General features: G+C 42.7%; 3 protein-coding genes and 1 long non-coding RNA gene across 23 annotated transcripts; 2 read left to right on the top strand and 2 right to left on the bottom strand.

The window, feature by feature from the left end:
- Window positions 1–61,253: 61,253 nt before the first annotated feature.
- On the top strand, window positions 61,254–254,651 carry EEPD1 (endonuclease/exonuclease/phosphatase family domain containing 1). Of its 4 annotated transcripts, none has more exons than XM_061414136.1 (8): window positions 61,254–61,530; window positions 133,376–134,422; window positions 212,100–212,151; window positions 239,770–239,880; window positions 242,750–242,884; window positions 245,014–245,152; window positions 250,317–250,511; window positions 253,946–254,651. In XM_061414136.1, exons 2-8 carry the CDS (start codon window positions 133,539–133,541, stop codon window positions 254,143–254,145), a joined length of 1,716 nt encoding a protein of 571 aa, XP_061270120.1. In that variant the 5' UTR covers window positions 61,254–61,530; window positions 133,376–133,538; the 3' UTR covers window positions 254,146–254,651. The 4 variants fall into 4 exon arrangements, with proteins under 4 accessions (XP_061270120.1, XP_061270119.1, XP_061270122.1 ...); XM_061414135.1 differs by lacking the exon at window positions 61,254–61,530 and adding an exon at window positions 132,404–132,902; XM_061414138.1 differs by lacking the exon at window positions 61,254–61,530 and adding an exon at window positions 132,404–132,931.
- Window positions 185,536–190,223, bottom strand: LOC133246136 (uncharacterized). Its single transcript, XR_009735929.1, has 2 exons — window positions 189,781–190,223; window positions 185,536–188,074 (listed from the first exon to the last, which is right to left on the bottom strand). It is a non-coding gene; the product is annotated as an uncharacterized LOC133246136 (long non-coding RNA).
- Window positions 254,652–258,689: 4,038 nt separating the features above from the next.
- Window positions 258,690–434,113, top strand: ANLN (anillin, actin binding protein). 8 transcript variants are annotated; one of them, XM_061414132.1, is made up of 26 exons: window positions 258,690–258,899; window positions 260,401–260,564; window positions 381,706–381,859; window positions 384,389–384,718; window positions 388,461–388,846; window positions 389,984–390,212; window positions 392,250–392,440; window positions 392,727–392,834; window positions 397,771–397,894; window positions 401,537–401,647; window positions 402,653–402,891; window positions 403,570–403,715; window positions 405,036–405,183; window positions 406,074–406,209; window positions 406,819–407,001; window positions 407,969–408,095; window positions 408,733–408,781; window positions 408,874–408,930; window positions 409,739–409,777; window positions 410,188–410,209; window positions 411,133–411,236; window positions 411,979–412,032; window positions 420,638–420,724; window positions 423,999–424,106; window positions 428,727–428,899; window positions 431,784–434,113. In XM_061414132.1, the coding sequence occupies exons 3-26, from the start codon at window positions 381,754–381,756 to the stop codon at window positions 431,905–431,907; spliced, it is 3,381 nt and encodes a 1,126-aa protein (XP_061270116.1). In that variant the 5' UTR covers window positions 258,690–258,899; window positions 260,401–260,564; window positions 381,706–381,753; the 3' UTR covers window positions 431,908–434,113. The 8 variants fall into 8 exon arrangements, with proteins under 8 accessions (XP_061270116.1, XP_061270114.1, XP_061270115.1 ...); XM_061414130.1 differs by lacking the exon at window positions 260,401–260,564 and having other exon boundaries at window positions 258,691–258,899; XM_061414131.1 differs by lacking the exon at window positions 258,690–258,899 and having other exon boundaries at window positions 260,184–260,564.
- On the bottom strand, window positions 286,815–365,354 carry MATCAP2 (microtubule associated tyrosine carboxypeptidase 2). 10 transcript variants are annotated; one of them, XM_061414141.1, is made up of 7 exons: window positions 365,290–365,354; window positions 331,844–332,550; window positions 311,396–311,539; window positions 310,577–310,709; window positions 309,705–310,010; window positions 291,289–291,386; window positions 286,815–289,377 (listed from the first exon to the last, which is right to left on the bottom strand). In XM_061414141.1, the coding sequence occupies exons 2-7, from the start codon at window positions 332,273–332,275 to the stop codon at window positions 289,216–289,218; spliced, it is 1,275 nt and encodes a 424-aa protein (XP_061270125.1). In that variant the 5' UTR covers window positions 332,276–332,550; window positions 365,290–365,354; the 3' UTR covers window positions 286,815–289,215. The 10 variants fall into 10 exon arrangements, 9 of the variants coding, with proteins under 9 accessions (XP_061270125.1, XP_061270123.1, XP_061270124.1 ...); XM_061414139.1 differs by lacking the exon at window positions 365,290–365,354 and adding an exon at window positions 347,807–348,346; XR_009735930.1 differs by lacking the exons at window positions 286,815–289,377; window positions 365,290–365,354 and adding exons at window positions 293,589–293,741; window positions 347,807–348,367 and having other exon boundaries at window positions 291,301–291,386.
- Window positions 434,114–471,420: the final 37,307 nt, after the last annotated feature.

Raw genomic sequence — 471,420 nt, 5'->3', positions numbered from 1 at the left:
GAGAGACATAAATTGGAGTAACTCTTTAAGCACTGCGCTATTTAAGTGAGACCTGCTGCTAAGTCACTTCAGTGGTGTCCGACTCTGTGCGACCCTGTAGACGGCAGCCCGCCAGGCTCCCCCATCCCTGGGATTCTCCAGGCAAGAACACTGGAGTGGGTTGCCATTTCCTTGTCTAATGCATGAAAGTGAAAAGTGAAAGTGAAGTCACTCAGTCGTGTCCGACCCTTGGCGTGGACTGCAGCGCACCGGGCTCCTCCGTCCATGGGATTTTCCAGGCAAAAGTACTGGAGTGGGGTGCCATTTCCTTCTCTGTGAGACCAGAGAAGCACTAATCCAAGTGCACATCTCATGGCAGAGTTGTGCTGCCACCTAGTGGAAGTGAGATCTAATTGTTTTTATCAAGTTCACATTGAAGCTGAGACTTATTTCTGTGGTGCTCAGGTTCTAATTTTGAAAGCTAAGGAGATATAGACGTCTGCTTCTCAGACTCATTAGCTTAGTGTCACACCACCACCCACATATTCTGACATATTCTGCACCTTTCATGCCTTTTATCCTCTTGAAAAAGACCTAGGAATGTGGAGGTCAGGGTATAGTAGGTGAGCAAAAGGGTGGAAAGAATGTAAGATTGCAACAATAGCAAAGTGTTGACTTAGCAAGTCATTTAGATCACTGTCTCCAAACCTGATACTGTTTCTTTGTGAAAATATTTTTGAACATGTATGTGTGATTATACCTATATAGTAAATTATATATAGGTAGCACTCCAGTGTTCTTGCCTGGAGAATCCCAGGGAGGGCGGGGCCCAGTGGGCTGCTGTCTACGGGGTCGCACAGAGTCGGACACGACTGAAGCGACTTAGCAGCAGCAGCAGCAGCACTATGTTAGGGCTTCCCAGGTGGTGCTACTGGTGAAGAACCCACCTGCCAATGCGGGAGACACAAGAGACATGAATTTGATTCCTGGGTAGGGAAGATACCCTGGAGAAGGAAATAGCGACCCACTCTAGTATTCTTGCCTGGGAAATCCCATAGACAGAGGAGCCTGGCAGCCTTTGGTCCATGAGGTTACAAAGGGTTGGACACAACTGAAGCAAAGCAAGCAAGCAGTATGTTAATATGAACATTATGAAACAATCTTTAAAACTCAAAAAAACTTTAGCGCTTCCCAAGCCCCAATAAATTATCTAATATATTCTACTTTGGAAGCCCTTGGTTTAATATGGTAGTATGTAGATCCTTATACTGTTGAATCCCTAAGGAAGTCCTGCCATGGTATCCTACTTGATGTAAAAGGAAAAATTACTGTCTGTCTGGTAAATTGAAATCCTTTCTAATAGTTTGCAAATAAAAAAGCAAAAGTTTGTGTACTTCATTCAGGATATTTACCCTACCCCAGACAGTCAACTAGTTTGTGTACATTATCTTCATTTAATCCTTAATAGATACCAGTGTCATCCTTTTCATAGATGTGGAAACAGCTTTGGAGGTGGTTAGTGACTTATCCATTAGAGAGGTGGTAACTGGTGAAGTTGGAGTGTGAACTGGTCTTGGTAACAGCAGGACCTGTGTGCTTCAATCTTATGCCATATGATTACCTGGTGTGTGCCAGAAAACACTAAACCCACTGACTAATCATCTTGGTTCAAATCCCATCTGTATAAATTAGGCATGTTACTTTTTGTTTCTGAATATTTGTTTCTTCAGCCCTAAAATAAGGCCCATACCTCCCTTGCTAGATCAGAGTGCAGATTACATTGTGACTGCACACGTGAAGTTGCCTAGACCTTGAGAGATTTTTCTTGAATTTTAAGAAATTCAATTTAACTGAAAAACTGTTCAACACCTTCCTCTCCTCCCAGAATTTTGATAGATGTGGTGATGCCAGGGCCATGACAACCAAGAATTTTGTTTTTTCCTGCTTTAGGTAAGTTTGCATGGTGCCATGGTAAGCCTCCAGACATGCTTCTTTGTACACAAAGCCTTTTTGGAATTACTAAATGAAGTATGTTTCAAGAAATAAGCTGATTTTGGTTAAGAGCAGGTTTTCTACAGTGCTAGTAACAAGAGTTAAAAAATACGTCCTCCTTAATAAGTAATGCTGAGCTGGTTTATCAGTTTCTCATCTCTGATGAAAATATTGCTGCTTTTCAAGCAAACTTGGTTCCCATGATTTGGGATTAACCCATAGAATGTTCAGAGTTTAGTGTCAGCCATTTTCAACAAAAAAATAGGGACTGATAATTTCCTGTGTTCTTTAGAAGACTTTCAAAGCTTCACAGGAAGAATGAAGACTATTCTTGGCCTGAACAATTTGCCCCATGGGGTGTTGGGCCCGGCCAAACAGCATTGTATTAGCAAAGGAGGGTCAAGTGAAAGGAGACCTTGTTCTGTGCCAGGCTCTCAAAGGGTAGCCTGAGACCACACTGGCCACCCAGACCCAATTTTAGATGCAGTGTTCGTGGACCTGCTGAAACCTCATGCCATTCAGGCTTTTTGAAATCCTTTGGGATGGAGAGAGGGAGTAGTAGTTGACACCTCTGAGAATAGGGATCCGTGAGAACTTGGCAGAAGGGGAGAGGCTAATTGGGGGAAATGGTAAGACTCTGCCAACAAGTGTCTGTTTTTTGTTCTCTTCCTCTTCAAAGTGAGTCCTTCTTAGCTTACAGGTGTGTTGCAAGGAATAATGTCTCACCCTGTATGTTTACAAGGAAACAGCAGACCACAGAGGCCCCATGAGCTGGCTCTCATCCAAGTGTGGAGTACTGAACTAGGTCTAGCAGGGGCTTACAACTTTTTCCCCCTCATTTAGTTCCATTGTTTTTGCATTTCACTGTGGAGTCTTTCATATTTAAATGTACGCTCCAGGCCCAGAAAAGTTCTGTTTTGTGTAAGCTAGTTATTTAAGCAACTTGGCAAATGGTGACACACACCCTGGAATTAATGTGAGTTTTCTCCTCTTGGTTTTTAGAAGTAAAGAACATATATTTTGTCTGACTGGGAGTAGGGGAGCTATCTTTTTTTTTTTTTTTTTAGCTAGGAATAAATCTCGTGATTATACAAATCTATAGCTTAACGTGGTTTGCTTTTCAGACCAAAAAAATGTTGTAATTAATGGAACACAGTTCTTTCTCTCAGACACCAAAATAAAATTCTCCTTAGACCTTTAGTTTGCCGGGTACAGGTAGAAGAAACTCAAGTTTTCACTTTCTTTCCCAAACCGCTACTTCATTAGTGCTTAATTAGGCCTCATCCTTTGTAGTCATACTTGGAAAAGGAGTAGAGGCTACTGAGGCAAGCTCACTTCTGCGGTGTCTTCATTCAGATGGAATTGGCCCAGGTATAACCCATGTCCAGAAGAGGAGATCGGCTTTCTCTCTAACTTGTGCTATGAGGACTGATGAACTCACCCTACCAAGTGGGAGCATTTCGACATTATTCAAACTGGGAAGAATTCCTACTTACCAAAGGAGAAAAAACTCACTTGGAAATTGAAGCAAGGGAACAAAAATCAGCAGAAGGTAAAGCAACAAATGTTTGTTGAGTACCAACTATGTGCCAGATACAAACTTCACATAACTTTCAAAGATCAGTAGAATTCTATGACATGGCCATTTTAACCCCCCATTAAAAACAAGCATACTAGAATGGATTAAGAAGGGTGGTGTATGTTTATTCAATGGAATATTACTTAGCCATAAAAAATGAAATAATGCCATTTGTAGCAACGTGGATGGACCTGAGGACAATCATACTAAGTGAAGAAAGTCATACAGGGAGAGACAGATATATCAATTCTGTGTGGAATCTAAAAAAATGATACAAATGAACATGTTTACAAAACAGATTCATAGACTATGGTTACCAAGGGAGAAAGAATGGGGAGAAATAGGAGTTTGTGATTAACAGATTCACACTATATATAAAATAAGATAACAAGGGCCTACTATACAGCTATATTGAACTGTATTGAATATCTTGTAATCTATAAGGGAAAAGAGTCTGAGAAATATATATAAAATTGAATCATTTTGCTCTATGCCTGAAACAAGCACAACATTGTGAATCTGTGCTTCAATAAAAGAAGGAAAAGCAAAAGACTAAAATTTCATTGTAAAATTTAATGTTGGTATTAGTTATCCATTGCTGTATACAAAGCAATAACTACCTGCTAACCTTAGTAACGATAACATTTATAGTTTATTGGAGAAGGAAATGGTAGCCCAGTCCAGTATTCTTGCCTGGAAAATTCCATGGACTAAGGAGCCTGGTAGGCTACAGTCCATGGGTTCACAAAGAGTCAGACACGACTGAGCGACTTCACGGTTTAATAATAACATTTCTTAGTTTCTGCAGGTCAGAGATTAGTTGGGTGGTTCTGGCTGGGGACTGTCATTTAGATGTCCGGAGGGCTGGCATTCAAGATGGCTTAGTTGGATCACTGGTAAGTGGATTTTCAGGAGGCCTCAGTCCTTTACCACATGGACTTCTCCATAGGGCTCCTTGAATGTCCTTGTGACATGGTGACTGTTTTTTTTTCCCAGAACAAATGCTCCAAGAGAGAGCAAGGTGTAAGCCATGATGCCTTTTATGATCTAGCTTTGAAGGTCACATAATGGCCTTTCTGCAATATGCCATTTATTGCTGATGCAGCTCAGCCCTGTTCAGTGTGGGAGGCAGCTGTACACAAGCTGAATGCCAGGAGGCCACTGCTTTTTCAAATTTTAGTTTAATAAAATTATTTAAATATTTTAATAAACACTTTTACAAATAATGCTGTGAACATTTCTGTACACATCTTGCCCAAATATGGGAGTTTCTGTAGGCTTACGCATCATGAACAAAAGCAGCAAATCTGTGCCTTTAGGTTCACAAGCCTCTGTCAAATTTTCTGCAAATCGTCATGTAAAATGTTCAAACCACTGCCCCTATCCCCACTCAGATCAGATATCCCCATAGACCCAACCCAGTGCCTTAGTTAACTCCATCTTTACAGTTTGAACCAGAAAAGAGAGCAGGAGTTCTCCCCCTACCTGAAAGTGTGAAAAAGGGAAGATCTACAGCAGACCCAGTAGGCTGGGTGGCAGAGCCGTGGTCACAGAGATAACTGTGAGCCACATAGCACCACTGCTCCCCCACAGACTTCTAGGGATTATGGGTAAGTGAGTACAGATTCTTCAGCCAACCTGGGCATTTGCAGTCAACCATGCATATCCCACACTCCAGTTCTGGGTCTTTGCCTGATTTGGCTGTTGTGGGAGCTCCACCTGGCCTACAATCTTCTGACCCACACCCAAGCAGCCCCTGAACCTCGACCCTCATGAGACTTCAGCTCTCTCCCTCCCTCCTTGCTGCCCACCCTGGGCCAGGGTTTCCAGTGGCCCCTCCTCCCTGGGTCATGGATGCACCCAAAGCCCACATCTCAGCACTGCCCCCCTTACAGGGTTGGCTTCCTATTGGTACCTCCAGCAGAGTCTCAAATAATTCTTTCCCATTTCTAGATTTTCAAGGAATTTTTTCCTGCTGATTTTCAGTTTTGGCAAAAAGTACTTTATTCTGAACCATCTTTGAATCATTTTCAGCCCTGTGCCCTTTGAATTAAGTTGTTAGGTGTGTATTTCCTAGAAACAAATCCTCATAATAATAAAACAATTTAATGAGCTTTTAATAAAACTTAAAAACATAGATCCTCTTTGTCAGATTAATGACAAGTTGATGTCAGGAGGCCCCAGTTCCTTGCTACATGGACCTGCTTGAGTGTCCTTATCTTCAAATATACATATTTTTGTGTTCATATTATGTACACTGCTTGGATGGGATCAAGGGGCCAGGTTGACACCTAAGTCTAGGTGTCACTTCTCTCTGCCACGTGGGATGGACTCATTCATTCATTCTCATTCTCTCCATCCGATCTCTGAGCCCAGGCCAGCCAAGATTTTTCCCGCCCTGCAGCGCAAGACTTCCAACACAGAAATCCTACGCCACCTGGAAGATTAAAGCAGTGGAAGGTGGTAGCCCCTGCCCGGTTCGCCAGTGCTGTGGAAGGCAGGCTCCCTGCTGCCCCCTGGCGGCCGCAGACACCTGCACAGGGCCTGGCTCCTCAAGGCAGCACCGAGTCGATGCAGCCTCTTCCCTCTTGGGGGTTAGGGTCTGTGGGCACAGACCCTGCCTTCTTTCTCCCATTCGAGCATCAGTGGTGGATGGGGGCTGTTGGGACAGAACGTGGCAGTATGCCCACGCACGCTGAGACCCGTGCCAGGAGGTGGCTTTCCAGAGCGCCCGGCGCCCCTGAATTCCACACCACTCGATTGTTGGATTTTATATTGTTTTCAGAAATACTGCAAGACCTTTTATTATTTTTATTTGTTTAATGGGAAGAGTTTTAAGAATGTTACAAAAGTAACTCAGACTCTTGAACAAAACATTACAACCAAACATAAAGCATGAACAGTTTAAAAGGTTCCTTAAAATGTTAAATATAGAATTACCATTTGACCCAGAAATTCCACTTCTGGGTATATACCCAGAAGAGGTAAAAGCAGGGATGAGAGCAGATACTTGCAGATTTGTGTTCACAGCAGCATTATTCACAAATAGCCACAAGGAAGCAACCTGAGTGTCCATGGACAGATGTAAGGATAAACAGAACATGGTGTATATCTACACATACAGTGGACTATATTCATCGACCATAAAAAGGAAATTCTGACACAGGCTACAATATGGATGAACATGCTATATGAAAAAAAAAAAAGACACCAAACACAATAAGACAAATGTAATTCCATTTATATGAAATATCTAGAATAGAATTATAAGGATAGAAAGGCCAGATGTTATTGGGTCCTTGGGGGAGGGGATATGGGACTTACTGTTTAATGGGTGCAGAGTTTTGGTTTGGAGTATGGAAAATTTTTGAAAATGGTAGTGATGGCTGGACATTGTCAGTGTAATTCATGTCACTGAACTGTACACTTAAAAATGGTTTCAATGGAAGTTTTAATTATATATATGTATTTTATAATTTAAAAGATAGTTAAGAGAAAAAAGAAAACATTGGATTTGCCTCTCTACTATTCTACCACCCTGAAGCAGGAGCAGTCAAGTAACTTAACTGGAGTTTGGAGTCATGTAAATGGAAGGGCTAGGATTTGGACTGATTGCAAACCTCGCAAGATTACAATGGACTGCCTGTCTCTAAGCAGCCAGCAGCCATGATCAGGTGCCTTCCACAGCCTTGCATATCATCTCCCTGGGAGCACCAGTTGGTGAGTCATCACCACTTCATTCTTCTCTCTTTGATTTCCAGGGTGACTGACCTTGACCTGGACCTTTAGCATACTGGCTCCAAGTTTCCCAACACACAGAATGACTAAGACTGTTCTTGAATGCAGTGTAGCCCATTCAAAGCCCAGATTAGCACAGTGGGCAGGAGACCTTGGTGGCCTCCCAGAGACCCCTCTGTTCTCCTTAGGCCCCATGACTGGGGCTACCATAGCCGCCTCATCTCTAGAGCCCTTCCCCTCTCCTGCAGCTCTCTCCTCATGCCCTGGCCCTCTGAAATTTCAAGTTCCCTCTCTCCATCCCACCGCTGTCTCCACCCACTCCTGTTCTTACCTCAGAGACTCCACATTCTGCCTCACTTCCCTCCCTCCCCAACCCTGTGTGCACTGCCCAACAGGTATGGCAAACTTCTGCTTATGTCTCTAAAAAGTTGGAGAGGGGAAAATTTTGAAGTGATATTTTTTAAAAAGCCATCAAATTACTTTTCATGGGAAACCAAGGTTTTTTCAGAATCCTAAATTTTGTTGCACTGTTTACAGTTTTAAATTGTTTTTATTTTGAATTGGATAGATGAGTGGGGGGGGGGGCATTAGGCTTTATGGGTTTACAACCTCTACGTATCTTGATTTGGCCCTGCCCAGTCTGCCTGATGGTGGGTCTTCTTTCTCTTGCTTATTCTCATGGGGACCTGAGCATCACAAAGAGGCCAGATCTGAGAAGAGCTGGGAGAGCAGGAGGTGGAAGGAACCTTCAGCCTGTACCAGAGGAGTTTGCTATTTTTGTGATGTGGTGTGGAGCAACTCGAGTACCCAGTGGAAATGCTTAGGAGGAATGGGACTGGGCCAGGGAGAAGCTAGGCTCAGGGTAGGGTGATCACCCTAGGGGTGCCCGTTTTGGGTAGTGGTCCAGGACAGCAGGACATCAGCTTTCTGGTGGCTGGGGAAGGGAAGACACTGACCTCTACTTGGAGTATCAGCTTGGCCAGGTCGGAGTGGACACAGGACTAGGCGTCCCCAGTGGCCTTACCATGTTCTTGGTGGATGTAGGACCTCTCTAGAAAAGGAGTTAGACACACACTCATGTGCTCCTCCTGGGGCTGTGGCAGCACATAGTGGGCCCTCACGGGGTTTTGGCCACTTGAAAAGCCTGCTGACATTGGTTAGCAAGTGGTGAATTTATAGGAATGGATGTGTGGATGGAGGCTGATCTGCCCTCATCCAGTGCCCTGCCCACTTCTCTGGAGAAGATGAAGTGGGGACCAAGTATGCGCCAGGATCCCCACCTAGGGAAATCTGGGAATACTCCCAGTAGGCACCAGGGGGCAGCACTGCTCCAGCATTAGGCTCCTACCGAGTACCGTTCCTGGCCTCAGCAGCTGCAGTGGCACTAAGTTCTTGGGGCTATTAATTATTACTTTTGGATTTTAAGAAATAAAAGACATTTTAAGGGTCATAAACTTGGTGAGGATCCTTACAGTAGCAGGTGGAAAAACGTAGTCTGAGGAAAAAAAATATGAAACATGTCTGCTCTCTAGCTCTGATGAGGAAACAAGCCCTTCGTCCTCTCTGCCTCAGTTTCTCCATCTGTCAGACTGGGACAATCTCTTCTGCACCTACAGCTTAAGAAACTTTTGCGCTAAAAGGTACAATTGATGAGAAACAATTTCCCCATGTTCGAGGTAGCTGGCACACAGTCATGGGTGTTCCTACAGTGAAGAAATGTGTCAGTGTCACACCTTTATAAGTAGATTCATGAGTCTGTCCTTTGGAATTAATTTTCCATAGTTGGAAACATGTGGCAGATGAATGATGCTTCCTGCTTCTGCATGTTGACATAACTAAGGGGCCATGCGTGGGCTGGCAGAGCAACAGACTTGTTTGGCCTCAAAAGAAGGGAGAATCCACAAAGTCAAGGTCATACTTGGCCAGTGGAGACCTCACAGCAAGTGGAAGCCTCTCTTTGGGATGTGTGTTTGAGGGTTTGTGGTACCCACGATTGGACATCCAACTATAAGATCTTCCTTTTGCTGTCTTGTTTTCCCCAGATATAAACAATCCTGCTGAAAGTGAGAAGAGGGAGAATGAGTCGGAGGTCAGTTTCCTTGTGGCTGAACTTCTTATCAGCTTTTTGTGAAAGAGCCTGGCCCAGCTCATCCCAGGAAGGCAGTGAAGCCAGGGCAGCGCAAGACACGACAGGATGAATTTCTGTGGCTGCCAGAGCCCAGGACGGGCAGGCAGAATGCGCAGCAGCCCAGCAAGGCATGCTCACCGTTAGGCGAAGGAAGGCTTAGCAAATGGCATGTAGTTTTCTAAAAGGCACAGAGTTTAAAAGTCCATTCAGCCCAAAGTATTTACACAAATCTGAACTGTGAGCATCAGGTAGGTGCCAGTCCTGACTCTGCTACCTGACCCTGAGCAAGTTCCCTGACATTTTTTTTTAAGTCTCACATTCATCATTTGGAGAACAGAGACTGTTATTTCTTCCTTGCTGCATTGCTGTGCAGATTAAATGAGCTGGCTTCTCTCAGAAGAGTATCCAGAGTGCAGTAAGTGCTCAGTAAATGTCAATGTAGCAGGATTCGGAGTAAGAGGTTGAGAAATTTGGTTGTTTAGTTTCGTGGATATTTTGTTTAAGTATTTCTGTTCATCTTTGTGGGGTGGGTACAGAGTGGGTTTATGACTAATTAGGAAGAAACTAAAGCTATGTTTCTCCTTCCAGGAAGAGAACCAGACTTTGCTGTTCTTAAGATCTTGACCTCTCCTTCCATCCAGAAAACGTTTGTGGTTTTAAGGCTGATGTCCTGTCATAGTGCAAAGGGGTAGAATGCAAGTAATTTGGAGATTTGAAAAGGGGACAGTGGCTTGAGTCTGCCTTCTATCTCTCAGGGTCTGGGAAGAAGCCCCTTGTGCTCACCTGTGAGGAGGAGCTGGGTGCAGGGCATGGTGGGCCCTTGTGGGGAGCCCTGAGCAGGCCCAGCAGAGAGATCATGGGGTTGCCCTGGGGACCCCTTCCTTTCAGGGTCCTGCCAGAGGAAGACAGGAGGCCAGGGGATGTGCTGTGGGGTGAGACAACAGCACTGCCCAGAGGTGGGAGCCACCCTGACCTGGACTCCTAGGGAACCTCTCTGGGGCTATGTAACACCCCCAGCTCCACCCAGAGTCTTTGTGGGACCCAAAGGTGAAACCTGACTTTAAATGTCTTCCAGTCTTAGAGGGTGGTTTACAGTAAATTCGATGAGGGGAAATCTGATATTATTTGCCTCTTGAGATTAATTCCTTGTGAGTGAAGTCCAATGAGTTAATTCCTTGGCCAGGGAAGGAAGCTGGGCCCCCTGCATTACGAGTGTGAAGAATCTTCACCACTGGGGCACCAGGGAAGTCCCAGACATTGTAATATTTTGCTTGGATACAAATGCTACTTTTGAACCATTCTTATTGACATGGGAAAATATTAATGTCACATCCATTCAAATAATAGGTGACTAAAGTACAACAACACCACCTCTGTGGCAAAAGGGCATCTGATTAGAGAGAGGAGCAGAAGCGGGAACAGACCACATAGAAATCTACTGGAAATAACTCTCTTTGGCAGAAAAAAAAAAAAAAGCTGTTTTCCATCGCATAGCTAATTGACTTGCTTTTCAGACCTCTTGAGCCAGAAGAGATCACCCCAGGGTCATAAACTTCACTGTTGCAGATCACAGGCACAGAAGAAGAGCTTCAGCCCTGCAAACCACTGAATGATCTGGGGTCCCAGTGGTGTCCTGCTCTGGGGACCACAGGTGTTTCCCCAGCAGGGTGTGCCTGAGGACTGTACCTTCCTGCCTCCTCTTGCTGTGGCCCTAATGCCCAGGTGCAGTCTCAGGACCCTCGCTTGTGGTAAAGAGAATCAGGAAAACTAGACATTTGGATAGATGAAAAAGCCAAAGAAATCCAAGTGGCCCCTGCAACTCATACACTCTTTCATAAATGCCATCCCCAAGAAAAATGCCACATCCTCTAGAGTAGGTAATGGCAACCCACTCCAGTATTCTTGCCTGGAAAATTCCATGGACAGAGGAGTCTTGTGGGCTATAGTCAATGGAGTTGCAAAGAGTGGGACATGACTAAGCACACATGTGCTGTGCTCAGCTCCTGTCCTGTCCTAAGGAAAGGATTGCAGGAATTAGTATGTATGTAAAGAAACTATTTCTAGTGACCTTTTCAATGCGGCTCCTCAAGTTGGGTCCACACTCTTGAATCAGTCTTCCTCTCTGCCAAGCCTTAAACAGGTCATGGGGGCCTGGCTGAGCCCAGGGCCACTCAGAGTGTACTCTGACTGCAGTCCTGAGGACAAGTGAAATCAGATGAAAGTCATGTGTTGAGGGCTTCCTAAATGTTCATTCCACTCCTGGGCCACCCATTGCATCCTCTGGGACATTGACTATAAGTTGCCCTGATCAAATAAACAACCAAACATGTTTGTACAGAGATGTAGGGAAGAGGTGAACCACTGGGTTCAACCAACAAATTCATGGCCAAGAAGTGTTTTGTAAGGAAGAAATAGGTCAAATATTTTGTATGATGGTCCCGAGTGGCAGGGTAGGGGACAAACTATTGAGATACCAAAGTAATCACAGTCCCCTGGCTTATTAGCATATCTGCTCTAGAATGCAGGATTCCTCACAAGTGTGGTTTTAGTTCCAAATAATAGGGGTCAAAAGGCACACCTTTACTATAGGCAAACTTCTGTTCCCCATTCTTAGGACTTGAGTGTTTATTATTGTTTGTTTATTTTTTAAAGATTTATTTTTAATTGGAGGATAATTGCTTTACAATGTTGTGTTGGTTTCTGCCATACATCAACTGAATCAGCCATAGGTATACATATGTTCCTTCCCTCTTGAACCTCCCTCCAACCTCCCACCCCATCCCACCCCTCTAGGTTGTCACAGAGCACCAGGTTGAGCTCCCCGTGATATACAGTAACTTCTCATTAGCTGTCTATTTTACGTATGGTGGGTTGGGAAGATACCCTGGAGAAGAGAATGGCTATCACTCCAGTATTCTTGCCTGGAGTATTCCATGGACAGAGGTGCCTAGTGGGCTACAGTCCATGGGTTCACAAAGAGTTGGATTCAACTGAGTGACTAACATACATATTTACATATGGCAATGTATATGTTTCAGTGATGCTTTCTCAATTTGTCCCATCCTCTAGCATAATTGTTCATTTCTCCTTAACTTTAACTTCACATCTCTTCCTTAATGCTGGTTTGTTGGCAGTGCTTTTTCACAAGACTGTATGTGTTCACATCAAGCACACATATCTGATACTCCATCCAGGGGTGACTTTTCCATTAGTGCCTCTCCTGAGCATTGATGATTTCAGAATTGCACTTTAGAAAATAAATGAAAGTTAAATCCTAGATTGAACTGAATTCAGAATAAGGCAGCATGACTAGTCCATCAGCATAATCAATGTTTTCTACACCTAAAAGAGTTTCAGTCAGTCAGTCAGTTCAGTTGCTCAGTCATGTCGGACTCTTTGCAACCCCATGAATCGCAACACGCCAGGCCTCCCTGTCCATCACCAACTCCCGGAGTTCACCTAAACTCATGTGCATCGAGTCGGTGATGCCATCCAGCCATCTCATCCTCTGAGGTCCCCTTCTCCTCCTGCCCCCAATCCCTCCCAGCATTAGAGTCTTTTCCAATGAGTCAACTCTTTGCATGAGGTGGCCAAAGCATTGGAGTTTCAGCTTCAGCATCAGTCCTTCCAATGAACACCCCGGACTGATCTCCTTTAGGATGGATTGGTTGGGTCTTCTTGCAGTCCAAGGGACTCTCAAGAGTCTTCTCCAACACCACACTTCAAAAGCATCAATCCTTCAGTGCTCAGTTTTCTTCACAGTCCAACTCTCACATCCATATATGACCACTGGAAAAACCATAGCCTTGACTAAACAGACCTTTGTTGGCAAAAGAATGTCTCTGCTTTTGAATATGCTGTCTATGTTGGTCATAACTTTCCTTCCAAGGAGTAAGCGTCTTTTAATTTTATGGCTGCAATCACCATCTGCAGTGATTTTGGAGCCCAAAAAAATAAAGTTTGACACTGTTTCCCCTGTTTCCCCATCTATTTCCCATGAAGTGATGGGACCAGATGCCATGATCTTAGTTTCCTGAATGTTGACTTTAAGTCAACTTTTTTACCCTCCTCTTTCACTTTCATCAAGAGGCTCTTTAGTTCCTCTTCACTTTCTGCCATAAGGGTGGTGTCATCTGCATATCTGAGGTTATTGGTATTTCTCCCAGCAATCTTGATTCCAGCTTGTGCTTCTTCCAGCCCAGCGTTTCTCATGATGTACTCTGCATAGAAGTTAAATAAGCAGGGTGACAGTATACAGCCTTGACGTATTCCTTTTCCTATTTGGAACCAGTCTGTTGTTCCATGTCCAGTTCTTTTTTTTTTTTTTTTTTACTTTACAATATTGTATTGGTTTTGCCATACATCAACATGTATCCACCACGGGTGTACACGTGTTCCCCATCCTGAACCCCCCTCTCACCTCCCTCCCCATACCATCCCTCTGGGTCATCCCAGTGCACCGCATGTCCAGTTCTAACTGTTGCTTCCTGACCTGCGTATAGGTTTCTCAAGAGGCAGGTCAGGTGATCTGGTATTCCCATCTCTTTCAGAATTTTCCACCGTTTATTTAGGAAACCTGAATTCATAGACCCAAACCCCCATGACCATTTGCTGGCAGTTTCCTCATCTGTAAAATGGGGATGACTGTACCTGCCCAGCCACCCTCACAGATTATGGAAGGTTCAAATAATGTCATGAGTGTGGAAGCACTTTGTGAGTCACACAGACAGACCTGGAATTGAGGTTTATTTCTATCACTTATTGATGATGGGACCTTTGAAAAGTTACTTCATCTTATTGAGTCTTCAGTATCTGTAAGGAAGGACACTGGTACCTGCCCACAGATGAGCTGTAAAGATTAAATGGGATTCTATGTATTTAAAGAATGCATGCTAACTGCTAAATAAATGGTAGCTAGTATTATTGTGATTACACCCAAGTTTAGAGCAGTTGCATCAACATTATCATGTTTCATGAGCATCATCCATAGACATGAAACAAAGAAGGATATTTTTGGAGCTGAGGACAGGAAAGTTTGGAAAATGTGCAGGAGAAGGAAAGTGTGTGATGGGTACAGGGGAAAGTTAGGAGAAAATGGTCTTTCTGGAGTGAAGTTCTGTGACAGAGACCCATGAGAAACCGAGTCCACGAAACCAGCAGAAGTCAGTTAAGTCCTCTCACAGCTAGAATAAGACCTTTGATCTTGGTCATGAGAATGTCAGGCCCTGAACTCTGTATTTAGTGCTGGCCAGAGTGACTGGATTCTTCCCTCCTGACCCAGTGCCAGGACCTCACAGCAGCAGAACTTCTGAGCAAATAGGGCAGTAGGAGGGGCCCACAGCAGAGAGGGGCCCTGGTTGGGTCACTTTGCTGAGGGCCCCTGTGGTCAGCCCCAGGGTCATTGGCTCCCTGGCCATGGTGCCAGCTGGGCTCACTCTCCCATTTGTTTATCAGTGACCTCAGCTGATACTCTGGCCATCAGGTCTTCAGATGTCATCTAATACCTTGACTATGTATTTTTTTAATGTGTTTATTTTAAAACCAGTTTTTAAAAAAGAAATAAATGATTATCATTTTTGAATATTCTCCAAATTACAAAGAAGACAATAAAAAGTCATTCCATTTTTAGAGCTAATTAGTGTCATTTTACTTTCACTATGTAGTTGTTTTTTTTTTTTTTTTAAGACTTTTTAAAAGAACTGTTTAAGGGTCATGGAAAAATTGAGGGGAAGGTGCAGATTACCCAAATATTCCCTGCCCCCAACATATGCATAGCTTCCCATGTTATAAACATGACACACCAGAAAGGAACATTTGTTATAATGGATGAGCTTACTTTGACATACTGTTATTGCCCGAAGTCCATAGTTTGTTTACATTATGGTTCACTCTTGGTGTCTTAATACTTATGAGTTTGGACAAATGTATGGTGACCTGTGTCCATCATTATGGTGTCATTTACAGTATTTTCACTGCCCTAAAAACCTCTGCATTCCAGCTGGCATCCCTTCCCATCAACCCCATATCCTCTGGCAACCAATCACTGATGTTTTTACCATTTTTATAGTTTTGCCTTTTTTTAGAATGTCATATAGTTGGAATGATATAGTATGTAGCCTTTTCAGATGGGCTTCTTTCACTTAGAAGTATTCATTGAAGTTTCATCTATGTCATTTCATGGCTGCATAGCTCATTACTTTTAAGTACTGAGTAATAGCCTCTTGAGAAACCTATATGCAGGTCAGGAAGCAACAGTTAGAACTGGACATGAAACAACAGACTGGTTCCAAATAGGAAAAGGAGTATGTCAAGGCTGTATATTGTCACCCTGCTTATTTAACTTCTATGCAGAGTACATCATGAGAAATGCTGGGCTGGAAGAAGCACAAACTGGAATCAAGATTGCCGAGAGAAATATCAATAACCTCAGATATGCAAATGACACCACCCTTATGGCAGAAGGTGAAGAGGAACTAAAAAGTCTCTGGATGAAAGTGAAAGAGGAGAGTGAAAAAGTTGGCTTAAAGTTCAACATTCAGAAAACTAAGATCATGGCATCCGGTCCCATCACTTCATGGGAGATAGATGGGGAAACAGTGGAAATACTGTCAGACTTTATGCTTTTGGGCTCCAAAATCACTGCAAATGGTGACTACAGCCATGAAATTAAAAGATACTTACTCCTTGGAAGGAAAGTTATGACCAACATAGATAGCATATTCAAAAGCAGAGACATTACTTTGCGAACAAAGGTCCGTCTAGTCAAGGCTATGTTTTTTCCTGTGGTCATGTATGGATGTGAGAGAGTTGGACTGTGAAGAAAGCTGAATGCCGAAGAATTGATGGTTTTGAACTGTGGTGTTGGAGAAGACTGTTGAGAGTCCCTTGGACTGCAAGGAGATCCAACCAGTCCATTCTGAAGGAGATCAGCCTGGGATTTCTTTGGAAGGAATGATGCTAAAGCTGAAACTCCAGTACTTTGGCCACCTCATGCGAAGAGTTGACTCATTGGAAAAGACTCTGATGCTGGGAGGGATTGGGGGCAGGACGAGAAGAGGATGACAGAGGATGAGATGGTTGGATGGCATCACTGACTCGATGGACATGAGTTTGGGTGAACTCCAGGAGTTGGTGATGGACAGGGAGGCCTGGTGTGCTGCGATTCATGGGGTCGCAAAGAATCGGACACAACTTAGCGACAGAACTGAACTGAACTGAACTGAATATTTCATTATTTGATGTACCACACTTTATTTACTCATTCATCTACAGTAGGGCATCTTGGTTATTGCCACATTTTGGCAATTATGAGTCAAACTGCTATAAACTTATAGTTTTTAAATATAATTTTGTAATATGCTTCTTTTGTTCAACAATAGATCATGAATGGGGTTTCCCTGGTGGTCCAGTGGTTAAGACTCTATGCTTCCACTGCAGGGGGCATGTGTTTGATCTCTGGTCAGATCCTGCAGCTGCACAGCCCAAGCAAAAAAAGATAAGTATTCCTTATCCCTAAGTATTCCTGTGCAGTCTTATTTTAAGGATCACTCTGTAATCCATCACATGGATTAAATGAGTTAACACCAGTAAAGCCCTTGAAGCGATGAGTGGCGTTTGGTAAGCATTCAATATATCTTAACAATTATTATAATCTGGATATGTGTACAAACTATATATAACCTAACCATCCCTTTCTTACTGGAGTTGAAGTTTGTTTTCACTGATACAAATAATGCTCCAGTGTGCATTCTTTTGGACAAACGTGCACTCATGGCTCTGATGATTTCCTCAGGATGTATTCTTAGTTGTAGAATGGCTGGGTCACAGAATATGTAACTTCTTTCCATTTATCAACACAGATTCCTTTACCAATTTACATATGCTCCAGCTGCTAAGTTTTTTTTTCTCTCCCAATGAGTCTGGGTTTGGAGCTAGAGCCTCCTCTGAGAGTGAGGGGGTGCTATGGACGATAAAAACACGACCACCCCCATTTTATGACAGGAGCTTGAAGGTATGATCCCAGAGGCTAAACAAGAGTGAATGTAACCAGAAATGAAGTCAGGAATAAAGTGCCTGACTTGGCTGCATCTCAATTTCTTGACCTGTAAAATGGCTTCAGCATCACCTGCAACTCTTAAAATTTATGACAAGATTAAATGAAATGAGCACATACATGAAGGACTCATACATGGCAGCAGTCACTAGCAGATATGGAAGCACTACAATTACTAGTGCCACTGCAGACACTGGAGGCACTGTAAAGATTTATGAATGCTAAACTAATGAGCATAGACGTTATTCCACAGAACATGAGGATCCTGTGAAGTTTTTGGACCAGGGATCAATATGCCCACAACAGGGCTGTGGAGACTGGACCCAGTAGGTTGAGGGGTGGACTGAGGCAGTGGCGCCTGGAGGCAGAGGCCAGTCCAGAGGTCACTGGAACTGTCCAGAAGTGACAGGTCACATCAGAGATTTTTGGCTTATGAATATTAAAAATCATTATTTCCAACATTTGTTCTATGAACAGGAGAGATGACAAGCTCTAAAGCCCAGCATTTCTGTGTTGTTTTTATTTAAAATCCATTGGTCACTTAAGAATAGTGTATGCTCTTGCCTAACATGGGAATGTACTTAATACTCCTGAGTGAGTGTGAAAATCGCTCAGTGCTATCTGACTCTTTGCAAACGCATGGACTATACAGCCCATGGATTCTCCAGGCCAGAATACTGGAGTGGGTAGCCTTTCCCTTCTCCAAGGGATCTTCCCAACCCAGAGATTGAACCCAGGTCTCCAGCATTGCAAATTCTTTACCAGCTGAGCCACAAGGGAAGTCCTAAGACCACTGAATGTACACTTAAAATGGTTAAAATGTTAAACTTTATGTTATGTTCATTTTAATACAATTTTAAATAATTTAAAAAATAAGTTTAAAAAACTCAGAGGGATTCATAGTTAGAAAAAGGGTCAGGGCAGCAGGAAGAAAAAATATGGACACTATCTGATGGTGGGGAGGGCACATTTAACCGTCTTTCAACGGTTCTGCCTGCAGTGCAGGAGCCCTGGGTTTGATCCCAGCTCAAGAAGATCCCCTGAAGAAGGGAATGGCTACCCACTCCAGTATTCTTGCCTGGAGAATTCCATGGACAAGAGAAGCCTGGCAGGCTACAGTCCATGGAGTCACAAAGAATCAGGCAAGACTGAGCGACTAACACTTTCACTTTCCCTTGGGACAATAGCAAATGATGAGGAAGAAGGGCCATGGACGTTAACAGTAGCCTTATAATCACAAGTCTTGGATTTAAATCATGATTCTGAATTTAGCCTGTGAACTTGAACTAATCACTGTAACCATTATAAGCTTCAGTAACTTTCTCTGTAGAAGGGAGATAACAGTACCAGATCTCCTTGTTTACAGAATGAAGCAAAGATCAAACCAGACAGTGAAATCAAATAAGTGATAAGCTCTGAGTTTTCTCCATTTTGTAAAATTTCAGTTCTACACCCCAAGCAGATTCAAGATGCTGCTAAATTAAGCTCCTACCATGAACTTGAAAACAAGTCCCAGCTTGGATCCTACCATGGGATCCTATCATGGGATTTCATCTCAGGGCTTGGGACATTTTATATCAAATTGTGGTGGGAGGAGATGCAGGCATAAAAGGAAACAGCATCTGTCTGCACATTCCCTTTTCCCCTCCGACTTCCAGGTAGTCAATAAAGGAATCTTTTCCAAAAGACCACACAATCTTGTTCTATTATAGCAGGTCATGTCAGAAGTGGTTGTTCCATGCAGCAGCTAATAAATTGACATTTAATGGTTTTCCATGTCTTTCAAGAGTTTTATAATGGAAATATTAAGTAAACATCAATAACCTCAGATATGCAGATGACACCACCCTTATGGCAGAAAGTGAAGAGGAACTAAAGAGCCTCTTGATGAAAGTGAAAGAGGAGAGTGAAAAAGTTGGCTTAAAGCTCAACATTCAGAAAACGAAGATCATGGCATCCGGTCCCATCACTTCATGGGAAATAGATGGGGAAACAGTGGAAACACTGTCAAACTTTATTTTTTTGGGCTCCAAAATCACTGCAGATGGTGACTGCAGCCATGAAATTAAAAGATGCTTACTCCTTGGAAGGAAAGTTATGACCAACCTAGATAGCATATTCAAAAGCAGAGATATTACTTTGCCAACAAAGGTCCATCTAGTCAAGGCTATGGTTTTTCCAGTGGTCATGTATGGATGTGAGAGAGTTGAACTGTGAAGAAGGCTGAGCGCCAAAGAATTGATGGTTTTGAACTGTGGTGTTGGAGAAGACTGTTGAGAGTCCCTTGGACTGCAAGGAGATCCAACCAGTCCATTCTGAAGGAGATCAGCTCTGGGATTTCTTTGGAAGGAATGATGCTAAAGCTGAAACTCCAGTACTTTGGCCACCTGATGTGAAGAGTTGACTCATTGGAAAAGACTCTGATGCTGGGAGGGATTGGGGGCAGGAGGAGAAGGGGACGACAGAGGATGAGATGGCTGAATGGCATCACTGACTCGATGGATGTGAGTCTGAGTGAACTCCGGGAGTTGGTGATGGACAGGGAGACCTGGCGTGCTGTGATTCATGAGGTCGCAAAGAGTCGGACATGACTGAGCGACTGAACTGAACTGAACTGAATATATGGAAATATATATACAAAAAAGAATAGTGTGTGCCTCTTTTGGAAGTTAAGTTTAAGAACATGAGTTCTGTTACTGCTGGGTTGATATGCTCTGCTTAAATCATGGCATGTGGTTTAGAAATAAGCATAAGGGATACTTGACACAGGATGGATGGCTCTCGGTTACTTGGTAGCTGGTCAGCCCGTTTACGGGTGATTATTTTTCTATCCTCCTTCCATCTCCTTTTCTCAGCCAGTTCTCTCAGTTAACATATCCATCAAAGTACAGGAAGGGAGCAGAGATGAAAAATCCTCTCATGTTACAAACATTATCTCCAGTGAGGGTTATATGATACTATCTATGAATGTAGACTGTTTGTATTGTTCAGAGCCCCCATTCAGGCAGAAAATGCTGAGGTAGCTTCGGTCTTGACCTTGGCAATCTGGAAGGATGACGTTTCTCACAGCACACACCAGGGATGGCTCATGGTCCATGTGAACAAGCCAGGAGTTAGTCTATTGCAATACTAATGACTATGACTTAGTTTTGGCTCAAATTAATAATTCGTTCATTATTGTTTGACTGTTTGAACATAGCCAGTCCTCCAAGGCTTGGCTTGCATGCAAGTGTCTGTTGCAGGGAGTTCCAGGGCCTGCTCCTGCACTGTCAGAGCTTTCCAGGGAACTCAGAGACACCTGATTCACACTCTGCCTTCAGAGAGCTGAGTTGGGACCTCATTTTGGTGACTGGTTTAGACTTTTGGTGGCTGATGGATTGAATCTTTGGTTCTTTGAGTTCTGTGGATTTTGGTGACTTCTCCAACATGAGTTGTGAGATTTTCTCTGTCAACTCTGGTTCTACAGCTTCCTTCCAGACTCAGCTAAGTTTCTACCACCTCCATTTTACCCAGCATATGATGTATTTATGAGAAAGCAAATGTCATCTCATTCAGTTCAGTTCAGTCGCTCAGTCTTTGTGGCCCCATGAATCGCAGTATACCAGGCCTCCCTGTCCATCACCAACTCCCGGAGTTCACTGAGACTCATATTCATCAAGTCAGTGATGCCATCCAGCCATCTCATCCTCTGTCATCCTTTTCTCCTCCTGCCCCCAATGCCTCCCAGCATCAGAGTCTTTTCCAATGAGTCAACTCTTTGCATGAGGTGGCTAAAGTACTGGAGTTTCAGCTTTAGCATCATTCCTTCCAAAGAACACCCAGGACTGATCTCCTTTAGAATGGACTGGTTGGATCTCCTTGCAGTCCAAGGGACTCTCAACAGTCTTCTCCAACACCACAGTTTAAAAGCATCAATTCTTCAGCACTCAGCTTTCTTCACAGTCCAACTCTCACATCCATACATGACCACTGGAAAAACCATAGCCTTGACTAGATGGACCTTTGTTGGCAAAGTAATGTCTCTGCTTTTCAATATGCTATCTAGGTTGGTCATAACTTTCCTTCCAAGGAGTAAGTGTCTTTTAATTTCATGGCTGCAGTCACCATCTGCAGTGATTTTGGAGCCCCCCAAAAATAAAGTCTGACAGTGTTTCCACTGTTTCCCCATCTATTTCCCATGAAGTGATGGGACCGGATGCCATGATCTTCGTTTTCTGAATGTTGAGCTTTAAGCCAACTTTTTCACTCTCCTCTTTCACTTTCATCCAGAGGCTTTTTAGTTCCTCTTCACTTTCTGCCATAAGGGCGGTGTCACCTGCATATCTGAGGTTATTGATATTTCTCCAGCAATCTTGATTCCAGCTTGTGCTTCTTCCAGCCCAGTGTTTCTCATGATGTCATCTCATTAGTACTTCACAAAAAGCTATGCCAGGCAACTCTTCATTGGAAAGATATAGGGTATTTAATTCATATGGTCTCTGTCTATGTGTCTGCTCAGTCATGTCCAGCTGTTTGTGACCCCATGGATTGTAGCCCGCCAGGCTCCTCTGTCCATGGAATTTTCCAGGCAGGAATACTGGAGTGGGTTACCCTTTCCTCCTTCAAGGGATCTTCCCGACCCAGGGATTGAACTCACCTCTCTTACATCTCCTGCATTGGCAGGCAGATTCTTTACCACTGCCCCACCTGGGAAGCTTTTTAATTCATATAGTATAACACAGATATCAGCTATAGTCTCAGGATCTATAAGCTTAATTCAAACCTTTTCCCATTGAGTATAGAAGTCTAAAGCCTTGCAAGATGCTTCTGAATTCTTGACATTTTTTTCATGATCAACTTCCCACTGAATTAATTTCTTTGCCCAGTTTTGTTCTCCTCTGCATCTTGGGGCTGGCTGTTCTTCATTTGTGTCACTCCTTTGACCCAAACTAGAGGCACAACACTTTCTTCTATTTTCTTAGTTCCGCTAACACAATGGTGAAAGCGAATCATTGCAAGTAGCAGAACTTTGGCTGCAACCATTTGAAATCCATGTTTGTCCTAAGAAATTCTCACTGGCTGCAGCAACCATAGCACTCCCGCTCCTTGTCTCTTTCTGACTCGTCTCGCTCTTCTCTTTCCTTTCCTTTCCTCTCTTTTTTGCTTTCCCCCTCCTACTCGGGAACAAAGATATCATTTATAACATCACTCACTTTTTGTTTGTTTGTTTTCTACATGTATCTTTATAGTCTTTCTTTCTGCCCCCCAGAACAGCTTTTCTGTGGGAAAGCAGAGCGCCGAAGGGAGCCAAACTGCTTGGATTCCAATCCCTGTGCTACCTTTTTCTCTGGATATTACTCAGGCAAGTCATTTCAATTCTCTGTGCCTCAGCTTCCTGTTCTGTAAAGAATGAACAGAAAGTCCTCATATGGTTGTAGGGAAGATCAAACGAGTTAATGTGCCATCCGTGGAGAAGTAGATAAACAAATTGTGGTATAGTCACACAGTGGAATACTATTCAGTCAGGAAAAAGGATTGCAGTACTGATATCTGCTGTAACTGGATAACTCTCAAAAATATTATGCTAAGTGAAAGAAGCCAGACAAAAATGTTACATATCATATGATTTCTTTTTAAAGATGTATCCAGAATAGGTAAATTCATAGAGACAGAAAACAGATTGATGGTTACCAGGAGACAGTAAGGGTGGGGAGGAGGCAACAGAGAAGAATGACTGCTTAATGGTATAGAATGTTCTTCTGGGGTGATTAAAAAGTTTTGAAACTAGAAATAAGTGGTAGTTGTATAACATTTGTGAATGCATTAAATGTAACTAAATTATATATTTTAAAGTGGTTGATAGCAATGATATGCTTTAAAAACTGATTGATCTAAGCTTTTAAAATAAATAAATGTAAAGCATTTGGTGTATTTCCTGGCATACAGTAAATAATCAAAATATTATTACTACCCATCACCCCCTCCAGCCAGTGAGATGATTATTAATCTCAGCTATTTTCAAAATAAGGAGAAAATCATTAAATAGCAAGCAGTATAAGGGAGTTTCAGGCCCCAGGGAGAGAATTTTCCTGAGGAATGCCCACCCTGCTAAGATAATATTTCATCTTATTATAAGAACAAATGGGAACCTGGGTTGTAGAGTAAAGTCAGTAGTTCTTGGAGTCTTTTGTCTCATTAATGTGGTTCCAGGAATTGAAAGTTGGAAAAATATTCTATTGTTTAAATATTTCTGGCATCTACAATTTCCCTTCCATTTTCATTAGTGTCTTAGCTACACAGGCTTGCTCTGCCATGCTGCCTCTCCCAAATCAGGCTTGTTAGAAATCCCGTGGATTATGCCACGGGAAGGTCTTCAGATCTCACCAAAAATCTCACTGAGGCCCTTCTGTAAGGACTGCATCTTGTTCAGGACTCTCAGACCAGCCAGTTATGTGCCCCAGCTGACTGCAACGGCAGCCTTTCTAATTGCTGTTACTAAATATATAGGACACCCTGTATGATACAAGTAACACATCTTCATCACCATGGTGACCAGGCAACTTCTGCCTCCAAACACATTCCTTTGCAGCATATGTCTACCAGGGACTGAAGAGAGCCAGTGAAGCTGTGGGCCTGGCAAAGGGGGATCCCAACTAATTTCTGGTTCTAAGAACTGAGTGGCCTGTGCTCTGCTCTTTGTACATGGCAATTTTCGGCAAAACCAAACTCACAAATTTCTATCACTTAAAACTGGTTCAGGAAAAAAGCATTCAAGAGAAGGAGACTCTTAAGGTGACCGCTGGGAATCGGCTACATCAGAGGATGCAGGATGCACCAGGTCATCCAGAAGATGCAGACTCAGTGCTGACAGAACCAATACCAGAAGCACCCACAGGAATCCCTTTTGGGGGAGGGTCCCTTCAAGAATGGACCAAAAAAAAAATGTACGTGCCTCAAGGGAGCTTCTTCCTTCTAAGGACATTGTAGGAACCATTTACTTTCCACTTACAAATGTAGCAGCGCCAGACGAAAGTGAGTGGGTGTGGGCAGTTGGCAGGGGCTGTCCCACTTGCAATGACTGTGGCATCATGTGGCAGTCCCCTGATTTTTCACTTGAGTGCTTTTGGGCCTCTTTTTAATGTGACCCCTGGACTTGTCTTAATGCTGCTCCCTCCCAGCCCTTCTTAAGCACCAGCCAGTGCTGTTCTGAGCTCATGGTGGAGATTCATCACCTCAACCTCATGCCCAGAAGTAAGGAGCTACCTTCAGAGTTTCCGACTTGCTGACAGAAACCCAGCTCAAAAACTGGAGCCATTTTCCTCAGGTTGCTCTCATGGAGCCACCTGGCACAAAAAGCCATTTAAAGACCTGCTCGTGGGCTGAATGAAATAATTTTGTTTATTGTGGGAAGAAGGCTTTGGAGGCCTCCTCTGGTATTTACTCCCAAACTCTGGTTTCTTTTGGAAAATTCAGTGCTTGTTCTAAAGAGTCAGTTTCTTCAGTTGCAGTGAGAGTGTGGATCTGCTCACCCATTTCCCACCTCTGAGCTGTGCCTGTCGGTGCAAAGATGCCGGCCTCCCACCTTCCCTCACTGGCCACATGAAGGAGGATGGACAGCATGTGTGTGCACTTGGATTTCTGAACTGTTGCTGCTGAGACGTATCCCAGGGACTCAGCAGCCTGTGGAGAAGGCGGCCACGCGTCCCAGTTTGCCAGGGACAAGCCGTGTGTGTATATCTGCTGTCTTAGAATGATTTTAAAAGGCCGCTTCACTCTCAGAAGTGTCCTGTCACTTGATAAGATAGGTGATAAAATCCTTTACGCAACAGAATCTTGTGTCTCACTGCTGACAGTCCGAGCATTTGCACTGTTTTCCTTCAATTCTAGGATTTTTCAGATTTGCTGGATTCTTAGAGAGGTTGGCGGAAAGCAGGGCAATTTTCATGGCCTCGTTATGAATCCTAACTGGTTCTCTTTTAAACTCAAAGTAGTTATAAATATTCTGTCCAATATATTTGGCCCTCAATATATTGGCTCTAGAGTGGCTCTAGTGGCTCTCAGAGTGCGTCCAAAGGACATTGCTCAAGTCTTGAAGTTTGCATTGAATGACAACAGCTGTGTCCCACAAGTAAACTGTAAGTCAGCAGATAGAATGGATTCAGGTTCAAGTTTTTTCCAAGTTTTTATACACGTTTGGTAGATGATCCTGCTTGTCAGCTGGCAGATAAACAAATGCACAAGTGCTGAGTATGAACTTTCAAATGTTCAGAAAGTATTTGATAACATATTTTTAATGAGATAAGAATACCTGGAACATGGTCATATTTTCACTAGGTAAAATTCGTTTATGCAATGGAATTTAATATATCAAGTTATAGTAGGTCAGTATTGAATTCATATCTAACATTTGTTGTTTTAATATGTGCCAGACAAGTGCTGAATGAGTCACATACATCACCTATTTCATCCTTGCAGCGACCCTATGAGGTAGGCCCTGTGGTCACCCATGTATTGTAAGAGAGGAAACTGGGAAGAGACTCCAGGTCTCACAACTTCCAGGTGCTCTGTCACCTAAACTCTTTTGAAATGTACTTTGAAACTTCCTAGCTAGGCATTATACTAAAAAAAGCATCTGTCTTTTGATTTTTGCCCTTAGGCCATGATTCCATAGCAATTAGAGAAGTTTCCTGAAGCTTCAGTGAGATCTGAATTTTCCTTTTGACCCTGAAAAACCTCTTCATTTGCTATAGGTTTTTTTTTTTTTTTTCCATTTAAGAGAAGAGCAATGAATCTGGAAAAACTGAGGCCGTGTCATATTAAATGCGATGCTGCTGGTTTTGCTCAGCACTTTTTGCTGAAATGCTCTATTACTTCCAGGCCCCCAACTTTAGTCCACCTCTCTCCATTATTCCCCCATGGTGGCTGAGATGGTAAAGAATCTTGCCTGCAATGCAGAAGACCCGGGTTCGATCCCTGGTTTGGGAAGATTCTTTGAAGAAGGGAATGGCTACCCACTCCAGTATTCTTGCCTGGAGAATTCCATGGACAGAGGAGTCTGGAGGGTACAATCCATGGGGTTGCAAAGAGTCGGACACGACTGAGCAACTAACTTTTCCACACTTTTCACTTCACAAGGAGGGCACGCTGGTATTGTAATCTGGTAAAAAAAATAGATGCTCAGTAAACATTAGTTTTAAGAATGAATGCATTTTAAGTGAACGAAGCAATGACTCAACATCACTTTCACAAAGATTAAGAGATGAAATCCTGCAGAAACTGCTGCATTTTGCCAAATCCCCTTTCTTAAGTCTCTGGATGACTGCCAGGAAATTAAATCTCTGCATTTCCTGGTTAATTAAATGCAAGAGATTGACTAGTGATGTAAATGTTTCCCCTTGATCCTATGGCTTCATCAAAACCTTTGGAAAGTGGGGGAAGAGAAAGATTACCTGTCTGTGCCTTGTTGACTGAACATGCCCTTCAGTCTGGTCTCTTCTAAACTCACCAGTGAGCCTTTCACTGCTGTGTGAGAGCAGTCATGCTTCCTGTGCCTCCCACTGTGACTAAGCTTTACTTTGGGACCTGACATGTCACTGTCCCCAGTGAACAGAGCCCTCTTATCCCACCCGCCACCCACCTATGCATTTCTCCTTTCCCACCAGGCAGCCCGACCACATTCCTGCTGTTTCCTTTTCAGTGATTGGCAATAGGCCACCTGAGCCTGGAAAACCTTTCCTGCTGCCTGACTGTCAGCGGGGAGGACCCAGAGAGGCAACTGACCCAGCCGAGACGCTTGTCTTGTTCAAGCAGGGAATGCACTTACTGCTAAAAGTGCTGAAGGCTTTTGTGTCCCCCAGTGCTTTCAGAGCCCGCACAAGCTTTGCATTCCAATGCTATGCTTTCCTGGAAAGCTCTCTGTCTTTTCTCCAGGGCTTCATCTCATTTCTGTTCAGCACCAGACAGAATTACCATGGGTGTATCTTCTGGCCTCTGACCCTTCTTGGGTCCATAGAGTGTAGGTCATTTTTTCTCCATATAACTTTTAAAACAATTATTACAAAGTTAGTAAATATATTCATGGAAGGAAATTGAGAAATGCAGGAAACAAAAGTAAAATTATCTATTATTATCTTGTGCTAACATCTATTAACATTTTGCTATTGATGTGTGTAATCTTTTTAATTTCAGTCTGTTTTCTTGATTATTAGGGGGAAAAACAAATAGAATTATGCCAGCTTGAATATTTGCTTAACTATTGATGCATTTTTATGCATTCCCCTTATTGATTTTTTAAAATTTTTGTGATAATTTTACATTACAGAAAAGTGGCAAAGATAGTACAGAGAGTTCCCACATACCCTTAATCCAACTTCCCATTATGTTAAAATCTTATATAACCATGGTTATTTGTCAAAAATAAAGTCACACTGGTCTGATATTATTAACTACAGATTTTTTTTTTTTTTTTTTTTTTAAGGATTTTACCAGTCTTCCCTTGCTTTTCATGACCTTGGTACTTTTGAAGGGAACTGGTCAGGTATTTTGTAGGATATCCCTCAGTTTGTCTAATGTTTTTCTCATGATTAGATTTGGGGTATGGACTTTGGGAAAGAAGACCACAGAGGTGTCTTTTCACTTCCTTCAGTTCAGTTCAGTTGCTCAGTCATGTCCAACTCTGTGACCCCATGAACTGTAGCACTCCAGGCTTCCCTGTCCACACACCAACTTCTGGAGCTTGCTCAAACTCATGTCCATCAAGTCGGTGATGCCATCCAACCATCTCATCCTCCATCGTCCCCTTCTCCTCCCACCTTCAACCTTTCCCAGCATCAGTGTCTTTTCCAATGAATCAGTTCTTTGCATCAGGTGGCCAAAGTGTTGGGAGCTTCAGCATCAATCCTTCCAGTGAGTATTCAGGACTGATTTCCTTTAAGATTAACTGGTTTGATCTCCTTGCAGTCCAAGGGACTCTCAAGAGTCTTCTCCAACACCACAGTTCAAAAGCATCATTTTACTTCCTTATGTTGTCCTATGAAATACACACTCTCAAGGTGGCACAGCTGGTAAAGAACCGCCTGCCAATTCATTAGATGCAAGAGATGAGAGTTCAGTCCCTGGGTCGGGAATATCCCCTGGAGAAGGAAATGGCAGCTTGTTCCAGTGTTCTTGCCTGGGAAATCCCATAGACAGAGGAGCCTGGCAGGCTATAGTCCATGGGGTCACAAAGAGTTGGACATGACTGAGCACGCATGTACTTACTTATATGCACACCTCGCCTAGAACTTCTGGATCAAAGAGGAAGTTAAAACTGTGATTTATTAGGCAGCCTCATGAAGTGTATCTTCAACTACTTCATGCCCAGTGCCTGGCCTGGGGCTGCCCCAAGTAGGTGCTTCCTTGGTATTTGTTTCATGGTTGGCATTAGGGTCCAGGCCAGGACACTTCCCTCTGGGGAAATGAGGGACTGGATGGTAGCTGCTTCGTTCATCTTGAGAGATAATAGAGAAAGAAAGATCACAATTAAAAGCAGAGACCATTGCAGAACTATTTACAATAGCTAGAACATGGAAGCAACCTAGATGTCCATTGACAGATGAATGGATAAAGAAGCTGTGGTACATATATGTGATGGAATATTATTCAGTCATAGAAAGGAATGCATTTGAGTCAGTTCTAATGAGGTGGACAAACCTAGAACCTATTATACAGAGTGAAGTAAGTCAGAAAGAGAAAGATAAATATCATATACTAACACATATATATGGAATCTAGAAAGATGCTATTGATGAGTTTATTTTCATGGCAGCAATAGAGAAACAGACATAGAGAACAGACTTATGGACACGGGGCAGGGGGAGGGGAGGATGGGAGGGTGAGATGTATGGAAAGAGTAACACAGAAACTTACATTACCATATGTAAAACAGATAGCCAATGCAAATTTGCTGTATAACTCAGGGAACTCCAACAGGGGCTCTGTGACAATCTAGAAGGGTGGGATGGGGAGGGAGATGGGAGGGAGGTTCAAGAGGGAGGGAACATTTGTATAGCTATGGCTGATTCTTGTTGTTTGACAGAAAACAACAAAATTCTGTAAAGCAATAATCCTTCAATTAAAAGCAGAGACCAGTTTGTGTTTAGAAGAAATGTATCATTTCCTTGAAAATAAAGACATAGATGTGAAAATGGACACAAGAAAAGATGAAGATATTGAGGGAAGAAAGATATTAGAACACAAAGTGCTGGAGACAGTTGTGTGTCCCACTTATCCCCAGATACCCAGGACCCTCATGGAGAAGGCAGGAACTCTGGGATAGGAGATAGGGAGGAGGCTGCCTCTTGAACCCTGTCCAGGCCTCTGCCTGACCACCTTTGGGCACCTTCTTGCTCCCTCTCTGCCATAGTAGCCCCCTGGGGGCTACTAAACATTCACATGGCCTTCCTTTTTGTGTCACTGGTTTTACTGAAGGTTTGGAGACAATGGTAGGTGATTCAGGCACAGGCCATGTGTCTCTGTTTCCCAAGCTCACCTCCTGTCCCACAGAGGAGAGTCTCAGACTAGCTGACCTGCCTTTTCAGTCCAGGCCCCCTGCCAGGGTACTGTCCCCACTCCTGAGTCCCGTCTTCCCCTTCTACCATCTCCAGCCTTCTCCTCCCCACAAATTCTGAGAGAAATTGGAAATCTCCTCCTTTTGCTCCCAACTTCTCACTCAAACTCTTCTTGGTTTCAACTTTCACAACCGAAAGGACAATCAATATTTCTTTTTAAACAGAGAAGACCTACTCAGCAGTCACCATCTTTGGCCACACACACACACACACACACACACACTGGCTGGCAGAAGCTTCAAAACGCCCAGGGAAGAGAGGAAGGGGTGTGATATCATCTTCCAGAGCCCGTGGGGGGAACATGATTCAAGCCATGGGTCTCTGAGGGGACTGGAGGGGCCGAAAGAACTTTGGACAGTGGGGGTGGGGGGTGGAGTGGGAGTGGGGCTTCCCTGGGTGGCCCTGGATCCTTTGTTTTATGAAACTCCAGGACCATGCAAGAGAAGATCATAAATAACTAAGTAGAACCTCATCTTTTTCTTTCCCCAACATTTTTATAGAATAATAATTGTTTAAAAATACCTTGCATTACAATTTTAAAAATCTTCTTGTAAGAACTTTGCATTCAGTCACATCAAGATTTTACAATTGACAGTCACACTCTGGTTGTTCTTTCTGAGGAGGACTCTGCTGTTGATCTCAGAGTTGCTTTCCTATAAGGAGATCTCTACGGCATTCACTATGGGCCTATCCAAGGCTTACCATCTCCTTAGACCTTCAAGGTTGGATCACCCTGACCACGGGTTTACAGAGTTGTGAGTGAGTGGTTTTCTTTTGATGTCAAGTAAGTAGTCATGTATGGATTTGAGAGTTGGGCCATAAGGAAAGTTGAGCGCCAAAGAATTGATGCTTTTGAACTGTGGTGTTGGAGAAGACTCTTGAGAGTCCCTTGGACTGCAAGGAGATCAAACCAGTCAATCCTAAAGGAAATCAGTCCTGAATATTCATTGGAAGGACTGAAGCTGAAGCTCCAATACTTTCGCCACCTGATGTGAAGAACTGACTTATTGGAAAAGACCCTGATGCTGGGAAAGATGGAAGGCGGGAGGAGAAGGGGACGACGGAGGATGAGATGGTTGGATGGCATCACTGACTTGACGGACATGTTTGAGCAAGCTCCAGGAGTCGGTGATGGACAGGGAAGCCTGGCGTGCTGCAGTTCATGGGGTCACAAAGAGTCAGACACAACTGAGTGACTGAACTGAACTGAAGAATAAAAGCATGATAGAAAAATACAGACTGTACACTTGACTTTAAGAAAAATGGCACTCAGGTAACACTGGCTTATTTTATTGATTTCCCAGAAAGCTTTCTCTTCATGTATTTTTTGTTTTTGAGTTCAGTTTATCTGCGGACAAAGCTAGTGCAGAATTGTCTTGTTTTTGTCTCTGGTTATGTTTAACAGGCCCCAAAAGTGCCTGCTAGCCACCTAGAAAAATGGATTACTTGTGCCTCTGCTGCTTCTCCTGTTTCTGCCGGCTTGCTCTTTGAGAAGATGTTTTTATTTTCACTGATGTCAAAGGGAGGTTAAAGCAGTAACAGCTCTCCGCTCCTCTCCCCTCTACCAGGCAATAGGGACCGAGTTAGGGTGGAAGATATTCAGATGGCCTGTAAGACCCCCATGAGACTGCATCCCCAGGCTTCCCGGAGCTGTGGGGATGCGACTGACAGAAGGACAGCCAGCAGCGCTGAAGCACTGGGCGCAAGACACTGATGTCATTGCCTAGGTCAAGGTTATTTTGGTTGTAGCTAAGTCATCCCAAAACAACTTTGGCCAAGGTGGACCTTTATTATTAAAGAAAGAGATTTCAGAGCACCCTGGATACTCGTTATTGCTCCCTCTTTCTCCAATCTTTCCTTCTCTCTCTCAGACCATTTTCCACTGACTCATTCAAGCTAACCACCCCAGGCTGAGACCCGTGTGTTTTTCCCATCTCCAGGCTCCAAAGAGAGAATTGGATTGTCTTCATTTAAATGAACTGCGTCTGGGAGTGGAGTGGGGGTGAGGGAGTCATTGTCGTGTATTAGAAAGATGGCTAAAACTGAGGGCTGAAAATATACCCTTAAGGTTATCTATTATTGAGCTTGTCCCTTCAAATTTTGGCTCCCTCCATGGTGACATCACTGTGCCGGTGATGATGGAACAGCTCGGACAACAAGAAATGGTATTCAGGTATTTTCCCTAGCCACCAGGGTTCTAGTTGATTCAACCACGAGTTGAAATACCTAGTATATGTCATATACTATCCTAGGCTCTGAAGACAGGAGTGTAAACCAGATACATATTGAGGCTCAGGATGACTCAGTTTATGTACTGAAACACATTTAAAGCCACAGAGTCCAAAATTAATTACACTTCGGTTCAGTTCAGTTCAGTCGCTCAGTCGTGTCCGACAGCACGCCAGGCCTCCCTGTCCATTACCAACTCCTGGAGTTCACTCAGACTCACGTCCATCGAGTCGGTAATGCAAGCCAAGTTATACTTTTTTGTTTTCCAAAAGAATTAAGAAATATTAATGGGGGAAAAATTATAAATCCTCAAAGCCTTCTAAAATCTCTTTTGTCTCTTTTCCCAGCTTATGACAGATGCTCCAGAGGATCTCACTTGTCAAATTGCCTTTGAACTCCTTTTGATACCTGGTTTCCTCCTACAGCTCAGGGCCTGTTTCTCTCCACCCTATGTTTCCAGGGTCATCCAAGCATTTTGTAACTTGGTTTCTAAAGACTAAATTCTTTTTCAGGGAGTAAGGAAAAAGGAAAATCTGAGTAGGTAAAGAGAAAATTATCTTTAGTTGGTTAGGGATGGGTGGAGAGAGAGAAAATACTGAAATCCTGTGTAATCACTAATCAAATTCATTTCACCTGTGACCTGTCTTCACTAATCAGGGTTGTTTTAATTGTTGCCACAAAATACCTGTGTATCCTCGAAGTGGCATGTAGTCTAATAAGATGTTTACCAGAGCTGTTTTCTAGGAACTTGAAGTCAGCTGTGTGTCTAGTTTGAGCTGAGCAGGTTAAGACTCTCCAACTGTGTGAGTGGCTTGTGTGAGTGTCAGCTCAGTGACCTTTTGATGTCAGAGGACCGAAAACTCAGATCGTGCTAAGCACCTCCATTTTGAGCGTGCAGAGGCCTAAGCTTAGCTGCACCTGTGCAGAATGATGATTACTGAGCATTTCTTCACTTTCCCGCATGCTCCCCATGCTCCCTACACCCAGACTGCCCTGCTGCTATATTCTTTATCATATAAATACACCACACCTTGCAGGTAAACCCTATTTTTTGCACAAACCTCAGCATCTTGATATCTCAGCTTGCTGTGTCGGGCAAAATGAGCCTGGTTTGGCCACAATGCCTCCATCATACAGAGACAAAAGGAACCAGGTACTTGCCCTGTTTGGTAAAGGAGTCTGAAAGGAAGGCAGGTCAGAGGCCAGCATGGCTTCTCTTGGGGTTTGGGGGATGTATCTGGGAAAGTCACACAAATGTTTGAGGGTTATATCAAGATGAGTGGGACTTTCAGGAGGGGTAGAATTGAATTCAACACACGGTGAAAGCATAATGACTTTGAGAGGTAGCTTTATCGTTTCTGATTACAGATGAAAAAAATTAACTCAGGATAAACTGTAACTTGCCCACCCATGATCACGCTATTGGTAGGTGGCAGAAGTAGAGCTGGAGTCCTTTTTGACTTGAAAGACCACATTTTAAACCTTGAACCATACTACTGCTCTTAACTGAAATACCTTTCTCCAGATTTTACCAGCTACATCCAGATCTTGAGTCTCAGACCACAGAACCTCACAATGTCACGTGGTGACATTGACTGGACTCTCACTTCAGTATATTGCTAGTTTCCATCCTACACACCTGGCCATGACAAAATAGTAGAGATGTCTATCTTTCTCAAAAAACTGAACTAGAATTTGAGAGATTCATAGTGACTTGACAAGGAAACCCAACTCTCTCCTCACAGGACAGTTGCTCTGCCTTGCTGCCCAGAAGCAGCTCTGCCTAGGGACGTTTACACTCTTCCCACCCTCCAGGGCTGCCCTGGGAGAGCCCTCCTCTGAACTGAGCTGCTGAACGTTCCAGACTGCTCTGGGAGAAGTGTGTTCTGATGAGTGGAGAAAGAATAGGACAAACCACATTTGAAGTATAGCTGTCAAAAGGCATCCATCCATCCATATGTTTGTTCATGATCTTTTCAGATTCTGATTTTTCTGATTAACAGCTAGGAAGCTTGCATGTCAATGCTGCAGTGGGAACTCTGCTCCATCTCCAATCTATAAATAAAAGCAGAGCTCCGTTCCCTGCCAACACATTGCCTGGGACAATGGCCAGGTTCCTGGGGGTGGGAATGTTATTAGAGGCTCAATAAATATTTGTTGAATCTTGAATAAATTCACCCCCTGAAACCCACTAAGAAGTGGTAAATAGTCAGAAGTGAGAAAAAGTACCCTTATCCCAAGGAGATTGATTTGGTTATTAGAAATAGAATTACAAATTAACATGCGCTTAGAGCTAGTTGGAAATCTGTCTATTAACCCAGATAAAATTCAACTTATTACAAATCTCTTCTTGCTATCCTTGGGTTAGGTTTTTAGGGGTTTTAATATAATGTATCTACAGGAATTCCCAGTCCAATGATTAGGACTCACTCTTTTGCTACTGTGGACTAAGGTTCAGTCTCTGGTAGGGGAACTAAGTTCCCACAAGCATCCTATGCTATGCTATGCTATGCTATGCTAAGTCACTTCAGTCGTGTCCGACTCTGTGTGACCCCATAGACGGCAGCCCACCAGGCTCCCCCGTTCCTGGGATTCTCCAGGCAAGAACACTGGAGTGGGTTGCCATTTTCTCCAATGCATGAAAGTGAAAAGTGAAAGTGAAGTCGCTCAGTCGTGTCCAACTCTTAGTGACCCCACGGACTGCAGCCTACCAGGCTCCTCCGTCCATGGGATTTTCCAGGCAAGAGTACTGGAGTGGGGTGCCATTGCCTTCTCCGACAAGCATCCTAGCAAGGCCAAATAATAATAATAGTGTATCTACAAAATGGAAAGCTAGAAGAACTCCAAAGTCATCTAAAATTGATCTGAACAAGGAGATATGATATTGACCCTCAAGAGATGCATATGAGAAGTGCCAGATCATCCCCATATATACTGTAATAAAGAAAACCAGGCCAGTGGGAATTTGGAGGAATGAGATAATTTTGACCGGAGGTGGTAAGGGAAGAATATGTAGGGAGTGATCATCATTCTTTTGGGGAGGGCACACACCACAGCACATGGGATTTTAGTTCCCTGCCTGGGGATTGCAATCGAACCCATGCCCCCTCCAGTGGAAGCACAAAGTCTTAACTACTGGACCACCAGGGAAGAACGAGGTCCCTCATTCTTTTTTAAAGAAATATTTCTGAGCATCACCCAAGCTAGACACTGGTACTGGGATGAGGAAGATTCAGTTCCTGCCTCCAAGGAACTCGTGGTACTAGAAGAGCTGACTCAGCCAGTGGTTATGGTAATAGTTGATGCTTCTCTGTGTGGTGTGCAGGCAGGCCAGGTGGACAGGGGAGGGGCCCCCAACTGAACTAGCTAGACCACAGAGAAGGCTTTCTAGGGACTGTGTCTCTAGACCTGGACCTTGAAGAATGAGGCAGACAAAGATGAAGATGGATAATTTCAGGCAAGAGGAATAGCATGAAACTGCTTTGAAAAGAGAGAGGTTTGGTTTTGCTGCAGTGAGAGAGCTCAGAGATGAGGCCGTAGTACCTGGAAGGGTCCATCACAAAGGATTTTGCTGCCAGAAACACCACCCAGAGGTTGTAGGCAGGGAATGCTATGAACACACCTGGCATAAGTGGAAAGTAATGAGAAGCAACTTGGCTTTGCCAGTGGAAAGGAATGAGACCAAGGAGAGACCTATGGATATTTTGGGTAGAATTTTCCACGCGTTCTTGGGGGCAGTAAGTAGGTTCCAGTAGCTGAAAGTGGTGGTGACTGATGCTGGATGCCAAGGGCTGGGAGGGGGTTGAGATTTTCCCTGCTTGCACGTGAATGAGTTGGTCTGCCACAGTGCATGGATGCTGACAGAAGACATGTGGCTCCTGAGTCAGGACCATGGGTTGGGACCAAGGACTCTATTACTTGTAGCAATAGCAGAATCCAGAGTGTCAGGACAGTCACACTAGTTCCAAGCCCCCAGAGGCTACACAAGTGGGTCTAGGTAGACACCCACAGCCACAGGGGGTGACACCCAGGAAAGGGACCCTGGGCCTGGGGAGCCCACCACCTTACAGCAGCCTGCTCTTTGAGAGAGACAGACATTATCTCATCCCCTGCTAGAGCTTGCTGAAAACACAACCTGGGGAAACCACCTGGGAACAGCTAAAGCGAGCCCAAGGCCTTGGCAAGAGGTGCAGCGTGCCAGAGACCCTTGTGTCTTCTAACTAGGGAAAGGATGCTTTGTGTCAAATGTTGAAGGGCTGTGCATCCAAAATAAGCAGTTTGGAATTTATGCTGTAGGTAAAGGGAAACCACTGTAACTTTTTTGGAATAACCAAGGACTGTTAAATTGGGGAACTTCATCTGGAAATGGGTGCAAGGCTGGAGCAGATTAAAGATATCCATACATTCCCAGACATCCTTTCCCAGGGAGGTAAGGTCTTTCTTGACACTGAGCAGACTTTGTGACTGATTTGATGGGAGTAACACCCGGCGCTAGGAAACTGGCAGCTTCTATCTCCTCAGTCTTGGGTCTCTCTCTGGGAGCCCTGAGCCATGTAAGACTACTCTGGGGTTGCCATGCTAGAAAGGCTATATCTAGGCCCTCCAGCTTCGAGCCAGCTCTGCTCAGTGCCAGATCTGTGGGTGAAGCTGTCTTGGACCCTCCAGAGGGGCCTGTCTGCCAGCTGTGAACTCCCAAGTGACTTCAGTTGACATCACATGGAGAAGAAGAGTCACCCAGTTGAATCCTGTTCAAATGCAAACACAATCTTAGGATGTAAAAAAATGATTGTTTGAAAAACCAAGTTCTATAGAAGAGGCATACATTGTTTTATTTGTTGCATTTTGTCGTGCTTCACAGATACTGATTTTTTTTTTTTTTAATTGAAGCTTTGTGGTAACTCTGCATTGGGCAAGTCTGTTAGTGCCATTTTTCCAACAGCATTTGCTCTCTTCATGTCTGTGTCACATTTTGTTAGTTCTCACAGTATTTCAGACTTTTTCATTATTGTGCTCTGTGATCAGTGACCTTTGTTACTATTGAGAAAAGATTATGACTCACTGAAAGCTCAGTTGATGGCATTTTTTAGCAATAAAGTGTTTTAAATCAAGGTATGTGTTTTTATAAAGAACACAATGCTAGTCACACTTAATTGACTATAGTGTAAATATAACTTTTGTATACACTAGGAAAAGAAAAAAATTCATGTGACTTTCTTTATTGCAATATTCTTACTGCAGTGGCCTGGAACTGAACACACAAGGCATGTGAGACTATGCCTGTAGGTGTTAAGCTGCAGATGAGATTGGAGGCAAGGAGTCCAATTGAGTCTATACTAAACTGGAAGGAGATAAGCAGGGCTTGCTTTAGAAAGCCAGTGGAAGCAAGAGTCCTTAAAGAGACACAGTGCTTAATTGAATAAGCACCAAAACCTTCAACAGAGCCATGTCAGAGCACTAACTGCTCCTCCAATGAGGGTGCAACACACACATCCATGGGCCTTTGTTAATCCGTGTCCTTGGGTTTGGCAACCTTCTCTCCAGCTGCATCTTTTAAGACTTAGGTTAAAAGTCAATTCCTTTTGTGCAGTCATTTCCTGAAAAAGTATTCATTGCTTCCTCCTCTTTCCCCAGATTCCCCAGGTGTTCCTCTGGTTTGGGACTTGCTGGCCGCTGGATGTGAGCATCTATCTCCCCTGTGGACTGGTGTTCCTTCAGGTAAAATTCTGTGCTCTTTCACTTCTGTGTCCTCAGGTGCTGGTTTCCGGTCTCAAGGCCTGGGTGTTTGAGGCACATAGTAGGTGATCAACACATGATTTGCAAACAAAATGTTGGTTGAGTTTCCAGAATAGGATGTAAAGTTCCATGGTTCTCTTGTTTCACGTTCAAGTTGAAGTTTTTGTTTCTGGACAGTGTTTTCTTGTGAAAAATACTGATGTCTGGCTCCTACTCTCAGGCTTCTGATACAATTGGTCTGGGTTGCAGGTCTGGGCTGCAGCTTGGGCACTGAGAGTTTTAAAAGTTGCTCAGATGATTCCAGCACTCAGTCAGGGCTGAAATCATGATTGTGATTCAATCTCCATTCCCGAGATCACTCTTCAATCTCTTAGTCTCTCCTCTCACCAGGATGAAGTGTGTGTTCTTCATTAAACCAGCTAGGGGAGGGCCTGCCCCAAGGGCAAGGGTCCAGAGAAAAATGCCTGCAAGAACTTAAGGATAAAGACCCTGAGAGTGAGCACATGTGTGTGTGTGTACATGTATATACATATATATACATATAGTGTATTCTCATGATAACAGCTGTAGCCATGTGGCAAGACTTGGCCATGGATGGCTGGGAGGAAGGAGGGAGCAAGGAGAGTGAAAGTGACCGGCTCTGGAAACTAGGAAGGTTGCTTGAGGCCTCTGTTCATCCGTGCTGCCACCTGAGACCCCTTTTGAAAACTGCCTGTCCAAACAGGCTGGCAGTATGATTAGGCAGTGTGGCAGGATTTGAGAGCTTGATTTGTAGAGTAATCCAGTTCCGCTCCAGGAATTGGCCTTTCTATCTGTGTGACCTTGGCTACTGACTTAACTTCTCTGAGCCTCAGTTTCCTTACACACAAAATGTATATTTTAATAAGGTCTTTGAGAAGATTCAATGAGGTTATAGTTATAAAATGTGTATTTATAAAAGACTTGGTACAAGCATGCAGTGAGAGCTAAGTAAACACAAACTGCTAGAATCACGGTCGTCTTCCTGTCCCTATCTTTTTTCTCTCATATACACATTCTAGCATTTTAGGCCTCTTTTCTTTCGCAGTTCTAAAACCTCCAATCGGACAGTGTAGTGGGCCAGGGCACTTGTCCTCCAGGAGCTGTGGGTGTGGGTTGCTGAGGGCTAAGAGGTACGCCCCTTTCCTCCAGAATTTTCCCCTGCCCAACAGGAACCACCTCTCCCAGGGGTATCCACCAACCCTCCCTCCCCCACCAAACCCATCTAATGCCCAACAGAGACACAAGCATGGCCTCTTTGTCATGGTGAAGTCAACTCCATGCTGCAACTCTTACTCCAGAGCGCCCCATGGGAAGGCTGAAGCCACATGCCAGCTGAAGTCATATCACCTGCCTTACCCTCCTTCTCTCTCTCCCTTTGTCGTGAAAGCATCCCCCCAATAAAGCAAGTAAATCAGCCCTGAATATTGATTGGAAGAACTGATGTTGAACCTGAAGCTCCAATACTTTAGCCATCTGATGCAAAGAAATGACTCATTGGAAAAGACCCTGATGCTGGGCAAGATTGAAGGCAGGAGGAGAAGGGGACGACAGAGGATGAGATGGTTGGATGGCATCACTGACTCAGTAGACATGAGTTTGAACAAGCTCCGGGAGTTGGTGATGCAGAAGCCTGGCATGCTGCAGTCCATGGGGTCACAAAAAGTTGGACACAACTGAGCAACTCAACAATGACAACATAATAAAGCGAGTGCACTGAATCCCTGCCTTAGGCTCTTGGAAGATTTTGGGAGCATGGCCTGTGGCTGACAGTCTGCATAATTCTCTATTGAGGCTTCCCCTCAGACACTGTCAAGCCTTCACTCCATGCTGTGCGGCCTGATAGGGAACCTTTACTCTCAGGCCAGGAGCCTGGGTCTCTGATATGGGAAGGGGAAACAGGTTCCTACTGGAACAGGAAAGGCATTTAAGTAACACTCAAACCATAAAGCACTCAACTTTTCCTCTGGCTTCTCCAGATCATATATGTATGTCACCTGTAACCCTCTCTGCCTTGTGGAGTTGTTGCTCTGTGCTTTTCTGCTCTGCCCTCCCACTGGGCTCTGAGTGTCCGTGGGACGGGAACTGCAGCTGAGTGGTTTCTGTACCCCCCAGCACTCAGCATGGGCCTGCATACAGTAGGTGTTCAGTAAACATTTGAGGAATTTGGAATGAAAAACATGTACAGCCAAGATCAGCAAAGAAAGCAGACAGCAGGGACCCACCAAGACTTGGGCCTGCCAGGTAAGATGGAAGATCCCAAAAAGAAGCAGCTGTTAACCCCTGGGTGGAGTCACAATGTTGCGAGCACCCTATAGGCTCTCATTTAGCTCTTAAACCTTCTGTGGCACATTTTACCATCTCCATTTTACTGGTGAGGTCATTGAGACTCAGAAAAATAAGTAACTTGACCAATATAAAGAGTGGTAGAGTCAGATTTCAAGCCCTTGTCTGGCTGTAGTCTTTCCGTGATCACAGGATCTGAAATGACATCCTAGAGTTGCTCTTCTGGAAATATGTATCCCTACTCATGCTTGAGCTAGAAAGGACCAGCTGGTGGCTGAACTGGAGGCAGCCTGCTAAGGTGGCTGGGTGGAGGTGGAGAAGGAGTTTAGATATGAATCCACTCTTTTACTGGGGAACCACAGAGTTAGGAGCATTGCAGCGTGGCTCCAAGGAGTCAGGCTTCAGAGGCCAGGCTGGTGCAATGAACTGTCCAGAAAAGGGTACCACCGGGCCAGATGCCCGATTTGCTCAGACCTCCTGGCTCTGGGCAGAAGGGAGCCCCAGGCACTGAGCTGTGTGATTCTCCCTGGGCTCCATTTCTCATCAATCAAGAGAGCAGGGTGACTGGAAGTTTTCTTCCAGCTCCAAGTCCCCAGTTCTCAATCAGTGAAAGGTCCGATGTTTCCCATCCCTCTTTGCTCCTCTCTGTGTAAATCCTGGGCTCCCGACCAGTGATCAAGTCCTTCATCTCAGCCAAGGCGACAGAAAGCCTGACTTTCTCAGCCCTGAAAAGAGCTGACAGGCTGTTCTCCAAGGCACCCCTCCACAGGGAGCATTGACAAGAGCTGGAAGAGGAGACTGGCACAAGAGCCTTCTAGAGTTCCACAAAGGACCTCTTCTCTTTCCCAGGCATGATGACAAATACTGCTGCTCCCTCTGGCTGTAAGGGCAAGGGGTGTAGACAAGGTTCCCATGCCTGGGCTCTTAGAAAAATTGCAAGCAAAGGAAAACAAAAAACAAAAAAACTGCATGGACTTTTGGCTGTGCTTCTTGACTTGATGCCAAATAACCACAGGGTTCAAAATTACATCACTATTGACTATCTGAGTAATTTCTGTTTGACCATCTTGCAAGAATAGCTACCTTGGCAACAGATTATTATCAGTTCCTTAATGACTTGTGCAGAGGAGCAGTTTCCTTTATGCTGAAAACCGGTGGCCTTAAAGCTGGATCTGGCCAGCTGCCCCATCCTGGGTCTCTGAGTGGATTGCATGGTATTGAGAAATGGAGCTGGGTTTGACAGACTGCTTTGTCTGTAAAGTGGCAAGGGCCAGGCCAGTGGGGCTGGGATTCCCAAAGTTACCCCGCTCACCCTCAGCATTGGATTCGGCTGAGCCTCTGGGATGCTCAGCTCTGGGGAGGGTCTGATATGACACACCCCCACCTCATGCTGGACCATCCTTCTGAAGCCACTGGGGGTCCTGTTCCTCATACTTCCACTCTCCTTTGCCTTTTGCTCGGCTCACCAGACACCATTTGTTGGCCTCTGTGCTTCAGATGAATTAAGCAGAAAGTGGGAAGGAAGCTGAAGATAAAGAAACGACGTTCAGAAAGTTGAAGTGACAACACAGCTGTTAAGCTTTCTGACTCTGGCAGACCTTCCTACAGTCTCCCAAATACTTCCTTCAGGTAGTAGAAGGGCTGCCCAGGCCAGCTTCCCCATCATCTATCTTGAACAAAAGGAGGTAAAATTCAACCCTCTAAGTTTAGGGGAAGAAAGTCAAAGGGGATTAGAATTATTGGAGGCTAGCTCTTTTGACGGGGAAGGTGATGGCACCCCACTCCAGTACTCTTGCCTGGAAAATCCCATGGATGGAGGAGCCTGGTGGGCTGTAGTCCGTGGGGTCTCAAAGAGTCGGACACGACTGAGTGACTTCCCTTTCACTTTTCACTTTCATGCATTGGAGAAGGAAACGGCAACCCACTCCAGTGTTCTTGCCTGGAGGATCCCAGGGACGGGGGAGCCTGCTGGGCTGCTGTCTATGGGGTCACAGAATCGGACACGACTGAAGCGACTTAGCAGCAGCAGCTCTATTGAGGGGTTCTACAGTTATACACATAATCTCATTTCTAATTTACCATGTCACCCATTTTGCAGATCAGAACATGGAGATTCAGAGAAGGCAAAGAATGTAGGTTAAAATAGTTAAACTTTTATTGTTTATAGCTGGCACCAATTTTTTTTTTTTTTTTTTTTTAGAGAGGAAATGTCTTTATTTGCTTAGATACCTTTATAAACACTCTGGGTGGGAAGTAAGGCCAGAAGGGCAGGAGCCTCAGCTAGGACAACAAAGCAGAGGCTGAGCTCCCCTCCCTGGGGTAGGGGGCAGGGACTGAGGGCAGAGAAGGATGGCAAGAGGATCAGCAAGATGCCGAGAGAGCCTGGGGATAAGTGACTCCAAGTGCCCAGGAAAAATCTCCAGTTAGGACTGACTTGGTGGTGCTCCCCAAACCTGCTTGAAACCTTGCTAGGGAATTCTTCTTATGAGTGGGGTTTGTTTGCAGAAACTGTAGGAAAGGGTATATCGTTGTCTGCTCCCATGTGACAAGGAGCGGGTTCCGCCAGTGTGGAATCAGGACCCTAGAGCCCAAGGTGGCCCTGGGAATGGGAGAGTCAAGTGCAGTACTGACATCCACGTGCAGTACTGACATCGGCAGGAGTCCTGCAGGGGGCACGGCCTTCTCTCGATGGCAGGAGAGATCTAAGCAGACCTCAGGCCAGTGGTGTGCTGGAGCTGGCCTCGCCGCAGAACATCCCTTCCCAGAATCCCACTCAGCGGTCCGTCTCAGCTTCACATTTGCCGTGGTAGGAGGACTTGCACCAAGGAAAATGGCACATGCCATAAATCAGGGCTTTCTTTTTTTTTCTTTTGATAGCTTATTGTTGAACATTTATCAGAATACCCCTGCTTCATGCAGATCAGGAGAACTTCTGATCTGTTTATGTTCTCTTGCCAGGTTGTTCAAATGTTGAAGGAAGGTTAGAGGTTGCAAGTTCTGAAGGCAAGATTCGTGGCCTGTTCTCATTTCTGAATTATGAGGGAGTTCTGACCAGAGTGGGACCGTAGAATGAGAGCTTGTACATTTAAAAAAGGAGGAGGGGGAAACACTGCAAATATTAATAATTGCCTTTTGCATGTGAGACTGAAATACTCCTCAGCAATAAAACGGAGTAAACTATGGATACATGCTATAATTATGCTGAGCAAAAGAAACCAGACAAAATATGACTGGACTTGTATGAAATTCTAGAAAATGAAAGTAAATCTGTAGTGACAGAAAACAGGTCAGTGGTTGCCTGTGGATGGGGAATGATGGTCTGTAGAGGTAGGGATGGATGGTTGGGTGGTTGGGAGAGATTACAAAAGTGTACAAAGAAATTTGGAGGAAACAATAGATATAGTCACTATGTTGCTTGTGGTGATGGTTTCATGGATGTATACATGTTCAGATTTATGAAATGGTTTGTTTTTTTGGGCTTCCCTGGTGGCTCAGATGGTAAAGTGTCTGCCTGTAATGTGGGAGACCCAGGTTTGATCCCTGGGTCGGGAAGATCCCCTGGAGATGGAAATGGCAACCCACTCTAGTATTCTTGCCTGTAGAATTCCATGTATTGAGGAGCCTGGTAGGCTACAGTCGACAGGGTTGCAAAGTCAGACGTGACTGAGCGACTTTGCGTTGTTTTCTTGAGGACCACTTTCGTATCTTTTGTGTGTGTGAATTGTCTTTTCATACTCTTTCCCAGCTTTCTGGGTTTTGGTCCCTCTGTATTTAAAAGTAATTTATGTATTAAGGTTCAGAGAAGGCAATGGTAACCCAGTCCAGTACTTTTGCCTGGAAAATCCCATGGATGGAGGAGCCTGGTAGGCTGCAGTCTATGGGGTCGCTAAGTCGGATACGACTGAGCGACTTCACTTTCACTTTTCACTTTCATGCATTGGAGAAGGAAATGGCAACCCACTCCAGTGTTCTTGCCTGGAGAATCCCAGGGATGGGGGAGCCTGGTGGGTGCTGTCTATGGGGGTCGCACAGAGTCGGACAGGACTGAAGTGACTTAACAACAACAACAATGTATTAAGGTTAGTAACCGCTTGTCCCTTGTCTATGTTATATGTTGCAAATATGTCCTCCCAGTTTGTTAGTTGACTTTGAACTCTGTTTACAATGTATCTTGTCATGCAAAACTTTTTGTTTTTATGTCATCAAATTTATCAATCTTTTCTTGCCTCTGGATTTTAAACCATAGATAACTTTATTTCTATGTCAAGGTTATAGAGAAATTCACTCATATTTGTTTCTAGTAATTGTATGGTTTCATTTTTTATGTTAAGATCTTTCATTCATTTGGATTTTATTCTTGTGTGTGGTATAAGATACGGTACTAATATGATTTTTCCCATATGGTTACCTACTTGTCCTAGCATTATTTCTTAAAAACTCTATCTTGACTCCAGTGATTTGAGAGATGGCTCAACTCCATTTGAGGGAATAAAGTAATAAAACACTATTTGCTAACATTTTCCCCAGGATTTACTGTGTTAAGTATATAACTTATAAAACTATAAGCACTGTCTCATTTAACCTTCACAATCCAATTAGGCAGTTAATATCAATAACCCAAATTTATAGATTAACAAACTGAGGCTCTAAAAGGTATGTGGTTTAACAAATGTCACAGAGCTGATGAAATAAAAACCCAGATCTGACTCTTACCCATCCTCTAGGAAGACTTAACCTGGAAGTTAGGCCATCCTACTCTTAACCTGTGTATCTATATCAAAACCCATTTTCTGGAACTCATAGCTGTTATCTCAGGCCATGTGCATTTTAGCTAAGATCGTATTGTTGGTCAGGTTAATTGGTATATTCTTGAGATGAGTGAAGACAGCCCTCTTGTTTAGAACAGCAGACTATGAACCCCTCAGACATACTAAGAGCTTGCCTATCAGTATGTTTATTCTAGCAGGGTAGGGTAGACAAAGACAAACAAGAAAGTATCATGAATGATAAGTGCTTTATTGAAAATAAAACCAGGTGCTGTGATGGAGAGTGGCCAGGTGGCTCTTTAGATGAGTGATTGGGGAAAATCTGCCTGAGAAACTTGCATGTAAGCTGGAGTCTGAGAGACAAGAAAGGGCAGGCCATGGGCATATGTAGAGGAAGAGTGTCCCAGGCAGAGGGACAAGCAAATTCAAAGGCCCTGAGTCAGGACCAGGCTTGATGCACAGGAAGAATACAATGAAGGCCAGCATGGTTGGAGTAAAGAGGAAGGGACATAATAAGAGAAATCAGAGCACAATCCATGTCATGCAGGGTGTTGTGGCCAGGATACAAAGTTTCTTTGTGTAAAAGGAAATCGTGGGTGGCTTAAATCCAAGGAATGGCATCAGTTCGGGTTTTTGTAGATACAACTCTGGAAGATCTGTAGAGAATGGACTGTGTGAGGCTAGAATCTGGGGGGACAGTTAGGGCTTTTGTTGGAATCCAGGCTAGAGATGGTGAGGACCTGGTTTATGGTGCTAGCAGTGGAGATGGAAAAATGTCTCAAGACTGAGTCAACAGGAATCCTTAAATGATTGGGTGTGAGGGGAGAGGGACAGTTAGTGGGTGGGTGATGGTGGTGCTTGCCACCATCAGATGGGGTGGGCTGGGGGACACGTATGTTTAGGGAGGGTGGAAAAATCAATAGTTCAGTTTGAACTTGTCAAATCTGGCATGCTGACTGGATATCAAAGTGGGCAGATAGACATGAATTTGGATTTGGGAAAAGAGGAGGAGCTGCAGACGCACATATGAAAGTTGCTGTCAAGAGTATTTAAAGTTATGAATTGAATAAGTTTATCCAAAGTGATGACAAACCTAGACAGCATATTAAAAAGCAGAGATATCACTTTGCTGACAAAGTCTGTATAGTCAAAGCTATGGTTTTTCCAGTAGTCATGTACGGATGTGAGAGTCGGACCATAAAAAAGGCGGAGCACCAAAGAATCAATGCTTTTGAACTGTGGAGCTGGATAAGACTCTATAGAGTCCCTTGGACAACAAGAAGATCAAACCAATCAATCATAAAGGGAATCTACCCTGAATATTCATTTCTCTCATTCTCCATCATGAAAGGACTGATGCTGAAGCTGAAGCTCCAATACATTGGCCACCTGATGTGAAGAGCTGACTTGTTGGAAAAGACCCCAGTGCTGGGAAAGATTGAAGGCAGGAGGAGAAGGGGTGACAGGGGATGAGATGGTTGGATGGCATCACCAACTCAATGGACATGAGTTTGAGCAAGCTCTGGGAGACAGTAAAGGACAGGGAAGCTTGGCAGTGCTGCAGGCCATGGGGTCACAAAGAGTCAGACACAACTTAGTGACTGAACATCAACAAATCCAAGGGAGGCATGTAGGTAGAAAGAGGGCCCAGGACTCACAGCAAAGCACAGAGACTGGGCTATACTTAGCTCACCCCAAGACTGAGGAGACAGCCTGACTGGGGGAGAGGCCCTGTGTGGAGCAGTGTGAGGAAATCAATGGGAGATGCAGGAGGGTCAGTTAAGGATGACCCCAAAGCACTAGAGAGGTTGACCCACGTGGAGAAAAGTGGGACTCACAGTTGAATTTGAGGCTGGAAATGGCCTGAAGCGAGGGCATCTGAGCAGGTGAGTCTGTGCCAGGGCTGCGGCAACATCTCAGGAATGGGGTCAGGTAAGAGGATTGCCTTTAGAATGAGACACTTCAAAGGAAAATTTATAGAATTTGTGAATTAAAGACCTCTCTCTCAGTCCTCCATGGCTCTAGTAGTCCAGGACTAAAACCAGTCTCTGCCCCAACCCCGGGTCCTCTCCATCTCCTTGTAGTAATGCCTTACTACAAACATCTGACCACAAAGGTATGTGCAGAGGGGGTATTTGAGTCTACATGGAAGGAGCCAGCTCTGCAAGTCACTGGGGAAGGAGCATTTCTGGCAGAGGGAATAACAACTGCAGGAAAATGAATGTGTAGGGAAAAAGGCATTCTGGCTGCCGGACAGAGAATGCAATTTTAAACATTCAGTGGGGGAGCAGTGGCTAAATCTGCCAAGAGGAGTGTTGGCGGAAGGTGGGGACGGGAAATTCTGCTACTTTCAATATAATCATTCAAATCTAGAGACTGTCACTTCTGAAAAAGGAATTCTATCTGTGCTTTCCTTACAGGAAGGCCAGTCTTTGAACACCAACCTCCAATGTCAGTGCAGCTCTGAGACCAAGAGTGCTTTTTGGAGCCAGACCACCAGGGTGGGACTTCTGACCCTCAAAGTGTCCTGGATATGCAACCTTAAAGCAAGTCATCTATTTCCTCCAGACCTCAGTCTCCTTATCTATAAATTGGGGATAATAACAGTCCCATCTCAGGATAGAATGAGATAGTTAATGTAAATATTATAATCACTTAATACATATTAGCTGGGCTTCCCAGGTGGTGCTAGTGGTAAAGAACCTGCCTGCCAACGCAGGAGACATAAGAGACATGAGTTCAGTCCCTGGGTCAGGACATCTCTTGGAGGAGGGCATGGCAACCTACTCAAGTATTCTTGCCTAGAGAATCCCATGGACTGAGGAGTCTGGTGGGCAATAGTTCATAGGGTCGCACAGAGTTGGACATGACTGAAGTGACTTAACACACACGAATGTACACATTAGCTATTTTAATAGTGATCCCATTGAGAGATAAGTAGAAAGCTTCTACAGATAAGTAGAAAGCTTGTCCTATATGTTTGTCTCAAATGGTTTGTCCCTGTATGTCCCAAATTGTTCGGATTCTGTGTTAGACAAATTCTCAGTGTTATGAGTAATCTCTAAACCCTTGTAATAGTGTGAGTGTTAGAAGTGAACTTTGTTGTGGTAAGAAATTTCCCCTTGCTTTTAACTGCTTTAAAGGAAAAGATGACAGAGTAGGGCATGAGGAGCCAGGAGTGGGCAAAGGAGAGGGATGAGGTGATTCTGAGTGACTGTTGACTGTCAATGCCTCCACCAGCAATGAGGGATCAGAAATGACAGGCTATTCCCATGTGGCCTCAGCCCCATCACTGACCGGGAGCATTGTAAAACTCTGAAAAGGGTAACAAATGGCAGTCAGGAAGGATTTTTGACAGAAGAGCTAATTCCTCGGCAGAATCTGAACTGTCAAAAGATGAAGGCACAACAGGAAGCAATGAAGTGACCCTTGCATTAAAATGAGGGAGTATTTTGGCATCCCTGGATTTCACATTAAGAAATCAGGCCTTTACCCCAGACTGCAATGAGACTTGAGTAAAATGCAACCTGCCGAAGAGTGTGATACACAGAAACATAGGGCTACTCAATTTTTTTTTTTTTTAACTTTTTAAAAAAATTGGAGTATAGTTGATTGATAATGCTGTTAAGTTTCGGGTATACAGCAAAGTGATTCAGTTATGCACATATCTATTCTTTCTCAAACTCTTTTCTCATTTAGGTTTAAGTTGTTACGTAATGCTGAGCAGAGTATTACGAGCAGAGCAGAGTAATACTGAGCAGAGTATTACTGTCAGAGTATTACCCTGACAGCACAAACTTCTGATCAGCAATTTAAATCAGTAGTGGCCCAAACTCAAGTTTTGCAGGTTCTTGGTGGATGAGCTTCTTCTCATGCCCCCAGTTTTTGTATAAAATCAGTCAGACCTCTGGGCTTCCAAAAAACCTTTACCTTTGTCAGATCTCCCAGTCATGGTTATGTAATGAAGTGGAGAAATCTTATTTCTCAGGCTTCTTCTTGGAGAAAATACTGTACATGTGGAAAGAAATGGTTTGCCCTGCCTCTTGGCAGGGAGGGTAAGACCCCGTGGACATGACCAAGTGCTGAAGGTTGTTGCTGAAGTCAGAGGGACCAGAAGAGTTCCTCCTGAGAGGGGAGGGGAGGAGGAGGAGGGAAGAAGTGAGCGTGGAAGTCAGTTCTTGCCCCACATACTTTAATATTTACTCAAGGGGCTAACCTTAAGCCATGCTTGGTGCAAGTGGGCTACCAGTTTTACAGGGTAGAAGGTGGTGAAGGGGTTGAGCATTGTCATGGATGATGCAGGCAAAACAAAGGCAGACAGACCCTGAGCTGGAGGGGCAGGAGGGGCAGGGAGGCCTTGCTGGAGTCTGGATTACAATTATCCACAGGTCACCCCCCACCACCCCCATCATTAGCTCTCCTATATGCATGTGAAGCCCAGCTCAAGAGTCTGAACTTGCAGAGAGATGTTTAGACAGGCCTGGCTGCCTGGAGCCAGTTGTGGTGACTATAAGATTATCATCCACTATTATCAGGAAGGCTTTGTACTTTCCCATGGCTCTTGGCTAATCAGAATCCTATTTGCTTCAAGTCAACACTCTCACTTAAAAGCAAACTTCCAGTGCACCCCAGAGCTGTGTAGAACACACTGTTTGGATTTGAATTAGGACTGGTGTCATTGATTCAGTGAGGTTTTCAGACCAACTTTTTTCCAAGGGCTTCCAAGGCCCTATCAACCTTTCGTTGGCTGTGCCTCCCCAGAACAGCAACTCAAAGCGCATCCTCCAATCGCATCCAGGTAACCACCACCTGGTCCTCGTCACTGATGTCAGTCAATGAGGATTTAGAATCCCAGCTTGGTCATGTATGTATATGTTTGTATTTGTAAAGTATTATTTACCTAATATAAATATTTATGAGCTTTTTTAGTGCTTGCTTCTTTTTTCTAGTCACATTTCATACTTGAATCTCAGTGTTCGCTTCACTCCAAATGAGGTGATGCAGTTCAAATGAGGGATGGCACTTGAGTGGCAACTAAGGAAGAAGTCACAATGTAGGGACACAACTAGCCTTCTCCTTTGATCATCCCCGTTTCCCCCAAATCCTTCCAGCAGGTAGGACATGGACAGCTGAAAAGAGAGACTCATGTTTGACACAAGTTTCTAATGTCAAGTGTGTGCCTGTTTAGACTTGTCCAACACTTTGCAACCCCTTGGACAGTAGCCTTCCAGGCTCCTCTGTCCATGGGATTTCTCAGGAAAGAATACTGGGGTGGGTTGCCATTTTCTCCTCCAGGGGATGTTCCTCACCCAGGGGTTGAACCCACGCCTCCTGCGTCTCCTGCTTTGACAAGGGGATTCTTTACCACTGAGCCATCTGAGAAACCCTAGGGGTGTTTCTAATACCTACCTAGAGGTACGTGGAGGGAGCTGTTTTGGAATAAAGAGTTTTCTTGCTGAGTTTCCAGTTACATAGAAAGTCAGACTTGCTTGAGCCCCAGGCCTGGGGCAGAAGTGAAAATGACTAGAGAAGGAGGCATGTCCTTTTGCAGATCAGATATGACTAGTCTGAGTTCTATGAACCTAGAAATAAAGGAAATCCACAGGTAGTTTCCAGAGGGCAGAAAGAGAAGCAAGACTCCAACCCAAGCATATGGGATTGGTGGGAAAACTTGGTTTAAATTTGATAGCATCTTCCTGAGGCTGAACATGGAAACAATTAGCATTTGAGGTAATCAGGTGCCTGGTGGGTAGAATCAATGTAATATGGTGGAAGGATAGGACCAAGAAGAGAGCGAGCCAGTAGGGGCCTCCTCATGGTTAGAATGTGGCTGACAGTCTGTAGGGACAATGGGTAGACTCTGACTGTCAAATTTTAAAGTTTTCTCTTTCTGCACTGTAACTCTCTTTGTTTTTGTAAATTAATTAATTTACTTTAATTGGAGGCTAACTATTTTACAATATTGTAGTGGTTTTTGCCATACATTGATGTGAATCAGCCATGGGTGTACATGTGTCCTCCATCCTGAACCACCCCCTCCACCTCCCTCCCCATCCCATCCCTCAGGGTTGTCCCAGTGCACCAGCCCTGAGCACCCTGTCTCATGCACTGAACCTGGACTGGAGATGTATTTCACACATGGTTATTGTAATCCTCTTTTGTCACTCTAAATCTTCAGTAAAGTTTGCCGAATCCAAATGTCTTGCGTCAATTGTGTTTGAGAGAATAAAGAAAGGGACCTATTCCTTAGGCATATTCTTAGGGGTGGGGCTGACCTGGAAGATGGGCTCAGCGTGGAGGAGCCTAAATCGTCAACAGATGTTTAGGGAGTCAGGGAAAGTGTGGAGCAGCGGTCCAGTGAGAGAGGTCACAAGCAAACCTCAGCCACAGACATTCCTGTTTTCCCTTTTGACTTTTCACCCCCTCTCCCCATCACCACATCCTCCTTTTAATTTATACTCCGTTTTATTCTCTCCTTAAAGAAGGAAGATGCTAGATATTAGGCCTGAGAGTAACTTTGACAAAATCTGGAAGCAAACTCTGGGCCCTCATTTCTCTTCGTTGTGCTACATGGTCTTGGTGGTGGCCTTGCCACTGAAACAGTCCAAGAGTTGATGCTGATTTTGCAAGAATAAATAGTTGTGGTTCAAATAAATCTCTTGCTCAATTTTTGCGATCTGGAGATTTTGCCATATAACTGTTCCGATGCCAGGAATTCATACCCCTGAGGCTTTCCTCTCATCATTTAAGATTTTTTAAGAAGATAATTTAGCTCAGCGCTGGTTGCCAGATTGACAGTCTTAAAAACAAGAGGTGAAATCCAATCTGGACAGAGCCTGCGCCCACTGTCTATATTTAGGGAAAAGATTACTCACCCATATGGTCAGCTAGGAATAGAGCATTACTGGGGCTGGGGGTGGGGTAGAGACTTAAAACAGCCTTGACCCTAAATCTCCTGCTCTCAGTTGGGGGTGGGGAGGGGCACTGGTTGGTGGCTGGAAGGGACAGGAATTGTTCAGGGTTTAGTGGGGTGTGCAATGCAAGAGTTTCCCAAAACCAATCCAGCATTTTGCAGTGTGATAAAAATAATCTTTCCTTCTAAAAATAGCCCTCTTAGAAACCAGAGGCCTGGATTTAATTGCAGTCACTTTATAGTGACCACGTACCAAGGTACCAAGGTACCAAGGCCCAAGCTGGTTCTTTGCAATATTATCTGCTGTAACCCTGCTCCAACCCCATGAAGCAAGTATTTCTTTCCCTACCACAAAAATGAGCACATTAAAGGTCTGAGAAGGAATTGAAAGCCAGTGCATCACTTAACCTCAATTGTTTACATTTTCTTCAAATCTCCTAGGCTGGAAGTTCCCAAACCTGGTTGCATATCAGAATAAATGAAGACACTAAAAAAAAAAAACAAAAACAAATTCCTGAGATTTACCCCAGTCCTGGTAAATCATGGTTTTGGGCAGGGACAGTAAGTTCCCAAGGTGATTTGTTTGCACAGTCCTGCTGTCCAAGATTCAGATGGCGACCAGGCCATGCCAGGAGTGCTTGGGGAATTCCAGAGTGCCACCTCCATGTTCTTCAGCCTAGAGCCCTAAGTGTCCTCCTGCTGCCCTAGACTCCTCTGAGTTCTTCCACTCAGCCTCGTTCCCTCTAACCTCAGAGCTTCCCCTCTGCGGGGAAGCCTTCCTATCTCTGTCTGCCTCCTCCTTGCATCTCCGTGTCACTGCTTCCTGGAGTCTGCCCTTTCCCCTGGGATGGGGTGATGTGCTTCTGCACTTTCTCTTAGAACACATCATGTTTTGTAATTACATATTGTGTGAATTTTAAAATTGAATATTGGTCTCACCTACTAGTTGGTAAGTACCATAAAGGCAAGGAACTAAGTTTGTTTCAAAATTGTACCTCCTGGGCCTTATACTTTTGATAGAGGGAGGGAATGAATGAATGACCTAAGATGAGTGCGGAAGCAGGAATAGGAGAATGGGGTTCTAGTCCTGGTTTGGTGCCAATTTGCTTCTGTACAACAATTTGGCAAGCTACTCCTTTTTCAGATTCTGTTTCCTTCCCTGATAAACAAGGGGGCTAGATTAGACCCATGGGGGCCGTGCGTGCGTGCTAAATTGTTTCAGTTGTGTCTGACTCTTTGTGACCCTATGGACTGTAGCCCGCCAGGCTCCTCTGTCCATGGGATTCTCCAGGCAAGAATACTGGAGCGGGTTGCCATGCCCTCCTCCAGGGGATCTTCCCCACCCAGGGATCAAACCTATATCTCTTATGTCTCCTGCATTGACAGGAGTGTTCTTTACCACTAGCACCACCTGGGAAGCCCCAGACCCATGGGTGTCACACTCCACTAAGTGTCAGAGTTGCTGGGGAGCTTTGGTCAAGTGGAGTCCATCTCTCCTTCAGCAGGTCTGGAGTGGGTCTGGGGCCACATTCTAAATGAGCCCCAGAGGTGCTGATGCAGGTGGGTCTCAGGAGTGGGACGGGGGGCACATTATAATAACATGGGCTGGGTAAATTCTGAGGTCCTTTCTAGCTATGACATTTTGTCATTTTTTCAGTTAGCAAACAGTTCTTGTGGTCTGTGTATGAGGAAGACAGAGAGGACTCAGAAAAATTGTGACTTCTCAGAACTTCGGCTGCCAGATCATGCCATCCATGAGAGGCAGAGTGGAGACCTTGGTTGTCATTTGCTTTGTAACTCACTATACTTGGAACCGCCACTTCTTGATATAAGAAATTCACTGCAATACACTCCATGTTAAAAAATATACTGGAAATTTGAACTGTTCTCAGAAGACTCCAGATAGTATTCAGGAACTCCAAGTGTTGGAAACCATCCTTGCAATGAATGGAAATTCTGGGAGAGAGGGAAGGCCATTTAATTATGGCCTCTCCTCTCCTCCACTTTAAAAAAATTATAAAACAAAAATGGAAAGCCACATGAAATAAAGGTATAGGTTTGTGATTTCTTAATCACTGCTCACTTCATGAAACAGCTTTGCCAGTCCCCCAGAAGCCCCTCTGCACCCTCTTAACTCTTTCCTGTCCCTTGAAAGTAAGTACTTTCTTGACTTTTAAAGTTATCACTTTCTGGTGTTTCTAGTTCTATCACCTGATTGTGTATTCCTGGTCTTTATATATATGATGAACTTGCCATTTGTTAAAAACATTGGTTAGTCTTTAATGTCCCATTAGATTCACAGTCCTAGCCCTCTGAGACCAGCTTCCCTCATAGCTCAGTTAGTAAAGAATCTGCCTGCAATGTAGGAGACCCAGATTCAATCCCCGGATCAAGAATATACCCTGGAGAATGGAATGGGTACCCACTCCAATTTTCTTGCCTGGAGAATCCCATGGACAGAGGAGCTTGGTGGGCTACAGTCCATGGGGTTGCAAGAATCGGACATGACTTAGTGACTGAACCACCACAGCCCTATAAGAGTGAGGGGCACATAACCTGCAGAGTTTCTCACGGGCTGGATTTTGCTGATTGCATACTCATGGTGCAGTTCAACATGTTCCTCTGTATTCGTATTTCCTGAAAGTTGGCAGCTGGAATCAGAGGTTTCATCAGTCTCATTTCCAATCCACTTGGCAAGACTATAGGCAGTGGTGTGTTCTTTCATCAGAAGGCACATAATGTCTGGTTTTCTCTCCCTTCTCCTCTTCTCCCTCCCCTCCCTACTTTTCTTTTCCTCCTTTTTCTGTATTTTTCTCTCCCCTTCCTCCCTCCCTTCATGCTGTTGGCCACCATTGATGTTCATGATCAGTGTCAGAAGCCATTAATTCATTAGGGACTGAAAAAATTGTGACAGTCTAATTCTATAATTTCTTACTTATTTAATTATTGAAAAACTGTAGGAAGTGATGCTTTCCTTCATCTACAATTTGGTTAGCTGGTGCTACCTTTCATATAGGTAAAGCAAGATGAATGAAACTTTCTTTCCTTTATTTAGCACCTTTTAAGATAACGAATTATTTCTCTATCATACTCTCCAGGTGACCACCTACTTTAAAAATACTATGATCTCACATTTAAAAGTATGTTAAATGAGTGTCAATCTTTTGGAATTATTATTTTTTCAGAATCTCAATTGCTTTATCTTCGGCCAGAGGGAACCGCTTCAAGTTGGCTAGCAAGGGTCCTTCTGCCTGAGGGGGCTCCCCCTCTCTCCTCTAATATGAATTTAAATCCTATTCTCCAATCCTTTTGCTCTTGGGACTATTGAGAGCATATTTGAAGACATTCCTTCCCTTTAGCACCATTTCCATCTCTGGCTGTGAACTTTCTAACAATGAAACATGTCAGTGGATTTCAAGGATGCATCCTTCTATTGCTGAAAGTATCTGGATTCACCTTGTGAAAAGTAGGAGTCAACTGTCACAGCTAAGAGGAGCCTAACAAGACATGACAACTAAATGTAGTGTGGTATCCCAGATGGGAAAAACAACACTAGGTAAAAGCTAAGGAAATAGGAACAGAGTATGGACTTGGGTTACTAATAGCGTAACAGGCATTAACTCTAATGGAAGTACCATGCTATAAGACGTTAGATGTTAATTAGAGGGAGCTGGTTATGAGATATATAGGAACTCCCTGTACTATCTTGGGGGTTCCCTGATAGCTCAGTTGGTAAAGAATCTGCCTGCAACGCAGGAGACCCCAGTTCGATTCCTGGGTCAGGAAGATCCACTGGAGAAGGGATAGGTTACCCTCTCCAGTATTCTTCGGCTTCCCTTGTGTCTCAGCTGGTAAAAAATCAGCCTGCAATGCAGGAGACCTGGGTTTGATCCCTTGGTTGGGAAGATCCATCCCCTGGAGAAGCGATAGGCTACCCACTCCAGTTTTCTGGCCTGGAGAATTCTATGTACTGTATAGAGCCTATGGGGGTCGCAAAGGGTTGGACACAACTGAATGACTTTCACTTTGTACTATCTTTGCAATTTTTCCATAAATTTAAATTTAAAACTTCTCTAAAGTAAAAAATTTACTTTATAAAAGGAGAAATGGGAGTCTAGGTAGCTTTGTAGGCATATGTCTCTTGTAAACTCAGTAAACTCACCAACAGATTGAACACGCAGATCACAAAGAGATGCAAAGGAAACAGACTGATCAGGTGAGTGGCAAAATCTCCTAAGGGAGATTCATTATGAACCAAGTCTCTAATTTGAGGGTTAAGGAAGTAGGGTGTGAACTAATCAAGGCAAATCAAATATATATATTTATCTCTTCATTTTTTTTTTGGAAACCCTTTTAAATGACAATAAAGAATTTTTTAAGGGTAAACCCAAAGAACAAAAAAAGTGGAAGAGTAGAAGAACAGCAGAAAGAATGAGATCAACCAAGTTTTGGAAGCTGATGGGTAGTCAGTTGATTGGATGAGGGGAAATTGCTTCAATAGCACAGAGAAATTAAAAACTCAGTGTTGCTGAGGAGATGCTAGGAAAGGACTAAAGGAGAAAACCAAGAAAGAGTTAAGACATGGGCTCCAGAAAACAGAGGTACCAGTGCAGGGCAGCAGGTGAGAGGCGTCCCCAGGGAGACTGCTGTTTAGCAGGCATGAGCACTGCCAGCGTGGACAGGAACAGGACGCTGAGGGCTACAGGTGAGACTCCTGAAATTACAAAAAGAAGCATTTATTAATACTAGGAAAAAATTTTTTAAGTACAAGAAAAGAAATGACTCTATTGCTCTACTAGTCTCAGTTGTGAAAGAGGGTGACAGTGTGTGAATAAAGTGTAAGAGAATTCCATTTTCACCTTGTAGAGTAAAAAGTCAACAGAGGATGCATAAAAGTGAAACATTATTTTCACTTAAAAATTATGACCATTAAAGAAAAAGACAGGTGGAAAAGAAAGTTGAGGTTTATCACCCCAAAGTTATGGGCTGAGCTGTGTCCCCCTCTAAAAATTCATAGGTTGAAGTCCTAACTCCTAGTAACTCAGAAATGACTGAGTTTGGGGACAGGACCTTTAAAGGAATAATTAAGTTAAAATGAGGTTACTGTTATTGTTGTTGTTCAGTCACTAAGTCTGGTCCAACTCTTTGTGACCCCATGTATTGTAGCACACCAGGCTTCCCCGTCCTCCACTATCTCCCAAAGTTTGCTTAAATTCATATTCATTGAATCAGTGATGCTGTCTAATCATCTCAGCCTCTGCTGCCCTCTTCTCCTTTTGCCTTCAATCTTTCCCAGCATCAGGGTCTTCTCCAATGAGACAGCTCTTTGCATCAGGTGGCCAAAGTGTTGGAGCATCAGCTTCAGCATCAGTCCTTCCAATGAATATTCAGGACCGATCTCCTTTAGGATGGACTGGTTGGATCTCCTTGCAGTCCAAGGGACTCTGAAGAGTCTTCTCCAACACCACAGTTCAAAAGCATCAATTCTTCAGTGCTCAGCTATTTTGTGGTCCAACTCTCACATCTGTACATGACTACTGGAAAAATCATAGCTTTGACTATATGGACCTTTGTTGACATAGTGATGTCTTTGCTTTTTGCGGGGGTTGGGGGGAGGCTCAATCAGAAGGACTTGGACCCCCATCTTTCTTTTTAATACGCTGTCTAGGTTTGTCATAGCTTTTCTTCCAAGGAGCAAGGATCTTTTAATTTCATGGCTGCAGTCACCATCTGCACTGACTTTGGAGCCCAAGGAAAGAAAATCTGTCACTGCCTCTATTTTTTCCCTTTCTATTTGCCATGAAGTGATGGGACCAGATGCCATGATCTTTGTTTTTTGAATGTTGAGTTTTAAGTCAGCTCTTTCACTCTCCTTTTACCCTCATCAAGAGGTTTTTTAGTTCCTCTTTGCTTTCTGCCATTAGAGTGGTGTCATCTGCATATCTGAGGTTGTTGATATGGGATGGCTACTAGGATGGTTCTAATCCACTGGTGGCCTTGTAAGAAATCAGGACACAGACATACACAAGACCATATGAAGATACAGAGAGAAGCCAACTTTCTTCAAGCCAAGGAGGGAGGCCTCAGAAGAAATCAACCTTGCCAACACTTTGGTTTCAGACTTCTGGCTTCTAGAACTGTGACACAGTAGCAGTGTTGTGTGAACCACCAGTCTGCAGCCCTTGGTTATGGTGGCCCGAGCAGGCTAATGCACTCAGCCTCCAGATATGGAGGTGGATATTCCTGAAGCAGTAGTCCTGGGGAATAGGTATATAAGGCCATGGACTTGCATGCAGCCTCTCAGCTGGGCCCTGATTCTTCTGCTGCATGAAAACCAATGTTTTCAGGGATGCTTCAGCTTACTGGAGCCTCTGGTCAACTAAGACTGGCTGCAAAGGGTGACATTGTCCCTTGGCACAGTGAAGCTCCCTTACTGTGGCTCTTCCACTTGTTGACAGGGCACAAGTGGGCTCCTCAACACTGCTTCCTTCAGCCCTTTTGGACAAACTGCTTTTGCCTTTGGGGCCTCCCTCTTTGGAAGTCACAGAGGCACAGTGTCCAGGAGAATTCCGTGGAAGGCAAGCTGCCTTGTTTTCGTTTTTTTGGCAGATGCTGAAGTTATCTTGCTGTTTGTACTACAGAGACACTATAAATCTTCTGAGTGAGCCTCTGCATGTTTCTGTAAAATGTTATGATCTTCCATGTGAACAAACTGATAGTACAAACACTGATACTGAAGAAAAGAACTTCTGAGACATATTATGTGAGGTTCAGTAACATTATGGAAATATGACCTTTCTTATGAGTCTATATATTGCAAACTAAAATGATAAGGAAACTTCCCCAACTCGAGTAGTAAGACCATTTTTTCTTCTTTGTGATAGTTTTGACAGTCTGCTAACAAGTACTTAGAGACTGACTCCCTGTTCTAGTTCAATTTTGTCTTCTCTGTGTGAATTTGGGTATGAGTGTATGATAGTGCATCTTTAATGTTAATTTTTGTTATAGTGTTTCCAAATACTAGTGGAGATAGAGTCACTCTTCCAAACCACTTGCTCTTGTTTTAAGCACTAGAGGCGCTATCTTGGGAATCCTGTCAGGGCTGAAGATTCTCTAGAAGAAACAGACTCTGGTTCTATTTGTCCTCTTGTCAATCCAGGTTCATGAGCATTAAGAGAAAAGTGGACAGAGGAAGCTGGCATATCAATGGCCTCTGGCTTTGTGGATCTGTTGAAACTTCCTGCTCTGGCCAGTTTTAGAGCTTCCCAGGTGACGCTAGTGGTAAAGAACCCACCTGCCAATGCAGGAGATGCAAGAGACTCAGGTTCGATCCCTGCGTTGGGAAGATCCCCTGGAGGAGGGCATGACAACCCACTCCAGTATTCTTCCCTGGGGAATCCTGTGGAAAGAGAAGCCTGGCAGGCTATAGTCCATGAGGTCGCAAAGAGTCGGACACGACTGAAGCAACTTAGCACGTGCACAATGGCCAATTTTGTTGTTATTTTTTACCTTATTATTCCGGATGTGAGGGCTTTACACTTTCTGCTAAAGTAGTGCGTATGTCTGTTTGCATTAATAGCCTGAGTTGTCATGGGTGGGATAGGCCTCCTCACTGCTGGTTGGGCCCATGCCTAGCTAGCCTTTCACAGCTGTGTTCACGGCAGCCCCGAGTGCACGTAAGGGGCAGTTGTCCTGGTTCTATTTTGCAAGTGCTGTCTTTGTGCGTCTTCATTTTTCTTTTGACAATTCTCCTGTGCCATCGTAATAATGGGAGCCCAGTGGTTGTATCAGGCAGACTGGGTGCCTTTATCTGCAGCACACAGAATTGCAGTGAATGAGAGCACTGTGTTGTTCACCTTTACAGGGTCTTTCAGGAGGATGGAGTAACTGGCAGCTGTAAAGCCGCAAAAAGACTATCTCTGGCAATGTTCTGTAAAAAACTAAAATAAAAATAATGTTTCAGAGCCTCATCTGCATAATAGTAACAGAATTCAGTATAATGGTATACGGCATAATAACAAAATTCCATTCTTTAAAATTCTAAAATGCATTGTCTATACACTTGCTTTCTTCATTTTCGTAATGAATTACTTTGGAATATTCATTTCACCACAAGTCCAGCAAGATCCTGACCACAGCCCATTTAGAGGATCAACTTGCTTTACGTGTCTCAAGGAATTCAGCTGATGAAATAGTTTGAACTAACCAAGAAGTAAAATGCTAATGTTCTAAAGGTATGCTTTCACCTCTTTTTAAAAGATTGTACTATATTATGAAAATATATTCATAAAATTATTAAATAACAGTATCATCTTATGGTATGAATTCATGCTGAGCCGCTTCAGTTATGTCCGACTCTTTGTGACCCTATGGACTGTATAACCCTCCAGGCTCTTCTATCCATGGGATTCTCTAGGCAAGAGTACTGGAATAGGTTGCCATGTCCTCCTCCAGGGGATCTTCCCAACCCAGAGATCAAATCCAGGTCTCCTGCATTGGCAGGTGGGTTCTTTACCACTGGTGCCACCTGGGAAGCCCCACATCTTATGGTAACATGCTAAAATATGTTGTCTGTAATAGGTATGGCCTACATTTTTGAGTTTTATGGAATACTGAAAACAAACATATAGAAAAGCAGTTTAATTTAAGCATGTTCATGCAAATCTGGAGGAATTTAGAGAGAAATTAATCCCTGAGACAAAGTATCTGGCTCATTTATTCAAAGTATACAGTATTGTCATTGTAGGAAATTTCACAGCACTGCATGGTTGGTGTCATAAATCTGTGACAAGTCATATATTACACAGTTAAAAGTATCATGTTGCTGCAAATTTGGTTTGATAAAGCTCTGCATAATTTAGAGGTTAAAAAGAAATGTTCACTTTTCAATTAAGTAATTTCCATGGTGAAAGGGTTTAAATTGAAGTGACATAAAACAATTTTCATTTAAAAATGTACTATATCACAGCCATAATTCAAGTAGGCTTTAGAAAATGTTGCATTTTGTCTAATTAGCAATTAACTTAGAGATTTGATTATTTCCCTGGGAAAGTTGTTCCAGTATTCAGGATAGAAGGTCACATTTCACACATCTGTCTGCCACACAGACAAACGCATGCCTTCTGCCTCACATACCTTTGCTTTCTGTGTCATTCACCATTTGAGGCTGATTTCTAGAGCTTTCCACTTGGGCAAAATGAACCTCCTCTTCTCTGAACATCAGTAGCCCATCCTCCCACCCTCTCTGCTGCAGGGTTTGGGGAGGCCGGCTTTAGAAAACGGAAACTGAAGGCTTCACTTTGCAAATCCTCACGATCTCCAATTTCACGTAAACATTGCACCCCCAGGGAGACTGAGCCGAGAGACTGGAGTCAGACATTTGTTTGAAATCACCAAGCAAAATCTAACATAAAGAGGAGTGTGAGATGACAGCGGTGCAGAACATTAAAGACCGAATGTTTATTCCTCAGGACGTCAGCAGCCTTGAGAGAGCCATGGATCTGTCGGCTGGGGAAGCCTAACTACACAGGTTAGCTCCCACGTGATCCTCAGGGGCAGGGGCTAACCTGTCAGCTACTATTCCAGCTATTCCATGTCTTGTATGTTTGATGCTTGTGGCTTAGACACACCTGTGTGCGCGTGTTAAGTCGCTTCAGTTGTGTCTGACTTTTTGCAACCCTATGGACTGTAGCCCACCTGGCTTTTCTGTCCATGGAATTCTCCAGGCAAGAATATCACACCTTCCTCCAGGGGATATTCTCCACCCAGGGATCAAACCCGAGTCTCTTTTGTCTCCTGCGTTGGCAGATGGGTTCTTTACCACTAGCACCACGTGGGAAGCCCTTAAACACATCTGAAGTGCCTAATTAATGCCAGAGAACCCAAAGTGTTGTCACCACAGACACGACACTCCAGCCTAGCACAGACCAGGCTATCCCAGTGTCGTCTTTCATGATCTCTGATGTTGGGCTGCTCTCGTGCCTGAAGCTCTGTAATTATAGATTCAACCTTTGTTTCCTGGTAAAAAGCTGTCCTTACTGAGACAGAAAGTGCTATGTCGGATCCTTCCTATATTCCAGAGCTTCCCTGCTGAGCTGAGGAATTGTATTGATGGTCTCAAATACCTCATTGTCTTGCTGTCCTCAAACTATTTTATCTCCATATTTCTTAATTCTTTTGAGTAATTCTGGTCCCAAAATTTAGAAGACTGTTCAGCTAAGAGAAAAACTCCCAACCATAAAACAAATTTTTAAAAAAGGAAACCCAAAGCAATTAAAGCTTTAATTTTTTATGGCCCATATTTCTATAAATGTAAATGACTAATATACATCATGAAATATTAACCATGTTGGTAATCCAGGGTTATGTATGATGTCAAGTCACTCCCCATTGTCAATGAAAAGCTTTCAGGCAGCAGTTTCTAAAAACAAACAGAAGCTTCCAAATGTCCCATCAGGGGAGTAAGAGCTCACTGGAGGCCACATTTTTCATAAGTGCCAGTCTTGAATGGAGGGAAAAACTTCACTGGACTCCAGACAGGGCAGAAGAGAGAACTACATGGAAGGATGCAGGACAGACCTAAGGGAATCCACCAGGGGTTGTGACCTGATGCAGCAGGTACTTTGGCAGAAGGGACACCTCCCACCATGATTAAATTCAGGGCTCACACGTGTTTATGTATCAGGAGGTTATATCAGAGAGGAGGCCTTGCTAGAGACTGAGCTTGTTTTATTTCCTTTTCTTCAGTACAATAGATATGGGCCATGTCCTGGAGTAATGAATGCTGGCAATGGTCTTAGGGGCATAACAGTGTCCTCCAGAAAGGGCACTGGGGGCCCCTGGAAGTCACGGCCCATGGCCTGCTGTAGCAGGCAGGCTATCCAGGGAGAAAGGAAAGCTCACCTAGAGGAAGGGGACCAGTGGCTCTGGGTCCCAACCACTTGGAACCAGCTTGAGCCCTGGGAAGAGATCAAGCACTTTGAGAGACACTGTGGGAGCAGGACTCAAGCATCCTTAGTTGGTCCAGTGCTTGGGGGTGGCTTGTCTTCCCTAGAAGAAGAACTGCACCCTGCTTGACCTTCCCAGCCAGCAAAAGGTCTTCTCAGCAGGGGATGGGCAGCATTGTTGTCAGGGAAACAATCTTCTGCCCAATACCATGTGTCAGGAGAACCACCAGAACTGAACAGACTAGCTCTAGTTAGCTCTTCTGTGGGTGTGAGAAGCTGGACCAATCCACTCTGAGTGGCATAAGGACAATTAGAGGTGCAGCGGGAAGAGAGGCCTCTGTAGGGAGAGCCTTGCTTTCTGATAATAGAGTATATGGGATGGACAATTATTTTGTGGCAAAAAACTGTTGTCTGCTAACCCAACAATCCTCTGGAAAAGTTTTTTCTGGAGGAACTCACCTCCCATGACAGAGACTTAAAATGCCGAGTACTCACTCTCTCAAACTGTCTTGGTATGTGGTCCAGTTTCTTTTATTTATTGTAGTTGAGTTACATTGTTGTGTTAATTACTACTGTACAGCAAAATGACTCAGTTATATATGCACATTTTTCATACGCTTTCCTATTATGGTTTATCACTGGATATTGAATGTAGTTCCCTGTGCTGTACAGTAGGACCTTATTGTTTATCCATTCTATATATGCCAATAATTATAGCATCTGCTGATCCAAAACTTCCAATCCAACCTTCTCCCATCCCCCTGACCCTTGGCAATCACCAGCCTATTCTCTGTGTCCCTGATTCTGTTTCATAGATATGTCTTCTGGTGTCATATTTTAGATTCCACATGTAAGTGATATATGGTATTTGTCTTTCTCCTGACTTACTTCACTTAGTATGATAGTCTCAAGTTGCATCCACGTTGCTGCAAATGGCATTATTTCATTTTTTTAACGATTGAGCAATATTCCATTGTATATATGTACTATGTCTTCTTTATCCATTCATCTGTCATGACCATTTAGATTGTTTCCATGGCTTGACTATTGTGAATAGTGCTTTTTGAGTATAGGGCTGTATGTATCTTCCTGAATTATAGTTTTGTCTGGATATATGCCCAAGACTGGGAGTGCTGAATCATATGGCAATTCTAATTTTATGGTATGTGGTCCAGTTTGATCAATGAGACGATGGGATAGTTTCTTATGAGCTTGAGGGGAAATTATTTTTCTCCTGGTAAAAAGACGGGGATAGGCAAGAAAAGTTTGCCTCTTTCTTTCTTGTCTTAAACATAGCTTGAGTGTGGACATGACATTTGGAGCCGTGGCAGCAATATTGTGAACATGAGGAAAAGCCCAAGAGTATCATAAGTCAACTCAGAACTCTGATACTAAACAGCCACCAAACCAACCTTAGAATCACCCTCCCTTTATAAGTTTATTTTAGTTGGGTATTCTATTATTTGCTATTGAAAACGTTTCCATAATTAGCAATGTAAATGACAGAAAACCCAACTAACCCTGGCTTAAATCATAGGGACATATATTATTTACTTAACAGAAAGACTAAAAGTAGATGATCCTGAGATTGGTTCATTGGCTCAGCCACATCATCAAAAATGCAGACTTTCCTCATGTGTCAGCAATAGATTCTGACCTTTAGTTTTTGCTTCATGGTTGCAAATGGTTGCCAGCAGCTCCAAACATTCCATCCTGGCATAGGCTAGGGCAGGAAGAGGAGGGCAGAAAGGGATCCTCCTCCCCAGCTGCCTCTCTGTTATCAGGGAAGAACATCTTTTTTGGCATAGTCCACTCACTGGCAAGAAGGAATGGGACAGCCATTGGTGACTTAAAGCAGGTTCTGCTTGGCATCTGCTCTTTTCTTCCTCCTCTGCTCTTCTCCTTTCTCAGCATGTCCACTGCCCTTGCTAGCAACCCTCAAAGTCTCTTGGTGATGCTACATTTTTGGGGTTTCTTTTAAACAAAGCATGAGAGTAAAGCATGTTTGAGCTTTGCTCTGTCACTGGGGCCCCAAAGAGACTGCATGATCCCCCTGCTATTGTCTGCAGGCCTTGCTTCCACTGCTTCCCCTCATAGAGGCAGACCTCAGGGGAGTAGTTCTTAATGAGGCATGATTCTGAACACATACACACCCCTACTGCCAATGGACATTTGGTAATGATTGGAGACTTTTTCAGTCTCACAACTGGGGAGGCGGTGGTGCTACTGGCATCTAGTGGGTAAAGGCTAGGGAACTGGTACTAATCCTTCAATGCATGGAACAATCCCCCCACGCAAAAATTAACCATACCCACATGTCAGCAGTGCCAGGGTTGAGAAACTTAGCCCTAGAGGATGGGACCAGGGCAGAAAGCCACCTTTCCTCCTTTTCTTAATGCCTCCTTGCTTTTGTCCCAGGCCCTGATAAATATGGAGAATGTCCCTATTCTGTGTTCCCTTCCAAAGACATGAACGTGCCCCTGGATGGTAGCAATGACCAAGTAAACAACACAAAGGAGACACCAAGTACTTACTTATGTTGGTTCACTGATGAAATAAACTAATGTCTTGAGTCTGTTGTCTTTGGAAAAATTGCAGCAATCACTGCATGACTTATGTCTTAAATGGCAGTGTTGCAGCATTAGTAAGAGTGTTTCCAGAGGCCATTGCAAAAGAGACAGGCACTATGGGAGGAATGTGGTCAATTCAATCCATTTCTGTTGATGAGCTTTGGAAGTGAGCAACAGGTCAGCAGAGGAGCATTCTAAAATTAAGACTCATGAATAGTTTGGATCTGGGCCTTGTCTTCCTACTCACCCCTGTCTGCCTTCACATTATTTCTACCAGGCTCAAGTGATAGTACCTTCTTTTTAGACTTGTCATTTCTTGGTTTTCTTTCTTTACAATATACCTTCTTATTCTTAGTCTATTTTCATGCACAAAGAGAGACAGACCAACAAATGAGAGAAAGGAAAGAAATCCCCCACACACTTAAGCAGGATTCTCTTCTTGTCAGTGATGGAGTTGGCTGTTTCCACGGACATTCAGAGTGCTCTCCTAAAATAATCATGCCACGTGGAGATGGCAGAATTGAAGGTGCAGATATGGCTACCTTATAAAGAGATCCTCACCCCCATCCATTGTCTAACACAAGTTAGAAGTTTTTCACTTACATACCTTTGCTTTCTGAGTCACATCAGATCTGTTTAGGTGATCTCAGGCCCACAGGGTGATTCAGCGGTGTCTGTGAAGAAAGCTGAGCGCTGAAGAATTGATGCTTTTGAACTGTGGTGTTGGAGAAGACTCTTGAGAGCCCCTTGGACTACAAGAAGATCCAACCAGTCCATTCTGAAGGAGATCAGTCCTGGATGTTCTTTGGAAGGAATTATGCTAAAGCTGAAACTCCAGTACTTTGGCCACCTGATGCAAAGAGTTGACTCATTGGAAAAGACCCTGATGTTGGGAGGGATTGGGGGCAGGAGGAGAAGGGGACGACAGAGGAAGAGATGGCTGGATGGCATCACCGACTCCATGGATGTGAGTTTGAGTGAACTCCGGGAGTTGGTGATGGACAGGGAGGCCTGGTGTGCTACGATTCATGGGGTCGCAAAGAGTCGGACACGACTGAGAGACTGAACTGAACTGAACTGAGACCCCAGGCCACTTTGCTCCTCCAATCTCGGCATGCAGCTTCCACCTCATGGTCAAGGTTGGCTGCACCATCTTCCATTATCACAGCCCACATTCCAGCCGGCAGGAGTGCAGCACTCCCCCTACTTTTAAGGGACATTACAAGCTGCCCTCATCCCTTCTGCTCAAATCCGTTGACCAGAACCTGGTCACACAGCCACATCAAGCTGCAAGGGGTGCAAACTGGAAAATTGTGTTGGGAGGCCCAGTGTGCTAGCTACAGTGTGAGAATTCTGTCACTGAACTGCTTGCTAAGTGCCAGGCTCTGTGTTGGGTTTTACTTGGATTACTTGGTCGAATCCTCACAACAAAAGCAGATACTCTTCTAGTGTCTGTGTTACAAATGAGGAAGCTGAGGTACAGAAAGCCCACCCACTCCCAAAGCAGACCCTAATTTGTTAAGGAACTGCCAGTGGGTGGATGGTAAATGGGGAGGGAAGCCAGCAAGGGCTCCATTTCAGGCAAAATCCCCACTTCCATCCCACCCCACCCCACCCAACCCTGATCCTGCAGCATGTGCAATGCCATGAAAAGTACAAAAAAAGCCAGGTCTGTGGGCCTAGAAGGTGCTGAATGAATGAGGGAGTGAGGAAATTAAGGAATGTATGGGTTCAAAACTTGATTATTCTCAGGACAGGAAATGAGCTGAAAATCATTTTGGGAAATAGATTTTCCTCCAAACTACTTAACCGTCTCCCTCTCATCCTCCTGACCCCCCAGGAGGTTCTAACCCACCCTTCTATGCAGCAGCCTTGACTGAGGGCACCTGTTACCCTCAGGTGTGAGGCAGAGAGTCAGCACAGTCGGATGTTCTTTTTCCATCCTTGTCTGAACCTGACCAACCTGTAACTTGGCTGCAGCATTGCCTTGTGAAGTTGGGCAAGTTTCTGGAAGCTTCACCCCTCTGATCTGAAACCAGGGAGATTAGAATAGTTTGTCCTTGTCTGAAAATCACTTTGAGACTTGCAGGCAGCAGATAGCCCTCCAAATAAAATATAATCTCCCCTCTGCCAGACCAAACATCCTCAAGGTCAGGTTCACAAATCCCACAAGAAGTATGAAGCTTATGGGTCACTGAGGGAGGGACTGGCATCAGGGGCTTGGACTGGGAGGGGGGCTCCAATCCCCTGCACCTCCCACCATTCCCTGAACAGTGAAAGAGCCCGAAGTCTTCTTATTGATTAGGTTGATGAGGCCATCAGTTTAATGATAATAATATGACTTGTGGAAAAGATCCTACATTTTCAAGTAGAATAAAAGGAGACCAGCTGAATAAGAGACAAGATTGCTTTTTCTCCCTCCAGCATAATCTCCTAGGCCCCCTCTCTGAGTCAAGAGCGTGTCTCCTGTGAAATTTCGCCCTGAAAATCCCCAGGGTCTTTAAATTTCACAGTTCCTGCCTAATGTCCTAGGGAAATGGCTTCATTGAGAATCCTCTGGGGACTCACAGGGGGCAAAGGACACTTAAAAGAGGATCCCTCCTTTAATAGCTACTGGAAGTGGTCAGATGTAAGCCTTGGGCTGGCCTTTGCTGCCCTTGGTCTCTGTTCCCATTTTTGTCCCCAGTTGTGCTGGGTGAGTTTGGCAGAGTCTTTAAAGTCCTGGCATGAATCACTGGGAGGCACTTGGCAGATGCCAAGCGTGATTGTGACACCATCAGAATAATCTCCACTCCAGGTACCAAATAGCTGTTGCTAAGAATTGGAAAGAATATTATTTTCTTTCTGAGAATTTGCAATTTGGCAGGCAATGGGGGAGGAATTTCATTAAGGACTGTGGGTGGGTGGTGGGGGATTCTATTTGTGGAGTTACCGTGTTTCTCCTCACCAAGCCTCATTGAGCACTCATACCCACACAGTCCTGCACAGTAGCTGCGGCTGCTCCCATGTTACAGATGTTTCTCAGATATTTATGGTTTAGGTGCAGCAGAGCCTTGAACCTCTGAGACTTGGATTCACACCTGTCTCTCTAACTTGAAAAATACCATTTTCTTACCTCCATGCTATCTTGGGGGCTTCCCTGATAGCTCAGCTGGTAAAGAATCAGCCTGCAATGCAGGAAACCCTGGTTTGGTTCCTGGGTCAGGAAGATCTTCTGGAGAAGGGATAGGCTACCCACACCAGTATTCTTGGGCTTCCCTTGTGGCTCAGCTGGTAAAGGATCTGCCTGCGATGTGGGAGACCTGGGTGCGATCCCTGGGTTGGGAAGATCCCCTGGAGAAAGGAAAGAACCCAATCTAGTATTCTGACCTGGAGAATTCCATGGACTCTATAGTCCATGGGGTCTCAAAGAGTCAGACACAACTGAGTGACTTTCACATACATATGCTATCTTGAATTCAAATAGAAGTGTTGTGGGTTTTTTCGAGAATTAAACATCTTCCCACACACCTGGAAGTGAGAGACTGGCTTGTCGCCTGTGGCCCACCCATCTGTTCCTTCCCGGGTGGTCAGTCTTAGGAAAATTAGAAGAGGACCCCAATCTCTATCCCCAAATTCTTGGACCAGATGCATTTTAAAATCAGAAAAAAAGTATGCAAGATTTTTCAGATTTTATAAAGGAATTATTGTATATGTGTCTTGTCTTATATAAGACCCATAGATCTGGGGCCACACCCTGAAATGAGTCACATCAGTATTTCTGCAGTGGAATATTCACAGCAGTGGGATAATAAAGATTATAAAGAGCCACATAGGAATTTAGGTCAGGTTTCTGCTACCAAATTAGATATGCCAAACAGCAGGTTTTCAGAGTCTTAGAGTTTTGGGAGTCACTGTAAGACATGGTAGATCTGCAGGTGGTGCCCCAAGGGGAAGGCATTCCTCCCACCAGAGGCATCATCTTCCGGGGCTGTGGGTTTGGGGGTGTGAGGTTTACCTGTTTGATAACAGAGTCTGCCCCACCAACTACCAGCTTAGCTTGGACCTGATGACTTCCAAGTTTCTTTACCTGGATAATGAGCATAGTAACAATGGATCCCACCAGCATAGAATGAGTGAGAAGCTCCGTGGAACTAGTGCATGTTCAGCTCCGTGCCTGAAACACACATGACACTCACTAAATGAGAAACAGCTTGTACTATTCTCACTAGGGAGATCAGACCTGTATCCATGACCATAACAAATGACCACAACCTAGTGGTTTAAAACAACAGGATTGATTCTCTCACAGTTCTGGAGGCTCTAAGCCAGAAACCAAGGTGCAGGCACGGTGGGTTCCCTCTGGAGGTTCAGAGGGAGAATCTATTCCATGCCTTTCTTTACCTTCCAGTGGCTGCTGGCAATCCTCAGCATCCCTTGGCTTGTGGTCACATCATTCTGATCAGTCTCCATCTTCATGTGGCCTCTGTGTGTCAAACCTTCCTATCTTTTCTCTTATAAGGACACTTGTTACCGGATTTAGGGCCCACCCTTAATCCAGAATGATCTCATCTTGGGATCCTTCCTTTAATTGTATCTGCAAAGACCCTGTGTCCAAATAAGATCACTTTCATAGGTTCTAGTGGTTAGATTTGTGTGTTTCTTCTGGAGGTAATACAGATCAACCAACTACAGGACTAGATATTAAGTTCACAGGGTTGAAGATGTAGTAAAGATAGCACCAGATGTGCTATCGGGTTGTTAATTGACCCCTACAGGGGTCCCCTTTTGGGGGCCATCATTACAGGAGCCACTGTGACAGTGTAAAGGGTATGGGTTTCAGGGTCTGGCAGACCGAGCCCTGAAACACTGGGCAGTTTTGCTTCACCAAAGTGAGGCTCAGTTTCCTTATCTCTGAAATGGACATGATAAGCCCTACCTCCAGGTGTTCTTGTGAGGAGTAAAGTCCATTAAATGCTCCATAAGATGTCCTCTCCATAAAGTGATTCATAAACAGTTTACTTCCTTGCCCCCATGTTCTTTTGTCTGGTAATATGAATGTGGTTGGGGCCCAGAATCCTCTCAGAAATCCAAACTGAAAGTCTGCAGTAAGGCCCCTGCATCCCCATGGTTAGAGCACTACAGTGACAGCCATGGTGGAAGTTTCATCAGTCAGAAGTCTTCTTTGATCAGCCAAGTGGTCTGCAGGGTCAAGGCCTACATTTCCAGGGACAAGTGCCTGATCCCTGGGAGCCGATCCTGTGGAACCCACCCCAACCCACAGCCCCAGCCTTCCCAACGCTTGAGAGGATTTCAAACCCTGAAGAGCGTTTCAAGGTTGTTGTGCATGCATGCATGCTCAGTTGTGTCTGACTTTTTGTGACCCCATGGGCTATAGCCCTCTAGTCTCCTCTGTCCATTGGATTTCCCAGGCAAGAATACTCGAATGATTGACATTTCCTCCTCTAGGAGATTTTCCTCACCCGGGGATCGAAACTGCGTCTCCTGCTCTGCACTGGCAGGCAGATTCTTTACCACTGCATCTCAAGGTGGTTGTTGTTGTTCAGTGGCCAAGTCATGTTCAACTCTTTCCAACCCCATGGACTGCAGCACACGGGGCTTACCTGTCCATCACCACCTCCCAGAGTTTGCCGAAGTTCATGACCACTGAAGCAGTGATGTCATCCAACCATCTCATCCCGTCACCTCCTTCTCCTGTTGCCCTCAATCTTTCCCAGCATCAGGGTCTTTTCCAATGAGTCAGCTCTTTGCATAATTTTGCAGGTGGCCAAAGTATTGGAGCTTCAGCTTTAGTATTAGTCTTTCCAGTAAACACTCAGGGTTAATTTCCTTTAGGATTGACTGGTTTGATCTTGCAGTCCCTTGCAGTCCAAGGGACTCTTAAGAGTCTTTTCCAGAATGACAGTTCAAAAGCATCAATTCTTTGGAACTCTGCCTTCTTTATGGTCCAGCTCTCACATCCATACATGACTACTGGAAAAACCATAGCCTCAACTATACAGACCTTTGTCAGCAAAGTAATGTCTTTGGTTTTCAACACACTGTCTAGGTTTGTCATAAGGTTGCTATAAAACAAAACAGTGTCTGGGATGGGTTTCAAGGAACCAGCCTCAGTTCTTCTAAACCGTGTGTGGGACCTAGACACAGCTCACAGGAGAGCTGTGGCGCCCCTACCTGGCTTCTCTGGTCATTCTGAGGTGGGTTGAGAAGCTATGCTCTGTCCCTGTGGGATGGTTCTGGTGGGTCACTGATGCTGCTCCCAGGGCCTGTTTGTTCTCTTGGAACACATGTGCCTTTTTCTGATCGAGTTTTACGTCACAGAGTAGGATTTCGGTTTCTGTAGGAGGTGCTGGAATATCTAGTCTGTGCACCAGGCAGGTCCAGCATTTTAATTCTTGACCAAATAATTTAATTCTTCAGTAATAATACTGCCAGCCATAAGTTTTTGGATGTCATAGTTTGTTTTAGCTTTTGTCACAGAAACTCAGAAAACCCAGAGAGGCGTGAACTTTTGCCATCTGTGGTAGGACAGGAAGGAGCTGGCGGGCTGATTGGCTCCCCCACACCTTGGGAATCCATTTCCACTCCTCTGTGGAAGTGAGTTCAGCCAGCAGGCTTTTGCTCCTGCACACCTCCTCTGCCCCACACCACCCTGTCTTTTGCTTTGGAGGCTGGTTTTTGGAGGATCCTCCCCAAACCAGTTGTTTTCAAAGGCAAAGGGCACCCTAACCCAGGAAGGTCCAAGTGCTGGTTCCCTCCACCCACGCTCTGAGCCTCCCAGGCTGTGTTCCTGAGCCAGGCTCTTTATGACACAGGAAGGTCCCACTGCCCTTCTTGTCCTTCCACACAGCTATGCAAATGACCGGGGTGTGAATGATGGCAACAGGGTGGTTTGATGTCTGTGAGGTTCTGAGCAACATGTCTTCAAATTATCACCCCTGGTAACACTTACCCCACTTTACAGATGAGGAAAATGAGCCCCAGAGAGGTCAAGAGTGGCTTCTCTGGGCTCCAAGGTGGTGGAATTACAATGGGGCCGATTAGAAGGAAACAGGCACTGGAGACTGAGGATCCATTTTGCTTATGGATGTGGATAATTGAGCGGGGAATCAACAGGGGCATGGGAAAGGGAGGGACACAGAAGCACAGCCCTGCAGGGCCCACACAGCCGTGGTGGGCAGAGGGCTGACAGGTAGCACTAGCAGATGAGGCTGGATGGAGGCTCAAGGGTTTGTCTGTCTGGCCCCAGCTGGTACATATCAATCGGGCCAGGGCATGGCTAGACATATTTCCACTGTCTGCTCTCCAAACATGCACCCTCCTCCCCTACACTCATCAACTTCTTTCTCGTCCCAGCAACAAGGACCTAACCTAGGATGGCACTAGGAGAGTCTAGATGCCACCTTCAGTGGCCACCCAACTCTCATAATCCTGTCCATCTTCTGTCACCATAATGTCCCTTGACTCTCCTGATTGGCAATGCTTATCTCTTTAGTGGTTTGGTGGGACTGGACCTTACCGGGAAGCCTAACCATCCGTGATTACTGCGTCTATCCATCAGTTCCCAGAAAGGTTTGTAATGTTTTCACTTTGACTATTTCCCTTCCTTCCACTGGTTATGTATTCATATAATAACAGAAGTGTGTGGATGGACCTGTGATCGATGCCACACCACCCCTGAGTTTTCCACTGGCTCCACTCTTTCAGCTTTCCTAGATGCAGGATTTCTGGGGTCAAAACTGGCCAGAATGTCCATTCATTGCTCTGACCTGGCCAATGGGCTGAAAAACATGTTCCCTGTTCTCAGAGAGAAGACACTCAAAAGAGGGCTGAGGGAAAAGAGCCAGGTCTCTCTCTCCCTTTCCCCAGGGAATTCTGGAGCAGTGGAAATTCTTAAGGAGAGAACATCACTACATATTAGTAATCATTATTGATATTAATTATGAATGAGTTATGGGAATATCAGAATGACTTGGGAGCAGTTCCCCCATGGCAATAGAAATGCCTTTAATGGAAACACATTTCTAGTTTGCCCTCAGAAACAAATGTACCAGGCACCCATGTGGACAAAGAGAGGGCAAAACACCAGCAGCATCATGACCAACAATGGAAGCCTAGGTCATTTGTGGACTGAGATGAGTCCTTAACAATGGGACTCTTGAGAGTTCCTTGGACTGCAAGGAGATCAAACCAGTCAATCCTAAAGGATATCAACCCTGAATACTCATTGGAAGGACTGATGCTGAAGCTCCAATACTTTGGCCACCTGATGTGAAAAGCTGACTCATTGGAAAAGACCCTGATGCTGGGAAAGATTGAGGGCAGGAGGAGAAGGGGATGACAGGATGAGATGGTTGGATGGTACCACTGACTCAATGGACATGAGTCTGAGTAAACGCTGGGAGTTGGTGATGGACAGGGAGGCCTGGCGTGCTGCAGTCCCTGCAGTTGCAGAGTTGGACACAACATAGTGACTGAACAACCACAAATGAAAGTTAAGGGGAATTACACTTGTTACTTGACACAAAGTCATATTCTAGCCTTCTCAGTTGGACTAAACTCCCCAGGAAAGAAAAATCCCCAGTTCTGTTGTAGTTACTGTACCTTGGGATACGTTTATTGCTGTTGTTCAAAATGAGAACAGCAACAGTGGCCATGGGGTTTTTTTGTTCTGATGATGAGTGATGTTCCAGCCCTCAGCGGGGAATGGTACTCTGGCCACTGAGTGGGTGTCTGCAGTTACCTCCCATCTGTCAGCCAACATCATCTACATGGCCCCCACCTGCCACTAGCGTGGCTGAGTCAGCAGGAAGAGTCTGGGCCCAGGCAGTAGCTGGCCTGGCCTCGGGGAGGGATGAGATCCCTGAGGCTGTGAGATCCATGTTCAGATGAAGGCCAGCGGGATTGCTGGAGGCATGTGAGGCTGTGGGCAATCTCATGACTCTGGGTCTGGAGTTAGAGATCTGTCCACAGAGCAGAATGAGCTCATACCTACTGACCCCTGATAGGTGAACACTGCAGCACTAGGTCTGCCGGGGCCCTAGGGGAGAGCACTGTGGAATGTTCCAAGGAAGCTTACAGTCAAGGCGTAGAGAGAGAGCCCACGTGGGGAAGAAGACCACTTCAGCACAGCATCCTCTCTCACGAGACCACCATGACAACCCTCTACTTGGTCGGCTAGTGCCCCCTATGGCCCCTCAATCCATCTTTCCCGTACCATCAGAGACCTGCCTGGACTGGCACGTCTCAAACTCCAGAGTGCCTGCACAAGTCCTGGGGATCAAGTTATATTAATAAAATGCAGATCTCTCAGATCCTGTGTGTCTACCAAGCACAGGGAGGCCAAGGCTGCTGGGCAGTTGAAAGGTACCTAAAGGCCAGCAGAAGAGTTAGATGTGTGCTCTCGGGCAATGTGACCTTTGGAATGTCCCTCTGTCTGGCTCTGCTGTTTCCTTCTCTGTAGAATGTGGCTGCAATGAAGATCACAGGGCTCAGTGGATGAAACACACCAAGGCCAGTGTCTGGTTTGCAGTGCAGGTGCGAGCATGGGCCCTTATTGCTGCTTGTCCCTCCTCTCTTTTGTCCCTACAGTGCACCCTCCCCTGCAGATCAACCAGCCTCATGCGCCACTCTCATCCATGCTTTGCGTTTCCCTGTGTCTGGAATGGCCTTCTAAGGGATTCTTGCCCACAGTAGTAGATATAATGGAGTAGTAGATACAAAAGAGTTCAAAATTCAGTACTTGGATGCAATCTCAAAAACGGCAGAATGATCTCTGTTCATTTTCAAGGCAAATCATTCAATATCACAGTAATCCAAGTCTATGCCCTGACCAGTAATGCTGAAGAAGCTGAAGTTGAACGGTGCTATGAAGACCTACAAGACTTTCTAGAACTAACACCCAAAAAAGATGTCCTTTTCATTATAGGGACTGGAATGCAAAGGTAGGAAGTCAAGAAACACTGGAGTAATAGGTGAATTTGGCCTTGGAGTACAGAATGAAGCAGAACAAAGGCTAACAGAGTTTTGCCAAGAGAACACACTGGTCATAGCAAACACCCTTTTCCAACAACACAAGAGAAGACTCCACATGGACATCACCAGATGGTCAATACCAAAATCAGATTGATTATATTCTTTGCACACAAAGATGAGAAGCTCTATACAGTCTCAGCAAAAACAAGACTGGGAGCTGATTGTGGCTCAGATCATGAACTCCTTATTGCCAAATTCAGGCTTAAATTGAAGAAAGCAGGGGAAACCACTAGACCATTCAGGTATGACCTAAATCAAATCCCTTATGATTATACACTGGAAGTAAAAAATAGATTCAAGGGATTATATCTGATAGAGTGCCTGAAGAACTATGGACAGAGATTCATGACACTGTACAGGAGACAGGGATCAAGACCATCCCCAAGAAAAAGAAATGCAAAAAAGCAAAATGGCTGTCTGAGGAGGCCTTACAAATAGCTGTGAAAAGAAGAGAAGCAAAAAGCAAAGGAGAATTGGAAAGATATACCTATTTGAATGCAGAGCTCCAAAGAATAGCAAGGAGAGACAAGAAAGCCTTCCTCAGTGATCAGTGCAAAGAAATAGAGAAAAACAACAGAATGGGAAAGACTAGAGAGCTCTTAAAGAAAAGTAAAGATACCAAGGGGACATTTCATGCAAAGATGGGCACAATAAAGGACAGAAATGGCATGGACCTAACAGAAGCAGAAGATATTAAGATGAGGTAGCAAGAATACACAGAAGAACTATTCAAAAAAGATCTTCACGACCCAGATAATCAGGATAGTATGATCACTCACCTAGAGCCAGACATCCAGGAATGCAAAGTAAAGTTGGCCTTAGAAAGCATCACTATGAACAAAGCTAGTGGAGGTGATGGAATTCCAGTTGAGCTATTTCAAATCCTAAAAGATGATGCTGTGAAAGTGCTACACTCAATATGCCAGCAAATTTGGGAAACTCAGCAGTGGCCACAGCACTGGAAAATGTCAGTTTTCATTCTAGTCCCAAAGAAGGGCAATGCCAAAGAATGCTCAAACTACCACACAATTGCACTCATTTTTCACGCTAGTAAAGTAATGCTCAAAATTCTCCAAGCCAGACTTCAACAATATGTGAACTATGAACTTGCAGATGTTCAAGTTGGATTTAGAAATCCAACTTGTCTCCTCTGGAGACAGAAGAATCAGAGATCAAATTGCCGACATCCACTGGATCATCAAAAAAGCAAGAGAGTTCCAGGAAAACATCTATTTCTGCTTTGTTGACTATGCCAAAGCCTTTGCCTATGTATCACAACAAACTGTGGAAAATTCTGAAAGAGATGAGAATACTAGACCACCTGACCTGCCTCTTGAGAAATCGGTATGCAGGCCAGGAAGCAACAGTTAGAACTGGACATGGAACCACAGACTGGTTCCAAATAGGGAAAGGAGTATGTCAAGGCTGTATATTGTCACCCTGATTATTTAACTTCTATGCAGAGTACATCATGAGAAATGCTGGGCTGGAGGAAGCACAAGCTGGAATCAAGATTGCCGGGAGAAATATCAACAACCTCAGATATGCAGATGACACCACCCTTATGGCAGAAAGTGAAGAAGAACTACAGAGCCTCTTGATGAAAGTGAAAGAGGAGAGTGAATAAGTTGGCTTAAAGCTCAACATTCAGAAAAACTAACATCATGGCATCCTGTCCCATCACTTCATGGCAAATAGATGGGGAAACAGTGGAAACAGTGGCAAACTTTATTTTCGGTGGGGCTCCAAAATCACTGCAAATGGTGATTGCATCCATAAAATTAAAAGACGCTTATTCCTTGGATGAAAAGTCATGACCAACCTAGACAGCATATTAAAAAGCAGAGACATTACTTTATCAACAAAGGTCCGTCTAGTCAAAGCTATGGTTTTTCCAGTGGTCATGTATGGATGTGAGAGTTGGACTATAAAGAAAGCTCAGCACTGAAGAATTGATGCTTTTGAACTGTGATGTTGGAGAAAACTCTTGAGAGTCCCTTGGACTGCAAGGAGATCCAACCAGTCCATCCTAAAGGAAATCAGTCCTGAATATTCATTGGAAGGACTGATGTTGAAGCTGAAACTCCAATACTTTGGCCACCTGATGCGAAGAGCTGACTCACTTGAAAGTACCCTGATGCTGGGAAAGATTGAGGGCAGGAGGAGAAGGGGATGACAGAGGATGAGATAGAGGGTTGGATGGCATCACTGACTCAATGGACATGAGTTTGAGTAAACTCTGGGAGTTGGTGATGGACAGGGAGGGCCTGGCATGCTGCAGTCCATGGGGTCGCAAAGAGTTGGACATGACTGAGCGACTGAACTGAACTGGAATGCCCTTTTCTCCCCAGTCCACTGGCAAAGTCCTCTTCATTCTTTCAGGCTCCCAGACCTGAGCCCACCCTCAAAGGAGACTGTTCACAGGGCTGAGTAGCCCCTTGATGGTGAGCTCCAGGGGGATAGGAAGTGTTTGTACCCTCTTGTATCCCAGTCTGTACATCACCTGACACATAGTGGGTTTCAGTACATGATGATGAGACAGCAAATGCTTCAGCTCTTTCTTCTATAACTTCTATGAGTCTATGCTCTGCTGAGAGAGGCTAAACCGGTATTTCTCAACCTTTACTGCACATCATCATTCTGTACAGTCTTTTTAAGAACCAGAAATTCCTGGGTCTCACTCCAGACCTACTTGAGACAACATTTCAGAGAGAGAATATCATGAGCATTCATTTATTTACTTACTTGTCTAGTTCTATGAGTACTGACTAGTTATAGTTAAGTATTTTTTTTTATTCAATGTCTTATAGCCCATTATTATTGCTCATTTTATGCCAGATTGTTTCAGGTTTAGCCTTCTGGCCCCATGTCCTCTTGACATGTCCTCATCACTCTTGGAGTAATTCCTTGCTTTCCTATGTACAAGACTTTCCAGATTCATTTTGTGGTGTATCTCTTACAAAGCACAATAGGTGATTCTGATGCACATATGGGTTTTGGAAGCCGTCATGTCAATCAGTAGCTTCAAATCACCAACAGGCTTATGGGTTCTGTTCTGATTGGCAGAACCCATAGCAACAGGCAGAGGAATATTCTTGGGCAAAAGCTAGTGAAGGAAGCTCAGTGTTCCCTAAGACTACCAGGCTGCATCCCTGAGGATGGCTGGCTCAGCACAGAAGACAGATGATTCAGGCAAGCTACCTGGCAGAGGTTCCCAGGTGCCACATGCCCAACCAGTTACAGATGGCAAATGCCTAGTGTGCCCAAGGCAACAACTGCGGGAAACAGGAAGGAGGCCGTACAGAGCAGGACTTTATGCAAAGAGTCAGACACGACTGAGTGACTGAACTGAACTGAATGTGTTTCTCAACAGGTAGAAGTCATATTAACTTTAACTGTCTGCCTGGGGCAATAATTGTCATGAGGTCTGGGTCCTGCCGTCTGAGGAATCAGCCCCAGGAATTTCCCAGGGCTAGAAAAGGCTGGCAGCTCCCATCAAGGAACCCTGTAGGGTATTCCTCTGGAGGAGGCCAGGTATCACAAATGCCTTGCACTAAACAGCACTTTTCTTCCCAAGAATGCAAAGCACCTTCACAGATGGCTCACTTATTTTCAAATAATTTTTAATGTAAAATCATTTGTACAACCTGAAGAGAGATTAAAAAAAAAGACTCACAGTTCTGTACTGCCTTGACAAGTTTTCTATAGATCTAATATTATGCCAAAATGAGTTTTAAAAATAGACTCACAATTTACAACATCGTGGGAACCAGCATAATGCCCCTACCCGAAAGATGTTCACATCCTGAACCTGTGACTCTTACCTTCCGTGACAGAAGGGAAGAGTAAGTGCTTACAGTAAGGTAAGCATCCTGAGGTGGAAAGTTTATCTAGAATCATCTGGGTGGGCCTGTTGTAATCACAAGAATCATTATAAGGGGCAGAGATATGATGATGGAAGCAGAGGTGAGAAGGACGATGGGGGAGAGAGGGACTTGAATGTGCTACTCTGCTGGCTTTGAAGATGAAGAAAGGGTCCATAAGCTCCTTTACAGAAACAAGAAAAGTAAGGAAGCAGATTCTATCTAGAGCCTCCAGAAACAGTGCGACCCTGCTGACACCTTGCTTTTAAGAACCGTTTCAGACTTTTGACTTCCAAAACTGTAAAGGAATAAGTTTGTTTGTTGGCTCAACACAAATTTATGTATAATTTATTATAGCAGCAATGGAAACTAATACAGACACTGATTTAAAATTTATTTTTAATGAATGAATTTTTATTGAAGTATAATTGATTTTCAATGTTGTTTTAGTTGTACAGCAAAGAGATTCAGTGATGCATATACCACATTGCTGTTGCGTCAACCAGCTTGCCTTTTAGTCATAATCTCTTCACTTTGCCATATCACATTTTGTAAACTCTTCCCATGAACATACAGCTGTAATCAAAAATATTCTTTCCATTTCTTTCTCCACTATCTGAACCCCTACTAACCACCTTTCTGTGATTGCTAATGCTGCTGTTCTGCACCAAAAAGGCTTGTTTACCTGAAGTTTCCTATTCAACATTAGCCTTATACTCTTTTAATACCTCTGGAGTTTATTTATTTATTTATTGATTTGTTCACTGGTTTATTCAATTTTTAAAACTTAATTTGCTTTTAAAAATTAAGGGAAAGAAGAAAATAAGGTAGCCAAAAAGCCTATAAGCCACAACAGGAGTAACATCATTAAAAGACACAACTAGTTGTTCTCAAATGCTTTTGTGACCAACATGATTTTGTGTCATAGCCTGGCCATTATTAGCTGTGAAGGCTGTGAAACTGAACCTTAAAGCCAAGGGCTGTTAGCCCTAGCCTACTAAATTCTCTCTCCTACCTACTGTGGTTTCCAACATGCATTTCTCATTCTTTGTTAGTTACATATTTACAAAGAAGAGTGCTTTATTCCTATTTGGCTTTGGACAAGATTTAAAAAAAAAACTTTATTTACAAATGTTCTATTTCCTTTGAATATATATACAGAGTAAAGGATTTGGATAAAATAGGATAAAATCACAGGAATCAAAGCCAACTTTTCATAAAATCCAGGAGAAATTAGTAACACTCAGAAAAATCAAAATCCATTATAACAGTTACAAGAGAGTCAAAGCAAATAGATTGGGGGACAACAAACCACATCAGATTTCCCTCAAACCCTCTAGCCAGTGTTTTTGTTCCATAAGTTAATAGCCAGTTCAGAAATTCAAGTCACATAGAGTCTTATTTCTACCTACCTCACATAGTGAAGTCATTTACTTGGTAAAAACAGTATCAGAGAAAGGGATTGTCTCCATTCAGAGAATACAGTAGGAAAACCACTCTCTCAAAGCGACTGAGAATTTTTTGAGGAATAAAATCACCTACCCTGGGAAGTGTTGTTGAAATCCAGGCATACTTCCTTACAAAAATGCTACCTCAACTCTAAACAAAATTGACTTTCTTTCTGTGTGCCAGGAGAGTCCCTGGGATCCTTGGTTGGTAGGCAGGTAGGTAGGGCAGCCTCGTAGTCCACAGGCTGCAGGGGCTGGGGGGGAGTGGGGGGGCGGCTGCTTTCAGTTCAGAGGCCCATGCTTTCCTGTTGACCATCAGCAAATCTGAGGAGTCACTGAGCTGATTACAGGTGGTGTTAGGGATGTAACAAGAGAAGAAAAATGGCTGCTAATGGTAGTACCTGCCACCGGTGCTGCTAGGAAGCCTTGGTGGCTATAGGATCTTGGCTGAAAATGCTAAATTAGGGTGGCTCTTGAAATCTTCAGCCTCTCAAGTCTGTTAGTTCCTCCCTTTATACAGGAAAGGTTGACACAGCCAGTATCTATTTTGGGGATAAAGAGTAAGTTGATGGGAGAGACATTCTTATGGGGAAGTCTGCCCCAAGGTGAAGCTTGAAGACTTGGCACTCTTTCCTCCTACCAGACATTTGGCGTTTCTTAACCCGGTGGGGGTATCAGAGACCCCGGGGACACTGTGGCCATCCTTGGGGGACTGGGCCTGCTGGGCTTCTTTCAGTTCCCTTTGCAGTGTGGCTGTCTTGAACTTTTCCAAGTTCAACTGGTGCTGTTGAGCATCTATTACTATCCTTTTCTTGAATGCATATGGAAATGGGGATTCAGGAGTGCAGGTGCCATAAACATTCCCATATGCAGACTGTCAGCTGTCCACAAGGTAATCCTCTGTAAGTAGAGTGTGGATTCTCCCTCCCCTGCAGTAAGCCCCTCTCCTCTGCTGTGGGCAAAAGTTCCCTGAGATGAAATTACTGGCACCCCGAAGTTAACCTGGAAAACGACTTCTGGTTCAAAACCCATTTCTCCCTTTCATACATGGTTACCTGGAAGCTGCAGTAATGACAGTCGTATGTCCAAAGCTCCTGGCAGGAATACCCAGCTAAAGCCAGTAGGTAGGCACCCAGTGTCCTGTTTTTTCTGCATTCTCATGTCGTCCACAAATGACCCAACTTCCCATCTACCATCACAGGCCCAGAGAATTCCTGCCAATGAGAGGAATAGGCTTTAAAAGTAAGCAAATCTATATGCAGAATAGCCAGAGAGAGTCTGGGGGGAGACAAAGGTGTCCTGTCGCAACTGAGGGGACAGAGGCTCCACTGAGAATCACCCAGGCCAGGGCACCTCCTCATGTAGTTCAGATCCCCCAGCCCCATCCTCCCCCTGGTTCCCACCGCTATGCTGTGACCTGGCTAAAGTGTCTGCTTGCTTGTTTCCTTCCTTTTCTGGTTTAAGATGTGACTTAGTACGTTTACACACCTAGGCTCATGCCCAACCACCTCCCACCACAGCCCCAGGCCCAGCGCAGGCTCCCAGGCTCCTGCCCTGCTCTGGGCACCCACCTGCTCATCAAGAGACCCTGTGCAGTTTCCCCCAGAATCTCAAGGCCATCTTGATGAACCTGCAAAGCCTAAAAGATAGGAAGAGAGCAAAGGAGGTCTGATGAATGAAAAAATGAATGTAAATTACAAAGCCTCATTTAATTATCGGTTTTCTCTTGCTCTGTGACCCCAAACTCTTTCCTAATGTGCTAATGAGTTGCTAAAATGATTTACTTGTTCTTCCCAGAGATGTGTAGCCAAGAAGGAAAGAGGAAATGAAGCAGGAGCTAGCAGCACACAGCAGTGGGGAGCTGATTGGCTGAAACCTTTCTGGATTAGAAACCAAAAATTGGAAAATACAGGTTAAGGAGGGACTGTGGAGTTTGCTGTAGGTTTCTGTCCGGGTCCTAGCTTTTGTTTTGAGTGATGGTTTTTCCAGTCCTTATTACATTAAAGAATAAAACGAAAAGCCTAAGGAGGTAATGGGAGGCCAGACATGGACCAATGACAACAGAGTGGCACGAACGAAAGAAGGTGATTAATCTCTAATCCAATCCTGGGTACTGAGACCCAGGAAATAGAATGCAGAAATGAGTCACATCTCCAGTGGCCTCAGCAGGGCCTCTGTTGAGGGGATGGCAGTCAGGCTGCAACACTTCCTCCTGGACTACCCTGGCGTCCAGACGGGGCCTGGCAGGAGGTCGAGCTGAGCAGAGCTGACTGTGTCTGCGAGAGGCTGCCACCTGCATCTGTGTGAGTCCACAGGTCCTGTTCTCAACACCCCCAGAAAATGGGGGGTCAGCCTCTGCCTGTGAGAACATGGACATAGAGGCCAATGTGACTGGCCCTTTGAAAATTAGCCCAGGTTTGCAGGGCCAGGGAGTCGGGGAGGGGTGCCAGCAAAACATGTATAGAACTCCCGGCCACCCATTCCTCATAGGGATCCACCCCTGGGGCACTCCAAGTCACGTAGCTATGACATCTCATTATCTCCTCCCCACCTGGAGCCTCCTCCCCAACAGGTTTTGTGGAGCCCAAAGAGTAAACAATTTGGGGCGCCTTTAAGGAAAATGAACATAAATTTACTCATGCAAAAAGCACATACCAGAACAAAACCAGATATTTATCTAGAAGCAAGGGCTACCTAGCTATTTAACTTTGTTCTCTGGGCATAGGGATCATCACTCCCATTTAAAGGTCATGAAAAAAAAGACTGGGTATATGTATATGTATGGGGCTTCCCTGGTGGTTCAGCAGTAACGACTCCACCTGCCAATGCAGGAGACCTGGGTTTGATGCCTGGGTCAGGAAGATCCCCTGGAGAAAGAACTGGCAACCCACTCCAGTATTCTTGCCTGGACAATCACATGGGCTGAGGAGCAAGGTGGGCTATGGAGTCACAAAGAGTCAGACAAGACTTAGTGACTAAAGCAACAACAAATATGTGTGTGTGTAACTGATACTTTGCTGTACTGCAGAAACTAACACAACATTGTAAATCTACTATACTCCAATAAAAGAATTTTTTTTAAAAAAAGGCACAAGATTGAGGCCCAGATTGGTGAAGTGACTTGCCCAAGGTCAAACACCAGACAATGAGTTAACTAGGATTATAACCCAAATCAGTTCCATGGGACCCAACTGGGTGGCTTCCAATAACCTCTGATGGTGGTGCTGATGGGGGAAGGGGGAGTTGCCACTGTTCCAGAAAGACCGGTTATCTTATATGCATCCTAAAATGATTCATGCCATCAGCCAATTCAGTCACGTTTATCCAGGGCATATCTTTTCTTGCTGGGGCAGTGCAGGGGCCTGGGAGTCAACAGGAAAGCAGTAATGGAGCCTCCTGCTCTCCAGGAGGCAAATAGAAAATGAATCCCACCACCACCAGCGCTTCTGCTCATTGAGCACTGGTGTGGGAAAGAAGGTCGCCGAGCAAAACAGATATACTATATTTTACTGGCTGTTCCTAAAGGCCTCAGGGAAGGAATCGTGTGTGTTTAGAACAATAATTCAATAAGCCTTTTGAAGTAGAAGTTGAGAGCCTGTGGGCTTGGGTTGGAACAGGACTATGAAGAAGTGACTGCAGCACTTTAGGTTGGAACCAATACACTGTGGGGGCCAGAAAGGAGGAGGAAGAGCTAAGAGGAGGCAGAAAGTCAGAAATATTAGAAAAAACAACAACAACAAGGTTATCTGTACTAGGTTCAGTGCAACTGTGTTTTTATGATGTAAATCTCCACATGCCCAAGGTTTCAGTAAAGCTGGACCACACACATGGGCTTGAGAGGATGATGAGTGTGAGAATGAGAAAGTGTGTGAGTGTGTATGAGCTTGTGCGCATGCGCACGCACGCGTGTGTCTGAAGCTGAGTTCCACATCTGGATTCGATTAAAACCTAATGGAGGAAAATATGATGGAGTAGGAACAAGAAATCTGATGCCTGGGGCTTTACTGGAAATCCTACCTTGGCTCTGGGCAGTTGGGCAGATGAGATCGTCTCTGGGTCTGAAGGGCAGGTGGGTCCCACCTGGCGCTGATGTTGTGGAAAGGAAGTCACACTGTTGAGTCCCCCTGTGCACCCAGTCCCGTGGGCCTGCCGCACACATTGTCTCACACAATCTTCCCTCAGTCAGTAAGAGATAGTTTGTCCGTCCGTCCTTTGTAGATAAAGAACTCAAGGCTCAGACAGGTTAAACAACTTGCCAAGGGCAGTAACAACTATTAAGAACAGATTTATCTGATGTCACAGCCCTTCCTGATTCCGTGGCTCCCCTGGCCTGACCGCGATATTCCTTTCACTTTGGTCCATTTCTAGATCCTTTGCTGCCAGGTTTCATCATAAGAACAATAGAGCATTGGACACGGACAAGTCCAAGGCAACTGGCTGACAGTCACCAGGCCCCCACAAGGCAGGTGCCACGCTGTTTCCTCCCAGCTTCTCCTCTTCCTTCCCTCCCACCCTTCTCTGTTCGGTTTCTCATGGAAGCCAGTGGAGTATTACTAACCAGTCACCCACTCCCACCTTTTCTGTGGGGACATTAATCCCCCCTGCTGCCCAGGTTGTCCCTGAATGATCCACCAAGTGTGTGGAAGCAGTTTTATTTTTTTAATTTATTTTTGGCTGTGCTGGGTCTTCGTAATTGCATGGGCTTTTCTCTAGCTGTGGAGAGCAGGAGCTATTCTCTAGCTGCAGCGCATGGGCTTCTTATTGCGGTGGTTTCTCTTGTTATGGAGCATGGCTCAGTAGTTGTGGTGTAAGGGTTAAGTTGCTCCACAGCGTGTGGGATCTTCCCGGACCAGGGATGGAACCCGTGTCTCCTGCATTGGCAGGCAGATTCTTTACCACTGAGATACTAGGGAAGCCCTGGAAGTTGTTTTTAAGTGTGAGTTATCATTAAGTGAAAATGCTAACAGCAAATAGGTATTATTTTGTGTGTTTGTATACATGCCTCTTCACAGAAATTGAGAGAAGAACATATTACTGAAGTTATTTAAACAGATGAGGTCTTTCAAAACTTGACTGTAGGTAAAGTACTGAGTCACGCCAACTAATTTTAATGTGTTGACCATCTGACTGCCACCAGGACACAGCCGCTTGGTTTTTTCTTGGTCAAGTGTTAAATAGCTGTCAAGTCAGCTATTGAGTGATAATAAGCATCCAATTATCACTGAAAATGGAGTCTGGTCCCAGTATCCTGCCTGTGCTTGGAGATTCAAGGAGAGCTCCATTGCTGGTAGAACTAGCCCCACACATCTAGGAGGGACAAATAAAATGGTTCTTTACTGAGTGCCTCTTATGTGCCAGTCACCAGGCAAAGCATGCTGCATCCATAATCTTGTCCCAGCTGCTTGGCAAAGTGTGCACCACTGTTATCCTCACATTAGAGAAGAGGAAAGTAGTGCCTAGGGTTGCCAGCTTATCAGTGTAGGGGGTCATGTTTAGGGCTCTTCACAAACAATCCCAATCCAGTTATTCAGTTCTTTTTCCCAAAATAAGGGAGGGTTGTACTTCCCTGGAAAACCCCATGGACGGAGGAGCCTGGTTGGCTGCAGTCCATTGGGTCACTAAGAGTCGGGCACGACTGAGCAACTTCAGTTTCACTTTTCACTTTCATGCATTGGGGAAGGAAATGGCAACCCACTCCAGTGTTCTTGCCTGGAGAATCCCAGGGACAGAGGAGCCTAGTGGGCTGCTGTCTATGGGGTCGCACAGAGTCGGACACGACTGAAGCGACTTAGCAGCAGCAGTACTTCCCTACCCCCTCAGGGTTGGTAACACATGTCCCTTCTGGGTAGAAGTGGTTTCCTCATCTGCCACTGAGGAGAAATAGTATCTATCCTATAACGTGCTGGGAGGATCAAATGTAGTAATAAATGCAATAATGTATATAAGAATATATATTAATAGTATAGTGTATGGCACATTGTAAGGGTTTAAAGATGTTAGCTGTTACTATTTTCATGATGATTACATGATATTGCTCCTTGAGAATCTCCAGCTTCTTCCTGTTATGTATTAAGTCACAGCCAACTGTCTCAGCCAGGCATTCCGGGTGTCACTTCCTGATGTTTCTGTCATGGCTCAGGAAGCTCGGAGGCCACCTTGGCACCTAGACTGTATGAAGGAAGTTAGGGAGGTGAAGACAGGACTGCTTTGAGTAGTCCAGCCTCTGGAGTGCTCCGTTAGCATAGCCCCAGGTGGTGTTAGTAGTAAAGAACACGCCTGCCAATGCAGGAGACTTAAGAGACGTGGGTTCAATTCCTAGGTCAGAAAGATCCTCTGGCAAAGGAAATGGCAACCCACTCCAGTATTCTTGCCTGGAGAATCCCATGTACGGTGGAACCTGGAGGGCTGTAGTCCACGGGGTCACAAAGAGTCCGACACAACTGAGCATGCACAAGTTAGCACAGTGGCTGCCTTAGCCAATCCCTGATATGGCTGGAAGGGCCAGTCCAGCAGGAAGAACACAGCTACTGGGGGCTAGGTGAAAGCAATCTTGGGAGTTAGTGTTTGACATTGTGCCTGCTGAGTTTTTTCAGTTCAGTTCAGTCGCTCAGTTGTGTCTGACTCCTTGGGACCCCATGAATCACAGCATGCCAGGCCTCCCTGTCCATCACCAACTCCTGGAGTCCGCCCAAACCCATGTCCATCAAGTTGGTGATGCCATCCAACCATCTCATCCTCTGTCATCCCCTTTTCCTCCTGCCCTCAATCTTTCCCAGCATCAGGGTCTCTTCCAATGAGTCAGGTCTTTGCATCAGGTGGCCAAAGTATTGAAGTTTCAGCTTCAACATCAGTCCTTCCAATGGATATTCAGGACTGATTTCCTTTAGGATGGACTGGTTGGATCTCCTTGCAGTCCAAGGGACTCTCAAGAGTCTTGTCCAACATCACAGTTCAAAAGCATCAATTCTTCGGCACTCAGCTTTCTTTATAGTCCAATGCTGAGTTTTTAAAAAATATTTTATTTGTTTGTGGCTGCAGTGGGTCTCCCTTGCGGCACACGGGCTTTTCTCTAGTTGGACTGCTGTCTCACTGCGATGGGCATGCTTATTGTGGTGGCTTCTCTTTTGAAGCACAGACTCTAGGACATGCAAGCTTCAGTAGTTGTGGCTCATGGGCTTAGTTGCCCTGAGGCATGTGGAATCTTAGTTCCTGGAACAAAGACTGAACCTGTGTCCCCTGCATTAGCAGAAAGATTCTTAACCACTGGGCCACCACAGAAGTCCTGTGCCTATTGTTGAAAGCAAGGTTTCCTTACTGATTATAGCATTGGATACAAAATATATATTTGAGTTCTCATTTTAGGCAAGATGCAGTAAGCACAATTTAACATGCCTCTCCTGCTGAATGTGACAATAATTCTCAGACAGAATTCATGGAGCAGTTACTGGAGGACAATGAAAAGGAAACAGGAGCTGGTGGGTTGGGGAAGATCAGAATTTCAAATACCACGAATACCACTGTGAGTCCCTCTATTTCTCCCTTGGGCATCATCTGACCTCAACTCACATGCAGCCTGAAAACTGGAAGGAAGCACCAAATGCAAACAGAAAGGACTGCAAAAGGAACACTTGTTATCTGGCCTGAGGAGGGGAAAAAGGGCTTCCTAAGTGTCATAGAAAGTGAGGAAAGCCCCTGGTTGTTTTTCTCCAGTCTCCCATCTTGACCCTCAGCTGATCCCGTGATAGTAGCAGTGAATGTAGGACAAAATCCCACTGCTTTTTTTTTCCTGCCTGTCCTTCCACTGCTTGGCCCATACTTAGACACACTCAGAGGAGGTGCACAGATGCTCAGAGAAACTAAACCCCCAGCTTTCAGACCAGAGGGCCACAAGGGAGCTAAACGTTTCGGATCTCAGAAAGCGAGAGCTTAAGAGAGAAGAGCTTCTGGGCTTATTTCTGAGCTCTGTGAGTTTTGAGGACTGGACTGTGGATTACAGAATCACCCAGATTCCCGAATGGCCACTGGGTAGCACACAGAGCAGATCCAAGTAGCACTTGCAAAGTCTTTGAAAACTGAACTGAAATTGAAACCACAGCCCATAGAGAAGGGTTAGGACTTGAGGCTGGAGCTTACCTGCTAGATGGATCACCTGCTAAAATAAAACAAAGCAGAATTTATCATTCTCTTTAGGATTTAAGTAGAGCATAGATTCTCAGAATGTAATATTCTAACATCTAGGATATAATTTGAAACTACTCAGCATATGCAGAGCCAGAAAAATATCAACTTATAACAGCAAGTACAATCAAGAGATGACACAAACATTGAAATTACTGGATAAAGATGCTAAAGCAGCTGTTGTAATTATACTCCAAGTTAGAGTGAATTCTCTTCAAATGACTGGAAAGATAAAAAAAATTTAAGCAAAGAGAGTGAAGATATAATGAAGAACTAAATAGAAATTTGGGGGAAACTTAAAAATGCAATAACTGAAATAAAACATTCATGAAAGAATCAATAGCAAAATAGAGAGGAGTCATGTGACGATAGGTCAATAAGAATTATCCAATCTGAACAAAGAGAAAAAAATTAAAAAAAAAAAAAAACAATGAACAGAGTCCTGGGTACATGTGGAACAATACCAAAAAGTCTAACATTCGCATTATCAGAGTTTCAGAAGGAGAGAGAAAAGAGTATGCTGTAAAAATTTTATTTGAAGAGGCAACGTCCCTGGTGGTCCAATGGTTAAGACTCTGAGTAGAGGGCACACGTTTGATCCCTGGCCAGGGAACTAGGATATTGTGTGGTGCATCCAAAAAACAGTTGTTTTAAATTTTATTTGAAGAAATAATGGGTAAATACTTCTCAGATTTGGTGAGAGACATAAACATACTGATTCAAAAAGCTCAGTGAACTTTGAATAAGATAAACCCAAAGGAATCTATGCCCAGACACATCGTAATCAAGCGACTAAAAACTAAGACAAAGAAAAAACTCTTATAAGCAACTAGAGAAAAATAGGGCTTCATTTTGCACTATAGAGAAAGACCGGCTTCAGTCTTTGTGAATTTTTCATAGGAAACAGTAGAGGCCAGAGAAAATGGAACGACATTTCTAAAATGCTGGCAGAAAAACTGTCAACCAAAATTCTTTGTCTGGTAAAAAATGTTTCTTTTTTTTTTCCCCAAATAGTCTCAGTGAAGGAAAACTGAGAGATACTCTAAAATAAATACTAAGGGAATGATTTCCCCCTGAGACTGGGAACAGGACAGGGATGTTCTAGAAAAAAAAAATTATAGTGATGAGGAATAAACAGTGGTTGCCAGAGATTAGGGGTGAGGGTATGTGGTTGCAAAGGAGAAACACAAGGAGTTTGGGGGATGACAGATTTTCTATATCCTGTTGTGGTGACTGTGAAGCGTCCTCTCACCCCCATGAAACTCGTTCAAATCCATCCACCAAAGTTCTGAAGACACCTCATCCTCCCATGAAAATCCTGCCCTTGAATTCCCATGAATTAGGCTCTTCTTTTCTTATTACAAGAGATGAGTCAGATGCTAAGAGCAAGCAATGCAAGTCTCCTATTCACATTTTCAAAAATGAGTTCTGGAGCATCTACTGCGTACCCAGTAGCCAGGGGTGCAGATGTGAATAACAGAGGTTAGCTCCCAACCTTCATGAACTAATGTCTGACAGGATAGGCAGCAGAGCATAGAAAATAAGCACATAGACCAGACGCTGATAAAACTAAACAGAGACTAAAATGGAGCGATGCAATGAGATTCTGGAACACGTCCACGCTCCACTTAGTCGGGGGCTCTGACCACACCATGCCTTGGTGACCTCATCTGTAAAGTTTGGGTAATGATGGTAGCTACACCTGAGGGTGTGAGGATTCTGCAAAGTAATGTATATTCTATGGGATCAGTGTACTTTTTGAATATGGCATATGATCAGTAAATGTTCAGTTCAGTTCAGCTCAGTCACTCAGTCATGTCCAACTCTTTGCGACCCCATGAGTTGCAGCACGCCAGGACTCCGTGTCCATCACCAACTCCCAGAGTTCATTCAAACTCATGTGCATCGAGTCGGTGATGCCATCCAGCCATCTCATCCTCTGTTGTCCCCTTCTCCTCCTGCCCCCAATCCCTCCCATCATCAGGGTCTTTTCCAATGAATCAACTCTTCGCATGAGGTGGCCAAAGTACTGGAGTTTCAGCTTCAGCATCACCTAGGACTGATCTCCTTTAGGATGGACTGGTTGGATCTCCTTGCAGTCCAAGGGACTCTTAAGAGTCTTCTCCAACACCACAGTTCAAAAGCATTAATTCTTCAGCACTCAGCTTTCTTCACAGTCCAACTCTCACATCTATACATGACCACTGGAAAAACCATAGCCTTGACTAGACGGACCTTTGTTGGCAAAGTAATGTCTCTGCTATTGAATATGTTGTCTAGGTTGGTCATAACTTTCCTTCCAAGGAGTAAGCGTCTTTTAATTTCATGGCTGCAATCACCATCTACAGTGATTTTGGAACTCAAAAAAATAAAGTCTGACACTGTTCCCACTGTAAATGTTAGGTACTCTAATTATTAATAGTTTCAAAACTGTATTTAGAGTTGCTTCAAGCTTCAGTGAACTCCCCTGAGCGGGGAGGAATACCTCTCCCACCACCCTAATGACTTTGTGTTCTTTTCCCATGTATCAAGAAACTAGAGATTGCCTGATAAGCAACCTCTTCATTAACTGAATATAACCCTTTAAAAGCGTGTCCTGAGGAGTGTAGCGAGCTCCTGGGATCAGAAAAAGCTGGGTTGAAGGCTGGCTCTGCTCATATTTGCTGTGTGACCATGGGCAAGTGGCTTAAATCCTCTGAGCCTCATTTTTCCAAACCATAAAATGCTAATCACACATGCTGTTCAGAGTTGAGATAAGGTCAGCCAAGAATGTTTCATTACAGTAGTTATTTTTGTTATTATTAAGTCATGTAATTTGGAATCTAGGCAAAGGTTAATTCTGGGAATTGAATTAAGCAAGCCACTGGAGCAAGCAGGATGCACAGCCCTGGGGTGGAAGTAACTGATGGGAAGAAAACCCCACCCCTATCCTGTCATTGTGCAGGACAGTGGGGTCCTCTGCTATGGGGTTACTAAGCGGTCAGAGCAGAAAGGACCCATAAATATCAGTGGCCTGACCACCTCACTTTCAGACAGGAAGGTGGACACAGTGACTTGCCACAGGCCACAGGGTCCCTTGAAAGCTCAGCTATGCCTGCTAAAATCAGGGATGTCACTGGACTTCTGTAAACATGTGTGAATTCCCCACCAACAGTTACTGTGACTAAGGAAGGGGACAACAGCCACCCCAGTGACGGATAGACAGGGTGGGCACCAGTGAGCAGGGATGGCCCGGACATGCCTGAGAAAGAAGTCAAAACAAACCGCAAAGATGGTCCCTTCTAGCAATAAGTTCCTTTTGCTATTTGTCGTTTTATCACCACTTTGTGGGAACTTGCTATTATTATGGACTGAGTTCTTTGCATGTTGTATTTTTTCACGTGTGTGTACACACACACACGCATGTGTCTGTATATGCATACGTGTGTTCATGTATGTGTGGGTTTCTCAGGTGGTGCAGTGGTAAAGAATCCACCTGCCAAAGAAGATGCAAGAGACACGGGTTTGGTCCCTGGGTCGGAAGATCCCCTGGAGTAGGAAATAGCAACCCACTCCAGTATTCTTGCCTGGAAAATTCCATGGACAGAGGAGTCTGGTGGGCTACAGAGAGTCAGACATGACTGAGCAACTGAGCATGCCCAGCATACATGCATATGTGTGTATGTGTATAATATGTATAAATATTTTTTCTTCCTGTCTAAAGCTTGTTTTTATTTTCCAAAGCATACTTCTTGGTGAGAAGTTTTTAATATTGATGGAATATAATTTACCAATTTTTTCTTTCATATTTAGTATTTCTCTGTTCTGCCTTAAACTTTGCCTCCCCCTAAGTAGAACATACTTTTCTGCTATGTTTTCTTCTAGAAAGCTTTCTAGTTTTAGTTTTTACATTAAGATCTATCATATATCTTGAATTCCTTGTACGTGTGTGGCATGAAGTGAAAGGTAGGATCAAGGTTCTTTTTTTTCACGAGATGTTCAGTTGCTCCTGCACTATCGGTTGAAAAGATACTCCCTTTCCTGAGCAAGTGCATTGGCTGCACTGAGGGTCTATTTCAGAACTCTCTATCCTCTTTCATTCATGCGCTCAGCTGTCCTTACGTCAACACCATACTGTTCTGGTTACTGTAAATTTACAGGAAACCTGGGAACCAGGGAGTGTTAAGGTCTGCAACTTTGACTTCTTTTCCTTTTTTATTGCGGTGGTAAAAGTCACGTAATATGAAATACACTGTTTAACCGTATTTAACTGTATAGTTCAGTGGCACTAAGTGCATTCACATTGTTGTGCAACTCTCACCAACATTCATCTGGATTTTCACCTTCCTAAACTGAAACTGTACCCCCACTAAACACTAATTCTCCATGGCTCCTCCTCACCCCCACCCCTTCCGGCCCCTGGCATCCACCAATGTACTTTCTGATTGTATGAATTTGACTATTCTAGGTAGCTTGTACAAGTGGAATTAAATAGTTTTTGTCTGTACCTAGTGCACATTGAAATTAATTTTTAAGGTTAAATTAATACCTGTCCTACAAACAGATTGTACCTTCTTTTTTCTCTTGTGCTATACAGTAGGTTCTCATTAGTTATCTGTTATACATAGCAGTTTCCTCCTGGACTGTGGCTCAGAGGGTAAAAGCACCTGCTTGCAATACGGGAGACCCAGATTCGATCCCTGGGTCGGGAAGATCCCCTGGAGAAGGAAATGGCAACCCACACCAGTACTCTTGCCTGGAAAATTCCATGGATGGAGGAACCTTGTAGATTACAGTCCATGGGGTCGCAAAGAGTTGGACACGACTGAGTAACTTGACTTTACTATACACAGTAGTGTTTATATGTCAATTTTGATCTCCCAGCTTATCTCCCCATACCTTCCCCCCTTGGTGTGCATATGTTTGTTCTGTATGTCTGTGTCTGTGTTTCTGCTTTGTAAATAGGTTTATCTGTACCATTTTTCTAGTTTTCTTATCAATGCATTGACAAATCTAGGTTCTTTGTATTTCTACATAAATTTGTGAAACTGCATGTCAATTTCTACACAAAGTCTTCTGGAATTTTTTTTCAATACTAGACTTGCTTTTTTAAAACAATTTTAAGTTAACATAGAAAATGAACAGAAAGTAGAGTCCCCATATGCCCTCCCTCATCTAGTTTCCCCTTTGAATAAGTTGCAGTGATGCGGTACACCTGTTAAAGCTGATGAATCAATAATGCCTTCCCTGGTGGCTCAGACAGTAAAGAATCTACCTGCAGTGCAGGAGACCGGGATTCAATTCCTAGGTCAAGACAATCCCGTGGAGAAGGGAATGGCAGCCCACTCCAGTATTCTTGTCCATGGACAGAGGAACCTGACAGGCTACAGTCCATGGGGTCACAGAGTACAGTCCATGGAGTCGCAAAGAGTTGGACATGACTGAGCAACAAAAACAATATTAATACACTGTAATTAAAGTTCATAGTTTACATAGAGTTCACTCTTTGTGTTCTGCAGTCCATACATCTTGACAAAGGCCTAATATCATGTAGCCACCATTAAGAAAATCAGGCACAATAGTTTCATTACCCTAAAAATTCTGTGTACCCCTCTTATCCATCCCTCCCCATCCCCAACCACTGGCAATCACTGATCGTTTTATGACCTGTATTGTTATGCCTTTTCTAGAGTGTCAGATAATTGGAATCATGTACAACTTTTTCAGGTTGGTTTCTTTAACCTAGCATTGTGCATTTGTTTCCCCAATGTTTTTTTTTTTTTTAATTGGAGTATAATTGCTTTACAATGTTGTGTTAGTTTCTGCTGTATCCTCCATGATTTTTCAGTGGCTCAAAATCTCATTTTGTTTTATTGCTGAATAAAATCACAATAGAATGGGAAAGACTAGAGATCTCCTCAAAAAAAATGGACTTATCAAGGGAATACTTCATGCAAGGATGGGCATGATAAAGAACAGAAATGGTAAGGACCTAACAGAAACAGAAGAGATTAAGAAGAAGTGGCAAGAATACACAGAAGAACTATACAAAAAATGTCTTAATGACTTAGTGACCACTATTGTGTGGTCACTCATCTAGAGCCGACATTCTGGAGTGTGAAGTCAAGTGGGCCATAGGAAGCATTATTAAGAATAAAGCTAGTGGAGGTGATAGAATTCCAGCTGAGCTATTTTAAATCCTAAAAGATGATGCTGTTTAAAGTGCTGAACTCAGTATGTCAGAAAATTTGGAAAACTCAGCAGTGACCATAGGACTGAAAAAAGGTCAGTTTTCATTCTAATACCAAAGAAGAGCAATGCCAAAGAATGTACAGTTGAGCTCATTTCACATGCTAGAAACATTATACTCAAAATCCTTCAAGCTAGGCTTCGGTAGTACATAAACCAAGAACTTCCAGATGTACAAGTTGAATTTAGAAAAGGCAGAGGAGCTAGAAATCAATTGCCAACATTTGTTGGATCATGGAGAAAGGAAGAGAGTTCCAGAAAAATGTCTACTTCTGCTTCATTCACTACGTTAAAGCCTTTGTGTGGATCACAACAAACTGGAATATTCTCAAAGAGATGGGAATACTAGACCACATTACCTGTATCCTGAGGAAGGGGTATACAGGTCAAGAAGCAACTGGACATGAAACAATGGACTGGTTCCAAATTGGAAAAGGAGTACGACAAAGCTGTATACTGTCACCCTGCTTATTTAACTTATATGCAGAGTACATCATGTGAAATGCCAGGCTGGATGAATCACAAGCTGGAATCAAGATTGCCAGGAAAAGTATCAACAATCTCAGATATACAAATGATACCACTCTAATGGCAGAAAATAAAGGGGAACAAAAGTGGCTTGAAACTCAATATTCAAAAAACTAAGATTACAGCATCTGGTCGCATCACTTCATGGCAAATAGATGGGGAAACAGTGGAAACAGTGACAGATTTTATTTTTCTGGTCTCCAAAATCACTGCAGACAGTGACTGCAGCCATGAAATTAAAAGACATTTACTCCTTGGAAGAAAAGCTATGACAAACTTAGACAGCATGTTAAAATGCAGAGACATAATTTTGCCCACAAAGGTCTGTACAGTCAAAGCTATGGTTTTTCTAGTCATGTACAGATGTGAGGGTTAAGCTGAGTGCTGAAGAATTGATGCTTTTGAACTGCTGTGCTGGAGAAGACTCTTGAGAGTCCCTTGGACTGCAAGGAGATCAAACCAATCAATCCTAAAGGAAGTCAACTCTGAATATTCATGGTTTTATGTATGATGTCAAAACTGATAGAATTGTACTCTTTAAATATGTACAGTTTAGTGTACTTCACGGAGACGGCAATGGCACCCACTCCAGTACTCTTGCCTGGAAAATCCCATGGACAGAGGAGCCTGGTGGGCTGCAGTCCATGGGATTGCTAACAGTCGGACACAACTGAGCAAATTCACTTTCACTTTTCACTTTCATGCATTGGAGAAGGAAATGGCAACCCACTCCAGTGTTCTTGCCTGGAGAATCCCAGGGACGGGGGAGCCTGGTGGGCTGCCGTCTGTGGGGTCTCACAGAGTCGGACACGCCTGAAGTGACTTAGCAGCAGCAGCAGCAGCAGTGTACTTCAATTATACCTCAAAAAGCTGGAAAACTTTCTAAAAATAAAAAGTAAAATAAAAGCGAATGCTCTTAAAAAGCTTTAAGAAATGATGACTTGGAGCGGGGTGGTGTTTACATGAGGGGGCAGGTCATTGCAGTAGGTGAGCCAAGGTGGAGAACAAGATTAAGGGGGAGGACACGTGGTCAAGAAGTTGAATCTGGAGCTAACAGAAGAGAAAACCAGTGATCATTCCCCACTTAGGGTAAGGGCCCAAGAGAGGGAGTACCAAAAGACTTTAAGACCAATGATGTCTGACAGTCAATCTTATCTGCTGTGCTATCCCCTGAATCTCTAAGTAGAAATGTTATGGACTTGGAAAGGTGTTGCTTGGGGAAATAAAGGAACTGAGTCTCTCTGGGTGGATTCAGGATAGTAAGAAGGGGACAACTAACTCATGCAAGTTGGGAAAAAGATCTAGGATTCATTCAGTTCAGTTCAGTTCAATCACTCAGTCATGTCCAACTCTTTGCGATCCCATGAATCACAGCATGCCAGGCCTCCCTGTCCAACACCAACTCCCAGAGTTCACTCAAACTCACGTCCATTGAGTTGGTGATGCCATCCAGCCATCTCATCCTCTGTCATCCCCTTCTCCTCCTGCCCCCAATCCCTCCCAGCATCAGAGTCTTTTCCAATGAGTCAACTCTTTGCATGAGGTGGCCAAAGTATTGGAGTTTCAGCCTCAGCATCAGTCCTTCCAATGAACACCCAGAACTGGTCTCCTTTAGAATGGACTGTTTGGATCTCCTTGCAGTCCAAGGGACTCTCAAGTGTCTTCTCCAACACCACAGTTCAAAAGCATTAATTCTTCAGTGCTCAGCTTTCTTCACAGTCCAACTCTCACATCCATACATGACCACTGGAAAAGCCATAGCTTTGACTAGACGGAACTTTGTTGGCAAAGTAATGTCTCTGCTTTTGAATATGCTATCTAGGTTGGTCATAACTTTCCTTCCAAGGAATAAGTGTCTTTTAATTTCATGGCTGCAATCATGATCTGTAGTGATTTTGGAGCCCCCAAAAATAAAGTCTGACACTGTTTCCACTGTTTCCCCATCTATTTCCCATGAAGTGATGGGACAAGATGCCATGATCCTCATTTTCTGAATGTTGAGCTTTAAGCCAACTTGTTCACTCTCCACTTTCACCTTCATCAAGAGGCTTTTTAGTTCCTCTTCACTTTCTGCCATAAGGGTGGTGTCATCTGCATATCTGAGGGTATTGATATTTCTCCCGGCAATCTTGATTCCAGCTTGTGCTTCTTCCAGTCCAGCGTTTCTCATGATGTACTCTGCATAGAAGTTAAATAAGCAGGGTGACAATATACAGCCTTGACATACTCCTTTCCCTATTTGGAACCAGTCTGTTGCTCCATGTCCAGTTCTAACTGTTGCTTCCTGACCTGCATATAGGTTTCTCAAGAGGCACATCAGGTGGTCTGGTATTCCCATCTCTTTCAGAATTTTCCACAGTTTATTGTGATCCACACAGTCAAAGTCTTTGGCATAGTCAATAAAGCAGAAATAGATGTTTTTTTGGAACTCTCTTGCTTTTTCGATGATCCAGCAGATGTTGGCAATTTGATCTCTGGTTCCTCTGCCTTTCCTAAAACCAGCTTGAACATCTGGAAATTCACAGTTCACGTATTGCTGAAGCCTGGCTTGTAGAATTTTGAGCATTACTTTACTAGCGTGTGAGATGAGTGCAACTGTGTGGTAGTTTGAGCATTCTTTGGCATTGCCTTTCTTTGGGATTGGAATGAAAACTGACCTTTTCCAGTGCTGTGGCCACTGCTAAGTTTTCCAAATTTGCTGGCATATTGAGTGTAGTACTTTCACAGCATCATCTTTCAGGATTTCAAATAGCTCAACTGGAATTCCATCACCTCCACTAGCTTTGTTCTTAGAGATGCTTTCTAAGGCCCATTTGACTTTACATTCCAGGATGTCTGGCTCTAGGTGAGTGATCACACCATCATGATTATCTGGGTCGTGAAGATCTTTTTTGTACAGTTCTTCTGTGTATTCTTGCCACCTCTTCTTAATATCTTCTGCTTCTGTCAGGTCCATACCATTTCTGTCCTTTATCGAGCCCATCTTTGCATGAAATGTCCCCTTGGTATCTCTAATTTTCTTGAAGAGATCTCTAGTCTTTCCCATTCTGTTGTTTTCCTCTATTTCTTTGCACTGATCACTGAGGAAGGCTTTCTTATCTCTCTTTGCTATTCATTGCAAGCACAAAAATCACAGTCTAAGGTGACCTGGTCAAATATCTGACTTTCAAGAATCCCCACTGAAATTTGGGAACTTGGCTGGAAATCACACGGGGAATGAGCTCACAAAGGACAGGAAATGTTAAGGCCTGCTGACATCGTGTTACACGAGTGTATCAAAGGGCGGGGGTCACATCATTCCAGCTGAATGCCACGTCCTGTAGCCACTGCTTATCACAGCAGAGTTCTCACCTGGGACCTCGGTCAGAGAGACAAAGGTCGCTGGCCTTCTGCTTCTCTGTCAGCAGTCAAAGGTAAATGGTAGTTCAGGTGAAGGGAGAGGTGGTGGAAGGTAAGAAGTGAAGTATTTTTCAGTTTTCAGTTTCAATATCCATGATGCTGGCAGCAGAGATACTTTGAGGGGTGTGACTATACTTGCCAATGATCTTGAGGAATGTGCGTTTCCTTATATGGACCTCTTCTTCAGCAGAGGTGGCCAAGCAGCCTGCAGTGTTTTGCACTTATTGCTAACAATACTAACTTACTAAATTGAACAATAAATAAAGAAAAATGAGAAAAAAGTAATGAAAAAGTGAGAAAAAGCACAAGGTGACAAAAATAAAGTAAAAAAGAAAAATTAGGGAAAGATTAAAAGAACAAAGAAAGAAAATTAAAATGAAAAGAAAAATAGAAAAAGTAAGAAAAAATGAGAAAAGGGGGGAAAAGTAGAGAAAGAGGAAAAAATAACAAGCAAAACAGACTGTGATGTATGAAGATATATATATGGTCTTTATCCCCAGTTCTTGGCACAGAGTTTCTAATTTCTAAAATCTTAGTAGAATTCCTGAGTGATGGGGTGAAAGGAATATAATTTTTTATTCATAATAAACTCTTTTCAAGCAGACCAAAATTTGTGCTAATTATGTGACTGGTAGCTAAGAGCCCCTAGGCAGCCCCTAGATAGCATCCTAGGTAGCTGAAATCCTAGGATGGGGAGGTTGTCATGGTAACCAACCATGTGATTAGTGAGTTGGGACTTTCAGCCCCATCTCACCATCAACTTCCAGGGAAGGAAAAGGGGCTGGGGATAATCACCAGTGGTTAATGATCTAATCTATCTTGTTTGTAAAAAAAACCTCCATAAAATGAAGAGACTAGATCTTCTGGGTTGGTGAATGAATTCAGTTGCCAGGAGGGTGATACACTCCCAAACTCCATGTGAAAAGAGGCTCCTGTGCTTGGGAACCTTCTCATCTTGCCATATGTAACTCTTCATTTGCCTGTCCTCTATAACATCCTCCACAGTAAATCAGTAATACTGAGTGTTTCCCTGAGTTCTGTGAGTCAGTATAGAAAATTACTAGCCCTGAGAATATGGGAACCCCCAGTTTGTAGCTAAGTCAAACAGAGGTTGGGAAAAGCCTAGGGGTTCACTACTTGTAGTTGACATCCAAATGGAGGGCAGTCTTGTGGGACTGAGCCCTTAACCTTAGGGGTCAGCACTGATATGGGGCAGTTAGAATCAGAATTGAATAAAATCATAGAGGTGAGAGGAAGGTACGAGTGGGAGGGGATACATGTACACATATTATGAAGCAGCTATACCCCAATTAAAAAAACTATATAGGGCACCCACTTGGTGTCCGCAGATAACTGGAGAATTGCCTGATGTGGAAAACCTATGTATTAGATGTCAGAAGTATTGTGACAGAAACAGTTTTCTTTCATAGACAAGAATTCAAGAAGAAAAAAAAGCTAAGGTTGGTGAAATTCCCTCAGGTGACCAAAAGCCAGACTCCTGAGCTAGAAGGACCAAAACCCAAGGCCCAGCCAAAGACTTATTAGGTGCCTGGAACTCTATAACAATGGCTCCTTATAAAGTCAGAGAAAGAAATGGGCCTGTCACTGCTATGGATAAGCCAAAGTCGCTTTCTTATTTTGGGACTCAAAATCCTTTTACTCTTACAACAAAGTGGGAGGAACCCCAAAGAGCTTCTCATTCTTCTGGATTGTAGTGACCTTGTTAGAAACTACAACCTGTGGGGTGCTTCAGTGACCTTTTTATTTCTAGTTCACAAAGCTATAGTAATTTTTGGCCGTTAAAGAGCTCATAATGTTGACACCTCAACAATTTCCTTTTCTTTAACTCTCAATGATTGGTCTCAAAATGATGCCACAACTTAATTGGCATCGTGGTACTATATGAAGATGTTCCATTGGATAAGACGTGACAAAATACATTATTAACACCTATGAAGTTGAGGGGGTGACAGCTTTCACTGTAGTTCTTATCTGCAGTGTGTTTTTGAGCAGATTCCTCCCTTATACAAGCCAGAGAACACCTTATGTCCATTAGGGTGGCTTTAGATGTAATGAATGGATCTGTAAGTCAAAAGATCAAGAATTCTTTGTTTCTTGGAGTATTTAATAGACATTTTTAAAAAGGTACTTGTTTATTAATTGAAGGATAATTGCTTTACATAATTTTGTTGTTTTCTGCCAAATATCAATATGAATCAGCCATAGACATACATATATCCTCTCCCTCCCATCTCCCTCCCCATCCCACCCCTCTAGGTTGTTACAGAGCCCCTGTTTGAGTTTCCTGAGTCATACAGCAAATTCCCACTGGCTATCTATTTTATATATGGTAACGTAAGTTTCCATGTTACTCTCTCCATACATCTACCCTCTCCTTCCTCCCCCCACCCGATGTCCATAAGTCTGTTCTATATGTCTGTTTCTCCATTGCTGTCCTGCAAATAAATGCTTCTGTACCATCTTTCTAGATTCCATATATATGCACTAATATACAATATTTATCTTTCTCTTTCTGACTTACTTCACTCTGTATAATAAGCTCTAGGTTCATCCACCTCATTAGAACTGACTCAAATAATAGACATTTTTAAGAACAATTTAGGTCCATAGAAAAACAGTAGAAGAAACAGAGATTTCCCGTGTATCCCCTGCCCTCATAAAGGCACAGCCTCCCCCACTGTCATCCCACCAGGCTGGTCCATTAGTTGCAAGTGAACCTACACTGACACATCATTATTACCCAAAGGCCATAGTTTATATCACAACCCTTCATTCTTGGTATTGTACATTCTATGGGTTTGGATGAATGTATAATGACGCATACTCATCATTATAGTATCATACAGAGTAGCTTCACTGCCCTAAAAGTCCTCTGTGCTCCAACTATTCATCCTTCTGTGCCCACAGCCCCTGTCAACCACTGATCTTTTCACTGCCTGCACAGTTTTGCTTTTTCCAGAATGTCATATAGTTAGAATCACACAGCATGTCACCTTTTCAGAGTGGCCATCTTTCACTTAGTAATATGCATTTAAGCTTCCTCTCTGCCTTTTCATGACTTGATAGCTCATTTCTTTTTAACATGGAATTATATTCTTGGATGCACCAGAGTTTATTTATCTATTCATCTGTTGAAGGACATCTTGGTTGCTTCCAAGTTTTGGCAATCAAAAATAAAGCTACTCAAAACATCTGTGTGTAGTTTTTGTGTGGATATATTTTCAACTCCTTTGGATAAATATCGAGGAGCATAATTACTTGATCATATGGTAAGTGTGTGTTAGTTTTGTAAGAAACTATCCAACTGTCTTCCAAAATGGCTGCCATGTTGCCTTCCCACCAGCATTTGGTGTTTCAGACTTTGGCCATTTAATAGATCTTTAGTGTATCTGATGGTCTTTGTAATTTGTATATTATGTTTAACATCTTTTTGTATGCTTATTTGCCTTTGTATATCTTCTTTGGTGAGGTGTTTGTTCAGGCCTTTTGCACATTATTAAAATGGGTTGTTTGCTTTTCTATTGTTGAATTGTAAGTGTTCTTTATATATTTTGGATAACAGCCTTCTATCAGATTCATCTTTGGCAAATAGTTTCTCATCTGTGGCTTGTCATAATGGTATCAGTGTCTGTCACAGAGCAGACGTTTTTAATTCTGCTGGGATTTTGATTGAGATTGCATTGAGCCCGTAGGTCAATTTGTGTTGACAATAGATTACTGAGGAGAAACTGCCAAGCATCAGGACAGCCCAGCATCAGCAGGGAGTGGTAAAGGCTGGCATCCTGCTAGCCCAGGAGGAAGGGCTGAGTTTTCTATTAATAGGTGCCGTCTCCTCAGGCCTGAGTCATAGCATCACGGTTGTACCTTTCCCAGTGTACCCTCAGTACAGCTGTGAACACCCTCTGAATAGACACACGCACACACTGTGGTCCATAGCTGCAGACACGTGTGGAGGCTTCCCGGGACGCACCCTTTTATGCCTAGAGAGGTGCCAACCCAAGAAAAATGCAGGCAGTGTTCATGCCCAGATCAACTGGACTCATTAGTCCTTCTGCTGTGAAGGGAGAGACCTCGTTTTATGGCCATAAAGGCAGGCAGGACAAAAATAAGATGCACATTCCAGAGACTTGTGTCACCCTCTGCAGAGCTGGGTAAATACAGCAGTTGGGCAGTGGCATAAAATGCTGTCACTCAGACACACAGCGGCCTTCTGTGGGTCTCACCCACTGGAAACCCTCCTCTGAGTCTCTTCTTCTAGCCCATGTGCGCTCCAGGGGTCTGGAGTTACTGTTTTCCTCCAGCCTCCTTCTCCCAACCAAGGCTTCTGCACATTTTCTTCTAAATCCAGATTTCTCAGGGATAAAATTAGATCAGAGATCTGGAGTTGCCAGGAAGCTGCCTGGGGAGTGGGTGACTGTAAGCCATTAACCGTAAGGATAAGTTAAAACAACACTAATAAAAATGATGTTTCTGCGGGAAGAAGAAGCCCTTGCGCCAATTATCTTGAGAATGGGTATGTCCTTCTCTGACCCAGGCCGAATGTCTTTCTGTTTTCCTAGTGGATTCTGCCCTTAAAATCACATTTGCCTTTAAATCAGAGACTCGATTTCCCCCACCTGGATGATCCCTGCCTTTTCTGCTGCTGCTCCTGGAACATGATTCCTTGTCCTTCCCTCCAGTCATGGCCTCCGAGGGGCCTTCCTTCCCCGCCCAGGGCAGGATGCTCTGCAGCCATTAGATTGCACTTCGTCCCTGGATCTCCTGCTGCACCATATAGCGATGCCCCCCTCAGCAGCCACCAGACACACTCGTCTCTACATTTCACGTAGTTGTACCCAATAAATATTGAGTCAGAGTTGGTACTTTAAATGAAATCTAAGGCTAATGCACACATGCCATCCTGCAGAAACCTTACTGCTGGCAGGGAAACTCAGTGGACGTGCCCCTTGGGGTATACTCAATACTGTATATGTATGTGTGCGTGTGTGTTCATGGGGATCTGTGAGGCCCCTGCGATGAGGCTGTAACTCACTAAGCAAGAGACAAGGTCCCCTCTGAGAATCAAGGTTTGAGGTAGCAGTTGGCCTAGGTAAGTTTTCACTGGGGTCACCAGCCTCAAACCATGGGATGTCAGATGGTTGCCCACTTCCTGCCCCAACTTTTTGGAAATTTGACCTGAAGCCTAACTAATGCTCTGGCTTTGGGGCAGCGGGGCCTTCCCTGTCATTTCTCTGGGGTTTTCTCATCAGTCTCACACTCCCACATGACTCATTTCAGTTCTGTCCATCTTTCACCATTTTCTATTAAGAAATCTCACACTTAAGCACTTCATGAGCTGAAGAGATGTTTTGAGGTTTCTAGGATCTCAAGAGGGATCACACTGAGGTCCACACGTGGCTTTTTGTCAGCTGTTTCCACCCTCCTGTCCCTCAAACAACAAATTATTAATCTCATCTCACACCAAATGGTTTACATCACATTCAGGCCCCCTTAAGATCTCATCTTCTAGCCCAAGATCCATTCTTTTTAATCTGTGTTCTTACTAAGAAAAGTTCCAGAGGAAAAAGTCTTCTTTTGAATTAAAAGTAACATCAAAGGGGGGTAAAGCAAGATGTAAGAAAATTTTGCTTTCTCCTGCCACCGAGAATAATTTGGTGAAGTTATTCTGAGCCTTGGTTTCCTCATCTGTAGAATGGGTGCAATGATATCTATCAGTCTTCCCAGGTCAGTCAGGATTCATGGCATGTAACAGGTCCTCAGGAATGTTCATTTCTTTCCCTTCCCTGGTTAATACAAACCCCACGGTATTGACAGGGAAGCCTGGAATATAGTCCTAGCTCCATCATGAACAGTTGTGCGAGCCTGTGGGACATTGCTCTGCCCGTCTAGATATAAGGTTGCTTCCTTGGAAATAAGAGGTGCAGAAAGGCTGGTTTCTAGATGGATTTTATTTTACTATTAAAATTTTGAAAAGAAGTGTTTTCCGCCTAGGAATTTTAGTTTCGTGTTGAAAGAGTCTCAAGAGAAGGGTATCAGATTTTCAGGGATGAATTTGGGGATGCGGTGAGGCCAAAGCCCCTCTCATTGTCCTCCTGGGATCTGCCAGGACCCTTAGCATTTTAGGAGTAACCTCTCCAGTGGTGGGACAGCAAGGAGGCAAGAGTTTTGTGAAGCAGTGGGGTCTTCTGATGCTGGATTCAAGGGAAAATGGGCCCAGGAGGAGAGTGTTACAAGAAAATTAAAAGAGAAAATTAGACAGATATTCTCTCCTGCCAAGTTGCTTTTACAATCTCCAAATGGTGGAGCTAGAAGCAATCTTTTGAGAACTGCTGGTCAAATCTACCCCAACCTAGACGAGCAAATGGTAACTCCAAGGGCCTGAGGAATTTGCTCAGGTCTCCCCACCCTGAACTTGGTAATTCCTGTCACACCACGTCCCTTCCATGGAAGCCACTTGTATTTCAGTTAGTCATGACTCCAAGAAGGGAAAGTTCAGTGTGTATTTTGGCCTGAAGAAATGGCAGGACTAGTTTCTTTAAAAAGCATTCTTCAGGGACACTGTCAGCCTCATGCAGTTCTAATAGAGGATGATGTTTCTATTTCCCAGCACCGTCAGTTGCCATGTGTGCAAACTTTCATTTTTAATGTAGCATGATTCTCAGCCATGCTTGAGCTAAAAATAGAAGGACTTCTATGCTGGCAAGAATTATAAGACAAAAGTAGATAAGGGTAGGAAACAATCATTTCTAAAAAATAAATAAAAATAAACATCGATTAGACTTTCATTTACTTAAAAGTGTAGCCTAGCAGACCAGTTGCTCCAATTACATTTCTCCACATTATTCTGAAATTTTTTTTAATATTCTGAATGTTTTAGATGCTTTCCCTCTTTCTGCCTTCTAAATAGCCGTGAGCACTTCCAAAGCTATGAGAAGAGAGGCCAAAAGACAGCTGTCAGTATAAGCCAGAGAATCCCTTTGGGAAGCATTTTGAGATAACAGACCTATTCCCTACCCACCCTCTACCTCCCTGGCCCTTCCTTTGCCCTTCCCCATTCTTTTTCAGTTGATTCTTAGCTGGTTCACTCCTCAGGTGTGGGGATCGCCCTCCCAGGGTACCTAGCACAGACACGAGCACCATGGGGACCGTGGCTATGGGCCAGGAAGGAGGCTGAGGGCAAGGGGTTCTCCAGGGGCCCCCTAAAGACCACCGTGAAGAGCTTTTGGTGCCCACTTGGAATTACTGTGAGACCTACATTTGCAGAGTGACAACTATGTAACAGGCATTATGATAAATACATAACTACCCCAAGAGGATGAGACCATTGTTATTTTTCCCATTTAACAGATGAGAAAGCTGAGAGACAGAGTCGTTAGGGGAGTCAGCCAAAGTCACAGAGCAAGTACAAGAGTAGAGTCAGGTTAAGAACCCAGGTTGCCTGACTCCAGAGTCCATACTTTTAATCACCACCCAGATTGCCTCAAAATGATACATCCAAAGTGCTTGGTGCAACCAGGACACCCATACATTGCAGGTAGGAGTGGAAATCGGTACATCCATGCTGGGGTCTTATAAAGTTAAATGGATAAAAGTCATATAATAGCAACTCCACTTCTAGTTATAAACCCAGGAGAAATGAGTACATATACCAAAAGACACATACAAGAATGCCCACATGTTCACAGCAGTATTCACCATAGCCGGACACTGGAAATCACCTAAATGTCCTCGACAGTAAATCATGGTGGATTCATCCAGCAGAGGACTTACTGTATAGCAACGAGGATAAACAAACTGCATACAACACTAAGGATCAATCTCACCACCAGTTCTGACGGAAAGAAGCCTGACCACAGAAAGTACACACTGTTTATGAAGTGAGGTGAAAGCGTTAGTCACTCAGTCGTGTCCCTGCCTCTTTGCAACCCCGTGAACTAGTGGCTCACCAGGATCCTTTATGCATGAAGTTCTCCAGGCAGTAACACTGGAGTGGGTTGCCATTCCTTTCTCTGGGGATCTTACCACCCAGGGACTGAACCCACATTGCAGGCAGATTCCTCACTGTTTGAGCCACCAGGGAAGCCCTTGTGTTGTGTGTCCATATATTTAAATTTCAAAACAGTCAAAGCCGATGCATACTGCTGAAGGTCAGAGTAGCAGTCACCTAGAAGAGGGACCAGGGAGACTTCTGGGGGTGCTGGCAAGATTCTGCTTCTTGACCTCAGTGTTGGTTACATGGGTGTGTTGTCTTTATGAAAATTCATCAAGCTATATACACTTACAATCTGTACAATTTTCATGTATGTTTTACTTGAGTTGAAAGTTTACCTTTAAAATAAATACCTAGGACAGTGTCTGCCAATACAGAGGACTCAGCAGTGTGAGTCCATTCCTTCCCTCTCTTTCCTTTGCCAGCCTGCCAGTGTCTGGATGATCCTCACTGGTTTCACCTGTCCAGGCATTGGCCTTCCAATGATGTTACAGGGTCTGAGGTCAGGAAGAGCTGGGTCATAGTGGGACGTCCACAGTCTGAGACCTCGGCAGGGCGGGGGGGTGGGGGCATCTAGGAGATTTCTGTGGGCCAAGGCCAAGAGAACATCTGTTCCCTCAGTGGGGCTACTCAGTGGGCTCACAGGGGGTTGCACCCTCTTTGCCCCGTAGGGTCATTGTTGGCTGGTGTGTAGCGGACTGAATTCATAGCCAGAAGCACATGGTTTGAATTTAGCTTCTGCTGGAAACTCGCTCTGCCACTGGGCAAGTCACTTAGCACAATGGAGACTCCACTTGCCCATCACAAAGCTCTTAGTGACCTAATGTGGGCAGTGTATGCTGCAAGTGTGATGTAAACACAGGACCTCATGAATACTAATGAGGAGTGAGAGCTCAGAGAAAGGACCCAGCACAGCTAGACCCGGGCACAGCCTGCAAAGAATGTACCATCATCTGCTTTCCTTATCTGAGAGGTTCATGCTCCCTTCACTCACCTGGCTCTGCTTTAAAAAGGCTGGGGCTTAACTTCTTGTGGTTCGTGTCGTGGTCTCTGCAGTATCCCCACAGACAAGGCGGCCGCCTGCAGAAGCTTCACGATTTGGGCTTCCTGCAAGCCCCTTCGTGAATACTGCTTCCTAGGCTTCTCCAGGTCTAAAAGCAGTACCAGCTGGTTGGTTTCATCAACAGTGATGGTCCTCTGTGAGCAGTCAGCTTTCATAGAAGAGGGTTCCCAGAGGACGGGGATGTCTTTCTTGTTGCTGAATCCCCTCCACACCCACCCCACACCCAATGAACGCTTGTCCTGCCTCTGTTTGATAATCTCCAGTGACAGTGAACTTGCTGATTTCCACATGCTGCCTTCCACAGAGAGACCTTGAAAAAGAGATTGTGGCCTCATCATTGGAGTAAGGCTCATAAATCTGAAGCTATGCCCTTGTGTTCAGAGGAACAGGCACTGGGAGGGAAGGGTTTCGTAAGAAAAGATCGGATCATGCTGCCTATTGTTGAGCAGAGCCGGGTCCCTCTCAGCCTCCTTGCCATGTGGAGCCAAGATGCTGCAGAAGGAACCTAGGATGGGGGCGAGACAAGGCTTGGCAGAGCATAGCACTTGTTTCAGCACATCCATGGCAGGAAGAAGGCTGGACTATGAGTGGGCACAGGACCGAGTCCATCAGGCAGATGATCCTGCCTAGTGCAGCCAGTCTCAAATCTCCTGCTCCCAGGACTCTTTGATATTATTAAAAGGATTGAAGACCCTAAAGAGCTTTCCTGGGTTTTATCCACTAATTTTAAAAGTCAAAACACAAAATGTTCTTAAATATTCATTCAATAATTTGTTTAGAGGTGTTGAATTTCCTGGATTTGAATCCCATTTCTGCCACCTAGTAAGTGCTCAGTATGAGCTGTTGTTAGTATCAGCATAGCAGGTACTCAATACAGACTTGTTTGATTTTTATTTCTGAAGTGCAGTATCTGGAATCTCCCACCATAGGATTCAAACCAGTGCCTCAATTTCAGCAAGGAGCTCTATATGTTAATATTGTTGCTGTGTATCTATACGCTATGCTGTTTCACTCTTGCAAACAGATTGGAAGAGTACGAACCCTGGTAACAGGATGGACCCTTGCAATAGTCATAGCACCTTCTTGGCCAGAGGACAAAAGTCCCCCCATCCTGAGAGACCTTGGCCAGCTTTTTAGCCTCTCTGAGCTTTATTTTGCCTGTTCTGAAAAACGAGATTAGTAACAGTGGCTGCCTCATAGGTTTGCTGTGAGAATTAACTAAAACGTAAGGCTCCCGCCCTGCCCCACCCCCACCTGGCACGTGGTTAGCACTCCCTAACTGTTACCTATTATTAATGTAAACCAATGATTTTCAGTAACCAGTCTGAGTTACACCCCTCAGGCTCAACCTTCTAGAAATGCCACAAAAATGACACCCTAGGTGAGCCAGTTTGTGGGATTTTAGATCAGAAATTGTTGAATTATATTTCTAGTACTTTCTCTAGGTGCTGGGGTCATCAGAGACAAATCCCACAGCTGGTCAGTGTTTGGGGTGCGTCTGCTCCTTAGACACTGGCTGCACCAGCAGACACATCCGGGTCCCGACTGGCTGAGTCACACATCTAGCATTTCCATCTCGTCTGCCAACAGGAGCGCCATGATTGGCTCTGAAAGTGAAAGTCGCTCAGTTGTGTCTGACTCTTTGCGACCCCATAGACTGTATAGTCCATGAAATTCTCCAGGCCAGAATACTGGAGTGGGTAGCCTTTCCCTTCTCCAGGGGATCTTCCCAACCCAGGAATTGAACCAGGTTTTCCTGCATTGCAGGTGGATTCTTTACCAACTGAGCTATCAGGGAAGCTCTGCTGCTGCTGCTGCTGCTAAGTCGCTTCAGTCGTGTCCAACTCTGTGTGACCCCACAGACTGCAGCCCACCAAGCTCCCCCGTCCCTGGGATTCCCCAGGCAAGAACACTGGAGTGGGTTGCCATTTCCTTCTCCAATGCATGAAAGTGAAAAGCAAAAGTGAAGTCGCTCAGTCGTGTCCGACCCTCAGCGACCCCATAGACTGCAGCCTTCCAGGCTCCCCGTCCATGGGATTTTCCAGGCAAGAGTACTGGAGTGGTTTGCCATTGCCTTCTCCAAGGGAAGCTCTGGCTGTGCTCAAAAGTGTAGAAAGCTCCAAACCCTCACTGTGCCCAATGCAGGGAGCCTTCTAGCTGGGGCTGGTGATTCTTTCCAGAGCTGAGGCTGATGGAATTTGCAGCAAAGACATAAAATTCCATTTCAGCAAAGCTCCAAATCACTCCCACTTTCCCCCTTTGTGATCTTACAGTCTAAATCCTTCCTGATAGTTACTGTCTGTGTTTCCCCCCTGCCCTGAGAATCACTTATAGATAATTCCCAGATTAAAAGACACATCTCTTCTGGTTCTGGAAATTCATTTTTATATCACAGCCCTGTGAACCTCTATCATATCTTCTTTGCAGACAAGTCATTGTTATTCAGGGCTTTCCCAGTAGCTCAGTGGTAAGAATCTGTTTGCAATGCAGGAGCCACAGGAGACTCAGGTTCAATCCCTGGGTCAGAAAGATCTGGAGGGGTGTGGCAACCCACTCCAGTATCCTTGCCTGGAGAATCCCATGAACAGAGGAGCCTGGTGGGCTATAGTCCATGGAGTCACAAAGAGTCGGACATGACTGAAGCAACTGAGCATATACACATTGTTATTCAACAATGCCACAGACATTTACTGACCTCCACCTGTTTGCCAAACATTGTGAATAGATACAAGGATAAAAAGGTGAACTACCTCTGAGCCAGCCCTGGAAGCTGTGTCTTGGGTGACATGGAGACAGCTGCACCAACAAAGGACTGCAGGGCAGAGGGAGGTAGGGGAGGAAAGGGCACCTGGCCAGACTGCTGGAGGAGGAGGAGAGTGGCGATGGGACCTGCTTGCTCCAGGTTAGCAAGGGGCATGTCCCACCATGTCCCTGCTGTTCTGCTCTCTTGTCCTCCCCTCCAGTCCCTGCATGGCTGGCTCCTCAGGTTCTATTTGAAATGTTACCTCTGCAGAAAGACACTCCTGTCCATCTGATTTGCAGTAGCCCCTCCTCCCAGCGCTCTTTCACACTGACATGTTTTATTTTGCTCCCAGCTTCTATCATTAAACATTTCATTTATCTGTTCACTTGGACATCGTATGTTTCCCTGACCTAGTAAATACCCAGTGAGCATTCATGTGCTGAATGACTGGCAGAGCCTCTAAATGAAGATGAATGAATGAACAACATACTCGTGGATGCTAAATCACTAGCTGACATCCCATGAACAATTTGGGAAAAGTTAAAAATAGTTAATGTAATAGATGTAATTACTATCTTTAACATATTGGAATTTTTCTGAGAATATTAGACTGGGGGCTTCCATGATTACAGGATAAAATAGACCAAAATTAAATAAGAGAAATTTTGTAGTGAGTTCCTACCAACTAGAAACATACATCTGAGTAAAGACTTTAGTTCTAGAGACTTCAGGGGGAAAAATGACTGTTAGCTTTAACAGTTTATTCCATTACTGGTCTGAATACAGGAAGCTCAACCAGATGTGGGAGGCTATTATAGGGTAGCCAGCCAGCCAGCCATACCCCAGAGAATATTTCCAGGATCTTCCATTACACACTGATACATGCATATGTAACATTTTTATATGTAAATGCATATATTTTCGGAGAAGGCAATGGCACCCCACTCCAGTACTCTTGCCTGGAAAATCCCATGGATGGAGGAGCCTGGTAGGCTGCAGTCCATGGGGTCGCTAAGAGTCGGACACGACTGAGCGACTTCACTTTCACATTTCACTTTCATGCATTGGAGAAGGAAATGGCAACCCACTCCAGTGTTCTTGCCTGGAGAATCCTAGGGACTGGGGAGCCTGGTGGGCTGCTGTCTATGGGGTCGCACAGAGTCGGACACAACTGAAGCGACTTAGCAGCAGCATATATTTTTTGTATGTTTATGTATATATACACAAGGGAATAATAAAATATGGGGAAACCATTTAGCCAGTTCAGTTTGAGCTATACAGGCACCCCCAACAGGTCAGCTGTCCTATCTTTTAGGCACACTTGCAATGATGCATTCTGGAACATTCTTGGTACTATTAAATAGTGAGTTCATTATCTGGCAAAAGTGCCATGGACATTTGAAACATTCTTACAGGTTTGGGCCATATTTTTGTATTTCTGGAGAGTTAATCACCTAGGAAAGATATAGTATATATAACACTATTTGGGTCTTCCCAGATGGTGCTAGTGGTAAAGAAGCTACTTGCCATTGCAGGTTAGACATAAAAGATGCAGGTTCAATCCCTGGCCCCAGAAGATCTGGAAGATCCCCTGGAGGAGGGCATGGCAACCCATTTCAGTATTCTTGCCTAGGGAATACCATAGACGGAGGAACCTGGTGAGTTGCAGTCCACAGGGTCACACAGAGTCAGACATGACTGAAGCGACTTAGTACACACATGCATACACATAGCACTGTTTAGTGACACTGTTTAGTGACACTGTTTAGTGACACTGTTTAGTGCCAGGCCCAGAGTAAGGAACCAAGCATGCAGAAAACCTGAATGGACTGACGATGGAAACAGACACCCAACTAGCTGTTGTATGGAGCAGGGCTCCTGAAGTACACTCGGGAGTTAGGGGACCTGTTAAAGGGATTGTTCCTAGAAGGCTTTCTGAAGGTGGTTTCAACAGCTAGAATATGATGGCCAATTAGGGTCTTGCTGGATGTAGAATAGGAGGCGCTGGGGCTCAGGGAGCAAGGATGGCCTTGCCAGACTAAAGGAACATATGTACGAAAGCAGGAGAATAAAAATAGCCTGCAGTGTTGAAGATGCATAGACGTGGGCAAGAACCAAATGAGGCTGCAGAAGCAAACAGGACCCTATCACTCAGATCACTAGGAATCCTGGGTTTGAAATCAGGGAATCTGAACCCTGTTCTGAAAGGTAAGGGCTGTTGTGGAAGGATTGCTGCAGACCTGCCTCTTAGAAAGAAGCCTTTGGCAGCTATGAAGATGCATCAGGGAATTCCCTGGAGGTCCAGTGGTTAGGACCACAGTGCTTTCACTGATGTGGTGCAGGTTCAATCCCTGGTCGAGGAACTAGGATCTCACAAGCCACATAGTGGGGTGAAAAAAAGAAAAAAAGTTACATCAGATGGGAGGAAGCCACCAGTTCTTAGCAATAACTCCAGGGAGTAGAGAACCAAGGAGGGGAGATAGAGATGGGAGAGAGTAGAAAGAGAGTGGCCTCAGGCTATGGGAGACAGAGGGGATGTGATGAAGAGAGGAGCATGGAGGATGAGAACCACCGTGCACCAGGCCTTGTTCTAGGCGCCTGGGCTCCATAGTGGACAGAACAGAATGACAGCCCCACCTGATGGCTCTGGCAGCTTGTAGGAGGAGCCAAACAGAAATAAGCAAGTCTGTAGGTAATAAACCAGAGCTAGAGGACAATAAAGATAGCAAGGAATTCCCCGGTGGTCCAGCAGTTAGGAAGGACTCTGCACTTCTACTGCAGGGGCGTGGGTTCTGGCCCTGGCCAGGGAATCCTGAAGCATGGCCAAAAGAAAAAAAAAAAAAAGATAGCAGTCCTGATAAACAGAATGGGCTGCTTGAAATTTTAGACAAGTGGCTTGTGAAGGCCTGCAGGACCTGAGGAAACCAGCCCAGTGGCTCTTCGGGGAAAAGCAATCCAGGAGGAGTGAACAGCAATGCAAAGGCCCTGGAGTGGAGTATGTCTGGCTTGTTCCAGGAACTTCAAAGCACCTGTGTAGCTGGAAGGACCAGGAAGGAGAATAGCAGATGAGATAAGAGAGCTGCAGGGTGATGTGAGGTCAAGAAGGGCTGTGAGGAAACTTACAGGCTGTTGCAAGAACTCTGCCTTTTACTCTGAGTGAGATGGGAACCAGTGAAGGGTTGTGAGCAGGCAGAGGGGGATGTGCTCAGACCTCGGTTGCTATAATCAACTCTGGTTTAGGGTAGAGAACAGACAGGAAGGGGCAAGGGCAGAAGCAAGGAGACCTTCTTTAGCTGGGGCAGCAGAGGTGGTGAAAGTCATCAGATCCTGGCTTTATTTTAAAGGCCAAGCCACCAGGCGTTGCTGATGGAGTAGATGTGTCTGAGGGAGAGAGGTCAAGGTGACTTTGAGAGTTTTGACCTGAGCAGCTACAAGACTGGAATTGCCATCTTCCAAGGTCAGAAGATCAGATGTGGAGCTGGTTTCCAAGTGGGGAGGAGGACAATCAGGGATTACTTAGGGAAGCGGGTTTGAGATGGCAAGAAATACTGTTCAACTAGAAGGGAATTATAGAGGCCTGAGTCTCACCTGGCCTTCAGATGGAGCTGTGGGTGGGGCAGGTAGGAAGGCCAGATAGGCAGTGCCCTGCACCGTGTTCTGCTGGGACCATCCTCTCGTCTCTTAGGGTGTTTGGAATTCTGTCTTTAATGTCACGGTTCCTAATGGAGCTGTCTGTCATAATCACCAGGAAAGTGGAAAGTGAAAGCACAAGTTGCTCAGTCATGCCCAACTCTTTGCAACCCCATGGACTATACAGTCCAAGAAATTCTCCACGCCAAACTACTGGAGTGGGTAGCCTTTCCCTTCTCCACAGGATCTTCCCAACCACCAGGTGGGCTTTTTAAAGGTACAGATACCTGGGTCTCACTTCAAATCTATAGAACATGAATCTCAGAAGTGGGGACCAAAGCTAGAAAAATATTCAAAATCTGCACCAGGTGCTTGTAATGAGCACCACTGCATAAGATTCCCCACATACAAGGGGCTTTCTGTTGGTTTTATGGCTGCTTTAAAACTAAGTGGGTCAAGACAATGAGAAGACAAGCTACAATCTTAGCTTGGGAAAAACTGTTTGCAGAAGACATATTTGATAAAGGATTTTTATTCAAAATATACAAAGAATTCTTAAAGCTCAACAATAAGAAGATAAACAATCCAATTAAAAAATGAGCAAATACTTGAACAAGTACCTCACCAAAGAATATATACAGATGGCAAATGAACATACAAAAAGATGTTCAACATCATATGCCATTAGGAAACTGCAAATTAAAGCAACAGTAAGCTACCATCACATACCTATTAGACAGGCCGAAATCCAAAACACCGGACAACACCAAATGCTGGTGAGGGTTTGGAGCATAAGAAACCCTCATTCATTGCTGGTGGGAATGCAAAACAGTACAGCCACTTGGGAAGAGAGTTAGTTTCTTGCAAAAGTAAACACATTTACCATACCATCCAACAGTCACACTCCTTGGTATTTACTCAAAGGTGTTGAAAACTAATGTCTGTACAAATACCTGCATACAAATGCTTATTTTAGCTTTGTTCATAATTACAAAAAAACGGAAGAAACCAAGATGTTCTTCAGTAGGTGAATGGAATAAATAAATTGTGCTATATCTAGACAATGGAATATTATTCAGTACTAAAATGAACTATCAAGCTATGAAAAGGCATGGAGGAATCTCAAATGCATAGTCCATTGTTAAAGAAGTCAATCTGAAAAGGCAGTGTACTGTATGATTCTAACCATATGACCTTCTGGGAAAGACAAAACCTCAGTGAGAATAAAAAAGGTCAGTGGTTGCCAGGGGTTGAGGGGAGGGATAAACACTCGGAGAACAGGGGAAATCTACGGCAGCGAAGCTACTCTGCATGATACTGCAGTGGTGAATACGTGCCAGTGTACATTTGTCAAAACCCATAGAATATACAATACCAAGAGTAAACCCTGATGTAAACTATTGCTCTGGTTGATAAAAAGCAAAACTAAGGGGGTGAGAATTTATGGGGAGGGCAGACAAAAGAACATAGGAGCCTGCCTTTTGTGCCAGGGACTCAGCAGGGGCTAGAAGTAGAGCAAGTGAATAGAACGGGGCAATCACAGCCCTTGTGGAGCTTATATTCTAGAAAGCCTGTTTGAAAAGCATAGAGACAGGAAGGGAAAGCAAGATTGCCTGGAAGTTGTGCCTAGACTGATCTTCTGTCTGCCTAGAGAGAGGTTCCCTGTGGTGTAGGGCAGGAGGGTAGCACACCCAAAGCTCTGTGCCAGGGTAAGATCCCAAAGAGACGCTCTGTCATCACCCACCTCCTTGGACCTCAGTGGAATGCTTACCACCTCAGCCCTAGGCAGCCCCTGTTTATTCCTGCCCACCCCTGTCCCCTCAACAGATGTCTTGACATTCAAAAGAATTGAAAATGGGATTGCAAAGGGATATTTGACACCTATGTTTACAGAAGCATTATTCAAATAGCCAAAAATGAAAGCAGCCCAAGTGTCCACCAATGGATGGATAGATAAGCAAAATGTGCTACGTACATACAGTGGAATATTATTCAGCTTTAGACGGGAAGTTCTGACACACAGTACAACATGAATGAATCTTGAGGACATTATGCTAAGTGAAATGTCAGTCATATTTTTAAAAAATTTTATTGAAGCCTAGTTTATTTGCAATATTGTATTCATTTTTTCTGTACAACAAAGTGACTCGGCTATACATATATGTATTCCTGAAAGGTCAGTCATAAAAGGACAATTATTCTCAACAAAATGTTAGTTATGAAAGAACAATTCTCTTTCTTAATTAAAAAAAAAAAACTTTTGTATTGAAGTATAGTTGATTTACAATGTTGTGCCAATCCCTGCTGTACAGCAGAGGGACTCGATATATGCATGCAGACGTGCTCCTTTGTAATCTTTTCCATTATGGTTTATCACAGGATACTGAATCTGGTTCCCCGTGCTCTACGGTAGGATTTTGTTGTTTACGCATCCTATATGTAATAGCTTACATCTGCTAATCTCAGAGTCCCAGTCCTCCCCTTCCCCACCCTTCTCCCTCTTGGTAAACTCAAGCCTGGTGTCCATGTCCCTGAGTCTGTTTCTGTTTCATAGATAAGTTCTTTTGTGTCATATTTTAGATTCCACATATAAGTGATATCATGTGGGGTTTGCCTTTCTCTTCCTGACTTAGTATGATAATCCCTAGTTGCACATAAAAGGGCAATTCTTATATGAAGTACCTAGACGGGGAGTTAAATTCCTTGAAACAGAAGGTAGATCACCAGGAGTTAGAAGGAGGGGAGGGAATGAGGAGCTGTTGTTGAAGGCGTACAGAGTTTCAGTTTGGGAAAATTAAAAAAAAAGTTGCAGTGCGAAATAGTGGTGATGGTTGCATAACAGTGTGAATGTATTAATACTCAAATTCTGAACTGTACACTTGAAATGGTAAATTTTATGTTAGGTGTAATTTACCACAATTTTATAAAAGGGAGTTAGGCACTTTTTATAATGAATCAATTAACTTTTCGCTGTGTTGGGTCTTCATTTAGGTTTGGGCTTTCTCTAGCTGCATTGAGAGGGGGCTACTCTCCAGTTGCAGCACGTGGGCTTCTCATTGCCATGGCTTCTCCTATTGTGGAGCATGGGCTTCAGGACTTGCAGCATGTGGGCTCAGTAGCTGTGGTTCTCCTTCTCTGCTGTGCTGTCCCCTGGCCTCAGAGCTTCAGCTTCTGCTCCAGAAGCTGGCTCGCTTTCTCAATTCCCTGGCTTGCACATGAACTCACAGGGCACTCCCTACCTCACTCTCCGGAGAGGTTCTTTCATCTTCAGCTTTCCTGCTCACTGCCTCTTCCCTGTAGCCCCCAGTTCACATTTTCAAGAAATCAGATTGGTCATCCCACCTGGGGGGCACAGGCACATTATAAGTGTCTGGTAAGTTTATGGGCTGGTACCCCTGCCCCAATCAGCTTTGCCAGGTTAGTAGACAGCCTCCTGGGCAGTCCAGTCAGCAGCTCTGGCCACCCTACCCTCAGTGGGCAGCAGGGATGGGGAATCCTGAGGATGGGATTCACTGGAACAGCAGTGACCTAATTGGAACCCTTCAGCCTGACTGGTTCTCTATCCATCCCAAAGTCAGCTGTCTCCCTCCCTTCACTGTCCCCAGAGCTGCACACCATTATTTGTTATTCTGTTGCTCATACACTCTGGAAACAATAAGTTATACATAAGGCAAGGCCTGCCTTATTCACTTTTATACACCCAAATCACCATATGGTAGCAGTCAAATGTTTGCTAATAAACTAATTAATGGGCAGATGAAAACAGAGAGTTATGGATTTATTTTTCTTTTTTGATATTTATTTTGATTTGGCTGCACCAGGTCTTAGCTGTAGCATGTGGGATCTTTGATCTTCTTTGTGACATGCAGGATCGTTAGCTGTGGCATGTGAACTCTTAGCTGTGGCATATTGAATCTAGTTCCCTGACCAGGGATCAAACCCAAGCCCCTGCAATGTGAGCATGAAGTATCAGCCACTGGACCACCAGGGAAGTCCCAGAACCATGGATTTGGAATCAGAAGAACCCAGTTGAGTCACCCAAGGTTAACCTTTGTGACCTTTGAAAAAGCATCTAATTTCTCTGGGCCTTGGCCTCAAATTCTGCAGCATAAATGGGCTAAAACCCACCAGTGGTCCAAAATGTGTTCCACTCCATCTCCCCAGAGGAGTTAAATGAGTGTCTTTCCAGCAGAAGTTCTTAAAGTCTTTCCCGTGATAATGGACCTTACAAATTTTCCAGAGAGAGAACACTTCCCAAATGCATTTGTCCCTATAGTCCTTTAAACTTGGACATCCTATGTGGCTTGGGCAGGGAAGATGAAACATCTGTTTGGGATGCACATAATTCTAAAGGCTGATTTAGCCTCCAAGAATTTTGACTACATATAAATCCATTTACCACCTCCTGTCTATTCACCCAGGAGTAATTGCTTTGGGTTTTAGATTGGCTACCTTTAGTTGTTTCCCGTATATCTCTCGCTCATGGTTGTCTGAGGTTCGTTTTCCTCTGTGCGTTTACCCGTGAACTGAAGGTAACCAAGGCCACTGAGTCAGATTCTATGAAGTTGTTTCTCCTTATCTCGAGGTGACGTGGTACCTCCTATTTCCAGGAAAGATAAGGCACTGACACACCAGGCTACTGCGGCAGAAACACCATGCGAAGGCATCTGAGAGGGCAGCCGTGACCTAGGAAGTCCCCTGAGTTGCCATGTCATTACCAGATCAGTATCTCGGCCATGTCATTAGTGGGAGGCATAATCTAACTTGTGGGTTTATCATAGGAAAGTAAAGTAGCTTTCCGGCTTCCCTTGTGGCTCAACTGGTAAAGAATCTGCTTGCAATGCAGGAGACCTGGGTTCGATCCCTGGGTTGGGAAGATCCCCTGGAGAATGGAAAGGCTACCCACTCTAGCATTGTGGCCTAGAGAATTCCATGGACAGTCCATGGGGTTGCAAAAAGGTGGACACAACTAAGTGACTTTTCACTTGCACTTACTTGCACTTAAGTAGATCTCATGACTTTGATTAATGGTCAGATAGTATAACTGACTGGGGAACAAGATGCACTGTGAAATCAAAATATGGGGTGCTGGGGCTGCCAGACCTGGGAAGTACTCTCCTGTAGTAGTTTCTAGGGCTGTTCTCAGAAAGGACCTGAAAACTGGGTGCCTTAAAACAACAGAGTTCTCTTCAGGCCAGCAGTCTGAAGTCAACTTGTCAACAGTACCATATTCCTACAAAGCTCCTTGGGAAGGATCCTTCCTTGGCTCTTCCAGCTTCTGATAGCCCTATATGTTTTCCAGCTCTTGCCAGCATAGCTCCAATCTCTGCCTCCATCTTTACATGGCCTTCCTTCTAGATCTGTGTCCAAATTTTCCTCTTCTTAAAAGGACACCAGTCATATTGGATTGGGGGCCACCCTCATGACTTCATCTTGAGTATATTGGCAATAACCCTTTCTCCAAACAAGGTCACAGTCACAGGAACCAGAGATTAAGACTCCAGCATATATCTTGGGGAATATGATTCAAAACATAACACCCCTCATTTTAAAAAAAAAGCATGCTTTGGTCTTTTGTGAAAGTTTTGTTGCCTTTTAAAAAATATTTTAAAATTTTATTTATTTATTTGACTGTGTTGAGTCTTCATCGTGACATGGGGAATCTACCTCCCTGACCAGGAATAGAATCTGGGCTCCCTGCATTGGGAGCATGGAGTCTTAGCCACTGGATCCCCAGGAAAGTCCAAACACTAAGCATGTTTAGGGATTCCCTGGCGGCCTAGTTGTTAGGATTCCAGGTTTTCACTACGGTAGCCCGAGTTCAAACCCTGGTCAGGACACTGAGATCCTGTGAGCTGTGTGGTGCAGCCAAAGGAAAAAAGCATGTTTGGGTGCCGGCTGCGTATGGTATGTTGCTCTTGTCCCTCTGAGCCCTACCTGTGAACAATGGCTATCTTATCGCTTCTTTTGGGCCTGTTTTTGGTTTTGAGAGAGGAGAATCCAGAGTCTAGGCACCTTCAGCATGAAAGGTAGCATTTAGGGCCAAGTATGTCCAGAGTACTTGAGACTGTTTTTGCAGATGAGGGTACATCTCAAGTCACTGTAATGCAGGGCTTAGGAGCCAGCTGGGCTCTAGTTGAATCCTGCGTCCACTACTTGGTACCTGCGTGGCTCTGAGCATAGCTCTCTACTACTCTGAACTGTGGCTTCCTCACAAGGAGATGGCATTGATACCAATCCCATCCCAGTGGTTCTCATCTGAGGAAGATTTTGCCCCTTGGGAGATACGTGGCGATATCTGCAGATATTTTTGATTGTCACAATTGAGGAATGCTATTGGCATCTAGTGAGTAGAGAGAGGCCAGGATGCTGCTAAAATCCTACAATGCACAGGACGGCCCCCACAACCAAGAATTATCTGGCTTTAAAGGTCAATAGTTAGAAGGTGGAGAAACCCTGTCCATCATATGGGGTTGATAATAAAATTTGAAAATAAGGCAGGCAAGGTGCCCAGTACATGCCTAGCATCATGTAAGTCCAATAAATGGTAGGTCTACATGTTGAACAGTAGAGAGTTTGTGACAATCTCATAAAAGTATGTGAACTCATTAGAATTTTCAGAGTAGGAATAGGAAAAAGGCTCTCAAAGTCAGTGTTGTCCCTGAATTATGAATTCCCAAGAAACATCAGGAATGGAAGAAATACAGTTGGCTAATGCAGGTAAAGAGTCATATAGAAGGGATAAAAATATTAGTGGCGTGCTTGTTATGTCACATATGTTGGCCTCTTTTCCTGCCTCACCTCATTTAATCCATTTAACAACATTAGGAGGCAAGAATCTTTATTCCAAATTTATAGGTGAAGAAACTGAGGCTCATAAGAGTTAAGATCTTATCCCTGGGTTACGTATCTATAAGTGGTAAAGTTGGTATTTGAATCCAAGTTTCTCTGTTACTAAGCCATGACTCTCTGTTGCCCTGCCCTGACTCATATGTAATCATTGCAACTGACCAACTTATTAGTCATGAACCCAGAAATGTGGATGCTGAGGAATGCAGCCAGGGAGGTCCTCAGGAGAATAAGGAACCTGTTGAAGGTGCCTCAAAGATTTCAAAAGGTTTCTACCACTCTAAGATCTCCTCTCTTCCCTGACTTCGAATCCAGGCCCTTCTTGATGTTCTGTCTGGTGACTCTTACAGCTGGACCTGGCCTGCCCTTGAGGAACGATACAAATGCTAAAACATAAACCCATTTGCTTCCCATTAGTTCCCATGACAAATGCTATTCCCTCAGGGTCACAAAGCACCAGAATTCTACAAAAAAGAGAGCGTCTATTCTAACCAGAGATGTAACAACAGTAGCACAAAAGTTGGGGGTGAAAAAATGGAAGTGTACTTGTGTACAATTTTTGAATACATGTGAGGTGGTAAGATATCACATGAAGGTAGACAGTGATAAATTAAAGATATACACTATAATATAAACCCTAAAACAACCTCTAAAATAATGATACAAAGTTTACAGCTAATGAGTCACAAAGGAGATAAAATAGAACAGTTCACCAAAGAAGATAAACAAATGGCCAGTAAGCTCTTGAAAAGATGCTCGTCATTTGTTGTCAGGGAAATGCAAATCAACACCATAGTGAGCTACTGCTTTATACCAACTAGGATGGCTATTAATGTAAAGACAGATATGAACAAATTTTGGAGAGAATGTGGAGAATTTAGAAACCTCATATACTGCTGGTGGGAATGTAAAATGGGTCAGTCACTTTGTAACAGACTGGCAGCAATTCAAATACAGAGTTATCATTTGTTGTTCAGTCACTAAGTCATGTCCGACTCTTTGCAAATGCATGAACTGCAGCATTCCAGGCTTCCCTGTGCTTCACTATCTCCTGGAGTTTGCTCAAACTCATGTCTACTGAGTTAGTGATGCCATCCAACCATCTTATCCTCTGTCACCCCTTTCTCCTCCTGCCCTCAATCTTTCCCAGCACCAGGGTCTTTTCCAAAGAGTTGGCTCTTTGCATTAGGTGGCCAAAGTATTGGAGCTTCAGGTTTAGCATCAGTCCTTTCAGTGAATATTCAGGGTTGATTTCCTTTACGACTGGGAATTATTATATGACTGAGCAATTCTACTCCTAGGAATATACACAGGAGAAATGAAACATATGTCCACACAAAACATGAATATTTGTGGCAGCATTATTCATGAAATGTCCATTAACTGATGAATGGATAAACAAATGTGGTATATCCATACAGTGAAATTCATTTATAAAAAGGAATGAATATGGATACGTACTGCAACATGGATGAACCGTGAAGACATCCTACTAAGTGAAAGAAACCAGTCACAATAGGCCCATATTATATGATTCCATTTGTATAAAATGTCCAGATTAGGCAAATCTATAAAGGCAAAAAGTAGATTCGTATTTGCTTAGGGCTGGGGGAGGGGTAGGAATGGGAAGATTTGGGGGTGATAGCTAAAGGTATGAGGTTTCTTTTTGGAGTGATGTTCTATAAATATGGTGATGGCTACACAATTCTGTGTATATACTAGAAATCACTGAATTACACACTTTTTAAATTGGTGAATTGTATCTCAAAAAAACTGCTACAAAAAAGTAATCAATCCAAAAGTAGGCAGAAAAAGAGGGAAAAAAGATTAAGTGGAACAAAGAGAAAATAAACATCAAGATGGTCAATTTAAACTTAATCATATCAATCATCACATTAAATTTAAACGGTCTCTATCTCATTTATACTCTAATCTAAGATTAGTTTAAAGCACTTGTTTTCAAACTATGCATCAGAGTCATTTGGAGGTTTAACAAATACCCAGAGTTTCTAATTGAATGGTCTGGGGGTGAGGAGCCTGGGTATTGAGATTTTCACAAATGCCCCTGGTGTTCCCATGTCGTGCCAAGGGAAGAACTATTGCCTGTAAAACGTGGTATTTATACTGCAGTCTTGGAGAAGGCAATGGCACCCCACTCCAGTATGCTTGCCTGGAAAATCCCATGGATGGAGAAGCCTGGTGGGCTGCAGTTCATGGGGTCGATAAGAGTCAGATACGACTGAGCGACTTCACTTTCACTTTTCACTTTCATGCACTGGAGAAGGAAATGGCAACCCACTCCAGTGTTCTTGCCTGGAAAATCCCAGGACGGGGGAGACTGGTGGGCTGCCATCTATGGGGTCGCACAGGGTCAGACACGACTGAAGCGACTTAGCAGCAGCAGCAGCATACTGCAGTCTTTCTTGAATACATTTAGGGTTTTTTGCCATATCTGAGTACCATGTGGACCTGGAGATATATGACTGTATATGGGACAGCTATATCAAATCCCCAAAGGAAAACAATATAATTAAATTTTATCTTAATACTGTTGCCTGTCAAGATTCTGAACCTGAGATCACTGAGTCCCCTATGGAAAGAGATTACCAGATCTGAGAACATGTTATGGTCACAGCAGCCCTGACCTGAGACTTTCCCCTTAGTGATGGCCAGAAAAATGAAAAGGGAGAGATTCCCCATTGAGGAGTTCAATTGTATTTAGCTCTGTGTCTTCTTAACTGTCTCTTCCTCACCACTACTGGATCACACTTTGGAGGAGGCTGTTTAAATCCTTCAAGGTTAATTTCTTAAGGAAGTCATTCCTGGAAGTAGGACTATGACTACCAGATTATCAGGCCTTACTTTTCCAATATTTAGGAGAAAAGTAGCTTAAGGCAATGGCACCCCACTCCAGTACTCTTGCCTGGAAAATCCCATGGATGGAGGAGCCTGGTAGGCTGCAATCCATGAAGTAGCTAAGAGTCGGACACGACTGAGCGACTTCACTTTCACTTTTCACTTTCATGCATTGGAGAAGGAAATGGCAACCCACTCCAGTGTTCTTGCCTGGAGAATCCCAGGGACGGTGGAACCTGATGGGCTGCCGTCTATGGGGTCTTGCAGAGTCGGACACGACTGAAGCGAATTAGCAGCAGCAGCAGCAGTAGCTTAAAAAGAATGGCAATGGCAATGCTAAAGGGAGAGAAGGTGAGAACCAGAAAAGTGCATCATAAGTTGAACTTGGCACGGTGTTGACATTGGGGCTGATGTTGCCAAGCGAGCCTAAAATGGGAGGCAGAGCAGAGAAGGCCCGCCTGTTGCCTGTGTGTGTATGAGAGCTGTCTCCCCTACCTCCAGCCAGAGGAACTTCCTCCTCCAGCCCATGGGCTGCGTGAAGGAGGCTCCTCACCCCACTCACAGAAGTGCAGGGCCCAAGGGCATTGCCTCATTCTCGCCTCTGCTTCTGGAGCATTCTGAGCTAAGCAAAGTCTCCTAATTAGGCACCCAGAAATCAAAGTGCTAAGCTTTACCAAGAAGTATGTTTCAGAAACCCTCCAATTTAATCAACAGTAAAGAATTAGCTGTACTATGAGAAAGCAGAAGTCTGAAACTAACTGCACATGTTGCTTTTAAGAGGAAATGAATAAAGCAAACAGGAGCTAGAGTTCCTAAGTGTGATGGTGATAATCACATCGTCTTTAAAAATTAATGAATATTATTTGCTATAATAATAATAATAACTCTGGGCACTACCACCAGAGGCAACGTAGAGCCTCTGATGGTAATGTTCTCCATTCTGGTACTGTAAATGAAGCCACCTTGTTCTTTTGGGACTTTGCTATAATAATCTCCAGCCAAATGCTCCATAAGAAATAAAATACCACTCAGAGAGACATTTAAGATGTTGGGGGAAATGACAAAAGCCTTCAACTGTCAGACATGAAATGAAACAATTTATGAGTCAATAGAAGATGAGTTTTGTAAGGAGGAATTTGATACAAAGAAACCCAAACTGATACTGTCAAAATTTCCTGCCTTTCAATCCACTTTCCTGGAAAAAGGCCAAGTCCACTGAAGGAAGGAAAAATAACACTTCTGGGTTCCCTGGAAGTTGTAAATTGAGATGCCTGTTTTTAACTGCTCTTGAGTTCAGTTGTGGGGGCTCAGGCTAAGCCATTTAGTAAAACCAAAACAGATGCAGCCTTGCTTACAAGAATTAGAGCTGTTTCTTCCATGTATCTCAACAGAGAAATAGGTTCTTCTAACAGCAGTGACCCCTTGGCAGATAAACTGGCACATTTACAGACAAATGGATTGCCAATGGGAAATTTTTTTTTACAATCCTTTCTATTTACTTTATTGTCATAGAAATGTTTTGATTAATTCTCTTAAAAAACAGGACTTTGTGGGGGGGTGGGGAAGGCTTCCTCAATAGACAATCTGAATAGGTCTACATCTATTAAGGAAATTGAATCAATGACCTTCCAAAACAGAAAGTGCCAGGCTCAGATGGGTTCACCAGTGAATTCTGCCAAATAAATGTGGAAGAAATGATACCAGTTCTCTACGATTCCTTTCCAAAGATAGAAGCAGAAGGAATACTTTCTTAACTTGTTGTATGAGACCAGCACTACCCTAATACCAAAGCCAGACAAAAACATTACATTATTTCATGCAAAGGAACATTTCTGTATAGTATCATGATGTTAGTGGAGTTGTGACAGTACCATTTTGAGACCAGTCATTCAGAGTTTAAAGAAAAAAAAGAATTAAATATTTAAGTGTAGACATTATGAACTTTTTAAAAGTCAAAAATTATTATAGCTTTTCAAACTAGAAAGGAAAAGGGCACTGAATCATCCTACAGGTTTTAATTTCAAGGAAGGTAAATGTCATTTGCTATAATCCACATAAACAAAAAGCACCTTAAAAAAAAACCAGTAAATGATTCTTGAATCAGAAAAGAGAATATCACTCTGCTCTCTCTAGCTGTGATGGGTCCATTTCTTGCTCTGACCTCATAAGGAGCCATTGTTATAGAATTCCAGACACCTATGTAGGTTCCTGGCTAGGCCAAGGTTTTTGGTCAGTCTAGCCCTGGAAGCTCGGAGAAGGCAATGGCAACCCACTCCAGTATGCTTGCTTAGAAAATCCCCTGGACGAGGAGCCTGGTAGGCTGCAGTCCATGGGGTTGCTAGGAGTCAGATACGACTGAGCATCTTCACTTTCACTTTTCACTCTCATGCATTGGAGAAGGAAATGGCAATCCACTCCAGTGTTCTTGCCTGGAGAATCCCAGGGATGGGGGAGCCTGGTGGGCTGCCGTCTATGGGGTCGCACAGAGTTGGACACAACTGAAGCGACTTAGCAGCAGCAGCAGCAGCAGCAGCAGCAGCAGCCCTAGAAGGTAGCTTTTGGTCATCTGAGGGATTTTCAGCAAAGTTAAATTTTTTCTTCTTTAGCTTTTGTCTATTTTGCTTACTATTCCCCTTGCCCCCTTCTTTTTCTCATTTTTCTCTATCCTTTTAATTTTTCTAATTTAAAAATTTTCATCCCACTTTTATTTGTCTTTATTGTGTTTTACTTTTTATTTTTCATTTTATTTTTTCTCACATTTTCCTTTTCAATTTCCCTCATTTTTCTTTATTTTTTCTCACCTTTTTCTTTATTATGGGGGTGGGCACTGAGCAGAATACGTAATATTCCCTTAAACATGTCCATGGGGTATGAAAAACTGCTCAAGAAATCCATCATCCTCAACTTCATCAAAGGAGGCTCTTGAGAAGAAATCATAAAGGATTCATGGATCAACATGGGCCAAGGGAGGGACTAATACCTTACATAGAGCCATTACCTGACCACAAGGATCCCAAGTAGACTGAGCTGATGGTGGCCATGGGCTACACATGGGGAGGGATCCATGACTTGTAGATGGGCCAGAAGTATGATGAACTGAAGTGATGGTCACCTATGCGCTCCTAGCCAACAAGATATCTGAGCTGGAGGGCTGTATCATTACCCTGAAACTGGCTCCTTTGGCTAATCTAACCAACAGCTGCCCTCCTTATCTATCCTGCAAATTATAGCTCACCCAAAACAGCAGAGCTTCATTCCTACTCTGAGAACAGTCAGAGCAGCAGTACATGAACATCAGTGGCCTGACAGCAGGGATCAGCAGTTACGATGGAAAGCCCCTACCTGGCTGGAGAAGACCACCCCAGTACTTCCCTTGGTGTGGCCCTGTGGTCTCCCCCTGCACCCACACATCACCAGCAGCACTGGTGGAACCCCCAGATGGACCTAAACTCCCCAGAAGTTATCCTCCAAAGAAAACTCCATCCACCCCGGGCAGCTTAGACAGGGTCTGACAACCAGAGTTTGCCTGACAATGTGTCCCCAGCCTCTCTCCCAGCAGCACCCAGGGGCCAATGGGAAGGTAAAATCCCTTTACCTTCATCTGCACCTGTGTTTCAGGTCAATCAGAAAGAACCAGCCTGAAGCTGAAAGCCGAGCAAAGATGAAACCTCACTTAGTCCAGGCAGTAATATAAACCAGAAAGCACATCGGGAGGTCAGGTGGGCTCCCTGCACTTTACACATGATGATCACAAGATCCATGGAGCTCAAAGAGGTGGTTCAGGAGATCAGATACTAGAAGAAAACATTTGCGGGTGGGAGCTGAGCTGCTGTGGGTACAGGGCCCCTCCTGGAGAGGACTTTGCGTGGTGGAGGACACAGGTGTGCAATCTGTCCAGCCTTCACTCAGGAGTTCAGATAAGGAGATATCCACCATCTCTATGGCCTTCAAAAGCATAGTATCCAAGATAACTGGCAGTTCAAAGGACTGCCACGGGGCACTAAGCAGACAAGAGGAGAGGACCCTGGCTGGAGACCCAGGCCAGCCCCTGCCCTGTACCTGGATGAACTTCTGAGGCTAGACTGGGCATTTCTCCTCTTCCCTGCTCTTCTCCATCCTGGGCATTTCTCCTCTTCCCTGCTCTTCTCCATCCTGGGCATTTCTCCTCTTCCCTGCTCTTCTCCATCCTGTCTTCTGTGTTTGTCGGGGAGGGGAAACGGCTCAATAGAAATAAATGCAATAAAAAAACATATTTTGGGGGCTTCCCTGGGTAAACGCAGGAGACATGGGTTAGATCCCTGATCCGGGAAGATCCCACATGACGCAGAGCAACTAAGCCTGTGCACCACAACTACTGAGCCTGTGCTCTTGAGCCTGGGAGCTGCAGCTACTGAAGTCCACGTACTCTAGAGCCCATGCTCCACAAAAGAAGCCACCACAATGAGAAGCCCGAGTACCGCAACTAGAGAGTAACCCTTGCTGTCCACAACTAGAGAAAATCCCATGCAGCAACCAAGACCCAGTACAGCCTATATATATATATATTATATATATATGAAACATTTTGTTTAAACATAATCATTAAAAAAAAAAACTACCCTGCTTTATTGCTACAGCTCTCACAAGACACTCATAAACCACTAGGCAAGAGATAGGCCCTTGCCAAAATTTTCTCATGACCCAATTGAATAAAAACAAAAACCTCTTTTCTTGGGGGAAATCATAGCCTGGTGAAACTTTCCTAAGAATGAGACAAAGGTCAATGAGTTGTAAAGGGGACAACATGTGGAGCCGTGACACTGGCTTTTCTTGCTGGAGAAACAAGACCTGAGGATCACATCTATATGATACACTTCGCTGTGAGGCAACCACTTCAGTATTTATAAGCTTAAAACAATGCATTTGTATTCTGTCTCATGACACCTGGCCTGCTGGGTCCCCAATCCTAACTTGGGGATGTTCCCGGGTCTCTTCTATTAGCTCCAGACTCCCTTCTTGGACCCTTGTTCCCCTTCAACTTCCTCCTCTCCACCCTGGGTCACATATCCCTCCTCCCTAAAATTATCCTGTCCTTTCTTTTTTCCCTTTAAGTTCAAAGAGCACTCCTTTTTATTTTGATTTTTTTAAGATTTCCTCCCAGTCTTTGTTGAAGTCTGACTGAAGCACACTAAACTGCATATATTTAAAGAGTACAATTGTGTCAGTTTTGACATACTAATACATACAACCATGAAATCCCAAACATTTCTAGCATCCCTCAAAGTTTCCTTGTGTCCTTTTTTAACCCATCCTATCCCCAAGAAACTGCTGATCTGCTTTCTCTGTATATAGATTAGTTTGTATTTTTCCATGGAATCACAAAATATTTAGGTTTTTTTGGGTGGGGGTGTGGCTTTCTTTCAGTATGGTTTTGAGATTCTTCAATATTGTGGGTATTAATAGTTTTTTCTTTATTACTGAGTAGTATTCTGCTATATGGATGATATGCCACAACTTGTTTATCCATTCTCTACTGGTGGATTTAGGTTGTTCCTGGGTTTTTGCTTTAGAAGAAAGTTCCTATTAAAATTCATGCCCAAGACTGGGTTTATGCTTTCATTTCTCCTTGGTAAATACTTAGGAATGGAACTGTTGGGTTTTTCCCTGGCGGCTCAGACGGTAAAGAATCTGCCTGCAATGCAGGAGACCTAGGCTTGATCCCTGGGTTGGGATGGTCCTCTGGAGAAGGAAATGACTACCCACTCTAGTATTCTTGCCTGGAGAATCCCATGCGCAGAGGAGCCTAGTAGGCTATATTCCATGGGGTCTCAAAGAGTCAGACACGAGCGACTGATATTTAACATTTCATGCTAGATGTATGTTGAGCTTTTTAAGAAATTGCCAAACTGATTTCCAAAATGGTTGTATCTTCTCACACTGCCACCAGCAATGTATGCGAGTGTCAATTGCTCCACATTCTCATCAACATTTGGTATGGTCAATTATTTAACATTTAGCCATCCTATTGTGATTTTTGCTTGTTTCAATGCACAGTAGTTTAGCTACATTTTGGCTTTCTTTATTTTCTTTATTTCTTTTTTAGGACTTTTATCTATGTGGCTGTGTCAGGTCTTAGTTGTGGCATGCAGAATCTTTAGTTGCGGCTTGCAAACTCTTAGCTGTGGCAAGTGAACTCTTAGTTTCAGCATGTGGGATCTAGTTCCCTAACCGAGGATCAAATCCAGGACCCCTGCATTGGGAGCATAGAGTCTCAGCTACTGGACCACCAGGCAAGTCCCTGGCTTCATTTCTAAAAGGTGGAACATAGGCTTCTGTTTATAGGAAACAAAACCAGATTATGTCTGCTGTGCCAGTGAAGTTAATAGTTTCCTTCTTACCCTCCAAAGTGTTCTAGATTAAACAATGAAAATGTTCCAGCCCAACTAACAATGCCCCTAGGCTGTCCATCCACAGCCAAAAAAGCCCATTAAGGCATTCTGATCAACAAAGATTTCTCCCTCCTCTTAAGATATTTTCTGGTTAAAAAAATTTTTTTTTTCTTTATCACAACAGAATTACAGGAGGAAAGGAGTAGCATAATGTAGCCTAGGGTGAGGAAGCAAGTAGAGGAGACAAAGGGGGTCAGACAAGATCCTGTTGACTTTTGGGCTGCATGCAGTCCTGAGAAACATAGGTAAGATCTATTCCCTAACTTTCCCCCACAAAAACCAGGAAATGCCCCCCCTTTTTTTTGCCTAGCTAGTTTGACTTGGATTTCTGTCATCTGCAATTAACAGTCCCAACCAGTATACAAAGAAAGGCAACAGCGTTTTGTCAAGTCTTGGTTGGCTCACATTTCACCTCTGAAGTACCTCTGCCTTCCCTGAGAGCTGGTTTTTGCTGACCTAGCCTGGGGAATTTAAAGCAGAAGCATCCATCGGTCACATTGATTGGGGATGAAACTTCAGAGGTCAATGAACACCCAGGATCAAAGTAGTCAGTGGTATCACCTCACGGTTTGTTTAATTGAATACTCTAGCTCCATGTTGGAGAAGGAAATGGCAACCCACTCCAGTGTTCTTGCCTGGAGAATCCCAGGGACAGAGGAGCCTAGTGGGCTGCCGTCTATGGGGTCGCACAGAGTCGGACAGGACTGAAGCGACTTAGCAGCAGCAGCAGCTCCATGTATTCGCTGTAATACAGCCGACTCTTGAATTTTTAAACTGTCCTTTAGTGGCATGATTCAAAAACCCTTCTGAATTTTGGGAAGCCAGCTTCCATTTCCAGCTAGCATGTTCTTCCTCCTTAATAACTAGATTTAATTCTTATAGGAAATATCCATATTTACTCAGAGCGCTAAATATGCAAATGAGCAACGCAGTTAAGTGACCTACGCGAACACAGCTCGAACCGGCAGTGCGCGCCCTCTCCTAGTAGCATAGAGTTGCTAGGGTTGTATGTAAGCAGGGTAAAGGTAATACACAAAAGGAAGAAAAGAGGAGGACGAAAGAGGGCGGCGGAAGATAAAAAGTTCCCATTCAGTCCTCGAATGTTCTCAGAACGCAGGCTAGGCTCCCGGCCCGTAGGTGTGCCTCCCACACAGGGAGTGTCTTAGCCCCAAAGACGGACTAAATTTGGGCTGACGGCCCGGTAGCGTTTGCCGCACCCCTAGCTGCAGCCCACCGAAAAGCTATCGGGAGAGTCCCGCCTCGGGCGAGACTAAAAATCCTCTGTGCCGTACAGCCAGCCTTTGATCCCCGGTAGCAACCCGAGCTCTGGGGCAGCGGACCGAACAGCCTTCGGGTGACCCGCCGCTGCACGGGTGGCGTCGGCCCCGCCTCCACGCTCCCGGGGCCCGCCCCCTTCCGCTCAGGCCCTGCTTCGGCTTTCGGGGTTCCATCACCACCTCTTCACGCTGGGGCCAGTCCTCTCGCAGCATAGCCCCGCCTCTCACACTCTTGGGCCTTGCATTCCAACCACCTCGCGTCCTGGCACCGCCCCCGCGCCCCGCGGCCCCGCCTCCTGAACATCAGGGCCCGCCCCGCGTTCTCGGGTTTGAAGCCCTGGTGTCCGGGCTAGAGCTCCGGCCCCGCCCCCACGTGCCCTCGGAGTCCGGAGGAGGGGTTGGAGCTCGCGAGGAGGCGTGGCCGTAGTGCGGGAGGAGGCGCGGGCCTGGCGGCCGGGACTTTGGCTTTGACACAGACGGCGATCGGCGGCTGTGGCTTTGGTGCTGGGCTCTGGACCCGGTTCTTGCGGATACCGCGTCCGAGTCGGGAGAAGGACTTTTCGTTTGGATGAACGCAACTGCGGCAGCGCCGCCAGTCTTGGTGCAGCCGCAGCGGCCGGATTTCACTGCCGCTGCCGCCTCCGCGAAGCCCTGCAGCTCCTGCCGGTTCTGGGAGAGGCACTCAAGAGTTTTCTCCAGCAGAAACAGCTGGGACGCGCGGTCCGAGGTGGCGTGGGAGGGATCCCGCGGCCAGCCGCTGATCAGCACCTGCGCCGGCGCTGTCCTGGGCTGGGCTCAGGCTTCGGAGCCGCAGGTGGAAGGAGGACGCCCCAAAGGAGCAGCTGAGAGGTGGGGCGCTAGGAACGGCGCCAACTGTGGTAGAGGATGATAAACCCTTTCTCCGTGCCCGCACTAGTGAGGATGGAATTTCAAAGTTGCTGGTGGTGCTGAGTGTCAGGAGTAGGGGGCGTGGGGATGCCCACTTCCTTTTGCCTGAGAGTTTAAATGGAAGCGACTGGAGGCGGGGAGATGGCCCCAGTGCTGGAAGAGTTGAGAGGCAAGGAGGAGAGGTGTAGTAGGCTGGTGGGGATAGGTCTCCTAACAGGAGAAGCTGCTTATAGCGTTTTTTGACCCTAACGTGATAAAAATTGGGCTTCACTAGAGGTAAATCCTCATGCGACAGCCCCCCTTGTGTGTGTTTCCTAAGGTTCACAGACAGACATCAGCCCTGGACTCCTGGCTAAGAATCCAAGCTGTAGGTAGGGAGTGCTAATGCAAACTGATTAACTGATTCAATCGATTTGTGTTTATTTGTTTTCCAGGTGGCCAAGTGAAAGGTAGTTTTGGACACTCGGGGCAGGTTATTTAATGTTTGTCTAGGTAACCATTTCATGCCCTGAATCCTGCACCTTCCCTCTGTGCCTGTGAGGTCTACTGGGCTTCCTCCCTAGCCAAAAGGCTTCCTGGACTCCTCCTGATCCTGCCATGGGGAGCACCCTGGGCTGCCACCGCTCCATCCCCCGGGACCCCTCGGACCTGTCCCATAGTCGCAAGTTCAGCGCAGCCTGCAACTTCAGCAACATCTTGGTCAACCAGGAGAGACTTAACATCAACACCGCCACGGAGGAGGAGCTGATGACCCTGCCGGGGGTGACGCGCGCGGTGGCACGGAGCATTGTGGAGTACCGCGAGTACATCGGTGGCTTCAAGAAAGTGGAGGACCTGGCACTGGTCAGTGGCGTGGGTGCCACCAAGCTGGAGCAGGTCAAGTTTGAGATCTGTGTGAGCAGCAAGGGCAGCTCGGCGCAGCACTCCCCCAGCTCCCTGAGGAGGGACTTGATGGCAGAGCAGCAGCCTCACCACCTGGCCACCGCCGCTGCCGTGCCCCTCACCCCGCGTGTCAACATCAACACAGCCACCCCGGCTCAGCTCATGAGCGTGCGGGGCCTCACGGAGAAGATGGCCGTCAGCATCGTGGACTACCGCCGTGAACATGGGCCCTTCCGCAGCGTGGAGGACCTGGTGAGGATGGGCGGGATCAATGCCGCCTTCCTGGACAGGATACGGCACCAGGTGTTTGCCGAGAGGTCCAGGCCTCCGTCCACCCACACCAACGGCGGTCTGACCTTCACCGCCAAGCCTCACCCCAGCCCCACCTCACTAAGCTTGCAGAGTGAAGACCTAGACCTGCCGCCTGGGGGGCCCACGCAGATCATCTCCACGAGGCCCTCGGTGGAGGCCTTCGGGGGCACGAGGGACGGGCGGCCTGTGCTGAGGCTGGCCACCTGGAACTTGCAGGGCTGTTCGGTGGAGAAGGCCAACAACCCCGGGGTGCGAGAGGTGGTGTGCATGACGCTCCTGGAAAACAGGTGAGGATAAGAACAAGCAAGGGCATTGGGTATGAAGGCAGCTCTTGCGTGGCCTCATCTGTGCATGCAAATGAGTGGATTTGGGGGCGGGTATGGAGAGTGCAAGATTTTTAAATCAGTGGGCTTGAGGCCACAGCCAATATGGTGCAGTATTCTGAGTGGCTGAGCTTTCCTGCTCCAGGATTTTCTAAATAGAGCTATCTGGACTTGACGTCTGTATCTTGAACATGGTATGCTGCTGCTGCTGCTGCTAAGTCGCTTCAGTTGTGTCTGACTCTGTGGGTATGTCTGAGATTAATTCCTAAATTTGGGGTCAGTGGAAACTGTATTAGTATTACTGCTTTGGAAAATGTTTGACTTCCAAGACTTCATGGGGTTTACACCAAATGAAGCACTCACAGCCTGGGAATTGTTGCCCTTCTGCATGGGTGAAAGAGTTAGTCAGATTTTTTTTTTCTTGGGAGGCAAAGTCACATTTGTTCTACCAAATATGCTAATTTGTGTCCAGAAAAATCTTTGCAAAGACCAGGTATTTGCAAACATACACGCTATGTAAATATATTTACCAAAATGCTGCAAATGAATCACCCTTCATTCTTTTTCCTTATTTAGCCTGAAGGTGGTTTTTAGGCCCACAGTTACAGCCCCAAATATATGTAAACCTCCCCTGTCTGAGGGCCAGAAAAGGCCAAGCTGATTGTATGGTGAACACTGGCCAGATTTCTACATTTGAACCATAGAAGAAGAGAGTCGTATGATGCCCTCTTATCTCTGAGTGTTTACCTTATTTACAACGCTACTCTCTGTGGGAACTTCTGTTGACACTCCCTAAAACAAAACAATATTATTGTAGCAGTAATTCCCGCTGTGAAATAGTGCATTATATAACACAATCAACTTTGGGAAGGAAAGAAATATTTCTAATAGTCCCTTCCAAGGCAAAACCCAAACTCATGTCCATACGGATCCTGCTCTGAAGGGAATTGGCCCTGCCACCATTCCACACCACCCCCCACCCCACGTCCACTTCTGCCTTGAGATGCAGTATGCTTGGGACCACACACTGTTTTTTTTGCACTGGGTTCTTGGTGACATGAAGTGAGTTCTCGGCGGGAAATCACAGTGCATTGTGGCAGAGCATCAGGAAAAATGAGTGAGGAGAAAACCGGGTCAAAGCATTTCCCTGGCACTGTCCCACTGGCGTGCTCTGTCACTGAGTGTTAGGAACTTGCACCACTCAGGGAATGGGACCTGGGGAACCCGAATGCACTTCCTGCAACTCCACATCCTCTATTTTGCATCATAACTCACTCCTTTTGCAAAATCGTGTAGTACACAGGGGAGAATAGGACTCAACCCAGGAGATAACCTGTGTGGAATGGCTGGACAGTTGTTCTTTTCATCCATGGCCGCATGGCTGTGCATCTGGGCAAGGAGAAGGGAGGCGGAGGGCTGACTGTTTAATTCCTATTATGAGTTTTCTTAAGGCTTATTTTGGGGATGGAGGAGGATGAATCAGGAGCTGAAGTTGCCCCCATGGGGATGACCGACTGGGTAGCCCTTGCCCACTTACCATGACAGATTTTTCAAGTGTGGTCTCTGGAAACCAGCATCAGCAACTGCCACGGGAACCTTGGGTTTTCCGCAACCTCTGGGTGGTTCTGATACGCAATAAAGTTTGCACCTTGTTGTACTGTGTGTTGGCAGTCAGATGTCCTGTGAGCTGCTCTGTGAATGTTTTCCCTGAAGTGTCTTTTCTGACAAGTCCGGTGAGTCCAGGCAGCGCTTTCTAGGTATATTTTCTTTGATGGTTCTGATCATCCTTGTAGTTATTCAACCATGTGGTGGTCTTTTTGGACAGAGTTTGAAGGGTTTACTTAGGTTCTAGAACAGATGAATGTGAAGGGTGGAAAATGGGAGAGTGAACAGGAAACAGCTGACTTCAGAGTGGGCTCCGGACCAGGTCAACCAGGAACGCCAAGAAAGAGAGGTAACTTGCCCAGTGAGGGATTTGTCCTGGTGTCTCTTCTTTAGATTTCCTAGGGGGTGATGATTTGTTGAAGACAGTTGACTATTGTCCTCAAGTGAGAATTCAGGAAGAGCTTACCCAGAAGGGTGTAGAAGGGAGCATCTGGCAGCCACTTTAAATGTGACCTGTGTCGCCATCATATTTCTCACACTTGGCTGCATCTGTTGTCCTGTGGGTTGGTGTTTCTTTTTGCCTGTTCGTGATGTGTTCAGTGTTCTGGGCACTCTAAGCACCTTGTTAGTGTTTGGTAAACCTGAAGTAATTGGCTTAGGGCCTGACTCCCTGCAGAACTGGAATGGATCCATTGGTTAGGGCACTGAAAGATGCCTGGTTGTGACGGAGTGGATCACATGTCCTCAAAACAGCAGTGTACATTCTCCAGGAGCTGTGTTCATCCTGATTCACAAAATTATCTCACATTCCAATCGATCCTTTTATTAGCAAGAGGAAAGAAATTTAATTTGAGCAAGAATGGATGCAGGTAATTTTTGGGGTGCTCGTTATATACACACACACATATACATATATATAATATATATATTATAGTAGTTATGTGACTTTTGAATGTGCCTTTGTATTTTCACAGCTTTCTCAGTAACTCTGGGAAGTAGGTAATGCATGCTTTTATTATTGAGTCTCCACCTTTGAGTAAGGAAACTAAAACCGAAGAAGTTAAGTGACTTGCCTGTATCCCACAGCTCATTAGTATGTCAGCTGGGACTAGGACCCAGAACCTTCTGACTTTAGACCTGTGCTCTTTGCAAGTGTGCCATTTTATAAGCACCTTATTTTTATCCTGCCTCTTGTTCAGACATTCCACACTCTGCCTAACCAGGGGCATTTGCCAAATTGTGTACTAGTCCTATTTTCATACATTAAATTCATTGTAAAGAAAAAAAGAAAACCCCCAGCTCCACCTCTGTATGTGTTAAATTGGTGAAATTCCTTAACTTCTCGAAGTCTCAGTTTTTCCATATGATAAATGTAGCTAATGTAAAACACACACATACACACAGAGAAACACAAACCCTTGGGCACTTTTTTTGCAAAGGGAATAGCTGGCTCTTGTTTTCCTCTCTGTGGGTTTGTGTGTCTTTTCTTAGACTAAAACATACCTGGCTGAGACTCTAACAGGATGGAGTCTTTTTGGCCCTGAGGTGCTGCTGCCTTGGTGGACAAGTGTGTATGAGCTACAAGAAATCATGTTTTGCACATGCAGCCTGAGATAGAGCAGAAAGCTCAATAATCACGATTACCAGGAACCTTCAAGGATGTCTTGCTGTGGCACAGAACTGACAGGTTTCATCAGATTCCTTTGCCGAGTGTCAATCTTAGGCAATGTTTTTCTTGTTTTCAGGATTTATGGAGCAAGTCTAAAAGAGGAATGCTTCTGCTAAATACTCTTGCAAAATTTGATGATAGCCCAGATATGGAATGAAGATTGTTTATTTTTTTCTATTCCAGTTTTATTGAGATATAGCTGACATATAGAACTGTAGAAGTTTAAAGTATACAGCATAATGATTTGACTCACAGATGTCATGCAATGATGACCACAATAAGTTTAGTAAAAATCTGTCATCTCATATAGGTACAAAATCAAAGAAATAGAAAAAAAAAATTAACATTTTTTCCTTGTGATGAGAGCTCTTAGGATTTACTCTAACAACTTTCATGGATTACATGCAGAAGTGCTAATTATGTTAATCATGTTATACATTGTCTCCCTAGTACTTTTTCACCTTTTAACTGGAAATTTGTACTTTTTGACTACCTTCATCCAACTTTCCCTCCCTCTATGCCTCACCTCTTGTAACCACAAATCCGATCTCTTTTCCTAGGAGTGAGTTTGTTTTTTGAAGGGAACTTGACCTATAACACTGTTAGTTCCTCATGTACCACATAATGATTCAATATTTCTATACATTTCAAAATGATCACCATGATAAGTCTAGTTATGATCTGTCACTGTACAAAGATACTATATCATTATTGATTGTATTCTCCACACTGAACACTGTACTTGTGACTTACTTCTTTTGTAACTTGAAGTTTCTACCTGTTAATCTCCCTCACTTATTTCTCTTCTCCCCCACTTCCCCTTTGGCAACTGTGTGTTCTCTGTCTCTATGACTCTGTGTTTAGCTATGTTTGTTAATTTGCTTTGTTTTCTAAATTCCACGTATAGTAGTAATAGTTTAGTCACTGAGTCTCGTCCTACTCTTGCGACCCCATGGACAGTAGCCTGCCAGGCTCCTCTGTCCTTGGGATTCTCCAGGCAAGAATACTGGAGTGGGTTGCCATTTCCTTCTCCAGGGAAATTCCACATATAGTGTTTGTCTTTTTCTGTCTGACTTATTTCACTTAGCATAATATCCTCCAAGTCCATCCATGTTGTTGCAGATGGCAAAATTTCATTCTTTTCATGGTTGAGTAATGTTCCATTATGTGTGTGTGTGTGTGTGTCTCTATGTATATACAACGTCTTTATCCATTCATTTATCAGTGGGAACTTAGGTTGCTTCCATATCTTGGTTATTGTAAACATTTCTCCAATGAACATACAGATACATCTGTCTTTTTCTTTGGATCTGTACCCTGCAGTGGGATTGCTGGGTCACATAGTAGTTTTTGTTTTAGTTTTTTGAGGAACTTCCATACTGTTTTCCATAGTGGCTATGCCAATTTACATTCCCACCAACAGTGCGCAAGCGTTCCTTTTCTTCACATCCTTGTCAACATTTGTTATTTATGGTCTTTTTGATGATAGCCATTCTGACAGGTGTAAGGAAATATCTCATTGTGATTTTAACTTGCATCTCCCGATAATTCGTGATTTTGAGAAGGTTGTTTGAATTTTACTCTTTGTTTTTTTGCTGAGGAATTGTTCAATTTTGAACAGTCCTTTTGGTTTCTGAAAGCATAAGCGCTGTAGGAGCTGACAGATAATCTCCAGAAGAAATAAGGAGTTTAGCATCCCACTTGCACATTTTCCCATGGTCTCCATCAGAAAGAAATGTGTCAAAGTCTTGAGTCTTTTAATGGTCTGAATCGGTTTTCTTGCCTCATGTTTGTTTGTGGTATCAAAGCACAAGGTGAATTAGTGCATGACAGCACACACTCCTTGTGAAAAAAGGGATTTTAGTTTGTCAAACTTAATAGACTCAGTATAGATACAGCCCATCTTGTTGTTTGATTCATTCATGGAAAAACATGTATTGAATGGCTGCTATGTATATGTATATGCTAAATTTGGGAGTCAGACTGGCCTTGTTTTTAAACCAAGTTAAGGAAATGTGAATCAGCTTTTATGGCTCAGCCTCAAAACATTTGGAAAAATCTGCACATTTTATCAAAATTCACCGAGCACGACTGATACCGGGTTGAATTTTTAATAAGAGTAATGGGCTCATCCTGAGGGACTGAAGGTTGGTGGGTGCAGCCAGACATATCATCTTGGGGCAAAGTGCCCAGCAGTTGCCTTAAAGTAGAAATTGTGAAATCTCTTTTGACAGCTGTGGAAATGGAGGCTCAGAGAGATTAAATAGCATCCGTGTGGCCTTCAGAAACGAAGATGTTGGAATCAGATTTTGAAGGCAGGCATGTTTGATTTCAGAGCAGGGAATGGAGGTATCTCTTCCCAAATTCCATGGCCTTGACTGACCCTCACCCACCTGCTCTTTCCTCCCTCTCTTCGGCCTCAGGCTGGCCAGGCATCAGAGCTTTACCTAGACTCTTAGGCCGCTGGAGACCTCTGCTCCCTTCCTGTTTTTGTTCCTGTGAAGGACAGGGCTTTGGGCCAGAGGTGGAGCACTCCAGAGGGTGTCAGTTCCCCACCGCCTTGCACTGGGACCCTCAAGTGTGAGTCTGCGACCTTGGCTCCACTCCAAGGCTGTGTTCCGGTTTTCTGAGCCAGAGAGCTCTGGGTTTCCAGAGAGAAAGGTGGTCAGTAGTAAGACTGCTGAGGATTAATGACAGAAGAGGGCGTGAATGAAGGGAAAGCCTGGGGTGAGCAGACACAGGGCTTATTTCACCAAAGGGACAGCTCTTCCTTTTGTCATTCCAGAAAGCTGGGCCCACTGGGATCTGATTCGTAGTGGGGAAGAGGGGGTGTGTTGAAAATATTGATTCTTCTAGAAGATACTCATTCCTTTATTATTTATTCGTTTAACAGAATTTTTTTGAGCTCTCACTAAGTACCAAGCTCTGGTAATAAAGTGTAGGATAAGACAAAGCCAGTGCTCTTACAGAGTTTCCATTTTAGGCAGGAAGACAAACAAGTCAGTACACAGATAAATGCCTATAGATAGTGGTTAAAGCTGAGGGTGATGGAGGCTTGCTGAGTAGATGGGGGTCAAGGAAGCCTCATCTGAGGAGCTAAGGAGCCAGGCATGGAAGAAGTTGGAGGAAAGAGTGCTTCACTAGAGGAGCCAGCAGGTGTAAAGGCCCTGAGAGAGCTTGCTTCAGACAGAGAGCCAGAGTTCGGGAGTGGAAGGTGGCTTCCACTTCCACTTGGAGAGGGAGGTAGGGCCAGGTGGGTGGGGCCGCAGAGGATTAGAAGCAGAAGTTGATGAATTAGCTGTTATCAGATTGTTCTGTCTGCTGGGGGGTCTCTTGGAGTGTGTCCTAGGAGTTGACTAAGTGAGGCTATTATAGAATACAGGCTGAAAAGGATGATGACAGGGGAGCAGAAGTGGGTGGCGATAAGAAGATCTTTTAGAGACAAAAACTGAAAAGACTTGCCTGTGTTTGGGATATTGTGGAGATTAACTGGGTAGATTGCTAGAAGACAGGCTCAGAGGCATTTAAGAAATCTGGAGGCTGACTCACATGCCTCTGCGTTAAGTCGGCATGATGCAGCTTGGTGACCTTACCCCTCTGTCTGCTGTTGCCTCACTGTGGACAAATGTGGGATCTTGGTCCACAGTGGATGAAGAAAGAGGCCATGAGGTCCTCTGTGTAGACCAGGTGCTGGACTGCACCCCATGGGCCAAGAAAGAGCCTGGGGACAGTAACAGAGACATCAGTGAATTATTGGACAAGGATTTTACACAAAGGGTCCTGGAGCAACACCCCACCTTGTGTGGCAGACTGCAGGGCAAGACATGAGAGCAATCTTTGGTACTTAGGGGAGAAGGAGGCTACTATTATAGGGAAGAATTGAGGTCAGGTGGGCTCATCAGTTACCAGGGACTAGTTAAGTCCCATAATGAAGAGGATTGGGTAGACATGTGAGTGGAACAGATTGGTCGAGCTGGGATATACAGAGCAAGAGAACAGCTATATTAAACGGCCTAACCATATATTTGTGCTGTGCTGTGCTTAGTCGCATCCAACTCTTTGCAACCCCATGGACTGTAGCCCACGAGGCTCCTCTGTTCATGGAATTTTCCAGGCAAGAATACTGGAGTGGGTTGCTCTTTCCTCCTCCCAGAGGATCTTCTTGAACCAGGGATTGAACCCACATCTCTCTGGCAGGCAGATTCTTTACCATTGTACCACCTGGGAAACCCCAAAAGACATTTACAGAAGTTAAATTCAACGTGGATTGAATTTAAGTGCACTTACCTAGTGAGGTCAGAGGCACAGGGTGACGTCAGGGAGCTCACAGTCTCACAAGGAGACACATTCCCAGGTGCTTACCGGGTCCGTGTCTGTTTTGAAGAAAGAGGCCAAGCGTAAGCCCAGGGGTCTGGTACCTGTCTGCCTGGCTCTGGAGGCGGATGGAGAGCTCAGCATAGGGAAGGGATGTGGGGACAGGATCAAGGTGGTTGGAAAGGAATTAGTCTGGAGGGGAGGCCAGGTTCTGAGCAGCAGGAGTAGTGGCCATCAGGGTGAAGGTGAATATCAGCAACTCCCCACGCAGCCATCAGGTGAGGAGGAGGAAGTCAGTCAGTTCCCGACTTGCACATGCTCAAGGTGTGAATCATTCAGACGAGGAGCTCCGTGGTAGAGAATAGCACTGTGGTATGTGTTATTTTTATTTCAAAATTACCCAATCTTACAAAAGATTTTATCTCAGAGTTCTTAACAATCTCGGCCAGTAACAAAATCATGCATTTCACTGATATTTGATGTGTTCCTCATGGACACCCTGGTCTTTGTGTTATCATGTACAGCTGAGTGGAAATTCCACACCTGTGCTCTTTTCAAAACATCCAGGATATTATGCAGAAATGCCCTGCTCTGCTTGCAGGCTTGCAGTTCTCAACAGAGATTTAGGAACTTAGAAACTTGCCTATCCTATTCCTGATGACTGTACACAGGCCTCAGCTGGACAGCAGTTCTTATTGTAATGTTTTGATTGACAACTGCCAAACAACTGGACTCCAGCGGATAGGAACCCTGGGGAGATGTGCTCAGAGTAAGCAGTTCTTTATTAAGAAGTCCTGACTCCTACTAAACTACTGGGGAAAGAAACCCTGAGTTTTCTTTACTGAGTACAGCTCTCTACCTCTGTTGCTTTGTTTTTTGTTTCCAACAAACCCTTGTTTCTAGCGAGTTCTATTTTGATTTAGCCATTACCTGATTAAGCTGTTAAGCTGGGCCTTCAATTACTTTATCTAGAGGCTGCTGTAAACTCCTGAAATGCAATGCTGAAGCCATGAGAATGTTGTTACATGGCCACATTGAAGGTTGTATTTGGGGTGTGGTTTTATTGTGTTGCAGGGATCTGAATCCTATTTGCTCACCCAAAAGCTAGAGAATGAAATCAGTACTTGGTCTTTCTCAACTAATGCTGAAATCATGGTGTCTTTTAAAGTGGGAGATGTTAGATAAAATTGCTGTTTTAAAAAATACTGATCCAATTATCTGTTACAAAAAAAAAATTCTCTAGAATGTGTTTTTATTAAGCAAATTGAGTCTGACTTAAGTATTTTTGCATTCTCTCTTTCCTTAAATGAGGAAAAAGTAAAAGTTTTAGTGGCCTCTCAGTACCAGTGATTGGGCTTCCCCAGGTGGCTCAGTGGTTAAAAAAATCCACCTGCAGGAGATCTAGGAGACTCAGGTTCGATCCCTGAGCTGGGAGGATCCCCTGGAGGAGGAAATGGCAACCCACTCCGGTACTCTTGCCTGGAAAAATCCCACGGACGGAGGAGCTTGGTGGGCTACAGTCCACAGGGTCGTGGAGAGTCAGACACGACTGCCAGTAGATTTGGGGCTTCGTCTCTCTGTGTTTGGTGGGCGACCCCTGCAGCTGCAGTTCATTGTGTCATTTTACTGGTGAGTTCTTTGCAAAGTTGCAAAGTCGTTTTTAACTTGAGGACTCATTTTAAACGTGAAAATACTGCATGTCCCTCCCCCCACATAATAGTAATTGTGTTCAGTGTCCACAACTGTGGTAGCAGTAGTTGTACTAAGAACAAAAACAATGATAGTTAACACTGATAGTTGCTGTGGCTGATGTCCAGGGCTAAGTAGCTTTCCTTTGGGTATCATCATCAGTCCTCCTACACGTGCAGAAGACGGCTCAGGGAGGTTGAGTAATTTTCCCCAGGGTCATACACCTTTTAGGTGATGGAGCTTGGATTATAACCTAAGCAATTAGATTCCAAGGTGTGATGATAAAGTATTTAGTTCATTAATGCTTTTCCACAACTTTGTGTTTTATTCATTACCCCAGCCTTTTTACTCAACTAAGTGCTCTCTGACCAACTTGGTTCGAGTTTCATAGTCATGATCTTTCATAAGTATGCTGATGACATTATCATCGTGTGTATATATCCAGTATTTCTTTGTTCAAAGTGGAGCAAGGATATTTGCAAAGCAATCTGAGTATGCAATACTATATTTTTACTACTTTTCAGTCTTTTACAATCATCTTGCCCACATCTGTTTTTACAGCAGTTTCTTCAAACAATTTGCTTTCATAGAAGCTTTCCAAACATTCATCTTCCTTTTCTTAGAAGCAACTTCTGTTTCTGCTCAGACTCCTGTTTTGACAGCCGATGTCGCGGTTAGGAGACCATAGCAACATGCACAATGGGCATGAACAAGTCTGGGGACAGACCCAGCTGGACCTGGGTGAGCATGTGAGAAAGGGGAATTCATCAACTGGGAGAACTCAGTGTGGCATGGGTGCCCAGCTCCCAGCGTCTTTGATGAAGGGAATGAGGGCAGTCTGCTGAGTGGGTCCCTTGGGTAGAGGCTGGTTAGGAGAATCTCTTTTGTGTTTTTAAGGGCACTAGTACCTGGCCCAAGTTACATTACTTCTGTAGTCTAGAGACTGTATTTCCTGTGGATATATTGGCCAACCCAACATATTACAGACCGTGGCAGTGACTGAGGGTTGTTACTGATAGACTATTATTTTTTCTAGATTGACTCAAAAATATAAGGCCAAGAGTTCACTGGTTCAGTTTCTTTCCCCAAATCTTTTGCAACTTTCAGAAATATGAGGTGAAGGAGTAATTAGCTTTTAAAAAATTTTTTTGACTTAAGACTTGGACTAGTCAGCATTTTCTTCAGTGCGGTAGAGAGCCTGCTTATGAAACTCACTAATGTGAGCTGGGAGGGATTTAATAAGCAGGTAGACTGGAGTCAGTGGTGTATAAAACATCTTCCTGAGTTTATAACTCTGCACCATCTTTTTAAACTGTTCTAGATTTTATGTTCAAGTTCGATTTTTAAATTCATGTTCATACATGTGAAACTGTGTCAGACACCATGGTGTCACAGTACTCACACGCTGGGCTCTGTTAAATGCCAGGCAGGACTGTTTGGAGTGGATTTGTAATCTTAAATTGTGTTAGATTTGTTGCTTCCAATATTAACAGTAAAAGTGCCAGTAATATTTGGATATTGTTCATTTCGGTTCAGTTGCTCAGTTGTGTCCGACTCTTTGCGACCCCATGAATCGCAGCACACCAGGCCTCCCTGTCCATCACCAACTCCCAGAGTTCACTCAGACTCACATCCATCAAGTCAGTGATGCCATCCAGCCATCTCATCCTCTGTCGTCCCCTTCTCCTCCTGCCCCCAATCCCTCCCAGCATCAGAATCTTTTCCAATGAGTCAACTCTTCGCATGAGGTGGCCAAAGTACTGGAGTTTCAGCTTTAGCATCATTCCTTCCAAAGAAATCCCAGGGCTGATCTCCTTCAGAATGGACTGGTTGGATGTCCTTGCAGTCCAAGGGACTCTCAAGAGTCTTCTCCAACACGACAGTTCAAAAGCATCAATTCTTCAGCGCTCAGCCTTCTTCACAGTCCAACTCTCACATCCATACATGACCACTGGAAAAACCATAGCCTTGACTAGATGGACCTTAGTTGGCAAAGTAATGTCTCTGCTTTTGAATATGCTATCTAGGTTGGTCATAACTTTCCTTCCAAGGAGTAAGTGTCTTTTAATTTCATGGCTGCAGTCACCATCTGCAGTGATTTTGGAGCCCAAAAAAGAAAGTCTGACAGTGTTTCCACTGTTTCCCCATCTATTTCCCATGAAGTGATGGGACAAGATGCCGTGATCTTTGTTTTCTGAATGTTGAGCTTTAAGCCAACTTTTTCACTCTCCTCTTTCACTTTCATCAAGAGGCTTTTTAGTTCCTCTTCACTTTCTGCCATAAGGGTGGTGTCATCTGCATATCTGAGGGTATTGATATTTCTCCCGGCAATCTTGATTCCAGCTTGTGCTTCTTCCAGCCCAGCGTTTCTCATGATGTACTCTGCATAGAAGTTAAATAAGCAGGGTGACAATATACAGCCTTGATGTACTTACTCCTTTTCCTATTTGGAACCAGTCTGTTGTTCCATGTCCAGTTCTAACTGTTGCTTCCCGACCTGCATACAGGATTCTCAAGAGGCAGGTCAGGAGGTCTGGTATTCCCATCTCTTTCAGAATTTTCTACAGTTTATTGTGATCCACACAGTCAAAGGCTTTGGCATAGTCAATAAAGCAGAAATAGATGTTTTTCTGGAACTCTCTTGCTTTTTCAGTGATCCAGAGGATGTTGGCAATTTGATCTCTGGTTCCTCTGCCTTTTCTAAAACCAGCTTGAACATCTGAAAGTTCATGGTTCACGTATTGCTGAAGCCTGGCTTGGAGAATTTTGAGCATTACTTTACTAGTGTGTGAGATGAGTGCAATTTTGCGGTAGTTGGATATTGTTAGTTTCAACTTAAATATTGTTGGAGTTTCAACTTGGAAATACAAGTTGCTTCTGTCTGTTCAACTTTTCAATAATTGAAGAGCATCTGAAACTCTAAGACGGTTGTTCAAAATGTTACTATTTTACATATGTTAGTGTATATGCTTCCATACTACTTTCCATTCATCTCACCCTCTCTTTCCTCTCCCCAGCCCTTGTTCATAAGTCTGTTCTCTATGTCTGCATCTCCACTGCTGCCCTGAGAATATGTTCATCAGACTCCGGGGACTCAAACTGGGGTTCTGTAACAACCTAGAGAAGTGGGAAAGGGTGGCAAGTGGGAGGGAGATTTAAGAGAAAGGAGACATATGCACACCTCTGGCTAATTCATGTGGATGTATGACAGAAATCAAACCAATATTGTAAAGCAATCATCAATCAATTAAAAAATATAATTAAAATGTTACTATTTGTAACCATTTATCTAATCTATGAAAATCAAGAATTTCTTGATCTACCAAAGCAAGATATAAAAATAAACCAGGTAATGAGTGAAAGATAAGAATGTGTGATCACCATAACCCCTGATTCCACATACAGTATCTGTGTATCAAAGCAACTGTGGCATTTTTCTTGACTGTTTATATTGGTAAAGGCTATATACTTAAACGTACTCAGTTCTTCTGAATCACGAAAGTCCCTTCCAACTCTGAGGGTTTTTGTACAGAGAGGGAAGATGGTCACTATTTCTACCAAACGTCCTTCAATTCAGAGAAGGAAAAGCAGTTGTTTTTGTAGGTAAGATTGTATTAGTTTGCTAGAGCTGTCATATCAAAGGAGCACAGATTGGGCAGCTTAAACAAAAGAAATTTATTTTCTCATAATTCTGGAGCCTGGAAGTCCAAGATCAAGGTGTCAATAGGGTTGGTTTCTCCTTGGCCTGTAGATAGCTGTCATCTCCCTGTGTCTTCATGTAGTCTTCCCTGGATACCTGCCTGTTAAAATTGCCTCTTTTTTCCCCCTAATATTTATTTATTTGGCTGCATCAGGCCTTAGTTGCAGCACGCAGGATCTTTGATCCTCGTTGCGGCATGCCGAGGCTTGAGTTGTGGCATGTGGGATCTAGTTCCCTGACCACAGATCGAACTCAGGGCCCCTGCATTAGGAGCGCAGAGTCTTAGCCACTGGACCGCCAAGTAAGTCCCAAAATTTCCTCTTCTTAAAAGGACATCAGTCTTATTGGATTGGGGCTACTCTAATGGCATCCAAATGCTAGAGTACTGGGGATTAGGACTCCAACATATGACTTTTGGAGGGCCTGATTCAGCCCATAACAAGAGGAGGGTAAGAAAAATTGCTCAAGAACTTCCTCTTTGGCTACTTGTGAGGAACCTGTTCCTCCTGGTTTTTCCTGGGGCAGTGATGATTTCAAGTATTTGTTTAACAAAGAGTTTAAAGCTGGAGAAAGCTGCCTTGGAGTTATTGGAGTGACAGTCTACTGGACAAGAGAAATGGCTTTCTGGCTGGGCAGTAGCAGGTATGCGCCAGCCAGTTAGGGACTAAGATTTGTTTCCTTTGAACTTCTCTCTTTCCAACTCGGTTTTCTCCTGAAACACGAGCAGTGACCAAACCTTCTACCTACCCCCACCAAGGCAGCAGCTCCAGTTTGCCAAATTCTCTGCTTGCCCTTGGCTACAAGTAATGGTGCACATGAGTTGGTCTGCCCTTCAGAATTTTAGTGCCCTTTAGCATTGCTGTGGAGAGGCATGATTCGGAGGGACCTCTGAAGCCTACTCACCTTCAGCTGTCCCTGACTTACTGTTAAGCATCCCAGTCACGGGCTCCCCTATCGGGCTGTGTTTCCCCTCGCGTTACAGCCATTCTGTTGTCATTGCCTGCATGATGCCTTCCGCACCCCAGACTGTACATACAACCTAGTTTCAGCACAATAGCACTTGAGAATTTGTGGAAAGGAGAAATGACCCCTGGCATCTACTGTTTACTTTACCCCATGTGCTGTTGCTCAGCCTTTTATATTCATTAACTAATTTAATCTTTGCACCATCCCAGTGAGGTTGGCAAAGTATTCCCACCTTACACATAAGGAAATTCAAATAATTTAAGTAAACTTGCCTGAGCCACGTAGTTGGTGGGTGTAGAGCAGGAGTTCAAAGCTGGGCAGAATTACTCAGAGCCCAAAGTCGTTTACATTCAGATGCAGAGAATCCATAAACCTAGAGATGGCACCAGGGGATTAAGGAAGGGGACATTTCTTTCCTAAACATTTTGTGTCTAGAAAGTGTGAGAGACAAGTTTCAGAGGGGGTACTTTCTGGAATGGGGCCCAGCCGGCGCTTGAGGAAGTCATCCAGTTCCATCATCAAGTGAGGTCAGGCTTTGGGGACACAAGATTTTTTTTAAATTGAGATATAATTTCCATACAATGCAATTCACCCTTTTAAAATGTACAGTTTGGTTTTTAGTATATTCACAAAGTTGTGCAGCCCTCAGCACTGTTTCTGAACATTTGTTTCACCCACAAGGAAACTCCATACCGGTAGTCACACCCTTTCTCCCAGCCCGAGGCAACCACTGATCTACTTTCTGTCTTTGTGGATTTTCCTGTCCAGTTCATTTTATATAAATGGAATTATATAATATATGGTCTTCTGTATCTGGATTTTTTTTTTTTTTTTTACTTAGATTCATCCATGTTGTAGCATGTGTATTTCTTTTTTATGGCTGAATAATAGTCCATTATAGGGATGTACCTCATTTATGCCTGCAATGTAGGAAACCTGGGTTCAGTCCCTGGATCAGGAAGATCCCCTGGAGAAGGGAATGGCAACCCACTCCAGTATTCTTGCCTGGAAAATTCCATGGACAGAGGAGCCCGGCAGGCTGTAGTCCATGGGGTCGAAAAGAGTCAGACATGACTGAGTGACTAATACGTTCATTTTCTTTGTTCAGTCATCAGCTGATGGACATTTAGTTTGTTTTTACTTATTAGCTATTGTAAATAATGCTGCTATGAATCCTTGTGGACAAGTTTATGTATGACATATGTTTTATTTCGTTTGGGTATATACCTAAGAGTGGAGTTGCTAAGTCACATGGTAATTCAATGTTTAACCCTTTGAGGAACTGCTAGACCATTTTCTAGAATGGCTGAACCGTTTTACATTCCCACCAGCAATATCTGAGGGCTCCTCTTTTCTGCACATCCTCCCCAACACTTGTTATTCCTTCTTTTTTATTATAACCACATTAATTGACATGAAGTGGTATCTCATTAAGGGTTTTAGCTGCATTTCTCTGATGACTTGTGATTTCTGGCATCTTCTCTTGTGTTCATTGGGCATTTATATATCTTCTTTGGAGAACAGTCTGTTTAGAGCTGGGTCACCTGTTCTCAACACCTGTTTCCAAGCTGATAAAATATAAAATACCTTGGTGCTGCCTCCCTTTTCACTCCATTATTTCCCCTCTTCCTTGCTTCTGAGACACAGGTTCATTATACCAGAGCCTAACCTGGAATAATTGTTTTGTAACAGAAAAACTGCCTGTTGTCCTACGGAAACAATCCCCCTATTGAAGACGGGACCTGGAGGATTCCATTTGGTGCGCTTCGTTACATATTCTACCTGGAGCAGTCGGGCTCCCCTGCAGTTGTAACACTGTCCTTGAGAAGTACTTGGTGTCCTTTGATTTTCACACTCAAGTTATGTGTTTTGGATGGAACTTGAGTGCTTTTTTTACTTTTTCCCAAAGTCAAAAGTGATGTATGCCAAGAATTGCTGTGAAGGGTGAATTGGATATGCGTACGTGCATACCTGAGTACCCAGTTGTGTCTGACTCTCTCCAACACCATGGGCTATAGCCCGCCAGGCTCCTCTGTCCATGGAATTTTCCAGGCAAGAATATGGGAAAGGGTTGCTATTTCCTACTCCAGGGCATCTTCCCGACCCAGGGATCAAACCCACATCTCCTGCACTGGCAGGCAAATTCTTTACCACTGAGTCACCTGGGAAGCCAGTTTAGAGATTGTTGCTGTTGTTCAGTCCCTCCGTTCTGTCCAACTTTTTGCGACCCATGGACTCCAGCATGCCAGGCTTCCCTGTCCTTTACTATCTCCTGGAGTTTTCTTAGAGTCATGTAAGTTTTTCTTCTAAGAATCAAGTGTCTTTTAATTTCATGGCTACAGTCACCATGTGCAGTGATTTTGGAGCCCAAGAAAATAAAGCCTGTCTCTGTTCCCGTTGTTTGCCCATCTGTTTGCCACGAGGGCTTCCCAGGTGGTGCTAGTGGTAAAGAATCCACCTGCCCAAACAGAAGACATGGGTTTGATCCTTGGGTTGGGAAGATCCCCTGGAGAAGGAAAAGGCAACCCACCCAGTTTTCTTGCCTGGAGAATCTCATGGACAGAGGTGCCTGGTGGGCTACAGTCCATGGGGTCACAAAGAGTCAGACACAACTGAAGCGACTTAGCACACACATTTGCCATGAAGTGATGGGAGCAGATGCCATGATCTTAGCTCTTTGAATGTTGAGTTTGAAGCCAGCTTTTTCACTCTCCTCTTTCACCTTCATCAAGAGGCTCTTTAGCTCCTCTTCACTTTCTGCCATAACTGTGTGTCATCTGCATATCTGAGGTTATAGATATTTCTCCCAGCAATCTTGATTCCAGCTTGAGCTTCATCCAGTCCGGCACTTTGCATGATATGTACTCTGCATATAAGTTGGATAAGCAGAGTGACAGTACACAGTCTTGGCGTTCTCCTTTCCCAATTTGGAACCAGTGTGGTGTTCTGTGTCCAGTTCTGACTGTTGCTCCTTGATCTGCATACAGATCTCTCAAGAGGCAGGTCAGGTGATCTGGTATTCCCATCTCTTAAAGAATTTTCCACAGTTTGTTGTGATTTACAGTCAAATAATCAATGAAGCTGAAGTAGATGGTTTTTTGGAATTCCCTTGCTTTTTCTGTGATCCCACAGATGTTAGCAATTTGATCTCTGGTCCCTCTGCCTTTTCTAAATCCAGCTTGTTCATCTGGAAGTTCTTGAGTCGCATACTACTGAAGCCTAGTTCATGACAATATCTGCAAATTCCAGAATGCTGGGCCAGGAAAGAACCTTGGAGGAGCACCTCCCACAGGACTGAGTCCCCCAAGACAAATGAAATGATATGTATAATGTTTATTTCCTTACTCTTTTGAATCAAGCTATAGAGTGTTAAATCATTAGACTCGTCAGTTTATGGCACCCTATCCTCCATCTGTGCTAGGTTCCACTTCTATTTGGATTTATTTAAAAATTGTCTTTCCTTCTTCATCTCTATCCCCATTCATTCCCCTCCCATAGATTCCCAGTGCAAAGTGTTAAATATATGTCCTTAGACATATCTTTGAAAAATGGAAGTTTCATCTACAAAAAAGCATGTGTTTTTATGATTTCAAGCTAGTTCTTTGGTCCTGACTGCTGCTTAATCATTGGCTACGTGGACGGGTAGGCGCTCCATGTATCTGTCTATCACCGGTTGATGGAAACCAGGCTGCCTGCACTTCCTGCTACCAATGAGGCCACTATGGCCTTCACATACTTTTCCAACCATTTGGATTCCCTCTTTGGGGGACAACTTTTGCGCGTATTATAAAATTTGAAGTTGCCTCCCCACCCCCAGTTGTTTTGAAATGTTCATGCACCTTCTAGATGCCAGTCCCTGTTTTGGTCTCAGAGATTGCAAAGCTCTTCTCACACTTTATCACCTTCTGTTAACTTTGAGGTGCCCTACAAACAACAGAAATTCTTAATTTTGCTGTAGTTAAATCTATCAAGGGTTTCCCTGGTAGCTCAGCTGGTAAAGAATCCGCCTGCAATGCAGGAGACCCCAGTTTGATTCCTGGGTTGGGAAGATCCGCTGGAGAAGCGTTAGGCTACCCACTCCAATGTTCTTGGGCTTCCCTGGTAGCTCACACAGTAAAGAATCTGCCTGCAACGCGGGAGACCTGGGTCTGATCCCTGGGTTGGGAAGATGCCCTGGAGGAGGGCATGGCAACCCACTCTAGTATTCTTGCCTGGAGAATCCCCATGGACAGAGGAGTCTGGCGGGCTATAGTCCATGGGCTCCCAAAGAGTTGGACACTACTGAACGACTAAGCACAGCACAAATGTATCAGTTATCTTTTGGATGCTATTTAACAAATCCATCTTACCCCAAGTTCACTCTTACAGTTTCCTCTTAGCTTCTCAGTTGTGTAATTTTATCCTTCACATTTAAATTTTCACTCTGTCTGGAGTCTATCTTTGAGTAGGTGTGAGGTACAGATACAGTTTTTTTTTTTTTTTTTTTTAGTCCCAGGCACCAACAACTTGTTCTTTACCCACTGATTTGTCCAGGACCTTTATTATCCTTTGTCATACGTGCGTATCACATTTGATGTGTGTCAACTCCTATGCTTGGGTGTTGTTGCCACATTGTTGTTAATATTGGGGCATCTGGTCAGGTAACTCTCCTTCTGTGTTTTTCGGCTTAAAAAATTCCCTAACCATAGAGAACAGGAGTGGCTGCCTCGGCTCTGGATTCCTGGGGTGGTGGGTGTCTGACCCCAACTGCAGGCGGCTGTCAGATGAGAGCCTGGCCGCTGAGCCTGGCAGGGATATAGGCTCCCAGGGTGGTGCCAGAGAGGAAGCAGGCATGGGGCCATGGGGACCATGGTCTCACTGGGACCGCTTTCCCTGGATTGGGCCCCGGCTCTGAGAAGCAGCCCGGGCTGCTTAAGGGAGGGGTTGTTCCAGGTGCCTAATTCCTGTTTGGTGGGTGAGGTCGCATGGATATGGTGTGTGGATGGGTCCTGTGGAAGGGGCGGGAGCATCCACGGGGCTGCTCCCCATGTCAGGTTCTGATCAGAGGGACAGTGAAGAGAGTCCACTTTTTGTGCAGGCTCCTGTCAGCTCCTCCACCAGTTGGAGGCTTCGACCCTCTTGCCGCACTGGACAGACACAGGGCCAGGGTTGTGTCTGTTTCGTCATCATCCTGCACACCCGCATGCCACAGGCTCTCACCAACAGTAAGAAGAAAGGGGGAAGCAGGCAGAGTCTGGAAAGGGCTTTGGAGCCAAATCTACCGGGAATCCCGCCCATTATTAGCCTTGTGGCCTGGGGCAGGCTGCTTAAGCAACTGAACTTTGACCGCCTCATTTGATAGGGCCTGTGACACTGCAAACTGGCTGGGCAGTGAAGAGGGTAAGAGGTGTATATATAGCACCTGGGCAGTACAAGGTAGTGCGCAGTAAGTGGGAGTTGGCATCTGGGGGTTATCTCACAGGAAAGCTCTCCAGTTCATTAAGCATGTCCTCTGCCGGGCTGTACCAGGCATTCAGACAGAGATGAATGCCCTAGCCCCGCCCTTTGATGAGCTCACAGTTCAGCAGTGAGATAATTACAAGCAGACAATAGCTGACTGAGATCAGGGTGTAAACTCCAGCTGTGGACGATGCATCTTTTGGCCCAATTGGAGGGCCTCAGGAGGCTTTCTAGAGGAGAAGCAGCCTGAACTGAGTCTTGAAAGGTGACTGAAGTTATTAATAGCTGAGGAAATAAAGGTAGAAGGGCATTCCACACAGAAGGGCTGGGAGGAGCAAAGCCTAGAAACAGGAAGTGAGTACATGCTGGGGGAAAAAAAAACCCTAAACACTTAAGTTTTAGAATCAGTTTGAGTTTCTCAAATATCCTTTTGGAATTTTGATTGGAATTACATTGACTTTACAGATGAAATTTCAGAAAATCTGATATCATTACAATGATAAGTCAGCCTTTCCTAGAACATCTATATTTTCTTTATTTAGTTACATTTTCTTTGGGAACTTTTAATAAAGCTTAACATTTCTCCATGAAGGTCCAGTGCATTCTTTGTGAGGTTAGCTCTTAGATACTTCGATTTCCGGTTTTTAAAATTTCCAGAGAATAAAATTCTAGAGTTTTCTTTGTTAGTCATTCCAGTTTTTAACTGTTCTTATTATCACAATACTCTTCCTTCACCTACATCCCTTATTTGTAATTTATGCCAATTTTTCTAAGTCTTTTCTAGTAGAAGTTACAAGACAGCTTGTCAGAACCTCTCTGAGGCTCTCTCTGTATGTTTGGAGACCTCAGTTCAATCTCCTTCCACCTTATATTCTCACCCTGAATAATTTTAGTTCGTTTTGCCTTTCTCCATGATTTATATTTTTCAAGCATAAATCAATTCTCTGGCTTTAAATCACAGGTTGTCCTTATATGAATAGATATACAAATATGAGCATGCCTGCTTTAAGAACCAAAACACAGATGCTGGTTTATACAAAAAAACAAAAGTCCCCAAAAGTAGTGGCCATAAATTATAAAATGTTTAAGTTTAAAATTAATTTTCCTTGTGCAGAGCAACCCTCGCAGTGAGTCAGACTTTATGTCAAATTTGAGATCAAAGAACTCGGAATTATCTTTTATTAGTTCAAATATCATTTATCGAGTCTCATTTTTGCAAATCTTTTTTGCTTCTCACGTGTCCATAGATTCCTGCTTGTCTGACCACAGACAAATGTCTGTACATGCCTCCACCCACAGAGTGTCTGGGTATGCAAGTTGTAAATATACCCATCTTTTAAATAGATCTTTATCTTTAGTGTTAATTGCATCTTTGCTTCTTGTACTTTCTCACTGAGTAAGTATGGTTGGGAAGACCTGTATGCAGTTGGCTACACACTGCCTTCTAATTATTTGCAAGCTCTCCTCTATGGTTAGTATCAGCCAAGCTGAGTGGCAGTGGCATCTTATTTCACCTAAAAACAACCCATGTGGAAATTAGAAATTTTCTTTTTCCCCAGGTTTCCAAATAGCCTGGTGGCTGCCCCCATGACCTTGGTCTTTTGCATGTTCTAGGCCTAACTGTGAAGTTTGTTTTTTGGTTTCCAAGTGGGGACCTATAGTTTTGATATGAAACATACAAAAAATATAAATGATACTTGGGCCTTTTACCCCCTTTTGTCAATGTATTTTGTTTTCTTGAGGACTCAGGGGACTTATATCTTGCTATCATTCTTTGAGATCCCTCCCACCTCACACCTTCTATGCTTGGAAAGTTTACTTCCTTATGGACTTGGTGGGGAGCTGAGTCTAACACCCATGGAGAAAGCTGGAAATACAAAGGCTTGCTTTCCCAGCCTGATTTGCAGCTAGGGCCTGGACTCAGCAGGTCAGTGTGTCTAATCTCTGAGTTGGGAGCCAGTGGCACCAAGAGTTCAGGAACTATGAAGAGGTCACTCTGTAATCTATAAAAATGTTGAGTCTCTATGTTGTACATCTGAAACCAATGTGATGTTGTAAATCAACTGTGCTGTGCTGTGCTTAGTTGCTCAGTCGTGTCCGACTCTTTGAGAGAATCCCCATGGACTCGAGCCCTCCAGGCTCCTCTGTCTGTAGGGATTCTCCAGGCAAGAATACTGGAGTGGGTAGCCATGCCCTTCTCCAGGTGATCTTCCCAACCCAGGGATTGAGCCTAGGTCTCCCACGTTGCAGGTGGATTCTTTACCATCTGAGCCACCAGGAAGTCCAAGAATACTGGAGTAGGTAGCCTATCCCTTCTCCAGGGAAACTTCCTGACCAGGAATTGAACCGGGGTTTCCTGCATTGCAGGCGGATTCTTTACCAGCTGAGCTACCAGGGAAGCCCAAAACTATACTTCAGTTTAAAAAATTAAATATCTAAACATATCTAAACTTCAGATAATTCATAGGGTCTTTATATAAAGAAGGAAGAGGGGAGTTCCTTGGCAGTCCAGTGGTTAAGACTCCATGCTTCCAATGCTGGGGGGCAAGGAGCAGGGGGAAGGAGAGAAAGAGAAAAAAAAAAATGGTGCAATTTAAAAAAAAAGAGCTCCCTCTGGCCATGGGGACAATTTGCTCAGGATTGTGTCTCTGGGACAGCCGAGAGTCACTAGTGGCAGGGAGTGATGTCCAGGGCTGGTGCTGTCCACTGCACAGGCTGCTGTGTCAAGGATTTGGCATTGCAATAGTGGGGTCCTTTCTACCTTAGTTCTGGGTCATGTTTGCTTCTTGTTCCTGATTGTACAGTCCTAGCTCTTTAATATCCTTTTAATGAATTACTATTCTTCTTAATTCAGCCAGTGTTGGGATATGTAACTCCTGGACCCAGAAGTTGCTCAGTTGTGTCTGACTCTTTATGACCCTCATGGACTATACAGTCTGTGGAATTCTCTAGGCTAGAATACTGGAATGAGTAGCTTTTCCCTTTTCCAGGGGATCTTCCCAACCCAGGGATTGAACCCAGGTCTCCCACACTGCAGGCAGATTCTTCACCAGCTGAGCCATCGGTAGTCTCATATGGAAGTACAACCTATAAAGTCAGTTAAAGGGGGTCTGCTCACAGTTAGGGGCCCAGAAGGGGTCTCCCCTACACAAAGTCCTGGACATGTTGAAATCCCCTGCCCTGGACATGTTGTGATCCAGGATCAGTCACTACCTCCCTGCCCATGTTACTCAGGCCCTGTTCTCTGCCAGGAGACCCGTGGACAAACAGAGGATGGCATTTGCTACTGGTTCTTCATGGTTTGTATTTTCAGGCTCTTTGTGTGCTCCCCATTCTAAAACCCTGGACTTCTCTGCCTCCGGTTGTTCTCTGAATGGTGACATACTTGGCCCGTGCCTGTACCCAAACCTCGCACATGTGTGGACACCTGGATCAAAGGACATTTATTATATGCCCCTCTTGAGAGCCATCTTCAAAACACAGATTCATTTATAAGATTTTTAAAAACTTAACAACTGACTAATCAGAAAGGGCTGAAATTCACCCTCACTTGTAAAGAAGGATGTGTTTTATAGGAGAGTCTCTCAACCTTGGAAGTTCTGAATTTACAATTTTTTTTCGTTTTGAGGTTATCATAAATTCATGTTCTAATGACATTTTTGAGCCAGGTGATTCTTGGTTGTGAAAGCTGACCTACAGGGTGTTCATCGACATCCCTGGCCTCTACTCACGAGATACCAGCAGTACCCCCAGCCCCACGTATGACAACCAAAACTGTCTCCAGATGAATATCCCCTGGGAGACAAACTTGTCCCTGGTTAAGAGTCATTGCTCTAGAGGCATTCATAAAGGAGACATCAACAGCAAATGTGACCACTCTGGGGACTAGGGCCCAGCCTGGTGGCATTTCCATGACTTCATGGAAATGCTGGACCCTGGGGCCCAGGCTAAACAGGCAAAAGGGGAAGTCAGAGGGGCTGGGAGGCAGCCTATCCTGTCCCAGCAAGGTTGAAGAAGTGTGGGTGACTTCTTTTAGCTGTAGGCTGGGGGGATGGAGGCTGGGGCATGTACAGTTTTAGCTGTGGGGCATGTACAGTTTTAGCTGTAGGGCATGTAGAGTTTTAGCTGTGGAGCAGGTAGTGTGGATAAAGTTGAAACAGAAGTAGAAGATGTAGGCTGAGGAATAGAAAGCGAGGCTGAGGAGGTGAGGCCCAGGGACTGCTCTGTACCCATGCTCCTTGTTGGGCTTCTGAGTAAAGGAGGAACTTAGGAACCACAAATGGACCCACCTCCCTGGTGATGAGGGTGAGCCCAGCACGGGGTGAGGTTGGGGCTGTGAGAAGGACAGGGAAGCTGATCAAAGACCCCATGGAAGGAAGTTTCCCAAAGAGGATCAAGCCAAGCCTTCTCGGCATAGGTCAGTGCACTTGCTTGATGGCAAATTATTTCAAGAATGGCCTGGAGAAGCCTCCCTCCTGCACACAGCCCAGAACAGAGCAGAAATTTGGAAGGAGGAGAGAAGAGTTAGGGCCCCTTATCCCTGGGCCTTATTTCACGTTAGAAAAATCGGGTCTCATGGGAGCCCAGTAAATGCAGCAAGTTTTCTTATGCAGTAGCTATTTGAATAAAATTTATTCAAATTACAGAATAGAAAAAATATTAATATTTCCGTTCAGATGCTGGGAGGTACCGCTGTTACAGTTGTGAACATGTAGGAAAAACATTAGCAGAGATTGAGATACTCAAGTATTAACGTTTCTATTTCTGTGGGAGACACTATAATATTGCCTTAGTAATGGCTTCCCAAGTGGCTCAGTGGTAAAGAATCCATCTGCAATACAGGAGATGTGGGTTCAATCCCTGGGTTGGGAGAAGGAAATGGTAACCCACTCCAGTATTCTTGCCTGGGAAATCCTATGGACAGAGGAGACTGGCAGTCTGCAGTCCATGGGGTTGCAAAGAGTTGGACACAACTTGGTGACTAAAAAACAACAACACCCTTAAAATAAAAATGAAAGCCTAATTGAAATAAAACATTGGTTTTTTGTGTAGAGAAACATCTCAAGTTAATAAACGGCTGTGTTTAACTCTAGATCATGCTAGTTTGATATGTGCTTGACTCTATTATAAATATAATCCTAAATAAACTGCTAATGCCAGAAAGCAGAATAAATCATTTTCAGTGAGGAACAAAGAGGTGGGAGGGACATAGCATATGGTGTAAAATTGTACAGCCTAAAAATAAAGCTGCCTGATTCTCCTCAAGTAGCTCTTAGGAGCTTTGAATGTCTTTTGTGGAAGGAAAAATAATAAATCCCCAAATGATTCAATGTATTTTGACTTAAAATGTCACTGCACACATTTTTAGAGAGAGAAAGTGGATTGGTGGTCTGGGCTGGGGGTAGAACGGGGACTGACTGCAAATGGGCTGAAGGAAACTTGGGGAGGATCGAAGTGTTCTAAATCTGTACTGTGGTGATGAGTGCACAGCTATAGATTTTCTGAAAATCATCGAATTGTACACTTAGTGCATCTTATGGTATATAAATTTTACCTCACTAAGGCCGTCACAGAGTTTTTGCCCTAGGCTTTAGGATGACATCTTGTTAGACTTCTCAACTGTTCCCGGGTCTCTTTGTTTCACTGGTTTTTTCAGGAAATGCCTGACTTAGAGTGTCACATAAGCTCCCCATACCTCGTTTTGTCCTGGAAGAGGAGAGTGATGGTGGACCTACCTAGAGATAGTTGGGACAAGTAATTGAATGGATAAATGTAAAGCGCTGACAGCAGCTGCTGGTTCCTAGTATCCTCATCACTATGACCGTCATCTGCATCATCGTTTGTCGTTGTTTTCTCTCTCTCTCTCTGGCCGAGGCCTTGCTCTGGTCCAGGCCTCCTGCAGAGCCTCCCACCGGCTCTGCCCCACATCCTGCAGTCAGAGGATGACTTCTAGAAGAAAGATCTAACCTTTCTGAAAATGCTTCCCCCAGGGCTTTACATAGATTCCACACTCTCCATGCTACGGAGCCCTGCCACCATACACACAGTCACCTCCTCTTTTGTCTCCTGTCTCATCTCAAGCTCTTTAGCCGTCTCTCAGTCCTTGAGACTCCTGCCAGTAAGGAATTCTTCCAGTCCACACCTGGGCTCTGCCTGGAATCATCTTTCCTCCCTTTCTCTTCCTGTCAGTGACAGCCTAGAGCCCCGTGAGGCCCTCTTAATCTTGGGCCCCAACTTTTGGCTCATGGTGCATACATGAGTAATTATTAAAATGACAATTCCGGAGGATTTGAAATTACTGTAATTAGTCATGTATCCACCGTGAGCCCCATGAAGTAGGGCATGCCCTGCTCCTTGCTGGTCGGATTAATAGCTTCCTGCACAGTGCCTGGCACTTGGTCAGCAGCCCTTGAACACCAACCATCCCTCTGGAGTGCTGACTCGCCTTCCTGCTCAGTCGCCTCAGGGAAGTAACGTGATCCCAGGTGTTCTGTTCCTCTGGGAAGCCTTAGGTCTAGAACCCTTTCTCTCTTTGTGTCTTTGCTCAAGAGAAAACTCCTTTCTGTCTTCCAGAGGTTTAACTTAAACTGGAAAAGAGATTATAGGCTTGGCATTGTACTTTTCTAAGGGGAAGATCCTTTTTCCATCTGATCTCCTGGAATCTTAAAGCCCTAAATTAGAAATGCCTTCTTTGCATGAAATAAAGAGCTTACCCATTAACCATCTGTTCACCTGCAAATCAACTTTTTCCTATGGTGATCCTCTTTATTTTTCCCACTCGTGTGTCTTTAAAACATATCTAAGTGAAGCAGTGTTCCCGGGTTTTAATCTGAGAGTGTCCATGGTTTACCTCCCGCCCTGGTAATCAGCCTTTCCTTCCCCTTCCACTGCTGGACCAGTGGGGGCTGGTATTCCCTGAACTTGTATTATCTCATCTATTTAATATTTGCATTTTAGCTGTATTTTATAATGTGCATACTGTTACATTAATACTTCTATATGGTTTATAGATATAAAAGTAATATTTAAGTAATATATGAATAGGCCGCATGCTCAAAATTACTGAGAGTGCTGCTAGGATGGTTGAGATAGTGATGCTTTATTTTAAAATTAAGAACAGAATTATGATTACATAGAAAATTATATGTATGCAGTAGTTTTCAGGCTTTAAAAATCAGCAGAAGCTTTCCTCAAAGGAAATAGTGGGTAAACTCCGGAATCTAGCCGTAGACTCACAGAGAGAAATGCTGTAGGCTGGGACTGGGGGTCTCACCCGCTTCACTTCCCCAGGCAGTGATGCTCAGCCCTCCACTTGTTTCGTATGCCTGCTGCCACCAAGATGCCCCCCTGCTGGCTTCAGGAGGCCAGGCATGGCTGTGCTCCTCAGAGCTCCCTGCAGATTCTGAGCACAGGGGGTTCTCCCCAGTGTGGGGAGCACAAGAAGCTTCTCTCCAGCCTGGTGAGCAATGGTTCCTCTTGAGACTCCAGGCTGAGCCACCTGAATACCAGCACTGTAGTGCCACGGGGGGACTCCACGGAGACTCTTTCCCACCAAAAATACATTTTATAGATGCAGGAAGCAGGTAGTTGGCAGGGCACGGGAGGCTTAGGACAATTCTGCAACGCTTGGAGGAAGTGATTCTGGGTCATGCGCCAGCTGTGCCTAGGTGTTCCCCCTTTGTTTTGTCACCACCAAGTGTCACATTTCATTGTACCCTTTTCTATTTGGGGTTGACAAGAGAGGTTATAGGGCAGCAGCTCTTCTCTTCCTTTTCTCCTTCCTGTCCCAGCCACTTGCTCACTCCCTTTTCTGAGTATGTGCGAGGTTGGGGGAAAAGTTTCCAGAAAGGTTGCAGGGTCTCCCCTTCTATTCCATTCCAAAACCGAGGGCTACAGTGCCCTTCTCTGGCACAGCTGTTGGGATATTGGGGGTTCTCTGTATCCATAGCTGTAGCTTGTCCCAGAGCAGGGCAGTAGGCAGGAGAAAGTTTAATAGATGTGCTCAGGGCACACACAGTGTGGCTTTGTGGCAGCCCCAGAAAGTTTGGTCATATAGCTGTAGAACACTGGCTCTGAATTTCAGGAGCCTGCATGCATCTGCCTGGGTATCTCACTAATGCCAGCTCCACCTCAGATCCCAACTTAAAATCCCTTCCTCTGGAAAGCTGGCCCTACCCTGGGCAGATCAGGCTCCTTCCCAGCTCTGTACCTGTTGGGACAGTGGGCATCAGTCATAAGTCAGTTCTCCTCTGACTCTATCTTTTGCTGTATAAGCCCCATACCCTCAGCCCCATTACTGTGTACTGGCCTCATATAGCACCACCCCCCTTACTGGCCTCCCTGCCTTCCATCTCCTCGTAACTTTCTAGCTCCAGCGTGACCTGGATCGTTATGGCCTGCCTGTCATTCCTGTCATTACACACCTCCATTGCCTTCAGCAATGGAGTTTCCTAAAGTCCGGTTGGATAATCTTCAGAATTTACTCAGAGCAATGTTTTGGTGTGGATTCCAGAGTCCACTTAATACCTATGAGATCTGACCTCCTTGGGTGGTTCCCCAGGAAATGGGCATTTGACAAGCTCTCTGGTGATGCTGATGCAGGCAGCTGAGGACCACTGAGTAGGATCCACCAGGTGGTCAGCAGTTACCTGTCCACATGTCTTCTTCATTTTGTGACCCTACTTCGCCCCCTACATTCCACGGCCACATTCTGCTGCCCTAATTTCCTTCCTCACCTGGAAACTCTTCAGTCAGTGCCACACAAGTAGGTCAGGTAGCCTCTCCTCACTGAAGCTCTCTAATTGTGTGAAATTGAACTGCCCATCCTAGGGTTGACTTTTTGTAGGTTTCTCAAGATGAGCGATCATGGAGCTTCCCTGGCAGTCCAGTGGTTAAGATGCTGCACTTCCACTGCAGAGGCCATGGGTTGGATCGCTGGTTGGGGAACTAAGATCCCACATGCCACATGGCACAGCCAAAAAAAGAAAAAAAGATGAGCGATCATATCTTTGCACTTTCTAACATCTCACACAACCTGACATGGAAGGAATACAAGAAGTTTTGAGTTGAATTTGCTATTTGAGGCTGGCACCCCACTCCAGTACTCTTGCCTGGAAAATCCTGTGGATGGAGGAACCTGGTAGGCTGCAGTCCATGGGGTTGCGAAGAGTCGGACACGACTGCATGACTTCACTTTCACTTTTCACTTTCATGCATTGGAGAAAGAAATGGCAACCCACTCCAGTGTTCTTGCCTGGAGAATCCCAGGGATGGGGGAGCCTGGTGGGCTGCCGTCTCTGGGGTCGCACAGAGTCGGACATGACTGACGAGACTTAGCAGCAACAGCAGCAGCAGCAGGGTAAGAAGTACTTTGAGTCTGGTCTGAAGGACCTCGTGCATCCTTCATGCTCCTAGCCTGCAGCCACCCTTCCTCATTTCAGAGGGAAATGTGGGTATATGTGGAAATACTTTGGTGTAGGAGATAAATAAATGTGATAGCAGAGTTAGGAAACAGCTGAAGTTTCTCTTGGTGGGTGCCCGCCTGACCTCAGTACCTCAGATCAGCAGGGCAGTGGGGCTCAAGCCTTCCCTTTGCGTAGATTGGTTAGGAGTGTTTATTGCTATATCCCCTGTGATATGATCCCAGTTTTTTCTTTCCTCAGCTCCTCATTAGTCAGTGTTAATGAGGAGAGGGAGGAGAAGGCACAAGACAGTCTTGCCACACAATATTATTCTTTCTCTATCATTGCCAGCAAAAAAAAAAAAAAAGATTCCAAGACTTTTGCTACCCCAGTTTCCATCTCTTGTGTTTCTCATCATTGACTAAAGCCATTGTGAAAAGCAAAGGAGAAAAGGAAAGATATAAGCATCTGAATGCAGAGTTCCAGAGAATAGCAAGGAGAGATAAGAAAGCCTTCCTCAGTGATCAATGCAAAGAAATAGAGGAAAACAATAGAATGGGAAAGACTAGAGATCTCTTTAAGAAAATTAGAGATGCCAAGGGAACATTTCATGCAAAGACGGGCTCAATAAAGGACAGAATTGGTATGGACCTAACAGAAGCAGAAGATATTAAGAAGAGGTGGCAAGAATACACAGAAGAACTGTACAAAAAAGAGCTTCACGACCCAGATAATCATGATGGTGTGATCACTCACCTAGAGCCAGACATCCTGGAATGTGAAGTCAAGTAGGCCTTAGAAAGCATCACTACGAACAAAGCTAGTGGCAGTGATGGAATTCCAGTTGAGTTATTTCAAATCCTGAAAGATAATGCTGTGAAAGCGCTGCATTCAATATGCCAGCGAATTTGGAAAACTCAGCAATGGCCACAGGACTGAAAAAGGTCAGTTTTCATTCCAATCCCAAAGAAAGGCAATGCCAAAGAATGCTCAAACTACCACACAATTGCACTCATCTCACATGCTAGTAAGGTAATGCTCAAAATTCTCTAAGCCAGGCTTCAGCAATACATGAACCATGAACTTCCAGATGTTCAAGCTGGATTTAGAAAAGGCAGAGGAACCAGATATCAAATTGTCAACATCTGCTGGATCATGGAAAAAGCAAGAGAGTTCCAGAAAAACATCTATTTCTGCTTTATTGACTATGCCAAAGCCTTTGACTGTGTACTATTGCTATTGCTAAGTCACTTCAGTCGTGTCCTACTCTGTGCGACCCCATAGACGGCAGCCCACCAGGCTGCCCCGTCCCTGGGATTCTCCAGGCAAAAACACTGGAGTGGGTTGCCATTGCCTTCTCCAATGCATGAAAGTGAAAAGTGAAAGTGAAGTTGCTCAGTCGTGTCTGACTCTTAGCGACCCCATGGACTGCAGCCTACCAGGCTCCTCCATCCATGGGATTTTCCAGGCAAGAGTACTGGAGTGGGGTGCCATGACTGTGTGGCTCACAATAAACTGTGGAAAATTCTGAAAGAGATGGGAATACCAGACCACCTGATCTGCCTCTTGAGAAATCCGTATGCAGGTCAGGAAGCAACAGTTAGAACTGGACATGGAACAACAGACTGGTTCCAAATACGAAAAGGAGTATGTCAAGGCTGTATATTGTCACCCTGCTTATTTAACTTATATGCAGAGTACATCATGAGAAACAATGGGCTTGGAAGAAGCACAAGCTGGAATCAAGATTGCCAGGAGAAATATCAGTAACCTTAGATATGCAGATGACACCACCCTTATGGCAGAAAGGGAAGAAGAACTGAAGAGCCCCTTGATGAAAGTGAAAGAGGAGAGTGAAAAAGTTGGCTTAAAGCTTAACATTCAGAAAACTAAGATCATGGCATCTGGTCCCATCACTTCATGGGAAATAGATGGGGAAACAGCGGAAACAGGGGCTGACTTTATTTTTGGGGGCTCCAAAGTCATTGCAGATGGTGATTGCAGCCATAAAATTAAAAGACGCTTACTCCTTGGAAGAAAAGTTATGACCAACCTAGACAACATATTAAAAAGCAGAGACATTACTTTGTCAACAAAGGTCCATCTAGTCAAGTCTGTGGTTTTTCCAGTAGTCGTGTATGGATGTGAGAATTGGACTCTAAAGAAAGCTGAGCACCGAAGAATTGAGGCTTTTGAACTGTGGTGTTGGAGAAGACCCTTGACAGTCCCTTGGATTGCAAGGAGATCCAACCAGTCCATCCTAAAGGAGGTCAGTCCTGGGTGTTCATTGGAAGGATTGATGTTGAAGCTGAAACTCCAATACTTTGGCCACCTGATGTGAAGATCTGACTCATTTGAAAAGATCCTGGTGCTGGGAAAGATTGAGGGCAGGAGGAGAAGGGGACAATAGAGAACAAGATGGTTGGATGGCATCACCGACTCAATGGACATGAGTTTGGGTGAACTCCAGGAGTCGGTGATGGACAGGGAGGCCTAGTGTGCTGCGGTTCATGGGGTCGCAAAGAGTCGGACACGACTGAGCGACTGAACTGAACTGATTGATAAAAATAAACAATAAACATAATCTATAAAATAGTAGCCTGGAGGGAATGGGAATTAAAATCTCTGATATGCTTCTGGAATTTATCTTACAAACAAACCTGTGCCCAGAGAGTAAAGTCCAGATAAGGTTGTATGTTGTCTGTGACAACAGGGCCTGGAAACAGCCTGTGTCTACTGAAGTACATGGGGGCCAGCCACGCAAGGGGACAGTCTGCAACTGTAACAGAGGAGAGAGAGGGCCCAGGTGGAAAGATCTTCCTTCTGTATTGTCAGGGGAAGGAGTAAGGTAGAGAATAGCATATATATTTGTGTGTAAGAAAGGGAGAGAAAAATAAGGCTGGGTATTCATATTTACTTGTAAATGCATTAAGAGAAGTTGAAAGTGAAAGTTGCTCAGTTATTTCCTATTCTTTGCCACCCCATGGAATTCTCTAGGCCAGAAGACTGGAGTGGGTAGCCTTTCCCTTCTCCAGGGGATCTTTCCAACCCAGGAATTGAATTGGGGTCTCCTGCATTGCAGGCGGATTCCTTACCAACTGAGCTGTCAGGGAAGCCCCAAGAGAAGTTGGGTAAACACCAAAAATCCAATAAAATGATCATCTATGGTAGGGGGATGCCTGGGGGACAGGGGGTGGGAGCCAGATTTCTCAGTGTGTCTCTCCATAGCATTTTGATTTTTTGAACTGTGTGCATCACCTTCCAAAATTATATAGAAATAAAATAGCTGTAATATCATTTAAAATATGTTATATAGATGAACTGATTAGTCTTTTGTAATTACATTTGTCTCCTTGTATCCATGGGTTCCACATCCGTGGATTGAACCAACTTTGGATCAAAAATCTTTGAGAGGAAAATTCCGAAAATATAACATTTGAATATACTGTGTGCCAGCAGCTATTTACATAGCATTTGCATGCTATTAGGTGTTATAAATTATTATAATCTAGAGACGACTTTATAAAGGAGGATGTGCTTAGGTAATATGCACAGTATTCTATGCTAATTTATATAAGGAACTTGAGCATCCTTGAATTTTGATATCTAAGGGCGTCCTGGAACTAATCGCCGCCCCCCACCCTGTTCCCCCACCCCCGCTCCCATCCCCACCATGGGTATCTGAAGATGATTGTAAAACCAAACTGGTCTCAGCAGATTTTACCCTAAGTTCCCACCAAGCTTTCAGGGCAGGATTAGAACTCTTGAAACCCCAGCCTGGGGCCCCATCTGTGCCATTGTACAACAGAAACAAAGAGGCTCCTGTGTTGCAGGACCAACACGCAGGGGCAGGCGCTAAAACAGGCCCTTGAAGTTAAATCCAGCGTCTTGTACCTTTCTACCCTTTTAAAGGTTTGCTTCACATCTCTAGGTGCTCTTTTGGGTGTCCACATCCAGTTAGTCTCTACTCTTTATGTCATGTTGATCCTTCACCTCTTGCCTCTTCCTTCCTCAGTGGACAGTTTAGGTTACCATAGCAACCCTAAAGCTCCTTGGGGGTGAGTCAGGGCTTCTCTGTTGATGGAGTCAGGCAGTCCTCAGAGACGAGGCCCAGAAGGGTAGTAGTCCCTGTTTCTAAGCCCCGTGCCAGAGCCAGCTCGCATGCCAGCTGACCGTGGGCTGTTCTCAGTATCTTAGGAGGTGCAGATGGTATGCACATTTCGTCTTGTTCTCCACGGGCGCCAAAACCTGGCTTGCTTGGCACAAGTTTTGTACTTGGCAAACACACAGTCTAGCTGTGGTCCTGGGAGAGAAAGAAGGTAAAAGAGACCCAGTAAGCCTGACTGTGGTCTCTTTTTGATAAAATCCAGTCACATCTACTTAGCAGGCCCACCTGACCGAGCTCCACAGAATCGCCGCTTCCCTATTGTGCTGTCCAGTTGCATAGTTGGCTCAGGTCACAGGAAGCTGTCACTGTGGGGATGTTGGCAGGACATCACCAATCAGTGCTATGACTTCAACCTGATGAAAGAACTGCTTTGCTTAGAATAACTTCTGTTTTTGTTTGTTTTCCTCAAACGATGTGACTTTTTCTGCAATGGCATACCTTTCTGCTTTGGTTGCTCATAACACAGATTGGTATTCCAGTGTTGATAGTTGTATAGATCTCATGTCCTGGACGGAGAAGGCAATGGCACCCCACTCCAGTACTCTTGCCTGGAAAATCCCATGGACAGAGGAGCCTGGTAGGCTGCGGTCCATGGGGTTGATAAGAGTCAGACACGACTGAGCGACTTCACTTTCACTTTTCACTTTCATGCATTGGAGAAGGCAATGGCAACCCACTCCAGCGTTCTTGCCTGGAGAATCCCAAGGACAGAGGAGCCTGGTAGGCTGCCGTCTATGGGGTTGCAAAGAGTTGGACACGTCTGAAGCGACTTAGGAGCATGTCCTGGATGGTCTTTCCCTCTGGGCTCCTCTCCCCATTCCAGCCAGATTTTTCCTTGTTTTTTAAGTTTGTACTATAATTTCTTACATATTCTCATAAGCCACCATATATTCCATATGAAATGAAGTCAGATATAAGCACAGAAGCAAATTTTGTGTCTTAGGTTGTGTACCTGACCTGATTTAGTCTTTAAATTTTTCTTTAGGACAAGGGTGGCAAGCTTTTCTGCGAAGGGTCAGGTAGTAAATAGTTGAGCCAGTCACTCCCATTTTCTGCTGTAGCATGAGAGCAACCACAGGTAAATGAATGTGGTGATGGTCCAGTAAAGATTCATGGAGAGTAACATTTGAATTCCATTTAACTTTCTGATGTTATAAACTATTGATCATTTTAATATTTTTTAACAAATGAAGTCAAAACTATTCTGAGCTTATTGGCAGTACAGAAATGTTTTTTAGGCTGGATATGGCACCTGGGTTTGCAGTTTGCTGATGCTTGTCCCAAACCACTGCTGTGTTTTGGTCACTTCTAAGAAAGGGGGGAGGGATTCAGTTCACTCAGCAGCCCCCAGACCATGTTTAACCCAGAATTCATCTTAGGTGAGTGACAGTGGCAGAGTCAAGAGTCAAGTCTACCCTGGAAATATCAAACCTGGGACTAGGTGAGGACAGGAAAAAGCCCTGGAACCATAGCCCTTTGGTTCTTCCTTCCATTGAAAATTTTCAATCCCTTCAGTTGGAGGCATGAATGATTCTATATGAAGTTCTGTCTCATAATCAGGCAGCTTTTAAAAATAGTAGTTTTGTAAAATGAGTTACTAAAAAACTTTCACAACATATGTATAAGATATAGAGAATAAGTGATTCCAGGAAAACTCATATGCCTACCAATCAACCTAAGAAAGAGAGCACTGTTATTTTGAAGTTTTCTTTGTGTCCTACCCACACAGAAATCACTACTTGCTAGAAATTTCATCATTGTTCATCATTTCTTGGCTTCTCTGGAGAGTTTTAACACATATGTTTGTATCCCTAAACAGACACATTGTTGAGCCTCATGTAAACGGAGTAACCGGCCGTGCATTTCTCTGCACCTCTCTTTTTGTTTACTCAGTCTTGTGTTCCTATCATCTGTGCAGAGATGCATGCCTGTGTCTCTCCATTCCCCCACTGTGCATCACTGTGTGCGTGGTGGGCACACCACAATTGACTTGTCTGTTCTGCCACTGACGGACATTCAGGCTGTTTCCAGCGTGGGGTCATCGCAGCAGTACTGCTGCTCTGTCTCTTGGTGCCTGTGAGCGAGAATTTCTCTCAGGAATAGGCTAGAGGAAGAGTGGCCAGCTTTTGCTGTCTGATTAAAGAATTAGTTCATTGATCACACCGTCACCAAGCAGCCCTGTGCCAGACACGATGTAACAATGGCGAGAGTGTGGATCCCCAGATCCCGTGCCCTAACTCCCATGGGCTGTGGTCCATCACACTGCTACCCTGGAGGTGCTGCTCTTTCCAGCTGGTGAAGGTCACAGATAGGATACCAGCATCATGGGTGGGGGATGGCTCCTGTCAAGGAAGTAAAATCGTGCCTTTGTGGCTGCTCATAGTTCCTAAGCAGTCTTGATGTTCCACCTTGTGCCCTTTGTATTGATGGCAGTGTGTTTGTTTGGTGTGTCATTAAGCTTTGCAGGGATCATGTGTTCTGTATCAAGTTTCTTTTAGGCTCCATAGACAACTTTTACCTTGGACAGACGTGTATAACATAAATCAGAATATTCCTTTACCAGCTGGAACAAGTATAACTGACTGTTATAGATACTTGAAGTGCATTTACCTTCACTTTTTCCTTCGAGGGATGTATTTTTGTTTCTTGGTAGGTTGGTTCCTTCCTGGTGGATGTAGAAAACCAGCAGCATGGAATCCTAGCTCTGCATGACCCAGAGGCCAAGTGGCCAAGAATTTTTAGCACCTGGACCTCACCCCAGCACCTCTCAGGGCCCTCCCCTTCTCCACCATTTTCCTTCTTTCTGTCTTTTGCCCTCCTCTTCCTCAAAAGTCTAGTCTCTTATTTCCTTTGGGTTCACAGTTAAGGTTGATAACAGCCAATGGGGAAAGCGCTTTGTGGCATATTGGCTCTCTGACCCCCAGAAAGTGTATCCCAGGTGGGAGCAGTCTGAAATTCCAATTGTGATTCCCAGGAGAAGCAGCGCCTTCTCACCTCTGGCACTGACTCTAGACCTTCAACCGGAATCCGCTGGCTTCCAGAGAGGGTTCTACAGCCTTATTTAGAGATAACAAGGACTTCCCTGGCGGTCCAGTGGTTCAGACTCCATGCTTCCAACGCAGGGGGTATGGGTTTCATTCCTGGTTGGGAAAGTTCCACACAACCATCCTGGGGGAAAAAAAAGACAACAAAGATGCTTTTCCACATCCTCCTATTGAATTTTGAAATAGCAGCAGCCTACTGGTAGGACTCAATAATTATCTGTTTTCCCCTTTATGACTAAATTAAGATGTCTGCATTGATTTGAGGGAAGTAAAATGATTCAAGGTGAGCAATTAAAAGTAACCAAAGATAAAATAAAAATATAAAATTGAAGATGTTCAATTAAAAAAAACTCAAGATAAACGTACATATAAGGATGAATGGGTACGTACTTGTGTGGGTGGAAGTATAAGCAAGGTCATTGTCGTGGCTAGAGTAAATGCCAAATTTGGACTGATTAAAATTTAGTATACTAACCATTCTTTCAGTAGTCTTAGGAACTATTATTGGCAGTGTTAAATACCAAACATTTTAGCTGCAATGTGTATTTCTATAAGACAGTTAGCTCATATGGTATTATGATTATAAATATGGGAATGATGTCAGTATAATGTGGAAGTCAGTTGTTCCCAGAGTATTACTATTTTGCAGCAGTGCATGAATCCAGAAGAGCTCTGCAAGGTAATGAAGCACACAGAACCCGTTCCCCTTGTTCTTGGTTCCTTTTGTCTGTGTGTTCTGATTTTGCATGGCTCCGTCTGCGCTGTCTGCATTTTGCCCTTGTCCTTACAACTCAGCAGCCTCAATTCCTCTGTGCCTCCTCTGTCGTCAAGCCACCTTTACCTTTAAGAATTTTAAGTGGGTTTTCCTTTTTTTTTTTTAATTTTTAAAATTGTGGTAAAATATACATAACATTAAATTTACCACTTTAATCATTTTTAAGTATACTGGCATTAAGAACATTCATGTTGTGCAGCTGCCACCACCATGCCTCTCTAGAAGCTTTTTATCTGCCCAGATTGAAACTACAAACTCATCACTCACTCACTCCTCATTCCCTTTTCTCCCCAGCTCCTGGCAACAATTGTGATCTTTTCTGTCTCTGTGAATCTGACTACTCTTACGTACCTCATACAAGTGGAATCATACAGTACTTGTCCTGTTGTGACCGGCTTGTTTGACTTAACATCATGTCCTTAAGGTTCATTTGTACTGTAGCATCTGTTCAAATTTCCTTTCTTTTTATGACTGAGGGAAATTCCTCTCTATGTATATACCACATTTTGTTTATCCATTAATCTGTCGGTAGACACTTGGGTCATTTCCACCTTTTGGCTATTGTATGAATAATGCCTCTAGGAACATGGATGTACAAATATCTATCTGTTAGTCCCAATTCTCTACTTTTTCATAATTTTACTTGTTTCTAACTGTGCTCCTAATTTTTAACTTGTAATTGTTACTTGCTTTGTTAATTTCTGGGTACAAATTTGCATCAGGCTTGAACGGTCTGTCTCTTTTTATTTTTGTCAGCCCTGTTATTTTTACTACAGGATTTTTAGAACATGTATTTTTTTTGATAGTCAATATAGCAAAAAAAAAAACACAAAAAACCAAAAAAACAAACTGGGCTTCCCAGGTGACTCTGGTAAAGAATTTGCCTGCCAATGCAGGAGACACAGGAGACATGGGTTCAATCCCTGGGTCAGAAAAACCCCCTTGAGAAGGAAATTGCAACCCACTCCAGTATTCTTGCTTAGGAAATCCCATGGACAGAGGAGCCTAGTAGGCTATAGTCCATGGGGTCACAAAAAGTCAGGCATGAGTTAGCAACTAAATATACACGCACATAGGAAAAATGATTGTATTTGAGGATGAGGCTAGAAATGGGTAAGAGGAGGCACTTCCTGTTCTGCCCGCCATCTGTCGTTATAATGATGTCATTTTATCAGTCTTCTCGTGTGTCTGGCACCTGCCAGCACTGTGCTGGTGTCAGTCTGGATGGTCTGGTAATGGCTTTCGATTCCCACCACTCTGTTGAGAGGTAGGATGCCACAACCAGCAGCTTTTTGACTGCAACTGAGACAGACGAGCTGGGTGACTGTCATCCAGGTCCTGCGAGAATGGAGAGCCCTGTGATCCCATGGGCTGTGTATCGGTTTATTGTTCCATCACTCAGTTGTATCCAACTCTGCGACCCCATGGCCTGCAGCATGCCAGGCTTCCCTATCCTTCACCATCTCCCAGGGCTTGTCCGATTCATGTCTATCCAGTTGGTGATGCCATCCAACCATCTCATCCTCTGTCGTCCCCTTCTCCTCCTGCCTTCAATCTTTCCCAGCATCAGGGTCTTTTCCAGTGAGTCGGCTCTTCGCATCAGGTGGCCAAAGGATTGAAGCTTCAATATCAGTCCTTCCTGTGAATATTAAGGATTGATTTCCTTTAGGATTTACTGGCTTGACCTCCTTGCAGATCAATAATCAGCTTCAGTTAAAAAAAAAAAAAACAGCAAAATTTCCATCAGGACTTTGCCTTTGCTCAGATGAGTTCTCCAGTCAATAGTTGAAAGTTAATTCTGCATCCCTTTCTTTGTGTCCTGGTTCCTAGTCATCTGCTGAAATAAGTGGTTTGCATTTAAAAAACTGAGCTCTGAAATGTGTAGATGGATGGCTATTTATAGACATTTATTTTTAAATGTATTTGGAAAACGAGTAGATGAATGCTTATGAGGCCCATTAGTTACTTCTGATGTTTTACTATGAAAATGCCAAAGGTTATCAAGGATTTAAGTAATTTCATATTTAGAAATGCTTCACAGCAACTTGTTATCCAATATTGACTTCCACATTATAGAAGTATCTGTTTAAGGCATGACAAATTGAGCATCATGTAGTGGGTTTGATTTGACAGATGTCAGGCATCTTGAATAGTCTGATGTAGTGACCAGTGCCGTTGAGACGTTCCTGCCCTTCACTCTGGCCTCTGCAGGAGGAAGTGGGTTTCTGACCATTCCCATCACCCTGCCAGCGAGTGAGGTTTCAGTGAACAGCACACTGCAGGGTCGTGAGGGGGCACCTAGCCCAGTGCCTGGCATGATGTGCTTCTCCAACCTATATTTGCCGATTCCTTAACCCAGTTTATAGAAATTTCAAGATGAGTGGTAGTCTAAAATGTGAAGCCTGGAACGTTTCTCTGGTTGAAAACTATGTTGTTGTTGTTTTAAATATCAAATCCTAGCAAAAATAAAATCCATGAATAGTTTTATTTAGTCTTGAAATATTAAGACTGATGTTATTATTAAATGTGCAGATAAATTGAACTTCTTTATGTTATCAGCAGACATTAATTTCCCTAAATCTTTTTGGAGTTATTTGGTTGTATTAACTTTTGGAGGTTAATGTGAAAATGTGAGAATCTTGAATCTTGAAATCCAGCCAGTCAGTCTTTACTGAGTACTTGCCCTGAGTTAAGAGCTCCAGTCAACATAGGTGCTTTAGGGATTAAGAAAAAAAAGTGCACTCCCCAAAATGACCGAGAAAGAAGGCTTGCGCAAAATGACCTACCCACGTTTCCTTCCTGAGGTTATTTAACCCTGGATAGGAGTAGAGGTCTGCGATTAGACTTGGTTCATGTCCTGTACCCCAGGCTAGCTGTGTCTGACAGTTTGGGAAACTTCCATAACCTTTCTGTGCCTCAGTTTCCCCATCCATAAAATGAAAGCAGCAGGCACCCCCTTGGTTTTGATGACATGTAGGTGAGAGGTGCACACAGGAAACCCGCAGTCCATGCTGACCACTATTTTTAGCTCAGGTGACCCTTGGAATAGCCTCGGCATCCATCTTCCACTCTCTATTCCTGTGACATACTCAGACAAAAATCGATCAGTGAAGAAGAAATATTGCATGACATCCTTTATACGTGGAATCTAAGAAATGATACAAATGAACTTACAAAACAGGAAGAGACTCTCAGAGAATGAACTTATGGTTGCTGGGGAGAAGGATGGGGGGAAGGGGTAGTTAGGGAGTTTGGAATGGACATGTACACACTGCTATATTATTATTTTAAATGGATAAACAACGAGGACCTACTATATAGCACATGGAACTCTGCTCAATGTTGTGTGGCAGACTGGATGGAAGGGGAGTTTGGGGAGAATGGAGATATGTGGCTGAGTCCCTTTGCTCTCTACCTGAAACTATCACAGCATTGTTAATCGGCTATACCCCAATATAAAATAAAAAGTTAAAAGAAAATATCAATCTGATCCTGACCGAGAAATGATCCTTGCTTGGTTTTTCAAAGGCTGTGCATGATTTCATCCTTAAGCCCAGGATTACTTTTGAAGGTGACATGATGGGAACAGCGACCAGCACACAGGGTGGCCTTCACAGTCTGGCAGGCGGGAAAGCACCTGGCCCCTTCCACCAGCCTCCTTTGTTCTTTGAGGTTTATTTTAGTCCTCTGAGTCTGATACCTAATGGAAGCCTGGCACGTAAAAATAACTCTCATCCGAGTACAGTTGTAAAACAGCTAGCTCTTTGAAAGTGAGAGAGTCGGGGATGAAGCCTGTGGCTTGATCATCCCCATTATTTTTAGAGAGAAGCCCACCTTCAGGTGCCCACCCGTCCTTCCTGGTCCCTGCCCCCTGGGGTTGATCAAGGCCAGCCGGGAGCGTGACCTGAGCCCACCTCCCCTCCCCCCCGTCCCCCGCCAGTGCTCCAGCTTCCTCATTTTGGTCTTTTGCCAGCCGTCTTCCCTGAAGTCATTACTGGTCATTGACCTCTTCCCCAGAAGAATGCTCAAGAGGTCTCTGAACTTGAAACAATTTCCACATTTGGTTTTACACAGGAGCCCGTTCCCTTGTTTGGGCTGGGTGGTCTAAAACCAGGCCACGCAGGGAAATAACCCTGGCAGCACCAAGTCACGAAGTGCCCGTGGCTTGTCAAGGAAACAGTCTCTGAGAAGAGTTGGTGTGTGCCAGAGCTCATTACCTGGGGCAGCTGGGTTGTTGGTCCTCAAATTAAGTGCGTGGTTGGACCGACAAGAGTGAGTTCATAGGATAAGGAGTCGGGACCCCAAAGTCAGCCAGGCTGAGATGGGTCTGATTGAGAATCTAAAACCCACTGTTTCAGCCTAGAGCCCCTGCTGTGGGTGGAACCTTCCTGGCACAGCTGTAGGTAAGCGTGGGTGAGGGTGAATACTGCACACTGGAGAGATGGGGGTGGAGGAGCCCGGAGACAGCTGTCACCTGGCCTGCTGAGTCCCCCTCCTCTGTTATACCGAGACAAAGGTGGCCCTAGCGGGAGCTGGCTGTCATTCACCTTCCACATGAGACTTGAGCCCACACTGAAGGAAAGCGACAAGCGCTCAGACTGGGAATGACTAGTGACATTGACCTAATGACCCACTGCCTGGTCTAGTGCACTATCCCAGGAGGTGTAGATCTGGGCACTTAAAACCATCCCAGATGCCAGTGCTGAGTCTCTAACCAGACGTGCTTCATTTTGTGACTCAAGGTTGCACTTTTTTGTTAGTCTGAGGGAGCTTATCCTAGGGACAGTTTGTAGCCAGAGAACACAGCCTTTTCTGGCTTGGGAATACAGGGTCCTGAGGCTGTTTGTGACCCCTGCCCCATGCCCTTGAGGATGTATGGGTGGGTTGGGGAGGTCAAGGTTCGGGGCACTGAGACTCTTCCAGGTTATCAGAAGCCTGCAGGTTAAACTGCCTTGTCTCTGCCGGCTCTGCACAGGCACGTGGGGCTGAGTTGCATGGACAAGAAGGTGCTGGGCACCCAAGTCTCTCAGTTCAGTTCAGTTCAGTCACTCAGTCACGTCCAGCTCTTTGCAACCCCATGGACTGCAGCACGCCAGGCCTCCCTGTCCATCACCAAATCCCTGAGTTTACTCAAACTCATGTTCATTGAGTTGGTGATGCCATCCAACCATCTCATCCTCTGTCATCCCCTTCTCCTCCTGCCTTCAATCTTCAACCCTTTTCTAAAAGCAGAGCGCGTGAGTTTTGCATTGCAGATGTGATACTTATTTTTAAACGCTGTGTGCAAGCAGTGACGCATCCCCTGCCAGCTAATCTGTGTTGTGTAAAAGCACATAAACCACAAATTATTGTTAAAAGGGAACAAAGCCAAAGAACAGATGCAGTGAACCGCTTGTATCATGTGACTCGAGGGAAAAACTCTGCAAGAGGCATTTTTGAGCAGCAGCAGAGGGAAGACCCATGTGACCAGAACGAACAGGCAGCAGATTCTGCCCACTTGTCTTCTCTGGGGTAGCTGACACCTTCCTTTGTCTCTGATTTTCAGGGCACTGATGATGACCATTTCTCTGTGTGTGTATTCCTTATTGCTCTTTCATTAAAGTGAAGTGCAATAATTGGCTTGTACATGCTGAGAGAAAAAAGTCAGGAGTATAGAGCTTGCAGTATCATCACAAAGGGAACAAATGTGGGACTTGAGTGGGAGAATCATGCCAGGCCTGCATCTCAGCACTAGGTGATACTAGGCAGGCTGGTTTACTAAAGTCAGAGACTGTCATATAACCCAAGCCCCCTTATAGTAAAAAAAAAATTGGTATTAAAATCTAAGAGTAGAAACGATACTCCTTGGGCCAGTAGTAGAACTGTGTTGTGTTTCCATGAATGAAAGTTGAGACCTTCTGGATCAAGAAACAAAAAACATGTGTGGGAGGAATTACTTCTTCCCTGTCCAGAGGTCAGGGGCTGGTTGGTCTGCATATTCTCCCTGAGGATGAGTGATGCCCTGATGCCCTGGGTGGGAACGGAAGGCTGTGGCCCAGGATCCCTTCTGTCCCTTACTTTCCCTCGTGGGGCTCAGGTTGCTGGAGGGAGGGCACCTGTGGAGGGACTGTGGGGCCCGGGCCTTTCGCTCTCCCTCTCTAGATAGTTACAGTCTGGCTCTGCCTGGCCCTGACCCCATCCCTTCTCCGAAGAAACTCCTGGTCCAGTGCAGGAAGCAAGCAGGACACAGAGTTTGAAGTTAGCAGCAGGGATGCTAGTGAGTCTTGGGGTGAATTGGGTGTCAAGAAAGGGTCCTGGAAGAGCTGATGATAAATGCCAAGATCCGAAGTGCCCACCAGGAGAAGTTAGACGGGGAAGAGGCCCAGAGCTCCTGAGAGGAGGAAAGTGCAGGGGTGTAGAGTAAGAAGACAAAGTATGGCTGGAGTACAGAGAGAAAGTCTCAGGGGAAATAGGGAGCAATAAGGCTGGGCAGGAAGAAAGGGACCCCTTCAAGCAGGCCTTGAGAGGCCACCAAGAGGTGCGGAGTTACGCCAAGGGCAGAGGGACGAACAGAGGAGGGGCAAGAAGACCAAATGAACCTCTGGATTTTTCATGTGTTGATGGAGGTGGCAGATTCCCTCTCCTAGTAGAGAGTGTCTGGAAAAGTTTCAGGGGCTGCAGCGTCTAGAAAGCCTTGCCTTTGGACATTGTGGGATATTGTTTCATGTTCCATAAGGAGCAGTCTTGTTAACATGAGCCCAGGGCTGTGTTTTCTAGGAGGAACTTAGGAATCCAGGCCAACACTGAGTGGATGACCCAGTAGCAGAGCAGCTTTGCTCATCCTGGTGTGCTGTTCTCAAGGTTGTTTTCCCAAATAATCATCATCTCCCTCTAAGGTGCCCTTTAGGGCCATATCACAGCGCTGGGGAGAGCTGACAGGAAAATTAAGCCTGGACACAGCATGGAGGGGGTTGGAGAATTTTGCCCAGAACCTCTGGCTCCACCTGAGTCCTTTGGGCCAAGCAGCCCCCACCAATCCTGAGACTTCCAGTCCTGGATTTATTTTGGGTGGCCTTTGAACTTCATGTTTTGAATCCTTTTCGTTCCAGAAGAACTGTGGCTATTTCTGTTTTGAGGTCAAGAAAAGATCTGAGTTCATATATGAGGGACCTTCAGGTTTCTGATTCCATGTAGGAAGATGAAGATGTCTACAGTGGACATCATTGATTGGGCATGATTTCTAGGCCCTGAGGTCCTCCTTGGCAACAACTTGGGTGCATGTGGAGCCAGATTCATTTTTTAGGGTCCGATCCAGGTCCAGGCATGTTAACTACATGTTGAGGGAAGCAATCCTGGAATGATGAATGAGAGAGTGAATGCATCAGTGAATGAATGCCAGCTCCAACCTGAGGTACAGTTTTCAAGTCGACGATTTTCACCCCCGTAGTTCTTTCGACCTGCCTCTCTGTCCATTCCTGTGGCCCCCTCCAAGGTGAGTATCCCCTGGGGCAGGGGCGCCTGACAGGGCTTCTCCAGGCCTGGCCCCTCCTGCCGCCACCTTCTCTGTGCAGCTTGTTACCTCTGCATTTCCCCTGCATCAAAACATACGTCTGAATCACATCCCCCAGAGCTTGTGAAGACTCAGTTAAGATCTTATTCTCATGGGAAGAGCCCCTATGTGGCTTTCCAGGGATACTATCCTAGCCCAGGGATGGAAAATGGGACAGCCTCTAAGTGATTGTTAGTTCTTGCCAGAGCAGCCATCCTCAGTGACCCTCTGCTGAAGGGCCACCTGGGCATCTTTTTAGATGCAGATTCCAGTCTGAGTGAGTCTGACTGAGCATGGGATGCCAGCCTGTGGTCAGAATCCCTAACAGACTCCTAGGTGTTTCTGGGTCAAGTGAACAGCAGGGTGGACAATGCACGTAGTGCTGGGTGGTGGGGTCCCCGGCTACATCTGTCCTGGCCTGGCCTGGGAAGAATGCTGGGAAAAACTGAGGGCAGGAGGAGAAGCGGGTGACAGAGGATGAGATGGCTGGATGGCATCACTGACTCAATGGACGTGAGTTTGAGCAAACTCCAGGAGATCGTGAAGGAGAGGAAAGCCTGGCGTGCTGTAGTTCATGGGGTCGCAGAGAGTTGGACACAACTTAGCGATTGAACAACTGCAATGACAACCATGAGAGAAGTGAAAGAGAGAGGTTGCATTGGGTCCTAAATCAGCCCTCCTCATCCTAGCTCACCTAACTCTTTAGCTCAGAAGTACACATTTTTAAAATGTGGGCACATTATCAGAAATCCATGTTTCCCTGTGTGTGCCAGGATTTGTTAGTTGATTCCATTGGTGATTTGGGTGTATCTTTACCTGGTCTCCAGTTACTCAACATGAATACTCACGCCCCTGGAGACAGCTAAACTTTCTTTTGAAGCTAATCCTTCCTAAGGCCCCAAATGGGACTCCTGATGCAGTGTCTTGCTGACTCGTTTCTTCTTTTGCCCGTGTCTATATTCCTTCAGTGATCAGGTGTTACTGAGTGCCCGCTCTGCAGGAATCTGACCAGTCCTGGTGATACAGTGACGCTCAAGGGGCAGGGCCCCTTTCCAAGTACTCTAAGCAGTCATCCTGTTTGTGTGCAGTGTGAGATGGGAGGGCTAACAGGGCTGGCTTGTTGGAGGGACACTGAGGCCTGACAGACTTTGAGACGAGAGGAGGGCAGGGGGAGACATGTGATTTGCTCATGAGAGCTAAGAGGTGACCCAGAGCTGCCCTGACCCATGGCACCTGGGTCAGAGCCAGGCCTGGTACCCGCTTCCCTGATGGGATGCTGTTACTTGCTCCTCACCGTGAGATTAGGGGTGGATCTGAAAAATGCTTCCCCTCTTAATGACTCACAAAAGAAGCTGAGAAAGCCATCCTCTAAGTCCTGATGCCTTTATGAACTGAGTTTGTGATGTCTTTTCCAATTTTAGTTAAAGACCTCTGACAAAACGTGCAATGGTGAGCGGGAGACTCTCTGGGTCTGCCCACAAAGTGCAGAGCACTTGAATGCGGTGATGTCAAGGACCTTCTTCCCTGAAGATAAAAAGGAGGCTTTACAAGATTAGACATCCTGCATACCTTCCGTGTGGGAGCACACTGGATGCTGTGTTTCATTAAGGCAGGGCTATAAAATCGATGAGTGCTCTGGTCATGATTGTCTCTTTCCTAGAGGCCCCAGTCAGACACATTTTCCTAAGTGCGTGCTCATGGTCACTTGGGTGGAGCCCACCACCCGCCTTCCACTGACTTCCTGTTGCCTTGTGGTCTGAGAGGGAGGCTGGTAGAATGAGAGTGCCCTGCTGGCTGCGCTGGGAGCTCTCTCTATGAGGGGAAGGACCACAGGACCGGGGAGCGGGGCCGATGGGCAGGCAGGGGGAGCCTCCTTGCTGTTGCTCCAAAGCAGAGGAGCACCTTATACATCAATGAGAGTCTCAGGACACACAGCTTTGTATGGTGTCTTTGACTGACATTCCTGCCCAGAAATGCAGGCTTGTTCTCGGAGGATGGGAGCTCTCTTTTCTCTGAGAAATCTTTAAGAAACTTTTCCAAAAGGTATAGTGTGTTGCCCACACGCAGCATATTCTGCCTCAGACCCATTTATCTGGGTAGTGTGCCTCACCAGTTTTTCACTGGGTATCAGGAAACTGAGTTGCCTTGGTTTTCCAGTGCAAGGGCTATCTGAATGATAAGGATTTTCTAGGAAGGAGGGGTTATAATTATTATCATTGTTACTAAAAGCTCATCATCCCCTCCCTTTAGAATTTTGAAAGGAAAGTGTTAGTCAGTCTGACTCTTTGAGACCTCATGGACTGTAGCCCACCAGGCTCCTCTCTCCATGGGATTCTCCAGGCAAGAATACTGGAGTAGGTTGCCATGCCCTCCTCCAGGGGATCTTCCCGATCCAGGGATAGAACCTGGGGCTCCTGCATTGCAGGCAGATTCTTTATCATCTGAGCTACCAGGGAATCTCCTAAGCTTTTCTGATTACTGGCATGGCCCTTGGAAGGAAGCGAGGAGGATGGGGACTTGCTGAGAGATGGGGGGACATTTTGGTTATAGGAAGGGAGGCCTCATGCTTGGGATTAATAGTAAGCAATAATTAATAGTAATGTTTGGGGTTAAGAACTCCATGACTCCTGAAATTTCCAGGACTCTGGACCAGTTTTGCAGAGACTTTGGGGAAAAAACAGAGGTAGAGAGACAGCCTGTCATTGGATAGGCCTGGTTCAGATCCCCATTTTCCCTCTCCTGGTTGGGTGATGGCATCCTGTCTGAGTCTCAGCTGTTGCTTCCCTAAACTGGGACTCATACCCTCTGTCTCGAAGCCATGGTACCCCCAGAACCCAGAAAGGAGAGGGAAACTTCCCCTGGGGACGGGAGCTATGCGCATCAGAAGGACCAGAACCCAGGGGACTGTGATGAACGCCCCTCACCTGTACAGGGCTGTCACAGGACCTGCCCCAACACATGGCACACGGAGCACCTGGGCCTCCACAGGTGTTTATAAATGACAGCCGTTGTTTATCACCTTGTAAATCTTGAGTTCTTAGTGCTGTTTTATACGATTTGTGGTTTGTTTGTTTTTCCAGCATCATATTTCCTTAAGCGAGCCCAGTTTTGCTCCAGAGTAAGAGCTCAGTTCTAGAAAGAAATACTCGCTTTTGGGAATCATTGCCTGCACTTTGCCTTTTCTAGGTCAGATGCCATGCGTGTTGGATTTGCCCTTCAGAACAGTCCTGCTGGGAGGTTGACACTGAGGGTGTTTTTGGTTTATGTTTTTGGATTGTTGTTTTGTTACTGAGATTACCAGATTTCCCAAGCTGGATTCATGCCTGAGGCTGTTGTTGGACGCTTTTGTCTGTTGTGCCAGCTGGTGGTCAAACATGTACTCCGTTTCTTGAGTTCTGTCTGGCTCTCCTCACGGCTCCTCCAGCCCCGCAGCCCTTGAACATGAGCCTGCCCCAGAATCACCCGTTCAGACATTTGGGCCGTCTCCAGGTAACTCCTCTTGGGTGGTTATTCGTAGCAAAGGGGAAAGCGGTAACTTTGCAGTGGGAACACGTGCAGACGGCGCCATGTGGGACACAGCAGCCCCGAGTATCTTCTGATACGACGTTCCCCCTAGAAGGGTACAACCTCAGTTCTGTGGCATTTTTGCCGAAATGCATGATCCGAATTTAATCACAAGGAAACAATGAACAAACCTGAATTGAGAGACTTTCTACAGATAACCGGCCAGTACTCTTAAATCTGTCAGAGTCACGAAAGATAAAGACTGTCACAGGTTGGAGTGGACCCAAGGGGCATGATGCATTGTGGGCTCCTCAACTGGAGCGGGAAGGAACCTTAGTGGACACTTGGCAAAACGTGAATATGGTCTGTAAAGTACTATAGTCAAAAGTTAAGGTAATAGTATTGGGTCACTTAAGGCCCTGATTTAGATAATTACGCAGTGTTTCATAAGGTATTAACTTTGGGAGAAGTTGCATGAATGGTCCCGGCATCTTTTTTACAACAGGGTGTGGAGTAAAGTGCTTGCAGTTTGGAGCCGGAAAGGCCTGGTCTGGGTTCAGATCTTACCTCTGATAACTATTAGCTGAGCGACACAAGGCATGTTGCATTTCCTGTGTGAGCCTCTGTTTCCTCATCCGTCCCCCCACTGGAGTTTCTCTGAGGATAAATGCATGTGCAGTCCACAGTGTGTAACGTTCCCTTCCCCAGTGATAAAAAAGGGATTTGTCTTCTTTCCCGCCTTCCAGCCTTTCCCTGACCTGCCCTTTATCTCTTGTCAGCCTCCACTGTGCACCTTCTCATGAGGTATTTTCCGAAACCTACACGTGCATTTACACCCAAAGTCTAGAAAGCAGTTTGTTGTTGTTCAGTTGCTATGTTGTGTTCTTTTCGACCCCGTGGACTGTAGCATGCCAGTCTCCGGGGTGTGCTCAAACTCATATCCATTGAAGTCAATGTTACCATCCATCCATCTCATCCTCTGTTACCTCCTTCTCCTCCTGCCTCAGTCTTTCCCAGAATCAGGGTCTTTTCCAACGAGTCAGCTCTTCGCATCAGGTGGCCAAAGTATTGGAGCTTCAGCATCAGTCCCTCCAATGAATATTCAGGGTTGATTTCCTTTAGGATTGACTAGTTTGATCTTGCTGTCCAAGGGACTCTCAAGAGTCTTCTCCAGCACCACAGCTCAAAAGCATCAATTTCCAGGTTGTAGAGATGAGAAACTCTCTGACTGGCTCTTGCTGTATGAAGCCTGAGCCAGGATTGAGTCCTGGTCCATCCTGCTTCAGCAGCCCTTTTGCCATCTCAGGCATCCTTTAGGATTCTCAGTCAAAGCCTTCTAGACACTAAGCCAACAACATTGGCATCGCCTGAGAGTTTGTCATGAACGCAGAGTCTGAGGCCCCCACCCCAGACCCAGAGACTCAGAATCTGCATTTTACCAGGTGATTTGAGATTCAAAAAATCCTCTGCTCGAGGACTCCACATAAAAGGACTTGACTTGCAGGAGAGCAGTGTCTCCTTGTCTGTATCTACAGAGGGGGCTAGATGAGAGTCGATGTGAAGCTGAGAAATGTGAGCTCAGAATAGAGAAGTCTTCAGAATACATCATTCCAGGTCCATCCTTGTGTGGAATTCTCTCCCCTAAAGACTTTAGAGGCCTGAGGTCCTGCCAACAGCCTGGGATTCCAGCTGGGGCCTCTTCATGGGATTCCCTGGCCAGGGTCTTGCCTGGAAGGGATTGTTTGTTTTCTGTGGGACTTGGGTTTCTTGTTCTGTTTACTCGCCTGTGCCAAGCATGCCTGGAGCCTCCACACAGAGGCTGGTGGCATCCAGCTGCAGAGGGTGCCCACAGGAAATGGACAGCAGCACAGGCTGCTTCTAAGCGACAGAGGCTTTGTGGCAGCCCGGATTCCTCTCAGCTGGACTCAGGTGCTATGCAGGCTGTCTTTTAAATGAAATTAGCCTTTGTTGGATGATCCAGCTTTAAGTGCCTTTAAGTTTAACCACCAGTAGGCTCTACGAGGCGAAGGCAATGGCAAGTACTCCAGTACTCTTGCCTGAAAAAATCTCATGGACAGAGGAGCTTGGTAGGCTGCAGTCCATGGAGTCGCTACTAGTCGGACACGACTGAGTGACTTCCCTTTCACTTTTCACTTTCACGCATTGGAGAAGGAAATGGCAACCCACTCCAGTGTTCTTGCCTGGAGAATCCCAGGGACGGGGGAGCCTGGTGGGCTGCTATCTATGGGGTCGCACAGAGTCGGACCCGACTGAAGCGACTTAGCAGCAGCAGCAGCAGCAGCAGGTTCTACGAGGTGAGACCACCACTAGCCCCATTTTGTAGCCTTGGACTCTGGGACTTAGAAAGGCTAGTAGGAGCCTAAGATCATGTGGCTTGTAAGTGGAGCTGAGATTTGAACCCAGAGCTTCCTTCAAGCCCAGTTCTTGAACCTTATGTTGTACTGGCCCAGGTTCCCTTCAGTATCTAAAGCAGGACGGCCATCCCAGTGCCCTCTCATACACGGCGTGGTGGTGGTGATCCTGCAGTGTCCTTCCTGTCTTTTTGTGCTTGCCCTGGGTGGACCACTTGCCAGGCTCTCTGACTCCACTCTCCAGCGGGGCTGGACATGCTGATGGTCACTCTTGGCACGCGGGACAGATATTGGGTTTTGGTTATATAACTGCAATTCCCAGAGAAGGAAGATTGGCAGGCTGGGAGACCAGGCAGAATGTAGGGCAGTCGATGCTTGGCATGGTGCAGCTCCTGGTGGAAGGGCTGGGCTCTGCACAGTGCCTTTGAAGTGTGGACACTTCAACAAGGTCTGGGGCAGTCAGAGGGCGGGCTGCACCTGGGCAGGAAGCAGCTCAGGGAAGCACCACGGGTCGAGGCTGTGCTGTGCAGCCGCTGTTACCGTTCTATAGTCGGTTTCCTTCCGCGTCTTCCCCCTTTCTAACAGATGAGCAGAGGAAAGCACAAAACCACCAGAAATTCTAAATTAATACCCAGCCAGTGTGGCTCATCTTTTCGCCAAGACTCCGATGAGGGAGAGGCTGGTGTTTTTAAAAATCTGGTTCTCTTTCAGATGCAACTGAAAGGCTGAGAGGTAATTAGCTGTTCTAGAAAGACTGTATCCTCACCTTAAAAAGCTGCCTCCTGGGAGTGCCTATTATCTGTAGTGGGATGGGAACATGGCAATAAAAATAGACTGTGGACCCTCCTCTGCAGGAGCTGAAGAAAACCAGCCTATTGGTTTAAGGAAAATTAGGCAGTGGGCCAAAAGTTAACCACTCTCTCAGTTTTTAATTTGAAAAAAATCTCACAAAATGAGTACATTTTACTATGAAAATTCAGAGGAGTCAGAAAAGCACAAATAATAAAGAAAAATACCACCTTAATACCACCATTTGTATGAATTGTTCTGAGCATCTTGGCAAATACACCTCCGATCTCCATTTCTTTTGTTCATGAATGAATGTTTATTTGTATGAAATTGGGATCATGCTGATGTACAGTCTTATAAAGCACTTTTTCCCCCCCTCAGTATTGTTTCAGTCTTTCCCTCATGTTATTAAATGCTCTTTTTAGTAGTGAAATGGCTGTATTAGGTAAAGGCATCATAATTCATCTAAGGATGGCAGCAGCCAGGATAAGGATGACCATGAGTAGGATTTGTATAGAACTTGCTTTGTGCTGGGCACTATTCTGAGCTCTGTTCTGTTAACTCACTTTATCATCACACAGTGCTGTGAGATAGGTACTCTTGTTATTCCCATTTAGCCTTTGTTGTTTGGCATTTAAGCTTTTCCTTTTAAAAATATATATTTTAAACAACTCTGTACTAAGCATACATATTTAAGCACACTCTTGGTTACCTGTAGGTTGCTGTTGGGTCAAAGAGTCTGCATATTTTAAAGCTCTGATGCCTGTTGCCCATCATCCTAGAATGAGTCTCCACTCTCTGTCCCTTTTCCTCTTCCCACTCATTTTGGTCTGGAGCCAATAAGTTGGCTCTTCACATCAGGTGACCAAAGTAATGGAGCTTCAGCATCCGCAAATGTCTATTGATACCTTGCTGGGCACCAGAACCCATGCTGGACACTGTGGGTGTACTGATGAATGAGTCGTGGCTCTTTAATCTCAGGAACTGGTGGCAAGACCATCTTGGAATGGTTATTGACTGGGTGGAAGGTTCGCTGTACATAAAGCCAGGAACAGTGGTTCAAGCTCATTTCTGTTCCCACCAGTGGCCTGTATACACAAGTTACCTCTCTGGCTCTCAACTATGCTGATTCTCAGCAGGGAAAGGGTTAGCTGTGCCTGGTGTCCTGGCCCTCAAGGCAGTGCAAGGTGGGTAGGGGAGATGGATGGCAGCTGAACACGACACACAGACATCACGTTTCATCAGGAACGAAAGCCGAGAACGGCGTGGGGGCGGTGTGAGCTTCTGTCACTCACTCCTGGGCTCTTGGGAGATAAACAATGGGAAGAAATTAACAGTCTTGGACTCCAAAGACTCCTCTCCTTTGAAAACTGTATCGTATGTAAGTCACTGCCCCATGATTATCTTGCAAATTAGGAAGACATGTCCTATATTTCACATGGGAGGTGGGGAGTGGCCTGCAGAATATTTCTGGCCTCTCTTGAGCTCTGCAAGGGGGTTCAAGTTTCATGGGCAATGTGGCTCTTTGATTCTGGGTTCCAGTGCTGTGTGGGGAAGTGTGAAGGCGTTTGTCTCAAGTTTGATTTAGAAAACTGAGCTGCAGGTGGAAAGCATGTAAAGTGACTCTTTTCCCCCAAATGATGTGGCTTTAACATGTTTCACTTTTGAAAATGGTTAACAAATTCCCGAAGCGAGCAGGCGATTTTATCAGGAGGGCAGAGTATATAGCACTTGAAAACCAGTTTTCCAGCTATTTTTTATAGGTTTAACACCTGCAAAGTGGCATTTTCTGCAAAGACACGACAAGGATAGCAAAGAGTGTAAAAACAAAATTCCATAGAAACTCTTTCTCAGACTCTGGGGTAATGGGGCCACTGACCTAAATAAGAGCAGAAATCCTCCAGTACAATGAGCTCATACTGCCAAGATGGGCTGAATTGAGGCCGTGGCATCCTCCACTCACACGCCGGTCCATGTGCATTCAAGCCCAGACGACATGCAGGCTGCTGTCTAGAGACAGCCAGGCTGCCCCAGACCGTCCCAGAGAGGGTTTCTGGCTCCAGGACCCTGGCTGAAGGCTGGGTGATAACAAGGCTGTATCCCTGGATGGAGACATTAACTAAAGAATAGAATTTTATCGTAAGAATCCCAGAAAATGAGCAGACCTCTTCAGGTTCCAGGGCTGGGTCGGAGAGAACTGTTCTTGGTGGACTATCCAAGAAACAGCACAGACTCAAAATACAGTGCCACAAGTGGGAGCGTGGCATTAATTTTCTGCAAGCACAGTTTTTAAAAAGTAAGAACAGGTGGCATTAATTTTAATTTAAGCCAGTAGATCCAAAATAGTAACATTCAACATTTATGTACATAATTAACATAAAAATTACCAATGAAATAGTTTACCTTCTTTTTGTGTGCTCTTCTAAATCCAGTGTGTTTTACCCTTAGCAGCACATCTCACTTCATAACCATCACATTTCAAGTGCCCAGGAGCAGTATGTGGCTCATGACTGCTGTCTTGGGCAGTGCAGGCGTAGAAGCTGTATCACTCAGCATCTTATGAGTGAGGCCAAAAGGCTGCTAGGATGCCGTCTGGGCCTGTAATGATCACTATAGCATTTGATGTCGAGTCTTTCATAGCATTCTTCTGCCACTGGGAGAAAAAAAAAAAAAAAAAGCTTTCAACCTTAATAACTTAAACTGTAGACTGTAATACTTTCCATTTTCATAGGGCTTTTCCATTACAGGATATTTTAGTATGCTCTCCTAAAACTGTGAGAGAGGCCAGGCAGGAACCATTCCTTTGGCACATGTTTATTAAGGGTATGCTGGGTGCCAGGGACAGAGGAGCCTAGTGGGCTGCTGTCTATGGGGTTGCACAGAGTCGGACATGACTGAAGCGACTTAGCAGCAGCAGGTCCTGACTGGCAGACAACTCCTGCCTTCTTGGAGCTCAGATTCCAGTGGAGGGGAAAAGCATCATGCATCACTGTAGTTAGAATTGTAGTGGGTATGAGCAGGGGCTGTGGAAGCACAAGAGTAACACTCCTAATTTTGCCCAAGATGTCCAGGGAGCACTTGAGAGGCGAGAGATTTGAGCAGAAAGATCGAATGATATCTTTGCTAGGAAGATAAACTGAAGTGAAAGGTAGATGCATTCTGAACGTCATCCATTTGGGTTAGAACTTCTGAACCTGGAATGTCCGTTTTACAGCCCAGACAGGTGGCAAGTTAGGTCACCTGCTTGAAATCCTACTAGATGTCCGTAGGCTATAGATTCCGGAAGAGTTCCGATTAGCTAGTTCTGGAGCAGCTTTGCATCTAAAATGTGTCCCTGGATGTGGTCTTTAGGAAGGAAGGAAGTGGTGGGAACAGCCCTGCCCTGAAACTTAATGATCAGCTGATCTCCATTCCATTGTCCTTTTCTGCCTTCAGCTATCATTTTTTTTTGGTTTTGACATCTGACACGAGAACATTTTGTATACAATTCTGTAAGATCGCTCTGTTAAAAAGTGAAGTCGCTCAGTTGTGTCCAACTCTGCGACCCCCTGGACTGTAGCCTGCCAGGCTCCACTGTCCATGGGATTCTCCAGGCAAGAATACTGGAGTGGGTTGCTGTTTCCTTCTCCAGGGGATCTTTCTGACCCAGGGATGGAACCCGGGTGTCCCACATTGCAGGCAGACTCTTTACCGTCTGAGCCACCAGGGAATCCCTTCTCTCTGTTAAAGTTCATGCTTTAAGTGCTGTTTGTAGTGTTTCTGTTGTAGTTACTGGGGAGTCCTGGGGGAGACAGCACCATTTCTGGATGTTTCCATTCCCAAGCGAACCGACCACCCATCTGGAATTTCAGTGCAAAGATTTTAACCCACACAAGGAGCTGGGCTCTTGCCTTTTGTCCATACAAGGCCGTTGGCCACCACTAGGGCAAGACAGAGCACACACACGCCTGCCTGGGGCCTGCTGCCCTCCAGGAATGGTGAGCCTCCTCTGCACTCAGCAGTTTTTATTTTTATCTCATCAGCGTGTTCCTCCTTTTAAAGTGTGAATCCTAGTGACCCGAATGAGCTGTCTGTCTGGGCCTGGGCCAGCAGGCCTAGGTTACTCCAGTTCAGAGGCGGCCCTGGTCTAGGGTGGCAGGGACGGGGGTTCCCAGTGTGACTGGATGGGGCGGGGCAGGGAGCCAAAGTGGCCTGCCAGACGGACAAGTTCTCAAACTAGGAGAAGGTTATTCTTGAAGTAAACCAGACCCTGTACTCCTCTCTCCCTCATCCCCTTCGTAACAGCCCTTTTAAAAGAACAAGCAAAGTTTGCAAAATTCCGATGTTAATATTTAGAAACACAAAATCAAGTGGGCATACCTCTTCCAGTTTGGTTGTGGGTGGAATTCAGGCCTGTTGGCTTTGGCATCCACACATGAGGCTCTGCTGAGATTTCATCCATGCTGATGCATCAGAACAGCATGGTTTCATACTTAGAGGTTGGGCACAGGAGCTGGGGGGTTGCTCTTTCCTTGGAATTGAGTGATGGCTGCCCCAGGCTCACAAGGGAGGATGTGGTAGAGTTTTAGAAACAGGAAGACAGAAGGCCTACCCCACCCACTGCTGGCTCATGGAGCTGGCATGAGTCAGAGGGAAGAACTGTAATATTTGCGGGCCTCTTGTGCTGTACCATGGAGAAGGAAATGGCAACCCACTCCATTATTCTTGCCTGGCAAATCCCATGGACAGATGAGCCTGGCGGGTTGCAGTCCATGGGGTCGCAAAGAACACACACACCCACCCACACACACCCCCCTACGTGTGTTAAGTGCTTTTCCTCTGTAGGCTCATGAATCTCGCACAGCTGTTCTGTGGGCTTATCATTATAGAGGTAGTTTTGCTTCCATAGGGCAGTGGTTCTCCAAGTGTGGTTCCTGGACCAGCAGCATCACCTGGGAACTTGTTAGCAATGCAGGTTCTCAGGCCCCACTCACGCTTTTCAGAATGAGGACTCTGGAGAGGGGCCAAACTATCTGTGTTTTAACAAGCCCTCCAGGCAAGCCTGATGGACTCTGAGCTTGGAAGCTTCTACCCCAGAGGTTAAAAACACAGGCCTAGAGCTAATCTGGGCTCAAACCTCAGGCTTTTGGCAAGTCGGGCAACCACTCTGCTTTGGTGTCCTCATCTGTAAATTGGAGGTGTGAATAGTACCCACTTCACAGGGCTGTGTGGATTACATTAAGGAGTATATGATGAAACTAGGGCAGTGCTGGCACGTGGTGAGCACACCCTAAGTATTTGGTCTCCTTCACTCGGAGTCTGCCAGCTTCGATCCCGGGTCTGCTGAACCTCAAAGCCATCTACCCATCTAAGGGACCAGCCATCCCTTAGAAATCAAATTCAGTTAACCATCACCATGTCTCATTCTGCAAACACTGCAGGCTGCTCTGTAGGCCTGCTGGCCAGGGGGGTGTCCTCTCTCCCTGCCAGCTCTAGTTCCTTAGTAGGAGCTGCTTGAACAGGGAGAGAAAGATTTTAAGACCAAGGCCAAGTTCAGCATGTGGCTGCCTTTATTGATTAATGTGTCTGTCTTGGATACACGAGGGGTGCTTTCCTCTTGCTGTTGCCGGTTATCAGGCAACTTAGTGTGAATTTCTGGGCTTTAATGGAAGGCTATTAGGAGTGACTGCTTAATGTGGCAAGCCAGAGGAGTTGTGTGGGCTGTACCTGTTCAGGGTGGGTTGGCAGGAGGCTGCGTGTGGTTTGTGGGCCTTGCCTGGCCTAGGAATTGGTCTGGTGCTGTTGCTTTTGGGAAATATGGGTGGCTGTAGCCATGGGAAAGGGCTGGTTGAGAATCAGTATTTTCTGAATCCTGGCCACTTATCTTTTCCATTTTATCATGATTAATAGAAGCTTTCAGCCCCATTTTGCAGCTATGGGAAGGACTGCCATAATGAAGTACCATAGAATGGGCAAATTAAACAACAGAATTTGTGTCTTCATGGTTCTGGGAAGTAAATACCTGAGATCAAAGGGTCAGCAGAGTTGACTTCTGAGGCATATAGATGACTATTGTGTCTTCACATGGTCTTCCCTCTATACTCAGCTGTGTCTGAATTTCCTTTTTTTTTTTTTTTTAAGGGACATCTGTCATATTTTATTAGGCTTCCCAAGTGGCACAGTGGTAAAGAATCCACCTGCCAATGCAGGAGATGCGAGAGATACAGGTTCGATTCCTGGGTCAGGAAGGTCTCATGGAGAAGGAAATGACAGCTCATTCCAGTATTCTTGCCTGGAAAATCCTATGGACAGAGAAGCCTGGCGGGCTGCACTCGTATTTTATTAGGGCCACTCTACTGGCTTCATTTTAACTTTAGCTTTTTAAAGACCGTTGATTACAGTCACATTCTGAAGTCCTAGGGATTAGAACTTCAGCATATGGATTTGGGTGGAGTGGGACACTATTCCACCCATGACACCTGGCCTCAGATCATCCATGTGGGTCTTTCAGAATGGGGCTGGTGCGCTGGGACGGCCCAGGGGGATGGTATGGGGAGGGGGGAGGGAGGAGGGTTCAGGATGGGGAGCACGTGTATACCTGAAATTAAAAAAAAAAAAAAAAAAAGGAAATAAAATAAAATAAAATAAAATGAATGTGCTACTTTGCTAAAAAAAAATAAAAATAAAAAAAAAATATTTAAGGCCTTGGCAAAAGCAGTGCCAGACCAGTTCCAACCTATGACACTTCTTCCTTATCCTTTCCTGCCCCAGGCTGAATAACCCCATCCCACCCCCATCATCTGTGGTCTTGGCACTCTGTTCTTCTCTTTTGGAGCACTCGATTTGTTTGTAGTTAAGTGACCACTTGTGCAATTAATTGATTAGTGGAGATGCCCCCCACTGGATTGTCAGCTGCATGAGAGCAAGGCAGGGTCTGTCTTGTCCACTGTTGTTAATCAGGGTTGCCTGACATAGGGTTTCCAGGAGGATGAGTGAATGAAAATAGCAAGCAACCCAAAGAAGTAATGGATAAGAAAGATTCAGAGAAGGTGCTGGGGGCCCAGAAGAGTTTCAGGAGAAAAGTTTCAAGGAGAGAGCAGGCACCAAGTGCCAGTGGTGGTAAGAGACCGAAAAAGAAATCAATGGAGAAAGCAGTGTTAGAGTGGGGCTGCAGTCAGGTCCTGGGGGAAAGGAATGTGATCAGTCATTCGAGCAAAGGTGAGCTGTTTGGTCTTGGAAAAGAGGACTTGAAGATCTGAGTGGAAGGATAGTAAGGAGGGAGGGACAAATACAATTTGTCCCTTAGCATCTATGGGACATTGGTTCCAGGAACCCCTATAGATTCCAAAATTCAAGGATGCTCAAATGTCTTACATTAAATGGCCTAGCACAATGGCTACAGTTGGCCTTCATATCCACAGATACTGGGATTCTCTCAGAGCAAGCCTCCTCAAGTCTAGTCTGGAGATCTTAGATGTGAACCATGTGAGGTTGGCTGTGTTGAAATCTTTATGAAATTGGCATTCTTAGCTATTATACCCTAATTCGGGAGTTCTCAAAGTATGGGTCCCAGTCTGGCAACTGCCTCTCCTGGGAACTTGTTAGAAATGCAAATTCATATTTAAACAGAAGACCCTGGGGTTGGACTCAGCAATCCATTTTAACAGCCCTCCAGATGATGCTCACTAAAGCTTGAGAACTGCTGCCCTAACCCCAAAACTACAAGCAAGTGGTTGTTGGAAATTAACTTGCTCCCCTGACACTTATGCAGGAGCCAGCAACAAAACAATTCCAAGAGCAGGGATGTCTGTTCTCTTACTGCCTGCTTTCTGGAAGAATTTTTGAAGTTGTCAACTCAAAACCTGCTTTGGAATTCCCTGAGGTTGGAGAATTGGGCTGATAAGAGAGGCCCCTGTCTTGCAGAAGCTTCTTCCCTGTTGTGTGGTCAGCAGTTTTTGCTGGGATTCCGGGCAGCTTTCCTGGCCTGACTCTGAGTTTCTGAGCCAGCCAGTTAGGGGAGTGGGGGTGGGGAAAGGGAACCTCCTGGGCCTCCCTGAAATCGCTATTTTAAATTGAAGACAGTGAAGGACCCCAGGGGTTACAGACTAGAGGATAAGGTTTCACACCAAGCAGCTGGAATTCATAGCCGCGATGTCCGGGACCTGTAGCTTTGAAAACTTGGTGAGATGCTGTTTCTTAACAAAACCCAGCCTCAGCCCACTGGCCTCTATCCTCGCCAGGACTTGGCACCATTCTGGGTCACCAAGCTCCTGCTGCACCTTGGGATTCCCCAGAGATGAAAGCTAGGCAGCCCTGATTACTGCTGTTGCTTTCAAGAGGCTTGACTTAGCTGCGGCTTGCAGTATGGGCACTCAGCAGCAAATGTTAATTGCTGGAGGCATAGAGTGGATTTTTTCCTCTTTGTAACTCAGAGGGACAGATATCCAAACACTAGCCAGATCCCCACACATTTGAAGGTGACCCCGCAAACCAGGGGTTGAGATTTCCCAGATAACCAAGGCTCTCAGCCAAGAGTAAGTGCCCATTTGCCCCTGCAGTGGGGTGCCTCTGGCATTCTAAAAGCCTGTGGACATGATGTTTTGGAGGCTTTGCTGCCTGGGATTTGTGTTCAGTCTGTCCTGTGTTGAGCACAGTGTCATGGGTAGATTCTGAGGAGTTGGAACCTACCCTGTCCCATGTTGGGACTATTCATGGGAGGGAGGCGAGAGCAGGTAAGTCCCTCCACTGTCCCTGGGAGCTCCCTTTCCCCTCCTGGAAGAACTTCGGGCTTCCCTGCAGAGCACAGACTTGTGTCCAGTCTAAGTGCTTTCTCATTTTGCACACTTGTAAAGGTAAATCTTCCTCTGCTGCCAAAATCACAGGAAAGATTTGGCTCTGGTTCTGGTTTATTCATATAATTTTGAGAAAATGATTACATCCAAATACTTTTTTTTCTCTCTCCATGAATGGGCTTTAGTCCTACTTTTTTCCCACCAGTGGGCCTCTATATAAAATATTGGGGGCAAAATATTGGAAATAATTATTTATCAAGAGTATTTGGAAATCTAAAATTCCTGTACCCCCTACTCTAGTGTCCCCAGAGAAAATTATCCAGTTAACAAAGGAGAGGAAGGAGATAGTTCCAGAACTTCAGTTAAGTGACAGAGGTCTGAGTGTTCTTTGTACAGGGCTGCTAAAGCTCTTGTGGGCCTTCCAGTGTCACTCATTGGCGCTGGAAGACATTTCCCAGGACTGACACCCCGCTCCCCTGTCATTCACTAGTTCTGATGAAAGAAGAGTTGAAAACAGCCAATAAAATGGTGGTCAAATAAATGTAAACTTGAGTAGCATAATAGCACCTTTCCCACCTATTGGATTAGGGAGGATCTGCAGAAATTACCCAGGACAGGGGAGTGCGTTGTAGAACTACTGGTGGAAGTCTAAATCTGCCAAGCAATTTTGCAAACTTATTTAAAATCTTAAAAATGCACATAGCCCTTGACCTCCTGGAAGTTTTTTGTTTGAAACAAAGTTATTCAGAAAGTAGTATGTTCCAAGTTTTTCACCAAAACGATAATTAGAACAGTAAAAAATTAGAAACAGCCTTGATGTCCAACAAGGATTATTATAGCATATATCTATATTTATATCTGTATCTATATGTATATCTTTATTACAGTTACATCAGACAGTACTTAATAACATGTAGTCATATCAATTAATAAAAATGACAATAACTTATAACTTAACAGTTTAAAAATAATAGAAATAACATTATGATTCCAATTTTATAAACTATGTTTTCACTTTTTTTTCTGTCTAAAAGGATTTATATCAAAATGTTAATGGTAATTCCTAGGTTGCAGAATTATGGTTAGCATTTCCTTTCTCTCTCTTTCCTTTGTATTTTCTGAATTTTCTGCAATAAATATGGGCTTAGTAAATTATTTCTTTTAAAAAATAAAGAAAAGACTCTTATGAAATATGCCCTCATAATTGCTGCTTTAAACAACATCGCGCCCAGAGCGTCTAACTGGCTGGTTTGCATTACAAGAAGGAATAAACGTTCGCTTTTTACTGATTAATGGGGAAGGAGGCCATTGCCTCTGACAAAACGCAGAGGTGAATTTCATCTGGCCTAAATGGAAGAGAAGCCTTTGGTAAGAGGTGAAAGTTCAGCACTGAAAGCCAGATGAAGAATTTTGGCTGGAGCATTAAGCTGGAATCACAGACCCTACATTGTGTTAGATAACTTTCAGATTTCCAGTGTGTTCTGAAAGTGGAAATTTTTTTCTCTTGCACATTCAGTTAATGGCTCTTATTCTGTCCCAGAAAAATGAAACAAGAAACTAAACTCTTGAGACGGTGGCAGTGACCGTTGAAAGCAGCAGTAGCTAAGTCTCACTGGGCACAAGTGACGCTGCTTGTTCCTAAGGGTTGGGTGATGGGCTGGAGGGGCCAAGAGCAGAGCCAGGCTCATTTCCTTAAGAACAGCTGGAGGGATCATTTATACTGAGAACTGTGTGAAAATACCACTCTTCTTGGCTGAAATCAAATGTAAAGTTGGGCTTTAGAAATATTCATTTCATGGTAGCCTGACAGGCTTAGGATGGAAACATTAGATGGTTGAAGAGGAGAGGGTGAGGGTGAATGGTGATTTCATCCAGGGTAGAAAGGGCTAACAAAAGCCTCAGACAAAGCCCCAGACAAAGGCCCTGAAGGAGAGGCATTCATCAGGTCTGCAGTGGTGTTAGAGGCTGGGGTTTCACAATGGGACCTGGGGTCTGCAGGGAGTGGGTCAGTTGAAAGTGAGAGGAAGAATTATTTTGAGGCCAGCCTTTGTGTGAAATATCAGAAATCAAATAATTGGACTGTAGCATTACTTTGAAATGTATCAATAATATTAATATATATATGCATATATGGATTGGTAGGTGGTTAGAAGGACAAATATGTGAGAAAAGAAATATGGTAAAACGCCAACAGTTGTGGAATGTGGGCGGTAGGTGTGTGGGTGTTCACTGCATAGTTCTAGAAACTTCACTGAAGGTTTGGAAAAAAAACATAATTAAAATATTGGGATCAAAAAGAGCAACTAGATGGCAAAACCTAAACTCATGACATTTACAGAAAAGATAGGTAACATGGAATCCCACAGGAATCCCCAAATACAAAAACCTGGGATCTAAAAGAGCCCCAAACCCTTAGTTATTGATCCAGGAGTTGGCCAGCACACATTTAAAATGTGTGTATATATGTGTGTTACCTCCGTACTCACAGGATTTGGTACACAGATCCTACAGTGCAAAAGATGAAAATGTCAAAAGGAAGCCTAATGAATGGAAAGGGAAAATAGGAAAATGTGACAAGATCACCCCAGAGACACCTCACATGGTTCTGAACCAGCTGCTAAGAGAAGACCACAGGAAAGTGGAAGTGCAGAGGGAACAGGCTCAGCTACAGCCCACCTTTTTCCAGGTGAGGCCACGCTGGATGGGGACACAGTCCCCACTGTAGATATTTGATCTGGTGCATTTGATCTTATTGGTTCATATACCACACCCCTGAGCCCACCGCCACCATGAAAGCCAAGGAATAAACAAAAAGCGTTCAGGAAAAGCAGTTGGGGGAAGGTGGTGAAAAGGGTTTCTTCAGGAAAAACTATCTTCAAATGATATTTGCAGCATTTTCTGATTGTATTAGCCAGATGTCTCCTTCTCGTGTAAACATGTGTTGAAAAAAATTGGAGGGGAAGCCTCAGGTTCCAAGAAGTCCTCAATTCACTTGAATCAGAGAGATGAATGGTAACAACTTGAAAGCCTCCTTGACTTAGGGATGAGTGGACCTGCATTACCATAACCACTTGGATTAAGAACGATCAATAAGAACCTCATCCAAGGTCTAAGGCTTCATCTCTAAACAGTTAAATATGACACTGGGGAGGAAGTTTAGGATGAAATTAGGAGGTACCAGTTAGGGCCCTGAGCTGAGTTTGAATGACCACTTTGCTTTTGAGTAGTGGGAGTAAAGATTTTTTGTTCATTGCTCTGTCTCTGGTGCCCAGAGTCATGCCTGGCATGTAGTGAGTGCTCAGTAAATATTTGTCAAATGAATTAAGAAAAAAATGTGAGTCCTTTTAAGTCATACGGACCTGGGCTCAAGTGTCTGTTTCTAGCTCTTGTGTGGACCTTACACAAGCCAACTAATCACTTTGAAGCTGCAAAATAGGAGTAGAAATTCCTGCCGCTTCAGTTGAGAATAAAATATCCCAAAGCCAGGAGTAAGAAAAACTAATTTTGTAGTATCCAAATCAAAGAGCCACTCCCTGAGTGCTCTTTAGTTTTGGGATCTGCAGTTTGTCACCACTGTGTCGTTGAGGAAAAATGTTGAGGTATGAGTGAAACAAGAATAAAGCCTTAGCAGAGAACCTGACATCTGGAAAAAGCATCTTCTTTCTCACCTTCATTGGTTCTGTCCACATTTCAGTCTGCTCCTGTGTCTTGTCTTCCAAACTTCCCAGGGATAAACCCGCCCAGTCTACTGTAATTTTCTCTCCTGCCTTTAAACCATGCCGTTAACTTCCTAATGGGCTTTCTTGTGGGGCCTGAGACCTTAGATTAGGCCAAATGTTTTAACCTTTTTAGAAAGTGGCATGAAGTAGGCAATTTGCTGCTGCAGAGGAGAAGTGTTGGTTGGAAAAGCCTTTCTCAGTCTCCACCAGGAGCCCCTCTCCCCTTCACTGTCCACCATTAGCCCTGCTCATCTTCAGCCATTTTCAGTTAAAATTGCCTTTGGCAATTCCTGTGGTTTGTGCTTGCTGTGATTTCCAGGGGGCACTGGCCTGATTCCACACAACGGGGCTTCCTGAGAGCCAGGATCTGGGATGCCTGCCAAGTACTCAAGAGCCTGGAGGCCTGAAGCGCCCGAAGCTTGACTGAACCTGCCCTCAGGAAAACGGGTTCTCTTTGGGGAACTTCTCCACATGTGGAGGATCCAGAGCCCTGCAGTTTGAGGGGGAGCCTGTCTTCCCATCTGCTGAACAATCCAGTTGCTAAAAATAGAAGACCAGACATCATCTTGCCCTTCAGAGATGCTCTCTGGAAGCATTTGGCTGTTGCCGAAACCATCGTCCTGTTAATCAGAAAGACACAGGCTCCACCCTGGTTCCAGGTGCCCTGTGACTTGCAGCTCCTCCTGATTTCTCCCTGATATACCCATGATGACACAGAAAAATAACAAAACTCCCAAGTCAGCAAAAAACCAGGGACTGACAAATGCCAGGATCTTGGAAGCATCAACTGATGATGTCGAGAAGACAGAGCTGGGCCATGGGGCTCTGTCTAGGATGTAATTGATGACATGAAGATTCATGGAAAGGAACCCTCAACCCCCTCTCCCTGAGAAAAGTCAGAAAGTACTTTATACCTTCTCTTTTGTTTAGTTCCTGACTCATGTACTTGAAGTAAATTCTAACTGGTTGCCCTCCCCGCCCCACACACACACTTTATTTTTCCTCCTCTCAGCTGTAGGCCTCAGATGTGGTCTTTTGTAAATTCATCTCTCTCTGTCTTTGTTACTCCCTGTATCCAAGTAGAGAAAGAAACCATGGGAAGAAAACCAGATGGGGAATAGGAGAAACTGGCAGGGTTTCAGTGCATTCTAGTAAGTATGTTTCCCCAAAGCAAAGTGCTGTAAGGAGGGTGCCCTGGGAGCTGTGCATGCGGGAAAATAGAAAGCTTTCTGTCTTGAGTTAAGTCTCAGGGAAGGAAATGAACTTTGTTAGAGCAAGGGTTCTGAATCACTGGAAGCTATGTCTTTGCCCTGTCCTCTCCCACAGTGGGTACAGAAAGGTCCATTCTTTATGCAGGTGGGCAGAAAATGGAACCATTGCCAGTCTACTCATAACATCTGTTGAACTTTCATCACTGGTCTGGACAAACTTTTCCTTATTCAAGGATGAATGAAGACAAAAAAAGGGCTTCTCTGGTGGCTCAGGGGTGAAGACTCCACCTGCCATTGCCAGCAATGCAGGAGACACAGGTTCGATTTCTGGTTCAGGAAGATCCCCAGGAGGAGGAAATGGCAACCTCCACTCTAGTATTCTTGCCTGGAAGATCCCATGGACAGAGTAACCTGGCGGCCTACAGTCCATGGGATCACAAAAAGTCAGACACAACTGAACAACTGAGCATGCACACAAAGACAAAAAAGACTGTGGGGAAAAGTCCTCCAGGATAAGGTAAAGGCAATAGCTTCTAAAGACCCAGAAGCAGGTCTGGTTTTGGAAAAATCTCCTACAGCAGGCTCCAGAAGAGCATTTGGGGGAAATGTGTAGCATTCGCAGTATCTACAAAAAGACATGGCCTCCCTGCAGTAGGAGCAGAAAAATGTAAGGCAAAGATGGGTTGATACGAAAAGGCAACAAAAAGGAAAAAAAAAAGATACAGATTAAAAATCCAGCTGCAGAACTAAGATCCAAATTTGCAGGAGTATTAACAGAAGAGTATTAATATGTGAGAGGCTGAAGAATGGCCCCCCAAAGATGCCCATATCTTAATCTGGAAATCTGTGAACACTAAATGCAAAACCCGACTTTGCCAATGTGTTTAAGGTGAGAATCTTGAGAGATGGAGAGGTTATCCCGTGTTATCCACATAGGTCCTAAATGCAGTCACAAGTGTTCTTTTGAAAGATAGGCCGAGAGAAATTTGATGATAGAAGAGAAGGCAGTGTGACCATGGAGGCAGAGATTGGAACCATGTGACCACAAGCCAAGGAATGTCAGCTGCCACCACAAGCTGGAAGAGGCAGAGAACAAATTCTCCCCTGGAACCTCCTAAGGAAGTACAGCTGTTCTGACAACTTCATTTGGTCTGGTGACACTGATCTTAGCCTTCAGGCCTCCAGAACTGTAATAAATGTCTGTTGTGGCAAGTCACCAAGCTTGTGATAATTTGCTAGGGCAGTCAGGGAAAACTAATACAAATGCTATGGAATATCAAATCAGTGATGTGGGTGAAGGAAAAAGAAACTTGAGAAACTATTCTGGAAAATAGAAGATAGAGAACAAGAGTCAAGGTTTAGATACAGAATATGGAACTGACAGCCCACATTTGGCTTATTGGTATTGGTCATTATTGGGGTTAGTGCCCTGGACAAACCTAGACAGCATATTAAAAAGCAGAGAAATTACTTTGCCGTCAAAGGTCCGCACTGGTTTTTCCAGTAGTCGTATATGAATGTGAGAGTTGGACCATAAAGAAAGCTGAGCACCGAAGAATTGATGCTTTTGAACTGTGGTGTTGGAGAAGACTCTTGAGAGTCCCTTGGACTGCAAGAAGATCCAACCAGTCCATCCTAAAGGAGATCAGTCCTGAATATTCATTGGAAGGACTGATGCTGAAGCTGAAACTCCAATACCTTTGCCACCTGATGCAAAGAACTGACTCATTGGAAAAGACCCCGATGCAGGGAAGGATTGAAGGTGGGAGGAGAAGGGGACGACAGAGGATGAGATGGTTGGATGGCATCACTGACTCAATGGACATGAGTTTGAGTAAGCTCCAGGAGTTGGTGATGGACAGGGAAGCCTGGTGTGCTGCAGTCCATAAGGTCAGACTGAGCGACTGAACTGAACTGATCAGATACTTCCCTGAGCCAATGAGAGACTGTGTATAAATGTAAAGCGCTCACTAACCACATTCTAAACAAACTCAAGTGAAAGAGGCCCATATGTGGGCATACCCTGGGGCACATACAGAGTACAAAAATAAAGGGGAAGAAAAAAACACATTTCATAAGTGCTCAAATAGAAGAATCATAAAAATCAAGATGACTTTAGATCTGTTCTCTATATTGAACCTATCAGATTAGAATACCAGGGAGTTTTGTTTTTTTTTTAAGTTTGTATATATTCACACCTATCTGGGTTGGGAATCTGAAAGAGTAAAAGCTCTTCTGCTTCAAGTAAGTTTGCAAACCATCTATAAAGTTTTTTTTTTTTTTTTTTTTTGTGGGGGGCTGGGGAGGTTATGTTGTAGCCCAGCTACTTTATACTTACTGAAGTGTCTTCTGTGTGTGAAGCCCATCAAGAAGGACATTCTCAGACATGCAAGGGCTTAGGAAAATAAACATGTTCCTTTCTTTTAAATTTTAAAGATATATTGCAGAAGCTGAAGTGGTAAGGAAGAACAGAGCTCAAGAATAGGTCACATAGACACTGTAATCAGTAAACCTACAGAACAGTTTAAATGATTATTTTAAGTCTGGTTATCCAGCACATACAAATGTCAGAAATTGTTCCTAAGATAAACTGTAGAATGGAAAGTCAACAGTGTGCCTGTGTTCTGGGTCTAAAGCCTAGAGTGTTGTTAACAGAGATAAACGAGGGAAGAGGAGGTAAAGATTTGTTGTGTTATTTATCTTAAATAGGTTGGTACCCAAAAAAAGTTATTTCCTGTATTATTTTAATCTTTAGAGAATTGTTAATGGCTAAAGAAAGATTCTGAATAGTATTGGTACCAGTAATTGCCATTTACTCTGGTAAAAGGAGATTTTTACCAGGTTTTTACCTTTTACTAGTAAAAGGGGGTTTATTCTGAGCTAAGCAGCATGCTAAAGGCTCTACCTTCATCATCTCTGCTCACAGCCAAGCTATGGTTGCCAGGTCCTTTCCCTCCCACCCACTGTTCTTAAGGTTCCTAAGGTCCTGCACCAGTAGGTGGTGCTTGAACCCCAGGCTGGCTGATCCCAGAGCTCTTTTCTGTCCCTGTGCTAATACGAAAAACTTACAGGTAAATCCTGGAAGATTCAAAAACAACCAGAACTTCTCAAACACTGGAAACAGAAAAACAAAACTCATCATAAAGTAGACCAAAAAAAGCATCAATATATTTTTAAAAGCAGAAAAGACACAGGGTACTTTCTTTAACCACAATGTACTAGAATTATAGAAAACACAAAATTATAAAATTTAAAACCCAAATACTCAGAGATTAAAAAAAAAAAAAAAGCATAATCCAAACACTATGGAGTCCATAAGAGACCAAAGCAGACTAGACAGAAAATAACAAGAAGGCTCCATAACCGGATTTGAAACAAGGACAAATACTTACCTGTAGAAAAATTCATGGCTTTATATATACAAGAAATTATCTAGATCACTGAATATTTAACTCAAGAAGGCAAATAGAGAAACCAAAGAAAACAATGGAAGTCGGAGAAAGAAATCAATAAAGATAAATGTTGACCTTAATTAATTAGAAAAAGATGTTAGGCTTGATAAATCCTGTGCTGATTTTCTCAGAAGACCAACAAAATAGACTGATTTCTCAGAAATCCAATTTTTTTAATTGAGAAAAAAATATCTATACACATTAATGAGGAAGGGGGTCTGACCACAGAATCAGAAGTTGTTTTTAAGTTAAAAATGATTACTAGTGCAATTTTGGGCTCAAAATTTGAAAATCTGAAGGGATTAGACAGTCTTCGAAGAAATGGAACTTACTGTAATTGATACAAGCAGTTGAAAACCTGAATAGAACAAAAACCACAGGAAGATCATCAGAGAAGTTTCCTGCCCAGTGTTTTGCAGACTAGTTCTTGCAAACTTGCCATGAAGAGTTACCCAAGCTAAATTCCACATAGACTGTTCTAGTCCTGATGTGCTGATTCAGCACGTGGCTTTGGAGGGGAAGGGTGGGATGCAAGCGTGTTTGGCTGTGATGGGGTTGAAAGGTCCCGTGTGAGAAGAACCCCTCCTTCCCTGGGAGCTGGTCCTCTCTTCCCAAGTCCATGCCCACTTGCATCCAGAGGCTGATGACCACTGTGTTCTCAACCCTCAGCCAGTGGTGGAAAATAATAAAGCATTAGAGAAAATGAGTCTGAACCTAACACCCACAGCAACTTCTAGAATTTGGTGATCGAAAGAGGGAACTCTTCCTTACTTTGCTCAGGGGAGCTTTCCTTGAAAGGGAAGTGTTCAGACAACTGGATTGATATGCTTTCTGAATTTGACTTTTGTGAAGTTTCATAAGTGCCCCCACTCCATCCTACATGGGACACATGAGCAGACAGCAGCCAGTTCCCGGGACCAATGGCCCTGCTTACAGTTCTGCCCTTCCCTCCATCCTCTTCTCCTGCCACTCCTGTTCCTTGCTGGAAGGCTGCCTGCCTCCACCTGACTAGTTTATTCTGCTGTGGCCAAGACTCTGGCTTCCTGCTGAAGGTGTGCATGGAAACCCTGCTGTCCTCAGTGGCCTGGCTGCCAGGCCCGGGGACAGTTTGGGCTCATGCACTGGCATAGAACTTGCATTCCCAGGAATTGCCCACGCCTTCCCCTCTTTCCTTCAGAAGAGGTTGTGGAAATATTGTATTACCCAAAAGCAAAACAAAACCACCCTGGCATTGTTTAGGACTCTTTTGACATTTAGTGTGTTAGTCGTTCAGTCGTGTCTGACTCTTTGTGAACCCAGAAGGCTCCTCTATCCATGGAACTCTCCAGGCAAGAATACTGGAGTGAGTAGCCATTCTCTTCTCCAGGGGATCTTCCTGACTCAGGGATCGAACCAGGGTCTCCTGTATTGCAGGCAGATTCTTTACCATCTGAGCCACCAGGGAAGCCCCTTTCTGACCTTTACGATTCCCCCAAATTGTACAAATGGTGATTATGCTCTGAAAGAAAAGCTGAGCCCTGTAGATGATACCATTGGTGGAGAGGAATGATGATACCGCAGGGGAGGGCTGGTGAAAGCAAGAGAGGAGGGAGAGAAGGGAAGAAGCCCCAAGAGGGGTCATGTCTGCACTTTATTTTATATATATATATATATTTATATATATATATATATTTAGATGGCTCAGATGATAAAGAATCTGCCTGCAATGCAGGAGACCTGAGTTTGATCCCTGGGTCTGGAAGATCCTCTGGAGAATGACATGGAAACCCAGTCCAGTATTCTTGCCTGGAGAATTCTATGGACAGAGGAGCCTAGTGGGCTACAGTCCACGGGTTGCAAAAAGTCAGACATGACTGAGCATCTATCACTTTTCCCCCCATATTTATATTTATATATAATTATAAAACTAAGATCATGGCATCTGATCCCATCACTTCATGGCAAATAGATGGGGAAACAGTGGAAACAGTGACAGACTTTCTTTTTTGGGCTCCAAAATCTCTGCAGATGGCGACTGCAGCCATGAAGTTAAAAGATGCTTGCTCCTTGGAAGAAAAGTTATACCAACCTAGACAGCATATTAAAAAGCAGAGACATTACTTTGCCAACAAAAGTCTGTCTAGTCAAAGCTATGGTTTTTCCAGTAGTCATGTATGGATGTGAGAGTTGGACTATAAAGAAAGCTGAGCACTGAAGAATTGATGCTTTTGAACTGTGGTGTTGGAGAAGACTCTTGAGAGTGCCTTGGACAGAAAGGAGATCCAACCAGTCCATCCTAAAGGAAATCGGTCCTTAATATTCATTGGAAGGACTGATGCTGAAGCCGAAACTCCAATACTTTGGGCACCTGATGCGAAGAACTGACTCATTTGAAAAGACCCTGATGCAGGGAAATATTGAAGGTGGGAGAAGGGGATGACAGTGGATGAGACGGTTGGATGGCATCACTGACTCGATGGACATGAGTTTGAGGAAGCTCCAAGAGTTGGTGATGGACAGGGAGGCCTGGCACGCTGCAGTCCATGGGGTCGCAAAGAGTCGGACACAGCTGAGCAACTGAACTGAACTGATATTTATTTATTATAATAATAATTATGTGCACTTAATATGGTGAGGAATTCTTGGCTTACCTTCCGCCCCTGAGGCAAATTCTGCTGGGGACCTACCACCCTACCTCTTTTACCTGGAGTTTAATCTCACTGTTTCCTGTTCTTCACCTCCCATCCATCCATCCATTCCTCACTGTGAAACCTGGTGCCTCTACCACTTCCTGAAAGCTCTCTCTTCCAGAACACCAGCCCCAGCTTCCCTGGCTTCTTCAGAATCAGAGCCAGCACCCCCCAACTTTGTGTGACGCGCTCTCCTCTTGGCTCTTGGGCCTCGTGCTCTGGGTTTTCCTTAACCTTCCTGGCAGTTCCTTCTCTGTCCCCCCAACAGGCCCTGCTCCTCTGCCTGCCTCTTATGTGGTGATGGTCCTCGGGCTCTGTCCCTCTGCACAGCCCTCTGGGTGACCTGACTCCTCAGTCACCGCCCTCATGTGCCTGGTGTCCACTGCAGAGCCTGGAACTCGCGGAGGGATGGTCAGCTGCTGTTCATACCGCACTGAGAGTTCCCACAGGCCCCAGCATCAGTGTGTCCAGGACCTGACTCACTGTCTTCAGGCCACATAGCTGGTCCTTCCAGCCCCCACTTTCACAGGCTGGGAGCCGAGGGGATGTTTTTCTCCCACACCCCCCACGGCTGCTTCTTCATCAGGTTCTGCCAGCTGCTGATCAGTTTGGAAATAGCCCAGTGCCTTTTCCCCACACCAGCCTCCGTCATCTCTTCCTAGGACCTATCTCAGGTCTCGCTACCTCCAGTCTTGTCCTCCATCCCATTCCACCCCCAGGGGTTCTGCACATCAGAGCCATTTTATACATTTACCGGGCATGTTCTGTGTCCTGGGTCCTCTGCCACACCACAGCTCTAGATCATCTGGCCTCTCCTTGCCCCCCAAGTACAGGCTAAGCTCCTTAATGTGGCTAGCCTGGCCCTGCTTGTTTCTGCAGAAGAACCTTTCAGCACTTGCGCCACACCCCAGACACCCCGTGTTCCCTGGTCATTCTGCAGTCCTGGGCTGTGCCCGGCCTCCCACCTCGTGCTATTCCTGCCAGCCCACCTCTCCGCCTTGCAAGCCCGCAAGCGTCAGCCTAGGAGTCACTTCCCAGGAAGCCTCCCAGCTGTGTGTTACTAAGGTCTTCCAAAGAGCTTCACAGCAGCCGAGTTTGCCGGTAGAGAGCGCTCTTCACCTGGTTGATGGCACTTACCTGGTTCCTCCATTAAACTTAGAAGTTTGAAGGCAAAGGCTACGTTGTATCATTGTACATCATTGTTTCCTCTGCATCCAGGAGTGCCTGGTACATAATACTTACCCCTTAAATGCTTTATCTGGGCAGTGAATGCTGGCTCCATTGTATTACACCCTTTCTGCATTTATTGAAACCTACTGTATCTCATGCACTAAGCTATGGCACTTAATAAATGCAATGGAAACTCAAAGTGTCAGAATCCTCAGAGAAAGCTGGCTAGAGTGAATTCTTGACTCTGGTGCCGTGTGGGTCGTAATCTGTTCTGGAAGCGAGAGTTTCTGTATGGTTGGGAGTTTATTCTTTTAAGTGCTTTTGTGCACCCACATAGTTACCTGTTATCTGCCTTTACAGGGTCATTGAGGTTCATTCCGCCTGCCACCCTAAGCAACAGGGAGCCCTCCATCTTCTCTTTAACTTTGCTTCTTCTTTTCCTTACTGTCAGTGTCTACCTGACTCGTTCCCCTTCACTGCTTCAAATTCCATTACAGCCCTCACTGTGCCAGCCACTAATGAGCTCTAAAGACATCTGCCCTCAAGTGCTTCACTTCCTTGTCGCTTACTTAGCAAACATTAATTGCATGCATTCTAGGTCCTTCCAAGTGTTGCCCATCTTGACTTCAGAACTTGGCCTTGAAATGGCCTTTTTTCCAAATAAATCACGGCTGTCAGCTGCTTTTGTGTGACTTGCCTCTCTTCTCAAAGTCAAGTGTGAAAAAGAAACTGAAGCTTCCATCTGACGGGAGCTCTGCTGTTTTCACAGGATGCTGACCCAGCACCAGGTCACCCCACAGACATGCGCTGTTTAGTCTGGCTCTGCTGGTCCATGTTGGAACTCGGAGAGCCTCAGAGAGACATGGCTCCCATAGCCTGTGCCCCAGAAGCATCCTAGCCCCTTTGAGGTCAGAAACAATAGTGCGTTCATCTTTGTTTTCCTGGTGCCAGTTATGTTTGTGGAATTAGCAAAGGATGGAACGAGGGAAGGAAAGAGAGAGACTTGGAGAGAGGGAGGGAGAGAAGAGGGGCAAAATTGGAATTGAGAGATGAGATTCCTTCCAGGGTAAGAAGTTAGAGGTGTCAGATGGAGGATTTGGTAAACGGGTTCATTGCTTCCTCGTGTGTATGAAATTTCCTCCCAGGGAGTATCTGATGTGCTGGAAGAATCTGATACCATAAACACTGAAACGAATACTCCAAACCTGGAGAGTTTCCAATAAGGTAAGAACTAACAGTAGGAGAGTTATGTAATGGGAAAAATCTTGAAACTCCCGAAGGTTACAACTCTAAGGAGGAAAAAACCCAAGCTTTCTGAAGAAATCCACTGTTATGAGGAGCTGGAGCAGTAACTTCTGATTAACATGTATTGTTTCCATTATGAACCTCAAACCATCTAGATTTGAGTGTCCTGTTATCTTTTCTCCATCTGCCCCTAAAGCAAGCTCATTTGTGTTGCTGGGTTTAAATAGTGTGAAAAGGTCTTTATTTTTTTCTGTTTCCATTCAACACGCAAAACCTATTTGGTATTAATTTTAGAGCAGAAGCTAAATTGGTTTCATCTCACATGCCAGCTTCACTGGATTGGCTGTGGCTTACTGGAGTGTTCAGAAGGATTCTGAAGCTGTATGTAAGCTAACGGGGGGAAGTTCCATGCAAAGGGATGAGGAGAGTTGGAGAGTGTGCATGCCAAGTATTTGTTATCCCTGTTCAAGAGGAAAGTAATCTGGTGAAAGCAGGGAATAGCGTCCTTCAGATTTTGACTCTGAAAAGAGTCAACAGAAATTGTTTTAATTTCATCTTTATTCAAAGCCTGAGACTGTTGGTCTTCAGATCATGTTCTACAGTCTTTTGAATATAGTATCTTTGTGAATAGGGAGAAAAAGAGAGTTGAGTTTATTAACAGTGTTTAAATCTTTTCCTCTAACCTGTTGATATCTGATAGTAAATCGGACTTCATGACTTAGAGAAGGGCAGGAACAAGAGACTGTTTTAGAAGTTCCTCCAATATAAGTATTTTCCAGTGGTTATTTCAGAAGCAGTTTAAGCTTCTGAAACTTGAGTTACAGCTGGACTCTCCTTAGCCTGTAACTTGTGTTACATGTTGTTAACATGGAATCTAGAGGTGTGCATTGGGAATTAGAGTGTGCACCTGATCTGCCTTTTGGGAAATCTATATGCAGGTCAGGAAGCAACAGTTAGAACTAGACATGGAACAACAGACTGGTTCCAAATAGGAAAAGGAGTACGTCAAGGCAGTATATTGTCACCCTACTTATTTAATTTCTATGCAGAGTACATCATGAGAAACGCTGGACTGGAAGAAACACAAGCTGGAGTCAAGATTGCTGGGAGAAATATCAATAACCTCAGATATGCAGATGACACCACCCTTATGGCAGAAAGTGAAGAGGAACTAAAAAGCCTCTTGATGAAAGTGAAAATGGAGAGTGAAAAAGTTGGCTTAAAGCTCAATGTTCAGAAAACGAAGATCATGGCATCTGGTCCCATCACTTAATAGGAAATAGATGGGGAAACAGTGGAAACAGTGTCAGACTTTCTTTTTTGGGCTCCAAAATCACTGCAGATGGTGATTGCAGTCATGAAATTAAAAGACGCTTACTCCTTGGAAGGAAAGTTATGACCAACCTAGATAGCATATTCAAAAGCAGAGACATTACTTTGCCAACAAAGGTTTGTCTAGTCAAAGCTATGGTTTTTCCAGTGGTCATGTATGAATGTGAGAGTTGGACTGTGAAGAAGGCTGGGCACCAAAGAATTGATGCCTTTGAACTGTGGTGTTGGAGAAGACTCTTGCGAGTCCCTGGGACTGCAAGGAGATCCAGCCAGTCCATTCTGAAGGAGATCAGCCCTGGGATTTCTTTGGAAGGAATGATGCTAAAGCTGAAACTCCAGTACTTTGGCCACCTCATGCGAAGAGTTGACTCAATGGAAAAGACTCTGATGCTGGGAGGGATTGGGGGCAGGAGGAGAAGGGGACGACAGAGGATGAGATGGCTGGATGGCATCACTGACTCGATGGACGTGAGTCTGGGTGAACTCCGGGAGTTGGTGATGGACAGGGAGGCCTGGCGTGCTGCGATTCATGGGGTCGCAAAGAGTCGGACATGACTGAGTGACTGAACTGAACTGAACTGAACTGAGGAGTGACTGGTAGCTTTGACCTGCCACCAGACAGAGCAGGCATTTCTACAAATGTGTGTAGCACTGTCCACACCGAGGAAAACACAAAACACACACAGTCATCTCATTGGAGGGCTTTTTTTGTCAGACAGAGAAACTAAAGCTTGACCAGTGATTTTAGCTCTCCATACCAGGAGCAACTTGGTCTGTAAGCCCCTGGGCCCTCATAGGCAGCCAGTAAATAAATATTCCTGAGTGTCCTTCATGTCAGTTATAGACATCACAGATGTAATGAGAAGACCCTTGAACCCCTGGCCTCAAAGAGCTTCCCTGCTAGTGAGAGGAAACAGACAAAAGCAACCTGACAAATAAATGCTTTAGGCTTCCCAGATGGCTCAGTGGTAAAATCCTGCCTGCCAATGCAGGAGACTCGGGTTGGATCGCTGAGTCAGGAAGATCCCCTTGAGGAGGAAGTGGCAACCTGCTCCAGTATTCTTGCCGGGGAAATCCCTTGTACAGAGGAATCCTGGTGGGCTACAACCCATGGGGTCGCAACAGAGTCAGACATGACTTAGTGACTAAACAACAACAACCAGTAAGTACACATAAAAAAAAAAAAATCCAAGGAATGCTGCTTGGAGAAGTTAACATTTGAACTTAGCCTGGGATGATGTAATTAGATGTACTGGTGTTGTCAAGGTCTTGGGGATGACCTTTCCATGCCAGAGAAACAGCAAAAGCAAACATGTCCAAGAGATGAAGGAAACTCAGTGACTGGAGCAGAGGGAATGCACAGGGTCTTGTCCATTAGCCCTGATGTCTGCTAAATTGGTGGTGGTGGTGGCGGTGGTTTCTTGTAGGCCTTTAACACTTTTATTGCACTTGCTGAACTGCTTTTAGGTAAACCTAGTCATTTGGTTGGGCAGTGCCTGCCTGTCTGTATAGGGAGATTATTAAGAATTCTGTAGGTTGAGGTGAAACTTGTTACGGGCATAACTACCTTTGAGGGAGGTGTGTGGTACAGGTAGGGCCAATTTCTGCCCCGGAGAGCTTGTGCAGATTGGTAGGGGTGCAATGACCAGTGACCACAAGCAGATTAGCTGGGTGGGGAGGGAGCAGAACAACATCATGGAGAGCTGACCTGCCCCCTAAACAGTCTCACCAAGCTCCCACTTCCTCCTGTGTGCTGGGCCTTCCTGCCCTGGCTGCCTGCTCATTGTGTCCCTAGACACTTCAAAAGCAACTTGTCACAGAAGGGACCTGTTCCCACACATCTGAACTCCCTCATCTCAGCTGCTGGCTGAAGTCTGGGCTCTGGCCCCTAAGCTGGAAACTGGCGAGTTGTATACACTCCAAGCCCTTTCTCTCCTCCGTGGTGCCTCTGTCCCTGGTTGCCTTTCTCCCCAGGCCCCTCCCGTGGCAAGGCTAACCTGGTCCCTCCTAGAGGAAGCCATCTCTGCCCTCGGCAGGCTGGGCTCCTCTCGGCTCCCCAGCCAGTCCACTTGGCACCCTGCTGGTCCTTTCCCTCAGCGTGGCCTCCGGGAGGCTGTGAACTTGTGGGCAAGGAGCAGGTCATAGTCATCAGGTGCTCTTGGCTTCTTGCACCCAGGAGGGCTCCATCCATATGCAGTAACAAATGAGCGGGTGAGCAGGCTGTCTTCATAAGGAGTGATTTTAGTTAGTTATTCTCACCAGAGGGACATCAAGGGAAGATTAGTGCTGAACATGGGTAACTGTTTTCTTCTTTATATTCCTCTGAATTTATTGAAGTTGCTTACATAAGCAACTATCAATTGCTTTTAGAAATTTTTGTAGGGGAATGTATGCAACATAAAATTTACTATTTCAGCCATTAATAAGTGTACATTTCACTGACATTAAGCACACTCACTTTGTGTGCAACCGTCGCCAGCATCTCCAGAACATTTTCCCAAACAGAAACTCCGTACCCAATAAGTAATAACTCCCCATTCCCGCCTCCCCCAGCCCTTGGCAGCCACCACTCTACTTTGAGTCTCTTTGGGTGTGACACGTCTAGGGACTTCACGTAAGAAGAATCATACAGTATTTGTCCTTTTGCGTCTGGCTTATTTCACTGAGCATGATGTCTTCAAGTTTCCTCTATGTTGTAGCAAGTGCCAGAACTTCCTTCTCTTAAGGCTAAATATTTTATCATATGTATGCACTGTATTTTGTTTATCCATTTATCCAATGATGCACATTGTTCTCACCTTTTGGCTGCTGTGAATCATGTTACTGTGAACGTGGGCGTGCAAATATCTGAGTCCCTGTTTTCAACCCTTGTGGGTATATGCCAAGAAGTGGAATTGCTGGATTCTATGGTAAAATCATTTTTACAATTCAGAAACATTTCAGCTAGTTCTGAAATGGTCATTTCAGCTCAAACCAAAGGTCACCTTCAGACTGGGGGAGGTGTAGAAATGCAGGCTGAAATTTCAGACCTTTGTTTTCATGACTTGTCTCATGCTTGGTGACGTGAAATGTTTTGTTTTCAAGTGTGGTTTTACTTTTTTTCTTACAGCATCAAGCTGCTAGCTGTGCAAGAACTACTTGACAGAGAGGCCCTGGAAAAGGTAAATATTTTATTCTTCCTACCCCAGATCCATAAACTTAGAGCAGAGTGCCACACACAGGAAAAACTCCACTTTCTATTGCCAGAGACAGCACTTGCAACAAAGTTGGTCTGTAGTAAACCGTGCAGATTTTTAATCAGAATGCCCCCATATTGCTCATAGGCCATTAACGCTCGCAAACTCTCCCTTGCTTGGCGTTTTCAGAGTTGAGTAAAAGCAGAGGCTCACTTTGCTGTGGGCCAGGCTCTGGAGCAGGCTTTCTGTGCCTGGAAACACCACACACCCGATGCTGCCAGCATGCCAGATTCTGTCCTTCCCTCCATCTCTGCTTGTGTGTGTTTTTGTCTGAGCTTGTGGATGCCAAAATTAAGGCAGCGAGGTGAGGGAACTTGCTCTAATTAGGAAAATTAGCTAAGTGGCAGAGTAAGGATTTGAGGCTCATAGTTTTATTTCTACAACCAGTGTTTTTTCTGTTGAATAGTCAAATTCATGTGTCTGAACTCCTTTGAGGGCTACTTCTGCGGTTTGGGAAACCCCGTCCCACACGTGCCCTGGAAGGAGCTGTCAGCGTGTCTCAGTTCTCCACGTTCAAGTCAAGCACTCAGCTGGGGCCTTTTGCCAGTCGTGGGTTCAGTCTGTGTGCTGCGTGGTCCAGGTGCCACCCCGGGGCCTCCCAAGCGGTTCCCTGGGTGGCTCAGGACTCTTGCCGAGTATGTGGCCATGGTCATTAATTAGACTCTCTAAGGGTAATGTAGAAGAAAATGGTTAGCGAGATAAGCGCCCAAATGATATTATTCATATAATTTAAAATATTTTCATTAGTGGTCAGTCTGCTGGTTGTCACTAAAGAAAATAAAGTCTTTAAGCACAGGCAGCGATGTGTGGGGAGGGAGGTATCTATCTGAACTCTGGCTCTGAATTTCACATCCCTCGAGCCTTATTTGTATTACAGATGGAACAAGGATGGTGCTGCCTGCCTGACCTCAGAGAGATGACATGAGAACCAAATGAGTTAGTGCAGCGGAAGGGCTTCCTAAGTGCCAAAGTTATCGACTCATTAATTCTTAACTACTCCTATCAATTCTTAATCCAGCCATTAAAACATACTAAGTGTACATGAAGATTCTTTGTATATTCTTGAAACTTTTAAAAAGTTACCCCTCCAGAAACAATTTTCTTCTCAGTATTCACTACAGGTATTTGTTTACTCTTCAATTAAAAAAAAATTAGACAAAACTGGTAAACGCATGGCAACCATGTGCTAAGGTGCATCAGCACAATAGAAACACAGGCACCAAAAATATCTATAGCTCTTCAGAGTTGTGTTAATGCCCTTTGTGGAGAGGCCACACAGCCAAGCCGGTGTGGGATACTAACAGCTTGTGGAGTCCAAAAGAATGGGAGCTTATAGGGTGGGGTTTGGAGAGCTGGGCCCAGAGCCACCTCGTCCTTCTTAAGCGGGTTACCTTGAGTTATCAGCCTTCTCTGTGGTTTACTTTCCCGGTCTGTAAAGTGGGACTCTTTATAACCCAAAATTCACAGAAGATTTGAGAAGATCAAGTAGACAGCCTATGTAAAGGACTTAACTCCATACCTGGCGCTCAGTGGTCCCGCAGAGTCAGCTACTGCCCGTGTTGTTTTCCCTTCCTCTTCCTCCTCCCTCCCTCCCTCTTTCTCACCACATATGATGATGGTTTTGTACTGTTCCCCTATCTCCACAAATGAGCAGTAGAAAGACCAATAAGATAGTTTAAATATGCACAGGGGCCAGCTAGGAGCCAAGGTCACTGAGTTTCCTTCTTCCCTCTCTCATTTGTGTGTTCATTCATTCACTCACACTGCAGGCTTTTGTTGAGCTTTCAATATGCAGGGCAAGTAACAAACATTTCTAGAAAAGTCCAGAAGTGATCAGTAGACTTGAGCTTGGCAGCCGGTTGTATTGAGTGACACATGGCTTATACCTGGCCTAGTGCTATTTTTTGCAATAAGATCGGTTCAGTTCATGTTAGAATAAGATACATTCCCTAAAGAGCCTTATGAATTACAGATTCTCACCTACCCAGACAAACTAAAGAATCACCAAGGAAAGTTCTCAGTAAACTATAGCAATAGCTGTGCTACTCGGAGTGTGGTCTGCAGACCGACAGTATTGTAAGCATGTTAGAAATGCAGAATCTCAGGCCCCATTGCCTGATTCAGTTTGCATTCTGACAAAACCCCAGGTGGTTCACGTGGACCAAAGTCTAAGAAGTTCTCCTGAGGAGTATCAGTTACTGTCACGATCACTGCTGTTGACTAGTCCAGTTTCATAGAGAACCTCTGAGGTGTCAGCTTTTTGCCTTAGTGGGCAATCAGGCTTGCTTTCTTGCGTCAAAAGAGAAGTAAAACATCAGAAGTCTATTTGTAAGCACTCAGTTTTTATCTCTAGTTTGCCTGCTTTTTCCTTTCATTGAAAAAATAGGCTTAGTTAATTTAATAAGTGGAGCCAGCAAGAATGACCTCAGACACAACATCCGACAAACCTCACACCTCTTTAACTGTCTTTGCAGTTGGGTTTCATGTGGCAACCTGCTTTAGGGTTTTGTAATTACTGAACTCCTTAGATCCTACCACAATGGGGCTGGTCCCTTCCAGACAGTCCCAACAGTGGGAACTTACACATGCCTTTCACTTATAAGATGGAGGCTCTTCTGAAGGAGTCATTTCCCTCACAGCTATTTGTAGGTTAAATTTCACCTGCAAAATATTTAAATTATGTAAAACATAAAAGGCTACAAACCAGCAGCAGCAGGTTTGTAGCTGCTGCTACAGCTACAAGAATAAAACTTTTAGTGCTTTTTCTTGTTAATGTTAGACAGTGTTGTGATCTTAGCATTTTAGTTCAAAACTAGCAGCCATTTGTCTGATTTGTACTTTCCCTGACTTTAGGTGGAGAGCTTGTCCATTTTAGGAAGTGCCAAGACTTTGTGGGTTTCTACAGAGCGCAGAGGAGCTGTGGGGAGACTGTTGTAGGAGAGTGGGGGTCCCCTTGCAGCCCCGGCTCAGTTTAGCCATTAGACCTGGCAGACTGCCTTCCTCAGAGGCCTGGCCTCTTTCCTTATCCATGTAACAGCTTTCTGTTCCTTTTGTGGATCTTTCCTCTAAAAGTTAAAAGACTTAGGTTTCACAGATGATCCTTGATCACGTTGTGAAGAGAGGAAAATTCTCCTTTTCATGCTCTGTTAATTCTTTCTTTACTCCTTGATCCGGTGATTCTTACTGGTTTTAGGGGCTTCCATGTTTCATCTGAATGGAGAGGAGAGTGGTGAACACCTGCCCAGTGACTGCCATATGTAGATCAGCAGGTTCCCAGTTTTTACCTCTTCAAACACTTTGTCTTAATTCAAGTGTCATCGTTTGGGATGGAGACTGGGGACATCTGGGAGGTCAAGTCTCTGAATTTCTCTTCTCCATCAACATTGCACAAAGCCATTTCCTAGACAAGTGAAAGTTATTTGTCATTTATTTAAAAAATAAGTTATAGACCATACAATTAATAATTGCTTCTTGTTCTAAAAATCTGTTAGAACTTTGGAAAGTGTTAGTTGCTCAGTTGTATCTGACTCTTTGCAACCCCATGGCCTGCAGCATGCCAGGCTCCTCTGTCCATGGGACTTCCCAGGTAAGAATATTGGAGTGGGTTGCCATTTCTTTCTCCAGGGAATCTTCCTGACCCAGGGATCAAACTCATGTCTTCTACATTGGCAGGCAAATTCTTTGTCATTTGAGCATAAGTGTCAGGATATGTGACCTTTCTTTGAAAAAGTGTTCGGGTTTTTGTTTTTTGTCAAATATCCATTAGGTGCCAAAAGCAAGGACTTTCTCTGAGACAGATGTAGGTCTTCCCACCTTCTCTGTTTTCTGTGCTTTAAGAGCAGGATGCTTTTGTTTTTCTGAACTTAAGTCACACAGACTTGTTTCCCAGGCTTTATAGACAGGTCCCATCTAATGCCTTTAAACGTGGCATTGCATGAAAGGAAACAAAAATATTGGTACAGCTTGATTTAGTAAGATCACTTTTCAATGACCCTTTCAAACAGCTTCCTGCAAAGCTGCAAACAATACTTTGGCCGTTCCCTCCAGCTGGAGGTCACCCTCTCCCTGGAAGGGCCAGAGGGCAGGGTACCAGCTGACCCTAAACGAGACCCAACTACACCTGAAGAGCTGTCTGTGACAGCCAGGTCTCCTGGGGGTTCAGGATGCCCAACTCATAGTTATCGCCTGTCCTACCCCACCTCAGCCCCCACCCTGTTTGCAAAATTGTCTAGGACAAAATGCCTGCCAGTCTCCATGCCTGCTGCTGCGTCTAGACATGTTTCCTAGAATTTCCATTGTGAAGTCCCACTCTTAGTCCAGTTTTCCTGCAGGTACAGCAGATCATCTCTGTGGCCTCTTGTGCTTTCCATGTGAGATGAAGCATGTACATTTCACCAACAAGCCTTAGACTAGAAAAATTGAACTTGGTGTTTGCACACGGTGGCGAAGCAGGGGCTTTTCCAACTGAACCCTGCTGCTGCTGCTGCTAAGTTGCTTCAGTTGTGTCCGACTCTGTGCGACCCCAGAGACGGCAGCCCACCAGGCTCCCCCATCTCTGGGATTCTCCAGGCAAGAACACTGCAGTGGGTTGCCATTTCCTTCTCCAATGCATGAAAGTGAAAAGTGAAAGTGAAGTCGCTCAGTCGTGTCCGACTCCTCACTACTCCATGGACTGCAGCCCACCAGGATCCTCCGTCCGTGGGATTTTCTAGGCAAGAGTACTGGAATGGGGTGCCATCGCTTAGTGGTCAGTAATGTTGGAATTAGAAGTTAGTAGCTTCCTGCATGGAACTCAGCTCAATGTTATGTGGCAGCTTGAATGGGAGGGGATTTGGGGGGAGAATGGATACATGTATATGTATGGCTAAGTCCCCGTCACTGTTCACTTGAAACTATCACAACATTGTTAATTGGCTGTACCCCAAATCAAAATTTAAAAAAAAAATTTTTTAAGTAGTTAGTAGCTTCCTGGAGATTTTCAGAAGGAAACAAGAGGTAAATGATTATCACATAGATTTGTATGAATAAACTAAGGATGCTGAGTGCTTGTATCTCTGATGGTGGTAGGTTATAAATATACACACATCCACATGTGAGTGTGTTTAGTCACTCAGTCATGTCCAACTCTTTGTGACTGCATGGACTGTAGCCCTCCAGGCTCCTCTATCCATGGGGATTCTCCAGGCAAGAATACTGGAGTGGGTTTCCATGCCCTTCTCCAGGGGATCTTTCCAACCCAGGGATCAAACCCATGTTTCCCGCATTGCAGGCACATATATAAGCTCTAACTTTGTTATTATGCTCTTTTGGAGTGTTTTTCTCTGTGATTTAGACTCCCTGTTAATTTAGTTTGTGCAGCAGTTGAGAGCTTGTGCTGTGCCTAAATTGCACTATATGCCAAGGGAGATAAAATTATAAAAATACACTTGAATGGCACATATGGAATCCCAGAATGTCCGAGCTGAGGGAGACTGTTTAATCCCCTGAGTCCAGCCCCGTCATCCATCACTTTGCAGACAGGACACAGAGGTGTTGAAGTGTCCTTCTTGCCTGGGCCCATAGCAGTTGTGTTGGTAGAATCAGGACCTGCCCCGGTGGACTCAGTTCTCGTCCAGTGCTCACTTCAGTGTGACCACTGCCTGTGTTCTCTGGTCTCATTTATCCTGGTCTTCAGCTTCAATGGACTGTATGGGGGCTTCTGTCTCTGCATATTCCAGGACTGGGAGCAGATCCAGACAGTTGGTCCCTGGTCCAGGTGATGAAGAATTTAAACCGAGGTCTTCTAATCCTTGGAGCAGAACAGACATGCACTTGTGCTGCTTGTCTCCATGGGCACTCCTTGGTCCAACAGCGAAGACAGAGAACATGGGCTGGAGGTGGGAGGAGAAGGAAGTCGGAGGTTCAGGGTTCAGGATGCGGACACTCTCGGGGGAGCATCTGAGCACAGAGGAACTCTCAGTGATGCGAGGGCTACAGAGAGTCGGGGCCACTGCAGAGGAAGGCCATGAGGAACATGGAAGAGGACAGAGAACATGCTGCAAACACACCCTCCGTAGGGTCAGTGTCAAAATGAATTGCTTCAAGAATCTTAACATAAAATGTGCCTTTTACAAAACAGTACTCTGTGTGGATTTTAAAATATCAGAGCAAGATTCTTAAGCAACCTGGATTTGTTTTTCTCCCGTGCCTAGTCCTTGCCATTGTTGTTGTTTAGTCACTAAATCATCTCCAACTCTTTTGCCACCCCCTGGACTGTAGCCCGCCAGGACCCTCTGTCCATGTGATTTCTCAGACAAGAATACTGGAGTGGGTTGCCATTTCCTTCTCCAGGGGATCTTCCCGACCCAGGGATCAAACCCAAATCTCCTGTACTGCAAGAGGATTCTTTATGGCTAAACCACCAAGGAAGCCCATGCATGCATGCACACTCAGTCGCTTCACTTGTGTCTGACTCTTTGCAACCCCAGGGACTGTAGTCTACCAGGCTTCTTTGACTATGGGATTTTTCAGGCAAGAATACTGGTGGGTTGCCATGCCCTCTAGGGGATCTTCCCAACCCAGGGATTGAACCTGTGTCTTGCATTGCAGGTGGATTCTTTTATCACTGAGCCACCAGGGAAGCCTAGAGAAGCCCATAGTCAGAGCTTCATTTGAATGCCATCTTGAATAATCAGTATTCATGTATCTGTTAGATTTTTTAAGTGGGTTGAGCCAATCAGTGCTTGATTATGGTCAAACTCTTTGTACTCATGTTCCTGGCTAAATCCCTTCCAACAGACAGCTTGCTACTTCCTTGAAGGGCTAATGAGCAGAAATGGGGGCCCCTGTGGAGCTCAGCCTCCCCCTGTTCACTGCTTGGAGTCTAGCTCAGGCCCGCAGGGGCCACTGCAACCAGCTGCTCACCAGCTCTACTTTGCAGACTGCACACTTGGGTCCTGACCCCATTTGGGAAAGGGCTCTTGGCTGGAATCCCCTGCAGGCCCCTCAGCTGCCAGAAAATGGAGCATCTTGGTGAATTATGGGCCAGGCTTCACAGTTCATTGAACTCCTTATTTTCTTTATTCTTATTCTTTTAAATTTTCTCCTATTCTTTTAAAACCATCACAATATACCATGTATATTTAGGGGCTCCCACTACCTTTCTCATATTATGAAAAGCTTTTATTTGAAGTGAGCAAAAAGTAAAGTTCACAAATAGGACTTTTAAATTGCTTTTAGCTTTATTAGCTTTCAAAGATAATTAAAGTAAACAATGAGGGATCATTTTAAATGTACTATCACATTGGTGAAGGTTTTTAAACAATAATATGTAATACTGAAGTTGTGATAGCACCAGCCTCCCCATTCATTGAGGAGGGTGGTGAGAAGGCATTGTCCTTTTGTAAGCTCTGGAGCAGAATATTTCATTGCCTTTGAGATATCCCTACGCTATGACCAAGGTAGGTTTCTGGGAGTGTATCTAGAGGAGATGATCCATAAAAATGTGGAAAAGCATTTGACAGCGTGCTTTATAATTATGAATCATTGCAGGCAGCTTGCTGCTCAGCGGGAAGGGTGAGTTTAAACAGTCTATGGTAGGTCTGCCCATGGACTGGTGTGTGGTGGCCATTAAAACTGATAATCATTAAGCTTTGTATAAATTTGATATAATGTTTACAAAAAGGAGGATAAGCAGTTGTGCCTGCTCTAATTACAACTATGTAAAAGAACATGTATGCATTCTTTCAGCCAATTTTTATTAAGTACTTGTGTCAGGCTTTGTGCTGGGCTAGGAGACCCATACAGCTATTACCAAGACTACTATCTTTCCTATCTACCTGTGACTCATGTCAGTGTTGAGGAAAACATTAGCTGTTACACCCATTTCTCTACCTCAGAAATGCTGCAATACCTTCTCTCATTGCAAAATGGTAGCCTAGTAGGAAATGGGTCTCAGAGTGGATGGCTCACCCTTCCCAGGAAGGCATAGTGCTCAAGGTCTGCAGGGAGGGTCCTTCGCGTGGTAAGAAGCCAGTCAGATGTTAGATGAGACTGCATCCCATTGGCACAGAAACAGCATCCCTTGGGTTATCTTTCTGTGATTTATGGCTTGATCCCATATTGGTTATTCTAAGGAGATTATCTGGTTCATAGAATCCCCGTGACCCCATTCTTCACTCCTTTCTTTCTAGCATCATTTTCTTCCCTGGTAACGTGAGACATCTTTAGGGCTCCTGAAATCTGAAATGTGTTGCTGTTGTCCTACTTTCCTCTTTGCTGCTGTCCTATTTCTCTTCTTTTATGTAGTCATAGTTATCTTTTTTTTCTTTTTTTGCTGCACCATGCAGAATGTGGGATCTTAATCCCCTGACCAGGGATTGAACCTATGCTCCTTGCATTGGAAGTGCAGAGTCTTAACCACTGGGCCTCCAGGGAAGTTCCATACTCATAGTTATCCTGAATGTAAATTCCCACCTTACACAACCAGCCTCTATCCCCTTTCAGCTGTCCTTAACCCTTAGGAGCCTAGCCCCTATCCCAGTTAATCTAATAAATCATAGTTTACTCTTACCAACTTCTAACCCAAAGTATTTTTACTAAAAATGTTTTTTACTTTCTATTAAAAATTATTGTGAGATAATTTTATGTTGTACTTAAAAATTATATATGAAATTACCCATTTTTTGGCATATGTACCTATTTCTGTTTCTATCAGTTCAGTTGCTCAGTTGTGTCCGACTCTTTGTGACCCCATGGATTGCAGCACACCAGGCTTCCCTGTCCATCACCAACTTCCAGAACTTGCTTGCACTCATGTCCATCACGTCAGTGATGCCATCCAACCATCTTATCCTCTGTTGTCCCCCTCTCCTGCAATCTTTCCCAGCATCAGGGTCTTTTCTAATGAGTCAGTTCTGTTTTTATAATGCATAAGTAATGATTTTGTGTTAAAAATATTTTAAAAAATTTTGCAGCCATTTAGATACAGTGCTGTGAATTAAGGAGTGGGAAAAGGAAGGAAATCATTCCTAGAGCTTGTCTTATCCAGGTGAGCTGCATGAACTGGGGAGCCTGAATCAACTGCTGTCTTTTACCTGCGATGGTTGTCCTTGGGGACACTCTCCTTGATGGTTCCATCTCCTTGTCTTCATACTAACATCTTCATTACTTCTTAGCCTCCTAATTGATTCTGGATTTATAGAGCAAAAGAAGAGAAATCATATAATAGCTATCTGGAATGCAAACTTAGGTGGGGGCCAAAACAAGGCCTATAACAAGAGCACAAGGATCATTTCATTCATGCTTGAAAGTCAAAGGGGCCTTGAAAAATCAACCTTCTCCATGCTTTGCTAAGAATCAGTTTATCATCAACTAAAGAGAATTTTGCTGGCCTCATCTGTGGTGTCACTTGCTTTCAGCCTGACAACGTGTTTTTGGTGTTTCTTCTCAGGAATGTCTGCCAGGAACAAATTCTCATAGTTTGTTTGTTTTTAGTCTGGGAGTGTATTTCATCTTCATTTTTGAAAGTTTTTTTTTTCTGGATATAAAATTCTTCATTGTCAGCACTCTGAATATGTCATTCTGCTGCCTTCTGATCTTCATTGTTTCTGATGAAAATTTAGCTGCTAATCTTGTTAGAAACAGGTGGATTTTGAAAGCTGGCTATATTCCTGGGTACCATGTTTTAATGAAGGGGCTTCCCAGGTGGCACAAGTGGTAAAGAATCCACCTGCCAATTCAGGAGATGTAAGAGTCGTGGGTTCAATCTCTAGTCAGAAAGATCCCCTAGGGAAGGAAATGGCAACCTTCTTATTCTTGCTTGAAAAATCCCATGGACAGAGGAGCCTGGCAGGTTATAGTACATGGGGTTGCAGAGAATCAGACACGACTGAGCCCATACATGCCACATTTTATTTGGGATGGGGTTACAAGTGGCTCATACTTACTCAGTGTTCCAAAGCTCATTCAACTTTAGTGACACAATTTCATTTGTTTGAGGAGACTTCTAAGGCATTATCTACATAAAGTCTAGCAAAAACATTTCATTTGGTTTTGGCTAAGACAGAAATGAAAGTACAGCACATTATGATATTCCAGTAAGACCAGAGACTTCGTAGTAAGAAATATTTGAGCTTGATTCTCAAATTATAGGTTATAAAATTAATTGAGTAAGTTATAGCCATCGTTTGTTTCACTATATGTATATGGATGGATGGATGGATGAGTGGGTAGATGGATGAATAAATGGATAGATAGAAGGATATGGATAGATAGATACAGGTATACATACATAGTTGGCAGTAAGACAGCATTATATTGGATTGCTATATAAAATTTTATTTATTGCTATGAGTCATGGTCAGAAATGCTTGAAAATTGATATTCTAGATCATTTTTTTGGCTTGAAAGAAGGGAAGACAGCCTGCTCTAGGATTTTTTTTCCAGCAATGGAAAGGCTCTGCTTACCGTCGGGTATATCCTAAGCACTTTTCCCTCCTGCCTCATTAGCGTCTTAACTCTTTTTTGCTTTTCAACAGTAAGAAAATATGCCCAACTCATTGCATGTAGCCATTATCTTATACAAACACTCACATAGCCATGATGACAGGAGTTATATGCAATTTCCTATTTTATTTGGCCCACCCTCAAATGCTTCTGTTATCAGGAAATGCTAACCATGAGTTGGTACTGAGAGAACTTTCAATTCACTGTTTTAGAGAATTCTGAGATGTTTTGTGAATGATTCATTCATTCATTTCTTGAGAGCATGACTTTGATTCAGTAATGTGTAAGCCAGTTGGGAATTTTAAATGAAACAGAAGGGCAGGCAAGTGAAACTCTTTGGCTCAGTTGCTAAAAAGATTTATGCTGAATGTTCTCAGTAGGTAAAATCATCCTGATTGAGTTGGTCATTAAGGCCAGCTTTGCCAGAATTAATTCAGTGGAGAGATCTATCAAATTGTTAACTACCCACTTAGAATGAGTGCTTCCTACAGTTGATAAAATATTTTTTGTGAACCTTTGGGAGACATTGAAATGGTGAATTTGGACCTTAACCAGACTCCAAACTTCTGGGAAAGCATCCAGCCCACCTTTAGAGATGTTGATCTATCTTTGTAGAAATTCAGAACAACATACAGATATCCCTTATGAGAATAATCCAAGACCCCTTACTAGATTCTAGACTCATTTCCTCACCACACTCAGTGTTGCCACCCCATTTCTTCTCTTGCCCTGGGTCTGTCCCCACTAACCTTAATGTAGGCTTATTTTCATATGCAGAATTAATTAGTTTGGAAGAAGACAGCCAGAGGAAACAAAGCAGCACCCCATGTATGAGTTACTCTAAAAGTACAAGTGATCAGTCACCAGATTTCAGTGGTCTGTAGAAACACTATGGGGTCACAGAGCATCTTCCTGACACATCCAGCTCCAGGGATCCGGAGGGACCAGAAGTACTCAGGACTAAAACAAAGTCCCCACCATTTATAAGCTGAAGGGCTGAACCTGGAAGGGAAGGTAACAATTTCTGGGGTTTTGCCTGAATTCCCAAATTTGCACCAGCTCTGAGGTTGAGTGGGGCTGGAGGTGCTAGAGCCTTCCCTCCTGCTTTTTTTATTATGAAATCATGAGACAGGAGTTTTACATTACTGCTCATCTTCTCTATCAGATGTACTTTGTCTCACTCTCTCTCTCCATCTGGCTGAAACCTCTAGTTAGAAAATAAATTGCTGTGTATTGATTGTTCATTTTCTTCCTAATCACCCAGACATCCTTGTTATACACTTAGCTTGCTTGGCTGTATTTGTGAACAAGAGAGGAAGAAGTAACACTTATTTTTAGCCTTCATGTTAAGATGTGGCAGGGACATTTTTAAATGTCGTTTTGGTGCTTAATTTATTTAGTAACAGCACTTAATAACCTTTTATTTATGAAGAGAAAAGTATATGTGTGTGTGCACTTACACATGTGCTGTATTGATAAAGTTCAAGCCAATTTTAATTGATATTTATAGTATGACTTTCTAGAAAAGTGAAATTTCTAAAAAATGTGAATGCGGAGAGAAAAGTTAAAACATATGCAATTACTACTTGGTCTCTAATTTTTGTCTCAGTGCTTCAATTGTATGGTTACCAGAGTAACCCTCCTGAAATGCAAGTTTGACCCTTTTACTGCCCTGTCTGTAGTTCATCTGGAAGCCGAGTAGCTTCCAAATCCATTCACGGATGTAGACTTGGATCCTGGCTCAGCCGTTTGCCCTATGGGTGATCTTAACCCCTCTAGCTCTATATTCCTCCTTTCTTGAGCAAGGATACTCCTCCCTCGCAGAGCCATGGTATAGTGGCATCCCATGATGTATGTGAAGAGCCAGCAGTGGTGCTTGGCATGCGGCAAGCGTGCCAGTAAAGGCATCCATCGTTGTGCCTTCAGGGCACGGTCCTGGTGTCCACGTGGCCCCCACCAGGGCGCAGCTTGATCTCTGTGACACTCCCCTGTGTCCTGTTAGCTTTCACTCCACCCACTTCTAGTAATTTAAAGGGAGCCTGGACTGCAAGGAGATCCAACCAGTCCCTTCTGAGGGAGATCAGTCCTGGGTGTTCATTGGAAGGACTGATGCTAAAGCTGAAACTCCAGTACTTTGGCCACCTCATGCGAAGAGTTGACTCATTGGAAAAGACTCTGATGCTGGGAGGGATTGGGGGCAGGAGGAGAAGGGGACGACAGAGGATGAGATGGGCTGGATGGCATCACCGACTCGATGGACGTGAGTCTGGGTAAACTCCGGGAGTTGGTGATGGACAGGGAGGCCTGGCGTGCTGCATTTCATGGGGTCGCAAAGAGTCGGACATGACTGAGCAACTGAACTGAAAAGCCTGTGAAAGTAACATCAGGCAGTTTGGCTAATTTTAATTTCCTTTGGCCAAAGACGTGATGAGAAAGGAGGTTAACTGAAAGATAGTTTGGGAGTCTGTCTCTCCATTCCCCCTGTTAGCACAGAAAATTGAGAATCAAGGAGTCTCAGAATATTCTCCAAGATGAAACGCTGTTTCGCGAACTTCCGCCTATAGTTCTTGCTGCCATAAAGTGTCTGGGATTGAAAAATTGTAGGTCTTTCTATCCCTGGCTGCCCACACAGAAAAGATGAATCAAATCTATGTGGTTTGCCCTGAAATAAAATAGGAAATATGCAGGCTTTAGAGACTAGAATTTGGCATAATACAAATCAAAATAAAATAAGTCATGAATCTATAATACTTTCACCCACAGCTTTGAAGTCTTTATGATTATTGCTCTTGAGGATGGGAGGCTGCATAAACACCATTTAGAATATAGCTGGAGGCTGGCATTTTATAAGAAAAATGGCCACCAGAGCAGTCTCCCTGAGGGTTCATAAGTACTAATTCTGTTTAATGTGACAGTTCCTAAATAACTCTGCATTCTTCACAGAAACACATATAGGAAGTACTGGAGCCTTGCTGTAGAGTGAGTCTAAGAGAGATATAGTCTTTAGTGTTTATGGATTGAGAAAATGTATCCTTGGGGTTTTAAAAAATATGTAGGTGTTCGTGTGGGAGGTTAGGGATGGGGTACTGATGTAAGGCGCCAGCTTTGTTCTGCTCCTCCATGCTTTTCTGCGGATTTAAATACCTACGCAGTCGTTTCCCACCCTTTTATGTCGCCTTTCTCCCCCTCTGCCCCTACCCTTTCTCTTGCTGATGAATACAAATGCTGTCAGTAATCAGTTGTGCTGTGGGATGGTTTGTTGGTGCTTAGAGACCGTCCTTCCTCCATCTATACCCATCTTATTCTTTGAGCCTGTTCACTTGAAAATGTCAAAGAGGAAAGAAGACTCGAGAAGAGAAAGAACTGTGGTTGGCTAAGTCACCATGGTTTGTCTTAGGAAGTGTTAACATCTGCTTGATGAAGATGCCTTTTTGCTTTACAAGTAAAATGTTGTAATATATATGGTTGACGTTTCCTGTTGAATTTTTGGTTCAGTGTGTCAGTAGGAAGTACCAACTGAAACTCTATACCATCCACCTTCATTGTTGGTGTGTTTCTCCAGCCATGTAAAAACATTAGGATCTGTGGAATGGCATATTTAGTGCAAGCCATGGCATGACCATCCCAGGGTTTCTGCTGTGACGTGGGGTACATAACTCTGCCTGCAGTTCTCTTGCACACTTCTAAAATAGCTGCAAAAATCCTCCAAAACTCTCCTATTTTCAGAACTGCTTCCACTTAGAATAATTAGTTTCAATCATTACTCACAGGTGTGGTGTCTAATTTGGGACAGAGGACTTATTTTATTTGCCCTAAAACTGTCTTTTTTTTTTTTTTAAGCTTCAGTGAGGCTTCTATAGTCCAAAAATTACCAGGCTGTGCAGGTCTCTCCCATGTGCATTATAACCACGTGGAGAGAAGGCTGGGGTAACCCTGTCTAGAGGCAACCTCCCCAGTGCAGTGTTCCTGCTCCCCACCTGATCCAGGGACAGCCCGATGTCACAGCTGTACCTAGACTGCTGCTGCTGCTGCTGCTGCTAAGTCGCTTCAGTCGTGTCCGACTCTGTGCGACCCCATAGACGGCAGCCCAGCAGGCTCCCCCGTCCCTGGGATTCTCCAGGCAAGAACACTGGAGTGGGTTGCCATTTCCTTCTCCAATGCAGGAAAGTGAAAAGTGAAAGTGAAGTCGCTCAGTCACGTCCAACCCTCAGCGACCGCATGGACTGCAGCCTTCCAGGCTCCTCCGTCCATGGGATTTTCCAGGCAAGAGTACCGGAGTAGGGTGCCATTGCCTTCTCCGGTACCTAGACTAGCACATGGCATTTATTGAATGAGAGAGTGGTTCCTCTGCTTTATCTTAAACATCTAGTCCTTTGCCCAAGTGACTTTTTAAATTATTGACATAAACTATAAAATTAATCGAGTCCACTTGAAAGTGAACAATTCACTGGCATTTAGTAGCTTCACAACTCTGTGAGGCTGCCACCTTGGTTTAGTTCCAAGACATTTTCATCATCCAGAAAAAAAAGACTGGTACCTATTGAGAGGTCAGTCCACCTCCCTCCCTCCCTGGGCACTTGGTGACCACCAGTCTGCTTTGTGTCTCTATGAGTTTGCCTGTTCTGGACATTTCATACAATATTTGGCCTTTTGAATCTGTTTACTTTCCCTCGTATGTTTTCGAGGCTCATTCACGAGGTAGCAGGTATCATTTAAGGGGTCCTACTGCTGCTATTGCTAAGTCACATCATCATGTCTGACTCTCTGCGACCCCATAGATGGCAGCCCACCAGGCTTCCCCATCCCTAGGATTCTCCAGGCAAGAACACTGGAGTGGGTTGCCATTTCCTTCTCCAATGCAGGAAAGTAAAAAGCGAAAGGGAAGTTGCTCAGTAGTGTCCGGCTCTTAGCGACCCCATGGACTGCAGCCCACCAGGCTCCTCCATCCATGGGGTTTTCCAGGCAAGAGTACTGGAGTGGGTGCCATCGCCTTCTCCGACTTAAGGGGTAGTTCAGTACTATTTCAACATATGGAAATAGCACACTTGTTTATCTGTTCTTCAAGTGGTGGGCACTTGAGTCCTTTCTGTCTTTTAGCTCTGTGAGTAGTGCTAGAGTGAAATTCACATACCAGTTCGTTTTCATTCTTTTGATCCTAGTTGTGCTACCTTCTAGTCGTCTCTCTGATTTGTCCACTGCTCTCCCATTAGCTGGGCTTCTCTGGTAGCTCCACTCCAGTATTCTGGCCTGGAGAATTCCATGGACAGAGGAGCCTGGCAGGCTACAGTCCTATGGGGTCGCAAAGAGTCAGATACGACTGAGCCCCCTTTCACTTTACTTTTCTCCTGTTGTCAGGCCACCTTCGTCTCTTGCTGCACTACTTACCTGGTCTGGCCCTTCTCCAGCCTGACTCTACACTGCAGCCCTATGTCCTTGTCAAATGCAGATCTGTTCTTCATGCCCTTCACTGAGTTTAGGATTGCTAGGAAGGTAGGGAGGAAACTCCTTTCAGGCCCGCAGGGTCCTGCCATGGCCAGGTGTCTAACGATTCCTTTAGGCTTATCTCGACTCTTCTGCCCCTCCCCATCTGGGCTGCAGACACACTGATCTTTCTGTCCTATAAACTCTCCCTGCTCTGCCAACCACAGGCCCTTGGCACGTGCGATCCCTGTTGCCTGGAATGCTCACCTCTCCTCTTTGCCTAATTAATGCCTTCTCATCTTGGAATTCCCAGCACAAGCCTCACTTCTTCAGAGAAGCCTTCCCTGACTCAGTCAAACTCACCTCCACCCCCACTGCTAGCATCATGGAGGCCCACAGGCTCCTAACCATTTCTTTGCAGCACAAGTTCTAGCTGCATTTTTACATTTGGATGATTATTGATTCATAACTGCCTACAGAGACAGAAGGCAACTGTACATGCAGAACCTGGGTTCTGGAGCCAGACTACCTAGGTTCAAATGCTGGCTCTGTCCCTATTGGCGGTGTGATCTTGGGCAAGCTGGTTAACCTCTCTGTGCCTGTGTTTTCTCATCCATTAAACAGGGCCATAATAATACCTACCTTAGAAGGCTGTTGCAAGAATGAAATAAATTCATATGTGTTACATACATGGCCCCGAAATAATCTCAATAGAAGTATAATTAGTATAACTTTTAAAAATAATTTTAAAAAATTTTAATTAAAAAAATAAATAGCTGTACCTACACTGCTATCCCCACACCCCTCATCTCCGGACTGTAAGCTCTGAGGGGCAGGGAACCACAACTCCTTTGCTCCCACTAAAGCTCCAGAGCCCACCTCAAGGTACCCATGTACTTAGTGCTAGTTACATTTTTACTGAACGATTGGATGAATCCATTCTCTTCTTCACCAGAGAAGAATATTAACACTATGGTGTCCCATCTCTCCTTCTGTATCTGAGTTTGGGTAGCTCTAGCTTCTGGCGTGCAGTGTGGTGGCGCTTGGCCACAACCCCTCCTCCTGCCCACGTCCCCAGCTGGTGTGTTTGGGGAATGGGGCTGCCAGGTGTGGAGAGTCAAGGGTGAGGATCCCCTGTCTGTGGCCCTGTACGGAGGGAGGGCCCAGTCTGTATGACCACCGCAGGAACAGACGGGACTTGCCGTGTGCCAAGCCCTGTGCACCCCGTTTCAGAAATATCTGACTCATGAGGCCCGAGTGATTTCTTGTTATGGACGAGGAAACTGAGGCCTGAGCAAGGGGGCCATTTGCCCAAAGTCTTGGTAAGTGGCAGAGCCAAAGTTTAGGTCCTGCCAGCCTTTCTCCAGAGTCTGTGTTCTTCAGATTCTCACCCTTAACTAATGAACGTGACCCACTTAAACACTGAGAATGTGGGAAGGACTCCTCCACTGAAGGAGTTGCGGGTGCTGTCCTGAGTCTGGACAGTTTTGTTAAAGGCCCCACAGTGAACAGTGGACATTCCCACTGAATTCTGGCTTGTGATCTGCTGGCCCTTTGTACCTGAGGGTCCTGACAGGTTGATGTCAGGACAAATTCTCTAAAGAGACATTAAAACAAAGCTTGAGGGAAAAAATAAAAGTGAGACTGGTTTATCTGCAGATGAAAGAAACTACTTAGGAAAACTCCCACCTCTTCTGTCAGTCAGAGATGTAAGAAACAGTCTATTGCCTCCTTTCTGACCGCACAGTTCAGGGGCTTAATGTCTGTGGTCCTTCTCTCCCTAGGCCCCTGAGCTGCTATCTGTTTATCACAAGTATGTACATGAAAAAAAAAAAAAAAGCCTCCTGATTTACTTTCAAAAACAAAGACATTATGATTTTAAACTAACTTACTTGGGATCTTTTTTAGACATGTGGATATAAGTAATGTGAGCACGTAGGGTAGAATGGGGAGCTTCCCTGGTAGCTCAGCTGGTAAAGAATCCACCTGCAATGGAGGAGACCCTGGTTCAATTCTGGGTTGGGAAGTTCCCCTGGAGAAGGGATCGGCTACCCACTCCAGTATTCTTGGGCTTTCCTGGTGGCTCAGATGGTAAAGAATCTGCCTGCAATGCGGAGACCTGGGTTCAATCCCTGGAGAAGGGCATGGTTACCCACTCTAGTATTCTTGCCTGGAAAATCCCCATGGACAGAAGAGCCTGGCGGGCTACACTGAGTGATTTAAGTACAGCACAGGGTAGAATGGTGAGGTTTTATTGCTACCATAGTAGGTGATTTCAGGATGTTTATAATGAAATGAAACGAGCCCCTAAATAGCAGAAGTTCCTCCCAGCCCGCGAAACATCCACCACTAGGGGGTTAGCATGCTGTGTCCATATGAGAGTGTGTTAGATGGTGCGTGGAGAGAGTTTGGAAGAGTGTGTAATACTGTGGCACCATTAGAACAAAACCGTGTGTGTCTTTATGAATAATCAGCTGTGAAAGTGAAGTCGCTCAATCGTGTCTGACTCTTTGTAGCCCAACAGGCTCCTCCATCCATGGGATTCTCCAGGCAAGAATACTGGAGTGGGGTGCCATTTCCTTCTCCAGGGGATCTTCCCCACCCAGGGATCAAACTCAGATCTCCCGCATTGCAGGCAGATGCTTAAATGCATAGGAAACATCCTAGAAGGGAATCCACAAAAAGTGTTAGCAGCGGTTGTCTTTGCACAGTGATATTCTGCTTAAATTTTTCTTTGTTTCTCTAATTTACAAATTGTCCTATAATGAGCTTGTGTTTGCTGATACCAGAGCATAAGCCTCCATTTAAAGAGAAGGAAGGGAAAAAGCCACAGAATTACTGGTACAATCTTAACTCCCATCTCAGATTAAGAGTCTTAGCATCCAAAGAGCTTTAGAGAAGAAAAGAACCTTTGGAAGCGTCCCTGAAGGGTGGAAACAAGGGGTGATGAGGTGATGACAAGCACGGAGGCAGCAACATAGGAGTATAAAATCCCCATAGGAGGGCCCCAGGCCCCAGGCCCTGTGCCTCTCACTCCCCATCCTAACCTGCCTCTCCAGGAATCTTCAGCTTTCTCTTAGTCTCCATTTTATAATTTCCCTTGCCAAAAAAAAAAAATCTAACTGCCTTGCAAAGTACCCTCCCTCCCCCTGTGCTTATTTTTAACCATCTTGTCCAGGAAACATATGCTGAGGAGCTCCTGGGAGCATGGAGGAGAGGCTACCAGAACCGGCAGCCACTCTGTGACAGGAGTGCATGTGGGTATCCCTCCCCTTGACTCTGAAGAAGCAGCTGGTGATGAACTGGTTATGGAGGCAGAGGGAATGCGTCCCTGTTTGCTTTGTGTCTTCCTCAGCATGATAGGAGTGTTTAAACAAGGATGAACAGTCCTCCAGAATCCTTTCGGGTCCCTAGGAAGAGCATGTTCATGGAGCTGACCGAGTAGGGGCTCGCGGGCCAAGTGATGCAAGGGCGGTAAGCCCACTGCTTCTCTGGATGGATGGAGAAGGACGGGCCTGAGCCTTTAGGGCAGGGGCTGCCCCACGAAGCTCTGAACGCTTGGCTGTGTGTCCCGCTGGTCCCTGGCTCCTACCGGGAGGAAGGCTGTAGTTCTGATGTGTTGACCTCCCTGGGAGGGCAGTGCCCCCAGGTAACTTGGAGCATTGGTGAGGAAGTGGACAGTAGCGGTGTGGTGGTGGTGGGGCTTTTAGTTCCAGAGGATCCCAAATTTGGAACACACGTGGTGCAGTACACACACATCATCTCACAGGGCAGTTGGTCTAATTCGTGTTTTCTGAGACTTCGCTCCTAAGTGAAGTGCAATTGAGCCTTCGAGTTGGCTACGCTGGACTTTATCCCACTCGCTGGCAGTGGGTGACCTTGCTGTGGTCCCTCTCTAAGCCCTGCTTTCCTCACGTGTCAGATGAGAGCATTATTAACTTCCTCGCAGGATTGTCATTGGGATCAGATGTGATAATGTGTGAACAGTGCCTAATCGCTGCGCTTAATAAATGCTGGTCCTCATCTCTTGCCCGCCCTTCCTCAGCCTCTGGCTCTCTTTTTCACAGGAGTCAGAGCTAACTGGTCAGGAATTACTGGCCACCTATGTTTTCTTACAATTGATGGATATGTCCAAACTTAAACCTATTAGAATGACTGCCTAGGAAATGTAAGCTCTTAGTTAGGCAGTTTAGCAAGGGGTCTCCAGGTGGGACTCAGGGCACATTAAGGAGGGCTGATGCTCTTTTTCAAAAGAGTGGAATCTGTTCTCCATGTTTGGGAGAAAGCCTTTGGAAAGTTAACCTGATGTGCTGTCAGAGCAGTCCGCTCCTTTATGGAGTTCATGGGGCGATTACCACAGAGAAAGAGGGAGAAAGGAGTTTTAATGTTTCTGAGAACACTGTATTTTCTCTTTTAGTCTTACACTTCTCTTCCCACACCTTCCTCTTTGCCTCTTCTCCTAGCGTTCTAGAACCATGCAGTGTTAGAACTTGAAGTGCCCTTCCAAAGCTACAAGGAAATGAGCCCATTTCTTTCTTTCCATTTTCGAACATGGTTGTCGTTCAGTGAGCCCCCAGGGGCAGAGGAATGGCCGCGCTCTCTCCCTCCACAGACACCTGGGCCCTTGGGACAGGCTCCGGATACACCCAGTGTGGCAGCAGTGTTGGGTGAGGGGCTCTGAGCAATCCTGGGGGCCCCAGAGTCATGGTTCTCTGGTATACCTCGCACCTGTCTCCCCTCTGGCGTACATGCCTGAGTGTGCGTTTGAGCAAAGGTGACTGCACCTCGTCACGGCTCTGTGGGAATGATCTCTTTCTCTTCCATAGAGACTGGGAAAGGAGGGAGTGACAGACTCTTTGCCCTGGCTCTGTGTCCATGTTACATTTTGCGTGTGTGCCCTGCTCTGAGGAGAGGAGGCCAGGACCTTTAAGATGGTTAAGGCACTTAGCACTTATTAGGACAGAGCAATAAATGAGTGCATTGCCGCCCCATAGGCAGTATGGCCTTACAAAGTATCAACATCTGAAAGTCTAAATATGCCCAGAAAACTCTGTAATTGGCTTATTGTTAGAAGGCCAAGCATGATTAATCCTTCCCAGGTGGTGCTAGTGGTAAAGAACATGCCTGCCAATGCAGGAGACAGACACAGGTTTGATCCCTGGGTCTGGAAGATCCCCTGGAGGAGGAAATGGCAACCCACTCCAGTATTCTTGCCTGGAAAATCCCATGGACAGAGGAGCCTGGTGGGCTACAGTCCATGGGGTCGCAAAGAGTCGGACATGATTAAAGCAACTTAACATGCGTGCAGACGTTATTCAGCTTTTGCACAGCTTGGTGTTCTTTGAGAGTATATTGACATTTTAAGGACCCTAACCATTCCATGGTTTCACTCTCCACGTGATCACTGACAGATATCCAGAGATCTGCTGGCTTCTAATGTTGCCCATAACATACATGTGCTTGATGATCCTGGCAAAGCTAAGCCCTTGCTTACTATTAACATTTCAAAAAAAAAGTGTTGTCTGTGTCCTTTGTTCTGTTTCTGTTAGTACTCACATGAAAGAAAGTTGAGTCTCTTGACCTCACCTGGCTTAAGACAGGGCTGCTAGGACTTCCCCGGTGGCCCAGTGGTTAAGACCCCATGCTTCCAACGTAAGGGGGCACAGTTCAGTCCCTGTTTGGGGAACTAGGATCCCACATGCCATGTGGTGCAACCAAAAACATTTTTTTGTCATTAAAAACCAAATAAGACAGAGCTGCTTTCATCTATGATGGCCATTCATCCTCTTAAGGCAACAGTGCCTCTCCGTCCACACAGTGTGTTGTTTGCACGAGCTGCTGCTGAGTGCACAGAGGGAACGGTGGGTAACAAGTGGAAAGCTAGCGGTCAAAGAGACGTCACCTCGAGAATCAGAAGAGCAACCAAAATAGCCAACTCAGTGAAACAGCTTCATCTGGAACTTTGGCCCTGTGGATTCCAAATGAAAACATACCCCTATAGCCCATCCAGGAAGCAGAAGGGCAGCCATCTGGAGTTTGCTTTGAAACCTGTCTGTCCTCCTGACATTCTGTCTCCAGCTGTATGGTCAGCACGAGCAGTGCATCTTTGTAACTGGCTCCCAGAGCCCCGGGTTTCATTTCACCTTAACTGGACGGGGAAGATGAAGGGACCGCGGAGCTTGGTGGTGGCTGCACAAGGCACTTGGTGAGGTTGGACCCCTTCCCATTGTTATTTACTGGTCAGGACCAGATGAACCAAGGAGCATTCATTTCAGAAAGGGAGAAGGGTAGAAGGGATGAACGAAGTCCAAAAGTCCACCAACCAAGAAAGAGTTTGGTGTTAAGCCTTGGAACCTCTTGTCTCTGCAGAGGTGAACAGTCAGCTGGTCCAGACAGACCTGATGTGTGCAGCACATCCTAAGCACAGCCAAAGGAGTCCTGTCTTTTAGGACTTTACGTTTCTGACTGCCAGCAACTTGGGCATCTTGTAGATTGGAGTTTAAAGGTTTGACTTAGGCTCCCTGTTGACAAGCCGAAGCAGAGAGAGGGGTGAATTTGGCCTTGACAATCAAGTTCTGCATCTGAGTAGCCAACTGTGGGGCACATACTAAAGACTGATATTATCCCCTAATTGGTCTGAAGCTCAAGAAACAAGTCCAGCCCATTTGGGGGGTTCTTGTAATTTATCCTGGGACAGAAAAACCTAAGGTGGGATCCCCAGGAGACATGCCTTTACTCATTCATTCAACAAATGTCCGTTGCACGCCTATGTATACATGGTGGCCGGGCTCCCTCCTTGCCTTTATCTCACAGGGTGTTCTGCAAAGGACCTCAGTCAGATGCTTACACGGGCCAGAGTGGGAGAGCTGAAATAGTATTTATTTGTTTTGAACAATACAAGTTGTCTTTCCTGACCACAGGTATTAAAAACGCAAAGACCAAGTTCGAAAGCAATAATTATCTTTTTTCCTCTGAACTTCTCAAGCTTTAGTTTAAAATTGGGGAACTTGAGAGTGCACAGCTTGGCCCTAACCTCAGATTCCGACTCAGTCGGGGTGGGATGGGCAAACCTGTGGTCTAAAATGAGAGCTGGTGTAATTCTGCTGAATACAGGTGATGGGTTAGCCCCTGGGACTTTAGAAACACAGGTGGTGGGCAAGGGCCCTGTGGTGAGATTGTGCAGATCTGTGCAGTTACCTGGGAGGCTTTTTTCCAATCATACCCACCTTGCCCCTTCCATTTCTACCCATTCTGCCCTTGGGAACCACTTTTGCTTAAAGTATATTTTCTTCCTTCTGGTGTGCGGGCAAAGCAGAAAATTTGAGAACCAGCTGTTCTTTTTTTTTTTTTTTTTTAAATCAACTTCGGGCAGAGTTCAGGTTGAGGGCTCTCAGAGGGTGTTTTTCCCTTTGAAGTGTTCAGGAGAAAGAATCTAAGGATCGGTAAAGGCTGGCTGGCCCCACCCCTTGCATCATGTCCAGCCCCACGTGGTCCACCTGTTCTGACCAGGAGGCGGTGCGTTAGGAGACAGACCTCAGTTCACACCTCCCTCTAAACCCTGTCAGCTGTGGAATCTCGCATTCAACTCGCTTATGTCTGGGCCTAACATTTCTGGGCTGCACCTTCCTCCTGAATAACTGGTAGTGTGATCTGTTGGTGGGATAATAGGAATGATGTGGACCAAACAAGGGGGCTGTTGGAGTAGGCTTCTCAAAGCTTGCCGAACTTGCACCCTGGGATCCTGTGACAGCGCAGATTCCAGGGCACTGGTGTTGGGGGGCCTGAGAGCTTGCATTTCTAACAGACTCCCAGGTGAGCTTGATGCTACTGGTCCATGGACCACACCCTGAGTAGCAAGGATTTAAAGGTGCTCTCCTCCTCAGATTTGCTGTGAACTGTTAGTGCAAGCGGTCAGCTAAGTTATCAAGCTGGCAGATTTTTTCTTGCTCTTTTTTTAAATTTCATTTGTAATTGTGGCAATTCTTTTTTAAGTTCTAGAAGTAGAAGAAAATACCTACCTGTTACCCAATGCTGATCATGAAAATTGAGGCATAGAGTGCTTTCAGCCAAAAACACTCTTCTCCTTGGTCCCTTATTTTATTGTGTATGTGTGTTCAGTTGATCAGTCATGTCCAACTCTTTGCAGCCCCATGGACTTTAGCCTGCCAGGCTCCTCTGTCCATGGAATTTTTCAGTCAAGAATACTGAAGTGGGCTGCCATTTCTTCCTGCAGGGGGTCTTCCCAACCCAGGGATCGAACCTAGGTCTCCTGCATCTCCTGCCTTGCAGGCAGATTTTTTTACCTCTGAGCCACCAGGGAAGCCCCACTTATATTATTAATTGTCCCCAGTAACATAAGAAATACTTATGTACTAATAAGTAGAAGGATCATCTACTCTGAGGGCTGAGAGAAACATCAAGGGCAAGGCTTCAGATATACAAAATACAGGTGACCCATAAGTTTCAGAAATCATGGTTCCTTATCTTCCAGAGTTTACCTGTGAGGGAAAGACTTTTAAATATAAAACAAAGAAAAGGAAAATACATTTCCTTCATTCCATAACACCAGCTTTTTAAACTTGAATCAGAGTCACCTGGAAGGGATGTTAAAATGCAGCTTGCCAGGTCTGACTCAGACACTAATTTTGATAGCATTTTAAGTTCCCAGATGATACTGATGCTCACACTTGAACCAGCACAAAGCTTTGTCCCCAGAGCCCATCTTTGAGAGAGGTGTGCATGAAAAACAGTGTCTCTCCTGACCTGTGAGGGTCAGGAGAGATGAGCTTTCTGGCTGTCTGTAGATTGCTCTTCCCAGCACAGCATGGCCTTAGAGGCTGGAACTTTCCAGTAGAGCTGGTTGGCTAATCACCTCAGGGACTTTTTAAGAGCTAGAGGTTCCTGGGGTGCATCCTCAGAGATGCAGGCAAGCAGCCAGGTTCAGGCCTGCCTATGTGGAGAGCAGTGAGGCACCAGATGGACACTGGAGAGCTGTTCTCCTTTTTAATGACTCTTGGATTCAGCTCTAATGATCACTCAGCAAGTGAATGATTCCCCAGCAGGAAATTGGACCCTCTGGAAGTACATTTCCTCGCTGGATTCCTAAAGTTAGAGTCGATAAATTCTGCATGCATTTTCCAGAGTGCTTCGTTTCCTACCCAAGGGTGGCTACCAGCCAGGACCATCTGGCTATGGGGATTCATCCAGGGTGAAGTCCCCCTATTGGGGATAACACCATCCGTGGCAGTGTTGAAAGGGGAACGGATAAAAGTCACTGAGGACCAGATCCCAGAGAGAACCCTTCCCAGGCAAACTCAAAGTCAGATTAAGATCAAAGCAGTTACTTAAATAGCCTCAAGAAGAAATTCCTCCTTTTGTCTCTCATACCTGGATTTGAGGATGGTGATTGTCTCTGAAGTTTCCTGGCTCACCAGCTGATGGTTATAGAGTACCACTGGGCACCATGCTCTGCCAGGTGGGCTTTCTAAAGGCAACTTGGGGACGTTCCCTGCTCTTGTGGCGTCCACCACTGGGAAGAGGCAGACATGTAAACATGTAACTAAAAGCAGCACGATTCCTAGAACCTTGTGCATCTAGAGTAGCCCTCCCGGGGGCTCCATCCTCGCCCAGTTTTGTTTCCTCCATAGTGCTTGTCACTAGAGAAATGATTCATCTTCTCTCTTAGAGCTCGAGCAACGGGAGAGCAAAGACCAGGCCGTCAGACCCTGGCCTCTCTCAGCTGCTGGACGTGAACTGCCCAGGAAGGGTATGAGAGCCACTCTGTGCAGCCAAGGCATTCCTGGAGGAGGCTGCCAGCAGACCACTCGCTGTCTGCCCACAACACGTGTATCTGAGGCAGATGCTTAGGGAGGAGTGGCAAATGCAGTGGTTCTCAGATCTTAGCTGGCATCCAAATCACCAAAGGGCTTGTTAAAACACATTTACTGGGCCTCACCCTAGAGTTTCTGATCTAGTAGGTCTAGGGTGGGGCCAGAGAGTTTCCTACAAGTTCCCAGGTGATGCTGATATTCCTGGGTCCTGGACCACACTTTGAGAACCACAGGGATGGTGTGTCAGCATAGCCATCACAGCTTACCCAGTGGACAGATGGGAGGGGATTGAATGACAGAGAGGCAGAGAGACCTCTAACAAGCTATGCCAGTGAGCCAGGGGGGAGAATATGGAGCTCTGAAATGGACCATAACAGTGGGATTGGAGAACAGAAAGAGGGTGCTTCTGACAGACATGATGCTGCATGTGGCCTGGGGAGCACTAGCCTGTGGGAGGAGAGGGCAGAGTCAGAGTGGCTGGAAAGATGCTCATGCCAGGAATTGAAATGCACGTCGGGGAGGGGAATGGTATGTTCCTTTGGGACCTGCTGGGTTTGTACTTCTGTGGAAATCTTCAGATGGAAATGTTAAAAAGGAAGTCAAAATACAATTCAAAACTCAAGAGAGAAATCTGAGATGCTGGTACAAATTTGGGGGCATTTGGGGTAGAAGTGTAAGCTGAAGCTGTGGGGCTGAGATTATCTAAGGGTGGCTCTTTGAGGAGATGGCAATGATGCCTCCGAAAGGAAGCCCAGAGACTGGCTGGTAGGACCAGGCAGAGAAAGGGCTGAGTAGGGTGCCCAAGGTGCATGAAGTAAAGGGACAGGAGGTGTCACCCAGAAGGGGCAGTACCAGGTATCAGAGCATCTCAAACACAGCCCAAATCTGACAAATTCTGGAGACCCTTAAAAGAACCAGCCCCAAAAGATGGGGTTGTGTTTGAGGCATGACTTAGAGGAGCTGGCCCATGGATTCTGAAACCTGTAGTTTTTCAGTTCCTCATTTTATTAATACGTTGTCTGTACGATTTCATTTTGCCTTGATGATAAAGTCACCTTACAGTTCTTTATTGGTGAAACACATACAGGAAAAGAAGCTCACCCTGAAAACGCACATGAGGCATAGTCACCACCCACGAGAGGTCTTTCTTCTCAGAGGAAAACCAAGGGAAAAGTATGGTGGTGCATGGTGAAGGGAGGGTCAGTTGGTACTTTTTTTAAAATGAAGTATAATTGATTTACAATATTGTATTAGTCTCAGATGTACAACGTAGTGATCTGGTAATTTTATACATTATGAAATGACCGCAACATTAAGTCTAGTGACCACCTATCACTATTCAAAATTATTTCACAATTATTGACTGCCTTCTGGGGGTCTGTTTTTGTGCCTCTAACAGCGGTGGGAAACTACCATGTATCCATGTTCTTCCCTCTGCGTTTGATACTGATCTAGACTCTCCTGGGACCTTAAGCACTGATTTTTCAAGGATTAAAAAGATTCTGACAACTGCTTTTGGACTATTTGTGGTGGATTGCTACAAAGAGGATGGTTTGCTCTAAGCTAAAATTCTCCAGGTGATAATTGTATATTTCACCGGTGGACAGTTTGCTTTTTAATTTTCGAGGCTTGTTTTGTCATCCTGGTCTTCATAAACCCTGGCTTCTGAGAACACAAGGACGGGGTCTGACAAGTGTCTGGATCAGGCTGAGGAGTCAGGGTCCTGCATTTTCTGGCTCCTCAGACTGCCTGCAGCAGGAACTGCTTTAGGCGGGAACACACACCGACGTGTTCTCTGTCTTTACAGTTCTGTGTGGAGCTAAACCAGCCAATCCTGCCCAACATCCGCAAGTGGAAAGGGCCCCGGGGATGCTGGAAGGCCGTTGTTTCAGAGACGCCCTCGACTCAGCTCCAAAAGGTACCCTCATCTGCAGAACGGGGATTTTCTTTCCATTTTCTTTTTTCCAATCACAGACATTTAAAATCTTTCCTTTGCCAACATCCTTGATGTAATGTTGTATTTCTGCCCGTTTTTTAGCTCTTTGCCATTTGTTTCAAAATGCCCTGGTTCTTATTTCCTGTTTGGATCAGGAATGGTCTGCTGCCCAGACGGAAATGGGAGCTGGGGTGTTGGGAGGAGAGGAGAAATCCTGTCTGGAGCCAAGGCAGCAAATGGGGTATTTCTGTCCTTTGTCCTTCTAATCCCTTCTCCACGGTTCCAGCCTCTGCCAAGTTTGTAGACAGCCCATTGTTCATTGACTGAGAACTTCAGATTCACTTAATTCATACGTGAAATATTTGCTTTAGTGGTAAGAACTGTGCACATGGAAATGGTCTGTGGAAACTTTCAGCAGACTTTCATTTTGAATTTTCTCTCATTAGTATTGCCCATATGGGTTTAGGTAAATCGCTCTATGTATGTATTTTCACTCCCACATATCGTGTTCAAGACCAGTTTTTATTCACTTGAAATATTCAACATCGGTAGAGTTTTAGATTAAAAAAAAAAAAGGCTCCTGATAGTTAATTATGAGCGGATTACAAAATTTTCCTATAAATGCAGATGTTGTATTTTTATCTCTAGTTGTTGGTGCTGCGTGCATGTCAATTGTGTCTGACTCTTCGTGACCCTTGGACTATACCCCACCAGGCTCCTCTGTCCATGGGATCTTCCTGGCAAGAATACTGGAGTGGGTTGCCATTCTCTTCTCCAAGAGATCTTCCCAACCCAGGGGTCAAACCCACGTCTCCTGTGGCTTTGCATTGGCAGGCGGATGCTTTACCACTGAGCCATGTGGGAAGCCTGTTTGTATCTCTAGTATACCATTATAAACACACATGATATAAATACTTATCTGAGAGATATGGAGATCTGGGACTTTTAAATTGTAATGTTTACTGAATTAAAAGTATCCAGTCACTTACTGAAAATAAGCTTTCTTTTTAGTGCCTACTTTAAAGTGTGCTGTAAATCTTATTTCTCTGGGTTTGGGGGGTAAGTGATTACTGCAGGTGGTAGCCAGGAGGCTGGAAATACAGGATAATTGGAAGGTATCTGGTCTTTACCACTCCAGCCCATGACTGTCCCTTCTCAGTCCACATAGAAATAATACTAACAGGGGACTTCCCTAGTAATCCAGGGGTTAGGACTCTATACTCTCCCTGCCAGGGGCCCGGGTTCAATCCTGGTCGGATAACTATGTTCCCACAGGCTGCATGGTGCAGCCAAAAGTAAAATAAAAATAAACTTAAAAAACAGGGTTGGGGAGCTTCCCTGGTGGCTCATTGGTAAAGAATCTGCCTGCCAGTGCAGGAGACAGGGGTGCCATCCCTGGTCTGATAAGATCTCACGTGTTGAGGAGCAACTAAGCCCACACCATGACTGTTGAGTCTGTGCTCTAGAGCCCAGGAACCACAACTACTGAGCCCACATGCAGCAACTACTGAAGCCCTCTAGAGCCCTTGCTCTGCAACAAGAGAAGCCACTGCAATGAGAAATCCATGCACTGCAGCTAGAGAGTAGCCGCCACTTGCCCCAACGAGAGAAAAGCTGGTGTAGCAATGAAGACCCAGCATAGCCATAAATAAATATATAAAAATAATTTAAAAAATATTTTTAATGGCTCAGATGGTGAAGAATCTGCCTACAGTGTGGGAGACCCAGGTTCAATGCCTGGGTCAGGAAGATCCCATAGAGAAGGGCGTGACTACCCACTCCAGTATTCTTGCCTGGAGAATTCCATGGACAGAGGAGCCTGCTGAGCTATAGTCCTTGGGGTCAAAAAGAGTCGAACACAACTGAGCGACTAACACTTTCACACCTTTTTTTAAAAGGAACTTTACATACATGTATATAGGTTCACAGGACTCTTACAGTCCATTTAACACTATTTATCTGTTCAGCAGATCATTAGAAAAGTGTCTTACTGTGTGTCAGGCACACAGTACTAGATGTTCATGGTGAGAAAACTAGACCCAGAAACCTGGCCTCTTTCACTCTCTGCAAGCCCAGGGCCGTGACTGAGCCTGACGGAGCCTGTTGGAGATTTTCAAGTCAGTAACCCTGCTCCAGGTTAGGTGTCAAGGCCACTGGGTAACAGTGTGTGGCTGCCTCTCAGATCACTCAGCCTCAACCCCTTCATCTGTAAAATGGGATCAACAGCTCCTCCCTCAACTCACAGAGTGGCTATAGCATTTTAAAGGATACTGTGCGTTGAATCCTTGTTTAGCAGACACAGGCCAGTGCCTGGCAGGGTACCCATGAGGCGGCAGGCGGTGCTGAGCTGGAAGCTGGAAGCTGCTCAGTAACCAAAGCCACCTCTTGGAGTCTTGTATTTGATCATCAGCATTGCCATTTACCGACTGTGGGGTTTCAGGGAAGTTACTTAACCTCTCTAAGCAGCTGAGTCTTCACATGACAAGTGGGCACGTGAGTGGCTGTCCTATGGGATGTGATGATTAAAAAGATAATTCTGTGCCTAGTCTGGGGTCTCCCCCCACAATGTGCCCCTGCCAGAGAAGAGCCCAGGCACCCCAGCTGTGTGAACCTCCCTGAAATTACTGGTCTGGGAAATTTGTCAGGGGGACTAGGAGGAGGAACATGCTGTGGTTTGGGGATGTGCTTTTGTCTCAGAAACAGCCCCCAGGCAGGTCACCCCCAGACCCAGCGTAGAGTTTGCTACTTTCCCTTTATCTCCTCCTGGCCTTGCCTGCTGTTCTTCAGCTTGAGGCTGAGCACGCCACCAGACAGACCTCTCTGCACACTAACACCTCGTCTTCTCCCGCAGGGTGCCGGGTTTGCAGGGTTCCTGTGGGACACGGCGGCCGGGGTGGAGCTGAGAGATGCCGCCTGGCAGGAGAGCTCGCCCGGCAACGGGCATGGGAAGCCGGTGGGCCCCAGCCCATACCTCGCGAGGTTCAAGGTATTGCTGCTATTGCTGTGCGGGGCCACTCCTTCTGAAAAGGAGAAAAGCCCACTTTGAACTGTGAGCCAGAGAAGCCCACCTTTTTGCCTTAGTTTTATTCTCTCTCGGGGCTGGGTCAGCACACACACTTGGGGTTCCCTCAGCTGGGGAGCTTGTCCAGAGCAGGAAGGAGAGGAATTTGGGGGAGATCATAGCTCTGGTAACTTGGACCTCTGGGTGAGAAGGAAGTCAAATGGCTGCTTCCCAAACCTGATAAGCAGCAGAATCACCTGGAGAGATTTTCTTAAAATCAGGATTTCCTGGACCCTGCCCCAGGCACACACAATGTCTGTTTTCCAGAATCACCTCCTGCACTTCATCAGTGCTCTCAGTGCTGGGTAAGGAAGCTGCTCGTTTGGGAATCTCTGGATTAGAGGGCAGCTGAACTGCTCTGAGGACACCCTTCTCTTACTAGGGAGAAGGGGAGCCCTCCAGGGGTCACTGGGGCTTGGAAGGGGCTCAGAAGGAGCTTCTGACACTTCCAGACAAGCCCTCTCTCTCCAGAGTTGGGAGCAGCAAGCAGACTGACCTGAGCTGTCTCTCGATTCCCCTGGATGCCCTGGGAAGTATTCATGCACAGCAAACAGTCAGAAACTGGGCATCAGGAGGCAGGAAAAGGCATCAGCCAAAACAGGTCACCAAGTCAGCAGCTGGCCTTACCCCTCAGAAGTCACAGGGTCGGGCAAGAGTGGTCCCTTGTCACAGAGCCCAGCAAGCTAGCTGCTGGGCGTCTGGGACACCCCCTTCTATATGCTCCAGAGCAGTTCTGGAGCCAGAGAGTTGCCGCAGACCTCAGCACAGTTTCTCTCTGGCAGCTCCGGGCTGGGGCTGCCCGTGAGCTGGCGGCTGTGCTGACTGTGGTGGGGGGTCTAGCCCACACTTCCCGCCTCTGCACTCGCAAAGCTGCAGAGGTGCTGGCATTCCGTGTGCATGCACACAACCCGGGGTGTCTGTGGGTTGTGCTTTGGATACTGGTGTATCAGTCAGCCAGCTATCACCCCTGAACCCTCCTCCCCAGGTCCCTTTTGTATTGTAAAGTGGCTGCACTGGCTTTGGCCAAGCAAGGCAACAGGCAGAACCAGCTAGTGTCTTGAAGAGGTGGGCTAGTTTTAAAGATCATTAAGAAATGCTCTCAGATTGTGAATTATTGGCTCAAATCCTCTGAATGAAGTGATCCCCTGGACAGGTATGGAGCTTCTGTGCTTTGTGTCACATCCTAGGCCAAGCAAGTTGTGGGGACAGAGATGTGGCTTCTCTCCCCAGGCAGGGTTTCCTCGCCCATGGTCTGAAGATGTCTCCCTTGAGGTCAGAGCTACAGCTTCAGAGAGAGCTCTCCTGGCTGGGCGGTGGTGATGGCAAACTGGGGTCACCTCTGTAAGACGAAGCTGGCAGCCCCCACTTGGGGGTGCCCTCTGCACACCCCTGCCATAACAAAAGGGTGGGGTTGCCAAACCCAGAGCAGCTGAGCACTGCTTTGGTGCCCTCGAGACTGACTCTGACATCACGATTCTGCCGCTGCTCTGGGGATGCAGGAGGCGGCATAGCCTGTGCTACCAGGACTCAGCCAGCTTTCATTCTTCATGTTTGAAATCAGTGAGCATCAGGCACCGTGATCTCTAGCGGGGAAGGGAGCACATAGCAGTGGGTTTGTGGGGAGGTGGAGAACAAGGCGGGGCCCAGCTGCAAATCCTGGCAGGGGTGGGGGGTGACAGGCTGGCCCTGTGGGGAGAGCCCCAGGTCTTCATTAACAACCAGCTGCTAATGTCACCTCTTCCTCCTCCATAGTTGCTCAGAAGGGAAAAAAGCAAAAAAAAATTGGCATTTCTAGACGTGCGTGGTTTTCCAGGCCCTAAGGAGGAGTAAAGGGGTGCAATGTAGGGGGTCCCCGTGATAGACAAGAGAGGTCTCGGTCCTGCAGGGGCCTCAGGAAGCTCTCACGATGCTGTCCCTGCTTCCTCCGGGGTGAGCTGCCCTGTGTAGTTTTACCACGGTCAGTGTTTGCAAAGCTGCGTGGGGGCAGGAGGTAACGGACGCAGGCAATAAGAGCATCTCACCCTGTGTCTGGCGCTTTGTTTCACCTTGCCCAGGTAGGAAGTCACGACTTGACGCTGGTGAACCTTCACCTGGCGACCCTGACCCTCCCAGGGGGTGAGAACCTGAGCAAGAATCACAGTGACAGCCATCGCTGGGCTAGCTTCACACAGACCTTGCAGGAAACCCTGAAAGGTAGGAACCATCTTTCTGTGCGGCTGGGCTAGCGGCTCCCACTTCTGCAGGATAGGTGAGGGGTGCCCCTTCCCAGCGTCTCTCCCCTCCCTTAGGCTGGCTGTCCCGTGGGCAGCGATGCGTACTGAGGGATGTACAGGGAACCACCATACCGCCTGCATCCTGGGCAGCTCAGTGCCCCGTGCACGCTCACAACTTAGTCTCTGTGGGTCTGGCATGTGGGTTCCGTGGTGGGGGTTTTGTGGCTCTTCAGCCTCTCTTTGATGGACAGGATTGGGAGAAGGAGAAACTAGTGATGACGCCCCGTGCCCCCCATCATGGGCTCCACTGCCCCCCGTGTGCTCCCATGGTGGTGTCCCCTGAAGGTGTGCACCTGCTCTTCTTGTGAAAGAGAGTTGGTGACGAGGGGAGTGGGGAAGTCCTGATAAGTCCTTTCCTTCCTGGTAGATTATAGATCTTGCTGACAGAGCCCTGAAATGACAGAAACGCTGGACTTGAATCTTGGCTCCTTCAATGGTTGTAGGATGTCTGGGAGGTCACCACTCTTCAGGGGCTGACAGTGCTAACCTCACAGGGTGCCCAGGGCTGGGTGACCATCTGATGAAGGACCCAGGATATGGTAGGGGCTCAGCAGACTTGAGTTGAGTCAAAAACATGCCAGGGGGATTAAGAGAACACTGAAAAGAGCAGAACCTCAGAAAACAGGTGGACTCTGCTTTCCAGCTCTGCCCCCAATAATACCAAACATTTTCTATGTGTGGCTTACAAGGAGGAAGAGTTGAAAGCTGATACAGCTGTAAAGACTGCTGCTGCTGCTGCTAAGTCGCTTCAGTTGTGTCCAACTCTGGTGTGACCCCATAAACGGCAGCCCACCAGGCTCCCCGTCCCTGGGATTCTCCAGGCAAGAACACTGGAGTGGGTTGCCATTTCCTTCTCCAGTGCATAAAAGTGAAAGCCCACCAGGCTCCTCCATCCATGGGATTTTCCAGGCCAGAGTGCTGGAGTGGGGTGCCATTGCCTTACTGGGGTGTGTTCAGTTTGGCTTGTTTTTTCAGAGCACTGAGGTTCTCCAGGTGAGGTTTCACAGCTGGAGGCCTGCAGTTCTCTTCTGTATTCTAGAGTCTTAATCCATCTTCCTAGCTTGCTAAGCCTTTTTTCCCTTGTTGAATTGGCCCCTCACAAGGTGATTTATGAAGATTTGGCTACAGAGATAGTTCAAAGATAGTTCATTTTGAAAAGAGTTTTATCATGGTAAAATATATATGACATGAGACTTACCATCTTAACCATTTTTAAGTTACTTGTAACTTAAAGTATATATAAATATATTTACATTATTTTATAACCATTACCACCATCCATCTCTAGAGCTCTTTCATCTTCCCAAACTGAAACTCTGCCCATTAAACACAAATCCCCTTCCTCCCAGACCCTGACAGTCACCTTTCTACTTTGTTTCTATGAACTTGACCTTTCTAGGTATCTCATCTAAGTGGAACCTTACAATATTTGTCCCTTTGTGGCCAGTTTATTTCACTTATGTTATGTCTTTATGGCTTATAGTATACATCAGAATTTCCTTTCATTTTTATGGCCAAATACTATTCCATTTGTCGGTCAATGGACACTTGGGTTATTTCCATCTTTTGGCTGTTATGGATAATGCTCTTATGAACATTGATGTACATCTTACATTTCAAACCAGGATGTGCTGTGACCAGCATTCCCCTTAAATTATGAGTCTTTGGGCTAAAAAAAAGTCAGAAAGATGTTTAAGTCAAGATACTTCATCCAAGGAGCAACCATGTGGAAGATTGTTCACCCACGGCTAGTCTCTAACCCATTATGAAGGATGTCTTGATAGCTTTTAAATCTGTGGACATTTCTGTTGTTCTTGATTTCAAACTTTTGCTTTATTCGGAAAGAGGAAGGGAATGCGCCAGTCCCTTACTTCTCTGATAACCATAGGCCCTTGCTGTCTTTTCTGATATTCTGGTAGGGATCAGGTATTTGTCAGAAGACCTGGGTAGGGTATTGTTTCAAGCTGCCAGGGACTATTGAGCCACAGTCTGGCTCAGCCTTGCCATGCCCAGGTAAGGACAGTGACTCATGTCCCTGTGTCCCTCTGCATTTAACTAACGTTCAGCCTATTGTTAACTGGTGACACAGCGGAGCCAAGGAATCAGGAAGTGCTGCAGCCTGCCCAAGGGGCAGCTCGGGTAAATCGATGAGCAGAGGTAGTTTGGCTCAAACAAAGACTGAACCTTTATTCCACAGGCTTCTTTCTATCAGAGCAAACAGAGTCGATTTGATTAGCAAACTCTGGGCCTTTCCACCTTTGTCTGGAATGTGCACCCAGGTTGACTGACGTCAGTGAGGGCTGAGGGTGGGGGGCCCATCCACTGATGGAATTTTCTTCTTTCAGACACCCCCCCCCCCCGCCCCACCCAGGGCCTGCTCTGTGAATTCAGCAAGAGTCAAACAAGGCAGGGTCATGCTTGGCATCTGAGTAAGACTTACCCCTAGTGGGGCCGGGCTCCTGCTATTGTCCCTGGCATTTTATATATCTAGGACTCTGAGGAAGTCAGCCCCAAATATTATCCCTTCACTCCGGGAAAATGTGTGTGCTCCGTAGTGTCTGATTCTTTGCGGCCCCAGGGACTGTAGCCTGCCAGGCGGCTCCTCTGGCTGTGGGATTCTCCAGGCAAGAATACTGGAGTGGATTGCCATGCCCTCCTCTGGGGGAATCTTCCTGACCCAGGGTCGAACCTGCATCTTCTGGGTCTCCTTCATTGGCAGGCACATTATTTACCACTAGGGCCACCTGGGAAGCCCTAACTCCTAGAAAATCAGTGGGTAACTGTGGAGCCCACCCTGGCAGACAGCTTCCTGGGAGAATTTAGGGCCCTGCACCTCTGTGGGTTGTCAGAGGCAGGGAGTGTCTCCATGTCATCGCCAAACTGCTTTAACCAAAGTAGATGAGTTGTAAGAAACCTGGACAGTCCAATTAAAAATAAGCCATTATTTTCATTCCCGAAGTTACACAGAGCTGGGTTTATTGATGCCTGACACCAGCATCTCTCCTGGGTTCAGAATTTTCTTTTCTTAAAAAAAAAAAAAAAGTGTGTGTATGTGTGTGTGTATATATATATATATATTGTCAGTGCTGAGTCTTCATTGCGGCACACGGGCTTTCTCCAGTTGCAGCGAGCGGGGCTACTCATTGCAGGACAAAGGCTTCTCGTTGCGGTGGCTCCTCTTGATGTGGAGCACAGGCTGCAGGATGTGCAGTCTTCATCAGCTGTGTCTTTTGGTCTCTAGAGCATAGGCTTAACAGTTGTGGTACACAGGCTTAGTTGCCCCGTGGCATGTGGGATCGTCCCAGACCAGGGATTGAACCCACGTCTCTTGCATTGGCCAGTGGATTCTTTACCACTGAGCCACCAGGAAAACCCCCAGAACTGTCTTTTTTTGGCTCAAATATTTCATGTTTGTATCCTAATGAAAACCTCTCATTATATTGAAACCTTTTGTCTCAGCCTTTCCTAAGTTTTCCTTGAAATTTAATAAAGGTAGCATCTTTCTGTTCATTCCTTTTAAAAAATACGTTGCACCTTAATTGTGCAGTTTCCTCATGCTTTGTTCACCATTTCTTCCATGCGTGTTTATCTTACGTCTGCCAGGCAGCAGCCTCTGTTCCAAGCGTGTGGGGCTCTTCCATCCTAGCTCTTTGTAAAGAGTCCTGGATTTGAGGGCTTGGTGGCTTTGGTCAGAGCCTCAGCTTCTTACTTGCAAGAGGTCCCCAGCACACGGTGACGACTCAGTGGAGGGTCATGAACACTGGCCTCGTAGGAGTTGTTATTAGTATTATTCATAAGTTGACTTTCCTGTTGAAAGTTCGCACTGATTTCTCAAGACCAGCTTAGTTGGGCTCGCCCTGTTTTGGGTGCCAGGGTTGTTAGGATCTAGCATGAGGGTCACTGTTGTGTCTCTGTTGCTCATACAATGGCTGCAGGAAAGGCTTCCTTCCATCCCTCCCTCCCTCAGGCCCACTGGGAGACGGTGTCACGTGCAGAACGTGAGTGCCCTCTGCTGGTGGCTTGTGTCATTTCACTTTAGATTTCTTAATCTCACAGCTGAGCGACTTCATTTCACTTTTCACTGTCATGCATTGGAGAAGGAAATGGCAACCCACTCCAGTGTTCTTGCCTGGAGATTCCCAGGAACAGGGGAACCTGGTGGGCTGCCGTCTATGGGGTCACACAGAGTCGGACACGACTGAAGTGATGCAGCAGCAGCAGCAGCAGCCCTTGTTATTGACACATATTCGAGTCCATGAAGATTTGTTGAGTGTCTCAGATGCATTTGGCCCTTGGTTATGAACTGCTTTCCTTAAAGCTTTCCTTGCAATGTTTCTCCCTGTGATAAGGTGGCTCCCCTGAGGGGAACTTCGAGACAGGAAATGATGGTCAGGCCGTGGACAGGAATCCCAGGGAGCCAAGCTGGGTCTCACTGTCCTTTTCTGAATGTCTCCTCACTTTGGAAAATACTTCATAACTATCCCACTTACTCTTGTAAATCAAACTAGAGTTTGAGAGAGATGTTGAAGATACTTTAAAGTATTTTGCCCTATATTAGTGTGCTGGGGTTCCATAACAAAATACCACAGACTGGATGGATTAAACAACAGGCATTTATTTTCTTACAGTCCTGAAGGCTGGAAAGTCTATGATCAAGGTGTTGGCAGGGTTGGTTCCTTCTGAGGCCTCCCCTCGGCTTGTCGATGACTGTCTTCTTCCTGTGTCTTCACACGGGCTTCCTTCTGTGCTCAATAAATGTTTGTTGATCTTTTGTTAACGATCTGGGCAAGACCCTTAGGGCCTTTTTGTGCTATGAGATTCGGAACCCATGATCCAGAACAGAGGTAATATTGACATCACACTAACCAAATGTGTCACAAACCTACTCTGAAAGCTTGGGGGTTGGTGGGGTATGGGGGTGAGGGGATATTGCCCAAGGAACTTAGAAGAATTGGGAGAATAAGAACCATGCCACAGTCCTTATCCTGGAGAGTCAAATCAGACTACTTAAACGAGTAGTGGTCAGTGTTGGGTTAACTTCCCACCACCTCTTACATTTCTGAATTTCTTTCTTCCACTTATAGGAGAAAAAGACGTGATAGTTTTAGGGGATTTTGGCCAGGGGCCAGACAGCAGTGACTATGATATCTTGAGGAAAGAAAAATTCCACCACCTGATCCCCGCACACACCTTTACCAACATCAGCACCAAGAATCCTCAAGGCTCGAAGACTCTGGACAACATCTGGATCAGTAAAAGCTTAAAGAAGGTTTTCACAGGTAAAGCACATGTGCTGTTCAGAAACAGAGGGAGAGTCACCTGTCTGAGCTGGCAGTTCACGATTGTCTGGTTTGAGCGAGAGTCAGGAGTGACCTTCCCTCCTCTGCGGGCATTTGTGAGGTTACTGTTCAGGTGGCTGTATAATTATCATTCACACAGAGCCACTTTTAAGAGTGAAGGGGTTCTGAAAACTAATTAAAAGGCATTCACTGACCTACATCAGGGACAAAGCCAATGTGTGCCGGGCAGACCTGGTTATCGACTGGCAGCACTGCTCGCTGCTGTGAACTTTCTCTGCTGCGCTGAGTAGGGGCCACTCTCTGGCTATGGTGCCTGGGCTCCTCATTGCAGTGCTTTCTCTTGCAGGGCACGTGGGCTTCAGTAGTGCGGCTCACGGGCTCTAGAGCGTGGGCTCAGTAGTTGTAGGACACGGGCTTAGTTGCCTCACAACTTGTGGAATCTCCCTAGACCAGAATTCAAACCCATGTCCCTTGCATTGGCAGGTGGATTCTTATCCACTGGCCACCAGGAAAGCCCCAACTTAGCCTAATTTTAAGGATACTTGGCCCTTCAGCAAACACTTCTCAAGCCCTGTCATGTTCAGGCAGTGTGTTGTGGCCCGAGATTTACCAACATGCCATCAGCACCCTGCAGAGCAGCAGTTGGCGGTGAGCTGACACGTCACCTGGCATCACTATAGGGTGCCAAAGTGCTTTAGGCAGGACTCTGCCAGACCAGGGTGTGGGGGGTAACCTCAGCACTGAAAAGCACTCCCCAAAAGCAGTCACTTGCTGAGCAGACCTTGGGTCATGAAACAGTCATAAAAATACAGAAGCGGCAGTAGGGTCTTTGGATGTAAGATAAGAAGAGTAAGATAAGCACCAACAGTTTGAAAAGTGTCAGTTGATCGGTTGTAGTCATGTCCGACTCTTTGTAGCCCCCCAGGCTCCTCTGTCTGTGTGATTTTCCAGGCAAGAATACCGGAGTGGGTAGCCATTCTCTTCTCCAAGGGATCTTCCTGACCCATGGATCGAACCAGTCTCCTGCATTGCAGGCAGATTCTTTGCCGTCTGAGTCACCAGAGAAGCCCTTACTAAACACAAATAGTTGCAGATTATACTTCAGAGAAATGTTAAAAAACATATTTAAGTACCAATGCTGGAGTCCCACTGTGAGACCAGGATGTGCAGCCACCAGGACGTGCCACCAAGACTTGGATCCTCAGGACCAGAATCTCCAGTCCTGGGCACCAATGTCCTATTGAACTGCATCATAGGAAAATCCAAAGGATGAAGAAAGTGGGTCTCAGAGGGAGTGTCAGTCATCAGACTGGGCCAGACGCAGTTTGCAGAAAGGCACCGCTGGCCAGACAGAGGTCGGTGGCAGTAGGAGGTGGTGCTGGAGTGCTTGAGCAGACAGGGCTGGAGGAAAGTTAGAAACCATTGCATCTGTCCCTTGCTCTTCAGCTGTAGAAAGCGAGGTGCAGGGAGGAGTGGCCCCCATTGTGGGACTGTTGCCTGGGCAGCAGAACTCACACCAGAACCCAAGCCTGAAAGTGAAGGTGTTAGTTGCTTAGTTCAGGTCAGTTCAGTTGCTCAGTTGTGTCCGACTCTTTGTGACCCCATGGACTGCAGCACGCCAGGCCTCCCTGCCCACCACCAACTCCTGGAGTTTACTTAAACTCATGTCCATTAAGTCAGTGATGCCATCCAACCATCTCATCCTCTGTTGTCCCCTTCTCCTCCCGCCTTCAATATTCCCAGCATCAAGGTCTTTTCAGATGAGTCAGTTCTTCGAATCAGGTGGCCAAAATCTTGGAGTTTCAGCTTCAGCATCAGTCCTTCCAATGAATATTCAGGACTGATTTCCTTTAGGATGGACTGGTTGGATCTTCTTGCAGTCCAAGGGACTCTCAAGAGTCTTCTCCAGCACCACATTTCAAAAGCATCAATTCTTCAGTGCTCAGCTTTCTTTATGGTCCAACTCTCACATCCATACATGACCACTGGAAAAACCATAGTTTGACTATACAGACCTTTGACAGCGAAGTAATTTCTCTGCTTTTTAATATGCTGTCTAGGTTGGTCATAACTTTTCTTCCAAGGAGCAAGCGTGTTTTAATCTCATGGTTGCAGTTACCATCTGCAGTGATTTTGGAGCCCCCAAGAATAAAGTCTGCCACTGTTTCCATTGCTTCCCCATCTATTTGCCATGAAGTGATGGGACCAGATGCCATGATGTTAGTTTTCTGAATGTTGAGTTTTAAGTCAACTTTTTCACTCTCCTCTTTCACTTTCATCAAGAGGCTCTTTAGTTGTTCTTAGCTTTCTGCCATAAGGGTGGCATCATCTGCATATCTGAGGTTATTGATATTGCTCCTGGCAATCTTGATTCCAGCTTGTGTTTCCTCCAGCCCAGCATTTCTCATGGTGTACTCTGCATATAAGTTAAATAAGCAGGGTGACAATATACAGCCTTGACGTACTCCTTTTCCTATTTGGAACCAGTCTGTTGTTCCATGTCCAATTCTAACTATTGCTTCTTGACCTGCATACAGATTTCTCAGGAGGCAGGTCAGGTGGTCTGGTACTCCCATCTCTTTCAGTATTTTCCACAGTTAGTTGCTTAGTCGTGTCCAACTCTTTGTGACCCCATGGACTATAGCCTACCAGACTCCTCTGTCCATGGAATTCTCTAGGCAAGAATACTGGAGTGGGTTGCCATTCTCTTCTCCAGGGTTTCTTCCCAACCCAGGGATTGAACCCAGGTCTCCTGATTACAGGCAGATAGATTTGTTACCATCTCAGCCACTAGGGAAGCCACCAGAGCCCAGGCCTGGGTCTGTTTGATTATCTGGGACAGTTCTCACTGAGGGCCATGGCCATGCTTCTAACTGCTCTGTCCTTTCTTCTGTGACTCTTCCCATTTCTTAAACATACCTTAAGCTTCACGTGTTTCTAAACCTTGACTTTAAAAATACCTTTACTATCTCATAAACTTCTGTAACTTTCTCTTCTTTACCCTTTTTGTAGAACTTTCTCCTTTCCCACCCGCCTTTGCAGCTTTGCTTTGTGAAATAGGACCTTCACTTTGGACACCTTTGTGGGAACTGTGTCCCTGTCTCGAACACTTATCCTTGCTGGTCAGATTGCAAGTGTTTGCGAAGTAAGGACGGGGTGGGGGCCAGGAGGTATGCGAATGGGCAGGAGGCCTGGACCCAGGGTAGTTTCAGCGCCTCCTTGGCAAACCCTCACTTGTCTGGGAAATCCAGTGGGCTGAGACAGTTCATTTGCACAGGCAAGCCAGGTGACTGAGGGGTCTCGTCAGGGAGCCCAGGCTTGCAGACTATACACTGTTGGCCTCCACCCACCAGCTTGCGGCCCTCCCCCACCCCCCATCCTGACCTCTGGGTCTGTCTTTCCTCTGCCTCCAGGCCACTGGGCTGTAGTGAGAGAAGGCCTCACGAACCCTTGGATTCCAGATAACTGGTCTTGGGGCGGAGTGGCTTCTGAACACTGCCCTGTGCTTGCGGAGTTTTACACGGAGAAGGACTGGACCAGGAAGGAAGGCCCTCGGAGCGGCAATGGGCTCACCCTGGAGCGGAGTGAAGCCAACATTAAACACGAGCGATGATGGCACCGAACAGGCGTTCCACCCCCTGACCCCGGGGAGTTCGCCCTTCCCCGTGAAGATGCAGAGCCAGAACCGCCTGCCCTTTTGTCCTCGTTCTGACAGCGGACAGTGCTTGCGCTGTGACCCGGCTGCCTTCCTCACAGAGTTTGTGGACTCTCATGGGGGAGGGAGCCCAGTGGGCCCTCGAGGTGCTGGATGGTCTGATCAGAAGCTGGGTAGAGAACTGGAATGTCTCTGATCTGTGGATGCCGCCAGCCTCAGCCACTGGGGGTGATCACCACACTGCCTGGACTGCAGCTCAAAGGGAATAGCCGTGGAGGCTGGAGGCAGAGCTCTCTTTCCTGACCACCAGTCTATGATGTTCTGACTGCAAATTCTGTGAAAAGCTTTTAACTTGAGTACTCTCCTCAAATATTTTGAGTGATGATTTTTAGTTTTGTTTTGAAAAAATAAACAAGAGATGAACCTGCCTGGCTGCAGTGAGAGCCTGGGGGCGGTCCCCTGTCCTTTGTGTTTTGTGCCCTCTTCTGATGTCCTGGGCCGGGTGGGGAAGGGGAGAGGCTGCGGCCTGCAGGGTCCGAACACAAGGCACCCCTAACCCTGGGAGTTCCTTTTGCATCCTCGCCTTGAGATCCTGCGGAGGTACCCCTCACACCTCACTGACCCCCGGAATCTCTGTCCAATCTTTAGATCGTCTCTTCCCTCCCGTCCAGTGCTTCATCCTCTGACCCGTTTGCTGGACCATCTATCACTTTGAAGAACCATTTGAATGATCTCCTTTCCTCCTTCCCCGTTCAATTCAGTTCACCTTCAGTTCCCCAGCATTCCCCAGGCATTCTCTACCCAGAGCCTCCATCTGCTGATCCTGAGGAATAGCTGTTGATTCTGGATCCCCAGGAAGCTAAGCCTGGGAGCATCAAGAGAGGTTGGGTCCTCCTTTGAGCGTGGGTGTTGGGGGTGGGGGGCGGGACATGTGGGTTAACTGCCATCAAGTACTCTTTCCTTCCCAGGTTGGGGTCTCCTGTAGGTCCCCATGAGACTGGGATTATAATGCCCATTTCACAGCCGAAGAAACAGGCTTACGGGGTTTCACCTCCTGAAGGTCACGCAGCCAGTAAGTACATAGATGGGATCCACACTCAGTCCAAAGCCCATGCACACATCTCAGCCCTATGCTGCTGGCACTGACGTGTGAGAGAGTTAACAATGGCAGTGAATGTGTGGACCACCATCACCACCAGTGGGAATCTAGTGACTTGAAACCCAGGGCTGGATGGGCAGTGAAAGGGTCCCTGTCCATCAAAGGATGGACACCTGGGGCATCGGGCTCCCGGGAGCATCATTGGTCATGAGCACAGGAAGGAAACCCCTTTCCGGGAGCTTTTTGGGTACCTGGTCATCACCCATTACTACTCCCAGGAGCTGTCTCTCCAGTGGGTGGGTGAGCAGCGCCTGGAGACCTGGAACCTGTGATAGCTGAGTCTTGACTGAAAGCAGTCAAGTTAGAATGAAAAGTCGTGGTGGGTAGGAAGGGGTGCTTCTCAGCTGAGCTGACCTTTTTTGGTACTTTGCTGCTGCTGCTAAGTTGCTTCAGTCGTGTCCAACTCTGTGCGATCCCATTGACGGCAGCCCACCAGGCTCCCCGTCCCTGGGATTCTCCAGGCAAGAACACTGGAGTGGGTTGCCATTTCCTTCTCCAATGCATGAAAGTGAAAAGTGAAAGTGAAGTTGCTCAGTCATGCCCAGCTCCTAGTGACCCCATGGACTGAAGCCTACCAGGCTCCTCTGTCCATGGGATTTTCCAGGCAGGAGTACTGGAGTGGGTTGCCATTGCCTTCTCCTTTATCTGCAGTTAAAACTTCCACCTGCATTCACCATTCAGATGCTCCAAGTTCTTTTAGCCAGATTTTTGCACAAAACTGTGGAGAGAAAAGGGCTTCTTAGGTGAGAAGAGGGGAGAAAAATCCAGTTAAACAACCTTTGTGAAAGTCCCATGATTTGAGCCAGAGGCTGGGGAGCTGAATGGTAGGTCATACACTGGAGTTTGCTCAGTGCCTCTGCTTAGCCTTGGCTGGATGCACACTCGCACCCCAGACACAGAGTGGGGGTGCTTGTTTCCTGAGGACCCCAGAAGTGAAGGCATTGCTTGGTAGCCACAGGCCCAGGGTTTGAAGGCAGAAGACCTGGCTGCAGAGTCCCAGCTCTGCTATGTCCAAGCTGTGGCCCCTGCAGGTTCTGCTTATCTGGCTGAGTCCTGGGTTTCTTATTTATTAAGTGGGGATAAAACCCCTCAGGGCTGCAGAGAATAAATAACATCTATAAAATTCTCAGCACGCTCTCTGACCACAGAGCTCAACTCCGGGGCCGGAGGGGGGCGGGTGGCGGTGGCGGTGGGGGGAGCCATTCCCTCTGACACATGGTGAGATCTCAACAAGCAGCAGCATTTAAAAATAATTCTTCTATTTTTTGTTGTCTTCATTTTATCCCCGGAGTTTCTGTTATCCTCAACTGGAACAGATGCTTCGTGCTTTCCCAACAGTATGCTATCCTGGACTGTCCACTGGTCCAACCGAGCTCTCAAAAGTAAGGATCCCCACCCAATGGAGCCTGTCACTGATCATCCCGCCCCACATTCCATTGAGAAAGACCCAGAGGCTCTGGACTGCACTTCACAGCTCCTCCTGGTGGAGAAACTTGGTAGGACACCCAGTAAATCATCCAGAAACAGAACCTGTGCTTTTTTTCTGCTTGAGTTGACAGGATATGGCCGACTGTCTCCCAGGAGTAACAGCTGGACTCAGACTTGGAATCTTAAGTGGTATCGTAGCTGGTCTAACGGTGGGCACATTTAGCCTTTGAAAGTCTCAGTTCCCAGCCAGGCTGTGGGATGATGGAGGCTTCCCCCAGCAGAGAGTGCCTCCCTAGGCTCCTCCCTGCCTGGGCCTGTGAGCCTTTAGCCCAGAGGCAGGATATTCATAAAACTTACAGAATTCAAAGCTCAAGTTTTCTAGAAGTGTTAAGATTAATTAATAATCAGATGGCTCATCTCTTCTCTCTCCCCCTGCACAGTAAGTATGAGAGAATTGAGTAGAGCTTAAAATCCAAAGGATACTTAAATTTACAAATTATGGATAGTTGTTGAAGCTGGGTGATAGGAACATAGGGATTCATGATGCTCTTCTACTTTTGTCTGTTTTAGACGTTTCGTAGTCACAATGAAATAAATACATACATAATAAAAGGCCCAAGCTTGCCCCAAAATGACAATGTTCAAAGTTTTATACTTTTTAACCAGAAAAATACTACATTTCCCTGTAGGCCAAGTATGCTAAAGTCCTCACAGCAGATACGTAAACATGTGAAGGGAATTACAACTCTTTCTTCTTATGCCACTCCCTGAAGGGGCATTTTGCTAGGAAGGAGTCACTGAAAGTGATCAAGTGTTAATTCTGGAATGGTGAAATTAAAATATACGTATTTGGAGGTAAAATTAAAATATAGGTATTTGGAACAAAGACAAGAAAGGGATATTTAAAAACCTTGGGCTGCTTTTCATTCGTCACACATGGTGTACCCACGAGGTTTGGCTCTGGGGGTGATCAGAGGAGAGGGAGGAAGACCCCTGACTTCCAGGATCACTCGGCCATGGTTCTGGTCTGTGCCTGTCTCCAGCAGGGGCTGCAAGGGCCTGGTTACAGAATCCCCTGTATTCTCCATTCTCCCCTTGGTGAGCCTGGAAGAGGCAGAGGGGCTTCCCCTGAGGGAGCAGCTGGCAGGAATCTGAGTGCCAGGCCTTAGGAAGCTGGGAATCCTCATGCAGCAGCCAGACAAAGTGATTCATAACTGCATCTTCCATTTTATAAGAAAACCATAGGCCCTTTCATAAAACAGAACCCTGAGCCCCCAGACTCTGGGTGCTCCATGGGGAGGGCCAGTTCCTTCCAGCCCAGCTCTCTACCCAGTCTCCATGCTGTGGCCCCGACATCAAGGCACTCACTGCTGGCATGCCCCCATCCACTGCACAGATGAGCTTTGGTACAGGCCTAAGTGGGCAAAGGGGCTTCCCTGGTGGCTCAGACGGTAAAGAATCTGCCTGCAGTGCAGGAGACCTGGGTTCGGTCCCTGGCTTGGGAAGATCCCCTGGAGAAGGGAACCCATGGCTACCCACTCCAGTATTCTGGCCTGGAGAATTCCATGGACAGAAGAGCCTCGTGGGCTACAGTCCGTGGGGTCACAAAGCGTCAGACACAATTGACCAACTTTCCCTAAGGGGGCAAAGAAACAAGCCAGGGAATCATAAACAAGCTTCCTCATCTTCAACTTGTGGGGGCAGATGGGAGTCTCCTTGCCTAACCCCACCGGAGGCCAGCAGCTCCTGCCCCTTGGAAGGACCTTTGAGTAGGTCTGGACTCCCGAGTGAGGACAGAGTGGCAGCATGAGGTCTGCCCATCTGAGGCACCCTTTCCTGGTTGATGGGCCCCCTGGGATGTCTGCCTCCAAGGAGAGAGCCCCGCCCACCACGGGGAGAGCCCCGCCCACCACAGGAGTGCCTGCTTAGCCTGATTGCTGCTGAAGCCAGGCAGGCTCAGAGGAGTGGAGGTGGGTAGCTTTGCTGAAACCAGGAAGAGGAGGTCTGGAGCAGAGCGGGCACTATCTGCCTCCTGAGTGTCCCACGGCTGGCCAGGTGACTTACACAGCTAACCTGAGGACCTTCTCCGAGGATTTGAGGCCGACTCCATCGCCCCCATTAGTTGGTAAGTCACAAAGTTGGGATTCCTGTCTCAGCTCTGAATGCAAAGGCCTTGTTTTTAAAGTTCTTTAGGGGGGTAGGCTCATACTTAAGAATAAAAAATAACTTGTCAAGCAGAGATATAAAGTGCTGTGCGAATCAGAGGAAAAGGGTATGTTTTCACTTGGCGGCAAATCTGAGTAGTCTTCCTGGGAAAGTTTTCTGAGCTGGGGCTTTAATGGACAAGACTGGTGCGGGTGGTACAGGCAGGCAGAAGACAGTATTCTGGGCAGGGGCTACTGAGGACAAGGGTGTGGAGGAGGGAAGGGCTCCGTCCAGGTCACTCTGGCAAGTTTGTGAAGGGTTGTGGGGAGAAGACTAAACAGAACCCAAGGCCAGAGTTAAAAGGCAGCAGGCCTGGGAGCTGGTAGGCTGCTCTGCAGGCCTTGTGCAAAGCAGAGGAAGAGGCTGCAGCACAGAGCCTGGCAAGAAACGTGCTGGGCATCACACTGGTCCCTGAGCAAGGGATGAGGCTGGAGTGGAGCAGCGGTGGGCATGGAGGGGCCAGGACAGTGGTCCCCCTCACCCCCGAGGAGCAGGCCCCTGGAACATTTATAGGTCTAGTTAGAGGCCCAGCAAGGTGGAGGGGGAACAGCTCTGGGAGGTACTGAGAGCTCAGCTGTAGTGAATATTACAGGCCCAGACTCCTGTTAAACCCACGTGGAACTTATTGTGATTCTGCCCAAGTTACTCGACCTTCTTCTGTAAGCCTGTTTCCATAGCTGAAAAATGGAAATGTTCCTCCCTTCTTGTAATAAGAAATGAACTATTGGGTGTGTGTGGCAATCCCCTTCCTCATCACCAGCAGTTTCTGTGGTGGCCAAGCCCTTCTGGGAGGTTCAAGTGTTTGGGGAGTTCTCAGACTGCTGCTCTGTGCCCAGACACAGCCCCTAGCCAAGCACGACAAGGCTCCTTTGTGTGAACACCACCATAAAGACCGACACGAGATCAGATGCCAGGGTCTGACCGAGAGTGGGGGGTGTGGGGAGGCCTGACCACCACTGAGAAGCAGGCCACTGCCTAAAAGTGGAGCCAAGGTGACCCTGCATTGGCGAGGAGTCTGCTGAGCATAAAACAGATCACTCGTGGGGATGGGGAGATGACCCTCACTTTCAGGGTCAGACCACACGACGCATGTTTCGCTTGGCACGTTGGATTCTGAGGTGCTTAATGGTGTCTGCTTAGAAGCCGAGCTCCTGTCAATAGTCAGTGGTGGGAGATGGGCTGTCCTAAGCTGCTATCTCTATCGTGATGAATTGTTTAATTAAATGATTCTTGTTGTGGGTGGGGAGTACTGGGGACTCAGGTTTTGCTGTGATAAGAAATGCAGTTGGCCTGGAACGTGTCAAGCAGATAAGGAGGCCTGTGGAAAACAAGTGGCCACGACAAAGGCCGGGGGCATGGAGGAGGGGAGGAGGGAATAAGGCCACAGGCCCAGGCCCGGTAGCACTTTCTGTGGTCTCCAGCCCTCCGGAAACTGCTCGGGAGGCCGAGTAGCCAAGGTTGACCTGGAGTTGCCTCAGCAGCACAGAGACCAAGGAAAGCAGGGGGCAGAGGGCCGGGGTGGCCAGGCCCCCAGACACTTGCAGCCTGGAGCAGGGAGGACAAGCTTCGAGCTTCAAAGGCAGAGGTAAGGTGTGGTCTGGGGCACCCTGGTGTCACCATTCCTCTCTTCATCTCAGGGGTGGGGGCTGGAGGGGCGACATTCTCTTTTTTTCTCAGATCTGGGTTCCCAGGGGGCCAGGTTGGGGCTGGTAACACGGGAAATGCAGGCCAATGAGATCAGTGACATCCACAGGCTGAAGAGCAGCCGGAAAAGAGGGCGCTGCCTCACCCGCCCAGAGCCTGGTCCTCATGCACAGGTGGTTCCGGGGGCTTGGGCGGGAGGGAGACAGGAGAGAGACAGGCCCCAGAAGAGGTTTCCCACGTGCTGGCGTTTTCCTGCATCTGGGGGGTCAAACCGCACAGGTGCCTTTGGTTCTGGGGCGCCTGCTTGTGTGTGCTGAGCAACTGAGGTCCCATCTGTAGTCTGTGGTGGAAGACGGGCGCTCCTAAGTGCCCTGCTGCCTCCCTCATGACGAGTTATTTAATTCAGTGATTAAATAATAATTCAGCGATTTGTTGCTGGTGGGGAGCATTAAGGACTCAGGTTTTACTGTGGTGGTGAATGAGGACGATTGGCTGGCCCTGTGTGATTGCATCCGAACTGGCTGCTTCGGGCTGAACCCAAGTCTGTAAGCTGGAGGAGGGTGTCAGGCCTCCAGGCCCACTCTGCATCCTGGGATAGTGTCTTCACTCTGAGTTCAGAGATGTCCTGAGGGGCATTTTTATTTATTTGGATTTCTATTCAAAAATTTTATATTTATAATTGATTTACAGTGTTGTGTCAATTTCAGGTGTATAACAAAGTGATTCAATACATATATGTTCTTTTCAAAGTCTTCTTCCATTTATTACAGAATAATGAGTAGCGTTCCCTGTGCTGTACTAGGTCCATGTTGATTTACTTATTTTATATATGTAGTGTGTACGTCAATCCCAAACTCCTAATTTAGCCCTTCACCCCCCAATACTTTCCCCCTTGGTAACCATAAGTTTGTTTTCAAAGTCTGTGAGTCTGTTTCTGCTTCGTAAACAAGGTCATTTGCATGATGGTTTTAGATTTCACATCCAAGTGATGTCGTGTGACGTTTGTCCTCTCTGACACTTCATCCAGTATGGTAGTCTCTGGGTCCATCCATGTTCCTGCAAGCGCCGTTCTTTCTTTCTAATGGTTGAGTAATATTCCACTGTATATATACGTCTTTTTATCCATTCTTCTGTCAATGTACGTTTTAGTTGCTTCCATGTCCTAGCTGTTTTATACAGCGCTGCAATGAACTTCAGGGTGCATGTATCATTTTGAACCATGTTTTTCTCCAGAAACATCGCCAGGAGTGGGACTGCTGGAGCCATGTGGTAGATCTATTCTTTAGCTTTTCAAGGAACCTCCATACTGTTCTCTATAGTGGCTGGACCAATTAACGTTTCCACCAACAGTGTATTCGGGTTCCACATCCTCTCCAGCATTTACTGTTTATAGCCTTTTTTAAACCTTATTTTATATATAGCAGATTAACTATGTTGTGATAGTTTCAGTAAAGGACTCAGCCGTACATGTATCCATTCTCCCCCAAGCTCCTCTCCCATCCAGGCTGCCACATAACATTGAGCAGACTTCCATGTGCTGTATCGTAGGTCCTTGCTTGCTTATAGACTTTTTGATGAGGGTCATTCTGACTGGTGTAGGGTGATATCTCATTGTTGTTTTGTATTTCTCTAATAATTAGCAATGTTGAGTATCTTTTCATGTGCCTTTGGCCATCTGTGTTCTTTGGAGGATTGGGTTATTTGTTTTTGATATTGAGCTTCATGAACTCTTTGTAAATTTTGGAGATTAACCCCTTGTCAGTTGCAAATATTTTCTCCCATTCTATGGGTTGTCTTTTTGTTTTATGGTTTTTCTTTGCTGTGCAAAAGCTTTTGAGTTTAAGTAGGTCCCATTTGTTTATTTTTGTTTTTACTTTCATTACTCTAGGAGACGGATTAAAAATTATATTCCTGCGATTTATGCCTAAGAATGTTCTGCCTATGGTTTCCTCTAGGAATTTTATAGTATCAGGTTGTACATTTAGGTCTTTAATCACATTGAAACCGTAAAGTGGCATTTTTAAAGAGGCTACTGAGATGGCTTTACCTCTCAGCCAAGGGGGCACCCTCACTGCTCTATGCTTCAAGGAATCCTGTGAATTTTCTAGGCTGTAGAAATGCCCCCATTCACTGACTTTAAAAGCCCAAGGACAGGGAGTCAGGAAGTGCCAGGATGAGGCCCCGCTGGCGGGCCACCTGCGGCCAGCGTTTCCTGGCCGTCAGGTTCCATCCTGCTCCAGTGTTACCTCTGACTGAGATTTCAGACAAGGAGCGTCGCTTTCCTGAGCAGTGGGGATCCCGCATCAGTGCATTGAAGGGTCTCCCTAGGAGCTCCCTGGCCTGCAGCGCTGACCCCAAGCGTCCATGCTAGAATGCTGATTAGGTCCCGCTGTGGTCTGGGTGGGTCAGTGAAGGTGCCCGGAGACACACATTGAGAGACTTGAGGGGAATTCGTTTAAACAGAGTACGGAGAGGTATGGCTGAACCCACTATAAACACTACCCAAGACAGAGATGAGGTGACTGAAACATGAAGACATGCACGAGTGTATAAGAATTTTAGTGTGGCTTTCACTGCCTAGGTAAGGGATTCCTTCAGCAGGGGCAATAACTACCTGTGAAGCAGATCAACAAGGTGCTCAACACATGAAGGGTCAAAGGTGACAAACGGCAGGAGCGCCATTGTGACAGTGGCTGTTTTATTAAGAGTCTGAGTTCTTGGCTTGCTGTCCCAGAACAACTGGCAGAGAGGATCTTTCATTACTTCAGTTACCAAACACAGGACCAGTTTTCAAAGATTTGTGTTGGGTAAATCCTTACTGTTAATATTCAGAAACGTGAACGTGAAGTCGCTCAGTCATATCTGACTCTTTGCGACACCATGGACTGTATCCTACCAGGCTCCTCTGTCCATGGGATTTTCCAGGCAATAGTACTGGAGTGGATTGCCGTTTCCTTCTCCAAGGGATCTTCCCAACCCAGGAATCGAACCCGGGTCTCCCACATTGTAGACAGACGCTTTACCGTCTGAGCCACCGAGGAAGTCCAATATTCAGAAAACTGGTAAGCAACTGGCGCTCTAGGAATTTTTTTTAAACTTTTCTTCTGAATTTTTCTAAACATATTCTTCATAGTTTCTTTATCCAAATCTTAAATCACCAGAGAAATTTTTAGAAGTCCTAATATTTTCATATGTAGCTCACAGAGGGGTTTATGGGCCTGCTTGCTGGCAAGCAGCAGTCAGACTGAGTGGTTTTGGTGCTGAGGTCAGCAGGGTGCAATGCATACCTGGGAGGATCAGATGCATCCACCTTCATAGGCAACTTCTGGCCTCAGTTCTCATCTGCAGCATACAGTTCTCAAAGCCTGAAATTATCCCTGACAAATCTTGTCACACATCAACCCCAAGACACCTCCAGTGTTTCCCAAAGGCCCTTAGGAATCCCAATTTATAGACCTGTTTACTTGCGGAGTGCAGTGAGAGATGGTTAGAACTTGCTGTGATTCCCAGGATTTTAAAATAACCTAGATTACAAGGTCTGACAGCTGCATTGTCACTGGGTATCTTGGGTTTGTGACATAAGACCTAAAGACCCACAGAGCTATTATATTAATATATCAAAACAAGATGAGAAATCACCAGTTCCTAGGCTCACCTGTGTGAAATCCAGAAACAAGGGGGACCCCAGGTTGTGGGTCGCTGTTAGCTGCTGAGCTGAGAAATCTCTTTGGCCAAGGCATCTGGTATCTTTTCTCTCTCATTTCTCTAAAAGCAAAATACTGGTTTTCCTGAGAAGTGTCTTAGGTAATTATGTTAGGAAGCTGTGGTAAGATAAAATACCATCTGAATCTCAAATGGCTCACATTTCAAACAGACATTAAAATGTTATTAAAGATATCTGTCAAGACTGTAAATAGTATATACTTTAGCATAGAATAGACTCTGTATATTTATATACAGAGTGTGTGTGTGTGTGTGTGTGTGTGTGTATATATATATATATATATGTATATATATATTGCTTTTCAGTGCATCATCTCAGGGAATTTTATGACAAACTGGCCAGTGAGAAATTTAAATTGAAGGGAGGAAACAGATTTTGGAAGACCTGCAGGACACGTCAGTAACTCCTTCTCCAGAGCTATTTAAGGTGATATGTACATCTTTCCTGGAAAAGAAAACAGCACAGGACCTCTTTCCTGTGCTATGCTGTGCTAAGTCACTTCAGTTGTGTCAGACTCTGCGCAACCCTATGAGTTGTAGCCTATCAGGCCCCTCTGTCCATGGGATTCTCCTTTCAAGAACAATGGAGTGGGTCGCCATTCCCTTCTCCAGGGGATCTTTCAGGTTCCAGACCCAGGGATCAAACCCATGTATCTTATGTCCCCTACATTGGCGGAGGGGGCGGGGGGTGGGGCTCTTTACCACTAGTGCCACCTGGGGAGCCCAGAGGGCCTCTGTATGTGTGTGTTAGTAGCTCAGTCATGTCTGACTCTTTGCAACCCCGTGGACTGTAGCTCACCAGGCTCTTCTGTCCATGGAATTTCTCAGGCAAGAATACTGGAGTGAGTTGCCACTCCCTTCTCCAGGGGATCTTCCCAATCCAGCGATCAAACCCTGGTCTCCCACATTGCAGGCAGACTCTTTACTGTCTGAGCCACCAGGGAAGCCCTAGAGGGCCTGACATAAAATACTGAAAAGGAAAAGAGCTAAAACAGAGTGGGAACAAAGGGTTTGTGTTCCCTCTAGTGGACAGTTGTGGAGTGGCACCCAGAAATTCACTCCAGACCTCTTTGCTGTTGTTCAGTCACTACGTCCTGTCCAACTCTTTGCCACCCCGTGGACTGCAGCATGCCAGGCTCATCTCTCCTTCACTATCTGCTGGAGTTTACTCAGATTCATGCCCACTGAGTCAGTGATGCTATCTAACTATCTTGTCCTCTGCTTCCCCCTTCTATTGCCTTCAGTCTTTCCTAGTATTAGGGTCATTTCCAAAGAATCGGCTATTTGCATCAGGTGGCCAAAGTATTGGAGCTTCAGCATCAGTCCTTTCAATGAATATTCCGGGTTGATTTCCTTCAGGATTGACTGGTTTTATCTCCTTGCTGTTCAAGAGACTCTCAAGAATCTTCTTCAGCAGCACCACAGTTCAAAAGCATCGGTTCTTTGGTGCTGTCTTCTATATGGTCCAACTCTCACATTCCTACATGATCTTTATGGTCCAACTCTCACATCTGAACATGACTACTGGAAAAACAATAGCTTTGACTAAATGGACTTTGTTGGTAAACTGATATCTCTGCTTTTGAATACACTGTCTAGGTTTGTCATAGCTTTCCTTCCAAGGAGGAAGCATTTTTTAATTTTGTTGCTGTCTGAAGTGACTTTCCAGAACCCAGAAAAGTAAAATGTCACCACTTCCACTTTTCCCCCTTCTATTTGCCATGAAGTGATGGGAACGGATGTCATGATCTTTGTTTTTTGAATGTTGAGTTTTAAGCCAGCTTTTTCACTCTCCTCTTTCACTTTCATCAAGAGGCTCTTTAGTTTCTCTGTGCTTTCTGCCATAAGGGTGGTGTCATCTGCATGTCTGAGGTTGTTGATATTTCTCCAAGCAATCTTGATTGCAGCTTATAATTCATCCAGCCCAGCATTTCCCATGATGTACTCTACATATAAGTTAAATAAGCAGGGTGACAATATAAAACCTTGTCATATTCCTTTCCCAGTTTGGAACCAATCAGTTGTTCAATGTCCAGTTTCAACTGTTGCTTCTTGACCTGCATACAGCTTTCTCAGGAGACAGGTTAAGGTGGTCCAGTATTCCCATCTATTTAAGAATTTTCCACAGTTTGTTGTGATCCACACAGTCATAGGCTTTAATGTGGTCAAAGAAGCAGAAGTAGATGTTTTCTGGAATTCCCTTTCTTTCTCCATGATCCAACAAATGTTGGCAATTTAATCTCTGGCTCCTCTGCCTTTTCTAAACCCAACTTGTACATCTGGAAGTTCTTGGTTCACATACTGCTGAAACCTAGCTTGAAGGATTTTGAGCATAACCTTGCTAGCTTGTGAAATGAGTGCACTTAATGTGGTAATTTGAACATTCTTTGGCATCACCCTTCTTTGGGATTGAAATGAAAACTGACCTTTTCCAGTCCTGTGGCCACTGCTGAATTTTCCAAATTTGCTGACATGTTGAGTGCAACACTTTAACAGCATCATTTTTAGTATTTAACACCAAAAACATTTTGTGTTGGGTTACAGCCGATTACCAATGTTGTAGTTTCAGGTGAACAGGAAAGGGACTCAGCCATACCCATACATATACACATATCCATTCACCCCCAAACCCCCTCTAATACAGGCTGGCACATAACATTGAGCAGAATTCCATGTGTTATACAATAGGTCTTTGTTGGTTATCCAAATTAAATATAGCAGTGTGTACATGACCTTCCCAAAGTCCCTAACTGCCCCTTCCCCCTGGCAACTATAAATTTGTTTTTTAAGTCTGTGAGTCTCTATTTTGTAAGTAAGTTCATTTGTATCATTTCTTTTTAGATTCCACATATAAGGGATGTCATATGATATTTCTCCTATGTCTGACCTTCTTCATTCAGTATGACACTCTTGGTCCGTCCATGTTGCTGCACATGGCATTATTTCATCCTTTTTAATGGCTGAGTAATATTCCATTGTATATAGGTACCCTGTCTTCTTTATTTGTTGCTCTGTCAATGGACATTTAGGTTGCTTCTAGGTCTCGGCTATTGTAAACAGTGCTGCAATGAACATTGGGGTGCATGTATCTTTTCAGGCCATGTTTTTCTCTGGATATATGCTCAGGAGTGGGATTGCAGGGTCACATGGTAGCTCCATTTTTAGTTTTTTAAGGAACCTCCATACTGTTCTCCATAGTGACTGAACCAATTTACATTCCCACCAAGAGTGCAGGCGGGTTCCCTTCTCTCCACACCCTCTCCAACATTTGTTGTTTGTGAATTTTTTGATGATAGATATTCTGAACTGTGTGAGATGATAGTCTCATTGTAATTTTGATTTGTATTTCTGTAATAACTAATGATATTGAACATCTTTTCCTGTGTCTATTGGCCATCTGTATGTACATTTTAGAGAAAAGTCTATTCAGGTCTTCTGCCTACTTTTTGAGTTTGTTTTTGTTGCTACTAAGCATCATAAACTGTTTGTAAATTTGGGAGTTCAGTTCAGTTGCTCAGTCATGTCCGACTCTTTGCGACCCCATGAATTGCAGCACGCCAGGCCTCCCTGTCCATCACCAACTCCCGGAGTTCACTCAAACTCACATCCATCATGTCGGTGATGCCATCCAGCCATCTCATCCTCTGTCGTCCCCTTCTCCTCCTGCCCCCAATCCCTCCCAGCATCAGAGTCTTCTCCAATGAGTCAACTCTCCGCATGAGGTGGCCAAAGTATTGGAGTTTCAGCTTTAGCATCATTCCTTCCAAAGAATACCCAGGACTGATCTCCTTCAGAATAGACTGGTTGGATCTCCTTGCAGTCCAAGGGACTCTCAAGAGTCTTCTCCAACACCACAGTTCAAAACCATCAATTTTTCGGCATTCAGTTTTCTTCACAGTCCAACCCTCACATCCATACATGACCACTGGGAAAACCATAGCCTTGACTAGATGGACCTTAGTTGGCAAAGTAATGTCTCTGCTTTTGAATATGCTATCTAGGTTGGTCATAACTTTCCTTCCAGGGAGTAAGCGTCTTTTAATTTCATGGCTGCAGTTGCCATCTGCAGTGATTTTGGAGCCCCCAAAATAAAGTCTGACACTGTTTCCACTGTTTCCCCATCTATTTCCCATGAAGTGATGGGACCAGATGCCATGATTTTCGTTTTCTGAATGTTGAACTTTAAGCCAACTTTTTCAATCTCCTCTTTCAGTTTCATCAAGAGGCTTTTTAGTTCCTCTTCACTTTCTGCCATAAGGGTGGTGTCATCTGCATATCTCAGGTTATTGATATTTCTCGCAGCAATCTTGATTCCAGTTTGTGTTTCTTCCAGCCCAGTGTTTCTCATGATGTACTCTGCATATAAGTTAAATAAGCAGGGTGACAATATACAGCCTTGACATACTCCTTTTCCTATTTGGAACCAGTCTGTTGTTCCATGTCCAATTCTAACTGTTGCTTCCTGACCTGCATATAAGTTTCTCAAGAGGCAGATCAGGTGGTCTGGTATTCCCATCTCTTTCAGAATTTTCCACAGTTTATTGTGATCCACACAGTCAAAGGCTTTGGCATAGTCAATAAAGCAGAAATAGATGTTTTTCTGGAACTCTCTTCCTTTTTCCATGATCCAGCAGATGTTGGAAATTTGATCTCTGATTCCTCTGCCTTTTCTAAAACCAACTTGAACATCTGGAAGTTCATGGTTTGCATATTGCTGAAGCCTGGCTTAGAGAATTTTGAGCATTACTTTACTAGCGTGTTAAGTGAAGTGAAGTCAGTCATGTCTGATTCTTTGCAACCCCATGGACTGTAGCCTACCATGTTCCTCCGTCCGTGGGTGTGGGTTTCCATTTCCTCTGTCCGTGGGAGTGGGTTGCCATTTCCTTCTCTAGTAGATCTTCCCAACTCAGGGATTGAACCTGGGTCTCCCACATTGCAGGCAGACACTTTACCATCTGAGCCACCAGGAAAACTCTAGCTTGTGAGATGAGTGCAATTGTGTGGTAGTTTGAGCATTCTTTAGCATTGTCTTTCTTTGGGATTGGAATGAAAACTGACCTTTTCCAGTCCTGTGGCCACTGCTGAGTTTTCCAAATTTGCTAGCATATTGAGTGCAGCACTTTCACAGCATCATCTTTCAGGATTTGAAATAGCTCAACTGGAATTCCATCACCTCCACTAGCTTTGTTCATAGTGATGCTTTCTAAGGCCCACTTGACTTCACATTCCAGGATGTCTGGCTCTAGGTGAGTGATCACACCATCGTGATTATCTGGGTCATGAAGATCTTTTTGGTACACTTCTTCTGTGTATTCTTGCCACCTCTTCTTAATATCTTCTGCTTCTGTTAGGTCCATACAATTTCTGTCCTTTATCGAGCCCATCTTTGCATGAAATGTTCCCTTGGTATCTCTAATTTTCTTGAAGAGATCTCTAGTCTTTCCCATTCTGTTGTTTTCCTCTATTTCTTTGCACTGATCACTGAGGAAGGCTTTCTTATCTCTTCTTGCTGTTCTTTGAAACTCTCCATTCAGATGCTTATATTTTTCCTTTTCTCCTTTGCTTTTTGCTTCTCTTCTTTTCACAGCTATTTGTAAGGCCTCCCCAGACAGCCATTTTGCTTTTTTGCATTTCTTTTCCATGGGGATGGTCTTGATCCCTGTCTTCTGAACAATGTCACAAACCTCAGTCCATAGTTCATCAGGCACTCTATCAAATCTAGTCCCTTAAATCTATTCCTCACTTCCACTGTATAATCATAAGGGATTTGATTTAGGTCATACCTGAATGGTCTAGTGGTTTTCCCTACTTTCTTCAATATAAGTCTGAATTTGGCAATAAGGAGTTCATGATCTGAGCCACAGTCAGCTCCCAGTCTTGTTTTTGCTGACTGTATGGAGCTTCTCCATCTTTGGCTGCAAAGAATATAATCAATCTGATTTCGGTGTTGACCATCTGGTGATATCCATGTGTAGCATCTTCTCTTGTGTTGTTGGAAGAGGGTGTTTGCTATGACCAGTGTGTTCTCTTGGCAAAATTCTATTCGCCTTTGACCTGCTTCTTTCTGTATTCCAAGGCCAAATTTGCCTGTTACCCCAGGTGTTTCTTGACTTCCTACTTTTGCATTCCAGTCCCCTAAAATGAAAAGGGGAGAGGGCAATGGCAACCCACTCCAGTACTCTTGCCTGAAAAATCCCATGGACGGAGGACCCTGGTGGGCTGCAGTCCATGGGGTCTCTGAGAGTTGGACACGACTTAGCAGCAGCAGCAGCAGCATAATGAAAAGGACATCTTTTTTGGGTGTCAGCTCTAAAAGGTCTTGTAGGTCCTTTTTTTGTGTGTGTGTGTGAATTTTATTCATCTTATTTTTTTAAATTTTATTTTATTTTTAAACTTTACATAATTGTATTAGTTTTGCCAAATATCAAAATGAATCCACCACAGGTATATATGTGTTCCCCATCCTGAACCTTCCTCCCTCCTCCCTCCCCATACCATCCCTCTGGGTCGTCCCAGTGCACTAGCCCCAAGCATCCAGTATCGTGCATCGAACCTGGACTGGCATCTCGTTTCATACATGATATTTTACATGTTTCAATGCCACAGTCTGCTCCCGGTCTTGTTTTTGCTGACTGTATAGAGCTTCTCCATCTTTGGCTGCAAAGAATAGAATCAATCTGATTTCGGTGTTGACCATCTGGTGATGTCCATGTGTACAGTCTTCTCTTGTGTTGTTGGAAGAGGGTGTTTGCTATGACCAGTGCATTCTCTTGGCAAAACTCTATTAGCCTTTGCCCTGCTTCAGTCCATATTCCAAGCCCAATTTTGCCTGTTACCCCAGATGTTTCTTGACTTCCTACTTTTGCATTCCAGTCCCCTGTAATGAAAAGGACATCTTTTTTGGGTGTTAGTTCTAAAAGGTCTTGTAGGTCTTCATAGAACCATTCAACTTCAGCTTCTTCAGCGTTACTGGTTGGGGCACAGACTTGGATTACTGTGATATTGAATGGTTTGCCTTGGAAACGAACAGAGATCATTCTGTCATTTTTGAGATTGCATCCAAGTACTGCGTTTTGGACTCTTTTGTTGACCGGGATGGCTACTCCATTTCTTCTAAGGGATTCCTGCCCACAGTAGTAGATATAATGGCCATCTGAGTTAAATTCACCCATTCCAGTCCATTTTAGTTCGCTGATTCCTAGAATGTTGACATTCACTCTTGCCATCTCCTGTTTGACCACTTCCAATTTGCCTTGATTCATGAAACTAACATTCCAGGTTCCTATGCAATATTGCTCTTTACAGCATCAGACCTTGCTTCTATCACCAGTCACACCCACAACTGGGTATTGTTTTTGCTTTGGCTCCATCCCTTCATTCTTTCTGGAGTTATTTCTCCACTGATCTCCAGTAGCATATTGGGCACCTACTGACCTGGGGAGTTCCTTTTTCAGTATCCTATCATTTTGACTTTTCATACTGTTCATCGGGTTCTCAAGGCAAGACTACTGAAGTGGTTTGCCATTCCCTTCTCCAGTGGACCACATTCTGTCAGATCTGTCCACCATGACCTGCCCATCTTGGGTAGCCCCACAGGGCATGGCTTAGTTTCGTTGAGTTAGACCAGGCTGTGGTCCGTATGATTAGATTGACTAGTAAATTTGGGAGAGTAATCCCTTATTGGTCAGATAACTTGCAAATATTTCCTCCTGATCTGTGGGCTGTCTTTCCATTTTGTTTATTGTTTCCTTTGCTCTGCAAAAGCTTTTGAGTTTCAGCAGGTCCCATTTGTGTATGTTTGCTTTTATTTCCATTATTCTTGGAGATGGATCAAAAAAGATGTTGCTATGATTTATGTCAGACAGTATTCTGCCTATGTTTTCCTCTAGGAGTTTTATCGTGTCCAGTCTCACATTTAGATCTTTAATCCATTTTGAGGTTATTTTTGTTTATGGAGTTAAAGAATGATATGATTTCATTTTTTTTTTTTTTACATGTGGCTGTCCAGTTTTCCCTGCACCATTTGTTGAAGAAACTGTCTTTCCTGCATTGTGAAATCTTGTCTCTTTTGTCATAGATTAATTGACCATAGGTGCATGGGCTTATTTCTGGGTTTTCTATCCTGTTCCATGAATCTATATTTCTATTTTGTACCAATACCATACTGTTTTGATGACTATAGCTTTGTAGTATAGTCTGAAGTCAAGGAGCCTGATTCCTCCAGCTCCATTTTTCAAGACTGCTTTGGCTATTCAGGGTCTTTTTTGTCTCCATACAAATTTTGAGATATTTTGTTCTCATTGTGTGAAAAATGCCATTGGTAGTTTGATAGGGATTGTATAGAATCTGTAGATTGCCTTGGGCAGTATACTCATTTTGACAATATTGATTCTTCCAATCCACAAACATGGTATATTTTTCCATCTGTTTATGTCTTTGATTTCTTTCATCAGCATCTTATATTTTTTGGTGTACAGGTCTTTTGTCTCCTTAGGTAGGTTTATTCCTGGATATTGTATTCTTTTTGATGCAATGGAACTGCTTCTAGAACTTCTCTTTCTGATCTTTCATTGTTATTGTATATATATCCAACAGACTTCTGTGTATTGATTTTGTAACTTGCAATTTTACCAAATTCATTGGTGAGTTCTGGTAGGATTCTGGCATCATCTTTAGGATATTCTATGTATGGTACCATATCATCTGCAGACAGTGACAGTTTAGCTTCTTCTGATTTGAATTCCCTTTACTTCTTTTTCTTCTCTGATTGCTGTAGGTAGGACTTCCAAATCTATGTTGAATAAAAGTGGTGAGAGTGGACATCCTTTTCCTGTTCCTGATATTAGAGGGAATGCTTTCAGCTTTTCACCATTGAGTAGGATGCCAGCTGTAGGTTTGTCATGCTGCTGCTAAGTCGCTTCAGTCGTGTCCGACTCTGTGCAACCCCATAGACAGCAGCCCATTAGGCTCCTCTGTCCCTGGGATTCTCCAGGCAAGAATACTGGAGTGGGTTGCCATTTCCTTCTCCAATGCATGAAAGTAAAAAGTAAAAGTGAAGTCGCTCAGTCGTGTCCAACTCTTAGTGACCCCACGGACTTCAGCCTACCAGCCTCCTCTGTCCATGGATTTTCCAGGCAAGAGTACCGGAGTGGGGTGCCATTGCCTTCTCCGAGGTTTGTCATAAATGGCCTCTAATATTTTGAGATATGTACCCTCTATGCTCACTTTCTGGAGAGTTCTTATCATAAATGGGTTCTGAATTTTGATAAATGTTTTTTCTGCATCCATTGAGGTGATCATATGGTTTTCGTTCTTCAATTTGTTGATATGGTATATCACATTGATTTTCAGATGACGAAAAATCCTTGCATCCCTGGGATGAATCCCACTTGATCGTTGAGTATGATCTTTTAAATGTATTGTTGGGGGTTACTAGTATTTTGTTGAGGAATTTTGCATCTGTGTTTATCAGTGATATTGGACTGTAGTTTTCTTTTTTTGTGGTATCTTTGTCTGATTTTGGTATCATGATGATAGTGGCCTCATAAAATGAGTTGGGAAATTTTCTTTGTGATTTTTTAGAACAGTTTCAGAAGGATAGGTGTTAAACGCTTTTCTAAAATTTTTTTAAGTTCACCTGTGAAGCTTTCAGGTCCTGGACTTCTGTTGGGTTTTTAATCACAGTTTCGATTTCAGTGCTTGTGATTGGTCTGTTCATTTTTTATATTTTTTTCTGGTTCTAGAGAGACTTGTACCTTTCTATCCATTTCTTCCAGGTTGTCCATTTTATTGGCATACAGTTGTTCATAGTAGTCTCTTATGATCCTTGGTATTTCTGTGGAGTCAGTTGTAACTCTTTACATTTCTAATTTTACTGGTTTGAGTCCTCTCCTTTATTTCTTTGAGTCTGGCTAAAGGCTTATCAGTTTTATCTTTTCAAAGAACTAGCTTTTAGTTTCACTGATCTTTGTTATTGTTTTGTCTCTCATTTATTTCTTCTCTGATCTTTATGATTTCCTTCCTTCTACTAACTTTAAAAGGTTTTGTTTTTTTTTTTTTATCTAGCTGTTTTAGGTGTAAGGTTAGATTATTTGAGATTTTTCTTGTTTCTTGAGGTAAGATTGTATTGCTATAAACGTCCCTCTTAGGACAGCTTCTGCTGTACGCCTTAAGTTTTGGACCGTTATGTTTTCATCCTCATTTGTCTTTAGGTATTTTTTTATTTACTCTTTGATTGTTTTCAGTGATCCAATGGTTGTTTAGTAGCATCTTGCTTAGCTGCCACGTGTTTGTGTTTCTTAGAGTTTTTTTCTTCTAGTTTATTTCCAATCTCATAGCATTGTTATCAGAAAAGATGCTTGATAACACAACATCTTTTAGGATTTTAAATAGCTCAGCTGGAATTCTATCATGTCTACTAGCTTTGTTCATAGTAATGCTTCCTAAGGTCCAGTTGACTTCACACTCCAGGATGTCTGGTTCTAGGTGAATGACCACACCATTTGGGGAATCCGGATCATCAAGACCTTTCTTGTACAGTTCTTTTGTGTATTCTTGCCACCTCTTCCTAATCTCTTCTGCCTGTGTTATGTCTTTACCATTTCTGTTCTTTATTGTGCCCATCCTTGCATGAAATGTTTCTTTGATATCTCCAGTTTTCTTGAAGAGATCTCTAGTTTTTCCCATTCTATTGTTTTCCTCTATTTCTTTGCACTGTTTATTAAAGAAGCCTTCTTATCTCTCTTTTATTCTCTGGAACTCTGCATTCAGTTAAGTGTATCTTTCCCTTTCTCCCTTGCTTTATACTTCTCTTCTTTCTTCAGCTATTTGTAAAGCCTTCTCAGACAACCAGTTTGCCTTCTTGCATTTATTTTCCTTTGGAATGGTTTTGGTCACTGCCTCTGTACAGTGTTACAAACCTCCAGCCATAGTTCATAATCATAGTTTACTAGATCTAATCCCTTGAATCTATTTGTCACCTCCACTGCATAATCATAAGGGATTTTATTTAGATCATACCTGAATGGCCTAGTGGTTTTCCCTACTTCCTTCACTTTAAGTCTGAATTATGCAATAAGGAGTTCATGATCCGAGCCCCACTCAGCTCCCAATCTTGTTTTTACTGGTTGTATATAGCTTCTCCATCTTCAGCTGCAAAGAATATAGTATTTTGGTACTGACCTTCTGGTGATGTCCATGTGTAGACTTGTTTCTTGTGTTATTGCAAGAGGGTGTTTGCTACAACCAGTGTGTTCTCTGGACAAAACTCTGTTAGCCTTTGCCCTGCTTCATTTTGTACTCCAAGGCCAAACTTACCCGTTACTCCAAGTATTTCTTGACTTCCTATTTTTGCATTCCAATCCATGATGAAAAGGACAACTTTTTTTTTGGTGTTAGGTCTAGAAAGTCTTAGGCTGCTGCTAAGTCGCTTCAGTCGTGTCCGACTCTGTGCGACCCCATAGACGGCAGCCCACCAGGCTCCCCCGTCCCTGGGATTCTCCAGGCAAGAATTCTGGAGTGGGTTGCCATTTCCTCCTCCAATGCATGAAAGTGAAAAGTGAAAGTGAAGTCACTCAGTCGTGTCCGACTCCTAGCGACCCCATGGACTGCAGCCCACCAGGCTCCTCCGTCCATGGGATTTTCTAGGCAAGAGTACTGGAATGGGGTACCATTGCCTTCTCTGTAGAAAGTCTTATAGGTCTTCACAAAACCATTCAACTTCAGCTGCTTCAGCATCAGTGGTTGGGGTATAGATGTGGATTACTGCAATATTGAATGATTTGCCTTGGAAAGGAAGAGAGATCTGTCGTTTTTGAGATTACACCCAAGTACTGCATTTCAGACTCTCTTGTTGATTGTGAGGGCTACTCCATTTCTTCTAAAGGATTAGTGCCCATAGCAGTAGATTTAATGGTCATTTGAATTAAATTCTCACTTGTTCCTGTCCGATTTGCGTTGATTCCTAAAATGTCGATATTCACTCTTGCCATCTCCTATTTGACCACTTCCAATTTACCTTTATTCATGGACCTAATATTCCAGGTTCCTATGCAATATTGTTCTTTACAGCATCGGGCATTACTTTCACCACCGGTCCCATCCACAACTGGGCGTCATTCCTGCTTTGGCTCAGCCTCTTCATTCCTTCTGGAGCTATTTGTCTGCTCTTCTCCAGTAGCATATTGGACACCTCCCGACCTGGCAGGTTCGTCTTTTGGTGTCATATCTTTTTGCCTTTCATACTGTTCATGGGATTCTCAAAGTGTACTACATTTCAGATGTGCTGCATAGCAATTTGACATTTGCATACATTATGAAATGGTCACCTCAGTAAGTTTAGTACATCTGTCCCCAAAGTTATTACAGTATTACCATTTTCCTTATGCTGCATATTATATCCCCATGGCTTATTTATAACTGGAGGTTTGTAGCTCTTAATCCCCTCACTTATTTCACCGTCCCCCTCAATGTCCTCTCGTCTGGCACCACCCACTTCTTCTCTATATGAGTCTGTTTTCATTCTATTTTATTTGTTTTTGAGATTCTACATGTTGGTGAAATCATACAGTATATGTCTTTGTCTGTCTGACTTATTTCACTTAACATAATCCTCTCTAGTTCCATCCATGTTGTTGTAAGTGGTAAGATTTCTTTTTTCAAGGCTGAGTAACATTCCATTCTGGGGCTTCCCTGGTGGCTCAGTGGTAATGAATCCACCTGCCAGTGCAGGAGCCACAGGTTCAATCCCTGGGTTGGGAAGATCCCCTGGAGAAGGAAATGGCAACCACTCCAGTATTCTTGCCTGGGAAGTCCCATGGACAGCAGAACCTGGCAGGCTACAGTCCATGGGTCGCGTAAGAGTTGGACAGGACTTAGGGACTAAACAACAACAACATTCCATTGCATATGTTTACATTTCTTCATTCATTTATCAGTGGACACGCACATTGCTTCCATATCTTGGCTATTTTAAGTAACACTGCAATGAACATTGAGTACATGTATCTTTTCAAATTAGTATTTTCGTTTTCTTTGGGTAAATACCCAAAACTGATATTGCTGGATCATATGGCAGTTCTATTTTTAATTTTTTTGAGAACTCCATACTGTTTTCCAGTGGACTCATCAATTTTCAGTCCCACCGACCGTACACGAGGGTTCCTTTTTCTGTACATCTTTTGTACAGCTTGTTCTTTGTTGTCTTTTTCATAATAGCCATTCTGACCGGTGTGAGGTGTTATCTTATTGTGGTTTTGATTTGCATTTCCCTGATTAGTGATGTTGAACATTTTTTCATGTGTCTGTGGCCATCAGTATGTTGTCTTTGGGGGGGGGGAAGTCTATTCCTCTATCCAGCTTTTTAATTGGGTTGTCTTTTTGTGTTGAGTTGTATGATTTCTTTGTATATTTTGGATATTAACTTATCAGATATATTGTTTGCAAATATCTTCTCCCAATTAGTAAGTTGCCTTTTTGTTTTATTGATAGTTTGCTGTGCAAAAGCTTTTTAGTTTGATGTAGTCTCATTTATTTTTGCTTTTGTTTCTATTGATGGAGACAGATCCAAAAAAATTATTGGTAAGACAGTTGTCAAAGAGCCTACTGCCTATGTTTTCTACAAGTAGTTTTATGGTTTCAGGTCTTACATATAATTCTTTAATCTATTTTGAGTTTTTTTAAGATAGTGTGAGTAGTCCAGTTTCATTCTTTTGCATGCAGATGTCCAGTTTTCCCAACACCGTTTATTGAAGAGGCTTTTCCCCATTGTATATTCTTGCCTCCTCTGTCACAGATCAGTTGGTCATGTAACCTCGTGTTTGTTTCTGAGCTCCACTGATCTGTGTTTTTTCTGCCAGAACCATGCTATTACGATAGCTATCATAACCATGCTGTCACTATACCTTTGTAGTATAACTGGAAATCAGGGAGCGTGATGTTTCTAGTTTTGCTCTTCTTTCTCAAAATTGTTTTATTATTTGGGGTCTTTGTGTTTCCATACAAATTTTAGAATTACTTGATCTAGTTCTGTGAAAAATGTCATTGGTGTTCTGATAAGGATTACACTGAACCTGTTAATTGACTTGGGTAGTATAATCATTTTAACAATAGTAATTCTTCTAACCCATTTGTCATCTTCAGTTTCTTTCATCAGTGTCTTATACTTTTCCAATTGTTTTCTAAGTCTTTTACCTCCTTAGATTTATTTCTAGAAGTTGTGTTCTTTGTGATGCAATTATAAATGGGATTGTTTCCTTAATTTTGCTTTCTGATCTTTTGTGGTTAGTGTATAGAAATGCAAGGGATTTGTTAATTTTTTTGTCCTGCAACCTTACCAAATTCATTGATCAACTTAAGTAGTTTTCTGGTAACATCCTTAGGATTTTTTTATGTATAGTATGTCATCTGCAAACAGTGACAGTTTCCCTTCCTTTCCAATTTGGATTCCTTTTATTTTTTTCTTTTCTGATTGCTGTGGCTAGGACTTCCAAAATTGTTGGGGGGAAAAAAAACCCATGAGAGTGGACATCCTTGTTTCTGATCTTAGAGGAAATGCTTTCAGCTTTTCACCATTGAGTATGATGTTAACTGTGGGTTTGTCATATATGGCCTTTATCATGTTGAGGTAGATTCCCTCTATGCCCCTTCTCTGGAGAGATTTTGTCATAAATGGGTGTTGAATTTTGTCAAAAAGCATTTTCTGCCTCTATTGAGATGATCATATGGTTTTTATTCAATGTGGTATATCACACTGATTGATACAGATATTGAAAAATCCTTGCACCCCTGAGATAAATCCCAGGTGATCATGTTGTATGATCCTTTCAATGTATTGTTGGATTCAATCTCTTAGTATTTTGTCAAGGATTTTTGCATCTATGTTCATCAGTGATATTGGTTTTTTTTTTTTTTTCCTCTCGTATCTTTTCCTGGTTTTGGTAGCAGCATGATGGTGGCTCTGGAATGAGTTTGGGAGTATTCTTTCATCTGCAGTTTTTTGGAACAGTTTCAGAAGGATAGGTGTTAACACTTCTCTAAATGTTTGATAGAATTCACCTGTGAGGCCATCTGGTCCTGGACATTTGTTTGTTGAAAATTTTTAAATCACAGTTTCAATTTCAGTACTTGGAATGATCTGTTCGTATATTCTATTTCTAGTTCAGTGTTAAAATATTTTACTTTTCTAAGAATTTGTCCATTTCTTCTAGTTGTTCATTTTATTGCCATAGTGTCTTATGATCCTTTATACTTCTATAGTGTCCAGTGTAACTTCTTTTTCATTTCATATTTGATTGATTTGAGCCCTCTCTTTTTGCTTGATTAGTCTGATGGAAAGTTTATCAATTTTTCAGAAAGTCAGCTCTATGTTTCATTCATCTTTTCTGTTTTCTTCATCTCTATTTATTTCTGCTCTGATATTTATGATTTCTTTCCTTCTATCTTTGGGGTTTTTTTCTTCTTTCTCTAGTTGCTTTAGGCGTAAGTTTCTGTTGTTTTAGATTTTTGTTTCATGAGTTAAGACTGTATTGCTATAAACTTACTTCTTAAAAGTGCTTTTGCTGCATCCCATAGGTTTTGGATTGTTGTAGCTTTCATTTGTCTCTAGGTACTTTTTTTTATTTCATCTTTTGATTTCTAATCTCATAGTGTTGTGGTCAGAAAAGATGCTTGATATGACTTTAGTTTTCTTAAATTTACCAAGGCTTGCTTTTTGGCTCCCAGCATGTGATCTGTCCTAGAGAATGCTCATGTACAATTGCAAAGAATGTATATTCTGCTGCTTTCAGATGGAATGTTCTATAAATAACAATTACACTCATCTGGTCTCAAGACTCATTTAAGGCCTTTGTTTCTGTATGGATTTTCTGTCTAGATGATCTGTCCATTGATGTTAGTGGGGTGCTAAAAGTTCCTCACAATTTTTGTGTACCTGTTGACTTTTTCCTTTTATGACTTATCGTTTCCCTTATGTACGGAGGTGCTCCTGTGTTGCCTGCATATATATTTACAATTGTTAAATCTTCTCCTTGGATTGACCCCTTGATATGTGTGTCCTTCTTTGTCTCTTTTAAGTCTTTAAAGTCTATCTTGTCTGATATGAATATTGCTACTCCAGATCTTCTGATTTTCATTTGAATAACTTTACCCATCCCTTTAATCTGTGTTTTCTTAGATCTGAAGTGGGTTTATTATAGACAGCATATATACAAGTCTTGTTTATGTATCCATTCAGCCAGTGTATGTCTTTTGGTTGGAGCATTTAATCTGTTTACATTTAAGGTAATTATTGATATGTATGCTTTGACTGCAATTTAAAAAAATTGTCTTGGATTTGTTCTTGAAGGTCTTTTTTTCTTCCCTTCCTCTCTTGTTCTCATGTGGTTTGATGACTATCTTTAGTGTTCTGTTTGGACTGCTTTTCTTTTGTGTATCTATTGTTGATTTTTGGCTTGTGGTTACCATAAGGTTTTGCTATAACAATCTCCCTCTATGTGTGTGTGTGTGTACGCATCTCTCGCTCTCTCTGTATATACATATATATATACACACACAGACACAAGATTTTTTTTAAGTTGCTAGTCTTTTAATTCCAAATGCATTTCCAATATCCTACATTTTTAGTCTCATGATTGCTGGTTTTGATACCATATCTGTGTGTGGACAAATATGTATGTTTGCCTTTATAAGTGAGCTTTCCCGTCCATGATTTTCCTCGTTCTGGTTGTGGCCTTTTCTGCCTAGAGAAGTTCTTTTAGCATGTGTTGTAAAGGTGGTTTGGTGATGCTGAATTCTCTTAATTTTTGTTTGTTTGTAGAGCTTTTGACTTCTTTATCAAATCTGAACTAGAGCCTTGCTGAGTATTCTTGTAGGTTTTTCCCTTTCATCACTTTAAATATATCCTGCCATTCCCTTCTCACGTGCAGAGTTTCTGCTGAAAAATCAGATGATACCCATATGAGGATTCCCTTGTATATTTTTGTTGCTTTTCCTCCTTGTTGCTTTTAATATTTTCTCTTTGCCATTTTCAATCAATTTTTGTCAGTTTGATTAATATGTTCCTGCTTGGATTTATCCTGTATGGGACTCTCTTCACTTCCTGGACTTGAGTATTTTCTTTACAATTTTAGGGACGTTTTCAGCTCCTCTCTCTTCAAATATTTTCTCAGGCCCTTTCTGTTTTCTCTTTCTGGGCCCCTTATAATGCAAATATTGGTGTTTAATGTTGTCCCAGTAGTCTCTTAGGGTATCTTTTCATTCTTTCTTTATTCTGTTCCATAGCTTTGATTTCCATCAATGTTTTAAAGCTCGCTTAGTCACTCTTTGCCTCATTTATTCTGCTGTTGACTCCTTCTAGTTAGTGTATTTTTCATTTCAGTTATTGTATTGTTCATCTCTATTCTTTAACTCTCTGGCTCTTTGTTAACCATTTCCTGTATCTTCTCAGCCTGTGCTATAACAATTCTTTTTCTGAGATCTTGAATCATCTTTACTATCATTACTCCAGATTCTTATTCAGGCAGATTTCCTACCTCTACTTCACTTAGTTTTGGGGGGAATTTTATCTTGTTTTTTCATCTGGACCGTATTTCATTGCTGCCTCATTTTGTCTAATTCCGTTTCTCAGGCTGCCTTTTTATAGTTCCTCTTGCTTTTGCTGTCTGCCCCCTCGTGGGTGAGGCTGTCCCATGGTCTCATGCAGCTTTGATGGGACTGGTGCCTGTTCCTGGTGTGTGAAGCCAAGTCATGTGCCTCTGGTGGGCAGGGATGTGTTTGGAGGTGGCTGTGGGCTCAGGACTTCAGGCGACCTGTCTGCAGTAGGTGGTGCTGAGTTCCCACCCTGTCGGTGGTTTGGCCTGGGGCATTCTGGGACTGGAGCCTAAACGCTGTTGTGTGGGGCCAGGTCTCGGTGCCAAAACAGCAACCTGTAGGAGAGCGGACACTATATGCCCTGGGCCTCTACCACCAGTGTCCTTCCCCCTACAGTGAACTGCAGCTGACTCCTGCTTCCCCAGGAAGACACCCCCGAGGCCATCAGGTAAACTCTGTTCCAGGTGCCCACGGAGTCACTGCTTTGCCCTGGTTCCCAGTGCTCATGAAACCTTGTGTGCACCCTCCAAGAGTGGAGTCTCTGTTCCCCTAGTCCTGTGGAATTCCTGCTCGCAAGCCCCACTTGCCTTCAAAAGTCAAATGCTCCTCTTCCCAATGTTAGACCTCCAGGCTAGGGAGCCTGACATGGGACTCAGAAATCTCAACCGTGTGGGAGACAGCCCCTGGCAGGAATGGGATTTGATTATATCACGAAATTGCCCCTCCTACCATCTCACTGTGGCTTTTTTGTCTTCAGAAGTAGAATATCTTTTTTGGTAGGTTCCAGTCTCTCTTTCTGGTGGTTATTCACCAGTTATTTGTAACTCTGGTGTTTTTGTGAGAGAAGGTGAGCTCCTTTTATTCTGCCATCTTGTTTCCTCCTCTAAGAAGATTTAAAAATGTCCAGTCTATTTTTATTTTTTGACTTTGGTTCTAAGGTATGTAATTAAGTGGAAAGAGAAACACATGCAGAATTATTTATATGATAGTAATCTCTCTGTAAAAAACAATGAAGGATGAAAAGTATTATATATGTGTGTATGTGTGCACACGTGTTAGTTGTTCAGTCGTGTCTGACTCTCTGCGACCCATGGACTCTAACCTGCCAGGCTGTTCATGGGACTCTCCAGGCAAAAATTCTGGAGTGAGTTGCCATTTCCTTCATATATATATATATATCAGATCAGTTGCTCAGTCATGTCCGACTCTCTACGACTCCATGAATCGCAGCACGCCAGGCCTTCCTGTCCATCACCAACTCCTGGAGTTCATTCAGACTCACGTCCATCGAGTCAGTGATGCCATCCAGCCATCTCATCCTCTGTCGTCCCCTTCTCCTCTTGCCCCCAATCCCTCCCAGCATCAGAGTCTTTTCCAGTGAGTCAACTCTTTGCATGAGGTGGCCAAAGTACTGGAGTTTCAGCTTTAGCATCATTCCTTCCAAAGAAATCCCAGGGCTGATCTCCTTCAGAATGGACTGGTTGGATCTCCTTGCAGTCCAAGGGACTCTCAAGAGTCTTCTCCAACACCACAGTTCAAAAGCATCAATTCTTCAGCACTCAGCCTTCTTCACAGTCCAACTCTCACATCCATACATGACCACAGGAAAAACCATAGCCTTGACTAGACGGACCTTTGTTGGCAAAGTAATGTCTCTGCTTTTGAATATGCTATCTAGGTTGGTCATAACTTTCCTTCCAAGGAGTAAGCGTCTTTTAATTTCATGGCTGCAGTCACCATCTGCAGTGATTTTGGAGCCCCCCAAAATAAAGTCTGACACTGTTTCCACTGTTTCCCCATCTATTTCCCATGAAGTGATGGGACCAGATGCCATGATCTTCGTTTTCTGAATGTTGAGCTTTAAGCCAACTTTTCACTCTCCACTTTCACCCTCATCAAGAGGCTTTTTAGTTCCTCTTCACTTTCTGCCATAAGGGTGGAGTCATATTTTATGTTTGTGTATATAAGAAGTGGTAAGTTTTATAAGAAACTGAAAATAGTTATCTTTGGTGGGGGAGAACTGCAGCAATGGGAGTCACAGGTGGAAGGGACACTTTGTATTTCATTTTCTAATATGAAATTTTAAATTTCAAAATGCAGTTATTAAACCTAGAATTCGGCTCACATCCATGCTGAGTAAAGCAATAAACATGGACTCAAAAATGCAAGAAAATGTTAAAGACAGTATGTGCATATAGTAAAGTCAAACAAATAGTGTGGAGTACAAATGAGTCACTTCTGACTTCTAGTCCTTCAACGTCACCAGTGTCTTGCGTAGCTTACCAGAGATGGGCTGTGGCATACAAGTGTGTGTACATGTACATACACATACCGTCCCTTTTTAAAAATCAAATATGAATTGACTTAAACACTGTTCTGAAACATGCTTTTTTACTTAACAATAAACTTTGGAGATTGTTCTACAATGATGTACAATCTACATCAATACATACAGGTATACTTTATTTTTAAATAGGCTGTGTAGTTTTTAAATAGGCTGTATAGTTTTAACATATAAGTATTCTATATCTTTGCACAAAGATACATTACATATATTATTTTTGCACATGTATATACAATGTATTTGTGATGAATAAGTGTGTGATAGTATGTGTGTACTTATTGTGGAATTGTTAAGGATATACATGTTCTTAACATTTTTATGTATTGTCTAATAGAGCTCTAGAATCAACTTATCAAAAAATATCCTTTTGAGATTGTGCTTGTATGTCTTCTCTTGATTCTGCAATGCAGAAGGCTAGATGCTGACAACTCCCTTCTGCTTTCCCAGGAGTGAGGCTAAAGCTCATGTTTGTGGTCTTTCTCTGGCCTGCAGATTCAGGCTGGCATTTTTTTTTTCATGTTCACTAGCAGTCTGCTTGCTCTCAGGAGTGCAGGCACGGAGCCGGCCATAGGATGGCGTGTGTGTGTGTGAGGCACTGGAGCACTGCTGGTTCCCATGGGCCAGTCGGGGAGATCCACGGGTAAGGTGTCCCCTGTGGGCTAGCTTCTCGATGGGACCGTGAGTTAGGACTCATGCATGTGCTTGCATGCGTGCTGTTGTGTCTGACTCTTTGCTACCCCATGGACTGCAGCCTGCCAGGCTCCTCTGTCCATGGAATTTTCCAGGCAAGAACACTGGGGTGGGTTGCCATTTCCTACCCCAGGGGATCTTCCTGGCTCAGGGATTGAACCCACAACTCCTGCATTGGCAGGTGGGTTCTTTACCACTGTGCCACCTGGGAGGCCCCAGGAGGACTCTTGGAGGGCTTTACAGGGTCAGAGCCTCTCTGCTGTTCTCACACCAACTTTTCACCTCACTGCCATGTAGCTCATGAGTCTGTCATCTGGAGGAGGCAGGAGAGAAATGGATCCTTTTGGCAGCTTCCCACGCACGCAGTTGGAGAAGCTGGGAACAAACTCACGCACATTTTCCTATCCAGGAGAAACCACCAGCTGAGGAGGTCTCTCTTGGCCCTGAGCTGTGCCACCTTGGGGGAAGGGTAATGAGGGTAAAATCAAACTCTTCCTCTTAAACCTAAGCTCACCTACTGCTCCAGAAGTGTGCTGAAAATGCTCCACTGAAAACAGACTTGCACAGAGGCGCTCTTGTCTGTGGGCGATTGTCTAAGACAGTACTGTCTGGGGGTTTCCACACTAAAGCTGGTTCACAGCCACTGCAGGGTCCAAGCCAGGACCTAGGTCTGCATGCCTATTAGCCAATGCATGGGCAGGAGAGATTCCTGCCAGGTTGCTGGCGTATGGTGTTGGATCCCAAAGCTCTCACAAAGTCAGCTGTGTCTGTAGATGGATGCCAAATTGTTTGGGGTGGGTGGCACAAACGAGGGAAAACTTACTCAGCCAGGTTGATGCCACTTCTGAAGTTGCTTGTCTTTTGTGAAGGCAGCTAGAAGAAATTAGTTTTCAGTAGTCTCTTCTCAGTGGTCAGATTTTAGCTTTCTCTTAGCTTTGTCCTTATTCTTCAGGCACAGTTGAAGGCTAGAAGTTCAAGATCGAGGTGTTGGAAAGTTTGGTGTTTCCTGAGGACCACAGGGGAAGGATCTGTTCTGGGCCTCTCTCTTTGGCTTAGAGATGGCTGCCCTCTCACTTCCTCTCCATATGCTTTCTGAGTACTTGAGATTCCACATATTGTTAAAGCTAGCTAACAAACATTGGTATTTCTTATCCTGGCAGTTTCAAGATATCAATTTCTTTAGCCACTGTAATCAGAATGAACAAAAATGAAATTATAGCCAACTGACAGGGCCAATGTGTTGACTCCCTTGGGCACCTGCTCAGGGGATCGCCTCAGGGCCTCTGATGACCCAAACAGCTGTATTCTTTAGCCCCTAGGCCAAAGCTGTTCAGGCTCTAAACAAGCCTTGCAAAGAGTGGTAATAAAATGTTGTGAATACTTACTACTTTGCAAGTGATCTTTCTCTCTATGCTTCAAATACATGAGCAGACCTGTCACTCTGGTTTTCATTCTTCTGGGAATGCTTTTGGGTACGGCACTGGCACTGCTGTAACCTGGGTCTGTGGCTCTTCCTCACCGTGTGAACGTTTCTTGTTTTTCTCATCGGAGGACCTCTAATACACAGCACGGAGCCTGCTCCTCAGGAGATTATGCATAACTAAACAAACAGTAGTAAATTAAGACAGACTTTTTCCTTCCCTCCTTTTTCCTATGCCCCATGGGGAGATACACTGAGCTAATCAGAGGAAAGGTAGAGTGTGGCAAATGTAGTATTTCTCTATAAATAAGAATACTAGAAGACATGTTACTGATGGTACTGAAATACTTACCACAATAAATACCCAGAAATACCACAATAAAAATAAAAGAACAGAAGTTTGCACGCATGTATATCGACATAGTTCATTTTGAGAATCTCAGTGCTATTTATTTCTATTGCAGCTAGACACAAAATGTTCAGATATAAAACAAATGATACATACTTTAAACACTTTTACAAAGGTGAAAATATAAAGATGACTATGGATTTATGTTTGCAAACAATTTTACTTCAAATCTGTGAAAACGGAACAGTTTATCAGACTTTGACACAGCTATGTTAGAATTACAGTGGACAAAATTGATGAAATCCTAATCAGTAGCCTATAGCAACTGACTATTCTAATTAGAACTAGTATGACCTTCAACTATTCTAAGTACCGCTGCTACAATTTTCTATTTCTAAAAACTTTTATTTTGGGAGAACAAAACTGACTTTAGTGCTATTTTGAGAAAGAGAATAAACATTAAATCTTCAATCTCAACTTTTAAAGCTTAGGGCTCTTTAAGTATTTCTGCTAATCTTAAACTACTTTTGGTTCAGTGCTAACTTTTGAAATATCTTAATCAGTGTAATTTAAGGTCTTTTTTTTCTTTTTGTCCAGACAGTGCTCATGGTTTTTGTCTCTATACCAAAGCAGTAAGGCAAGAAAGGTTTTCCTTTTTCAGATCATATATCTATCCATTTTAAAATGCAGGGACTGAAAACACTACAAACAATCCTACCAATAGGAAATTAAGCCTGCTATGGCTTTCCTTTATATTTAAACCATAGGATTAGCAGTGTTATTGCCTACAAATGTTGAATGTATAAGCATTTAGGCTTAAGTCACAGGACATCAATATTGCCATTTCTGTGTGTGTTTCAATTTCAGTTAATAAAACATTGTTTTCGCAATTACCTTTGATAAGTTTGAAGATGAAGTCAGAAAACATTACACAAAAGCTGAAACTGGGTGACTCTGCTACAGGTAAATAATGCCTGAAGGGACAAGAGTGGTGGTCTGGTGTCTGGTTAGTATCGGTGCACTGTGCCTCCAGCCCTGCACAGTGCGGGGCACACTCCAGCCAGCATGACACACGTACGGGCACCTTCAGTGCTCCAAAGGGCCTGGCCTGCTCAATTAGGCGAAATGTGTGGCTTTGCAAGAACTGCCAGGTGCCAGTTTGAAATATATCATTCTTTGAGGCAAGCCCTTCGAGATATGTGAAAGAGAAAAATCACATAACCTAGTCTGCAAAAGAGTTTCTAAAATCCTTTCCTAATATGAATGTGAACCAGGCTTTGCAGAGTATATCTACCAGTGTTAGCACCATAGTTAAGCCTGAATTGAGGTAAAGACACACTCGCACACTTTGGGTAGAAATTACAACAGCAATTTTGAATGGGGTATTTACAGCAGTGTCCTTTCTGATTACTAAAAAAGCTGTTTGAAAAACCACTTGAGCCCAAGTATGTGTGTGTGTGTGTGTATATATATAATACACACAAATATATATTGAAATTGATAAATTACAAAGCTAGGTATAAGTGTAGTGAAACAGAACTCATTTCTGAAATTCAAATGATATCATTTTTTACTTCATCAAGCCAAAGATTTTGATTAAACACTCTAAGCCAATATCACAGAGCCAGTTTATCAACTAGCAACGCCCAGAAATTCTGTTTCTCAGAGTATAGTTAAGCTTACTGTAGATGCTACCCAGTCAACATCCAGCTCCTTGTTCCATTTAATTAAAAAAAAAAAAAAGGAAGTGGCTTCTCTCTTGCCCAACTATTTAGGTAGAAAAACCTCTCTGAGACTTGTATTTTCATTTACATAAAGGAATAAAGAGGAATGGGGAGAAAAGACCCTAAAACTTGGTTAAAATTTTGAAGAGGTACGATATAGTTCAGCAAATGAAAACCAAGTTTAGCTAAAGGATAACTGGACAAAAATGAACTAATAACTTTAAAAATTGCTTTTCCCTTCTCTTTCACATTACTTAATATATACGAAAATAAGTCTTAAATTTCTTATTTTCTAGCTTTTGGGGATACAATACAGACTGATTTTTCAAAGGAGAATAATTACCATTATTTATTAAATAAGACAGACCCCTGGAGTTTGAACAACACTGGAATTCAGTCTCCAGGCAGAGCTGGTCTTGGTGCTCAGGCAGGGGCACTACGACCAACGCTATGGCTCAGGAAGACGCTGATCACGCCGCTGGACCAGGATCCTCAAAGACACTCATCAGCAGCATTTCCAGCTGACTCAGATTCAGATAAGAACAGGAGTAACTTTCCCCTGGAGCCTACAGAAACATTTTAGGGAAACAGTTTAACATTTGTTCTCAACTTAAATATTTAGCTGAATACTGCAGATCATTCTTCAGAAAACTCATGTAAACAGCCATTCTTCTTTTATAAATCTGCTGGTGCCAACTGCACCTAACTGGTAATATACATGGAGGTATAACTTAAATAGTATTCTTGTGAACATAGCTAACATATAAGGTCTTTCAGTTCCCTGTCAGTCAGTTCATTGACTTCCATGATCTTCTCTAAGTGCTCCATGTACCGGCTATGGTCCTGCAAAAAGTGAGGAATCCTCATGTTTTCAGTAACTGCCAATCCTTTTAAGCGATCCACATCTTCATAAGAGACCTGAAAAAAGAAGATGGGTTAATTTTAAAATGTAACTACCAGTTAAATTTTGAAGGGCAATTTCTTCCCTTGGTCTTAGTGAAGTTTGAAGTAGGTAAACTGGTTTTAAATTAATACCTGGAAAATAAAACTTTACTGTGTGAGATGCATACCATCACCACATTTTGAAAAGTCTGTCTAGAAATTAAACAACTAAACAATTCTCCTGCCTAAATCTAAAAGAACTGAGAAAATAGAATGTAAATGCTGTACTAATGTATTAGGAAAATCAGCACAATTGTATATTAAATTCCTTTTTGTATTGAGAAATACAATTTGTGTTTTGTTAAATTTTCTTGCTTTGAAATTAAGTATTTTAAAAAATTTCACATCTCGCTCATTCATTTGAGGAAGAAGCCAGTCTTACAGGTACTATATTAAGCTGAGGGGTAAAAATTTTAAGTTCTATAAATTACCTGTGCAATGCGAAATTCCAAACAAAACACAGTTGGTTTTAAGTACTATTGTCTTCTGATCAACACTCAATTATTTTATTGAATATTTATGTCACTAAGTGTAGTAGGTGATAGGAAATAGGTTTGGTGTTGATACTGATGTAGTTTTATCTTAAACCATTCTGAGTTTAATGAGGCTAATGCTGGGAAATAAGGTGCTCATTTTAAGAAAAAGAAGATACACACATGGAATGGTAAGGGTTGTAAAAGCACCGTGTGGTGTCTGATTTGAATTAGAATGTCCTTATGATTTAGAACAAATATACAATTTGCTCACTGAAAAGGTCCAGAAGTATCAGCACCCAGAAGTGATGTAACACCTTTTGCTGAGATCTTGTTTTCTAAATACCATTTCCCACTAAGAGGAATCAAGACTTCCTTGAAGAAATATCTAAGGTGAGCCCGGAATACTTTACTTTGCTGGGAAACATGTAGACATGTTTTTAAAAACCTAGGAGCAGTCACTGGAAGAGCTGAATAAAAGGGAGGAGTGAAATGTAACAGAATGCAAAGATCTCTATTTTGCTACTACCAGTGTAGTAACTGATTTGGGCAAAAATCATCAGGAGATGTTAAAACCATTTCTAGAAAGGTTAGAGAATAGTACATTTAAAGATTCCATCCCACAGATTACTTATTAATGCAGTGGTGTAAAGGTACCTTTACAATGGAGAGATCTGGCAGTAACTAATTTACCCGGGTGATTAAACACAGTACCACTAGTAATGGGACAGTAATACATGGTGTCTAATGTGACACACTGAGAGATACATGACTCATTTAAGCAGTATTTCTTGGCAAAAATGTTTAACCTGAAGCTAATTATAAGAAAACAGTCCAGATTCTAGGAATTCTCAAGGAAATTGTCCTGAATTCTTAAACATGTCATAAAAAAGAAAGACTAGGGTGAGAGGGACTTTATAAATTAAGAGTTTAAAGAGAACAACTAAATGCAAGACATAAATCTTGACTGGATTTAGGGTCATGAAAAAGCTACAAGGGACATTTTAGAGATGATCTGGAGAATATGAAGTGGACTGTTTTTTCAGGCATTGTATGGAATCAATGATAAATTTCTTTAGAAAATCATATGGTCATGTCAGAATATCCTTGTTCTTGGGAGATCATGCTAATGCATAAAGATGAGTAGAGTTATACCTGCAGCTCACTTTAAAATATTTTAGAAAAATATGCATATAAAAATTAATGATTCCAAGTTTCCTTTTCTTACTGTCCACAAAGAAATACTGTAACTTGGTTCTGTGACAGAACCCCATTTCTTCCCTCTTATTATCACATAAGGAATATGATTTTATTGCTAAAGAGTTTCAGCTTGAGACCTATTTAATCATGAAATGAGCTGGAGGAAATGCTGACCTGGTGTGTCCGGGAATTGTGTGCCGTTGGTCTCACTCACCTTCCCCAGGGTGGTCAGAAGATGGAAGTCAATGGTCTCTCTATAGCGGAGGATTTGCAGGATACCATCCAAGTATACCTGGTCTTTACTGAAACACCCTGGAGGAACCAAAATAGTGTTTACTTTCTGATGTTTAAAGAAGCTAAGTAACTAGATACCAGCCCATTCACTTTACTAGAGGAATCAGTCCTGTGTATAACAAAAAAAGGGGTGGAGCAAAATCAGAAATTTAACTATCACCGTAACATAAAGTGTAAGGTGCAAGGTCTGGAGAACCACCACGAGTGAGTTAAGTCAAACAGCTTCCCTTTAGGAATTCCTTTTCCTGGCTCCCCATCATCGAAACAGTATTTTCCCCTAAAGAAACACTAGTGATTTAAAATACATGATTCATAATTATCCCGCCCACCATCTGATCATAAACTTAACTCCCATGATACACTGAAGGCATCTGGGTGAGGAAGGCTGGGGAAGGCAAGCTGTAGAACAGCTAAGTCTCAAGGAGATACTCTGGAGACATGGGATTTCAGAAATCCCCCTCTTTTTTTTTTAATAGTACCCTTTAACAGTCGATTTTGATACTCCTACGCTCAATGAAACAAAAAACTAGAACTGAATTTGTAAAGAATATGAAATTGTAATATAAAAATCAGGAATGAGATCTGAGCCTAGATAAAAAATGGTGTTCTACTTACAAAGAAAACCTTTCTCCCATTATGACATAACTTGTATAAATTTTTAATAATTTTGCTCTAGGTTTAAATGGACTAGACGGAACTAGAATTCTACCAAATGGAGAATCATATATTAAGAAATTATTGTTCAAGAGTTCCCAAGATGCTGGACTAGGAATACCCTAAGCACACCTCTCAGAGGCATACCAAAATTATACAATTTACAGACCAAGTATCAATGAGAAAGACCAAAACCGACCAGAAAATATTTCTACAACAAAAGATACAAAGGAGGAACCACAGTTAGGTGGGCAGGAGGGGAGAAATCGCAGTACAGGTGCTGCTGCTGCTGAGTCGCTTCAGTCATGTCCGACTCTGTGCGACCCCACAGACGGCAGCCCGCCAGGCTCCCCCGGTCCCTGGGATTCTCCAGGCAAGAACACTGGAGTGGGTTGCCATTTCCTTCTCCAATGCATGAAAGTGAAAGTGAAGTCACTCAGTTGTGTCTGACTCTTAGCGACCCCATGGACTGCAGCCCACCAGGCTCCTCTGTCCATGGATTCTCTAGGCGAGAGTCCTGGAGTGGGGGTGCCATCGCCTTCTCCGGCAGTACAGGTGAGAGACCCACAAATGGAAGACTAATGGCAGGGAGAGAGACCCTTTACAAGGAGCAGGAAAATAAGCCCAGGCGCCCTGTGTGGGGAAGACAAGACCCCAGAATGTTTGGCTTTGAAGGTCAGAGGGACTTACTCTGGAGAGATCCATACACTGTGGAAAAGAAAGACTCTACTCTTAAAGGAAAAGGTGCCCACGAAATTTCACATGCTCTGAGAGCCAGAAAAGGAGCAGTAATTTGAAAGGAGCCTGGTCAGAACTACTGTCAATCCTAAAAAATCTCCCAGAAAGGCAGAGGTCACCCTGGGGATCCAGACACGGGTGACAGCCACTTTGGGGAGTTGGTTCTACCATTTCAGAACTGCTGCTGTGAAGCACTGTTTTGGAATTCTCCCTGCAGCTTATAGCCTTGTGACCAGGTCCCAGGCCCACCCCATTCACCAGCCTGAAGGCACCAATATTGGGTCATCTCGGATCAAGCAACAAGCCAGGTAGAAATAAATCCCAACCATAGGCAGACATATACAAGCCCCGGGACAATGGCAGTTTCCTATACCAGGACTCAACCCAGCCCGCAGCAGGTGAGACCAGTCCTAACACCTGGTGCTGGTGGGCCTCAGCCCCCAGCAGGACAATAGCAGCTCGAGATACTCTGGGCATCTTAGCCAGCACTGCAGATCAGGTCCCACTTACCAGTGAGCCAACAAAATCGTCAGGACACAACAGACCAACTCCCAACCGTGTCAAAGACCAGTGAACTCACTGGGAGTTTCACCTCTGACATCATACCCAACCAACCGTCAGGAACCCACCCACATGGCTGGCTCAGCAATCTGACAAAGCTCAGAAATTCCAGGAACTAAATAAACAATTCTGCATATTACTAGTCACATATTAAATTAGAAAAAAAGCAAAAAGGAGTAAACTTACATCTGAATATAAATAAACAAGTAGATGCACAGTGAAATGTAAGTCGACTATATTCGCAAGCACTTAGGAGTTAAAGGATACCTGGCGTCCACAAGTGTCCCAGAGTAGGTATGAGAAACGGAATACGTAACGGGAGATTTCCCAGAAGCCATATCAGGAGGTCAATTTTCATCACACCTTCTTAGACACAACGTGTTCCAGAAAATGCAGACGATATGCTCCTTTACTGGAGAACTGCAAATCGAAATGACAAGGTGTATCCCCCTAGCAGTAGCAGAATGGACATCTCACCAAATATCTGCACAGGATAAATGCTAGATAGGGGCATCCTTGGAGTGGCAGGGAATGGAAACTGGTAACAGACACTGCAGAACAGGATGGAGGTTTCTCAGGGAAAGAGAGTCAGTCACCTGATGATCGAGCAGTAGCACTCCTGGCCAGTAAAGGGACAAAACCACAATGCTTCGCGATGCTTAAAGACGCATGCACCCCACCCTTGACTGCCGCACGATTTACAGCAGCCAGGACAGAAGAGCAACAAAAGTGTCCATCAAAAGAGGACGGGATATTGAAGCTTAGATACAAACACACAAATGTATACTATTCCTCGTGAACAAGAAATGGAATAATGTCATTTGGGACCACACGACTGGACCTGCAGAACATTATACTGCACGACCAAAATCAGAGAAAGACACACATTCTATGATAATACTTAGAGGTGGAAACTAAGATTTAGCAAAAAAAAAAAAAAAAAACAAACAACAAAAAACCAACAGTTTGAAGGATTCACAGAAGAGACTCACAGAGAAAAAACAAAACCATATAGTGCCCCCAAGAGAAGGAGCATGAGCCGGGATTTCCTTAGGTCGTTAGAGTTTAACAGGTCCCCATTTATACATCGAATAGATCATCAGAAAGGACCTCGTGTATAGCACAGGCTTCCCTGGTGGCTCAGATGGTAAAGAATCCGCCTGAAATGCGGGAGACCTGGGTTCGATGCCTGTTCAGGAAGATCCCCTGGAGGAGGGCATGGCAGCCCACTCCAGTATTCTTGCCTGGACAATCCCATGGACAGAGGGGCCTGGCAGGCTACAATCCATGGGGTCACAAAGGGTCAGACAAGACTGAGCGAGTAAGCAGTGTACAGCACAGGAAACTAGACCCAAAATCTTAACAACTATGGGGAAAGAAGCCTAAAAAGAGTAGACCTCTGTCTGAAACTGAACCATGTGGGTGCACAGGAAAAATAAAACAACACTGTAAATAAGCTATATTTTAGTATCCACTAAAACTTAAAAAGCCTACCCTTGTCCAGGGGTTCCTTGCAGTCTGGTGATTACACATCCACATGGTCAGAGCAGGCTTGTGTGCCAGGGCTGAAGGAGATGCGAAGGCTGTGCCAGAAAATGACCTTGCTTGGAGCTGTAGTGCCAGATCCTCCTAGGATGAGACCACAATCTCCAGATCCAGTGGGCACATCCCACAGCTAACTGTTGGCTATGCCCACCAAGTCAGGCAGACTCTGTGGGCCAGATGAGCTTTGAGAGGCACCTGGCCTCCTCCTCTGCTGCTGGCTTCCCTATCTCTAGCCTCCCTCATTAGAGATGCCCAGAGTATGGACACAGCACCCTGCACAGAGATCTTCGAGGGCTTGGCATTCCCCTGGGCCAAAAGGAGAAGGGAGAGGAAAGAGACACACACAAGCGCTGGGCTGTGTGTTTTGCCACATCCCACTCTCGTTCACAACCCAGGGGTGGGAAACTTGCAGAATGACTCTGGATGCCTGAGTCAGGCATGAAGAAAGCCTGCTACCTGGTGGCTGTTTCTCGTAATTACACCGTTAATACAGGCACTGCGGAGTACACCATGTACGCAAGGACTGTGAGATGGGAAAGCATACCTGCCATCCAGAAATGTCCTGGCGAAGGTATGAGAAACAGAATTCACAGGAAGGCAGACTTCCCAGAAGCCAATTTCAAGAGGTCCATTTTCATTACACCCTCTTATACATAAAAACTGTCCCACCACAATACACACGTATCACTCCTTAGTGGAGAACTGCAAATCAAAAGGACAAAGACCTGGATCCCCTGGCAGTCAACAGAATGGCCATCACCGAATGATTATACACGATTGATGCTGGAGAGGGACCTCGATAAACAGGCCCCTCCTACGATGTGGCGGGGAATGGACACTGCTAACAGACATCCACAGAACAGAGGCTTCTTAGGGAAAGAAATACAGAGTCACCTGATAATCGAGCAACTGCACTCCTAAGTTGGTAAAGGGACAAAACTGAAATGCGTAAAGACCCACGCACCCTACCCTTGACTGCGGCACGGTTTACAGCAGCAAGGACAGAAAAGCAACAAAAATGTCCATCACGAGCAGCTGGGATATAGAAACTCAGGTACAAACACACAAAGGAATATTACTCCTCCCAAGAAAGAAATGGAATAATGCCATTTGGGGACACATGGCTGGACCAGCAGAACATAACCAGAGGAAAAAAAAAATGCAGTATGATAACATTTAGAGGTGAAACTTCAGATTTATCAAGATAAGAGCAGCTTTACAAAACAAGAGACTTACACAGAAAAAGAAAAAATATGGTGCCCCCAAAAAGAAGGTACAGGAGCAGGGAATTCATTAGGTCATTGGGATTAAAAGGTACCCAGTTATAGACTTGAAATACATCCTCAAAGAGGACCTAGTGCATAGCACAGGGAACCAGACTCCAGACCCTAACAAATGTGTGGAAAAGAAGCCTAAAAGGAGTAGATCTCTAAATATCTGAATCTGAACCATGTGGGTCACAGGGAAAATAAACATGACACGTACATTGGCTGCACTTTAACATAAACTAAAAATTAAATAATAAATAAAATGCCTGTCCTCTTACACGGGATCCTCAGGGTCCCGGTGGATACACATCCACATGGTCAGAACAGGCTTGTGTCCGAAGGCAGGGCTGGTAGAGGGCTGAAGGAGACGGGAAGGCTGTGCCAACAAATGACCTTGCTTGGAGCTGTAGTGCCTGGTCCTCTTTGAATGGGACCAAATCTCCAGATCCAGCGGGCACATCCCACAGCCTATTCTTCCCTAGTGCCCACCAAGGTAGGTGGATTCTGTGGACTGGAAAAGCTCTGAAAAGTCACCCGGCCTCCTCCTCTTCTGCTGATGGCTTCCCTATCTCTAGCTTCCTTCCTTAGAGTTGCCCCATGGATGGCTCACACCACAGTGCACAGAGATCTTCTAGGGGCTGACATTAACCCGGGCCAGTAGGAGAAGGGAGAGGAAAGTAAAACACACAAGCCCTGAGTTGTGTGTTTTGCCACACCCCACTCTCATTCACAACTCAGGGGTGTGGGGAGGGGGAGGGGGTAAACTTTCATAATGACTGTGGATGCCCGAGTCTGCGACTCAGGCGTGAAGAAACGCTGCCGCCTGGTGGCTGTTTCTTGTAACTACACCGTTAATACAGGCACGGACGAGTACACCATGAAAGCAAGAACTGAGAGATGGGAAAGCATACCTGCCATCCAGAAATGTCCCGGCGAAGGTATGAGAAACAGAATTCAGAGGAAGGCAGACTTCCCAGAAGCCAATTTCAAGAGGTCAATTTTGAACACACCCTCTTATACATAAAAACTGTCCCACCAAAATACACACCATCACTCCTTACTGGAGAATTGCAAATCAAAAGGACAAAGACCTGGATCCCCTGGCAGTCAACAGAATGGCCATCACCGAATGATTATACACGACTGACGCTGGAGAGGGACCTCGACAAACAGGCCCCTCCTACAATGTGGCGGGGAATGGACACAGCTAACAGACATCAGCAGAACAGGACGGAGTCACCTGATAATAGAGCAACCGCACTCCTAGTTGGTAAAGGGAAAAAACCGCAATGTGTAAAGACCCACGCACCCCACCCTTGACTGCAGGACCGGTTACAGCAGCCCGGACAGAAAAGCAACAAAATGTCCATCATGAGAGGCAGGGATATAGAAGTTTAGGTACAAACATACAAAGGAATATTACTACTCCCGAAAGAGAAATGGAATAATGCCATCTGGGGACACATGGCTGGACCAGCAGAACATTATACTGTGTGAACACAACCAGATGAAAAAAAAAATGTATGATAACACTTGAGGTGAAAATTCAGATTTATCAAGAGCAGCTTTACCATACAAGAGAGACTTACAGAGGAAAAAAAAATGCCCCAAAAGAGAAGGTGCAGGAGCAGGGAATTCCATTAGGTTATTGGGATTAACAGGTTCCCAGTTACAGATTTGAAATATATCCTCAAAGAGGACCTATTGCATAGCACAGAGAACCAGACTCCAAACCCTAACCGATCTATGGAAAAGAAGCCTAAAAAGGGTAGATCTTTACCTGAAACTGGACCATGTGGGTGCACAGGGAAAATAAACACGACACTGTAAATTATACTTCAGTATAAGCTAAAATTTTTTTTAAAAAGAGCCTACCCTCTTCCATGGGATCCTCGGGGTCCCGGTGAATACACATCCACATGGTCAGAACAGGCTTGTGTCCGAAGGCAGGGCTGGCAGAGGCTGAAGGAGATGCGAAGGCTGTGCCAGCAAATGAACTTGCTTGGAGCTGTAGTGCCTGGTCCTCTTTGATTGGGACCAAATCTCCAGATCCAGCAGGCATATCCCATAGCCTATTTCTACCTAATGCCCACCAAGGTAGGTGGACCCTGTAGACCGGAAGAGCTTTGAAAAGTCACCCGGTCCTCCTCCTCTTCTGCTGATGGCTTCCCTATCTCTAGCCTCCTTAGAGTTGCCTCAAGTGTGGTTAACACTACCCTGCACAGAGATCTTCGAGGACTTGGCATTCACTCGGGCCAGTAGGTGAAGGGAGAGGAAAGAAACACACACAAGCCCTTAGTTGTGTGTTTTGCCACATTCCACGCTCAATCACAACCCAGGGGGAAAAAACAACAAACTTTTATAATGACTGTGGATGCCCGAGTCACAGACTCAGGCATGAAGAAAGCCTGCCACCTGGTGGCCGGTTTCTTGTAACTACACCCATAAAACAGGCACTGAGGAGTACACCAGGTATGCAAGGACTGTGAGACAGGAAAGCATACCTGCCATCCAGAGATGTCCCGGTGAAGGGATGAGAAAAGGAATTCATAGGAGGGCAGACCTCCAAGAAGCCAATTTCAAGAGGTCAATTTTCATCACACCCTCTTATACATAAAAACTGTCCCACCAAAATACACACGTTATCATTCCTTAGTGGAGAATTGCAAATCAAAAGGACAAAGACCTGGATCCCCTGGCAGTCAACAGAATGGCCATCACTGAACGATTACACACAATTGATGCTGGAGAGGGACCTCGACAAACAGGCCCCTCCTACGATGTGGCGGCGAATGGACACTGCTAACAGACATCAGCAGAACAGGATGGAGGTTCTCAGGGAAAGAAATATAGAGTCACCTGATAATCGAGCAACCGCACCCCTGGCTAGTAAAAGGACAAAAACCCAATGTGTAAAGATGCGCACACCACACTCTTGACTGCAGCACAGTTTACAGAAGCCAGAACAGAAAAGCACCAAAAACGTCCATCATGAGAGGCAGGGATATAGAAGCTTAGGTACAAACACACAAAGGACTATTACTCCTCCCAAAAAAGAAATGGAATAATGCCATCTGGGGACACATGGCTGGACCAGCAGAACATTATACTGTGTGAACACAACCAGAGGAGGAAAAAATACCGTATGATAACACTTAGAGGTAAAACGGAGAAGGCAGTGGCACCCCACTCCAGTACTCCTGCCTGGAAAATCCCATGGATGGAGGAGCCTGGAAGGCTGAAGTCCATGGGATCGCCAGAGTCGGACACGACTGAGCGACTTCACTTTCCCTTTTCACTTTCATGCATTGGAGAAGGAAATGGCAACCCACTCCAGTGTTCTTGCCTGGAGAATCCCAGGGACGGGGAAGCCTGGTGGGCTGCTGTCTGTGGGGCACACAGAGTCAGACACGACTGAAGTGACTTAGCAGCAGCAGAGGTAAAAATTCAGATTTATCAAGACAAGAGCAGCTTTGAAAACAAAAGAGACTATGGAGGAGAAAAAAAAAACACCATATGGTGCCCCAAAAGAGAAGGTGCAGGAATAGGGAATTCCATTAGGTCATTGGGATTAACAGGTTCCCAGTTATACATTTGAAACATATCCTCAAAGAAGACCTGGTGCACAGCACAGGGAACCAGACTCTAAAGCCTAACAAATCTGTGGAAAAGAAGCCTAAAAAGGGTAGATCTCTTATCTATCTGAATGTGAATCATGTGGGTGCACAGTGAAAATAAACATGACACTGTAAGTCAGCTATATCAACATAAACTAAAAATTAAATAATAGAAAAACCATGCCTACCCTCTTCCACAGGATGTTCATGGTCCCAGTGGATACACAGCCACTTGGTTAGAACAGGCTTGTGTCTAAAGGCAGGGCTGGCAGAGGGCTGAAGGAGACGGGAAGGCTGTGCCAACAAATGACCTTGCTTGGAGCTGTAGTGCCTGGTCCTCTCTGAATGGGACCACAATCTCCAGATCCTGCGGGCACATCCCACAGCCTATTTTTGCCTAGTGCTCACCAAGGCAGGTGGATTCCGTGGACTGGAAGAGCTCTGAATATTCGCCCGGTCTCCTCCTCTTCTGCTGATGGGTTCCCTATCTCTAGCCTCCTTCCTTAGAGTTGCCCCAAGTGTGGCTTACACCAACATGCACAGATATCTTTGAGGGTCTGGATCCACGCAGGGCAGTAGAAGAGAGAAGAAAGAAACAAAGACAAGCCCTGGGCTCTGTGTTTTGCCACATTCCACTCTCATTCACAACCCAAGGAGGAGGAAAAAACTTGCAGGATGACTCTAGATGCCTGAGTCTGAAGAAAGCCTGCCCTTGGTGGCCATTCTCGTAACTACACCCATAAAACAGGCACCGAGGAGTACAGGCCTGGGATTTCTTTGGAAGGAGTGATGCTAAAGCTGAAACTCCAGTACTTTGGCCACCTCATGTGAAGAGTTGACTCATTGGAAAAGACTCTGATGCTGGGAGGGATTGGGGGCAGGAGGAGAAGGGGACGATAGAGGATGAGATGGCTGGATGGCATCACTGACTCGATGGACGTGAGTCTGAGTGAACTCCAGGAGTTGGTGATGGACAGGGAGGCCTGGTGTGCTGCGATTCATGGGGTCGCAAAGAGTCGGACACGACTGAGCGACTGATCTGATCTGATCTGAGGAGTACACCATGTATGCAAGGATTGTGAGGTAGGAAAGCATACCTGCCATCCAGAAATGTCCCAGCGCAGGTATGAGAAATGGAATTCATAGGAGGGCAGACTTCCCAGAAGCTAATTTCAGGAGGTGAATTTTCATCACACCCTCTTATACACAAAAAAAGGTTCCCAGGAAAACACACACCATATTGCTCCTTACCAGAGAACTGCAAATCAAAAGAAGTGTATTCCCTGACTGTCAACAAAATTCCCATCACTGAACGACTACACATGATAGATGATGGAGAGGGGGCTGCACAAAAAAGAATGCTTGTACAATGTGGCAGGAAATGGAAACTGCTAACAGACATCAACAGAACAGGATGAAGGTTTCTCAGGGAAAGAAATACGGTCATCTGACAATTGAGCAATTGTACTGAGGGACAAAACCACAGTGCATAAAGATACACACACCCCACCCTTGACTGCCGCACAGTTTAAAACAGCCCAGACAGAAAAGCAACCAAAATGTTTATCACTGGAGGTAAGGATATAGAAGCTTAGGTATAAACACACAAAGGAATACTACTCCTCCTGAAAAAACAATGGAATAATTCCATTTGGGGACATATGGCTGGACCTGCAGAATATATATGAACAAGTCCGAGAAAGACACATATTCTATGATAACACTTAGAGGTGAAAAGTTAAGATTTAGTGGGGAAAAAAAAAAAAAAAGAGCTTGAGAATACATAAGAGGCTCACAAAGGAAAAAAAAAAAAAAAATCCATATGATGCCCAAAGAGAGAAGGTGCAGGAGCAAGGAATTCCATTAGGTCACTGGAATTAACAGGTACCTGTTTATACATTTGAAATAGATCAGTAAAAAGGACCTGGTGTATAGCACAGGGAACAGGATGGAAAAAACACCGACAACTCTATGGGAAAAGAAGCCTAAAAAGAGTTGATCTCTATCTTTCTGATACTGAACTATGTGTGTGCACAGTTAAAATCAATGTGACACTGTAAATCATTTATACTACAGTATCAATAAAAACTTAGATTAAAAAAACAATGCCTGCCCTCTTCCATGGGATCCTCGGCATCCTGGTAGACACACATCCACACGGTGAGAGCAGGCCTTTGTCCCAAGCCAGGGCTGGCAGGGGGCTGAAGGATGTGGGAAGGCTGTGCCAGCAAATGACCTTGCCTCGGACGTGTAGTGCCCTGTTCCCTTTGGATGGGAGCACAATCTCCAGATCCAGCAGGCACTCCCACAGCCAAAGGCGCCTAGTGCCGCAAAGGCAGGCAGACTCTGTGGACTGGAAACACTTTGAAAAGTCACCTGTTCCACGTCTCCTGGTGCTGGCTTCTCTATCTCTAGCCTCCTTCCTTAGAGTCACCCCAGGCATGCACCACAGCATCCCGCACAGGGCTCTTGGAGCAGTGTGGATGCGCTACAGCTGAAGGAGAAGTTAGGCACAGAAAGCTGGGCTGTGTGTTGTGTCACACGGCAGTCTCATCTGGTTGGGTTCTATGTGGCCTCAGTAGCGTCCGAGTCCTTGCGACCTTATGGACTCTAGCCCACTAGGCTCCTCTGTCCTTGGAATTCTCCAGGCAAGCATACTGGAGCGGGTTACAATGCCCTTCTCCAGGGTATCTCTACTCTCTTTTATGACCCAGGAAAAATAAGTTTCAGAAGGCTCTAGTTTCTTGAGTCACAGACTTGGGCATCAATAAAGCCTGCCGCCATGTGGCCGTTTCTTATAACTACACCTTTAAAACAGGCACAAAAGGGCACATCATAGTCAGAAAAGACTGGGAGGTGGTGAAAGATACCTGCCCTCAACAAATGTGCTGGGGTAGCTGAGAAATGTAATTTATAAGAAAGCAGACTTATGTAGCCAATTTCAAGAGGCACATGTTCATCTCACAGTTTTAAACACAAAACTGGCATAAGATAATATGCTCTATTTGGGTTGCTATTGGAGAATTGTAGATCAAAAGGACAACTAGACATATCCCCTGGCAGTACTCAGAATGGCCACCACCATAAAGTCTTCAAAGAATAAAATCTGGAGAGGGACACTGAGAAAAAGGAACCCTCCTACCCTGTTAAAAGCAATGGAATCCTGAAGCAGCCACTCTGCAGAAACAAATGGAAGTTCAGTTCAGTTCAGTTGCTCATTCGTGTCTGACTCTTTGCAACCCCATGAATCGCAGCATGCCAGGCCTCCCTGTCCATCACTATCTCCCTGAGTTCACTCAAACTCACATCCATCTAGTCGGTGATGCCATCCAGCCATCTCATCCTCTGTCGTCCCCTTCTCCTCCTGCCCCCAATCCCTCCCAGCATCAGTGTCTTTTCCAATGAGCCAACTATTCACATGTGGTGACCAAAGTACTGGAGTTTCCACTTTAGCATCATTCCTTCCAAAGAACACCCAGGACTGATCTCCTTTAGAATGGACTAGTTGGATCTCCTTGCAGTCCAAGGGACTCTCAAGAGTCTTCTCCAACACCACAATTCAAAAGCATCAATTCTTTGGTGCTCCGCTTTCTTCACAGTCCAACTCTCGCATCCATACATGACCACTGGAAAAACCATAGCCTTGACTAGATGGACCTTTGTTGGCAAAGTAATGTCTCTGCTTTTGAATACACTATCTAGGTAGGTCATAACTTTCCTTCCAAGGAGTAAGCGTCTTTTAATTTCATGGCTGCAGTCACCATCTGCGGTGATTTTGGAGCCCAAAAAAATAAAGTCTGACACTGTTTCCACTGTTTCCCCATCTATTTCCCATGAAGTGATGGGACCAGATGCCATGATCTTCGTTTTCTGAATGTTGAGCTTTAAGTCAACTTTTTCAATCTCCTCTTTCACTATCAAGAGGCTTTTGAGTTCCTCTTCACTTTCTGCCATAAGGGTGGTGTCATCTGTATATCTGAGGTTATTGATATTTCTCCAGGCAATCTTGATTCCTGCTTGTGCTTCTTCCAGCCCAGTATTTCTCATGATGTACTCTGCATATAAGTTAAATAAACAGGGTGACAATATACAGCCCTTGACGTATTCCTTTTCCTATTTGGAACCAGTCTGTTGTTCCATGTCCAGTTCTAACTGTTGCTTCCTGACCTGCATACAGATTTCTCAAGAGGCAGGTCAGGTGGTCTGGTCTTCCCATCTCTTTCAGAATTTTCCACAGTTTATTGTGATCCACACAGTCAAAGGCTTTGGCATAGTCAATAAAGTAGAAATAGATGTTTTTCTGGAACTCTCTTGCTTTTTCAATGATCCAGCAAGGATGTTGGCAATTTGATCTCTGGCTCCTTTGCCTTTTCTAAAACCAGCTTGAACATCTGGAAGTTCATGGTTCACATACTGCTGAAGCCTGGCTTGGAGAATTTTGAGCATTAGTTTACTAGCGTGTGAGATGAGTGCAATTGTGTGGTAGTTTGAGCATTCTTTGGCATTGCCTTTCTTTGGGATTGGAATGAAAACTGACCTTTTCCAGTCCTGCGGCCACTACTGAGTTTTCCAAATTTGCTGTCAAATTGAGTGCAGCACTTTCACAGCTGAATACTAAAAGTAGAGGTACCTAAAGGAGATCAGTCCTGTGTGTTCTTTGGAAGGACTGATGCTGAAGCTGAAACTCCAATACTTTGGCCACCTCATGTGAAGAGTTGACTCATTGGAAAAGACCCTGATGCTGGGAGGGATTGGAGGCAGGAGGAGAAGGGGCTGATGGAGGATAAGATGGCTGGATGGCATCACCAACTCAATGGACATGAGTTTGAGTGAACTCTGGGAGTTGGTGATGGACAGGGAGGCCTGGTGTGCTGCGATTCATGGGGTCGCAAAGAGTCGGATATGACTGGGCACTGAACTGAACTGAGTGATCCATCAGTCTCACTCCTTGGCATATATCTGGCAGAAACCCTGGTCTAAAATGATAATGGTAGCCAAGTGTTGATCGTAGTGCTCTTTACAATGACAAACGTTAAGTTTTCATTGTTTAGTCCCTAAGTCATGTCCAACTCTTATGATCCCATGCACTACATGGAAGTAACCTAAATATCCATTGACAGAAGAAGGTATAAGGAAGATGTTGTACATATTTCCACAGGAATCTTATTCAGGCATTGAAAAGGATGAAATAATACCCTTGGCACCAACTTGAATGGACATGAAGATTGTCATACTAAGTGAAGTAAGTCAAACAGAGAAAGAGAACTATCATCTGAAGTTGCTTACATGCAGAATCTAAGTAAGATTGATAGAGGTGACATAATTCATGAAGCAGAAAGTGATTCACAGACTTAGAAAGCCCACATATGGTTACTGAATTGTAAAGGTGGAGGGCAAGGATAAATTAGGAGTTTGGGATTGACATATATAACCTACATTATTGAAAACAGATAACCAAGACGGACCTCCTGTACAGCACAGCGATTGTGCCAATATTCTCTAATAATCTGGGGGAAAAAAAACTTGAGAAACTATGGATACGTGCATATGTATAAAGGAACCATTTTGCTTCATATCTGAAACTAACAACATTGTTTATCAACTATACTTCAAATGAAAAATTAAAAGAAACAAATAGGACCTAAATAAAATGAAAATTTCTGCACTCCTGAAGAAACTAAAACAAAAGGAAAGATCACCCACACAATGGGAGTAAAGATTTGCAAAGGATCAACCAAAAAGAGATTAATCATTAAAATGTACAAAGAGTTCATGCAGCTCAGTATCAATAAAAGCAAACAATGCAATCAAATAACAGGCAGAAGACCTAAACAGACATTTCTCCAGAGAACATATGCAGAACTAAGAGGCATGTGGAGATGCTCAACATCACTAATTACCAGAGGAATGCAAATCAAAACTACAATGAGATACCATCTCTCATCAGTCACAACGGCTATCATCAAAACATCTATGAACAATAAAAGCTAGAGTGGGTATGGAAAAAACTGAATCCTATTGCTGGGCATGTAAACTGGTACAGCCAGTATAGAGAACACTATGCGGGTTCCTTAAGAACTAAAACTAGAGATACCACATGCTCCAGCAATCCCACTCCTAGGCACATCTGCCTAAACCCACGGTTCAGAAGATACAGGCACCCCAATGTGTTTTCAGCACTGTTTAGTAACTGACATGGAAGCAACCTATTTTTCCATCAATAGAATAAGGGGTAAATAAGATCTGATACACATGCCAAATGGAATAATACTCAGCCATAGAAAAGAATGAAATAATGCCGTTGGCAGCAATATGAATGGACCTGGAGATTCTCATACTAAGTGAAGTCAGTCAATAGGGAAAGACGAATATCACCTGAAATTGCTAACATGCAGACTCTAAAAAAAAATGATACAAATGAAATTATTTACAAAACAAAAACAGACTCACAAACTTAGAAAACAAACTGAGGGTTATTACCAAAGGGGAAAGATGGAGGGCAGGGACAAATTGGGAGTTAGAGACTTACAATACATTATGATACTGAAAACAGATAGCCAAGAAGGACCTGCTCTATAGCACTGTGAACTCTGCTCAATATTCTCTAAAAACTTAAATGCGAGAAGAATTTGGGAAAGAAGAGATACATATACACGTATAACTGAATCACTTTACTGTGCACGTGAACTAACAGAATACTGATAAATCGACTTCAAATGAAAATTGAAAGAAACAAATAAGATCTAATTATTCTCAAAGGCTTTTGCACAGCTGAGGAAACCATGAACAAAAGACAACCCACACAACAGGAGAAAATATTTCCAAAGATTAATCTTGAAAATATACAAAGAGTTCACGCAGTTCAATATCAAACAAAACAAACAACACAATCTAATAATGGGCAGAAGATATTAACAGACATTTCCCCAAAGAACACACACAGATGGCTACACGGCACATGGAGAGATTCTCAACATTGCTAATTAGCAGAGAAATGCACATCAAAACTACAATCAGATATCACCTCACACTAATGTGAATGGTCATGATCAAAAACCTACTAGACATGGATCTAGAACAATCTCCTGTATATAAAAAATAAAAGAGCTGAACTGAACTAAAAAAAAAATCTATAAACAATAAATACTGAAGAGGATGTTGAGAAAAGTAAATTGGTACAGCAAAAGGTAAATTATGGAGGACATTATGGAAATGCCTCAAAAATATTAAAACTAGAGCTACCACATGATCCAGCAATGCGACTCCGGGGCGTATATCTGGGGAAACTATGGGTAAAGGATACGTGTACCCCAGTGTTCACCGCAGTGCTATTTATAATAATGGAGGAAACCAATATGCTACTGACAGAGGAATGAATAAAGCAGAGGCACATGTGTACAGTGGTATGTATCACCCAGCCATTAAGAAGAAGCCATTTGCAGCAACACGGATAGGTCAGGAGATCCTCATCCTTAGTGAAGACAGAGGAAGACAAAGATCTGATATCGCTTATATAGTGCATCAAAAAAAACGATACAAATAAAGTTTGCATCTGTTTGCAAAACAGAAACAGAATCACAGACTTAGAATACAAACTTCTGGTTACCAGAGGAGAACGGTAGGGGACGGGGATAAACTGGGTGTTTGGGATTAACATATCCATACTGCCATATTTGAAACAGATAACCAGTAACGAGCTGCTGTGTAGAAAAGGGAACTGTGGTAAAATTCTGTAGTAACCTAAATGGGTGATGCACTTGGAAAAGAATATATATATGTGTGTGTGTGTGTGTGTGTGTGTGTGTGTGTAACTAAACAACTTCACTGTACACGTTCAACACAACACTGTTAATCAACTGTGTGTATGTGCTCAGTTGTTCAGTTATATCCAACTCCTTGTGACCCCAATGAACTGTAGCCCACCAGGCTCCTCTGTATACTCCAATATAAAATATATCTTAAAAAATAAATTAGAAAAAAAAAAAACATTAGTATGACAAGAAACAAAAAACAAATGTCCAAGGTGTCTCCCTATTAAAAGTGGTTAAAGAGACATTGCTACCAAAAGTAATGCATGAACAGTGATTAGATCTAGATTTTTTTTCAACACCTGTAAAAGACACTTTTGGAAGAGTTGGGAATATTTAAATACGGTATATGAAGAGTTGATACTACTGAATTAAAACTCACTTTCTTAAGTGTGATAATGATACTGTTTTAAGTAGAAGAGAATGTTTTAGTCTTAGGAGAGGCATGCTTAAGTTCTTAAGGAATGAGATGTCAAGTGTACAATTTGCTTTTAAAAATTTACAGAGAGGACTTCTCTGGTGGTCCAGTGGTTAAGAATTTGCCAGCCAATGCAGAGAACATGGATTCGCTCCTTGGTCCTGGGAAGATCCCACATGCCATGGAGCAACTATGCCCATGAGCCACAACTCCTGAAGCCCGTGTGCCTAGAGCCTGTGTGCCACAGCGAGAGGCCACCGCAACAAGAAGCCCACACACCACAGCCAGACAGGAGCCCTCACTCACTGCAACTAGAGAAAAGCCACAAGAATGAGCGGTGTAGCCAAAACAAACCAATGAATAAATAATTCTTTAAAAAGTCACAAAGAGGGGACTTCCCTTTTTGTCCAGTGGTTAAGACTTCATCTTTCAATGAAAGGAGTGTGGGCCCAATCCTTGGGCAGGTAGCTAAGACTCATGTGTCTCTTGCCAAAGCTCCAAAAACATAAAAAAAAACAGATGCAATATTGTAACAAATTCAATAAAGACTTAAAAAATGGCCCACATTAAAAAAAAAAGGCACTGTAAAAACAAAGTCAGAATAGCATCAAGAAAGTGAAAAGACATACTACAGGAGAAAATATTTCATTATTTGGTAAGAGATTTGTATCTATACTATACAAAAAAAAAACTCTTACCTCAAGAATAAAGACAAACAAACCAATTAAAAATGGGCAAATGATCTAAACAGTTCTCCAAAGAAAATACACAAATAGCAGATAATCACATGAAAATATACTGAATATCATTAGCCAGCAGAAAAACCACGAGTTAACCACTTTATACCCACTAGTATGGCTATAATAGTAATTAAAACATGAAGACAGTAGGTGTTTTGGAGGATATGGTGTACTAGAAATCCTCATACACTGTGGTGGGGTTGTAAAATGGTGCAGCACTTTGGAAACACTGGTTGTACACAAATACTCATGATAGCATTATTCATAATAGCCAAAAAATGCAAACAACCAAAATGCCCATTAACTGGTGAAAGAATAAATAAAATGCATCATATGCATGCACGGGAACATTATTCAGCAGTAAAAAGGGCTGGTATACTGATACATGCTACAATACGAACAAACTTTAAAAATACACTAAGTGAAAGAAACCAGCCACAAAGCATCACATGTGATTCCATGTACATGAAACATCCAAAACAGGCAAAACTAACAAAAGTAGATTAATGGTTTTTACCGCTGGGAACAATGGGGAAAGAGAACAGGGAATGCCTGCTAATGGGATGAGCTGCTTCTGGGGTGATGAGATGTTCTGGAATTAGACAGTGGTACTGTCTGCACAGCTCTATGAACATTATAAACACCACTGAACTGTGTATTTAAAATGGATGAACTATGTATCTCAATAATACTATCTTTAAAGTCAGAGAGAAAGCAAAAATGGAAAAATGTTAACAACTAGTGAATCCAGAGTAAGTGTTCATTCCATCATTATTTCCCAATTTCTGTAGGTTTGAAATTTTTCTTAAGAGATGAGCAAAATAATGCTAACAAAATGTGGTGTGGGAAAATCAGCATTGACCTCAAGTAACAAAAGTTTAATTTTTCAAAGGTGAGTGGATTCAATGATGGGAAGAGCAGGATGTGACCAAAATCAATAGACAAGTTACCCATTAATCACAAAATCTACAGTTAAGGCACTCTCACCTGGTTGAGAGGTATCAGTCCATCCCCTCTTGGCTCGTACACAATAATCCCATCTCGTATTGGGGTCCTTGACAAACTTGCCAATATCTCTGAATAGTTCACAAAAAGACATCTGGCTGGCACGATAAACAGTGTAGTAGAGGAGGGCAGCCCTCCATAAAAAGGGGTCTTTTCTAAACAGGACACTGTGAATACTTGCCAGTCCTTCCTCTGTGGGGTTATTTGGCTTTAGTTCAAGTTTTTTACGGCCAGTCCAACTGTTCCATGGCTGCTGAAGGTTGTTAATACCTCGAAAATAATGTGTGCCTATGGAGAAAATAAGGCACGTGAAAAGCAAGAAATGCATTCTCATGTTAATTCTTCTCCAAGAAAAGATTCTACCAACAGTTCTAAAACCAAATTGATGTGTATGTAACAAATCAAAACAAAGCAGAAAATGGCCTGACCCTAATGCCTTTGGGTTTGACTGAGGACACTGCCTTCAGAAGGATTGTATTTCTCATTAGAAGAGGTATAACTTTTAAGGAAATTTATTTTCTTTTAAGAGAAGAATTATAACTTGATATTTGAAAAGAATCTCAGAGGTCATTCCCTCAGTTGAAGGGGGGTGAACTGGCAGATGCTTTGCCATCTGAGCCACCAGGGAAACGTGAACTGAAATCCAGAGGAGTTAAATGACTCTCCATTTACACAGTACCCTAAAAAACTTAATTTGAAATGAGACACTAATATCTTCACTTTAAGTTCAAGTGACACCTAACAATTTCATCACTTTTTGCCAAATATTACTAAGAAAAAAAACATTATAAAAAACAGGTGCTTGAGGTAATTTATTATTACAACTGAATAAGTGGAGAAGGGTGGTCACCTACCTATTTCATGCCTCAGCATTCCTTCCAGCCAGTGTTCTCGTGCAGTGGAAACATTGATGGTCAGCGTCGGACATCCATTTACTACTGTCATGGAAGCTCGGGAAAGCAGGTCCTCAGTGAGATGAACTACAATCTAAGAAGCAAAAGTTAAAATACACACACACACACACACACACACACACACACGACGAAACACAGAAGGCAGGGGGACAAAGTTTTCACAGACAACAACAGACCCATAAATTAACACCTTTTTCTTTTGTTTATACCAAGAAACCAAGAAGCTGAAATGCAGAATCGCTTTGACCCTTGGAATTTTGAGCTTTGGGGAACTCAAGAACCTTGACTAGATTGAAAGAAAAGTAGACAGCTATGCGGAAGACACAAAGAATTGGAACTGTGCCTCTGCTCTGCTCTCCAATATAGTCCCTGGGATGAAACGATGCGAAGGAAGGTGCAGGAGCCAGAGTCCTAGTCACTGCTAGATCAACGCTTATTTTGAGACTGAACACTAGGAACCAGCCACTAATAAAAAAAGCCGCTGTGGCAAATATCTTCCTTAATAATTTTCCTAAACCAATTCATATACTCCCAACAAGCTACACAAAAATGGTAATAAGGGGAAAAATAAACTGAACACAAGTCAATGCAACAAAAACTTAAACTTATATATAATTAGAAATCTGGATGACTTATTTAATGAGTAAAATAATGTTGGGAAAACATAACCCGCAGGAAAAAAAAAAAGAAAAAACACGTAGCACTCACTGAGAGTTACAATGTTCAGTCAACTCATCATGTTCACTCATGATTTCATACCTCACCCATGCAGCCTTCTTTCATCATGTACTTCCTAACATGACTCCAGATTCGAGTTTTAGATAGCAGGCTACCACCGGTGGCCTGTTCAAATTTTTCATAACTTCCATACTTTTGTAAAGTCAGTTCCATAATATTGATGGACTGTAAAAGAAACAGAGATGAAGTAAATTGTCTCCGATTACTCTGATGTGAGTACTGAGCTATATGCTTATCATGACCTGTTCTGTGTTTACTGATTTACAAATTAAATTGTAGCTAAGCACATTTTTCTAATCCTAAAGAGTTTTCACTCATTTTCACAAGTTTTTACAAAACACTTATGTACATACTTCTTAGCATGGGATAAAGGGGCTCAAGCACTACACACCTGTCAGTATCTAACAGGCTGAGTTCTTAGTTTCTCTTGGCTTCTCTGAGACCATCTGGTGGTTTTGCAGAACTCAGAAGGTATGTTTCCAGACTAATCACTAGTATATAATTACCACTTGGATAAAGAAAAAAATATTTCCAATTTTTAAGAACACACAAAAGAATCAACCACTCTTCTATGATGATCCTATAGAACTTGATGTTCTCCTTTGACAGAAAACACAGTCTCAATATTACTAAAAATACTTTGTATCTATCATTCAGGGCAGGGTACTATCTACTTTTCATTCTTCATAAATTTTCACATGAAAAGAATATGAACGTTGGGATCTTTTTCTGCAAACAGAAATATACAGAAAGACTAAGAAAAGTAAGAAAATTCGTAAAAAATCACAGATGATGAGCATCTATGGGAAAGCCACCAAAAAGGTAAACATAAGAATAGAAAATGCTATTGAAAGATCTTCTGGAAAAAATCTAGAAAATTCACATATATATCTTATATGAATGGTGACAGAAGCTAGAAAATTCAGACACCTGTTATATTAAGTCTAAAATTTCTAGCTGTCATCAGACTAGTAAAGAGATGAAAAGTACAACCTCTAGAGTCACACTACCTGAGCTGATATCCTGGCTCTGCCACCTTCTGGCTGTGTGACTCTGAGCAAGTTACTTATTACTAAGCCTCCTCATTAGTAAATGAGGATAACTACAATAATGTCTACTTCATGGTTCTGTTGAGAAAAACTACCAGCCTCTGTAAAGCACAGTGGCAGATACAAGTAGTCAATACATGTCAATTATTACATCAGCATTGTAATCACCACCATTATGTCATCATTCTTTATAAATATCACCACTGTAGATGACAGGCTCAACACAAAAAGTACAGTAAAGCTCAGGCACTACAAGTTATAAGTAAACATATATGTCCCCACTGCTGCTGCTGCTGCTGCTGCTGCTAAGTCGCTTCAGTTGTGTCCGACTCTGTGCGACCCCATAGACGGCAGCCCACCAGGCTCCCCCGTCCCTGGGATTCTCCAGGCAAGAACACAGGAGTGGGTTGCCATTTCCTTCTCCAATGCATGAAAGTGAAAAGTGAAAGTGAAGTCGCTCAGTCGTGTCCGACTCCTAGCGACCCCATGGACTGCAGCCTACCAGGCTCCTCTGTCCATGGGATTTGCCAGGCAAGAGTACTGGAGTGGGCAGAATTCTTTACCACTGTGCCACCTGGGAAAACCTTGGTCCAAAAGCCAGAAGCATTGAATTGTCCTGGAAACTGGTTTCAACTTCAGAATTTTGCCTGCCTCCAAGATGCGTGCATACTGAATCAGAATCTGCATTTTAACATTTCCCAGGTGATTCACCAGCACAGTAGAAAGCTAGAAGGGTCTCAGAGAATGGGAACACAGCAAATAACCCAGAGGCTAATTTACTTATCTGATAACCAGGATAATTAAAAGAACAAATTAGCACATAATTAAAAGCCCATTTTAGCAGATTCAGTTCAGTTCAGTTGCTCAGTCGTGTCCGACTCTTTGCGACCCCATGAATCGCAGCCAGGCCTCCCTGTCCATCACCAACTCCCGGAGTTCACTCAGACTCACGTCCATCGAGTCAGTGATGCCATCCAGACATCTCATCCTCTGTCGTCCTCTTCTCCTCCTGCCCCCAATCCCTCCCAGCATCAGAATCTTCTCCAATGAGTCAACTCTTCGCATGAGGTGGCCAAAGTACTGGAGTTTCAGCTTTAGCATCATTCCTTCCAAAGAAATCCCAGGGCTGATCTCCTTCAGAATGGACTGGTTGGATCTCCTTGTAGTCCAAGGGACTCTCAAGAGTCTTCTCCAGCACCACAGTTCAAAAGCATCAGTTCTTCGGCGCTAGATTAGCTAAGGTATTTGCATACACTGGTCTAAGGTCACTAGTAGGAGTAGTAGTTAGTAGTTAAGTCCCTAAGTCGAGTCCGACTCTTGTGACCCCATGGACTGTAGCTGCCAGGCTCCTCTGTCCATGGGATTCTCCAGGCAAGAATACTGGAGTGGGTTGCCATTTCCTTCTCCAGGGGATCTTCCCGACCTAGGAATCAAACCTGGGTATCCTGCATTGCAGGCAGATTCTTTACTGACTGAGCTATAAGGGAAGCCCCTAAAGGTCACTAATCATCAATATACCAGTGTTAGAAGAAAGTGAGAAATTTTGCCTTAATTACATAAGATACAGAAGTGGTACTTCTATATTGGACTTATATTTAGACCTAAACAAAAGCTAAAGAAAATTTTTATTATAACTTGTGCTTATAAGTTTTTAAAAGTATCTACTTAATTTAGGAAAAATTAGCTTTTCTAGTATATGCTTACTCAGTAGGAAAATGTTATTATCTGGTTACTATTATAGCAGATATAAAACAGTCTAGAGAATTTGGAAAAACTTAAATACAGGTGATCCTAGTTATCACCAACAAATGGTACTTAATAGAAGGCTACTAAGAATTCGGTCTAGTCAAGGTTATGGTTTTTCCAGTGGTCATGTATGGGTGTGAGAGTTGAACTGTGAAGAAAGCTGAGCACCGAAGAATTGATGCTTTTGAACTGTGGTGTTGGAGAAGACTCTTGAGAGTCGCTTGGACTGCAAGGAGATCCAACCAGTCCATCCTAAAGGAGACCAGTCCTGGGTGTTCATTGGAAGGACTGATGCTGAAGCTGAAACTCCAATACTTTGGCCACCTAATGCGAAGAGTTAACTCATTGGAAAAGACTCTGATGCTGGGAGGGATTGGGGGCAGGAGGAGAAGGGGACGACAGAGGATGAGATGGCTGGACGACATCACTGACTCGATGGACATGAGTTTGAGTGAACTCCGGGAGTTGGTGATGGACAGGGAGACCTGGCATGCTGCGATTCATGGGGTTGTAAAGAGTCAGACACGACTGAGTGACTGAACTGAACTAAGAATTCACATTCATAGTAAGTATGCATTTATATTCATAATTGGGAACAAAGATTTGATTGAAAATTTATCCTGAAAAAGTACTCTAACAAATATAAGATTAAAAAATTATATTGGCAGTTTAACAACACTGGGGAAACCTTGTTCCTATCAACTATTACATACATCAAAGAAAGAATAAAAATAGTGGGAGCTTTTTAGAGAAGGGATGTAATTTTTCTATCAAAATGACATACAACAGCACATTTTTTCTTTCACTGCACGACTTACATGCACCAGCATGGTAGCAACCCTACATGGGAGCTACACAGATGGTCCCAAAAGCTTAGCTTAATATGTCATATTCAATCATTCTTCACTGAAGTGCCCATCCTGTGGTCATCTCTAGAATTTTTTTTTTATTAATTTTCAACTGGTCCAACCTAGACACATTTGTCAGTGATCACACAGATTTCTAATATCCTTCACTGACTTCCCAATCCATTTGCATTAGACTCCAACATAGAGAGACAGTGGTTGGACAGGTGAATATATTCAAGTTTTAAGAGACAAGTCAGCAGTGTTCAGTGGTTACTTCATCAGTATTTCTGTGTGACAACAATTTCTGCTTCATTATGCAACCTCCTAGGAGAAGGCGATGGCACCCCACTCCAGTACTCTTGCCTGGAAAATCCCATGGACGGAGGAGCCTGATAGGCTGCAGTCCATGGGGTCGCTAAGAGCCAGACACGACTGAGTGACTTCACTTTCACTTTTCATTTTCTTGCATTGGAGGAGGAAATGGCAACCCACTCCAGTGTTCTTGCCTGGAGAATCCCAGGGACGGGGAAGCCTGGTGGGCTGCCGTCTATGGGGTCGCACAGAGTCGGACACGACTGAAGCGACTTAGCAGCAGCAGCAGCATGCAACCTCCTACAGGCCACAAAGATTTTACAAGTATGATTTCAACTTTGGAAAAAAGAAAAGGCAATAAGCAATTTTAAAAGGCACAAAGAAGCCTGGAAGGATACACCCAAACGCTACATGATATGATGTTCATCTTTGGGAAAGGGTAATGTGCTACACTGATGTTTGTTTGCACTTTACAGGAGTTGTTTAAATTGTTTACAATATGCATAGGAAAAAATCATTTTCCTATGAAAAATGTCATAGGAAAATGACATTTTCTATGTCATTTTAGGAATTGTACAATGATGTGTTCAAGGTATACAATGTGATGACAATATATATATACACACACACTGTGGAATGAATAGTACAATCAAATTAATTTACAAATCCATCACCTCACATATGCAGTGGGAACATAAGATCTTAGCAAATTTCAAGTATAAAATATATTATTATTACCTATAATCATTATGCTGTATTTTAGATGCCCAGGACTTATTCCAAGTTTATAACTGAATTTTGGTACCCTTTGATCCACACCTCGCCACAAGTTTTTATTTTTTAAAATAGGAAATAAAAGAAAGTTCATCCTTTCCCCCTAGAGCTCAGAGAATCAATATCTATACCACTTTGGGAATCAAACTTTCATACACCCTCACATGGTTAATATGTTTAAGAGGCAATAAATTTCATGTCAAAATCTCTCTTCTCCATTAATATCATTTAAGTTAATCAGAAAACTACATCTCCCAATATTATTTGTGGGAGATTCAAACAAACATCAGGGAATTCCCCAATCATCACTTTCAGTTTGCCATTCAGAATATCCCTTTCCTATCTTCAAATATATCTCTACCATTTCTTTAACTTCCAATAACATTCAAGTATTAAAAGAAAAAAAGTTCAAGTTAATTTAACCAATTTAAAACATAAATCATATATCTAATTAAAGATTTTTCACCTCCCCTAGGCAGGGCCTGGTCTGGGACCTAAAGAACTTTCACTAGGAAAGGAAGGCATAATCAGTGATTTGAGTCCTCCTCATCTCTCCCCCATTTCCCTTCAGCATATTGAATATTCAGTACTTTTAATATATTCTGTGGCTCAGCGGGTTAAAGAATCTGCCTGCAAATGTCGGTGACCCTGGAGACGTGGTTTTGATCCCTGGGTTGGGAAGATCCCCCTGAAGTAGGAAATGGCAACCCACTCCAGTATTCTTGCCTGGAAAATGCCCTGGACAGAGGAGCCTGGTGGTCTACAGTCCATGGGGTCACAGAGAGTTGGACATGACTGAGTGACTGTGCTTTCTGTGTACTGAATATACTCAGTATATGGAAGAAGGAGTGAACAATTCCTGTATAACTGGTTCAGCTGTGGTCCTTCTCCCTTGACTATAATGCTATGGTAGGCCTTTTACAGAAGGTGCCTCCACTGCACAGCTAACTGACCAAGCTCCTTCCAACAGAATCTATGCAAGACCCCCCCTGAGGTGGACCACTACCAAAACAACTTTTACGAAATTTAAAAGTACAACAGACCTTCATCAAATAACAAGAAAAAATCTCAAGGAAACAACCTAACCTGGCACGTAAAAGAAAAAGACAAATATACAAAACCTAGAGTCAGCAGAAGGAAGGAAATAATCAAGATTAGGGAGGGCTTCCCTGGTGGCTCAGATAGTAAAGAATCTGCCTGCGATGCGGGATACCCAGATTTGTTCCCTGGGTCAGGAGGATCCCCCGGAGAAAGGAATGGCAACCTGCTCCAGTATCCTCGCCTGGAGAATCTCATGGACAGAGGAGCCTGGTGGGCTACAGTCCACGAGGTCACAAAGAGTTGGACATGACTGAGTGACTAACACTTTCTTTCAAAATTCTAAAGGGAGGGGATAATGAGCTTTTAATAACAATGATAATAATGATAACCCCTCCTTCCTAGAAAATCCTTATCATCAGGTAGCCCTTGCACTGGAAAACCAAGGCAACTTGACATGACTGAGCAACTGACACTTTCACTGTCTTCACACTCCCTGGTGGCTCAGTGGTGAAGAGTCTTCCTGCCAATGTGGGAGATGTGAGTTCAATTCCTAGTCTGAGGAGATCCCACATGCCTTGGAGCTAAGCCCGTGCATCACAACTATTGAACCTGTGCTCCAGAACCTGGGAACTGCAATTGTTGAGCCCACATGCCTCAACTCCTGAAGCCCACACTCTGCAGAGCCTGTGCTCTGCAACAAAAGAAGCCACCACAATGAGAAGCCCACGCACAGTGCAGGCCCCACCTGCCACAATCAGAGAAAAGCCTGAGTGGCAATGAAGACCCAGCACAGCCAAAATAAATAAAATTTTAAAAAATAAATATTAGGAAGGAAATAAAATAGATTTTAAAAACAATAGAAAAACAATAGAAAAACAAAAACAAGAGCTGGTTCTTTAAAAGGGTAAACAAAATTAACCTCTAGCCAGGTTCACCAAGAAGAAATGAGAGAGTACCCAAACAAAATAAGAAATGAAAAAGGAGAAATCTTGAGCGATACTACAGAAATACAAAAAACCATAAAAGAATACTCTGAACAATTACATGTCAACAAATTTGACAACCTAGAAGAAATGGACAACTTTCTAGAAATGTACAGCCTGCGAAAACTGAATCAAGAAAGATAATTTTAAGAGATGGATCACTAGACGTGAAATAGAATCTGTAATCATAAAAAAAAAAAATGATTCCTACAAATCAAAGTCCAGGACCAGATGACTTCACAGATGAAGTCCACCAATCATACAAAGAAGAACTAATACCAGTTCTTCTCAAACTCTTCCAAAAGACTGAAGTGGAGGGAACATTCCCAAAGACATTCTATGAGGCCACCATCACCCTAAACCAAGACCAAAAACACCACCAAAAAAGAAAATTACAAGCCAGTATCTTCAATAAATATAGATGCAAAACTTCTCAACAAAATATTAGCAACCAAATCCCAACAACACATAAAAAAAAGATCACACACCATGACCAAGTGGGATTCATCCCCAATTCACAAGGACGGTTCAGCATACACAAAATCAACCACGTTATACCACGTTAACAAAAGTAAAAAAACACATGTATCTCAATAGATGTAGAAAAAGAACTTAACAAAATTCAACATCCATTTATGATTAAAAACTCTTACCAAAGCAGGAACAGAGGGAACATATCTCAACATAATAAAGTCATTTATGACAAACCCACAGATAATATAATACTCAACAGTGAAAAGCTAAAAGCCTTCCCACTAAAATCTGGAACAAGTTAAGGATGCCCACTCTCACCACTTCCGTTCAACATAGTATTGGAGGTCCTAGCAGCAATCGGACAAGAAAATGCAGGAAAAGGTATCCAAATTGGAAAGGAAAAGATAAAATTGTCACTATATGCAGATGACATGATACCATAAATAGAAAACCCTAAGGACTCCACATAAAAACTAGGCAAGACGTTCTCTGACATAAATCATACCAATATTTTCTTAGGTTAGTCTCCCAAGGAAATTGAAACAAAAGCAAAAATAAACAAATGGGACATAATCAAACTTACAAGCTTTTGCACAGTAAAGAAAACCATTTTTTAAAAAATGAAAAGATAACTTATGGAAGAAAAATTTGCAAATGATGCAACAGACAAAGTTGTAATCTTAAGATATATAAATAATATCTCATACAACTCAACAAAAACCCAGTCGAAAAATGGGCAGATGACCTTAATAGACATTTCCCCAAAGAAGACATACAGATGGCCAGCAGGCACATAAAAAGATGCTCAACACCACTACTTATTAGAGAAAAGCAAATCAAAACTACAATGAGGTACCACCTCACACTGGTCAGAATGGTCATCATTTAAAAGTCTACAAATAACAAATGTTAGAGAGGGTATGAAGAAAAGGGAACCCTCCTATGCTGTTGGTGGGAATGTAAGTTGGTTCAGCCCCCGAGGAAAGAAGTACGGAGGTTTCTCAGAAAACTAAAAATAGAATTACCACATGATCCAGCAATCCCACTCCTGGGAATATAACTGGACAAAACTATAATACAAAAAGATACATGCACCCCTATGTTCATAGCAGCACGGTTCACAATAGCCAAAATATGGAAACAACCTAAATGTCCATCAACAGATGAATGGATAAAGATGGTGTGGTACATATATACAATGGAATACTACTGGGGCATAAAAAAGAATAATAATGTCATTTGTAGCAACATGGAAACAACTAGATTATCATACTAAGTGAAGTAAGTCAGAAAGAGAAAGACAAATAGCATATGGTGGTAGTGGTTTAGTCGCTAAGTTATGTCTGACTCTCTGGCCCCATGGACTACAGCCTGCCAGCCTCCTCTGTCCATGGGATTTCTCAGGCAAGAATACTGGAGTGGGTTGCCATTTCCTTCTCCAGGGGATCTTCCTGACCCAGAGACTGAACCCACGTCGCCTGCATTGCAGGCAGTCGCAGGTTCTTTAGCACTGAGCCATGTGGAAAGCCCCATATTACATGATATCACTTATATGTGGAATCTAAAATGTAGCACAAATGAACCTATTTATAGAAGAGAAACAGACTCAGAGAAAACAGACTTGGGCTTGCCAAGGGGGAAGAAGGGAGAGAGAGGAAGGACCAGGAGTTTCAAGAAATGGTGCTGGGATAACTGCATATAAATAAAAGAATAAAATCGGACCCCTGCTGCTGCTGCTGCTGCTAAATCGCTTCAGTCGTGTCCGACTCTGTGTGACCCCATAGACGGCAGCCACCAGGCTCCCCCGTCCCTGGGATTCTCCAGGCAAGAACAGTGGAGTGGGCTGCCATTTCCTTCTCCAAATGTATATACAAAAATTAACTCCAAATGTATCAAAGACATAAATGTTAGAGCTACACACAAAACTCTTAGAAGAAAGCACAGGCACAGACTTCATGACCTTGTATTAGGCAGTGGTTTCTTAGATATGACACCAAAACATCAACGAACAAAACAGGTAAGTTGGACTTCATCCAAATTAAAAGCTTTTATGCTTCAAAGGTCACCATCAAGAAAGCAGAAAGACAACGCACAGAATGGGAGAAAAGTTTACAAATTTCGTATCTGAAAAGTGACATATCTAAAATATAGTAAGAATTCCTATAACTCAATAATAAAAATACAAATAATCCAATTAAAAATGGGCAAAAGATACAAACACATTTATCCAAAGAAGATATACAAATGACCAATAAGCTCATGAAAAGATGCTCAACACCATTAGTCATCAGAGAAATACAAATTAAAACTACAATGATATATCACTTCACACCCACTAGAATAGCTGTAAAAATAAAAACGAGTTGACAAAAAACGAAGAAAAGAGTTGACGATGATGTGGAGAAACTGAAAATCATATACTGTTGGTGGGAATGTAAAATGGTGCAGTCATTTTGGAAAAGTTTTCCTTAAAAGGTTAGACACAGAGTTCCCATATGACCCATTATATATGATCTCTGATCTCCTACCATATGACCAACTACCATATAATCTACTATTAATACTAGGTATATACCCAAGATGACCAAGAACATGTTCACCAAAAATCTGGACACAAATGTTCATAGCAGCATTGTTCATAACAGCCAAAAAGTGGAAACAATCTAAATATCTATCAACTGATGAATGGACTAATACAATGTAATATATATATGGAGTATTATCCAATAATAAAAAGTACTGAAACATGCTATGATATAGATTAATCTTGAAAACATGCTAAACATGCTAAGTAAATGAAGCCAGTCAAAATGAACCATATATTGTATGACTCATTTATCTGAAATGTCTGGAACAGTTAAATCCATAAAAAGAAAAATAGATTGATGGTTGTCTAAGGCTGGGTGGGGGTGAGAGTGTTGGCAAGAAATGGTGAGTCACTTCTAATGAGTACAGAGTTTCCTTTTTCAGGTGATAAAATGTTCTCAAATTTGATAGTGATAATGACTACATAATCCTAAGCATACTGACAATCACTTAACTGTACACTTTACATGGATTAACTACATGGCATGTCAATTATATCTTCATAAAGCCATCATTTAAAAAACAAATAGTAATCAAACAGCACAGTATAATATTTAAACCACTAATTCAGAAAATGAAAAATCTCTGTACAAAACTTACAGCACTATCTTGTATGATACAGCAAACTTTCTGAAAAATCTCAACACTCTGTTGAATGACCTACTTTTGGTTTACTTTCTGATTCTGTTGCTGTTTAGCAATTTGGAAATCTCACCATCAGTCAAAAGCCACTTAAACAGTCATGTGCTAAAAACCTATTTCCCTTTTCAAATGCAGCTGTCACTCAATGAAAAGCTATATACAACAGGGACACTAACACAATATAAGCCTTGATGACACTGTGCAAAGACTAGAAGTCAAAAGATCTGGTTTTATTCTGGTGCCCTACCTTTTACTGACTGCGTGATCTTAGGTCTGTCATTTCACCTTTCAGGTTTAGTTTCTTCAATAGCAAAATGGAGATGAAAATCTCTGCCCTACTTACCTAATAGGGTTGGTGTGAGGATGAAATTAGAGATAGACACAGAGAGCAGAAGAGGGGAGGGAGAGAAAGAGAAAGAGAACTTGTTTTGTAATCTATTTCCCAAATGACTGTGGGTTTCCCAGGTGGCTAAGTGGTCAAGAATCTGTCTGCTGACGTGGGTTTGATCCCTGGGTCTAGAAGATTTCCTGGGGGAGGAAATGGCAACCCACTCCAGTATTCTTGCCTGGGAAATTCCATGGACAGAGGGGCCTGGCAGGCTACAATCAATGAGGCCCCAAAAGAATAGGACACAGCTTAGAGACTAAACAACAGAGGAAATAGAAGAGCATCCTTATATACCAATGTTTTTAAAAACACTAAGCTGTCCCCCCAAAGAAACATACGTGCCCAATGAACTTGACCCCGAGTCACAAATTTGGATCTACTGTTTGTAGAGTATTTCACTGAAGTTCTAGCATACCATTAATAACATCTTGTATTCATTCATCTTTAAGGTTACTTTCTTTCTGCCAATCCCTGCTTTTATGTTTATATTTTACAATCTTTTAGAATCTAATTCCAAGCCTGACCATTAGACTGACAGAGATTATACTGAAATTTACATAGTTTAATAATTCTCTGTTGGATGTATGAATAAAATTTTGTGAAAACACAGGAAGGTAAACTAAAGTGGGGCCCTAGAGGAAACAGACGATATTCCAGGTAAAGGGGGAGAATATTGTCAAAAGCATACACAAAGCAACGAAAGTGAAATACAGAGCTTTTAGGCTAGACAGGCACCAGGAAACTCATTTATTTAGTGCCAGGAACTAAACGAGATTTTCAATCTAAATGAGATTTTCAATCTAAATGAGATTTTGATTTTGAGATTTTCAATCTCTGTCAGATTCTGGGAACAGCTGAAATAAATAAAACACACTTTTATAAAAGAGGTTAGTCTTGTGGTCAAGGTAAAAAAAGAAACTTAAGGATGATAACAGAGTGATACATTTCATGACAGACAATCTGCACAAGGTGCTGTGGGAGTATAGCGTTGACTTTGGAAACCTAAGCATGAGCTAGATCAGGAAACATGAAAGACCTGCAGGCCATGGTAAAAGTTTTGGACTTTATCCTGAATTATGAGGAGCTCTAAAGTTTTGCAGGAAGGAAAGTGACACAATCAGGTTTGACACTTAGACACTGACAGTAGTGTGGAGAGCAAGAGAAACTGCATTTGCCAATAACTCAGTTTTCTGTAAAACAGATTTTATTATAATCTGGTCGCAGTTTAACAAAGAAAAATGTTTCGATAAATTATATTCTACATATGCAGAATCCCGGAAATAGATCCGAGACACTGAGTCTGCCTTAAATGAAGGAATGAGTGAAAGAACATAGAGGACAAAGAAAACCGTCACCTACAGCCTTCCCCTCAATCCCCTTCTGCCCCTTCTGTCTTCAGGGTTAAGGGTAGTTTGGATGTATACAATGTTAAGTGGGAGAGTGAGAGGGTAAATGCTACCAAGAGAAGATATTTGTAAACAGTACAAATTAGTACTGCAAACTCTTCTTTCACTACCTACAAGGAAGAAGTAGATATTCAAGCTGTTTTGGAGAGAAGAATTTGTTAAGATAAGAACCTGAGATTGCAGGTTAGGCAAGTTTTCAAAGGCACATCAATGAAGTGTTGTTTCAATGAGTCATCAAGGTCATACCTTCTTCCAAGGACACACAATCTGATTGGGGTGTTTCCGTCTCTGTAAGAAAATCTTCCTTGATATTAGGTTAAGAAATGACCTTACATCTCCAATCTAATACACAAAACTACTATGAGAGGTACTAAACTCTCATCTTTTAACTTTAATGAATCTGGAAAAAGGCTTGTGATTTGCTCAGCAAAAAACTGTGTCACCTAAGGAGAAGTATAGTTTAAAGAAGGCTTGCTTTTCCCTCCCCCTTTATTGTCTGGACAACTTGAGGTCTACCAACACAAAATACCTTAACACTAGTACAATTAAAACATGGCCTCAAAGAAATTTTATATCAAGACATATTATCATCAGTGAAGGTATTTGATTTCCAATGGTGTTATTTCTACCAAAAAAGGAAAACGAACACTTGTTTTAGAACACAATGTGATTTTATGTATTATGCATGCATTTTAATCTAACAATAAATTACCTATTCCATTTTCACTATTAACTCCAAAAGCAAGGCATTTCCTGAGGACCACATTTAAAAATCTTTATGTTACACTATCACTGGCCTCAAAACAAAGCTTATGTATAATAGATCTGGTCAATCAGAGGTGGCAAACTGGCAACCCAAGGGATGACTGTGGCCCACAAACGGGTTTTCATTGGTTTGAACAACTTGTTTTTTTCTTTAAATTAGTTGTCAACATTTACAAATTGGAAGACTTTGTATAAAATTCAAGTTATCTATCTTCTCTTACAATTTCTGAGGATATGATACACTAGACCCAAACTGTAGCCCAACTGCTATCTGGTTTCCAGTTGCCTACAGTGCCCAGACAACTCCCTGCAATCATTTATGATCCCTGCTCAGATCCTACACATGTGACCCTAGCTGTATAAAGTCTGCTAACCAGGAAAAAAAAAAATCAGAATTTATTTCCTAGCATAATGAAGTTGGGCTTCCTTGATAGCTCAGTTGGTAAAGGATCCGCCTGCAATGCAAGAGACCCCAGTTTGATTCCTGGGTTGGGAAGTGAACTGGAGAATGAATAGGCTACCTACCCCAGTATTCTTGGGCTTCCCTTGTGGCTCAGCCGGTAAAGAATCTGCCTGCAATGCAGGAGACCTGGGTCTGATCTCTGGGTTGGGAAGATCCCCTGGAGAAGGGAAAGGCTACCCACTCCAGTATTCTGGCCTAGAGAATTCCATGGACTGTATAGTCCATGGGGTGAGTTGCAAAGAGTCGGACACGACTGAGCAACTTTCACTTCACTTCATAATGAAGTTGGTCCATCGAGATACTTACTTTGAATATTTGAACTCTATAAATGAAAATGCAATGCTATGCCACAGAATGTTAAGCATTATGTTATTCCAATGCAGGAAAAAAGTCAGAATTCTTTTCTCTAAATACCTCTGAGATTTTATGATAACTCTATCAAGCTACCTTTGATAGCATAGACCATTAACTTTCATTTACTTCAAGAAATATATTTAGGATACTCTAATTACATAAGCAGAACAGCTTTTTTTTTTTCCAGTTAGGCAGATGTAGAATATATTAATACCAAGTAATATCCTAACTCTTAAATAATATGGTTATGATGGAAGAGGTCTTTTTGAGAGACATCAAATACCTTTAAAAAATCAACTTTCTTGCAGCTCGCTTTCTCAACTGGTACTGTTTCACTCGTGGACACAGCTTTTTATAAGAATTCAAGTTTATGTCACTCTTAATGTTTTATCACTACTAAGACAATATGCCTGCACTTGGTAATACTATGACTTTGTACTCAGTCTCCAAGCTGTTGGAACCCCTGTCTGCTCTGAGGTATACAGTTCCTTTCCTGATGACTACTCTCCTTTCCAGAAGGTGCCTTGTCTGTGCTTTCCCCTCAAGATGCTGCTGGACTTCTGGTGACAAGAGCTAATTTTACAATCCAATAATGTTAAGTATAATACCTTCCTACTAAGTTTCAGGTTCTCACATTTAAAATTTTTGCCCCCATACTACATACTCATGTAAACATGGTTGCCAGTCAGTAAGGTATTTACATTTTCCTATATTAAAGCTACATTGTGAAGTTTAATGTAAAATTCACATGAATTTAATATAAAATATAGATTTGCTCACACCCTGATTTCCTTGGTTATTCTCTTCCCATTTCTGCTGTTAGGCTACTTTCTCAGTAACCTTAGTTTAAAAAGCATTCTTTAGAATTGTCAAGCTGAACACACATTGTAGAAAGAACTGCACTGAAATGGTTTTTTCCACTAGGTTTTGCAGAGAAACAAATCCCACTTACTTGTAAAGTTAATTTCAGCAAACCAAAATATTTGCCAGTTATGGGTTGAGTTAATAAAGCACTGATATCTGAAGTAAAAGAATCTTCAGTTAACAGCAGGCAGAAGCTGAGCTTTTCTGTGATTAACACATGATGTGGAAAGATAGTTAAACATTTTAACAAAACGCATGACACAACTGAATACATAATGACATGAAATGGAATCTTTAAGTGATTAGCCATAGTATTTTGTGGGCTGGAACTTAGGTGTGTGGTCCTAGAAAGGGCTCTCAAGGATCACTGAGTCTATTCCCCTCAATATATACATGAGGAAAATGAAGCAGACACTGCAATGTTTACATGAGTATATAGTATGGGTGCAAAAATTAGAAACAGAAACATTCTGCACCACAGTGTACAAGAAAAACTTGAGAGATCGGGTCTACCTCTCTCCTACAGAGCAAGAGTCCTAAAAATCAATAAGTCAAAGAATACTTTTTTAAAGAAGGCAATCCTTCAATTTCTTAATTACATTTATAAGTCTAATAAACCTCTTACTTAAGACAGTGATTCTTATAAATAGCTATAAGATCCATTTCACTATTGGCTAAGAGGGTTATGTTTCAAAATACTGAAAAGATTAACATTTATGGAGTGCTCTGATATGCTAAGATGAAAAAAGACATTTTACTGTATGTTTTTTACATCATTTTTTTACAAATATATCTACACATTTCTTCTAGTAATTACAAGTCCTTACCATCTGTTCTTCATTCATACTGCTGCTGCTGCTGCTGCTAAGTCGCTTCAGTCCTGTCTGACTCTGTGCGACCCCATAGACGGCAGCCCACCAGGCTCCACTGTCCCTGGGATTCTCCAGGCAAGAACACTGGAGTGGGTTGCCATTTCCTTCTCCAATTCATGAGAGTGAAAAGAGAAAGTGAAGTCGCTCAGTCGTGTCCGACTCTTATCGACCCCATGGACTGCAGCCTACCAGGCTCCTCCGTCCATGGGATTTTCCAGGCAAGGGTACTGGAGTGGGGTGCCATACTTAATCCCCCACCCCATCTTTCCTAACTGCGTCTTCTCCTCCAGAGGTTAAAAGGTAAGATCCCTGGAACCAAATTGAAGGTTTCAAAGAGTTTTCTTCTTTATAAATCAACTTCAGGGGATTATTTTCACTTAGATGGTGGATGTTAAACATCATTTCCTTCTACAACCTCCACTTCCACTAATATGGATAATCAAAAACCAATTGTATTTGCAAATAACAACTGTCTGTGGCTTTTTCTGTTGCTGTGTTTTCTACTTACTATGGCTAATGTAGCACCATCACAGCAGGAAAGCTAAGATGACTGCCTTGATGAGAACTATTCAAGAAGGAGGGAGCAGGGAATAATCTTGCCATTTTAGCCAATCCATACCAATGTTTCCTTCCATTAATATGGATAATCAAAAATTGATTGTATTTGCAAATAACAATTATTTTGAAAAATGTAATGCCTTAGGAATAGGAAAACAATTACTACTTCACTGAAGACATTTTGAAAGTTCAATTATTTTGCTTCAATTGAAAATAACTTAAATTTTATTTTAACCCTCTTGTCAATTCTCAGTTGTGTATAGAAAGGAAACAGAAGAAATGCAATTAGGACAGTGGCCAACAGATAAAAGGTATATATTGTGGGAGCTGCAGAATCCCATGGACAGAGGAGCCTGGCGAACTACAGTCCTTAGGGCCATGACGAGTCAGACACAACTGAAGCGACTTAGCACACACGCATGTGGGAGCTGGAATGGATGTTTCTGCTTTTTCCCTGGCAGAGCCAAGGGGCATGGGGAGAGAAGTCAGTCATCTACAATGCTATGACCGCCTTGGGGCACTCCGTACTTGCTTCTTTCAATTTACTCAGTTTACAGTCTAGGCACCCAGGTTTAACCTTGCTATTCTTTCCAAGGCACTAAATGACGATATATTATGGAGTTGAGACTGCAGCTGTAGCTGGAAGATGGGGATGGGTGCCAAAACAGCAGAAGGTAAACACTCATCTTAAAGCTTCCAAAAAGCAGCAACTAATAATCACTCTTTCACAGGTGAGCCCAAGCTCAGCTTGTAAATAGCATCCCCTGAAACTGTGCCATACAATGGTCCTTTACAAAGCTGTAAGAAGCCAGACCTTATTAACTCACCAGGAGTCTCAAACTGACAATGACTATAACCCACAGAGATGTTTTACTTGAGCAATACTGAGATTTTTTTTTTTAGTATTGAGTTTTGTATTCTTCTTTTTCTAAAATCTGAATGTAAATGCCCTAAAAAAAAAAATTAACCCAAGCCCATTTCTTATATCCTAACCCCATTTCTTATATCCTGTAAAGTCTGTAGGAAACCAGAAGTAGCCTCAAAAGAATCCTTTCATAATGAAGTCATAGGATGCAATTAACTTCTCCAGCAACTGAGTTGTAAAGAACATGTAAAGACTGGTCTACTGATGAAACTGATCACACACTCAATGCCCAAGATTTTTTATCATAGGCTAGTCACATAAGCACCCCTATGCCTAGCAAATCTAAAATTCCAGGCTCCTGAAAGGAAAAGAGGTATTCCATAAAACATACTGTTTGTACAATGAGGCATGGCAAGCTCCTCTTATCACTTAGGGAAAGTTTATTTCAGTATAGGAAACTGTTCAACAGTCAAGTTCCCAGACACTAGGCTCCAATTAATCTTGCAACCAAGGCTTTCTAAGGATGGTAGTCTCAGGCCTGTTCTCTTAACTCCTCGTACATATCTTTACCATTCCTTCCTTGACAGCCAGCGGGGTAGCCTCAGCCCAGGGTCTTTCCCCAACACCCCAAAGCCTTCCTTCTCCCCCCATTTTCCAATCACTGATGATCCCCACTGCTCCAGCTTTACTAACAAGAACATAATTCAAACTTTAATTTACAAGCCAAACAAAAGTTAACTTATTTTGCCTATGTTATTAACTATCACTCAACCAATCAGGGCTTCCAGCTAGCAGGATACTAGCCATGATCTACAATGAGATATGATTCCAGTTAGAGTGGAAAATCAGTGACTTACGCTACCCACTGGTTTTCATAAAAACATATAATTTTCATTTGACTGCTGGAAATACTGCCAAGGATTCCTATCACTGCCCTGAAGACCCTTCCCATCTTGTTCAACAACACACTGGCTCTGAAGCCATTATGGATTTGATACCTAGGTTTTCCAGGATAGTCAGCCACAAAGAAGTAAGGTAGAATGTACTGGCTGCCAGGTCACTGCTCAAATGTGCCACTAAGGCTTTACTTCTGATTCACTGATGAGGAGACACCTGACCCTGCATAGTTTTCAGCATTTTCTCATCCCAGATCCCTTCTTCAGCACCAGGAAGTACTGCGCTCTTTCCTGCAAAGGTCCACAACCTCAGAAAACAGACATTCTCAGCTTCTGACCCCAAGGGTTGAGGAGCTGAGAGGAGCTAAGACTCACAATGGCTGCCAGCAAGAGGCTAAGCAGGGTTCAGCAGGCTCCACGTGGAGTTATTTTCAAGTCCTGCAGCCCATGCTAGATGCTCTGAACTACCTAAAGGGCCTGAGGACCTCCTGAGGAACCTACTGCCTAGACTAGAAAAAAACTTGAGTCCTGGAACTCCTTGACATTGACAGCGCAACCAATTAGGAACGAATCGAACCTGGGCATGACCTTGGTTCCACTATGGTAGACGTATCTGGCCTGCATTTACTATTGCTCTGCCAATCTGTGCACTAAAAAGGACCACAGTCACTGTCCAACAACAATACAGATTGCCTGCCTTGGAAAGATCCAGATCATGATACTTACAAGACTACCAGCTATGGGTTGACAAGGCCTCAAGGGTGGAGGCCAGAGACCAGTGGGCTAGTTGGCCATCCTGACCCCTCTGAGGAGCACAATTCTAAGTCCTGAAACTAGCCCTGAAGCTGATGCTTTAACTTCACAGCTGGGAAGGGGAAGGATATATCATGTCAGAATTCATTCAGATGCTAAGTAGGAACTTAAGCATATTTTATGGAGGCCCTGTTCTGATGAATCTCCTTTATTTGATTAAAGTGGTTTGAAGTACATTTGGCTTTTGTTGTGATCATTCTCCCAAACAGTGGCATTTGAAGTATTTAATACCAGCCAGCTAGGATTGCTGGTCCTATTTAGAAGTCTCAAATGACCCAAGCATAAAAAGTTGAAATTGGGCTAAAATAAAGATTGTAGGGCCAGAAACCAACCACTGTCAATTCTCAATCTTTGGAGCTGCTGATGCTTCCTAACTCCCATCCAAGGGCATGAAAGAACATTCATTTTGACCTAATGGTGGGAAATCCCTTTACCAACTGGTAGGGCTTGCAGTAAGACTCCAAATTAAAGAATACTGATAAAGAAATCTCAGCCATCTCTTTTAGCATTAAGGGGGAAAAACCACAAATAGCATTTTTATATTACTGTCAATTTTAAGGGAATGTAATACACACCACTGTATATAAAACAGATAACTAATAAAGACCTACTGCATAGCACAGGGATCTCTGCTCAGTACTCTATAATAACCTATATGGGAAAAGAATCTAGAAGAGAGTGGATTCATGTATAACAGATGTACTTTTCTGTACACCTGAAACAATACTGTAAATCAACTATACTCCAATTAAAAAGGCAGGGGGGCGGTGCACTTTCCTGAGCAACTAAAAGAAAAAGCTTTAAAAGACTGGTCAGATTTCATATAATCTATAACAAACAATAAAAAAATTTGCTGGCCACAAGTCCAAAGAACTTGCACTGCAGCAAAATGCTAAAACAGGGCATCCGCTAAAGATAAATGGAATCACGCGGCTTCACGGAGCCTACAGATTTTCAACCAGTAATGAAGCCAAGTTGAACCTAATGCATTCTAAAAACCCTATACAAAGTTAATTTAACCAAATGTAGTCTGCTTTTAAGATCTTAGCTCTATGCCCTGAAGGTAAATATCAGCCAATTTCTCCTCAAAAACTTAAGCAGATTTTGAAGTTCATAAGACCTTAACACACAAAACTATGTGCTAAATATCTAAATTGAGCAATTGGAAAGAGATGCTTTTATTATCATCTGCATCATGATTTGTGAACCCTGAAGGTAGTTTTAAAAATTCCATTATTTTCTTTTTTAAGTGAATACTGAAATAGTTATTTGATGATTGTTAAAAATTTCAGTAAAGCATTAAAAAGTACTTTGGCAAGTTTCAAGCCTCAGTCCCCAAAATGCCATTTGGGGCCTAAGCAAGCTGTGAATGTAATACAACAGGGAGAACCAGAAATATGCATGCTCCATCTAACGCATTCAAAATCAAAAAGAAAACACAAACACTTGTATGTGGATTTATGAAAGGGCCACAAGTCTGTAAATCCCAAATGAAACCTTAGAGTCAGAATCTGAAGCTTTTTCCTAATATAGTTGCTTCCTGACACAATGTTTACATAGTAGATTCTTTATAAATTTTGATTAGAGCGAAGTAATTTAAATATGGGTTGACACTCACCTAGAGATTTCTTGTCACATATTTATGTATCCTAGATGGGAGATAACTATAAATAATTGGAGTATTTTAGAACTTTTTTGGCTTTTTGAATGACGGCAAATAATTGTTTTCACTACATAAAGTGAAATCACACGACGGAAGCAGCATTTTACCTGCTTAAGAAATCGATCAGATGCATTGCTGTGCTTGGCCAATACGCTTGGCAGAGAGGGATTAGCATACTCAAACTGAGGATTGTAGGTGTAGTCGGACTTGAAGAACCTCAGTTTTTCTTTCTCCAAGTTGGTGGGCTTTATAGCAGTCAGTATACAAAATTTCTTTCCAGAAAAATCATCTCCTTTTTCAAAACTTCTCGACAGCAGAGGCTGTGGCTTTGGCTTTGGCTTTGGCAGTGTGGAGAAAAGGTGTCGCTTCACTTTTCTTTCATTTTTGGGTTTAGGTGGCAGTACTATGGGGTTTCCTGTAACAGAGATATCATGCGTAAACTTTACAGGACTTGACACTGACCCAGTGACAAACACAGCAGGCTGCCTTTCTAGGCAGTACCAAGTACTACTGCTCATCACAGGCACTGGGGCTTTCATCTTGCGAAGATCTTTACTACGCGAAGAGCTAGGAGATTTGCTGGGTTTTCTACATCTTTTGGAGCCGGTGGAGGAAGGCTGTTTTTGTGAATGATGCTTTTTCTCCTCTTTGCTCTGTAGTAAGACATTGTAACTACTGGTTCCAGTTGTGAAAATGTCCTTCAGTATTGCAGGAGATAAATGTGAAATGCTTCTTTTGCTGTCAATGATCAAGGACGCTTCTGCATTTAGAATGGACTTCTTAGCAAGCTCTTGCTCAGGCCAGTGAAGCTTTTCTGTGTTAATAAAATCAAAACAAAAGAAATAACAAAGATGCCAGATGAAGCAAATTGCTTATTATATAAAAAGCATTCTGAAGGGTCTTTAAACTTTTATAATTTTGCAACAATCTTTGGAAAACACATTTTAAATATTAAAATAATATATTATTACATTTTGGTCAGGCTAGACATGGTCACTTTTATAAGAATGTATATACAACAAATTAGCTGTAAAAATCCTTAGCGTCAAACCATTTAGATGATCAAAGTTTATTATAGATATGAGATAATAATATACAAATAATCTGAATACTCAATTCTACCAAAGCATGTAGATTTCATAGAAAGGATATACTTTAATGGCATTATCAATATCAAAATAAAATCCAAGACACTTTCAAAGCCAATAGAATCTTGAAATCTGACACTATATATAAAGATAGCCACAGTAAAAGAAGGACAATACTCTCTTATCTATATCAAAAACATTTTAAATTAAATAAATAAGTATACATTCAAGCATGTTTTAGTAATATCACTGAATATTAATTAGTTTCTTTTCTTAATTTCTAAATATAGGTTAAGGTAGGACTTCCCTGGTGGCTCAGCAGTAAAGAATCCATCTGCAATGCAGGAGGCGTGGGTTCGATCCCTGCATCTGGAAGATCCCCTCGAAGAAGGAAATGGCAATCCACTCCAGTATTCTTGCCTGGGAAATCCCATGGACAGAGAAGCCTGGCAGGCTGCAGTCCATGGAGTCGCAAAGAGATGGACATGACTTAGCAACTATACAACACAGGTTAACATTAAACAAAATCAAATTTTTTCTTGCCAAGTCTTTTAAAAACATAATTACTACATAGGATGTGCATGCAAGGTAAGTCGCTTCAGTCATGTCCAACTCTGTGCAACCACATGGACTGCAGCCTGCCAGGCTCCTCTATCCATGGGATTTTCCAGGCAAGAATACTGGAGTAGGTTGCTGTGCCCTCCTTTAGGGGACCTTCCTGACCCAGGGATTGAACCTGTGTCTCTTACGTCTACCCTGTATTGGCAGAGGATTCTTTATCACTAGCGCCACCAGGGAAGCCCACTATGTACGATATCTCATACACGGAGAGGTCAGTTTTGCCTTTCTCCTCCATGGATCACAGCCTTGCTGTGGCAAAAGGGCTTGCACAGCTCACTGACGCTATGAGCCATGCTATGCAGGGCCACCCAAAACAGACAAGTCGTAGTGAAGAGTTCTGACGAAATGTGGTCCACTGGAGGAGAAAATGGCAACCCACTCCAGTATTTTTGCCTGGAGAACTTCATGGACAGTATGAAAAGGCAAAAAGATACAAAACTGGAAGATGAGCACCCCAGGTTGGAAGGTGTTCAATATGCTACTAGGGAAGAGCTGAGGGCAAAAAAAAAAAGCCAGTAAGAATGTAGTGGCTGGGCCAAAACGGGAACAATACTCAGCTGTGGTTGTGTCTGGTGGTGAAAATAATGTCCAATACTATAAATAATACTGCATAGGAACATGAAATGTAAGGTCCATGAATTAAGGTAAATTGGACATGATCAAGCAGGAGATGGCAAGACTGAACACTGGCATCTTAGGAGTCAATGAACTAAAATGGATGACGGGAGAATTTAATTCAGGTGACTATTATATTTACTACTGTGGGCAAGAATCCCTTAGAAGAAATGGAGTAGCCCGCAAAGTCAGTAAGAGTCCAAAATGCAGTACTTGGGTGCAATCTCAAAAATGACAGCATGATCTCAGTTCATTTCCTGGGCAAACCATTCAACATCACAGTAATCCAAGTCTATGCCCCAACCACTAATGCCGAAGAAGCTGAAGTTGACTACTTCTATAAAGACCTACAACACCTTATAGAGTTAACACCAAAAACGGTATCATTTTCACCACAGGGGACTGGAATGCAAAAGTAGGAAGTCAAAAGATACCTGGAATAACAGGCAAGTTATTGGACTTGGGAGTACAAAATGAAGCAGGGCAAAGGCTAACAGTTCTGTCAAGAGAACAACCCAAGAGATAACTCTGCACATCGAAATCACCAAATGGGAAATACTGAAATCAGATTGATTATATTCTTTGCAGCCAAAGATGGAGATGCTCTACACAGTCAGCAAAAACAAGACCGGAAGCTGACTGTGGCTCAGATCATGAGCTCCTTATTGCAAAATTCAGGCTTATATTGAAGAAAGTAGGGAAACCCACTAGGCCATTCAGGTATGACCTAATCAAATCCCTTATGATTATGCAGTGGATGTGACAAATAGATTCAAGGGATTAGATGTGGTGGACAGAGTACCTGAAGAACTATGGACGGAGGTTCATAACATTGTACAGAAGGTGGTGACCAAAACCATCCTGAAGACCAAGTAATGAAAGAAGGCAAGGTGATTGTCTGAGGAGGCTGAGGAAAGAAGAGACGTGAAAGGCAAGGGAGAAAGGAAAAGATATATCCAACTCAATGCAGAGTTCCAGAGAATAGCAAGGAGTGATAAGAAGGAATTCTTAAATGAAAAAATGCAAAGAAAGAAGGAAAACAATAGAATGGGAAAGACTAGAAATCTCAAGAAAATTGGAGATATCAAGGGAACATTTCAATCAAGGATCAGTTCAGTTCAGTCGCTCAGTCGTGTCCGACTCTTTACGACTCCATGAATCACAGCACACCAGGCCTTCCTGTCCATCACCAACTCCTGGAGTTCATTCAGACTCACATCCATCGAGTCAGTGATGCCATCCAGCCATCTCATCCTCTGTCGTCCCCTTCTCCTCTTGCCCGCAATCCCTCCCAGCATCAGTGTCTTTTCCAAGGAGTCAACTCTTCGCATGAGGTGGCCAAAGTACTGGAGTTTCAGCTTTAGCATCATTCCTTCCAAAGAAATCCCAGGGCTGATCTCCTTCAGAATGGACTGGTTGGAGCTCCTTGTAGTCCAAGGGACTCTCAAGAGTCTTCTCCAACACCACAGTTCAAAAGCATCAATTCTTCGGCACTCAGCTTTCTTCACAGTCCAACTCTCTCATCCATACATGACCACTGGAAAAACTGTTGCCTTGACTAGACGGACCTTTGTTGACAAAGTAATGTCTCTGCTTTTGAATACGCTATCTAGGTTGGTCATAACTTTCCTTCCTAGGAGTAAGTGTCTTTTAATTTCATGGCTGCAGTCACCATCTGCAGTGATAGTGGAGCCCCCCAAAATAAAGTCTGACACTGTTTCCACTGTTTCCCCATCTATTTCCCATGAAGTGATGGGACCAGATGCCATGATCTTTGTTTTCTGAATGTTGAGTTTTAAGCCAACTTTTTCACTCTCCTCTTTCACCTTCATCAAGAGGCTTTTTAGTTCCTCTTCACTTTCTGCCATAACCTCATATCTGAGGTTATTGATATTTCTCCCAGCAATCTTGATTCCTGCTTGTGCTTCTTCCAGCCCAGCATTTTTCATGATGTACTCTGCATAGAAGTTAAATAAGCAGGGTGACAATATACAGCCTTGACGTACTCCTTTTCCTATTTGGAACCAGTCTGTTGTTCCATGTCCAGTTCTAACTGTTGCTTCCTGACCTGCATACAGGTTTCTCAAGAGGCAGGTCAGGTGGTCTGGTATTCCCATCTCTTGAAGAATTTTCCACAGTTTATTGTGATCCACACAGTCAAAGGCTTTGGCATAGTCAATAAAGCAGACATAGATGTTTTTCTGGAACTCTTGCCTTTTCGATGATCCAGCAGATGTTGGCAATTTGATCTCTGGTTCCTCTGCCTTTTCTAAAACCAGCTTGAACATCTGGAAGTTCACAGTTTGTGTATTGCTGAAGCCTGGCTTGGAGAATTTTGAGCATTACTTTACTAGCGTGTGAGATGAGTACAATTGTGCAGTAATTTGAGTATTCTTTGGCATTGCCTTTCTTTGGGATTGGAATAAAAACTGACCTTTTCCAGTCCTGTGGCCACTGCTGAGTTTTCCAAATTTGCTGGCATATTGAGTACAAGCAATCAAGGATAGGCATGATAAAGAACATAAACAGTAAGCCCCTATCAGAAAAGATTAAGAAGAGGCGGCCAGAATACACAGAAGAACTATAGGGTTTTAATGACCCAGATAACCACAATGTTATGGTCACTCACCTAGAGCCAGACATCCTAGAGTATGAAGTCAAGTGGGCCTTAGGAAGCGTTACTGCTAACAAAGATGATGGAATTTCAGCTGAGTTATTTAAAACCCTAAAAGATGATGCTATTAAAGTGTTGTATACAATATGTCAGCAAATTCAAAAAACTGAGCAGTGGCCACAGGACTGGAAAAGGTCAGTTTTCATTCCAATCCCAAAAAAGGGCAATGCCAAAGAATGTTCAAACTACCATACAATTGCACTCATTTCACATGCTAGTAAGGTTATGCTCAAAATCCTTCAAGCTAGGCTTGTGTTGTGTGCTTAGTCACTCAATCATATCTGACTCTTTCTGACCCCCATAGACTGCAGCCCACCAGGCACCTCTGTCCATGGGGATTCTCCAGGCAAGAATACTGGAGTGGGTAGCCATGCCCTTCTACAGGGGATCTTCCCAACCCAGGGATCGAACCCAGGTCTCCCACATTGCAGGAGGATTCTTTACCAACTGAGCCACTCAGTTCAGTTCAGTTCAGTCGCTCAGTCGTGTCTGACTCTTTGCAACCCCATGAATTGCAGCACGCCAGGCCTCTCTGTCCATCACCAACTCCCGGAGTTCACTCAAACTCAGTCCATCAAGTCGGTGATGCCATCCAGCCATCTCATCCTCTGTCATCCCCTTCTCCTCCTGCCCCCAATCCCTCCCAGCATCAGGGTCTTTTCCAGTGAGTCAACTCTTCGCATGAGGTGGCCAAAGTACTGGAGTTTCAGCTTTAGCATCATTCCTTCCAAAGAACTGAGCCACTAGGGAAGCCTTAAGCAGCACTTATACCAAAAGCTTCCAGATGTACATGCTGGGTTTCAAAGAGGCAGAGGAATGAGAGATCAAATTGCCAACACTCGTTGGATCATGGAGAAAGCAAGGGAATTTCAGAAAAACATCTCCTTCATTGACTACACTAAAACTTTTGACTGCGTAGATCACAACAAACTGGAAAATTCTTAGAGACTGGAATACCAGACCACCTTAGCTATTTCCTGAGAAACCTATACGTGGGTCAAGAAGCAACTGTTAGAATCTTACATGGAACAACTGACTGGTTCCAATATGGGAAAGGAGTACAATAAGGCTATGTATTGTCTCCCTGCTTATTTAACTTGTATGCGGAGTATATCACGCAAAATGGTGGGCTGGATGAATCACAAGCTGGAATACAGACTGCAGGGAGAAATATCAACAACCTCAGATATGCAGATGACACCACCTTAATAGCAGAAAGCAAAGAGGAATTAAAGAGCCTCTTGATGAAGGTGAAAGAGGAGAGCAGAATGCACTCTTTCATTCCACAAATACAGGAGTATTGCTAATAGGTACATGAATCTGAAAAACATCTGTATAATTACATCGTTCTTGTCTTCGCATAGCCTCCAATATGGCTCTGAAGGTAAGGCAGTTCTATGAAGATTTGAGTACTAATATGAGGTAGTTCGAAGAAGGCAATGGCACCCCACTCCAGTACTCTTGCCTGGAAAATCCCATGGATGGAGGAGCCTGGAAGGCTGCAGTCCATGGGGTCGCTAGGAGTCGGACACGACTGAGCGACTTCACTTTCTCTTTTCACTCTCATGAATTGGAGAAGGAAATGGCAACCCACTCCAGTGTTCTTGCCTGGAGAATCCCAGGGACGGGGGAGCCTGGTGGGCTGCCGTCTATGGGGTCGCACAGAGTCGGACACGACTGAAGCAACTAGCAGCAGCAGCAGCAGCATGAGGTAGTATAAGCTTAAATATGAAAAACAAAAGGTACAGATAATAATGTAGAATTCAGAGAAGGAAGAGAGCAATGTGAAGAGAAACACTTGAGGAGAATTCAGCTGAACCCTTTACGAGCTTTCACATTCAATTAACTGACCAAGTGTTCCAGTTTGTCTTAAATTCTCTTATTTGAATTCCTATCAGACCACGTCTGCCTATAAAACCTTTTCTAAATCCTTTCTGCTAATGTGATACATGATTCTCTCAAACAGCTCTCTTTTGCAAGTCTCGTGGATCCTTACACCTCTAGTCCTCAACCTCTGGCTCCTACTATGGAGGCAATTTCAATGCTAGCTGACTTGGACAGCTGCTTTCCTTGCCAAGAAAGACAATCCATTAATTCCATTTTTAAAAAAACTTTATCTACATAGATCTGTCACTCATTCATTCAAGATTAGACATTCAGGGATCCTTTCTATAATAAATAGTAATAAATAATTTAGAAAAGGGAGAGGAACCAGAGATCAAATTGCCAACATCCTATGGATCATGGAAAAAGCAAGAGAGTTCCAGAAAAACATCTACTTCTACTTTATTGACTACACCAAAGCCTTTGATCGTGTGGATCACAACAAACTGTGGAAAATTCTGAAAGAGATGGGAATACCAAACCACCTTACCTGCCCCCTGAGAAATCTGTATGCAGGTCAGGAAGCAACAGTTAGAACCAGATATGGAACAACAGACTGGTTCCAAACTGGGAAAGAAGTACATCAAGGCTGTATATCATCACCCTGCTTATTTAACTTCTATGCAGAGTATATCATGCAAAATGCCGGGCTGGCTGAAGCACAAGTTGGAATCAAGACTGCTGGGAGAAATATCAATAACCTCAGATATGCAGATGACACCACCCTTATGGCAGAAAGTGAAGAGGAACTAAAAAGCCTCTTGATGAAAGTGAAAGAAAGAGGAGAGTGAAAAAGCTGGCTTAAAACTCAACATTCAAAAAACTAAGATCATGACATTTGGTCCCATCACTTCATAGCAAATATATGGGGAAACAATGGAAATAGTGACTATTTCCTGGGCTCCAAAATCACGGCAGGTGGTAACTGCAGCCATGAAATTAAAAGACACTTGCTCCTTGGGAGAAAAGCTATGAGCAACCTAGACAGCATATTAAAAAGCAAACATTACTTTTCTGACAGAGGTCCATCTAGTCAAAGCTATGGTTTTTCCAGTAGTCATGTATGGATGTGAGAGCTTTTCTCTCATAAAGAAAGCTGAGCACTGAAGAACTGATGCTTCTGAACTGTGGTGTTGGAGAAGACTCTCGAGAGTCCCTTGGACTACAAGGAGATCAAACCATTCAATTCTAAAGGAAGTCAGTCCTGAATATTCATTGGAAGGACTGATGTTGAAGCTGAAGTTCCAATACTTTGGCCACCTGATGTGAAGAAGTGACTCATTGGAAAAGACCCTGATGCTGGGAAAGATTGAAGGCGGGAAGAGAAGGGGATGAGAGAGGATGAGATGGTTGGATGGCATCACTGACTTGATGGATGTGAGTTCGAGCAAGCTTCGGGAATTGGTGGACAGGGAAGCCTGGTGTGCTGCAGTCCACAGGGTCGCAAAGAGTCGGACATAACTAAGCAACTGAACTGAATAAATAATAATAGCAGCCACTATTTGTTGACACATTTATGTGAGTTTGGGATTTCACCAAAGACTGTAGTGTTTTATCATTTAACCTTCAGAAATTTTAAATAATTTGCTCAAGGTTATATGACAAAGTAGTGAAGAACAAGCTATGATCTGAATGTGTCTGATTACAGAGTCCATGCTCATTCTATTATATAAGGACAGTCATTCAATTATCAACAGACATTCAGTATTGAATCTGCTACACGCACAGCACTACACCTTTCTTGCTCTGTACAAGACACGGCACCCTATTAAGACATAGTAATCGGAATCACTAATGTACCAAGAAAGGTACACGACCATGTTTTATTCATCTCTTTCCAACATCTAGCAAGGTATCTGGTAGACATTCAATAAATGTACACTGAATAAATTAATGAATGGTATGATTCTTAAGTTGCTACTCTCTAACCACTGTAGATAAACATGTATTTGTAGTTTTGGAACCATTCCATATATCTCTGAGGAGATCATTGCAGTAGTGGAAAAATAACCTGCAAGACCTTGAACCAGAGGTTCTCAGCTGAGAGCAACTGTGCCCTCTAGGGCACTTGGCTATCACAACCAGGGAGTGATGCTGCTAGAATCTTGTAGTTAGAGGCCAGGGATGACACTAAACATCCTTCAGTGCATATGACAGCCTCCTTCAACAAAAGCATTCATCCTAAAATAGTGCTAAGGTAGAGAAATTGTGCACTAAATGCTAAGTTTTAAACCCAGAAATCATAGGATTTAAGGTAAAGAAACAGTATGATGTTAAAAGTGGACAATAAACAATCCAAATACAAAAGGTACTCAGAAGTCCTTCTAGTTAACATTTTCTAGGCCAACATATGAAATCTGAATTCTACTGTCTAAAGATAACATGAAAGTATAAATTGTGAGTGTGTGTGTAGTCACTTCAATGGTGTCCAACTCTGTGACCCCTTGGACTGTAGCCATCCAGGCTCCTCTGTCCATGGGATTCACTAGGCAAGAATACTGGAGTGGATTGCCATGACCTCCTCCAGGGGATCTTCCCAACCCAGGGATCGAACCCATGTCTCTAAACTGCTGCTGCTGCTGCTAAGTTGCTTCTAGTAGGAGCTAAATAAACTGTCTACCACGTGGACAAGCTGAGAAGTAGGAACTAGACTGCATAGGGACATGCTGAAGGCTGACTACACAAAGTGGCTGTTCAGTAATGTAAAAAACCAACGCCAAGTAAACAGAACAAATAAAACTTTCATCAACGGCTGGTAGGTCCCAGATTCCCACAGGTTTAAATACTTAAGTGTTGCCAACTGATAGTCAAAACTAGGTAGGCTGGGCAAACATGGGCTAAGGAACACAAGCTGCGGTCCAAATGCCCATGAACAGTGTCGGTTTCCCTAATAAGACACCACAAATTTAGAAGACAAGAGGTGATAATCAAAGAAAGACTGAAATGGACACTGAAAGGGAAAAAAGAGAACTGAGATAAGAACAAGGGTGTCATAAACCTAGAAAAGTCAGGTAAGGGCTAGGCACAGCCAGGAAGGTAAAGTGAGGTAATCAGGTTTTTTTTCATTTGCTCTTCATAATAAAAAGGAAGGGAGTTACCTCAAATTAAAATCAGTGAATAAACTGCTCTGAACAATTCCTAATTTGGGTGGTTTATTACAGGTTTTTTTAAAATGAGTATTCAATGTACAAGTGCTTTATTTGGTTCCTAAAACCTAGAGTTTTCTGTTGTTTTGTCATAAAGCATCAGTGACCAAAATTCATAATTTTGTCCCATTGCAAACAGGCTATAAACTTCAGGATAGTTCAATTCTAAACTATCTGCTAAAACACTCCCTCCCAGGAGTTTCAGTTCACTTGTGAATTATCTAACTGAGAGATTTAGCATTAGTTCTTTTTAAGCTCCACCTGCTATTAAGTAGGCTGGGAGTACCAATGGTGTATCTGTTTCAAATAAATGTGAATCCTGCCAAATGCTGATATCCCATGAAGTTCATAAAAGCAGGGCAGGTGGGCCTTCAAACAATTCTTACAAGATTGATATAAATTAATTTCTCAAGAGTCATACTAATCTTATTTTGTTGTTACTGTTCAGTCGCTCAGTTGTGTCCAATCCTTTGTGACCTCACGGACTGCAACACACCAGATTCCTCATCCTTCACTATCTCTAGGAGTTTGCTCAAACTCATGTCCATTGAGTCAATGATGCCATCCAACCATCTCATCCTCTATTGCCCCCTTTTCCTCCTGCCCTCAGTTTTTCCTAGCATCAGGGTCTTTTCCAGTGAGTCAGTTCTTCGCATCAGATGGCCAAAGTACTTGAGCTTCAGCATCAATCCTTCCAATGAATGTTTAGGGTTCATTCCCTTTACAATTGACTGGTTTGATCTTGCTGTCCAAGGAATGCTCAAACAAATCTTATTTTGTTGTATTAAGCAGTGGAGAAGCTAAAAGACTGTTTTTGTAATTTTAAATACTATTGCTTACTTTAAGAAAATATGACTTTTAAAACAGGCTTAAGAACAAAAAGATTTCAATGAAGACACCATATTCGCCTAACTCAATTTTTACCGAAAAATTGAGACTTCTTAAAGCATAAGCAGGCTTCTTTGGGGGAAAGTGTAACTCACTTCCTGTTCTAAAAGTAGTAAAACTCATACTCTCATATTAAGTCACTGTTTAGCCACCAGCAATCTGCTTCACTATAGCCTTGGAGGAAATGAAAATGTGTTGATCAAAGAAGCCATTCACCCCAAACTGATTACCCATATTGAGGGAAAATTGCAAAATAATATTACATTAAAGTTGGTGGTCAGTATAGTCACATATATACTGAAATTACCAACACAATGAAAGCTGAATTTGTATCTAGAACAGGTGAAAAGAATACCAAGATTCCTGGCTTCCATTCCCAACTCTTTCAATAACCTCTCTGTAATAGTAGCCTAATTACTAAACCCATGGGTGCCTCCTGTTCCTCATCTAAAGAAACAGGAGAGGGAGGGAACACTGTTTACTAAACTCTTAAAAGTGTTTCACAACTGAATAGGTGAGCTTTCACAGTAATTATAAGGTCTCTGGCTAAAGGAAAGATCAGATCATCAGCATCACAGCCTGGTGGAAAATACCATTCAACCAATTTTGACCCATAAAATGGCAATCTCATATATTTCACTAATACTTATGAAACCTGAGAAGCTGGGATAATTTTATACCACAAAACAATAGGCTGTTTAATTACAAACAGAAGGCAAAACAAAATAATCCCCAAACAAGATAAACACTTTAATTTCACCAGGTTGTTTATCATTATTTAAATGATATTTGTCAATAGTAGAAAGGATGAATAAATTGTGATATATTTATATAATAAAATATATTGCAATGGAAAAAAAAAACAACTAGGTTACAATAGTACAGATGACTCTCAGACAATACTGAGCAAACAGCCAGATCATGAGAGTTTATACTGTATAATTTCATTTATATGTGGTTCAAAAACAGACAAAACTAATTTATGGTATTAGAAGACAGAAAAGTGATTACCTTTGGGGGAGGGGTTATAATTTGGGAGGTGGTAATAAAATTTTAGGGGCTAAAAATGCCCTGTATTTTGTTCTGGACAGTGGTTACATATGTACAGATTCATCAGGCTGCCCCTTTAAGACTTGTGAACTTTACTGAATGTAAGTTAAGACCATAATTTTTTACATGGTATGTTAAAAATTGGTATCTTTGAAAACATTTATTGCCCAATTTGTCTGCATTATAATAGGTAATCTTTTAATTACAATCTGAATTCAACATTGTCCAATATAGTTTCTCAACTGTAAGAAGAAAGAGATGAAAAGGTAGTATCATTTAAGAATTGAGAAAACTCAATTGTATTTAAGGATTCTTAAAAATGTCAGATTCCCAGTTAAGAGCATTTCAGTGTCACTCTATTAGTAGCAACGATTCTTATAACGTGATACTATGTTTTTTGGCCAGAAACTGCTGAGTTCTATATGCATTTAGAAGCACGAAGAGTATTCTATAATGCCAGGAAATGGTGGTTGTGGTAAAAGAAAACACATTAAACTGTCTAAAACAACAGTGAACATGCAGGAAAACTAACTTCCCCAGGTATTCCACATAGGGTGAAGACAAAATTCCTAATCACGGCACATGAAGTCTCTGACGATCATTGCTCTGCCTCTCTGGCCTCGGGGTGCACAATGTCCACACACCCGCCGCCCCTTAATCAGTCCATTCTAGACTCCCTTCATTTTGTCAATCTCTCACACTCACCTCTCTCCAGACACAACACTTCATATTCCGTTCCCTATATATGAAGAGCTCTCCTCTCTGATAGATTAATCCCTATTCATCCTTCAGTTCAAACTTGTTCAGGAAAACTTCCCTGGAATGTTCTTTTGACTCACTTGTCATCATTGCAGTCTTACATTTGCTTATATGATGGCCTTCCCCATCACTGAAATTTTAAGTTCCATTGTGGCATAAACCTATGTTTGTTTTTGTTCACTCACTGCTGAGAGATAACCAAGGAAGGAGAATATTTGAGAGCAGAGAAAGGACACAGGGTTTAAATGCCTGAAAGTTGAGGGAAAAAATCATACCTGGATGCATAAAAAAATTAAACAATGAGTGATGTTGAAGATAAGTTTTAATGGCAGGTGCCTACTGCTGTAGAATAAACAGGAGCTATATGCCTAAGTGTATCCATTCCAAATGGCCAAACACTGCTCTTAGGACTACTGTCTAGTATTTTTAAACATTCACTTTTGTTACAAAGGAGCTTCATTTCCAGATGATTAATTAGTCACTTCTCATCACATACAAAATACAGGCAGTAGGAATTCACAAATGAACATAATCTTATATGGCTTCTGACAGCATTTTGTTACTCACTGAACGAGCTAGATGTCATCTTCTCTATTTCAAAAACAATTTTATAGTCAGGTAAAATGTCATCTTTCCAGGCAAAAATTATTACAGACTTGCCTGTGATAAAACTTAAAAACATCTGGAGTAAATTATCAGCTAACATAGCACTGATGTTAAATGAGATTTTCATGTTGAATTTTGTGGCTTAACTCAGCATATCTTTTAACAAGTGTTTGACTTCCCTAGTGGTTGAGAAAAAGGGCTTTGGAAGGGAGTTTCTCTGATTCGAATCTTGGCTATTTATTAGCAGCTGTGTGTGACCTTGATCAAATTACTTGACATCTTTATGCTGCAGCTTCCTTATCTGGAAAATGGAATAAAAATACTACGTTCCTCACAGTATTAGTGAGAGGATCAAAAAAGTTAATATATGTGTAGTGCTGAGAACAATGCCAGCCTGTACTAAGAAGTGGGTGTTAACTATTAGTATCAGTATTATATTCAGCTTCTATAGAAATACTCCATGGAACACTGTAAATACTCCAGTATTTGGAATCAAATCTTATTTTACTCCTCCATTTGGCAGTTCACTGGGATGTCATATTTAGATATTAAATCATGACTAATAAGTCAAAAGTGAGATATTATATAGGAAGTAATTTCAGAAACAAGTAACTGTGCTTCAGTGCTCTACATTCATAGCTATCTCAAAGCTGAAAAGAAATGAACAGAGTACTTTCCATCAGTACTCTCACCACAAACAAGAGCAATCTTAATGCTAATCAGAAGAACATGGGCTTCTAAGATATCAATGAATAGTGAGGGGTTAGAGAGGGATAGTGAGGGGAAAGGAGGGTATACTTTTGGCTAAACTCTCTTCATAAAGTTTCTGGCCATTGAAAGTGGGTTTTCTGATATGTCAGCAAAATGCTAGGCGTGGAGTTCTAGAACATGGGAGTTCCTTTTAACTAGTCAAGAAACTTACAAAAGAAATGGAGAAACTAATTTGAAAAATGACCAGTTGTTCTAATCTGGGGCTTGAATTGTCTCAAATGACTATTTTAATTTTTATTGAACTATAGTAATCCACTGCCAAATTATGTTATCTTGGGATAGCAACAAGCAGAGTTGGACTGAGGAGTGTATTGCCACTAAATTACGGAATGGGGGTTCAGACAAGAGAAGTAGGTCTACTATTTTATAAAGTATTTCTCCTCAAACTTCCAACTGTGATAAGAAAAACAGGAGATCCATGTTGTATAGCTGACTGGTCAGAATACTCACTTTCTAAAACTAGTATAATCATAATTATATTCTCTCTACCATTATTTTTGTGCTTTGGGAAAATAATTTTGATTGATATCATTTGTAAATTGTTATATAATAACCCTTTTACAAAATCTAACTAGAATATTTTTCTCCAAGGCAGTGGTTCTCAAATGGAGCGGGGGCGGTGGTAATTTTGCCCTCCAGGAGACATTTGATAAGGTCTGGAGATAATTTTGGTTGTCACAAATCAGTGTGTGTGGAGTCGGGGGGTGGGGGTTGGGGGTGAGGGGATTACCAGCATCTAGTGGGAGAGGCTGGGGATCTGCTAAAGATTGTACAATGCCCAGGACAGCCTCCCACAACAAAGAATTACCCACTAATTCAATGTTAACAGTGCCAAGGTTGAGAGACCCTGCTCCAAGGTAAAAAGAAGATACAATATTTTAAAGTAACCTCCAATATTTTCATTGTATTTTAGATGAAAAGAACAGCACCTACACCAAATCACTTAAAAAAAAAATCTAATGCCTCTGAAATCTTAAATCTTGTAATTGTTGATGCTTCCCATCAACATAAACAACGGTGAGACAAATCACAGCAATGTCACGACTGCACAAAATCAGTTCCCTATTTTATAACACGGAACATGAAATATAGTATAATTAAGACCATAAATATTTTCATTAAAACTTGATTTCGTTACACAAAGATTTTGCAGGAAAATGGTCTACTAGGTATTACAATGCCTTAAAGTTAAAAAAAAAAAAAACAAACCTGGCCTTATTCTGATGTTAGTTTCAAGTTTAGAGAATTTCCTTTACTCTGCTGTTCTTAGGTGCTTCTGGTCATGATATTAGACTATCAAGAACTCTGTCTTGCAGTAATGTTAAACAGAATCAAATGACAGAAAATGGCCTAGGAAATTATTCTAATGTTATGCAAGATCATTTTAAAATAGTATCCACAATTCTTTTTAATAACAAAGCAAATAACTTTCTGACCTGGGGTCCAAACATCCATTTTTTGTGTTTGGTATAATACATTTATTCAGTGACCTATTGATATCAACTCAAAAACGTTCTGACTTAAGAATAAAAGCATACATACAAACCAGTACAAATACTGATATATACAGAGACGTGCTCATTTGCTTAGCTCTTATTTTTCTGAACATTCTAGAAAACTAGATTTCAGGGCACTATAATGCCTGATTAATAAGCTTTGAAGTAGAATTTAACAATATTTAGATTGTAGGGCCGGTAAGCCAGTAAAATTTACACCATTACAATCCACAGCACGTGCTTATTGATAACTGACCAAACCTAACGGTACCGTTTTCTCTTCCCTGCGCACCTTTTGCCTGAGCACCTTCTGGGGGCTCCGCACTGTTCTGGGCGTCGCGTTGGGCACCGGACCCCAATCCTACCGTTACCTCGGCCTCCCGGCGGACCCACCCGATACTCGCCGCAAGCGACCGGGACGACGCTGGCGGCTCCCGCCAGCCCAGGGACCACCATGCTTCCCAGCACTCACCTGTCACTCTAATAGACTCCAGCATCGTCCCGCTGAGGCCGCGGGCGGTGGGCTCCGCGGGCGCTGGGGGCGAGGGCCAGATAGGAACCTGGCGAGCCGCCTCTAGCCTCCGGCCGTGCCTCGGACCCGGGGTCGCGGCAGGAGGTTGCTTTCGGCGACCAGGGGTAGGATCAGGTGGGAACGGACCGGCAAAGACGTGCGGACAGAGCACTGCGCACAGCGTTCCTTCCAGCCCGCAGGTAGCTGGAAGGTACTCAAGGCCGCCCAACGGTAGGCAGCAGCTCTGAGTACCCGCCGCCGTGACGTTGCCGCTCCCCCGTTGCTAGGAAACGCTTCTCGCTGTCCGCGTGCGCCAAGCTTTCAGAGCCTGCGCGCCACAGGAGGCGCTCGAGCTACGGTGGCCCGACTCGCAGAAGAGAGGAGGAACTACAACTCCCCGCGTGCACAGCGCTCGCCCACGCCTCGGGGGTCTTGTGGGCTGGGCCTTGGGAGAGGCTCGTGTCCCCGCCCGCTGGGATACACGCATTTTGACTCCTCGTCTTCGTAGACGTTTGTGAGCTGTTAACTCCGCGGTAAATTTACAAGAGACAGCTGGTGTGTCACTTAGTCCCAGCTGCGAGTTACAAAGCCGGTCTACTCCGGCTTTTAAGTTACCTTTCCAGGTGCAGAAAAGCTAAGACAACTTTAGATTGCAGCTGGTAATAATGAAGGTGCTGGAAGCTCGACCATATTTATCAGTTGAGTGCTCTGGCATAATATCCTTAATACTAAAATACAAATTTTAACTTATGATTGTGCAGTTGATAGGGGCTGAATGTTGCTTTTTGTCTATTATTGCCTAGGAAATGTAGAGACTATGTTGTTGTTTAGTTGCCCAGTCGTTTCCGACTCTTTGCAACCCCATGGACTGTAGCATCCAGGCCTCTGTCCCTCACTATCTCCCAAAGTTTGCCCAAGTTCATGCCCACTGCATGAGTGATGCTATCCAGCCATCTCATCCTGTGCTGGTCTCTTCTGTTCTCCATCTTTGCCAACATCAGCGACCTTTCCAATGAATTGGCTGTTTGCATCAGATGACCAAAATACTGGCGCGTCACTTTCAGCATCAGTCCTTCCACAGAGTATTCAGGGTTGATTTCCCTTAAGATCTATTGGTTTGATCTCCTTCCTGTCCGTGGGACTTTCAGTAGAGACTATACCATTTCACAAACATTTTCTGAGAGCGTAATATGTGCATGCATCACTATGAACAAAGCTAGTGGATGAGATGGAATTCCAGTTGAGCTATTTCAAATCCTAAAAGATGATCCCAATCTGATCACACGGACCACAGCCTTGTCTAACTCAATGAAACTAAGCCATGCTGTGTGGGGCCACCCAAGGCCTACAGGTCATGGTGGAGAGGTCTGACAGAATGTGGTCCACTGGAGAAGGGAATGGCAAATCACTTCAGTATTCTTGCCTTGAGAACCCCATGAATAGTATGAAAAGGCGAAAAGATAGGACACTGAAAGATGAACTCCTCAGGTCAGTAGGTGCCCAATCTGCTACTGGAGATCAGTAGAGAAATAACTCCAGAAAGAATGAAGGGATGGAGCCAAAGCAAAATCTACACCCAGTTGTGGATGGGACTGGTGATAGAAGCAAGGTCTGATGCTGTAAAGAGCAATATTGCATAGGAACTTGTAATGTCAGGTCCATGAATCAAGGCAAATTGGAAGTGGTCAAACAGGTGATGGCAAGAGTGAATGTCGACATTTTAGGAATCACCGAACTAAAATGGACTGGAATGGGTGAATTTAACTCAGATGGCCATTATATCTACTACTGTGGGCAAGAATCTCTTAGAAGAAATGGAGTAACCATCATAGTCAACAAAAGAGTCCTAAATGCAGTACTTGAATGCAATCTCAAAAACGACAGAATGATCTCTGTTCGTTTCCAAGGCAAACCATTCACTATCACAGTAATCCAAGTATATGCCCTGACCAGTAAAACTAAAGAAGCTGAAGTTGAACAGTGCTATGAAAATCTACAAGACCTTCTAGAACTAACACCCAAAAAAGATGTCCTTTTCATTATAGGGGACTGGAATGCAAAAGTAGGAAGTCAAGAAACACCTGGAGTAACAGGCAAATTTGGCCTTGGAGTATGGAATGAAGCAGGAAAAAGGCTAATAGAGTTCTGCCAAGAGAACACACTGGTCATAGCAAACACCCTCTTCCAACAACACAAGAGAAGACTCCACACATGGACATCACCAGATGATCAACACCAAAATCAGATTGATTATATTCTTTGCAGCCAAAGATGGAGAAGCTCTATACAGTCAGCAAAAACAAGACCAGGAGCTGACTGTGGCTCAGACTCCTTATTGCCAAATTCAGACTTAAATTGAAGAAAGTGAGGAAAACCACTAGACCATTCAGGTATGACCTAAATCAAATTCCTTATGATTATATAGTGGAAGTGAGAAATAGATTTAAGAGACTAGATCTTATAGAGTGCCTGATGAACTATGGATGGAGGTTCGGGACATTGTACAGGAGACAGGAATCAAGACCATCCCCAAAAAAGAAATGCAAAAAAGCAAAATGGCTGTCTTACATTTTGGCAGCCTTACAAATAGCTGTGAAAAGAGGAGAAGTGAAAAGCAAAGGAGAAAAGGAAAGATATAAGCATCTGAATGCAGAGTTCTGAAGAATAGGAAGGAGAGATAAGAAAGCCTTCCTCAGAGATCAATGCAAGGAAATAGAGGAAAACAATAGAATGGGAAAGACTAGCGATCTCTTCAAGAAAATTAGAGGTACCAAGGGAACATTTCATGCAAAGATGGGCTCAATAAAGGACAGAAATGGTATGGACCTAACAGAAGCAGAAGATATTAAGCAGAGGTGGCAAGAAAACAAAGAAGAACTGTACAAAAAATAAGAACTGTACAAAAAAGATCTTCACAACCCAGATAATCACGATGGTGTGCTCCCTCACCTAGAGCCAGACATCCTGGAATGTGAAGTCAAGTGGGCCTTAGGAAGCATCACTATGAACAAAAGTAGTGGAGGTGATGGAATTCCAGTTGAGCTATTTCAAATCCTAAAAGATGATGTTGTGAGAGTGCTACACTCAATATGCCAGCAAATTTGGAAAACTCTGCAGTGGCCACAGGACTGGAAAAGGTCAGTTTTCATGCCAATCCCAAAGAAAGGCAATGCCAAAGAATGCTCAAACTACCACACAATTGCACTCATTTCACATGCTAGTAAAGTAATGCTCAAAATTCTCCAAGCCAGGCTTCAGCAATACGCAAACTGTGAACTTCCAGATGTTCAAGCTGGTTTTAGAAAAGGCAGAGGAACCAGAGATCAAATTGCCAACGTCTACTGGATTATTGAAAAAGCAAGAGAGTTCCAGAAAAACATCTATTTCTGCTTTATTGACTATGCCAAAGCCTTTGACTGTGTGGATCACAATAAACTGTGGAAAATTCTGAAAGAAATGGGAATACCAGACCACTTGACCTGCCTCTTGAGAAACCTGTATGCAGGTCAGGAAGCAACAGTAAGAACTGGACATGGAACAACAGACTGGTTCCAAAGAGGAAAAGGAGTACATTAAGGCTGTATACTGTCACCCTGCTTATTTAACTTATATGCAGAGTACATCATGAGAAACGCTGGGCTGGAGGGAGCACAAGCTGGAATCAAGATTGCCGGGAGAAATATCAATAACCTCAGATATGCAGATAACACCACCCTTACAGCAGAAAGTGAAGAGGAACTCAAAAGCCTCTTGATGAAAGTGAAAGAGGAGAGTGAAAAAGTTGGCTTAAAACTCAACATTCAGAAAACTAAGATCATGGCATCTGGTCCCACCACTTCATGGCAAATAGATGGGAAAACAGTGGAAATAGTGACAGACTTTATTTTTGGGGACTCCAAAATCACTGCAGATGATGACTGCAGCCATGAAATTAAAAGATGCTTACTCCTTGGGAGAAAAGTCATGACCAGCCTCTACAATTTGCACATGTACATTAATATTAACAATCTTTTATTATTTTAACTTCATACACCTAACATTGTTGATTTCTGTCTAAAATATTTCCAAAATACTGAGCAAGCATAACTTTAAAGATTGCAATAAATACACTGGATGTGACTAAAAAAAAAAAAAATCAGAGATATTTCTTTGCCAACAAAGGTCCAACCTAGTCAAGGCTGTGGTTTTTCCAGTAGTCATGTATGGATGTGAGAGTTTGCCAAAGAATTGATGCTTTTGAACTGTAGTGTTGGAGAAGACTCTTGAGAGTCCCTTGTACTGCATGGAGATCCAACCAGTCTATCCTAAAGGAAATCAGTCCTGAATATTCATTGGAAGGACTGATGCTGAAGCTTAAACTCCAATACTTTGGCCACCTGATGTGAAGAACTGACTCATCTGAAAAGACCCTGTTGCTGGGAAAGATTGAAGGCAGGAGGAGAAGGGGATGCCAGAGGATGAAATGGTTGGATGGCATCACCGACTCAATGGATATGAGTTTGAGTAAATCTGGTGATGGACAGGGATTCTTGGCATGATGCAGTCCATGGGGTCACAAAGAGTCTGACATGACTGAGCAACTGAACTGACTGACTGACTCAATATGTGCAAGGTTCTGAGACAGGCCTTGGCATAAACAAGGGAAATCAGGGTGGATTTTACAGTAGAGGAGGAACTCATGAGATAGAGTTGACACTGTCAATTTTCAGAGCCACGTCTTCTCTTTTAGCTTTCCTCAAGGTTGAGATAGGACACAAAAATAATTGTGGGGTATGTTTTCAAACTTAGGAACAAAAGGAAAGTTGAAGTTATATCAGAAACATCATCCTCTAAGAATGACGGAGAACATGAGAGTATTTGTACCTTTTTCACTAAGAAGGATGGGTGGAAATTTCAGGTAGTGTATAACCTCACATCCTAGTCTGTCAGAAAATCCTGTGGATACTGTCTTCAGAATATATCCAGAATCCAGCCACTTCTCACTATTGCTGCTGCCACCATTCTGGCTCAAGCCACCACCATCTTTTGTCTGGATTATAGCTGTAGCTGAACCCTGTATTTCTTTTTTTTTTTTTCTAATGGCCCAGGTAGTCCGAGGTTTTTTTGGTTTTGTTTTTTTCTTTTTTAAATAATTAAACTATGATAACACATTTACAGGAGACTTGAACACTATTTCCATTCTTGCCCTCTTTATTCTCAAAACTCAGTGGCCAGATTGATCCTATTAAAGAGTCAGATAATGTCAGTTTTCTGTGAAAAGTACTTCAATGTCTTCCGTCCTTGCCTACAAGGTCTTTATGACCTAGCCTCCTGTCATCTCTTTGGTCTCATCTCCCACTGCTGTCCTCTCCTTGGTCTCCTCCAGACACTCTGGCCTCTTAAATATTCCTCAACTATGCCAAGCACTGTTTCACCTCATGACCTTTGCGATTTGGGGCTTTCCCTGCCTGGAATGCTCCCCCACCCCCAGCACCCACCCTGGCCTTGTGTCCACAGGACTAGCTCCTTCACTTCCCAGGACTTAATGTCACTTCTCATAGACCTTTCCTGGTCACTCAATTTAAAATTCTATTCCTTTCTCAGATTTCCTAGCTCCTTTCTCTGGTTTATTTTTTTCTCCTTAGCACTTAATATTATATAATTTATTATGTCTTTTACTGATTTATCTTGATTATTGTCTGTCTCCATCTCTAGAATAAAATTTCCATAAGTGCAGTAACTTTTGATTGCTCGCTGCTATATTTCTAGCAACTAGAATAGTGTCTGGCACACAGTATATACTCAATAAATCATTTGTAAGTTAATGAATCAGTAGATAATAGAAAGCTTGCATTTTCGATGATAATTCAAAGAAAAACAGAATGATATAAAATGGGCATGTGGATAAAGAACACATCTTCAGGTTAAACGTTTGATAATAGTAAAGAGCAATGAATGCTTTGCATTCAGAAGAGCCGTTGTTCTTGCAACATATGTCCTAAGGGAAAACTGTGTAAATGAAACTTGTATACTTATCTTCCTTACATACCTTCCTTCTTTATATACCTAAAACTGAAACCTGCTTTCCAAGTTTGGTATAAATGCATGTTACCTCTGCAAATTTCTAATTCTTCAAGTCACTGCAATTTAAGAGGTGTAATTCTCAAAAAAAAAAAAAAAAAGAAAGAAAGAAAGATTAAAAGATGTTTCCAATTCATATGTTCAGAATCTAAAGAATTTACTCTGAATGTTTTTACTAAAACATGCATAATCAGATTGTCTACTTCCATTATATTTTGGAGAAACTAAGATGTATTAGTAATTCCACAGATATTTATTTATACACAAGAGACAGGGCTTAGTGCTTTTACAGTACATAAAAGACAATATATTTATCCACAATGTATTTATCCTTACTGACTAGCATGTGTGTGTATACACACACACAATAAAAGTTAGAAAATGATGTGCACTAAAGGTATCAGATCAGATCAGTCGCTCAGTCGTGTCCAACTCTTTACGACCCCATGAATTGCAGCACGCCAGGCCTCCCTGTCCATCACCAACTCCCGGAGTTCACTCAGACTCATGTCCATCGAGTCAGTGATGCCATCCAGCCATCTGATCTTCTGTCATCCCCTTCTCCTCTTGCCCCCAATCTCTCCCAGCATCAGAGTCTTTTCCAATGAGTCAACTCTTCGCATGACGTGGCCAAAGTACTGGAGTTTCAGCTTTAGCATCATTCCTTCCAAAGAAATCGCAGGGCTGATCTTCTTCAGAATGGACTGGCTGGATCTCCTTGCAGTCCAGGAGACTCTCAAGAGTCTTCTCCAACACCACAGTTCAAAAGCATCAATTCTTCGGCGCTCAGCCTTCTTCACAGTCCAACTCTCACATCCATACATGACCACAGGAAAAACCATAGCCTTGACTAGACGCACCTTTGTTGGCAAAGTAATGTCTCTGCTTTTCAATATGCTATCTAGGTTGGTCATAACTTTCATTCCAAGGAGTAAGCGTCTTTTAATTTCATGGCTGCAGTCACCATCTGTAGTGATTTTGGAGCCCAGAAATACCTCCCTCTTAAGTTAAACTTCCAAACTCATTCTATGAGGCCACCATCACCCTAATACCAAAACCTGACAAAGATCCCACAAAAAAAGAAAACTACAGGCCAATATCACTGATGAACATAGATGCAAAAATCCTTAACAAAATTCTAGCAATCAGAATCCAACAACACATTAAAAAGATCATATACCATGACCAAGTGGGCTTTATCCCAGGGATGCAAGGATTCTTCAATACCCGCAAATCAATCAATGTAATATACCACATTAACAAATTGAAAAATAAAAACCATATGATTATCTCAATAGATGCAGAGAAAGCCTTTGACAAAATTCAACATCCATTTATGATAAAAACTCTCCAGAAAGCAGGAATAGAAGGAATATACCTCAACATAATAAAAGCTATATATGACAAACCCACAGCAAACATTATCCTCAATGGTGAAAAATTGAAAGCATTTCCTCTAAAGTCAGGAACAAGACAAGGGTGCCCACTTTCACCATTACTATTCGGCATAGTTTTGGAAGTTTTGGCCACAGCAATCAGAGCAGAAAAAGAAATAAAAGGAATCCAAATTGGAAAAGAAGAAGTAAAACTCTCACTGTTTGCAGATGACGTGATCCTCTACATAGAAAGCCCTAAAGACTCCACCAGAAAATTACTAGAACTAATCAATGATTATAGTAAAGTTGCAGGATATAAAATCAACACACAGAAATCCCTTGCATTCCTATACACTAATAATGAGAAAACAAAGAGAAATTAAGGAAACAATTCCATTCACCATTGCAACGGAAAGAATAAAATACTTAGGAATATATTTACCTAAAGAAACTAAAGACCTGTATATAGAAAACTATAAAACACTGGTGAAAGAAATCAAAGAGGACACTAATAGATGGAGAAATATACCATGTTCATGGATTGGAAGAATCCATATAGTGAAAATGAGTATACTACCCAAAGCAATTTATAGATTCAATGCAATCCCTATCAAGCTACCAATGGTATTCTTCACAGAGCTAGAACAAATAATTTCACAATTTGTATGGAAATACAAAAAACCTCGAATAGCCAAAGCTCTCTTGAGAAAGAAGAATGGAACTGGAGGAATCAACCTACCTGACTTCAGGCTCTACTACAAAGTCACAGTCATCAAGACAGTATGGTACTGGCACAAAGACAGAAATATAGATCAATGGAACAAAATAGAAAGCCCAGAGATAAATCCAGGCACATACGGACACCTTATCTTTGACAAAGGAGGAAAGAATATACAATGGATTAAAGACAATCTCTTTAACAAGTGGTGCTGGGAAAACTGGTCAACCACTTGTAAAAGAATGAAACTAGAGCACTTTCTAACACCATACACAAAAATAAACTCAAAATGGATTAAAGATCTAAACGTAAGATCAGAAACTATAAAACTCCTAGAGGAGAGCATAGGCAAAACACTCTCTGACATACATCACAGCAGGATCCTCTATGACCCACCTCCCAGAATATTGGAAATAAAAGCAAAAATAAACAAATGGGACCTAATTAAACTTAAAAGCTTCTGCACAACAAAGGAAACTATAAGCAAGGTGAAAAGACAGCCTTCAGAATGGGAGAAAATAATAGCAAATGAAGCAACGGACAAACAACTAATCTCAAAAATATATAAGCAACTCCTACAGCTCAATTCCAGAAAAATAAATGACCCAATCAAAAAATGGGCCAAAGAACTAAATAGACATTTCTCCAAAGAAGACATACAGATGGCTAACAAACACATGAAAAGATGCTCAACATCACTCATTATCAGAGAAATGCAAATCAAAACCACAATGAGGTACCATTTCACGCCAGTCAGAATGGCTGTGATCCAAAAGTCTACAAGCAATAAATGCTGGAGAGGGTGTGGAGAAAAGGGAACCCTCTTATACTGTTGGTGGGAATGCAAACTAGTACAGCCACTATGGAGAACAGTGTGGAGATTCCTTAAAAAACTGGAAATAGAACTGCCTTATGATCCAGCAATCCCACTGCTGGGCATATATACTGAGGAAACCAGAATTGAAAGAGACACGTGTACCCCAATGTTCATCGCATCACTGTTTATAATAGCCAGGACATGGAAGCAACCTAGATGTCCATCAAGAGATGAATGGATAAGAAAGCTGTGGGACATATACACAATAGAGTATTACTCAGCCATTAAAAAGAATACATTTGAATCAGTTCTAATGAGGTGGATGAAACTGGAGCCTATTATACAGAGTGAAGTAAGCCAGAAAGAAAAACACCAATACAGTATACTAACGCATATATATGGAATTTAAAAAGATGGTAACAATAACCCTGTGTACGAGATAGCAAAAGAGACACTGATGTATAGAACAGTCTTTTGGACTCTGTGGGAGAGGGAGAGGGTGGGATGATTTGGGAGAATGGCATTGAAATATGTATAATATCATATATGGAACGAGTCGCCAGTCCAGGTTCGATGAACGATACTGGATGCTTGGGGCTGGTGCACTGGGACGACCCAGGGGGATGGTATGGGGAGGGAGGAGGGAGGAGGGTTCAGGATGGGGAACACATGTATACCTGTGGCGGATTCATTTCGATATTTGGCAAAACCAATACAATATTGTAAAGTTTAAAAATAAAATTAAATGCTTTAAATAAAATAAAATAAAATATATTTTATATTGCCTGCAGATAACAGTAATTTTTTTCTTCCTTTCCAACTCTGTAAACTTTTTCTTTTCACTTGCTACACTATATATTTCAGTTATAAATCAATCCTCTCATTTTTGATTCTACACCTCACCTATCTACTGATCTTTTAGTGTTTCCAACATGAATTAACTGCCTTTTACAGTGGGGGTATGAAAAAATAGATAATATTGAATAAAACTGATGATAGTGAAATGGAATGGGATGTATAAAACAGAGAAATTAATGTATTTAATAGAACAAACATTGTTGACTAAATGGTTCTTAAAAATAACTCTTTAAAAGAGTTATTTTAAAAATGTTTTGAGTATTTTAAATAAGAATAAAATTATTTAAAATTAAAAAAAAAAAAGAAATACCTCCCTCTTAAACATTTCATTAAACTTAAGAATTGTGCAACTCTTTGCAACCCCATGGACTATACAGTCCATGGATTTCTCCAGGCCAGAATACTGGAGTGGGTAGCCTTTCCCTTCTCCAGGGGACCTTCCCAACCCAGGGGTCAAACACAGGTCTCCCACATTGTAGGTGGATTCTTTACCAGCTGAGCCACCAGGGAAGCCCAAGAATACTGGAGTGGGTAGCCTATCCCTTCTCCAGAAGCTACCAGGGAAGCCGAGCTATCGGGGAAGCCCTTGATGCCCCTGTAGTTAGTTCATTTAGAATATTATTTCTTCTTTATGTTAAAAATTATTTCTATGTTCACCCTACCAATTTTTCTTGTGGATCATTTTGATTTATAAACATTTTCAGTGATAAATACTATTAATACATAGAGGTACATATCAATTAATTCAAAGCATTAATAAAAGATATTCTTTGTGTACTATTAGGCACTGAAGTACTCTTACTGACAAATTCATGAAAACAAAGAGTTTATCTAGTTACTTACAAAGCTAGTACTGTTATCAGCTTCTTTTACCATTCCCACCCATGTCATCATTCATCCTCATCAAGCTTTGTGCATCTGCTTTGTTAATTATTGATTCATGCTGCGCCTGCTTAGTATTTCCATTGGATACAGCATCTGCAGCTGCCCACTTGGCTGCTTTTGAGTCAGCATTGTTTTTACATATCCGCCAGAACAATGAACAATTCCATCTTTTAAAGAAACTTTCCTTCCTACTTGTCTCTATATAAACTTCATTTTCAAAGCACTGATTGCAAAATAAAGTTAAGAATTATTAAAATTGCTTTTAATAATTTGTTTACCTCTAAGAATACACCTCCCCCCTTTTGAAAGTCTTACTAAACCTAAGTTTTCCAGTAATAGCCAAGAATGCTATTGCACTTTTCCTGCTGCAGCATTATACTTCACTTTTTTAATGTTTACTTTTATGTTCAGTACCAGCATTGTATCGTGGATCATTTCAATTTCTGATTCTCCTTAACGATCATTTCCATTAAACTCTAGATTTAAAAAATCATAGAAAAATAGATATTTTTCACAGAAATATTGTTTTTTATGTTATGAGTAAAGAGCTTATATTTTTCTTATTTTTTTCAGTAGCTTATTTAATTAACTCATCTATTAACATGTATATTTCATGTTTGAATCACGTGGCAAGCTTCTGCTGCTGCTAAGTCGCTCCAGTCGTGTCCGACTCTGTGTGACCCCATAGACGGCAGCCCACCAGGCTCCCCTGTCCCTGGGATTCTCCAGGCAAGAACACTGGAGTGGGTTGCCATTTCCTTCTCCAATGCATGAAAGTGAAAAGTGAAAGTGAAGTCACTTAGTCGTGTCCAACTCATAGCGACCCCATGGACTGCAGCCCACCAGGCTCCTCCGTCCATGGGATTTTCCAGGCAAGAGTACTGGAGTTGCCATTTCCTTCTCCGCATGGCAAGCTACTCATAGTCAATGGAGTTTCAGGACAAAAGTCAGTTGAAACATCTCTGTAGTAAGAGAGGATCAGATTTTTTTTTTTTTTTTTAAGAAAAAAATCAACATCTTCCTTTTTAAAGGTTTAGAATATATGTGATCATTAACCTGGGTCATAAAAGCCAGGAAAGAAGAAATAAGAATGGTGAAGACTGGAGAAGGTTGCTAGTATTGCTAATGCCAGTGGAGAGACAAATAACTATAATATTTCACTTTCTACAGAAAAAGTTCATTTTGTTGAGAGCAGATCAAGTATATGTTTCTCTTGAAATTGAAAAAAAGTTTAATTTCTTAAGAAGAAGTTATCTTAGTAATGAAAAAAAACAGGACATTAAAAAATATTTGTTTACTTTTAAATTTCAGATAAGAGTTTAAAAGAATGAGAAGAAGCTTCTAGAAAATACTTTTTACTTTCCTCCTTGTTCTCTTGGAAGCAATTTATAACATTCTGTGTCTTTGGAAATATATGAATTGAGGAAAATTAATCTGCAGTTTGGTATTATAAAAGAATAGAGAAACTCTAGTTGCAATATTCCAGATTCTAACAAGCATTAACAGAAGCCTCAGGACAGCTGTAAACAATGTTCCCTGATACATAAAAGTTAAAAAAAATCCAGGCAAAGTTGGTTTCTATAGGTTTAAAAAATTTTTTTTCAGTGCTATTTGAATGCTTTTGGGATGTCTGTATTGAGAGAATGGAACATGTTCAGTATGTCTTTTTCAGGAGAATGAAAAGCATAAAGAATAAATAAAGAATGCCTTGTGAAATGCCTTTGCCTTTTCACGTCAATGAAAATAGAACAGCACAAAAATTCTGGGAAACACTATGATATTTTTTGATAGGATGTTTTATTGTAAATAAGGGAAGAAGGATATTTTTAAATCAGACAACAGAAATATTGTTTATCTTAATTACATTTTGAAGAAATCAAGATGTGCATTAATATACTCCTTCCACAGATATTTATTAATTATTTATACTGCATACATACAAGAAAGATTCTGCATACGGGAAGATATGCGTACTGGTACTTCATACATACATACGTACACATGATATACATGTATCAGGCAGTCCTTGGGCACACACCTCAGGAACGCTGTGGTGAATAAATCAAATAGAGTCCTAGTTCTCTTGGAACTTACAGTGGGAGAAACAACAATCAAGTAAACAAATGATGTGGGCTTCCCTGGTGGCTCACTGTAAAGAATTCCACTGCCAATGCAGAAGACATGAGTTTGATCCCTGGGTCAGGAAGATCCCCTGGAGAAGGAAATGGCAACCCACTCCAGTATTCTTGCCTAGGAAATCCCATGGACAAAGGAGCCTGGTGGGCCACAGTCCATGGGGTCGCAAAAGAGTAGGACCTGATTATCGACTGAACAACAAACAAATGATGTAATATCAAATACAAATAGGTGCTATGAGGAATAGTACTGTACATCTCTAGTATACTGGAGATGGTGACTTGAAGTACGGAGGGGTCAGAAAAAGCCTCAGAAGAAGTGTCTATTGAGCTGAGACTTGAAGGATACAGACAAAGAGTCGGACACGATTGAGCAACTGAACTGACTGACTTGAAGGATAAGAAAATGTCAGCCACAAGACATTTCGCGTAGAGGGAGGATTCAAGCATTCATAGTAGAGGGAACTGCAAAGGCAAAAAAGCCCAGAGATGGGCATGATCTTATCCTGATTCTGGGGCTATGTGAAGGTCAGCATGGTTGGAATCCAGTGAACTGGGGAAAAGTGGTAGGAGAAAAGATCTCAGAGGTAGGCAGGGGTTAAGGAAAGGAGTTTGGACTTTTTTCTAAGTGCAATCAGAAGCCACTGGTGGATTTAAAACACAGCTGTGTTTTTGTTTTTAAAGATAGCACTAACTGTTCTGAGAACAACGGAAAAGAGGATGAGAGTGGAAGCAGGGAAACCAGACAGGAAACTCTTGCAGTGGGTCCAGTGATGGTGATGGTGGCTTCGAGTGTAACGGAAGCTCTAGAGAGGAAGAGAAGTAGAAGACCCAGGGTATACTTGGAGGCAGAGTTGATAGGTAGGTTGGGTATATGGATAGAGTAGGAGGAAAGGAAGAAGGAATTGACGATGACTCCTAGGATTTTGGCTTGAACAACTGGGTAGATAGTGGTACCATTTATGGAAATAGAGAAGATTGGAGAAAGAATAGGTTTAGTGGGGGAAATTTCATTTTGGATTTGTTAAGTTTAATATACTAGTTAAAAGTCTAAGTCAAGATTTCATATAGTTAGTTGAATATTCTTATTCAGAACTCAAGGAAGAGATCATGCCAAAGAAATAAATTTGGGAACCATCAGTATATGGAAGGTATTTTAAGTCAGTGGAACTGATGAGATCACCCAGTGGGTGTGTGTAGGTACACAAGAGCAACCAGGGTAGAATTTAAAGTTCTCAGTCACTTAGTTGTGGAGCAGAGGAAAAGGAGCCAACAGAGTTGTTCACACATACATCACACACATAGATCTTCCTCAACTTATGATGGGGTTATGTCCCAATAAACACAACCTAAGTCAAAAATGCATTTGATGTACCTAACCTACCCAACATTATTGCCTAGCCTAGCCTACCTTAAACATGCTCTGAACAATTATATTAGGCTACAGTTGGGCAAAATTATCTAACATGAGGCCTATTATATAATAAAATGATGAATATCTCTTGTAATTTATTGAGTACTGTACTGGAAATTAAAACCAGAACAGTTGTATGGGTACTGATTATCCTTCGGATCAGAGGGCTGATGGAATGGCATCTTGGTGCAACTATGCAGCATTATGAGAAAGCATTGTACTGCTTACTGGTAGTCCAGGAAAAAGATCAAAATCCCAAGTACTGTTTCTACTAAAAGCATGTTGCTTTTGCATTTCTATAAAGTCCAGTTATCGTAAGTAGAACCATCATAAATCAGGGACTCTGCACACATACACACACACAGATAAATTTATAATAACTATGTAACTATAACTTATATGCAGAGTACATCATGAGAAACGCTCATGTGGAAGAAACACAAACTGGAATCAAGATTGCCGGGAGAAATATCAATAACCTCAGATATGCAGATGACACCACCCTTATGGCAGAAAGTGAAGAGGAACTCAAAAGCCTCTTGATGAAAGTGAAAGTGGAGAGTGAAAAAGTTGGCTTAAAGCTCAACATTCAGAAAACAAAGATCATGGCATCCGGTCCCACCACTTCATGGGAAATAGATGGGGAAACAGTGGAAACAGTGTCAGACTTTATTTTTCTGGGCTCCAAAATCACTGCAGATGGTGACTGCAGCCATGAAATTAAAAGATGCTTACTCCTTGGAAGGAAAGTTAGGACCAACCTAGATAGCATATTCAAAAGCAGAGACATTACTTTGCCAACAAAGGTGCATAGTCAAGGCTATGGTTTTTCCTGTGGTCACGTATGGATGTGAGAGTTGGACTGTGAAGAAGGCTGAGTGCCGAAGAATTGATGCTTTTGAACCGTGGTGTTGGAGAAGACTCTTGAGAGTCCCTTGGCCTGCAAGAAGATCCAACCATTCCATTCTGAAGGAGATCAGCCCTGGGATTTCTTTGGAAGGAATGATGCTAAAGCTGAAACTCCAGTACTTTGGCCATCTCATGCAAAGAGTTGACTCATTGGAGAAGACTCTGATGCTGGGAGGGATTGGAGGCAGGAGGAGAAGGGGACGACAGAGGATGAGATGGCTGGATGGCATCACTGACTTGATGGATGTGAGTCTGAGTGAACTCCGGGAGTTGGTGATGGACAGGGAGGCCTGGCGTGCTGCGATTCATGGGGTCGCAAAGAGTCGGACACGACTGAGCGACTGATCTGATCTGATCTAATCTAATAGCTACATATGTAAATGTGTGTGTGTGTATGTATGTCTAAGTTTTTGTTCTTTAGCTGCTAAGTTGTGTCTGACTCTTTGTGACCCCATGGACTGTATAGCCTGCCAGGCTCCTTTGTCCATGGGACTTCGCAGACAAGAATACTGGAGTGGGTTGCCATGTGTCTTCTCCTGAGGGAGGAATCGAACCCACGTCTCCTGCACTGCAGGCAGATTCTTTATCATCTGAGCCACTGGAAGAAGGTTACATATTGGCAAATTAAATGCAGCTTGTTCGGCACCTTTCAAAGATAGATGAACTACTTAGTGTGTGGCCTCATAGAAAACGGCAAGATAGAAAGTCAGGGCTAATACATACATAGGCATGGCTACAAATGAACTACATTTTCAATTGGACCAAGAGCTGGAGGAGGGTCAGAGAGGGCTTGCAGGTTTCGTAAGCAAGAGGAGCAGTGGAAAAGAGATAAGGATTTGATATTTCAATCAGGAAGCCAGTTTGGGGATTTGAAATCTTGAAGATGGAGCACTTTCTGGTGCACAAGTAGAAGAGGTCAGCAGAGGTGGAAGGTTTGTGGAATGATGAGGTCAGAGTGTAGGACGCTGTGTTCACAGACAAATTATCAGCAAACATTTCTTGAGGGCTCAGTACCTGTCAGTCATGAATGGTGCTGAGAAAGATGTGAGAAGCAGGGGAGATGAGAATGAAAGTGAATGTCAGGAACCCTAACATTTGGAAGGGTTAATGACTGAGGAGAAGAACCAAGCAACAAGTTTGGAAGGATTATGTGAAGTGTTTGGAAACTAAAGAAGTTCATGATAGACATCACTGGAGTACAATAAACCTTCTTGTTTCAAATTTAAGAATATTTTATTTTTGAGGTTCCATAAAGAGAGTTTGATGTTTAAGAAACATGGACTTCTGTTATTCTTTACTATTTAAGAGCTACTTTTATATGCATGTGTGCTAAGTTGCTTCAGTCATGTTCTACTCTTTGGAACTCCATGGACTGTAGCCTGCCAGGCTCCTCTGTTCATGGGATTCTCCAGGCAATAATACTGGAGTGGGTTGCCATGCCCTCTTCCAGGGGATCTTCCCAACCCAGAGATGGAACCCACCTCTCTTATGTCTCTTGCATTGGCAGGTGGGTTCTTTGCCACTAATGCCACTTGGAAGGCCCACTTTTCTTTTATATGGGATTGCTAAAAAATGTAAAAATAGGGACTTAATTGATGGTCCAATGTTTAGGACTCCAAGCTTTCACTGACCAGGGTCCAGGCTCAGTCCCCGGCTGGGAAACTAAATCCCACAAGGTGCAATGTAGAAATATTTTTTTTTTAATTAAAAAATAGGTTCTGTGATTATAGCTTTGAGAAATCTAGGTATGGAAAAGTAAAGGTAGCAATATATATATTATAGTGCAGTAAATACATAAAAGAATTCATCTTTATGAAAGGATTTACTATGGCCCTATTGCAAAGTTTAAAAATTAAAAAAAAAAAAAAAAAGAATGGAATGACTCCCTTAATGCCCTTATAAACCACTTGAGAAAGTAAAAAGGAGATGAAAGCTATAAATTTTAACAAAAGTTGATTGGATAAAGGGAACATGACTGTAGTTGGATTGACTTTTGGAAACAATACAGTATGTTAGAAAACACACAATCCGTTCTCCCTCAATTTGGAATATGAAACAGTTTCATTGATTAAATTAGAAGAGAAAAACATCTGATGTTAAGAACCCTTAAAACTGTTTATACCCTTAAAATATGATACTAACGTGCATTAATGGCAGATACTGTAAGAAATAAACTATCCCATTTAGTAAACATGTATATGACAACACTTGATGATTCTTATTTCTTCATTATAATAAATGTATAAAAGAAGTGGCCCTTCAGCCAGATAACCTGAAGTAGAGATCTTGACCTTAATCCTTCTTGCCACTGCTTTATGGTTAGATCTTGGCCTTTTTGATGCCTGTAAAAATAAGAATATTTATTTCATTGTATTATTTTGTGAATGAAATGAGAATGTGTATGAAAGTACTTTGAAAAATTAACTGTACATACGTAACATAACACGTGTCCTTACTGAGGTAAATGCTTTAGACTTTTTCTGTTTTTCTGCCCTCCATTAATTTTATCTGTGAAAAAACAATCACTATTTCCTTTGTTGAAGAAAAAGGATCTTTGAAGGAGCAAATATTGATTTACTAGGGCAGCATTTAATTTCTAGTCATCTTTGCTTCAGAGCGTTGATTCTATATTTAAATTAATATAACAAGCTGTGGTCTTTATCTAAATAACTTGGAAGATTGTGGTTTTTATTTAAATAATTACAGAAACACTTTTGATGACTTTCAGAATACTAATGTAATTAGGGCAAACTGTATAGTCTAACTACTAATAATCATGTGAACATAACATGTATTTTCTTTCCTAATTTAGCAATTAAAAAATTTTTTTAAGAAAGCAATTTTAAGGTTGCAATTTATTCAGCACTATATATATATAGCTCAAGAACACATTTACATTATTATTTTGTCTTTTGTGATGAAAATAAATTAACTGAAATGTCAAGATCATAAGCAGGATTTAAAGTCAGGCAGATCTGGTTCAAATTTTTAGGTGATAGTCTTAAACCAAATAGCCTCTTTGTATCAGTTTCCCCCATCTCTAAAAATGGAATACTAGTTATCTTAAATGCATTCATTTAACAAATATCTATTGAACTCATGTGCACTCAGGGTGCTAGGTAATAGCTATAAACACAAGTCCCTGCCATTCCATTGCTTAAACACATAATTAAAATAACCCCATATAAATGGTAAGTGCAATGAAGAAAACATATCAGAATAATAGGATAGAAAGTGGCTTGGGGGCAAAGAGAAGTGGTGTGGCCACCTGATCAGGGAAGTCTTCTTTGAGGAAATAGCACATTTAAGCTTAGACCCAATTAACAAGGAGAAGCCATGGGTAGATCTAGGAATGTCCAGAGGGTGGAAAGTTCTTGATGCAGGAAAAATTTTGGCATATTTTTATGACTAGAAGAAAGGCTTATGAGGCTGGAGACTAGTGGAAAAAAGGTAAAGTATTGTGATATTTTCACATGAGGTACATGCCGGGCTGAATGAGTCACAAGTTGGAATCAAGATGGCAGGAGAAATATCAATAACCTCAGATATGCAGATGACACCACCCTAATGGCAGAAAGCAAGGAGGAACTAAAGAGTTTCTTGATGAAGGTGAAAGAGGAGAGTGAAAAAGCTGGCTTAAAACTCAACATTCAGAAAACTAAGGCCATGGCATCTGGTCCCATCACTTCATGGCAAATAGATGGGGAAACAATGGAAACAGTGACAGACTTTATTTTCTTGGGCTCCAAAATCACTGCAGGCAGTGACTGCAGCCATGAAATTAAAAGATGCTTGCTCCTTGGAAGGAAAGCTATGAAAAACCTACACAGCGTATTGAAAAGCAGAGCCATCACGTGGCCGACAAAGGTCCATATAGTCAAAGCTGTGGTTTTTATAGCAGTCCTGTATGGACGTAAGAAGAAGGCTGAGTGCTGAAGAATTAATGTTTTTAAACTGTGGTGCTGGAGAAGACTCTTGAGAATCCCTTGGAGAGCAAGGAGACCAATCCTAAAGGAAATCAAACCAGAATATTCACTGAAGGACTGATGCTGAAGCTGAAGCTCCAATACTCTGGCCACCTGATGTGAAGAGCTGACTCATTGGAAAAGACCCTGATGCTGGGAAAGATTGAAAAGGCGGGAGGAGAAGGGGGTGACAGAAGATGAGATGTTTGGATGGCATCACTGACTTAATGGACATGAGTCTGAACAACTCTGGGAGATAGTGATGGACAGGGAAGCCTGGCATGCTTCAGTCCATGGGTTGCAAAGAGTTGGACATGACTTAGAAACTCTATAACAATTGTGATATTTGGGCCTCCCCAGGGGATGCTAGTGGTAAAGAACCTGCCTGCCAATGCAGAAGACATAAGGGATGTGGGTTTGACCCCTGGGTAATGGAGATGCCCTGGAGGAGGGCATGGCAATCCACTTCAGTATTCTTGCCTGGAGAGTCCCCACAGAGAGAGGAGCCTGGTGGGCTACAGTCCATAGGGTCACAAAGAGTCGGACATGACTGAAGTGACTTAGCACACGTGTACACTGTGATATTTGGAGAATATTAGGATACTAGGTGGAGAAGGAAATGGCAACCCATTCCAGTGTTCTTGCCTGGAGAATCTCAGGAACGGGGGAGCCTGGTGGGCTGCCATCTATGGGGTTGCACAGAGTCGGACACCACTGAAGCAACTTAGCAGTAGCAGCAGCAGCAGGATACTAGGAGAGGAAGGTTAGTCCCAGATCATGTAGGGCCCTGTAGGTATGATAAAGAATTTGCATATTTTCCTACTTGCAAGAGAAGACATAAACTGGATCTACACAAGAAATTGACACTGTATAATTTACAATTTAAAAAGCTCCTAGAAAAGGGAACCCTCTTACACTGTTGGTGGGAATGCAAACTAGTACAGCCACTATGGAGAACAGTGTGGAGATTCCTTAAAAAACTGGAAATAGAACTGCCTTATGATCCAGCAATCCCACTGCTGGGCATACACACTGAGGAAACCAGAAGGGAAAGAGACACGTGTACCCCAATGTTCATCGCAGCACTGTTTATAATAGCCAGGACATGGAAGCAACCTAGATGTCCATCAGCAGATGAATGGATAAGAAAGCAGTGGTACATATACACAATGGAGTATTACTCAGCCATTAAAAAGAATACATTTGAATCAGTTCTAATGAGGTGGATGAAACTGGAGCCTATTATACAGAGTGAAGTAAGCCAGAAGGAAAAACATACAGTATACTAACGCATTTATATGGAATTTAGAAAGATGGTAACAATAACCCTGTGTACGAGACAGCAAAAGAGACACTGATGTATAGAACAGTCTTATGGACTCTGTGGGAGAGGGAGAGGGTGGGAAGATTTGGGAGAATGGCATTGAAACATGTAAAATATCATGTAAGAAACGAGTTGCCAGTCCAGGTTCGATGCACGATACTGGATGCTTGGGGCTAGTGCACTGGGACGACCCAGAGGGATGGTATGGGGAGGGAGGAGGGAGGAGGGTTCAGGATGGGGAACACATGTATACCTGTGGCGGATTCATTTTGATATTTGGCAAAACTAATACAATTATGTAAAGTTTAAAAATAAAATAAAATTAGAAAAAAAAATAAAAAAAATAAAAAGCTCCTACCCTTTGGATAAATTACTAAAATATGATAGTTCAGTAGGTTTGTAATAATCATGTTCCTATATACTAATAATAGTTAGTTTAAAGTACAATTAAAAATGTATAATTTTAAAAGCAATAACCACAAAGATACATGTGAATACATCAAAGTATAAAGATCTTTATGCAAGTACATTATATATATATTTTGGAAGATGTTAAAGTAGGCTTAAATTAATGAAGATATGTCCATGTGCACTAATAAAATGGTTTGATGTCACAAAGATGAGGTATGTAAGATTACATAATGAAAACAGTTTGATATTGGAAGAGGACTAGACAAATAGACCAGTAGAATAGAATAAAGAGCTTCTAAACAGACCTACACATACAGGTATACTACAAAAGTGGCATTACAGGTCAGTGGACAGCTAAATAAATGCTGCTAAGACATTTGGTTTTCCAGATAAAAAACAAGATCAATCCAGATAATTTAAAGACAGAATCATTAAAAAAAAAAAAACCCACACTTTTTAGAAGAAAATATGGGAGAACATATTTACAACCTCAGGGTAGGGAAGGATTTCTTGAGACACGAAAAGTACAAACCCTATTGGAAAATATACATGTATTTAATCACATTAGTAGTAAACATTTCTGTACATCCAAGACATCCTAAAATGAAAAGACAAACCATAAACTAGGAAAAGATATTTTCCAGCCAAAAAACCAGGAAGAGTTATTTTCCTATAAAAATAGTAAACAAAATGCTTTGAATCAATAAGAAAAAGCAACCACATAGAAAAATGAGCAAAGAATATGAATTTGAAATTCACAGAAAAGGAAAACTGAAAGGCCAATAAACACACGAAATAATGTTCATTTCCACTAGTAATAGGAGAAATGTACACAAACAAGAATGATAGAAGCTAAAAAGCATCCAAGTACTAAAGAGGGGCTATAGTAGCAGACATACTTATAGAAAGGTGATTAGAATATAAATTGTTACAATCATTTTGAAGGGCAATTTATTTTTAATATCTGGCAGCAATACTGAAATATATTTTTTGAAATGATCATCTAATTCTTAAGTATATTACTGTAGAGAAAATTTTGCATGGAGACATAAGGAAACATAAAAATATTCATGGCATCATGGGGTCTTTGGAATGAAAAACTGGAAATGAGCTAAACGTCCACTAACAGGATAATGGATATATAAATTGCAAGTATATTAATAAAATAGAATTATAGCAGTGATAATGAATAAAATGCAGCTAAATCTGTTAGTGAGGATGTATCTCATAAAGAGAATATTTGGAAAAGAAACTAGTTGCAGAAATTTTAATTACAGTAAAAACAACATTTATGAAAAACTCTATATATTGATATAGATATATATGTAAATGTAATAAAAGTACATACATTTCACAGGAATGATAAACATGAAAATCAGGATAGTTTAACCCCTGGGGAGTGGAAGGTAAATGACACGAAGGAGGAATACATAGGAGACTTTCATTACAAAGGTTTTTAAGCTAGGTGGTAGTACATGGTTATCTGTTCTATTCACTAATTTTTTGTTACACTGGAAATATTTTATAGCACAGTTTTTAAAGAAGAAAGGTAGTTCTAACTATCAGGGGGTAAGAAGGTAAATAGGGAGACCTGTTAGGAGATCCGACCAATCAATCATAAAGGAAATATTCATTGGAAGGACTCATGCTGAAGCTGAAACTCCAATACTTTGGCCACCTGATGTGAAGAAGTGACTCACTGGAAAAGACCCTGATGCTGGGAAAGATTGAGGGCAAGAGGAGAAGGGGAGGACAGAGAATGAGAAGGTTGGATGGCACCACTGATTCGATGGACATGAGTTTGAGTAAGCTCTGGGAGTTGGTGATGGACAGGGAAGCCTGATGTGCTGCAGTCCTTGGGGTCGCAAAGAGCCGGACATGACTGAGTGACTGAACTGAACTGAGACTTCAGTCTCTAGCACAGCTTCTGGCACAGAGTAGGGGTTTAACAAACTTCAGCTTTATAGGGTGGTTGCTATTATCATCATTATCAGGGTAAAGACACAGAGATTGTGAATAAACATAAACTAAACATTCTGAGTAGTTATATTGCACCACATGTTCTATTTATCTTGTTCAGTCTTTATTAGAATCCAGTTATAAAGAATCTAAGGGGCTTACCTAGTGGCTCAGTGGTAAATATCTGCCTGCACTGCAGGAGACACGAGCTCCAACCTTGGGTCGGCAAGAACCCCTACAGAAGAAAATGGCAACACACTCCAGTTGCCTGGAAAATTCCATGGACAAAGGAGCCCCATGGGCTCATGAGGTTGCAGAGTTGGACACGACTGAGCACGCAGCCACACAGGCATAAAGAATCTAAGGCTCACAGAGGTCAAAGCTGGAAGGCACAGGGCTTCATAAGTTTGTAATGACTCACTTTTCAATGCTGTGTAAACTTCCTCCTGAACCTCCAACCCTAATATACCCACCACTTTCTTGTTTAGCACTTGAAAAAAAATTCAAGCATCTTTTCTCTTTGGTTCATAGCTAGCATGGGCTTCCCTAGTGGCTCAGATGGAAAAAAATCCACCTGCAACGCAGGTATTGAACCCAGGAGCCCTGGGTTCAATCCCTGGGTCAGGAAGATCCCCTGGAGAAGGGAGTGGCTACCCACTTAAGTATTCTTACCTGGAGAATCCCATGGACAGAGGAGCCTGGAGGGCTACAGTCCATATGGTCACAAAGAATCAGACACAAATGAGCGATTAACATTTTTGATTTGAAAAGAAAGTTAAAACGAAAGTCAGTTGTGTCCAACTCTTTGCGACCCCATGGACTATACAGTCCATGGAATTCTTCAAGTCAAATACTGGAGTGGGTAGCCTATCCCTTCTCCAGGAGATCTTCCCAACCCAGGAATTGAACCAGGGTCTCCTGCATTGTAGGCAGATTCTTTACCAACTGAGCTATCAGGGAAGCCACACTTTTGAGTTAGATATTAATAATTCAAAACACTTGGGTAGGACCTTATTACTTATTACAGAATACTTTTGGATTGCTCTCAGTTTTTCACCTGATCTGCCTAACAACTCTGTGAAAGGCAGGGCAGCTGATTATTTCGGTTTTACAGATGAGAAAACCAAAATCCAAAGAGGCTAAATTGGAGGTTCTTAACCAGTGACCATTACTTCATGGAATCATATCTTAAAATGCTTATGATTGAAAGGGCATTTTAAAGCTTTAATTGTATTTTCAAAGAAGTCTATGATTCCCAAAAAGATTTAAAAGATAATGAGTTAAATGATTTGCCTAAAGCCTAGGGTCACAGAGTCCTGGTGGAGTCAAGGCCCCAAGGAATTTCTTCTCATCCCACACTCAGAATTCTTTCCATTACTACATACAGTACCACAATTCAACTTACAGATATTACTCGTGAAATACTTTTTGTAATGTTTACTGACTGCTGAGATAGAAACCTTATTAAATAGACTGAAATTCTTACTTGGGAGTAATGGTTTTGGCCTGTTCAACTGTTGGGCAGCCATTCATAAGTCTACACAGTGTTACAGATGAACAAGTCACATCCTGTTTGTTGTCTTTATAACAAGTCCTAGTACAGACTTGTTAAATAAGGTATGAATCCAATACAGTAACTATAAAACGTATTTTTCATTTCTCAATAAAGAATAGTCATGAGACCTAGCTATGATCCAGTGGTGGAAAGTCGACTATGAGCCGAGAATGGGATTTTCATTTCTCCAGGATCAGTTACTTAAAGTGTTAGTGTCTCCCTTCTCTTACCTGTAAAAGAAAGGATCAAAATGGGTAGCTTGTCAGCTCTAACTTTGCATGCAGTTTGATGGGGTTAAAATAAAAAGGGCCAACAGGAGTTTTGTGTATAAGCATTAACAGGTCTGTTAAAGTTAACCTTATTTTCCCAGTGATAAAGGCCAGTGCCCAAGGCGGCTCACTGGTCATTAGTGACAAGTGTCTGGGGGCTCACCAGACCTGCGCCTCAAGAAGGCCAAGACTGAGTCCACCTTGGCGTGAATCAGGAGCTGGAGAGCATATGAACATAAAGCTATGTAAGTTCAAAGGTCCAGTGGGATTCCAAGCAGAAGGGCCCTTAATCCTAGATTTAGGAATGAAGGAAAGCAGGAACGCCCAGGCACAGGAGTGTGAAGGGATCTGCTTAAACAGGGTGGGGTGTGCGAGCGTTGCGGGTGGGGCTTTGAGCCAGGAGGCAGTTGATGCACTGGAGAGCCGCACCTACCGCTGCACCCCCACCGGCCCGGGGCCCGGCTATCACTAAGCCGGCAAAGCCACTCTTGGGAACCTCCCAGCCCCGTCGAGGCCACGTGATCTAGCGCCAGGGCCAGGAGAGGCGTGCCCTGCCCCCTGCACCCCCCACGCATGCGCGCGGGTCCGGGCGCTGAAATTCAAATTTGAACCGCCGCTGCAGGCCGAGTCGGACTTCGGAGGCAGTGGGGCAGAGGAGAGGAGCTTGGGGGAGTTCCTCACCACCTTCTTGTTTTCTTCAAGTGACACACTGAGACGGCACTCACTTTTCTTTTTCTGAATTTGAACCACCGTTTTGGCCGTCTCGTAATCGACACGCGAAGTCCGGGGCGATGGACCCGTTTACCGAGGTGAGAAAACTTGCGCGCAGAGCCAGCCATGACGGCTTCCACCCCCCACCCTCCCTTCCTACTTTCTGTCAACCTCCCGGCCTAGTGGCCGGAGAGCGCGTGCGCGCGCGTGCGCAGAGTTGGCGTGCGAGAGTCCAGCTTGGAGCTGGGAGGGTGCGGCGGGCTCCCTCTTCTCTGTGGCAGTAGTTTGTCCGCGGTTTTCTTGGTCTTATCCTGCAGATAAAGCTCTGCGGGGAAAGTTTTGAGTCTGTCCTCAGTAGCAGTAGTGAAAAGACCTCCTGTCAGCCCCGGTTATATGCCCCTCTGGAGTGGATTCTGGGTCTTCGAAGGGTGCTGTGGAGGCCTGACGAAACAGCCTCTTCGAAGTAAAAGCCGGGATATTGCAGGGTGGAGTCTGTGGCCAACTGACTCAGTGCAGTGTGTGCAGCCGCCGCCTGGAAATGAAATGGAATGCGGTTTGCCGGGTTCCTGTGACTCGCAAAGGAGCCGTGCGTTTAATAGTCTCTCAGTTGTGTCCGACTCTTTGCCACCCTGTGGTCTGTCCATGGAATTTTCCAGGCAAGAATACTGGAGTGAGTTGCCATTCCCTTCTCCACTCCATACATTTAAGAATGCAGTGAACGAAATGACAGCAAAGTGTTACAATAAGCCTGTGCTTGAAACCATTGCATCCGTTCCTATGAAGTCAATAGTTCTCTTCAGTTTCTATTGCTTACCTAACTAGCAAAGAAGATTCATACCTGAGGTTGACACTAATGGAAAGGAAAATTGCTAGCCGAATATGTTCAAGTCAAAAGTTACAGCCCACGACTTAAAAAAAAAAAGGAAGAAACCTGTTTTGGGTATGTTTATGGGGCATAACATTAGAGCAGGACTTAACTCGTCTTTTGTTCTTTGGAAATTAAATATTAATTACATCATTACTGTGTCGATTATTTGTCTAGCTTTGACTTTTGTTTCGAATGTACGTTGACCCACTCAGGAATTTCGTGTGGCCAGTTGTCCACTACCTTTTCTTCACGGACAGTTCCTCTTTTTTACGGTGTTGTGCAAGTGTCAAACTGTTACTTTTTGAGTTGTTGCAAAGTGGGTCTAAAAATTTCTCTACACTAGATAGAAAAGCTTGAGTGGGGAATATTAATACTCTCTCTCTTAATATATATATATTTTTTGAGATGTAGTTACAATTCTGTTAGGTCTAAGATATTAAAAGTTACAGCAGTTAGAATTTGCTGCTGCTACTGCTAAGTCGCTTCAGGCGTGTCCGACTCTGTGTGACCCCATAGACGGCAGCCCACCAGGCTCCCCGTCCCTGGGATTCTCCAGGCAAGAATACTGGAGTGGGTTGCCATTTCCTTCTCCAATTAGAGTTTACTTGTATTCAAACACAACAGTATTTGTTTCCAAATTCTCAATCATCTCAGGGATACACAAAAATTTGTTAACCTTAAATATTCTAACAGAAAAATCCAGAGCACATTTTTGTATTAGCTTTAGGGAATAGAGCTGGTGGTTCACCACGGATTTTTCACTTACATTGAAATTAAAAAGGATATATGATGTTACAACTAAAAATAGGATTCCTTAAAATATTAGCCCTTCCTGTTCTCAATAGTTTTATGTTTCTAAGTAACTGACAAAAACAAAGCATTTTGAAAGTTGGCTGAAAATTGCACTTCATTTTACTTAAAAATGTTATTCTGAAGCTAGTACAAATCTCAGTTGAAAGAAACTTTTATTTGAAAGAAACTTTTCATTTTAGAGTGCAGCTCAGAAATATGTGTGGTTTAGTGTGTGTGTTTTATATTTTGAGAAGTTAGACCGATTGCTGTTGGAATCAACAGCTTTGACATCTTTTCCTTAATTGGGAGTGAGTGAACTATTTGAAATGGTTCCAAAGATTAGGTGCTTAATTATAGCATTCATAACATTTTTGTACAGTGAAGCTAACTGTTCCTTGTCTGAAAAAGAAAATTGAAAGTCAGTTAAAATGACTTTCTCAGCCGGAGTTCCTTATCAGAACCATAGAACACAGAAATTATTTGAGAGAAACTATTTTTCTCAGTTTTCCCAGAAGTGATTTTTTTTCTCCCAAAAGTGATTCTTAACCATGCCATTCTGTAGGCATAGGGGAGATGTTAATTCATTACATTAATGCCAGGGCCTTAAGGATTAATTCTCCTGGTAACTCTTGTTGAGAAAGGCTGTGCTGTGCTTGGTCGCGTCTGACTTTGTGACCCCATGGACAACCATCCTAAACTCTTGTTTCCTCAGACAAGGCTGTTGTGCAGTGGTTCCCCTCCGTGTTGTCACTGGTGCTGTTTGGCTCACTTTCTGTCTTCCCGCCTGTTCTGCCAGGCAAACTTTGTTTTGACCTCCGGCTCACAGTTTGATTCCCCTTCTTCAGAGGGGACATCACCTTTCACAGTACACATCTCACTTGGATTTATATGTACCTGTTGAACATGTTTTCTCTTAGAATGTAAGCTTTGTGAAGGTAGGAAATTGTTCAGAGAGATGTTTCTGTAACATCAAGCACAATCCAATAACGGTCTGCTGAATTGATGTGAAAGAGAGCCGTTCAGTGTAAATTGCTTTACAGACAAATAATTAAATAAAGCAGTAACTGTTAGAACATTTTAGCAATATTCTTTTCTTGTAGGAAATCTCAAGTATAATGCATCCATTGCCCAGTAACACGTGGCCATGTTGTTTTACTGTATCTGCCTCTAATCCCTCTCACTGAAATATTTGGAAGCAAATTCTAGAAGGCATATAATTTTATACATAAATACCTAGGTATTCATCACTGAACACTAAAGACTTTTTAAAAAATCATACTTCTATTATCACACCTAAAAAATAAACAGCAGTTCCTTAAAATCGTCAAGCATGGTCAGTGTTCAGCTGTTCCTAAGTGTCTCATGATTTTGCAATCTGAATCAGCATTTAGACAGAGTCCACAGGACCATGTGTTCCTGATGTTCTTCATGGACCAACCAGAGATAAAGAAAGAATCCATCTTGATTTATGGATAAGCTAGCAGTTAAGGCACATGTTTATTATTATGATCAGCTAATAGCATTAAAAAGTTAATGTTGATCATATGAATTTGCTTAGTTCTACTGATGATAAGTTTTTAAAAGAACAATTGGATTTAGTCAAGCTATAGTTTTTATTTTTTTTTTTCTTTTTTTTTTTCAAAGGTGCTCGCCTCTCTCTTACCTCTCAACTTGTTATCTTTATCCTTCCTGGGCCTAGTTAATAACTCTTGCTCTTCAGGTCCTAATTGAGATGGCACCTCCTTGCCTGACTTCTCAGGCTGGGCAGATACTTCGCTGTGCTCCCAGCAAACTCTGAGCTGTCCTTCCTCCCAACGTGATAGTGTAGAGCAATTTTTCTGTCATGGTCTATATGCTCCTCCAGACTGAGTGAGAGGAAGGTGGCAAGACCATCCCCTGGCCTCAGCCCCTAAATGATACCTAGAACAGAAGAAGCTGCTGCTCCACAGATTTCTGTTCAACGAAAAAGTTTGTTTTAACAAGTTGCATCCTTCTTCTTCCAACCCCAGGAGTCCCATTTCCCAGCAGCAACCACAGGGCCCGCTGGGAGACAGGGGGAGGGGACTTGGTGACCTCTAGGTGCTGAGCCCTGCAGGCCTCTCAACAGAAAAGATGAGGAAGGAAAGGGGCAGTGAGAGATCTTAGGATTCTCAGCAGAACATATCACCCGGCAATCTTCTTCACCAGATTCTGCCTCCTGCCTTGGACTCAGCCTCCCCTCTAGGAGGCCGCCGCAAACTCCACATCAGACTTCAGAATTCCCCCACCAAGGTGACCTCTGGCTTCCCGAGGCGACCCTCCTGACCTCGGACCCCCCCCCCCCCCCACCGCCTCCCCTCTAAGCCTCGTCCCCCTTCCCTTCAGCCTTCTCCCTCAAGCTCCACCTCCTTTCCTCTTAGCCTCCTCCCTCAACCCCAACCTTTTCCAGCCTCTGCCCTCAGCCTGGACCTCCTCCTCTCTGCCTCAGCCTCCTTCTCTCAGCCTCCTCCTCTCAGCCTCCTCCCTCAGCCTTTCCCAAACGCCTCCCAAGCTATAGTTTTTAGCAAAGCAGTTAAGAGTCCAGACTCTGGAGCCTGGTTCTTGATCTTGCCTTGCTACTTGTTAGCTGTGTGACCTATGGCTTGTTATTTAACCCCTACCTGAATTTTTTCATCTCTAAAACAGTAGTAAAAACAGAATTTCAACAAATCATCTTTGAAGATGGAATGAGTTAGTGTATGCCGACACTGAAAGTACTTGAAGTCCTGTCTAAGCGCTAGTGATTGTTGTACTTGTTGCTTGCTGTGCTTAGTCACTCAGCCATTTTCGACTCTTTGTGACCCCATGGGCTGTAGCCCATCCGATGCCTCAGTCCATGGGGTTTTTCAGGCAAGAAATACTGGAGTGGGCTACCATTTCATTCTCCAGGGGATCTTCCAGACCTAGGGATCAAACCCATGTCTCCTGTGTCTCCTGCATTGCAGGCAGATTCTTTATCCATTGAACTATCTGGGAAGTTCTTTTTGTATTTGTTGTTAGATGGATTTAAAACCATAAACTTATTACTTATAATGTCAGTATTAGCATTTTAGTCTGAAGATCTACTGATGGTGATGGTCACCTCAGGTTAGCATAGGAAATCCACAGCTAGTTGTGTCAAGTCAGAACTTTCCATGTAGGAACTTTAAAAAAGAAAAAGCTACAGTTAAAATATATGAAACCTTTTTTTCTTGTGATGTAAATTGACAAACATGCTATCACTGTTTTAGATAGAGTTTCTTTAATTTTCCACAATTAAGTGAACTCTTTATGATGACCAGGGAAGGAATGCTTCTAGAACATTTTGAAAATAATAAATTGTTATTGAGTCTACTTTGTTTAAGAAGGTAGGAAATCAGTAATATCTCCCAGAAAAAAATTCTGTCAGAAATGGTTTGAGGGATGTGGGGCAGAAATTGCTTAAGGACTATACACTTCAGTTATTTTAGATCCCTTCATGTGGAGTATCTTATTTCCTGATTGTTAGTAATTGCACTGTTTAATTTTTTTTAATGCCTCTATTATTTGAAGGAGGAGGTGTGATATTTAAAGGAAGTGAGTGAAGTCAAGTCGCTCAGTCATGTCCGACTCTTTGCGACTTCACTCACTTCCTTCAAATATCACACCTCCTCCTTCAAATAATAGAGGCATTAAAAAAAATTAAACAGTGCAATTACTAACAATCAGGAAATAAGATACTCCACATGAAGGGATCTAAAATAACTGAAGTGTATAGTCCTTAAGCAGTTTCTGCCCCACATCCCTCAAACCATTTCTGACAGAATTTTTTTCCCTTGAAGGAGGAGGTGTGATATTTGAAGGAATGTACCTTATAAATAAAAAAAAAACTCTTAAATTCCTGATATACTATTATAAGAAAGAGTAACTTACATTTATGTAGCTGTTGACTTTATGTATTTTAGATATATCACTTCTTTTACATTAAAACCTTTGGTAATCTATAAGTTTTATATTACAGATTAGGGAACTTTTTTGCTTATCTACTTTAATTTGTTTTAATCTTGAAATTTTTGAATCTAATGTAACAATAGAACACTTTGTGTATATTTGAATTGCAAAACCTCATTTTTTTTGACCCATTGCTCATAGTAACTGAAAATATACTGACTCATAAGTATTCTAACTGACCAGAATGGAATGTGGGTGTGTCCATAAATGAACATATTTAAGCTAGTTTTGTATCTTAGGAATGATATATTTTATTGTGATTAATGATTTATTTTATTTAATTTGTATAATACTGTCACTTTTGAGTTTGTTGAAGACCTTAAAGGATAAAGGTTTTGTGTTTTGGAAGGCATTTGGCTCATAAATTATTCTTTCAGTGACATAGCATTTAGATTTAGTGTTACTTCTTTCAATGAGAGATCATTCCTAAGATAAGCTCATGCTTGTTTTTCATATTCAAAGGGACTTAAAAAATGATTATTCTGTCTTAATTAAGCAATTAAAAAGGTTAGATTAAGTTAAATTCCTTAGTCTGCAATAATTACTTTATCTGTGTTTGCAGGACAGTGTATACTCCAGCCAGTAATTTGCACGCCTTCTCTGGTTGTGTTCAAAGAGAATGAATTGTTTTACAGGGTTTTGTGTTTGTTATACTACATTGATTTCAATAGGAGCATATTTTGGGGTTTGAAAAGTGTCATATTCATGATTCTATGGAATACTAAGAATTCAACTTAAAACTGTTTTATTATATATAGATATTTAATTAAATAAAACATAAAAATATTTAGGTTGATTTTTCTCTTAGGAAGGATCTTATGTTTTCAAAGGACTGTTAAGTCAGTTATCTCTTGCTGTTTACCATCACCCCAAATCTTAGTGGCTGTATTAGGTTTGCTGCTATAAAAAATTACTACAGATTTGCTAGCTTAACGTCATACATGTTATCTTTGGTAGGTCAAAAGTCTGTTGGGTTTTGCTGGGTTCAGATCAAGGTATTAGCAGGATTGTGTTTCTTTTTGAGGATTTGGGGACATCTGTTTCCTCGCCTTGTTTAGCTGATAGAGGCCCCCTGCTTTTTTTGGCTTGCAACCCCCTTTCTCCATCTTCAGTGCCCCCAGTTCCATCATTCTGACCTCTGCTTCCCTTGTCACATCTTCTCTGACTCTGACCTTCTGGTCTTCTCCCTCATAAGGACAGTTGCGATTACATTGTGCTTAGTCAGTCAGTCATGTCTGACTCTTTGCAACCCCATGGACTGTAGCCTGCCAGGCGTCTCTGTCCATGGGGATTCTCCAGGCAAGAATACTGGAGACGGAGGGTTGCCTCCTCCAGAGGATCTTCCCAACCCAGGGATCGAACCCAGGTCTCCCGCATTGCAGGCAGATTCTTTACCGTCTGAGCCACCAGGGAAGCCCAAGAATACTGGAGTGGGTAGCCTATCCCTTCTCCAAGGGAACTTCCCGACCCAGGAATCAACCTGGGGTCTCCTGCCTTGAGGGCAGATTTCTTTACCAGCTGAGCTACCAAGGAGGCCCTGTGATTACATTGGGCCCACTCAGAAAATCCAAGATAATCATTAAGGTCATTAATTTAATCACATCAGTAAAGTCCCTTTTGCCATGTAAGGTAACATATAGGTTCACAGGATTAGGATAATAAACAACTTTCAGATCAGATCAGATCAGTCGCTCTTTGCAACCCCATGAATTGCAGCATGCCAGGCCTCCCTGTCCATCACCAACTCCCGGAGTTCACTCAGACTCACGTCCATCGAGTCAGTGATGCCATCCAGCCATCTCATCCTCTGTCGTCCCCTTCTCCTCCTGCCCCCAATCCCTCCCAGCATCAGAGTCTTCTCCAGTGAGTCAACTCTTCGCATGAGGTGGCCAAGGTACTGGAGTTTCAGCTTTAGCATCATTCCTTCCAAAGAAATCCCAGGGCTGATCTCCTTCAGAATGGACTGGTTGGATCTCCTTGCAGTCCAAGGGACTCTCAAGAGTCTTCTCCAACACCACAGTTCAAAAGCATCAATTCTTCGGCGCTCAGGCTTCTTCACAGTCCAACTCTCACATCCATACATGACCACAGGAAAAACCATAACCTTGACTAGACGAACCTTTGTTGGCAAGGTAATGTCTCTGCTTTTGAATATGCTATCTGGGTTGGTCATAAACAACTTAAGGCAACTGTTATTCTGCCTACCATAGTGATTAAAACAACCACCATGTTATTTCCCATGACTCAGTGGCTTAGCATTTGGGCTCTGCTGAGCTGGACTTCTGGTGTCCCCTGGGATTATACAGAAGTCTGCAGTCATATAGAAATTTCTGGGACTGGATGGTCTAAAATGGTCTTCCTCCCAAGTCTGGTGGTTGATGCTGGCTGTCAGCTGGGCCATGTGTCTAGCAGGCTTAACCGGGGCCTCTTCACAGGAAGACAGTGTTCCAAGAGAGTGAGAACAGAAACCTCAAGACCTCTTGAGCCCTGGGATTGGAAGTCACGTACACAGTATCACTTCTGCCATGTTTTAACAGTCAAAGTGAATCATAAAGCCAGCCTGATTCAAGTACCTTTTGAGGGAAACAGAAAAAAATCTGTGGCCATTTAAAATCTCATGCAATGAACTTAACACATTTCATTTCCCCTTTAATGGTCATATTATATCTAATCAAATTTTGACATGACGGTGCTCATTTGGTGAATATTAATTACTGAGAATTTGACTTTTGAAATGTATTTAACTGTTATTATACATGTTTGATGACAGTTAGTGATTTGAGGAGGCATCTGAAGTTTTGTGAACCTTTGACTAAACTTATGCTTTAATGCTCTGGTGTATCGTAGAAACTGCTTGAGCGAACCCGTGCCAGACGAGAGAATCTTCAGAGGAAAATGGCTGAGCGGCCCATCCCAGCAGCAAGGTCTCTGACTCATGCCAAGCGGATCAGGGAGCCACTTTCGGAAGCAAGTAACCAGCAGCCCCTATCTGATGGCGAAGGTAATAGGCTTTGTGGGGAAAAGTAAAATTTGCAGTTTTCAAAATGCAAATAAGTGCCAAACACTTTATTGTTCCTGCAGAAGACCAAGGTCTTTGGGAGACAAATGGAATAGCCTCCAGGGGAAAGATAAACCTTTTATTGTATTCCAGGCCTATTATATTAGGCCTGGAACCTATCAGGCGAGAGCAAAATTTCTAACAAATATTTCAGATTAACTGGTTGAACTTTATTTTCCTCATTCCAAAAGTATCATTAAAACCTCTAAGGGAAGAATACTGTGGGAGCAGTGGAGCACTTACACTGGCCATAGTGTTGAGTTTCTCTACTCCTCTTACATAAACAGGGCAACAAAAGGCAGGCCTGCCTGCGGATGCTTGAAATATCATGAGTCTTTTCATCCTCTGTCTGCTGAACAACGTCCCTCAGGCTGGGCACAAAGTATAGGTTGTTAATCTACAGATTTACTGAAATTAAATAGAAACAAAATTAACCACCAACACCCCCATCCACCCCAAGAAGAACTTCCTTGGTGGCTCAGTGGTAAAGAATCCTTTTGCCAATGCAGTAGATGTGGGTTCAGTCCCCAGGTTGGGAATATTCCTTGGAAAAGGAAATGGCAACCTACTCTAGTATTCTTGCCTGGAGAATCCCATGGACAGAGGAGTTTGCAGGCTATAGTTCATGGGGTCACAAAGAGTTGGACACAGTATAGCAACTAAAACAAACAACAACTCCTGCAACAAACTCAAATGCACCTGGAAACTTTATTATTCTTTCCTAAATCCTGGCGTCCTCAGCCTCTATCAGTCAGCTGGTTTAATCTTTTGGAATAATCTGGAGATGATAATGTTCCTTAGTAGACATTTAAAATGCACATAGAAAAAGAATATTAAAGAGGGCAAAACCAGTATTACAAAAGAGATGAGGGCATAGTGCTGGCTCCCAACTATTTTGTAAGCTAACCATAGAATGAGAATTTCTTTTGTATGTTAATACATTTTGAAGGGAGGGAATACCGTATATATTACGTGGGAAAACAGAGATCTAGCTCTAGTCTAGGATCTTTCCACTGTGGCACAGCTTTATGTATTCAGATATTGAGTATTATGTACTTGAAAACTAGTGGTTAGAACTGTATTTTGATGCTTAAATGGAAATATTTACTGTTTCATATAAGAAATGTAAACTTGAAGCATTCTGTATTTTCAGATAGTGAAGCATGTTAAATAGGAACACTTCCAAAAAAGGATTAGATTAGTTCATTTAAAATATACCCTTAAGTGAGTTGCAGAAGATTGGATATTCCTTATGCTGTATATTACATCCCATGGCTTATTTATTTTATACATGGAGGCTTTTTAACCTCTTTATCCTCTTCCCCTATATCACCCACCATCCCACCCCCACCAAGTAACACATATAATTAAAATCTGTGTGTGATTTATAAGAGCTACTTTCCTTTTCGTGAGAAAAACTGAACATGTGGGAAGCATCATCTCCCAATGAAAAGAGAGTTTAAAGAAGTATAAATGCCACCAACACCAGTCATACTTCAGTTAAGAGACAATTTTTTTCTCAGGCTGGTAGTTTACTGGTTTTTTCCCTGACCCACAGCCTCCTTCTCTCGTTTTCCATCATCATCGAAAGTTTCATGATGTATTATTTAATTAGATTGATATTTATGAGGGCAATCATGACTTCCCACTAATGATACTTCAGTTACTGCCAGAATAAGAACACTTGATTAGACAGACAGTGAAACTGACCTCAAATGGAATTTACATTCTTACCTTTTAAAGGATTAGTTTTATAGGAGGTATAGTAGAACTCATTCATAGGTAAAAATTATATTCCTTGTGTTTGGATAGTTCCTTTTTCTTTTAGGACTTTTTAATTAGTTTTATAGGTGTTCATAGAGGTTTAAAATGTAAAATGTTGTTAAACACTTGACTTGATGAATTTGCTTGGTACTGGTCAGATAATTCAGTCAGTCTTTTGGTTCTCTGCCTCCTAAACCTCAAGCCAGGTGTCCTTCTACTCTTGTTTACTGTTCATGAAAAATTGTTTTTAAAAGCAGAAAGCTTGTTTTTACCCTTAGCTCAGGTGTGTCATGTTAAGCAGGTAACTCGATTTCTCTGGACTTGATTTTTCTTATTTAAAAATGTGGTAACTGGACTGTATGATCTTTAAAATCCCTTAGAACATTTGCTTTGCTTATTCTGTGTGCATACTTTTTATTTCCTAGTGTCTGAAGACCACAAAGAACATTATACATAAATCTTGAGGATGTTATTTGAAGATTTTTTCATTCAGGTTTTTTTAAACTGCTAAATTATATGCTTGCTTAAACATAAATCTCTAATGTCAGATTTCCAAGTTACTGAAAAATGTAGAATTTTACATGTTTCTTCTTGTGAATGAAATCATTTAAAGGAACAGAGAGACTAGTGTTTTATTCATTTGTACCTATGTTTTTTTCATGCCATGCAAAATTACAGAACTTTTAATTTTTTGTCCTTTTAACCTAGAGAAATCTTGCACAAAACCATCACCATCCAAAAAACGCTGTTCTGACAACACTGAAGTAGAAGTTTCTGACGTGGAAAATGAAAAGCCAGTTGAGTCAACGTCTGCAAAACCTTGTTCTCCAAGGCCTGTGTCCCCTCAGGCTCAGCCACAGATGTCTCAGGCACCCGCTGGTGTCAGTGACTCCTTGGCTGCCCCAGCCTCAGCACCACTGCTGGGTGTGAGGAGTGGGCCGAACTCAAGACTGGGAGCAGCTGCAGCCTCTTCAGTCAGAACACGAATGCAAAAGCTGGCTGAGCAGCGGCGTTGTTGGGATAGTGACGATGTGACAGGTGTGCACTCTTGTGGACCGTGGGGTCCTTAAATCTGTTTCAGTGCAATTCAACTTGGTAGGTTAAAAATTTTATGTATCAGTTAACACATGAAAGGTAAATGCTTTTGATCTATGTCCTGAGTATCCATTGCTTGCTAATGGTTTATATATCAATATATATTTATCGGGTGTGTTCTCATTGAAGTAAACGAGATGAGGTTCTTAGACTGGTTCACAAAACCTTGATTTTATAAAGGAACTATCTTATATTTGCAATGAAAACACTAAAGGATAAACTGTACTCTTGGCATTATCAGCCTTGCTGACCTTCAGTTCTGTATTCAAGAAATCCTGTTTCATGGATTCACTGAATAAACCTGAGTGACTAAGGTATGCAATGCTGTTCATAGGGGAAAAAGAAAATTTCAAAAAATATTTATCGAGTACCTGCAAAACATGTAATCATGCTAAGGTGCTGGAGACTATAGATAAAGCGACCTGATCTTGCATTTCATGGGCCTGTAATCTGATGGAGAGCTTATCTCTTACCTTATTGCGAAAAAAGCCTTGGAATGGCTTACAAAAATGAGCGTGCATGCTCAGTAGTGTGTAACTCTTTGCGACCCCATGGACTGTAGCCCACCAGGCTCCTCTGTTCATGGTCTCTTTCAGGCAAGAATACTGAAGTGGGTTGCCATTCCATCCTCCAGGGGATCTTCCCTACCCAGGGAGGAGGAAATGCAAACCTGACTTTTGCATTTCATGGGCCCGTAATCTGATGGAGAGCTTATCTCCTACCTTGTTACGAAAGAAGCCTTGGGATGACTTACAAAAATACCTATGTTAAAAATTTGAAAAATGAGAAAAATCAATATGAAGAGAAGAAAAAACAAAGTGAAAGGTAAAGTTAGTTTACTAGATACAGGCCTTAAGGTCCTCCTCACTTCCTAGAGATGGTTCTGAACTCACTAGCAGCTGATGCAGAGAGGTGAAACACTATTAGTTACATGATAATGTTTATAGAACAGAAGAAACAGAGTCATGGTTGGCATTAAGACCTGAGAGAACTTTCCTCTCTGGGTCCTAAAGATACTTTTGTAGGAGCTAGCAAAGGTGTAAGGTATCTCAGGGTAGGCAGACAGCTGGCTTCTGGCTCAGTTCAGTAGAAGCAGTGCCGAAGTGAACCAGCCCAGTGCAAGCGGACAGTCCATGGTGACTAAGCCTTATCCAAGGAAGCTTTGGCTTTCAAATATTGTAGGAGAGGAGACTGAGTTCAAAGAGGCTAAGACACCTGCCCACAGTCAGTGCTAAAATGCAAACGCTAGGAGTTTGAGTTTGGGGCTCAACTTTTATGTCCTGCCTGATGTCTATGGGTTACACACCCGTATTCCACTGATACTCCACACTGTCAGTTATACCTATTGATTTTAGTAGCGGGTGGGGCTAACCATCCTGCTTTTAGTATGTCTGAGGAAGCTAGCCAGTTAATGTGCCCGAATAGAAAGATGTCCCATTCTATTTTGTAGAAAATATCTATGGGCAGCAGAGTGCAGATTTTCCTTTCAGAAAAAAGAAAAAGAGTTGTGATGTAATACTTGATCAGAAGAACAATCAAGGCCCTGAGCATTCTTAGGAGAAACTGTTGCAACAGTGATCTTGAATATTTTGAAAGCAAATATTAACAAATGCCTACCTCAGTCTTGAAAATAAACCTCCTTAAGGCATCATAGCTCGTCTTAATTTTAAGCATTGAAAGTTGTTAATAAAGTGTTTGTGATGAATGATTTAGTGAGTGCTATTCAAGACTGTGGCCATATGCCAATTAAAGGTTTGAGGAATAATAAAGTATAATTTATCTGAAGCTGTTGTTTCTGATAGAGAATAGAAGAGTGAGGGATCTATTAAGTCCATTTCTAAAGCATGACAGTAAAACTATCATCTGTTTAGAAGACAGTGCATAGTCTGAGGAAAATGATAAAGGTATGCAAAAAAGTATTATAGGGAAGGTGGTGGTCAGGGAAGCTTTTCTGGAGGCGACAAAGGCAATTAACCTGGACTTTGAAGGGCAGCTGGCTTCAGACAGTAGAGATATTCTAGGCAGGAGCAACAGAACATATATATTAATAAAAAGCACAGAGGTATCATGAACACAGTATGTGTATAAAGAGTAGGCATTCTGGTATACCATTCATGTGGTATAAAAGCAAGAGATAAAATTCAAAGAAAGCAGCAGGGTCCATAGCATTTGGAATTTAATCAGAAGGTGATGGGGAGGTACTGAGAGTTTAGGTAGGCAAATGCTTTAGAAAGATCACTCGGCATCTGAATTGAGGAGAGATTGAAGAGGGCAGAGATTTGAAGCAGGAAGACCAGTTAAAAGATTAATATTGTGATTCAGGCATAATGATGAAGGCCCATGAAAGTAAAGAGGCTAGATTTGAGAGATTTAGCAGAAAGAATCTGTGGGACCTAATGACCAGGTGGTGGATGGTAAGGGAAAAGGGAGGAAGAGGCGTGATAAAGAGGACTGTGTTTGAAGCAGTTTCAACATTAGATATATTATTTGAGGTGCAAATGGGATAGTCAAATGTAGGTAGTTGGTAGTTAGAAGGAGACCATGAAGGATAGGCTGCAAAGGCAGAACTAGTAGAGGATGATGTCACATATGGAAATTCAAGGCCTGCCAAATGTGTAGGCATTGGGTGAAAATACCAAAAGCAACTTGAGTGCAGCTGTGTATGCAGAAGTCAGATTGAAGTGAATTGAGTGGTGAGTGAATTTAGTGCAGGGAAAGAGGGACAGTAACTAAAAGCGGGTGTATGTTGATGAGAGGATGATTGGTTTTAGCTTTGAGATGAGAGAGAATTGAGCATATTAATGTGTAGAAAACAAAGTTTGTAGAGAGGAAGAAGTGGTTATTTGGAGCAAGATCCCTGAGAAGGTTTAAGAGGAGTAGAATTGAGAATTCAGGCAGATGTATAAGCTTTGGACAGTAGGAGGGCTATCTGTTCTGTTGACAGAATTTGTGGAATAGGAAGTGCCATGAGCTTTGCCGTATATGCTTTATGCATACAGACCTTTTGTGGTTAAGTATTGGCGTATTTGAGATTTATTTCCAAATGAAGTAACTGTGCAGAAAAACATATTAGTCTAGCCCTGTGCTATTGGTATTGGATATGGTATTGGTATTGGATATGATATTGTGCTACTGGTGTTAGATATGGTATGATATCCAATATAGTATTGGATATGGTATTCAATATCATAAACAAGAGTCATATGTCGCTTTTTAAATTTAAATTAATTAAAATGAAATAAAGTTTCTTATTGCTCTTACCGCAGTTCAAGTGCTCACTAGCCACAGTGGCTAGTTGTTACTGTATTAGATGGCATGAATATAGAACATCTCAATCATTGCAGAAAGTTCTATGGTATAGCACTAACCTAGTACATTCTAAAAACAAGTATGTTGAATATGTAATCTTAATTTGTGCAGTGTTATAACATCATTAATTAATCCTAAAAATATAACCTCAATGTATGATGTTTTATAGATTTCATAATCTATCAAATGATTGGAAAACTAAGTAACAAAGTATTTCTTTTTTAATTTGGGTCAAGTATCTGATTTGAAAATATATTGTCAAATTTAAGCAGTTTGGTAGTTTCATGTGTATTAGAAAAGCTTTTTTTTTTTTGGAGTGATCCCTTTATTACATACACATATAGCTCATGGACTTTAACTTTCAAAACATTTTCAGATGATATACCTGAAAGCTCACCCATCTCAGCAATGCCATCAGAGGAAAAGGCTGCCTCCCCTCCCAAACCATCCCTTTCAGATGCCTCAGCAACTCCAGTTGGGAGAAGGGGCCGACTGGCCAACCTTGCTGCAACTATTTGTTCCTGGGAAGATGATGTAAAAACCTCATCTGCAAAGCAAAACAGTGTGCAAGAACAGCCTGGTACCACTTGTTTATCCAAATTTTCCTCTGCAAGTGGAGCATCTGCTAGGATCAATAGCAGCAGTGTTAAGCAGGAAGCTACATGCTGTTCCCAAAGGGATGGCGATGCCTCTTTGAATAAAGCCTCATCCTCAAGTGCTGTGGGTGCATCTTTGATTAACGTTGCGATTTCTAGCCCTGGGGTAAGTAAATATAATTTTGGTATTTGGTAACCTTTTTGTTTGTTGTTATAAGAAATAATTTATGTTATATATATATATATATATATATATATATATATATCTGTCTGTAGGTATGTATTTTATAACATATATAGAGGATGTTTATGTATTTTTAGAGTATTTCATAGAAAGTAAAAAATCATAAATTTGATATTCTGACCCAAGTTATCAATTAACAACTAAATTATACAAATTTAATGTACTTCCAAAATATGTGCTTTTGAATGATGGAGCCTCTTCTTACTCATCACGAGAGCCTGAAAATTACCTTCTCTATTAAAATGCTCTATGTATGTGTATAAATACGAGAAAGACATCAAATATCGCTGAAAGCTAGTAGCTGTAGTTACCTCCAGAAGGCAGTTGTCAAGGGTGGGTATGATGCTTTCACTGATACCCTTTTGAAGTATTTGAAAGATTACCCTGCCCATGTGTTATCTCAATGGTTTTTAAAAATAACATGAAAAAAACAAAAACGAAAAAAAAAAATGTTGTGTTTCTGAGCATTATCTTTAAGTGTAGAGCTCAGTTTTAGAATGACACCTGCATTCAATCCCAGCCCTGCCACAAAATTAGAAGTGTGGCTTTGGAGAAGTTACTTAATCTTGTGAGACTATTTTTCCATTTGTAAAATGGGAAAGAAAAGGTTGTGGGAGGATTAAATGAGATAATGTTCATAAAGCACTTAGTATGGTACTTCGCACATAGTAAGTAGTACTTATAATTCGCCTTTAAGTACATGATACATGATTTAATTAAAATACAAATATATATGTATTTGGCCAATACAGTTAATATTCATAAGGGTACTAGTATGATGATACAAAAGAAATTGTTTTTTAAAATAGTGAGTAACCCTCTCCCTTGTACTAAATTACCCATCAGAATATTATGTAGACTAAACTACATAATTTGAATAATCACATTTTCTAAGTTAATTTTTTTCAAACCTTTCAAATTAATTTGATCTATTAGAGAGCAAGAAACTTGTTTACATGAGTGTACAAAAAGGCTATCAAGAATATAGGATTTGAATTATTTTGTTGTAGAAATATCTTTAACTATTGTGTTGTTATTTACCCTGTTATCATGTTTCAGAAAGCTACTTCTTCCCCAGTGAAATCTTCTACAACATCCATCACCAGTGCTAAAAATTGTAAGGTCCAAAATCCTGAACTACTTCAAAAAACCTCTGTTAGTCCTCTGAAAACAGAAGTATCAAAACCAGTTGAGAAGTCAGCTGTATCCCGTACAGTTCGGCCCAAGGAAGAATTAAACAGAGAAATTTGTCTGTGGTCTCAACCTAAGGACAAATCTGCAACACCAGGTTACATATTTTGAAAAAATCTAAAGTACTGCTGACTATTTTCAGGGTGTCTGTTCTTAGCATTTTAAATATCCAGTTGTGAATATTATAGTGTTGGTTTACCAGGGCAAATGCCTGAATGCATCAGTGAGATTTCTTCAAAGTCAACTTTAATTGAGCGAATGAATATTCGTTATTGTAGATTAGCCCAGTTACTGGTCAAAGAGTTTAACTTGTTACATTTTAACAGTTTAAGCATTTTTTTTTTTCTCGAATGACCATGCTAGATACTTTCTTCTATACCTAAAAATCACATTTTAAGGATATAATGCAGAAACATTCTTATAACCAAGTGTGCAGAGCAGTGTGTCTCAAACTGCACTATGACACATCCCTAGTAGCAAAGGGAAGAGAATATGTATACAGATGACTCCACTCTCATTAAATTTATATGTGTGTATACTGTACGTGAATATATACATAGGAAAATTCAGTTTTCCTATAGTAAATTGATGCTCCAGGAAGTTCATATTTATCTTGTGTATACTTCTGGTATACCCCCACCTGATTGAGAAACACAGGACTAAAAATTATCTCTCAAATATATGGAAATATAGTTTACTTTGAGCTATATTCTTTTTCATTAGAACTGCTTTTTGTATTAATTCTCAATTTTAACTTCTTAAAAATATAATATCTCCAGAAACAATAGTTCATCATAAAAGAGAAGTCATACAGAGATAAGAGTGGGGAATCCATTAGTTACAGGATAAGTAGAATCTAGCAGTCAGTTTCCAGATGAGCTGAAATGAGAAACAATAGCAAAATCCCCATGTGAAATTAGACTATGACTCCCAGTATTCTAAAGACTTATGGCATAGATAAGAATGACATAAATAAGAAGTATTCTTGGGAAGTCTCTGCTGATGCATTCGTTGGTTAGGACTTGTTGCTTTCACTGCTATCATGGGTCAAATTCTGCCCTTTACTTGTTTTTGCAAATAAAGTTTTATTGGAACACAGCCACACCCATTTACTGTCTGTGGCTGCTTTCACGCTTCCGTGCAGGATTGAGTAGTTGTGGAATGTGCGATGGCCATATGGCCTGCAGAGCCCAGAATATTTACTCTTTGGCTACTTATGGGAAAATGTTTACCACCTCCTTTTATGTAGTACAACCCTAGCATTGTTGTAGTGGAAGTGATATATAGTCCACTTGTATTTTAAATGTATTTCATACTATTTAAAATAAGTACTAAGACTTGGTGAAATCAAGACATACTAAACTAAATTATCCTTAATTATCATTTTTTAAAAAGGATTTAATCACTGGATTTTCATGTTATACTTCCTAAAATAAAATAAAATAAATTGGACTGTAGAGATATTGGTAATTGAGTTATCATGGCCAGGATACTTGGTGTTTGCTGCTGCTAAGTCGCTTCAGTCGTGTCCGACTCTGTGCGACCCCATAGACTGCAGCCCACCAGGCTCCCCCGTCCCTGGGATTCTCCAGGCAAGAACACTGGAGTGGGTTGCCATTTCCTTCTCCAATGCATGGAAGTGAAAAGTAAAAGTAAAGTCGCTCAGTCGTGTCCGACTCCCAGTGACCCCATGGACTGCAGCCTACCAGACTCCGCCATCCGTGGGATTTTCCAGGCAAGAGTACTGGAGTGGGGTGCCATTGCCTTCTCCACTTGGTGTTTAGGGCATATCATTAATGCACATACAGTCAATTTCCAATTATTTAGGTTCTGACTAAGTAGTTTAAGGGTTTTCTAATCCCCTCTGTCCTCTCACTCTACCTTTTAAAATTTTTTTGTGTTTTTTAAAGTATTAAATCCTATAAAGCAAATTTTGGGATATAGAACTAAATAGTATGGTTAAAAAAAGTATTTTTAAGTTTTTTGAACTATTTTCCTACTGTTTTCTTTCTGAATGAATATTCCTAGTAGAATAAAAGCATTTTGGAGCTGAACTGGATTTAGAACATTTCCCATAGAAATCATAATTGTTATTTATTCTAAGTAGCCTCTAAAATGTGTGTATTTTCTTTAGGAGGATCAGGAATTAAGCCTTTTCTGGAACGCTTTGGAGAGCGTTGTCAAGAACATAGCAAAGAAAGTCCAGGTCGTAGTACACCCCATAGGACTCCCATTATCACGCCAAATACAAAGGCCATACAAGAAAGATTATTCAGGCAAAACGCGTCTTCATCTACTACTCACCTAGCACAGCAACTCAAGCAGGTATATCTTACTGTGTTTAACATTATTCATTACGTAGCCTCAGCATAGGACCTAGATGTCAAATTCTGATGCCAGTCTTTATGACTGAGATGAATAGCATCTTGATTCTCTGTATCACTTATTTCAAATTAAAAGTGTTGTTGTCTTATATTCCATGTATATTATGAATTTTTTAATCTTAAAAATGAAGAGAAAAAAAAATGAAGAGAAGCAAAGTTAGTAGTATTTGGATATTATTAAACGTACTTTTGGCTCTTGTGTAAAATAAAGATTTTGATGGTTTTAGGAACGTCAAAAAGAACTAGCATGTCTTCGTAGCCGATTTGACAAGGGCAATTTATGGAGTGCAGAAAAAGGCGAAAACTCAAAAAGCAAACAACTAGAAACCAAACAGGTAACATAAACAAGAACTGGGATTTAACTTGTAGTTCTGTATTGTAAAATAGTTCTCTATAGTTTCTTGTTCTGATTAACTATGCTGCTTTCCATTCATAAACTCTTTAAATGTTCATACCAACTTGGCTTTTCTCTTGTGATATTTTGCCATTTAATGGAACTTCTAACCATGTTTATGATGACCTACTTAAAATCAAATTTAAAAAGTATTCTCACCTTCAACTGATTTCAGATTCCTTTTGACATTCTATTTAGATGTTGATTTTCAAATGTTTCTCAGAATCTACTTTTATCAGTAATGATTATATATCTCTCCTCAAATATCATACATTTATACTACCTGTAATGGTTTTAGTCACCAAATGCCTCCCAGATTTCTTTTTGCTTATATTGTTCTACATGCTAAGTCGCTTCAGTCGTATCCGACTCTTTTTGAGCCTGTGAACCATAGCCCACCAGGCTCCTCTGTCCATGGGATTCTCCAGGCAAGAATATTGGAGTGGGTTGCCATGCCCTCCTCCAGGGGATTTTCCTGACCCAGGGATTGAACCCACATCTCTTATGTCTCCTGCATTGGCAGGCAGGTTCTTTACCATCAGTGCCACCTGGGAAGCCTCTTACCCATACTACTTCTCATAGTATAATTTCATGGATAAGCCTTCAGCAAAATTCCTACTGTGTTAAACTCTCTTCTATTTCATCTACATGCCTATTGTGTACAAAAATACTATGTTAGGAGATAAATATGCATATATATTACTTATAATTTTATTAAATATGATTGATATACAGCACTGTATAAGTTTAAGGTATACAGCATAATGACTGACATTATGAAATGATGACCCCAATAAATTTAGTGACTCTCCATCATCTCAGATATAAAATTAAAGAAGGAGAATAAAACATATTTTCCTTGTGATGTGAACTCTTAGGATTTACTCTTTCATATTTAATTTAACAGTAGTGTTAATTATGTTAATCATGTTGTACATTATACCTCTAGTACTCATTTGTCTTATAACTGGAAGTTTGTACCTTTTGACCACCTTCATCTAATTCCACATCTCCCTCCCACCTCCTCTGGTAACCACAAAGCTGATCTTTTTCCCTATGAATTTGTTTGGTTTTTGAAGTATAATTGACCGACAGTACTATGCTAGTTCCCACACAATATAGTGATTCATTATTTCTATAGATTACAAAATGGTCATTGTGATAAGTCTCGTTACTCTTTGTCACCATACAAAGGTATTACTTTATTATTGACTGTATTCCCCGTGCTGTACATTTCATCCCTGTAACCCATTTATTTTGTAACTGGAAGTTGTACATCTTACTTTCCCTGTTAGGTTACATTTTTAAGCTAAAAATAATAGAATTACATTTAACATGGATACCAGTAGAAATAGAATAATACATTTAACCATATTCTTTGAGAAGGATCTATTTGATTTTATTTTTTTACCAGTTCCCTTGCTTAACAAATCATGCTTCCCAAAGTTCTGATCTCTTTTTTTTTTTTTTTGTCTCACTTGTCCTGGAACATCTCTTTCCCATCCTCATATCTAGCTTCAGCCAATCACAGAAATGCTGATGATGCTTGGCTGCGCTGCCCTCACCTCTCTCCTGAACTCTAGTCGCGCTTTGGTTGACTGGAAGAGCTTTCTTTGCTGGAGTATCTTCCCCAGATAGTCTCTGTCTTCACTTAGGGCTTTACTGTATACTTCCTCATCTAAAACAATCCGGTAGTTCTTCCTTGGCTCCTTCCTTTTGTTAGTGTCTTTCTTCCCACTGGCCTCTAGCACATATTATGCATAAATACACACACATCCAGTGATACGTTTTCTAAATATGTTGCCAAGCTGCCTTGACCTCTGTATTTTCCTCTGCCATTGCCTTTACCCTCGCATGAGCACCTTGCTTTTAGTCTGGCTACTCTCCAGTCCACTGCTAACCCACTGCTGCCAGAAAAATATTTCCAAGAGGCAGATAAGCATGTATTCCTTTGCTTAAAATCCTGGAGAGCTTCCCATAGCCGTCATCAGAAGAGTGTCTAAAGTGCTGGATTTGATAGCTAGAATCATTCAGAAACCTGACTTCTCTTCACTGCTCCTCTGCATGTGTGCTTCAGCCCTGTCATGCAGACTATTTGCAGTTTCTTGAGTGTACCCATGTTTTCAGATCTGTTTGTCTTTGCTTTGCTAGTCCCCCTGGGTGAAGTATCTCTGTGATGAGCTGCTTCATTAAGAATAGGTCAAACTTTAATTATCTTTGGAAATTTTTACTTGGTCCTTTCCCCAGTTCCCCTCCCTCCTTGTTTGGGTCCATGCCATCCTGTTTTTACCTCACTAGAATATTTATTTTCCTGTAAGTGTTTTAACTTTGCTTTCCAGCACTGTATGAGAGCCACATTCTTTTCTATCTGTGTTCTTAGGCTTTGGCTCATAGTAGGAACTCAGTAAATTTGTCTTTGGAGGAAGTTCAGTTCAGTGCAGTCGCTCAGTCATGCCCGACTCTGCAACCCCATGGACTGCAGCACACAAGGCTTCCCTGTCCATCAACAACTGGAGCTTACTCAAACTCATGTCTATTGAGTCGGTGATGCCATCCAACCATCTCATCCTCTGTTGTCCCCTTCTCCTTCTGCCTTCAATCTTTCCCAGCATCAGGGTCTTTTCAAATGATTCAGTTCTTCACATCAGGTGGCCAAAGTTTCAGCTTCAGCATCAGTCCTTCCAGTGAATATTCAGGACTGATTTCCTTTAGGAGGAAGAAATGAATGGGCTAATCCTTCCCACTAGCATTTGTTGTTCAGTCGTCCATTGAGTCAGTGATGTCATCCAATCATCTCATCCTCTATTGCCCCCTTCTCCTGTGCTCAGTCTTTCCCAGCATCAGGGTCTTTTCCAATGAATCAGCTCTTTGCATCAGGTGGCCATAATATTAGAGCTTCAGCATCAGTCCTTCTAAAGAATATTCAGAGTTGATTTCCTTTAGGATTGACTGGTTTGATCTTCTTGCTTTCCAAGGGACTCTTGAGAGTCTTATTACAGCACCATAGTTCTAAAGCATTGGTTCTTCTACGCTCAGCCTTCTTTATCGTCCAGCTCTCACATCTGTACATGGCTACTGGAAAAACCATAGCTTTGACTATATGGACCTTTGTTGGCAAAGAGATGTCTCTGCTTTTTAATATGCTGTCTAGGTTTGTCATAGTTTTTCTTCAAGGAGCAAGCTGGAAAAACCATCGCTTTGACTCGATGGACCTTTGTCGGAAAAGTAATGTCTCTGCTTTTTAATATGCTGTCTAGGTTTGTCATAGTTTTTCTTCAAGGAGCAAGCTGGAAAAACCATTACTTTGACTAGACAGACCTTTGTCGGAAAAGTAATATCTCTGCTTTTTAATATTCTGTCTAGGTTTGTCATAGTTTTTCTTCCAAGGAGCAAACGTCTTTTAATTTCATGGCTGCAGTCACCGTCCACAGTGATTTTAGAGCCCACAGAAATAAAATCTGCCACTAATTCCATTTTTCCTGCATTTAAATTTCCCATGAAGTGGTGGGGCCAAGATGCCATGATCATAACAAAAGCAACTCTTTAAATCTCCCTTCTCTTCCCTTTCTTTGCCTCCTTTTCATCTAGACTCTTCCAAAGGAGTGTCTCTACTTGTATCTTGCAGTTTTTCTCTTCTTCTTTCTTGATCTCTCCACTCATGCTCTCACCACTACCTTTATCAAATTCACCAATGATCTTCAGAATTACTTTTCTAGTGTTTAACTTGACCTGTTAGCAGCAGTTGACTTTGTGAATCACTCCCTTTTGTCTGAAGCACCTTCTTCACTTGGTTGCCAGTATGTTACAGTCTCATGGTTTTCCTTTTCTTTCTCTAGAAAATACAGAGCAACAGATCTTTACAGTTTTTGTGTTAAATGATTCCTAAAAAATCTGTGGACTCCTTCCCTAGATAGTTGTACATATGCATTTAAAGAAAATTCTGTACACAGTATTGGGAGAGTTCAAGGGTCTTCCCACTTCAGAATTCATCTGTGGTACCCATAGAAAAAGCAACCTAAGTGATGGGAAGAGAAAGCAGTTGAGTGTGATGTAACTAAAGTCAAGGGAAGAAGGAGCCTTTCAGAAGGAAGGAGTGGTCAGTATTGTCACGTGTTTGTTGTAAATGTGGACTGAACCGAGATCACAGTAAGGAGCTTGTTGTGACTTGGCAGAACCTTTTGGTGAAGTGGTGAGGGTAGGAGGCAGGTAGTGGGTGAAGAGTAGAGTCCATTAGTATAGGCAGTCCCAGAAGTTTGTCTCTAAAGGGCAGGGAGCAAAGATATGGTGGCTGAAAAGGGATGTGGAAGTATATAGTTTTAGCTTGTATTTGTTTTGTTCTTCTTGAGGAGACTTAGTTATTTTTTCCTCTTATTTGCCTTTCACTTGAATTGGTTTATCTAAAGCTGAACTCTGATGTGAATTTTCATTCTCTCTTGCCTGCTGCTGCTGCTAAGTCACTTCAGTCATGTCTGACTCTGTGCGACCCCATAGACGGCAACCCACCAGGCTCCCCCGTCCCTGGGATTCTCCAGGCAAGAACACTGGAGTGGGTTGCCATTTCCTTTTCCAATGCAGGAAAGTGAAAGTAAAAGTGAAGTCGCTCAGTCGTGTCCAACTCCTAGCGAACCCATGGACTGCAGCCTACCAGGCTCCTCCATTGCCTAGTGGTCTCTAAAAAAGATTATGTACTGTGAATTATCAGGAGTATGAACTAGTGTTCTAAACATGGCTGGACCTTCTCAACATTCATTTTCTGTTTTGTTCTGAGGAAGTTTATTTCTAACAATGACTCTTATTTGTTTCATTTAATAACATGTAAAAAGACAAGATTTATAGTTTTGAGAAATAAAATTTACATCTTCATTTGCTTTTTGCAGGAAATTCACTGTCAGAGCACTCCCCTCAAAAAACAAGTTGATCCAAGTACCCCATCACTTACAGTAACAGAAAAGGTGACAGAAAATCAGACACCAGCAAACCCTTCTAGTAGAGAAACTTCAGGTAAGCATTTTCTATTTCTATTTCACTTAAAATATCAGTTTCAGTCTACCATAATTTTGGAAGCAGCAGAAATGCTGTTCTAGTGTAAAAAGACAAATTAATTTTTTTGTTTGTTTCTAGCCGTGCTATATGCTTCTTCCTTAGTTTTCTTTCCAGAGTGAGAACTCATACTCTTAATGAGAGTATAAATTTACTATAAATATTTTTTGGAGAAAAACTTAGTAGTATCTATTGAATTGTAAAGTGTGTGTACTCTTTATTCAACTTCTTTGCAAGTGTTTCTGTAAGTTGAATTCTTAGAACTAGTGTGCAATGGATGTATGTACAAATTTATTAGTTGTTGCATCTTTTGTAATAGTGGTAAGATTTAAATAACTTAAATGCCCATCAGTAGAAGACTGTAAATAAATTGTGCTAAATCCATGTAATTGAGTATTATGTAGCTGTTTAAAAAAAGTAAGGTGTATGTAGTGACATTTAATATATCATAGACAATTTTTTTTTTAATTGTGGTGAAAAACATATTACTAAAATTCACCATCTTAACAGTTTTTAAGTATGCAGTTCAGTAGTATATTCACATTGTTGAGGAACTTTCATCAGGCAAAACTAAAACTACATCCATTAAACAACAACTCCCCTTTCTCCCTCTTCAGCCTTTGGTCACCAGCATTCTACTTTCTGTTTCTGTCAATTTGACTGCCTTAGATAGCTCATATAAGTGCAGTCATATGGTATCTGTATTTTTGTGACTGGCATATTTAATTTAACATAATGTCCCAGGGTTCATCCATGTTGACATGTCATATGTCAAGCGTGTGACATGATTATTTTCCTTTTTAAGGCTGAATAATATTTTCTTGTGTATATATACCATATTTTGTTTATCTATTATCCATTGATGGACATGTGGATTGTTTCCACTTCTTAGCTATCGTGGGTAGTGGTGTTATGAACACGGGTGTGCAAATATCTCTTTGAGACCCTGCTTTTAATTCTTGTGGCTATATACCCAGAAGTGGAATTGCTTGATCGTATAGTAGTTCTACTTTTAAAATTTCTGAGGCACTGTTATACTGGTTTCCACATTGGTTACATTATTACATCCTGGTCACACAGTGTTGTCACCAGTGCATGCGGGTTCCGATTTCTCCTCACTCTCGTCAACACTTGATATTTTTTGTGTGTTCTTGATAGTAGGCATCCTAATAGGTATGAGTTGTTAGCTCATTGTGATTTTGATTAACATTTCTCCTGTGATTGGTGATGTTGAGCATCTTTTCATATACTGGTTGGCCATTCGTATATCATCTTTGGAGAAATGTCTGTTCATATCCTTTGCCCATTTTTTAAATCAGGTTGATTTTTTTGAGTTGTAGGAGTCCTTTTTATATTCTTAACACTAACTTCTTAGATATATGATTTGCAGATATTTTCTTGAATTCAGTAGGTTGATTTTTCACTCTGTTGACTGTATTCTTTGATATATAAACATTTTTTTAATTGATGTGTAGTTGTGAAAGTGCTGGACTCAATATGCCAGCAAATTTGGAAAACTCACCAGTGGCCACAGGACTGGAAAAGGTCAGTTTTCTTTCCAATCCCAAAGAAAGGCAATGCCAAAGAATGCTCAAACTACTGGATAATTGCACACATCTCACACGCTAGTACAGTAATGCTCAAAATTCTCCAAGCCAGGCTTCAGTAATATGTGAACCATGAACTTCCTGATGTTCAAGCTGGTTTTAGAAAAGGCAGAGGAACCAGAGATCAAATTGCCAACATCCGCTGGATCATCGAAAAAGCAAGAGAGTTTCAGAAGAACATCTATTTCTGCTTTATTGACTATGCCAAAGCCTTTGACTGTGTGGATCACAATAAACTGTGGAAAATTCTGAAAGAGATGGGAATACCAGACCACTTGACCTGCCTCTTGAGAAACCTATATGCAGGTCAGGAAGCAACAGTTAGAACTGGACATGAAACAACAGACTGGTTCCAAATAGGAAAAGGAGTACGTCAAGGCTGTATACTGTCACCTTGCTTATTTAACTTCTATGCAGAGTACATCATGAGAAACGCTGGGCTGGAAGAAGCACAGGCTGGAATCAAGATTGCCGGGAGAAATATCGATAATCTCAGATATGCAGATGACACCACCCTTATGGCAGAAAGTGAAGAGGAACTAAAAAGCCTCTTGTTGAAAGTGAAAGAGAGGAGTGAAAAAGTTGGCTTAAAACTCAACATTCAGAAAATTAAGATCATGGCATCTGGTCCCATCACTTCATGGGATATAGATGGGAAAACAGTGGAAACAGTGTCAGACATTTTTTGGCTCCAAAATCACTGCAGATGGTGATTGCAGCCATGAAATTAAAAGACACTTACTCCTTGGAAGGAAAGTTATGACCAACCTAGATAGCATGTTAAAAAGCAGAGATATTACTTTGCCAACAAAGGTCCATCTAGTCAAGGCTATAGTTTTTCTAGTGGTCACATATGGATGTGAGAGTTGGACTGTGAAGAAAGCTGAGCACTGAAGAATTGATGCTTTTGAACTGTGGTGTTGGAGAAGACTCTTGAGAGTCCCTTGGACTGCAAGGAGATCCAACCAGTCCATGGAGATCAGTCCTGGGTGTTCATTGGAAGGACTGATACTAAAGCTGAAACTCCAGTACTTTGGCCACCTCATGAGAAGAGCTGACTCATTGGAAAAGACTCTGATGCTGGGAGGGATTGGGGGCAGGAGGAGAAGGGGACGACAGAGGATGAGATGGCTGGATGGCATCACCGACTGGATGGACATGAGTTTGAGTAAACTTCGGGAGTTGGTGATGGATGGGGAGGCCTGGTGTGCTGCGATTCATGGGGTTGCGAAGAGTCGGATACGACTGGGTGACTGAACTGAATTGAACTAACTGATTTACAATATTATCTTAGTTTCAGGTGTACAGTGATTAAACATTTTTATAGATTATACTCCATTTGAGTTATTATAAAATATTGTTCCATGTGTTTACTGTGCCCTGCTTGCCACAAAAGTTTTTCAGTTTGATATAGTCCCATTTGTCTATTTTTGCTTTTGCTGTCTGTGCTTTTTGTGTTATACACAGGAAATCACCAAATCCAGTGTCATAAAGCTTTCCCTCTGTTTTCTTCTGGGAGTTTTGTAGTTTTGAATCTTATTAGGTCTTTAATCCATTTTTAGTTGACTTTTGTATATGGCATCAGATAAAAGTCTAACTTAATTCCTTGGATGTAGCTATCCAGTTTTTCTAACATTATCCTTTCTTCATTGAATTATCATGGCAGCTTTGACCATATATTTGAAATTTTCTTTTTGGGCTCTCTATTCTTTCCCATTTGTCTATATGTCTATCTTTATGTTGGTACCATACTGTATTGATTAGTATAGCTTTATAATATATTTTGAAATGAGGAAATGTCAGTCTTTTAACTTTGTTCTCTTTCAAAATTGTTTTAGATATTCAGAGGTTCTGAAGTTCCGTTCGAATTTTAGGACAGACTTTCCATTTCTCCAAAAAGCTCTGTTGGGATTTTGATAGGAATTGCATTAAGAGTCTTTTACTGAACAATTCTAAGTTTTTATATATATTCAAATTATTTTTCCTATTTTTTTAGATTTTACTGAATGTGAAATGACTAAGTCTAGCCCTTTGAAAATAACACTGTTTTTAGAAGAGGACAAATCCTTAAAAGTGACATCAGAACCAAAGGTTGAACAGCAGACTGGTTGGTTTTCATTGTTTTTATTCTTTGTTTCTTATTAACTCTGGATATGCTAGGAGAATTAGTATTCTCATATTCAAATATGTAGAGTTCTATATTTCAAAATGTTTTATGATTTTATAATCCCCTTCTTAAAAAAAATAGGAAATATTCTTGCTTTTGCAAAATACGGTACTGTTAACAGTTATCTTTAGGTCCCATGCCCTGTGAAAATGTGATTAAGGCTGTCACTTCGTTTCACAGGGAAAGGAAATGTGCTACCCTTCCACACTCTGCATGTACAGTTGGGAGAAATCAGTGCCCTTGAAGTTTATTTGTGAACCCTGCCCTTATTTGTGATGTTATTATTGTCCTGTTATTGACTACAGTGTGAAAAGACAGTTCTCAGCACGAGAAAGAGAATTATTTGAAAGAGTATTTTGTGTAAATCTGAAGCTTTGGCTATTATCTTGCAGTTTGAGTGCTTAATATTCTTAAACCTGTAGCACTGAATCAGCTTTTGATCGTTCCTACCTTCATTACTTCAGAGAAGGCAGTGGCACCCCACTCCAGTACTCTTGCCTGGAAAATCCCATGGGTGGAGGAGCCTGGTAGGCTGCAGTCCATGGGGTCAATAAGAGTCGGACACCACTGAGCGACTTCACTTTCACTTTTCACTTTCATGCATTGGAGAAGGAAATGGCAACGCACTCCAGTGTTCTTGCCTGGAGAATCCCAGGGACGGGGGAGCCTGGTGGGCTGCCCTCTCTGGAGTCGCACAGAGTCGGACATGACTGAAGCGACTTAGCAGCAGCAGCAGCAGCAAACTTCATTACTTAGAAAATGTTATTGGAACATTATAGCAGTATTCTGTTTCTTTTTGTTTTGTTTGTATAGGAGGTACATTTTCTTGGGGCTTTTTTCCCCCCCTATTTATTGAGTAAGCATATGAATGTTAAGTCTTCTCTGTTATCCCTTTAATTCTAAAAGGTCTGAATCACAGTGTTCACCTATTGAAATGTTTTTCAGAAGTGGTACGTGAAATTGAGATGAGCGTGGATGATGATGATGATATCAATAGTTCAAAAGTAATTAATGACATCTTCAGTGATGTCCTAGAGGAAGGTGGACTAGATGTGGAAAAGAACCAAGAGGAGTTGGATCAAGCAGATGCAGAAAGCAGCGAAGAACAGGAAGATGCACTAAATATTTCCTCGATGTCTTTGCTTACTCCATTAGCACAGACAGTTGGTGTGGTAAGTCCAGAGGTAAGACAGGACTAAATGTAAATAGGCCCAGGACATAAAGAAACTAAGTAGAATTAGCATCTCTTTTTGTTTTAGTTGGTACCTGGGGATTTGGCACGCTATAGCCAGGGATATTTTGCAAACTTGATGTTAACTCTCTTAGAAGAGAGTTTAAAACTCTTCATTGGTTTCCTGTTGGCATCAGATGAAATCCAAACTGTAACATGGCTTAAAAAGCAAGCTACTTGGGCTCACATCCTGGCTCTGCCATGTACTGGTGTTTACTGGTCAGGTTATTTAAACTTTTTGTCGCAATTAAATGTTAAATTAGGTTAAAACCAGTACCTCCATCATGGAGTTGAAGTGCATATTAAATTGTATTAGAATATCAGTATTTAGCACAAGACAGATAAATAACATTTATTAGCTGTCACTCTGAACTGAATAACTACAGCTTTTTTGGAAATTGATTCAATTAGAAATATTTTTTAAAAAAGAGTTACAAGTGTAGGCTTCAGCTGTCTATGAATTTTTATTCATATACTTTTTAGGAACATAGTTTGTCTTGTTTTTATAATGAATCGGTCAACATATTGGATATTTATTTTCTAGTAATAGAGAAGGCATTCAATTCCTCAGATTTCTCATTTAGAATCAATGTCATCCATAAAATCTAATATCTGATGTGCCTTCCTGCAGAGTTTAGTTTCTTCACCTAGATGGGAAGTGAAAGACACCAGCATCAGTGATGAAAGTCCAAAGCCAGGAAAATTCCAAAGAACCCGTGTCCCTCGAGCTGAGTCTGGTGATAGCATTGGTTCTGAAGATCATGATCTTCCTTATAGGTGAGAATATCTTGGAAGACATTCAGTCACTAAGGGTCATCAGATCAGATCAGTCGCTCAGTTGTGTCCGACTCTTTGCGACCCCATGAATCGCAGCACGCCAGGCCTCCCTGTCCATCACCAACTCCCGGAGTTCACTGAGACTCACGTCCATCGAGTCAGCGATGTCATCCAGCCATCTCATCCTCTGTCGTCCCCTTCTCCTCCTGCCCCCAATCCCTCCCAGTATCAGAGTCTTCTCCAATGAGTCAGCTCTTCGCATGAGGTGGCCAAAGTACTGGACTTTCAGCTTTAGCATCATTCCTTCCAAAGAAATCCCAGGGCTGATCTCCTTCAGAATGGACTGGTTGGATCTCCTTGCAGTCCAAGGGACTCTCAAGAGTCTTCTCCAACACCACAGTTCAAAAGCATCAATTCTTCGGTGCTCAGCCTTCTTCACACAGTCCAACTCTCACATCCATACATGACCACAGGAAAAACCATAGCCTTGACTAGACGGACCTTTGTTGGCAAAGTAATGTCTCTGCTTTTGAATACACTATCTAGGTTGGTCATAACTTTCCTTCCAAGGAGTAAGCGTCTTTTAATTTCATGGCTGCAGTCACCATCTGCAGTGATTTTGGAGCCCAGAAAAATAAAGTCTGACACTGTTTCCACTGTTTCCCCATCTATTTCCCATGAAGTGATGGGACCGGATGCCATGATCTTCGTTTTTTGAATGTTGAGCTTTAAGCCAACTTTTTCACTCTCCACTTTCACTTTCATCAAGAGGCTTTGAGTTCCTCTTCACTTTCTGCCATAAGGGTGATGTCACCTGCATATCTGAGGTTATTGATATTTCTCCCGGCAATCTTGATTCCAGTTTGTGTTTCTTCCAGTCCACATTTCTCATGATGTACTCTGCATATAAGTTAAATAAACAGGGTGACAATATATAGCCTTGACAAACTCCTTTTCCTATTTGGAACCAATCTGTTGTTCCATGTCCATTTCTAACTGTTGCTTCCTGACCTGCATATAGGTTTCTCAAGAGGCAGATTAGGTGGTCTGGTATTCCCATCACTTTCAGAATTTTCCACAGTTTATCATGGTTTAGGTTAAAATAAGAAGTCTTGTTATTTATACTTATAATGTTATTAATGTTAATCTTCATAAAACTATGAAATAGCTTTGGTCACCTTCTTTCACCCAGTGGCATTTTCCATTCTAGTGAAGTGTTCTGCCAATACTTTGCAATATTAGACTCTGCTGATACATTCAGTAAAGCATAGTGCTTAGTGTGTTGCTGGATTCTTAAAGACTATAACTTATTTCCTGAAGCATCGATGCATATAGATCTCAAAGAGTCAAAGAAACGGACCGTCCTTCGATAAAGCAAGTGATTGTTCGGAAGGAAGATGTTACTTCAAAATTGGAAGAAAAAAAGAATGGTTTTCCTTGTCAGGTTAACATCAAACAGAAGATGCAGGTATGTGCTTCACTGGAAAGGGGGTTTGGAATGTTAACACCTTGAGACTGTGAGCTTCTTGAGGACAAGGACCCTGTCTTATTCATCTCTATCCAGGACTAGGATAGTCTCTGGCTTGCAGGGCCTCAGGAACTGTGTCCTGAATTCAGTCTGAGAGAAGTCCTCTTTACTGGAAAAGTTGGAAGCTTGTTTGATATTACTGAAATATTTACTTTTAAGAATGTTTGTCATATGCAAATTAACTTATCTATGAAGAAGAAACTGACTCAGGTATAGAGAACAGACTTGTGGATGCCAAGTGAGGGACGAGGGGGAGGAATGGATTGGGAATTTGATTAGCAGATGCAAACTGTTACACATAGAGGGATAAACAGCCAAGTCCTACTGTATAGCATGCATGCTTGCTCAGTAGCTTCGGTTGTATCCCACTCTTTGTGACCCCGTGGACCACAGTCCACCAGACTGCTCTGTCCCTGGGATTCTCTAGGCAAGAATACTGGAGTGGGTTGCCATTTCCTCCTCCAGGGGAACTCCTGACCCAGGAATCGAACCCACATCTCTTATGTCTCCTGCATTGGCAGGCTGCTTCTTTACCACTGGCATCACCTGGGAAGCCCTGAGTGGTGTAGCATAGAGAACTATATTCAGTATGATATATTGTATAGCACAGGGAACTATAGTCAATATCCTATGATAAGCCATAATGAAAAAGATATGTTAAATGTTTTTGGTGCATAGTCTAGAAACTTGAACAGTGAAACTACCATTTTGACTTTCCTCTCTGGAGATTTTAGAAATTACCTAATTGGATAAATTATAAATAAAGCTTAAATAAAGTAAAAATCATGATTCAATGTGAATTTTTTTTCTCCTCTCATTGGTTTCACTAGGAACTCAATAATGAAATAAATTTGCAGCAGACAGTGATCTATCAGGCTAGCCAGGCTCTTAACTGTTGTGTTGATGAAGAACATGGAAAAGGGTCACTGGAAGAAGCTGAGGCAGAAAGACTTCTTCTAATAGCAAGTATGTGTGTTACACCCAAAACAATTCCAACACAGTTTCACACCAGGAAAAGCTCATTTTGTCTAGTATATTCAGAAATTTCTAATTCTAGAGAAAGGGCTTTTTTTGATAAGTCTGTTTCAGCTGATCTGTTTTTAATTTTTTTTTTAATGTGGTTTGTGAAAACTTTGCATGTAAAATAAGGCGTAGTTTACATGAAAGGGTGAAAGAATCTGGAGTGCATCTGAAGAAATGTTGTAGAGTGTGCTGATAATGAATATATGAGTATATTTATACACACACACTGTCTCTGTATGTGTAGCTAAAAACAAGTATATGAATTTTGTTGTGTGTGTATGTATGATGAAGGATGACAGGGCACGTTAGGATGGAGAAATTAACCATACAAGAAAACTGACCAAAAGTTGGAGTATTGAGCATTTTGTGAACAGATGGGTGATCAAGGTTTTGCCTAACTACCTATCGCCTGTTTATATGAAGGAAGAGTTACTGATTTTGTCTTTGGTGTTGTGTACAGTTGCCACATGAGTGCATTTTCTTGCACTGGCTTCATTTAGAAACAATTGCAGTTTTAATATTTGAAATATTAACTTACATATTTCTATGTAGCTGAGAAGAGAACACTTTTGATTGATGAGCTGAATAAATTGAAGAATGAAGGGCCTCAGAGGAAGAATAAGGCTGGTCCCATATCCCAAAGTGAATTTGTCCCTTCCAGAGGATCAATTACTTTGTCAGAAATCCGCTTGCCTCTAAAAGCAGATTTTGTCTGCAGTACAGCTCAGAAACCAGGTATGGTGATCTTTATTTTGTCACTTCCAGATCATATGTTAAATTATGAACGTCACCTAGGTTGGAATCGTGCAAATGGGAACAAGTAGAGCATCCGGAAAGAAGCAAGACTTGCATATCTTAAGCCTTGAGTTCCTTTTCTGTAAATATGTATCTAAAAATAACCAAGGAAAATTTTCATATATGATCTTACTGATTACAGAATAACACAAATGGCTCTAACTGAAAGTAGGGCTTGTTAAACATAATACTGAACATAAATTATCAAGGCGAGTTATTCTGATACAACAGACCATTTCACATTCATTAATTTTTTTGTGGAAAGTATTTGGCATCTAAAATAACTTATTTTACTTACTCTGTTCTATTTAAAATTCACTCCATTATGGAAATCTGTTGTTTGAATCCTGAATTACTGATTGTAGGAGTTAAGAGCATGATAGTATAGATATGTCTATTGAAATTTTATTTCGTTTAACCCTCTAGATTGAGTAAACTTTTCTAAGCTATGTATTCTACTGAAAATGATATTAAAACAAGGTGGATAAAGGAGGTTATGGCACTGGTATCTGAAAAATAGGACAAGGTGGTAACTTTCACAGAAATATAGTGTTTTAATTTCAGTTTTGAAATAACAAGCCAGAATATACCCTTTTGAGTTATATACTATTAGCTGAAGAATTTCAGGTCAATAGGTAAAATTTAAAGTCAGCAGAAATTGAGGAATGTGTAGTGAAGTTTTTTCAGTTCACATAAAAGGAAGATATCTTGATGATGCTATTCCAGGTATATGTCTGTCCGCTTATGTCTTGTCTTTTTGTGTGTGGTAAGTTGACTTTAGGAAGTTTTAAATAAATTTTATATAAATCAGTTGCAGTGTTACTTTAGTCATTTGATCTTCCAGAATGCTGATTAGCTAAATCTGATTCTGCTTGTGCTTATTAGATAATGTAATTATTTCTTGCAGATGCAGCAAATTACTATTTCTTAATTATACTAAAAGCAGGAGCTGAAAATATGGTAGCCACACCATTAGCAAGTACTTCAACTTCTCTTAACGGTGATGCTCTAACATTCACTACTACATTTACTCTGTAAGTAAATTAGGTTTTTGGTGGTTGAAACATGTTTTTCTTTTAATAGAATTAATATAGTCTAAGCATACAGATAGAATTCATAATCTTTGAACTGTAATCTGTATGTTGTTTTTATATGGACAAATATCTCATTTTTCAATTTGTTTGTTTAACTCTTATGTTTCTGATCTTCCATTGAGTAGCATATTTCTTCCATGTGTCTACAGGTATTTGATATTTTGAAGTGTTTTAACATATATATTTACTATACACACACATACACACACATACAAAATCTGTACCATAATTTTTTAATATATGCTTTAAATCTATGAATGTACTTAACATTCAGTCTCTGTGTAAGACATTTGTATTTAGTGTTACAGATTTATTTTGAAAGTAGAGTCAAAATCCAATTTAGAAAAAAGTTATTTTTATTATTTAAGATCTTGAGTTGTAAAAACTGAAGAAAATGTTTGACTTGTATTACAGGGGAAAAATTGACTGTTCTTACTAATTTTTATATTCTTTAATAATTTATAACTATTGTCTTTAGTTTTAAAATATAGTGAATTCCTTTACTCTCTTGTAATTCTTGTAACAGTATTTATGGCATCATTTTTAATGGCATAATTTGGTATTTTTATTTTTCCAGGCAAGATGTGTCCAATGACTTTGAAATAAATATTGAAGTTTACAGCTTGGTAAACAGTTACAGCTTTCTAAAATTACTAATGGTGTGTTTTTCTTAAAGGAATCAGATTTTAAGTTAAATTCTGCTTTAATTTGTATGTAGGTACAAAGGAAAGATCCCTCAGGCCCTGATAAGAAGAAAAAAGCATACAAGTCAAAGGTGAGAATGAAAGAAACCCAGTAAAAATATAATCAGAAGTACGAGACATAATGTCAGTTAAAAATTATGTATATTTTTAAAGAATTATCAGGCTCTTGGGTCATTTTTATGCCTCAGATTTCTAGTTACTGCATTTATTAGATATGAATACTGAGAGTAAACTTACAGTGAGTGACCATAACTCTAATTATAAACTACTGATACACCCAGGCTAGAAATTCTATTTTCTCTATATCTGCTTGACAACTAACTTTATAATGTGCTATGCCTAGTTGCTCAGTTGTGTCTGACTCTTTGCAACCTCATGGACTGCAGCCCGCCAGGCTCCTTGGAATTCTCCAGGCAAGAATACTAGCATAGGTTGCTATGTGCTCCTCCAGGGGATCTTCCCAACTCTGGGATCAAACCCAAGTCTCCCACATTGCAGGCAGATGCTTTATTGACTGATCCATCAGAGAATCTCTTTAAACTTTTCTCAGGCTTTTCCTCTGAACTTTTGTCTTACAAACTCCTGTAAGCAATACTTAAGAATGATGTGATTGCTATAGGCATATGGAATAGAAGCAACTTAGTTTCTGTCCTTCCTAGCCTTTGCTTTTTTGTTCTTTTTCTAAATCATCATTTAAAAAATTTTTATTTAGCTTTAATGAAAAAGGAATAACAGTATGGGGACAAACCTTAATAAAGGACTCAGGCAAAATGTATTGATATTGAAGAATTATTTTCTGTGTGGCAGAATCTCAAATTAGTTTTAAGTTCTGAACTGTAATGTTTAATAGGAACTATACTAAGTTATCTTTTTTTCTAGGCTATTACTCCTAAGCGACTTCTCACATCGGTAACCACTGTAAGTAGAATTTTCAAAAAATTGAAGTTCCTTGAAAAATCTTCACCTTCCACATATACTGCCCTCAATTTGGGAGACTTAAGTTCTATTCCTGGATTAGAAAGATCCCCTGGAGAAGGGAAAGGCTACCCACACCAGTATTCTTGCCTTGGGATTCCATAGATAGACGAGTCTGGCGAGCTATAGTCCATGGGGTCACAAAGAGTCAGACACAAGTGAGTAACTAAAACTAACCATTTCTACACCCTTAGCACTTTGGAAATCTTTAAAATATCCTAAAAGGAAAAAATAGTGTTTTCTAAAATGTAGTCCTTGCAGTGTTAAACAGTTTTGTACTTACTATTTAAATCTTTGTATCATATAAAGAAAATAACACGTTCTTCTTCACGCCTTTTTTTTTTTTTTTTTAGAAAAGCACCCTTCATTCTTCAGGTGAGTGGATCTTGAACTACTTGAAACACTAGAATAAGGAAAAAGAACTAAGCAATCGAATACTTATTTGTGTAACCCTCTTGATTTGTAAGTATCTACTTTAGTCTCCTTTGAATAATATTTTCTTAGTAACCTGTAAGATTACTAGCCAGAATAGTCTGCTGTCAGAAACCACCACAGGCCACCAAACTGCACATTATTCAGCCTCTAGCAGGCACTGCACATGGGATACCAGCCACTTTACAGCTGCAGCAAGTAGTATTACTCTTCACCACAGCTGCTCTTGTTCTGTAGATTTATTTTGTGCTGTTCACACTGTAGAGTTTAACTCTTTTAATTGTACTGATCATGACAATTGTATCATGTCAGAAAAACATCTTTCTAGTTCACTGGGAACTGGGGTGCCAGGTAAGCCAGGAAAGACTTCCAGAGTAGTGTTAGGCCAAAATTTTCCAAAGAGGGTTAGGGTTGAGCTGGTTTCCCTCGTCTTTGGACTTTTGATCTCTGCTTCTTGGCACAAGAGAATAGCTGAGAAGAACCACGCAGATAAAGTCCTGCTGCTCGTTATGTTATCCTAGACTATAGCAGTAAAGTCCTTTCATGTCTCTTATAGGAAAGTTGCTTTTTACGCACATATTTTTAGGTTCTGTATCTTTAAAAACATCTGCCTCAAATGTTAAGGAGTGCTTGTACCTCATTTAAGTTAAATATAAATACTTAGCAGTTTACTTTCATTAGGAAACATGTTAATGTTTTAGTCCCCCTGCCTTGCCCCCCCATATTAGAAATAAAGGAAAATGAAGCAATTTTTTTTTTTTTTCCCTGTGGCAGTTTAATTTCATTCTGTTAGGGTGGGGTGAGCAATTGTTATTTTATATGTACCAAAGTCACTCTGAACTAAACTTCATTTCGTTTTTCTTTAGTTATGGCCAGTCTTAATGCTGTGCGGACCAGCAACTTTGCCCTTGTTGGATCTTACACTCTGTCATTATCTTCAGTAGGAAACACAAAATTTGCTCTGGACAGGGTAATCCAAATTTATTTATTTATTTACAGAAAAGTTAGGTCAATGGAAATGTCCCATTTCAAGTATTTGAAATCTTTGGCTGAATGTATATGCTCTTAGAATTGTGTATGTTAATTGGATATAGGTTTATATGCATGATATGTTTTTTGATGTTGGAAGTATTTCTCCCTTTATCTTAATAGTTAAGTCTTCAAAGCAGTATATATTGGTTTATTCTAAATGTCAATTCTGACTAAGAAAGTATTGCTGCTTGCATATAGATGTTAAGCTTACAGTTTTAAAACAGTATCTTGCTCATTTAAAACCAATATTTTGACATGATTAACATTTTTTAGATTTAGTTTTACAAAATAGGGAAAGATAGGTTAATTTTTTGGAAAAGTACTTATGAATCTAAGGGATTTCTTTCCCATACTTTACTCTCCAAGTTTAAGCCTTCATAGTTTAAATCTTTGTAATATCACTATTGAGTGCTTTTTACCACACTATAAGGACTAAACTTTTAATAGCAAACAAGACCATTTTAAGTGGTAGAAGAAGTAGAGGCAAACTTCAGTCCTAGGGTTGGCTCCTGCTGTATAATACAGACTATTTAAAAATACTATAAGAAATTTCTGTGGTCAGAATATAGAGATGTTTAAAAACAAATCCACATAACTTTTAATTTAATAATTCAGCTAGATTAACAAATTGAGTGATTCTGGGTCTTTTTTCTCTTTGTCTTTTATTTTGTTTGTTTTAGATAAATTATGATGTAAAAGAGCGAGAGCTACTGGGCTATATGTTCCAGGAAAAGGTTGCCACATTTTCTTTGCTTAAAACTAATGAGCTTAAAAATTGGTCCTTAATTTTTGGCCCTTATGTTTTTGTTTTACTAACCACTCTCATGTCTTCTTGGTTATTTTGAATAATTAAGGACATTATGTAAATTATGCTTTATTTAGACCATTGGGCATCTTTTTCTTTACTCTCATAATTCTTTAAGGCTTTCTTTAAAAGTTCTCTAGTTTTTTTTTCAATGTATGTTTGGTATTTGGGCTTTTATCCTGTATTCTTTTTTTTCATGTTACTATTCTTTAAGATTCTGCGGTCACTTCAACATTGATTTTCTGGGTACCAAAATGCCAAATTTAATAACTATCCTAAAATTAAAATTTACTCAATATTGTTGACTTCCTACCTATTGAAAGACCTATCAGTGATGTTTTAAGTAAAAGTAGAAAATTTTTATGGTCTTAATTGGCTAATAGGTATGTTGCTATGTAGGTGATGCTGTTTATTAACTTTAAAATTAAAAATCATTTAATGCTAAAATTATACTAAATATAATCATATATTTTAGAAGTTTTTTTTTTTTAGAACTTTTAATATCCCTGTGAAGATCAATCACAAGCATTTTGTGGGTGTATATAGAAATGCTCGGAGAAGGCAATGGCACCCCACTCCAGTACTTTTGCCTAGAAAATCCCATGGATGGAGGAGCCTGGTAGGCTGCAGTCCATGGGGTCGCTAGAGTCAGACACGACTGAGCGACTTCACTTTCACTTTCCACTTTCATGCATTGGAGAAGGAAATGGCAACCCACTCTAGTGTTCTTGCCTGGAGAATCCCAGGGACGGGGAAGCCTGGTGGGCTGCCGTCTGTGGGGTCGCACAGAGTCGGACACGACTGAAGCGACTTAGCAGCAGCAGCATAGAAATGCTAATTTGCAAAATACTGGATAGTGTTTTTTATTTTATTTAAAGTTCTTCAAACAATATTTGCAAATTAGGGAAACATAAGAACTGGAGTTCTGTGAACTGTATTCCTTACTCAGTGTTGTCATATAGCCAATTTCTATGTATGTACAGTTTCATTAATCTCTAAAATGAAAAAGATTTCAATGACATGTTAAATATAGACTGCTCTCTAAAAAATTTGTTCACTGCCATTTTAGTGTCACACAGATTAAAAATAAATTGTGATATGTTCATTCTCTTAATGATTTTTTTTGTAATTATAGCTAAAGTATCCTACCTGAGTATAAAATCACTCAATTTAATTGGTTTGTGTTCAGTACTGTAAAGTCTCTTCCTGAGTCAAATACAATATAGATGTAAAATTTGTCACAAGTATGCTTTTTTGAATAGCAGGGGGAGGAAATATTTGTTCTAATATCTTATAGTTGATGTAGGAGAATGAGATAGTTAAGTTTAGATGTTCTTTAAATTGGTGGGGGAAATGGATGACCTTCTGTACACACATAATAACCTATTTGATTAAATTTGAGAGAGTAAACAAGTCTCCTGTGTGCGCCCAGAGACCATCAGTGCAAGGCAGCGTTTGCTTATTTTACTGTGTCTTGACCAGTAATGATAAGTCACAGCATTGTCTCTGAGATCCCCTTCAGAATGCAATTTCTTTTGAGGTTAGTCAGACTGTTGACTCTACAGATATAGGATAGTACTAATAATGAATTCCCTGTCGGTATTCAGGGAATTCAGTCGGTAAAGCATCTGCCTGTAACGTGAGAGACCCAGGTTTGATCCCTGGGTGAGGAAGATGTCCTGGAGAAGGAAACGGCAACCCATTCAAGTATTCTTGCCTAGAAAATCCCATGGATGGGGGAGCCTGGTGGTCTACAGTCCATGGGGTTGCAAAGAGTCGGACACGACTGAGCAACTTCACTTTTCTTTTTTAAGGTTATAGATATCTGATGTAGAGACTGGCATTCTGGAATTTAAATTATGAATCTCAATGAATCACACTTTCAGATCCTTTCTTTGAATAGAGAATCCAGAATAGTCATAGGTTTTACTGTACTTTTATGGATAAAGGGAGAAGGATATCCCACAATTCATCTTCTGACTTAAAGAAATCTCATAGATATATGTACCTTCCAGGAAAAAGAGATGTCAGTTTAAATAGTATTAGGACAAAAAACTGTAAAGTAGAACAACTGACTAGCATTGTAGAATTTTGAAGTTGTAGGAAGAATGATTAGGTATTCTGGTGTGTCCAAAGCTATCCTGGTTTATACCTGTTGGCCTGGTGTGATTATTAACAGGTATAATTATTCTCACTCAGAAGTATCTTGGTGTATAAAAAATTACAAAGTAACCCTGATTATAGAGTACATTTTACACCTGTTAATAATAATCCTTGAGGTGCTGATAATTTTAAAAGACACTTTTTATTAAACAGAAAACAGAATACGATCACACATTTTCACTTCTCCACACTTGATAGGGCGTAGTAACATTGACGTCTGTGAATATTCTCAGTTCACTTCAGGACAAGCTTCTCACCAAGAATATTGTCTACTTTTCCCAGCTTTTCACATTTTCTTCTCATCTTTCTGAGATTCTTTTTACAGGAGCACTCTCTTGGCTAAATGGTAGAATTCTCTTAATTAGCATTGAGAGGCTAAGAGCTTAACACTGACAATATGGAAAAGAAAATGGTAAGGAAATTTATAACTAATGCAGTTAATGAGGCATATGATGTCTTGACCCTGATTAGCATTGTAGAATTACATTATAGATGCCTTTGAAGTTCAGAAAGTTGAAAGTTTATTTTATGAAATTAGTCTGTTGAAATTATACTTTTTGGTCAAGAATTCTCCCTTTTTATCTTTATTAGGGTGGAGGAGTAAATTTTAATAAACTAACCTTCCAGTTAAAACTTTCAAATTTAGACTGAACTATGATTATTCAAACCAGAGTGTCATTCTTTTTCACTGGGCAGCAGGAATGACAGAGTTAATCATTCCCCTTTCTATCTTGACCCAGAAGTCAATATCACTTTAAATATTTCTCCAACTGAATTTTTCTTATATTTGTAATCTTTAAATTCATAATTATTTTATATTATCACACATACTTAAGCTCTTTTATTATTTAAAAGATACTTTTGGCCTGAGGTCTCTTTGCTAAATATTAATATACTGGTGAGAATGATTTATTTAAAATATTTATGTGAATATTTTCATACAAGATAGAAAGCGTGATTTTATTTGGAAGAAAATACCAATCCCTCAAACTTCCAAGCAGTAAAAGCAACAGAGTCTCAATTTAGGCACTTAGTTTTGTCTGTCAATTTATGCTCCATGTATTTTAAAGCTATGCTATTGGGTACATAGATACTTAAGATCTTCTTGATGAATTGTTAACACTTTATCTTTCTGGTAGTCATCTTTAAGGTCTATTTTGTTTGTTATTAATAGAATTACATCAGCTTTCTTATGATTAATGTTTGTATGGTATATCTTTTTCCATTCTTTTTAATTTTTCCTGGACATGCCATGTGGCATGTGGGGTCTTAGTTCCCCAACCAGGGATCAAACCCGTGCCCCCTGCAGTGGGAGGGTGGAGCCTAACCCCTGGACCACTGGGAATCCCCTCTTTTTCCATTCTTTATTCCTAACTTGTCTGTGTTCATATATGTCAAATTTATGTCTCATAAGCATATTTTATGGTCATGTTTTGTTACTGTTAAACAATTTTTTGTCTTTTCATTAGAGTGTTTGATACATTTATATTTAATGCAGTACTGACAGGGTTCAGTTCAGTTCAGTCGCTCAGTCATGTCCGACTCTTTGCGACCCCATGAATCGCAGCACGCCAGGCCTCCCTGTCCATCACCAACTCCCGGAGTTCACCCAGACTCACGTCCATTGAGTCGGTGATGCCATCCAGCCATCTCATCCTCTGTCGTCCCCTTCTCCTCCTGCCCCCAACCCCTCCCAGCATCAGAGTCTTTTCCAATGAGGCAACTCTTCACATGAGGTGGCCAAAGTACTGGAGTTTCAGCTTTAGCATCAGTCCTTCCAAAGAAATCCCAGGGCTGATCTCCTTCAGAATGGACTGGTTGGATCTCCTTGCAGTCCAAGGGACTCTCAAGAGTCTTCTCCAACACCACAGTTCAAAAGCATCAATTCTTCAGTGCTCGGCTTTCTTCACAGTCCAACTCTCACATCCATACATGACCACAGGAAAAACCATAGCCTTGACTAGATGGACCTTTGTTGGCAAGTAATGTCTCTGCTTTTGAATATGCTATCTAGGTTGGTCATAACTTTCCTTCCAAGGAGTAAGCGTCTTTTAATTTCATGGCTGCAGTCACCATCTGCAGTGATTTTGGAGCCCCCAAAATAAAGTCTGACACTGTTTCCACTGTTTCCCCATCTATTTCCCATGAAGTGATGGGACCAGATGCCATGATCTTCGTTTTCTGAATGTTGAGCTTTAAGCCAACTTTTTCATTCTCCTTTTTCACTTTCATCAAGAGGCTTTTTAGTTCCTCTTCACTTTCTGCCATAAGGGTGGTGTCATCTGCATATCTGAGGTGATTGGTATTTCTCCTGGCAATCTTGATTCCAGCTTGTGCTTCTTCCAGCCCAGCGTTTCTCATGATGTACTCTGCATATAAGTTAAATTAGCAGGGTGACAATATACAGCCTTGGCGTACTCCTTTTCCTATTTGGAACCAGTCTGTTGTTCCATGCCCAGGTTGGGTTTAGTCTATTACAAAGCAGGCATACTTACACTACAGGCTAAATCTGGCTCTTGGCCTTTTTTTTTTTTTTTGACAAAAGTTACTTTTGTCACAATTAATGAACTGATATTGATATATTATTAACTAAAGTTCAGCAGCCTGTTTTTGTAACTAAAGTATTGAAACATACTCATGCTTTTTTGCTCTGTAGCAACTGTTCTTTGTTCATTTGTTTTTCCTCTCTTGACTGCTTCTGAGTATTTTGGTAATCATTTTTCTTTTCTGTTGGCTTTTTAGCTGTACCTCCCTGTATTGTTTTTCAGTTATTACTGAGAATTACAATATGCATCTTTAGCCTATTACTGTCACTACAGTCTACCTTGAAATACAATTACACTTTATGTACCTTGCAAGTGTTAGAACCTTGCATTTGTCCATTCCATTATGTTTTACTTCTACCCTTGTTATACACCCCAATGCACTGTTATTTTTTCAATCAATTTTTAAAGGAAATTTAAAAGTATTGTCCTTTGTATTTACCAGTTGTTATGTTCTTCATTCATTTCGTAGAGTCAGACTTCCGTGTGGGATTATTGCCTTCTTAGGAAGAAGTTTTTTTGTTTTTTAATTTCATTATAGCATAAGTCTGCTGGAAATGAATTCTCTAACTTTTGTTTATCTAAAAATGTCTTTCTTTACATTGTCTTCATTTCTGAAGGACTGCTAGACTGACAGGTTTTTTCCTTTCACCCATTCTTTTAAAGTTGCCATTTTATTGTTTTCTGACTTTGTTTCTGATCATCAGTCAGCCATCAGTCTTATCTTTTCTGTTTTTTAAAATTTCTATTATTTTTATTTTTATTTATTTGGCTCTGGTGTGTCTCCACTGCTGCTCGCAGCCTTTCTCTAGGTGCGGCAAGCAGGGGATACTCTTCATTGCAGTGCGTAGGCTTCTCGTTGCGTGGCTTCTCTTGTTACGGAGCATGGGCTGTAGCTGTGTGGGCTTTAGTAGTTATGGCACATGGGCTCTGTAGTTGCGGCTTATAGGCTTAGTTGCCCTGAGGCACGTGGAATCTTCCCCAACGGGACTGAATCCCTGTCCCCTGCATTGGCAGGCAAATTCTTAATCACTGGACAACCAAGAAAGTCCTGTTTTAATTTTTTTGTCTGTGCCAGTGCAGATTGTGGGATCTTAGTTTCTTGACCAGGGATCAAACCTGGGCTCCCAGCAGTGAAAGCACCAAGTCCTAACCACTGGACTGCTAGGGAATTCCCCTTTTCCACTGTTAATATTTAAAATTTTTAAAATTTGAGACAGTTTGACCCTAATCTGCCTAGGTGTGGTTTTCTTTGTCATGCTGGGTCATTTCTTTTTCATCCTAAGTTAATGAACTTTATGGAGCTCTTTCTAGTTCATGTTTTATAAGTTTTGGCAAATGCTTAGCCATTATCTCATCAAATATTTCTTCTGCCTTGTTTTTTATTCTTTCTAGGACTCCAGTTGAATTGTATGTTGGACTCTTGATTATGTTCCTACAGATCTATAGCCCGCTTTTTTTGTTTGTTTTTAATTCGTTTTTTCTTTTGTGTTTCATTTTGGGTCATTTCTATTTACCAGTCTTTGAGTTTATGTCTTTTTTTCTAATGTGCCCAGTTTCCTGTAAAGCCTATCCAGTGAAAGTCTATTCAATTTCAGCTTTTTTCTTATTCTAAAATTCCCATTGGGATTTTTTTTTATATATATTCTTTAGAGTTTCCATTTCTCTGTCGAAATTCTCCCTTTTCTCACCCATTTTTGTCCTTCTTTTCCTCTAAATTCCATAACAAAATATAAATGTCCTTGTCTTATCATTCTAACAACTAGATCATCTGTGGACCTGCTATTGACAGGATTTGTTTTCTTTTTATTAAAGGCCACCTTTTCCTGCTTTTTCATGACTTGTAAAACTTTTAAACTGTAGGCTAGATGTTAATATTATTAAAAAGCAGTAGAGTCTGAAGTAGGTGGTGATAATACCCTTTCGTCTCTTAGTGTAATCAGTAGTGGAGCTGAAACGGGGTTTTGTTACTTGGGGTCAACTCTTCTGTTTTATTTTTTTGCTTAAGAAGCAGTTTATTTTTTACAGTTCTGCAGACTAGAAGTCCAAAATCTAGGCTTTGAAGTGGGTGGGTTCTTCTGAAACCCTCTCTTCTTAGCTTGTAGATAGCTGTCTTAGGTGTCTTTCACATGGTCTTTTCTCTGTGTGTCTAAATCTTCCTCTGTTTATAAGGACACAATCATATTGGATTAGAGTCCCTCCTGATGAACTAATTTAACCTTGGTGACCTCTTTAAAGGCCCTATCTCCAAATATAGTCACATTTTGTGGTATTGGGAGTCAGAACTTCAACATGTGATTTTGGTAAGGGATGGATGGAGAGGGGACGCAGTTCAACCATAGCATGGTTAAAGCTGTAGCATGAGTTTTAGGATTATAAATGTTGGAAACATATTTGTTTCTAAAAAATAAGAAAAAACTTTATGGGTATAGAATGATTCAACTTTAAAATAAGCAATACAAAATTCTGTTTTCAATAACTTGTTGGTTTTGTAATTTAGCTTATGTTTATTTTGGTTCAAAGCAATGTGATTCCAATGAAAGAATCAGATTCCTTTTTACTCATTCCTCACTAAATGGTTCTGGACACGATGGCAACGTGAGATTTCCATTAAAATATTCATCCTTATCCTCACCATTATCATCAAGCTAACAATTATTACCTAATGACTATTTTAAAGAAAATTTTATTTGGAGGAAGATTGCTTTACGATATTGTGTTGGTTTCTGTTGTACAACAACCTGAATTGGTTATAAGTGTACATATATCACCTTCCTCTTGAGCCTCCCTTCTTACCTAATGATGATTGATGTTGAACATTTTTTTCATGTGTTTGTTGGCAATTTGTATTTTGATTCTTTTGGATAAATTCTGAGAAGTGGGGTTGATTTATTTTATGATAGTTCTGTTTTTAGTATCTTGAGGAACCCTCATACTGAAAAGATTTTCATTTTGATGAAGTTTGTCTATTTTTTCTTTTGTTGGTCATACTTTTGGTATTATATTTGAGAACCACTGCCAAGTCCATAATCACTGAAGTTTTACTCATCTATTTTTCTTCTAAGAATTGTATGGTTTTTTACCCCTATATTTAGGTCATTGATCCATTTTGAGTTAATTTTTGTATGTGACATGAGGTAGGGATCCGACCTCACTCTTTTGCATGTGGCTGTCCAGTTTCCCCAGCACCATTTGTTGAAAATACTGCTCTTTCCTCATTGAATGGTTTTGGTACCCTTGTTGAAAATCAATCTGGGTTTATCAATGTGTGGGTTTATTTCTAGACTCTCAGTTCTATTCCTATGGTCTGTATGTCTATCCTTATTCCAGTATTACACTGTTCTGATTACTGTACCTTTGGATTTGAAATTGGAAAGTACGACTTTGAAGATTGTTTTGGTTATTTGGGGCCTCTTGCAATTACATATGAATTTGAGGATTAACTTTTCCATTCTGTAGTTCACTGTTCTTTGTTGCTGAATAATATTATACTGTTTAAAAAAGCCAATTGGTTTATACCATTTTCTATCAAGTATGTTCTGTTGATAGAGAATGGATAAACACATGTATTGTCTTCTTAAATCTGTTTTCTTTATCACATTAACTTGGGACTTAGGGTTCTGTTTTTAATCAGGCTCTATATTGAATGAATTTATTCTTCAGAAGCATTTGTTGCTAAGAAACCAGTGGCTTTTTGGCCACCTACTTTATATTCCAGCTTTAGAAAATACCGTGTTTTCAAGGCATAATCTTTATTCATGCTATTCATGATTTAAACATGTTTTATCAAGAAAACTTTTACAAATAATTTGCTCTCTTTCCTCACAGGTACCCTTTTTATCTCCTTTGGAAGGTCATATTTATTTAAAAATAAAGTGTCAGGTGAATTCAAGTGTGGAAGAAAGAGGTTTTCTAGTAAGTAACATCACTGGATCTATATTTATATTTTTTTCCATCTTTTGAAGTATAGACTTGGTTTCCCATAGGAATGAAAGTCTGTGTGACTAAGCAATTAACTGGTTCAGTAAAGGTCTGTTGCATGACCCTGCTATGCCTGTCACTGTGCTGGTGTTGGAATGTAATGGGCTGCAAAAAATAGTCCCTCCACTTAGAAATTTGTAGTTTAATAGGGAGAAATACAATGCAGTACTGTAATGGGAGAAAGCATGGAGAGCATGGATGCAGACTGGCAGGACACCACGTCTTAGGTATGTGTGGGAGGGCTTACTGGAAGCTATTGGAAGTAACTTGTAAACTGGCAGCTGAACAAGTCAGCCAGGGGAAGAGAGGAGGGAGATGTGCTCCAGATGAAGGAAAAGCACGTACCGTGGGCTAGAGGCCCCTTCCCTCTCTCACCCCCACCAGAGAAATACATGACACATCTAGATAGAGGCAGGTATTTAGAGTAATGCATTTAGAGTCAGAATGTGTGTGCGGAGGAAGGGCAGTGAGGCAACTGATTGGGGCGGGGGAAAGTGTATTTAGGAGAAATGAGCCCAAGTGTCTGAAAGCGTTTTAATGACTTTAGCATGAAGCCAGTGGGGTGCTCTTATACGGTTTTAAGCAGAGGACTGACATCAAATTGGGAGTTTAGGAAGGTCGTTCTGACTGCTGTGTGGAAGTAGACAGGGGAGTAAGGACCTGAAGAAGACTAGCGAGGAGACTGAATTACTCCTTGAGAGAGGGAATGGTGGCTGACAATCTGGGTGGAGTGAAGGACTCATCGTGGAGGGATGGAGGAGGAAGGGCAGACCTTAGTGGTTTGTTTGTAGGGGTGGAGAAGCAGAATTAAGAATGTCACCCAGATCCCTGCCTTGCACAATTTGTTGGGTGACTATACTGAGATTAGGGACCCTGGGGAAGGAGCAAGTGTTTGTGTTTGTGATGGAAAGTGTTTTTTCCCCAAATTTAATTGTGGAAAATTGCAAACATACAGCAATGTTGTTAGAATTTGAATGCCCGCATACCCAGCATCTAGGTTTTGCTGTTAACATTTTTTACTGTCCTTGCTTTATCATGTACCTACTACCGAGCTATCCTTCTAGCGAATCCTGAAAATATATTTGTGGGGCAGAATTTCAAAATATATCGTGGACATTAGCATGTTCCCCTGAATCCTCAGTATCCATCCCCTGAGTTTTTATACAGGCATACATCTATGTAACCCAGATTTCTATTAAGTACAAAATACTGCCCCAGAAAGTTCCCTCATGTCCCTTGTCAGTCAATCCCCACCCAAGGGAGAAAGTTTTAATGGTTTAAGTTTTAGACGACTTGAAGTTTAAATTCCTAGAGACATGTTTCAGAGGTTTGAGTTTGGTACTCAAGATAGACATTTTAGATGAGATGAAGGTTTGGAAATCTGCAGCAGAGTGGTAGTATTCAAAGTGCAGGCAGACTTGAATAACCAGGAGAACACTGACATTTAAGCCACAGACCTAAGAAGAGAAGACTACAGGGCGGGCAAGGGATAATTTAGTATCATGGTTGCCAGGGGAAGAGAGTCTGGAAGAAGGAGTGATCAAGTTAGATAAGGATTTATTGGAGACTGTTGGACTTATTTATGAGATGGTCATTCTGGTCTTGCCAGGAGCAGGAGCTAGATTGCAAATGTGTTATAAAGGGTGTGGAAGATGAAGAATGAGAGTGTAGAAACTCTTTGAAACAAAGTTTGGCTGCAGTGGGGTAAAAAGAATGTGGTACTTGCAGAGGTATGTAGGGTGAAAGAAGGATTTTGTTCACATTTTATTAGGACTGAAGAGACTTGAGTGTGTCTGTAAATTCAAATGGGTGGCTTCCAATAGGGCCAAAGAGGGTGAAGATAGAGGCAATGGGGAACTTGCACTAGGGTTAAGGAATAACGCATGGAACAAAGTCATGAGAGTGAGAGCAAAGAAGATCCAAGCCACGGTTCATGATCTTGTACAGAATTACACTTTTTCCATTATCAAAGGAGAAAAGTATGTGTGTAGAATATACAGAAGATTGTGGGTGTGGTACAAGATGTAGAGAAAATCTAATAGCTTTGGTTTTCTTTGTGAAGCAAGAGTTTGAACTGTATGACAGATATCACAAACCAATTTGTAGTTGCTGACATAGGGTATGGAAGGAAGAGCTAGACTGTACAGGAAGTCCAAGCTGCCAAGATGACTGTAAATCAGACTTTGTAGCTTTTACACATGTAAATCCAGCAGATGGCACTAGATATTCTTGGAAGAGTGTTTTTGTAAATATCAGACTTGAACATAGTGTACGCTTACTGATCTTTTCCTTTAATGTAAATATAATATTTCCACATCTTGCTTTAGATACCTTTAGCATCTGATAGACTCTTATGCCAACTGGTTCTTTTGCCTATAAGGTCTGACCTGTTTAACTTTTGAGCTGGGCTCTTAAGTAGTTTAGAGTTATATCTTTTCAGGTTAACTCTGTCTTGAATCCTAGAGCCCACTCTTATTGCATCCACACTTATAGAAATATGGTAAAAAAAAAAAAAAAAAAAATTGCTCAGGACTCCCACAGATAACTTCTGTCCCCTCTCTAAATTGTGCCTTTTAATTACTTCTAACCTCTGTTTAAAAATAGAGGTAGTAATTGAAATTAAAGTTACTTGGTGCAGTTTTCTTTCCTGATGTGCCAGGGGCAGCTGAATCGAAGGAGACTACCAACCAGTGAAACTCTAAGTGATTCTAAAATGGTGCTTGTCTAGCTCTGCCAGTACTGATGAGCGGCAAGAAAAGTACATTCTGCATTAGCAAGAAGGTTCCAGTTCTTCTTTGTGATTGTATATTGTCATTTAATTTCCTTGGCCTTCAGTTACCCTAGCTATAAAAATGAAAAATCTGTCCTCTTGTTATTTTTCTCTGATTATAGTAGGGAGTAATGATAACTTGGTATTATTTTTATCTATCAAATTTTTCCTTTTCTATTACCTTTGTAATGTAAACACAAAAGGGAGCTGGTGAGTCATTTGTACTAACTTTGCTCTTGAGATTGAAATAATAAGACTTCTGGCCTTGATACAGAGTAGAATAAAAAAATAAACTTAAGTACTTTAAAAAAAAAGGAAAAGAAAATCATGCAAGTTGATTTTGAAGTATGAAATATGTCAACATACTGAAGTTTAATGTGTAGAAACATTTAATTGATCCTCAGGTTTCTAAAGTCAGTATTTCATTGACTTTTTCAGACCATATTTGAAGATGTTAGTGGTTTTGGTGCCTGGCATCGAAGATGGTGTGTTCTTTCTGGAAACTGTATCTCTTATTGGACTTATCCAGATGATGAGAAACGAAAGGTAATACTAATACTGATGGTCAGTGGTGAAAGTCCTGACTGACTTTCAGGTAATATTTTATGCAAGTGTTCCCTGTGGCCATAAGCCACCCAAATTCTGCACTCAGGTTTATTTACTAAGCCATTAAGATGTAGTGAGTGTGTGTGTATATGTGTGTGTGTGTGTGTTAGAACTTTATATCTTGTTCATTCCCTGTGATTTGACCACTCTTTAAATACCTTAAGGCATATATTTTTCTTTTTTTTTTTTCTGGAATGTTTTATAATATTTTTAATTGATTTTTAGTCAGAAATATGTTAAATTCACTTTTGTATTTTATTAACAGTTGATTTACCTAAATTTGGGATAAAACAGAAATGGAAAACCACCATAGGAATATTGTGATTTTAGTTTGTTTCTAAAATTTGATAATAGAATTTTATGTAATACATTACGTCTTATTTTTTAAAAATTTAATGTTATTGCCCAAGTGTGATAATTTATTATCCAAAGACTGGAAAATAGAAATAAGCAGAATAATAAAGTAAACTCATCTATAAAAGATAACTACTGTTCACATTTTGGTTGTAGATCCTTCTAAATTTTTTAAATGTATACTATATAATAATAATAATTATATATCCATTTATGAATCTTTTTAAACAGAAAATATCATATCTTTTTTAACTTGATTTTTACTTGATAATGAACGTCCTGATACCTTTCCACATAGGTAAAAATATATCTATGATATTACATTAGATAACTGTATGTGTTACATTGTAGCCATGTAAAATTTTAAGATTTATTGTGAAATATTTGGAACATTCAAAAAAAACATAATTTCCACCAGCCTCTGTATTATCAGTCCAGTTGAAGCTCCTTATATAATTTTCTCTCCTTCACAGAGATAACCCCTATCCTAAAATTATTTTGTTCCCATGTATTTCTTTAAATTTTTTTATATGTGATATACATAGATCAGATCAGATCAGATCAGTCGCTCAGTCGTGTCCAACTCTTTGCGACCCCATGAATCGCAGCATGCCAGGCCTCCCTGTCCATCACCAACTTCCAGAGTTCACTCAGACTCACATCCATCGAGTCAGTGATGCCATCCAGCCATCTCATCCTCTGTTGTCCCCTTCTCCTCTTGCCCCCAATCCCTCCCAGCATCAGAGTCTTCTCCAATGAGTCAACTCTTCGCATGAGGTGGCCAAAGTACTGGAGTTTCAGCTTTAGCATCATTCCTTCCAAAGAAATCCCAGGGCTGATCTCCTTCAGAATGGACTGGTTGGATCTCCTTGCAGTCCAAGGGACTCTCAAGAGTCTTCTCCAACACCACAGTTCAAAGGCATCAATTCTTCGGTGCTCAGCCTTCTTCACAGTCCAACTCTCACATCCATACATGACCACAGGAAAAACCATAGCCTTGACTAGATGAACCTTTGTTGACAAAGTAATGTCTCTGCTTTTGAATATGGTATAAGCAGTGTATTATTGCAGTTGCATATTTTGAAACATTTTACAAATAGTATCATACTGTGTATAGTGTTTTGCAACTTGCATGTTTGAATCAACATGATTTGTGAAGTTAGTGTTGGCTGGTGTGTGTAGCATGTACGTAGCTCTAGTTTGCAGAGCTTTACCCATCTTTCTCTGTACTGAAATACTCCATTATAAGAATGCATCACAATCAATTTATACACTTCTCTTATTTATGGGCACTTGATTATTTCAAATTGTTGTTGTTATAAACAGCTCTGCTATGACTTAACTATATGGACCAGTGCTCTTTCTTTATTTAAATTGGCGTATAATTGCTTTGCAGTGTTGTGTTAGTCTCTGCTGTACAATAAAGTGAATCGGCTACATGTATACTTATCACCCCTCCCTCTTGGACCTCCCTTCCACCCCTAACCCCCATCCCACCCATCTGGGTCATCACAGGGCACCAAGCTGGATCAGAGCTCTTTTCTCGATTTTGTATCTAGTAGCAGAATCTCTGGTTTGTAGGGTTTTATACGTCTTCAGTTTAGCTAGATTTTGTCTGGTGAATCTTGAAATTGGTTGTGTAACGTTCTGTTCCCACCAGGAGTTGTCAGTGTTCCACATCCCAGCAACATTTGTTGTTTCAGCCTTTTAAACTCTGATTGTGATAGGTGTAAAATGTTATTTTACTGTGTTTTTATTTTAATTTTCCTTGACTGAGCATTGAGCAAGCATCTTTTCTTATGTATTTTGGCCACTTGTTTTTCTAGTCTTTTGCTTGGCATATGCTTTAATTTATCCTTATAGTATCTTTTCATAAACAGAATTTTTAATGCTAAGATAAATCTGTCAGTTTATTATTTTATTGTTTGCTTTTTTGTGTCTTAGTTAAGAAAACCATCTCTATAGTCATAAAGAATATACTTCCTTATGACTTCTAAAAATTATAAAGATTTATGTTTAACATTTAATTTACCTGGAATTGATCTCCCCCACCCCCTAATCTGGAAACCCCATTGTGCCAGCATCATGGGATGATCCATTCTTTCCCCACTCATCCACATGCTGTTTCTGGCATGTATCAAGGTATCGTTTTATATGTGGGTCTATATTTAGGCTTTCTATTCTGTTTTCTTTGGTCTGTATCTCTCATTCTCAATTACCATAGCTGTAAAATAAATCTTTAAGCCTGGTAAGAGAACTCTCCTAAGTTGTGTTTTTATTCAATAGTGTATTTATCTTTTACTTAAACACACACACACATACACACAGAAATAGATGTACCTATATATTTAACTTTTTATAATTGAAATGTACCCAGAAAAAGAGAAATTAGTAAGAGAGAAATACCTTATTAATTTCCTTGTTTCATTTATCCTCCACAGCACACTTTTGTTCTCATTGGTTTGCTAAGGTATTTTAAAGCAAATATCACATTTCATATTATATCATATAATCTGTGAGTCAAGGTTGCCAGTTCCTAGCATTGGTAGATATGCTAGGAACTCAAGGAAGCCAGGTTTCAGGCTAGCCTACCATTCTGCACTCTTCCTCATTGATTTTGGCCTATGAAGGTTTCTTTTGCTGTCTTGCAAGTTCAGTTATCTAGCATTTGGGGGGTTTTCAGAGGACTCTCAGACTACTTAGTTTTCCATACTTGCTGGAAACATAATGTTATTATTTGTTTTAAATAGTCCCCTACTACTGTCATTTAATTTGTTTCAATCTTTTCAGCAATTACACCTATATAAGAGTTCCCTGATGGCTCAGTGGTAAAGAATTTGCCTGCCAGTGCAGGAGACAGGAAGATCCCTTGGAGAAGGAAATGGCAACTCCAGTATTCTTGCCTAGGAAATCCCATGGACAGAGGAGCCTTGGCAGGCTATAGACCATGGGGTCACAGAAGAGTCAGACATGACTTAGCGACTAAACAACAGCAGTACCTATATAAACATCTTCTTGTACCTATATATTTACTTAGGATAAATTTCTTTTAGGTGAAGTTGTATGGTCTGGATATGTTCATTTAGAATGTTTTTTGATCACTGTTACTAAATTATCTACCAGTAATAGATCATTTTATGCTTTCACTAGCAGTGTATAAGAATTTGTTACCCCCAACCAATCAATATTGGTTATTACTATTCTTTTCAGACTTGGTCAATCTAATGTTTTAAAATGATATATTTCATTCTAATTTTTTTTTTTAATTACTAATACATTTGACACTTTGATTGGCAGTTTCTAAATTGTTTGGGCCCAGGACTTCCCTGGTTAAGAATCTGCCTGCCAATGTAGGGGACATGGGCTCAATCCTTGGTCTGGAATGACTGCATATGCTGTAGGCAACTAAGCCCATGTGCCTCAGTTACTGAGCCCACATGTTGCAGCTACTGAAGCCCCTGTGCCTAGAGCTTGTGCTCTGCAGCAAGAGAAACCACTGCAATGAGAAGCTCAGGCACCACAATGAGAGAGCAGTCCCTGCTAGCTGCAATTAGAGAAAGCCCGTGCATAGGAACCAAAACCCAGTACAGCCAAAAATGAATTTAAATAAATAAATAAATACATTGTTTGGGCCCATGCTTGTCCCTTTTCCCATTTTTCAGCACCATTTAGTCTTGCAATTTTTTTTTTTTTTTTTTTACTCTCATACTGTAGGAATGACATGGCTTCTAAAAATCCAAGGCAGTACTTTGGCCTGATCTTTTAGAGATAGGTAAAAAATATTTACAGATGAAATACTATGTCTAGGTTTCTATTTGTAGAAAGGGAAGAAGTAAGAGGGTTTGAGACAAAAAGGGTTGAATGTTTGTTTCTATTTGTTAGAACTGATTAATGGGTACATGGAAACTTCTTATGCTGTTCTTTTTACTTTGTATCTATTTTAAGTTTTCCATAACAAATGGTTTGTTTTTTAAGCTGGCTAAGATGAACAGTTGACATTTTTGGTTTCTATTTTTATATCCAGCAAGAAATAATCATAAATATTAAATATGTTTCTCTAAATACAGTGTAATTAAGTTTTAACTTTTAAATTAATGGTTTTCTTATTTTAAGTTGGTATCAAGTTGAATACTGCTCAGTGCTTGCTGACTTAAATGGTCTTATTTATTTTCTACTAATCATATTTTTAAAAAATTTGTTTTAAAGAATCCCATAGGAAGATTAAATTTGGCCAATTGTACCAGTCGGCAGATAGAACCAGTCAACAGAGAATTTTGTGCAAGACGCAACACTTTAGAATTAATTACTGTTCGACCACAAAGAGAAGATGACCGAGAGACGCTGGTCAGCCAATGCAGGGACACACTCTGTGTAACCAAGTATGTATTGGGTTATAAATGTTTCTATCAACTTAGTAATTGATTGCCCACTATGTCCTTACCACTGTGAGAAATATCAGAGACTGTCTTTGTCTTTGAAGAGGGTATGCTTTAAGAATGAGAAGACAAAACACATACACAACAGTAAGAGAGGAATGTAATAACAAAATTAATATAGCTAAGAAAAACACAGCATTCAACTTATGTCTTAGTTTATCATGTTTTCCAGCATACTTACAGTTTAGCCATTTTCGGGGCAGTTAGCTAATATTCTTTGTGTTAAGTTTGAAGATTTCATGTGTAATTGGTAAGTCAAGTATTATTTAAAGAGATTTGACACATCCCTGCCTGTCCCTTCCCAAAGTACCAAAGTACCTTCCCAAAGTACTTCACTCTACTCTGAAAATTTCTGGTTGGTGATGGATAGAATAAACTACTGGGAGTGTCAGTTTTTGTTAACCCTAAACTTAAGTATAAGATGCAGAAACTTATTGCTAAGGGTCTAAGATTCTTTTGCCTGAATGCCCAAGAGAAGCTTGCACACCAACTTCAATGTAAAAAATTGTGATTAGGGACAAAAGTTAGAATTTGACAAAATCTCTGTTAATCAGATTGTGGCTGAATATTTCAGACAGGGAGATGGGTAGAATGGCTCCATGAGTTTCTGATGTGGAAATGTCAGATAGCTTAGGCAAGAGACACTCTATTAAAATAGAACAAAGTTGCCCCAATACCGCCATTTTGTTTTAAAACAGAGAGAAAGGGGACCCGTTCCATGGGAATTCTTGATGTCTAGATTGCTTTTAGATTAATTTAGTTCATTCAGCTCATCCACTCCTTTCCTTTGGGGGTCTTCTGTGCAGCAGTGACCTCATTCAGGACAGGAGAGGCAAATTGGATTTATAGTCACTTTCTTTAGTAGCTACCCTGTCTGTGGCCATAGTCAATAAGGGAACCAAACAAAATTCAGTCACCAAGTACTTCCTGACCACCATGGCCCTTATAAACATTACTCACATTTTTCATAAAATCTTCTTTTACTTGTTACATAAACCTTCCCAGATTTCTCCTTCGACCTTCTCCTATGGTGGAAATAGTTATATCACATATTGTTCTAATTATGCTGTATTTCACTTGCATGTAATTTTTCTCATTATAACATTATCATAATTTGAGTGGACCAAGCATTTGAGAGAGGCCCATTCTCAATTCAGTCTTGACTGACTGAGTCTTTTAGCTTTGCTTTGTGGCTTCTTAAAACTTATTTCACTTTTTGATTGTACCTTTTGCAGAGTATATACATTTTACAGTTATACGTTCTCCTTTGCCTTATTTATCTGTTTCTCCCCAGGGCCTTTCTGACCTGTGCCTTTTATCTAAATTTAAAGTATCACATTTTTATTTCTACAAACCAACCTTGCTATATTTCCCTCCTTCAATGCAAAGTATTTATCATCTGATCAGTAGTGCCTACTTTGAAATATAGATTAAACATTTGAACTAGAAATGCTTCATCACATGGCAAAGCAGTATTGTGCAGTTGAACCCTGAGAGGTCAACAGACCTAGATTTAAATCCCGACTCAGTGACTGACTGATGTAGGTTTAAATCCCAACTCAGTGACTTACCAAATGTGACTATGGCAAGGTATTTAACTTTGCTGGCTCTCTGAAATCTCCTGTGTCGTAAGAGAAGAATAAACTCCACAGAGTGACAATAAAGGTTAATGAGTAGATCTACTTAACATGTTGTCATACACGCGGAATGAGCTCAACAAATGGTCGCTATCTTTATTGTAAATGTGTTCTCTCCATTTACTAATAGATGATCAGCTCAGGGCTTAATCATGCTTATACCATTACTAGTACCAATGTGGAGAAATTATAAAGATGTAGAAGTATAATACAACAACCTTCTAACACCTGGCTGTAGTCTAGAAGAATGGTCTGGCTTGTGACTTAGGGAATTTCCCTCTCCCCTACCTTCACTTGCCCTGTCAGCTGTTCAACTTTTAACTGAATATGGATGTAAAGAAGAGATTCCTGGTGTGAACAGAGAGATTAGGGTAGACAAAATCTTAGGATCTTTAGATCACTTATTGTAAATACTGTACTCTACTAACACAGTGGGGCAAAAAAAAAAAAAAAAAAGGAGACAGTATAAAATAGTATTATCTGTAAGGCCAGGTGAAAGTCCGTGAGTCTGTGGAGCTCCTGGGGAGCCTGAGTCAGGGATCTAGAGGGTTGGTCCCCATATTCAAGTCTGTGGTGTGCTTGTTCTTCTAAGAGGTGACCCACCCACCCTCAGTGACTGTCTTGGCACCAGCAAATTGTCCAATCATATCACCTGTGCAAGATTAGTTACTGTCTTTGATGTGAAGTTCCATCATTTTCTAAATGTGATTGGTGTGAGTTATGGCTCAGCTAACCAATCTGCAAGATGATTTTCTTTTATTGTAATTGGAGAAGCACTTTACTATGGATTCCTGATTTGGCATCCATTAAAAGAGGGCAAGGAGAAGGCAATGGCACTCCACTCCAGTACTCTTGCCTGGAAAATCCCATGGACGGAGGAGCCTGGTGGGCTACAGTCCATGGGGTCTCGAAGAGTCGGACACGACTGAACGACTTCACTTTCACTTCTCATTTTCATGCACTGGAGAAGGAAATGGCAACCCACTCCAGTATTCTTGCCTGGAGAATCCCAGGGATAGGGGAGCCTGGTGGGCTGCCGTTTATGGGGTCGCACAGAGTTGGACATGACTGAAGTGACTAAAGAGTTACTCCTTTTACTGTTTAGGCTCCCCTCACTTTACCCCACAGTAAGAGTACTTGGAGGTATGGAATAGGGGAAAGGATCCTGATCTTTTTGTTTGTTCCTGTAGGAACTGGCTATCTGCAGATACCAAGGAAGAACGGGATCTCTGGATGCAAAAACTCAATCAAGTTCTCGTTGATATTCGCCTCTGGCAGCCTGATGCTTGCTATAAACCTATTGGAAAGCCTTAAACTGTGGGACATTTCCATGTCATATAGAGGTTTTCTGACGTATGTCATAAATGTATCTTAAGAGCATCAGATTTGCTGGTTGCATTTTATGCTTTAAATACAAAAAGATATGTGCCAATATTCATTCACTACATATTATGCAGTATTTATATTTTTTGTATGTAAAACTTCACCGGATTTCACTTCTGTTATTCATAAATGATTAGTAGAAAAAAATTTATTATAGTTGATTTTGCTAAATTTTAATTTAAAAGCCTCATTTTCCTAGATATCTGATTATTCAATTATTCATGATAAAACATTTGTTTTAAAGTAAGGAATTTTGAATTGTCTCCTTAGAGCTGTGGGTCTCAAAGTAGAAAGATCTTCCATGATTGGAGACAGAAACCTCTGACTTGACCATTCTTTCTCTAGCCTGAGTACTTTTTTCTGAAGATTGTGGTCATTTACTGATCATGATATATCTTGTTTCTAGAGCACTGAAAAAAATTCTAAGGGACTTTGCAGAAACATTTTTAGTAATGGAGGTAAGAACCTTTTAAAAATAGCAAATGCATATTAGTTTGAAGCTTATGGCTGCCATCAAATAAGACATGTGGACATGGGGGATATTGTGTGAGATTTGGGGGTTAAATGTTTTATTTAGAAGACTTAATCACATGGTTTATATTTACTCACTTACTATAGATGCTGTATGATGCACATTTCCATGGAATACAGGCTTTTAAAAATAACTATTTTTGCTATATAGCTTACAGGCTCCTCAAATATACCTGGCAAATTACTTCTTTCTGCTCCTGTAATAAGAATAAATGTAAATTTGAAGACTCTTTCTGTAAGAAAAGTAACCCTCACCAAGCTGCTATGGACTAATACTTTGCTTGCCTAAATCCGTGTCTTTTTTTTTTTTCACATCCATATATGACGGTGTCTAGAAACCCATTATGAAAATCACTTGAAAAACTGTTAAGTCATATATTACCTTTAAAAGCCTAATGCCTTTTTTTTTTTCAATTATAAAAGATTATAAATGTAAACCACAGGCTCACCTTTAAGTACACTTTCAATTTCTTTGAATTGTTAGTTATTGATGGCCTCATTTATAAACACTAAATTCTGTCACCTCCTGTCATTTTATTTTGTATTCATTCAAATGTGTTTTTTCTTGTGTATATTATAAAACTATATTTTATTATCTCCTACGTAAATAAATACTTGCAAATGACTTAAGGAATTAGCTATTTAAGAAATACTATTAAATTGTGCTGTACAACTGCTCTGCATTCTAGGCTGTGGGCTCCCTCAGGGAGTTGTACTGACTTCGTGAGGATATTTCACCATTTTTTTACCTCTAGCCCAGAGCTTAGCTCATTGTGTGTTCTTAGAGTCCCTGTTGAGTGAGGAGGTGGGTGAAGGATCCATTTCTGAGTCAGTTTGATGGTACTTGGACGCACATCTGAGGAGACAGAGGATGATTCCCAAGTGCTTAGCAGAGACTGAGTAGATAAGTAACATCACCAGCCAAAACAGGATATAGATTTGGTGGGATTGGTGACAGGTTCCCTTTTATTTATTTGTAGGTTTGTGTTATTTTTGAATAAGTGTTATACGTCATTATTCAAAAATTCAAAAGACAGAGAAGTTAAGTGAAAAGTATGTCTTTTCCTCTTGTCACAACCACTTTTGCCTGTTTTGCAGTGTCCTCCTAGAGAGAGTCTGTGCATATTATTGATTCATCATCATATTTCTTTTCTTTTGTTCATTAAAAATATTCCATCCCAACCTAGAGATTGTCATACTGAATGAAGTGAGTCAGACAGAGACAGAGAAATATGGCAAGACATCCCTTGTATGTGGAATCTACAAAGAAATGATACAAATGAACTTACTTACAAAACAGAAACGGACTCACAGACCTTGAGAACGAATTTATGGTTGCTGGGGTAAAGGATGAGAGGAAGGGATAGTCAGGAAGTTTGGAATGGACATGAACACACTGCTATATTTAAAATGGATAACCAACAAGAACCTTCTGTATAGCACAGGGAACTCTGCTCAATGTTATGTGGCAGCCTGTATAGAAGGGAAGTTTGGGAGGGAATGGATACTTGTGTATGTATGGTTGAGTCCCTTCGCTGTTCACCTGAAACTATCACAACATTGTTAATCAGCTATACCCCATTACAAAATAAAAAGTTAAAAAATATTCCATCTGTACTGTTTAAGAAAAAAGCCCAAGAGTATTCCTTAGCAGGCATTTTATTTTAGTATATGTAAAGGGGTATATAAACCTCAGTTTTAGAAGAAATTTAAGGTGATTATGGAACATATGTTAGAAATATGTCAAACAGTAGAAAATACTGCTCTGAAAATTTCAGTGTCATCTGCCTGGGGTGTGGGGGCAGATGTTGAAACATTAGAGTCAATACAGGGGTATGATGTGGAAAGAGAAGCCAGGACAAAAAGAACATGATCTTTAGGGAAGAGTGAAAAATGAGTGACTAACAGTTGTCTTCCATGAAAGAAATACAAGGGCGATGTCTGCGGAGACCAAAGGAGGATCTTATGATCTGACCACAAAATCAAAAAGTGGGTTAAAGAAAACAGGTGAAATTTGGAGTGGTCAGTTCGATAAAAAGGTTCAGCTGAAACATCAAGTTACAGCAAAATCCACAGAGGAAAAGATTGACAGATTTGATTGCATAAAAAATTTCCTTCCTGACAAATTTAAACAAAGTCTAAGCAAAGTTGGATTATAAGCTTCAGACTAGGAGAAAATATTCACAACATATTTGATAATCCAAGAAGTAATATACAAAATATATAAAGAGCTTCTTTGATTGGCTATCATCATTTGAACATTTACTATGTACCAGGAGATATTATTGGTGTTTCACATACATTATCTCATATAATCTTCATGTGACTGTATGAAATAAGCATTGAATGAGGAAACTAAAACTTAGGTAAGGCAACATGCTTATTAGCAAGTGGCAAGCCAAGATTTGAACCCAGAATCCACATACTTTATTATTATACTGTGATGTTTCTCAAGTTAATAAGAAAAAATTTATCCTAAAAAGGAGTCAAATATCACTAGTAGAAAATGCACACACACACACACACAAATCCAAAGAACCAACAAAATATAAAAATGATACTAATAAGCAAAAACACAAATTTAAATGGCAGTGGGTTATTGGCCCTCAGATTGTTGGAACTAGTCAGTGTTGCTAAGAAACCTGTACTCTTGGTGAGAATGGAAACTGCTACAACCTTTTTGGATGACAGCTTGGCATCCTCCAGTAATCTCTATGCTAACACAAAGGATCAGTATGTCAGATCATACTTACATGCGTCAGAGATCTTATCCATATAGAGCTTTACTCATAATTTCGAGAACACAAGTGATCAAGGCACTGGCTAAAGCAAGAAATCTGAAAAACCCTGCATACCTCCTGGACCTTTCATTCCTTCTTTGAACAAGTAGTAGATAAGATCGCTCATGAGATTTGTGAGACATCAAGCACAGCAGGAGCCTAGAGGCAAGGCAACATGTCCATTTTGTGCCCTATATAGTTATATAGCTGGTGTGACTCTCAGGAGTCTTGCCTCATGAATCCATAAATTCTGTTTACCATAAGCATTCTTAACCAGCCACATCCTACTAAGAGCATTCCATAGATAAGAGATCTAGCAAATATCATTAGTCTTATCAGCCAGGAGGTCATTTTCAGCACATTTGCAAAAAATTTATGTGTCACCTGCCTTCTTTCTTTCCCAGAACCCCAGATACTTTAACTCCTTCCTCCCCACTCTCTTCAGATGAACTTTGAGGTGAGCAAAGACACATAAAAGGATGATCCTTACTATATTGTTTTTAAAGAGGAAAAATAGAGATAAAAAGGGAAGAAAATTGGAAATAGCAGGAAATCATGGCACACTCTTTCTACAAGAAGAAAAGGAAACCATGTATATGTATATTGATATAACTTTTCAGAACAACTTATGGGCGAAAAGGATATGCCCTGCAACATGAAACTGTATATGGAACATACAAATACACAAATACCCAGATGAAAGTGGGGAAGGAACCACACCAAATTTTATATGGAAAGTGCAATGGAAAGAGGTTGGGAGTAGTTAGTGCAGGATGGAGAAATGCTTTGACTTTTGACTCTTTCTAGAATATTTGATTTATTTACAATGAAAATATTTTCATTTTGCTCATGTTCATGCACTTGTAAACACTTTAAAATTTAAACTCAGAATGAAACTTTGAGTGGAGGACTGAGTAAAGACTACAGGGTATTGGATTGAGAAGGGAAAGGTACAATGAGACAGTAGTTTGGTGGGGAAATGTTGAGGAAGGGTATTTGTTACTACACTGATGGGGAGGAGTCAAAGGTGAGGGAAGACCTGAGGATAGTGGGAAAAAGGAATCCAAGAGATGGAGGAGGATGAATTTGTGAAGCAGTTTGAAGGGTGACAACCTAGAAGACAAATGGAGTTTAGACCCCATCCCAGCAGTCAGCGTGTTCATGGGAACTTTGTGACCAAGTAATGAAGAATTGGGGCACCCAAACTACACAGTCATGTAGGACTGGACATGACTGGAGTGATCTGTAGGCTTTGCTCCTCTTTCATGAAATATACTGGCTACTGAGAGCCACATGAAGGCTGAGGCAACTGCAGTGTGGAAAATTCCACAACTGTTTGAACATGAAGCTGGAGCAAGACTAACTATAGCAGAGTCTCTAAACCCTAACAGTTTATATCATAGAAAGAGACTGAACCCTGAAAGCATGTATGCCCCTCTCCCATTTTCAGGAACCACCAGCAGGCCCTGCCACTACTTCTAACTCCTTCATTTTTTCTTTTTTTTTTTCCATAGGCTTTACAAAGATGTCTGTTTCACGGAATTTAAGCTGCTCATTTTGTCAGATGAAAAATTAGAGGTGAACAATAGCTTACATTTCTAAAACAGATAATCAGTTCTATTCCCCTAGTTCCATAAAAACAATGTAAATACGAGCTATTTATACATCTTGGTAGGGAATTCACATAATGCTGGTGAATTCCATGACCCTTAGGCTTCTTCTCCTCTCCAGTTACTCTGATCTGTTTTAATCACTGGCCACAGGAGTGGAGTGGCGTTGGGAGTCTATGGTTATTTGGTATGGTCATTTGTTTTATTGCTTGCCCTTTCAGTTCACTCCCATTTCTCCAAACATAGAATCAAAGTTTGAGATTTAAGCCCTTAAACCTGTAGGAATCCCTGTCGGCTTTTTGCATAGGCATTACTCAAGTTCTGAATGAGAGTGAGTCTGGTGTGGAAGGTGCCCAAAGCCAACTATTCCCATAGAGACAGCAACCCAGAAGCGCTGGTCCTGCCCTTGCAAGGAATCACCTAGCGCTGCTGTCGCCATCTCGCTCAGCTGTGTCCACGGGTCCATGGAATTAGATCCCAGAAAGGCAGTTCCAACCTTAAATTGCTAAAACCTTTTGGCAATGGGCTAATTGCTTTTAAAACGGGGAGAAAATAACAGATCCACTTTAAAGATCTTGCAAGTGGAGAATCTGTCCACAAAGATTCCTATAAAAGTTAACTGGAAAAACTGATGGACATGGGTTACTAAGGACTAACTAGGAAAATGTCAGTAATCAGATCTCAGTAAAACCAGGACTATCAGTTTATAGTTCCCTTAGTTTTCGGATTGTCACAAGTGGAGTTAATCAAACCGAAAAACTAAAATAAAAAATAAATGTGGGAGCCATAGTGATAAATGCAACCTCATCCATGGTCACGGAGCAGATTGGTTACACTGGGGTTCAGCAGTCAGTGATGCTGAAGCTGACAGGAAAACATTCCTTCTCCATTGCCTGCTCCTGACTGTTCCAAGAGGGAGTCTCAGTTTGGGTCTGTGTGCTTGGATTTCTATTCTTAACTAATGTCCCCAACAGAATCAGGGGCCTCAGGTCACACACCCTTTATCTGGTAAACTGGCTCAGTCCCTCCCTGGGTTGTATTATTATTATATTATATACTGTATTAATACAATATAATACAATACAATATATTTTATTATATATTTCACAGTTGCCTCTCATTTATAGCAACTGCTAGTAGCTTTGCTTTTTTAGAGCTAACTCCTTTTTTGTTGAAAGCAGAAATAGAAGAGCCACCTGAGTTGCAGAAAAGCCGCAGAAAGGATTTGTTATTTTGCCTTGAGAGTCCAGGAAAACAGCTATTTGAATTGTCCCTTTTCTTTTCGTTTTGGGAGGTTTTTACACACCAGGAAAATGACATAGACTCTATTGACACAGTAAGTGTGTCTTGTTAAAGCTGTTCAAGCGTTGAAGTCTCAGCTCCCTAGCAGACCTTTGCGTGGGTGGTCATGGGACCATGCTTTTTCTGTGGTGTTTGGCTAGGATAGGGTGATTGTTGTCTAAAAGTTTTCTGTCTTGCTAGACTGTCTCTTTTCTGGTCCTTCAGCTAGAGAGAGAACTGGTTTTTCTTGGGCTTTTCTTGCTGCCATTAGCCTCTCTGGGTTGCCAGCTTCTCCAGCACCCAGTCCAGAATATATCACATAAAAGTCCAGAGAACTCACCATCATGTTGTTCTTTGGGTCTTGAGTTCTCTACGTGGGCTACCCGTTTTTTTTCACCTCTCAGAGCCTTCTGGTGTTTTTTTTTTTTTTACATACAATGCCCAGGGCTTTGACTTTACTTAAAGGGTGAAATAGGAAGAAATGTATCTACTCCATCTTGGTTCCACTGTGAGTTTTAGCAGTCTGTAATTTCCAGAGTTCTCAGGCACTTTGAGTGGGCTTTAATTATGTTAATTTAAACAATCCTTTCTATTATGGAATAACTTTTTTCTTTGATTAATTCTATTAAGAAGTGTCCCAAAAAACTGATGACATTTTTAAATCGCTTAGGCAATTTTGATAGATTCAAGTGAGTTTGAATATCTTTCCATGTGTTCGTTAGTCCTATGCATTGCTTCATTTGTGAATTCCGTATTTGCACTGTTTGCCCACATTTCAGTTATCCTTATTATTTGATTTGTAAATTTATATGTTAGGGAGATTAATGTTTGTTTATAGGTAGCTGGATCTACACTCGGTTCCTTTACTAACTGAGCATTCTTCAGCTACAAATTGAATATTCCAGTACCTACAACATAATCTATTGGGAGCATTAAATAAGACAATAGATATTAAGGCCTCAGACCAGTAAAAAGGCAAAGTAAATTCCTAATAAGTGACAGTGATTGTTTATTGTGGAATTAGCTGCTCAAGAAGGTCTAGACAGAGGCAGATATAAATCTGATCAGGCTAGCTACCTTCCCAACACCAAGATTTCTGTTCTTGTCAGAACAGAAGTTAGAAGTTGCTGGGGATTTAAAGATGTCTAGAAATTCTCTTGGCAACAAATAACATTTTACGGCATTTATTGAAGTTTTGTCGTAAAGAAAATAACAGTAATGATACAGTTTTAGAATTGCCTCCACTCAATATAACATCTTTTTCTTGTTTTTTTTAAGACTTCCTTGAGAAGTTAAAACAACTTTTACCTCTATAAAAGTGGGAAATGGACTTAATCTGCTTTCTTCCACAAGTTAGATTTTCATGTGAGTGAAGTCATTTAAAAAATATATACTTCACAAGATTCAGAGATTTAGGTGTAGTAAATGAGGTTTAACAAAGCAGGAGACTCCAGACTGGTAAGATGAAAACTTAGATGGCATAGTAATCTTATGGGATTACTTAGATGTTCCACATTACCTATTATTTTGCTCAGTTCTTGGAAGTGTTATGAGCCCCCTGGGACTGATAGGCAAGTTTAAGTTTGCTTGACTCCACCTCCCACAGTGCATTTGAAATAACATTGTAGAGAGAACATCTTCCCATCTCCTAGTTACAAATTGTTGTGGAAATTTGTAATGTAATCTTAAAATAATATGAAGCCCCTAACAATGTAGTGTAAGTCAAAGTCAATGTTAAAGCTGATGAGAAAGAGTCACCATAGCTTTAATTGTCCCAGTCAAATGAAAACATTTAGAAATGTAGGAAATCTTATGTAAGAAATCTTCTGAGAATAAAAACCAAAGGAAAAACAAACTGGTCAAATAATTTATCTACTTTTTGGCTAGTCTGTTGAGAAAGGAATAGAGTAATGGAAGAAAACACCTTGGCACAGAACAGCAAGTTAGGAAAGAAAAGAAAGAAACTTAAGTGTAAACTACTTTTGTATAACCTAATTCTGTTCTACTCAGTTGCTTTAGTCATGTCCAACTCTTTGCAACCCCATGGACTGTAGCCTACCAGGTTCCTCTGTCCATGGGATTTGCCAGGCAAGAATATTGGAATGGGTTGCCATTCCCTCCTTTAGCAGATCTTCCCAACCCAGGATCAAACCCACTGTCTCCTTTATCTCCTGCATTGGATGTGGACTCTTTACCACTGAGCCACTGGGGACTTTTTTAAAACTACTTTTTTACTCTGAGCCTCTGGCTTCCTGATTTGTAAAGTGGAAACAAAACTCTGAAGGTTTTGTGTTGTAAAAATCCTTTATGAAGCTTGACCTGGGGCCTGCAGCTTCAGTCCCTTAATGGAAACTTATTGATCCTTAAGTGAGGTGATGATCACATGGAGCATGGTGTGTAATACACAGTTGGTACTCAATATATGTGTACCAAATGAATTGCATTAAACCAATTAAAATTGATTGCTAATTTTTAAAATTTATTTTTAAGTGGAGGATAATTTGCTTTACAATATTGTGTTGGTTTCTGCCATACATCAACGTGAGTCAGCCATAGGAATACATTTGTCCCCTCCCTCTTGAAGCTCCCTCCCACCTGCCACCCCTTTAGGTTGTCACAGAGCAACAGATTTGAGCTCCCTGTGTCACAGCAAATTCCCACTGGCTGTCTATTTTACATAAGGTGATGTTTATGTTTCAAAGCTACTACTCTCTCAATTCATCCCACCCTCCCCTCCCCCTACCGTGTCCCCAAGTCTGTTCTATGTCAGTGTCTCCCTTGCTGCCCTGTGAATCGGTCCATCGGTACCTCTTTCTAGATTCCGTATATACGCATTAATATACAATATTTGTTTTTCTCTTTCTGACTTACTTCACTCTGTATAATAGGCTCTAGGTTCATCCACCTCACTAGAACTGACTCAAATGTGTTTCTTTTTATGGCCAAGTAATATTCCACTGTATACATGTACCACAACCTCTTTATCCATTCCTATATGGTCTGGCATAAATCACACTTATATAATTCTCCTATAAAATTAACAGGTAACATTAGGAGATCTAAGGGTGTTCACACAGAATTCTAGCATGCAAAGTTTAAAAAATGTATTTTAGCAGTGGCCCAGAGTTTCTTTGGGGTAGCAAATGTCCTTGTTTTGGAAAATGCCTTGAAAGGTATGACAGAGACTGTAGTTATCCCCTCTTTATGTAGTGATAGAGCTCAAATAATGGCATGTAGCTGCTCAGAATAAAGACTGCATTTCCCAGGTGCCTCTGAAGGTTATAGTGGCCATGAGACTGAGTTCTGGCCAATGCGATGTAAGTATAATGTTTGTTGCAGCTTTGGGGAATATTCTTCTGGAGACACTAGGCTTGTGTCCTTTGTACTTCAATGTTCCATCCTTCTAGCTGCCAGCATCATACAGCTTGAGAAATAAAGCCAGACCCTAGGGTGCAGAGCCACCTGGGAGCAGAAAGGTGCTCCATCTGTTTGTAACAGTGGTAACTACTGTTATGATCTGAACCTCACGTCTTGTTGAGGCTTGGAATACATTTTCTTTTTGGCCCACAGTCTTCTCTTGAGATTTTCTCTTCAAACCTGCCTTTGTCGTTCCTCCTGCCCACCTGGCAGACAGTTTTCCATGGTTCTCTTGCATCTCTGCACAGCTTGTACTTCCCTTGCAAGTTAGTTCTAGACTGTCTTCCCTCAGATGTTGTATAGTAGAAATCCTTGGAAGAAAAAGTATCTGCCTCTGGAGCAAAGAACAGGTTTGTTTACAATCTTGGAAGATAGAGATAGTGTCTTTCTTGAGCACAAAAGTCAGACATACTGATCATTATAAAAGATGCAGTTTTCTTAAGTGCAGGGTTCCTCTCCTGTAATGCAACCCAGAGGATGCGCAGGTGTCATCTGGTCCTCTTTGCATTGTCCTGCAGGAACTGGGGCTTAGGTAACTGGCACAAATGCTATTACTCTGATTACTGTTATTGCTGTAAGTAATACAGTCCTTTATCCATAACCCAGGACTGTCTTCCGTCAGCACCCATGAATCTGTGGCTGGCTAACTGGTTAGATTGCAAGTAGAATAAAAATCTCAGACCATTGGTCTGTCTGAGTTTATCTGATCTGCTTTATGTTTCTAAACCCCAACCTGGGGTAAATACAGAGATGCAGGGAACAATAACAACAACAAAAAAGCAATCCAGGTTGTGAGAAGCAATGCTCATCGAGCACTGATTGAAGGACAGACATTTTTAACGCTGCCTTTGGAACATGTGCCTCTGGCTCAAGCACTTGTACTAATTGTGTTTCCATTTTTGCCATCTGCCTATTTCGATGGGCATGATGAGAAAATGCAGTGGGAAATTTACTGTTGTATACTTTGTTGTGATATTTCAAGGATATATACTACAACATTATGCAGTGTCCTTTTTAAGAGAGCCCATGGGAGAACTTTGTCTCAGGTATTAGAAAAAGCTGCATTTCTGTTGAACAGCTGTGGTATGTTTGTCCTATGGACACTATAAATCTTGTAACTGATTGTGTATCTCAGCACCTTGGAAGAATGGAGCCAAATTTGTGGTTCAGCTTTTAGAATTAATTGAGGTCAGAGAGTATGCATTTGATATACTAAGTTTACTCCAGGTTGTGTTCCTCAATCTGTCCTTCATTTATTTATTTTTATATTGTTGCAATATGCCAGGTTTTCAATTTTTATTTTCAAATTTTAAGGGCCTGGTATTTCTACAAAGTTTATTATAAGACCAGCACATCCTGTTTTCCCCCCCTCTCCTCCCTCTGGCTCTTACATCCTATCTCTTCCTCTCCTGTGGTTTAAATCTTGGTTTTGGTGAAGCATCTGCGAAAGATGCTGGAAGGCACATTCCTGAGAACTAACAGGTCTAATGTCATTGGTTTACCATCATACTTCACTGATAATTAGGCCAGTTATAGAATTCTAGGCTAAAAATATTTTTCCCTTAGATTTTGAGGACTTTGGTCCATTGGCTTCTAGTTTCCAGCAGTTCAGCTGTGAAGTCCAAAGCCATTCTGATTTTAATCCCTTGATGTGACTTGTTTTTTTCTCTCTGGAAGCTTTGTTGGGTTTTCTATTTCCAGTTTTCTGAAATTTCAGGAAAGTGATGAGCCTTTGTGGACTCTTTCTCCATTCACTGTGCTGAGATTTTGTAATGTGAGAATTCATGTCTTTCAGATGAAGAGCATTTTTCTTTTCTTTTAGTTTTTATTTTATATTGGTATATGATTGATTAACAATATTGTGTTAGTTTGAGGTATACAACAAAATGATTCACTTATATATATGTATACATGTATCTTTTCTTTTCCAAATTCTTTTCCCATTTAGGTTATTACAGAATATTGAGCAGAGTTCCCTCAATAGAGGAATAAGAATACCTTTATTGAAGATGACAACCCAAAGACTTGGATTACTCTTCTAGGCTGTTGTTGCCACCACTGTGGCTGAAGCAAAAGTGAAGCACATTGTTATTGGGTTAAAAGTTAAAATAACACCCATGGCCATATCCTCCAAATCTCAGGTATCCAACACACTGGCTACCAACAATATCTAAGTATTACTCGCTACCTCCACTCTTTACCTGTGGGAGCGTCTCCTTCCTGGAAAGTGTGCACACAATCTTTGCACACATGCAAGTTTTGAAAATCACTGTCAAAATAAAATGATTTGAAATCATTTTATCAAAGTCAATGTAGGCATAGACCATTAGTGAAAATTCAGATATTTGCTGTAAACAATCTGTTGTTCAGATTCACTCTTCCCCTGGCCTTCAACATTTAACTTTTAAAATTTTCAAAAATATAGAAAAATTGAAAGAATGTCATAAAGAATTTTACTCATAACCCTACCAAGGAGATTCAATAGTTGTTAACATTTTGGTTTATCTCTACTTATGCATATTTAAAGCTAAATCTATATCTAAGATCTTTTTTTGTTTTTGCTCACCATTTGAGTGAGTTTGCAGACATCAGCTTTTTACTCTAGATGTTCTACATTTCCAAACTGTGTTTTACGTGGCCATGAGAGGGCCAAAGGCACATTTCCTAAGTGCTTTTAGCCCAAGAGTGTGTGGCTTGGAGGCAGGTCTTTAGCCTTGGTATGGGTCAGGTGAAGAAAGAATACAAAGAAGCAGTGTTACAAAGTGCACTGCAAGGGGATCTGTATTTTGTTGGCCCCAAATAGGGAAATGTTTCCTTTGTTCCTAAAATAACGAAAACTTAAACTAAACCAAATCAGTTCAAAAGCATCTGAGCCTTAATGTTGACTCATATATTTCTAGAAAGATTTTGTTTAGGCAGGTGACAAACTTGTCCTGGTTTGTCCGAAACTTCCTTGGTTTTAGCATTAAAATACTAGGAGAGCTTTGTGGTGACCTAAATGGGAAGAAAATCCAAGAAAGTGCGATATATGTATATGTGCGACTAATTCATTTTGCTCTATGGAAGAAATTAACATAATATTGCAACTATACTCCAATTAAAAAAAAAAAATCCTGGGAGAGCCCTCTGTCCCAGACAAAACTGGGTGGCCAGTTACCCTACTGAAAATAATTTTCTGACTTCACCTCCCTACTAAAAAGAGTTAGCGTTTTTTTCTTCATTTACTTAACAAACCCTTACTGAACAGCCATTGGAGTAGGCCCCGGGCTATATCTGGCCGTGTATTGTTGACTGTGAAATGGTCTTTGCTCTGCCAGGATTTGACACTATCCACTGTATTAGTGACTCAATGGTTAAGGATCTGTCAGGGGGAGTGTGTAATTTCTCGGTTCTGTCTTGTCACAACAAAAATTTGAAGCGAGGGATGGACCAGTGTTACAGCTCCGTATTACAGCTCAGTTTTATTTAGAAAGCAAAAGAAAATACATCCTTGAGGCTTGACGGCAGGCCAACCCAAAAGATGTGAAGAGAAGAGAAGCACCCCCCCACCACCCCCCACACCGCCAACTCAATTTTGGCTCCTCTTTTTATTTGCTTTTTCTCCTTCCCCTGAGTCTGCCCTATGTAAACTGGGCTAGCCAGGAGGGCTGTTTGTTTTACCTGAGGCTTTCACTCCCTTCCTGGGACCTTCCTTTGTTCTATTTTCAGGGGCTTTTCCCTTTTTGTCTTTTAGCCACTGCCATTCTGGACTCCTTTTTCCTATTCTAAATACCTAACAAATCCACCTGCCAATGCAGGAGATGCATGTGAGGAGCAGTTCAATCCTGGGTGGGGAAGATTCCCTGGAGAAGGAAATGGCAACCCATTCCAGTATTCTTGTCTAGAAAATTCCCTGGACAAAGAAGCCGGGTGGGCTACAGTCCATGGGGTTGCAAAGAGTAGAACACAACTAAGCAACTATTACTATAACACTATATTGTGTGTCAAATCTTTGCGTTTTGAAAGTGAAATTTCTTTTCTATTTTAGAGTTGCAGGTAGAAGAAAGAATGAGTATGGTTTTACAGAGAGAATAATCTGGATAGTGCAACACACTTTGTGCAATTGTAGGGGGATTTAGCTGTTTTAACTTTACATTTCCACTCATGGTTTCCTAACACAGAAAAGTTAGTGAGGAAGATAAACTTGTGGCCACAATCTCTTGTCTCCTGAAAGCCTTCAAGATATTAAGTTACTCAGTGCCCTTTGGAGTAAAAGCAGAAGGATTTTCACAACCCATCAGTCCATTTATGAAAAATAAAAGAAAAAAGCTGATGGCAGATTCCTGGCAGGTTGTGCTTATGGCTTAGAATCAGTGTCTCTGTCCCTGAAGAAGGTGCCAGTATCACAAGTGCCAGATTCTAAGCTTTATAGCCTGGTAGCTTTGAGCTTCTTTACTAAAGGGTTGAGAAATGGAATATTTCCTGCCATATCAAAGATGTCACAGTCATCTGCAATTGCGGTCCTCCAATGTGAGCTGGTGAGCCCTGAGGAAATGCAGAAAAGAAAAACATACCTACCATTGAGTAGCTATCGGACTGCAGCCACTCCCTATGTTCAGACCTGAGGAGACAGGAAGTGAAAATACAGGATACTGGCCCTAGGTAGCTGAGATGCATATCAAAGAAGTGATTTCTGTGAGCCCAGACTCTTGCATCTTCCTGTAAATAGAAAAGTGTTAAATTCCTTACCTTGAGTTATCTGGTTTTCTTTAATTAACAATAATCTTTTGATGTTCCTATCTGCCCTTTGTTGCAACAGCTCTTATATATCCTAGCTCCCCTCTTGCCTTCTCAGAGAAGTTTCTCAGAGCTATCTGAAATGCTGCCTCCCAGGCTGCAGTCCTCATTTGCCCCAAGTTAAAACTTGCAACTCTGGTATTGTGCATTTTTTTCAACAGAGGACTACTTCTGAGATATGAAAATGTTGGCAGCCACCATGTCTTTTATTTTAAAATACTGAGTGCTGTCTGATCACCATAAGGCCAGGTGTTGGGTTTCTTCATGCCTGTATTTCCAGCTCCTTCCCAGCACCTGATTGGGAGGAGACTCTCACTGAAGTTGTTGTTTCAAATAGATTTGGATGAAAAAGGGAAAAAAAAAAGAATTCAGATCATTTTACTAAATATAAAGTATAATTGACAAAACATAAGGCACAAACATTTTAAAGGATAGCCTGTTTGTGAACTGGAGATATTGTAGGGAGTAGAGTAGATGATGTTAATGGTGAATTCACCTTCTGTTCCATTTGATTAGGTTCTGTCTTCCCAGGTGGCACTAGTGGTAAAGAATCACTGGGTTGAGAAGATACCCTGGAGGAAGTCATGGTAACCCACTCTAGTATTCTTGTCTGCAGAATCCCATGGACAGAGTAGCCTGACGGGCTACAGTCCATGAGGTTGCAAAGAGAAGGACATGACTGAAGTGACTTAGCGCACACACACACTATTGAAAATACTTAAGATACAAAGGTTACTGTTTTCTTGTTTAACTAAACAAACAAAACTCCCAAGCAAAAATTTGAAGAGTCTAAAGATGCCCATTTTTACCGGCATAGGGCTACTGTGCATCCTACTTCTGAGGATGAAAGGCCAATTCTGTGATTCAGTTCTCAAATGCAAAACCTTTGAGGAATCCTATTATCAGCTCCCCTTCATGGAAACCAGCAGTCTTTGTTACGAAAGCTTAAAAGCTATCAGTAAACTCTCACTTGGAAACAAAGATATTCAATCACTAAGACTGTTCCATAACCTTGTTTGACTCTCAGAGCTATTATTATTCCTTGTAGACAAGGCAATACTATTATTCCCACTTAACAGATGAGGAAGTTGCGTCTCAAGGAGCTTATGTGATTTGCTGAAGATCATGCAGCTAGTAAGTGATAGAATCTAAGTGTTCTAGTTCCAAATTAGTGGTCATTCCATCAAGTTTCTCCTATTTACACTGGAGACATGACGACTGATAATCTATAATTTTCAAGAAGAAAATATGATTCATATAAATATAAAATGAACATATGTCAGTAATTTTCTGTAACTCACTAATTCATGGGGAAACTGGTAAGACACTAAAACCAGATGAAAGAGCACTCAGGAACAAGATATTTAGAGATATTTGGAAAGACTGCTGGGTTAGATACAAAACTGGTTAATATCCAGCAGGACAATAAGTTATTCCCTTTGATGTTATCTGTTCTAATAAACATAAACTATTTACATCTCCACTGAACAAAATCCTAGAAACTAAACTTTGTTCCCAAAGATTTGTGAAATAGCCTAATTAGTAGTAAGTCAAGCCCATCATGACACTATAAGAACACTCTATAATCTTTTCTGCCTATTTACAAGTTTCAGATGATTTCAGATGGTCTTTCAAATGTGACTTTTGGTTGAATTTGACAGATAACATAAGAAAAAAGGAAGAAGATATTTGTACCATTCTCCTTACACGTTGTAGAGTTTCTTTTCTTATGCCATTACTTTTGTTGATATATGATACATTACTATTGTTGACAAGTAATATACATGCCAGTTCAGAACCTGCAGGAAATTTGTCATCATCTTTATTATGTAAAGATAAAGCTGTGCAAAGCCATCACATGTATTAGGAAAACTGACTTTTGACACACTGTATAATTACTACCAAAAACATCTACTGTTCTTGTGGTGGTGGTGGTTTAGTCGCTAAGTCATGTCTGACTTCTTGCGACCACATGGACTGTAGCCCACCAGGCTCCTCTGTCCATGGGATTTCCCAGCCAAGAATACTGGAGTGGGTTGCGATTTCCTTCTCCAGGGGATCTTCCCCACCCAGGGATCAAACCTGTGTCTTCTGTATTGCAGGCCGATTCTTTTACTGACTGAGCCACCAAGTACTCTTGTAATAACTCACTAATTTTCTAGAATGTCCTGAAATTCTAAGGACAAAAGTGGATCTTTTCCTTTATTCAACAAATAGTATTTATCTAGTTAGGTTTCTCTGGTATAGTGGAAAGACAGATCAGAGTTGGACTATCTATCTGGTGCCAGTTATGTTAACTTACTTGAACTTTAGTTTCATTATCTGTAAACTGGCAATAATGCTAAACCATGTGTATTCCTAAGTTTAAAAGCATTAATAACTGTTCTTTATGTATGCCATAAGCAGCAAAATATTTAACCAAAATATAACTGGATCATTTTGATTTTTAGATATCCTGCTATTTCCTGGGAAGATTCTCTTGGGGGATGTGACTCCTTTGACCAACTAGCCACAACCGATGAGGGCCCATCCATTTAACTGCCCCTTAAAGTTACAAGTTAACTTGTAAAAGCTGATATGGTGTATGTGTGTGTTTGACCTGATAGAAGATAACCCCAAACGTTATGGTGTTGCTGCTCTAAAGGAAGTTAACCAATTTTATATCTAACCTGACATTCTCATTTTTGCTTTCATTTTCTCACTATTATAGTCTTATTTCTCAAATGCTTTTCTTGCCAGCTCTTTTGTCTCTCTGTTGACCTCCTCATTATGTAGTTAAGTAAAGCTTTGTTTTATGTTTTCTAATTGTAAGAGAAAAAGGTTTTTTTAATTAGTTTGAGAATTAAGCTTTTAACAAACTAAACAGAAACAAACAAACCAAAAAAACCCCCAAGCAACCCAAACTTGGTTCCAGAATCTTTGAAGAACAACACAAACTGTCACTGAATATTCCCAGAGACAGGGTAGAGGGGATTATCATGCCAAATTACCAAAATGCACCCTGTAAGTTTCTCTGACTCCCCCAAGTCCCAGACGCATAAGTAGCTACCAAAATTCTGTTTGTCCGTCTCCCAAATCAGTGTCTTGCAGTCCCCACGCAGTCCCCACGAAGTCCCCAGGCTCTGCTGTTGTCACCTCTCCCCTCCTCTGGCAGACATACCCTAAGGTGACTCCCATTCAACGACATGGAATTGTATGATCTCCTTTGAGTGAGGGTGGGAGGAACCTCTGACTTGTTTCTAAGCAGTAGAATATGGTTGATGTGATGAGATATATTCCTGTGGTCTCATTACCTAAGACTGTTTTAGCAGATTGGAAGGAGACTCTCCTACTCGCCTCCAAGAAGCCAGATGCTATTATGTGAACTGTCTCTGAAGAGAGCTGTGTGGCAGAAAACGGCAGAGTCCTCTGTGAGCTGAAGACCTCCATCCTATCACCATAAGGAACGCAATTCTGCCAACACCCATGTGAGCTCAAAAAAGGACCCCAGATTTCAGGAAGGAAACTGACCAGCTGTCAGTGCAGCTGGGTGAGACTCTGAACCAGCTAAACCAGCCTATACCTGATCCTTTGTGAGTAGATCAAGTGAAATAAATCCACAATGAGATAATAACTGGGTGAGGTTTCAAGCTGCTTAGTTTGGATAAATTTGTTACACAGCAAAACCCTCTCACAGCAAAACCCTCTACACAGCTCTCTTGGCTTTTTTTTGTTTTGTTTTGTTTTTCAGACAAAACCCTCTCTTTCTCTTGGTTTCTTTCATTTGCATTCCTATAAATCTTCTCAGGAAAATTAAAGGATATTCCTTAGCACCACACTCCTGAGAAGCCAGGGTGTGTGTGGGTGTGTGTGTGTGTGTGTATGTATGCATGCATCAAAAACAGACCAAAAGTCTTACTCCACTATCTGATTATATTAATTTGCTCATCCCCCTGGCAAGATCTATTGACTAATAACTATCCAGATGCCAGTAGGCTGCTCTCCAGTATGTGTGTGCATTTCTGCTTCCACAAACAAATGGAAAAAGAGTCAATGTTGTTTGTTCCCAAATCTGATCATGCCAGTTGTAAGTGTTATTGTAAATGACATAGTTAAATATTACATAAACTGAAAGAGGGAGAGGGGAATTTTTTTTCCTATGAGAACTATGAGTTCTATAAAGAACTGCTATCATATTAAGCAGAAAAGAGGAAAGTAAGAGAAATCTAGAAGGATAGTACTCTGAGATGACATTACAAGTGTCTTTAAATTCTGATTCTTTTTAGGGACCTGAACATTGCACATTGGTTGTTTACGTAAGGCAGAAGCCCTATAGCTCATTCTGCACACTTCTGCTCAAATGAAAGGCCTTGTCCTCACAATACACTGGATGAATGAAAATGAATATTTGAGATGTGTGTGTAATCTTTTATAATGCTTTCCCACTATAATTGACTTTTTCAATTATTTGATTGTGTTAGATAAAAGGGCTCCTTCTGAATTTTAATTTTTAACATTTTTTCTGCTGTCACAATAAGATTGCATACAAGAAATTGTTTGTAAGTAAAGGAATGTTTTGGGCTTACTGGCTGAAAATATTTTAAGAAAAATCTAAGGCCTTATCATAAAGTGAACTCTTGGATTCTTCTGTTTATCTTAGAGCAGCAGCAAAAATAGCTGAAAAGTTAAATGATAGGTTTGACAACAAAACAGGAAAGTCATCTCCAGGTGGTAGCTCTTGATATGTTTTCAAATGAATAACTTAACGTGGTTGAAAGATACTGTTATTGCTGACCTTGACAAAGAATCAATGGCTGTTGAGAATTAATTTATAAAAGGTAAATAACAAAGGACTCCCAGAGAGGACTTCCTCCGCCCTTCCTTCTTTCCTGCTTCTTAGCTCTACAGTTTATAACCCATGTTTATCTTAAGGCATAATGAGATGCCAGACTTATTCCTGATGGTCAGTACAAGAATACAGAATGATCATATCCCTGGAACTAAAAATCCAGACAGTTGGTTTACCAGTGGGATAGACTAATTGAAACTGTGGTATTGATTTCACTTTTGCTTTGGATTTATATAAAAAGAGCTTGTGACTATTGCTAAGAGCATAAGAATCTGAATTTGGACACTGCCTGAAAGGTTGCCTTATTTCTTTTCTGTCCTTGGGCAGGCCTTTGGAGAAGACAAATACCTTTCTTAGCCAAGGGAGTATTCAAAGTCCTGCTCTAGAATCTGCTAGGATAAGAGTCTTAGGAGGCAGGACATAAGCATAGTAGAAGATTTGCTTCTTTATGAAGATTCATGAAAATGGCTTTCCAGACAATAGGCTCCTTCCTGGGCTCCAGGCTCTAGACACCTGCCTCTTCTTGCCCTGGTCCACATCCAAACATGCACTTCCTCTGTCAGGCCAAGGGCACATATCCACTCAGAACCTGCACCTCCCATCCTGGGCCATGCTCCTGGCTTCTAGGTCCTTAGAAATTCTTACCCAAATGGCCAGAGTCTGCTTCAGGGGACTGTGTGGCTCTTTCCTGGGTCATCCTCTCAGAGGTCAACCATGATGATATGCTTCCTTGACCCTGAGGGGTGGCTGTTTAGAGGGTGACATGAATAAGGACTGGAGGTGCGGGTGTCTACATGTGTGAATGCATGGACCCCACCCTGAGTGTGGGATTCAGGGATTGAGAGAGAAGAGGTCAGCTGCAGGCCATAGATTGCTCACTAAGTTGTGTGGTAGAACTCTGAGCAACCCATGATTTCTAAATTCAACCTGGAAGTTATGGTCCTTTGAATATTTTTCACGGCATTAGAATAGAACATATATACTTTATTTAGCAGCTTGTGAGCTTAATTTATAAGTTTTACATATATACTTTTCTATAAATGGTATGTAAATCTTCACTGTACTTTGTCCAAGACTCTGTGTATAGTTGCATTGCTGGTAAAAATACAAATTAGTGCAACCCCTATAGGGCAAGCTGGCAATATCTGTTGAAATGAGGAGACACAGCTTTGGGAAATGTTCCTGGTGTTCTCCTTACTTCCTGTAAGTAATAAATCCTTCCTTCTCCCCTCTCCAAAAAATCTTTCAAAATTATGTGTGTACTCTATGGCTTGGAGCTTGTCAGGTGGCTCAGCGGTAAAGAATCCACCTGTCAATTCAGGAGATGCAGGAGATGGGGTGTTCAATCTCTGTTTGAGAAGATCCCCTGCAGGAGGAAATGGTCACCCACTCCAGTATTTGTGGCTGGAGAATCCCATGGACACAGGAGACTGTGTCCCCCATAGTGTTGCAAATAGTCAGACGCTACTGAGCATGTGAGCACCCTATGGCCCAGAAATTCCACTCCTGGGAATTGCACAGATGAATTTGTACAACTGCAAAATAAAATATACACAGTGCAATTTTGAAATAACAATTAAAAACAACACATGTTCATCAATGAGTGGTAGTTAAATAAGGTAGGGTACATCTATACAATGGCACAGTGGAATATCACCATCCTGCATGCATGCTCAGTCATGTCCAACTCTTTGTGACCCATGAACTAAGACCTGCCAAGCTCCTCTGTCCATGGAATTTTCCAGGCCGGAATACTGGAGTGGGTAACTGTTCCCTTCTCCAGGGAATCTTCTCAACCTATGTCTCCTGCTGTGGCAGGCTAATGCTTTACCACTGAGCCACCTGGGAAGCGCTACAATGGAATATCATGCAGCAGTAAAAGAAGATGTTCAAGTTTTCCATGAACTGATGTGGAAAGATTTTCAACATTTATCATTAAATATAAGAGCAAGCTGCATAGAGGAGAGGGTGTGGATTCATATTTGCTTATATTTGCAAAAAGAAAGATTGGAAAAAATGAATAAAAATTATTATTTTTGTTTATTTGGGGATGAAAACAAGATTCTTTACCTTTGTATATTATTTTTATTTTCATCTCCATGAATGTATTACCTATTAAAAATATAGGTAGATGTTTTTCCCCCTGGCGAAGGAAATGGCAACCCACTCCAGTATTCATGCCTGGAGAATCCCATGGACAAAGGACCCTTGCAGGCTACAGCCCATGGGATCCACAAGAGTCAGGCATGACTTAGTGACTAAACTATGTTTTTCATTTTTATTTTAAAAATAAAATATTATTTATATTTATTTTTATAAAAGTTAATGAATAAAATATTTCCCATTTTTATTTCTCAAAGGAAGAAATATATAATAAAAGAAAATTGAGGTCCAAAATGTGGTTTGAGCTCTGGAACTCTCAGTGAAATGGGCATCTGTGTAAGTTGAGGCAGGTGGCTGTACCACTTGGGAGCGATATCTGTCCTCACCTGGGTCCCAGGCAGGTGGGGCCTCCTGGCTGCACCATGACTGCACTTTACCCTCACTGTTCACCTCAGTCCGGGGACCCTCCTCCCTGGCATCCTGCTTCTGGCTTTTCCCTACCCAGGGGCTCAAGCACAGTTTCCTCAAGAGACCAGAAGAGGAGCCTCTGAGCAGCTTCTCAACCTGGGGCCTGGTTATGCTCTCGAATGGGGTGCGGTTGCGTGTGTGTGCGCTCAGTCCTGTCTGACTTTTGGTGACCCCGTGGGCTATAGCCCTCCAAGCTCTCTGTCCTTGAGATTCTCCAGGCAAGAATACTGGAGTGGGTTGCCATTTCCTCCTCCAGGGGATCTTCCTGACCCAGGGATCGACCCCCATCTCCTGTGACTCCTGCATTGGCAGGCAGATTGTTTACCGCTTGAATGAGGTTGGGGGCCAAGAAAAAGCTCTGAGGACACAAATGGCCTCCTTCATTCGGATTCTTCTGCGGCACCAAACATTGAGCTTCTAAAAGCCTCTTCACAGCCTTTTTCTCTGTGAACATGGACTTAAAAAACTCCCTGTTTCCAAGAAAACCATTGTTGAGGGGAGTCAGCTACTTCTGTTTGGCACCCACGGGCCCAGAAGAGGCCTCTGAAGTTCTGAGGGAAGTGGGAGGAGCCTGTGTCCAGGAGGCCTGGGTCTCCAGCCACTGCCCTGGTGGCAGCTCCCAGCCCAGGCCTCTGGGAAGTTTTGCCTCCCTAACCTAGGCAGAGACCGCTGGGACCAGCACACGGGGAGACGTTGAGGCCCAGAAACTCAACACAGGACAATGACCAGATTCTCTAAGGGATGCTGACTCCCTTTTCCCTAGGACTCAAAGCCACATGGGGTGGAGGTGGGGGGGTTGGTCAATAGGAGCATGCTAGGTCTGATGAATTCCTTTCTACCCAGGGTCCTGTGAGTTTCCCTGCTATGAGGGGAGAAGGCGACCTGAGCCTCTCTGGTTAAGTGCCTCAGAGGAGAAGTTAGAGGTTTTATTATTTTTTTTTTAATAAATGTATTTATTTTAATTGGAGGATAATTACAAAGTTAGAGTTTTAACAGGGATGCTGGTGTGGAGGGTTGTTACTATTGCTCTAAGTGAGAGTAACATTGGCCAGCGGCAGGAGCTTTTTAATGCTGTTTTGCACATTTAAATATTGCGTGTTTTATTCTACATGCTATTTGTTTTCTCCTTAGTTCCTCCCATCCTTCTTTATTGTCTCAAAAAAGTACCAAGAGCAGGGCTTTAACAGACTGCAGCCTCTTGTCTGCTCAAGGGGAACTGAGTGCAGTGATGTGGACCCAGGAGTTGGCTTTGATGCACTCATGACAGGGCTCCTTCTTCTCAGGGTCCAGCTTCTCAGCTGTTGCATTTGGCATGAGAAACCGAATACACAAAACAGACAGTGACCAGACTACACGTAAGAATAGAACTCTGCCCCATGGTCTGCAGCAACCAGCCAAGAGCAACCAACTCATTATCTATAATAAACAGCCTAGGAAGCAAGTTTGCTATCTAGATTTGTAGAAAGTGGAGCCATATCTCTAGTAACTGTTCCAGGAAGCCAAACAGTAACCTCTGTAACAATCAACCCCAGATGGTCAAGACTTGATTACCAACTGACAGCTTCCCTAAAGTCTATCTCCAATTCCGATTTAGGACCAATGTGAGAAAGCTAAACGTGTACTCCTAACCAGTTGTATGTAGGATGCTGTGCTTCTAGGTAGCCTGCCAAAGCTTCCCCACGCCAGCCACCTCGAGTCAGGCCACTACTGAAGCCTTCCCCTCTTCCCACCATAAAACTTTCCCACTCCTCCATCTGCCTCTGAGTCTCAGCCAACACAAGTGAAAGATGGTGGCTGACTCCCTTGCTATAGCAATTCTTGAGTAAATTGTCTTTGCCTGTTTCTCATTTGGGTAGCCTTTGTTTATTTCCATGACCACCACAATTTTCCAAATCTCTCTAATTCTCACATCTAACCCAAAGGCAACATTTGAATGCTAAGAAAGATGACTCAAAATATTTATGTCTTTATTATTTACTTGATACACGCAAATATTTTTTGAAGTTTTCTGAGGTGGAGTGAAAGGATTAAACGTATTTGGAGTTGGGAACCTGCAAGTATATACACGTGAGCATGTATTTTGATTCTTATAAAATAGTTCCTTATAAAGCTTTTTTTATGTATGTTTTCTTGTAATGTATATATGACAATAGGGCTTTCCTGGTGGCTCGGACAGTAAAGAATCTGCATGCAATGCAGGAGACCTGGGTTTGATCCCTGGGTGGGGAAGATCCCCTGGAGAAGGGAATGGAAAGCCATGCCAGTATTCTTGCCTGGGAAATCCCATGGGCAGAGGAGCCTGGTGGGCTACAGTCCATGGGGTTGCAAAGAGTCGATATGATTGAGTGACTAACACTTTGACTTTCAAGCATGACAATATCTCAGTTTATTAGAGTGAATTTACAGAGTTGATTATAGAAATTTTGGAAGGAGATCAGCACTGGAGGAAGTAACGCTGACTTAATCAAATAACCTCTTTCAGTCTAAGGATTGAATTTGTAGCAGCTGAAAGTGGTACACAAATACATTTGTAGCTTTGAGTTTCACCAGAGGATGGCGCCCATACTTCTCTGATAGGTTTTGCCAAGTTGGTTTGGCATCCTTTCAAGTCGTATCCGAGAGACGTTTTAGAGACTGGTTACCTAAACTGTTAACCAAATTAAGGCCTTTATTATTAATTCAGTTAAAATGAGTGTAAGTGTATAAATTCAGAACAATTTATGCCAAAGAATTAAGCAGGCTGAAATGAATGGAAAGCTACTTATTTCCTGTAACTGTAGTCACACTTTATATTTAATTTATACAACTTTTAAAAACCAATTTCTACAAGTCAGATCTTTCAACATTTTCATTTTCTTGCCATCTGCTGCTTTGTAAACCAGCCATTTAATATGAAAACTTGCTCAGAAGCTGTACTTTTAATGCACTTACTAGCTCATCAGGTGATATCTCTAATTGAGCTGTTTGCTCCTCAATTGGGAGGCAAGTGCAAGTTGCTGGTCTGTTTTCTCGGCTTTCCTGGTGGACTTGAGCCAAAGGTATGGTCATCTTCTCGTTTCCTCTTCCTTGATCCCCTCATTTGTTCAGTGGTGTCTTCTGATCAGCAGTGACCATAATTTTTCCTCCTTAAACTCTGTACCCTGGATACTCAAGGGCTGTCTGGAGGTAGCAGAAGCCTGTGCTCAGAAACTGTGCTTCTCTCTTGAACATGACCCCAACCTTACTTATATCATACATAGATGTGCTTAGTTCTCAGTCGTGTCTGACTCTTTGCAACTCCATGGACTGTAACCCACCATGCTTCTCTGTCCATGGGGATTCTCAAGGCAAGAATACTGGAGTGGATTACTATGCCCTCCTCCCAGGGATCTTCCCAACCTAGGGATCATACCTGGGTCTCCCGCATTGCAGGCAGATTCTTTACCATCTGAGTGCAACAGGGAAACACTTATGTAATAGAATCCACTCACACCACAATCAGCTCACATAAAGTCTTTCAACATAAGTTAAATCCATACATGGAAGGTTTTGCTGTGCCATGAAGTAGGAATATGCCATGCTAAGTCTCTTCAGTCATGTCCGATTCTGTGTGACCCCATAGCTGGCAGCCCACCAGGCTCCCCCGTCCCTGGGATCCTCCAGGCAAGAACATTGGAGTAGGGACTCTCTAAAGTACTAATAAAATGAAGATGTCAGATAGATTCACAATCCCATTTCTGAAATTCTTAGGGCCAGATGTGGTTTGGGATTCAGAATATTTTGAATTTATAAAGTTAAACTTGTGTGTAAACCACATATTATATGATACTCCAGAAGGGTCTAGGGCAACTCCCCCTAATCAGAACAGTAATACTTCTGCAGAGAAACATGAATGTTCTCATTAAGTGGGATGAAGACTAAATGGCCTCAGGTCAGGTCAGCTTTCGCTCCCAAATAAGTTAGGAAAAACTTTTAGTTATTTGTGGATTTGAGGAATGTAGATATAAGTGTTGTGGAGTTATATTAGGTGCTTTCCACATGCTATTTCATTTAAATCTCACAGATGTTCTATGTTAACTGCAGGAATCTGAGAATTTAATTTAATTTAATCCAATTTAACTTCATTATTAAATTACTGCTGCTACTGCTACTGCTAAGTCACCTCAGTCATGTCCGACTCTGTGTGACCCCATAGACGGCAGCCACCAGGCTCCCCTGTCCCTGGGATTCTCCAGGCAAGAACGCTGGAGTGGGTTGCCATTTCCTTCTCCAATGCATGAAAGTGAAAAGGGAAAGTGAAGTCGCTCAGTCATGCCCGACTCTTAGTGATCCCATAGATTGCAGCCTAGCAGACTCCTCCGTCCATGGGATTTTCCAGGCAAGAGTACTGGAGTGGGGTGCCATTGGCTGAGAATGTAATTTAATTTAATGCAATATTAAATACAAGAATCTGAGACCCAGGAATCGGGGGGTCAGAGTGGTTAAATAACTTTCCCCAGGTCACACAGCAGAGTCAACGTTCAAATTTTGGCTTTACTCCAAAAGGCAATATGTTGCATTGTCTCCCACAGTTACTAAAAATTTTGAATATTCTAAAATGCTTTAGCTTCCTTGCCAATTTTGAGTTTTCCACCCATATTTTGTGCTAATCTTTATTTTCTTTGGGGTCTGTGACAGAGAATATGATGGCCCAGTGAACTATTACACCATGATGGAGAGAGGTAAAGCCCCTCTCTGGCATCTTCAAGGAGCAGCCTTGTTTGCCTGGGAAGCAAACAGTCAATGTTGCAAATGTCAGATTTTCCAGTGATTAGACATTTCCCTTGTGGTCTTGGTCCACACAGCCACTCAGCTTTGACATCATCTGCAATATAACCCAGGATGTAATTAATGCCTTGCACTTTTCTCTGGCAAATGTTGCACCAGCCTGGCCTCCCATAAAGGGATTCTGCTTCTTTGAATGGGGACTGCTAGAAGTCATTTGGCTTAATAAAGTTGTCAGCCGGCCAGGGAGGAAGTTTGGCTTTATTCTGTACCTTTTCTCAGGATGGGAATGAATTAAGATAATTGTGTTTTAAAATTATGCTTTCAAGGTAATTCATGAGCCATGTTTTTTTTTTTTGGCATTCTAATTATCCTTTTTCTCTTTTCCCTTATGTCTTTCCTTCTTCCAAGTTATGATCCCATTTATACTCTAAAGTTTGGGAGCTTACAGTCTTTTTTTTTTTTTTCTCTAGTATTTCTTTCTTGTAATTAAACCAATAGCTTAGCAATTGCATAAACGTAAAACTCTTTATATGCCTGTAAAAATATTACAATTCACAATAAACTGTGAAATATTTGAATGGATTCTTCCAGTGACCTTTTATAGACTCTCAAGATTTGTTAGAAAAATGATTCATCAATAGGTGTACATATAACTATATGTTATCCTTAAGGTATTAAAAAATCCTCCTTGACATTTTTATAAAGATTAACAGCAGTTACAGGTATCAGTGCATTCACTAGCTTCCCACCAGTCCATAAAATTTACATACAACGAAGCGCACAAATCACGTTGTACTTTATTGTTTTTTATGTTGCATTTAAAATATATTACAATTTTATTTGTCAATTATTTCTCAGTAAAGCTGACCCACTACAATAGGACACAACTTCAAACATGTTTGGATGGCTGTTATTTAAAACAAATAAAAATGGAAATTAACAAGTGTTGGTTGAAGATGTGGAAAAATTGGAAGCTTTGTGCACTGCTGGAAGAAATGTAAAATATTGCAGTCACAGTGAAAAATAGTTCAGTGGCTCCTCAAAAAGTTAAATGTAGAATTATCATATGATCCAGAAATTCTCCACTCCAAAGAATATACTCAAAAGTATTGAAAGCAGAGACTCAGACAGATACTAGTAGGCCAATGCTCCTAGCAGTATTATTCCCAATAACCAAAAGGTGGGAGCAACCCAAGTGTACATCAGCAGATGAACAGATTAGCAAAATGTGGTACATGCATACAAGCTGAATATTTTTAGCTCTAAAAAGGGATAAAATTCTGATACATGACATAACATGGATGAACCTTGAAAACATGATGCTAAGTGAAATAAGCCAGACACAGAAGGACAAATATTGCATGGTTATAATGAGGTACCTAGAATATGAGGTACATTATGAGGCACCGAGAATAGGCAAATTCAGAGACAAAAAGTAGAATGGAGGTTACTGGGACTAGGGGGAGGAGGAAATGGGGACTTATTGTTCAATCAGTACAGAGTTTGAGTTTGGGATGATGAAAAATTTCCTAGAAATGGTGGTTGCAGACATCATGAATGAATGTACTTATTGCCACTGAATTATACACTTAAAAATGGTTCAAATGAACCAACACAATATTGTAAAGCAATTATCTTCTAATTAATAATAAATATTACAAAGTTAAAATTGAAAATATATATCATTAAACAGAATAAAAATGAAAAGGGCAAAAAGAACATTTCCAATTCAATTAAAAATATACTTAGGGCTTTATTACATGTATATTTTTATTGAGGTGTAATTTACATATAAAATCAGTTTCAGTTTACAACATGATTCAATATATGTATATATCATAAGTGATTACCACAATAAGTCTAGTTAACATCTGTCACCATATCTAGTGGCAGTTTTTCTTATGATGAGGACTTTTAAGATCTACTCTTTTAACAACTTCAACTATACAATGTAGTATTATTAACTATAGTCAGCATGCTGCACTTTCCAAAATGTGATATAGCTGGTATCATGTAATACATACCCTTTTTTTCTTGTTTCTTTTTTTTTTTTTTTGGCTTGTGAGATCTTGGTACCCCAATCAGGGCTCGAACCTGGGCACTGGCAGTTAAACCACTAAACTAAAGCCTCTGTGTAGCTTTTTTGGCAGGGCATTTACCCTATTTGGTGTAGTCTGAGATTCTTAGATCTGAGCTTTGATGTCCAACCACTGGACTGCTAGGGAATTCCAATATGTATCCTTTTCAGATTAGCTTCTTTCACTTAGTAAAATACATTTAAGTTTCTTCCATGTCTCTTCATGGCTCAGTAGCTCATTTTTTAAAGCACTGAATAATAATCCATTGTTTGGTTGTATCACACAGCTAATTTATCTATTCATCTACTGTAGGACATCTTGATTGCTTCCAAGTTCTGGCAGTGATGAATGAAGTTGCTATAAACATCCATGTGCAAGTTCTTGTGTGGACCTAAGTTTTCAACTCTTTTGGGAAAATACCAAGAAGTGGGCTTGCTGGACTGTATCATAGAGTATGTTTGGTTGTTTGGTTTTGTAAGACACTGCCTGTCTTCTCATATAGCTGTATTATTTCATATTCCCAGCAGCAGGGATGAATGAGAGTTCCTGTTACTCCACGTCCTCACCAACATTGGGTGTTGTCAGTATTTTGGATTTTTGTCCTTAGGTTTTCGGTGGTAACATGTTGTTTTAATTTGCTGTTCCCTAATGACATATGTTCTTGAGAATCTTTTCATATGCTCACTTACCATTTGTGTATCTTCTTAATTGAAATGTTCAGATTTTTGGTTCATTTTTTTATTTTTTTTTTCTTATTGTCAAGTTTTAAGAATTATTTGTATATTTTGGATCACAGTCCTGTATCAGATATATATTTTGTAAATAGTTTCCTCCAGTCTATAACATGTATTCTAATTCTCTTGACAGTGTCATTGAGCAAACATTTTAAATTTTAATGAAGTCCAGCTTATCAATGGTTTTTTTCATGGATTGTGTTGAATCTAAAAAGTCCTGTCAAATGCAAGGCCATCCAGGTTTTCTCCTATGTTATGCTTTATAGTTTTGTATTTTATGTTTAGGTCTATGACCCATTTTGAATTAATTTTTGTGACTGTGTAAGATTTGTGTCTAGATTCATTTTTTTTGCATGTGGGTATCCAGTTATTCCAATACCATTTGCTGTCATTTTCCACTGTCTTCTTTCAGAATTTTTATCTCCTATTTTCTGCAATTTGAAAATGATGTGACTCTGTGTAGGTTTTTCAGCAGAGCGTTTAGCCTATTTGGTGTACTTTGAGAGTCTTAGGGAGAAGGCAATGGCAACCCACTCCAGTACTCTTGCCTGGAAAATCCCATGGACGGAGGAGCCTGGTAGGCTACAATCCATGGGGTCGAGAAGAGTCAGACACGACTGAGCAACTTCACTTTTACTTTTCACTTTCATGCATTGGAGAAGGAAATGGCAACCCACTCCAGTGTTCTTGCCTGGAGAATCCCAGGGATGGCAGAGCCTGGTGGGCTGCCGTCTATGGGGTCGCACAGAGTCAGACACGACTGACGCAACTTAGCAGTAGCAGCAGAGAGTCTTAGATCTGAGCTTTGATGTCCGACATTAATTTGGGATAAATTCTTAGTCACTGGGCTTCCGTGGTGGCTCAGACAGTAAAGCGTCTGCCGGCAATGTGGGAGACCCAGGTTCAGTCCCCGAGTCGGGAAGATCCTTTGGAGAAGAAAAGGGCAACCCACTCCAGTACTCTTGCCTGGAAAATTCCGTGGACGGAAGAACCTGGTAGGCTACAGTCCATGGGGTCACAAACATCGGACACGACTGAGTGAGTTCACTTTATCTCTTTCTTTTCTTTCTTAGTCATTATTGTTTCAAATATTTCTTCTTTGTTTTCTCTTTCTTCCCCTGGTATTCCTATTATATGTATATTATAGCTTTTATAGTTGCCTTACAGTTCTTGTATATTCTGTTCTTTTTTTCCCCATCTTTTTTCTTTAGCCTTTATTTTAAAATTACAGCTATTTTAAATTTCCAGTTTGGTAATTTCAACATCCTTGTCATATCTGAATTTTGCATGATGCTTGCTCTGTCTCTTTAAACTGTGGACTTCTTTTTGTTTTTGCCTTAAGTATGTCTTCTAATTTTTTGTTGAAATCCAGACACGATGTACTCTGTACTAGTTTCCTTGTAGGTTGTAAGATGTGATTCTCTGTATCTGCCTGTCTCTCCAACTTTGGGTGCAGTGGTTTGCTCTGTGACCTCAATTTTCTGGTAGATCTAAGAGGTTTTTAGTTTGTTCAGCTTTTTACTTGTTATTAGGATGGAGTGACAACTTACAAACTCATTATACACCAGACCAGAAACCAGGAGTCTCTCAGGGCAGTTTCATTTTGTATTTATCCAATTATGATTGAAGTTGAACATACTTTCCTATTTTCCTCTGTATAAGGGGCATTTGATCCTTCTGTAAACTTTTCCACTCATTCTCTGCCAAGTTCAAATTTAAATTATCTTTTTCCTTCTTTATTTTTAGGAATTCTTCATATGTTGGGAAGATGATTAGCTCTTCGTGAAATGAATTGAATTCCCTCACCCGCATTTTTCCATTTGTCCTTTGACTCTACTTGTGGTATGTGTGCGTGCTAAGTTGCTTCAGTTGTGTTGGACTCTTTGCGACCCTATGGACAATAGCCTGCCAGGCTGCTCTGTCCATGGGATTCTCTAGGAAAGAACACTGGAGTGGGTTGCCATGCCCTCCTTCAGGGAATCTTCCCTACCCAGGGACTGAATCTGCGTCTCTTATGTCTCCTGCATTGGCAGGCAGTTTCTTTGCACTAGCACCACCTGGGAAGCCCACTTATGGTATATTTTTGCCTTATGAAAGGTTTTACTTTTAAAGAAGTAGATTTATAAATGTGTCAGTGTTTCTAGTATGGATTCTAAAAGATTTTGAAATGCATGAAAGTAAAGAAGAATTTTTTACTATTATTATTCCAAACACCATCTTCCACAGCCACTTCTGTCTCCCAAGGGAGTGGCATTCTTTCTCTTCAAAGTAGATTTTTTGGTAATCTCCCTAATGAATCCTGTAATGTGAAAAGATAAACCTCAGAGGAGTAAGGTGAAGAGAGGAGAAATAATTTGCTCTGCACAAAGAAGTAAAAATTGTACATTTCCAGGAATACTTCAAATAGGGACTCAAGGGAGGAACTGAGAACTGACCAATATGCTAAGTGGCCAGTGAGCCAGGAGCAGGAGACCAATGGAGGATTTCCAGGTGGGGAGGGGGTTGTTAAAGGCGGGGTGGGGGATGTGCAGTTTTATGTCCCTGCTATGCTGCGCTACAGTGTAACCCCTGCATTACTTCCAACCACAAAGTGCGGACAGACAAGCCAAAATGAAGAGAATGGGGTGAAATGGGAGCAAGAGAGTAGAGGCCCCAAACAAATTTTCAGAGAGTCAGGTGAGAGGCTGCAGCCAGGGTGACTCAGAAGTTACTCAGGAGACAAATTCTTTCCCCCAAATAGCCTAGAGCCATCATTTGCCAAACTTGGTTATACATTAGAATCACTAGCAGGAGGTTTTCAGAATCACAAACGCCTGAATTTCACCCAGACCAATTAAATGAGAGGCTCTGTAGGTGGGACCCAAGCTTCAGGAGGCTTTAGAAAATTTCCCAGGTGATTCTGACATACAACCAGGGTTGAAAACTGCTGTTCTAGGTCAGTGCTTCCCAAACTATTTCAAGTATGCAAATAAATCATCCAAGAATAGTTATAATTCAATTACGAATCATTAGCAGGTGGCCCAAGATCTTGCATTTTTAACAAGCTTCTGGTTGATGCTGATGATGCTGGTCTGAGAACCATGTTTCAAGTAGCAGGGGATGGAGGTAATTGACATGTGGGTTAGTGGTAGTGCTCAGTTGCCTTCCAGGGGGTTCTAATTTACCCTGAGTTGAGACTGCTACTTTTCCTACATCTATCTTCCCTTCTCTCCTGATAGTAAACTCATTTTCAGCTGCACACTTGGCTAGATAGAATTTTTAGCTTTTAGCTGTCTTTAGAGCTGGCATACTAACGCTTGGCATACTAAGGTACGAGTAGAAGTCATCTTCCAGGGAGGAGATGTGGCTGATCCTCTTCTCACCCTTCTTCCCACTGGTCCAGGAGCAGTTCAGGCAGCAGTTGCTCAGGAAACCTTTCTGAACTGAGTGGAAGCTAAATGCTGAAGATGGCAGTGAAAATAGAGAAGGAGCCTGGGCACCTGGCAACAGAGTCTCGTTCCAGCCTGGTGCCACCTACCACTACAAGTCTCTTATGTGAGAAATAACCTTCTTTCTTTTAGCAGACTCAGGGTTTGGACATCCTGGCTCTTTTTTGTATATTTTTAAAATTTATTTAGCTGCACCGGTCTTGTGGCATGTGGGATCCAGTTCCCTGACCAGGGAATGAACCGGGGCCCTCTGCGATGGTAGCATGAAGTCTTAGCCACTGGACCACCAGAGAATTCCCCTAACCTTCTCTCTTTTTACAGCATTATTCTTTGGGGTTTCACTCATAAGCAACTGAACCTTGTCCTAGAGATACTTATGCCTTCTGGCAGATTGTGTGTCTGTTCTGTATCTTCCCATCTGTGACAAAGACGAGGTGAGCTGGATCTTGAAGAACAAGCGGGAGTGTTCCAGTGAGAGAAAGGCCAGAAGGCTGAGGAGAGAGCAGATTGAAAGACATGGAACTGCAAGAGGGCTTGGCCTTTGTTCCTTCACTGTTGCTGTAGAACAGCCCCCTGGAAAACTCAGAGGCTTGAAATGAAAAGATATCCCATGATTCTGTGGGTTGGCTGGGCTCCATGCAATCTTGCCTGGGAATGCCTGTCCAGCTGCATCCAGCTGGTGGAGGGCTGGTCTAGGAGGTCCAGGAAATCCTCTTTCACACCTGTGAGGCCTTGGTGTGGGCTGGGGCACCTTGGATCGTCTCCCTGTGACCTCTCTCTTCCACATGGTGTCTCATCCCCCAGGGCCTCCCTCATAGCAGCATAACCTCGACCATGCAAGACAATTCTGAGACCTAAGAGGTGAAATGGCAGCTTGTCCTCCATAGTGTTAGGCCTGGGTATGGCCGGCCTGCCTGCACCTCCTCCTCTGGGCTGGGCTGGCTTACAGTGGTGGGGATAGGGGCTACGTCTCCGTGGAAGGAGTGGCAGGGAGGGCAGCCGGTGGAGACTTACCCACTGCCTGTGCTTGTAGTGACAAGTTCCCTTTAGCCTACATCTCCTGTGGGATGTAGGCTAAAAGAAACAGGCAGGAAAAGAGTGAGCCTGTAGAGGCCCAGGCTGTGTCTGTTGATGAGTTCTGGCTTCCTCTATAGACAAAGCAGACTCCAGCCTGTGTGGTGGCCAAACCACACTCTGGCTAGAGAGACAATGAGAGCAAGTGCTGATCAACCACTCGCCATGTTGTACAAGCATTATCTTTCACAATAAAGGCGGGCTTATCTCGGGGCTAACAGCACAGAGCCTGGAGCCAGATGGCCTGGCTTCAGAGTCCTGATTCATCATATATTAGCTGTGCAATCTCCATCTAGTTACTTGATTACCCTCTGTTTCTGTTTCCTTCTCTAAAAAAAGGGATAATCGTGGCAGACCTGCCTTATATCATTGTAAGGACTAAGTGAGATAATACATGTCACATTGCCCTCTGTAAGCATCCGCTCTTGTCCTCAATATTCTCAGTAATTCTGGGAAACAGGTGTTAATACTCTCATTTGGAAGAGAAGTAACTGAGGGACCAGAAGCTTAAACAAGATTCAAACCCAGACAAGTGATTCCAAAACCTGTTGCTTCCTGAAATTCCCACTGGTTGTGTTTTGATGTGTTCCCTAGCTCCAGGAGACAGAAGGATGGTGTTTTGTCTTTATCCTGGAGTTATATGAGCCTGGAGTCTCCACTTATTATTCTTCAAAAGCTCTCTGCTCCCTTAGCAGCCTTGCTCAATGTCCAGGCTCGGGCTGATGTTTGCAAAGGGACCATGTGGAGATCACTGTGAAAATACTAACACCTGGGTTTTTTTTCTGAGCCTGTGCCAAGTGTGCATCTCAGAGGGTAGAGTCCTCAGGGGAAGACTGAAAGCCTCTCAGGTTGGAAGCTGCCTTGAGCATGGGCCGCCACAGAAGCCCTTGGTGCACGCTCTCGCCCATCTTTCTGCCGCAGTTTATTGACTGCAGCTTTGTGAACCCGTGAGTTACATTTGCAGCGCTCTGAGGCTGAAAGGGTTCCTATAAATGGTCCACGTAATTAAGTATAAACAAAGCAGCCAGCCAGGAGCACAACGCCCAAAGAAATTCTTAGCAAACCTCATTGTGTTCTCTTTATTTCTCCTCTCCGTTTCTATCCATCCAAGAGCTTCAAAAGTGTAATCCTCTTTAATGACAGATTCATGATGATGAGGCTCTTATTTTTTGGTATTGCAGTTTTAAGAAGTGACCCAGAAACAAGCTTTTAAAGCAAGCTTTTAAACCCACCCCTAACTCCTTTACCCCAAGCAAAGGACCAGATTAAAAGAGCCCTGGCTTATATGAATATTTATGCTAGACCCTCTACCAGATCAGATTTGAGGAGTTCATCCTGCTAAGCAACCACAGATTCTGTACTCAGATTTAATGAGAAAACTGACATGTTAGTAGCATATTGATGCATTCATTTATCAGGAAATCTATACATTTGTCTCAGGGCCTAGGAGAAATGCTGCCTTAGTCATTTTTAGTTCTACCAGGAAAGCTTTTGTTGCAATGAGAGGAATTCCAAAGACATCCCGCTTTACTCAAGAGATGAGGAGTGGGGGTTCTAGTCTAAATATACCTGGGAAATTCTCTCTGGATACTGCTGGTGAGCGTGTTAGAGGTTGATTCCTTTTCATAGCATCTTCCAAGGTGTTTCTGTAGACCATGATGCCCACAGTGTTAATAGCTCTCCTTTGAGGAGAAGGGGCTCTCGGTCAAAACTGCTGGGCAAATGATGAGCTAAGCAGATCTTTTTACTGTAGAACTTTCACCCTATGACTTCCCAGGAAGCAGATAAATTCTGCTGTGCTCCCAGACATTTTAGACCGTGGAGTTCTTCCTTCTCAAAGCAGAACACCCCAGAATGTATGACTTTGTGTGTGTCATGCAACCCTTTGGGAGGCTGGGCAAGCTGGAGATCCTTTCTCAGAATAACATTTTTAATTGCAAACACAAAGGATTACAAAAAGAAACCCTTTGTATTGAAATGAAAGTATCACAGTACTAAAAATATTTTGAAATATTTAAAAATGGGCGTCCATTATTGGGGTATAGCCGATTAACAATGTTGTGGTAGTTTCAGATGAACAGTGAAGGGACTCAGCCATGCATATGCATGTACCCATTCTTCCCATATGTACTTCTTTTACAATGGGTCTAATAACTACAGGTGTTTCAAAGTACTGATGGCCATAAATGATATTTCAAGATATGGTCATTCCGCATTATTCACAAATTCTGGATCTGTAAATTCACATACTGGCTAAAATTTATTTGTAACCTCCCAATTAACACTCACGACACTTTTGCGGTCATTCGAGCAATGAGAAATTTCCATCACCTAACCTGCATGTTCCCATTGCTGAGATTGAAAAAGGCAGGACTTTGACTTCTTGTTTCAGTTCTCACACGGAAAACAAGAGTCCTTTCTACAACGTATTTACTGCCTCATTTTGGTCATGTTTATGCTTTCTGTTGGTGATTCCACTGTTTAAAATAGTCCCTGAGTGCAGAGCTGAAGCACTACATTGTGTGCTTAAGTGCAGGAGACCAAGATGTGTCTTATGAAGAAAATAGATGGGTAATTAAGCTTCATTCAGATGTGGGCTATAGGGCTGTTGACTGTGAGTTCAATGTCAATCAATCAACTATAAATTTAAAAAGGTGTCTTTAAACAAAAACCACACATTAAAAAAAGATTGTATATTGATTGATTCACCATGATGCTGTGACCAGATTCTCACAGGTATGTAACCCTGTATTTCCCCTAGGACTAGCAGTTCAGCATTTGCTAATTCAGTGTCCAAGGTGACTATAGAACATAACTGTCCTGAGTAATGAAAATTGATTGCATCTGCAACAAAGTGATGTGAAAATATCTGTGATCGACTGCTAACAATAGAGCTATAAACATACAGTGTTTTGTTACCCCATTCATAATTAAAGGATATGGTGAATTTTACCCAGAGGGTACTACAAACATTTTTCCCATTCAAGTTCAAAGGCCCTCTTAATTCTGGAAGAGGGTGGCTCCCATAGACTGCAGTTCAGAATCCATTCTCTTATGGGACTAACTCAGGGAGAGGGTGGAGTGGCGTAGCTGCTGCAAATTCCTGGGGACTCTGGTCCCATGATGTGCATGCATGCTAAGCCACCTCAATGGTGTCCAACTCTTTGCAACCCTATGGATTGTAGCCTGCCAGGCTCCCCTGTCCATGGGGTTCTCCAGGCAAAAATACTGGAGTGGGTTGCCATGCCCTCCTCCAGGGATCTTCCCTACCCAGGGATTGAACCCACATCTCTTATGTTTCCTGCATTGTTGTGTAACAAATCTCAGATAAGATTTTTTTAATTGATTTGCTCTTGCTTGGGGTCTGATTTTATTTTTCTATGAGAGCCTGAACCCAAAAGGCTCTACCAAATGAAAAACGCCCAGGAAGTGGGGATAGAAGTTCTTGATAATTATTCATGTGGAAAATGAGGAACCAAATTTCAGTAGCAAAGGATGAGAGAAGTCTTTGATCTGAACAAAAGAGAAACAAATTACAATGTAGTGTTGGGGAGTTTAGATGAAGATCATGCCTCCCCACCAAGGGGGCCCAGAAAGGAAAGCATTCCCTGTGTTGATTGCTTTTCTTTTTCACCTTTCTCACCAAAAGGAGTGTGATTCAATGGGACTAACTCAAATGTGGCAGAAAAATGCTCCTTTTTTTTTGCCTAAATAGCAAGATATAAGGAAATGTATCCTGGAGAGCAACTCTAATATCTCATTCATTCTTTCACTCAGTAGTACTTATCGAGCACCTCTTCATGGACAGGTATTGTTGTAGGGCTTTGCATACAGAGTGAACCTGACTGGCCAGGTTCTCATCTCGTGGAGCTTCTGTTCAGGTTCAAGTCCTTGTCTCTAGGAGGTCACTCCCGGATGGGGGAAGGGCATGGAGAGGGGTACCAGCCACACCAATAAAGGGGTGCCTCTCAGAGGGCAGCACCCACATACTACGATTCTGAAAAACCAGAGGCTGACAATAGTAGCTCAAGGGGACAGCAGTACAGAAATACGGGATAGAAGCTGTCCCCCATGGCTCCACGATAAATTCTGGACACTCAGAAGTCATCAAACGTACACACAACACCTTACAAGGACAGGATATCTCCAAGCCAGAGAGAAAGCCACAGTGGGATCTCAAAGAAAGAACATGTCTGGATTAGAGCATATAGAGCGTGCCCTAAGTGGACATGCCTCAGTCTGGACTCCCAGTCCAGGGGAGTGGACCTGACTTGGGAGTCCAGTTCTTGTGGAGACAGTAGTGATACCTAGTATTTATTTTGTGCAGTATTTGTGAGAAAGGAGTACCATCTTCCCCCATCCTTTGGCTTCTTAGTGCTGTTCCCAGGAAGGAGGCCAAGGCTCAGAACCCAGGGGCCTCCATTCTCCCATCTGAACTGGTTCACATGGAGAATGAGAAAGATGGAACTGGTTAAATAATCCCTAAGGTGGGAGTTCAGTCTCTAAGAGAATTTAAACAGGAAAAAGGAGCAAGGACAAAGATGACATCTGGGGTGGGAGACAGGAGGTGATCAGACTCAGGACAGTCCTCCCTGGGAACCCCCTCCCGGGACCCTCTAAGTCTCCCTATACCCTCTTCTAGTTTACCCCAATAAAATAACTCCATTCCTTCAGGGCCTTCTGGAAAAAGATCAAGGCCTGAAATGAATTCTCCATGCCCCCAACAACAGCAGAAGCAATACAAGATGATCAACTTCACTGGTACTCTGGGAAATAAAAATTAGAATAGCAATGAAGTAACTTGGAAGCATTTTAAACGGAGGGGATTGAATAGAATTCTTTCTAAATGAATACAAAATTTTAGTGCAGTGTTCTCTGGGTATATTTTGAGACTGAATGATTTAGATTTCAGATTTAAAAAAACAATAACAAAACAACACGAGTGTTGGTATTTTAGTGCTTAGAAGTAAGATGAAATGTTGAAACATCAGAACCAGGAGGAGACAGGTATACCAGGTGTCCACAGCCCAACACCTCACATCTTTAATCTATTCTCCAAGTTCCCTTGTAGCTCAGTGGGTAAAGAATCTGCCTGCAATGCAGGAGACCTGATTTCAATTCCTGGGTCCTGAAGATCCCCTGGAGAAGGAAATGGCAACCCATTCCAGTATTCTTGCCTGGAAAATCTCATGGACAGAGGAGCCTGATGGGCTCCAGTCCATGGGGTCGCAAGAGTCGGACACGACTTAGCAACTAAACCACCACCACAGCCCAACACCTCACATCTTTATTCTCCAAGTTTGTATTTCCTGCTTCAGACAAGCAGCCTCCTGAGGACTTGTTGGTCCCCTGCTGATCTACCTCCTGAGGACATGTGCTGGTCATTCTGAGCCAAGGATCCTACTCAGGTGACAGAAATTAATGGGTTGACAATATTTTAAGTGTGTTGGCCCTCCAAACTGAAGCTCACACAAACCTGGCAGATTAATCTTGTGAGCAGAGATGGATTTACCATAAATCTAAGAAAGATTAAGTTTTAGAGTTTCTTCCAAAGCCCTGGAAGGGGCCCCAACAATGAGTTCACAGGGTC

This window comes from Bos javanicus, chromosome 4 (genome assembly GCF_032452875.1).
Source record: "Bos javanicus breed banteng chromosome 4, ARS-OSU_banteng_1.0, whole genome shotgun sequence".
Lineage (NCBI taxonomy): Eukaryota > Metazoa > Chordata > Mammalia > Artiodactyla > Bovidae > Bos > Bos javanicus.
Note: the sequence above shows the minus strand (reverse complement) of the source record. Positions and strands in the feature narration are given on the sequence as shown.

What these genes read in the sequence shown, in the direction of transcription:
- EEPD1 (XM_061414136.1), top strand. Translation starts at nt 133,539, where the DNA reads ATGGGGAGCACCCTGGGCTGCCACCGCTCCATCCCCCGGGACCCCTCG. An exon ending in ATGACGCTCCTGGAAAACAG is followed by an intron (nt 134,423 to 212,099) that starts GTGAGGATAAGA and finishes TTTTTCTTACAG; the next exon opens with CATCAAGCTGCTAGCTGTGC. An exon ending in CATACCTCGCGAGGTTCAAG is followed by an intron (nt 242,885 to 245,013) that starts GTATTGCTGCTA and finishes CACCTTGCCCAG; the next exon opens with GTAGGAAGTCACGACTTGAC.
- MATCAP2 (XM_061414139.1), bottom strand. Translation starts at nt 347,831, where the DNA reads ATGCTGGAGTCTATTAGAGTGACAG. An exon ending in GGAGTCTATTAGAGTGACAG is followed by an intron (nt 332,551 to 347,806) that starts GTGAGTGCTGGG and finishes TTATTAACACAG; the next exon opens with AAAAGCTTCACTGGCCTGAG. An exon ending in GACTGATACCTCTCAACCAG is followed by an intron (nt 291,387 to 309,704) that starts GTGAGAGTGCCT and finishes TGGTTCCTCCAG; the next exon opens with GGTGTTTCAGTAAAGACCAG.
- ANLN (XM_061414126.1), top strand. Translation starts at nt 380,739, where the DNA reads ATGAGGTGGCCAAGGTACTGGAGTTTCAGCTTTAGCATCATTCCTTCC. An exon ending in GCCCCTATCTGATGGCGAAG is followed by an intron (nt 381,860 to 384,388) that starts GTAATAGGCTTT and finishes CTTTTAACCTAG; the next exon opens with AGAAATCTTGCACAAAACCA. An exon ending in CAGTACAGCTCAGAAACCAG is followed by an intron (nt 407,002 to 407,968) that starts GTATGGTGATCT and finishes TATTTCTTGCAG; the next exon opens with ATGCAGCAAATTACTATTTC.